Source organism: Tribolium castaneum, chromosome 1 (assembly GCF_031307605.1).
Source record: "Tribolium castaneum strain GA2 chromosome 1, icTriCast1.1, whole genome shotgun sequence".
Taxonomy (NCBI): domain Eukaryota; kingdom Metazoa; phylum Arthropoda; class Insecta; order Coleoptera; family Tenebrionidae; genus Tribolium; species Tribolium castaneum.
The window spans coordinates 12,442,473-12,967,221 of NC_087394.1; the positions used below are offsets into that span (position 1 = coordinate 12,442,473).

The window sequence follows — 524,749 nt, forward strand, 5'->3', positions numbered from 1 at the left end:
ACAATAATTGAAGCACGCTTTTGACCTAAAATTAAATAATTAAGACCAAATGATTCGTCACTTTCGATGATGTTTGGAATAAAACTATCATTCCTTGAAACCATTGGAAAAAAATATCTGATACGTATACATTTTGATTTACGAATACAACATTAACCAAACTACTAATAACACAGAATTTTTTAATATTTAAATTTTTAGACTCTAAGGTGACCACAACAAATTTTCTGGTACATTTTTCGATATAAAATGTGGATTTTTATATTCTTATATTAAATAGGCAGTAGAGTAAGAATGACGTGGCATTGGAGACATAGCAGTACAATGGACGTATTTGATCTACAGATAGTTAAAAACCCACAATCCTATGTTGAAATCTCGGTTAAAAACACTTTGTAATTTAACAAATAAATTAGTAATAATTTTTTTCTTCTTGCTGATGTGGTGACAGAAATGCAACATGCCAAAAACTGCAAATCATCATTATCCATATTTTGTTATTAAAATAGTAATCAAGACAATCTCATAACAATAAATATAACCTTTTTAAATGAGTTTATGTAACAAATTGCAGGCTTATTTCGTTACGTAAGTCCTTGATCGAAATATTTGCGCTTTGACTCCGTTTGTAATAATTATAACAACAGTTTAAATAAAACAACGGTTTCATCAAAATAATAATTTATTGTTATTAACAATATTTACAATAAAAATAAGGTACATATTTCTAATACATCTTGGCATCTTGGCATTCGTTATCGCAGATCAAACCGGACTAGTATCTGTAACCACCATTAGCAGCTTGTTGAGTTCCTCCGGAACCGCGGAACTGCTGTTGTGGGGCAGAAGCGGGTCCTCCAAACTGTTGTTGGGGGGCTGCTGCTGGTCGCGCACCACCAAACTGACCCTGAGCCGCACCTTGCCTTGCTCCAAATTGTCCCTGACCAGCTTGAGGATATCCTCCAAACTGTCCCTGAGCTCCCTGTTGTCCTCCAAACTGTCCTTGAGCTCCCTGTTGTCCTCCAAACTGACGTTGAGCTCCTTGTTGTCCTCCAAAGTGAGCTTGCGCTCCTTGTTGTCCTCCAAACTGTCCTTGAGCGCCTTGTTGGACACCACGTCCTCCAAACTGTTGGGGTTGCTCCCTGTACTGTCCATCATCGACAACACCACGAGCTTCCTCCTCCTGGTTAAATTGCAAGGATTTAAGGATAGCTTCAGGGATTGGGGGAGGAGTAGGCAAATGTTCGCCTTGGGGTTGGAAACCGTTTTCGTCAGCGGTGTAGGTGAGAGAGATTTGTTGGCCGTCGGGGGCGGTGTACGAGAAGGACCCTTGCGCAGCCTGAGCCTCATCCTGAGATCCGGCATTCTTCAAGTAACCTTCCTCCTGAGCCTGGACGCCATCACCGGTTTCGTAGGCAAAATTGTAGGTTCCGTCACCATTGACATTGTTTTCGAAACGGAGGATAGGGACCTGGGGACCGGAAGAACCACCGAATTGTCCGGAAAAGCGCCCGGAAGCGTCCCCGGAAGCACCGGAGTATTGTCCAGATGAAGCGCCGGAATATTGCCCTGATCCAGATGCACCACCGGAATATTGCCCAGTTGAACTACCGGAATATTGTCCAGACCCTCTTCCCGCACTACCGGAAGACGCCCCGCTGTATTGTCCGGACGCAGAGCTGCCTCTGCTGGGAGGAAGGTACTTGTTCTCGAGGTGGTCAAGCCGGGCACAGGCCGCGACGCCAAGAAGAGCCAAAGCTAAAACTACCTGAAAAAACGATTATCGAACGTATTTACATACAAGAGACGCTTTGCTCACTTGTTTCATGTTGAAAGTTAGGAGAAATGATCAGTTAAGTGATGATGAAGAGATTCGACACTTTGCTTTTATAGAAAACGTTGGCTCCCTCCTAAATCAGAGGATGAGCCAAATGTGGTAAAGAAGAAGATTAGCTGCAGGACAAGGTCGTACGTAAAAATCGTTACTTAAGTATTGTCTCATCTCGTTCATAAAATTTAATTAAGCGACAGGCGTGTAATTTGTAATAATTGATCGGTAACGTATGTTCGCTTTTCTTGCCTCATCACCTGACTTGACAGTTATTGCTTGAATTTAAGTAAATGCTGATGTCTTATTTTCCCTCAGTTGAGAGTTTATGGAGCCACTTTGTGGAGCAATCCAATTATCTGCAAATTTCCGGGTGTTGCTCTACTTTTCCGCCCTCAACTTGAGCTTTCCGTAAACAATATTTGTTTTAACAAAAAGTTAATTTCTCGCTCAACGAACAATTTAGTGGATTTTACAATCATCAGAAAAATTCCAGGGTCTCCAGGAAAAAGTAATTTAAAAAATCGTTTAATTTTGCATCGTTGACAGTTGCGTAATTTTTTGTAACCGAATTAACGTGTCCATCTTGGGCTGGCAATAATTGAGATTGGCCTTTTGCGCACGCAACATTCGGCTTAATTTATTAAAGATAATTCACACGCCGACGTCTAGAAAGTATTTGTCTAGTAAATAAATATGTGGGTAAATAAACTACTAAACAAAATGCTAAAATTATCCTTCTTGACACCTTTCTAGCCGAATCACATAATAGCGTCGGTGTTGCTACACATCAATCACATTTCCGTGTGATTACAATGCTTTTATCCCGCTAATCTTGAGGATGAGATTAAAACGCGTTTGATTACCTAATAAAGTAAAATTAATTAGGGAAAACAAAATTATTGAAGGATGTTGCGTTATGGATTACTATTATGTTAGCGCTCGACTAATGCGCTACACCATCGGTAATTATTATGCTTTTAGATTATTACAAATCGCTGAGTTATCTCTCATATGCAATTATTAAATTGGCGCAATCGGACTCATCATACGTTCTTACATATTTTCTGGGTTCATCAAGAGCCGTTTTTTTATGTTTACAGATCATTACCTCGATATTCACAACATTTTTAATTACGACACTCTCGTCATAATAAGTCTTATAATTGCGAACGGTTTTTACCCGAAATGGATTTATGAATGTTGATACGCAATAATGTGTTAGTTTTATAATTCCTATGGCACGCTATTCCTGCATATTACACAATTGTTAGATTTTAAGCATATCAGTTGCGACAGCCATAATATATCATAATCTGCACATATAAAAGGAATGTCTTTATTGTTGAAGAATGTGAAGCTTTGTCAAAAGTAGATTCTATTATGTTGGTTTATATTTAGAAAATATTATAGCCGATAATTATATAGTGGCATTCAATATGTGATATTTAACCTTTTATTATTGAGCGAAATGCGGAATTATCTCGCGCGAATTAGGGTACGGGTACCTAATTTACGTCACTTCATTATAAGGGAATTCGAAAAAATATGTATTACATTATTGTAATAACACATGACGTAACCAACAGGTAAAAAAAATTCTTCTGAAATTACAAATTCTTTACAACAAAATCAAGGGCTTTCTGTTTGAACAAAATATTTATTAATGAGGAATAAAGATGTGAACATAATTTGACCATTAGATGCTTAATTATACAAATTTAATTTTTTTTGTTAACACTGTATCCAGTTTTTTCTGCAAGAATTCAAATAATTATATTTCGTAATTGTTTTATTGATTAGTGGATAAAATAATTCTACTTTCAGTAACATCACTACCAGCAACACATTTCAAACATTTGTATTTGTGCTTTCGTTAAAAAAATTTAACAAAGTTAAATATACTGTGGCCGTGTCTTTCTAATTATCGAACTGTTATTTCGAAAAAATCTGAATACATAAAAGTAGTTAACGAAATTCTGATATAAAGTGAGTATTGAAAAAACGTTAATTGTTTTTTTAAGAAAATGTCAAGACGTAAAACCTTAATATGCAGCTGTTTGTATGTTAGTGACCTAAGGAAAGGTTCATTAGACAACAAACATATAGACATCATTCGTTTTCTTCAAAAATAAATATCTAATGACAAAAATTGCCATTCACTTTTCATTACTCGTTCTATAGTTATTTTATTACGTGATATTTTTTATAATAAATAAATAGTTTTTTAATCATCACAGTTCCGGCTTTCAAACTTACGTCCTTTTTTGGAATAAGAGCATAGTTCAATATTATTCTCACGTCGTCACATCAGTGCTTAGAGAAAACAAGAACCATTGTTTGAAATAGTTAAGGGAAACTGATTGCGATTATGTAAAAATGTTTATAAAAAATTCTATCTAAACAGCACAGTGTAATATACAAAGCGTAAATAGAAAAAATATTATCAATTCAGTAAATAAAGTTCATTGAAAAGAAAATAACGAGTCACATATTTTAAACTTTTTAAATACCTATATTAATTACGATTTAATTGGAAGATACTTGATAATAATTCCATAAACAGGCATAATTCTTGAGCAATCTATAAAAGCTGATATCAAAATTTTATTATCTAAGTACTATTAAGGAAAACCATGTATTAATTAGCGAAAAAGGGTAAAGTGAAAACAGCGTAATATGCTTGCATGCCATTTCAATAAATAAAAACTAACAAGATTTTCATATTGACTTTTTTTCCAATAAATTTTAAGACGTCAATAATTTCATTTTGAGAATTTTTGCGATATACCTGTGGACAAGAACGAGATGTTGTGCAATTGCTTTTTGCTTTGATAACGAATTGGTTAAAAAAAAACATCTTATTATTGATATTAAAAATGCATTAAAATTTACTATACGGAAGTTAAAGGCATACTCTGCTGTTGTCAATTTAAAAAAATTAACATTTTAGAAATTATTTTATTGTATCTAGATCATGATCAATTATTTTTGTTCATAAGGCAAAGCTCGTGAAAGAAAAAAAAAGAAAATATTTTCTTTACGTTAGAGTATTTCATTCTTACGTAGTTTGGATGAAATTCAAAACCATAACGCTTTTTGCTAGCTCATCAATCGTCTACCACAAATTTTGTATGTACGTGGAATTATTTGAGAACTGTGAAAGAACTTTTTTATTAAACCTCGATCGTGTTTACAACCAATAAAATTTAATTAAAAATTTTTTTTTTGACATGTGCTTAGCATTTACCAGTACTTTATACTTTTTTCTTTTGTAAAACTTTCAAAAGTATGTGGTTACCGTAAACGGACCATAAATGTAACAGATTTTTTTTTATATGCAACTATGCCTTAAATTTTATTTTTTATTGGGAACTCAAAAGACAATATTATCGCGTCTAAAGACAGACTTATCCAATTTTAAATTTTTACTAATATATGCTAACATTAATTCTTTATTATCTGTTATCCCCTCCATTAATAATTTGTATTAAGTAGTATTTCTATAAATTTTTAGTAAAAAAAAAGTTTTTACAATCATATTAATAATGAAAGATGAAAACTTCTACAGTACTACACACATCACGATTTCTCAAAATTTATTAAAGAAAAATGTGAAGGAGCGAAGTCTACCTAATGCTATTCAACTTAACTTCACTCAAAACTAAATAAAGTAAAATATAAACTATGAAATATAAATCCAAAAATAACTAAAAGTAGAATAAATATAAAGAGAAAAGCATACAAAGAATAAACAGTAAATTATGTAATTATTTAAAGTTAAAGTAATGTGAAAAGAGGTATAGTAGTATAATAATATTAAAAGAAATAATAACAAAATTGAAATTTTAAATTATTAAATCAATTTACTGGTCTTAACTAGACGAGTAACTATAATTTTAAATTATTTTTTTTATCTTAAGAGAAATATGAGATATTTTATAAGCTTGAAAATAAATCTACATGACTTTTGAAATTAATTAATTATTGAATTAATTTTTGGTTAAAGACAACGCCCAGTAATTTAACACTTTTCACAATTATAACTCGACAATAAAACTATAATTTTAGGGACACTTATTCAAGTTACCTTTTTTTGTATGAAATATTTTATTTAGAGTAAGGCCAGTTAAATATTCTTATTATACGTTGTCCTAACATTTGAATCTTGTTAAAAAAATTAGACGTGAATTTAGAACAATAACTAAGAGCCCACACACAAAGTTACAAAATTTTTGGACCGGGGATAGCAACTTTTTTAAAATTAGTTCAATCTTGAATTAAATTTTAATTGTCCTTCGTAACTAAATCCAATCTTAAGGTTGTAAAAATTTTATTTCCAAAGAGACATTTATGATTTTTGAGGCACGATAAAGGAAATGCAAAGGAAATAACTAAAATGAGAAATTATTAAAAGGAAATGACATTGATATGATTTAATTGCATGATTAGATACTTCCTTTTATGTTTTATGTTTTTATGTTTTATGTTTTTATGATAATAAAAACTGTGCTTCATTTACTGCAAGATCAATTAAAAGCAGTTATTAACCCCCCTTTCCTAACCAGAATAATTCTTGCAAAATTCGTCTGTGTAATTGAATTTTAATTTAAATAACACCATTTAGCATTAAATACTTGTTTAACCTACCATTTATTTTTTAATTATGATAATAGTTTTTTACCAAAACCGCAACGAAACCATAAATTTCAGACTATTACTTAATTCAGCCATGACAACACCTTATATGCTATAATGGATTGATCTTTAACTGAAGATCCATTTAACCTCCAATCTTGATCGAGAAAAAACCGAAATTAATGCGTGGACCATCCTTTAATTAACGCTAATGGCATATGACTCAATTTAAAACCTCTGCTTTATTTTCGTAACCTTTACCAACAACGTGCTAGTATTGGATCAAAAAATCGAAAAAAAAAAAACAAACATTAAGCAAAATCTGGTTTGTTGAATTTTTATTGCTATTACTTATTTTCGGCTTTATGCAGGATGATTCTTTTAGGGCCTACATTAGAAAGTTAAAGTTATGTTTTTTAAATGGAATATCCTAAATTTTATTGCATTTTTGGACGTAGCTTTTAATACTGGTGATTTTAATTTCAACTTATATTGGTCGATTCTGCTTAGTTTTTGAAATAATTTGATATTTTTGATAAAAACACAGATTATTTAAAAATTTATTACACAAAAACGAAGAATCGTAGAAAAGTAGAACTTTCACTACTTTAAGGAAAAAAGTTCAAACTTAAATATGTTCCAATTGTTTACTTTAGCGTATTACAATTAGAAACATAGAAAAATTAAGAAGTTTGTTAAAAGTTGAATAACTTGAAAGACTTAAATGGAACATCCTATTTTTTGTTCTTGCTTCTCAAAGATTATTAAATTGTCTATTTAAAAACATAAAGTTTTAAATGACTAAAGTTAATAACTAAAAAGATATTTCACTTTAGAAGTTAATTTTAACAACAATGTACACTATTCATGAGCTTTGTTGTTACCATACTAAACCACATCATAACCATAGCAACTTCACCATGGACCACTTGTTGAATTTAAAAATTCGCCTTTAATTAAAATTTTAGTTATTTCACTGTAAAAAATGACAAATAATGACCTACGGATAATATTAAAGTTATTATTAGCAAAAAATTTCACTTTCGACTAGCTATGTTTAGTGTAAAATATCTTTTGAGTAATCAGCAAAAGATACTTAACTGTTAAGTTATTAGAGAGACAATTTAAGGGGCTTTTAGATGCAAAAATAAAAAATTGGGTGAAAGTGGTGAAAGTTTAACTTTTCTGATATTCTTAGTTTATATGTAATGATTTAAAAAAAATGTGTTTTTGTCAAAAAATCAAATTATTTCAAAAACAAAGCAAACTTAACCAATAATAATTTAACCAAAAACATTTTTCTTAAAAGCTACATCAACAAATGCAAAAAAATATAGGTTGTTCCATTTAAAAAAACATAAGTTTGTGTTGTAGTTAATTTTAGAAACAACCTGTATACTTGAAAACAATTTTAAGTAAGTCAAGTGACTTTCCAAAAAAAAAAGATTAATTTTCTAACACTTAAAAGTCAATAATAGAACTTTTTCACATTGCTGGGACACCCTGTATATTTTTATTTTGTTTGTTTGTTTGTTTGTGCCATGTCAACTTCAAGTATATATACATATGTATATACTATATATTTTAAGTGAGTCAGGGGGTTAGTATGTGCGTAGAAAAAGATTAATTTTTTAACACTTAAAGAGACTTTTTCACATCGTTGAGAAATTCTATATGTATTTTTTTGTCAGGGTATATTTAAAATATCACAGATCTTCAACCCTTTTCGATAAGTGAGTAATCTTTTTTGCATTTGATAATATCAAAGGTTATAAGAGCTTTTCGGAATTTTCAAAATTGTTAACTGTCAAAATTCTTTCAGAATTATGATAAAAAAATAGCAATTATACTCAGTTTTTTCAAATGGAATAACCTTAATTTTTTAAGGGCAATTGAAAGAACATCGATACTTATGGTGATTTTTATTAACAAGTTCCTTACCTACCTATTTCATACAATTTTTGAAATAAACACAAAATACGGATTTTACTTTGTAATTTTCATCGTTAATTAAGTAGGTTACATTATACTCAGTTTCAAAAGGCGAATCAAAAAATGCAATAAAAACAGATGATTATACCAATTAAAATTTCAAACTTGGAGCCAGTTTTTCATGGCTTGAAAGTTAAGCCATTTTGAAATTAATTTAGTTGAACTCAGAGTTAACTTGGATCGTATATAAAATATTAAAGCTCTAGCTATATTAAAATTAAGAAATAGTTATTTATTCGACGAGTTTGAGTGTAAATCGGACGTTTTATTTCACGAGTGGTTTTTTAAACCTCGAGTGATAACGAGAGGTTTACCATCCACAAGGTGAAATAAATGAACCGATTTACACGAAAACAAGTTAAATACAACATTTTATTCTTCGAGTTAGACTCAATAAGGCTTAAAATTGCTTAAAATCTGTTAAAAATAATCTGACGTTTCGTATTGAGAAATGCCAAACAGTTGTCAAAACTGCCTTACACAGGAGAAAAATCCGAAATTTTGACAGTGTCGAAGAATAAAAGTTATTATTAAACGTTCCAACCAAAGTCAGAAATTGATTGGAATGTCTGGTATTTGATTAAATAATCATCTAACCAAAAAGTGCACTTTTCCTTCAAAGTTCAATCTCAAATTTTGTTTAAAACATTAAAAGTATATGATGCAACAAGATAACTATTAACCATTATTTCATCAATTAAAAATTGTGCCAAACAAATGTTTCTATTTTGGCCATAAATTCACTAATCTAATGTCAAATCAAAACTGTGAAACACGATCCAGCTTCCATTTAATGAGTTGACGACACCGCACAAGTCATTGACTCATTTTTAATATTAGAAAATGATATTAATTTTGTCGTGCCTGGTAATAAAGAAGTAATCATCGAGCAATTTTAAAATTGCCAGGCACCTAATTGTCTGATACATTGTAACGACTTAAATCTAGAATAACGCCTCCTGGCACGATGTAATTACGCTGATGCGTCACAATATAAATAAGGCCAAAAACATTAACAAACTGAAATATATTCGTGAAATGTTACACATCCAATCTCGGTACAAATTTTCGGTTGCATCGATCCGCCTCGGGGCTCGAGCACACTTGTTCCAGTAAGGCACATTCTTACATAATGATTTTCTGATTAGTCTGAACTAGTATTTTGAGTACTAGTGCTGGCAGACGATTCTTATTAAGAACTAGGTCGCCTGATGGGACTATAGTACTCTCACTTAACGTGCAATATTCCATGACTGTTTGGTTTGGTTTCCGTAAACCTACAGTTTATTAATTTACAAAACCCATTACATCTTGGACGTTTCACATTTGACTGAAATACGTAGAGATCTGTGCCTTGAATAGTAATTAATTACGATCGGGTTGCTGTACTAATTAATGGCACTATTTGTGTAGCTTTCAAAATTATTTTAATTAGTTGTTGTTACAAGTTTTTTCACTGTTGAAATTTGCATGTCATGTGGCGAATGTGGAACATCACAAAGCATCAGTGACCTCCCTTTTGGCGGTTTCGTTTTGCTCGCAATTTGAGATGATTTCTGCAATATTGTTCTGACATTGACATTTGCGGAGACTGTTTTCATTTATTTAGACTACACAAAGACGGGCAAGTCAAGAGAACAGGTGGGTTTGCAATTCTTCAACACTACAAAAATGTGAACAGCGAAAACTGAATTTCTGAATACATTGCATTGTATGCACTTGATGCATGTTGTTAGCAGCTTTGTTTCTGCACACGTTGTTGCGAAAATATTTGTATTAAAGTAAAAAGGAAGGTAGAGAATGAAAATATTAAGATTCAAGGCAAGGGTGTAAGTAATAAACCATTAAAAAACAACGTTTGAGCGAAGTTCAGCGAAAATAAAGCGAGCTTATGTTTTAGGACTAGCACCAATTTTTTTTACGTAATTTTTGCTTGAAAGTCAAATAACGTCATTTATTTCAGAATGTCATTAAGAATACAAATATTTTTTCTACTCCCATGCTTTACTTGATTCATTAAATGTTTGTAATCGTTACTTCAATTATATTCATTATGGTACAGGTTTTTCATTAAATTACAAATTAGTAACCAATCAGAATGCATTATGACTTTACGACAACCATGAGATAACTTGTGACCAATAGGAATGTAACATAAGAGCAATTTTTAGATTGCTTTGAACATTTGACAGTATTTTGACGTTTAAAAATATATCTTTTTGTAAAAAATTGATATATTTTTTATTATGACCGCTGGATCGTAGAAAAAATTGTGTAAGCAGCTCGCATTTAATGGCTGATATGACACTCGTCATTTTGAAATTTTTTTACCGTGTTTCAGTTAATTGTATTTATTTGTTCCGTAAAATACATAAATTGCAATTTTTTAACACTACAAAAATGTGAACAGCGAAAACTGAAGATGGCATTGCATTGTATGCACTTGATCCATGTTGTTAATAGCTTCGTTTCTGCACACATTGTTGCGAAAATATTTGTGTTAAAGTAAAAAGGAAGGTAAAGAATGAAAATATTACGATTCAAGGCAAGGGTTTAAGTAATAAACCATTAAAAAACAACGTTTGAAAGTTCAGCGAAAATAAAGCGAGTGTAAGTTTTAGGACTAGCGCCAATTTTTTTACGTAATTTTTGCTTGAAAGTGAAATAACGTCGTTTATTTCAGAATGTCATTAAGAATACAAATATTTTTTCTACTCCCATGCTTTACTTGATCCATTAAATGTTTGTAACCGTTACTTCAATAATATTTATTGTGCTACAGATTTTTCATTAAATTACAAATTAGTGACCAATCAGAATGCGTTATGACTTTACGACAACCATGAGATAACTTGTGACCAATAGGAATGTAATATAAGAGCAATTTTTAGATTGCTTTGAACATTTGACAGTATTTTGACGTTTAAAAATAAATCTTTTTGGAAAAAATTGTTATTTTTATATTATGACCGCTGGATCGTAAAAAAAATTGTGTAAGCAGCTCGCATTTAATGGCTGATATAATACTCGTCATTTTGAAATTTTCTTACCGTGTTTTAGTTAATTGTATTTACTTGTTCCATAAAATATATAAATTGCAATTTTTTAACACTACAAAAATGTGAACAGCGAAAACTGAAGATGGCATTGCATTGTATGCACTTGATGCATATTGTTAATAGCTTCGTTTCTGCACACATTGTTGCGAAAATATTTGTATTAAAGTAAAAAGGAAGGTAGAGAATGAAAATATTACGATTCAAGGCAAGGGTTTAAGTAATAAACCATTAAAAAACAACGTTTGAAAGTTCATCTTGAATAAAGCGAGCTTAAGTTTCAGGACTAGCGCCAATTTTTTTACGTAATTTTTGCTTGAAAGTGAAATAACGTCATTTATTTCAGAATGTCATTAAGAATACAAATATTTTTTCTACTCCCATGCTTTACTTGATCCATTAAATGTTTGTAACCGTTACTTCAATAATATTCATTGTGGTACAGATTTTTCATTAAATTACAAATTAGTAACCAATCAGAATGCGTTATGACTTTACGACAACCACGAGATAACTTGTGACCAATAGGAATGTAACATAAGAGCAATTTTTAGATTGCTTTGAACATTTGACAGTATTTTGACGTTTAAAAATAAATCTTTTTGGAAAAAAAATATTTTTTTTATTATGACCACTGGATCGTAGAAAAAATTGTATAAGCAGCTCGCATTTAATGGCTGATATGATACTCGTCATTTTGAAATTTTTTTACCGTGTTTTAGTTAATTGTATTTATTTGTTCCGTAAAATACATAAATTGCAATTTTTTAACACTACAAAAATGTGAACAGCCAAAACTGAAGATGGCATTGCATTGCATGCACTTGATGCATGTTGTTAATAGCTTTGTTTCTGCACACATTATTGCGAAAATATTTTGTTGTATTAAAGTAAAAAGGAAGGTAGAGAATGAAAATATTACGATTCAAGGCAAGGGTTTAAGTAATAAACCATTAAAAAACAACGTTTGAAAGTTCAGCGAAAATAAAGCGAGTGTAAGTTTTAGGACTAGCGCCAATTTTTTTACGTAATTTTTGCTTGAAAGTGAAATAACGTCATTTATTTCAGAATGTCAATAATACAAATATTTTTTCTACTCCCATGCTTTACTTGATCCATTAAATGTTTGTAACCGTTACTTCAATAATATTCATTGTGGTACAGATTTTTCATTAAATTACAAATTATTGACCAATCAGAATGCGTTATGACTTTACGACAACCACGAGATAACTTGTGATCAATAGGAATGTAACATAAGAGCAATTTTTAGATTGCTTTGAACATTTGACAGTATTTTGATATGTTTAAAAATAAATTTTTTTGGAAAAAATTGTAATTTTTTTATTATGACCGCTGGATCGTAGAAAAAATTGCGTATGCAGCTCGCATTTAATGGCTGATATGATACTCGTCGTGTTGAAATTTTCTTACCGTGTTTTAGTTAATTGTATTTACTTGTTCCATAAAATACATAAGTTGCAATTTTTTAACACTACAAAAATGTGAACAGCGAAAACTGAAGATGGCATTGCATTGCATGGACTTGATCCATGTTGTTAATAGCTTTGTTTCTGCACACATTGTTGCGAAAATATTTGTATTAAAGTAAAAAGGAAGGTAAAGAATGAAAATATTACGATTCAAGGCAAGGGTTTAAGTAATAAACCATTAAAAAACAACGTTTGAAAGTTCATGTTAAATAAAGCGAGTGTAAGTTTTAGGACTAGGGCCAATTTTTTTACGTAATTTTTGCTTGAAAGTGAAATAACGTCATTTATTTCAGAATGTCAATAATACAAATATTTTTTCTACTCCCATGCTTTACTTGATCCATTAAATGTTTGTAGCCGTTACTTCAATAATATTCATTGTGGTACAGATTTTACATTAAATTACAAATTAGTGACCTATCAGAATGCATTATGACTTCACGACAACCATGAAATAACTTGTGACCAATAGGAATGTAACATAAGAGCAATTTTTAGATTGCTTTGAACATTTGACAGTATTTTGACGTTTAAAAATAAATCTTTTTGGAAAAAATTTTAATTTATTTATGACCGCTGGATTGTAGAAAAAATTGTGTATGCAGCTCGCATTTAATGGCTGATATGATACTCGTCGTGTTGAAATTTTCTTACCGTGTTTTAGTCATCATAATTTAATTGTATTTAGTTGTTCCATAAAACACTCTTTTTTCACAGATTTAATAATTATTAATTACAGACTCAAATGTTCCGGAAAATTTTTTGAGTAATGATAAAGGACATCAAACTGAGTTCAAAGTATTAATGACAATTTTTTTGGGCTTTATATTTATTTTTTAAAGTTAAATTTTTAGGTTTTAATTTTTGACACGTCAGATCAATTTTTTTTAATATATAGCGTGCTCAAAAATTGGCGCACCAACTCAATGGTGTGTGATAGAGAATTGGTTACATATAAAAGTAAAAATAGTAAAAAGATTCTTTGTATTAAAGTTATTGATAAATAATGGATTTTAGATAAATGATATGTGGCAACGTTGTCTAACAGTCGTGATTGCAATAGAATTTGATCAACAATAAAAATAAATTATTTTTCAAAAGGTTTCCTAGGAAATAATTCCCAGTGTTGGCACATCTACACATTGTGATTTTTTTGATGAGTTTTAATATTTTTAAATTAAAAAACCGCTGAAGTCTGATAGAAAATTTAAAAATAATCATTCATCGTTTTGTTAGGGAACGATTACCTACTGTGAAACATAAAAACATTGAAAAATGATAAAAACTAAAGAAATTAATACAATAAGTTTGTAGCTCCAGATTTTTTAAAATATGACTTTAAGAATTTTTTCAACATTTTTCCCGTAATCTGCACTTGCTTCTCAATAACGTAACACTGAGTTTAAAAATTTTAATTTTAAAAATATTAAAAACGAATACTTAAGTTGCTTGAAAAAATTTGACTTTATTTTTATGCTTAACACAATGTCCTTTAACAGCGTGCGAGAGATGGTCCGACACTTTTATATCACCCTGTATGTTTAATTATTTATACAGAACTGTAAAAAATGCTAAAAAAAAGTCGCATGAAGAAAATAAAAAGAATTTGATTGCAAACACAGATTTCTTAAATTATCCTTTTAACAGACTCGCCTTGTGTAGTAGGAAAATCTGTGTTTTCAACAAAATTAAACCTATTTTCAGTTTTGATTGACTATTATTAATTTATTTCAACGAAATTAGTTAGGAAATCACCGTTTTCGGTTAATATAAGGTAGTTGGTACCATTCCGAAGCGCCTTGGCAAAATTTTAAACGAGTTATCGTTTTAGATTAACGTATTTTACCAAACAAGTAATAAAAAAGTAATAAAACGATTTGCCTTATTTTTAAGACGAATGGTTGTAAATTAATTTAAATAAGACGATTTCAGACAATATAAAATTATTTGGTCTTTTTCAAGAAAGGAATTGTTGGGATTTCAGTGCATGATCGTTAATTAAAATGAGACCATCTGACTAGAATTTTTTGCACAAAAAGTCGTTGGAATATAGGAATACATATTTCCTTAAAGAAACATTACTCAAAATATGACTTCCTATAACATAATGTGTTAATAACAATAGTGGTTTTACATTTTTTCGTATTTGTACCTTCGAGACATTTCTAAGTGCTATGATTTGAATTATTGTTAAAAAGAATTGTTAAAACTTGAATAATTTTTTAATTTTTATAAACAAAAATAAGCAACTACGGTTAATAATAACTCCCATTTTCCATTTTGTTCGACTAGAATTAATGTATCATTAAGATGGCAAAAGTTCACTACTGATTGTTTACAAGACTGAGTTAAAGTGTTAATTTGATTGAAGATTGAAATATTTTGTTTCAATTAATTTTACTTCTAATTATTTTCTAACGGAAAAGCTTTAATTAAAATCCAATATTTATCTACCATTAAATTTACCGTAAAATTAAACTTGCGCAAATTTTACTCAGATGTTTACTAGGTATAACTTAATTGATAATTACCAGGTGTAAGTGACTGTGATTTTTATCAATAAGCTGACAAAAAATATGAAATCTCAATTTAGCAACTTTGTTTGTTACTCGCATACATTTATTTCACACATCACTTTTTTATAAACACTTGTTTTGTTGACAAATTAAACATATATATTACCAGGAGCCTGTTTCATAAAAATTACAAGTTAGTTTTTACAAGTGATAAGTTTAGTATTTACATTAGTCATATTATAGCTATAGAAAAATTATACAAGTGACAAGTAAATCACTTGTTAAAACTTTTATAAAATAGGCACCAAGAATTCAGTGTTACAAATGCTATTTGTAGTAATTTTTCCTTCTTATGTTATGCTAAAACGTAATTTTAATTGCTATTACTTAACAGATTTGTTTTTCGAATTTTATTTTTTATTTATATCTTCCCTGTCCCAGCGCATCCACCAATTTTATGTTTGTTGGACAAATATTTCTTTAAAGAATTGTAAGTTTAATTAAAAGAATAGCTATTTAAAAAAAAACTAAATCAAACTAATTTTTTCTTGGTTATTTATCTCAATTCTTAATAAAAAATATTCGTAAAGACAAAAAGTTTTAGAAGGTGTTGTTAAATAATTTTTCTTTTGAAAAGTAATAATTAAATGCACTGTTTGTACCAAAGTAAAATTTTAAAAAAGTTTTTGCCCATTGCCTTTAAGAAAATCGGTAACGGATTTAAATTGTCTGTACTATTAAATAGTATTAATTTTACTATGTGTATTTTTATTAGGTACTCTATTTAAAAACAGTCTAATTTTGATAAGTAAGGTTCTCTAGAAAGTCAAACTCAACCAACTGTCTATTCAAAAATGTCAGAATTTTGTTAATGTCATAATTGGAAATTTATACAACTTTAGTGACCTCATCTCAAACAACAAACTAGAAAGATGAATTCATAAAATATAAAAAAATAAGCATAAATTTTGCTATCAATGACGAATTTTGAGAATAGCTATAGAGACTAAAAGAAGGTTTAAATACAAGTTATCCTTAATAATTAAAAAAAAGTATTTTTACATTCTTAAATATTAATCATTGCATTAGAAAGTTCTGAAACAGTTTACTATATAGTTTAACAGAATTAATTCAAATTTTGCACATGTATATAAAATCTGTTATTTGATTTTTAAAATTTTACCGTCATGTTTGGTATTTTGCATCAAACTTAGCACATTTGTGCCTATTTTTCACCACAGCAGCAGAATAAATTTTTCGAAGAAAAAAAAGTAACAGCTGAATTTTTGGGTATAATTAAATAAAGAAAAAAGTGCACAAAAACACCGAAATAACACAACACCTTCATTTTGCGATATCTCATCAATTATTATTAATAAGCTTATTTTTGTCAATTCCTTACAACTAAAAATAATCCAAAAAACTTCGTTATTTCAAATACCTAAAAAAACATAATGTAAAGTGGTGAATGGGCAGTAAAACAATGTATAATATTTTTTGTACAAAGTATTTTAAAGTACATACTAAATAGTAAATGAAATTGATTTTTTTGTAAATGACATTCCTAAAACAGAAAAAGCTTTAATTTGTAAAATTTGCAAAATGAAAAGTGCAAAGTGTAAAAGTTTACTGGTGATATAGACACCTGTTTTATAGACAAAGGTTTCTATCCCACTCAGTACAATAATTTTACAATAATTTGTTATGGTAAAGCAAAACGTGTATAAAATATTTTTTTTGGCTTCTAACAAATCATTTTAATTTTTTTATCTACATGTTGGCCTGACCATTCTGGACCATTCTCTAAATCAGTGATTTTAACATATTGTCTGAACTTAAAAACCGTTACTATGTAAATATGCAACTTTCATTTTTGATTTGGTAAAAAAAAATTTTTTTTTTCAAAAATTTTATAAAAATATTAATCACCAATTGACTTCAAGCTAGTTAACGCTGACACAGTTTAAGAATTTTAAAAACACATTTTTGTATATTGAATTATTTTTAACATACCAATGTATTTTTTACAGTTATTAATAATACTATGTTTTGTACGTTACCTGATGCCAGTATTAAAACAACTATTTTACAGTTTTAGTACCCTAATGTATTTTTTTATTCTTTATGCTGTACGTTGAGCTAATTTAGCATTTTGCTATATCAGAAAAATTTCTAGTCCTTGATATTTTGCCTCCTTGAATAAAACACGAATTTGAGATTATCTAAATTTGTATCAATTGCTATGCAAATATCATATCATGTAAATGAACCGAATGCATTGAAAAGTGCGTTCGTTGTGCAATGCATATGCATAAAATTCTTTCTCTTTGCTTAGACACTCGTAACCTTTAAAATAAAAGAAAAAACCTAATGTAGATGACCAGGAAATTCATAGAATTTCGCAAGTTTTGTTTAATTAACGTCCAGACGAATACAGAATAATGAAAAGAGGAGGGCTGGAAATCACGCTTTATTGTTTAAATTTAGGTAATTTAGCTGCAATTTGATCGGAGAAGGTGTTAATTTCATGCCATTAATTTAGTATCTCGAAAAAGATCTGGTATTTAAGTCGTTACGTAAAATTGCACCGCGATCATAATCACGATTCCTGTAGAGATGAGGCTGAACTACATACCAATCTATAGAATATTAGCGTTCATCTCAAATTTTTTATGTAAATGCATCGCCGAAAGTGCTAAATTTTGCTTATTGCAATAAATTCACATCCTTGCGAAATGCTAGTTCGAGTTATTGTTGTTAATGAAGTGAGTGGAAAAATGTTGCAACGAGGTGCACATTTTTGTAAATAATGGGTTTTTAGATTAGGAACATATCAAAAGTTTTGTTTGGATGATTATGATTGATTAAGTGGGTATCACATATTTTCCTATGCCGACGTCAATTATTCCGGCATTATAAAACCATTAAGAACATTTAAGGTTGATATCTTTATGTAATTAATAAATTAATGTAGGAAGGAGGTTTATTAAATGTCTTCATCAATCAACGCCCCTGCACTTACTTTTATTGTTCATAAATGAACCTAGTTGTTATTCTTAATAATTTTAGGTGACCTTATTTCACTGCGAGTGTATCTTTAAAGTTTGGTAATTACTTATTAGCAATTGATGCAAATTAATATAGTTCTCTTCTACAATCTCCCGGCTGTTGTTAAAGGACAAACTGAATTAAGAGTTTCAATGACAAAAAATTGGTTGAGCCTTTTTTCACAAGATATAGTTCTTCAAAGTTAAGTTTTTAAATTAATGCTTCAAATCATATTTTTTTGACATTAGTTAAAACAAATGTCTGTTGAAAAAAATCAACAATTATTTGCAATGATGTGCAAAACATTTAAAAAACTCCTAAATTCAACAATAAATGAACAAATTAAAAGACATATAAAAAAATTGCTTGACAAAAATTCAGACTTCATTTTTGTACTTAACGTCTTTTATCACAATACGAGAGTTTTGAATCATCCTGTATAATAGTTATTTATGTAACAAGTCCGCAAAATAGAGTTTTAGCGGACAAATCGAATTCTTAATGAGTTCTTAATGATCAGATACTTTTTTATATTTTTGTATCAAATAGAATATCCCAAAAAACGTCAGTCCAACTTGTAGATAAAAAAACTAAAAATATGGAAACATTAGCAACACAACGAATGTTTTGTTAGAAGCCAAAAAAATTATTCCTGGCTTTTATTTTTTCTTAATTATAGTAAATATTGGCTAATTTTCATTAAATACAGCCAGCAATATAATGATTTATCAAAAATTAAAAATGATACAAAATGCAAAAATGTTTTTTTTTAATACTGGCATCACGTAACATAATATAAAAAATTACTCAAAATAATTTTTAGTTTTAAACAGCTTATAGGGTAAATTGATGATTATTATTTTTTATAGAATTCTTGAAATTTTTTAAAAATAAAAATTTGGAAACCCATACCGAAAGTTCGGTTAGATGACAAAAAAGGTTAAAAAAAACTACAGTAAATACAGGCTGATTAATTGATTACAGCCGGTAAAACGAATACATTAATTTATTAATGGGTTGATTAAAAAAAAATTATTTAACTGATATTTGCACATCCATATTTATTCAAAAAAATAATTTTTGAATCATATGTATTTTCTGGATATTGTATTTTGAAATATCAAATAAGATTCAAACAAGATTGTTTAGTGTGGAAAATTCTCCTAATTAGTTTTTCACAAGCGATGTGAAAGTGTTAAATTATTTCCAGCCATAATAAACATTTTTATGATTACACAGTGTCAGAATAAAATTTACGAAGCCTATAAATCATCGTCTCCCATATTTTTCAATCTAGTTCGTAATAAAAAAGCTATTAGTAACGTTTTGTAGCATGTCTTTGGTCGATTTTCCCATGACACTGTGAAATTATTATGCAATAATAAATCACCGTTTAGTTTGTAGGTGTTGAGGATTATGTTATTCATTTGTGCTTATTTGTAACGCGTCTGACACAATACACTACTTCTGCTATAAGGACTTACTGTTACTACACAATGAACAAATTACCATTTGATATCAGAATTGTAAACACACTTTGTGCATCCTCTAAGAGCAATAAGCGGCTTTGTTGTTGGTAATGTTTGTCTATATTTATTCGAATTTTAAGATTATGACACTCAACGTATTTATTTAAGCTCTTCAAGGATTTGAATTATGAAAGTATTACTCACTTTGCAAATCTTTCCAATTTGATGAAAAAAATCGCAGTTTTCATACCATGTCTTTGTTTAAATGCTCAAAACTTAGTTTTAGATCGTGTCTACAGAAGAACAGATAATATTAAATGAAAGTTATATGTTTAGCGGGACATCGTTCAAGTTTTTAACAAGGTTTATTTCACACTTGAGTGGCTGTGTATAACAGAGTAATTATATTGTTTAGATGTGTAATAATGACCCCAATTTAATCATGCATGTCATAAATTTGATCCCAATTTTTGTAATCGTTAATTTAGTAACATCAACTGAGACTCTGTTAAATCATCTAATAGTTATTTAGCAAATATTGACTTTTTAATGAGCATCATTGCCTTTGAAAGAAAATTCCTAATTGGATACTTAAATTTATTAATATAATATTATAGAGTAGTAATAAAGTACATGGACAGAGTGAGTCTACTAAAAGTATATTATTTATTATATCCCAAAAACAAGTAATCGTTCAGAATTTTCTACCATTCTTTATAACTGAAATTGTTTAATTAATTAAAGTTAAATAACTGCAAAAATTATAATTTATTAAGTCATTTGAGATCAAGCGATTAAATGATTTATTTGTGCAAAAAACAATAAAAGTGTCACTAGTCTCAAAAATTGAAATTGGTGCTATAATAGAATTTTTTTACTCGAAAAATCGATTTTAGAAAAATACTGGAAAACATAAAACTTCTGTTAATTTACTATTTCTAATTGGTTTGATATTAATATTTTTGATTAATTAATTTTTCTGATTTAAACATTTACGCATTTAACTAGAAAAAAAACTCTATAATTCCGATTTTAACAACTTTTGAACATATAAAATCAAACTTTGTTTATTAAAAGAAGTGTTTAAAAATTATTGATTAATACAGGATAATTCAAAAGTGTCGGACAAACTCTCGAATGGTAATAAAAGACGTTTAATTAAGCACAAAAATGAAATTAGATTTTTTTTAGAAACTTAATTTTGAATTTTTAATGCACATGGTGGTTAGAGTTTGAATTTTGATATTTTGCAGATGTTATTTATTCTAAAAGATATTTCAGGAAAATATTTTTGATTATACAGAGTGTTCCAAGAAAGTATGACGTCATAATAATATTTTTTTTAATGGCAAGCTATTATTTGTGCTCATTAGAATACATTTTTAGCTGCTTATTAAATGTCCTTGAAGATATTTTAAATCGGTTTAGGGATTACTGTTAAAAAAATAAAAACCACCTTTATACACGGTAACCTGTATTTCTTAATGTGTTATTATGTGTTAATATTTTTTTCTTTTTTATTATTTTTTTTATTATTAAGTTTTGATGAGTAAAATTAATTTATGTTTGAAGTAATAATTAGATTACTAATTACTAAGTCAAATTACCATTTGACTTCTAGATTCTTGGATAACAAATTTTCTTGTAATATTTTTTTTTTGAAAAATCTCGAAAAATATTTGAAATTTGCTATGCAATCCCATACCGTTAGAAGGCTTATCAAAAATGCTATCGATACCTGAACAAAAATTTTTGCTAAAACTACAAGGTATTCTGAATTTTTACATTGCAGATTCGCCGGAAAATATTCATAGGCGACTTTGCAGTGATTTTTCAAAAAATGTTTTTTATTTATAACAAAAAGTGAAATTCCGAGACGAAAAAAGAGAGTTCCTTAAAAGTCGATATATTTTTTTTGCGTAGAACACAATTATGCAAAAATATATAGGTGTTCCATTTAAAAAAATTTAACTTCGGTTCACCACTCTGTATACAACACCCTATGTATAATAAAAATATTTTTAGTTTGTGGACTTTAAGTCGATCTATCGGATAGTGAAAACAGCATAGTAATATTTTAAATAGCAAAAAAGTTATAGACCGATTACATACACTTGGGTCACCCTGTATATAAAAATTAGAAAAAAATTTTTTTTGATGATATTATTACTGGGTACGTGTTGAACAAGGTTAACAGACTTATTAATCAAGTCTGATTGATCTGAATTACCACAAGGTGTTTACAATTAACTTCCCAAGTTTTAAATTTTAGAGCTTTTTATTTACCTTATTTTTTGGCAACCCCTGTGTATCATTATACCATTCAGTGGGGAATTATACAAAAAAAAAATTCAACTCTAACGAAATTCGAACACATTTGGAGTTATTTGCTGAAAACTCGTTTTGTCAAGTATTTTAAAGACAAATTTACCGATTTACTTTACAAATATACAGGATGCTCAAAAACTGGCGCACCAACTCAGTGGTACGTTATTGAGAAGCAAGTGCACATTACGGGAAAAATGTTGAAAAAATTCCTAAAGTATTAGTTTAAAAAATCTGGAGCTACAAACTTATTTGTTGACTTCTTTAGTTTTCATAATTTTTTTATGTTTTTATGTTTCATACCAGGTAATCGGTCCGTAACAGAACGATGAATAATTATTTTTAAATTTACTATCAAATTTTAGCAGTTTTTTTAATTTAAAAAAATTAAAATTCATCCCAAAAATCACAATGTGTAGATGTGCCAACACTGGGAATTATTTCCTAGGAAACCGTTTCATAAAATAATTTATTTTTATTGTTACTCAAATACTATTGCTATCATGACTGATAGACAATGTTGCCAAATATCATTTATCTAAAATTCGTTATTTATCAATAACTTTAATACAAAGAATTTTTTTACTATTTTTACCCTTATATGTAACCAGTTCTCTACCAGACACCATTGAGTTGGTGCGCCAGTTTTTTAAGCACGCTGTATGTACTTTACCGATTTAAAAAATCGTGTATGAAGTTCAAAAGGCATCTTAATGAGCACAAAAAAATAATAGCATACCATTATAAAAATTAATAATTATGACGTCATACTTTTTTGGGACACTCTGTATAATCAAAAATATTTTCCTAAAATGTGACCTTTGATACAAAATATCTAAGGTCCAACTGAGCTGGACCAGCCTGTATATTTTTAACTTAAGTACAAGTTTACCATTTTACTTTTCATACTGATCTTCACTATAACGAATTTGTTTAAAAAAAAATTACAAAATTTATAAGACGGTAATGTACACTAATGAGCCATTAAACAGTTTGGTAATATCGCAAGTTAATTACTCTATTTCAGCTAAAATTTGTTGCTTCAATTAGACGAAAATTTTTGCACCCATAAGCCACGAGAGAAAGTGAAAGGATTCACCTACATTTGGGTAGACATTCCTCGGATAATTAGACTGAGGGTGTCGCTGTGTCCTCGGCTATCACTCATCCAATGTCATAAATCTCACTTGACATCCGGAAGATCTGTATAATCCAAGAGGAATTACAAGGTTTCGGTCTAATCTCGCAATTGTCTGCATCGAACGCGCAAAGTGTCCCACTTAACAAATTTCAGTCAAAATATTAGGCAATCCTTGAAAACCATTTCTGGTTATTAGCGAGCACATCATTTACCTTTCTCTCAGTTCACCTCTAAACCAAAGCGACCTCCCTCACACGGATGAACTTACCAAAATGGGTCTAAAGTAGGTTATAAATTTAATACTTTCATTAGCTTTGCCGAGATCCTGGTGACGTGATGGGTTCGCGATCAAAATTTTGCCTTCGATGGGTGTAACCTTTCGTTTCAAAACAAAGAACGAATGCGCAACAAATGCTGTTCCGTGATCTTATAAGATTTTGATGCCGGCTAATAATTCGATTCGCTGCTATGGCTAGAAAGTGGTGGGTTGAATAAATTCCCAGTAAATGATCGAGATGACCCATCCCTGTCATGAAAACGCCAATATTAAGTTCATAATATTTATTAGGTATAACTAGAATGATTAGATATAATTTAAATGTCAATAAGGAGTGCTGGGGAAATAAGATTGGTTCATTATGATTTTTGCGCTTATTTAGATCGAGGATGCTACTTAATTTTGTTTAGCTGCTGGTTGCAGATGATCACTGTCACTAAAATCGAAAAGTGAACTGGTTTTTACTAACGGAGGCTGCATTTTGCGTAATTTGACACTGAAGACACCGATAATTGCTCCCACTAACGAGTTATTAGTTTAACACAACACCGCTCAAGAGGAATCTTAATTACCTATTTCAGAATTGTAAAATCAATGATATTTAACTAATTAATTAGATTTTCCACTCGTTTTGAAAACTGTGGTATTTAACAGACATCAAGAAGAATACGATGATTGTGGAATAAAGAAATTTAAGTTTTTAAGTGAATATTCCACCAGTCAAATAAAATTGCATTAGCTAAGTAATAAAATGTTTATTATTTATAATAAAATATTAATTAATCGAAATTTTATGATTTCCAAGGTCATTTAAAAAAAATTGTAGCTAGCCCCAAAATTGCCCAAACTCAGCTTGATTACTGAATGGATAAATATGTGCCTTATTAAAAATTTCATTGATTTTTTTAATTTAAACTGAACCATACTGGGCACGTCCGAAGAGGAACTGTTTAAGCAAGCGTATGAACGCAAAATTTGAAATTGGATCAAAAAAAAGTAATAAACAAAATGCTTTCTTTACAATTGTATGTTGTTTCTAAACTGAGTCATTACCTCACAACAAGGCAGTTTGTACCTCATTTTAAGTATTTGTAACCGAGTTTAAAGAGGTTTAAAAAAAGATTGATTTATTTTTCTATTAAAATATTTTTTTACGTTCAAATCGCATAAAAAATTACTAACCTTAGTAAAATTTAAAATAAAAAAGCTACTGTCATTAAAAAATTAAATTAAACTACTTTATTTTTTTATTAAAAAATGGTTCTTAATTTTTTGATATTTTTTTATGAGTCTCGTATATGCCTTACTTATAATATTGTATATTTCTCAGGCCATTGAACAATCAATTAACTTGAGAACCATATCTAATTGTAAAAAACGATTTTGTTTATTTTCTTAAAAATTGATTTTCAAATTTGTGCATTCGTGCATTTGACAATGAACCCATTATAGTTTAACCTTAATGCACCATGTGGTAGGTAGTACAGTCACGTCCAAAAAGAATGACACCTCTGAAACTGCAGCAACAAACCTTTCGACGTGATATAATTAATGAGGACGGTTCATTCGTTCATAAACTAACTGGATATTGTGTAAACTACCAAGACAGTGTGTGATCTAACCTATTTGTTGAAATTTATGAAATGTTGAGATTTGCTAGCAGCCCGTTTGGTAGGGGTGTCATTCTTTTTGACCGTGACTGTACAAGAATTTATAATTAAGTAATTTCTAAAACTACTGTGATTGTACGGTGCTTTTGAATCACGCTGTTTAACCAAAAATAAGTTTTACATAACCTTTTTTAATAATAATATTTTTAAATGAGTCATTAATTTTACTTAAAACTATAACTATAAATTTAATTATTGTGATAATAATAAACAACATATATTTTAATTCGTTCCAAAACTTTAAAAATTATTAACAAAAATTTAACTACTTGCATATTAATAGGAATCTAAGTCAAAATTCAAAAAGAATTGAATTTTTGAAAAAACATATTTCTGACTACGAAACAACGAAACACAACAAAAATTAATTCTGAGAAATAAAAAAAATTATACGTGATATCAAAAAACTGAAAGCAGATAGTTTGTCTTCATATTTATACAGCTTTTATTTAAAAAGAGGATTTTGTTGCAGACCAATATATTTCTACAAAAAATACTTTATTTTTTCTAAATGTGTGTAAATTTTTTCAAATTTTTTTTACAGTTACGTATAACAATAATATTACTTACTTTCTTAAAAATAATAATCAAAATTTTATAATTTCCAGATTCATTCATTCGCACGATATTTTAATTATACAAAAAAATATTTTCAAAAAATTGTAGCAGGCCCAAAATTACGTTTAGGTATTTGAATTTTTAATTTTTATCTATTTGCTATTTCAAAACGTACACTTACATTTTTTTTGGGATCGGATAGGTCACAAATAAAAACTTTTCGTGTTTCCATGTGATTCTGAGTTAAAATGGCCTTTTGTGATCAATTTAATCCCAACAAAACCCAATAATTAAAGAAAAAAAAACAATTGTGAAAAATAAGAGTTGTTTTTATAGTTTTGAAACAGATATTACTTATATTTTGGGGTCAGCGACATTTTTTCAACGAATTTTTTGGCACAAACAACATTGGAATAATAAATAAATAAAGAATAAAGAAATAAAATATAAAATATATAAAATAAAATAAAGAAATAAAAAATAATATTTTTTGTGGTGATTTAATGTTAATTTGTTTATTAGTTAACTGTTTGTATAGGAGGATAAAATTAAATAATGACAAATGTTGTACCTATTCTGTGTGATTATTAGAAATTTTTGAGATAGATTAAAAATATTTGTTTATACTCTTTTGACAGACTCACTTTGTACCTCGTATATTATAATTATTTAAAATTTAAACAATGATTCTTGCCGCACATTTTTGCTAATGAATAATGAGACAATATAGAATAATTCTGTAGGTGCAATTTTTTTCAGTGGAAAGGAAATTTTATCAGATTTAATTTTGTTACGTACTAGTTTTATCACAACCCCTACCATATTCGAGAGAAATCATAAAATCGCACCTATTCAATTTGCAAGGACTCTAAACCAAAAATTTTGTTTCCAACCATGTGTCATGAGTACTACAATTTGTTGGTTGAGTGTAATAAATAATAATGTGCCTTAAAAACAATATTTTAAAGAATGTTGTCCTTGCAAACAGTGCATCTTAAAAGTTTTTAAACTGATGTCAGCGTGTTGTTATTTCAATAATTTGTTTTTTCATTTCTTTTCCACTTGCTCCATATTTCATCCTGGGAATAAATACTTTCCAAAAATTATTTTTCCCCGACTTTTCCTACACCAAATTTCGCATTAGCTTGCTCTGAAGTAAAAGTAATACTCCTTCCACAAATACAACTAATGAATTACGTATGCCTACCGTATAACTCAATAAAAAAATTGGCTTAAGCAATGATATCTTCAAATTAACCAATATTTGTTACATCCAAAATCCCCACTACCGAAAATTTAATTTTGTATTCTTACCTATAAAAGATGAAACGTATTTTTCCGTATACAGTAACTCAAAGGCTACTGTGCCCTCTGTTTCATCAAATGGAAAAAAAATCGGTAGACAAAAATTTGTTCCTAAAATTGGATTTAATTGATCTTAATATTATTCCTTATTTATATTAAATCTTTCTGGCTCATTTGCTTATTTAATCTTTTAAACAATATATGCAGTGGGGTTTTGCTGGTCCAGATCTGCTCTTTTAATCCAAAAAAACGTGAAATTAATTAATAGATAAAAACAGACCTCCTTGGACTAACCACACAATATTAAGACAAAAAAAGTCATGAAATCGTTCGTAAAAAGTTCTTTAGTTTTGATGCAAAAGTATTAATGACAACAGATCTAAATTTCCAAATATTAGCAAGATGCTAATATTTAAATAATAAATTACCATTCATAAATGAAATGCATTTTTTTTGAAAAAAATTATGAAATATAACAACTACTATTTAGACTACTAACACCACATGTAAATGGTCACAGAATAATAATAATAAGCTTTAAACTTTTTTCACCCTTCTAATGATTAATGTTCGGAAGAGAATTCACAAACAGCTATTAGTTCTACAATAAAACAAAAACGCTTATGTAAGCGGTATCCTGAAACAAGATTAAAATCGAAAAAATCGCAAATAATGCCGGATCTCGGCAAGCTTTAATGTTCTGAAAACCATTTCCCTGCGGTTAGAATCAGGTGTACAAACAATAAGTTGTAAATTATGTGCAATGTGAACCGTCACATTCAATCACCATAAGCTAACCGTGCAATAAAACCATAAATTTTGCGGTGATTGCTCATTTTCGATGTCATAAAATTTTTCAAGTGAATGCACGTTTCTCCCACATCTATACAGTTGCGGGCGGGAGGGCAAATTCTCCGGGAGCACTTTGTCAGATAACTAAAATTTATGGTTCTACTTACACAAGAACCATTCGTACGATCACGATTTTTAGAAGAAAGGAACAGTTGTGTAAATATATATTTCCGAAATCATCGCCCATTATAGCAGTGGGTTAGAACGGTTAGATTAGAAGCATCCGGATTTTTTTTAATTGCCTTTTAGAAAAATTACACACAGCTTTCATATTCATTTGAGTACATTTCGGATTAACAATAATCCAACAGTTGTGTGAGGTTGTATGTTAATTATATCTCAAGCAAAACTTAGGGCCGGTAGAAAGCTTTGTTAAAATTTAATTCGTTATTAAAATTTAACAATGCGAATGGACCAATCACATTTGTTCAATTTAGTCACGTGATCAGTTAATGAAGCATTTAATTTCGAATTAAATTAATGACTCTTCTATAAACTGGTATTAAGGAATAGAAAAAGTTGCAGTGTTGCAAATTGCTAAAAAAATAGATACTTTCAAATCTGTTACCAGCTAAGACAATAATTCTTAATCACTCCGAATTTTTTATTTGTTATTATTATTATTTTTTTATTAGTTCTTCACCTGAGAACAAAATCAAGTTACTGATGTATAGTCTTAAATTTCACCAGAAAACGCAGCAGATGAGTCGGTAACAGTATATTTTTTACTGTAGTTCAAAAACTAAAAAGCACATAATTTTTTTTGAATGCAAGTGAATTTTTCTGCAATTCCTTCTAAAAAACATTAATTAATCACTGTTTTTATACAGGATGTATCAGAAATACGTGTCCTATTTTTATTTCAGAAACACCCTGTATATTCTTATGATATTTTGAAACAAACGTTGCTTAAATGTTGTTTTGTACAAAAAAATGGCAAAAAATTTTGTTGCTAGCTCCCTAGATATAAGTTTATTCGTTGCATGTGTACCTCATATTTAATTATAAACAAATTTTAATTGACAATTAATTTAACCTTTATTAAGTAAAAGCCAATTAGTTTAGTTAGTAATAAATTAATACTTAATGTTTACTTAAGCCAGTAACGAAGGAAATGAGGCGTTGGTTGTCCCAAAATTATTAATAAAATACATAACTACGTGAAATGCAGTGTAAATATTTAATTTTTCTGGAAATAATTACTTATTTCTCCAATAAGGTAGATTTAAGTAAGTCAAATAACTTGTATATTTCTATAATGTGGGTTAAACTAAGTTTTATGACGCCTCACGCAGTTGGTAACATACAAATTCTCCTGTGATTATTTTTTAAAATAGGTTTTCGTATACCTTATTTCGTTTATGATTGTAAAAATAGTATTTATTGCAATTAATTACAGTATATTATAATTGAATATACAAAACAATCGATTGTAATTACTAATTAATTGTAATTATGATTTCTTTCATTGACCTAATTTCACATAATGACTATACATTTGATTTTTAGACTGTCGTTACTTACGGTAAAAAGGTAAAAAGTTGAAAAAGACTCTTTAACATGTATTTCATAATTTATATTTTCTGGTGAACAAAACTCAAAAACAGTCCTAGAAATACATTTCAAACTTTAAGACAACAATCTAACGCATTTATTAATAGACCGTAGAAAAAACTTTAACGGGAAGTGCTTCTGGAAGAATTTTGTGAATTTTAAATGTCCGTTTGGAAGAACTAGTATTGTTCTCTCTCATGTTGTTGCTTCGGGATATTTTTTGATGAAGCCGTCGAAAAAAACAAAGAAAAAATCATATGTATAATTCTGGAGGAAACCCTATTACCTCTCTCCCTTTCCCTATTAAAAAAAATCTACCGAAATTTTAATTAATAGTTTTCTCGATAGTTCCTATAATACAGTGTAATTTCAGCTTAATTACGATAATTCTACATTAATTTCTATAATTCTTACCTAATTTCCGTAATTAGAAATTAATTATGTACCAGATAGTTTTAAAAATTTAAGGCAATGCCATTACACTCGTACAAAATAGCACATAAGCTCTATGGCATGTTATACAGGGATGCTCAAAAAACATATTAAGAAACATGAGTAGATTAAGGGAAAAATCTTAAGAAAGGCCTAAAGTCGTATTTAAAAAAAACTGGAGCCCGTTTACTTCTCCAGTTTTCATTATATTTTTTAATGTTTCTATGTTTTACACAAAGTAGTCGTTCCCTAATACAATGATGATGATTATTATTAAATTTACTATCAGTCGCTAGTAGTTTTTTTAATTTAAAAACATTAATTCATCAAACAATAAAAATTTGTAGATATTTTCCTAGGAAAATAATTCTTTTTATTGATACAACATATATATTTAAAATTCGTTATTTATTATTAACTTTAATATATAGATTTTTTACTATTTTTATCTTTATATGTAATAAGCATTCCTCTATCACAAACTACATAGCATTAAGTTGGTGCGCCGTTTTTGAGCACCTGATAAGAAACATTTCAGGAATAAACAACTGAAAAAATTAATATAACTTTAACGAATTTACCAACATCTTGACCATTATCAGTTTGATTTTTCTTCAGTTTGTTAAAATGTGGTACTGTAACGTACTGAAGAGCTTATGCTTATGAAGAAAAAATCCAGAAATTCGCAATGCCATTACTATTTCTGCTGAGATTACGAGTATTACGAGTATTATTATGTGAAAGTAATTCAGTCTCTTTTTCAAGCACCTAATTGTAATTTATTATTTAGCATTTTTTTACAATTTGTTAGGTAGAATAGCTACAATTTTAACTTTAAGGAAATAAAAATGTTAATATTTGTTGCGCTGGCAGATTGCACACTCTTATTTGCATATCATACACATTAAATATATCGCAGAATGATTATAGATTTTCTATAAATTGCCATTACCCACCATGAGGGTAATGGTCGACGTTGAGCAAGAAGTATTTCATACCGCCGACGCCTTTTAAGGTGTGTGAAAAATGATATAGTGAAAAATGTGCATTCAGCAACCTTGTACGTTATGGGCTGATGATCTGGATTACGGGCAGATTCTTTCATCTCAAATGCCGAGGCTCATCTTCGGCTGGAGGGGCACTAAATGCAGGTGGATGGACTCTTCGCGCTCCTCTATAAATAATTGTAACACAATTGCTTTTGCATTAGAACACAGCACGACATGAAATTAGTAAGTCCTACCCCACAACACCGACAATTTTTTTATACAATTTTCAGGTAATTTTAACTTCCGTCATCGGAATTGCCCTCAGTGCCCGTTTGGACACGACCTACCTCCCTCCGAGAGGCGGCGGTGGCGGCGGCGGGGGCGGAGCGTTCGGCCGGCCTGGCTTTGGGGGCGGCGGCGGCGGAGCGCCCTTCGGAGGTGGCGGTGGCGGAGCCCCTTTCGGAGGCGGCGGCGGCGGTGGCGGAGGCGGATTTGGAGGCGGTGGAGGGGCGCAAATTCCAATTTTGAAATATGTGAACGATAATGACGGAAGTGGTAATTATTACTACGCTTACGAAACCGGAAATGGGATTCAAGCTGAAGAAAGGGGGCATTTGAAGAATGCAGGGTCTGCAAATAAGGCTGAAAGTGCTGAAGGGTCGTTTTCGTACACTGGCCCAGATGGGCAAAGGTACTCCATTCAGTACGTGGCCGATGAAAATGGGTTCAGGCCCGTGGGGGCCCATCTGCCGACACCGCCGCCTATTCCTGAAGCTATTTTAAGGCAAGTCATACTTAAATTTTTCATACTATTATCTCCAGTGGCGTATTTAGGTCCATTGCCACCCAGGGATACTTAATGTTGCTGCTTTTGTCTATGGCATAACATTTCTTAAAAAAAAAACAAAAACATTTATTAATTAATTCAGAAAATAAAAAAAGTACAAACCCCGAAAAAGACAATTTTTAAAGACATTTTTGTCGTAAGTCGTACTTTGTAAATTTGTAGTACGAATCAACCTTCAAAATTTTATATGGTACCACCCCACTTTAAAAAAAACTGCATAAACTGCTCGAGAAATGTTAGGGATATTAGTCTTTTAATATACACTGCTCCCCAACAGTCGGAAATTATTCTACTATTACTAGGTACTACTACGATGTACAGACTGTTTATAAAAGAGTGTTGAATCGCAGATGGTTGTGGAATTTGAATTTGCCGCATTTAATTATTGTAATTCTATGAAATTTTTGAAATGTACTAAATTTTATCAACCCAGATAACCAGTAAAACCAAATTTTTCATATACTAACATTGTTCGTTTTTTCTTGAAAGAAGCGGCAAACTTTTATTACCTACTACGATCCCACATTCATTTAATTTTATAGACACTTTGTAAAGCAAGAAATGAAATACAAATTTTTTGGTGTTCTGGCACAGAATTCTTTTTGATGTGTTTGTTGTCTTATGAAAAATTTATGTCTGACTATTATTTCCATACTATTATTTCCACTGGCGTATTTAGGTCTATTGCCGCTCATGCAGTGGCGGAACTAGGGGTGGGCCTGGGTGGTCCAGTGCCCACCTAAAAAATCGCAAAACTTTGTTTCACGGTTTTTGTAAAAAAATTAATAAAAACGTTTATGTTAAAGTAGCGTCAGGTTTGTTTTCTTCGGTTTTTGAAAAATGTGTAAATATCAGAAAAGACATCAGAAAACCTGTTGGATTCTATTAAAATCGATTATAAGAATTTAGAATCAGATTCAGATTCAAACTTAGGTACGAGGATCATTAAAAAAAATTTTTAACTCAGTGATAAACGAAAAACTTAAATTTTGGCTCTGATTAATTTTTGAGAAAAGTTACAAAAGTGGTAGAAGTTTAAACAATAAGTTAATTAAAAAGTTTTCTAGAAAATACAAAAGTTAAATGAAATCTAGACAGTCTTTAAGGGGAAAAGTGTAGATTACCTATTTATTAATGAAATTAAATTTAATGTGCCCAAAAAAATTTGTTGGCCTACCTATGTGCCCATCCAAAAATTAGGGGCTAGTTTTGCCACTGCGCCCAGGGTTACTTTATTTTACCGTTCCTGCTTGGATAACAAAAAATATCTATTTGTTGGTTATTTTTTCTGAATCAATTAAGGAAAAAATTACAAATCCTGAAAAAGAACAATTTTTATTAACAGGGGCAATTTTATTGTAGTACTTTGGAAATTTGTAATACAAATATTTTGAAATACAAATCAGTAATTACACATCAAATTCTTAAATGGTAGTACCACGCCTCTTATGACACCTTAAATTATAAAGGAACTGCTAAACTGCATAAACTGCTCGAAAATGATAGAGATATTGTTGTTTTAACATATACTATACTATATTACTACACAGCTCTACAACCGTTAAAGAATCTGCTTTTAACTTATTTCTTTTTAACAGATGATTATTTTCTCTAATTTGAGTAATATCCTTAACTTTTTTCAATCAGTTTATTTAAATGAAACAGCACACCAAATTCTAGCACAACTCCTGTAAAAATGTCGAAGATAATTCTTAAAATTAAATTAAAAAACCTGAAAAAGTTGTGTATAATATCATAGATATTTTTCTGAATTGTGTACTACTTGGACTTTTTCTACCATTATACTCATTGAGAATTTGATATAATATGAATTAAAAATACTAAAAACTTCATTAAAATTCATTAAATTCATTAACCAAACAATTTAGAATACGACAAAAACTAAAAATCTGATCAGTTGATTAAAAAAATGCATCCCATCTCTTTGCTAGTAATTTTTTCAAACCAAAGCTAAAAAGTAAAAAAAAATGTTTTTCGGGACTAGTATTTTTGGGATATGATTATTTAGGACGTATTTCAAAATGTTTGGTTTTCTGGCTCAGTATCTTTTTGGATATGTTTGTTAAGGTCCTGCGAAAAATTTACGCAGTAATTAGATTTTTCATACTATCTATTATCCTTTAGAAAGCAAGCAATAAATTGTAAAATTTTTGGTTTTATGGCTTGAAGTGTTTCGGTGTTTTGAATAGTGTTTTGAAAAATTTAAGTAGACTTAATTTTTTTTAATATTTAAGTCGTACTTAAATTTTTCATACTATTATCTCCTAGAAAGCAAGAAATAAAATGCACAATTTTTGGTTTTTTAGCTCAGTGTTTTTATTGATATGTTTGTTTAGGTCTTTGGAGCAGAACAGGGCCGAGGAGGCCCGTGGTGGAGGAGGATTTGGTGGAGGTGGAGGTGGCGGTGGAGATGATGGCCAGTACCGACCAGGAGCGGGAGGATTCGGTGGAGGTGGGGGAGGAAGAGGGATAACGCAACCGTTTAGTCCTCAGACTGGGTACAATTATTAATAACTACCTTTGTCCAAATGACCGATCACTGCCTTTGTAACTTAAACATATTTTTATATGCCTGATACCTATACATAATATTTATTGTAATTATCGTACTGCTGTGAAGTTTTATAAAATATAAGATGAATGATTATGAAATCAAGTATTTATTTTATCCTAGCACTTATGTTATTATGTCCCATGTTTTTTTTTAATTCAGCCACTTTTTTTCTTTTTCGATTTAAAGGTGTCCGCGACCAAGGATTCGCGACGTTTGTAAACCAATGTCGCATTTCGGTAAATGGACATCGAAGTAATAAATAACACCTTGTTAAAAAATTGTTTACAACAAATATCTTTAAAAGCAAAACTCTTCATTCTTTAATAATTTTTTATTTTATATTTAGTCTTGACAAACCACAAAGTTAATCCGCAACCCATAAGGTACTTCCGTTATTTTAGTCCTCAATCCTGATTAAGAAATAATAAATAAAAAAAGCAAGAAGTCTTTGTCAAGGACGGGACACATCAACAAACTTCTAAATTTTTTTACGATCCTATTTGCAATACAATAACAAGTAGTACAGACTTAAGTTTAAACTTTACTCTTTAAAATGGTGAATGTCCTGCTTTTCAAGGATCAGTATTAAAAGCTACATCCAAAAATGCAAAAAATATTGGTGTTCAATTTAAAAAAAAAACATATATTTGTATTGTAAATTATTTCTGAAACATGCTCTATACTTGACAATCATTTTAGATTTAGGGCGGTTGTAAAAAAAATTTTTTTACCATTTACAGGTCAATAATGGACTTTTTCCAATCGTTAGGACACCTGTATTTCCCGAACAAGCTGAGGTATTCGATATTTGATAACGCGTTCAAAGGGTACAAATGCCTCTAAAATCCATAACAGTCGTTTTGGCAAAATTTCAACACTTGATATGAGCTGCTGCCAATTTTTTTTACTAAAATTCTGACTTATATTACCTTATTAGAGAAACATGAAGCAAGTCCTTTAAAAAAAACGAGGTTTATTTATTGACTGCTTTCGAAAAACTAATCATTCATATTAATTTATTATTGAATGAATCCAACAATTCAAAATCATTGGTTGCTAACTTTTATTATAATGGCCGACCTTAAATGAACCAGTCATATCCAAAAATATAATTATTCAATGAATCAAAAAATCTGAAGTGATTGGTTTTCTCCGTAATTCTAATGGCCGACTACAAACGGCCCAATCAAAATGCTTACAACTTCTACAACAATTATTACGTTACCTACGTTAATTCATAAAAGGATCAATCTGTCTTTGTTGCACATCTTTAGTTTTTCTTTGAATTCGACCCCCGCTGGAGTAATGTTGGACGATCTGTTAGATGAAAAACACCAAAATTGGAATAATGAGGAGTCATAAATAGGAAATATTGAACTAAAACTCTTTTATATTATTCAAAATGTTGAACTGACGAATTCTCGAAATGACACACGTTGAAAATCAAAGCGCATGCGCGCGCACTTTTTAAATTGACAATTGACATTTCTAAAATATCCGTCAAAAAAAGAAGAAAAATCAGTGGAAACTGTCCCAAGATATTCAAAAGTGCGAAAGGGGGTCGTATTGTAGTTTTAAAAAACGGAGCTGGTGTTGTTTTTATTTTTGCAAAAAGAGTTTGTGTCCATGCACACTACTAGCGTGAGACCTCGAAGATGATTGAAACTCTGTGAGCAAAAAATTGATGTTAGACGTAATTAACTGTTATCATTTTTAAATTTTATTCCTTTTTAAAGGGAATGTTGCAGAAAATGCATATCGCCAATGTGGTCAGTTGGAAGAAACTGTTCAACATCTTGTCGAAGACGAGTGTCGATTTAGGTACGAATTTTCAAGTAGACTTCACCAAAATTCATGAATTGTCTGTGACCAGAAGCTGAAACTTGGTCCACTATCAAAGTTCTGTAATTTCATCTATGTACGAGTATAACTGTCTTTTTTTTCTGCCCTATTAATATACTATAATATGCTTTAGAAGGGTAGTTTTTGTTCAAAAAAGTTTTCCGAGTTTTATAGAAACTATAAAGGACATTAAAAAATTAAAAACAGGTGAGTCAAGTTTTACACTCAGGCACTTTACACCTCTTTATAATTTATCTAAGATTGTAAAAAAAATCGTATGTGACTTTATTGTATCGAAGAACGTTTTGACCAATTTTTAAAATGTTTACTTGTACGGTGTGTTTTTTCACTTTCGCTTAGTTAACTACATTTTTATATCAACGATTTTTTGTCTATAATTGTATTTTGAGGTAGTGCATCAAAGTGCCTAATTAAATTTTCGAGAAAATGTGTCGTTAATTTTTAATTTGCGTTTTGATATTGGGACAGCTTTTTTCCCATGAATTTTGGTAGAATTGTAAATCACTTCCACAAAAGAATTCCATCAGGATGGTGGTTTTCAAAAATTTATTGCATTTGTTGTAAAATTTGCACGCCGTCATTGTTGGGTTTGAAGGTTGAGGCAACTGGTAAGAATTTTTCAGGCCCGGATTACCATTTATTTTATCTGTTTACTCTAAATGGAATGTTAATCTTTAAATCTTACGGCAAGGGTTCATGCGAATTGTAAACGAAAAATTTGTTTGTGCTTAGACCAAAATACTAATCAATTTGAACATCTAATGTAATTTTTTAATAAAAACATTTTTAACACGTTAGTGTGCTTATTCCGGTCCTGGCTTTAAAACCGCCCGATGGGACCGTGCCGCTAGTTGTAAAATTTCTGCAGTCATTACTGTTGTTGGGGTAGGTAGTGGGTCCTTTTGTAGCGGAGATTTATTACTACTCAATCTTGTCCCTCATCAATTAGACTGAAATTTCGGATGAATAATATCAAAATGGCTTTTAATCAAATTCTAACGATTTTTTTCAAGTCATATTTGTGCAGAATAATTTTATTTCGCATTATTGATCCACTGATGTTCTATACAAAATTTTGTTTTTCAAGGCTATAATATCGCGCTCGATATGGAATATATAATTGTGTTAAAAACAAGTTATAATTAAAACATAATCTTGTCCCTCCATTGATGTTCTATACAAAATTTTGTTTTTCAAGGCTATAATATCGCGCTCGATATGGAATATATAATTGTGTTAAAAACAAGTTATAATTAAAACATAATCTTGTCCCTCCATTGATGTTCTATACAAAATTTTGTTTTTCAAGGCTATAATATCGCGCTCGATATGGAATATATAATTGTGTTAAAAACAAGTTATAATTAAAACATAATAAACTTAAATTGACTTTTTACACCTAGATTGAAGTATTAATGTAATACAAAAAAACAAATCGTCAATTTTATAATTTTTTTATTGTTAATTTAGAAGAGAGCAGAAAGTGAAAATTTATGTTATTTGTATTTCTCATTGAATAAAGAACAAACTCTATTCAAAATTTTGTTTTTCAAGGTTATAATATCGCGCTCGATATGGAATATATAATTGTATTAAGACTAAATTATAATAAACTTAAACTGACGTTTTACACCTAGATTGAAGTATTAATTTAATACAAAAAAACAAATCGTCAAATTTATGATTTTTTATTGTTAATTTAGAAGAGTGGAGAAAGTGATTCTTACCATTACCACATAACTACCAACTTTAATTTTACCAATCAATTCTCATAAATTATGCACATTTAATTACTACATCAAATAAATCTAATCTAAAACGGATGTTTCGACCAAGTGATAAATTCGTCACAGTCCAACAATGTCTCCAACTTTAACTGTGTTCCTCTTTTTTATTACTCCAACTTTCCTCCACATTCCCCCTTTCTCCGTTGAAGAAAAACAAATAACTCAGTCACTCACTCAGTGTATTTATAACGCAGTTGAACTTTTTTTAGAAAGGGGAGAAACTATCTTTTATTTTCTTCCCCTGAGCGAGTCAGTGACACTTTTAGATCAAGTACTTTTACCCCAATTAACCCACGAGTTTTTCTGGTCATTGGTCGTCAAAAACGTCACACTAGACGAATCAAAATTCGCCCAAAAACCCACGTTTTACATCATCCACATGCAAAACCAACGTGAGTTTAGTGACACCATCAACATTTTGCGAAGTTCCCAAAATTGGAACCCTTTTGCCAAATTTTTGGTACTCACAGAAAGCACTTTAACCAAACCCAGGCAAGTCGCAAGTGATGTTATTAACAAATTGTGGAAGTACCACATAGTCAATGGGGTGGTACTTCTCCCAGATCATTTGAACCCAACTGTGTTTAACGCCTTCTCGTGGTTCCCCTATCATGGTGGTACCTGTGGTACCAACAACCAAATCACATTGATCGATTCTTGTTCCAATGGAAGTAGCCAAAGTGGTCAACTGGTACCCACAAAAAATCCCCAACAAGTTCAACCACTGTACCATCAAAGTACGCATGGTCCAATGGCCCCCATTCATCATAAACATACCAAATAACTCCTGGAGTGGTACCCAGACCAGTACTCGCGGCATCGAAATCAGTATTTTAGACCTGGTGGCGGAACTTGCAAACTTGCGAATGTTCTACCAACATGACCAAGTACCGGAAAACTGGGGCGATGTTTACGACAATGGTACCATCACCGGCAATCTAAACTACCTGTACCATGAAATCAACGATATGGCAATTGGTGATTATGCCAAAACCATGAAACGGACCCGTTTCTTTGACGATGTTTCCTACTACCATCACCAAGGTCTAGTTTTTTGTGTCCCATCTAAGTCAGTTAATTCAAAATTGACGAGTTTGAGCGAAATTATGGGTCTTGGACCGTTGGTACTAACAATGCTTTTGTACCTTGTGGTTACGACAATGTCATGGTTGGTGAGTGGTCAAGACCACACCCATTACCAGAAGTTTTACACGTGTGCCATTGCCACGTACCAGATTTTGTTAGGTTTGCCCATTTACCAACAACCCAGAAGTACCAAGGTTAGGTTCTTTATTGGCTTATTGATCACTTATAGTTTCTATATGGTTACGGCATATCAGACGTTACTGACGAGTGCCCTAGCTAGTGCTAGTACCAGACAAGAGATTAGTACCATTGATGATATTCTAGCCCATGGTTTCGACATTTATGGCTTATCCTCCCGGTACTTCACCAGTGATGGTAGTGGTAGTACCATGAGTCGTACCAACGCAGCTATTTTAAAAAAATGGAAAAGTTGTCAAGACATGCGCAAATGTCTCGATTTGGTGGCTTTTGAGCGAAATGTGGCCGTTTGTGCACCACAATCCTACACCAAATTTATTTTAAATAATTACAAGACATCAAATGGGCCACTTATTTATTGTTTCGAGAAACCAGTAGTAACATATCCTACTACACTTATGATGAGAAAAGGGATACAATTCTATCAAAGAATCAGTAACATAATCTTACGTCTTTTCAATTCTGGGATTATCCGTAAGTGGGAGAAGGAAGTTTTACGAACACGCTTCGAAAATTTTACTTTTGTGTCCGTTGAAGTGGAAAAAACAAGACACGAGCTTGATTTCAACAGTTTGAAGGTGATTTTTTGGGTTTGGGGGATTGGTTGTCTTGTGGCTTCGTTCGTTTTTCTTTGTGAGGTTGTTAAGACAAAAATGGAGAGAAATAAATGTTTTTGTTAAGTGTCTGTGTTCTGAATTTAGACTTTTTTTTATTCTAAAGTGTTTGACAGCTTGTTTTTTTTATTTTCGAGAAGTACGAGCTTGAATTTAAGCATTTTACATACATTTACCTCAAAAATAGTCAGCTGTGATTCGTTATTTTACAAAAAAACGTATAAAAACTTAAAAACTAAAAACTTGTCCCATGCTAATCGATGCATCAGAACATTTTATATGCGAATGACTTAAAAAGTACTTGAAATAGACCGTAGAATTTGCTGAAACAAACCGTTTTGCTCTAGGACATTTAGTTTTCATGTTATGAATTTTTAGTCGAAAACCGCCTCCACCATTTTTCAAATTAAAATAATTTTTTAAAATATGTTCTTCAATAATCTAGTTTTGAAACTTTCTTGCAAAATACGTGAAATGAACCGTAGAATTTGCTGAAACAACAAACCGTTTTGCACTAGGACTTAAGTTTTCAAGCTACGAATTTTTCATCAGAAGCCCGGCGCTTGATCTCGTAAGGTCTAGTTTTAAAACAAAGTTGTAAAATACGTGAAATAGACCGTAGAATTAATTTGCTGAAACAAACCGTTTTACTCTAGGACTTTTAGTATTCAAGCTAGGAATTTTTCATCAGAAACCCGGCGCCTCTACCATTTTTCAAATTAAAATAATTTTTTTAAATATGATCTCATAAGGTCTAGTTTTGAAACAAAGTTGTAAAACACGTGAAATGGACCGTAGAATTTGCTGAAGCAAACCGTTTCGCTCTAAAACTTTTAGTTTTCATGCTATAAATTTTTAGTCAGAAACCCGGCGCTTTCACCATTTTTTAAATTTAAATAATTTCCTAAAATATGTTTTCGAAAAGTCTAGTTTTTAAACAAATTAGTAAAGTACGTGAAATGAACCGTAGAATTTGCTGAAACAAACCGTTTTGCTCTAGGACTTTTAGTTTTCAAGCTAAAAATTTTTCATCAGAAACCCGGCGCCTCTACCATTTTTCAAACAAAAATAATTTTCTAAAATATGATCTCGTAAGGTCTAGTTTTGAAACAAAGTTGGAAAACATGGACCGTAGAATTTGCTGAAACAAACCGTTTCGCTCTAAAACTTTTAGTTTTCATGCTATAAATTTTTAGTCAAAAACCCGGCGCTTCCACCATTTTTCTAATTTAAATAATTTCCTAAAATATGTTTTCGAAAAGTCTAGTTTTTAAGCAAACTAGTAAAGTGCGTGAAATGAACCGTAGAATTTACTGAAACAAACCGTTTTGCTCTAGGACTTTTAGTTTTCAAGCTACGAATTTTTCATCAGAAACCCGGCGCCTCTACCATTTTTCAAATTAAAATAATTTTGTAAAATATGATCTTGTAAGGTAGAGTTTTGAAACAAAGTTGTAAAATACGTTAAATGGACCGTAGAATTTGCTTAAGCAAACCGTTTTGCTCTAAAACTTTTAGTTTTCATGCTATAAATTTTTAGTCAGAAACCCGACGCTTCCACCATTTTTCAAATTTAAATAATTTCCTAAAATATGTTTTCGAAAAGTCTAGTTTTTAAACAAACTAGTAAAGTACGTGAAATGAACCGTAGAATTTGCTGAAACAAACCGTTTTGCTCTAGGACTTTTAGTTTTCAAGCTACGAATTTTTCATCAGAAACCCGGCGCCTTTACCATTTTTCAAATTAAAATAATTTTCTAAAATATGATCTTGTAACCTCTAGTTTTGAAACAAAGTTGTAAAATACGTGAAATTTCAAAAATTTATTGCATTTGTCGTAAAATTGGCACGCGATCATTGTTGGGTCTGATGGTTGAGGCAGCTGGTAAGAATTTTTCAGGCCCGGATTCCCATGCATTTTATCTGTTTACTGCAAATGGAATGTTAATCTTTAAATCTTGCGGCAAGGGTTCATGCGAATTGTAAACGAAGAATTCGTTTGTGCTTAGACCAAAAGAGTCATCAATTTGAACTTCTGATGTATTTTTTTAATAAAAACATTTTTAACACGTTAGTGTGCTTATTCCGGTCCTGGCTTTAAAACAGCCCGATGGGACCGTGCTGCTAGTTGTAAAATTTCTGCACTCATTACTGTTATTGGGGTAGGTAGTGGGTCCTTTTGTAGCGGAGATTTACTCAATCTTGTCCCTTATAAATTAGACTGAAATTTCCGATGAATAATATCAAAATGACTTTTAATCCAATTCTAACGATTTTTTTCAAGTTATATTTTTGCAGAATAATTTTATTTCGCATTTTAGATCCTCTGATGTAAATAACAGCCAATGTGTTTTTTTGGTCAAATGTTTTTTTCATTTTTATTGGACAAATGAATTAATAAAAAAAAAATTTTTCCTAGCAAGATTAAATATCAGTGCAGTGTAAAATATTTATTTCATATTTTCTTCTTTCTTCTAAGAGGTGTAAAGTGCCTTTTAAAGCATAAAATTATATAAATTAAAAAACCACGCATATTAGCGGTTTTGCACGAGGCAGATTAATCCGAATTTGACAAATTAATCGAACTAGAAACAAGAGCTACGCATTTGGAATGAAGAATTTATGATCTCAGAACAATTGAAGAAAATTTTTGCCTCTTGAAGTCTTGAACAAATCAACGATATGAGAGAAACAGATTATCGGATTATACCTTAAACAAATAATGTATAGTTTTTATGTTATTAATTAAATGCATTAGATTTTTTGAATTGTTTGAATAGTCAAACCGTAAACCGCCTTTACAGTATGTGGTAACGCTGCCGTAACGTAGCGACGCGCCGTGTGAAGCGTCCCTAAGCAAGAATTCGAAATATTTCCTGTTTGATCCACCGGGAATATTGACATGTCTCCTCCAGTTGTACAAATTTATTCGTTTTAAACCCGGAAGTGGATTAAAGTAATGCAGGAAAGTGGATGTTAATAGGGACAGTTTGTACTTACCGGTATCTTATCGCTTATCTACAAATCAGCTTACCTGAGCATTTTGTAACATTTGACGTTGACAGGTACGTTTAGGTTAGGTTGTTGTGTTAACAATTTTTCAAAAATTTCCCGTGCATTGTAAAATAAAATAAATAAAAATGTTCTAGCGCGAGAATGAACGCCTACAGGGGGAGAGGAAGAGGCAGGGGTTATTTCCGGGGTGCGAAAACCAACCCACCACCTAGCATGAGAAGCCCCCGGAACCCACCATTGAACACAAACCAGAGCATATCACATGACAATAATTGTTGCAATGGAATAAGCATCGTTTTAGAGTTAGATCTCGACAGTACCAGTTTTTTAAATGAATTGAAAAGCATGTGGAATTTGTGTACGTTGTGTTATAGCCCCTATTACGCAGTTTAAAATGTTTGTTGTCCACAGTGAAGAAAAGTCCGCCAGTTGTAAACAAATTGCACCAATATTTTCATCTATGTGAAAATCCGTATGAACACACGATAAGATTAATGTACAATTGTCAGGAATTTAACAGCGCAAAGAGCAAGTCTTTGCCGTTTTTTATTATAGAAGAGTTTAAAATTTGGTTGTCTGTACATCGGAATAAAGTTGTACATCTTTTAACGCCTAAGTTGAAAATTGACGTGTTTAAAATTATCTCAAAACAGAATGCACAAAATCTGACGAAGCTTGTAGTGGATGTGTATGAGATGGCTCAAGATGGGGAAATATTTCTGGACATAATCAAGTGTATGATTGAACGAAAAAGGTACAAAGAGGTCAGTATTAATAATCTTGTGATATTTCTGATCAATTGTTCATAACATTTTTTTTGTAAATACAGTGGAACCTTTACAATCCGAGTTATTTATTGCAATGAGTTTCTTTCGGGTCAAATTAGTTTTTAACACACTAAGCGTTTTTGACTAAACTATTCACTATACGAAAAAAAATTACCATCAAGTCTGTTAAAAATGTGATCAATTTTGAAAATAAATTTTTTTGAAATTATTTTTTTTATAGATGTTTAATTACTTTATCCATACTATTGAGTAGATTAAATAGTATTTCTAGACATTAATTTGAAGGACTAACGGAGTAACAATAACTCTTTTTTTTTCTCTTAAACTTCTGCTATAGACAAATATGCTGTATAATACACGATGACCAAAGACTATTCATCTACTTGTGAATAGTTACGCTTCTGCTTTAAGAATGACTTATTTCAATAATGACATTGTTTTTAAAACAATGTTTTTTTAAATCTTTGGAAATTGATTCACAAAGTGGTAATGAATTTTCGAAACAATTAGTTTTGACACCAGAACCAGATCGAATTAATTTTTAAAATACCAATTTATGACTATTACTCGTAAAAAGCATATTTCTTTTTATCACAAAAAAGAAATTTCTTTGGCAATAGTGTTATATTTTTGACGAGATTCCTTAAGTGATCAACATGCTAAAACTGTCGAAACAGGAATAAATAATGCTATTGTTGACTTAATTTCTCTCGAAAAGTCAGAGTTTTCACTTTTTAGCTCGAATTAGACTACTGGGTAGTATACTAAAATAAATTCCAAGTTGAAAAACGAGTGGCAAAACCACGAGTTATTAAAAAAAAAATGTTCCAAGGTTTTTAAGCTATTTTTGGTAAACACATTCTTTACAGCATTTTTAAACGAAAATTTGTGATTTATTTGGTTTAAGAATTTTTATGATGATTAATTACAACCTAATTTGAGACAGCTCAATGTTGTCAATAGATTTTTTTGCCACAATATAAATATTTTTATAAAAAGTTTCGTTATTTTAATGACTAATGACATCGAAAACGATGACATTGGTTTTGTTTACAGCTGTTTAGAGATTTAAATAACACTCTTTTCGTAGTATTTTTGAGAAAATTTTGTAAACTAATGACGTTTCTAGGTCAAAAACGTGCCAAAAAGTGTAGAATTTTGCCATTTTCAGCTTAGTTTAATGATTTTTTATCTCAGCTTAGCCAAAACGCCTGCGTTTTGACTCAAAATTCTCGAATAACGAAAAAAAAATGCTTTATTTTTGGACTAGTTTGGTGATTCTTCTTTAATCTTGACGAAATTTTACCAAAAAATTGCATTTTTACTGAAAATATTATGAAACACAAAATTAATGTTTTTTTTATTCAAATTGTAGTGATATATTTGAGTCTTTTGTTTAGCGTGATCGCATTTTTGGCTCAACTATTAGCTGTTTCAAAACTATAAAAACGTCGCATTTTACTGAATTATTATTTTTTAAATAAGATTGATAAAATAGTAAAGTATTTATTAATGCTTGCATCTCGCATTGAAAGTATAAATTACATTAGCTATTAGTTTTTTAAAGTGCATGATTTTGAGAGAAAGTGCGACGTTGGCGTTCGAAAAAAGTAAATATTTTTAAAAATCTAGCTCATCTAACAATTTATGGCTTAAAAAAATGTAAATTAAGCAACTTAAGTTCTGATATTATGATACTGCTAGAAATGTAAAAACAATTTGTCTAGTTAAAAAAAAAAACGTAACACTTAATATAAAACCTATGCACAAAAAATAAACAAAAAACTTCTTATAAAATAAGGCAAGACCAGAAAGATAAAGCCCTTTGTATAAATTTATCTAAAGCTTTTTTCTTATATTTTTTTTTAATTTTATGATACATTGCACAAGGAGTACTGTCAAAAACGGCAAACAAAAAATTTTGGTTGTTATTTAAAAAAATATAAATGACGTTATTACTCACGTCTGTGCTTGTTGCTAGTGTGAAATTTTTTATTTAAAAAAAAATTAAATCGACTCGTTCGGCGTTTTTTTTTGTAAAAATTACCAATAACTCGGATATGCATTTTTTGCGTCACTTTGGGTTCAGTCTGTATAAAAAACATTTAAACAATAATAAAAGTAAACTTTACTACCTTGCTCTTTGTCTTAAAGGGGCATTGTTACTTTTTTGCCTCAAGTGAAATTATGTCTAATCCGGTTCAATTTGGTAGTGATTTAAATTTTTCGTCATCTCTACTGAATCACCTTGTATTTTCATGTCACCACCGTATAACATTAGATCGTAAATGAACGGAATTAGAGAAGACCGTGATTGCGGATTTTAGCCACATTTCAAAAATTGAGAGATCAGGATTTTTCAAAAATTGATTTCTTGCTTAATTTACATTATTCGAAAATTGTGTTTACCACCCATCAAAAGGCCTACTACATTGTAGAATGCTATTTTAACAATTGAAAAAAAAAAGGGGACTGAAAATATTCACTTTGTGAATGATGCCTAGCAGAATATCGAGAGAAATTTCTCTAAGAATTTTCTAATTCTAGCCCTCTACTATGTTTTGAATCACGTTGTTTTGAAAAGAAATGTGGCTAAAGTTACACTTCCATTTCAAGGCTTGCTCTAATTCAGTACATTTTCGATCTCACAGTATAATTATTTAGATATGTAAACTGATTCCTTATTTGAATGAATTTTAGGCTTGCCAAAGCGCTGTGCTATTTAATTTACAAGACAAATTTTCTGTGGAAGATTTTCTGCTTCCTCTCATTTTGCAAGATAAATTATACGGCATCGATGATTTCTTGACCGTTAGTCCCCGACATCAAGTTGAATTGGTCACACTTTTAGATTCTACCTTAGGTAGGACGTCAGTTAGGGATGCCTTAGCGTCGTATGTGTTGTAAGTTTTTTCACTAATATGTAACACATCACATCAATAATGTTTTAATTTTTCAAGCAATTTAGATGTTCCTGATATCAAATGGGATAAACTGCATGCAAAACCCTTGAAAAAGTTAATAACTAGACTTGTTAAAATGTTTAAGCTTCCAACAAACATAACTCCAAACTTAAATAAACGAAGAAACGAAGGTGCTTTACAGTTTTTGTTGCACAAGAGGTTTGTCGAAAATTCGTTCGGTAAATAAATACTAATTATTGTTATCGAGAAAAAAAAATTGTGATTATAGGTGACGAAAGTTGGAAAGAGATGGTTCAGGAGGCTATCGGAGAAGATGAAGAATTACAAAGGGAGCTTGTAGCCCAAGTTAGCACCTATGGGGCAGTTGCTGAGGCTTTATGGTGGGCTCATTTTTACAATGTTGATAAGCAACATTGGCCTTATAATGTGAGGATGCTTGAAGAAAACCCAGATGAGGAAAGGTAGGATTATTGTGTTATACATGCACATTTTTTCTGCTTCCAAAAAACTTATTTATTGCGCTTATATATTCAACTTGTAACGATTGTGGTAAGGTTTATTTATTATTTTCAACGAGAAAAAATCTGGAAAAAAACAGGACATTTTTGGGAATCTAGCTCGATTATGTGGATTTCATAATTTTAATAACTAAGTTACTGTATTTTACTAATGGAACGTTTTGTGTATGTGCACGGCTTTATTTTGGCTTTTTGGAGCATTTTAGCACATTTTTGAATAAAAAACCAAATCTTTAGCTCTTTTGCTGAATTTTATTAAAAATAAATGCTAAAAAACCGCACTAAACTAAGTCTAAAATAGCATTTCATTGTAATTTAAAATGTGTCTTTATAATGTGAAATAATGCGACAAAATTGTTACCTCTGAGCAGTGCATCTAACACAATTTTTCGAGAAATCGTTTCGCCTGGAGAAAATTGCATAATCATCCAGTTTTCAAGTTCCTGATAAATATTTATAGTATTTTGTTTTGGATTTAATTTTTTTCTTTTGAACGTTAATGGAACTATGTAACAGAATCGTTTTTTAAGAAATACATTTGTAAATTGTTTTGAGAAATCGATTGACGTGGTACAAAATCACCAACAGATTTAAGATATGGGTGAATTTCTTCATATTTTTTTTTAATTTTTGCAATTTACAGATTGAAACAAAAATAATGCACACAGTTTATGTCTTTGTTTTGAGTTACTTTAAAAAAAATCTACGTTTTGACACCATACTGTCATGAATGTTTTTTGAGTAATATCGTTTTTTTTAATGACAACCCACATTTTTGTTTATTTATTTATTTTTTGGTAGTATTTGCTGCTTCAAAGCTATAGAAAAAGTGGCAACAATTTAGTTATATTTTTTTGGAGTCAAATAACTCAACAATTAAAGTATTAGATTTCTTCATCTTTCTGGTAGTAACGTAAAAAATGAAATAAAAAATTTAATACATAATTAAAATAAACTAAAAAATACCGATAATTAATTACACGCAAAAGCCTTTATCTTATCGTTTTATTTTATGATGGGTAACTGTTTTGTATATAATTTGTTATATAATTAGTATGTGAAAACATTTAATATGAAACCTAAACACAAAAAACTATGACTTTTTATAGAAAACAGCAAGAACTGAAAGATAAAGTCTTTTGTGTAAAATTATCAAAAAGAATTTTTTAACAATTTTTGAAATTTTCTTTTTTTATTTTTTACATTCTTATTTTTTGGATTTTTTTATACTTACCAGTAAGACAAAGGAGTGTACACTCAAAAACAGTAAAAATGGGGGTATCATTTAAACAAATAAAAAATGAAAAACTAATGTCATAAATGCTATGATGTTAAATTGTAGCATCTAAAAAAAAACAAAATTGACCCGTTCGAGGTTTTTATTTAAAAAATGATCTATAACAAAAATATGAATTTTCTGCGTTACTTTTGGTTCACTCTGTATTTTGGAAGAATTAAATCATATATTAGTTTGAAAAAAAATACAATTGGATTTTTTCTCTGTTCTTCATGCTGTTCCAGTCAAATACCGCAAAAGAAGTATTGTGAGTTATAATGTCGTCAAATATTTATTATAATTTCATTTTTTCATAATTTTAATGTTAAAACGCTTCGAGAAATCGACTGGCTTGTAAAAAACCGTAAAATTACCGACAAACTTCAATGAATAGTTTTTTAATTATAATTTGGTCTTTTCAACATATTTTGGAAGATCTTAATTATGAGTTAATTTAAGGAAAAACAAAATCGATATATAAAATTTTAGTTTTTTTCTTGTTGTTTTATATATTTTTTTGGTGTACACAGTATAGGTAATTTGTTGGTTTGCTTTAATTTTAATAGTAAAAATCATTTTAGCTTACATTACATTTTGGTATATCGCAAGAAATCTTCGATCTTTTGAAACATCCATAATGTTTTTTCGTCAAATGTTCGTAAAAGACCGCTTTTTTGTTTTATTGTGAGATACATTGGGAAAATTTGTAAATTATAAAAAGTAAAAAGGGTTAAGCACAAAAGAAAAAGTTTTGTTTGTGAAATTCAGTGATAAAAGTTGTCACATTTCTTGATTTCTTCTCTCTTGCGAGAGAAATTTGATTTCTCTCACCGAAAACAATGTACCTAAAAAACTGCACCTGATAAAAACAATTACTTAAATTTATCCACTGCAGTCACTATTTTTTTTTTGTTTACGATAAATTATAGTACAAGAAATTAAGGAAGTTAAAGTGTCTGAAGATGCCAGGTGTCTAAAGCGGGCTAGTGACTTCTATTCTATTTGTCATTTCATTCTTAGATCACCAAAGAGAAAAATTTTTGTTTTCTATAATATTGGTTATGTGCTTTTTTGTAAATAATATTTTTTTCTGAATCTTCAAAAACTATTGGCTTTTTTTTTCAAAAGTAAAACTATCTATCTTATTTATTCATAGGTTGCATCAAAGAAATATATTACCTGAGGAGGAGTCGTGGGGTTACGACGAAGTACAAAATACCGAACCTGTGGAATATCATAAATTTCCGTTACCTTTCTCTAGTATTCATTTGATAGATTCTGAAGAATCATTTGAGCGATTTTTAGACGGTGGACTACAAGTAAAAAATGTTTTTATTGGTGTTGATCGCTTTTTATGATTTGTGTTTCTAGGACGTCGAAGTAGTAGGAATTGACTGTGAATGGAAACCAAATTTTGGTAGCCAAAAAAATGAGTTAGCTTTAATGCAAATAGCATCTAGAAAAAACGTGTTCATTCTTGATATAATCAGTATAGGAACCAAAGTGCCGCATTTATGGCAAGAACTCGGCAAATTCCTTTTTAATAATTGTGATATTTTAAAATTAGGCTTTGGGTTCACCAGTGATATCTTAATGATTAAACATTCTTTACCTGAACTTAATTTCACTCCGAAACAAGTTGGATTCTTAGATTTGTTGTCACTTTGGAAGCTGCTGGAGAAGTACCCCAAAGTTGTGTTGCCATATGAAGGTGGCTAGCGATTTTTTTTTAATTTTTTATTTAACAAATAATTTTAGTACAAGGTAGTGGGCCCAGTTTGGGCACTTTAGTGAATCAATGTTTGGGCCGTCCTTTGGACAAGTCTGACCAATTCTCAAACTGGGAAAAACGCCCTTTGAGGAACAGTCAGTTAGTCTATGCTGCACTTGACGCTTATTGCCTGATTGAAGTGTACGATGTTATCAAGGGTTGTTGCGAAAAAGCTGAGTTTCCCTTCGACGAAACGTGTTATAATCTAATGACAAACGAGAAGGCGCCGAAAAAGAAGGCCAAGAAACCGGTCCAAAAAAAAGTAAATAATTTTAATTTTCTGGCAAAAAATTACTAGTGATTGTTTTCCCAGCCAAAGCCTCTTCAAGCTGATGAAGAGATAGCGCAACCTCCATCTCCTCACTCAAGTCAAGTGCCAGCTGCGTCGATTAAAGTTGTCTGTGATACAATGTTACAAGGTTTAGGTAAGAATCTGCGAAGGTGTGGAATTGATACTGCCATTCTTGAAAATTATATGGACCATATGGAGTGTGTTAGATATGCTCAAGATGAACAACGATATATTTTGACGAAGGGAAATGTTTTTAATAAAGTGGGATTTAGAGTTTGGAAGACACAAGGATACAATTATTTTTTTAGTTATACGGATATGTGCCACTAGGACATTGTCTTCGAGTCAACAGTGATAACGTCGACGAACAGCTCAAGGAGTTCGTTGATTATTATAAGGTCAACGTGACAGTGAATGATGTGTTCAGCGTGTGTCAGGTAGGAAGTGTATTATCTTAATTTTTAAAATCTTTAAAAACTTTAAACCAGGAGCTTCTTCCATTTATTTTCTTTGCATTTGTTTCCATATGAGCAAGTTTTTATGTGAAATTGAGTCAGAGGATCGTTTTTAAAGTAAAATTTTCTCAAAAAAGTACATGACTTGTAATTATCTAACAAATTTTAAATTTTAATATCATATTCACAATACCTCAAACTAAATCTCTAGAATATCGCAATTTTCTCTATATTTCTTTTTTTTGCAAAATCTATAAAAAATTCTTATATGTATTATTTTCGCAAAAAATTATTAAGTGAAACTGGCAAGTTGTGTTTAATTCGTCGTGTGGAAGAATCTCCCTCCATAAAGCAGGTTTAGGAGAATAAGAAGTTGTCGAAAATTTTAACTCTTGTTACATTCATACAATATGGATGTGTGTCGTGAAAATATGGACGGCGATGAAGATTTCATTAAAATGATTTGGTAAATTACAAGAGCATAAAGACTTTTTCGACCACGAATTAATTCTTATTCAAAAATAAACTAAAAACGAATATCGATTATCGAAACTATTTTGCTCTACTTTTTAGATAAAATATTACTAGGAATTAAGTACTTGATCTGTAGTGAAAACGTCTGAAAGAGAGTTATTCAAATGAACATGTGAACGCAAAATTTAAAAATGAATTTTTAAGAAAAGTAATAAACAAAATGGTTTCTTTACAACCGGATGTTGTTTCTAAATTATTATTTCTAAATTCTACCTCACAGGTAGAAGTAATTATTCATCTTTTTATTAAGAAACGATTACTTAGTGTGAAACATAAAAACATTAAAAAATAATGAAAACTGAAGAAGTTTACAAAATAAGTTTGTAGTTATAGATTTTTTATTTTAAGTGTAGGAATTTTTTCAAGATTTTTTCCATGATCTACACATGCATCTCAACCACGTACCACTGAATTGTTGCGCCAGTTTTTGAGCAGCCTGTATTTGTATTCGATATTAAACGGATTAAAAATTCGATTCATTTATTTTTCTATAAGTTAAAGTAGCATAAAAAAATATCGTAACTTTCGGAGGGTCTTATCCACATTAAGAAATAATTGCCTATCATTTCAGGGTAAAATGAAAAAAACGTCTTTTTTGTTTTTTTTTATTTTATTATAAAAATATGGTACACAATTTTTTAGGGGTCTTGTAAAGTAAGGCTAAAGTAGCTTTTAACGTGCTCTTAACTGATAAAATCCGATAATCATTCTAAAAACGGTCATTTAGAATTAGGCGTCATATAATACACAGCTAAATAATACTTTTCACTTTTTGGTATTTATTTTGAAATCACAGACAGACATTTATGCAATTTTATTATTGATATGTAGATTTAAAAATGTACTACTGACGTTACCACCCACTTATGATGACTAAAGTCATAATAGCTATCCTCTGCCACGTGCATAATAATTAATTATTATTTCTGTGGTGAAATAATTTTCACTTCTTTGACAAGACCAACACATCTTTCCATAAATTGGATACTATTTTTGGTACAATGCAATTTACAATTAATGTGTATGATGCAAGAATGTGCAAGCCTAAGGTGAATAATGCAAATTCAATAAAAGACATTTTAATCTACGAACTTTTGCCAGAACTTGCCAATTCTAATGATAATAATGATCATAATAATTAACAGTAGTGGCTACTTTATTTAATAATAAAAAAATGTTTGACTTTATTTTCAATCGTTATAATAGCATCGCCAACTGCTCTCTATTAAAGCAAAAAATACAATTTGAAAAAAAATACTTTATAAAAGATTTAGAATTGCAAAAAGTACAATGATTAGAAGGTATTAATGAAGAGAATAATTTAGAGAACCAAGGTCTTTTTGAAGAAAACACAAATGCTAATGTCTGAAAAATAATAATTTCAGAGCACTGTTGCTGTATTATAGAAAAAATACAATTTGGGAAAAATACTTTTCTCAAAGATTTAGAATTACAAAAAATACAATGATTAGAAGGTATTACTGAAGAGGATGATTTAGAGAACCAAGGTTTTTTTTTTAAGAAAACACAAATGCTAATGTCTGAAAAATTATAATTTCAGAGCACTTTGCTGTTGCTGTATTATAGAAAAAATACACTTTGGGAAAAATACTTTTCTCAAAGATTTAGAATTACAAAAAATACAATGATTAGAAGGTATTACTGAAGAGGATGATTTAGAGAACCAAGGTTTTTTTAAGAAAACACAAATGCTAATGTTTGAAAAATTGTAATTTCAGAGCACTTTGCTGTTGCTGGATTATAGAAAAAATATAATTTGGGTAAAATACTTTTTTAAAAGATTTAGAATTACAAAAAATACAATGATTAGAAGGTATTACTGAAGAGTATGATTTAGAAAATGCAGATTTAAAAAAAACGCAACTGTTAATGTAGAAAAGTTTTAATTACAGAGCACTGTGCTGGATTATAGAAACATTAATTTCTAAGTATTGTTTAACATATGTCTTTTTTCTAGAAGTCTAATTTTTTGTAATATTCACAATATCCCCCAATTTTTTTTCTGTAAGATAGCACTGCTTTACTTAATTTTTTTGGTTCTTCCTTTTTTTTCTAATTTTTAAGCAGCTTCAACTGCGGAATCCAAATCTCTGCTCTCAAATGGTTCTCCCCTCATATTCCGTAGCCTTGGATATTTATTATTTTATGCAGTTGTTTTTCAAATTACGGAAATTGGTTTTTTTAATATGTTCCAAATTTATATGGCATGATTTTTTTAAATTAATTTATGTTCAATTTTATTCTGTCTTATCTTTTCAATTAAATTAATTTTATCAGTCATTTTACACTCAATAAAATATTTCCTCAAGCAATAAAAACACTTTTTTTTAAAGAATCTTTGCACAACGAAATGTTCACCTATTGCAGTGCTAATAAATCTTTGGCTCTTAACTCTCAAGTTGTATGTTTGCATTTGTTTTATCGCAAAAGTATCCTATGCCATTTAAAAATTAAAATGAAATTTTTTTCACTCTGGGTGAATATTTTGACGTTATTTTAAACAAAGTCCAATAGGTATTCTTAAGGGTCTCATTCTAAATGCTTCGATTTTTCCAGCTACATACATTAATTAAACATCGGATTCTAAATGAATTTAAAAAGTTTCTGACAAAGAGACGATAAATTATATGAAAATTGTTGGGTTTAAAAAAGTGGCACTTTGTTACAAGACTTCTTTTTTCTTTAAAAATTGGAAGGGCGTCCTTTCTTCTTTCCTTATTATCGACCGCGAAAGATTCAACAATTTTTTGCCCAATTCAAATAAAATGTAAAAAATGCGACTACTTCAATTAAATTTAACAATTTCACATCAATATTTAACATAATTTTGATAATAGCTAAGTCTAGCTTAGCAAATCCAAGGCAGGTTAATTTTATACAAGAAATGAGTTTACACAAGCTTAACTTTAAGCCTAGGCTTTAGTAACCTACATTTAAGAAATTCCTTCATATAATTCGGCCTTCGTTAGTTCCGATAAGGTATCGGAATTAATACTTTTATCAACATAAACAAAAAATAATAATAATAATTTGGTAATTAACCGAGCTTCCAATTTTTAGTCGTGCAATGGCCGAAGCTTTATTAAAGTATCACGGTCAACGATGTTGGCCTTAACACAATCGCAAAATTCCCTACAATATGTCCCCCCTGACTACGATAACGACATAGACGAAGCAACTGGTTTTTCAAGTGATGATGACTTCGATTTTGAACCTGGACCACCAGTTCAGACAACAAGAAAATGGGATCTTTGTATGCACTTCACCTACAATTATTATTTTTCCTTAACTTTTATTATTTTAGATTCGGATGAAAAGCTCGATGTTGGGTTATGTCAGACTCGACTTGGCGCAAAAATACAAGTAGCAACGATCCCTGACGGTGTTTTAGAAAAAACGGAATTATTTTATGTGTGTGAACATTGCGGAAAAATTTTCTGGGACGGCAGTCACTTGGAAAGGGTTCTAACCGGAAGACTTCAAGGAATTGTGCAATGAATGCGTTTTTAAATCTATCTTATGGTGGTATTTTATTACTTAAATCAGCTTAGTTAAATGTCATTTCAGTTTTCTAACCATTATGGAATAAAATTATAATATTTTTATTGAGTAAGGTAACACGACCTGTCTTATTTGCATGTGGAGTAGTACAAAAGTGATCTGTAAATATGGGACAGATAATTTTTTAAGGTGCCGTTGTAGCTTCGTGGAAAGTATGCAAATACCAGTTCATTTTTTAATTGTAAATATGGAAAATTGCTTACCTAATAAGTTAGGTACAATGTTTTTAGTAACGAATAATTTAATTTTTTTTATAATTAGGTTTTTTGCTGTTGGGTTGCTAGGGAAGTCTCTAGACATTGTTGCAAAAAGTTATGAGTATTATTGATACATATTAGCTGTTTCAAAACTATAAAAACGCCAACGTTGCATTTTACGGAATTATTTTTTTAACTAAGATTGATAAAAATGTAAAAGTTAATGATTAAATCTCTCATTGAAAGTATAAATTACATTAGCTATTATGCTTTTGAAGTGCACGAATAATTTATAACATCTAATTTTGGGAGAAAATGCGACGTTGGCATTTTTATAGTTTTGAAACAGCTAATAGTAATGATATAATTTTTTTACTATTTCCAATTAGAGTAACTAAAACCGGTATTTACATATTTATCTACTTAGTTTTTTTCTTATGTGTTGATGCGATTCGTCTTTATATATTATTAAAAAATAAAGTAAACTTGTTTTTAATTTGTCTTTGTGACCTTTGTCCCTTATATTCTTGCGGATATGGCGCATAATTGTGTAAACGCCGCTTTAGCAGTGTTTTCACGGTCTGTCAAAAAAGTAACCTCCAAAATGTCATAACATAACCTTCAACCTCAGTGAAAAAATGTCGCACGTACAAAATACAAAAATAGAAATATTTAAACAAATTTGTTAATTTCGAGTGTCAATTGGAAGCGTAGTATTCAATTTGAGTGATCCAGAGACACTTTAATCAACATTGTGTGCGAGAAATTTCACCAAGACGTAAAAATGGTCGTGGCCTGTCGTACTCAACAGTTGATAAAAACGGGCAAAACTGTGACTATTTCAAAGAAGTTCAATTATTCGACTAGTACATCGCTGGGATTTAGAAATTATGTAGATACAGTATCAGTGCCTCGAAGTGATAAACCCAGAGTAAGGCTCTATGACTGCAAAAGATTCCACTCTTCCAGGGAGAGCAGAAGTACGTTAGCCAAACTTACACCACAAGAGGTAATTGTAATCTTCTGATATTTACTTAATTATACGTTTATTGTACTATTTTGTTCTGTAATATCACTGTAAATATTAAATTGCCAGCTTTGGGAAACAAGCGGTCATATTACAGTGGCGTAGCTCAATTTGGAGCACGATTTTGGAGTTTACAAATTACACATTTGTAACTGTATTCATACTTTTTACTATACTTATTTGTACTTATAAACCTACAGCCTGTTTCAGTGAGTCTAGCTATTGACCTTTAAATATTAAAATATTTAAAAATTAATTTTACAAAGTCTAAAAGTAAAAAGTTTAAACTTTCGCGTTACATTTTGTTATATTTTGCGACCACAATCTAGAAAAATGTAGGTCTTTGTTTGAAGGTAAATAGTTTCACAATATTGTTATTATATTAATAAAAGCCCCTTCGTTGCGCCACTGACTGTGTTAATCCTTAAATGAATGTGAATTTTGTGTGGACAGGTAGGTAAGTACGCAAATTTAATAATAATAATTTAATGTCATCATATTTTGAGAAAATTACTTAAATCCTTTTTAATTGTTATTTGCCTAAAATAAGATAAAATTAAGTACTCTTTTCATATAAAACAAACACAAATTGCTTCATTATTCACAAAATAGCAAGATGGGTTTGTTGAAAAGTCAAGCCCTTGTGCTTTTTGCCACCTTTACAGTAAGTAATTTTTTTATTTAATCAATTTTTCTGTTTTGCGTCTTTAATCACGTTATTAACGCACTTGTTTGACTGTGTAGGTTACTGTAAAGTTTGCCAGTTCAAAAAAATCACCAGATTGGAGTTGAAAAAGTTGTCATATTTACACCCATTTCCATCATAGTACATGTGATTTAATTTTAACGTTACTGGGCACACCACTCACTCACTTTTTAGGGAAAAAAAATAAAATAAAAAAATCTTTTTTTTTAATCAGATGGTATTCCTAGGTTAACTAATTACGTAATAGACTGATTTAAGTTTAAATAGTTGTAATTAAGTTATAATGGGTTAAACTGCGGAATAATTTTAATGTTTTTATAAAAAAAACTTACGTTCAAATGGCACAAATAAAAAAAATAAAATGACTAATGAAAGATTTTTTCATTTTATTTTTAAATGACACGAAATTTATTTTTTAAATTTATGCAGAGGGTGTTTCACATAATTTTACGGGGCCTGCGCCTGTAAAATGCCACCAACAATACATATTTCAATACGAACTCGATTACAAATTTTGAAAAATTAGATAGAGAAGAGTTTGTTCACCTCTTCGAAAAATTAGTTAGTTAGTGATTAATGATAAATAGTAGATTAAAATCATAATAATGGAAAACATAAATTTGTGTCTAAATTTATGAAACAGTTATTGGTCTGACAACTACTGTCATGGGTTTCCAAAAATTTAATAATTAAATATATCTAGTGTTTTGTGATTTTTGTATATTTGGGTGCGTACATTAGGTGCAGGCCTCGTAAAGTTAAGTGAAACACGCTGTGTATTGTTGCTGAAGTCCTCCAAAACTTATTTTTTCATGCGATTTGAACGTATTTTTTTTAATAGAAAAATAAATTAATCGACTTTTTAATCCGTTTAAACTCGGTTAAAAATATTTAAAATGATGTACTAACTGATCTGTGAGGTAATGAGTAATGACTCAATGTACGAACAACATTCAATTGCTAAGAAAGCGTTTTGTTTATTATTTTTTTTAAAAATCCAATTTCAATTTTGAACGCACTTGCTTGAACAGCTTCTCTCCGAACGTTCTCAGTATAGTTTAACGTTATTGTAAACGGATGACATTTTTACTTTACTTTTATTTATTTGCATAAAACAATACATTTTTTAGCGAAATTTTGCGAAATAATATTTGTGTTAAAACGATTGAAATAGTGAAAATCATCTAATTATCGTTCTATTTTGACGATTTTTTAGTCTGTTTGATGAAATCTCGTCAACACACAAAACTTTTAGTTTTATTATGTTCTTAAAGGCATGAAAAAGGTAAAATGACACTATTTTTGACCATAGTCCCGATTTTTCTTGTCTTATTTAAAAAAAATTGCTTAAATTTTGATTAATTTGGCGCATTGCTAGATAAATGAATCTTTGGGTCAAAAACGAACTACAGTAGAGTTCGGTTATAACGAACTTGCGGATATAAAGAACTATATTTGATATAAATTGTGATGCAATTTTTTTACAACGTACTTTTGGCTAAGCTTTTAAGAACATTGTTGATAATTAGTGTTGACATAGCAGCAAGAGCTGACTAAACTTTAGTGACTAAAACTTTATCAAAAAAAAAGACAACATAAACTAGATTTGCATCGTTTAAGTACTTTATTACAAAATTTACATGGCTAATAGTCGGTGACATTTGAGGGAGGGAATAAAATTTGGTGTTACTTTCGCAAAAAAAGACTTATTTTTTTAAGGGAGAACCTGTTTTTCTGTAGCTGTTTTTGCTATTTTTTTAAAGCAGTGTAATAGATTTTGAAGAACTAAGCTCAGAGATATTTGTTTTAAAAACTCTTGTTGGTAAAGTTGTGCGCCAAATTTAAATTTATTTGCCGATCAAAGCCCTCTATACCTCAGAAAACAATAAATATTTGGATAAAGTAAGTTGAGTTATTTGGATTCTTTTGAGCTTTCCTATCATTCCTTAAAATTTTGAACAACTACCAAGTTCACTCCGTAAAAAATAAGTGCTAAAAAGACTGTTTTAATTTGCCTCTTATTATGAACTCCGCATAACACGAATTTATTTTCTGGGTTCGTTATAACTGGACACTGTATACTGTACTGTATTTTTATTTTTTGGACCATTTTTGAACACATTGTAGTATCAGTTTCGGTTTAGCTTGGCGATTTTTCAGTCAGTTTTAGCGAAAATTTTTCGACAAATAATTGCGTTTCTAACTAACAATGTGCTAAACACACGAAAAAAGCAAAAATAGTCTCATTTACCAATAATTTTAATTGGGCACTACTGTATTTCTATTTTTTGGACACATTGTAGTATCAGTTTTGTTCTATATTTTTCAGTCAGTTTTAGCGAAATTTTTCGACAAATAATTGCTTATTTACATAAAACAATACATTTTTTAGCGAAATTTTGCGAAATAATATTTTTGTTAAAACGATTGAAATAGTAAAAATCACCTAATTATCTTTCTACAGGGTGCTCAAAAACTGGCGCACTAACTCAATGGTACGTTATTATGAAGCAAGTGCAGATTACGGGAAAAATGTTGAAAAAATTCCGAAAGTCATATTTTACAAAATCTGGAGCTACAAACTTATTGTGTTAACTTCTTTAGTTTTCATTATTTTTTTATGTTTTTATGTTTCATACCAGGTAATCGTTCCGTAACAAAACGATGAATAATTATTTTTAAATTTACTATCAGATTTTAGCAGTTTTTTTAATTTAAAAAAATTAAAATTCATCCAAAAAATCACAATGTGTAGATGTGCCAACCCGGGAATTATTTCCTAGGAAACCGTTCCAAAAATAATTTATTTTTATTGTTGATCAAATTCTATTGCGATCATGACTGTTAGACAACTTTGCCAGATATCATTTATCTAAAATCCTTTATTTATCAATAACTTTAATACAAAGAATTTTTTTACTATTTTTACCTTTATATCTAACCAGTTCTCTACCACACAGCATTGAGTTGGTGCGCCAGTTTTTGAGCACGCTGTATATTGGCGATTTTTTAGTCTGTTCGTTGAAATCTCATAAAAACACAGAACTTTTAGTTTTATTATGTTTTTAAAGGCATGAAAAAGGTAAAATGACACTATTTTTGACCATAGTTTGATTTTTTGTGTTATTTAAAAAAATTAAAAAAATTTGGCGCATTGTTAAATAAATCTTTTGGTCAAAAACGAACTACAGTAGAGTTCGGTTATAACGAACTTGCGGATATAAAGAACTATATTTAATATAAATTGTGATGCAATTTTTTTACAACGTACTCTTGGCTAAGCTTTTAAGAATATTGTTGATAATTAGTGATGACATAGCAGCAAGAGGAGTGTTAACTAATGAACAAATTATAGAATCAGTGACCGAAAACCTTTCTATCTCTTTATTGACTAAAACTTTATCAAAAAAAAGCAATATAAACTAGGTTTGCATCGTTTAAGTACTTTATTACAAAATTTACATGACTAATAGTCGGTGACATTTGAGAGAGGAATAAAATTTGGTGTTACTTTCGCGAAAAAAGACTTATTTTTTTAAGGCAGAACCTGTTTTTCTGTAGCTGTTTTTGATATTTTTTTAAAGCAATGTAATAGAATTTGAAGAACTAAGCTCAGAGATATTTGTTTTAAAAACTGTTGTTGGTAAAGTTTAAAGTTGTGCGCCAAATTTAAATTTATTCGCTGATCAAAGCCTTCTATACCTCAGAAAACAATAAATATTTGGATAAAGTAAGTTGAGTTATTTGGACTTCTTTTGAGCTTTCCTATCATTCCTTAAAATTTTGAACATTTACCAAATTCACTCAGTAAAAAATAAGTGCTAAAAAGACTGTTTTAATTTGCCACTTATTATGAACTCCGGATAACACGAATTTATTTTCTGAGTTCGTGATAACTGGAGACTGTATACTGTACTGTACCATTTTTGAACACATTGTAGTATCAGTTTCGTTTTAGCTTGGCGATTTTTCAATCAGTTTTAGCGAAAATTTTTCAACAAATAATTGCGTTTCTAACTAACAATGTGCTAAACACACGAAAAAAGCAAAAATAGTCTCATTTACCAATAATTTTAATTGGGCACTACTGTATTTCTATTTTTTGGACAATTGTAGTATCAGTTTTGTTCTATATTTTTTAGTCAGTTTTAGCGAAATTTTTCGACAAATAATTGCGTTTCTAACTAACAATGTGCTAAATACACGAAAAAAGCAAAAATAGTCCTATTTACGAATCAGTTCAGTGATTTTTCGCTCCAATCTTGGGTTAAATGTTGAAAAAAAGATTCATTTTACACTTAACAATTCATTTGAATTTCAGGGTTCAAATGCTTCAAAATAATGTAATTTTCGACCTTATTTGGTGATTTTTCTTCCGGTTTAGCAAATTTTTGCAAAGAAAACGAATTTTTGTCACCAAACACACTTACATATTTAAAAAAAAATCCATTTTCCAATAATTTGACATTTTTTTTTACTATTACCGCTTATATCAGTAATTGAAAAATCGAATTTTGTTTGTTGACGATTACGTAATAGAAATCGCTTTTTCTACTAGAAATTCGGGAATACATTCATTTTTTAGAAAGTTATTTTTACAATTTTCCAGAGTGCATTAATAGCTTAGTGTATTTAATAATTTCCATTCTTGAATGGCAATGTTGTAAGTAAATCGATTACAATATTCTAACTAGAGGAGTTGAATTTACGAATAGCCTTGTTTTGCGGCTAACCAACTTTAGCAAAATCCTCCAAATTTTTGTTTTTTAAAAATGGCAAAAAGGCGCAAAATAAGAAAATAGCAGTCGTGTATTTGCAATCTCAAACTTTCATAACTATTTTATACCAATTTCTTTAGATTCTTCTTTCTGGCATCACTGCTAAACATGCAGGTCGTCCCTCAGACAACAACTTGAACTCGTTGATAAATAACATTTTTAGCGCCGTTCTCCATAGTCGAGGAACTTCATCAAACCAAATCCTTGAAAAACTCATTTCCGCAGACGGAAACGTTGACGTAGCCGTTAGTGGCATTAACGCGGAAATTAAAGGCGATCTCCTCGCAGTTGACGGCGATCAAGTCCGAGTGAACCAAGAAGAATTGAGAAACTTACTAATAGACGGAATCAAAACAGCCATCCAGGAGAAATCCGCCAGAAATCCGTACTTGGCAAAAATCCTTGAACAACGTTTCGACCAACTCTATGCCTCTCAACTTGTGCTATTAGACGAGTCTAATGCTATCCCATTGAGCAAAATCCAAGAACTGTTAGAAAAAACAAGTCGCTCGAGGAGCAAACGCGACGTCCAAGTGCGCGATTTTGACTTGGGTACGATAATATCCGAAATTTTGGGCAACGCGCTTAAGGGGCAATTAGTGGGTCTTGTTAACACACTTCTTGAGCAAGTTAAAGGCGCCTTGCAGGCTTTGTACGTGCCGACGCCTCCATCAGGCAATGACTTTGATACTATTTTGACTTTTGTTGTGAACACGCTAGTGAAGAGGGCGCTAGAAATTATAACTGTGGTGCAACAAAATTTGGAGCAAATTATTAATATTCTTCCGAGTCCGGATGTTCCGGTTAATGGAACGGCACCAGTGTCGCGAAGGAGGCGAGCAGTGGAGGAACAACCTTTTGCAATCACTGCACAAGAAGGTCTTCTGGATGTAATCGTTCGACCAGTGCTGGAATTGTTGGCTTCAATCCTTACTCCAGTGAATGAACAAATCAAAACTCTTGTTGATTCGGTTTTGAATGGACTCGCTCCTATTGTTGGAACGTTGATTATCACGAGGATAAGGAACGTGATTATTGCACTGGTTGATCTGCTTATACCAGCGAATCCGATTTAATTCAATGTTTTGGGCAAATCGAGCAACTATTTACAAATTTTGTAAATGAGTTGAAATAAATAATTTGATTTCATAATTGTTTTCTTTACACGTGTGTGACGTTGATATTTGTGAAAATGTGTTGATGTTGAATCAAGTGTATTATTCTTGTGTATGAATTTATAACATTGTTATTGTTTTATTGATACTTTTCATTGGCATCGTAACACTTGCACTTGCAAAATTGAGCAGTGTAAACAAATCATTTAATCGAAGCAGTATCTAAGGTCAACAAATATTTTCACGTCCAAGCTGGACTTATCTTTTATAATTTCTGTACAAGTCATTTAAAATGCATTCATCGTTGTTTATAAAATTACGAACAATTAAATAGCTCAATTGGGATAAATACGAGGGCAAGGTGAGAAATTCTCGGCCTACCACAGATTTAACATTGTTATCAATAAAAATTTTATGCGGGAGCAAATCATTATGTCATAATAGCATTCCTCAAGTTTCGTCTTAATCTGACAAATAGTTTTTTTATGAGCTTTTTTTAATGTAAAGGTGCATGTCTGTTTTAAACAATGGATAAAATGGAGAACTTCTTTGTTTTGGAGGGATTATTGCCAACAGAAATTTATCCAAAGTTGGTGAGAGTTTATAATAAAGAGTCAACCTTTTCATATTCTACTGTAAAAAATGGCCAGCTGAATTCGAACGTGGTAGCACATCTCTCAGTGATGAGTTTTGTGAAGGACGAACAAAAACAGTAACCACGGATGAAAACAAACCTCAAAAAAATGCACAGTTTGGTTTCGATGATCGGCGAATGAAAATGTATGAAATAGCTAAGGTTATAGGGATATCTGAGAAATGGGTGTAGTTTATTTTGCACCAAGAATTAGATACGAAAAAATGCCCAATGCATCTGCCCACAAAGGCGATCTGCCAATGGGAAAATTGAGAGATTTAAAATATAAATTATTAGAACATTCTTCATATTCACCAGACTTTCACCAACCACAAATTTAAGAGAAATTGTGGTTAGGAAAGATTATCACTCGAATGAGGAGGTGTTTGAGGCTGTAAACAAGTATTTTGCAGACCTACTAGAACGTCACTTCAGGGATGTGATTAAAAAATTAGAAACACACTGCATTAAGTGTGTTGAACTAAAAACTAAATATACAGGGTGTCTCAGCTAAGACTTTCGAGGTTAATATCTCAGTCATTTGTCAACGGATTGTTATGAAATTTAGAATGCACATATTTTAGGAGGTGGCCTGTCAATTAGGGGCAAAACAATAACCTCAAGTTAAAAAATTAAATTTTAAAACACATTTTTTTTTAAATTACCGTTGGAACATTAAACCCCGAAAAATAAATGGCCACACAAAAAATTAACCAAATCGCTCGGCTGATCCAAGAAAAAAATTAAATTTTGTTGTTAAAAACTTAATCCAAATTTTGATAGTAATTTGGGCAGTCACCTTTTGAAACAATTGATGAAGCATTTCTATGCGGCATTTTGTGAACCATTGAAAAAAACTGTTAAAAGTGTGCGCGCTGTTAGAAAAGTAAAATTGTTTTAATTTGGTGAAATTACTTTAAAAACCAACAACAGTGGCTGAAATTTCTGTGTTGTTGAAAAAGGAATCAATATTCACCTATGGAAAGTGTCGTTGGACTTTTTGTGAAATTTTATTTATGAAATTTAAAGTTCAAAGAATCGTCAATAATTTGAAGACACAGAAAGCGTACCTGAACTAATTCGAGTGAGGACAAAATACGTCACTGGAAACGAAGCAATAGTTGGGGCTGTAATTCAAGCTTTTGAAGAGTATCCAATCAGCAGTGTACGAAACATTTCCAAAGTCCTGAATGTTTAAGTGTCTAGAATTTTTTAGTTGTTATTTAGTCTTTTAGCCCTTTTTGAAAGAATTAAAGCATCTAGTAGCAAAAGTAAGTCAAAAATATTGTTTTTTAACTTTGTATGGGTGAGAGATAATTGTCAAATGTCCCTTGCGTGACAAATACGTTTCTGCGAGTAGGGTTGACCAAAATTATTGAATTTCACTACCATTGGGTAGTGCTCATTTGTCTCATAGAGATCTACGCTTTTCATCAGTATCCACGTTTAACAGTTTGTTTCTCATTTTTCTCGCGAAACAGACGTCTTCCACGAACGAGCTTTTTCTGACAGCATTTTTCACTGACGAAATTTATTTAATATAAGTCTTAAAAGGCTTAACATTTTAGAAAGGCATGTAAAAATTACTTTTTAAGACTTGAGTTGTTGCATTAATTGGATTTTAATCTTTATCTTCTAAAATATCTGCATTTTAAATTTCATAAAAATCCGTTAACAAATATCTGAGATATCAGACTCGAAAGTCGTAGCTGAGACACCCTGTATAAAGAAATAAATGCATATTTGAATTAAAAAACCAAGTCTTTCATTGTTAGGCCGAGAATTTTTCAACTTGCCTTCGTAAATACTAGGATGCGACACGACGTATTTTCCTGTTCTTGTGGCCGTCAGTTTTAAGAGCAATAACAAAAAATTACAGGCGTTACATTCTCAATATTGTAGAAGAAAAAAAATTAAAAAATCAAAAAAATAAGTAAGTGGGCAAGAAAGTGGGTTAAACATTCTAGTCAAAAATATTAACGTAAATTAACCAAGCGAAAATAAAAACGGACATTCAAAGGTAATTTGATCATTAAGGACGAGTTAGATGGGTCATGAGTGGATTTGAGAGTTTCTAACGATTCTAGAAAAATTAAAAATGGCCTTTGTTGAAAATTTAAATAATTTTGACATTATCTGTGAGGGAAAAGGAATGACCGGGAGTAAGAATATGGGAAGCGAATGAAGATGTGTTGTTATATGCGTATTTTTGTATTTTTCTATTGTCCTTACATGTTCTTGTATTCTAGTTGCAATCTTGCCCACTTACTTATTTTTTAATTTTTTTGAATTTATTTTGTAATTTAAATTCATTATCTTTTTATACCTCTTGTTACGCCTCCCGTTAGAGGCCGGATTTAAAAAAAAACATAATTTCTATTGCTTATATAAAAAACTTTTTATTAGTACTTCAGACTTCTATTTGATTAAACTGATTAAACGTTTTGTTCAATTTTTTACACTTTGGAAAATTTTAAGTAACTTTATATTATTTGTTATTTTTAGAAATTCATTTTTATCACCTTACCTTTTGTAGATTAAATTAACACGTTACCCACTAGAGGTTGGGGTTTTTTCAAAAATTTTGTCCGTTTTTTGTCATTTAACGTCCATTTTGTGCACAAAACTTCTAAATTACTGCTTTATACTATTTATACTAATAGTTTTAATATCAGTTTTTTTTACAAATTTTCCAAAAAAAATTTCTCCTTTATGACACTGCCAAAAACTAGGTAAGATTTTTCCATCTCTGTAGCTGACTCCTTTTTAAACTCTCGTAACAGGCACTGATGATGAGACACACGAAGTCTCGAAACCGCTCTGCCCCTTCATACATGTAAATCTGGTTTTAATTAAAATTTGTGGGATCGACTTTGGTTTTTCAACTCCTCTTATCTCTTGAAAAAATTGGCCCACTTTCAGATAAAAGGATGTTTCCTTCCAATTTATACTAGTAGTTATTGGGCGGTAACGATCTTCTTCTTGAAGTTTCCATAACTTCATTAATTACTTATTCCTTTACCTTCCTTCGTCGTTTCCCTCTTTCATCCTCGTTGTTTGGAATTTTTTTTCTTGAAGTAACTTGGTACATTTTTTTATCACTTCTCATGCAATTAGACTCACACTTTTGACAGTTTTTTGTCATTGTTCTCAATTTTCCTGCTTCTAGTTTAACATGAACGATTTTGTATTACAAATGCTTGTTGCGTTGTGTATTCGTTGAACATTTTTCGATATCCAACGTTTGTTGCATCTTTATATATCCAATTTCAGTTCATAGTAGAATTGCAACAGCGCATTTGAATTTTTTGGAGTGAAAAATAACGCACAAATTGAGAGTTTCGGTATAAGAAAAGACTGTGTTAAACTAAATTCCAGCGACACACTTTGAGCTAAGAAAACCCACCGGATGTATATACCATTTCAGAATAAAAAAAATTATGTTTCCTTGGTCACTACAGTTTCATGATTCTATTATTTTATACATCATTCATTTAACAAATAATAATAATAATTTAACACATAATAATTATTTTTCTTGAGTATTTTTTTACTGCATTATTGTGTTTTATATTAGTTTTTAAAGAAGAATTATGATTATGATTGTTAGCCCAGTCAAATTAGACAAAAATAAAGCGATGGATGGAAAAAATTCCTAGAGAGTTGGAATTTTTTTAAAAACTTTCTTTACACCTGAGTAGATATACAGGGTGCTCAAAAACTGGTGCACCAACTCAGTGGTACGTTATTGAGAAGCAAATGCAGATTACGGAAAAAATGTTGAAAAAAAAATTTAAAATTCATCCAAAAAATCACAATGCGTAGATGTGCCAACACTGGGAATTATTTCCTAGGAAACCGTTTCAAAAATAATTTATTTTTATTGTTGCTTAAATTCTATTGCGATCATGACAAAAAAACAAAAAAAGGCTGCTCGGGGATATGTCTACCCAAGTCTAAAGGAAGCTCTTAAAAAAACTGCAACTCTCTAGGAATTTTTTCCACCGATTTGTCTAATTTGACTGGGCTATTTTACTCACATACACTTTAAATTTAAGAAAATGAGAAATAGAAGAGAAATAGAAAACATTTTTTATTCTTTGGTAAAGTTTGATCGAGTGTTGTTTCATTAGTTAGTTATTAGTAGCAGAAATATTGCTTGAGGAGTCGTTTAGCTATTTCAGACTGCGTAATTTACGTAATTCGTGTTTTTGGAATTAAACGTGCGCGGTATTTTTCCAATTATTGTACTAAAAACGCTCTTAATTTCGGATAAACAAATTATTCTCACTAAAGGAATTTATAGTGGCCAAAAGTCATTTCATCTTTTATCTTTATTATCTAAAAGCAAACGTAAGTAATTATCCCCAAATCCTTTCTTTGCGAACCCATTGTTGTATTTTTTTTTCATACGAAATAATTCGGCGATAAAATGATTGTGCAGATTTTCGTTTGTAAATAAAAGATGTCTTTTATGGCTAAATCCTCAACCTAAAAGATAAGTCAAGAGCGAGTATAAGAAACAGCCAATTTAGTTTTAATATAGTTATCAAAATGGGTCTCCGAAGCTTTTCGGTTATCATTTTTTGTTTATTAGCCGTAAGTATTGTATAATTTTTTGTTTTCATTACGAAACTCGTCCGTCCAATTGTAGATCACCACAAGTGGCTTATCACTCAGTTCTGAAGTAAAAAGTAAAATTATAAATGAATTATTGGCCATTCACGACACCTCCGAAAGTCAAATTTTAAGCAAACTTGTTGAAGCAAATGGCAACGACCAAGCCATAATCAATGGAATTAATTCCGAATTGAAAGAAAATCTTTTACACAGAGACGGTGAATTAGTTAAAATTAAAACTGAAGCTTTGAAAAAAATTCTCGGGAAATCAACTGAACAGATAGCTTCGAAATGGTCCGGCAGTCCTGCCCTAGCGTCCATTTTACGAGAGGCCATTGATCAAGGACTTGAATCACAAAATGACGATTTGGAAATTTGGGCTGAAGACAATGCGATACCGGTTAAGGATTTAGTGAATTTTTCTCAAGGGAATGATCGGAGAAAACGTTCAGTGGAAAATGGTACGGAAATTGTTCCTCTAGGTGGTTTCTCATTGAACATAATATTTGACGTAGTTAGGGGATTGTTGGCTTTCATTACGAGCCCAATTAATGGCCTTGTGAAAGGGGTACTGAAGAGTATATTAGAAGGTGTTTACCCTACGATTGGATATTTACTTTTGTCACCATTGAGGGCAATCTTGAATACTGTTCTTGATCTGTTGCTTCCGTGTAATAATTGTACTGCGTTGTAAAATTTTGGTACAATAAATTTTAACCTTGCAGTGTTCTTTCTCTTCTCTAACATGTAGTGTTAATAAGAAATTTTAAAAAAGATAAACTATCTTTTGTAGACGCAGAAAACAAAGTCTACCAAAAGGAGCTTTCGTTGGAAAAAAATAAGGACAAGGGTCTTATTCAATAAGGGTCTTATTGAATGTTTTTGAAATATTGTCGCTCATTTTTAGATCAATGTTTCAAATCAAAAGAGCTTTTAACTGTAAAAAGAATAGCGAAGTGACAATCATTTCTTAATGCATTTTTTTGTTTTTTTTATTATATCTTGGCATTGGCTAGTTTTTCCGTAAAATTTTGCAGATATTTTTGAAAACAAAGCTTATCAAAAGAGCCTTTTATTGAAAAAATTGTGAACCGACAATCATTTTTTAGAGCCTTTCGTTTTTGTTTCTTCATATTTTTTCATTTTTTCATTTTTCATTTCGTTTTTAGGGGAATTATTTTTTGTCGGATAATCAAAAAAATTTTCCAGATTTTCTTGAAAACAGTTATTTAAAAGAGCATTTGACTGTCAAAAATTATGAACTCACAAAATTTCGTAAAGTCTTAGAACTTTTTAATTTTTTCATAGTATTGTGGCATTAACACATTTTTAGACGAATCTTTCTTAAAATTTTCCAGATTTTTTGTTGAAAAGAAGGGTTGTTAAGAGAGCATTGATTTTAAGAAAAATCTGATTAACAATCACTTTTTAAGCCTTAATGATTTTTTTCTTGAATTTCTTACTAAAAACAACGCTTAATAAAAGACCATTTAACTGTAAAAAATTGTTTTAGTGTTTTTAGAGGAATAAATTATAATAGTTTATAAAATTTATAAAATTTTCCAGATTTTGCAGATAACAAAGCTTATCAGAAGAATTTTAACAGTAAAAACACTTCCTAGACACAGATTATATGGATAAGATTAAGACAATAAGCTAATGAAAAGAGCTCTCTATTGCAGAATATAAGTCCTAATTGTTTTTCTTCTTAATACAGTCTATCAAAACATTTTTATAAAAATAGCCTTAGACTTAAAAAAATAGTGCACTAGTAATCACCAGTTAGGTGATCTAATGAATTTTTTTGTTTTTGCAAAATATTTATTTTGGCAATTAGTTACTAGTACTACTCGTTTCTAGGCAAATGAATTGTAATTATTTTAATAATTTTTGCAAAAATTAAAGCTTAGTAAACGAGTAAACGGAATTTTGATTTAAAAAAATAGGGAACTAACAATCACTTTTTAGAGTCTTAATGAATTTTTTCAAATTTTTTAAATTCTTTGTAGCTTTGGATCGCTTTTAGACCAATTTCTGTAAATGAATGTTATTTTTATTGAAAACAAGGCTTATCAAAAGAGCTTTTAACTGTAAAAAAATAGTAAACTGACAATCACTGTTGAGGACGTTAATACATTTCCTTATTTTTTCAGAATACGTAAAATGTTTATGATTTTTGCAGAAACCAAAGCTTATTAAAAGAGATTCTGACTGAAATAACGGTAAATTGACAATGAGTTTTTTGATAATTTTTTCTCAATATATTTTGGCATTGGCTCGTTTTTAGATTAATCCTACTTAATTAATAAATTAAAAGAATATTTGACTGACAATCATATTTATTAGAGCTTTAAATTTTTTTATTTTTTTCATAATATCTTGGCATTGTTCTTTTGTAGACGAATTTGCTGAACACAAGGGTTGTCAAAGGTTGTGTTCTTTGAAATATTTTGGCATTGTTTCATTTTCAACCAGTCTTTTGACTTGCTTTGTAATTTTTGAAGGAAACAAAGCTTGTCAAAAACCCTTTGATTGTAAAAAAAATAGGAAACCGACAGTTATTTCTGAGGGCCTTTAATTTTTGCATGTGCTCGTTATTAGGTAAATCCTTTAAAAAAATTTATTTTTGAAGAAAACAAGGCTTATCAAAAGATTTTTTAACAGTAAAAAAAATAATGAACCGACAGTCACTTTTTAGATAAACACAAAGCCGATGAAAAGAACCTTCGACTGCAGAATACAGGGTGCTCAAAAACTGGCGCACTAACTCAGTGGTACGTTGTTGAGAAGCATGTGTAGATCACGGGAAAAATCTTGAAAAAATTCCTAAAGTCATATTGTAAAAAATCTGGAGCTACAAACTTATTTTGTTAACTTCTTCAGTTTTCATTATAATGTGTTTATGTTTCACACCAAATAATCGTTCCCTAACACAAAGATGAATAACTATTTTTAGATTTCCTATCAGAGTTTAGCAGTTTTTTTAATTAAAAAAAAATAAAATTCTTCAAAAAAATCACAGTTTGTAGGGAATTATTTCCTACGAAATCGTTTCAAAAATAATTTATTTTTATTGTTGATCAAATTCTATTGCGATCACGACTGTAAGACAACGTTGCCACATATCATTTATTTAAAATTCGATATTTATCAATAACTTTAATGCAAAGAATTTTTTTACTATTTTTACCTTTATATGTAAGCAATTCTTCACCACACTCCATTGAGTTGGTGCGCCGGTTTTTGAGCACCCGGTATAAGGCCTAAATGATTTCTTTTTCAGTGTTCTTTGACAAAACAAGTTTTATAAAAATAGCTTTCGATTTCAAAAAGACTAGTGCACTGGCAATCACTAGTTAGGTGAATTAATAAATTTTCTTGTTTTTTTTTTTCAAAATAATTTGGTAATTACTACTTGTTTCTTGTTGAATGAAAATTTTAATAATTAAAAATCAGTTTTCGGCTGTAAGGACAGTCTACTGTAAAATAATAGTGAATTGACAAACACTTTTTAGAGCTTTCATAAATTTTTTCTTGTGTGAAAATATTTTGGCGTAAGTAAAATTTTCATGATTGTTGCAGAAAATATGGCTCATCAGAAGAGCTTTATATTGTAAAAAATAGAGAGCTATCACTAGTTGAGGCCTTAATGAATTTTCTGGGTTTCTCAGAATCATTTGACTCGAATTTTTGCGTTTCATGTTTACTTAAAATATTTTGGCAGTTTTTAGTTTTTAGTTTTTAGGAGAAACAGCCGTAAAATTTTATTACAGAAACCAAAATTTAATAAAGTTTTCGACGTTAAATTAACAGTGAATGACAGTTCTTGGGGCCTTAATAAAATCCTTTTTTTTTCTCAAAATATTTTCACTTTATCTCGTTTTTAAATGGATCTTCCGTAAAGTTTTCCCGATTTTTGTTGAAAGCAAGGCTAGTCAAAAGAATATTTGACTGTAAAGTCTTCTTCGGGCCGTAATTTTTTTTTTTTCGTTTTTTCAAAATATTTTGGAAGTGGCTTGTTTTTAGATGAATCTTTTCTAACATTTTTTTTGGAAACAAAAAACCCTTTATACCCTAAAAAAATCGTGAACTGACAATAATTACTTTTTATGGCGCTCATGAGTTGTTTCGTTTCTTCAAAGTAGTAGTTCTAATTTTCTCTGTAAACAAGGCTTAGGTACCTACTAAAATTCTTTCAACTTTAAAAAATAATGAACCGACAATTACTTCTTAGGACCTTAATAATTTTTTTTATTTTTTTTTAAATATTTTTTAAATGGCTCCTTCTAAATGTGGACTTTTCTTTCAGGTGGATAATATATTACGTGCCAATGAATATACCCATGAATTTTCAAACGGATCCGTCAAATCGTACGACTCGAATCAACTAGCTTCAAATAATCCAATAGAAGATACGCGAGCCGAAGCTTCCTGTTTAATCACCAGCGGTACTAACACACCAAAGTACACTAAACAACACTACATTTTTTATATTCTAGGCCTCTTAGTTGGAATTTTTGATGGTCATGGTGGAGGTGCTTGCGCTCAAGTATTAGCAAAAAGACTTTTCCACTACATAACAGCATGTTTAGTTCCTCACGATCACCTCACCGAATACGTAGCGTCTTTAGCATCGTCAAACCCAATGAGATTAATCGAGTCATACAACGATAAAGTTCAATTAGTCGATGATGTTAGGGAATTGTACGATAAGAGTTTTAAGGTGTTTCTCAAAGACTTAGCAGAGGTTTGTCCCATTATTAAAATTGTTTGTTTTTGGTTATTTTTGCTGTTTTTTAGGTAGGACATAAACAAGGATTTGAAATGAGTAAAGCACTCGAGAAAGCTTTTTTAAGACTAGATGATGACCTTTCAAAGGAAGCTTTACCAGTTGACGGAAAAATAAATATGAAAACTTTGTCGGTGGCGATGTCTGGGGCTGTAGCTTGTGTGGGGCACATAGATGGGGCACATTTGCACATTGCAAATGTGGGGGACTGTTGCGCCGTGCTTGGTAAGTAATAGAAGACGATTTGTATTTATGCAGCAATAAATGAGCCTCAAAAATAACATCTAAATAATGTTAATTTAAATTATTTGAGTCTAAGCTCAATTTTTAATTATAGCTGATACCCTTTTCTTCTCGACAGGATATAAAAGAAAATATTTCATCGACATTTTTTGAAGGGATTTTAAGACAGTTTGATTTAATTTTAAATCCCAAGCTTTTGTTTGGCATGTACACATTTAGCAATTTGATTTTTAAATTTTCTTTAATTTAAATTCACATTATTAATTGTGAAACATGAATAACATGATAAAATTGAAATTGAATGAATTTTAGAAGTTTAGAAGTAATTTCAAGTATTTTAACAAAAAGTTGCCTCGAATTAAAATCTTTAATAAAGTTACGTAAAAATGAATTTAAAAAAATTATAACGGAAGTAAAAGGAACTACAATAACCGATTATTAGCTAAATTAGTTAATAAACAAAAAATAAACAAATAATAAAGCAAGTCACTGGAACACAACAATAATTAAAGGTAAACATCCATCAATCTTAAAGTGGATGATTTAGAAATTAGCAACACTGAAAATGTAGTTAACTATTTTAATAAATATTTGTCTAATGCGCCAAAAAACATTGGCTATTTAATAAAGTGTATCCCTTTAGTTTGGGCTTGATTCCATTTTCTAAGACGGAAATTAAAATTTTGGCAGGTAAACTTATAATTCAAATTCAAATAATTTAAATTGAATTGAAATATGGAGTATTTAAAAATGTTTAGTCAAAGAATTTCTTGTTTCAACCCCGAGAAAGGGTGAAAAAGCGAAAAATTTACAAAAACCAAAAATTGAATCTTTCTTCTGGATAAAGCTAGAAACTTAATTTTTTTGCAAAAGATTACTCAATAAATGCAGATTTTTATGTAGTTACACAAGGTTGAGTTTTTATAAAGGGAAACCAAAAAAATTACATTTTCTTGTAACGTTGCATATTTGTGTAGTGAAATTTTCGAGATACGAAAACGTTTTTTATTTTAATAAAAGATAAGTTTTTGGTGCAAGAATCATTTTGATATTTGTAACACTGTTCAAGTTTTTGCAGAATTCAGCAGAAAATTTTACATAACAATCAAGTGTTTTTGATAGCTTTATAAAATTGTAAATTTCATCCCTTTACATTAATCACCCTCTGGTAATTTGAATATATCAAAAAAGTCAAGTAGAATTTTATGCTTTACCATTCTTATTTAAAACTTTTTTTTCTAGTTCTTAAAAACGTTTTTTTAACCCTCTTTCGGGAGTTGAAACAAAAGTGACTTATATAAAATATGCAAGCTTTTCCACAACATTTCTACAGCGTGTTCAAAAACTGGCGCACCAACTCAATGATGTGTGGTAGAGAACCGGTTACATATAAAGGTAAAAATAGTAAAAAAATCTTTGTATTAAAGTTATTGATAAATAACGGATTTTAGATAAATGATATGTGGCAACGTTGTCTAACAGTCACGATCGCAAAAGAATTTGAGCAACAATAAAAATAAATTATTTTTGAAACGGTTTCCTAGGAAATAATTCCCAGTGTTGGCACATCTACACATTGTGATTTTTTTGGATAAATTTTAATTTTTTTAAATTAGAAAAACTGCTAAAATCTGATAGTAAATTGAAAAATAATTATTCATCGTTTTGTTACGGAACGATTACCTGGTGTCAAACATAAAAACATAAAAAAATTATGAAAACTAAAGAAGTTAACACAATAAGTTTGTAGCTCCAGATTTTTTAAAATATGACTTTAGGAATCTTTTCAACATTTTCCCCGAAATCTGCACTTGCGTCTCAATAACGTACCACTGAGTTGGTGCGCCAGTTTTTGAGCACCCTGTATTTAAGGGCTTATTTGACTGGACTATTAATGGTGCAACTACTCCTGGTCTTGACGAAATTTCGGGTTTTTTAATAAAAAAAGTCATAAAGCCGCTTACCGACTTATCTTAATTCTTTGACTTAACTTAACTCCCGGTAGATTCCCAGATATTTTTTAAATTGTCTTAATGATTCCTGTTCCTGAGAATAGGAATAAAATCTGTGTGTAGCATAATAGATATCTAGCTTAGGAAGTAGGTGTTAAATACCCAGGGGTGTATAACATTTTATAAGGAGTACTATTATTATTTCTGAGCAAATCGTATTAGAAATACATTGTTGAAATAGTATTTACAACATTTTATTTAGAAAATTATTGTTTTACCTAGCAGTTTTAGCGTTTAAGGGTGCTGCATTTTGGATGTCCGAATACGGGATCTCCGAAATTAAGAGGTTTAGAGAAAATCGAGTGACACATTCTGGGGTCCGTTTTTTGAGAAAATAATTTCGGTCAAAACCGCATCTCGCTGTCATCTTTTGTTTTCGACTTATAAACAGAAGTTGACATTTTAGCGGAATTTAAAAAAAATCATATCTTCCTTATTATAAAAGATACACATTTGAAATAAAGACATTATACATGCACTTTATTCAGAGAACGTTATCAGCGATTTTTTTCAACCATTCGTTTAATTATAATAACATAAAGTTGTATTTTTTTAAATAGGAATCATAGTTGGCTATGACATTTTCGAAAAGCGTATTTTTTTCTAATTTGATATGTTTATTTGTGTAATACATTAATTTTAAATATTTAAGAAAAAACAATACATTTTGCTTTTTCTTTATACAGACTGATCCAGAAATACTGAGTCTGTTGGCAACACATTTGAAAGTATTTGTGCTCGTAATTTGCAACATTGCAATCGAATTCGATTTTTCTTGACAATTATTTGACGTACAACCCCACAAGAATATTAAATTGTTGTTAACTGGAAGCGTATTCCATTGGTATCCTTAAAAAATTAAGTCCAGTGTTGCCAACAGACTCAGTATTTCTGGATCAGTCTGTAGTAGGCCAAAAAAATTTTTAGATTTTTAATTAAAACTATGAAAATTGTGTTACCCAACAAGTATTTATAATTTAATGATTTTTTTCAAATCCTAATTAATTTAAAAACAGCATAATAAATTTTTATTTGATCAAATTTTTGCAATTAATAAAAATTATTTGTTTTATATTTAAAATGGCAGGCTTACGTTGTCATTCTACATATTTTCCAATTTTAAACATGAAATGTCGGAAGAAGAAAAATCTTATTAATTGTATGATTGCGTATCAGCAAACTTTAATTTTACAAAAAAATAACAATCCAAACACCAAAATCAAATTCCATCTGCGGTAAAAAAATACACAACATTATCCACTTCATTTCCATCGCACTTCACTAAATCATAAAAAAGTGGCATCAAATGGTAGTGACACATCGTTTGCAATTTTCTGCACATTTTTTATGTAATTAAATAAAAAATAAATAAAAAAAAAATAAAATGTGCGACGCCCGTATATTTGTTCAATTGAAAATAACTTTAACATAGCTTATTTTTATAATTTCACATTTTTTACTTTAATAACCATTTACAAAATTTCTACATTATTCACACCTTTTATGAAAAATAATTTTTCCATGGCCAACTACTTTAAAATACTTTAAATATATTTTTATCAAAAATACTCGTATATAAAAATATCATACTATATTTATATTGTTATGGGTTCAGAAAAAAATAAGCTTTTCGAAAATGTCATAGCCAACTATGATTCTCATTAAAAAAATACAACTTTATGTTATTACAGCTAAACGAATGATTAAAAAAATTACTGATACCATTATTAAATTTTCTATAAAAAAGTGCCTGTATAATGTCTTTGTTTTAAATGTATATCTTTTATAATAAGGAAGATACGAATTTTTTAAAATTTCACTAAAATATCAACTTTTGTTTATAAGTCGAAAACAAAAGACGATAGCGAGATGCGGTTTTGACCAAAATTATTTTCTCAAAAAACAGACCCGAGAGTGTGACACTCGTCTTTCTCTAACCTCTTAGTTTTGGAGATCGGCTATTCGGACATCCAAAATGAAGCACCCTGTACAATAACATCTCTGTTTCTATTAATAAGCATTGGGTTCTGTTTTTATAGTCACAAAGTGGGGAATTTGTCTTCAGGTGTTCGATAATAACACGTTTAACAAACAGAACTCTATCTGGAATCCATAAAAAATTAAATTTTTATGAATCCTCAACATGAAAACATAACTCATGTTTTAAAGAAATTTTTAGGGTTACGTTCATTTAATTATTATTTTTATATTGTTATTTATTGTTTTTATGTTTTATATTTTTTATATTATTTATTTTATATTATTATTTTGTATTTTTTTATGTTAACACTTTAAAATTTCGCCATTACAATATTTTTTGGCGAACCACTCTTTCTGTACCTATTGAGTTTGAACACTTGAACCGGACATTATTTGTACGGACGAATAGCCATAATCGTCCGTATACAAATGTACGGACATCGTTTCATATCCTCTTTTTGAGGTTCAAATAGCCGTTTAGAGTTTAAATTGAAAACGACAAGCTAATTATTTTTCCATGTCAGGTACGCTATCCGATACAAATTCCTGGATAGCCAAAAAGCTAACCCAAGAGCACAACTACCAGAACAAATCTGAAGTGGAGCGCATCATCAAAGCCCACCCTTACAACGAAAGCAACACCGTGATCAGAGTAGGCCGATTGCTAAGCCAACTCGCTCCATTCCGTGCAATGGGCGATTTCTGCTACAAATGGAGCAAAGAAATCATGTACGAAGTGGTAGTCAAACAGTTCGGCAAAACTGCAATCCCTCCAAATTACCACACACCTCCATATCTCATCGCCACTCCCGAGGTGACGCACCATCGCCTCACCCCTCGTGATAAGTTTCTAGTCATTGCCTCAGACGGACTCTGGGACATAGTCTCCCCACTTGAAGTCGTCCGTTTGGTCGGAGAACACATGAAAGGCAAACCGACGCTAAGCTCTTTGAAGCTTCCGCGGAAAAACATGACGCTGAGTGAAATCAACGAACTGCTGTTGCAGAGGAAAGAGGGCTTGAAGACCAAGCCGAAGGACTCGAACGCTGCAACGCATCTCATACGGAACGCTTTAGGTGGAACGGAGTACGGGATAGATCATGGAGAGTTGTCCGAAATGCTGAGTCTGCCGGATGATGTTGTCCGGGTTTTTAGGGACGATATCACCATCACTGTTGTTTATTTCGATTCGGAATATTTGAGGCATTGTCCGCCGTAGGTATGTGATTTGGTCGTGTTTGTGATTAGAAGATAGTCAATTTTTGTATGCCTTGTTGAATAGTGGGTAGGTTAGACCGACTGAATGACTGGTACCTTTTGATTCGTGATGTTCTTATTTATTTTTAATAATAATCTTATAGATATTTAATGACAATAAAATTGTGGGCAATTTGAACAAGTTTGCTTCACCCCAATGCAGGTCCATTAAGGAAGTTTCCTTGTTTACTTTTAAGTACCTGTCAGAATATTCTTCGAAAAAGAATTGTCCTTGAAGGGTGATAACGGTGTACGAAGTACAACCACCAGATTATGAGCGCAGAAGGAATTATTGTGTATTTATTTTTTCACTGGCACTAAAACTTGAAACACCCTGTATTTGATTTCAAAATAACATGAAGACAAAGTCCGGAAAGTCGCGCACCTCATTGAAGGGGAGTAATTGGGGAGTACAGGGTACCGAAAAAATGTTTAAAAAAATTCCACATGCTCTGTTTTTATATCAGAGCCTAAACAAATTATGGAAAAAGGCAACATTGCACAAAGATACACGTGAAAACTAAAATTAAAAATTATAATTAAAGTCTTGGATTTTTTTAACATTTTTCTGGTTATCTAGGGCATCGGCCGATGATGTAGTGTCACGGCGGTGCGCGACTTTCCGGACATCCTGTATATAGGAATATTCGTCAAAAATTTATGACGTGTTATTATCATTATTATCATCTGTGGAGGCAACAAAACCCATACTTTTGTGGGTGCAGAAGGTTCTTTGTGTGCTGTCACGTCTTATTTTTTCAACTTTTTAAACCATTTACATGGCGACGAGCTGGAAGGATGTTTGTTTTTTTTTCAGCAGGATGGAGCTACAACCCAAATTGTTCACCAAACTTTAGATTATTTACAATAGTTTTTTTTCCTGAACGAATCTAATAACCATTGCTTGGCCACCCGTTCACCTGACTTGATTCCCTTACTTTATTTTTTTGGAATTTTATACAATGCACTTCATGTTTATAGGAGAATGCAAAATTTGAACGAGCTACTAGAGTTCTTAAGTGAATTTGGAAAATATTAACCAAGAGAACCAAGGGAGAAACATTTTTGAAAACAAAAAACGTAGGATTAAAATTTGTTTACAACTATTTTTCTACTGTTAGTACTCTAGATGGGTTGATTAGCAAAATATTTTTGGAAAATACAAATGTATTTTTCACTATTTTGCATTACATCCAACAGTAAATAATAATTAATTATAATTAAATAATTAAATTTAGTATATGCTTCAGAGTATATAAATATCGTTTCAGATGTTTATCAAATTTATATCTCCACTTGTTTTTAGAATACAAGGCTAACTTGATTTTTTTAATGGTAAGAAGGATCAATTTTAATATTATTAAGAACGGTATTTTTTTCAAGTTCTATAGTGTAATGCATACCTTTTTTCAATCGAAACTTAAAAACAATCGTACTAATATTTTGAAAAATGTATAATTTTGTTAGCCTTGGAAATGTATTGATCTATCGTTAGCTCTTTGCCGCTTGAACATTGACTAAAAAATAAATAAAAACTAAAGTAATTGTTAAAATAACACTTTTATCTGAAAAAGAACACATTCTAATAAAAATTTAATTTTAATTTTTTTTACCTTTAATAGAAATAAAAGTGGGTATATATTACATCACTTTTAGCTGTATCCATACTTTTTAGCGATCCTGTATATTATATTTCATCTTGTTGGGCCAAATATGAATCTTTGGTAAGAAAATTCCGGTGTTCAATAAATTACTGTAATAAACTTTAAATATTTTGAACTAAATCGTACCAACCAGTTCACACAAATGATGCTTGTAAAGGAGGATTATAATCTCATAATGAACTTGGCAGAGATATACACATTGCTGATCTTTCTGGTTCTGTTTAAATTTTTAAACTTTCAACAACTGGTCAGAATCTGTTTTATTTCTCCAGTGTTGTTAATTTCACTCAAAATTTTGGCTCAATTGGCATACGCAGGTAATATTTTGGCTGAATAATATGAGATTTTCATTTGAAGACTTATCAGTTTTTTAAAAAACTATAAAGTTGCAATACAACTTGTATGTAAAAAAAAACACCAAGAAATAAACTGCTTTTCTTAAGGTTTTTTGTCCATGAAAGACTTTATTTTTCGCGAATCTGTTAATTCCACACTAGCATTTATCAAATTAATACAAACACATTTACCTGATAAATGATTCTTGACAAGTTAACGTCAACCCGCTAATAGTAGTTTTTTTTTGCTATTTTTACAAAACAAGGATGTTATGAGTTATGATTATGACAAAGCTGCTAAGACTGAAGTGAAACATTGTCTTTATTTAAACTAAAATAATAAAAATACAATATAAAAATAAGAAATTTAATAGTTTGCTCCTAGTGGTACAACCAACATGAAATCTGAAAATATGCTAATTAATTTGCAAATAGTGAGCTAATTACATTCAAATATTTACAACTTGATTCAGTGCACTGTTAACAAAAAGACAATTTGTATTAGGCATATGTATCCACATTTTATTAACGTTTATAGTTACAAATATAATTTATTTAAAGAAATAAGGCAATCTTATACTTACAATAAAAAATAAAATACATGTTTAAAAATTATATTGAAAAAACCGACTAAAAGCAAATATTGGGTACAATCGAAACATGAGGAAATTTTTTAAGATAAACATTCATGTTTCCTAAACAGTTCAATCAGCGTTCACAGTAATCTCACAATTTAGCCTTCCTGGCCGAAATCTTCTTTGAACTTTTCCAATTTGGTCAAGTCTTCATCGTTCACTGTCGGCTTCGATGTGGCTAAAGACCTCAGCATGTCGTTCTAAAAACACGCCAGAAATTGTAATAATACAACAAAAAATTAAATTAATAAGAATAGGGAATAGGTGATATATTCTATATCCCATTTCAGTTCATAGTAGAATTGTAACAGCGCATTTTTTTTTTTTAATTTTTTGGAGTGAAAATTAATACACAAATTGAGAGTTTTTGTGAAAGAAAAAAAGCGTTAAACTAAACCCCAGTGTGGTCTAAAAAAACCCACCAGAAACTCTCAATTTGTGCTCCATTTCATTAAAAAAAAATGTAAATGCGCTGTTGCAAAATTCTACTATGAACTGAAATGGTATATAGAAGTCGTTTTTGGAGAAAGTATACCGGGTGCTTAAAAACCGGCGTACCAACTCAATGATGTGTGATAGAGAAATGCTAACATATAAAGGTAAAAATAGTAAATTTTAGTAAATTTTTTATAAGTATATCAATCTCATTTAAAAAAATTATTAGGTAAAATGTGACGTTGTCGTTTTTATGGTTTTGAAACAGCTAATAGATATTTGAAATAAAAGACATTCTCAAAATGGCAATATCTTCTTTAGTATGCTTTATCAGTATATCACACATTCCAACGAATTCTCAAAAAAAAACCTAATTATAATTTCTCTATGCCCCAAGTAAAACACAGTATCAGAATAAACTAGCTTTACAGTTAATTACAGTGAAACCTCTATTAAGTCGAACTACCTGTTACCACAAAAAAATTAGAGATATCCAGCTTTCGAGATATAGAATATGCTTTTATACTCTCTTATTGTTTTACTTGACAATTATAAAATTAACAAACTTAAAAAAATCAATTAAACACACAACACTTAAATGAACATAAATTTGTAGTATATTAAAAGTTTAATTAGTATTGTTTCTTGAATTTTTTTTAAAATATTGTAAAAAGACAAAAATTTGCCAATATCTTGAAGGTATTGTTTGCTACTCCCCAAAAATAAAAGTTTTCTTTTTTCATTTTAAATCAGTTCTTTCTCGTAATGAAATAGTCAATTGATTTGACCCCAAAAATTTTTCATTTCAAGAAGAAAGTTGTCTTACGATTCACGTTTACATTTTAAGTTATGTTACACTCATACGTTTACGTCCTTTTTCTAAATTTCACAACAATCCATTGACAAATAACAGATATTAAGCTCGAAAGTTTTAGCTGAGACACCCTGTATTTACTCGATATTCACGTTGATTATCGTGTTTATACTTTTATTAAGTTGTGGTTTTACGTTTACAATTTAGCACCTTTATGTGTTTACCTTTTGCTACATTATTTTCTTATTCTGTCGGGTTTAAGTCTAGTATGTTCTCACAATCTCTAATTTATGTTTCCGCCACATTTTATTATTTATATTCCTTAATATTTTGTTTCTACTTTTTTTAAAGAAAAAATGCCGGATCTGATCCCGGATTCCTTAATATTTCTTAATATTTTATTTCTACTTTTTTTTATAGAAAAATGCTGGATCTGATCCCGGATTTGAACCCCGATTTCTCATTTCAAAAGTGGCACTTTTACCACAGGGTCCACAGATCCTAGCTAGTGACCGTCTTACGTCTTTGGTAGCACATATTTATAAATCAACATTACAAACTATAATTACTTTGATTCGCCTAAAATGCAAATATTTTGCACAAATCAGTTCAAAAGTCAGCAAATTAGATTGAAAAAACATTCACATGCACTTTTTTAATTTGATACACGAATTTTTCACCAAATCTTAGCAAAAAATACCAAATTAAAGCAGAGAAGACAAAAATTTTGGAGTCTTCCAAGCGTGTAAATTGATTTTTCAATTCGAAAATTCAGGGTGTATCAGAAATACATGTTAATTTTACCACGTAAGAAAACTCATCAAGTACAACAACTTTTCTATATAACATTTTGCAAGATTCTTATTTATAATTTTCACTGTTTTTCTCCTTTTTTTTGTGAAAACGAGTCGGTCAGTGTTTAATAATTAGTTCGTACTCATAATTTTCATTGTTGTTTTAAATTGTTCATATTGTTCGTTTTTATCACTACGAAAATAGTTCTTGTTTTTGTATTACCCATTGGCGGGAACACATTTCTGTATGTTATTTGTTCCAAATTTTAAGTAAATTTGCGAAACTTTTATTGAAAAACTGCAAATAGAAAAAATGTTTTATTTGTTAAACTCTGTTACTTGTTAAAATTAACACACGTATCTCTGATACACCCGGTGTATTTCGAAAAATTCTGAATAAAAAACTTCACTTTTAACATGACATTGTTTTTACACATGTTATAACTTTCTGCATGTTTCTGACTCCTAAATTGGAAATTTTTGCCTAATTTCATCATGAATCTCCCCAAAAATCACTAAATCTTTGCATTTTTGCAAAAGAACTACTAAATTAAGCTCACCATTGCATTATTTTTAGACATTTTCAATGCAATTTTCAGTCAAAAACTTACTCAATTTGCTTAATTCGAAATAAATACAATATTGGGTCAAAAAACACAAAAGTGTTCAGTGGAGGGGATCGAAAATCTGTTCGACTTAAAGAGAAATTCGTAAACATATCGAGACACCGAGGTAAAATTACATTGTAAATGCTTCGGAGCAACCAATTCGTTCGACTTATCGAATTTTCGGGATACAGAGGTTCGACTGTATTATATCTATTAATTTTTTTTATGATTAAAAAATCGTTTTTGATTCAAATGTGCACCTTATTAAGCCAAACATAAGAATTTCTTAATTTTTTTAAGTTCTTATAATTCTAAAACAAAAAATAATAACCGTTATGCAGTTTAGACCATAATTATTATTTTTCTAAAAAAAAGAGCTATACCTACAAGGTGCCGCATATTTCTTTTAAAAACCTTCTAGTTTTAGCATTTCCCTGTAGAGACATGAAAATTCACACCACTCTGTACTTTACATAAAAATGGCATGATCTTTTTAAAGCACAGGAACAGAGAAAAAATAATTACCATAGTGACAGGTGGTTCAGCAAGTTTGTCCCCTTCAACTTCCATCCAAGTCATTTCAATGGCTCCCGCATCGCCCGGCGAACAAGGTGTCAAAAGATCATCAATTATAACATTGGGGTCTTTAGGACTCGGACCTCTAATTTTCTTAAAATGTGTGGCAGTTTGGACCTTACGGACCGGTTGCATTAAAGCATCTCGCACAACTATACTAATATCAGCCCCCGAATAGCCATCCGTTCTTCTACCCAACTCCTTAATGTCCTCTTCTGTTAACGTGGTGTGAGTGTTTCCTAAATGCAGTTTAAACATGGTGGCTCTTGCCGGCTCCTCCGGCAATGGAATATAAATACGTTTCTCAAACCGTCTTCTAATAGCAGCATCGAGCACCCACGGGATATTTGTAGCTCCCAAAACGAGAATTCCCTCAGTGTCGTGACCAACACCTTGCATTTGCACAAGAAACTCGGTTTTAATTCTGCGGGCGGATTCCGATTCGTTATCAGATCTGGATGAACAGAGAGAATCGATTTCGTCAATGAAAATAATGCTGGGTTTGTGCTGACGCGCCAACTCGAATAAATTTCGGACGAGCTTTTCAGATTCTCCTAACCATTTTGAAACTAAATCGGACGATGACACGGAGAAAAAGGTGGAGTTGTTTGCTTCAGTTGCCACAGCCTTGGCTAGGTATGATTTACCCGTACCTGGGGGCTGTGGGAAAATATTACTACATTAAAAGACAAAGTAAAGTAAAATTGAAAGTCCAAAAATTAAAGGACAAAATCCATCTAAATTAACTTTTTCTTTGGAAGGTGGCGGCATAAAAATGATTCAAAAAAAATAAAAATAAAAAACATAGAAATACACACAATTTTTCTACAATGTTTCGAAAATTAAAACAAATTAATTTTCTAGTCGTATTCTATTTTTCAAGTTGCCTGTTTTATCTAAGTTTTAAGTTTCAATAGTTTTGGCAAAGCAATTTCAGATTAATTTTGTGGTTAATTCTAGCTTTGTTCGTAGATTTATTTGGTTTGTTATTACGTTACTTGCCGTCGGATAGGAAATACAAAGTCGCTAAAAAGTATGGATACAGTTAAATATTTTCAGAACGGTTTAACAGAAAACCTTGAAATTTGGGGAACAGTAATAAGTGTTTAAATTCTATCATTTGAGAGCTTTTTCAAATTTTTATCGTCATTTACTTTGAAAATTCGAGGCTAACTTGATTTTTTTTAAATGGCACGAAGGGTCAAATTTAATCATTTTAAAAGAGCATTTTTTTCTGAATTCAGTGATGTAACTTAATACCCACCTTTACTTTTATTAAAAGGTAAAAAAATAAAAATTCAAAAATTTTCTGGAATAGTAAAACTAAGTTGGCTTTGAAAAAAAAATAATTAGTTTAATAATATTACATTCAAGTAAAACTGAGCGAAAAAAATTCTCATGTTGGTTTATCATGGAGACAGAATGCCAACAAGTCAGTGAAAATCAGTTTGAACATCTTTTGTAGCATAAAAATCAAGTATTCCGTGTTTAAAATTTCTTAATTAAAACGTGTTATTTTTTGTTATTTTTCAGTTAAAAGTGTTATTTTATCAATTATTTTTGACTTTTACTTATTTTTTGGTTAATGAGCTAATGATAGATAAAGACAACATTTCCAAGGCTAATAAAATTTTACAAAATTTCAAAATTTTCGATTTTTTTAAGATTCGATTAAATTAAGGTATGCATGTGTTATACCACAGAACTCCACAGAAAAAAATGCTCTTCTCAAAAATATTAAATTTGACCCTTGTTGCTATTAAAAAAAACAAGTTAGCCTTGTATCTGAAGAACAAATGGAGATAGAAATTTAGTAAACATCTGAAACGATACAATTTATATACTCTTAAGCATATACCAAATTTGATAAGTTTTGATGAATAGTTTTTATAATACTTAACTGTATCTATACTATCTATACTAGCTACCCTGTATATACTTTTCAAATATTTTTGAAGAACTATATCAACAAAAAATTGGTATAATTGCCTATTTTCTTAGACCTACGTAGAAAAAATTTCGTATAGTAAATACATACAGGGTGATCCAAGATTACGTACTTGCGTACATGCCTCATAACTTTTTTCTATGCAAGGTTTTAATTTAATTTATTTTAACGATAGGGCTTACACTAAGGCACATTCTAAAAATATTTTAATTTGTATACAGGCTGTTCGAAAATAAAACATCCATCTAATTTCTGTTTTTTTTTTAATAAAAACCCCAATTTTTTGTTACACTTTTGAAATCGTGGCAAAATTGTCTATATAACGCACCCGATTTTTTAGTTTTTTAGTCACAGTTTTTGACGTATGTCAATTTATGTGTGAAGATAGCGTCGTGCATAGACCCACAGAAAAATTTACAATTTCAGACCCATTTAAGATAAGTAAATTAACTTTTTTCCATTCGATTCACTAAGCTTTAGCGCATTTTTTTTGCAAAAAAGCGAACTTGGAATCGATATTTCATCGCCTACTATGATTTTCTGCAAATGACAAACTACAAATGGCAATAACTCGATCGATTTATTTTAATGCAACACCCTATATTTTATTGCACCATTGCATGGCATTTTTTCTACTACAAATTTGTCTAATTTGTAAAATTTTATTGATGGATATTTATAGTTTTGGAGACAAAAAGAATCGAGTAGGCCGTCGTAAAATTTAACACTCCCATACAATTCTGAAAAGAGTATTTTTTAACAAATTGTGAAGTGTAATAGAAATTCTAATGGAAATAGAAGTACAATCGCAAAGGAAACAATTTAAGAATAGTTAAAATTATAGCTGTATTTTTTAGCAGTAAACTGAGTGGTTGAGCAGAATTTTTTTTGGTTTTAGAAAGAACCTTGTTGATATCATGACGGTACTGGATCAAAAAATTAAATAATTCACATTATTGAACAACAGCCGCTTTAGTTTTTTAAAACAATTTGTTTCCTTTATAAATTGTATAAACTTTTGTAGACACCGGACATTATTTTTACGATAAAAAAAATTGACGATTTTCGTGTAGCGATGAATTTTTTCCATTTGTTATTCCCTCCACAATGACTAAAAATTCAGTTCTAAACAGTGTAAACAAATAGCAGTGCCATATGTGGTCATTTGAATTTATAATTTGTATGGTAGACCTGGCGAACTCTAAGAACGTCCACGATAGGCGGAGCCAATGCGTACTTCATCGAGTGAGGAGTTTGAGCAGTGGCGTAGCAAAAAACTATTCTATGATCAAGAAGGGTTTGGGATTTATAATTTTTATTATTTACTATTTCCTGTTTTCAATAATAGCAAGATAAGATAATAAAAATCATATCTAATGCTAATACAGGTTGATTTCATAGAAATACAAAGCAAGGAAGTGCAATAAATAAAAAATACGCAATGAGTAACGAGTAAAAACGCGTTTATTACAAAAAAGGTTTTATCCTTAGATCTGTCGTTTTGCGGACTCTATTAGGGTCTATATGTATAAGACGAGAATTTGCCAAATATTACCACATCTACATATTACATTACCACAGCTTTGCAAAAATTGTTTAAAATAGCAACCTTCCTGGTTTTTCTCAGTATCATCTGGAGTAAATATTTAGTAATTATTAGATATTGAAAATCATGTACTTCTTCTCCAGTTTTGATTGAGTCTTTTATTCCAAGAAGTCTAACACTTTCTAGCCTACCAATATTATCAAAAAACTTATTGAAATCACGTGATAGTGGTTAAAGTATAGTAAATTTTTGTTATAAACTTCGTATTTTTTAAATGTAAAAACCGTAAGTTCTTTAACCAATTATTGGTTGCATCGTTGCATCTAAGAAAATTTCAGATATAACCGATAAATGTAATTGACTCACTCTGTATGAGTACGCCACTGGTGGAAAAGTCCATAGTCGTTATTATCTTTATTTTCTTCAAGCGTTTTGCTTTAAAGTATATCCCAGCATTCAATAATAACCAGAAAAAATTTTACAAATCCCTCGCTTTAGAGGAAATGATTTTTTTGGGGCCTAATCTATTAAAAATGTAAAGAAATAAGTCTCGCAGAATTTGTGCAGAAAATTTTATTATCTACAACTCTCTTTGTTACATTTTTCTGGACCGTCTCCGCTACGTTTTGGAAAATATGAGGCGCTGCGCAAAATTTAAATTTTTAATATGTATTTTCTTCATATTTCTTGCAAAACTTTTAGTCGTTCACTTTTTCCCACCCTATTAAGAATGAAACGCTCAGGATCCATTTTTTTCAAGCAATTAGTGAACTAGTTTAATTTAACTTCAAAAGCTCCCTCTTTTTGACTTCGCCGCTCTAATGTTTGGGTACACAGAACATGAAATAATTGAGGGAGAATTTATAGGAATAAAAACAACGATAGTTATGCAACGTTACGTCTATTAACAACACACATCAGGCTAAAGAAAAAATTAGAAAACATATTTAGCCTGCTGATTGTAAATAAACGAAATGTTGCATAATATCCGGTGTTTTTAATTTTTACAAGTTCAGCTCTCCACCACTTATTTTTCAACCTTACGTTATTGTATCTGAGGACGCTATTTTCCCCACAAGATTAGTAAGTAAAAAATAACGCTGTAAGTTTTAACGTAGATTATTAGATTTCAGCGGGTTCTGTACAACTGTATAACTTTTACTGAATTTTGCTACGGCTGGAGGCCTGGAGAAAACGTGTCAACACTTACACCAAACAGGAGAATTCCCTTCCAAGGGACTCGTTTCCCGCTGAAAAGATGGGGGAACCGAATGGGGAGAATGACCGCCTCCTTTAGGGCTTCTTTGGCGGCATCGAGCCCCGCAACGTCCGACCATTTCACGTGGGGCTTTTCCACAACAATAGCCCCTTCAAGCTTGTTTTGCAGTTTTTTCTTCTCAGGGTCATCGCCATCACTATCACTGTCACTTTTTTTGTCATCCCTGGAGAACAATTTTGGGTTTAGTGCACACGATAAGATAAAAAACATACTTGGAATCGGATTCTCCATCTTTGATAGGTTTCTTCTTGCCCTTCTTGAGGGATTCTTTAATTTTTTCGGCCCTTTCCAGGTATTGACAGCATTTGGCTCGGATGCTTTCTTTCGCCTTTTCGCCTTGTGCCTCATCTGGAAGTTAAATTAAACGGGTTTTTACCAACTTTGTTACAACAACTCACATTTGATGGCATGAAGGAAATACTCTACTCCGTGTTCGTATAACCTAAGTGCTTCCTCATAATTCTTATTGCGATCTTCCTCGGTGGCTTTTGTCACTAATTCTATGGCTTTTTGTAACGTTGTTCCAGTTGCCATTTCTCAGTATTTTAGTTTTAATTTACCTGTGATGATTCAGGTTACAAGGACTATCGTCAAACGTGAATTCAATTAGTTTGTCTTGATAAAACAACACAATGTGTATCAAAATTTCATAGTGGGAACTAAACACTCAAATTAATTAACTTGATCATCCACAAAGCATATAATTAACAGACATTACGTTCGCTCAAGGAATTATTTTTGATGGTGACTTTTGACAAGTGACACAGACCCACATACGCAGCGCCACCTTGCGTATGTCGGGGAATGAACATTACAGTCGACCAGACAATCTCTGCGCGCATGAAACTTGCGTCAATGACAAATCGAGACTAAATCTTGTGATTAACACATTAATTATTTCAAAAACTAAATCGGGAATAACTTATACGACCCCAGACAGTTGTTGTCCATTTCCTGCATCTGTCTTAACATTTTTTCATTTTTTACAATTTGAATTTAATTCAATTTTTGACCGCCAGGGGCCAAGTCAAGGCCAAATGTCAAAAATGATTTAACCTAACCTAGAAATTATCAAATTGGGTTTTAAAATCTAAAATGCAGCCAAATCGAGGGGATGAACCTGAGGGCCAGCACTTATCTGATCCAAGGCACCGCCAATACGTAATTTAGAGTAGTCTACAACCGAATTTAACAAACTTTAGTATTTTTTTTAGTACAAATTTAGCCCAGAAGAGGTGCGAGTTATAAAAGAATGTAACCGGGAGAGTTTTTACCAGAGGTGCTTGCCTCTCGGTGCTATTTTAGGCGTCTCCACTTATTACGGAGTTAAAGCAGGTGGGTTTAAATTGACAAGAACATGCTAAAAAGTGACATTTGTAGGTTACCTTCGGGGTAATCCCCGGTTTGGGGCTTTCCCCAAAGTCACGGTTTCAGTGATTGTGGGATACTTCCTCGGGAAATTTTCGTATCAGACGAAATGTGCGGAAAAACTAATGCAATTGCCAAATAGTCAAATTGGTGAAATGTTGAGGAGAAGGAGACAAGGCACTTTCCAGGAGAGGTTTCTTATTTGGAATTTGTTTAAATTCTTAGTAAAGTTTAGGGTTTTAGTTTAGAACCCGGTTTTGGGCCTGGAATGTCTTTAGGGCCGTTCAGTGGTATCTCGTCATCAGATACCTACACTGACTTAGGGCCTGGTAATAGTGTTGATATTGATACTAGCAGACCACAGTTTGATGGATTAGATGATGCGCAAAGACCCTCAATTGATAGTAAGTTGCGTTGTTTTTTCTCTTAATTAATTTGTAATGATCAGTGATTTTGAAATTAAGTTGGTCACACTGGGTCACTTTGCTAAAATATAGTTGTTGTAGATCCAATTTATGAAGAAGAAATGCCTCCAGTTCAGAAACAAGTGACTACTTACGATGAGTTGAGAAAAAAGAACAGAGAGGAATACCAACAGAAACGAACTTTAAGTTACAGGGAACCTGCAAAGAGTGCCCCTCCACCATCGCCTGGTCCTACGACACCGTCAGATGTTTCAGAAGGAATCAAAAATAAATATGGGGATGTGTGGGGGTAACATAAGTATTAAACTGTAATAAATGAGTAAAAGTCTGCTTAATAAAATGGATGTAGAGTATGTGTAGTTTTTTACGACTAAGGTTTCAAGTAAAAAATCAAAATCAAAAATAGAACCAAAGGGATTAGTTAAATTTACAATTATAGAAGATGCTCCAAAAACCGGTGCACCAAATCAATGGTGTGTGGTAGAGAATTACTTACATAAAAGATAAAAATAGTAAAAAAATCTTGGTATTAAACTTATTGATAAATAACGAATTTTAAATAAATGATTTGTGGCAACGTCTAACAGTCGTGACGGCAATATGAGTAGAATTTGAGCAACAATAAAAATAAGTTATTTTTAAATTAAATTAATTATTTAAAGTACATAGCCTTTATACGAGTCTATTAGGCCTTTGTTAAGGCTTTTAAAAAGAAAACTACGATTATTTATTCTGTTTTTGGTTTATACGAGTTATTATATAAAAGGCTTTTTTATCAAGTTTACCAACACCTAAGTTTAGCCCTTTTTGGAAATACGAGTATGTATGTATTTCAAAAAATGGATTTATACTCTTTTCGATTTGAATCTTTATTATTTTAGAAAATATAACGTAGATCTTTTTTTGAGTAGTTTGAAGAATGTTGTGTAGCTATAACTCAGTTTTCTCTAATGAAATGCTTTAATTTATATTTTACTAACTTGAAGAGATAATTCTGCATCAACATGTAGATTGTATGATTTCCTTATACCGACATTTCTCGATTCTGTAACACTTTTTTTCACAATTTTTATGGATACGAGAAAAAAAATATGGAACTGTAAGTTTTTCAAACCTATTGGTGAATTTATTTTATACAGTATGCTCAAAAACTAGGGCACCAACTCAGTGGTACGATGTTCTAAAGCATGTGAAGACTAAGGATTACGGAAAAAATGTTAATATTTCTTCAATTCACATTATTTTTTTTATGTTTTCATACTTCAAACTACGAAAAGAGCTACCTCTGACTGAAAAACTATCAAATTTGGTCTAGGAAATGTTAATGACGGAGTTAATGCAGGTGGATGCAGAATTGAATTATTTAAATTCTTGTTCAGTTGGTAAAGAAAAAAATGAGGTATTGATTTGGAAAAAGTAAGTTATGTATAATTAATTCTCAAAACTGGGCTTGCATAATTTGGAATTTGCTGACTTTTTTAATTTAAAAACGAAAGAGGAAAAGATATTTAAAAATATTTATAAATTTTAAATAACGGACGTAGAATTGAATTATTTAAATTCTCCTTCAGTTGGTAAAGAAAAAAATGAGGTATTCGATTTGGGAGAAAGTAAGTTATGTATAATTAATTCTCAAAACTAAGCTTTCATTATTTGGAATTTGTTGACTTTTTTTTAATTTGAAAACAAGAGAGGAAAAAATATAAGCTTGCTCCTTAAAAATATTTATCAATTTTAAATCACAAAAATAGTCCTAAAAATCTTGAATAATGGAAAAATGTAATCAAAATACATAGCTTTCCGTTTAAAATGACAAAATATATAGCATCTAATAACGGATTGTTGCATTTTTTATAAAGTCTGTGCCGCCAATTTGTTTTTCTATGAAAAAGTTGGGATCAATATTTTTTTATGGCTAATAAAAATCGAGGACTAATAATTATGTCTTGGTCTTGATAGTCTGGTCAAAATAGACAAAAATATAGTGCAAAAATTCGCATAGTGTTGAATATTGGGACAGGTCTTAAGTACACTATTACAAATAAAACATCAAAAGCCTCCATCGAACCGACACGTGTCATAAAAAAATTATTTATTGTTAAAGATCAAAAATATCGGTTTTTTACATTTTTCTCGTAAACGGTAAGACTTATCATGAGAATGATCAAACAAAAAATATAGATCATACAATTCTCTATAAACATTGTTCTTATTATTTTTTTCTACGAATCACCATTTAAAACATCGAAAATACTAATTCACAGACCTACGAGTAGGTTGTCTACATGGATCATCGGAATATACCTAAGCAAAAATATTAGTTTAGGTAATTTATACATACAAGTTATACGATTGTGAAAATACTCCACGATATACTGTGATTTAGTTTTATTATACAGACTTAGTTTTTAACACGAGCCACTCTGGATATTTCGAGAAATAAACAAAATGTTATAAAATCTCGAAAGAAGTCAATTTTTATTTACAGGAGGACACCTTTTTTATTTAGTTTCTGTAAGAAAAATATTTGCTTTTATTAGTTAATTAATAAATTAATTTTATTAAAAAAACACGTTAAAAAAATTCGCCAAACAGGTGATGGGGAAATATGTGCATGATTTCTTTAGCTTTTGGAATGACGATATCTCCGTAATGGTGACTCGTAGGAAAAAAAATAGAAGAAATTTTTTATAGATAATTGTATGACCTACAACTGTTGTTTGACCATTTCCATGATAAGATTTATAGTTTGCGAAAAAAATGCGTAAAATTAATACTTTTGACCTTTGATATTGAGTAACTTTTTTAGCACACTTTTTTAGATCGGTGGGGACTTTTGATATTTTATTTGTAAAAGATACCTAAAAAGAACTGTACAAATTGTCAGCTGTATGTGAATTTTTGTAAATTGAAATGTTTATTTTGACCGGACTATAAATAATAACGACTAGGAACTAAAATAAGAAAACATTAAACTGTTTCATTGTTGTTACACAGTTTTTATTTGTTTTTATAAATCAACCAGAATTTTCAAATGTTTTTAATCACAAATTTTCACATTAACAAATCAAAAATAACGAATTGAAACAACCGTTAAAACAAACACACCGACTACTATCAAGTGCCCCAACATTGGGGCCCTCTCCCCAGCACCCCCACTCGGAGGAGAATCTTGCTCAAAATTCCTCCCATAAATCGCAAAAGTCAAAATTCGGTTCTGTGCCTTTTTCAAAGCAAACGTTCTCTCAACAACTTCTTGCCCATTCTCCACCACTTCATTTTTAATCCAAACAGTCTCGCTGGCATTAACTGGACGAATTGAGCTCAGAAGCGAGTTAGGAAACTGTGTTCTATTTCCACTTTTATCAAACTTGGCCGCAATTTGAATATTCTCAAAAGTCACAGGCCATTCAATGTCTTCATATTTGGGAAACCTCAGACCACACGATGATAAAGACGAATTCAAACACGCAATTATGCCACAAATTTCCGTTCCCCCATTGTATTGCCCCCGAAACGAACGAACACCTGTGAACGCAACCAAATGATAAGTGTAAAAAAAAATCGAGTTATGTTGTTTCGTTGAAATTTGAATGGTAAAGTTGCAACATAATTCACTCTTGGTTTCACTATTTGTGTGGCAAATGTGAGTCTCAAAATCCGTTTTGTTGTCAACATTTAGAACTGTTGAGCTGAAGCCTGAAAACACAAATTTGGCAAAAATAAAAAAAGTTGGCCAAAAAATCACTTGGAATGCTACTGTCTGTAGCTAAATAAAACTCGTCCATTTCCTTGGCTAAAATGTCGATATTTGGCTCAGGTGGTACTAAAACTTGCCCATTTTTGCTCCTGAAAGCAAAAATGTGTGATCCACCTTTGGCCACGTAACCTTGCGAAATTGTTCCTCTGGAAGCTAAACACTTTGTCCAAAAATCACAATTTGGAAATTTTATACCGTTATAAATGCCACTCCCACCGGTGCCCACTTTCGGGTAATTGCCCCCGGCCCCAAAAAACAACACATCGTAGTTATAGGCCCACATTTGTTGGGTTTGAAGAGCTACAGTTTATAATTAATAAAATAACGTCCAAGTTGTTTAAATTCACCCACAAGTGAGAAAAGGGAGCTCTGAGTACCAATTTGAGGGAAAAATTACACCATCGATGTCTTCCTCAACCAAATCTAATGCAGGACTTTTGAATAAGATATCAAAACAGGTGAAAATACCAAATTTGACACCAAAATCGGTGTGAATGATCACTTTCTCAACTTTTGGTTTATCCAAATCGTGTTCGCCAAAAAGATTGTATTTGTGGTAAGTATTTGTAATTTTTCCTGTCCGGTCTATTATCACATCAGTGTTGTAGAAAAAAAATCCGGAATTTTTGCAAGTTGTTCGATCACACTTTACTTTTTCCACCAAATTAATTACCAAGTAAGTGTTGGAATTGCGAGCTGTGCAAGACAAGTTTTTCATAAATTCGGGATAAGTCAGTGAATCACACGGATTGTCCATTATGTGTATTTCTACTGATGTTTTTGGACTAGTTTTGAGGGTGGATTCTGGGAATATTATCATGTCGAAGTTTTCAGTCTTAACTAGTGTTTTAATTATTTCGAGATATTTTTTTGTGTTTTCTAAAACAATTTGTTCTTCGGTGAGTCTTTTGTCGACGAAGGGTTGGTATTCGATGACGGCAATGTTTGCGGTGAGATTGTCCCATGGGGAGGCCTACAAAAGATTAATCTTAAGGAGGAGAAATTGTTGTGGGGATTATTCTACCTGGCAGAGGTTGATGGTGCTTAGGAAAAGTATCCAAAGTCGTATCATTTTCATTGAAAAAATCTGCGAACAACAGTATTGGAAATATAAAGAAATAAATTTGACATGGAAGATAATTGAGGTTTATTCTACTGGAAAATTTCTTCCATGAAGACAATAAAAATTCAACAATTTTTCCTCAAAGATGCTAAAATCAAAGAAGTCTTTGGATAAATCTTTGGTCATCTTAAGTTATTTTGTATTTATTTATAGTCTGGTGTAAATGAAAATCAGAAAAAGAAGTAGCAGTCCGATAAAAATGTCTTTACTGCTCAACTATGGTGGTTCTCAACTTATTTTTTTATTATTTCTTTGGTCCACCTATCAGAAAAAATAACACATTAGTACATTACTTATTCTGTGAGTAATATGTTGATAAATTACTAGAGACCGGATTTCTTGGGGGCTAAAAACTTTATTTAAATACTAAAAAGATTGTAAAATTCCTATAGCCGGAGAAATAAAATCATAAATTTTATTACAATAAATTCCATTACACAAGAATTAATAAAGCGACATACGTTTCGAAAAAAACTTAAAATTCTCTATTGCACAAAAAAATCCACTGTTGTACTGTTGAATTTAAAAATATATAATTCGAAATTGGCCGTGTAAATTTTTTTTTCTGTAAGGATTCATCTCAATGTAGAAAATTGACTCACTGTATGAATAAATAAAAATAAAAATAAAATACATACCTATACTACTAAAATCAGACATCAGTATATCATTTTCAGTAGATTTTTATATCCAGAATTTTCTTGTACAATTTATCACTAACTAATTTTCCACAACTGGAATGCTTTTTACGAAAATTCACATTTTATACACGAGTTTAATAGCTTCATTAAGTGACAGTCCTACTGTTTCTAATTTTGTTACGCATTTACTAAAATTCAAATTACAAAGTAAGAAAGTAAGTCTTTTTTGACTAAAATAATGCTGTGCAGAAGTAAGGTCTCGTAAATTTTCAGCATTAAATTAAAAGACAATGTAACCTTCAAAATTAATTTATATACAGGGTGAGTCAATAGTGGGTTATTTCTGACATGACTTCTATATAAGATGCTGCCAAAAATACTACTTTCAATTCGAGACTTATAAATTTTTAAAAACATTAATTGGATCAACATTGTTTTTTTTATCTTTTAAATAATAATAGTTCATAATTAAATTTTACAAAAACTGTTAAAACAAACTTGACAATACCCATAATAATGTAATCCAGAATTAATGTTTTAATTCCGATCTGGTCTGCTGGACTCACCCTGTACTACTACTATTTCCAACCACAGTTCCAAAAGTAGAAAAAATCAAAATTCAAAAATTGTCATTCTAAGAATGTAACATTAATGTTGAAAAATTAAAAAGCAGAAACACAAAAAAACTAAAAAAGAGTGAGAATGAAGTTATGAAGAACGAAGTGGCTGAAAGAGAGAGAAACTGAAAAAAACCTATAAAACTGCAGAAGAGAAACACAAATAAATAGAAATATTACATTCTAACTAAAAACCCAATACACTAAGAGACTTAGTAGCTGAAATACGAAAAAACTAAGAACAGTAAGATTAAAATTCTGTAGAAGCAAGTGATTGAAAAGATGATAAATTAGAAAACTATACCTACTCCTACAATGGCCTGGTTTTACCAACGTTGGTTAAACTTAATGATGAGTTAAAAACAATCGTTACGATGATTATAACATAACAATTGTTTCTGTGGATTTATTCTACTAATAAATTTAACTGAGGTTGGTGAAACCTAGAATACTAGCCGCCGGAGTGCAAAGTTCTGAATGCCGCCTCTGTCATTCTGTTTTTCACAAAAACTACAACTAATTATTTTCAGTTTTTTATTTCAGTTCTGCATTCCGTCAAAAAAGATTTATCATCTTCCAAGATTTTTTAGCTGTCTAAAAGCTTTGAGTACAAAAAGAAATATGCTAATTTTTTGAATCATTTAAATCCAAATTAAAATAAATAAAATATAACGCATTATAGATTCACTTTTTCTAAACTGAATTAAATATTTTTTTCAGATACAATTCTTTCAAAGTTAATGTTAGAAGTTCGTTATTTTCTCAGTGTTGAAGCAGAAAACATACATATCGGGTGATTCAAAAATATGTGGCATAATTTTAACCACGAATACCCCTCTACAATTAAGAATAGATAGGATAGTGTTTACTGACCTACCACAAAAAATTGGAAAATTACAATTTTTCAAAAATTGGTATGGAAAAATGGTTTTTTGAAAATATTTTTCTTACCGTTCATGCGATTATTATGAAATTTTGCATGTCAAGAGACACAAACACGCTCTTTGATATGGTGTAAATGGAAATTTTGTAAAAGCTATACATTTCCGGTGACAAGGGGGCCCTTCTAGTTTTTAGGTGATAACTCAATTTTTCGGCCTATAAACACGTATTTTTGATACCAAAAATCAAAAGCTCAATTATTTTTTAATAAAAAAGGAACTCTTGCTTCATATCGCCAAAATGTACCGTTCTCGAGTTATTTGGGATTAAACTAAACTCTACACCGCAGTGCAGAATAAAAAAGTATAAATTTTGAGCATACCATTACTTTGGAAACTGTCGACTAAGAATGACACAGCTGTCATTGCTGTCACATTTGATGTCAATTTCATTTAATCTAAAGTAAAATTTGATTATTTCTTGATGATAATAGTTAAAGACACGATTATGTGTTGGAAGAAATAATGCATGAGCTAGCGATAGCCACCCCGGCATCACAACTTGATCTGATGGCACACCACCAGAAAACGATTTTCCCTCCAAATCGCTATTTTTATCGATATTTCAATACTTGCATTATAAAACTATAATCCAAATGAAGAATTAAAACGATCAGAAACCAAGAACACAACCTCAACTGTAACAAATCACAAAATAAAATCTTATCAACCATTTATAGTACCATTATTGCAATTTTTCTTTAATAGGAAGTTAATTTAATCCACAGGTAGTTGAAACCTGCAAAGAATAACGCACGGTTTAATGTTTATTTACATTTTTTAAAATTACAAGAACTTCGACAACAATGAGCACAAAAGCAACAAATGCCGCCAGCGTGCTAATTGGCGCCAGTGCTATTTTTCGTAAGCGCGAAAAAAAAATCATAAAGTCATAACGATTAAAAAATTATTTTAGTATTTGGAAATGATGCCCTGATCACCCCATACTGGTAAGTCAAGAAAAAAAAAATGATCCAGGTTATTATTGTTGTTTAATAAAAAAACATTGACTTCATCATTCATATTTTTTTTGATATTCGCGCTTATGAAAAATAGCACTGGCGCCAATTAGCACGCTGGCGGCATTTGTTGCTTTTGTGCTCATTGTTGTCGAAGCTCTTGTAATTTTCAAAAATGTAAATTAACATTAAGCCGTGCGTTATTCTTTTGTGGATCAAATTAACTTCCTATTAAAGAAAAATTGCAACATTGGCATTACAAATAGTTGATAAGATTTTATTTTGTGATTTGTTACAGTTGAGATTGTGTTCTTGGTCTCTGATCGTTTTAATTCTTCATTTGGATTATAGTTTTATAATGCAAGTAGTGAAGTATTGATAAAACCAGCAATTTGGAGGGAAAATCGTTTTACGGTGTGAAAACCTTGTGGTGTAGTCTCAGACCAAGTTGTGATGCCGGGATGGCTATCGCTAGCTCATGCATTATTTCTTCCAACACATAATCATGTCTTTTACTATTATCATCAAGAAATAATCAAAATTTACTTTGGATTAAATGAAATTGACATCAAATGTGACAGCAATGACATCTGTGTCATTCGTAGTGAACTGTTTCCAAGGTAATGGTACGCTCAAAATTTATACTTTTCTATTCTGCAGAGCAGTGTAGAGTTTAGTTTAATCCCAAATAACTAGAGAACGGTACAGTTTGACGACATGAAGCAAGAGTACCTTTTTTATTAAAAAATAATTGGGCTTTTGATTTTTGGTATCAAAAATACGTGTTTATAGGCCGAAAAATTGAGTTATCACCTAAAAACTGGAAGGGCCCCCTTGTCACCGGAAATGTATAGCTTTTACAAGATTTCCATTTACACCATATCAAAGAGCGTCTTTGTGTCTCTTGGCATGCAAAATTTCATAATAATCGCATGAACGGTAACAAAAATATTTTCAAAAAACCATTTTTCCATACCAATTTCTGAAAAATTGTAATTTTTCAATTTTTTGAGGTGGGTCAGTAAATACTATCCTATCTATTTTCATTTTTAGAGGGGTATTCGTGGTTAAAATTATGCCACATATTTTTGAATCACCCGATATATTTCCTGAACAATTGAAAAAAGTTTAGCACCCCAAAGAATTTTTAGCTGCGTCGTTAGTATTAACGATTTATAAGTTGAGCGTACTTAATAAAATAAATTAAATAATTTGTTGAAATTTGAAATCACAAAGACTACAAAAGAACAAATTGTTAAAATGTTGGTGGTGCTATTAGAAATTTTAAAGGGTAATTAGCGGCTTAAGGATGAAACTTAAAATGTTACTAATGTTGGTTTTAAACTCTTTCATTGCATCCCTAATCAATAAATATTTTATTAAAATTAAATTGGCTTCAGATCATGGTCCTCTATGATCAAAAATTTTAAAAATTTCAAAAAGATAACCACCCTTAACTAAAATACGATTCGACAATTTTTTTTTTCTTTGACAGTTAGATACGCAAATGTTTTTCCTTTCCGAAAACGTTTAAAAAACTAGGGGATGCAATTTAAAATTTTAAAGTAGGGGTAGCTAGTGATTAAGGGATGCAACCTAAAATGTAACTAACGTTGGTTTCCCCCACACGATCCTAATCGACCTGTCTTTGCTTGAAAATAGATTTGCTCAATGTCGAAAATTATTGAGACTGTTTTAAAATGAAAGCCCTGTATGTCTCTCAGAACGTTAAAATGCAACACAATATTTTTCTTAAATGAAAAATGAAATAAAAACTACAAATAATATTAATAGTTTAGATTAATAATTCAGGTTGCCGCCCGGGTACCGTGCACCTTTGCACCCCCGCGACGCTTAAGACGGCCCTGGTTCCTAGAGTGAAACCAACCCTTAGAAATTGTAAAACTAAAATTAAAAGATGAAAACCTGAAAAATTTAGGAAATAAATGTAAAATATAGAGAATATTCACATTTTTAACAAAATAGATTTAGGTATTTCGAGTTTTAAGGAACGCCCTTAAAAAATGCGAGTTTGAGAAGTTTCCTAAGATCCGATATAAATTACTTAGCATTGAAACTCAATTTTAATGACTTTGTTCTCTAAAAATGCAAATTTTAAATATTCCCACCACTCAATTTTTTAGTGATTTTTTAATGGTAATTGGTAATATTGGCACATTAATAACGAAATGGCGCCTTGATAGGCACTAATTGGAGGAGATTTTGCCAAAGATTTTATATCGTGAAATGTGTCAAATCCGTTGTTTTCTTAAAACGTTTGTGCACAAGTTGAAAAAAATGTTCGATGTTTGTGGGGTTTGCCTTAGCAGTGATTTGAAAATTCGAAAAAGTTTGTAGATTGGAGGTAAGTACCACCTCCGATTTGATTAATCGCGAATTCAGGAAGATGGTAATTTTATGTTTTTTGCTTTCGTCTAGAATTTAGTTCTGCATTTTAGCCAAATTGTTCAATAGCTCTGATGAAGAGTTGGTCTCTCATTGTTTTTTTTTTTTCGGACATGATAAAAAAATTACAGATTCACCGTGAGTTTGCTTATAATTTATTACAATTTAACGAGTTTTGTTTTGATTACTCTTTAAACGCACCCCTCATGTGAAGTTAGTGATTTTTGTTGTAATATTGGTAACAATAAACAATTGGTCCCTTGATTGACTTCATTGTGCTGGTGGTGGTTTTCCCAATGGTTTTATAACGTGAAAAAGTGTGTGAAAGTGTTGTTTTCTTATCAAATATTGTGCAAAAGTTTAAAAAAACGTTCGGTGTTACGACGGTTTGCAAAAATTAGCAGCGATTTGAATTTTTCCCAGTCGGTATGTGCCGCCTATGATCTAATTAATCGGCAACGGCATCGTAATCGTATTGACGGCGGGGGAGAGTTTTTGTGCATTTTTCTAAGAATCCAATGTTTTAAAAACTCACCACGCAAATACGATAAAAACTTGAAACGATGATAACGAAACAAATCGAATTTGCGTAAATGTCAACGACAGCACCCCCTTCCCCTGGAGTTTTTTAGTGATTTTTAATTGTACCATTGGTAACAATAAACAATTGGTCTCTTGATCAGAGTGATCGACTCCATCTAAATGGAGGTGGTGGTTTGCCGGTTTTTTAGTGAAAAAAGTGTGTTAAAACTGTTGTTTGCTCAAATATTGTGCAATAGTGTAAAAAATCTTCGGTGTAATTAACAGTGATAAAGTTTTTCAATTCGGAAGGGGCCACCTGTGATTTTGGACGTGGGGGTGTTCGCGGTGATGGTGCTGAGTTGAAAATTCTCAATTTTTACTTAATTTTCATTTTACAGATAAGTGAAATAAAAGAAAATGTTGATTTGTGACTTGTGAAGTGTGAAAATGTGTTTATTTTTGTGAAATTTGGCTAAGCTACCCCAGTGGCGACAAATATTTTTTTCTCTTAATTTGGTAATTCATTATTATTAGGTGTTAGGTGATACAACTTAGATATATTACCGTCGAGCGCAAAGAAGTGAAATAGATAATTTTTCGTTTAGGTATTCAATGCAAGGTCACCACAGGAACCCATGTAAAATGTTCCAGGGAGTCAATTGGCGTCAAAGAAACTGGAAATTCTAGGTAAGTTTTGCATACAAGCATGTTTTTAACAATGTTCTCGATAATAAAGCCTCACAGAAACCACGAATTAAATTAGTAAATTATACTCGTAACTACGATGTATCCATGTGACTGATGTAACTGTGTGCTCAAAATCAGACAATTTCAATGATGGATTCGAGTGTTTGGGCTCGCGATAAAATTATAGGAAGAAACTTTTTTTTCTTCTTATTAATGCAAAGTAGTAATTTTATAAAATTTTTAAACAAAATGTGATCTCTGCTCTGTGGAAAAACCATACCTACTGCTTGTCACATTATTATTATTAACAGAAAACAGATATAGTTTAGGTCAGAGATTTGGTTTATTTTTCGCTTTATAAAAAAGTTGAAAAAAAAATAGATATTTTTTTCTGTTAAAATATTGCCAGATGTCGCCTATTATAGGCTTATTTGTTTTATCTATGTAGAAAATCACAAAAACACTCATGTTAAATTGTATTTTTCAGCAAATTTCATAATGGTAAAGGTTTTAAACATTTAAGTTCTTTTTCTAGCAAGTCTTCCAATTGTTTTCTTTTCTGACTATCTTTTTATGTGTTTTTTTAAGTCGTTCAGGTTTAAGAGTTATAAAAACGCAATTAGGACTGTATGTCTGTATGACAGAATTAAAAGTACTAAAATTAACAAATAACCAGTTTAAAGAGGTATGATTAGTGCCTCTTTAAAAAATTGTTCAGTTCTTGCTAATTTCTTTTTTCTTAAACTCTAGGCATATTTGCGTATTTATAACAGATACTTAAAACTAAACGAATTTAAAAAAAAACATTGCAAAAAATTGTCACAAAAGCAAAAAATTGGAAGAACAACACTTGCTTTTTAAAGAACTTAAATGATAAAAACACTCTTACCACGTGATTAAAATCCTTCAAATTTTAATCCTGTATTACCTGTGTAAAGTTTAGTCATAAAATTCCCATTCATTCATGGTCAGTTGTCCTTACTTAAAAATCAAACATACTCTTTTAAATGGTTAGAACATTATTAATTTTTTCAATTTTTTTGTTTCAGACAACTCGAATGACTGAAAGTGGGTGTTGTGGATTTTCGAGTGTTTAACAGACATTTAGTAGTGCGCGATTCTTAAAATTTCGAGTGATTAAAGTGCCAATTGAAAGGATCTTCAGGGAACCTGGACGCTAAAATCATGCTACAAGGATCAGGATTAAAGGGTTAGTTGTCAAAGTTTTTTTTCTCTTAAAAAATTATGGTTAAATCCATAATGTTATACATAAAGTTATTTATCAAAATTTGTATACTAAACTTAACGCCCAGGGTGAGTTAATTTTAATTTTTTCAAAGTGAGGTGAGGTGTGTGAATATGTGATTTTTAATGTGAGTGCAACATTTTAGACACAGTAAGTACATATTTATCAAAATATGAATGAAAATTAATTGTGGTCCGTTCTAGGAAGAAGAAGAGGGGATGAAGATGATGTCACATGGTGAGTAAATTTTAATTTTTCTATGCGTACCATCAGTGCAGTGTGTGAATATGTGATTTTTAAGGTGAGTGCAACATTTTAGAATACAGTTAAGTGTTTCACAAAATATGAGCCAAAATTAATTGTGTTGTAGATGAAACATATTCTTTCTTAATTTTTCTTTTGAATTTTTTATAAAACTTTAAAACTTTTAATAGAACTTTTGACTATATGAACGTCACTTAAATAATGAAGAAAAACACTCACAGCAAGATCAAGAAACCTAAGGTTTTGTTTTAGATAATATAAATTGCTTAAGTGAACACAAGTTTGTAATATGAATTTTTTGTAATAATAATAATAATAATAATAATAATATGTAATTGTCCCTCAAGTCGTCAGTCATGGAGCATGCCATGCACCGTCTTATCGGACTCGTCAATATACGAAATACTACAAATTTGCAGGGAATTTGGAATAATTGAGGTATTCCTCAACACTATAGAAAGCTTTGTCTTGTAGGAATAATGACAGGCGACTGCGAAATATATGTAGTGATTAACATAAATTAATAAGTGCGATTTTTACAATTTCGAATAACAGTGTGTTAATAGAATGGGTCTTCAAAGAAAATAATAGTGTTATAAGACTTAAGGATCCATATTACAAGGTGAGTTGATAAAGATTTCTGTTTTTAGAAAACTTAGTTTAGAAAACATTAAACTTATACCTAATATGTTAAATTAATTTTTGCCGATGATTTTTACTAAGTGTGTATTTTTTATTTGAAGTGTTGTGAGAATATGTAATTTTTGAAGTCACGGTTATTGATTTTATAATAAACAAAACGATTGATTTTCAGTGTTTCTATAAAAAAATATAAACCTAGTAGACAAGCGCGCATAGATTAAAACATAACGAAAGTATTTGAATCTTTAGTACACCCCTATCAATTTTTTTTCTTTTCTTGAAGAATTCCTTACATCAGTTCATCACATTTTCATAAAAAAATGTTATTAAATATAGGAACCGTAAATATGTATCTATATTTAACTATAATTTAATTTTACCCATCATTACCCAGCATATTTTGCCAGATTTTGCACCATAAACAAAACTTATGTGACATGATACAATTCCACTGCTTGAAGAGATGCCTTCTATGGCTTTTTAACTTAGGAACTATATTTTTGAAAATAGACATTTTACGAGTATGTTGGTGGATGTTAGAAACGAGTTATCTTTACATAATTCTCTTTTATCATGAAAGAATGCCGACAATAGGGACTTAAGAAAATACAGAATGTTTTTGTTTTAATAAAATTTTCGAATTAGGTACCGAATAACAATTTTGATACAAATCGACAAATTACGGTTACACTCTTCATAACAATTAAGTAGATGATAGAAAAACTTATGACGCAAAAATATGACTTTGAAACCCAATTTAATTCTTGTAACGAACAGGAAATAAAAATTGAAGGTTAAGAATTCGTGACTTAACACAAAAGCTTTCACACTTGCGTGTAAATATTCTAAAGAAATCCAAGAAGCAAAATAGTACTTACTTCCTTATTAATGCAAACAGAAAAGATTCAAATAATGTTAATTATCATTCACTTTGATTTAAAATTAGCACACGTACAATACGAAATTTCCATTTTAGAATTTGTCTTATCTACTTTATTCATGTTGCAAAACAGCTACTTATCATACCAACAATTTTGGCGTGGGGAAGTATTAAATAAAACTAGCAAGTCCTGTTATAAATTATTTATTTCACCTACAAAATGATCAAGAATGACTGTTTAAGTTGGCAATAATGAACTTTATTTTTACGTGGTAGGTATAGCTGACCAATTGACGCATCAAACTGTAACTTACAGTGTTGCAAACGCTCGAATATTAAAATGCTCTCAATCCAATTAAAACACCCATTCTTGCTCAATTTGTATATTTTTAACGTAAAACTTTATAACAAAAACTAATACAAGACAAACGTCAGTGATTCAACTTGATGTGCTTTTGTAAATACATTTGAAACTTCCCCTTATAGTCACACTGATCGCATTTAAACCACTTAACCTCCTCAGAAGCAGCATGTTGGATCTTTTGATGCCTCTTCAAATAACACTGAAGCTTCGTCGTGAAAAAGCAATGCGAACATTCGAACGTTTTCTGTGATGAATGTTTCTTAACAATATGTTTTTTCAAATTCGCTTCATTTACACTTTTGTACGGACACATGTGACAAGGGAAAAATTCACTCTGATTAGCAAACGTATGTTGCATATGCACGTGCTGTTTTAACGAGAATTTCAACTTGGCTTTATAATCGCACTGCTCACACTTGTACCATTCGATCGCTTCCACAGCCGTGTGACGTCGCAGGATGTGCCTTTTTAAATCCCCTGGATATCGCGTAGTGAAAGGGCAGTGTTGGCAAGCGTGCTTTTGCACATTTGTAGTGTTGAGAGTGGTAACAATGTCGTGTTTTGTCCTTATATGTTTTTTCAAAGCGAAGGTAAATTTTGCCCGATAGTCGCATTGGTCACATTGGTACCACTGGATGGTTTCAGGGGCAGTGTGACGTCTAATGATGTGGCGTTTCAAGTCGACTTGATGCCGCGTTTTGAACGCACATTGGCTGCATTCGTGCGTTACTATAGTTTCAGGAGATGCGTGATTGGTTGAAATGTGTCTTTTGAGATTCCTTTCTGTCTCTGTCTTGTACTGGCAAAGGTGGCAGTAAAACAGAGCCACTTTTTGGTCGGTTGTGTGGTTGGTGAAAGTATGTTTTGTCAAGTTTGCCTCACTGTTGGTTTTATACTGGCAGAAATTGCAGTAGAATAAGTACATTTTATCGTCCACGTTGTGGACCAATTTTAGATGCATTGTCAAATCTATTTTAAGTTGAGCCTTGTAATCACAGTAGTCGCATTCGAATTTTTGCTCATAGTTTCGAATTTCTCCGGAACTTTTATCATACGCCGAGTGTTTTAAAGCATGTCGTCGCAAGTTCCACTTTTTATTGCATTGGTATTCACATAAACTACACTGATATAGTTTTTCGCTCCTGTGTCTGAGAGAGTGTCTTTTTAAGTTCCAACTATTGTGTGTTTTATATTCGCAGACGTTGCAATAGAATTGCCGTGAAACATGCTCACAGTTTGTAATTTTTTCAGAGCTTTTATTATAAGCTGAGTGTTTTAAAACATGCCGTTGTAAATTCCATTTTTTATTGCACTGGTACTCACATAAACTGCATTGATACAGTTCTTCACTTCTGTGCCTGAGAGAGTGGCTTTTTACGTACCAACTATTGTATGTTTTATGTTCATGGTTCAACTTGTGTCTATCTAAATTATGTCTCAGTAGATGTAAAATCGAAAAAGTTCTAAAACCACACTTATTGCACGTATAAATTGTTGGATCTATTGGTAGTTTTTGGAAGCAATGTGTTTTCTTATGACTGTTGAAATCAATCCAGAGATCTGTGTGAAAATCACAGTAATTGCACTTGTAAGGTTCAAGAAAATTTGTTCCGCAGCTAAATTCTTGGTTACCAAAATTGTAGGATTCAACTTTCATGTTATTACCTGAAATTAAAACAGAGACAATTAAATAAATAAAATATTTTGATGAGTTTATGACCATAAAAAGAGGTTAGGAATACTAACGGTTCAACTGGCTTACAGATGTTTGGAGTACTTGAGAATTAATGACGAAAATTGCACAAACCACAGTTTTGAGTGACAAATGACAATGACCTATTTTTTTGAAACTTCATATAAATAAATAACAACATGAACAGCTGACAAGCTGTCACACAGCTGTCATTTTACTGTTGTAGGAAAGTCCAATTCTCACGAAATTGGAAAAACAGTAATAGGATAATGTTTTATTATTTGACAAAATAAATTACGCCACAAGTGCGGTAAATATAAGTTTGCAGGAATGAGCTAAATTTTTTGAGACGCTTAAGTCTTAAAAAAATGTATTTTTTCTTTAAAACAATGTTTTTGTTTTAAATCATAACAATAACTCTCCTTTACGTCTAATGTACGCACCCAAATGTAAAAAAGTCACAAAACACTACATACAAAAAAATATACTAACTAATCACTAATCACTGTTTCATTAATAGAGAAGAACTGCTATTTTTCAGCATATGTTATCATGTATTCTACCAAGAGACGGAATAAATATTATTAAAATTTCTTTATTTTAATCACTCACTACTCAGAAATGTTGTAATTTTTTGTATGGGTGAAGAAACTAGGGAAGACTATCTATATTTTTCAAAATTTGTAATCGAGTTCGTATTGGGAAATACGTATTCCAATTGGTGGCAGTTTACAGGCCCAGGCCTCGTAAAATTATATGTCTAGATTTAGAGTTAAGGCGAATCAATAAGTTTGTCGAAATATTTTTTTAGAAAACAGGGGCCTATTTCGGCAATCAACTTGTTCTCTTCTCACTTTCCGATTCTACAAAGTGCAAAGTTTCGTTGTTTAGGAAGAATAATTAAAAAAAATTCTATTGTATTTAGCTACTTCTCAGTTTAGAGCTCGGTCTGTGAATAAAATACCTACCATAAGTACTGTATACAAAAAATATTTTAATTTTTTAAACCATTCTAAAAAACTGGCTCCAAATTTGTAGTTGTAACATATTTTTTTGTTACACAGAAATACTTTATTTTGTAATAAGCTTTCAACATACTCGTAATATTATTTAGTCATAATTACCCAGAAAATGTAAGATTTTTACATTGCTATGGTAGTCCTGTTAGTGCAAAATGGAAAAAATAACTTGGTTTACTAAACTTTCCATTTGAACTGAAGACTGATTTTCTGTCAAGTTACGCGTATTTTTTAATTAAATCAGTGAAAATGACACAAACGATTCAACTATTACACCAGAACCTTATAAACGAATACAAACAACAATGCTAAAAGTAATTTGTAAATATTTTGTAAAAAAAATTGATAAAATGCATGTTGCATTTTAAAACACCTTTTTTAAAATAACGCTAATCGTCTTTCTGATAACAGAATTGCAAAGTGTGTACCTAGTGTGTAGTTTCTTTCATAATGTTTCTTCACAACTCTGCAAAAATAGTTTTGCATTTTTTTTAAGTAAGGGCACAGTTTTCATTTTCCCACACTCTGCATGTGGATGAAAACTTACAGTTTCTGTTTCTCCCTTATTTATTGAAATATAAATAGAATTCTGAAATTATATTTCAACCATAAAATGAATTTTACTGGCTCAAGAAACATATCACCCTGAAGACAAAATTAGTTTTTAAAATGTTTTTCTCTTGCTTTTTTTTAAACATTACCCTCGTAATGTAAAAATGGTTAACATTTTGTTAAACAATTAATTACTTATAAGCATTGTGAGGTGATTTTAAATCAGAAATTTTAAAAAGTGAGAAGAGATTTTAAAATGACGTCTAAATTACGTTTTCGGCAAATTCGTTAAAAAGTAATTTCTGGCATCTGTCGAGGACATTTATTTTTTCCAAACGGTCGTTGGAATGTAAACCAAAATTAGTAATTTTTAGCTTTTTTGTTACTTCAGTGTTTTAACAATTGAGAATCAATCATTCATTTAAAAAATAAATAACAGCAAATAAATAATGACACAATCTAGTGACGACCCTACCAAAACATCAAATCCCATCAATTTTAAATGTCACAACACCTCAAATTATTGTATCCTTCTTTCATAAATATAATGGCAAAAGCTAAATGCCACAATTGCGAAACAAAATGTGGCAAAGGCAAAATAAATCCCGAAGTTTTAACTAAATTAGAGGACGGCTTTCGGCGACTAGCAACTTCAAATTCCCAATCGCTCTTAAAAAAGTACTTGACCCAAGCTGTTTTCGACAAACTTAAGAGTAAGAAGACCGGTTTTGGCTCAACACTTCTGGACTGCATCCAGTCAGGTCTCGAAAATCCAGACTCAAATATCGGTGTTTACGCACCTGACCCTGAAGCTTACACAGTTTTTGCCGAACTTTTTGACCCAATAATCAACGAATACCATGGAGGGTTTAAGAAAACAGACCAACACCCTGCTAGCACTTGGGGGGACTTGAAGTCGATCGGAGACGTGGATCCTGATCAAAAATACGTTGTTTCGACCAGGATCAGGTGTGGACGCTCTTTGGCGGGTTATCCCTTCAACCCTTGCTTGACTGAAGCTCAGTACAAGGAGATGGAGAAGAAGGTGTCGGGGACTTTGATGTCCCTAACCGGGGAACTTAAGGGAAAATATTACCCTTTGACGGGGATGTCAAAAAGGGATCAGCAGCAGTTAATCGACGACCATTTCCTGTTTAAGGAAGGTGATAGGTTTTTACAAGCGGCCAATGCTTGTCGGTTCTGGCCCACAGGCCGTGGCATTTTCCATAATACGAACAAAACGTTCCTGGTTTGGCTCAATGAGGAGGATCACCTGAGGATTATCTCCATGCAAAAGGGTGGAAACGTAGGGGAGGTCTACCAACGTTTGGTTTGTGCTGTTGAGGAGATTGAAACCAAGTTGAAGTTTTCGCGGAGTGATCGGTTTGGTTACTTGACTTTTTGCCCGACCAATTTAGGTATAGCGGTTGTGGTTGGGGATAAATAATGAAAAGTTGATTTAGGTACAACGATAAGAGCGTCAGTGCATATTCAAGTGCCCAAGTTGGCCAAAGATAAGGCAAAATTGGAAGCTGTAGCAAATCAGTTTAATTTGCAAGTGAGGGGGACTAGAGGAGAGCATAGTGAAGCTGAGGAAGGTGTTTATGATATTTCGAATAGGAGGAGATTAGGGCTTACGGAGTATGACGCCGTCAAAGAGATGCATGATGGTATTTTGAAAATTATTGAAATGGAGAGTTGCATGTGAATGGAAAAGTTGCAGCAAAGGAATAACAAATTTTCATGTTTTTTTTTGAGAATTGTGTGTTGTTTTTAGTAAAAATTCAAAAGCAGTTTGTTGTCTTGCCTCGTCTTCAGAATCCTACTAAATTAGCTTTTTTTCTGGATATTTCAGAAAATGAAAGAAATATTTTAAAATCTTAAGATAAATCCCTCCTTAGAAATTTTAAAATTGGTCTTTTTTTAGTCTTTTAGTCTTTTTTTGTCTTGCCTCGTCTTCAGAATCCTACTAAATTAGCTTTTTTTCTGGATATTTCAGAAAATGAAAGAAATATTTTAAAATCTTAAGATAAATCCCTCCTTAGAAATTTTAAAATTGGTCTTTTTTTAGTTCGATGTTTTTTTTTCTTTTACTTTTACTGTTGTATGAAATGCTTTATATCTTTATATTTAAATTATAATTAGAATGACGTTTTCTTTTGAAAAACATTGAAAATTATGACCGGAAAAGATTATTGGTTGTTTAGGGCAAGGGGTAATTAAAATAAAACACAGTGTTTGTGCCATGTCAGCTTCAAGTAAGACGTATTATAATTATTGCAGCCTGATGAAGATTTAATAAAAAATCGAAACGTCGCGAAACATATAAATTTTAATTACTCCCTGCCTTAAATAACCAACAATCTTTTCCAATCTACATGAGGTATTTGATAACAATTCGTCTTAAATCCTTCAAGTTTTTTGGTGGTGTTTCAGCATTTACAGATTGAAATTACTTTGTAAAAAAAAATCATTCATCAACTACTCTTGGTATCTTCCTGTTCTTTATTTTACCAGTGAATTAGAATTCGACAACGAATTCTACTAAGTATTTCTTGTTTATCTGCTTATCTGGAAGTGGTTCATTAAAAACTCCGGAACTAGCGGAGCACATTATTAGGCTTAGCAGAGTAAATAAAGTAGTTGTAAAAATCTTTTAGCAATAGTGTGCAAATGGTATGCTTTAAAACAATCCAACCAACTATTGATTTAAAAATAATAAAACCTACCACAGAAATTGGTCTACCAAGAAGAAGAAAAATTTAATGCAAGTAATCTTTTCTTCAGGATTTTCAATTTATTGCGATTTTAGTTAATTTTTAGAACTATTCTTGCATTTTTAGGAAACTTGGTCTGAGTAATTTTAATAAAAAATTATCGATATACAAATAATAGACACAACTGAATTTCTGCTAAAAATATCTTTCATTTGATGTACCACACGAGGGACTGTGCTATTTAATAACTATTTCTATACCAAGGCAGAAAAAACATATTTATTCACTATCAATGATGAATTAATGTGATCATGCAAGAGAGAAAAGAGGTTCCTCTATAGTTATTTATATAATAGAAAAGATACTGTGTTTGACATGTGCAAAAGTACTTTGTATTTATAGCACGAATAAAGAATTATTATTATTATTATTATTATTATTATTATTATTATTATTATTATTATTATTATTATTATTATTATGATTCATCATAAGAAAATATAATTTTCCACATTACAAGTACACCATGAAAGTAAGTTAGTTCCTTCCTTGGAAGGAAAATGGGGAAGGAAAATTCTTTAATGTTTGTGGAAACCAATTAAACGGTAAATTACTGAAGCAGACCTGTAATGTTTTACTGCCTTGAATGAAAGGCCTGTAAAATTTTATAGGCTTGCAGAATTTGGAAAAATAAAAATCTTTTCATAATAGTTATTAATAAGACTAGTGCTTAAAGTTTGAGGGTTGTCGAGTATGCAACGAGCTTATGTGAGTGTTATTTAATTTTTTTTGTTGGAACAAAACGGTTTTTAAATAAAATTAAAATTGTTTTAATTAAATTAAACTTAAAACACGTTGCTATGTGAAGCGTGTTTTAAATTAAATTTAAAACACGTTGATATGGGAAACATCTTTTAAAATAGTGGTTATAATCTAGGATTCAAATATTAAAAAGAAGGCCTAAAATGTTACCAACAAAAAAAAGTAAAAATAGTCATGTGAACGTGTACATAAAAGTTTATTCGCGGCACGCTTTTAATTTTACTTACAAAATCAAAATTATTTTTCAAAACAAAAAATTGTTTTAAGTAAATGTAAATGCTCTCAGAAATATAATTGTAAATATAATGACAATATTTTGTCTTACGAGTATTTTTTTTCAAGATATAGAATAAGCAACTAATTTTGATGCTCCTAACTAATAAATCAAGAGAAAATTAGTATGATTTTTTTACAAAACTAGTTTTTTTCAAAAAAAACCTAATAAACTTACAATTCTTTAATGAAACATAGTCTATAGTGTTTCAACAAAAATGGTGGATGCGCTGGGATAGGAAATAGAATTTAAAATAAAATAAGAAAAAGAAAAAATAGGTAACAGCATTTGAAAATTCGTTTTAACATTACAACAATAACGCAGTAACAATAATGTGGTGTACCTGCATCAGAATTTTTCTGAATTAAACTGGTCAACAAATATCAAGTGTTAGGGCCGGTTTATAGAACATTTTAATTGCAATCAAATTTTAATTCGAGATTAATCTGATATTAAATAGTCAGGGCCTTTTAAATGGAACTTAAATTAGAATTAGTTTAGTTCTGAATAAAATTTAAATTTCGTTTTTTGTAAATCGACGCCTATTTACTGTTTGTAAAAATGTGACGTGGAAATGTTACTATAAACAAAATAGCTAAATTAAAAAATCACTGTGTATGAGGTATTAATGCACAGTATTTCTGATTGGTAATTAAAAAATATGCCCCAATATTTCATCAAAGGCATACTTAAAAACAGAAATTATTAATTAACTAATTAATATTCCTTCTAAACCAATAATTTTTCGTAATAATTGTTAAGTTTTGAATTCGCTGAATCTAGTATTTGTTGATGGTATTGTTTGAAACGTGTCTTTTTTACAAATGTAGGTACTATGTTGTTGTACAAGTTTACGTTGTTTTGGTATAGAAAAAACTTAAGTAATTTTGTTCAAGTAGTCTAAAAGGTACATTATTTTAAAAGATTTTTTAATTCAATTATGATATTGGCCTCAGGAAAATCAAACGACAAATTAATACGATTACTATTTTAGTTTTTTCTGTTTCAATAAATATGAAATATAAAAAAACTCTGGTTAATTTTTGCTTGATAATATTGATAGAGCAATAGTTACCTACTATAAAGTACGTATTTTGAAATTGAAAGTCTTAAATGTAGTTGAACTGTATTAAGTTATTGTGTATAATCTGTTGCATAAGAAATAAAATAAAATTCCATAATTTTATTGTTACTGGACTTTGCCTCTTCCCGAAACATTGCCAAAACATTGCAAAAATAAGATTATTTCAGAATAAAGATAAAATTAAGTTTTTATTAATAAAATGTTAGATTTTGCAAGTAGTTGAGACATTTGGAATAATTCTTGTAATGACTGGTTAGTGACGAGCAAAGTGCATTTTTAAGAAACTGATACAAATTTATCAATTTATTGTATCTGTACAAAATATTGACACTGTCACGTAGAGCAACTGACCCAGTTGATTAACACAAACTTATCTTTTGTTAACATGTAACAAACTAAAAGAATCTATGCATTCATTTTCACGTATTTCTTATACGTTAACTTGAAGAACAATGCAAATTTAATTTCAAATTAGTCACTCCCTTGATTGTTTGTTACGCAAGTGTGCCAAACTTTTTTTATGTCATTTTTTGTTTACTATACTCGGACTTATTAAAAATTATTACGAAATATCAAATTACTTAATTTAGAACATTATTATTAAAGTTGTATTGGTTGACAAGTATTCGTTGTTTTTCACAACACATACCTACACCCTTAGGTGTTTGAAAAGTAGAATTTCCAAAATTGGTAGCTGTCGGTACTTATAATTAGTAATGAAAGTGTTTAATGCGTTTTGGTTTTAATTATTAAAATCTTTTAAAATACCATAATTAAAATTTAAAATAATTTGTTGACCAAAAAATTAAAAATCATTCTTATTATTAATAATTGAATTCTATGTTTTTTTTACTTGTATTAAAATTGAATACTCGCAGAAAATGACCCACATATGAAAATCATTTACAAGACGTTTTTTTTGTTCAATTCCTTGATAAATTGCTTATTTATTAAAAAATACAACATCCAACAACATTGTACGAGCGAGGGTAGGTTTTAGGTAGAAAGGTTTGTTGATTACTAATTTTAAAAGTATATTAATTACAGTTTTATTCTTTGATGTTTTGTTTAGTAATATTCATGCGTATTTATCAAGTAATGACTAAATCGTAACGAACACCGATTCGAACAAATAATTAAATTTTGGTACTCGTAGTAAAAGTGACAACATTTAGATGTATAACAGGACTTCCAGGTGCAAATATGTACATGCAGTTTTGTTGTTTTCACTTTCTCACAAATATTTACTACGCTTACAGTTCTTGCGTAAAAAATTGTTTTGACTAAATTGCAGTAAATTAAGCGCAATTAAAGTTGTGCTCAAACAAACTTATTTTGAACACGCAACTCGTTTATTATATTTTAAATGATATAACCTTTATATTTTTTCAAAATCGCTTTTATGTAATTTTTTGGTAATTTAGCCCAATTTGTGCTGCAAAATGTACCAGTATGTACCAATGTGGAACTGATGAATATCAATACCAATTTAAATGAGATAAGTGATTGTTAATGAGTGTTGGTATTTGATGGAGGTTTTTTGTCCACTTCATATTATGGAAATATTTGCACTTCTCATGTGTCAACCAATTATATCAATCGCGTTATGTATATTATACGTCTGCTAACATATGAATATGTAACAGTTTTTAACTTCATTCAAAGAAAAAAATTAAGTTTCTTCATGATTTAATCAAGGAAGTGTTTTACAGAAATGTGAATAAAGAAAAAAAATTAATTACAAAAGTAAAATATAATTTTTGTAAACAAATTAATCTTGACACTATCTGGAACAAGTTTCTCAATTTTAAATCTGTTTTTTTACTGCTGTTTAGTTATATTGCTATCCCTAAGAGCAATAGTTATGTTTACAGTCTTTGTAGTAATTTTCCCGTGACCAATGTTATTATTATTACTTATTAGCTTATTAACTGGCAGAACTTTGCAGTTTATCTTGCGGTAAAAGTAATCACTGTAAAAGGGGAGATTTTTTTATTAATTAAAAATTTGATCTGCAGATTATACTCGTAGAATGGTTATCCTAACTTTTTCTTGAAAAACATATTCCTCAATAATACACATGCCGAATATTTTTAGCTTTTTGTAGCCTTTATGATATCATCTGGTAGTGATTTTTTTTTAAATAAGTAGATGTAGAACAAAAATTCGTCGTTTTTCTGTGTTTCTGAAATTAAAACTCTTGAAACTTTTCTCTGCCTTGTTTTTATCTTTAATTTACTAAAAATAATTCAAAAACTTTAGAACTTTTAAACCACCAACAAATGTTATTTAAAGAATATTTACCAGTGACAATGACTTTTTTTTGTTAAAGGGAAGTCGTTACCATTTATAAACTGGAGTATTCAAAGAGTTTTGAAGTTAAAAAATATTTATTTCGTCTAATAAAAAAATTGGTACTACTGGAAGGAAGATTTGATTTACCTACAATTGTTAACAATTGTTAATAATCATGATCAGCGAATTAAAACTCGAAAAAAAACAAAAAATAAATACAGGTAGCTCCGACTAAAATTATTAATTATTTTCAGAATGGCTTAACTTCCGTAGCTACGTAAAATTCGTGCCAAACTGAGCCAAATGCACTCAGTTATTTGTACTTATCTGTCATAGTTTTTGACATATTATAATTTTTTTCTCAATTTTCATTTTTAGGAGTTCATTAAAAAAAACACAGCTTGTAAATCCTTTGAGATAAGTGAATAATTTTTTTGCATTTGATAACCGAAGATGTGAAAAATCTTTTAAGGTAACTTAGGATTGTCAACTATCGAATTTCAAAGCTGATGTGATTTTTGGAAATGATATTCAATAAACGACTACAATTCAGTTTTTTTAAGATGAAATAGATCTATTTTCTTAACGGCAATCGATTTTTATAAGGAAGGATTTTAACCTGGTTTTACTCCTTAATTTTCATCGTTAATTATGTGGGTTTTGGAATATGGTCAGTAATTATTGTAAAATTTTAATATTTAAATTTTTTTTTAAACGATGCATTATCGAATAACAGAATAATTTTGAGATGACATTTATGCCCTTGAAAATTATGATTATGACTATTGGTTATTTAGGACAGGGGGTTATTAAAATTTATATTTTTTGCGACATTTCGATTTTTTATTAAATCTTCATCAGGCTTCAATAATTATACGTCTTACTTGAAGTTGACATGGCACAAACACTGACTTTTTGTTACCAATAATCTTTTGTGGTCATAAGACAATAATATTTAATATAATTGTGGTTTCTTTTAACTTATAGAAATGTTACTACGTAATCTTAATACGTAAAGCAACTATACCATCGAATTTCAAACTGCTTGTTTAATTGCTTTTAAATGAGAATTGTATTAATTAGTTGCATATAGCTCTATCTAATTTTTCCAAAATCTATTCAATTAAGAATGAAAAGAAAGAGCTAAAAGCCGTTTTTCGTAATTATTTCAGAAACTGTAAAGGAAGGTAAAAATTAATCCTTTTTAATCCTGGTTTAAATTCTTATTAGCAACAATTATTGTAACAAAAATTGCTGTTATAGGTTTAAATTAGAAATCAAGGTGATTATTTTTTTTATACAACTCGACCTAAAAGGTAAATGTATGACACAATATCAAATAAAAAAACAGTTACAAAGTGTTTAAGAGCTGCGATTTTTTGGAATGGAGTTTGTTTTTGGAAAAACTTTCGATAATAACTTTTTGATCGTGACTGTACATAACAACAACTTGAGTACTTATACGCTTAATGCGGTTTGGGTGGTTACCACTTGAAATTTCAAAGTCGTAACTATAGTCTGTTTATTCTCTAAGACATTTGTCAAAGTATTGTATGTTGTATGAGCCACTATATCAGGCACTAATTATCTGAGGATTATCACATTATTAGGATTATCAAAAGGAATTATTAAATTTCCATTTTCATGTTTAACTGAATAATGGTTAGTTGCATTTTGCGTGTTATGATTGTCTTTAATTCTTGTATTTTCTATAAACTCCTCTGACATTTAACATAACCACAAACCTGTATTTTTCGATACAGGTGTTCCGAAACTAAAGATTTTAGGGTGGTACAGTCTGATCTTTAAGGAAATTTTTACATTGACAATGGTATTAAAAAATAAATAGACTTTACATTGGAAGTTAAAGAATTTCTAATTAGGCCCGAAAAGACGCGTAAAATACCTAAACACAGATAGTACCTACAACATGTCTAAAAATAATCGCAAATGAATTTTTTTGTAGTACCTACACAAATAGGATTTTTTGTTTCGTCACATAATTGCTTTGTATTGTCAGTTGACTTTTGTAAAGTAAATTGCTTGTATTTATTTAGTTATCAATTTTAATATCTTTTCAAACACAGTATTCTTTTCAACATTTTTATTCTGTTAACCAAATTTCTGTACTCGATAGGTACACAAGTTTTAGTATGTGGAAAAATTATGAGTCCGTTTAGGATGGTACAATTCGAATAATTAAATGCCTATTTACCTAACTTTTTACCGAAGTATCTGTATTATTGACATATGTAAATTTTTAAAAACTGAATTAAAATTTTCCTTTAACGGATGATCTATCTACATTTTTGTGGTGTTTTTCCGTGCAAAGCTTGGTGTAAAGTGATTTTCCCGTAACAGCATCCAACATTTTCACATTCAATTAAGTCTAATTAGAAAAGTTCTTAATCACACGTTAGTTGGCTCAACTCCAGAAACATATCGGTAACTTGTTGATACTTATTGATAACCAATGCTTTCCAACCTTTTAAAAAGTGATTCCAGTGGCACCCACATTATTTTTAGTACAATAAAAAGCCGTCATAAGGGATCATTGAATGGGGTACTTAAATTTTGATTGCTTTTGATTGGCCGAAGTGGTTAGCATTAAATAATTCTCGGCATTAAACAAAATGACGTTTAAATTATTCTCTCTTCCCTCGCGTTCCATACAAACATATATTTTTCTCCAATTACGTCAATTACGTTTAAAAATTCACTCGAGGACTAGTTCCAACTCAGGTATTTGTTGACATTGATAACAAGAAATTCGAGTGATTCTTCGTAAATATTTACTGAAGTTTGACAATCAATTCCACGTGCGTGTTTTTCAAAAACAACAAAATCATTTCAAAAACGAAGAAAAATAAGTTTGCGTGCTACAGGATGATCAGTTCAATAACGAAGGTCAATTGGTGAAGGATTGCACTTAGTCAGGATAAAGGATATGGACACGTTAAATGTCCATAATGAATAAAATATCTCCCCTTGCGCATGTGTCGTGAAGGAGGGGAACCAAGTGCATAAAGGGAGTCATCGACAAGTGCGTACTCACAGTGGTTCCAAATCCGCTACTTTCACATGGTGTATTAAACGTTTATTTATAAACAAAACTAGACACTCAGCTGATCACAAGGTGAGTCCGCAACTTCTTATTTTTATCACGGAATAAAGAGGGTTCGATCGTGACCTCTCGTTGATTTCTTGCCGAATTTTTAACGCACAAAGCCACTGTTCCCATGAATGAAGTGATCAATGAAGGGATGGTCGCGGTTTTACTACAAAGATTCCCGCAGTAAATTAAATCGGTGGAATGAACTCTGGATCAGAAATTGGGTCAAAATTGTTTCAGCTTGTATTGATAAAGTAAAGCAGCGCTTTCAACAGTTTGATAGCCGAGCATTTACGCGACCGCAGATGATAGTGAAAGTGTAAGAGATAATGTATGTCTTAAGAAAGTGATGTGACAATTATCAATCTTTAATTTTTCAGGCGAAAGTTCATATTCCACAAAGTTTTTATTTTAATTTATAAATTATGAGTAACTATCATTTATTCAAATTAACGACAAAAATAAATATAAAGACTTGTCGAAAAACTACTCCCTAAAAAGCATTTTTAGCTAAAGAAATTTTGGTAATTTAATATTTAATTAAAGTTGGTCTCACCGTGCCTTGATTTTTCTTAAAGTTATTATAAACTTACTTAGGGTCGAATTTAACTAACATAATTCGAATTAAATTGTCATTTAGAATTTCATAATGGCAAAGTCAACTTACTTGCGAATTAAAATTTGATTGCAATTAAACAGACCCAAGAATATTGTATATACACTTTTTGTATACTGTTCTAAACCTTATTAATATAACAGGCTGATTCAAAATTCTGTGATAAATGTGATAAGTATATCCGAGTCAAAAGTTCATGTGGCAAAAAATGATTTGAGCCTTTTTTCACAAGATATATCTTTTCAAAGGTTAGATTTTTGTCTCAGGTTTTTGGCAGTTACATCAATTTTGCTTGATTTTAATTAGTGGAGACGGTAGACCTTGCAATTTTACACAGATATTTATTGAAAAATATCATCAATTTGTATCTTGTGGTGTACAAAATATTTAACAAACTAGCTACAATAAATTAAAGCCGACAACAAGGGAAATAAAAAACAACAATTAAGGCGGTTGCTAACAAAAGAAAAATTAAAAAATATGAATTTTGAAATATAAATCAAGTTTTGAATATTTTGAATCACCTGAACGTGTATTTATTTGCTGAATATTTTTTCATAACAAAAAGGAAATGAAAGAATCTCATATCTGAAATAGGTACTTTTACCAAAATATTTTGCACATTGGACTGTTTTATTTTAATTATAATGAGATGGACAGATAAAATATTCTTGTTAATGGTTTAAATTCCCTAATAAAAATCGGAATAATTTTTCATAACAAAATGAAAATATTAAAAGGATTTCAAATAATATGAAATATGAAATAAAAATATACAATTTAACTAAAATACTTCAGCAGATTTGACTGTTCTTTTTATTTATTTTTAAAGGGCGGATATCAAAATATTCTGTGGGTGATTTAATGATGAAAGAATCTCATATTTGAAACACTTTTACCAAAATACGTCAGCATTTGGACTGTTTTTTTAGTAGGTAATAAAGAAACGGGCAGATATTAAAATATTCTTGTTGGTGGTTTAAATTCCCTAATGAAAATGTAAATAAATTTAAATTTTTCATAACAAAAAAAACAGATAAAAGAATCTCATATTTGAAACACTTATTTTACTAAAATACCAATTTTGACTGTTTTTTTTAATTTTAATGGAATGGGCAGACATCAAAATATTGTTGTTGGTTTAAATTCCCTAATAAAAGTGGATACAATTTTTAATTTTTCATAACAAAAAAAAAATTATGAAAGGATCTCATTTTTAAAACACTTTTAACAAAATACTTGAAGAATTTGGACTGCTTTTTTTTTAATCATAATGAAATGGGGAGATAAAATATTCTTATTACTGGTTTAAATTCCATATTAAAAGTAGAAATAAATTTTAATTTTTTTAAACAAATAGAAATTGATAAGAGGACTTATATTTGGAACAATTTTACTAAAATACTTTAGCAATTTGGACTGTTTTTTTTTAATTATAATGAATATATAAAATATAAAAAAAATATTAAAATATTTTTCTTGATGGTTTAAATTTTCTATTGAAAGTTAAAATAAATTTTAATTTCTCATAAGAAAAAAGAAATGATGATAGAATCTCATATTTGAGACACTTTTAGGAAAATACTTCAGCATTTGTACTATTTTTTTTAATAATAAAGAAGCAGATATCAAAATATTCTTGTTGGTGGTTTAAATTTCTAATAAAAGTGGAAATAGATTTTAATTTTTATAACAAATAGAAATTGATAAAAGGACCTATTTGGAACAATTTTACACCAAAATACTTTAGCAATTTGGACTGTTTTTTTAATTATAATGAAATGAGCAAATTATAAAAATATTTTTCTTGGTGGTTTAAATTTCCTAATGAAAGTAAAAATAAATTTAAAAACTTTCGTAACAAAAAGGAAATGATGAAAGAATCTCATATTTGAAACACTTTTGCCAAAATACTTCAGCATTTGGGCTGTTTTTTTAATAATAAAGAAATGGGCAGATATAAAAATATTCTTGTTGGTTTAAATTCCCTAATAAAAGTGGAAATAAATTTTAATTTTTCATAACAAAAAGAAAATGATGAAAGGATCTGATATTTGAAACACTTTTACCAAAATACTTCAGCATTTGGACTGTTTTTTTTTTAAATAAAAGTTTAAATATATTTTATTTTTTTATGACAAATAGAAATTGGTAAAAGGACTTATATTTGGAACAATTTTACTAAAATACTTTAGCAATTTGGACTGTTTTTTTAATTATAATGAAATGAGCAAATATAAACATATTTTTTGGTAGTTTAAATTCCTTAATGAAAGTAAAAATAAATTTTAATTATTTGTAACAAAAAGAAAATGATGAAAGAATCTCATATTTGAAACACTTTTACCAAGATACTTCAGCAGTTGTACTGTTTTTTTTTAATAATAAAGAAATGGGCATATATTAAAAGATCCTTCTGGTGATTTAAATTCCCTAATTAAAGTGGAAATAAATTTTAATTTTTCATAACAAAAAGAAAATGGTGAAAGAATCTCATATTTGAAACACTACTCATTTTACCGAAATACTTGAGCAATTTTGCCTGTTTTTTCTATTAAAATGAAACGGGCAGACATCAAAATATTGTTGTTGCTGGTTTAAATTTCCTAATGAAAGTGGATACAATTTTTAAGTTTTCATAACAAAAAGAAAATGATGAAAGGATCTGATATTTGAAACACTTTTACCAAAATGCTTCAGCATTTGGACTGTTTTTTTTAATAACAAAGAAACGAGCAGATATCAAAGTATTCTTGTTGCTGGTTTAAATTCCCTAATAAAGGTGGAAATAAATTTTAATAATAAGGCTGTTACTCCAATGCTAACGAACAAGTGGTGTAAAGGTATCACCTTTCCTTTTGTTTACAACCTTTTGAAAGAGGAGAATAAGATTGTGACTCTACACCTACTACATTTTTATGTTAATTTTTTTGCTTGTAATGTGAAAATAATTGCAAATAGATTAGAATAAAATCTTTCAAAACAAAAGTACTAAATGAATATATGCAAATGCTTGGCCAATTTAAAATGATTTTGTTGTTGTTCCCATTATTGCAGTGATTTTGTCACATTAATATCTAAAAAACTGGTCATTTTCTCGTATCTGTGTACAACAATGTTGTGTGGTGGGAAATGAGGGTAACGAGCGTTTAATGATCTCATTGTCTTTATTTGTTGGCCGTAAGTACTGATACTTCCATCAGATACGCTATCGCCGAAAGATTAAACATTTATTTTTCTAATCGTGTTTAGATATTACAAAACAAATTGAGTTTGTTACAAATAATTATCAGTCCAATCGGAAATTTTCCTCGATTTGTTGTTTATAAGATTTCTTCGTTAATTATCTCATGTTGAGATTCTTTGGCCTATTTTCGAACTAATCAATTAGGGTCCTGTTTAATCGCAAATATTGTCATTGCAATGCTATTTAAATTGCCTCCTTTGTTGCTAATCGATTTTTTCTGGTTTTTGTGTAATTTGCATCGATAGTTTTAATAAATATTAACTATGTTATGTAGATAACCCGGTAATAATATAGTATTATCACTGTGATAAAGTAATCACATGCAGTCAATTAATACACTTTCACAGAATTATTTTGAAATAAGTATTGCATGCTACAAAGAAAAAGTCGAAATTACTTGTTACTATATTTAAAGTGTTTCAAGAGCTTGAAACAAATATTTTTTAAATGTTCCCATGTAGGTACTGATTGCTTTGATGGATGATAATTGATAAGTATTTAAATGAAGATTATAATCTCTAAATCCTCAAAGTTTCTTATCAATAAATACCCTTGTTTTGTTCAAACAGGTATTGTAGTACTATTTTCACGGATTACATAATAATTACTTTTTTGGAGTGGAATTAAGTAATATTTCTAAATTTGAATGAGAAACATTTACAATTCGAATTGCTATCCATACCCATTAGGATCATAAAGCTGTGTTAATAATAATTTTACTGGTAATTTCCAGATCTTATGTAAGTATTAACACAAGAATGATAATGAAGAAGTTGGAATATTTTTACTGTTGATCCAGGTAGTTTTACCTTTCATGTGACTTTATATTGACATCAGAAAAGATGATTATTTTATTTTATTTAATGAATTCTTCAAATTAGGACAATTTTTGTATTTTATTAAGAAAAACAAAAAAAACATGTTTTAGCTAAATTGCCAGTGCTGTTTATGATGAAATTATTTGAGCTAATTTAGCCTTGGGTACATTATTTTATGATACAGTGCGTTCAAAAAGTCTTTAGATCAACTCTTGCTGTGAAATTTTGAACGTATGTTGATTTCTTACGATTACTAGATACGAAAATACTGGCATTGGAGAATATCGCAAGTAGGGCGTTTGACACTTCACGATAATATATCAAAGAAAATACAAATCTGTCAATTTAAATTCCACAGCAAGAGTTGATTTAAAGACTTTTTGAACGCACCGTATATACAGTAGTATTATAATTATACCAAGCGTTTTATTAACTTCATTTTTTTTGCAAAAAACTGAAAACGCCTAGCTTCTTTCTCGACGTTATTTTTAGTGTTGCCAACTTTTGATGTGATGATTTTGATTTTTTGTTGTTTTTCATAAATGCTTTCAATGGCTTGTTATTGGTTTTAAAATTTCAAGTGTTCGTTGGTTTTGTTCTTAAATTGGCTTAATTGATAATACTCAAAAAAATTAATAGAAACTCTTCAAAGCTGAGAGTATTATCAGTTTTTGTGGGTTTGAAAGTTTTATTATTTCACTGTCGTTGAGAATTATTTTATGCAATTTCCAGTTATCTTTTTCCTAATTGTAGACTTCCTGGCAACATTGATTGATTTTTTTCAAGCAGAAACTGTTTTGTTTCGAAAATAGAAAATTAAGCAACGCTTCGTCTTTCAAACACTCAATTAAACAAATACCCACACCTTGAGTTAAAATTTTGCACGCACTCGATGCGTGTTCCTCAATTTTTAAATAACCATAAAAACAAATGACACTGCGGTTTAAAATAGAAAATACCTTTCTTAAGCTAATTACTCGATAAACGTACCACAAAATAAGCAATAAAACTGTGAAAATTCGTCATACGGAAACAATTTATTAATAAATGCATGAACAAAACGCATTTGGTTGTGTCTGAAGGATGCATTATTTTTGTAACATCTCCAAATACACATCGTTTACATTGGACTGAAAATTTTCCTCATAAACTTGAGTTTACACTCACTAATAATAAAAATTAGGAGTGTGTTGTGTAAATTTCCTTAAAACAAGGTGATAAAAGAGGCGTACTCTCGCGAAATTGTCAGAAATCGCCAGTCGTCGGTGGCCGACGCTCGCAAAATGGTAAGTTTTCGAAAAACTTACTCTACGTTGAAATTAATTCATTTAGGTCAGATTTTCTTTGTTATTGTTATCACTGACTACACTTTGTACCTGGCTATAGGCCGCAAGGTCGCCGTTGCTGATTCAAAACAACTGTTTTCTTGGATAAATTAGTGTTATTATCTAGGAAATAGGTGTGTTGTGGGCGTCAAAACATCTTTGTGGTTTTTCCCCAAAATTTCGACGCTGGGGACGCCGACGCCACGTGTGGATCAGCTGACACGAGGTCATTTCATGTTTCGAACGAATTTAACTCACACAGCATGCGGAGCTGCAACATTTTTATTGTTGTGTTGTGGTAGTGCGTTGACTCTTGTTTGAACACAAAGGCACCAAAATTTCATTGTCAAGTGAGCACTTAATGAAGTAAGTTCTCGAAGTCGAGAATTTTAATTACGAAAATTAAAAAAAAATAATTTGTATGTATGCCCTTGGCAACGTCCAATATTTTTTGCCTGCTCAAAGTCCGAACATTTCAGCTTCAAAATATTTTGGATCGTTGACTCTTGCGGGTAAAATTAGCAATCAGTATTTGTCTTTCCGAAAATGTCATTTCTGATCGAGAACGTTCGATAAAGAGTAATAATATGGTTCACATGCCATCAGTCTGTTCCACATTCTTAAATTGTGTCAGTGTTTTTCCTGTTGTTTACCAACAATCGAGACATGATGCTTTCAGAATAATTGAAACTAGGAAGACATTGAAGTTTATAGTCTCGTTACGATGATAATTTTACGAGATCTCTTGTGAAAACTTCCATTAAAACGTGCCAAACGCAGACGTCCGCTTTTAGATGTGGGTGCTAAAACAGATTTTTCTTTTTTGTCTGACGCGTGTGTCAAAGTGGTTTATAATTTGAAATTAAAATTCAAGTTTTTTTGAAGATTGATATTTCAGACGTGACTTGCAGATTCAAAAACCTGCTCAAATGCTTCCTGTTAGACGAAATTTTGCGAAAGCGCGATAAAACTATAAGTTGGTAAAACACCGTCCTTGGCCATGATAATAATATGACCTACATCATTATCTTAATTACGTTGTTAGTCTAAGGATGGTATTTTGTAGTCACAAATCTGCAGTTTTTCTCGACTGAAATTGCGGTTCAAAGTCACGGCGGAGTTCGGTTAAAAATATTCATATTTTCTCCTTTTAATACGCTAGAATTAGCGCCAAGTTTAATCTTGTACTAAAAATACACTGCGTCCATCAAAAATGATGAAAAACAATTTATTTATCTGTGATGGAATTCGGGTTCGAACAGATTTACTTGCGTTGTTTGTTTGAGAATTTGGAATTAGAAATATGATCATTTTCTGAAAATCATAAGAATGTTCTTAATTTTATTATACAGGTATAAAATAAATACTTTCACCAAGTAATAGAATCTATGAACATAATTTAATTTATTATTAGATAGGAACATAAATATCTTAATCGCATTTATTTGCCTTTGAACTGTACCTACATAGGTGTGCGTACAATGTTATGGAATTTTCCAATTTTTGGCATAGGAGACATACCATTGATTGATTAAAACTGATTAAATTTTATTGCATGTTACCACACTTGACTTTTTAACTACACTTTTTGAATAACAACAATATTTTTTAAAGTGATTTTTTAAAGTGTGTGAAAAAACAGGAAAACCATTATTTTATTGCTTTGTAAATTGATTTTGTAATTAGGATTGGTAGTAACAATTTATTGTTGTTACTGGAATATTGGAATCCAAAAATTATCATTATTTTTCACTTAAATTCAACTAACATTTTGCTTTAAACTGCAAAAAATAATTCTGTAGTAAATTTTAATTACACACATCTGTTATTTTTTTTCATAAGAAAAAAAATATATTTTACATTGTTTTATTTTCTATAACATTATGTTATTATTTTTACATTATGCTTGTTACAACAACAGTTTCTATAGCTGTTTACGTTTACGTATCAGAAGGCCACAAACATATTTTTATTAGCAACCGTCACAAAATTGTCTAATTTTAAGACCAAATGCCAGAGGTAAAAGTTATTGTATTTTTTGGCCACTCATTAAAAGTTTTACTTGTTTTTACTTTTACCAATCTGCACATTTTTACTAATCGACTTAACACTAAAACGAATAAGAAGTGATCGTAGTACTAATATAAGGAAAGAAATACACACTGTTCAGAAATGGTTGTTCATCAAGTCACCTATAAAATTTGGACGTAATGTGCCGCTTAATATTAATTGTCAAGGAGACAGATCTGTCAAAGTAATGCAAAAAAACTTTCAGTTTAAAAACGAAAGAGTACACAACAACAAGAACCACAGAAATATAAAACACAAATCAAGACAAACTTTATACACTTGAAACAAGTTTTGTCTAAAAATGCAAAAAAGTGCTAGTTCAAAGATTTGACAGAGATGACTCAGAAGCTACAACAGTCATTTCGACAAAGCGGCACATTGAATTTGAATTCCAAACTCCACTTGATGAACAATTATTTTTGAACATATTGTATTAAGAATATGTAATGAAACAGAGACAGTATTTGTTTTAAGACATGAGGGTTTTAAACATGTTTTTTTTTCTCAAATACCAAATGAACATCATAGTCAGGTCAGGTGAGGTCAGGTCATGGGAATGTGAAGACAGTAGGACTATACCTATTTAAAAAATCTCTCAATCTTTATTGATTTATGTGAACAAATGCGTTTACGGGTAAAATTGTGTATATTATTCGGAGTAAAATTGAGTTAATGTGGTATGTGACTCAGCTGGAATTACAATGTGTTCAAGAATGGTTGCTCATCAAGTCACCTATGAAATTTGAACATAGTGTGCCGCTTAATTAAAATTGAAAATACCGTCAAAGTGACAGATTCGTCAAAATTATGCAAAAAGGTTTTGAATCTTAAAAAAAGAATACACAACATCAGAAATCACTGAACTGCAAAACCCAGATCAAGACAAACTTTCCACATGAAGCAACTTTTGCCGAAAAATGTAAAAAACTTACTAAAAAGGTAATTTATTGATTTGACAGAGGTGACATTATTTACTACCAGAGTCATTTGGATGAAGCGGCTTTGGATGAATCCCTTTGCCAACTTGATGAACAACCATTTTTGAACACACTGTATTTGCCGTATTACGTTTGCCAAAATAATTGTCAGCTTCACCACATAAATTATCACTAATTATAACTTTTACTTATAATAATATAAGGTACTATTAGAAATTAATTAACTACCTACAACCAATATGTTATAAAAATTCAGCTAAAAATTAAAAAAAAATATGAAGCGAAAATTTCCAGAAAGATTACTCTTATGATTGTAATTACACATAAAATAATCAATAATACCTAATGAATGTACCTATAAACCATCAGATTTCATCGAATTTTGTCTAGTTTTTCGTGTGAAATTTGAGTGTGTAAATAAATAAATCTAGAAACTAGAAAAGCTTACATATTTTGGGACACGTTTCTTTTGAATAAAAAAATCCAAATAAAGCCAAAGACGGCACAATGTAGAGTAATTTATTCTCTTTGTTAAAATTAAAAAATAATATAGATAGCAAAGAAAATTTTGCAACAAATGCAATTTTCAGGTAACATGTGAGATGTGATCGTAATAGTTGTTATTACCTAACAATAAACACTGTTTTTCATATTCCTTAGTAACTGTTGAATGTGGCAAAATTTAATTACAATTATTATTGTTTAGTAGTTTAGTGTGAATTTGTTACCACTGATTTAAATGTGGGAATAATGAGGAAATTTTCAGCTACTACGTCAATATGCAATGGCAAACAAAAGATACTACTAATCTGATAGATATACAAGAATAATCAAATATTTAACTCTTATTGCAAACACTAGAAACATTACTGGTATTATCTGCTACCACCAGAGTCATATGATCAGTTTGCGTATTTTTACACAGTTCTAATGACTTAACCAACTAATTAATTATGTATTTATATCATTGTTCTGTCACTCTGATAACAAAAATGTTGTAAATTTATCAGCAGAGTTAATTTAAAAAAATATTTTTTTACGTTTAGTCCTGTGTAAAAAATACAATTCTTCCATTCTCACACAATTGAGATTGTTTTGTTATCACTTATAACTCGCGTGAACAACACGTGAAGTGTGTTATCAGGCGGTTAGAGACAGGTTGACTACCATTTTAAACTTGATGGTTATGTAATTTCACCGGTTTTGGGCATTAGACGAGTTTAAAGGTGACACAGCTTTTCTGGGTGCTAATCAAAAATTTCACTTTAATAATTCATTAAAAATCCTCAATGCGAGTCAAGGATAACCGCAAAAATTGATTTCGGGTGAGATCGATGAATATTGATAGGGCGATGTGTGTCAAGAGTGTTTGTATTAAGGAGGGTAGCTTATATTTAACGTCAGAATCTGACAAACGAAGCAAGTAAACAGTTTTCTTAATACAATTCCCGGGCAATGTTCGAGGGGGTTCCAGTTATCGACAAGTTGTTAATTATATAACAAAGACGATTAGATTTAAAGGTTAAAAGTTATTGTCAATAATAAGTGATGGGGATATATCGCCGTAAAAAAGCAAACTTTGGGAAAAGTTTTATGAGTGATGGCGATAATTTCGACACTTTAAAACTAATCTGTTCTCACGTACATCATCGGAAATTTATTTTATTTATTTATTGTTGGTTAATTGGGTAATTAATCTTGTACGTGTGTGATGTAACTGGCAAAATAAATTTCAGATGTAATTAAACTTACATGACAACAAATGATGTATAATTATTTCTACGAACATTTTTTGTTAGGGACTGGATGAAAACATAATTTATGCAACATAAAAATTTACATAATTTGTTGACCTAGAAGTTATGATTCATAAAAAATGTATAACGCAACGACTGATTTTGAATACGTATTATTGCTACATTCGTCAATTAATTAATTAATTTAAAATGTTTCATTAATAATTTAATAAGAGTATGGGATGCACCTGCAAATGATATTAAATGTGAACAGTGAGTAATTACTTTGTTGACATGAACGACAAGGAAATTAGTTAACACAAGGTTCATTTAATGAGAAGTATCAAGTGCCAAATGTATAAATAGGAAATGGTTTGTTATGCTTTATATACAGCTTGATTAAACCCTTTTGTACAAATTAATTTGTTGGTTTTTGACCTTTTAATTGTGGGGCGCTTTATCACTACATCATATTGTAAAGCCTGTAGCAAAATATTTTCTAATCAATCTAAAGAGTGCTCAAAAACTGGCGCATCAACTCAATGATGTGTGGTAGAGAACTGCTTACATATAAAGGTGAAAATAGTAAAAAAATTCTTTGTATTAAACTTATTGATAGATAACGAATTCTAGATAAATGATATGTGGCAACGTTGTCTAACAGTCGTGATCGCAATAAAATTTGATCAACAATAAAAATAACTAATTTTTGAAACGGTTTCCTAGGAAATAATTCCCAGTGTCGGCACATCTACACATAGTGATTTTTTCATTAATTTTAATTTTTTTTAATTCAAAAAATTGCTAAAGTTTGTTAGAAAGTTACAGTTAACACAATAAGTTTGTAGCTTCACATTTTTTAAAATATGACTTTGGGAATTTTTTCAACATTTGTTCCGTAATCTGAGCTTGCTTCTTAATAACGTACCACTGAGTTGGTGCGCCAGTTTTCGAGCACCCTGTACAGGTTGGTCCAGCTTAGCTATTAGTAAAGTTGGACTTTTGATGTTTTACAAACGTTATACAGAGTGTCCCATAAAAGTAGTATGTCATAATAGTATGTTTTTCAAGGCAAATTTAAAAACTTAAAACTTTACACTTTTAGTATTAAAAATTACTGAAAAATAAAAACAAAAGCAGTGCTTTTTTGATGACATTTTACTAGGTACTACATGTTGATCAAGGTCTAACATTATTAGTTATTAATTAAGTTTGATCTGAATTGCTGTAGGATGTTTACAATTTACTTCGTAACTTTTTAAATTTTAAGGCCATTTATTTTGCTTATTTCAAATGGCAACCTCAGTTTATTTTTACATCATTTGATGGAGAATTAGAAAACGAACTTTTTTTTTATAGAATTCTAACGTAAATCTTAACAAATTTGTAGTTATTTGTGAAAATTCATCCTGTCAATGACAAATGATTTTAAAATGATTAAAAGTCGAACGTGGTTAATGTTTTTGGCAAATAACTCTGTGAATGTGTTACAGTATAATGTTGTGATAACAAAAAATATTGTTTTTTAATTTCCGCATCGAAAAATATGAAAATAAGTAGGATTATAGCCATTTTCGACTTCTATTCATTAAAATTGTCGGTAACATAGTTCGAAAAACAAGTTTTGGCAAATAATTCCGAATGCGTTAGGATTTACATTTGGATTGTATTAAGAAAAATGTTTGAAAAAACTTTGGAAATAAATTGTAAACACTCAATCAAACTTTACTAATGAGTCTGTTAGTCCTTGTGCAACACCTACCTACTAATAATGTCATCAAAAAAGTACTGCTTTTATATTTTATTAATTTTTAAAACTCTTTAATGTAAAACCAATTTTATTTGGTTTTTATTTTTTAACAGTAATTCCTGAACCGATTTCAAATAAACTGTAGGGACATGTAAGAAGCTAGAAAGGCAAGTCGCATACCATTAAAAAATATTATTTTTTTGGGACACTGTATTATCAAAAAATATTTTCCTTAAATGTGTGTTAGAATATAAATAACATCTACAAAATATCTAACCTTTAACTTATATAATAACTGAGCTACAGAAGACGGGGATGGGTTGGACCATCCTGTAAACAACATCTCAAAATAAGACGAAACTTAGTTAAAATAAATTAATTCTGATAAACCATTGAATGCTTCAGTTGTTATAAATAGTTACCGTGTGATAACTGCTTATTTTAGAATATAAACTAAATTTCAGAAATTTTTGTCTACTTCACATCTAATCAAAGTCATGACCTTGATTAGGTGTAATTGTATCTACAATGTGTTCAAAAATGGTTGTTCATCAAGTTGACTATGGAATTCAAAATCAATGTGCCGCTTAGTTCAAATGACTATCGTAATTTTTCTGTCAAGTCAAGATTTTTGTTGTTATGTATTCTTTCGTTTTTGAATTCGAATTATTTTTGCATTATTTTGAAGGATCTGTCACTTTATTCACTATTTAAATTAAGCGGCACATTACGTTTAAATTTCAAAGGTGCCTTGATGAACAACCATTTTTGAACACATTGTATGATAACGATAAGATGGTTTTTACATCTGTTACATTTTATTACAAAGGAGCTATTCTTCGAAAGACTGAAACAAAGTGACGCCACCTTAGAAACTTAAATTTGGCGAATTCTGCCTGTTATTGAGAAAAGAGCATTTATAAATTTAAAAACCTGGAAAATAACTTGTTTTTCTACTCATTTTTATTAAACAATAATAATTTTTCTCAAAATTTTAACAAGTTTTGTGAACTGAAACGCTTCTGTAGTTGTTTTGTACTAAGTTATTATTATGAAATCTGTACCAGGTTTCAGATACTTTCGTCCACATGGCATTTTTAGTCTTCTGAAATTACAATTGTAGACTTTTTTTGGTATTGTTTTAAGTCTGAGCGAGGACACCTTATTATTTATTTGTCCTTTTGCCTTTGTTGATATTCGAAGGGGTAGTTTTATTGATTTGTGGTTCTGCTAATACACCGAACATTATTTGTGGATTACGCCAGCAAAATAATATCAGTTGGTTTTCTTCCACTCATTAATCATTGATTCCGTTTTCTTCATTAAAAATTGTCACACTTCATAAACGTGACATATCAGCGGATCTTATAGGGAATACTGTTTACTACATGATTATCATAATGAAGCAAACTCCTTATCAGCATTGAGTAACACACAATATGATTCGTATTTTCCTATAAAGTGCACTGTTTTTCTCTGCTATTAATACCCAACTATCAAAATTATTAATTGATATGACGTAGATTGAGTTGAATGATTCAATTATTAATTAGATATAAAACAAGATGAACTCATTTGATTTGTGTCAGTGGCTGAGTGCTAATCGTAGTACTGTACTAAGTACGTTGTTTCTCAACTGTGATTGAGTTTTTTTATCAATTTGTTATTTTTTTTTATAGACGATGCCGAATACAACCCTCGAGAACTCACCCAATGCGGTGCTCAACAAGTCAGTGGCTGAAAGGTACATGCATTTACCGTGTCCCGAAAATAAGGTAAAAGCCACCTACATATGGATTGATGGGACTGGTGAAAATGTCAGGGCGAAAACACGCACAGTCGATTTCGTCCCAAAGAAACCCGAAGGTAATTTTTTATTGATCGGTGCGACCTTTCACGTCAAACATGCTTTGGGACACGCCAAGATATGTTTTTTCTAATTCCCGTCCGGAGCAAACTTGGTTTTCACAATTTTAATTAATAATACTAGAGTAGTTCATTACGAACATGATTTCATCAGCTTGTCTGCTATGGATATTTTGTAATTTCTGCTTGGATGTTTCGGGTACGCGTATAAGGACCGCCTAAAAATTATACAGTAAAACCTCTCAACAGCGGGAATTTTTAATTTTCAGTTGTGCAGAGGTGTCCACTAATAGAAGGTGTAAATTTTAATGTAGGTTTTGTTACGTTCCTACAAAAATGTCCGTTGTGAAGAGGTGTCCGTTATTCGGAGGTGTCAATTAAGGGAGGTTTTACTGTATTTGGTTCTGATTTATCAAAATATTTTAATAAAATTAATAAAACAACAAACATCTGTTTTCGAAAAAGAAAAAAGTTTGTATACAAAGAGGTGCACTTGCATTTAAAAAACAGAATTTTTAGCTCAAATACATTTAAAAAATGAGTTAAGTAGTCGTTTTAAAAAAATATACAGTGAGTGGCAAAATAATAATCTTGTAATAAAATTTAACAACGATAGGACCAGCTTCCTTAAAAGATTGTAAATAAAAAAACATGAGTTGCAACGTTTTTTTTTATAAAAAAAATCACTTGGCTTTTTTAATGTAATTTATAATAACTTAATGACAACAACACATGCACACACCACAGCATCTTCACACCAACTGAAATAATAATCTTATTAAAACTGAAACTAATTTTATTTTTTTTTTCTTCAATATTTAGGATTTGTTATTTTTTTGTAATTAGGAAATAAACTCCCACTAAATTAGCGAAAATGCTCAAACAGGTCATTTTCCGTTTTTAAAAATATATCATTTTCTACCTGATTTAAACTTTTGCACTTTTCGTATTTTTGAGTAATGAGGAATGACTGTAACGGCGTTACAAAATTATTAAATGTTATCTAAAATGTTTTCGAAAACAAAATTATTCCCAAAGTGGAAAAGTTTTGGTAATTTTAATTAATACAAATAAAAAACAAACAAAACTATAGTATTTAACAAAAAAAGAGTGAAACTCATTTAAATAAGATTTTCATTCAGTTTTCAAGTGCCATACTATAACCTCTTGACAATAGACATACCTATCTGTGGACCCATATTTTGGCCGGAAATTATATTATAAAGTGTATCTAATATTTTTCAAATCTAGATTTTGTGGCCTATTTGAAAGGAAAGTGGAAAGTCCAAAGTGTACATTCTCCATTTTTAGGAAAAATAAGACAGATGGTGCTTTTCTTCAATTCTCAATGTAGAATTTATGAAACAAAATTATTTTGTAAAAACAATTCAGTTTGTTTTCTATATTCTATATTTCATATTTTATACTTTTATAGAATGTGTACCTCAAAAAGAACTTAAGAAATGATGCTAATTTACTAGTGTTCTGTCTAAACTGAATTTTCCGGAAGTAGATATATGGAAACAAGTTTTTGCACTATAACTTTAGAACCATTTCATCAAATATTACAAAACTTTGTACAGTTACTAAAGAGAACATGCCTTTTAATTTGGTAATTACAAAAACCGGATCCCTCCACTCAATTTCTAATTGCATCTTTTCCAAATCACATTTTTTTTCATATTTCTTGCCCTCTTAACATTACTTTAGAGTTTTGTATTTTTTGAGTTATCAATAAAAATACCTATTTCAAAAAGTGTAAGGGATAAGTAAGGGATATCACATTCTATTTATTCTGAGAAAGTGAAAAAAAAACATTAATAAAATAATAAGTTTTGTAGTTTAACTTTTGTACATATTTATTCCAGGTTTGACAGAATATATTGTTTTCATTTATGTTTATAGCACTGGTTGCAGTTCCACAGAATTGAGCATTGTAACAAAATAATTGATTTTCTGTTTTTCTTTTCTTTTAAATATAATACAAATAATAGTCTTTAATTTTTCCTACCAGATTAGCTAAGATTCTTAAAAAAATAACATCTCCAAAAAAAGTTACAATATTTTTGCAAAAGAACCTTTTTGTACGTTTGAATTTATCGAAGATGTGTAGATTCTAGATCGCAATGTCAACTCAACCAAATGCTAGTTAAATTTTCAAAAAATAACTTTTTTTAAAGTTGAGAAGTTTTTCTAGTTTCCTTAAAAGTTATATCGAATTGTTTTGTCATTAACAAAAAAAAGGTAGTAGGATTTTGTTTAAAATTTGGATGATTTGTTGGTGAAATAACAAAATTATAATGTTTGTTTTTCTAGTAACTATTAAAATATGCTTATTTGTGTAACATATAATATTTTGGTTTGTATTGCCATTTCTACAATTAAAAGATCTACCCATATGGCTAAAAAAATTAGGGGTTTCCATTAAAAAAATTCAATGTAATTAGTGAATTACTCAAAAAATAAAATGTGATTTTTTTAACTTAGTTGAGAACAGTATGGTCTAGGAAGCAAACTACAAGGCTTATAATACAGGGAAATTAAAAAGTATGGATACACATAAATATTACCAAAACGGTTTAACAGAGTATTACCTTAAAATTTGGCAGTTAAATTCAGCTCAGAAGTTTTTCAATTTTCTATCATCGTTTATTTTGAAAATACAAGGCTAACTTGATTTTTTATGACACGAAGGGTCAAATTTAGTAATTTTTAAAAGAGTTTTTTATTTTTATTAAAGGTTTGGTAAAAAAAATTCAAAAATTCATTTAATTATGGATTTTAATTTTTTTCAGTTTAATTTTTAAACTGTTATTAGCTTTCTAAAAGTCAAGAAGTCAATGGAAAATCATTTTGAACATTTTGTGTAGCATAAAAATAATGTATTTCGTGTTTAAACTTTTTTTATTGAAATGTATTATTTTTCAGTTAAAAGCGTTATTTTAACAATTATTATTAATTTCTACTTATTTTTTGGTCAATGTTCAAGCGGAAAATAGCTGACGATAGATAAAGATAACATTTCCAAGGCTAACAAAATTTTACATTTTTCAAAATTTTATTAGTTCGATTTTTTTAAAGCTTCGATTAAAATAAGGTATGTGTTATACCATTGGAACTTTGAAAAAAATAATAAATTTGACCCTTCTTGCCATTTAGAAGAAATCAAGTTAACCTTGTATCCTAAGAACAAATGGAAAAAGATAAATAGATAGATAGAAACAATAAAATTTATGTACCAATAGATGAATAGTTTTTATAATATTTAACTTTTATTTATTTTATTTATTTTTATTTATTTTAATAAAAAAAATTCAAAAATTTATTTAATTATGGATTTTAATTTTTTTCAGTTTAATTTTTAAACTGTTATTAGCTTTCTAAAAGTTAAGAAGTCAATGGAAAATCATTTTGAACATTTTGTGTAGCATAAAAATAATGTATTTCGTGTTTAAACTTCTTTTATTGAAATGTGTTATTTTTCAGTTAAAAGCGTTATTTTAACAATTATTATTAATTTCTACTTATTTTTTGGTCAATGTTCAAGCGGAAAATAGCTGACGATAGATAAAGATAACATTTCCAAGGCTAACAAAATTTTACATTTTTCAAAATTTTATTAGTTCGATTTTTTTTAAAGCTTCGATTAAAATAAGGTATGTGTTATACCATTGGAACTTTGAAACAAATAATAAATTTGACCCTTCTTGCCATTTAGAAGAAATCAAGTTAACCTTGTATCCTAAGAACAAATGGAAAAGATAAATAGATAGATAGAAACAATAAAATTTATGTACCAATAGATGAATAGTTTTTATAATATTTAACTTTTATTAAAAATTATTAAAAAAAAAAATTATCGATAAATTGATTCTAGTTTCTTATTAAAACGAAAATTGGCTTGTGTCAACATTTTATTTTTTAAATATTTTAAGTTTTCGAGCTCAGTATGAAAATTACTGTTTAATGTCAGTATTTTTAATGCTAGAGTGTATTATTAGGTGATATATGGAATGTTTGTTGTTTACTTTTGTTGTTATTTTTTAATTACCTTATTCATTAAGTATTGTTTCCCTGTTGATTTATTACACTTAGCATGCAGGAAAATAAAACTGTTACGCATTCAAATAATTGTTTTATTATAATTTCAGAGTTGCCGGTTTGGAACTACGACGGAAGTTCCACATACCAAGCCGAAGGCACCAACTCTGACACATATCTATGTCCTGTCGCCATCTACAACGACCCCTTCAATGGGGGCAACCACAAGTTGGTCATGTGCGACACCTACAAATACAACAAAAAACCAACCGAAACCAACCACCGACACACGTGTCTGCAAGCCATGGAGGCGGCTAAAGACACCAAACCCTGGTTCGGTATCGAGCAGGAGTACACTTTGCTCGACATGGATATGAGACCGTTGGGGTGGCCCAAGAATGGGTTTCCGGGACCTCAAGGCCCTTACTATTGCGGTGTGGGGGCTAATAAGGTCTACGCACGTGATATTGTAGAGTCTCACTACAGTGCTTGTCTGTATGCTGGTATTAATATTGCTGGAACCAATGCTGAGGTCATGCCAGCTCAATGGGAGTATCAGGTTGGTCCCTGTGAGGGTATTTCCATCGGGGATGAATTGTGGGTCTCGAGGTATATTTTGCATCGTGTCGCTGAAGATTTTGGGGTTATTGTCACGTTTGATCCTAAGCCGATTGAAGGCGATTGGAATGGAGCGGGGGCTCATACTAACTTCTCCACTAAGGCGATGAGAGAAGATGGAGGAATTATGTAAGTTTTTATCTCGTGAAGTTTCGTCAAGTCTTTAAAAAAGTACCAAGAGTCTAAGGATTCAATCAATTTTAAGTGTGTTTACCTGTGAACAAAAAAATTAGCTTTGATTTTGCAAAATTAATTTTCAATGTCTTTACTTGAGAACAAGAAATGGGTTTTGATTTTGCAAAATTTTGGGACCTCACTTTCTCAAGTACCTACGTTATGTAATTGATTGTTGGTCTTGCGAAATATTTTTTTTTAGATTCAAACTTTGAGAGATCTTTAAAAAACAAAGATTTTTGACGTTCTTGATGCAAATAAGGGTTATGTCTTTTTCATTTTGATCTTCCAAATCTTTGTTATTTGGTAAATCAGTTTCAGAAACATTGAATATAAAAAAGTAAAGCAGTTGACATGAAATTCTATTCGCGGTCTTGAGATCAGTCTACATTTTTTTAAGAGATTAATTTTTTATTTTTCGAAGTATTATTGTTAATATTATGAGAAATAAGAATTTTGAATGGAAAATGTGATAGCCTTTAGGCTTTAGTATGAATAAGAAATTGTTTTGATTATACAACAGTTTTGAGTTTTAATGAAATTGGCAAAAACTTTATTATTTTTTGAAGTATTTTCTTGGGAAATGTTACACTCTTTAGAAAGGGTTTTTTATGTATAATGTTATAATTTTTAGCTCGTTTTTACTTCATTTATTAAAATATTGAGCTTTAATTTGTAGTTTAATTTTTAATTTTGTTTATTTTGTAGAATGTAAATCTATTGAAGGTGAAATGCTATGCTTCATCTTGAGTTCAGTCTTCACTTGCTCAAGAAATTGAATTTTAATTTATCGAAAAAGAAATAAGGACCTTGAGGTTCTAAGATTTCTTTTTCATTTATCAAGAAATTGATATTTTGTTATTGATTATTTTCAAACAGATTTGAGAAAATCTAAATTTTTGAGCTAAAGTACATATCACAGTTTTGAGTTTTTAATGAAAAACTTTTTATTTTTTGATGTACATTTTTGAGAAATGTTACACTTTTTAGAAATGCAAGGTTTTTTATGTAAAATGTCATAATTTTTCGCTCGTTTTTACATCATTTATTAAAATATTGAGCTTAAATTTCGTGTTTAATTTTTAATTTTGTTTATTTTGCAGAACCTAACTTGGAAAAATATTAAAATCTAAAAAAAAAGAATGTAAATTTATTGAAGCTAAAAAGCTATAATTCATCTTAAGTTCAGTCTTCACTTGCTCAAGAGATTGAATTTTAATTTATCGAAAAAGAGATTCTGAGGTTTCTCTTACGTTTATCAAGAAATTGAGTTTTGGATTTCTAAAACTTTTATTTCTTAAATCTTAAAGTTGTTCTTTCCTCATTTAAGACCAAGAAAAATTGAGTTTTTTTTGCAAAATATGTATTTTAATTGGATTGTTTTTAGTTAAAGAAACATGCTTAGCACTAGGTTTTTAAAGGAAATAATGCAACATTTTAATTTTTCTTACTTTTTTCAAGATATTTAAATCTTTTTTGCAAAAGTTTACTATAAATACGGACATGACAAATGTTAAAACCTTAAAAAAGTCAGGATCTTGATGTCACTATCTTGAGATTAAATTTTTGATTATGGAATATTAAATTGAGAAACGTTCAAATAAAAAAAAATGATGCTGTTGAAGTAATAAGTGGCCATACATAGTCTTATATAGTTTACTCTTTAGTTTTTTCAGAAATTAAGTTGAGATTTTTGAGAAATACAAAAGTCTAAAAAATAAGGTTCTTGAGAAATAATAATATAATTAATTATCATAATTATTAGATTAGTCTTCGCTTTTCTAAGAAAATGAATTCTGAATTTGCAAATTCTTTATTTCTTAGACTTCAACTTAAAAACATTGAATAAAAAAAGAAAATATAAAGGTAAGTAACGGTCTTGTTGTAAAAATGGTTTTTATAGTTTTGAAGTCGGGCTTCACAATATGATTTTTGAAATAAAATATACAGTTCCAAGGGATTACTTTTCATCTTTTCAATAAATTGAGCTTTAATTTTTATTATTATTTTTTTAAATTCTTACTTCGTTTTTGATGTTAGAATTCCATTGACTTGCCGTCGGTCTTCCCTTTCTTGAATTTCGTCTCACAGTTCTTCCAGCTTTCATTTATCGTATTTTTGGCTTTGTTGTTAATACGAGTATTGTACCTTATGCCCTGTTATTAAGATACTGAAAAAACATGAGAGAGATTGTAAATCATTCATTGGTTTATTTAAAATTATTATATTTAGAGTTGTTGTTTGTGTGTTTATCATTAATTTTGTCTTTTTTAGTGAAATCGAGAAAGCCATCGATAAGCTCAGCCGAAACCACCTTAGACACATCCAGGCCTACGATCCTAAGGGAGGAAAGGACAACGAACGTCGTCTCACCGGTCGCCATGAAACTTCCTCGATCCATGACTTCAGTGCAGGTATTTAATTTTCACCTTTTATTAGGGAGATCAGATATAATAATTGTTTTTTTTACTCTAGGTGTGGCTAACCGTGGCGCGAGTATTCGTATTCCTCGCGGATGTGCAGAAGATAAGAAGGGATATCTTGAAGATAGGAGACCATCTTCAAATTGCGATCCGTACGCAGTATGTGAAGCTTTGGTCCGAACATGTATTCTAGATGAATAAGAAACACGTTCAGTCGTGTTTTTTAAACCAATTTTATTATTTTTGTTTATTTCTCTTTCTTCTGTATAATTTGTATAATACGACTTATATGTTCGTTTGGAGAAGTTTTATTCTTCAATGTGACAGAAACTCACTGTATTCAGTATATGTAAATATATAACAATGTCATATCAGTAGGTTTAAGAGCTAATATGCATGCAACGAAATATTGGTTGATGGGAATAGCACATGCTCTATTAAAATGTATTTTGTTACGTTGTGAAATAGTTTATACAAGTTATTGTAATTCCAACAATTCAAATATATTTGCTATGTTCACAGAACTTGTTTAAACCAAATTTGGTACACCAGTTTTCCTTGTTTTCCTTTTTTTTTAATGGTTTCCCATGATTTAAACAACCAATTAGTCCGCCAAAAATACCCCTTTATCACAATGTTTCAAATTTAATGAGTGACACATAAGGAACATACCGACGATGTTATGAAAAAAAACTGAAGAGAATCACATGTACGAGTACAATAATCAATATTTTTTCTTTTTTTAGTGGTGTCCTTGTGTATAAATTATTTTAAATTTATTTTTATAAATATTACGCATGATGATCGTGTGTTTGGGTACGTATTTAAATAATTTTCACGGTAAACAACATTAAAAAATTCTATTCCCTAGCTTGAAAAATTTCAAAAGATTTCAAACATCACTTTTAGTTTTACTCTTATTGGTAAAAGGTGGAACTTGTTGAAATTTTTTGCAACCACGAAACCTAAGAACAAGCGAATCAGTAACAACTTCTGATTAAATTACTTTTTGTTTCCATACCGTGTGAATTTTTTAACTGGAATAAAATTTATAACTTGGATATAGGCAATTTTTGTAAAAATTCCAGAAACAGATCGCTTTTTGTTTTTTCTTGTCCATCATTTAGTGGACATGTTTCTTGTTTGTTTGCTGTCAAAACTGCACAGCCATCTCCAACTTTTTTTTCAAATGTAACGGTATGTTATTGTGTGACACATCATGTAAAAGAGCACTTTGTAAGGAATACAACGCACTCTTTGTTTTCTAAATATTATCAATGCCCAAGTGATAAAAAATTAAAGCAGTGTGGAATTATTGACTAAAATAAAATTTGTAACTTGGATATAAGCGATCTTTGTAAAAAATCTTGAAACAGGTCGATTTTTTATTTTCTTTTGCGCATCATTTGGTGCATGCGGTTTTTGTTTATCTATTTTCAAAAATGCCCAGCCACCTCTAACTTTTTTTTCAAATGTAACGGTATGTCAAGTGTCACCTCATGCGAAAGACCACTTTGTAAGGAATGCAACGTACTCTTTCTTTTCTAAATATTTTCAAAGCTTACGCGATAAAAAAATGAAAATCAATTTTTATAAGTTGAAATTATAGGCAAATCACACTAGAAATGTTGAAAAATGTTAGAAATACATACTACTATCGTTATGATATTTCCCAGGAGAGGAACGGTACCCATTTTGAACAATTGTTGCCTTAAATAATGTTCAACTTATAAAATTGTGTTTTATTTTTTTATCACGTAGACTTTGAAAAAATTCAAAAAATCAAATAGTGCGTTGTAATGCTTGCAAAAAAGGCTTTCATACGAGGTGTCACTTGACATACCATTACATTTGAAAAAAAAAGTTATAGGAGGCTGTGCATCTCTGACAGCAGATAAACAAAACCATATGCACCAAATAGTAGGCAAGGAAAAATAAAAATTAACCCGTTTCGGAAATTTTCACCAAAATCGGCTAAATCAAAGTTATGAATTTTATTCCAGTTAAAAATTCCACGCTGTATGACGAACGAAACATGACGGATGAGACAAAAAATCCTTTGTAGAAAAATAACATGAGAAAAATTATTCAAAATGGTTTTATTTATTAAAGACATTAACAATATCAAGTTAGACAGTGAAAATTAAAAAATATTACTCTTGTTCTTGAATCTTCTTTAACCAAGTAAAAAATAAGACAGAATTCTTTTCTTTTATAGAAACTTTCAATTTGTGCTTTATTTTTCACTTCGAAAAATTCAAATGCGCTGTGAAATTCTACCATGAACTGAAATGGGACATACCTATCGCCTATGAGACAATGTATGTAAATTTTTAAATCCATTGAATTACTTCAATTTAAATGATTATCTTATCCCATTTTAAATCCACAAAAAAACTCTTTCGTAGCAAAATACATTTTAATATAAACCGAATCGTCTATTTTAAAAGAACCTTTACATACTAAAATTATTTTGAAAATTTTGCTGTCCTCAAATGGCTGAGTAAACGTTTTCTAATTAATGTTGATTTGACCGCAGCCGGTTATTTTATACGATTTTGAAATTATGGTTGTTTTAAAAATACGTTTTTTGTGGTGTTGATTCTCAACGGCAGTAATCGATTTAAAAGCAAGACATCAGTATTACTGTAATTCAATTTTATTTACTCTAATTAAGTTACATTTAAAGCGATATGCATAACTTCATTAATTTATAAGGATTATATGCACTTAGTGACGCCAATTCTTCATCCTGTTGTGGGAAATACCTAACCCACTTCCTTTCTCTGTAATAATCCATACAACTTGTGAGCTCTTTTGGTGAATAAGCGTCAACAAAAACGGGCACAAAAGGGTCCAAATGTTCAAATCCTTCCTTACCCAAGAGATACCTAAATAAAAAAAATTTTGATCAAAATGTCTAAATTAAATGTGTAACTTTAAAATTATTTAATTTTGCCAATATAACTTCAAAATCATGAGCCACTTTGATCCATACCTTGGAAAATGCGACTTGTGATCTTCCTCAGCAATGGCAATTTCATCAACTGTGACAACGATTGCCGCATTATTCCAATCAAATTTGGTCAAACTGAGAAAAGCCTCAGTCAGTGTGATTTTATTTGGCGGAACCACTTCCTTCTTCTCCTTAAAAACACGAGTTTTTGGGTAGAAAAACGCATTGAAACCATCAATTGCCACTAGAGTTTTACAATTTCCAGCTTTAGTCAATTGTTTCAATTCTTCAGCTAGGGCAAGAACACACTCTGATGCATATTTCAGCCGATTAATGCCATGATCAATCAATTCAAGCAAACTAGAATCTTTTGGTGTACTCTCACGTTTACTCCAAACATGCTCCCGAGTCGTTTTAAGCTCAGGGGCGCTCAGCAAATGCTCATTCTGCGACTTAAAGTGCACCAACCACGCAGCCGCGTCCAGATTTAAATCATAAAACCCTTCTCTAGTCTCAGAGCTGCTCAGTTCCTTAGGGTTCCGCATCCAATTGCCCAGCCAAGGGACATGGACCAGCAAAAAACCGGCCTTTTGGGCGTAGTGTAACACATGTGCCATTGTCAAACTCTTGCCACTTCCTTTTTTACCAAATAGGACAAAACGTACGGCGGGTTTTGTGTAATCAAGCCCTTTCAAACAATTTATAATATCGACTGAAGGTTTCCTCACCATTAAACAAGTTTCATTGAAGGTCTTTGTTTGGATTTCGTACGATTTGGGTAAACCCCCGTATAGATATACTTTGCACTCATTTTGGGGGACTCTGTAGTACTGCCCCACATGATCAAGGGTGTGTTTAAGGGGGTCGTTCTCATCGGTACGAAAACTGTGGCTTTTGGGGTCTGACTGTGGTTGGGCGGCTGAAGACAATTGGCAAAAGTGCAAAACGTTTTTGTGGCGTCTCAACAGGGACTTGAACGTGCCGGATTTGATCATTTCTGCAATTAACATAACCTCAAATTTTTGCTTATTAGTTGCTCATTCTTACTAATTTTAGTTTCGTAGCAGATAAGACGGTGAAAAAGTTCGTTTTACTTCAATTGTGTTTCATAAATAAAATTATTTCGAGAGTTGAATGTTTGATTCGAAAGAACAATGTTGAAACATAACCTCACTTTGTGGAATATGAATATGGTTACAGGGGTTACAGGTTTCCCAGCGGGTTGGAAAAGTCCATTAATGACCTTTAAATAAATGAAAAATATTTTTTTACAAAAGGCGTAGATACTAAAAGCCCCTGCATCAACTAAAATTATTTTCAAATATACACAGTGTTTCAGAAATAAATTACAATGCAAAGTTACGTTTGTTAAATGAATTCCCCTATATTTTTTGCATTTTTGGCCGTAGCTGAAAACTGATAATTTTGATCTAATCTTATATTGGTCGATTCTGCTTAGAGTTTTTGAAATAATTTGATTTGTTTGACGAAAACACGTTTTTTTTTCAATCATATTATTACACAAAAACTACCCAGAAAAGTAGGACTTTACCACGTTAAAGGGGAAAGTTTAAACTCAAAAATGTAGTGCTTACGATTATAGGAACGTAAAAAATTTAAGAAGTTTGTTAAAAGTTAAATAACTTGAAAAAGTTAAATGGAACAACGGGTTTTTTGTGTTTGCTTCACAAAAATTATTAAGTTGTCTATCCAAAATCATGAGTTTTCAAATGCTTAAAGTTAATAACTGAAAAGATGTTTAAAGGAATAAAGATATTGAGCTCGAAGTGTCCCATTTCTAATATAAAACTGTAGTTGTTTGTGCTACCGTTTTCGGAATTTTTCATCTTCACGTACAAAGCAAAATATTTGCTACCATGTGAACAATGAATTCATACTTAGAGTAGGCTTTAATACTTTTTTAACTTGGGTACTTACTTGAAAACGGTAATTATCTTAATTAATCAGAATTTCGGCCAGTACCTACTTAATATTATGCATTTTTCCCTCAATTTGCACTAGTTTTTCAATCATAAAGAAAGAAAACCACCTACGCTAATTATAAATTCAAATAACCGCATGGTACTAGTTCATATCGTCAATTGGTCTAAATGATATGTTTTTCCATTTGGGCTCTATTTGTAATTTTTAATTTGTTTTCCCTTAATATTTTGCTGGGAAAATTTGGTGATAGTGTGTTACACTTAGATTTTGTGACTTGTTCCTTGTATTGCTGTAACTTTTGGATTTATTGGATCTAATAATAAATGGTAAGTAATAATATATTGGAAAATTAGAAGCACTAATTTTAGTCTCCCATTAGGTATAATGAAGGTATTCCAAGGAAATGGAGGCGAAACAAATAGAAAACTCAATGGACATCATGTATTATATTTGATAAAAAGTAAGTTTCATCCGGTAAGCAGGACAGTGGCGGAAATGGCTCCTAATTTTTAGGTGGGCACATGGGTGGGCCAACAAAATTTTTTTTGGGCACATAATACCTAATATCAGTAATAAATAATCTAATATTTTTCCCTTAACTTCGCTATATTTTTGGTTCGATTCTTTTGTCACTGAGTTACAAAAAAATGTAGATGGTCTTTGTAATTTAATTCGAAACTAAATCTGATTCAAAATCAATAAGTTTTCTGAATCTTTTTTTCCAAAATAAACGAAAACGATACTTACGTTTTTTTAACAAAATTTTTTCACTTTTTTTACAAAAAAACATGGACCAATCTTTTAACGGTTACTTATTTTTAGAATGTAATTTATGTTTATGCAAAGTTGCAAGTATTCAAAATATCGTAGAGATTTTTTAGGTGGGCACTAATCACTGTTTCATTAATGTTCATAAAATGTTTTTCAGAAACAATTTTCATGTGTTCTAACAAGAAACGGAATAAATATGATTCTAATCCACCTAACTTAATCACCGACTAATTAAAAGTGTTGCAATTTTTTGAAGGGATGAACAAGCTAGAGATCCAATCTTTCAAAATTTGTAATCGAGTTCGTATTGGAATATGTATTGTTGATTGCATTTTACAGGCGCAGGCCTTGTAAAATTACGTGGAAGACCCTGTATTGATTATTATTGAAGCATCGTTTTCTTTGTAGTTACACCATAACGTTTTACAGCAGTTAATGCTGTTTATGATAAACAATCCTCAAAATAAGATGTTTCGACAACGGTGACCAAAAGATATTTACGATACCGATCGGTTCGTCTGAAAGACTACATCCTGGTTTGAAGTAATCTCAATAAAATTTAATGGTGTACAAGCAAAACGTTGCAACAATACTTTTTGTGTAAAAAAATCTGTGTGTATTAGTAGTTTCGAACTATTGTAACTACGCGAAAGGCACTTTGAAAATAAAAGATAGTTATTACCTATTATTGATTTAAATCTTCTCATCCTCACTTGTATTATGCTTGCATCTTAGCAAATGTTTTACTTTTGATTCTGGAATAAAATCCGGGCTAACAGGAGTGCTTAGGGCTCTTTATTGTGCATAAACAAAATAACAAAAGTATCAGGAATAAGTTACCTCATTAATAAGTAAAAAGTACAATATAAAAGAAATTTACACTAAATTTACAGCTCCAATCTCATCGCAATATATATAAATATGAATTTGTTTGGCATAGATGCATCATAAATTACGTTAACAAGACCTGAAAGAACATGAATGAACTTATAATAAATGTAAAAATGGTCTAGAAAGAGTACAAATCTAAACAGTACGCAGAATAATATGCACCCCCGAATCGGTAAAGACAGGTTCTGACAACTCCCCAACCTTGAGCGCAAACGACGCCTCCTCAAAGGGCTTCTGCATGGCCCCCCGTTTGAACGAGCCAAGGTCGCCCCCTCGTTTAGCAGACGAGCAATCCGAGTACTTTGAGGCTAAGTCAGCAAACGAGGCCTTGCCCTGGACGATTTGTTCGCGATACGCTGAAAAAACGTTCAAAAGTGGTGACATTTCTTGGCCAAAAACACTCACATTTGACTAATTCCAAGGCTTCGTCTTTAGTCCTTGTGATGTTCTCCTCTCGCCAAGAGGACGGTCTTCGCGAGTCTTTGTGTTTGACGAGTAAATGTGAGCACTGGACTTGTTCGGGGCCGCTCGAAGACACAGGTTCTGCCGGTTTGTCGGGAACGTCCCATTGGGACTCTTTGGTGTAAACGTTCAGGTAGTAGTGTTGGCCTAAAATACACGTTTTGAGTCAAGGGAGAATGATTAAAACTTAACCGAATTACCGGTTGACCGACTTAACCGCTTTTCCCACCCAGTAGGCAACTGTTCGTCCGCCATTTTCCTAGAATGCGTGTTTATTTATCGGCTAACTTCACTCGAGGCTTTATTTCTGTGAAGACAGCTACACGAGTTAGCTCCTTCAGTTTCCGGAAATACCCGGACACAAACCACTTTCACACCAACAAAATAAGCGATTGTATGGTTGGTTGCCAACACTAAAGACGTTCAATATTGAGAAAAACTGAAAAACACAAACTTCTCTTAAGGCTTCAGGGTACCGAAGCGATTGTTGAGAATTGGTGTACTACAAGTTGCATACTTTTTTAGACCTGTTTTCAGTGACAGCTGTCAATCATCGGATAGGCATCCGACCTTCGCCTCGGGGTGTCTTGTCCCTTCTCATAAAATGCAAATAATGTAAACAAACTGAATTCCACTATCGCCCACGATAGTTTCTCTTATTTCAGAGATTCAAGCAACATACAGTAAAAAAGACGTTTTTTATTTTGTTAAAAAAATTTGATACTAAAGAATAATAAAATACTAGCATAGTTTTGTAAAAAATAATACACCATTACACCATTTATTTATTGGGTTTTATGTTTTAATTAACCGAATTCTGTTCGCTATATTATGTGTCATGTGCATTTCTAATTGGATCACTTGCATTGAAAAAATATAAAATAAAAAAATTAATTGGTGAAACATTATTGTTCTTTCAGAAAACAGTTTAACTTTAAAAAAGTTACTAGGAATATCTCATTAAAATGATGAAAACTTCATTAAACCCGCTTTTTCGTCTGATAATTTTATCCAGGTAATAAATTCTGAAAAATACATTGTTGTAAAAATTTATTCTAACTATACCCAGTAATAATTATAGTACAAATAACGTATCGAGAGATTGTAAGATCCAGTCTTAGGGATATAATTTGTTTACGTTACGCCTTGTAAAATAAATGATACTTTTATAATTATGTATTATTTTAGAATTTAGGAATTATTTCTCGTTTTTTTATTAAATTTATACAATTTTTCTATAACTAGCTTGCGAAGATATAGCTGCGTTACTCTTACATTATATAAATTTTGTGTATTTCTTTAAAATATAACGCATCTTCTGGTGTTGCAACAATAGTCGGTGCAAGGACTAAAAAAATTTTATACGTGGGAGTTAAAAATAAAAATTGTAAAAAATGTATGTATTATAAGAAAAAAAACCAAACGACGCCCCCTCATAAATGTTTTAAAAATTGGAAAAACACTTCAACTTCAATGGAAGCAGCAATTATTTTGGATGGATTTAAAAAATCAGTAGACATGCATAACGTAAGATTTAAAAACCTCATAGGAGATGGTGATAGTAGCGTCTACAAAAAAATTCGTAATGCAAGACCATACGGGCCTAATTATTTTATTAAAAAAATTGAATGCCGAAATCATATACTACGAAATTTTTGTACTAAAATTAGAGAAATCGCTAAAACTCCTCGTTCTGACATAAATATAAAAACTTTTTTGCGCAACAATTATTTGAAATTTAGAACCGCAATTGTTTCAGCGATAAAATACAGAAAAAACGAAAACTGTACTTTCGATCAAAAAGCAGAAAACCTGAAAAATGATATTTTAAATGGACCTGCACATATTTTTGGTAATCATTCAAAGTGCGCTACGTATTTTTGTAAAACAGTTGGTCAAATAACAAATGCAGTTGCATATTCTGACTTTAAAAATAGTTACTTGTTTGAGTTGTTCATGCAGGCATTAAAACGAGTTGCAAATTTATCTTCAAGTCTATTGTATGATGTCGATAATAATTCTGTTGAGTCATTTAATTCAGTGGTTAACAAACTTGTTGGGGGTAAAAGAATAAATTTTTCAGAACGCGGTTCTTATCATGGAAGATGCTTTGCGGCAGTCGTAAATGTAAATAACAAAAACAAATTTGTATTTAAAATTATGGAGAAAATATCAGGGAATAGTGGCATTTACACCACAAAATTTTCAAATCGCTTATTAAAAACCAAAGAACTTCAAGCTACAAAATTAAATAAAAGAAAAATTCGTATTCAAAGTGCAGATTGGGTTGACACCTTGTCGTGGTGAGGGAGCTCAGTAGTTCTATCACAAAACCTGTGCAGAACGAAGCTAAGTACAACCAAAGTTTTAATCATCTTTTTTTATATTTTTTTTAAAACAGGAATAATTTTATTGTTAAAAGTATTCAAAAAAAATAGTGAGCGTGATTACTCGTATTTCAAAATCTCATAAGATACGTTGATAGCAGTGTCTACAAAAAAAAACGTAATGCAAATCTATAGGTACCTAATTATTTTGTTAAAAAAATTAATTCCGAAATCATGTGCTTTAATTTTATACCACTATTAGAGAAATCGCTAAAATTCCTATTTGTGCCGATACATTTCTCTGTCTTGAACAAATGCAATAAAATTATTATCTTGTGGGTCACCCCAATGGTGGTTACCTCCAGCGGTGCGTCCTAAACCCGTCATAAATCTTCTTCCAGCTAGCTACGCATTTGAAGAAGGATGCATTAAAAGTTGCCTACTTACAATTTAATTTTTGCTTTATATCTAACAATTGAGAACAGTTAACAAAAATCTAAAATATCTCAAGTCTGTATTTTTAAATTTCCTATAAAATGGTTTTTTTAAATTCTCAATACAATGCACCGTTATCAAAAATTCGTATCAACTTCATTAACAGACATTTTATTTAATAAAAAAATATCTAGGCATTTATTTCAATCAAAAATGAATCTTCGACCTACATTTACTTATAAAGAAACACTGCAAATGTCAAGAAACTCTTCAAGTCTAAATTTGCGGCTAAAAACAGTAAAAACAGTTTACACGTAAAACGTATGCGCCAGCTCCCAGAGGGTCTAGAGCCTTAAATCCAGTATTTTAAAAGAGGGAAAATTTGTTAAGGTGAAAAATCAATTACTTACTAAAAATTGCCTTTTTTTTTAAAAAAAAGCAGATTAACACCAATAAAAAGAGATTTATTACAAACTTTACTGCGTCCAGAAACCGGTTTTTTTACACAATGCCTTTTTGGCTATTAACACGGCGTTAAAAAAAGACATTTATTACAAAAAAAATTTGTAACAAAGTTGTCGTAACAATACTAAAAAATATAAATTTTCTAGCTCCAAAATTCTTGGTTCAAAATTTGTCGCTGGTATAATATTTATTTTACCAGAATTCTTTTCTTATTCAGAAACTTTCAATTTGTACTTTTATACCTTCAAAACATTCAAATGCGCTGTTGCAAAATTCTACTGTGAACAGAAATGGTATATACAGAGTATTTTTTCCTCTGGTGTCAATACAAACTTACAAACGCCACCGCATATAGGTACAGCCGCCTAAAAAGAAAATGACGCTTCATAAATGAATGTCTACTACTCATAAATCATCTGACATCGTAAAAGAGTTTTGAATGATGTTTCACATTTCGTTTAATGATTTTTAAAATGTTTAAACATTTTTGTTGGAATTTTTAATAAGTAAATTTTAACATCGACTAAAATTTGCTGAATAACAAACATGCTTAACACGGACTCTTATTTCATTTACATTTTAGGTTAAACTTTCATTGCGAATTAAAAATTTAAGTTAACTAAATTTTTACTATTTGTTGGGAGTGCCTTCTAATATGTTTTCTTAAAGTAAAAAGTTTTGTTGCAAAATAAAATAACGTGACATTTAAAAAACAGTTTTGTTTAATTAACTTTTGCCACAACTTTTTTACCGTAGAAATATTTTACAAAAACTCTTAATTCATATTGTTGTCGATATATAATTTTTATTCAAGACTTAGACCACGAAAAGATCAGATTGTAATCGGTTGCCCAAAAAATATTTTAAATCAAAGTAATTATTATTTTTAAAACTTCATTGCTACAAATTATAATCAAAAAGACCGTTCTTACAAAACTTATAGTGCATCAAACTAGATAAAACAAAAAGTATTAATCTAATTTGCATTTCAAATTTCAAGTAAAAACGTTTATACTTCTAATCGTTCGATTATTAATCGCTCAATAGATTTTATTAACATTTTTGTTTATTAAATGTTTGAAAAAATTGGTATAACTAGAATAAAAGTTATCAATGGACATTAGAGTAATTTATTTCTGGAAATACTCTGATTAAAATTTTGACCAATACTGTCAATACCAAAAAGAAGTTTTTCTTTAAATTGACGAATGTTTATTAATTTTCTTAAAACACAAACAAATAATAAAAAACTTAAATTCGTTGCGTCGTTTCGACACTTTAAGAAGTCAAAAAATTGTTGGTTTGTTTGCAAGTTTTATTTATTACTTAGTTAAAGAAAAAAGTTTAATAGAAACCATTATTAAAATTTAATTGGTTGTTAGAAGTTAATAACGAGAATGGTTCATTTACATTTGTTCAATTTGGCCAGTTAATCAGTTAATCACGCATTTAATTGCGAATTAAATTAATGACGCTTCTGTAAACCGGTCCTTAGAGTCGGTTTAGAGAACATTTTAACTGCAATTAAATTTTAATTCTAGATTAATTTGACAGTTGTCAATGCATTTTAAATGGCAAATTAATGTCGGATTACTTTAATACGGAATTAAGTTCTAATTTTACTCTCTGTAACGTAAAACGGCGCTTAATGTCCTATTATAACAAATAAATACAGCAAATCTTATTTCATTTTATTTAGAAAACCATTTCCAATTAATAAATTACTCACGTATACTTAAATTGTCACTGTGTTTTGTATCTCATCACTCTTAACAGTCACTTCAGAAAAAATGCATCCAAATCCCGAAATTCCAAATGATTTTAATAGGTAATGTTAAGTTTCTTTTAAAATACACGATTCGGTTTATCTTTCTAGTGTATTTTGCGATAAAAAAGTTTTTGGGAGAGGAGAATCATTTAAACTGAAGTAATTCATTGCATTATAAAATTTTCATGATTATGCTTTTTAGGCGATAACATAAAATATTGTCCAAAGGGACAATAATAATAAATTCTCCAATTTATTTCATTTATAATCAATCCTTTATTATATTTTTGTTTTTTTTATATAAAATTAGTATAAATGTCAATATTTCACTCCAGTCATATGAATCGATGGGTAGTAATTTGACAACTTCAAAGTTTTTCAGGTAAAAACAGTTACCTCAGTTATCTCTGCATTTGTGGACGTTGCAGTAAGTTATATTTCTTAATATTGGTGCGATAACAATTTTGTTATGCAATTTTTTGTAATAAATGTCTTTTTGTTGCTGTATCAATGGCCAAAAGGGCATTGTGTGACAAAACCGATTTCGGGGTTAAATGAAGTAAAAGAGTTAGGATAATGCATTTTTGAAGCTATATAGACAAGTTTATGTTTTTTAATATTGTTTCGACAATAATTCTGTTATGCAAGTTTTTGTAATATGCGTTTTTTTATCGTTGTATTAATGACAGTGGCGGATCTAGCTCCTAATTTTTGGGTGGGCACATAGGTGGGCCATCAAAATTTTTATTGGGCACATAACACCTAATATCAGTAATATATAAATAATCTAATATTTTTCCCTTAACGACACTGTCCAGACTTCAGTTAATTTTGCATGTTGCTAAACTAATAAACTGATTAAAAAATGATATACTAAATTATAAAAAAAAATTTACAGCCGCATGAAAAATAATATCAAATACGTTTTCTATGAAACTTTTTATTTTATCGTTTAGAGTTGTACCAGTTTCGTATTTTCCAGCAACAATTTTCTCGCTTAGAGACGATTAATCTCAAAATGCGTACTTACAGCCCTAACTTTTTTTGAGCAGTTTAGTTTTTGACTCAACATTTTAATATATTTGTACCTACAGATTGAACCTCATTCGCTTATAATACTATACTATAATCAGTTTGTAGATGTATTTAAAACTAGTAAATTGCTATATAATATATAATATATAATAACTTAGATTAGATTACAATTACTCACAATTTAACAAAATTTTTCTATTTTGATTAGAAGAATTAAATTTAACGTTCTCAGAGTTTATAAAGACTTTTGATTCGATTCTACACTTTACTAAGAGCCAAACCAAAAATTAAGTCTTTCGTTTGTCACTGAGTTGATGTCGATGGTCTTCGTAATTTAATTCGAATCTAAATCTGATTCAAAATCCTTTTTATTGAAACCAATAAGTTTTCTGAATCAGAGGGCGTTTTTTCAAAAATAAAGAAACTAAATTTTCGGTTTTTTAACATAATTTTTTTACCTTTTTTTTTACAAAAAACATGAACCAATCTTTTAACTGTTACTTATTTTTATAAATGTTCTTTATGTTTATGCAAATTTCTGATAATATATTTTTTACCAATAACAAAATTTTCCCTTTTTCAAAATTTCATATTTGAAAGGGCGTTTTGTGTTTTTTCAGTTTTTTAATTTATTCTACGTCTATAAAGTGGTTAACAAAATATATAAAATTGCTTATTTTGCTAGTGTGAAGTTGGCTTCGTGTTCGGGCATTTTCGGAAATTGAAGGAGCTAGGTTGTGGAGCTGTCTTCACGCGATTGTTCATCGTCGGGTCGCAACGCTCACTTATCGCCCAGCATCGGGTTTTGGTGGCTTTTGATTGGTCGGTTTTGTTGCTTGTTGGAAAATGCACCAATCAGAAGCGTCGCTTGTCCACAGCCACGTGTAAATGATCGTTTTTAATACATGTGAGGTTAGCTGCATACAATTTTGTAATCAGCTGGGCGGTGACAGTTCGATTTTGGACATTTGCGTGGTTAGGTATCGACGCGTGCGACGCTAGACACGTCAAATACGGCGATTGCTGTTTTTATTTATCTCTTCGTTTTTAATTTATTTGGAAAGATTTAATTTTGTGTGAGAACTGGGAGATTGTTCATGTGACGATATTGTAAAGTTTGATTTTATTTGTTTCGAATTCGTCAAGTGGTTGTTGGTGAAAGTGTGGGTGTTCTTTTATGGTAAACAAAAACATATTCTAGGGTTTTCGGATCATTTTAGGTGAGTTTGCGATTTTTAATTAAGGTTTGTTGGGTTTTTGTGTGTCGGGTAATTGCCCTCGATTAAATGTAGGTCATTAAGTTATTAAATAATATTCAATTGCTGAAATAACACAATTCGGTTGAACGGTTTTTTATTATCAGTGAAGAGGCGGTTAAAATTAAGAAATTTTAAATAACGCCGTTTCGTGTAAATAACTATTGTAATGGGTATGAAAAGAAAACACCTGTTGAAAAGGAGACAGGTGAAGTAAGACCTGCGTTACCTGCCTGAGTGAGTCATCGTCAGTTTGCCGATATCTTCCCAAATTCCTGAATTACAAATGGGTCAACGTTATTTTTGCTACCTTATCTGAATGTAGTAATTTTTCAAATCTAACTCCTACCTATTTGCCAATTTTTAATTTGAAATTTTTGATCAGATTAAGATTATTATCGGTTTATCAAATGTTTGTACAGCTTGTTGGTAAAAAGGTAAAAAATAAAATTACTTTACTTGTAACTTGTGATAAAATATCTACCACGCGTTCAATTAAATCACTCATCAAAATGGCTTGTAACTCTGAAATTCAGTTGGCAACTGTGTGGAGGCAGAAGATATGAAAAAAGCACAGGTCTCTTTGATTACTATTTAACAAATAAAACTGAAAGAGTAATCTAACAAATTTACTTTATTCATGGTTTTGTTGTTATTTTTGTACAGAATGTCAAAATCTCAATTTTTTATAAACTGGAAATATGAATAAATAAATACTATGAGATCGAAAATGTACTGAATTAGAGCAAGCCTTGAAAGTTAAGTGTGTAACTTTTCTCGAGTCCTTTTGGAAGAACTTCCGCTAAGCTTTTTGGTACCACAATTTATTCTTCATTAATTGTTTTTATAAAATTTTGTAAAATCGGGATATTACTTCCGAAATTCTGCTAAGCATGCACCAATTGAATATTTCCATTCTCCGTTTATTTTGTTTTCGTGGTAAATACCATTTGGTAAACATTTTGGTTAAGCAAGAAAATAATTTTTGAAAAATTATTTTTAAATTCTGATCTGTCAATTTTTGACATGTGGTCAAAATTCCACAGGCACAGGCTACTCTAATTCAGTTCATTTTCGATCTCATGTTATAAATTTTCCACTTGCTAAGAATTTCTAGATAACAAAATTACTTTAGGCATAAATGATGTTATAATTTTCTGACCATCCATACAGAAATTAATTTTTGAAAAATTGTTTTTGAATTCTGATCTGTCAGTTTTTGACATGTTAAAATTCCACAGGTCTGCTCTTATTCAGTTCATTTTCGACCTTATGTTACAAAATTTCCACTTACTAGGAATCTCTGCATAGTCGTCTGTGAATTTCTCATGTAAAATCAGAAATGCCGCTTTATAGAATTAATGACAAGCATTTAGACAATGTTACCATTCTCCATTTATTAAGTCTTTAACAATAAAAGTGCTTTCTTGCAAAGTGTAACAGTTTAGTTGCATTTTAACCAAATTTTTTAAATAAATTAATTGACAATTTGTGAATTTCACAACTGAGAGTTTTGACATTTATTGACAGAGAATTCAATTGAGCAGAGCGGCACAAATTTTTTAGATGTAAACCAATTTCAAATTAAATAGATGAGAATCATTTAAAAACACATTGTACTTTAGGCACGTGTATGATGTTATAGCTTTCTGATGACTGTCTATAATAGCCTAACGTAGACATCAAACACTTTTAATAAAAAAATATTAAAAAAACAGTTGTGGACAAAAAAGTAGAACAAGTCTGGTAGCAGATTTTTGATTAAATTTTGTTGATTGTTGATTAAAACGGACTTTGACTTTAATTTGACACTACTTATCAAAAAATAGAAATCTTGGGTCTGGTCGAAGAAAGGTTTCTCATCAAGAGCAAGACGAATTTCCTCAGATATTTAATTTTGAATTTTTAATCCTGTGAATCAGGATTAGAATCACGATCGCTCAAAGATCTTGTTACACTAGTCAAATAAAAATTGTCCCATTTTATTTTGTCCACAACTCTATGTCGGATTTTCAAAATTCATTGCGTCAATCATTGTGTTCACTACTTCAGTTTATTTTATGAAATGGACATCTTTTCTTGATTTTTTCTGTACTGCACTTTACCATTTGTAAATAAAATGAAGAAAAAAATCTACTGTTAATGATAATCAAATTGTACCCTGGTTGATAAAATATTTAAAATACCAAACGCATATAAATAAAATAAATGAAAATAAATCAAGATCTACCTCTTCACAAGTGAGATGTGTGCATAGTGAAACCATGAAACATTTTGTGAAGATATGACGGTATATGCCATTATTATGGCAAATTATGAAAACTTAATGTTTTTTTGATACAGCAAAATAATGGATATTGAGATAATTGAGAAGAATTTGTGATAGTAAATTTGAATGATTAATGATCATAGAGTTTTTATGTTTGCAGGTATCCCATAACATAATCGTTTTTGTTTTACCTATTTACTGTTATTTAATTATTGGTGTGAAATTATGTACACCTTCAAATTTGATGTTAACAAAGGTTGTTGTCGAGGTCGACGTCTTTATTGTTGTTCGTTACGGTTGTAGGCTTCTGTAAATTTGTGGGTGTACGTTTTTTTGCTATACAATATAGGTTTCATTGTGGAGTGCATACATTTCTTGTTACTTCTTCGCTTCTGCTTTACACAAGTTTTGCCCACACAACTGATCAAGTAAAAAAACAGCTTCAAACTAACAAAATTCTATACAATTTCTTTTGAAAGTTTTATTAACCCTTTAAAGCACACATTTCCAGAAAGTGAGGTATGAACATTTTTAATAGCATTTTTCTTTAGTTGTTAGATAGCAAAAAACAGTGCTTGCCAAAAAAAATTTTTTTTTCAAAATTTTGAATTTTTTTGAGGGGTGGTTTACCGTAAAAACCACTATGCAACGAAAAGGAAATTAATTAATTAGCAAAAAATCTAAATATTATTTATTTTGTATGAAATCCAAGAAAACAGTTCCTGTTATCAGAGAGGCATAGGGCAACTTTGCATACGGAGCAAGCCCATTTTGTCCTATGAACTTCTGCTACTGTGGAACAATGTCCACATCTTCGAGATGTTGTTCTGACAGGCAAATGTTCCGACTTGTTGTATCTTACTTCTTGTGAGACGTAAGTTTTAAAATGGTGAACAGGGGTTGATGATTTACGTCCAACTTTTTCTCTCTGTGGAATGCCGATAAGAGATATTGCAATAGCAAGGCGCAATTGCTTGAGTGTAAGCTTTTTTCCTTCCGTAAGTTGTGAGTAGATGATAAATGTATTTACCACCGTCGTGTCCAACATGTGGAAAAATATACGGTGCCACCATTTGCGCGACTTTCTATCAATACAATATATTGTTTTTAACATGTCTGCTTTGTCCACACAACCCATGTGTTTGTTGTAGTCCTGAACAACTGCTGGACAAGCGATTTGTTTCGTTGAACCGTCGTGTTCTTTTCTCCTCACTGAAGTTTCTGTCAATGGACTGTGCATGTTTGAAAGAAAATGTATTCCTTTTCTGTCTTTCCATTTTGTAGCCGTTATACCAGTACGTGTTGATCTCCAAGCAAAATTGCCACGAATCATTTCTTTGTCAGTTGGAAAATCTTTTGGAAAATTCTTTCTATTTGGTCTGGTAGTAGCAGCTGCATTGATTTTATTTTGTTGGAGATAAATAAGTAGTTCTACTGAACTGAAAAAATTATCGAAATATACTGAGTAATTTTTGCCAACTAAGTCTATTGTCAATTCTTTGACTACTCGAAGTCCAAGATTTTTTTCTACGATATCTTTTCTTTTTCCTTCGTAAATTTGAAATTGTACAACGTAACCATAACTATCTGCACGTACCCACACCTTATAACCTCGCTTAGTGGGTTTATCGGGCATATATTGTTTGAGACAGCTTCTGCCCTTGAACGGAATCATCGATTCATCTATTGCCTGAAATTCACTTGGAGCGTAGCAGGTTTTGTACGTCTCTGTTAACTTTTCTAACAGGGGTCTGACTTTGTATAATTTATCGTAATTTGGAGAGTCTCTGGTTGGCATTTTAGAATTGTCATTTATATGCAAGTTTGAAAGAAGCCAACCAAATCTGTTCACAGACATAGTAGATGCTATGTAAGAATCTCTAAGTTCCAATGACGACGACCAGTAATCCCGATAAGAGGGTAATTTTTTTATTCCCATAAGGATATTAACTCCTAAGAACTTTTTTATTTCTTCCTTGTTTGTAGGATTAGTAATTATGCCACCATTATTCTGCGTGTTATAAAGATTAGTTTCATAAACCAGTGTATCTATAAGTTCCTCAGTAAATAGTGACAGAAATACATCAATAGGTTCTTCTGCTTCTATGTTTGGACCTGTATGTTCCCTAAACTCATTTTTTCTTGCTATGTTTGGATAATCATCAGACCAAGTAATTCCTTTCCTGTAAAGTCTAACAGCAATGGGAGTATCGTCGTCAGAAACGTCGTGATCATCATTCTGAGACTGGTTGTCATCATTTTCTTCAATGCCATTAATGTCTAATCAGTAATCATCATTTGGCTTAGTATACAAAAAATCAGAGCAATATAAACTCACCTGGAACATGTTCTTCTGGTTGCAAAATGTTATCTACACGCTGTAATACATTGTCTGTACCAATTACATACGTGCCTTCAATATCTTCATCCACGTCATCTTCTTCTTCATCAATAGACTCTGGGTCGGATGGTATTTCATCTAGAACGTCAACAAGTCTTTGAAGACGAGCTTGCTCTTCCTCAAAGAAAGGCATTACTCATGTCTGTAAAAAATAAAACATTTACTGCATAGTGGTATCACTGTACAACCACCTGCATATTACTATTTACCTCAAAATGTAAACAAAAATTGAACATGCGCCTGTCGTTACAACAAGTAAAATATTTATAGCAACAATTTACAGAATTTACTTACCCTTATTTAACTGTGAATAAACGATAATAATAATAAAATGAGTCACTATCACGACACTGATACAGCAGGAGCAAGTCCCAATACAAACATCGACACAACTTTAATTTCGAGGTTGAAAAAAGTATAAGTTAGGCAATTTCTAAAACAGGCATCTTAGTACGCATGCCTTATGTGGTTTCAGCGAGATACCAGAATGCTGAATAGGAGTAAAATAAATTTAAAAAGGTGGTTTTACTGAGTAACCACTGTGCTTCAAAGGGTTAAAACATACTTATTACTAATAATCTGTAATTAATTTATAATATCCACTATGGTCTACTTTCTACCAAATTTCTTGTCGGTTACAATAGCAGGGTAAAGAAGAGATATTCCTCTAATAAAATCTAATTTAAAATTTGAAAATGAAAAGAAAACAATCTGAATTTTTCTTTTCAAACATTTTCACGTCATTACTCTTTTCACAAGTGAGGACTGTTCTGCAAATGAAATTTCTCACAGTCTGCGGACTTTAATTTGAATCAATGAATTCTCTATTGCAGCACGGAAATTGCTACACCAATAGGTGCGGATTTCATGCACATAGTAATTACTCTTGAGCAAACGTTAGTTGTTATGTACAGTTCGTACGTCCATTATTTATAGCAGGATTAGTTAAATTTAGTTATTTATCTTTAGTTAAACTGTGTACTGAGCAAGTATATCCACAGTGTTAGCGAAGATTCATGTGTGATTTTAATACACCCACATATCATACGGTGAATTATTATATTAATTATGGAGAATTTTTTTTAATTACAGGAATTAATGTGAATTATGTTTCTGAATAAGCAGTTGGCTTTTTTAAAAATTTTATTTCAAGTAATTACAAGCGCGGTGAGACATAGAGTGTCTCCCCTCTACAATTTAGCATATATTTATAATATAAAAAATGTTTACTAAGCATTAAGCACTAAGGGGATATTTTGCACATATAATTCCTCCCCTCTTAGCCCGAAACTCCGGAGAGGAACTAAAATTTGGCATCGCGGGGTAGTTCTACTGGCTCAGGGGCTTCTTCCGTTTGGTTTCTTCGCCGAAATGCTATCTTCTGCATCATAAACCAGATGGCTAAGGCTAGAAATACAAAATACAATATAGCAGTTCCGGTTAGGTGCCAAATATTTTTGCTATCTTCGTAGGGGTACATCTGAAGTCGAGGCAGGTTGTTAGTTAAACTTGTAACTTGAAGGGTCCTCAAGGTTAGCTTGGGAATCTTCACATTATTTCTTGCGGGAAGTCTGAAGTCTTCTAGGATTATGGGTTTTCCTTCAGTTGTGTCATTAAAAATCAGAAGTTGATCATTGACGTATTTTTGACAGTTTAGTTGATTTTCGAAGAGAAAGACACCTTGGATTTGGTGTTGTGCCAAAACATTGGAGCAAGAAGTTTTGATGGAAACTGGTACCGGAAAAATGCCTAGATACTGATTAATTTCGGGAACGAATTCGAGAGTTTGGAGCCTGTTGAGCTGGATTGGAAGACATTTTTCGAACGTGTTTTTAAATAGGATTTCCATTTGACAAGAAATATTAACATAGGTCCTTAATTCATTTTTACAGAAGTATTCCTTTTGGATTTTGTCACAGATGTCTGTTAACGGCCACAAATAGGACTCGCCTTTTAAAACATATTTTGCAGATGGTATGATTGTTTGAAATTTCTGGTCTGGAAGAGGTATTAAGTAAAATAATTCTAATTCACGTGTTTCGTACAAAGGAAAAGAAAGAAAATAAATTATTTCTAATTCTTTAATGACACATTTGGTTGACAAAATTCTTTTATAATTTTGAATGTTTTCAGATTTTACAGGAAATGGTAAATGATTTTTATAAATAGATTCGATTTTCAAAAGTTCTTTGAAAAGTTCTTCATTTGTTATTATGCTTGGGTGAACAGTTTGTAATTTACAAAATGCCAATGAATTTTCAATATCTTGAGCAATATTCAAAATTACATTGAATAAATGACTAAGCTGGTTCAAGGTGTCTTTGATAAATAAAGTGTTTATTTGATTTCTTGTGACGTTTTGGAATTTTGATGTTAACGAGTACAATGCTCTCTCGTTATGTTCGATATCCTTTATAGTTTTTTCGAATTTATTAATTATTTCTTGATTAATTGAATATTGATTAGTCAGTTGATGTGCGATGTTATTTTGATTTTGTTTTATTGTGTTAATGACACTAGTTATTCTTTCATTATCTTCGGAGTCCATATTTCCTGTAATAGTTTTTATGATTGATCCTAATATGTTAACTAATCCTCTTTTTGCTCGTTTATTTTGGAAAAATGGGTAAAGTTTTTCGTCTACAAGATTAATGTTATAATGAATAATTTTTAAATAATTTTGAATTCCTTTTTGAGTTTCAGTTTCATTAGCCGTTGAGTTTTTCACGATTTCTAAGTAGGTTTGCAATTTATTATATTCTGTTAAAAGACCGGAAATATCAAAATAGTGGATCATGTGATGGGAAGAAGATTGAAGCCTTGCTTTACCTAAATTTATGGGAAGGATGCCAGGGTTATTTGTAATGTTTCGGTCTGACGAAACGGTAACCATTAGCCAGGTTACGAAGATGTACCTGCAATGGAATTTCCTTGTTTAGTTGGTCGTTTAACATTATCCATATGGAGTTTATTAAATTTTCTGCCGGTTTTTGATTTATTGATTTTAGGTTTTATCGTTTTACGGTCACGATTTGTCTCTAAAATTTCTTCTTTCTTATATCGGTTTCGAACTTTTGATCTAAAATTACTTTTTACGAAGACTGTGTCAGGTAATTTAGTTGGTATGTTTTCCCTATTTTCATTTAATTTGGTTATTAATTTTTCTTTGTTTTCTGTTAGTCGTTTGTTAATTTCTTTAAAAATGATTTGCAGTTTTTCTTTATGAGACTGTAAATGGTTGTTTAAAATTACATATTCTAAATTAATATCTCCAATTTCTTGTTCATTGTTCAAATTCAAAACATTGAAAGGGGTTAGTTTTGTGGTACTGTGGATGGAATTATTATAGGCAATTGTGGCATATAAAATTTTTGTTGAGATTGGGTCTTTAGAAAATTCAGGACGATTGTTGAGTAAATTTAGATGTTCTAAAAATGTTGAATGGAAACGCTCTATAAGTCCATTACTTGCTGGGTGATGAGGGCTACAGAAATGGACATCAATTTTGTGAAGTCGGAAAAATTCTGTTACAACACCGTTATCGAATTCTGATCCATTATCAGTTATAATCAAACTGGGGACAGAATGATGACTAAAGAAAATCAGTAATTTTTTCATTATTTCTATTGCTTGCATGTTTTCGAGTAGATATACTTGAGCATATTTACTGAAAGCATCAATGATTGTTAAAAACTTGTGGGATTGGTATTTTAATACGTCTATATGAACAATCTCGAATGGTTTGGTCGGTGTCGGAGTCAAATTGAATTTTAGCTTCAATGGTTTGCGGTCGTATTTTACAGCTTTACATATTTCACATTTGTTGATAAAATTTTGAATAGCTTTTTGCATGTTAGGCCAATAGTAACGTGATGAAATTTTCTGTAGGGTTTCATTAATGCCACGATGATTAGATTTACCGTAATGGTAGTTTTGAATTATAGCAATTTGTTCTTCGGGGGATTCGACGTCTTCTAAAATTTTAAGGTGCCTTTTAAATAATATTGATTCATTGAAATGTTCTCTTAAAATGTTTCCGGTTGTTTCATAAAGTTCGTCCGATGCGAAGTGACATGCATATGATACTTGGGGTATAACATAATTTTTTATAAAGTTTAGGATATTATTTTTCGAATCATTGCGTGAAATTTGGACTGTTATTCTTTGTTTTGAATTTTCAAATAATTTGATTACTACTGGATCTGAAGGATTGTTTGTAACGGAAATGAATTGAATTTGATTTTTGCCAAAATTTAACGGGTCTTCGGAAATAGGTATCAAACAGACGGGGTTTTCTTTGTTAGTATGAATTGTAATGTTATCGTCGTTCTCATCGATATTTTGGTCTAAATCTTTATCGGGTTCTACGCGGGTAGAACTTATGTCATCTTCTTTATTAATGAGTTCTTGATTAAATTTTTTTATATATTCGAATATTGGTTTATCCGAATAATCTGTTTCTGGTTCAGAATTGTCTGGGGTTGTAGCCATGTTTAAATTTGGAGGTCGCGATAAAGCGTCGGCGTTACTATTTAATTTTCCTTTTTTATAGTGGATTTCGTAATCAAATTCTTCAAGACGTAAACGCCATCTGACTAATTTAGAGTTAGGCTCTTTAAGCGAAAAAAGCCATTTTAGTGGTTGATGATCGGTGACTATTTTAAATTTTCGTCCATACAAATAAGGGCGAAAATATTTGGTTGCCCAAACAATGGCAAGCAGCTCCTTTTCGATCGTGGAGTAGTTAATTTCATGTTCGTTCAGGGTTCGCGAGGCGAATGCGACAGGTAAATCGCTACCGATGGTTCCTTGTGAGAGAACAGCACCAATGGCGTAATTACTTGCATCAGTCGTCAAAATAAATTGTTTGTCAAAATCTGGGTATTGTAAGATAGGATCATTGGTTAAAAGGTTTTTGCAAAATTCAAAACAATTTTTGTAATCAGTTTCATTTGGGTCAATTTTATGGTCTTTCTTTAGTCGAATAGTTAATGGTTTTGTAATTTTTGCGAAATTTTTAATGAATTTTCGGTAGTATCCAATTAAACCAAGAAAACCTTTGAGTTGTTTCGGTGTTGTTGGAATACTATAGTCTAAAATAGCTTTAATTTTGTCTGGATTTGGTTTTATACCTTCCGGGGTAATGACGTGTCCTAAATAATTTACTTCTTTTTTTAAAAATTCGCTTTTATCCAATTGTATCTTAAAGTTAAATTTGCGTAGTCGGTCAAAAACAGCTGTTAATTTTTGAATATGTTCTTGTAAAGATGTCGAGAAAACGATTATGTCGTCTAAATACACAATGCAACAGTTATTTACGATACCGCGTAATACATTGTCCATCACACGTTGGAATGTTGATGGGGCGTTTTTCAAGCCGAAGGGCATTCTGACGAATTCGTAATGCCCATTTTCTATCGTAAATGCAGTTTTTTGGACATCGTTCGGGTCTACTTCTATTTGGTGGAAACCGGAAGCAAGATCGATTGTGCTAAAGTATTGACTACGACCCAGCTTATCGAGTATGTCATTGATATTTGGTAAGGGGTAACGATCTTCGACTGTTTGTTCGTTAAGTTTTCGATAGTCGATGACTATTCTCCATTTGCGTTGCCCGGAAGCGTCTAATTTTTTGGGTACTATCCAAATTGGAGAGGACCATGGCGAATCAGAAGGTCGGATTATGCCTTGTTTTAGCATTTTAGATATTTGATTTTGTACCTCCGTTTTGTGAATGTGGGGGTAACGATATGTTTTAGTGTGTATGGGAGTCTCGTCCTTCAAATTAATTTTGTGTTTCACTGCATTTGTAAATGTTAGGTTGTCAGAATCAAAATAAAAAATGTCTGAATACGATTTCAGCAACTTTACTAAATTTTGACGCTCTTCTTTGTTACAGTGGTCTAATCTTACTTTGGAAAAATCAAAATTTTGTGCTTGAGGTTCAAGGTTGTTTAAATTTGGTATATCAAATTGGTCGTGTGGAATCACTTCAAATGGATGAGAGATGTCGACTTTTGTATGTTTGTTAGTAGGGTTTATTAACGACGTTAAAGCGAAATTATTTTCGACTTTGATAAGACTTTCGTGAATTTCTAGGTCTGAAAATGTATGTTTTGGTAAAAGGGCAGTTCCATTTTTAACGTTTGCAATCTTAATTTTTATTACTTGTTCGGAATTTGGCAGGACTTCGATATGATTATTGTAATCACATAATTTTTTAAAGTTTATATCGATTTGGGTATTGGGAAGAAAGAGTTTACCCAAGTTAAGGTCAATGTTTGCTTGGAGTTGTTTTAAATTATCAATGCCAAGTAAACAATCGAAATATTTGTGAAATTTGAATATATGGAACTTAACGATTTTAGTTTTACTTTTAAAAATTTTGGGACAGGGTATGGAAACGCTAAATTGTTCTTTTGTACAACCGTGCGCTGTAGAAATAATAAACGGGTCATTTTTTATTAATTTAGCAAAGTGAAGTTTTGCTTTTTCTGGATTTATAAACGATTTCGTGGAACCAGTGTCGATTAAGCATTTTAATTTACAGTTTGGAAAGGGTATAACGATATAAGGCAATTGTGAAGGGTTGTCGTCAATATTTAATAATTCAACATGTCCGAGGCTGCTTCTTCTAAAAAAGGTTCTGAATATTGTTCAAAATTTGGTTCAAAAAATGAGGTTGATGCGCCGTTATTTGTTTCATTATTATCATCAGGACATTCTTGAATTTCAGATTGGTCATTTACTTCATTTTCGTTGTTGTGCAATTCTTCCGCGTACCAATTTTGCTGGGGTTGTCGAAAATTATAATTTGGTTTATTTGGAACTGTGTATCTGGTACTTATACTCATTGGAACTGGTTTGTCTAAATGAGTTTGTCGTGGTTTAAATACGTTAGATTGATTTCGGTTTTGATTGAAATTTTGCTGACGGTTAAAATTTTGGTGTGGTTGAGGTAAGGGTTTGTACACCATTGGGTTTGGTCTGTTGTGATTAGTTTGGGGTTTTGTAAATTTGGTCTTGTCATTTATGTTGAAATCATTGGTCAAAATTCGTAAAGCGTCGCCCAAACTTGCCGGTTGTCTAGTGGATAAATAATCTCCTAAGGGGTTGTTTAAATGTTTTAGAAAAACTCTTAGGGCCAAATGATTCGAATTTTGAATTAATGCATCTCTGGCAGTAACGACTACTTGGGTCGAGATATAGCTGATTTGCAGATTCAAGTTTTCTTGAATTCTTGTGAAAAATTCTAGTGGTTTCAGGTTGCCTTGTCGCAAATTACACAATTCGATGGTTAACGTCTGTAAGTCACGTTTGTCCGCGTATGTTGCTAATAACGCAGTTTTGAGGTCGTTCCAGTTTTTAATTTGATACGAAGCTATGTGAGCAGCAGCTTCACCTTTTATTTTATTTTTTATCGATTTTATTAATAAGGTATTTTGAAAATCATTTGCATCTTGTACATTGTAAAACTTATTAATTAACTGTTCACTTGTAGCAATGAACTCGCTTAATAAAGCTTGATTTCCGGTAAATTCCGGCAAAATCTGTAAATATTCAAATTTAAATAATTGTTGATTTTCTGGCATTTTTAATTTTTATTTTTCTTAATACTCAAAAATTTCAAACAATTAATTTTTCGGTTTTCGCCCGAATTTGATAAGATTGATGCAATTTTTCGAGTCCGAATTTGTTGCAAAATGACATCTACGACTCACCAACTGTACTCCATCTGCCAACGTTGTCTTCAGGTTTTTTCGATAGGCGTCAAAGCGTTGAAACGCACCGTCTTTTGATTGGAAGTCCGTGGAGTTGTCCAGGTCCAGCGGCCACTAGGTGAAAGTCCTCGCGCACTTGTTGGGTTCACAATTTTTCGGTGAAAGTCCACAACTTAGATTTTTGGAGGTTCACTTTTTTGGGCACAAGACGTTTCGCCTATCCTACTGACTGCGCCAATTATGTTTCTGAATAAGCAGTTGGCTTTTTTAAAAATTTTATTTCAAGTAATTACAAGCGCGGTGAGACATAGAGTGTCTCCCCTCTATAATTTAGCATATATTTATAATATAAAAAATGTTTACTAAGCATTAAGCACTAAGGGGATATTTTGCACATATAATTTGTGTGATTTATAGCACAAGATTAAAAAAATCAAATTTGTCAGATCTTACTCTAGTGAGAAGTTTAATTAACTTCTTCGCTGTTGGTTTCAGAAGGAAGAATATACCGGGTGTTTCACATAACTTAACGGGGCCTGCGCCGAATGAATGCATACAAATATACTGGGTGGGCAACCTTATCGCGACCCAAGAAAATCGCGACTTCTAATGAAATAAAAATCCTGAAATTTTACACACCAGCCTATACACTGATAAGGACCATTCACGATTTTTATAAAATTTTTTTGTTAATAAATAAAGTCGTACCAGTTTTGTGAGTTTTTGGAGCACCAACTGTTAATTTGACTACAAAGTTTTTAGACCAAATGAATCCTTACCTGCTAGCCCATTGAACGCTGGTATCAGAATTATAAATTTTTGCTTGGTTAGTGAAATAATCGGCCTTATTTAGACGCAAACTAGGCGCGTGATTTATTAGAAGATGGTATAATTTGCCAACAAAGGGATCAGTTATCAGTAGCCGACCTTTTTGAAGCCTTTTATTTACAGTCTTGCAATAAAACTAATGCTTGCATTGAAATATTCCAACGAAATCTTTTGCAATCTTATTCCAATCACAGTTCACATTGTCACCTAAATTTACGACGTCACAAGTAGCAGCTCATAAATAAAAATAATTTTTAAAGTTAAAATGTAAAAGTGTGTTTAATTCAAAATCTGATTGGTATTTTTCTTCGCTAATTTCGTAAACAGTTATATGAAGTGAATACGCGTGGTTTAGTATAAATTTTAGAATTTGATTTTTTGGTCGAAAATTACTTTTTTTTAAATTATTATTTTTATCTGCAAGTGAAAAATTACGAAAAAATTAGGAGAGATACCTTTCGAACGTACAGTCAGGCGTGTAAAATCCAATATTTTTTTATTTTATTTATAAGGTTGCCTCTCCTAGTACAAAAGTCACAAAAGATACAAAAAATACAAATTTAAATATTTAATTTTTGTAAATCCATGACAGTAGTTGTCAGACTGATGACTGTTAAATTAATTATGATAAATTTCTGTTTTCCATAAAGAGACGGCATGAATGTAATTCTAGTCTATTTATTTTAATCATTAACCAACCAAAAACGTAGAAATTTTTTGAAGGGGTGAACAAACTAGCGAAGAATATCTAAATTTTCAAAATTTGTAATCGAGTTTGTATTGGAATTTGTATTGTTGGTGGCATTTTACAGGAGCAGGCCTCGTAAAATTATGTGAAACACCCTGTATTTGTAAAAGTGGTAATTCTTCAAGCTTAAAAATTGGCAAAAAGTATGTGCCTAGTCATTAGCAACTCATTTTCTGTTACTACTTTTTTGGAAACTTGAATAGCATAATGGTTCACAAAAATTGGCATTTCCTAACTGGTTGCATAAATAAATACATGAAAAGGTAAAAGTTGAATGTTAAATTTGTTTGAAAACAAGGCTTGACTTTGCTTTTACGTTTGGGCTTTTGGGTGTGATTCTTCCAATATTTATGTTTACAAATGGTGTTAAACAACTTGTGAAGCTATTCGAGGTGTTGGAATTTTTCATAATCCATCAATTTCCAAATTTTCTAAGACTGGAAAAGATTTTCTTTTTTTGTATTTACATTTTCTTTTACTTTCTCGCGTTCAGATCCAAGGAAACAAATCGCTGACTGTTTATTTATGATGTAATTTAAATTGTAAGCTGGTGCATAACACTGACTAAGTTGACTCACTGTTGTCGGGTCGGAATCGCCACTCAAAGCAAATGTATACATAACAGCAAATATGACCCAGTGTTCCGCTCGAGTTGACTAATTTAGCAGACATACTGGTACATGAGTTGTTAACCCAACAGTTTAATTAAACCGAATCCACTAAAACTTCTATGAATTTTTTTCTAAAACTGTCGCCCAGTATTGGAATGAGGAGGCGGCAGAAGGTCAGTGACAATGTTCCGTGTTGGCGTTGAATGATCGGCATTTGTGTACAGAATTGTTCGGTTATTTAATAACTCGAAAATCGATGTGGGCTTTAAAATTACTCAACTTTGAAGAAACTTTCAATTAGTTTTCTGTGCCAATTTCTTTCCGTTATGTGAATTTCGCTCGAAAGTTCACCAGGTGACTTACGTCCGAGTTATGTGAGGTTCCACTTCACAGTTATTGTAATAATGATTTTTAAGTTCGATGGAGCATGTGATAATGTGGATTAATCAAGGGGGCTGGACCCTTCAAAGGATAATTCTTTGAGGGTGGCCGCGACCCTCAGTACAGTCGCTTCAGGGAAATTGCAAATCACAAAAAGTGTTTTTTAAGAGCGTGGTTCGCGACACCTTCAACCTGTAGGCATCCATGACTAATTCTGTCTAATCCAATGCCAGCTGGTTGTGTGTAAAAATCTTTCTGATCGCGTTGGAAATTTAGTTTTGCTCGACGTGTTGGAGGATAATTGAGTGCTCGTAGTGTAAAATGTCATGCAATTTGCTCTAGTTTGTGATTATTGATTCGGTGTATTGTTAATTTACTACATTGTCATAAAATCGATGGTTTCCGGACATGCATGTAACGAGGTAAGTTGGTTTTTGCGTTAAAATGCCCATCAGTGATTCATCTCTTCGTCGGAATTGCTCCAACAGGCGCTTTCTCTATTAAGCTAATAACAGCAATGAGCAAATAATGTGTTGTGGAGGCTGTGATGCGCTGATTTGAATCACTGTTAGTTTATTTTTAATGCTTTATTGTAGGAATTTATTTATTTCATTGCGGAAGTTTTCTTCAATGTGATTACGAAATACGAGGAATATTTGTGGATTTCGTCAATAATTAATTCGCACTAATTAGTTGTGATTTTGTATTCATGACATGAAGTTTCCGAATTGGAGAGAAAATTAAAACATTGCGCTAATTATTATCTTCATTCTGAAAAAAGGTTGTGTTGCTCTCGGCTTAATTAAATTAAATGCGGAAAACGAGTTGCTTCTCTGAAAGAATCAAATTAAGTTCAGGATTTCTTAAAAATACGTCTTGCGATGTTTCAAAAACCGGGACATTGCAATATTCATTAAAATTAATTCTCGGTTTTTCAGCTTTTTTCGCATGGTGATTTATGTCGATGGTTTTTTGCATGGCGCGAATACAAAATTAGTGAACATTGAGGTTTTTTTTATTTTTTAGACAATTTTATGGAGGCATGTTAGCTCTTTTCTGGGAAATGTGGGGGTTGCAAGGCCATTCAATTTATCTGGAAAATGTAGTGTCATGAAATTTCGTTGTGTGCTCAATATACAGCATGTTTCAGTTCTATTAAAAAAAAAACTGTTATTACGCTGCAAATTGTTTCTCAATTTTTTATGAAGATAATGGTCCCGGTATTGCCATTTCGTCGCTAACAATACACTTCTTAATTCAAAATTGAATTTTAACGACAAATTTTTGTCATACAGAGTGTTTACAGATTTGAAGTTCAAGGGAGATATGTGTGATGAAAGAACCCTATAACGCCAGTTTTGTATTTAATTTTTTGGCACCGACACATTTTAATAATTAAAAATCAAAAATACTTTTTTAATTCGACACCACAATGAAAAATAAAGTATGAGTCGTTCAGGGTCAAAAAAACAATAAATAATTTTAATTGTTTTGAATTAAGATGTTGTGTGAAATAGCCTTAAAAAAATAGAGGATTTATTTTAGAAATGTGTCTGAATGAAGAAGGCAGTGCTTTTTATGAATTTTTGCCCAACATACAATTATTAAATTAAATAAAAACGTTTTTGTACTTATAGTTTTTAGATAGATATTTCCCGGTTATCTCCAGCGTTTGGGAAATGGATTTTCCCGCACTGCGGTGTTTTTTACTTTGCAACAATGGCTAGGGACATTTAATAGGTTGGTATTGCTACCGTTGGTATGGAAACGATAATTGTTTTTATGATAAGCAATAATTAATGTCAATTTGATGATTGTTTGACCTTTTACCAACCCATCAGCAAAAAGAAGTAAATTATCAAAAGTAGTTATTTATTTTACGAGTTTGACTGTAAATCGGACGTTTTATGTCACGAGTGGATTATTATCCACGAAGTAAAATAAATGAACCGATTTATACGAAAGCGAGTTGAATACAACATTTTATTCTTCGAATTAGACTCAACAAGGTTTAAATTTGTTTTAATTCTGTTAAAAATAATCTGACGTTTTGTACTGAAAAATGCTAAACAGCTAAACAGTTGTCAAAACTGTCTTACACAGGAGAAAAACCGGAAATTTTGACAGTGTCGAAGAACAAAAAATATATATGTTAATTTTTTGAGATATTCGTTACAAAAAATATTGTACCTAACTTGTTTATAAAGCATTTTCCTACATTCGCACTTTATGCAGCACTCGCTGCGCTCGTGCAGCAAACAAGTTGCACTTTCCAAACTCGTTAGGTAAATAACCATTACAGATTAGGAAGTCTAATCAACTGGAAAATAAAAAGTGCTATTCGTTGTTTTAGACCCATAATATTTTTTTCGTTTTTGTATGAGTTTTGTTTTGGTTTTTTATTACAAGAAAATTAATAGTATTAGTTTAAATTATAGTTGGCAAAAGAAGTAACAATATTAAAGTTACTTTTACTAACAGTTTCTAGACTTTTGTTACCAAAAAAAGAAATGTTTGTCATTAAATTATTTAACCTTTTCAAGCAACTTTCAAGATTTTTTGTTTTTATCTCAAATCACCAATCATATTAAATAAATTCTGAATTATTTTTAACAATAGTTCCTTTATGGAACATTAAAAATAATTGTATATCATCTAATTTCTAATATAATCGCAAAACATAGTAACTGTCTGTTGCCTTTTAATAATTGTCTTTAATTTAACTTTTTTATGTTTATATGATTTTTGTTTTGGTTTTTTATTGCAAGAACTTTAAAATTAATAGTATTATTTTAAATTATATTTGGCAAAAGAAGTAACAATATTAAAGTCACTTTTACTAACAGTTTCTAGACTTTTGTTACAAAAAATAAATGTTTGTCATTAAATTATTTAACCTTTTCAAGCAACTTTTCAAGTTTTTTGTATTTGTATCCCAAATCACCAATCAAATTAAATAAATTCTGAATTGTCTTTAAAAATAGTTCCTTTATGGAACATTAAAAAATAATTGGATATCTTCTAATTTCTAATTTAATCGCAAAATATAGTAACTGTCTGTTGCCTTTTAATAATTTTCTTTAATTTAACTTTTCTTATATGTTTAAATGATTTTTGTTATGGTTTTTTATTATATGAACCTTAAAATTAATAGTATTAGTTAAAATCATAGTTGGCAAAAGAAGTAACAATTTTACAATCATTTAACTGACAGTTTCTTTATTTTTACTACTTGTTATTAGATTATTTAACCTTTTCAAGTAGTTGTTTTTGTATTTTTATCCTGATTCACCATAAAATGAAATAAATTCTGAACTATGTTTGAAAATAGTTTCTTTATGGAACATTAAAGAAATTATTGAGTTTGAAAAATTTAAGTTGCCTATCGTCTAACTTCTAACTTAACCACAAAACATAGTAACTATCTGTTGGCTTAAAATAATTGTCTTTAATTTTTATTTTTATTTAATTAATTTTTTTTTTATGTTTTGGGGCGGTATATTATCAAACTATTTCTTTAAGGAAGTTTGCTTTTATTTGTTTATTCCATCCAGTCCCAATTACGTTTAAGTGCAAATACTCTATTTTACAACAGTTTTATATCCACGAAATGTAGCTACTACGAGTTTTAAAATAAATTAGACTCTTAATTTTTTATAATGCCTCTTATAGAGTGTATTAGGAACGTTAAGAGGACGTAAGCTGCATTATTTATTTTTCTTAAAGCAGGCCAGTTTCACTTTTTAAATGAATTGTTGCAGTGTTATTGTGAGATTTGGAGTTTTCCAAAATGCTCGTAATAATAATTATCATTGAATATAAAGAGGGAAAGAAAATTTTCGCTTAGTTTGTAGGTTTAGTATTCATATGTATGCAAATGTGGAACGAATCCAGTGCCTAATAAAATTTTTGTTAACGCACACAGTTTTGCGAATGTGTAATTTTCTCGCCCAAATTATTTTTTATTACTGCATACATAAGAAGACGAATACTATCTACTACATATATTATGCCAGGATTACTTTCACGTAAATTCACGACCCAGTTGTTGGAGTGAAGGTTGCTGGTAATTTAGACATGGCTGGTAGAGGTCTAAAGGTAATTAGCGAGGATTTGCAACGAACACGGCTGAATAATTTTTTATAGCTTCCTTCCGATTACTTTGGCTTTTTCACGTCCGTGTTTTTACATTTTAGATGGGTGTAGAAAATGACACTTATTTTTTAATCTACGTGTCGGTAGCAACTTTCACCTTCACTTAATTATGTGTAACAGTGTAACCTATATTCTGAAAATTTTTAACAAAGAAAAAGATATATTTGTGCTCTAATTTTGACGTTTAAATGAAGGTTGTTGGTTCGGTCCATACATGAGACGAGGATAATTTACATTGTTGTCTTCCCACGGCACAGAAGTAAACTGTAATTAAATGAGTCCTAACGGTTGAGGTTTGAATAATTAACGGATTAGAATTTTAGGAGTACATATGATTCAGTATGACTTTTTCGTTGCCTTTTTTAGGTTCTAAGTACTTTGTTATTCTAAATAATGTGTGTCTCGACTCTTTTAGATTTTAATTAATGAAGCAATTAATTTGTATCAAGGTCAATTTCTTTTAGTCGAAGAAACACAGTCGTCGAAAGTCGCAGCAGAACCTGTTTAGTTCAGTTTGTTTTGTGTTTAAAAGATATTGATAGTATTTTTATCTGTAACCGATTTATCTTTGAAAAACCCTTACTTTCAAATTTGATTATAAAGCTTCAGTAAGAAAATTTCATTTGAAATCTTTAGAAAAAGTGGCAACGCCGCATTTCTACACGTAATTTTTGGGGTCAAATAAGTCACATATTTTGATTTTGTGTACAAAGAACAAAGAATGTACAGACTGAATCAAAAGTAAGGCACAAGATTCATATTGTTGAGTCATTAAAAAAATCCTCAAACAGGTCGATTTTTTTTTAAATGCTATATTGTCTACACATTTTTATGTTTCTGGTAATTTAAAATATTCAAAAAAGATGAAATAAAAATTAAAAAGTTAAAAAAGTTGATTGTTTGTTTGTTTATTTTTTTGCGTTTAGGTTGCGTAATACTTTAATACTCATATTCATCGTAATTGTACAAAAAAATATTTAAAAAGCAATTTATTTTTATTTTTATGTTTAATTGTCTATATTTTTTATTTAATGTTTATTTTTTTTAATCTACCTGTTTGAGGATTTTGTTTTTTGAAAATTGTTTAACAACAAAGATGTGAATTTTTGCATTATTTTTAGTTCAGTCTGTAGGTATATAATAATCTTGATGATGTTAACTAGGATGAGGAAACGTTTTTGTTACTGCTGTGTATGTTTCCAAGTACAATGATTTAATTTCGGAATTACTTTGTATTTAATGTCAAAAATTCAAGCATTAACGAAATTTCGAGTATACCATTAGCTGTTTCAAAACTATAAAAACGCCAACGCCAATTATTCATGCACATCAAAAAGAAATAATAGCTAATGTAATTTATACTTTCTACGAAAAATCTAGTCATTAATAACTATTTTACAATTTTATCAATCTTATTTAAAAAAATAATTCAGTAAAATGCGACGTTGGCGTTTTTATAGTTTTGAAACAGCTAATAGATGTAGTAAGAGTCTGGAACCAAGTAATCTGTGGTTAAATTGATTTTTTTCTAAACTTAAACTTATTCAAAGTTTTTTTGTTGATTTTTGTGTAACACGAAGAGCCTATTGTATACAATATTTTTGAAAGACGTTCGTTTTCTAAAAGAAGATTGTTTAGGCAGTTGCATAATACGTAAAACGAGATGCGTTTTGAAGGAATTTTTCCTTTTGATCTTTATTAGGGATCTCTACAAATATATAAAATTTTATGGTATTTCACCACGATTGTTACAAAATTAGTCTTCTACACGAGATTTTCGTTTAAAACTTTTATAGCGATTTTATTGTGTGTTGCAGCCATTCATTCCGCTACTCAATTTTCTTTTTTACAATTTTATGCTCAGGTTTCGCGAAAGGAAACTCAATTTTCTTGCCAAGTCGTTTGCAGAACGTTGTTATATTTTCAATTTATAGATTTTTTGTTGATATGTCTCGTCAAAGCTCAAACGTTGATTTATCCCACATCAGAAAAGTAAAATACCAACGCGTTTCTCGTTAAATAATAATCAACAAATTGTAAGATAATTACGGAAATCATTCATGATTCAAGGTGAAACTTGTTTGGACGTGAAAAATAGTAATTAAGCGAACGTTTAAAACAAAATCTGGATATAATTCAGTTCAAGGATAATGTCAACGAGTTCACTATATTCATTCATACGTAGTTAAGGTTTAAGGTGATCATTTATGTTACGTTAGGAATTCTAAACGGTTAAATTCATGGGAAAACATTGTTTTTGTAACACAATGGACTCTAGTCGCTTCTGCAAGAATTGAGGTAAATTGAAAGTCTTTGAAGTAAATGAGACTGACTTGAGTAAAAATAATTGTGTTTGTTCACGTTTGGTAAGTGTGATAACTAGTGACCGGATTTTAGGAAACTTTATTAGTAGCACATTTTAAGGGCGTTTCTTAAAACCTTTTTAAAAAATTTACGGTTTTTCTCCTATGTTAAAAAGTTTTGACAACTATTTGACATATCTCTGATTTAAGGTGATTTTAAGCCTAAGTTGAGTCTAATTCCAAGAATAGAATGTTGTATTCAACCTCAATATCTCAATTTTAAAAGTGAAAAATTAATTTAAAATTTTTGTTTATTTGAATTTCGAATTTAATTTTAAATTCGCGAAAATACGGACCCGAATTTGCTTCTTGCCAACCTAAAAATTTTCGTAAAATGTTCGGTAAAATAATGACTATTATGACATCGCACTTGATGACGTTTCGTGATTTAAGATGGCTATTGAAGCATCAAAATGGCGACAAATTACAAAAAAAACTTTTTTTTTTGTAATAAATTTGAAAAAGTATGTTTTCGTCAAAATAAAACAAGTTAAATAAAAAATTAAGCAGAATTGACTATTTTTTTCGCATTTAATGTGAAATCTTTTTCTGTGAGAAAGACCGGTCCTAAAACCGGTTCACTGGTGTCTCATTTATTCTAGAAATGAGTAACCGACCAATAAAAATATAAAAATCACCTCTTGCTTGTTTACCTGCTGCACAAAATTATTAGAGAGATATTGTACTCCTAACCCTAAAACAGACCAATCATAAGGCGTTCAAAACTGAACAAAAAATTGTAGTTTGATTATTTTGTAACTATCTGCCAAACCATCTAGAATTTTGCTGTTTTCTATGAATATTTCAAGTTTTCTATTATACTTTGGTACAAAAACCGCGGATAAATTGTGCATCGATTTGTTTTTGATAAAGATTGATTGAAATTAGTTCGAGTTCAAACTCATACATTTCGCAAGTTTTTCAAGTAAAACTCAATTGTTTTGAATGATTTCCTCACAAAACTCAGAAATGTACCAAATTAGGACAAAAATCTATATATTTTCTTAGTTATTAACTGGGGCATTTGAAATTTATAAGTTATGTTTTTATTTAGATAATTTATTGATTTTTGGGAAACAAAAATAGTAGGTGTTCCATTTAACTTTTAATTTATTCAACTTTTAACAAACTTTTTTTTATGTTCTCAGGCTAGCAGCCTTTCAGTCTCATAGTTTCTTAATTTCCCGTATTTCATATTTATTTCCTAATTTTTTCAGTTTTTCCTTGTTTCACTGCCTTATAATTTCAGTTTTCCAATTTCTTGATGTTTTTACTTTACAGTTCTAGAGTTTATTAATTTATCATTCTTTCAGTCTTTTAGATCTACAGAATTTCCACTTTACAGTTGTCTTAATTTTTTAGACTTTCAGTTTCCTTGTGTATTATTTTTTCATTTATTGTCATGTTTCAATTTATTAGTGTTTTTTTCCTGAAGATTCATAAGCTCTTGCAAATGCAAAGCATTTTATATTTTAGTCTAGCCACTTTGAAAAATGACTTACTTTCTCACTCTAGCAGTAGACCTCATTTGTTGAAGCAATTAAAACTCGTGAATAAAGTGTAAATTTTTGTAAAATGTACTCCAGAAATTGTGGGAAAAATCGTTAGTAACCAACTATACAGAAAATTCTGAAAATAAAAATCTACTGAAATTAAAAAGGGTAAATGAAAAAATATTGATAACGTAGAGGTGTCTAATTTTAGCAACAGCAAATTTATTTAGTTAATATTTAGTTAATTAATTATAGTTTTTTTGTGTAATAGACAAAAAGTTTTTCACAAAATGTAATTCGTGTTGTTTTATTGCAATAAAAATTATATTTTTATATTTCCTGTATCCTAAATTACTTTAATACCTAATCTCTGTGTTTGTACAATTTTTTGGCACATAAATAAGGTTTTTAACTTCCTAAAAATCCGGTCTGTAGTGATAACATGTCATTTTTATAAAATATGTACTCTAATGGGTAATTGTGTTGGATTACGTAATAAATTAGCAAAAGTTCACTCGGTGGCTGAGGCAATCTTGCTAGATTGCTTGTAGCGCCTTGCTCATCCAAGCACTTCTAAATTGCTCCAATTTAATTGTAAGTGTAATAAATATGCTTACGCCCATTAAAACTAATTAATTTTTAATCGATCTGGTCAAGAATTTTATCCAATAATTGTGACAAAAACTGGGGTTAATCGACTATTCTAGCAACGTCCACTGTTTATGTGGCTTACTTCTTTATTGATCGCTTTTTTCCAAGCATCTGCGGTGGTTTATCCAAATTTTGCGTAATTTAATTCCGAGGTTGGTTAATAGTCAATTACCCTTTTAGACCATTTCGGGATCGCGCTAATTACGTATCGTCGGCAATTAACTCAGTCTTGCTCTGTTAGTCCATTTTAATAGGTTTCTGCACCAACACCGTGTCTTTCCAATCGTTTGTTCCCCTGCCCCAATTATTCGGATTGGAGTATCGTTTCGTATGCCGGTAATAAATTAAATTTTTAGAGCTCGCTTGCTTCCAATAAAGCGTAAACTGCATTGGGTACTTAAATAACGGAAGTCGAAACGCGATCGTTCCAGAATTGAAATTTAATGTTATTTCTTCTTCACTTGTAAAACATCACGTATTCAAGTCGGGGGAAAATGCTTACGAACTTATTACTAGGGGAAACAAGGGTTTGTTTCTTGTATGAGGTTATGAAATTTTCACGAGGTGAAAAAATCTTGACTTATATTTTGAATTCGGGTCACATGAGACGAGTTGTAAAATATTTTATTTTATTTTCGAGAAAAGCAGACGTTTTAATTCACTTAAAAAGTTATCGCGGTGCTAATACGGGAAAGTTCCAATGTAAAATGCAAAAGCATGCCGAACGCTTGAAAGTTGCCGCCTTGAGCTAAGTGCAACTTTATTATTAGTTTGTGCTGCTAAACTGTTGAGTTTCTCTGTTTTAACGATTGTTGCGCGTAATTGGTTTTGATTAATTGGATTTACTAGCTGGATTAATGTCAAGTCCGACGTGGTAGCACAGGAAATTGTAAGAAAATTTAATTAAAGTTTGTGAAAATAAGCCAGGTATTTAGCACTCGAACAGTTGTCTTCACTGGGACACTTGCTGTGCTTTTGAATCCCTAATCAGAGATTCAACAGTTAAACAAAACATCAGTAAATTTGCTTTTATTTGATGGAATCACTAAAAACATTAGTAGCATTGAAGAGTTAAAATTTAAGTTAACTCAGTAATAAAAGTTGATTATTAATAAAGTTTATATCAGCCTTGAAATTGATAACTATGTTGCAGGAAGTAAGTTTTCCGATAAGTGTAATACCTTTGTGAAAGTATTCAATAATTCCCACGCACAAAACTTATAAATTTCTTATGATGTAATAACATTTTTCAAAAAAATCCTCGAAATGGTCAATTTTATGTTTTTAGATACATTTTGACATCATTTTTATTTTTTTTAAACGACAACTCACAAATTTCATTTAGTGTTTTAGGTAGTAGGTTGTACACATTTTTACCTTTCAGAAAAATTTAAAAAATAAAAAAGTAACGCAAAAAAAATTCAAAAAAAGAATCAAGTATAATAATAAAATAAACTAAATTTTGTCCAATTTAATTTATTATGTCCCGAAAAATATTTTATAAAATAAGAGAGTTATTGAAAGTTTTACTCAAAGAGCTTTGTCTTTTTGTTCTTGCTTTATTTCATAAGGGGTGATTGTTTTTTGCTATTTTTTTCGTGTTTAAGTTTTATAAGTTTTATTAAGTTTTAAGTGTTTTCATGCTAGTTATTAAAAAAAATATATTTTGCCTTGAAATTGATAACTGTGTTGCAGGAAGTTTTCCCATAAATCTAATACCTTTGTGAAAGTATTCAATAATTCTGACTTTCAATTATTATAAAATAGTTAATAATAATTTCTGTGTGAAATATTTTCTTCATTGAATTTAAACAAAGATTATTGAAGAATGATATAACTTATTAATTGATTAACTTAATTTATGGTTTTACTATTTTTCTACGAGTAGTTCTCGGTAACATTCATTTCTTGTATAGGTATTCTGTTTACAAAATAGCACTGTACCAATTGTGTTTTTTTTGAGTAGACTATTTTACAAAAATGTTTGTTATTAGAACTGAAAAAAGGTAGCAAAAAATTACAATGATAGAATTTTTCTAGAAAAATTCAAAGAGGTTGGAAGAACTTTAATGTACGTAATAAATGATGGGTAGATTTAAAAGTTTTTGCATTTTGAACAAAATACATAAAAATTATATCAGACAGTAAAACCTCTTCGAGTCAATGCATTCTGACAATATAATTTTTATCAAGACAACAATCTGCAATCTTTTACATGTAACGATGCATAGTACAATAATAATTATTCTTTGCTGTAACTTGGTTTATTCTAGTGTTACGTGATGCTCTCATTTCTCAAGCTGAAATGAAATAAAACTAGTAAAAAAAATTGTAATTTGTTTTTACTCATTCGGAATGTATGACCGCAAATTTTCAAAGAACTGTAATAATAGGTAGTAGTATCAGTATTTAACGATAATAATAGTTATAATGAAGTAGACAATATATGACTCGACTAGGTTTAGTTTATTTTATTGAAGTTATTCTAGAAAAAAAATAAATAATGATGGATATTCTACATTTTTTTGTCGTGGTGGTTTCAGTAAATAATTTTCTAATTTTTGAATCCAATTGCAATAGCGACCAGTGAAGTTTACCTAAAGGCATTCAGTTTTAAAAAATATTCTTAAAAATGTGGAGAAAAATACTTAAAAAAGTTCAATGATAGACTAACCATCAGTTCGTTTAAATTTATTTATGAGGCATAGTGATTCTGACTTGACCTGACCTTTAGATACATTTTGACATCAGTGTTATTTTTTTTTAATGACAACTGACAAATTTTGTTTAGTGTTTTAGGTAGTAGGTACAATGGCGAGCAAAAAAATATTGCTCACTTTTGTCATTTCATTGTCAAAAAAGTCAAAAAACACACTTTTATGTCAGCGAGATGTCAAAGGTGCCCGAAATTTTTGTTCGCCACTGTACACATTTTTACCTTTCCAAAAAATTTAAAAATTATAAAAAAGTAAAATAAAAAACAATAAAATAAATTAAAAGAGTTATTGAAAGCTTTGTCTTTTTGTTCTTGCTTTGTTTAATAAGGGGCGGTTCTTTTTTGCTATTTTTTTGTGTCTTAAGTTTTATTTTAAGTGTTTTCATACTTATTATTAAAAAATATATATTGTCTTGTACAACGTAAGGCAAGAGAAAAAATAATGCTTTATGTGTTTAATTGTCAATATTTTTTATTGTATTATTGTTTTTTTTAATTTTTAATTTAATGTCAATTGTCATTTAACAAAACTAAAAATGATCTCACAAATCGCACTATGATGTCAAAACGTAACGTTTAAAAAAGTAAAATTGACCCGTTCGAGGATATTTTCGAAAAATGACCAATAACAGAGATATGAATTTTGTGCGTTACTTTTGGTCCAATCTGCATATTGCGATTAAAAAAAGAAACAGAGGAGGTTAAAACGTTGGAAGATTTTCCCACTTAAATACTAGATAGTTTATCTCCTCTCTTGTTGCACATTTTATAAAATCTTTGGTTTTTTGATTTTTACAGTCGAATTTCGACAAAATAATGGACTGTTTAACCGTTTAGATTAATTTAATTCTACATTCTTTGAAGACGAGGATATCCTTTATTTCTTTCGAGCAAAGGAAGAGAATACATATCTTTCCTCCCTTGGTATACAAATAGCTATTAATAATAAACAATTTATAAATTCTATCTAATCAGTTTTTTTAGAGTTGTACCTAAGCTTTATTATGCGTTAAATCGGTTACCCAAATACCCTGTTACCCAGTGCGGTTAATAAATGCATGTAAAATGTGAATAATTAAGAATTAGGTGCAGAAAGCGAATTTTTTAGAATTCAAATTAAAAGCATAATTTAGAAATATTTGCCACCTTTGCTAAAATAATGCACGGTTAATTAAATTTTTATGTCGGCCGCGAGATGTAAACAATAACAATTAAATAAATGACATTGCAAAAAGCTTTCGTGTGTCCTCTTTCAAAACATTTCAGACAAAAATGCGGATAATTAAAATAGCGTAGTTCCTTTCATAACGAGTTCATCGACATTTAATGTGCAATAAAACACAGAAATTTCATATTAAAATAGAGCTCATCTTTGCCCCGACGACAATAACCATTTTATCAAACGTTTGACTAATAAAAGTGAAAAGTTTCGCTACGTTATAAACTTCTTTTATAAAGTGCAACTTGTTTCATTAGCTGAAACTTCCGGGAGCGAAAACATTAATTTACATCTCGTTACGTTATAAAATATCCGTTCGAAAGCGCGGAGCGCCCTAACTAGCGTATAAAATTAGAAATTTTCACGAAAATACGGTTAATCGATTTTCAGTTAAAAGTTTTTCAATTTCAGTAAAATTCATCCACGGTGAAAAAATAACGCATCAATAAATAATGAGACCACCAGTAAAAAGTCATAACTCGTGCGATAACTTCAATAAAATATTATCTTAATGTGAAGGGAAGTTGTTTGGTTTTATGGGGGCCATTGTAGCTTTTTTTGATTTTTTTTTTCACTTATTCAATGAGGTTTTTTTGAATACGCTCTGGAAGATAGAAATCCTCACGAAACGCACGCATTTTATAAGGAAAATTTATAGTTTGTGGTTTTATCGCTCATGTTTATCTCCCTTTTGTCTATTCTCGTAAACAAATCTTTCAGTGGAGAGAATTCAGCTTCCGATTTAAATATTAGGGCATTGAAACGGTGAAATAATTTCAGGAAAATTGAGAACTTGCTTTCGGAAGCATTAAGGGTATTGTTGCTTTCATTGTATGGTCCTTTATTTGCTGGATCCTATCAGGTTTCCTCCGGAATTCTCCGGGGAAGATGACCGCGTCGTAAGTTTCCGTGGTCTCGGAAAACGTTTCGGTAAAATTTATAAACAAGGAGGGATATCGCACGCAGAGGAATACTGAATGTCTTGCTGAAAAAATATGGTTTTCCGACACGTTCCTTTATGCATTTTTAAATATTATCCGGGAAAAGGAGAAACAGCCTATTAAGCTTTATTCTGCTTTTCGGAGCATAAACGTTTATTCATATTTGCTGTGTTGTGATAAATTGTTATTAGGTATTACGCTAAAGACGGGATTTTAATGTCATAAATAATATTTAAATGCTGACTCTAATTGTTAGATACGAGTTTTTGCGATCCTGTTTTAATTTTATGTTAAGGGGTTTATCAGAGTTGGCTATTTAAAACTGCGCGGTTTATTTAAACATGTGGCAACGTTGTATCAAATTTTAATGTTCATTGTTCAAAACAATTGTCACCTAATAAATCTCCTTAGCTTATTTGGACTAATATTTCAGCGAAAATATTGATTCGAAGGGTGATAAAATTATTTAAATTGTCCTTTATTATGAGATTAAAAAAAATTATCTAATGGTTATTAAATGACTGGTCGATAAAGAGTTAACTAGAACAGTATTTCATTCAGTTAGTAGAGTTCTAGGAAGTGAAGGCAATAAATGAAGGCACCAAATTATGCAAATTGTTAAATTGTAATCGTCGTCTATTGAGAGTCAAATGACGAATGTAATATTAAGTTTAACTTTCCATACAAATAGGCTGTTATTGAGCTCTAATTTTGGCATTAGAATACCTATCACATAAGTCTTTGAAATGCTAAAATCACCCCCCGATTTTTTTAATTGCCTTAAAAATTCAACCAAGTTTTACAATCTTTAAAAAGTATTTTCTGGGTAATGGTTTTAAGTTGTATGGATTTGCCGATTGTATCTAGAGACTGTTAGGAGTCAGTCTGTAAGTTATTTTATTTATTTACCTATTATTACAATTAAAAATTAACATTATAAGCCAATAAGATAAAAATAAAATATGCCAGTACCACACCTCTAAAAAGGGGTGGAAACAATTAATTATTTTAAACGGTTTTTTAAAGGCAAGTAATGCATTACAAGTTACATTATTACATCAAGTTTCGATTTCGAAGAATTTAAAGAATTTGATTTCGTTAGTTTGTCACACTCGTACTGCTATTTTTACTCGTTGTTTAATCGATAGTTTGTCGAACTTTGGGGGTGAAAGTTTGTATTTTCAGGTGCTGAATGCTTGGAATGCATAAATAAAAATGTCATGAAGTTTTTGTAATTTCACGTTTCTTAGAATTTCATAAAATATACGAGTTTGCCTTTGTTGTTCACAAATGTTCGAGAAAATACAGGGTTTATCAGAAATTTCGGTATGTTATCTTTTTCCAAATTTTAAGTAATTTTGCGAATTTATTATTGAAAAATTACAAATAGAGAACATGTTTTATTTGTTGAGCTCTATTACCTGTTAAAATTAAGACAGGTATTTTTGATACACCCTGTATAATTTTGTAAATAGATCAAATATGAATCAAAAATGCTTTTCAAAGGAAATGAGGAAATGATATGCATTGACGGTTGAGCGGTCTTTTGCTATTTTATATTTAACAACGGAAAAGGAAACTCGGGAAACTCTTTTCAGCTTATTATTTTCAAGCAAGATCATAAGGTTTAACTTAAAAGCAAAGGACAAAGGGGTTTGAAGACTTTGGTGCATGCACGTTTGAAATTAAAAACTTAATTATTTTTGCATTCTAAGTTTTTCGGGCCATTAATTTTAATGTCGGGGTTAATTCAAAGGAACAAGATGATTTTTGCGTTGAGTTTTTATAGCTGGAACTATTTGCATTTCTAATAATAAAAATATTAACGATTTATTCACAAAGACTGTTTTTAAAGCTTTATGTTCACTTTTAAAAATAAAATCTCATTGTGTTGGTAGTGGAAGGCAGCCAGTTATACATATACTTCAAATAATTTGTTAAATCGTATTTTAATTGTAAATTTAGTTATTTCTCCCGAAGAACTTTCAAACACTGCTTAAAACTTTTTGCACAAGTTTGTTTAAACACCACATAACATGTGTATTTGTGGTTACAAGTCTTTTAGTTTAAAATATAAAAATCATTTCTAGTTCCATTTTAAAGGCATATGAGTTTTATTTATTCTCACAGAATATCGGTGTTTGTTTTGAGCATTTTTAATTAAATACGAATTTTATGTTTCAGTAGTTTCGACTACAAACCATTAAATTTCTCATCTAATGTTTTATCGCAATAATGAATTCTCCCATAAGCGGACATCGACGGTGAAATGTTTTTTGTCCGGTAAATAGAGAATAGTGGTGTCCTCTTAAAAATTTTTTTTTCAACATTTTTTACAAAATTTTTCTAAAAATCCTTCAGTGTTTTAAAAACTTGATTTCTCAATATCGTTGCCAACTCATTAGTTTTCGTCCCCACAATTTTTTATTACGCCGTTTTATAAACCAAAATTATAAGTTGATTGATCAATATATTTTCAAAGCTTTAGTTTTAAAAAATATTCACTTTTTATAAACCTTTCTGTTTCCATGCAAATCCATCTTCATTTTTTGCTGCATGAGATTTTTCTATTTTAATTTTTTTTGCAAAAATTTCGTACACTCGGGTTTGTTTTTGGGTAAACCAATTAACCCAGAATTTATGATTATTTTCTTTTATTGTTAAGATACGCTTTTTTAGTTTTATTTGCCATGATAGTGCTGTATAAAAGAATGAAATGATGTACAATGTGTTTTTAAATGATTCTCATCTAGTTAACTTTGAAATTGGTTTATGTGTAAAAAAATTTGTTCCGCTTTGCTCAATTGAATTCGCTGTCAATGTCCGCTTAAGAGAGAAACAGTATCATTTAAGCTGAAAACGGGCCTAACAAAAATGTCCGCTTACAAGAGGTGTCCTTTAAAAGAAATTTCACTCTGCACGTATAATGAATAAAAAAAAGACGTAAACTTGCTAATGTTGAACAATAAAACTTTACTTACAAAAATTGTGACTTACACTTCTTTTACAAGAGTAAATGAATCTAAATACTTGCCAGAAGTTCTCTTATTTTGTAGCTTGAGACTAATTATGGATTGACACTGTTTTTTTGTGGCTATAATATGGAACTGTTGTTGTGGCAAAAAATCTTGTAGAGCTTCCCTTACAATTACAAGTAAATTTGCACAATTAACTTTTGTGTTGTTTGCTTTACGAGAAATAAACTTGATGTTTTTCCCTACAAAGACTGATTTATCTCGCAAAGTTTGTGCTTTATATTTTCTTTGTAAAAAGTCGCCAAGATAAAAATATTCACGACCATTCAAAGACTTTAAACTTAAATCTGTAAGCCACTTTGTGTTTTTACGGAACAAATATATCACAATTTGTCATACAAAATTATCTCTCCAATCCCTCTTCCGTCCGATCAAATTTTTTCCTTTGATTTTCATTTATACCGACATTTCGAACATCAAAATTACAGCAGGGGGATTTGAGGTCTCTCATTTATCTCTGCAATAGTATAATCTCGTTTCGAGTCCACATCTGTTACGCTAACACTCCCTTTTTAATAGGGTGGGAATGATCGACGGCCAAGTTATGCAACTAAAAATACAAGTACTCTCTTTAATTCAATTTGATCAATTTCAAAATTAAACATCACAGCATTATCCCCGACCATATTTTTCCAAACAAAAGATAACCCAAAACCACTTATTCCAGCCGGGGATAACCTAATTTCCATAATAACTGGTGATAAAAGATACGAGCACAAAACGAGAAGTGGGTTAACGTCTCCATAACGAAACAGTTCGACATTATGAACCAAACAATTGCAAATAAATAATGTGAACGATCGTGTTCGACATTGAGACTGAATAGAAACTCTTTTTATGGTATTAATTTGCAATGATTCGCTCAGAAATTTAGAATGCTCTATCGATCGGGTCCTTTCGGAAACTGCCCGGAGTTCCCGATCCTCGCCGAACGTTCCAGGATAATTGTAAATCCTTCGCAGTACGCTTCCGCGAACGGTGGCATCTCCTGCCTGTCGGTTGGTGGTTTGCCCGAAATTCCGACCATTTCGACTAAATTTTGTACAAACCATCCAACGAATTTTCATTTTATCTTATTGTTTTTGTGGGGCTGGTTTTGTGCACAATGCAAATTTGAAACTTCCCAAAAAATTGTTTACCTTTTTTTGCCTAAAGAATTGTTTTTGTGTTCAGTGTGATGTAACCGAATATTCAATGACCGCTTCATAACGAGCTCATTTGTGTCACAGATTTGTCGGAGCTTGTTATTCATATTTGGAAAAATTGCTTTCTGGCTTAGACAAGCTCAGATAGTTCGATCGTTTATAAGATTAAATCACTTCCCATCATTCTCCAACGTTGGCTCTTAGTAGTTTATTATCTCCTCTTTACGAAGGCCACTATCTAGATTTATATCTCTTTGACGATTGATATAAATTTGGGCTATTTAGACTTGTGTAATTATCCTCAAACAAATTATTTAACCATTGTGCTCATTAGATCAAAGATTTAGATTAGATCATGTCGTAAATAACTTTTTTCTCTGAGAAAAGCTTAATTGAATTAGGGCCAGAACCGGCGCATCCACCAATTTTACTAACTTGCTTAGATAAATCACACTGTATTTTTTGCCGATCAGGCAAAGTTTAGATAAGAATCAATCGATGCGTCTTCTTGTTGGATCAAAGATTTGTCATTAATAACTTTTTCTTGACTGAAAATTTCAAAATTGATTGCATTAGGTCAGAACCGGCGCATCCACCAATTTTGTCGCACATTATATGTGATAAATCGGTTCAGTTACCTTTTTTGTTTTTAAATCATTGAAAATTCGGGCTAAGAATGAATCGATACGTTCCCGGAATAGGCGTCAAACAAAGAATTGAGGCCAGCAATGAATGAAACGCGATAAAAGTTTCATGCACAGCATGGTTCTGCAGAAATTGGTGTCGTCAAGGTACTGGTATACAAGACGTCCCCGCAAACGGTGAGTTGATGTAAATTTGGAGTTTTATTTTTGGCTGTTTTCATTTTCATTATGACTTATTCGGGAGCGAGCGGGATTTAATGATGCCGTTTCACATAATCCGCTCGTTAATAGTCGTTAGTGTGAGCCTTAATTTTGGGTTAATTCTGAAAACATAAGACCGGAGCGCATATTGGATTTGGGTTGGGATTTATGGCCTGGAGGTTTAATTAAATCTTCGGAAATTTTGAGTTGTGGAAAGTCGGCGAGTTTTTTACCGGAAAATTCTAGGGGAGTAAACGAGGCGTTTTTGGCTTGTGCGTGAATGAAAAACAAGAATGGGGAGATAGACACACATGAGGAATGATAAATTAACCGGGGATTGTGTTTTCTTATTAATGGAATGGCAGTTTTTTGACAGAAATCTTTACAGGTTTGGCTATAATCGTCGAGAGAATGACTAATGTATCGGGGAAAATTTTTATTTCAAGTGGCACTCTAAGGTTGCCAGAAATAACGAATGACAGTAGAATTAAAGTCATTCGTCAACGAAAACTCAACTCATAACAGTGTTTTTGTGACGTTCTGTGGTTGGGAGAAAGAATGTTACCTGTTTTTGCCACCGATGATTGAATTATAAATTGTATTGTATTTTATTAAAATTAGAAATTGGGAAATTTGCTTGACTGATGGTTCTATGAAGGCACAATGCGCTTAAATTAAATAATAAAGCTGATTAATCTTCTCTCTTGGCATGGAAAATATAGAAAAACAACTCTAGGGATGGGAATAATTGCAAATTGCGTTTCAGAGAAACGATGTCATGACAATTTTGCTAATAGGATTATTTGGAATAATAATAAGACGAGATTGCATAAACACATGTACAATAAATTAATGCAATTAGTCATAGATACGCGAGTACATACAGAGTGATGTCCTAGAAAAAACAAAAATTCAACCGTAACTATACCAAGTTGCAGGAGTTAAATTTCGAAAAAAACTCTCAAAACTAGTTTTTCTACACAAGATAATTTAACTCATTTTACTTAATTAAGACTTTTTATTTTTAACTTTGCTCATAATTTAGACGTCATTTTACAAAGTTTAGGATTTTTTAAACCTTCTTTAAGGCAATAAAATTTATTTTTCTGAAATGGTAAAAATGGCGAAGTTTCCGGCATTAATTTGTGGAATGAGATTTAAATTTAGATAGTAGGCTAAGAACCAGTTTATACAAGCGTCTTTGATTTAATCCGCAATTAAATGCGTCATTAACTGATCACGCGACCATATTGAGGCAATTTGGTTGGTCCATTCGCGTTGTTAACTTTTAACAACGAAGTAAATTTTAATAAAGCTTTCTATAATTCGGCTCTCAATTTAAAAACTAAGAGTCGGTTTATAGAAGCGTCATTACTTTAATCCTTAATTAAATGCGTGACCAAAATGAACCATTGTGATTGGTCCATTCGCGGTGTTAACTGTTAAAAACGTGTTAAATTTTAATGAAGGTTTCTATAAACTAGCTCTAAATCTAAAATAAATACTAATATTTATTTAAATTTCAAAGCAAAAAATTTAAAAAAATATTTTAAGGGACAGTTTGCTCAAAACATTGTTAAAATTTAATTCGTTGTTAAAAGTTAAAACAACACCTATCAAAATTTGTTCAATTTGGTGTCACGTGCTCAGTTAATCATGCATTTAATTGCAGATTAACTTACTGACGCTTATATAAACCGGTCCTAAACCTAGAAATGTAATTTAAATAACTATTTTTCGTAGGTATACAAGTTTCATGTAGCCAATGACTGCAATCTACACATTTAATCCAGTTACTTGTGCCAGTTGTAACCTACTATGATAGCCCTACAAACATATGGCACATTTTATGTTTTATGTTTTTTTAAGATTGTTATTGTTATTTTTGTAAGGTTTGTCCTCTGTGTTACACATTTTTTTACACTGAGTTTATCACTTTCTGTTTGAATTGTGGGACCTGACTGCATTTTATAAAACTTCGGACAGTGTTGATTTTTCTATGTTGTTTTAAATACCTCTTTTTGCTCAAAGTCATATTTGTCACTCTACAAGAGAAAAACACTCTATGACATATATCTCATAATTTTAGGGGGCAAAACTGCAAATATGACCTCGCAAAAAACAAAAACAGTAAAATAACATTTAAGTTATGCAACAAAACACCGATGGGCTAAAATTATGTATTTGAATTACTTAAAACCAAAATTTTGTTTCTAGAGTACAGTGTTCAAGTACCGGTATAAAAAGCTTTTACCTTTGATGTACGTACACGAACGATAGAAACAAGGACATTGTTTAGGAGGATTTTATTAAATAGAGTACTTATTATTTATTAGGACTTGTTTCGATTCGGCATGTCATCATCACCTAATGAATAAATAAATAATTGTTAAAAGTGTATATAATCTTACAGGCTCTTTTACCAGTAGACCCGTGAGATATTTTAAACACATTATACATATTTTTTTTATTTTTTGATAGAAAAAAGTTAATAACCTATTTATTTATAAATAAACTAAAGTAAAAAATTGATTTAATCTTACAATCTTTCACCTGTAAACCTGTAACATATTATGAACACATTATAAACCGATTTCTTTATAACCCATTGTGTAAACCTTGCTGCAATTTTCAGCTTGGGGTTCTAATTTTTTTTTTTGTAGATTAAGCTAGTTTTTCATGAATAGTGTTATTAACTTTAAAGCTTTTGTTTTTTAATTGCAATATGCATTTAGTGTAACATTTTTTTTGTTAACAGTCTTTTAAATAATGCCAAATGTGTTTATACAATGGAAACATTTGCATACAAAAATAAATTAATCTGCATTTTTGTAGCTTGTGGCAGAAAATTAATTTCAATATTCTGATTCTCTTACGTACAACGTTTATTAATTCAGAGCATATTATTATTTATTTATTTACTTATTCGACTGACTGCTGAATGAAATGAGAATAATTTAACACTGGGGATTGGGCAATTATCCTAGAAGGGCAAATAGGCTCTAACATGTTTAAATTCCACTCCTTTATCGATCGGATGGGCCAAATTTCATTCACACAAATCTGCGGAAACCGAATTCTTGAGATACGTGAAATGGGTGTCTCATGAGATTACACTTTGCATATATTCCTTGCCGAAATTCGCAAAAACTAGATGGTCGTAGATACCAATTTGTGATAAGGCAAATTTTGTAGCTGAAAGATGGATGAAAAAGTTTACGTTAAATTTGCATGTTTGATTTTTTCATTTTTAAATTACTATGTTGATGGATGCTAATTTGCAGGATGTGGATGTAAATCTTAAAATAGTTTCCATTTACTTATTGGACGTTTGTTGATCTCCAGGTCTTAATTCAGGATGAAGGAAAATTAATTGCTTCTATTTGAATTACTAATTACGTAATTGGTGGACGACTAGGGATTTACGTTTTCCCTTAGCTACTGTGTTAGCCGCCTTGAGTATTTATTTGAATATATTTACAAAATTGTTAATTTGAAAACCGAAGAAACTTTCGGAAGTACATTAAGGAAATTGTGCTTCCAGACAATAAAAAAATCAGTTACAAACTTTGATGTGGAAAAGAATAAGACCTAGGGCTTGTTTTATAAAAATTACAAGTTGATTTTTACAAGTGACAAGTTTACCATTTACATTACATTACCATATATGGTAAAATTATATATGTGACTAGTAAATAACTTGTAAAAAGTTTTATCAAGTAGGCCTAAAGTGTTAAACTTGTAATTTTTTGTTATGTAGGAAAACAACAGACAGATACCCCGATTTTAAATGTTTCAACTTAATTTTGTCAGAAAAGAAGGAACTGTTACTTAGATTTTCTAAAACTATGTTTCTTATAAAGTGGCTTATTTTTCACATTCTACTCTTAATACACTAAAGGCTGCTATTAATAATAATGAATACATATTCTTCTTCCCTTTGTGACGCTTTAATGTAAACAGCTAAAGGTAGTGTTAATGGAAACATTTTCACTCCTTCTTACGTCAGCCTTTTATCTCCTTAAGAGGGTGTATTTTCAACTTTAACCGTTTACTTTACCACCCTTGCCCTTTGTACATTAGTGAATGTCAATAAAAACATGTCTTAAGTTTATATTTTACTTAATAAAATATCAAGTCCCTTTGTATTGAATTTATACAAAGGTTAATTTGCTGAGAGGTGTATGAGAGAAATGCAAATTTGTAAATTTCGTGGTTTCAGTCTGTAGAGGTTTCCAAATGAACTCATCAAAGCAGATTTGCTTTAATGTTTCTTTTTAGTATAAATATTTGCAATCTGCATACAGGCTGCTCAAAAACTGGCGCACCAACTCCGTGGTACGTTATTGAGAAGCAAGTGCCGGTTACGGGAACAATGTTGAAAAAATTCCTAAAAACATATTTTAAGAAATCTGGAGCTACAAACTTATTGTGTTAATTTCTTAAGTTTTCATTATTTTTTTATGTTTTTATGTTTCATACCAGGTAATCGTTCCGTAACAAAACGATGAATAATTATTTTTAAATTTACTTTCAGACTTTAATAGTTTTTTTAATTTAAAAAAAATAAAATTCATCCAAAAAGTCACAGTGTGTAGATGTGCCAACACTGGGAATTGTTTCCTAGGAAACCGTTTCAAAAATAATTTATTTTTATTGTTGCTCAAATTCTATTGCGATCACGACGTTAGACAACGTTGCCACATATCATTTATCTAAAATCCGTTATTTATCAATAACTTTAATACAAAGAATTTTTTTACTATTTTTACCTTTATATGTAACCAGTTCTCTACCACACACCATTGAGTTGGTGCGCCAGTTTTTGAGCACGCTGTATGTGCGATCTAACAGTATTGCTGGTTATGATTTTATTATTTTTATTTAAATTTTGTAAATGATGTTAAAAAATGCATCATAAGAGTTATGTAAAAATTAGTACAATTCTTCAAATTTAAATAAGAATTAATATTTAAAAAATTAAAAAGTTAAAAAGGTACTCAGACTGGTCATTATGAACAATTGTGTAAAATAAATTTCGTAGGTCAAATGCTTAATTTATATTTACACAAAACATTGATAACAAAAAATAACGTGAATTATTGTATATTATACTAGTTTTATAAGACGTTCTATTGAATGGTTTTGGAGCATGACGAAGGAGTACTCCAATACACTGTGTGCCACAATAAGTTTTATAAAAAAATGTGATATACTATTTTTTCTACTTTTTATTTTTGTTGTTTGTTTTTATTTAGTTTAACTTATCAAAATCTGTCCATACTATTTACTTTTAATTTTGTTAATTTTTCGGGCTTTATCAATAAACGACTTGACGCTGTTGACAGATCACTTACTAGATTACAGTGATGCTGATGACTGTTAACACCCAGTCCTAAAAATATACCAAAAGGAGTTGCATAAAAGTATTTTGTGAAACTATTTTCGGTTTCATAATTTGTGAAACCAAAGTAGAAAAAATAAATTTAACAAAAATTCTCCAAATTCCCTCTTAAATTCTAGTCGTGTGTCTCTTTTAACAGTTCTTCTCTAGTTTTGTTACAATTATTCTTCTGAATTATTCTTTAGCATTGTTTGCCATGTTCTTTTTTCTAGATTTTTCTTATAATTTTGCTTTGATTTTTTGATAAGACTCTCTTTAGATCTAAAACTGATCTCTTATTTAAATTATGTTATAAATCTATATTCATATTCATTTATAAATTTTGCTTGAGATTTCTTTTTAGAATAATTATTTTGTGAATTGTACTCAAAATTATTTTACAATGATTTTATAATTATACAAACTCTGTTTTAGATTCTAGCCTGCTCAAAATTCTATTAGAGTTTCGTTTAGCAGTTTTCTAGATTATTCTTTAGCATTGTTTCTATAGAAAACTTAACATTCTAAAGGAAAACTTGACTAATTTTAAAAATTCTCTCACTGTATCCTTACTCTGTGTAATTACTTATCAGCAAAATATTTGAAACAATATTCTCTGAAATATATTAACACGATTTGAAATTCACCAGGTTGGCAACAGTGCTATTTGTAACTGGAAGTTTGGTACCCACAATTCAGTGTTGCTCTGGTGGCCAATTCTCAAACTACTAGCGGGAAGTTTAAATGTAACATTAAATAGCGTAAAGTATTTCATGTTTGTTAACTCTTCCTTGAACAACCCTAAATGTAAATCTTTGTTTTATATGTAATCTAACTGTTGGCAACATTTGGTGTGGAGGTGTAGACAATGTAACAATGCTGTGATTTATTACAATACAAACAGTAATTTGTCAACGAGCCTGCGATAGCGCCATATCGACCCAGACGACCCTGGACCAGTTATATTCCAACCTCCATTGACCCATATCATAAACAAGTGTTCAGGTGTTATATAAACAAGGGGTTGGTCGTTGAAGGTTGATAAACGCCCCTAATAATGTAAAAGCTGATAGCAATCAGCCCCACCCTTAACACTCTCAATACAAATTAAACTTGGCAGGTACTACCTATGCACTGTTTCTCACTGATTTGATCCTGACACGTAACAATAGATTAACAAGAGTCGAAGAAAAGAAAAATATCTGTGGTAAAAGTTTGAGTGGAGACGAGTTTTCTTCCATCGAGATTAAATTGGAATTGTTCGTAATTTATGTTTTAAGGATTTTTCTAGTTGTAAAAGAAGGGTCACAAGGCCGACGGGTCATTCGAGACGACGTCAAGCAGTCTGGTAATTCGATCGATAGGTTTTTTGAGTCGGAAATGCTCCTGTTGCAATCCTCCGGTCATACATCATTCAATCCGGAATTCTAACTTTGTTGCGATATGAGATATTTGCACAAGGGCGAAGGAAAATCAAGGAAAATGTTTATGACAGTAGCTGAATACAAGGAAGGATAAAATTGTTATAAAGTTATGTTTTGTATTAGTTTATTATCAGGGGATATTAAAAAGTTACGTTACTCACGAGAAGCAATACTTTCATGCTTGCAATCGCCTTTACTTATACATTATTAAGTCAATAAAAGTATTGAGTTTCGTGACCTTTAATAACAGTTATAGCGCTATAACACAAATGTTATTACAGTTTTACACTCGGAAGAGATAGCTATTTGGTATGGCGTTTTTGCTACGTGTACCAATAAATTTTAAAGAAATTATTATGATGCACTGGATCACTTGTTATCGTTTGGGTACATACTTGTTAATTCGGTATGCAATATTTGTTAGTTTAAAAATAGCTTGCTGCACTAATAAATCTGAACAGGGTTAATCAGCTAAAACGAAATATATAGTTGTACATCAATTATAAATAAACAATATCTGAAGGTTGTCTCAATAAAAAAGTCCTAAAGCGGATTTCTTAGTAAGTAATTCTTTCACAAATAGATCTAGTAACAATAAGATAAGAAAATTGCAAAACAAGTGCGTTTATGTCTAAAAAAACAGAAGTCTTCACAAGACTTCCAAAAAACTTTCTGCTTTATTTTGGTATTTTGGTTTATTTTTAGTTAAAAATAATCGATTATTTCGATTATCGTTTATTCTGATTAATCGATTAATCGGTTAAATAATCGATTAATCACTGTAGCTTAATTAATCAGTGGACATTCATCAACAGTTGAAAAAAACACAATTATTTGTGAAACGTTTACCTACTTTTCAACACCTGATTTAAACTGGCAACAAAGACAAAATATTCGATATAGGTAGATACTATATACAGGATCGCTAAAAAGAATGGATACAGTTAAATATTATAAAAACTATTCATCAAAACTTATTGAAATTTGGTTTATGCTTAAGAGTATATAAATTATATCGTTTCAGATGTTTATCAAACTCCTATCTAAATTTGTTCTCGAAACTCAAAAAAATTTTCGAAAATATTAAAAAATCTATATTTTTTAGCATTGGAGATGTTGTCTTTATCTATCATTAGCTCTTTGCTATTTAAAGATTGACCAAAAATAAGTAAACGGTAAAAATAATTGTCAAAATAACACTTTTAACTGAAAAAGAACACACGTTTTAATTAAAAACAAATTAACACAAAATACTTAATTTTTATGCTACAAAAGATGTTCAAAATAATTTCCACTAACTTTTTGGCTTTCTGTCCCCATGATAAACAAACATGAAAATTTTTTCGCTCAGTTTTAGTTAAATGTACCATTATTTAATTAATTGTTGCACCCAAGTTTAATTTTTGGTTAATATAAAAGTGACAGATATCGCTAATAATAGTGTTTTCAAAGCTCACTTAGTTTAACTATTCCAGAAAATTTTTGAATTTTAATTTTTTAACTTTTTAATAAAAGTAAAAGTGGGTAGTATGTTACATCACTAAATTCAGGAAAAAATGCTCTTTTAACAATGATTAAATTTGACCCATCGTGATATTTAAAAAAAATCAAGTTTGCTTTGTATTTTCATAATAAATGACGATATAAATTTAAAAAAGCTCTCAGATGATAGAATTTAAACACTTTTAAGTGTTTCCCAAATTTCAAAGTTCTCTGTTAAACTGTTCTGAAAATATTTAACTGTATCCATACTTTTTAGCGACCCTGTATATAGTTCGGGACATTTCTATATGAGATACGTCATAGGCATGTCATAGGGCATACGTTGACGCGAGACTATATAGAGCACAAAAACTAGATAAGAGCTCAAATTTAGGGAACTTGATTGTTTGATGTGTTTGACAGATGACAAATGTAAACAATAATAAAAATTTAAATATTTCTTTATTGTAGTAAAGTACAGCAAAATGTACCAACTAGAACACTTAAAAACAAATGGAGAAACTTTCAAATGCTTTGAAGTACCGTTGCTGGATTACTGTTGAGGTTATGTTTGACCTTGGTATGACTGTCAGGTTTAAAGTTGAAATTTGCATTAAAAAGGCCATAAAAGCCTCGAAGTGCCTTTTAGGGTAGTCATCGTCATGTTCCAATTGCATGCCCCCTCTCTGCCACATCAGTAAAATTTGCCACAAAAGTTTTAAAAAACGACTTTAAACAACAAAAAAGGCCCTATTTTCATTAACAATGAGACATATCTCGCTGCATGCGGCACGACATAGGCCTCATAGGTCAATCTCATTGTGAGTGGTTTTCGCTGAGATCACTTTGAGAGGGTTTCACTCAGACTGACGTTGGCGGAAGGCTGAAACATGCCTCGCGACAAGTCTTTGCACCAACATTCGAAAACGCTGTCAATGGCTTAAAATGATAAACTGTGTCAGTTTTTTTGTGTCTTTGAGGATTAGTCTTTGAGTCCTGTCGCGCCGCATGTAGCGAAGCAGATCTCATTGTGAATGGGTTCTTTAAGAAACAGTTTCAATGTACACCACAAGACATACACTGAGACGGCCTCATGCCTCATATCATGGCTTGTAATTGACAGCGTTTTATAGAATGATTTGGAATCATAATGCAGAGATTGTTGCGAGACAGGCAGGCAGGTCTCAAGCCTACTGCAGAAGTCGCTCTCAGTGAGTCCATGTCTTAGAGATGCAAGACCAATTTAGACCATTTACAGTGAGATTGGTGTCCGAGACCTACGTCATGCAGGAAGCCAAACTTCATCGTGAATGGACCCTTTTCAATGGGGGTGTGCTTTTTGAATAAATTTGAAATGGCCTTTTTGAAAAAAGCAGTTGTCTCTCTTTTATTCATCTATTCAACACGTTTGTATTCGATGCACTTACACCAATTTCATTATCAGTGTCTTGATTATCAGGCAAGGGCGAAGTGGAATTGGGGGCAACCCAGAAATAAAAACACTTTAATTTCCTTTATTAGTAGGCTATATTTTTTATACAAGAGACTACTCTCCGATAGAGACGTACAAAAATGTAAACAAGAGTAAAAGTTGGTTTTTCGCAATATTTCACACTATTCTTCCACACGTCCACAGTAAAATCAGAAAGCGCTTCTTGTTATAAAGCCCTTATTATGTTTTTCGACGATGGCTGAGACTTTGTGACGTATTTGTTAAACGTAAGTTTTCAAATACCCCATGCCAGTGCAAAGGAGTTATATTAACAATTTTACGGGATTATTTTTAACTTTACACCCACTCTGCTTGAAACAAGAGTGGCTGCCAGGAACAAAGTGGACCCAAAAGGCTTCAGCTGCAAATTATAAACACTATCTGTGATTTTTTAAATAAATTTTTTAATAATTAATAAAAAACATGACAATATTAAGCTTTTCGATTTCGTTTGGTTTGAATTTTATATGAAAATAGAAAAGTTAACCCTCTACACCAGAAAAGACAAAAAACATAAAGAAAGTATCTGTAAATGTCGTGAACTTACTTTGAAGTAAACAGGGCTCTCCATCTATAACTCATAATTACTTGAACCGCAATTCCCATCATCAAAATGTGCAAAACTGCGATAAGTGAGGTTATGCAGTGATGCACTTTCTTTTCCAGTTTTTCACACAAAATATATCACAAATTGCACAAATCGTACAACCAGCGATAGTCAGTACTTCACAGCAGCTTTCTCCATCACAATCACTGACTGCAATTCTGTATTGTGCCATTCCCGTCTCATCATATAATCTGAATAGTTGTTATATGACAAGTAATGTTTCTACCTTCAAAAATACTTGCGTAAATATGTTATTATCCCGTTAGTACACACTTTTAAAGCAGCCACTGGTTATATAGATTAAAATTATAACATTTCCTTTGTTATTGTGTTATTGTTTACATCAGTCAGCTGTTTACTGTCATTTTCTAATGCTACCAATTTAAAAAATGTCCCTGTTATTAAAGCTCAAGGACCATAGAATGAGAGAGAGAACATTTTTTGTTCACACAGACGCTGAATACACGTATAAATGTCAGAAAATTCAAATTTTTTATGTCCAAATAGAAATGTCCCGGACTTTAGTTATCTATGAATATATGAGTATAAATAAAACACTAAAAGAAACGAAGTAAACATGTATAAAATATGTATTTGTTTATAAAATACAAATAATAAGAAAAACAAAAAATAAAATATGGGATATATTACTAATATAATAAAATACAGAAAGAAACGTAACGAGCTAAAGATACCAGGGTTATGATTACAGATGTTGATTTTTAACATACTTAAAAAAGTACAGCTGCAGCAACTACCTTTTTTAAGTAGCGTTATCATATGTGATTTATCACGAAATTTAACTTAACTTGACTTAGCAATTTACTTCTAACACAGACTACATTCTTCTAATTTTGCTATTTGCTTCTTATATGTCAAATCACAACTCTCATTTAAAGTGGTTTGTTTATAAAGAACATCTTTTATAACCTTATTTAAATTAACATTTAAAAAATCATAAATTTAAATAAAAACTGAGAAATTGACTTAAACTGCAATAAAAAGTATATTAAAACGTAAAATAATTGTGGATCATAAGCTTCATTCATTCTAATAAAAATTATTTGTTTTACGTGATCTCCCTAAAGAGAGGCTCTGTCTTGTCCGAAGAAATAATACATCTTGCTTTGTCTTGCTAAAAATTCTTTCAAAAAGAACGCTTGCAGCTTGAATGGACAAGTACTTTGTTCAAATTTTTGATATTCTAATGTAAAATTCCTATTATCCAGAAAAGTACAAGCGATAAACTCTCTGAGTGTAAATATCTTTCGCGTAGTTTTGATAATAATATGCAATACATAAAATTGTTTTTGATAATCGAAATACCCTCAGTACCTTGTGTGTTAAAAGAATTTAGGATTTTGTCATATATTGTTATAATACTACCTGCTGTTACATATTTCAAGCCTGATAAATGCTCAAATATATTTTGAAGACGTTCTAAAAGATAAATAATTTCAGTAATTCGTTCACTCTCAACATTATATGTCTGTTAAAATTTGTTGCTTCATACTTTTGTGATCTATAACTTCATCAGAACACTCTGATAACTGTGATAACATAGAAGGTACTGCCAAACACTCTGCTGAATTTACACATAGAGCAAGATCTTCTTGAGACGATTGAAACATCTTTATTTTTAATAAGTATCTCGTCCAAACACCATTTACTGGAATTTTTTTACCTACATTCTGGTTAAAATTACATTGATCATGAACAATATTTCCGCGTTTTGGAAGCAGTTTTGCACCATCGAAAGAATTTTAATAAAAAAAAAAAAAGTTTTACATGAACTGAAGTTGTTTTATGCTGCTCCTTATTAAACGCCGTTGGATGAGAGTATTTTAGATGATTAGATGTCTTTTAAATTGGTGGTGTTCGATTATAGATTAATCTATATTTATGTGATTAGATAATTATCTTAACCAGTCCTAGCCAAGACCAAGATAATTCAAGATTTTTGGAGAGCAAGATCAAGTTCATTACGAATTATTTCATTATTTTTCTTTTCGATTAAAAACGTGTTTTCATAAAAATCCGAATGGTGCGAGAGTCGTATTTCCTGTTTCGTTTATTTACACAGAGATTAAAATATGCAGCTTGTCTGAAATAAATATGAATCAACGGTGAACGTATTTGTGTCACCTACTTTCGATTACCATCGATGAAACAATAGTACATTTATTTTAGTAATTGATTTTTAAAGCAGTTAGGAGCACATTTATGTATTTTATTTGATTTGTTGCCTCCACTGGGACAATAATGAAGATGCAGCAGAATAAATACGTAATAGTTTCAGTTTCTCTATGAAGCGGTCGTCCCATAATGCTGCATGAATATTTCAGTACATGAACCATTTGGGAGACGTATCCAGAATTAGGCCAAAACTTTATGACCTCTATTTGTTTACGTGCTCTGTGATGACAGGTACTGAAATTGGATCAATTTTTCACTAGTTTCTTGTTCATTCGAGAGGATAAAAAAATTCACAATACATAAAAACCCACCCAAGGGAAGAATTTTACGGGTGGTGTTTGCAAATATCGGCTCGATGAGCCGGCTTTAATGGTAGAATAACACGGATTTATAGTCTTGCTTGTATATCTTGCCATCAAAATAAACACTGATTTACGTAAGTCACTTTTAGATTATTTGTTTCAGGCGGTAGGTATGTGATTGGAATTTTAGAATATCGCGAGTTTGAATGAAGGAAAAAGGGGAGAAACTCGAGTGCAAATTCAATAAAAAGGAGGGATGATTAATGTTTGTCTTACGTGATTTTAAAGGAAGCTTTTATCGTGTTACGGTGGCCTTCTCACACACCTAGAGGAAATTTAAAATTAAGTTTTATTAAAACGTGTGTGGCAGTTTCCAGGGGATAAACGCTCGGATTGGATTTTATCATTTATCGCCAAATTTGGTTAACATGAGTTATGGCAATAAAGATAAGCCAAACATGATTTTCATTTTTACCATTTGAATGGCTTTTTTGCTCATTATTTTATCAGATTCAGTGAAAGATTGGTTAACTGTTGCACAAGTTGGGATCTGACCTTAAAGGTCGAAGGCGTGTCAGCTACTAAATTTTGGAGAAGCTCCCTTGAGTTTGCCACATTAGGTGGAAAATTATTCTTTGACGGGTTTCTGCAGTTCTGAAATTAATGTTCGAAATAAACATTTAACACGGAATGTATAAATATTCTTAGACATACTTTATGCATATCTGTAAGTTTTCAGTTTCAGTTTTCAGATAAAGTTCAAAGATTCTGGTCTATATTTATAATTTGTATCTCAAGTGCTTACGGAAGCACGCGTGTAATATCTACTCAAGACACATAATTACACTTTCCAGTCTTTGAATCCGCTTGATTGCATCTTATGTGACCGTCTTTACGACTTGATTTACTGTGTCTTAAAACACAGGATAATAGCGGACATAAATTTTCCAACGTAGAGATTTAAGAATTTATGAAAATAAAATTCAGAGCTCACAAGAAATTTAAAATTTTAAATGGAAATACAGTAGTGTATTAAAAAAAAACTGGCAACATATGAAGCATATTAGTTTTTGTTGTGATGATTTTTTATTACGTGTATTACGTTATTTTAGACAATTTTGGGACATTGACTAATTCTGTAAACAAAAATTCATTAATTTTGCAGCATTTTGTTGAAACAAGTTTAAAAAATGAAAAATTGGCCCGAATTAGGTACTTTATTTTTGTTTTTTTTTGAGACCAGAACTCAATTATTGCATGAGATATCATCAAATTGAGACTAAAATTAAAAAATGGAAAGAAAACATAAAAATACGAATACATAAGTAAAAGGAATATATGATTACGTATGTACAAAGTTATATATAAATATTTCGCCGGGGTTTTGTTTAAAATATCTTCTTATTCTACAATGAAGTTCCTCTGACATTAAAACATTCTAAAACCAGCAACTTTAAACATTAATACAAAATGTTTCTCACAAAATGATTTTTCTATTTTTCTTATGTGTTTTTTCTCTATAATTTTGTTAAATAGAATTAGATTTTTTTATTAATATTTTTTTTTATTTTTCTTCAATCACATTGTTTATTTTTATTTTTTGTTATTTCTCATTTATTGTCTGGGCCAAAGCTTTGATCAGCTTTGCTGCCTTTTGATCCAATTTGTGGTAGGAAAATTTGTGTAGAAAATTTTAATTTTGTTATCGTATTTTCTTCTTGTAACTAATTATATTGTAACTGTTTTACTGCCACAAATAAATTATTATTAATTTTTATTATATTTATATTTATATTTGTATTTATATTTATATTTATATTTATATTTATATTTATATTTATATTTATATTTATATTTATATTTATATTTATATTAATATTTATATTTATATTTATATTTATATTTATATGTATATTTGATTTTTATTTTGATAGTTTTGGGGTTGTTCTTATGTTTCAGCTAATTATGAGAAAACCTAATTAAGAAAATTTTGAGGAAAAAATCAGATTACTTGCGCCGAAGAAATTTTAAATTTTAAATGGAAATAGTAGTATATTGAAAATATACTGTCAACCTACAAAGCAAATCAGTTTTCATTGTATTGACTTTTTTTCCAAACAAAATTTAGCCCCGTGAATTGTTGAATTACGTTATTTTAGACAATTTTTGGCCATTTACATTGATTTTGGAATCAGAAGTTTGCTTATTTATCGAAATTTTTTTGAATCAGTTTAAAAAAGTTGGGCTTGAATTACTTTATTTTTGTTCGTTTTGAGCCCAGAACTCATTTATTGCACGAGTCAATCAAATCGAGCTGAAAATTAAAAAAAGCACAGAAAACAGAAAAATACGAAAATGCACGTAAAAGGCATAAAGAAATATGTACAAAAATATACCTAAATACGTATACAGACTCAACCAAAAATGAAGCTCAAAATTCATATTTTAGCTATTTGTCGTTTTTCAAAAAAATGCTCGAATATTTGCTGTTTCAAAACTATAAAAACGCCAACGTCACACTTTCTCTCATAATTAGCTATTATGATAAATTACTCGTGTACTCCAAAAAAATAATAGCTAATGTAATTTATACTTTCAATGAGGGTAACATGTGACGTTGGCGTTTTTAGAAACAGCTTATACGTTGATTTTATTTTTTTAAATGCTACAGTTTGACATTCTTAATATTTGTAAAAGTCAACTGACATTTTTGTTCACTGTTTTCGGATAGTACACATCTCTATTTTTCTGGTAAAAAAAATTAAAAAATAAAACTAAAAATTAAAAAATAAATTATTATAAATAAAAAATATTGACAGTTAAACACTTTTTCTTGATTAATTTTATAAGAGGTAATTGTTTTTGTTAATTTTTTTTGTAAAATTATATTTGAAAACATTTAATACTGACACCAAAACACATCAAAATAAATAAAAAAAACAACATTTCTTTTAAAATTAAGCAAGAACGAAAAAATAAAACTTTTTGTGTAATACTATATTCTCAACAACTTTTATAACTTTTTTATTTTATATTCTTCTTTTCTTCAATTTTTTGCCTTCGTTTTTTAATTTTTGTAAACTTTCTAGAAAGATAAAAATGTGTAATGTCTAGATCACTAATAAAGTGTCAGTTGTCGTTAAAAAAAATAAAAAATGACGTAATTATGTTATGACATTATGATACCAAAATGTAGCATTTACAAAAATAAAATCTACCTGTTCGAGGATTTTTTTGAAAAATTACTCACAAAATTATATTTGTGTGTTACTTTTGATTCACTATGTATATTTGCCTCTTACGTATATTTAGTTACATTTCGCATGTACTTATGTGGTTTCAGCAAATTATGAAAAATGCTAATTTTAGAGCCGTAAAGTTACAAGTACCATAAAAAGGTTTTGACTTTGAAAATAAAAACAAATTTTCTGATTCTGGACTACTTCGCTTAATTTCTGAACGATTTCGCTGTTTTTATAAAAATAATTTAGTCTTATTCAACGTATTCGTTTAGTTCAAATATTCATTGCAAAATTTGTTTAGCATTATTTTAATTAAAAGTTTGAGGTTTAAAACTAAAATTTTAATGCCAACACAAGTCTTGTTTTGCAAAAGCTTTTCTTTGTAGAAGTTATTCCACATTCAAATCTTCAGTACTTCCCAAACTTGTCGCAAATATTCATTCAAATCTAATGAGAAAACTTTAATAAAGTAACGAAGTCTTGCAGTTCTTGTACTTTCATAGTTTTGAAACAAAAATTTTAAAAGCTTCCACTAAATCAGTACGTTAAGTACAGACTGTTGGTAATTTGACAAAAAACCGACTTGACTTCTTATTTCAAGTAGTTTCGTAATAAAAGTGATTAACTCCGTTCTCTAAGTTCCACAAAACTATTTACTCCATGTTCTTCTGAAACTCACTAAGTTTAATGAGTCGCTCTGTTTAATAGAAATCTCAATTTCCTCAGGAAATATATTGCTCTCTCCTCTCACTTGCTGTACTACTAAGCCTTTAAAAGAATTCTTTTTCGATTTTTCAACAGAAAAGACCAGAAATAAAATTGTAGAAAATAGAGTTACACGCTGATGTGTTGATGAGTCCCTTGTGAACACCCTTCCACCAGAAATCTTTGCAGTGCAGTGCTATAAACTCGACTTAGAGCCACGAAATATATTTAGGAAGGTCAAATGTGACCGTTATCGAAAAAATATTATTATTCAATGGAGCAGTCAGTAACGACAATATTTGGTCATCGATTGTTGTGAGCGTTGACAACTTCCTTCCCAATAAAGCGTTGCTGTTTTATGTCTCGGAAATTTTCTTAAATCAAACATAAACTAAATTGGAAATAATAAATTGTAGCCATTATAACAGGATATCAAGCTCTCTGATTAAAAATCCCCATCACTTGCAAGTGTTACAGTTTCCACGACATAGATTACGTTTAACGACAACATTTCCCGCAAGCCAAAATTTCATTTCTCTCCTGCCCATCTCAGAATTTTTCTATTTCCTTTTTTTATATATTTTGCCCCGAAGCTGGCGTTTACGTCCACAATATCAATAAAGTTGATAGCGGTTGCTTTACGACGGCTATTTAGGTGTCACGAAAAATTTACATACGCAGAATTAGATCAAACGGCAGTCTAAGTGTTTGCTGAATGTCCTGGCAAAAGTGCACATAAATGCCAACAATGTAAAAAGAAAGTGAAGGGTGGCGAAAACGACGTCCAATGAAATAATCACCAAGCTACGTCATTCGCTAGAAGAATGAATCCTGGAGATAAAAATATCGAGTTGTTGGCTAGGGCTTATCACAGGATTAAAATTATCCAGTTCGTCTGCTCGATGGTGATATATCGGAAGACGTTAGTTTTATGAACCACATTCGGGAGTTTATTCAGATAAATTCTACATATCCTGATATGTTTCTTTAATAAATCCGCAAAGTTCCGAATGATTAACTTGAGGAGTGGTCGTAAATTTTGGTCCGTCTGAAACTTTGACTTGCGATAAATGTTGAACTTACTCAAATGGAATACAAGTAACAAAGTGGAAGTCGTACATTTTAGTTATAAAAAATCGAAAAATCAAATATACTTCTAACCTTATTAATTTAACTTGGCAGGTCATCATTCTATAATAAACTTGATCAACATTTCATTAACGCCTGTCATAACAATGGGGGAAAATGTATTGAGGATGCAAATTAAAATCATCTTGTTGTGTTCAAAATACAAATTGGGGAAGACCTGTGTTTTGAATTGTGTTGCAGAATTTCATTTAACTATTTTACGAGTAATTGGTATTCAATTGACTCTATTAGTTGCAAATAAGTGAAATGGCTGTTTTTTTCACTGAATTAAAACTGTCAAAGTTTTAAATTGCAAACTGTCAATTCTAATTAGTTATACAATGTGTTTTTAAATGATTCTCATCTAGTCGTCTGTGAATTTCTCATGTAAAATCAGAAACTGCCGCTTCATATAACTAACGATTGGCATTTAGACATCGAATATTACCATTGTCCATTTATTAAGTCTCCAATTGAGAAAAAAGCTTAGATAATAAAAGTGTTTTTTAGTACTGCATAACAATTTAGTTGTATTTTAACGAAATTTAAAAAATAAATTGATTTAATTCCTCACCTGACAGATTTGACATTTATTGACAGAGAATTCAGTTGAGCAGAGCGGCACATTTTACATGTAAACCAATTTCAAAGTTAACTAGATGAGAATCATTTAAAAACACATGTATTTTCTCTGCTTTGCTAAGGCCGCCAGTACAACCCTTCATTTGGCAGTTGCCAATTTGTTTCATTTTTGAATACGAAACAATTAGATTTGTCTGTCGAATGATAGATCTGTCACTGTAACAATAAGCAATAAACCACTTAATTAAAGTAATGTTCAGAAATAGATCTTTTTTTATTCAGTTACCAGGAAAATTTCTGAAATCCAGATTCAATTATTTTTTAGTATTAGATACTTAATGGAAATGTGACAAAGTTTTGAACAGAACTTGTCGTTTATTCAATGAGAAATATTTCTTTGGCAAATTATGCAAAAATAACTGTGGCTAGTACCTAAAGAACTTCTTGCAATGTCTGAATCAAGCAAAATAATTTTAAAATTATTATGTTAGATACTTGGGGATGTTAAAACAGATCTATACAGAATGCAATAGGAGCATTCCACTGAAAAAATACGAGTTATTCTTCGTATTAAGTCTTCGAACTTCTTTAAACTTGACCTTAAAATTCGATATTTGTTGGGCTTTTCTACATTTGATGAATAGACTAAAGGAAAGATATAGGTTTTCTCTTTTGATCACCCAAAAAAGATTTTAAAGTTTTTTAAAAATTACACTTACTGATTTTAAAGTGAAAGGTTCAAATCCCGAAATTTCAAAAAAAAAACCTTAATACGAAAATGATTGAATTTGGGGTAGGTACAGACAAATCTGATCTGAAACTATTTTATTCGAGTAATAGAAAAATGCAGTGAAAAACATTTATAAAAAGTTGAAAATGACTTCCAGTTTAACCAGATGTGCCACCATAGTGAACATATTTTCAGTAAGCAGATTTTAGAGTAATGCAACCTATTTTATAAAAAAAACCGGTTCAATTTAAATGGTGTTAAGTCGTTGTTGCTTTATTAATAACCAGCAAAATTGTCAGTTTTTCAATTTTAACGTGTGTTAAATTTTTACAGTTTTATTAAAAAAAGTTACATAATAGGCCTACTTGGCTGAGTACCAGTTTTTAGATGAACATCATTATCAAAACTGTCAATACTTTTATGTAGGGTTAGACGAATCACCCTGGATACTTAATATCTGTGTTTTACATTTTTTGTAAGGTTGTATTTAAGTATCGTATTTTAAACTATGTAACTGACATTTGATTTTAACTGACTTTATTAGCGAAACAGTTTTTTCTTTTTCCTTTTTTTTCTTCCTTCCACCACTCAAGTGTGTTAATCTTTGTATTAGACTTCTTTAATCTGAAGAAAAGGGAAATTATACCCTTGAAGCGTCATTAAACTCTTTTTATTTAGAACCTTTTTCTTTTTTTTCATATAAGCATTGAAATAGGAAATTAGGGTTGTCAAATACTTGCCATTTACTTGTAAAAACGTCAAACTGTCACAATTCAAAATGTTAATTTTTGACTAAATTTGGTTATGCTGGGTGTTTCACGTAATTTTACGAGGCCTTAGCCTGTTAGATACAATCAGTAATTTTGAAAAATTGGATAATCTTCACTAGTTAGTTCACTCCTTCTTAAAAATACAATGTTTTTATTTTAAAATGAGATTTTTGCCTTTGAAAAATTTGACGGAAGGTATTAAAAGTTTGCCGCTTATTTCAAGAAAAAACGAACAGTGTTAGTGTACGAAAAAATTGATTTCATTGGTAGATAAAAAGTGAAACTTTTCAAAAATTTCATAGAAATAAAATAATTAAATGCTGCAAATTCAAATTCTAGAACCACCTGAGACCCTACACTCTTTTATAAACACCCTGTGTCATCATTTGATAAGCGCCGATTTATTCCATTTTTATTTATTTACCATATAATTAGATTTGTTCTTAGAATGATTGTTCTGTCCGCAACTGTCATAACGATGTAATCATTTGGTGTTTAGATAAAATAAATTCGTTCTCAGTTATTTATTTTTAAAATATTATTTTATGACGATTTTAATTTATTGTGATTGTCAGGAGTTCAATTAGTAACAAATCTACAATTTTGTGATAGTTTTTTTTTTTTAGAATATAAAGCCGATTTATTGGACATAAATAACGGTGACTATTTGTTGAATTGTTGAATGTTGAATAAACAGATTTTTGGAATTAATTTTTAAGAACTTTATTGGATAACAAATATTTATTTATCGACTTATAATATGAATAATTTTTATTTCAACGTGTTTACCCAATTTACCAATGTAAATTAACCTACATTGTCAAAAAGGCTATGAATGAAAAGTAAAACATTCGAACAGATTGTACCTAAGGGCAAAAAAGACAATTTTTCCGTGCTTGAAAATACTCCACTCTTTGAAACTACCATAAGGTCACTTATAACGGGTCCTCGATTTTTATGACAGAAGAAGAAATGCTCGAGCTGCATTAGCATTATTTTTCAATGTCAGAAACATCTTCAATTTATTTTGATAACTCATCAAAAAATTACGTTTGTTGCGGTTCAAACAAAATTCAAATTTTGAATATCATTACCTTTTGTGGTAGTGAGAAAAACGTAATTTTTGACGAAGTTTTTTCCTTGGATATTTATGATGCTGGGATGGATCCAGTTACAAGAACAAGAAATAAAAACAAAATTGTAAGACTTTTGTCTTGCCTTGTTATCACTATTTATGACATGTCCGTTTCGATTTTTAAATCTTTTAAATTATGTAATTAATACTGCTTTAGTTCCTGATGATGTTCGAATTAGAACGAAACTAGTCGACCAAAGCAATTTTGTTTTTATTCATTGTCCCTGTAACTGGATCCATTCCGTCATCAGAAAAACGTAATAACCAACGCGCAGGTAAGTTTCTTTTTTATCCTTGGTGGCTTTGCGAACCTACCGCCTTGGATAAAAAATTACTTACCACCACTTGAAGCTCAAATGAGTAATTTAATGACGATTTCAGAAGAGCTTCTTTTGTATGAACCAATAGAAAAATTCCAGGAAAAATTAAATCTTTTAGTTTCAAGCGCTTAATCGTAAAAGAGAAATAATATTTTAGCTAGTAATGGCACTAGCGATGTTTCTGGCCGAAGAGCTTTGAAATAAAACGCTTATAATTTGTATCTGCCTTGCTTCGCCCATATCAGCTCCAATAAAACATATCTGCTTTTCTTTTGATCTTTTACTTATTGAAAATTCCGAGCCCGATTTCGTAACATATTCGGAGTGAAGCAACGCTCCACTTTTCTTTTACTTGTTTGTGCAAATTGCCCGTTTGGTTCGTAACATTGTAGTTGGTCAAAAATAACTTTTATTTAAGAAAGCCAACGTCCAGATAAAACCCCAATTAGTTCGATCCGCTCTTTAAAAATAGCCTTTCCGTTTCAGTGGTGGTGGATCGTTGAGCTGTCTCGTGGTCGAGTCCGATGGAGGCTGCTACTCAGCAATGCCTCCGACAGCCATGAGGCTCGAGAGCCCTCCTTGCAACAATAATAACAACGCATCTGGAGCAGAACTTGAACTTCTCGCCAAACTGGAGGAAGCAAACCGTCTTTACGAGTCCGACGCCAAGTCCCTCAATTCGCTGAGCGGGGCGTCGGGGCACTCGAGGAAAAGTTCCGACACTTCGCAGATATCGCTAACCTCGGGTGAGTTAATAACACTACCAAAAAATTTTCGCATTTTCTTAGGATACTAATAAACGCTGCTAGGTAAATAATAGTAAACTTGTAATGCTAGGTAAAATAAACCAAAAGCCAAGTAGTTTGGTGTTTTTAAAAGATTTGCTAAAGAAGTAAACTATTATTTCTTAGCAAATCTTTAGTATTAACTACTACATAATCATAAATCGCTATTCCTACCTAGGTATTTAAAACTTACTTACTATGCTAAATATTTGATATGCTAGTCAGACTAAAAACAATAAGTTGTTGACGTAGGGGGGAGTAATAATTATTAGAGAAGAGGATTTACATTGATCCTTTTTTTTTTAATATAAATAATCTTTGGTAGTAAGAGTATTTACTGTTTTCACGTAGCGTTTGTATTTTTTTAACTAGCGATTATGATTTCTGTTTTCTGCCTGTTCTTTAAAATAAAAGTGCTATGTTGATATGAGCCACTATCAGTCACTAGTTATTTGATGATTACCTATTAGGTTGGTAACGTAAAACGAATAAATGAATTCTCATTTTCAAGTTTAACTGAGTAATGGTCAGTTGTATTCTTCCGTGTCATTATCGTCTAATTCCTTAAGCCTGTTACAACTTTTCTGCCATTTAACTTAACCAAAAACTTATTTTTAGTCTGGTCTTTGACAGAATTTTGACATTGACAATTGTTTTAAAAAAATAATGGACAATACCTAGCGTTTACGTTCAGTTACTATGTTTACTTAGCAATTATTATTTTCCATTGAAATTTACTGCAAGGTGTGTTATACAGTGGAAACTCTTAAGTCGAACCTCTATATCTCGAAAATTTGAAAAATCGAACAAATTCTTTGGTCTCGAGCATTTACTAAAAGAAATCGATGTAATTTAACCTTCATATCTCGAACCTCTCAAGTCGAATTCCTCTTTAGTGGAACAGATTTCTGTTGCTCTCACTATCCTCACTGAAAACCTCATAAAAGTTATAAGTAAAATTTTTTGCATTGCGCATACGAATTGGATTAATTTCTTCATTGTATGCATAAAATTGGCCAACAGATATCGAATTTGTCTTTGCAGGATTAAATTAATCAAAAAATTGTTGCTTCAGAACTGTAAAGTTTACTGCAAGTTTGACGTTTTTTGACGTAAACATCTGTGTTTCAGGCTCAAAAATTGCTGAAATGCTTTGAGAAGGGAAAATAAATAAATAAAAAAAATCGAAAACAATGCAATAGTGAGCTTAATTTAGTATTTTCTGTGTAAAAATGCTTACATTTAAAGAAAATTTCGATAATTTTTTTATTGATTGTTACTAAAAATGTAATGTTTAGGAGATTTTTTGACGGAACTCGTAAAAAATTTCGGGTTTTTGAGTCAAAAATGTGCTGAGATCATAAAAAACCGTAAGACAATGCCATTTTAAGGTTCAAGTTTTTTGACTTAATTTTTTTATAATTTTATAAAATTTTATAATTTTTAAAATCCCAGTACATTGTCTTCTTCATCTTAATTTTTGGTTTTTGATGAAATTTAGTTAAAAATTAGAGCAGTATTAAATTGAAAAAATTGCTAAAACTTAAGAGTTTTTTTCGACCTAATTTGATGTTTTATGTTTTTTGACTTAATTTGATGGCTTTTGAACTGATTCGTGCAAAATATTTGCTTTTTAGGCTAATTAAAGCAGTTAAAATATGTGCAAAAGCTGATCACTTGCTGGGGTGGTCAATGGTAAAAGCGCTACATTTAAGCGAAAAATCGAGGTTTGATACTTCGATAGTCTGGTCTGTGAAAAAGTGTTCTGCAGAAATAACAAAATATTGCAGTTAAAGGTAAGCACATAAAGGCACCAAATTGTAAACGTAAGACCACAACAACATCAGCATATTTCTGTCTTTTTACAATATTTTACAAAATTTTCAAAGAAAAATGGTAACTTAAACATGTAGGTAACTACAAATTTATATTTATTTGTGTATTTTGTGAATTTAATCGATTTTTGTTAATTTGTTAATTTTATGCTTGTCACATAAAACAATATAGGATTATAGGAGTACTTCGACTTATAGAGAGAGGTTCCACTGTAATGATTTTCATCTAGTCGCCTGTGAATTTCTCACGTAAAATCTGTTTTCTTACAGTGTAACGTTTTAGTTGCTTGTTTAACGAAATGTTTAAATGTAATTCGGCAGTAAAATTACCGTTGGGGGCGCCACTGAGCTAGGTCGAAAACAGTAACCATAAATGGCGGGAAAATGTTTATTCGGATATTTTGAGCGTTATACGAATTTTGGGGCTTCACAATTATTACATTGCCTATGCGGAATGATTATTGCATCTTTGATGCAAGAAACGTATGTTGACAAATGAGAGATGACGAGGAAAACACGAATAACGAATGACTGTTTGGTTCACTTTCTTTATTGGAAAATTATTACAAAGACATTGAAAAGCCTACCTTTTGGCATAATTTACGTTTAAAGGTATCAGCAGTTGTTAATCTTTATTGTAGTTTTGTAGATTTACCGCAGCATTTCATGATTTTTTCAGTGGAAAATTCTAACCTAAAATTCATAACACTTCACTAATTTATTGGTTTCTTGAGCCAAACTTTGTGTTCGCTGTGATCCATTACTTATAATCTTTAATTAGACAACTGTTTGATAACACTTTGTAATCAAAATTTTAATATTTTTCACTTTTTATCCACTTTCAAGTTCCAACAATAAACACTTTAAACCACGAAAAACTACAGAACCAAAGTCAACGCTAGTATTTACCACCACGTACTTTTAAAGTAATTCTTTCTATTGTAAGTAATTAACACTATACACGCAAAATTGTTGAACAATTCATTAAATGTCAGTTAAATGTGGCATTACGAAAATTTCTTTACTGTTTTCGACATAGTTCAAAAGTCATCACCAGAGGGCGTCTAGTTAATTTTATTTCCGAATAATTAACTGATAATTTCTGAATATCACAACTGACAGTTTTGACATTTATTTATTGATAGCGGATTCATTTGAGTAGAGCGGCATAATTTTTTTACGTGTTAAAAAAATTCAAAAAACTAGATGAACTCATTTTAATACACCTTGTATTTTCACGTAGGTAGCGTTTATTATATATTTTATTTAGCATTTACGATTAAGGAAACATATAAGCTGTTTCAAAACTATAAAGATGCCGACGTCGCATTTTCTCTTAAAATTTGTTGTTATAAATTATTCATGCACTTAAAAAAATTAATGGCTCTTGTAATTTATAGTTTCAGAGGGAGATCTAATCTATAATAACTATCTTATAATTTTATCAACCTTATTTAAAATAATTATTCGGTAAAATGCGACGTTGGCGTTTTTATAGTTTTGAAACAGCTAACATTTATCGGAAAATTAAATTTTAACCTCTGTTAAAACATAGAAACGCCAATCAGATAGGCATTACCTTAGCAACTAGCGGAGAGATAAAATTTAACTGAAGCTTAACCGTACCAGAAACCGGGCCTTAATGAAATAACTTTGCGTTTAATTTTGTTCCATTTTCTTAGGTGAAAAGGGGTTAACAATAAAAAATTCATAATAAAAAAATTAAATGTGCACCTCTTTTTGTCTAAGGGAGAATTTTGGTGTTGGAAAGTGTTCCTAACCGCAGATTTGTTGCGGTCTTTAGGCACGAGCTCCACGCAAGATCGAGCTGAGGATTGCGGTGAGGAGGATTTGTGGACCACTTGGGGGCGTATTGTCAATGATTGGGAGAATAATTGGAAGAAGCAGAATGCTCAAATCAGGGAATTGGTGCGGAAGGGCATTCCGTTACATTTCAGGGCGATAGTATGGCAATTGCTGTGCAGTGCAGCTGAAGCTCCTGAAAAGAAACTCTACGCCGAATATATCAAGGTAAATGGACTGAAAGTTTATTTACCTATTTATACTGACCCATGTTTAACGTTTATAACATACGATTAAAAAATGTGTTTGCCATAATTTATTACAATTTCAAAGAAAATTTAATCGTATACTGAGATAGATTAAGTTGCCTCTGGCCGTAAAAAGTTTGGGATCTTTAGTGTTTTTGCTTAATTTTTAATGTCTGCTCAAGCTAATGATACTTCTGATTTGTCGATTAGAACTGCGAGTAATTGCGAACGAAAGTTAGTTCCTAACGTAATTATCTTCGCAATTATATTTACTTTTTGTCAACAGAGTGCATTAAATGAAGAATGAATTATTCAGGGATAAATTTTCATAACTCCACGAAGTATTTGGAATTTGTATAGTTACGACATTTCCAGCTAAATTAGTCAAAGATAATTCTGATTTGTCAACTTTGTATATTTATTTATAAAATTTCGAGTAATTGCAAACGAAAGACAGTTTCTAACAACGTTAATCGTCTTTGCAATTATTCCACTGTTTGTGGATTTGTGGAATTGGTATCTAAAATTGTCGTTTTCAGCCAAATACGGAATTTTAGCTTTTTCTACAGAGAATTCGTTTTTAAGCAAACAATCTTATGAACAAAACTGTTATTAAAATCGTCGTTTTAAGCCAGAGACAAAGCGATTTCAGCTTCTATACATTGATTTTTGCCGCTTTCAAGAAAGGAGTCATGCTAAATAAAAAAAATATCAATAAAACTGTTGTTTACATCGATGTCTTCAACCAGAGTAACCAGAATAAAGCGATTTTTGCCCTTTTGTACCAAGGAATCGTCCGAATTCATGTATTTTCCAGTAACCTGGTACCCAAATAATTGTTTTCTTCCATGGAATAAAGCGATCAAATAATCTCAATAAAATTGGTGATTTAATCGTAGTTTTGCGCCAGTTTAAACCGATTTTTGCTTTTCTACATCCAGTTTTGTTCTTTAAAAAAATCGTTGCCAAATAAATCGGTTTCCTTTTAATAGAGTGCATCAATGAACAAGTCCTTAAATTTGTTTAATGTTTACACAGTAGTACTGTATGAATTTTTACTGTTTCATTTAACATTTTCCACAAATATATGTGATTTAGGAGTTTGAATTATTGTGTTGATTTTGGTTTTAATTTTTTACGTTGATGAATAAACTATGACTTTATCGTTAGCTGTGCTCTCTCAAGTTTTTTAAAGCCCCAATGTAAAATTTATTATTTCAACAATAATAATATTTTTTTTAATTTGTCTATTATTAAGATAAGTTTTGCTTTCCAGAAACGTTTATTTTATTGGCGAGCGGTAAAACTTGGAATATTGTGTACTACTTGTCGATATTATTTTTTCCCAAGTTAAGAAAACTACTTAAGTGCGTGTCCAACTGTGTCTCAAGCGTGGAGAAACATTCGGTTCTAGCAAACTTTTTGATAATGATAATGAACTAAAGATTGCAGCAAATAATGAAGGGTAGAACACATGGCGAATCCTCATTTTGTCTCACATTTCTGAGACGTTTTTGCTTTTTGCAAGAATCCGTAATTATTGTAGAACTGTTTTACTTTTGCATTGGTTGTCTCACGCATATTGGATTTTTTGCGGAAGTTAATAAGTGTACTTGTACATGTATGTTTAATTAAATAGGGTATGGGAAAATACTCGTATTTCTGACAACACAAAAACTCGTAGATTGTCGGATATGTTCTTGTACAAAGACAAATCTGTCAGTCAAAAGATAAAACAACTGATTCGGAAGTAAACAGTGTTTACAAAGGAGCAAGGGACAAGCTGCGCCGTTTTGTGCATCCGCTTATAAAAGACCAAATTTCACGTGAATAGAAGGCCACAAGTTACATTCGTACATAAAGTACGAATGTAACTGCATACAAGATTTTTTTTCTAACTGCTTACAATTAGTTCACCGAGGCAGAAAAATTGAGCTAAGAAAAATTAAACATACTTGTAAAATATAATAAAAATTTAAAATTGTGCTTCGTACCATTTTTCTTCAAAACGTTCCTAAAACGGTTAAGAATTAAAAAAAAATTTTATTTTGCAATTTGCATTTGCATTAAAGTTGTAGACAATTAAAACTCAAAGACCTTTGAGCTGTAGATTTGTTTACATTTTAACGCAATTTTAATATAAACGGTTAAAATCTGGGATACAATCTCCTGGGTATTTTTGAAGAAGAGCTAATTCCCTACTACTTTACTATTTTAATTAATAAAGAAAACTGTCTACAAACTAAACAAAATATGTATAAGATGAGTCTGCTGATGAAAGTACACTTTTCCTATACCTTAAAAATTAATAATTATTCAAAAATCAGCGTTCACTTGATTTTTTCACTAAGAACGTGAATTTGGGTGAATTATTGGGTGTGTCAAAGTCGCGGACACAGCAGCTCATATAAGTTGCAAAAAATCCATACTTTAATGTATAGTAGGAAGGAAAAGCAGACCTGTTGTTTTTAATGATATATTTTAATGTTTACTTAATTTGTTATCTAATTCTTCGAAAAGAATTGTTGCAAAACATTTTTTTTGGGTTTTGAAATGAGTTAAAACCACCAGTTTAAAAGTGCAGCAACATTTGGAAACATATAGTAATGTTACCATGGTGATACTTTTGGTTAATATTTTTCTAAACGTATAATTTTGGTTTTCGAAAAGGCGATCTCCAAAACTAAGAGGTTTAGAGAAAAACGAGTGTCACATTCTCGGATCCGTTTTTTGAGAAAAAATTTTGGTCAAAACCGCATCTCGCTATCGTCTTTTGTTTTCGACTTATAAACAAAAGTTGACATTCAAGCGAAATCTTAAAAAATTCATATCTTTCTCATTATAAATGATACACATTTGAAACAAAGACATTATACAGGCACTTTTTTTCAGAGAACATCAGTGATTTTTTTTCAACCATTCGTTTAACTGTAATAACATAAAGTTGTATTATTTTAAATAGGAATCATAGTTGGCTATGACATTTTCGAAAAGCTTATTTTTTCTGATTTGATATGTCTATTTTTTGTGTAATACATTAATTTTAAATGTTTAAGAAAAAACAAAACATTTAACCTTTTCTATATAGTAGGCCATGAAAAAAATTTTGGATTTTTAATTAAAACTATGAAAATTGTATTACACAACAAGCATTTATAATTTAATGATTTTTAAACCCTAATTAATTTAAAAACAGCATAATAAATTTTTATTAGATCAAATATTTGCAATTAGTAAAAATTATTTGTTTTTAAATTTAAAATGGCAAGCTCACGTTGTCATTCTATATTCCAATTTTAAACATGAAATGTTGGAAGAAGAAAAATCCTATTAATTGTATGACTGCGTATCAATAAAATTTTATTTTACAAAAAAATGACAATCCAAACACCAAAATCAAATTCCATCTGCGGTAAAAAAATACACATTATCCACTTCACCCCCATTGCAATTCACTATCATAAAAAAGTGTCATCAAATGGTAGTGACACATCGTTTGCAATTTTCTACACATTTTTTATGTATTGTCCAATGTATTTATTGTTCAATTGAAAATAAGTTTAACACAGCTTATTTTTATAATTTTATATTTTTTACTTTAATAACCGTTCACAAAATTTCTAGATTATTCACACCTTTCATGTGAAATAATTTTTCCATGGCCAACTTCTTTCAAAGTATCAAAAATATACAAAATATCAAACTTTATTTATATTGTTTTGAGTTCAGAAAAAAATAAGCTTTTCGAAAATGTCATAGCCAATTATGATTCTCATTTAAAAAAATAAAACTTTATGTTATTACAGTTAAACGAATGATTGAAAAAAATCTCTGATAACATTATTAAACTCTCTGTAATAAAAGTGCCTGTATAATGCCTTTGTTTTAAATGTGTATCTTTTATAATAAGGAAGATATAATTTTTTTCAGATTTCGCTAAAATGTCAACTTTTGTTTATAAGTCGAAAACAAAAGACGATAGCGAGATGCGGTTTGGACTAAAATTATTTTCTCAAAAAACGGACCCGAGAATATGTCACTCGTTTTTCTCTAAACCTCTTAGTTGTCTTAGTGGAGATCGCCTATTCGGACATCAAAATGCAGCATCCTGTACTTGTATGGTACGACGTTGCCATTTTTTGTTTTTGATTTTAGTTTTTGTTTTACGAAACGAAAAGTTGCATGAATGTTTTTTAATTTTAATTTTTTGTTTAATAAAATTGCCGTAGCTTCAAAAAAAGTTTAGTCGTTTTATACCTCTCATTTAATTGTAATTTTCGATTATGTGACCGATCCCAAGTAAAACATTGCTAAACCTTAATTAATTGCTAATTTAAAATTTTATTACGATGAAATGTGAACTGGAAAATGTACAAATTTGTTTCGGGCTAGCGACAAGTAATTTCTACACAAAACAACACACTCGTTATAAGAACGTGAATCGAATTAACAGTAATAATAAAAAATTCAGCGACTTCATAGATATTATTAAATAATTAATTTTAATTATAATAAGGAATTGTGGAACATTTCTGAAAAAATGTACATGCATATCTACAGTAAAATTTTTTGGTAAACGTTAATTTCTTTATGATTCAATAACTAATGTTTTTGAGATAAAATGGAAATGTACTTTTAGCAGATTCACACTGCATAATATTTTATTTTCCATTAATATTACAATTAAAAAACTATAATAATTAAAAGTAAGATTTTTTCTGTTTTATCTAGCAACATAAATGAATCTCCAAGTAATTTGCAAATATACTGACTCCTACATACACTTTTAACAATTTGTTAAAGTTTGAGGGTTTTCCAAGACCCTTAAATGTGGCAGTTTGCAAAATTATTCTCAAAGGGTCATTGTAGAATGCTTTGCGGTTCATTAACGTACAAGTGCGGTAACAGTTGTTTACCACAAGTGCTCATCGAGGGACAATTGCTTCACAATGCCTTCGTAATTGTCTAAATGAAAATTTACCAACTTAAATAAGAAAATCTAATAAGTTTTAAGACCTAACAATTGTTATGAAGGTAAAATTACCATATTGAAAAAACAATAATAAATATTTATTGTGTATCAGAATCTCTAGTACCTAGCTAGAACATAAAAATAAAACTTTAACTCAATTTACTCAAAATTTTGAAAAGTATTATAAAAAAACCTATTTTTTTTCTTTTGTACGTTATTTTGTTTTGAGTTCTTGTTATTATTATCATATCATATTATAGTATGTATTATTATCAATTATAAAAATTTCAGACAAAATCTCCGTGTGAAAAAGTCATCCGTCGCGACATCGCCCGCACTTACCCCGAGCACGACTTCTTCAAAGAAAAAGATGGTCTTGGCCAAGAATCTCTCTTCAACGTCATCAAAGCCTACTCCCTACACGATCGGGAAGTGGGTTATTGCCAGGGATCGGGTTTTATCGTCGGACTTTTACTTATGCAAGTGAGTTTCTTTATCGGACTTGAAAACTTTGATTCGTTTCCAACAACAATCCAACCGCAAACTTTACCGATTTCAGATGCCAGAAGAGGAAGCTTTCGCTGTGCTCGTTAAAATTATGCAAGATTACCGCATGCGTGACATGTTTAAACCGAGTATGGCAGAATTGGGCCTTTGTATGTACCAGCTCGAGAACCTTGTCGCTGAATATTTGCCAGACCTCAACCAACATTTCCAGTCACAGAATTTCCACACTTCGATGTATGCTTCCAGTTGGTTTCTGACACTGTTTACCACCGCTTTGTCTCTACCGCTAGCGTGCAGGATCATGGATGTCTTTTTATCAGAGGGAATGGAGATCATTTTCAAAGTGGCACTTGCCATGTTGACGTTGGGCAAAGACGAACTCATGTCGCTCGATATGGAAGGAATGTTGAAGGTTAGTCAAAGTGTTTGTTTTGTAACTTGAGTATAACACACTTTTGAATAAAATTAATTCACCATTATTTCATCAAGATAATAGATCATTATATTCATTGCTTTAAAAATTTGAATCATACTCTTTTTTTCTTATGGTTTATGCAAACTTATCTTGCACAGAAACATAAACTTATTAAACACACTTCAACGATTACGAGTAGCTTGACAATTAGTAATGCGATGTTAAATAGAAATAATGCAATTTATTTTCAAAATACCTTTTTACGAGTGTTGAAATTGCTAAATGTAAAACAGTTTGTACCTATTCGGTACTTTCCGGCTTATTTTTTTCTAAATTCTCAAACTCTTAGCGAACACTCGAATATATGGACAAATAATACAGGGTGTTTCAAGTTTTAATTTCAGTAAAAAAATAAATACTTCCAGTTGCCCAAAGGAAAAAAATTGTATTTCTAACGATAGAGTTTCTAAGCTTCTAACGACTAGATGCGAATCATTAGAAAACACACTGTATCATTTGTGATCTTTGGAATTTACTGATGTGACGTTTCGGTTTAAGAAAATTTCGTGAAAAACTGAGTTATTAGGTCTAAAGCATGTTTAGGGTTTCGAAAATGTGCAAATTTGCTCTATTTTTTTATTACTCAATTTATTTTGGTAAATTGTGCTACAAAATCGCGTTGTTGGTTGAAAAATGTATTCAAATGCACAAAAATATGTGAATATAAAATACGTAATGTAATAATTGTCGACTTAATTTAGTGACTTTTCGGTTCGATTTAGAAAAATCATATTTCATTTAAGAAAATATAATCATGGATTTGGTCAATGTTTGATATTATTTTTTCATTTTGTGAACGTTTCAGTAAGAAACGTAATTACTTCGTGAGATTTTGCGAAAATAAAGGGGAAAATCCTTAAATTAGATAATATTAATTGCTTTGTTTTGTTGAGAGTTTGTTTGTGAGCTAGTCTTTTTGCGAAATTTCTCCAAAACTGGGCGTAAGACTTACAGAACCGCGATTATTTCATGAAATTTTGTCAAAAATAAGATGAAAAATCATAAAATTAAATCGAAAATATAATGGGCTTTTAAGCAAGTTTTGAATTAAAAATTTTCAAAAAAAGCGGGCCAAAAAATACTAAACTATTTTAAAAACTACATTATTTAGTTTCTTTTTTAAGCCTTTAAGTATATTTTTGTTTCAGACACGCAATTGTTTCGTGAAATTTAGTCAAAAAGAAGTTGTAAAAATACAATTTGGGATCAAAATGCTATTTCTTCATATTTTCGTTCTTGTATGCACGTTTTCTTTTTACCAAAAATGCTACTATTTCACGAAATTGTTTCAAAAATAAGCCAAAAATCACCAAATAGCTAAGGAATTGTGCTATTTTTAAACCATTAAGTACCTTTTGAACATAAAGCTCTGTTTTTTTCGCGGATTTCGTTAAAATTGAAAACTTTGGACTTTTTCAAGTCAGAAACATAATTATTTCTCGAAATTTTTTAAATAAGATGAAAAATCCTTAAATTAAATTGAAAATATAATGGGCTTTTAAGCAAGTTTTGATTAAAAATTTTCAAAAAAGCGGACCAAAAAATACTAAATTAATTTAAAAACTACATTATTTAGTTTCTTTTTTAAGCCTTTAAGTATATTTTTGTTTCAGACATGCAATTGTTTCGTGAAATTTAGTCAAAAAGAAGTTGTTAAAATACAATTTGGGATCAAAATGCTATTTCTTCATATTTTCGTTCTTGTATGCACGTTTTCTTTTTACCAAAAATGCTACTATTTCACGAAATTGTTTCAAAAATAAGCCAAAAATCACCAAATAGCTAAGGAATTGTGCTATTTTTAAACCATTAAGTACGCTTTTGAACATAAAGCTCTGTTTTTTTTCGCGGATTTCGTTAAAATTGAAAACTTTGGACTTTTTCAAGTCAGAAACAAAATTATTTCTCGAAATTTTTTAAATAAGATGAAAAATCATTAAATTATATCGAAAATATAATGGGTTTTTAAGCAAGTTTTGAATTAAAAATTTTCAAAAAAGCGGACCAAAAAATACTAAATTAATTTAAAAACTACATTGTTTAGTTTCTTTTTTTAAGCCTTTAAGTATATTTTTGTTTCAGACACGCAATTGTTTCGAGAAATTTAGCCAAAAAGTAGTTGTAAAAATACGTCATTGGATCAAAATGCTATTTCATCATATTTCGTGCTTGTATGCATGTTTTTTTTACCAAAAATGATACTATTACACGAAAAAAAAAATAATTAATTATTATTATTATTATTATTAATAATTAAACAATAAGCCAAAAAATCACCAAATAGCTAAGGAATGGTGCTATTTTTAAACCATTAAGTACGTTTTTGAACACAAAGCTCTGTTTTTTTGCGGGATTTCGTTAAACCTGAAAAGTTTTTGGACTTTTTCAAGTGAGAAACGAAATTATTTCTTGAAATTTTGTCAAACATTTAAACTGTAAAGTCAGTATCTATATTAAATCTACTGGCTCAGGTTTTGTTTTTTTTTCCAGCATGTAAACGTTTTTGAATTGAAAACTTGTTTTTTTTTGCAAGATTTCGCAAAATTTGACTAAAATATTACAAAATTAATTAAAACACATTATTTAGTCTCCTTTTAGAGCGTTTAAGCACGAAAAATCAAAATCAGCGAGTCAAAAATGGTATATTTTTAATTTTTTGAGGGACTTAGTACGGTACGTTTTTTTTTAATTAGAAACACCCCTGTTTCGCGCAGTTATGTCAGAAAAGCCGCATTTTTGGCATGTTTATGAACTAAATTTTTTTAATAAAAGTCAATGTTTTTCATGAATCATCAGTGACGTATTCTTTCCGTTTTCGTGCTTTATACTAAGCCTTTCAGCGAAAACGCATTATTATTTCTTGAAATTTTGTCAAAATAGAAAAATCATCAAATGAGTTTTTTTGGGAAAATTGAGTTAAAACTGGCCCAACATTTTTTTAAAGTAGTTTTAAGTCAGTTTAGTCAGTAATGCAATTCCAATTAAAACAGTCATAAGAAGAAGGATTAAAAATTTAAATACATAAGTTTAGAAGAAACACAAAAAATTGAATAAAGGTCGTATTTATTAGAAAGTTCGTATTATCATATGAAGCGTGAATGTAAAGATAAAGTAGAGGAATGCATTATATTTGAAACCAAAAATACCCTATTTTTCCATGTTAGCTATTGGCCCTTTTTAAAAGCTTTTTTTGAAAAACCACTTCAATTAATATCATGAACTTTTGTCAAAAATAAGGTAAAAAAATCACTAAAACAAATTTAAAATGGCTTGATTTTTACCATTTACCTTTAAATGCACAACATTTGGGTTGAAAACTAGTTTTTTTTGGCGAGATGTCACAAAAGCGTACAAATTACTAATTTAACTACAGTTTTTAGTTTCTTTTTCGAGTGTTCGAGTTCATTTGTTAGTCAGAGACGCAATTATTTCGTGAAATTTAATTAAAACTAAAACGAAAAATCACGGCATTTGGTCAGAGATGCACATCTTAAATTTTTGAGCTTGTGGGTCGTTTTTTTTAACGAAAAATGCCATCTTTGCGCAAAATTTTGTCAAAAATAAATTGTTTAAGCCAAAAAGTCAATATTTCCCGCAGAACAGTAATTCCAAAACTGTTTCTTGCCTTTTAGAAAAGCTTTCAGTAAGAATTGCAAATATTTCGTGAAATATATAAAAAAATAAGTCGAAAAAACAAATTAGTTTTTTCGGAAGATTCATTAAAACCGGGCTACAAAAGCAAACCAGGTCGAAATGATGTAATTTTTACATCAAAAATTATCAGCCGGGTAAAAAATTAGCAACAATAACGAAAACGCTATAATTATGAAAAAACAAATATCTCGAGTCATATTTAACAGCCAAATTCTTTTCTTATTTGCCAGTGAAATACTAACAATTTTTTTCATTTGTTTATAAGTCGTCACCTTTTCTCAGACTTAACAAATTCATCGCGAAAATATCTCTCTCACACTCATTGTCCGTAATTTTGTAATCATTTTCAGAGATTTCATACGAGTTTGTTTACATTGTGTATCGCTTATCAGTTAAATTTAACACAGGTTGATTTGTATCTTAGTCGAAAAAATGGCGTTTGACAAACACTTAAAAATTGTTAAGGCTGTAAGTTAAGCATTTGAAACGATCAAAATGTTTATTTATTTACAGTTTTTCCAAAAAGAGCTTCCCGTCAAAGCCGAAGCTGACCCGGAAAACCTTATGCAAGTAGCCTACAATATGAAATACAATGCCAAGAAAATGAAAAAATTGGAAAAAGAATACAATGTGATAAAAACAAAGGAACAAGAGGAAATGGCTGAATTGAAAGTGAGTAACTTGAATTACTTTATTTCAGGATTTGATTGATGGTTTTTCAGCGCTTGAGAACCGAAAACAAGCAGCTGAAACATCGCTGCGAAATGTTGGAAGAAGAAAGTAAGGCTCTAGCTGATCGTTTGGTCCGTGGCCAAGTCAGCAGAGCCGAAGAAGAAGAAACTACTTTTGTAGTTCAACGCGAATTGGACGCTTTAAGACACACTCATTTGGAAACGACACACCAATTAGCTTTAGCGAACGAAAAAATTAGGTCATTGTCTTTGATGATGGAAGAAACTGTGAGTCCCAAGATTTGATTTTTTGTTGTTTTACAAATAGTTCTAGCACACTTCGAGACAATCTTCCATCGACGAAATTTCCCTCAAACAAGAGCAACTGCAACAAAGGGAAGAAATGATCGAATGCCTCCAAGAAGAACTGGTCAAAGTGCGATTACGTGAAGCTGAAAACGACGCTTTAATTCGCGACTTAAGAGCCAGAATACACGAGTTGGAAGAAGATAAAAAAACACTCCGTGAAATAACACCAGACAATAGTGTTGCCCACCTCCAGGAAGAACTGATCGCTGTGAAGCTGCGCGAAGCTGAAGCTAACCTCTCTTTGAAGGATTTGCGCCAAAGAGTGTCAGAACTTAGCAATCAGTGGCAGCGCCACCTCCAGGAGCACAAACAGGAGCCGACTGCCTCCGGGGAACCACACAGCACTCCCAAGAAACTCCTCTTCTGGGAGAACCGAAACAATGAGACGCAGAAGTTGGAGGACGAGCTTATGACCACTAGGATACGAGAAATGGAGACTTTGACTGAAGTGAAGGAGTTGAGGCTTAAGGTGATGGAGCTTGAGACTCAGGTGCAGGTCAGTACGAATCAGTTGAGACGCCAGGATGAGGAAATTAAGAAGCAGAGAGATGAGTTGGAGAAGGCTGAGTTGAGGGATCGGGAAGCTGCGGCTCGTTTGTTGGAGGAGCATCGCCGGTATTCGGATCTTGAGAGTAAAATGCAAGATGAGTTGATGAAGGCGAGGATTAGCGATGCGGAGAAAACGCAAGCTATTGCCGAGCTCACGCAAAAGATCAGCCAGCTGGAGTTGAAGGTAAAGGTTTTTTATTTTTGCGAAAATAAACGAAATAAATATTAAATATTTATGACTGTCACAATTTTATTGCCAGTTGTTATTCATTTTACTTATTACATACAAAATCAAAAAATTGCCAATAGACTTAGAGTAATAATGTCTTAATCATTTACATTCATTTGGTAAATCAAAATATTGTCTTGCAAGATAGTTTTTTGGACGTAGCTTGTTTTTTTCTGAATTATGTTTTTTAAATAAAGTTATAAATTGCTAGAATACGTGTTTGCCTTTTTCTAACATTTAAGGTCGGTTTACAGAAAGCGAAATGTAAAGTTAATTCAGAATTGAACTAAATCTATATTAATAAGTTGCGTTGTCAAAAGCTAATCTCGAATTAAAATTTAATTGCAATTAAAATGTTCTGCAAACAAGCGCGTTTTTGAATTTAGAATATAAAAACCCAGTTTTTTCACGAAGTTTTTAGGTAAAATGGCGAGAAAAAACTTTGGCCACCTTTGACATTTCAATGTCATAAAATAGGGAATTACACGTTTATGTCATCCAAATGTCAAAGGTGTCCGAAATATTTTGCTCGCCATAGTACGTTTTTTAGACATAATTTTTTCTTAAAATGTCATTAAAAATAAGCTGAAAATAATATCGAAAAAAATATATAAAAAAAAAATATATTTGCTTGTTTCGAGCGTTTAAGCGATAGGTTTAAGCTAAAGCATGACATTTTAGTAATTTTTTTTTTTAAGTTTTAAAAAGCTCCAGTTTTTTGTAACATTTCGTTAATTTTTTTCAACATTTTTTTGTGTTTTTGGCCCCTTACACATCTAAAAGCGGAATTATTTCGCTGAATTTCTTCATAAAACAGGCTAAACATTTACCAAATAAGTTAAAAAAAGTAATTTTTTCCTTTTTCGGGTACTTTTTTACGTTTTTATTCCGAAACCGGGTAACAAATTAGATCTGAAATGTTTTTTAGGGCTGCTTCGTGCATTTTTCCTACAGGGTGACCCAATGAAAACAGTCTACCCTTGCTTTTGATGTTAGGACTTAAGCGATTGTCTACAATTTCTGGAGTTTCACACACTTCTATCCAAAGTTTCTGACCACAAATTTCCTGTCCATTTCGAACTTTTAATTTTAAATTACAGCAAATAAAAAAAACACTAATTGTGAAGAAGTTTTAAATTGTACGGCAATACTTCTTGTTGGATTTTCTTGGAGTGGAAAATAAATAAATCAAAGTTTAACATTGACATCATAATTCATCGATTTTCTTATTAAAAGTCATTTTTTGAGAAATTTTGTTTTAAACTAGCCAAAAAATCGGGACTATGTCAAAAAATTTGTTGTTTTCGCATTTTTGTAATGTATGAGTACGTCTTTGGTCTTTGAAATAAAAACTCGTCTTAAAATGAGCACATGTTAATTAAATATTTGAGCTTTTCCCGAGGATTTACTAAACTGGATAGCAAAATATTATGTTTTTTTTGTGGTGCACTAGCAGTCATAATCGCAATTATTTCACGAAATATCGCGAAAACTAAGTCAGCGAACCAAATTAACTCGTAAATTTTGACTTTGTTTAAGCTTTTGATTTAGGTTTTTCGCGAGATTTTAGCATTTAACTAAGAACTCAGTCTTTCACTAAACTTTGCCAAACCGGTACAAAAAGTCACTTATGATTAACTACTATATAGAATTATTGGTGTGTGTTTAAACAGTGCGCCGTAACACAAGTTAATAAAATAAGAGACGCACTAAAAAATTAAACTTACTTGTTCAAAAAGGCGTTCGCTACTTTTGAATTTTTTAAGCAATTTTTAAATTTTTCAGACAGAAACACAATTTTTTACATTTTTCAAAAAGAAACGATTAAAAAATTAATGAAATGTAATTTAGATTAACTCAATTATTTTGAGAAATAATATTGCTAACCGAGCCAAAATTTTGGTAAACAATGACTTTTGGGCGTTTTTCTAGGTTTTACAGACAGAAACACCATTATTTTGAGAAATTTCGTAGAAAAATTTGCTGACAAAACGTCAAAACAAGCGTTTTGTAAAACTATGAGACGGAGCGCAAATATTCTATTTGTCGTGAAAATTTTAGTCATTAGTTTTTCTTAGTTTATCAAAAATTTCATTCTTTTTTTTCTTTTTTTCCTCGCCCCACTAATTTTTTTGATATAGAAAATAGTGCTATTTTGTACCTTGTTTAGTCTTCTAGTATTAGCTCTCCGTAAGTCAGACACATTATTTTTATGCTTTTTTGCAAGATTTCATTAAATAAATAAAAGTTAAAAACTACGTTAGTACGAGTTTTTCTAAAGTTTTAATTTGAACGTCTTATACATTTTCTTACCAATTTTTCGCATACGCTGTATGCAGTTACAGTTGAAACTGTCAGATATCTTATAGCTGGTCTTTATCCAATTAATTAATTGGATAATTATAACTCAATTATTCAAATATTTGAATACAAACTCAGTGGCGTCATCTGAAATATTTTAAAGTATACAGACTGTTGCAGAAATCCGTTATGCTACCGATTTTCTTTTTAAAATAAATAAGAATTTTGCAAAATGTTATACAGAAAAGTTGTTGTACTTGATGAGTTTTATTACCTTGTAAAATTAACAGACGTATTTTTGATATATCCTGTATATTTATTTATTCATTATTTCCTGAGAATCACGTATCTTATGGATTTTTTTGAATGAAACAATTTTGTACATTTTTGGATTTAGCTTTTGATTAGTTTTTCTTAAATCTTTAACAAAAACGCTGTTTTATTTTGTTTTTATTTATTACACAAACTGATAATAAAAGAAATTTTTATTATTTTTAAATGTTTTGTTTTTTTGAACTTTGCCTAACAAAAAGAAAAAGCGGTTTGATTTTCCACTGAAGGTAAAAATAATTTTGGGCAGTACAATGTATTAGCTATTTCAAAACTATAAAAACACCAACAAGATTGTTTAAATTGTAAAATAGTTATTAATGATTAGATCTCTCATTGAAAGTATAAATTACATCAGATATTATTTTTTTGAAGTGCATAAATAATTTATAACAGTTAATTTTGAGAGATTATGCGACGTTAGCGTTTTTATAGTTTAGGAACAGCTAATATAGTATATATTTTACAAATTGTTAAATAAAATACTTCACCAACTCGCTGTATATTTGTGTACGTTTCTATTTTGCATTTATTTGCTCTTATTGTGGCGGCTTGAAGTTATTGGATTGTTTGATTGCAGAGCCAGGAAATTGCCACCGAAGGCGAGCTTCGAATCCAGTCGGTCGACGATAGCGATCGAGTTAGAGAATTGCAAGATAAAGTGGCTGATCTTCAAGCCGAGGTGAGTTAATTCGTGTGATTGGGTTGCTGGATGGTTTTATCACACACACGATGTGAAAGAAAAAAGCACTCGCTTTTGCTTCTTCATCATACTAACGTGTACAAAAAATTGCTTCACTGGGGGGTTAATATAGTGTGTGCTAATGATATTTATTTAGTTTCCCACGCCTATCACTAGTCCGGATACTGAGCCGTGGAAGTGGCTCGAGTAAGTGAAATCTGATGTAGCTTTTGGAGTAGTTTGGATGTGGTTGGGGTGTTTGCATGCTTGGTGTAAGCTCGATATCGATGTAATTATTGTACTTTTATTCATTTTAATAATTATGTCCTACCTTTAATTTTTCGTGTCGAAAAAGTCTGAACAAATGTATTATGAAGTGCTCTGTTGGTACAATTTTTAATATTGTAAAATGAATGAATAAAAAGGAAAATTATTAAATTGCGTCATCTCTCATTTGAGATGGGAAACAAACATAAATCTTTACCTTTAAAGTATTTTATACATATTTGTTAATTTCTTGACCTTTTTCATAACAGTTTTATTTAAAAAAGAATATAATTAAACGATTTCTGTCTCTATTGTTTAGTTACGTTCATTATCTTCTTTATTTATTGTAAAAAACACGTAATTAGCTTCAAATACATTTCGGTTTGATTATGTTGTTCCAGGTAAATTGGCTTCGATAAGGCAAATAAGTAGTTAATTAGCCACTGGAGCTTTTTGTTAAAGACACCAAATACATGACTTTTTTCTGCTGTTTTTTTTTTCAAATACATTTCTATTTGTTTGACGGAAAAAAGATACGTAGTCACATTGAAAAATTATTAGACGACAAAAAAATTGCGCTAAATTATTGTTTTCCACTTTAAACATGTTACATATCATTTATGTAATCAGTGAATAATTTTTCTGCAAATTTATTTAAAGAAACTGAGAGTTTTTAGAAATTTACGAATATATAGTTTTTAACATAAATAACAATTTTTTATTTTTACAATGAAAACAGAAAACATACAAAGAAATCAATTTTTCACGCCAATAAATGCAAATGGGCTGTTGCAAAATTCTACCAAGAACTGAAATGGGATATAATACGTCTTTTTATATAAATCGTTGATTTTACTTAGAATTACAAATCAAATTTATTAATTTTAAAAATTAAAATAAATTTAATCACAATAATTTGCCACCAAACATTATAATTCGGTTTAAAACACTAAAAATCATAAAAAAGAAGAATTATTTAACTAAAAATATGTGGGTTTGAATTATTTGGGTTCATTTTAAAAGTAAAAAGGTCTCGTTGTTATTTTTATTTTATTTTAATGGTATCAGTTTCATGTTTCTTTTATGTTGACCTTGCTAACATGCGGCATTATTACTATAGAGCCGAAATAAGCTGAAGAATTATACTGATAACACGAAAAAAAATAAATAGAAATGAAATTCTACATTCAAGCATTTATTTATTGATCGATTAGTAAAGATTAATGGACTCATTCTAGACTACATTTCAAGAGAGTTTACTTCTTTTTTTAAAGATTTTTTTGCACATCAATCCACGGTTTTCTGGAAATGCGTTTGAAGTTAATTAAAATTCAGAACTGTTTTCTTCTTCTTTAGTTAAGACCCTCGTGGTGCTAAACATAAAAATTCAAGGTTAAAAAGCATTTAAATTTTTCAATCGCATCGATATCTTTTTTTCTGAAAAATTATTAATTTTTAAATAACTTTTCCCATTTCGTTTCCGAATTACCCTTAAGTCCCTGTTCACCTGGTTAATTTAAACTTAAAACTGAAGGGGTTAATGGATGAAGAGGCTATGTGCCTAAAACTATTTTTTACACTACGCGCTTTCATGGTTTACTAAGTTAGGACATTATTAAATAATATTATATAATATTAAATAATTATTTAATAACATTATATAATATTAAATAATTGTTTTGTTCAATAAAAAAATAACTAGTTCCAGTTAGAATTAAGTTAGATGTGTAGTTCATTGTTTTATCCATAAATTTTGAGTATGATTTTTTTTTAAATAAAGAAATTACATCTACCTGCACAAGCTTAATTAATTTTAATATTTGTAGATTAATTCTTATCGAAAATAAAATAACTATGAGTTTAGGATGATTATTGGTAATTGAGAATAGGGCTTCAACCATTTTTTTCCTTTAAAGCAATTTTAAACTTAAAAAAAAATTATATAAAAGTACATGTTTGGCATGTACCACATCAAACTATAAAATGATTACACAGCGTATTTCTTCTTCTGGCATCGAAACAAACTTAAAACGCCGCCAAGTGCTTCCAAAAATAAAAGAATTCATTTTTGTAGAATATTTGTCATTTTCTTTAGCAGCAATAACGAGCTCGTAATGAATTCAAGTAGTATGTTTTTGAGCTCTAAGAACTTTAGAAAGCATATTCTAATCGTTTTCAATGTAGTTTATGTCGAAAAAAACCAAGCAGGTCAGGTTAAACGAGCTTTCTATGGGATGAGTGCACAAAAACCCTTATGAAATGAGTATTTAACCTTTTTTATACTTTGCGCATCCTTTTTTCTTATTTTAATTAATTTAAGTTTTGTCGTCTAGGGAATTTTGTGTCAGTTGTTAATGGTAAAAAATAATAAATAAAGAAGAAATGATGATTAAATCGATGTACTTGTATTGTATTCCACGCATTATCGATGAAACTTTTAAAAGCTAAATATCCCTAAATTCGTTAAAGTACACTGTACTTCAATGAGCCTACTGATATATACTGATTATAAACACAAAGTATAAAAATAAATTTTGTAATACCTTGTCCATAGCTTCTTTAGCAATAACTAACTCGAAATGTTTTAGAAAAATACAAAATATCGTGTTAAGCCTATTTTAATTAAAATATACAAAAATCTAACATGGAACCTTTCTTTATGTTTATGTCCATACTGTTCTAAGATTATCGGTAAACAAATTTAAGTTAGAATAAAAAAATGAATTTTTGATAAGACATTTTAGACCTTTATATAAGAAGAAAAAAAATTCTCAAATGATTTTCTGGTAGTTTCGAGCTTTTTTATCTTTCCATCAACTGAAACCGTTTTTAAGTAACGTAAATTGAATGAAGAAACACAAGAAATATTGAATTTTGAGAAATTAAAAAAATATTATGAAAAAACATCATCATAGCTAAAAACCGAAGGCCAATATAGATTCAGAAAAATTTAAATCTTTTATAATCATACTAATTATATTTAAAAGAGGATTTGTTGCAGAACAGTGTTATCTGTCATTATGAAATATATGTTTGCATTATTGAATAAATTATAAACTAAAGATATGAATTTTGATACATTCCTATGCCTCGCGATTGCAAAGTTTAATTAGTTGTAATAAAATTTAACGACGTGTTGCAACTTTTCGTTTAAATAATAAACATCATCAGGCTAAGAAACATAAATTTTAAAAATACAATACAGGGGGTGTTCGCGAAGTTGAGGCGTTCCTTTTAACACGAGACACTATGCCTTATTCTTAAGAGTTTTAGCTTAAATCGTTTTAATAAAATGTTTTTAATAACGGAGATAATTTTGAAATAGTATATTTATACAAAAATAAAACTATTTGTAGAAGAATAATTTTACATTTTGTGCAGGTACGTCAACTGTTGAGTATTTACATACCTAATATTTACACAATTTACTCAATAAATTCACCTTACTTTACTCTAGGCAAATTTTTTTTCTAAAATATAATTTATCTAGTCCACTGCAGTAGTAGGAAGTTAGAAAAATTAATAAATCGATTTTGGGACATCGTCTTAGATAATTTTTGATAGTTAATTTGAAAAGGTCTCCACAAGCAGAATTCAAGAGAATTCTAATAGCAACGGTAATATAATAATTCATAGTGGAAAATGCTTATACTGATTGAGACCTAATAACACTAAATAAAAAACGTGAATTTTAAAATAATTTATAGAATCTGGTACTGGTTTGTTCTCATTTACATAATTAAATTGCTTTGTTTTTTTGGCTTCACAATTTTTTCGATTAACTGAATGTTTGACAAACGTTTTTACTTAATTTTGTAAAAGGTCTAAACGAGTTGTTATGTTTATGGTTGGACATTTTACTAAAATTTACTTAAAATAAAGAAATACAACGGCATACCAAAAAACTATTGGAGGTACAAATTTGTAATTACAATTGAATAAACCACAAAAAAATTAAACATGGGTCTTCTTTCTGAGCTCTTTTGATTTTTCTGATTTTTTTGCGATTTAAAACTTTTGTATTCGCATACATTTATTCCTTCTATATTTTGAGAACAAATTTGGCGATTAGTGGTAATTAGTATTCATTTTATTCGATTTTTCGTCATAAATAAATTTACAAAACGGAAAAAATTCTAACAATAATTGAGAGATATGAAATTATAAGGAGCTTAGAAGAGGGAACAGACGAAAAGGTTGACATAAATTTAACTATGAGAGAACTAAAAACGTAAATACAGCTGAAGCTGTTTAAGAGTGCTCGAAAAAAAATTAATTCTGAGAAAAATCAGAGATTTTGCTCTAAATTCTTTAAAGGAAAAGATTAAACTGACTAAATATTTTCCTGTTACCAATTAGTTCATTGTTCATAATATATTATTATTGCTTTGTTTTATTAATTACATAATAAACAGTTTAACAAAAAATAAATTCGAATGAGTGAACTAACTCCATTTTATAAAAACCTCTGGTTTTTTAGTTTACATAATGGAGATTATTCTGATTATTTCTAGTACTTTATAAATTTTTTTTGATTGCATTCAGGCGCTTAATCTCAAGAACACTTAATAAAGACACTTAATTACTAACTGTTTTACTCAGTTTAATTAATATGAATAAAAAATTGACAAATTTCGCACTTTGTAGTTGAACTCTTGAATTATTAACCAGAAAATGTCATTGATTAATAAAAAAACAGGTAAAGTTTAATTTAATTTCTTGAACAGATACAGCGTAAACAATTTTACTAAAGCAAACATTTATAGAATTTAAACCAGTTTTATGCATCAAATCATCTCATATCAGAACTATGATGCATGCACAAATTCCAGTTCCATATTATATTTTCTTTGTTACTCCGTAGTTTTCATATTGGAATTTTGTTCTTTAACGGTCGCCCAGTTTCCAGTTCTGTCTGTGATACCTTTCCATCGTGCAATTTTATGATGATTTGTTTTTCCATCAGGTCATGAGATTGGAATCGTTCAAGAGACGAATAATTGCCGGGGGTGGTCGTCTGCCGTCGGAGAGGTCTTGTTCCATCGACAGCACCGACGACGATCCCAAGATCAGATTGGACGATCCTTCCCTGAGATTAAACTTAGTCGAGTCTCCTACCTCCAAATCCGAGCTTACTTTTAGCGACATGTGTCAAAATCCTACTCTAAAAAACGACAACAAAGTAGATCTAGATCCCAACATGAATACGCACACCACTATAGATGCTCACGAAGAGAAGTGTGCCCCAAAGGTCTGACAACACGACTGAAATTTTAGGAATAAGATTTTGTAGTATTTTTTGCCTATATATACTTTTCCAATGGTCAATATAACGGGATTTGTCATTATAGAGTACATACTACAAACGAATAGGAAATTTGGTGCATTTAAGTAAGTCTAGGTCGTCATAATTTATTGTTTATTTTGTATTAATATATTTTTAGATTTATGTACTTAACCGATTCTAGTGTGGAAATTTCGTGTATTTTGTTAATGTCTGGTATGTAATTTAATATAGGGTAGAATGTTCTTGGGAATTCAACCAAGAGTAACTTATGAATTAGTGAGACAACTAGGAGATGTTAGATTAGATTTTCTAATATTCTATCTGTGTTACAATGGTAGTATTAAATTGAGAGGGCTGTTTGTTTATACTAAGAATATTTTGCTGCGCAAAGTCGTTGAAACAGTATTTTTCTTTAGAAGTGGACAAGTTGATGAACCAATCAACGGTGCTATTTTTATCAGTTGCAATAATTCAAAAAACATTCCAAACGTTAAACATCGAAAGTTTTATTTTTAGATAGAAATTAATAAATACTCTTAGAGAAACATATTGCACATTTATTTGTTTTTTATTTTTATAACATTTTCCTTAACTTATTAATATTTTCCCTGAAGGACAGCAATAAAAATCGATGTTGCAATATGTATAAAACCAATTTATGTATTGTTTTGCTTTTTAAATATATTTGTATCAAGGACTACTTTATTTCAAAACCCGACGGAATTACCCCATCTGTAGTGGTTTACCATTCTTTTTTTCTATTCTGAAATTTATAATAAATTGTAACCTATCAGTTCATGAATATAGATTTCCAAACCTGCTTTACTAAAAATACGGTCTGTTTATAAAAGGGTGTAGGATCTCAGGTGGTTCTGGAATTTGGATTTGCCGCATTTAATTATTTTATTTCTATGAAATTTCTGAAAATTTTTATCTACGCAGGCAACCAGTATCACTAATTTTGTTAGATACTAACATTGCTCGTTTTTTCTGGAAAGAAGCGGCAAACTTTTAATACCTACTATATTTATTTATAAACAGATTGTATAACAAAACAAAGGAAGAACTTTTCCAAATAATAAAAAACAGTTATAAAACAACCGTCATGTCGGATTCTATAATATGCTTTGGAAATTGAACATTTTATTTTAATTAGTAATTTAGAAATTACGGTTGGAATAATTTTCTACATCGGAAGTTGTCTTTTCTTTACAAAATAATTTTATATTTAAATTCTCCACCAATAATTACAGCAGAAGCGCTGTATTTCTTAATTTCCTTTAAAAAAAATGTATAATGGATAATGTATACTTTAAAGCTAGACCTCTCAATTACACAAAAAATACAGATTTTTTGAATTTAGAAAGAAAGTTTGTACTAGTTGCAAACTAAGTAGTACTTGTAACTACGTAAGAACTAGTTTGATAACACAAAATAGAGATTTGGAAATGCTTTAAAACATATATGTTGAAAAAGATATTGGAATTATTTTTACATGGTAAATTTCTTCATTATTAAAGTGATAATAATTCTTAAAATACAACTATTTGAGAGATCTTGAATAACTGAGAACTCAATTACCTTTGTATTTAGAAATTATTAAGTAATTTCCGTACGAAAGTCATTACTCATTAGTTGAAAGTACAAATTTAATCAATTTTTTCTTAAAAATTGGTTTGCAGATCAACCGTTTGTTCTGATGCTCAATTTTTTTTCGTACATGCATTTGCACACACTCTTAATACTTATGATTTTAAAAATCGTCACTAAGTAATGAATAGATAATAAATTAATAAAAAATCCGCAAATAAAATTAAACTTTTTTTTTTAGTTAACAAAAGCCGAGGTTATTAGCGGCATATCGGTGGTGTTATGTACAATAGATCATTATGTTTATGAATATTACAATTTTAAAATTAATTTAGATTCTTTTAAATTTAGATTAAACTTCACATCAATAGTTGTATAAGAATATGAACAAATCAAAAATATTACCTGTTTAGATAACTACTAATTGTTAAGTAAGAATAAACAGTTTGTCTATTTGATTTTTGTTACATTACGACTAAAATATACATTGGGGGGTGTATTTTTATGTGCATATCTTTGTTATTCTTTGAGATCTGTGGATTTAAATTTAGGCTCATCTTTTCAAAAAATTAAATAGGTAATAGCACATAATAGATAAAAAAAATGGTAGGTATGTATTAGCTGTTTCAAAACTATAAAAACTCCCACGTCGCATTTTACCGAATTATTTTTTTTTATAAAATTGGTAAAACTGTAAAATAGTTATTAATAATTAGATCCCTCATTGAAGGTAAAAATGACATTAACTATAATTTTTTAAAGTGCTTGAATAATTTATCACAGCTCATTTTGAGAGAAAGTGCGACGTTGGCGTTTTTATATTTTTGAAACAGCTAATAGTAATATCCGCTGCAGTAGTTAAACAAAAAAGCCAAAGTTGCCCAATAACTCATAAAATGACTCGTAAGCAATAAACTGCTATTATATTTCACGTGTAAAAAATGAAATATTCCAAATAAATTTTCATATTTTCTCAATAATTTTGTACCACTGCCATTTATATGTGGTTCTATTAAAAGGTCTGACTGCTTCTACACGTAAGTTAATTTTTTGATAATCATGTTTCAAAACGAAAAACTCATGCTGGAAAGTCAAAAAGTACCTGATGCTGTATTATTTAACAAATAATAATTGACAGTAAGGCCTATTCTGTAACTTTTTTAAAAATTAATTAAAAATATTAAAATTTAACACATGTTTAAATCACAAATCTATCATATTTATTGGGTACAAAATTTCAAATCACTTCTAATTAATGCGTTACATTTAATTTTTCCCACATTGAAGACATGCATTAAATAAAATTAAAAAAATCAGTGTTGGAAATCAAAAGCATACATACCGGTACGTCTGATTTACTTCGTAATGCCTTCGAAAAAGGCAAAATTAACTCCATGTTTATTTAGCAGATTTAGCTCCTCTTCAGGGTAAAAAACGTTCTTAAACCTGACGAATTAAGATTTTTCGATCAGTTCGGTTAAACTTCTCGAAATAAATTTTTACCTCAAAAAAGTACCTACTTAGGGGCTCATAAAGACAACAATAATACAAATTTTAACATCAGTTTGTGGTCTTTCAGCTTCCATTTTAAGAAATTCCTCGAAATAATTGTATTTTTCGTTATAAAACCTTTGCTAAAACGATGATCTAACTACCTAATTGTTTGTTTGGTTTGAGAAATTCTGGCGCAAAATGGAGTTTTTTTAACTTTAAGCATATTTTAGTTAAAATTTTATCTTTTCGAAGAGTTTCAGCATTTTTTTGAGTTAGACAAAACTACTACCATATTCGACATTATTTATTAGTGATTTTTGGAATTATTTTGTAAATTACGCAAAATCTTCAAAATTTTCAAAAATGTGGTAAAACGCTACCACCAATACCTAAGTGTTGTGGACACAAAAGGCAGAATTCGTGATAAAAGTTGGTCAAAACTTGTTCTGAAGTAAGAAGGTTTATCCCTTTTTTTCCATATTTTAAAATTTTGCTCATATTTGTAGCAGTTCAGAGCGCATCTAATAATAGCAGTAGAAAAAAAACAGACTTTTTTATATCATATACTAGATGCTTTAAAAATATTGCGGAATATTATACCGGAGTCTCAGTATTAAAAAAACACTAAAGTTATGTTTTTTTTAAATCTACGTAGCTTTTAAGACACATGATTCTGGTTACTTTTTAAAATAATTAGATTTTTTTGACGAAAACACATTTTATTTAAAAATTTATTACACCCAAACGAAGAATCCTAAAAAGATAGGACTTCCACCATTTTAAAATAAAAAATTCAAGGTTAAATCTGTGCCAATTGTTCAGCACACTGCGATTAGGGGCGTTGAAAAATTAAAAAGTATGTTAAAAGTTAAATAACTTGAAAGAGTTTATTGGAACACCCTATCTTTTGTTTTTGCTTCTCATAGATTATTAAATTCTCTATCTAAAAACATAGGAACGGTTTATAGAAGCGTCATTAATTTAACACGCAATTAAATGCGTGATTAACTGATCACGTGACCAAATTGAAGCAATGTGGTTGGTCGTCAATTCGGGTTGTTAACTTTTAACAACGAATTAAATTTTAACAGAGCCCTATAAATTTCATTTGCCTAAAGATAATAACCAAAAAAAGTTATTATCAGCTGAAATTTGCACTTATCGACTACTTAAACAATTGTTCATATTTTTTTTTGTTTAATGTTAAAAATCTTTCATAGGCGCTGGAAGCGCCTTCAACGTCACTCCTCGAGTTAAAATTTCTAAAAGAAATAACTGAGTGATTTTGAATCTCGTTTTATTGATGATTCATACAATTGCGTCATAAACCACCTGTTTCAAATACCTGATAAGCGTAATGGCGTTTATTGAGATAAGGTACTGTTGCAATGGTTAAATAAAAATGTTTGTCAATAAAGTGCACGACCAAAAAGTAGAACTACTGGTAGGTAAACACTTTTTTTGCAAATTTATACAAATCACAATTTTTAGCGCGCTGTTTTTCGTAATTTGTATCTGAAAGAAAAGTGCGATTACTTGGACAGCGAATGCAAGATGCTAGCCGAACAAATCCTCTCAAGTCAGGTGACTCGGGAGAAACGTAATGAAACTAAAGCCGATCTAGAGAACGAATTCAATAATTTGAAGCTATTACAAGACGAAAAAATGCACGAATTGGCAGTTGCCAACGAGAAAATTGTTGCACTGTCTTCAGTATTGGAAAATTCGGTAGTTAATAGTGATCAATTGAAGGAAACTAACTCATTTTTGTAGAAATTATCTCTGAGTGAGAGCAAATCGATGAGTGAGGTTCTGGACGTAAAGAATGAGATGATAAAGTGTTTACAGGAGGAATTAGTTCAAGCGCGATTAGCGGCGGCCGAAGATTGGGCTCTAATCCGAGAATTGAGACAAGTTAGAGATGAATTGGAAAAAGATAAAGAAATGTTAACTAAGACAAAGCCGGAAACTATTGCACGGCTTCAGGAGGAACTAATGACTGCTAAAATATTAGAGACGCAATATTCGGTCGAATTTGCAGAGATTAGAAAACATTTGGCGAAAATTAAAGCCGAAATTGTTGCCCATAAAACGGTTGGTTGTAATTTTTATTACATTTTTATCTCTTGTTGGTTGTGTTAGGAATGCCATTTGAAGCCTGAAGGTAGGATCAAATTATTTGCAAGAGGGGCAAAATGGGTGACCGATGATGAAAAGAAAGACACTAAAGAGATAGAAAAAGAAATAAAAGAATTGGAAAAAGAAAAATCGTTTCTTCAAAATAAAGTACGCCGATTTTTTTGTTAATGGCAATTTACTGATTTTATTTTATCAGATTCCCGATTTGCAAGCTAAAATCGATGTTTTGAGCAAACACATAAAGTTCAAAGACGAAGAACGTCGCAAACTGCAAGAAAAATTAGACAGTGTGAAGACAAAATACCAAAGTATTGAGAGCATAACTCTGGAACGGAGGAGACAATGTGAACATTTAGAGCACAGTGCGTCTGAAAAAGTACACATAATACGTAATAGTTGTAGCGAGAAGAAGCAAAACATTGATGATCTGTCTAGTAAACTTGGCGAGATATCGGACCGAAGACAGGTAGCAATTATTTAAGTGGAGCAAATTATTGAAAAAAATTATTTTAGAGTATTACAAAGGAATTGAAACAAAAGGAGTTAACGACTATTCAAGGCCTTGAGGAAAAAATTCGTATTTTAGAACAAAGAGTGAGTTCTTTGGTAATTTGACACCAGGTGTTATGGTTTTTGTTTCAGATTAAACAGTTAAATGCAGAGGAAGAAGAATGGCGTGAATCAGCGATTATTACGGAAAATGATTTGTCTCCTTGAATTTGATTGTGTTGATGTTTTTGAAATGTGCTGAATGTTTTATGGCCAAATTCTACTATCTTGCCTTAACAGTAATTGATTTTTGTATTTTTTGTATAAACGTACGATTGACTAAATAAATAATAAAAAATAAGATATAAAAGGGTCCTTCACCTCCACTCCTGTTTTCTGTTACTTACTTTTAAGTAATAACCAGCTTTCAAGCAGGGAATCATTTATTCATTTATTTATCGTAGTATTTTCCAGAGATTTCGTTAGAAGAGAATGAAAAATCATCAATTCAAACCAAAAATTATCACATTTTTGTCTTTTTTTTTCAGCACAGCACATTTCAGACAAAACTCGCTCAATAATAGCAAGATAATGTGTTCTTTAAGTCCAACCTGCCAACATCAAATAAAGTCCATGGGGCTTATTTGAAGCATCAACTTCTCTTACTGTTTCACTGATTTATTGGCATAATTGTATTAAACATTTAATTTTTAGGTCAATATGGAAAGAAAATGAGCCCAGCAGGAGCCCAAAATGATGGAAACTATTCTTAAAAAGACACCCTGAATGCTGGAAGTTTGGATAAAAGCTGCCAACACCATTCAATGTAGCTGCTGGATTTAAAGCAACACGGATCTATCTCTATAATCCGTATGTGATACCAGATATTTTCTTCTTCAGAGATTATACAGGGTGCTCAAAAACTGGCGCACCAACTCAGTGGTACGTTGGTAACAATAAAAAACTTTAAACAGAAAAATGTCTTTGAATTATCAGGCATGAAAGTAACCAAAAACTTATTTTTGTAAAAAAATAATAATAAAAAGTCAGTCACTAAAGGACAAAAAAAAAAGATGCAAACAAAAAAGAAAAAAATCACTAACCAAGAAAGATGGTATTGTCACATTTGTTGTGAAAAGGAGAAGAAGCATATGAGGTTAGAATATGTCCGGTTTAACTGAATACGACATTGATGACTTTATTTGTCCAGATTGTAAGTGAGGAGGATAAGAAAAAATAGTTCATAAATAATCTTAAGTTCATTTTTTGAAGTTGCTTTGATTCTTTTGTAATTTTTCTGTTGTTTTTCGTGATTATTAAAAATTTTTAATAAATAAAATAAATATTTAATTTCTTAAAATTTAAATTAAAATTAAATAAATTTTTAATTTGCTTAATCTAATCTAAATATAATTACTGAAAAAACTTTGTCCCAGATTTAAATAGGGGTCTTATTTAAGGTCAATAGTGTGTCTTGTTTGGGGATAGGGAGGGTCTCAATTTAATATAAAAATATTAAAATTGAAGAGAGGCTTTTTTGTGGTACAAATTGCTAAATAAAAGTTCAAATCGATGGATTAGACTGCAAACCGCCTAACTCTCTAGTAGTTAATTGTACAGGAGACGGAAAAAATTAATATGTTCATAGAGTAATTATTTTGAAAATGTTATGTAATGATTTGATAATGAGAAAAATGAGAAATAATACTGTAGTATTAATAAATATTTAGTTTTCTCATTATTTTTTATAAATTGTGGAGTCAGATGTTTTGCACATTTAGGACCGGTTTATAGAAGCGTCATTAATTTAATTCAAAATTAAATGCTTGATTAACTGATCACGTGATTAAATTGAACAAATGTAATTGGTCCATTCGCGTTGTTAACTTTTAACAACGAATCAAATTTTAACAAAGCTTTCTATAAACCGGCCCATATAAATTAATTTGATGTTGGAGTTAGATGCTTTTATTACATCATTTATTGAATTAATTTTTTTTTCGTTATCTTGTGTCTCCAAGAATACAAATTTTCTAGTTGAGAAAAATCTATCGCCAACACGCTTTTGTTACATTTCTGAGGCAGGAGTCTCCATTTTTTTGTAGATCTTAACTTGAAAAGATGGCAGATAACTGAAGACCTCGTAAATCAGTCACCTTAAAAAATTGTTGTAGAATTATTACTCGTATTTTCAAACAAAAATTTTATCAAACCAAAATCAAATCAAATCAAAACTCCGTGCTTATTAATTTGAGAAATTGGAGTTAGCGTATTTGCATGTTGAAATACGCCTCACGTGGCGTAAGGCGGTTTACGTGCTATGCAATTTTCAGCGGTCAATTTTTTTTTTAATTTTTTAAATACTTTTAGAAATTAAAATATAAAATTCGACCAAACTTGAAGTTAGAAAGTTTGCATTCTAAGCCATCGAAATTATAAGTTATATTATAAACCCAAACTTTTGCATAGTTCAAAAAAATATAAAAAATCTCAAATATTCAGTAGGCCTTATTTTGACTAAGTTACCTTAGTATTTTTCGAAACAATCACCTGAAATTGAATGAAAAACTACCGAATCAGTCGGGATTATTTTATTGACTTGGGAAACTCATTGCGACTACTTAGTTACTAAACTTTCTAAAAAATTGTTCTTGTTTAGGCAGTTGGTATCTACCTTATCGACTAAAACTTTATTATCAGTTTATCATGCCATATTTCACAGTGTTCTTTCATATGCCATCCTTGCTTGGGGTCATTCGCCACATACAGCTAAATTATTCAAAATACAAAGAAAATGTATCAGAATTATTGCTGGCTGTCACTATCAGAGTGACTGTCGTCAATATTTCAGAAACTTCAAAATTTTAACGGTTCCCTGCACTTATATTTTGCAATGTCTTCTATATACTCATCAAAACTTAAACAAATATGATTCGTTTGATCATACATACTCCACCAGATTCCGGCATTTACTCAGACCAAATTTTCTGCGATTATCACGTACTAGAAACAGCACAAGTTATTACTGTATTAAATTATTTAACATGTTACCTGACACCTATAAAAACCTCGAGTTCAAGGCTTTTAAAAACTGTGTTAAATCTTTCCTGCTACAAGAGGCATTTTACTCTGTTGATGAATTCAGTAATTATTTTTGTAAAATGTCATCTTAACTAAGTTTTCTTATATAATTATTATTATCTGCTTTTGTAAACGGTTAAAGTGTATTTTCTTGTTTTCTTTTCTTTTCTTGGTGACGTATGTAAGATACTTTGTATTTATAACATCAATAAAACATTATCATTATCATTATCATTATTTAGAAAGAAATTATCAAAACACCTAAAAATAAAAAAAATTAAGTTAATTTTTGTAATTTTTCTCCATTTAGCTTTGGTCAAATGTCGAGGTCTGTTTCTGAGTTAAAATTTTATGTATTAACATGTGGTTAAAACAACATATTAAGTTGAAAATTACATAATTTTTGCCTTTTTTGTGTATCTAGCAAATTTTTTACGCCGAAACGGAAAAATTAGAGAAAATTTATCCATATCAAATAAAAAAAATATAATTTTGCTTTTTTAGAGAGGTTAATAGGTACACTAATTTTTTCTCCAAATTTGGTGATCGAAATTTCGGTCAATTTTGTTTTTTTGAACTTTTGAGAAAAGGAAGTATCTCTCCTTTCTTTTTGAAGCTTTTAAACACGTTTTTGTTGGAGTGTTCTTACCTAATGAAGCCGAGCTGTAAAATTGCTTAAATGGGCCAAAACGCAAAAATAACAATTCCTTTTTATTGTCAAGTTTTCAGTGCAGAAACATAATTATTTTATTGTCAAAAATAAGCCATAAAATCGTCGAAGAGTTTAAACTAATCTCCAACTTTGTTCATTAATTTGAAGCTCTACAGGCTGTCCCAAAATTGGCGGAACAGATATGTGGTACAGTAATAGGTACTGTTTAGAGATCATAGAAAAAATGTTAAAAAAATTCTATCTCTTTTATTTAAGCTGTAATGGAGGTTTCAAGTTGAAACATTTGACCTCACTTAGTTCAGTACCTACAAAAATTTCATGTATTTTTTAAATGCGGTTTGTTAGAGAAATAAATAAAAAAGTTATATTCCAAGTTACAGCTTTTTACGGTATTGTCTGTAGTTTTTACAACTATTTATTTTTTGACCATTTTACCTGAAAAAATATGCGGCAACATTGCCACTAACAATGCTTATGACAATGAAATTAAGTAATAAATTCCGAGTTTTGAGTTGTGCCTTACCTTTTTGTTTGTAGTCGGTTAATGCGTTGATGCCTGTAAACAAAAATGTTTGCTATTTTTTTTTATTTTGTCAGCATAAATGCCCAAAGATTCAAACCGGATGTAGAAACCACTTATTAAAACCGTCTGCTCTGGTCTTACCGTACCAGGCCAAAGTTGCATGATTTCCACCATTGTTACCACAAGAACCAAAAGCGTCGTAGGACTGTGGCAGAGCTGTATTAAGACGGATTTTCAATTTACCATTAAACTGTCATATTTACATTGACGTTTTGAAACGATTTTGTGACTTGTGAAGTCTGGTTTTTATTGTCGCTATTATATGGTTTCCATAGTTTTTATTATTGCATTATTGTTGGGGCACGTGGATCTTGTTTCCATGAACTTAAGAGGTCACCTTTATGCAATATTGCCAAATTTTCTATTAAAAACGAGCGAATATCTTAAAAACTAAGAAAGATGGATTTTTTTAAATATTTTTTTTGATGTTTCTGGACCATAGGCCACACCTCCCTGCTAATCTGTTCCGCCAATTTTGGGACACCCTGTATACAAAATGAAATAAGATTCCGTATTTAGCTAAGTTTGAATCAATCAACTAACTATGTTTAAATTTTTTTTGTGTCGGACTTAAGTTTAGAGTAAAAAATAATTATTAAATTAATAATCAAAATAATTATTATTTCTTTAAATAAATAAAAATAAAAAATACTTTAAGCAGATGTAAAAATTTTGGAAGTTTGTCATCTTTGTTATAAAATTCTTTCGTTTATTTTTATTTTGCTGAATTTGTTTTGTCATCTTTTCGTTACACTTTCTACTATTACAAGGTGTTACTAGAAGCTACCGCTAGATTTAATTATTACATGCATAAGAAAGTTCAAAACTGTCTTAAACTTTTTTAAGCAAAAATTCAATAGGACATTGATTTATTGCTTTATTTCCTGTGATGAGCTAATTTTTAAAAAATAAAAGACATGTCAACAGAAAAAGGTAGATTTTTATTGGAACTTTATACATAATAATAATTTACATGGTTTAAAAATAGGTATAAATAAAATATTATTTAACGTAAAAGTTAGGCCTAATTAATAGCAATTCTAGTAACAAAAAATTAAATAGGTACATTTAGGCGTATGTGTTACACACGAATTCGTTGTGTTTGTGTGTGAAGAGCATTTCAAGCTATCCCTACCACATTAAATATACATATTGCATTGAGTTATACTAAAAGTAACAAAGGAACTACAATTAAAGTCTAACGATTAAAATTTTGTCATCATGAAACATTATTTTTCCATCCTCAGCACTTCCTATAACCGACTCTATCGTACATAAAAAGTAAATATTAAAATACTTTACAAAAATACTTTCAAAATACTGAAAAATAAATTTTGCTACGAAAATAAATTACCTAGAAAAATATTCTTATTTCTTAAATATAGGAACAATATTACTTACAACTTAAATTTATGTTACATAAAATTTCTAATTTTATAACAATCCAACTGTAGTCGTAGATTTAAAAAATTGAAATTCTGTACATCATTATTTTTAAAACCGTTAACACCGAACTGTAGATGCCATCCATTGGAAATTACAGTTTAGCTGCACATAAGTTAAATGCAAATTTAACAAATCAATAGATAACAAAACGATGTAACAAAATTTTGCAATGTTAGAGAAAATGGAAAAAGACAACCTATTTTTTTTTATAAAATCACAGATTCAGCTCTACCTACACCTACTTAACTTGTGGTAATTTCTACCAAGTTTTTCCAATGTATGGCGGCAAGAAACAATCAATTTCATGTATAATCCATACAATAATCAGTTCTTTTACAAATCCACAAAACTGTGACAAAATGAAACGGAAACAATCGTTTTAAATGAGCACTAATACAAACTAGTAATAAATAGAGCTACACGTAGATGCATATGATTTTATCAGAAATACCAACTTAAAATACTTCAGTTATTTTCATCTACACAACAAAGTCTTGTTGCAAAAATTATCACAATTAAATATTAAAGGAAACGATAAATAACGATTAAAGCCACTGTTCACACACTACCTTTAATATTTTTCACATTATTCTGTTCGTCTTTGTTATTATTGCCGATATAGTTGTTGTTAAACATCGTAGGTTTCGTTAATTTTATTCGCTCGTAAGTGGTAGATCGGGCTGTTTTCGTTTCTTTTCTTCCTTTCTTCGAACAACACCACCAACGAAATCCAAGTATTACCAGCGTTCCCACCAATAGCGCCAAAATTATTGTTGGCACAATCCATGTAACTAGTTGGGAGTTTTCATCTGTAAAAAAAGAAAATTAAATAAATAAATTTAAATACCGAAAGGTAGCTTGGTACTGTTATGTTTAAATGTTTAGAAAATTGAAAAAGTGACTACATTCAAATGAGAGATTTTGGTTTTTTGTTTTTTTGAGTTTTAATAATCTTTTGTTATTATTTAATTAAAGCAAAAACATACAGGGTGCTCAAATACTGGCGCACCAACTCAGTGGTACGTTGTTGAGAAGCATGTGTAGATCACGAGAAAAATCTTGAAAAAGAAAAATCTGGAGCTACAAACTTATTTTGTTATCTTCTTCGTTTTCCATCATTTTTTAATATTTATATGTTTCATACTAAGTAACCATTCCCTAATAAAACGATGAATAATTATTTTTAAATATACTATCAGACTTTAGCAGGTTTTTTAGTTTAAAAAAATTAAAATTCAGCAAAAAACTCTGGGAATTATTTCCTAGGAAACCGTTTCAAAAATAATTTATTTTTATTGTTGATCAAATTCTTTTGCGCTCATGACTGTGAGACAATGTTGTCACAATGGATTAATGGATCACCCTATTTTTTATTTCTGCATCTAAAAGCCCTTTAAATTGTACTCCTAAAAACATTAACAATTATAAGGTTAGCTTACTCAATAATAGATATGTAATTGAAAAATGAAATAAATTTAATATCACTGGGTCATGTGCTCTTAAAGAAGTACATACATTTAATTCTCCAGTATTTCATCTTTTAAACCATTTGCTTAACTTTAACCATGTCCGTAAGGTATTGAAATAAATTTGGCTACTTTATAATTTCTTTATGTTTTCAAACACTAATGAGCAGTGTGTCCCGGAGCAAAAAGTAAATATTCTTTGTTTATTTCTTTTAGGACCGAAGAGACTATAAACTAACTGTAGAACCAGCATCATAAATAATTTTTTATAATCATAAAATACAGTGGCGAGCAAAAAATTTCGGGCACCTTTGACATCTTGTCGAGATAAATAAATGTAATTGCCTATCCATTTTGACAATGAAATGACAAAAGTGTCCGAAATTTTTTGCTCGACATTGTACATACAGTCATCATTTTTACATCCACATAAACTGAAATTTTATAAAAATTACAACAAAATTTAATCTAAGCTATTTGCCACTCATAAAACAGTTACTATCTTGGAAATACACAAAAAAAATTCTGAAATCGTCCGAAACAATTATACTTTTCAGTATTTAGTGTCATTGCTGAAATCGTCTCTAAATTAACCGAAATAGAAAAGTTATACCTCAGCAAAATACTGGCCAGTTAAGAAAAACTATTAATTTAATTACAAAGCTTCGAGAAAAAAATCGTATATTTAAAAAGGAATAGACCGCTATTTATTGTAGTTAATATAAAACTGTATTACAGAATAAATAAATAAATTAGCGAATATTGTTGTAGTTATTTTAAGAGCCTATAATAGAGTGTATTCTCCTCCATTTTCCATTCTACTACGGGGTGAGTTTAAAGTAACGCTTAAATTTTATATATTTTTTATGACTGATTTTTCAAAAAAATCCTTGAATAGGTCGATTTTCTTTTTGTAAAACCATCTTCAATCTTTTGGCTAAATATAAAAAAATATCACAAAATTAAAAATAAAATGAAATACTAATTCAAAAAAGTTACCTATAATTCGTAAGTGCTTTATCCTTCTGCACTTGTTTTATTTTATGAGTGATTGTATTTCATCATTTTTTTAGTAGAAATTTCTAGTTAGTTACCACTTTGATATGTATTTACTTACTTCTTTTTTCATATTTACAAGAAAGACAGGGTACTATCAAAAACAGAAAAAAATGTTGGCGGTCATAAAAAAAATTAAAATGGCATCATTATACTCAAATATCAATAGCAGATTTTTTTGCACAAAAATCAAGTGTTTGGTATTCATGTTCTGTCAGATTAGAAAGTGGTGATGCTCTGATTTTGTCATATTTTTATGAATTAGTGCAACCTTTTCGGTCTAATTTTTTTAGTAGGGTCTTGTTTTACACAGAAATTCAAATGTTTGTGACCTATTTCACCTCCAAAACGTAGTTGAAAACATCAACCTCGGGAGGTGGTTTAAGTTTAGATTTCATTTTTTTTGTTGCTTTTCCACAAACTAGGCCTGAAGTGTTTAGAACTGAAGGTTAAAAGTATATTCTGTATTATTCGTTGATGAGTTTCTCCTCCTAGAGTTAGGGCAGCAATTTACAAAGACAATTAATAAAAAAAAACTAGTCGGTGCTCACTGTATATTAAAAAAGTAGGTGAAGAATTGTAAAAAAGTCTGCTATTTCTGACTTGGTTTTATTTTCAGCAAAATTTCGGTTGGATTTCGTACGTTCAAGGTCTGTATTTCATATTTTTAAATATAAGACCAATAAAATTAAACTGTAGGTACTATTTTAAAACAAGCCCACGAATGATTACCAAAAACTTTATTTTCTTTTTTTTTGGTTTAAAAAGCCAATCTAGGCAGTAATTTACAAAGACAATTGATTAATAAAAAAACTACAGTTGGTACTCCCTGTATATAAAAAAGTAGGTGAAGAATTGTAAAAAGTCTGGTATTTCAGACTTGGTTTCATTTTGAGCAAAATTTCGGTTGAATTTCGTACGTTCAAGGTCTGTATTTCATATTTTTAAATATAAGACCAATAAAATTAAACTGTAGGTACTATTTTAAAACAAGCCCACGAATGATTACCAAAAATTTTATTTTCTTTTTTTTTTGGTTTAAAAAGCCAATCTAGGCAGTAATTTACAAAGACAATTGATTAATAAAAAAACTACAGTTGGTACTCCCTGTATATAAAAAAGTAAGTGAAGAATTGTAAAAAGTCTGGTATTTCAGACTTGGTTTCATTTTGAGCAAAATTTCGGTTGGATTTCGTACGTTCAAGGTCTGTATTTCATATTTTTAAATATAAGACCAATAAAATTAAACTGTAGGTACTATTTTAAAACAAGCCCACGAATGATTACCAAAAACTTTATTTTCTTTTTTTTTTGGATTAAAAAGCCAATCTAGGCAGTAATTTACAAAGACAATTGATTAATAAAAAAACTACAGTTGGTACTCCCTGTATATAAAAAAGTAGGTGAAGAATTGTAAAAAGTCTGGTATTTCAGACTTGGTTTCATTTTGAGCAAAATTTCGGTTGGATTTCGTACGTTCAAGGTCTGTATTTCATATTTTTAAATATAAGACCAATAAAATTAAACTGTAGGTACTATTTTAAAACAAGCCCACGAATGATTACCAAAAACTTTATTTTCTTTTTTTTTGGTTTAAAAAGCCAATCTAGGCAGTAATTTACAAAGACAATTGATTAATAAAAAAACTACAGTTGGTACTCCCTGTATATAAAAAAGTAGGTGAAGAATTGTAAAAAGTCTGGTATTTCAGACTTGGTTTCATTTTGAGCAAAATTTCGGTTGAATTTCGTACGTTCAAGGTCTGTATTTCATATTTTTAAATATAAGACCAATAAAATTAAACTGTAGGTACTATTTTAAAACAAGCCCACGAATGATTACCAAAAATTTTATTTTCTTTTTTTTTTGGTTTAAAAAGCCAATCTAGGCAGTAATTTACAAAGACAATTGATTAATAAAAAAACTACAGTTGGTACTCCCTGTATATAAAAAAGTAAGTGAAGAATTGTAAAAAGTCTGGTATTTCAGACTTGGTTTCATTTTGAGCAAAATTTCGGTTGGATTTCGTACGTTCAAGGTCTGTATTTCATATTTTTAAATATAAGACCAATAAAATTAAACTGTAGGTACTATTTTAAAACAAGCCCACGAATGATTACCAAAAACTTTATTTTCTTTTTTTTTTGGTTTAAAAAGCCAATCTAGGCAGTAATTTACAAAGACAATTGATTAATAAAAAAACTACAGTTGGTACTCCCTGTATATAAAAAAGTAGGTGAAGAATTGTAAAAAGTCTGGTATTTCAGACTTGGTTTCATTTTGAGCAAAATTTCGGTTGGATTTCGTACGTTCAAGGTCTGTATTTCATATTTTTAAATATAAGACCAATAAAATTAAACTGTAGGTACTATTTTAAAACAAGCCCACGAATGATTACCAAAAATTTTATTTTCTTTTTTTTTTGGTTTAAAAAGCCAATTTAGGTAGTAATTTACAAAGACAATTAATTAAAAAAAACTACATTTGGTATTCCCTGTATATACAAAAGTAGGTGAAGAATTGTAAAAAAGTCAGGTATTATGGACTTGGTTTCATTTTGAGCAAAACTTCGGTTGGATTTCGTATGTTCACAGTCTGTATTTCATATTTTTAAATATAAGACCAATAAAATTAAACTGTAGGTACTATTGCAAGACAAGCCCACGAATGATCACCAAAAATTTTATTTTCTTTTTTTTGGGTTAAAAAGCCAGTTTGGGCAGTAATTTATAAAGATAATTAATTAAAAAAAATTACAGTCGGTACTCCCTGTATATTAAAAAAGTAAGTGAAGAATTGTAAAAAAGACTGGTATTTCAGACTTGGTTTCATTTTGAGCAAAATTTTGGTAGGCTTTCGTATGTTCAAGGTCTGTATTTCATATTTTTATATATAAAACCAATAAAATTAAACTGTAGGTACTATTGCAAGACAAGCCCACGAATGATCACCAAAAACTTTAATTTATTTTATTTTTTTGGTTTTAAAAGCCAATTTAGGCAGTAATTTACAAAGACAATTAATTAAAAAAACTACAGTTAGTACTCCCTGTATATTAAAAAAGTAGGTGAAGAATTGTAAAAAAGTCTGCTATTTCTGACTTGGTTTTACTTTGTGCAAAATTTCGGTTGGATTTCGTACGTTCAAGGTGTGTATTTAATATTTTTAAATATAAGACCAATAAAATTAGACTGTAGGTACTATTGCAAGACAAACCCACGAATGATCATCAAAAATTTTATTTATTTTATTTTTTTTTGGTTTAAAAAGCCAATTTAGGCAGTAATTTACAAAGACAATTAATTAAAAAAAACTACAGGTGGTACTTCCTGTATATTAAAAAAGTAGGTGAAGAATTGTAAAAAAGTCTGGCATTTCGGATTTGTTTCCATTTTGAGCAAAATTTCAGTTGGATTTCGTACGTTCAAGGTTATTTCATATTTTTAAATATAAGACCAATAAAATTAAACTGTAGGTACTATTGCAAGACAAGCCCACGAATGATCACCAAAAATTTTATTTTCTTTTTTTTTGGGTTAAAAAGCCAGTTTGGGCAGTAATTTATAAAGATAATTAATTAAAAAAAATTACAGTCGGTACTCCCTGTATATTAAAAAAGTAAGTGAAGAATTGTAAAAAAGACTGGTATTTCAGACTTGGTTTCATTTTGAGCAAAATTTTGGTAGGCTTTCGTATGTTCAAGGTCTGTATTTCATATTTTTATATATAAAACCAATAAAATTAAACTGTAGGTACTATTGCAAGACAAGCCCACGAATGATCACCAAAAACTTTAATTTATTTTATTTTTTTGGTTTTAAAAGCCAATTTAGGCAGTAATTTACAAAGACAATTAATTAAAAAAACTACAGTTAGTACTCCCTGTATATTAAAAAAGTAGGTGAAGAATTGTAAAAAAGTCTGCTATTTCTGACTTGGTTTTACTTTGTGCAAAATTTCGGTTGGATTTCGTACGTTCAAGGTGTGTATTTAATATTTTTAAATATAAGACCAATAAAATTAGACTGTAGGTACTATTGCAAGACAAACCCACGAATGATCATCAAAAATTTTATTTATTTTATTTTTTTTTGGTTTAAAAAGCCAATTTAGGCAGTAATTTACAAAGACAATTAATTAAAAAAAAACTACAGGTGGTACTTCCTGTATATTAAAAAAGTAGGTGAAGAATTGTAAAAAAGTCTGGCATTTCGGATTTGTTTCCATTTTGAGCAAAATTTCAGTTGGATTTCGTACGTTCAAGGTTATTTCATATTTTTAAATATAAGACCAATAAAATTAAACTGTAGGTACTATTGCAAGACAAGCCCACGAATGATCACCAAAAATTTTATTTTCTTTTTTTTTGGTTTAAAAAGCCAAATTAGGCAGTAATTTACAAAAACACTAATTAAAAATACTACAGTCGGTACTCCCTGTATATTAAAAAAGTAAGTGAAGAATTGTAAAAAAGCCTGATATTTCTGACTTGGTTTTATTTTCAGCAAAATTTCGGTTGGATTTCGTACGTTCAAGGTCTGTATTTCATATTTTTAAATATAAGACCAATAAAATTAAACTGTAGGTACTATTTTAAAACAAGCCCACGAATGATTACCAAAAATTTTATTTTCTTTTTTTTTGGTTTAAAAAGCCAATCTAGGCAGTAATTTACAAAGACAATTGATCAATAAAAAAACTACAGTTGGTACTCCCTGTATATTAAAATTAAAAGTAGGTGCAGAATTGTAAAAAAGTCTGGTATTTCGGATTTGTTTCCATGTTGAGCAAAATTTCAGTTGGATTTCGTACGTTCAAGGTTATTTCATATTTTTAAATATAAGACCAATAAAATTAAACTGTAGGTACTATTGCAAGACAAGCCCACGAATGATCACCAAAAATTTTATTTTCTTTTTTTTTTTGGTTTAAAAAGCCAATTTAGGCAGTAATTTACAAAGACAATTAATTAAAAAAAAACTACAGTTGGTACTCCCCGTATATTAATAAAGCAAGTGAAGAATTGTAAAAAAGTCTGGTATTGCGGACTTGGTTTCATTTTGAGCAAAACTTCGGTTGGATTTCGTATGTTCCCAGTCTGCATTTCATATTTTTAAATATTAGACCAATAAAATTACACTGTAGTACTATTGCAAGACAAGCCCACGAATAATTACCAAAAATTTTCTTTTTTTTCTTTTTTTTTTTTGATTAAAAAGCTAATTTAATACTGAAAACCTACAATGCAGATACCTACCTAATTCAGTTACAGGAGTTGTGAACTGCTCATCAACCTCTAAACTGTCACCACTCGCTGACTCAACCGGATCCACCGTCGTCGAAGTCGAAATAGTTCGATTGTGTGCGAAATAATCCTCAAGAATCTCCCTCAATTCATTCTTAGTGATATTATATTTGTGCAAAATATCGTCGTACTTATACGACGAATTGCATTTGCAAATCGGACAACCTCTCTTATTCAATTTATATCCATCCACGCAAATCTTACTGCAGTTCAACGCCTGGCATTCAGGTTTGTCGATATGTCCTTGCGACACTTCGCAAGTGTGTGCTATACATTTAGTTTCTCCATTCAAACAAGTACAGTTAGTGCAACTATCAAGCATCCAAGACTCGTCGTGTTTGTACATTTTGCCTTCTTTGTGGCAAGGTCGGAAAATCTCCTCGTCTTTGGAGTTCCAGCAGAAGGAAAGACCATCCTGACATTTACACACTTGTGTGTTTGTTGTGTTCCAAATGTCGCCTTCTCCATACCATACGCCGTCCACGAGACACTTCTTCTCCGTCTCGTCCTTCTCACACCTGTAACAAGTCATGTTAAGTAATTCGATTACTTTCATGGTGCTCTTGAGCAATTCAAGTGGAATTATTACACATTCATTCTTATTTCTGCAAAATGCAATATTTTCAGTGTGTGTAAAATTGACTCCGATTTCCGCAGTTGGTTAAGTAGGAAAAACAAAAAAAAAGGACCTTATCTTGTGACTGTCGATTAAAGGTCCTTAGTTTTTTGCAAAAAGCAGGAAAAACCCTACACGGAAAACCACAAATTAATTTTGTTGTGTGAAGACATTTTGAGAAAACAAAAAAAATATCGGTAAGCCGTAATTAGTGACTGTCGGTTCATTATTTTTTTTACAGTCCCAAGCCCTTTTAACAAGTTGTGTTTTCTGCAAAAATCATAAAATTCGCTACATGGGATTTTAAAATAAAAGTTGTAGTGTGAAGATGTTTTGAAAAAACAAAAAAATATAGAATGACACGCCGGGTTTTAAATGTAAATATTCATTTAAAAATACAATACTATCTATATACGTATCACGGGACAAAAAGGTATCTAAGATGAGTACAGTTTTACGAATAAATACATTAAGCACTATTTAAGATTACGAGACAAAAAAAAAATAAAAAGAGCGTCTTGAAGGAAGTATACTTGGCTTTAATTTTGTTTATTACGATATTTACCGTGACTCGTACCGTTTCTCAGTTATAAGCAAAATTGTGTAACCAGACCCCTTCAAAAATGGTGGATGCGCCAGGCAAATTTTTATTGCTTTGCGTATTATTGTCGGTTTATAATTTTTTAAAGGTCTTTTTGACAAGCTTTGTTTTCTAGAATATACAAGAAAAATGCTTACTTATGGAAAAAATTTAATTTGTACTGATGTTGTGACGATATTTTAAGAAAACAAAAAAATCGTGAAGACGTTCCTAATGCTTCGTAATGATTTATAAAATTTTACAATTGAAGGTACTTTGAACAGGGAAGGTACTTTGAACAGGAATAACACTTGAAAAAAAAATTTATTGTAAAGATACGTAGGTATTTTAAGAAAACAAAAAAAACAAAGATTCCAAATACTGTCTATCCGTTCATCTTTTTTTTTTATAGCCAAAGACCCTTTGGACAAGCTTTGTTTTCTACAAAAAGCAGGAAAATTAGTACACGGAATAACACTAGAGAAAAAATAAAATGTGTAATGTGAAGACATTTTGAAAAAACATAAAATCGTTAAGGTCTTAACTGGTGACTATCGCTTCATAATTTTTTTACACTCAAAAACCGTAAAGATGCGTTGTTTTCTGCAAAAATCATAAAAATCGCTACATGGGATTTTAAAATAAAAGTTGTAGTGTGAAGATGTTTTAAAAAAACAAAAAAAAAAACAGTAGAATGACATACCTGGTTTTATATAAATATTCATTTAAAAATACAATACTACATACGCATTGCCTAAGCATCACAGCACAAAAAGTTATTTTTTAAAGAGTACCATTTTTATCAATAAATACGTCAAGCACTATTTAAGATTATGAAACAAAAAAATAAAAAGAGCGTCTTGTAGGAAATCTACCTGGCTTTCACTTTGTTTATTACGATATTTATCGTGACTCGTACCGTTTTTCAATTATAAGCAAAATTATGTAACCAGACCCATCCAAAAATGGTGGATGCGCCAGGTAAATTTTTATTGCTTTGGGAATTATTGTCGGTTTATCATTTTTTAAAGGTCTTTTAAATTTGTAATGTAGAGATATCTGGAGTAAACAAAAGACTAACTGGAATGTTAAATACTGTAAAATGAGGGATGCGCCGTATTTTTTAACTTAATTTTCACTTTAAAATACAATACTTTATACATATTTAGGCACACGAGACAGAAAAGTTATCGTGAAAATATTTTGTTTTGAGAACACAAAAATAAAACGGTAAGGGCTTACATCTAATGGCCTTATGTTTTTTTTACAGTTAGAGGCCCTTTGGACAAGCTTTGTTGTCTGCACACATCAGGAAAATTGCTAGACGGATAATAACACATAAGAAAAAAACAATAAAATGTGGTATGAAGATACTTTGAGGAAAAAAAATCATTATGGCACTATCAAGTTACTGGCGGTTCATATTTTTTTAGTGAAAACCCTTTGGACAAGCTTTGTTTTCTACAAAAAGCAGGAAAATTGCTAAACGGAATAACACTCGAGAAAAAAATTACTGTAGTGTGAAAACATTTTGAAAAAACAAAAAATCGTTAAGGTCCTAACTAGTGACTGTCGGTTCCCTATTTTTTTACAGTCAAAAGCCTTTTAACAAACGCTGTTTTCTGCAAAAATCTGGAATAAATCGCTATACCGGATAACACATGTGGATTTTTATTACAAATAAAATTTGTAATGTGGAGAAATCTGGAGAAAATAAAACACAAACTGGAATGTTAAATACTGTAAAATGGGGGATGCGCCGCATTTTATATTTTAATTTTCACTTAAAAATACAATACTTTATAACAATATTTAGACACAGAAGACAGAAAAGTTATCTTTAAAAGCGTGCAAATTTTATCAATAAATATCTCAACTCTTAGTGAAGGGTAAAATAAAAAATAAAGTCTTCTAGGAAAGTTACTCGGTTTTAATTTTGTTCATTACGATTTTTAAAAACGTACCGTTTACGAGTTGTAAGAAAAATACCGTAAAAACGGTGCCTTCAAAAAATGGTGGATGCGCCGAGCGAAGTTTTATTATTTTGTTTGTGAGTGATTCACTTGTTATTGTCGGTTTATCATTTTTTACACTTAAAGGCCCTTTTAACAAACTTTTGTTTTCTAAACGGGGTAACACTTTAGAAAAAAATTAAATGTAAGAATATTTTCTTTTGAGAAAAGAAATAAAATGACAAGGACTTACATTTAATGGCTGTCGCTTTATGTTTTTTTAAAGTTAAGGGCCCTTTGGACAAGCTTTGTTGTCTGCACATATCAAGAAAATTGCTATACGGATAATACATGAGAAAAAAATAATAAAAATTGTGGTCTGAAGAAACTTTGAGGAAAAATAAAATTTGTAGTGTGCAGCCATTTTGAAAAAACAAAAAATCGTTGAGGTCCTAACTAGTGACTGTCGATTCATTATTTTTTTACAGTCAAAAGCCTTTTAAGAAGCTTTGTTTTGTGCAAAGCTCAGGAATAAATCGCTATACCGGGTAACACCTGTGAATAAAATAAAATTTGTAATGGAGAGATATCTGGAGAAAACAAAAAACTAACTGGAATGTTAGATACTGTTAAATGGGAGATGCGCCGTATTTTATATTTTAAAATTTATTAAAAAATACAATACTTTATACATATTTAGGCATCACGAGACAGAGAAGTTATCTTTAAAGGCGTGCAAATTTTACCAATAAGTATCTCGGGTACTAGTTAAGAGTAAAATAAAAAAATGGTTTTGTAGGAAATTTATTCGGTTTTAATTTTGTTCATTACGAATTTTAAAAATGTGGCGTTTTCGGGTTGTAAGGAAAATACCGTAAAAACGATACCTTCAAAAAATGGTGGATGCGCCGGGGGAAATTGTATTGTATTGTTTGTGAGTGATTTACGTGTTATTGTCAGGTCATCATTTTTGTACACTAAAGGCCCTTTTAACAAGCTTTGTTTTCTCCACGGGACAATACTTAAAAAAAAAAATAAAATGTGAAAATATTTTGTTTTGAGAAAATACAAACAAAATGGTAAGGACTTAAATCTAATGGCTGTCGCTGCATGTTTTTTTACAGATAAAGGCCCTTTGGACAAGCTTTGTTGCCTGCACATATCAAGAAAATTGCTACACGGATAACACATGAGAAAAAAAAATTGTAGTAAGAAGATATTTTGAGAGAACAAAAAACATGGTTATGGCACTATCAAGTGACTGTAGTAAGAAGATATTTTGAGAGAACAAAAAACATGGTTATGGCACTATCAAGTGACTGTTGTTCATAATTGTTTAATGAAGACCCTTTGGACAAGTTTTACTTGTTTACTTTTGACAAGCTTAGCATAGAAGTAACTCATACTCGTAGTAATCGGTCTGAGTACCTGTCTGGACCCGACCACCATCGGGGAAAAGGGGAAAAATGTCTTAAAATATTAAATATTATTATTTAAAATTACACAAAAGCGAGTATTTTATTCCACTTAATACTGTACCCACCTATACATATCACAGCAACTTCCCGGAAACCCCTTTCCATGTTGAACTATCACAACTTTTTCCGAAGGCCCGCACTCCTTATTCGGGCACTGATAACACACGCATTTATCCTCAATCTCCCCGTTCTTATTACTCGTAGCGAAGCTGTCGTCAGGACACTTAATACACTTCGTCGTAACGCAGCATCCGTTCTGCTCCGTGACGGAGACGTAGTTCACGTCGCAGAGCTGCGGTAGCTCGCACAAATCCTGGTCGCAAATACATTCCCCGTTGTGGAGTTTTTTGTGAGGGTCGACGCACTTGCACTCGTTTTTGGAGTCGAGTGTGGCGTCGGGGGCGCAAGGGCATTTGCCGTCGATGAGGGTGTCATTGGAGCAACCCTCGCAGCTATAAGACGGACAGCAGGTGCCGGGAACGTCCGTTCCGTTGACGGCGATGGTGAGTTCGTAAGGACATGGGGGTTTGGAGCACGACTCGTAGTTGCACTTGCAGGTGTCTTCGACGAGGACGCTGTCGTGCGGGCAGGCTTCGATAGGTGGAGCGGCGTGTAGCGCTGCGGACAAAAGTTGGATTCAATATCGGAATTCAAAATTGAGCAAAATTTAATTTAAAAAAATAAGAGAAAATTCCATATAGTGCAAAACATAGTTTCACGTAATTTTACCAGGACTGTGCCTCAATAATACATTTTCCAGTACGAACTCGAATACAAATTAAAAAAAAATTTTCTTTTCTAGTTTGTTCACCCCTTCAAAAAGTTGCAACGTTTTTGATAGAATTCATGGAAATTGTTTCTGAAAACACCAATATATGACGATTAATCAAACAAAGATTAGTCTGACAACTACTGTCATGGGTTTCCAAAAATTTAATGATTAAATGTCTATTTTTTGAATCTAGTGTTTTGTGAAACACTGCATAGTCTATGTACAATGTGTTTTTACGTGATTCTCATCTAGCGGCACAATTTTTTTTACATGTAGACTAATTTCAAAGTTAACTAGATGCGAATCATTTAAAAACACATTGTATAGTGAACAACTCCGACGATTTGTAAGATGATATGGACACGTGTGAGTACAAATGTTTCGTACTTTTTTTTCATAGTGCTTTATTAAACAACTAAACTTATTCATTACTTAAAACTTTATTTTAATTAAATAATATGCCTGAGACTAAACAATGTCTGTGGTGTCACAGTTCAATACAGGAAGATTCAAAAGTGACCGACAATCTTTCGGATCTGAATCAATCTGAATTTATAAAAGTTCCTATGACAAAAACAAAGCAGAAACGACAGCTCTTGCAACATTAAACAGATACAAATCATTTAAAAAACTTATAAAATCGACAATAAATTAAATTTCACATCATAGGAAACAAAACAGCAACGATAGATATCGTTGCTAAAAAAATAAATTAAAAAATTATATTTTATTGTTAAAAAAAATTGCTTGAAAAAATCTGATGGCATTTCTGTGTTTAAGTAAACATCTTTTTTTATCATTAGAGAGTTTGTCCGACACTTTTTAATCACTTTATATAAAAGCAATTTGAAAAAAATGTAAAAATAGGAAGACCTGAAACAGATCATTATTAATTATAATTACCTATAGCGCTAAAATCATGTTGGAAATGTTTATCAAAAGAGAAAAAGGCATATTTTTTTTTAAATACAAATCCCGATTTATTCAAAAAATAGGCAGTACTTTGCAAAATTTTAGACAGTAGTAAGTTTGCAGAACCAAACTATTAAATTAAAAATAAACAATTTAAATAAATAGGTAGTTCTGATGAATGAAACATTAATGACTAATAATGAGTATTAGAAAAATAAGTAAAATGAAACTTTTTTTTTCACCAGGATACAAAATCTAATAAACATGAAAAAATAATACATACATACAATACTTCAAAAAAAATGGAATAAAAAATCAAAAACTTACAAATAAAAACCTACTATTAGCTGTTTCCAAACTACAAAAACGCGAACGTCGCATTAAACGCAATAAAGTTGATAAAAATGTAAAATATATATTAATGGTTACATCTCTCATTGAAACTATAAATTACATTAGCTATTAATTTTTTGAAGTGCATGAATAATTCACACCAGCTAATTTTGAGAGAAAATGCGACGTTGGCGTTTTTATAGTTTTGAAACAGCTACTACATAGTAATAGTTCCGAAGCTGATCAAGTGATCATATGTTATTAGTATTACTACCATAATCACATGTTACAGCTCCTCTTTCTGTTAGCTTACGCCATGAGATTTTTTGACACGTATTTTTTTTTACAAGTTAGCGTGACATTTTCTGACTTAATATCAGATTTGGAAAGAGACATCTGTGTTTCGTTTTTTGTGGTCAAAATGTGAAATGACACTTGTGAAAAAAAAATGTTAAAAATCATGGCGTTAAATTTAATCATGGTTTAAATTAAATCGAATTTCAATACATTTGTGTTATCTTGACTCATATGCAATTTGTTGTTATATATCCAATTTTCAATACTTTTAAAGGAGAAATTAACATGGTCAAGAGTACCAAGATTATGATAAATAGGTCATTAACATAGATGTGAAAAAAATGGCCTTTTGTAGATCTTTGGGGCGCACCATACGTTACTCGCAATTCTTGAGACAGTTAATTATTTTTAAACGAATTATTTGCGGCTGATTGGTTTGATGCGATAGAAACAGCGTCAAAACCACAGAATTAAAATTTTTTAATGAGTATTCATAAAGAATAGTATCAAACGCTTGACTAAGCACTTGTCATGAAATATAGAAAAATCTTTTCTACAGACAAATTGACAATTTTTAAGTAAATGATTAAATTCAAAGTTCAAATTTAGTGATTTGAACCACTAAAACAGCATGAACTTATAAACCCATGAAATTGGTCTATCAGTTAGCTATCATCAGGATCACCGTTTCTGTAAATAAGAGTTACTAATTTTTTTGTAGACACGTCTGAAATATGCTTTTATTAGGAGTTTAATTAAAATAACGACATCAAGTTTTAACTTATAAATATCACTACTTTTAGAAATCGATAGCCTAGTTGTACCTAAAGCTTTTATATAACTAAAAAAATTACTTTACGTGTTGAGAAAATAAAACATAAAGGCTCATTATTTTGTAGATTAGTGGGTTTAAGTAAATTTTGCGCAGTATTTAGAAAAAATCCGTTCAACTGATCCAAACAGGGGACATTTGGATACAGTTTAGGTTTTTTGAAATTTGCTAATTTTGGAATAAGGCGAATAATTATATATGTAAAAAAATCATTGGCACTAATTTTAGTTTTTTAAATTTGAAAAACGTATTTGCGTTTAAATTAAAGTCATTTACGAATTTTTAATCATTTAATCATGACAGTATAAGAACAATTGAAAAGAACTCTTCATAAATTTACTTACTAACTTCTAGTTAGGTATTAGTATTATAAGAAATTTTATTGTTATTTGTGCTGTTTTAGTGGAACAATGTGAAAATAGTGCAGTATTTATTATCAAAATCAATATTAGCTTTAATAAAGTCTCAGTTTATTTGACCAACAATTTGATAAAACATATATTTTCTATAAATACTGATGTCTAAAGATTTCTGTGACAAGCATAATAAAAGAAGGTAGTCAACGTTTTAATTAAGATATCAATGTCTCCGAGAGGAGAGCCATTAATATTATCAAATTTTAAATTATACCGTAAAATAGATATTCCTGATAATTAATCTATTTCTGGTGACAGAAGCAAAGCGAAAATAGAACACTCAATAAACAACGAAACAAAGTAAAAATAGCTTCAATAAATTACCGGAGCACGTAACAAACAAGACAACAAACCTTAATTATAAACTTGTATCCAATAATTTACTTTTTTAAACAGATGGAAAACACTGTTTATTGTAACGTCCGCCTACAAGACATGATTAACATTCTATTTATTAAATGGAATCCTAAATATCAGATTTAAATAACATCCTCACAATAAATTGTCTTTGTGACATTTGAAATCAGTTGCAAATACCTAATGCATTTATTCAAACTATTATCATTCAGAGAAGTCACGAATTTTGCGTTAATCGCAAATTAAACCCTCATAAAATTTTCTCTAAAAACACGCTGGTGAAGATCTGAAGAATATTAAATGAAATTATTTATCTCGCAACGTTTCAGCACAAATTGCTACATGTTAGTGCATCCATAATGCTATCGTTCTTTACATGAATATTTTATCACAAAGTCTGGCTCTTCTTTGACATCAAAAATTGGGATTTTTCTTTTGGCTTTGTCGATCAGTTCGTTCGTTTGGTAGTAAATGGGTATTAAAAAAGTTTGCACGCAAGATAAATACTGTAACACACTCACAATAATTAATGCAAGACGTTAGGATTCCGGCGACCATTGCTGTTACGTGGTCATGAAACGTATTGTTGCGACCAACAAAGTCCTTCAGTTGCCTTAATATAATATTTATGTCTCCCTTGGTGCTAATTTCCCAACAAACAGCGTTTGTGTATCCGTTCTAATATTGTGAGAAACAAGAACGAAGATCCAACCAGTGGTCTTACTTCCGTGTTTTGTTCTTGTATAATCTCCCAAGAATAAGTAATGAAATGTTTTTCTTTTAATAATACATGGGTGCTGAGGGACTCTAGATTTGCTTAAACTCGTTGGAAATGATAATAAAGGAGCTCGCCCAAAAGTGTGGACTTTTTCACAACTTACTCAGTTTTAATAGTTAAATTCTTGTTTAATTTACACTGCTGTCCAACACCAGCCTGTGTTGATCCAGTGGTAAATATCACATACGAGTATAGAATTCTCTCTATACGTAGGTGATATAATTCTTTCCTTCTTTCAGAGGTGCATTTAAAATTTCAAGCACATGAACTTTTCTGTAAAAAAGGACTGGAAAAATCATGTTTCAAATATGCATTCTGCACTATTTACCTTTGATATTTTTCTCATGCAAAACATTTTCGAAATTTTAAATGCTATTTTCTCAAAATTCTTGCAACAGAAATAAAAACAAGTTTCAAATACTAAAGAGGGAAAATAAACAGTTAGCTCCAAATTTGGAACTCAATGCAGCTTTTGTCAAATTTTGAAAAAAACATGTTAACACTCAGTATTAACTACCTGAGCTGGGATAATGTTCTAAAATTGTATATGTACTTCCTTTACAGATCTATATCAATATATTAAAATGCTAAAACAGATTACGTTATTATGATTGACAGAAATTAATTAACTCCGACAATCAAATTTCTCTTAATTTAAACCGTCACAAATGACACGACATTACAACGATAAAAAGCAAGATAGCTCGTTATTAAATGATACCATATGATATTTAAAAAGGTTATGCATTAGAAATTTATTTAGTGGCATATTTGAAATGATTCAAGATTAGAACCTTTTGGCTTTTGATTCAAAGCTTGTTTAGAAAACACTCTAAAAATTTGGGAAGTAAAAACTAAAAAAAAACTTGAAAAAGAATGATATTTATCTAAAGGTCATAGCACAATTTTGAAAAACTACACCTTTTTGAACTGTTCTCCAGATAATGTCAATCAGTAGCGCACGCTACTGTTAGATTTTTTCAATACAAGATTTTTTCAACCCAGTGGCTTTTTAGATACTTTTTTATACAAATTTGCAACACTTTAATTTTACAAATAATAAAAATTAAACATAAAATGCTAATAAAGGATTTTATCTTACAGGTGCAGGTTTTTAGGTACATTATACCATTGTTTTCGGTGAGAGAAATCAAATTTTTGTTTTTTTTACACTCGCATATAATGATGCATTTCTATCACTTACTATATAAAATGTCTATAAATGAATGTAGGATCGTAATAGGTATTAAAAATTTGCCGCTACTTTCCAGAAAAGATAACGATGTCAGTATATGAAAAATTTGGTTTTACTAGTAGCCTGAGTACATACAAATTGGTACTTTTCAGAAATTTTATAGTAATAAAATAATTAAATGCGGCAAATTCCAATTTCAGAACCACCTGAGATCCTACACTCTTTTATAAACAGTCCATATAATATACTATTGTTTCTTAGTTAGTGTTTATTGTTGAAGTAATAAAACCTTACTCTACAAAATGCTAATGTATTTTCTCCTAATGATTTGTTTTTTAAGTTATCGCTTCTCAGGAACTCCTGACTCCTTCCAGGATCAGTTTCCAGCGTGTCTGTTTATTTATTATTTAATAATTTATTACATTCGGTGCAAATTATGAGCTAAAAAAATAATTAGCCTGCCTGATAAAGAAAGAAAGCTCAAATTTTTAAACCAGCTTCCGAAGGGGTTATGACAAATTTCTTCTTTTTTTCAAAGGTTTGTATCATAATAATGTCTTCGCTCATCTAAAAGAAAGATTAAATTCCTTAGCAATTTTAAGTACAAAGCGCGATATGTGCAAAAAATCGATTTTGATATAATTCTAGAAAAATTTAAGTAAATAAAAGCAAGAAAATTTAATTTATAAGAAGCTTAAACATTATTAGCTGTTTCAACACTGCAAGTATAAAAAACGCCAACGTCGCATTTTACCGAATATTTTTTTTTAAATAAGATTGATAGAATTGTTAAATACTTTCTCACTGTAGCAAATCTAATTTAAGAAAACATCACTGGTATTTCAAGTACCCCAGAAAATGTGAATAGAATTAATTTCAGATTAAAAAATAAAACTTTATCTGTATTCGTAATTCAGAAACTGCAAACGGCATTTCAGAAAGAGGAAGTTGTATTCATATTTATTTTTGTAATTTATTTTCGATTGTATTTAAAAAAATCAGACATAATTCACTGAAGTGCAAAGATTTAAAAAACCACTTAGGCAGAGTAAATTCAAAATGCTTGAATTGTTCCGTATTTTTCAGTTCAAAATAAAGGTTTTACGTTAGCCAAGCAAAAAAACACATTGCTTTGGTTTTCGGTAACATTTCAAAATTTTATTTTTTTTTAAATTAAAACCAAAACTACACTCAAAAGATTTTTTTACAAAAGATGCATTTCGTATTACACTTAAAGTCTTCTGAAAAAATGACGTACGAAACAGAGTTAATTTTCTGACATTTCTAACATTTTCTAAAGTAAAATTTCATCCTTTCTAAAAAGCGGTTCAAAGAAGTGTAGTAGAAATGACACAACCGATTAAACAAAACAAAAAATTAATTTTTACCTACGTTAACACTACGGATATCTAAAGGTTAGGATATGAAATGACGTACGTACAAATAAAACATCTTCCTCCTCAATAGTTCCGTTAAAGCCACCAGAGAGCGCAGTTTTCAGAGCAATGAATTTTAAAAAATGGTTGTATTTGTATAATTACAACAAAGAAAAAATATAGACAGATAGAGCATTAAATTCTCTATAGTAAGACATAAACATTATTCAAAACGCTGCGAATTAAAATTAAGTTAGAGAATAAAATTTCCTACAAAAAAATCAGCGAGACCATATCTCTATCTTTTAGGCCGCCAAGTCGTTCATTTAATTGTAATTTTTAGGTTAAAAAAAATCTTGCCTATTTGTATCTCGTTTCGTCTTCTAAATTATAGTCTTACGAAATGAAAACCTGTTAAAACAGTGACCAATGAAATAATATAAACAGATTTTAATCTCGTTTCATCTTAATATTCCGAGCAAATTTTCAAAGCCATCCTTTCTCGATTCACCCTACATATTGTTATTTTAATTTGTTTATTATAAAATACACGGATATTGGATTTACGCAACAAAGGATTTTATAATAATTAATATTTCCCAAAGACTAGAAATAAGCTTTATATTGTTAGATATTACGTCGAAAATGAACAAATGGAAATAAACTTTGAAACCGCTTTTAATGCTCCCTGAAAATGATCCCACTTACTTATTAATAAGTGTATCCTTTTACCTAAATAGATTTTAAGCCAGACAGGAAATTTATCTAAATTGTTCCTGAACAACGTCTTTGTTCTCAATATCAATTGGTAGTCAAGTAATTAAATGATCGTTTACTTCCCATTTCAGAAAGTTTTCCTACATTGTTCCAATTTGTAAATAAAACAGTTAAAAATACCAAACACCATCAACACAAAAAAAATAAATAACAGCGTGAAATATGTAATCTGTGGGAACGTTCATGTGATAATATATTATTACCGGTAATCACCAAATGATCAGGGATTATTTTGGTCCATCGCTTCATTATAGATAATACCTCCATTACGACGTAAAAATACAAGTATCACGACCGTTTAATGCAACTCAGACAGAGATTAACCTTCAGACGTCAAAATATTTACATATTTTACCTACTTACTCACTTTGCCATGTGCCAGAGATTATTAATAAAATAATCTTGTGAGAAGAAGAAAAAAAGAGAAATTTTCATTTCTACCTTGACAGAGTCAGAGTAGCGCGACAAGAAGGAAACGACATAATCTAATCTTTTTCCCATTTCTGGCTCACAAATGAATTAATGCCGAAAGAGGTGACTTGGTGGATTGCCTCCCCTGTAGTTACAGCCCTGATCAGGGTGATGGTTTATAGCCAGGTTCACTCCCTTCACCTTTCTTTGTTAGATGCTCACAATGCGGTTAGAAAGTCCTTACAGTGTCCAGCCAACAACAAATGCCAACTACTTTATCTTAGTCCCAGCAATGTATAAATTAGAGGTTTTATGGTGTAATCTTGGTCAAGTAATTTATTTCGGGCAGGTCAGGGCTTCAAGTTCCAAATGTGCATTCTTCAGCACTTTCAATAACTTACACGAGGAGACATAATCAATAAATACTGCATAGATAATTGAAAACTTCCAGATCTTGATTTTCTGTTAGGAAAAAGCTAGCGCTTGAGCTTCAATAAGCGACCGAACAAAAACAAGACAATTTAATTATGTCGTTAATTTTTTGCCTCTTAAACAGCAATAATAAAATGATATCTCAATAATTTTAATGACACGGTCGAAACCACATTGCTTCGAGATGAAAGCGTTCAAGCCGCCCGGTTTTTTTTCAGGGACAATAAAATCCATGATTCTATAACTTTAGGTAACAAAATAGTGAAAATGGACGGTAGGTCGATGAAATATGCACGAGAGCGGAGCAGAATGTTCACAGCGTCCCTTTTTGTGGATTTCGTCATCGGATTCGTTACGAGATTACCATGTCTAAAATGGGCACTCCACCGTGTTTACATATAATTTAAAAGCAATAAGAAGACAATATTATACATTTTGGGCAGCAGTAGGAGCGATGGTGTGCTACAAACGCCTCTTCTGGGTTGGTTTATAATAGAATAATAATTTTACGCCTTCGATTTTTACGAGAACTTTTAAGGTAATGTAAACGAATTAAGTTCACGTAAGAATTCTGTGACACTTCACAAAACATACAATGAATTGCTAATTAGGAACACAGTTGACAAGAACAACCCACTCGGAGGCTATAGTGGTTCACTAAACTTGTCACAGTTTATGACAGTGGAATAATTATTACTCCGGTGTTTATTAAAAAAATCTACTGTTTTGGTGAGATTTATAGTTTCCAAAGTCTTACCATTCAATTCTAGAACTTCATGAATAAATAATAAACGAAAATGACAAGTTTTATAAACTCCTAAAAAATATACGAAATTGTTAGTTTAGTTGTCTTTATGTACTTAAGTTAGTTAAACAAAATAAGTGTACTTACATAGAAAGTTATTTTAATTTCTTTGGTTACTAAAAATCCTCCCTATCTTCGACTTGAAAATCGTTAACATTACTTAAATAAACTAAAGCAAATTAGTTATTTTGAACTCTTTTCGCCTCTATTGCCATTATTTCTTACAAATTCTGCACAACAATAAAAAGTGGGCCTGATCTAACCTGACCTAACCTGACCTAACTTGACCTGACCTGACCTGACCTGGACCTTTAAAACGCAATCAAGTTTGATCAAGCAATTTTGTTGTATGCTGTATTTCATATTTTAAATTTTGTATAAAATTGGTTTACTTTTTTAATAACTACTATGGTGGTGCAAATGACTAACCTTTTACCATGACAACTCATAAAAGTTAATGCCAAGAGTACGCTATTTGCACCACAATGGACACTAAGAAACGGCTTTTATTTTTTTATACTTTATATAACAAATAAAAGTAATATTTGTTGCATATTTATTACCTATTTATATTTTGTATTATATTATTTCTGTCGTATACAGGTTGATTCTAAAAAGTTCAAAAGCAACTTTGATCAAGGAATTTTATTGTATATTGTATTTAATATTTTATATAAAATCGGTTTACTTTCTTAATAACCACTATGGTGCAAATGACTAACCTGTTACCATGGTAACTCACAAAAGTTAATGGCAAGAGCACACTATTTGCACCACGAGGGACCCTAAGAAACTGCACGGTTTTATTTTTTTTATATTTTATATATAACAAATAAAAGTAATCTTTGTTGAATATATTTAATACCTATTTATATTTTATACTATATTATTTCTGTTAACTCATAAAAGTTAATGCCAAGAGCACGCTATTTACACCACAATGGACACCAAAAAACTGTACGGTTTTTATTTTTTTATACTTTATATGACTACTAAAAATAATATTTGTTGTATATTTAATACACATTTATATTTTATATTATATTATTTCTGTTGTATACAGTGCCAAGAGCACACTATTTGCACCACGAGGGACCCTAAGAAACTGCACGGTTTTATTTTTTTTTATACTTTATATATAACAAATAAAAGTAATCTTTGTTGAATATATTTAATACTTATTTATATTTTATATTATATTATTTCTGTTATATATAGGTTGATTCTAATAAGTTCAAAAGCAACTTTGATGAAGGAATTTTGTTTTATGTTGTATTTAATATTTTATATAAAATCGGTTCACTTTCTTAATAACTACTATGGTGCAAATGACTAACCTGTTACTATGACAATTATAAACGTTAATGCCAAGAGCACGCCTTTTGTACCACAATGGACACTAAGAAACTGCATGGCTTTTATTGTTTTATACTTTATATGACAAATAAAAATAACTATAAAGTTCAAAAGCAACTTTATTTTTAATATTTTTGTTAATTTGTTTTCCATAGCAACCGTTGTTTTTTTGGTTCCAGTGATGTCAAATTTAATTTATTGTAAAAGTTCTGAGTTTTCTGTAATTTTTGGTACACCATAAGTAACTATTTGGTCATTTTTTTCCAACAGGTATCTGTTTATAATGTAGTAAGATGTAATATAATTTACAGTAATAAAAACCTAACTTAAAAAAGTTAAGAAACTACATTTCCTCAAACAATTCTTAACTCAATTTATATCCTTTAACACTATCCAAGCGATAGTCTGAGACTTTTAGATCACCTGTATTTATGGCATAACAATTCAGCAATAAAAGTTACTATAAATTTTGGGGGTTAATATAAAAATATGAATAATGAAATTTTTATTTCTGAAAAAAAAATCCATTTTCGAAATTACTTTTCTCTAATTGGAGGACTTTCATGTGTCCCCAGATTCTATTATGATATTATGATACAGAATTCTCAAAGTTTATCCTTGTGCCTTATTTCATCACTCAAAAAAGATGCAAATGCACTGTTACCATTTTACCTAATAAAGGTGTGAAACAGGGTGTGATTCTTTTTAAACGGACTTCCTAAAGTTAAAATTTTGGAGAAAAAAATTACTGCAGCTCGTTTTGTTCGTATTTATCTCTAGAAATTTCGCTAAAAATACGGTTATGTTTTTATGTTCAGGTTTTCGTCAAAATGTAAACTTTTATGGATTTTGGATGCACTTAATTTGAGGCAGTTTCAGGACAATCTTATGGGCAAAAATGAGCTTCTTGTTTTACAAAATATATGAATAAAATAAATAAAAAAAATATATGAATAAAATGAATATATGAATACAGGCGTTTATACCGAAAAAAAGTTATTCGGCAAAAGATAGGCATTAACAGGATACAGTTTCTGTAATTTATTCAAAATGTGATCACTGATCAAAGTCGCAGCAAGTTCTAAATTCTTCTTCAGCTTTAGTTTCAAAATTAGCACAAAAGGTGCTCCTTTTGTAAGTTCTGTTAAATTCTTATTTTCCACATTTACAAAGACTGTTATCAATGCAAATTGTCGTCATTAGGGTTCTGTTTCTGTGTTTTCGTCTCCAAATTTTCGTAGAAAATCTTGTTGGTGTCGTTTTATAATGTTTTTTTTTAAATAAAGCAAATACCAGATTTCTTTTATTAAAATTACAATAAACAATGAATTCGCTAATGAAGCCTACGGAAAAACTGACTGGCACGTCCGTCTTTAGTTGCTGATTCAGTTTTAAAATAACGATTTTTCCATCTATTTGTAAATATTTAATTTAATAAAAAATTTTCTTGATAAAATAACAATTAGGACCGCGTTATAAAAGCATCATTTAAAAAATTAAACGTCTGAATATCTGAACCCGTGACCAAAGTAAACCAAACAGATGTTCACATTTCCTCCCTAATCGCGAATTAACTTTTAACAGAGAATTAAATTTTATTTATCTTTTAATTTAATTTCATCTAGCCACCATATCTCTGTAAATCGCACCAAATAAAAATTTATTCCAAATCCAAAATATGACCGAAGTAAGTTCGGACCTCAATATTTCATTTAAAATTGTACAAAAACCGAGTTTATATTAACCATGAATTTTCTAACGGTTTTATATATTTTTTACAGTTACGTCAATATATAGGGTTATTCATATAAAACTCCGACCTCCGTGTAACTTCACAAAGCACACGCCTCGAGCCTAAATTTGAAAATTTATTTATTAAATGAAGTAGTTATTAATTAATTATGACATCATATCATGTTGCATTTAAGTGAATAACCCTGTATAGTTTATAAAATCTTAAAAATGAAACTTTTTTAATAATGCCGTACTAACAATAAATCCATTGTGTTTTGTGTGCATTTCAAGTTTTTAAAACCACTTAACACAAAAATGTAAAAGAATGAAGCTTTATTTCATTTATGTATGTGTTTGTGCCCGAGGTTTAAAATTAGCAATCGTGGGCTTAAAATTCTGTATTTTCCAATTTAGATAACAATACTTAATTACAATTTATTCCAAGTTCAAGACTTATCAATTGACAACATTTAAAAATTCCCATTCTACTCAAATGGAAACATAATAGCAAAACTCGCCGTTAACCTTAAATAACTGACCTTACAATAACTCAAGTCCAAGTTTAATTGTTGTTTTAATGTATTATTCCTATTATCTGAAGATGATTTTATTATGGTGTAAGATGTTTTTCAATGAATCATCAAGTCTATGTGGGAAACACCTCCAAATATTTAATTTGTCGTCTCATTAAGCAAATAACTTATTTCTTTAAAAGCTTATGTAAACATATTCATATATTCCGAGTGCGTTTCTCCAATAACATATTCTATATATCGATACTGAAATACTGCAGTGGCATTAAGATTATAAATGTAAATGGCCACGTTAGAAAGTTTTAATAAAGAAAACACCGGTTTTAGATTAAAATAATACACTCATCTGCTGCCGTTTAATCATCGCTGAAAGCAAAACAAGCTCAAAAATAATATTGTCGAAATAAACGAGTATTCTTCACACATTCTCCTTGAGACAGCAATCATTTATATAAATTTTTTAACACGAAATGGTGATGAATAACGTGTCAATACTTCAGTCACTAGTAGATTTATCTTCGTAAATCACAAATGGCAAATCATCGGAGTAAATTTCTTCGAGCTTTCTCTCCAAAATTGCAACAAATTCCGGCGCTATTTTTAGCAGTTCCATAATTTATTGCAAGCTGTATAATCCCATCATAAAACAAGCTTGTATTAAATGCAATAGGTAAATATTTAAGTTGCACTGGCGGCGTAATTGTAACCTTTACATTTCATTAGCTATAAAATCGCCGCAGATGCCGTCAGGACTAATTAAGTAATGTTGCATGACTTACAATTAAAACCTCTCAAGTTACATTAGCTCCGAACGGAAAAATATGAAATTTTCGCACGAATGTCACGAATGCCAATATAGCAACGGAAATGTCCATATCAGCATAGAAGAATGAGTAATATTCGTCGAATGCACACCAATATGACGTTCCATTGCGATGAGAGTATGCAAAAAAAGTAAAAAGTTTGGCAGGTCGCATTAAATTCGAGGTGAGTTTCCACACCTCGAACGATGCATTTCGTAATTGGATTCATGTTACAATTTACATTACCAAATATGGGGATTTAAAACAGCATAATAAAATTCTCAAGTACAATGCACTAGTATTTGTTTATTTCACAAAAGATTAACCTGTGCACCTGCTGTGTGCATAAAGATAATGGGAATTGGTACAAACGTGTGCTTTAAATATTTAGTCGAGAAAATACAGTATTTGTCTACCTGGAAAATTAAACAATTTTTTGTTTAATTTTTGTTTGTAACTAGATGTTGCGAAAGTTGAAATCATTCACTGAAACAGCTACAAAAGTATTAAATGCAGAATTATCAAAAATGTTCAAGACTTATACAGTGTCACAGCGAGTGGAAAACTCTATTAGTCACCTCTAAATGTTACAAAAGTAACTGTTTCTTCCTAAGCCATAGATACTAATCCTCCGCCTCATCTAAAATTATTTTCAAATATAAAGGCTGTTTCGGAAATGAGCTACAGTACAAACTTACGCTTTTTTAAATGGAACACCCTACATTTTTTGCATTTTTAAATGTACTTAGCTTTTAAAACTAATGATTTTGACCTAAACTTTTATCGGTTGATTTTGCTTAGTTTCTGAAATATAACCATAACCAAAGCAACTCCACTGCGAATCATTTGAACGAGTTTATACAGAGATTTAAAAATTCGCCATAAATATTAAAATTTTAATTATTTTACTGTAAAAGGTGATGAATAATGGCCTAAGAGTAATATTAAAGTTATTATTAGCTGAAAATTTTAACTTTTTGACCACTGAAACAATACTTAATAATTTTTAGTGATTTTTTTAATGTTTAAAGTTAAATATCTTTTAAGAAATCAGCAAGAGATATTTAACTATTATTGTTTTTAGATAGACAATTTAAAGGTCTTTTAGATGCAAAAATAAAAAATAGGGTGTCCCATTTAAAATTTTTAACTTATTTAACTTTTAAAAAACCTTTTTTTTTGATGGAAGTGAGCTAAAAAGAAATACATTCTTAAACTTTGAATATTCTACTTTAAAGTGGTGAAAGTCACACCAATAAAGGTTTAAGTCAAAATCAATAGTTTTAAAAACTACATAAAAAAATGCAAAAAATATAGGGTGTTCCATTAAAAAAACATAAGTTTGTATTACAGTTCATTTCAGAAACAGCCTATATGTGAGGCAGAGGGTTAGTATCTACCGCTTAGGAAAGTAAAATTATTACTTTTCCAATATTTAGAAGTGAATAATGGACTTTAGCTACTCACTGGGACAGCCTGTATATAGGCTGATTCATGTGAGAAAGCGAGCCTAATTACAAAAATAAAACTCAACACAAAACACATTCAATGTATAATACAATGCGATTTGACTCAACTTTCATCTTTACCAATTTGCACCATTTAAAAGTTAGAAGGTGCCAAAGTTCACTAGTATTATTTTCGGTTTTTTTTTTGGTTTTATGAATGGAATAATTGTCTTTTATGAAATTTGCAACACATTTCTTTAGTTTTTTCTTATTTTTGTATTTTCTTATTTTTGTGGACGTTCTAATACTCTCACTATTAAAGACACTTACTATCGCTATCCCTTGTTCGTGCTTTAAACAAAATCTATTATTATTAATCACCTCAATTAACAAATTAGTTTATTAAATGAATAAGTACAGGTTCTGAAAACTTTTTAGTTACGATTTCATAAAAATCGTTGTTCTCGGAGTATAGCAGCCTATTTTAAAATTGGTCTCCAGACCTCTAGTTCATTGATTAGTCAAAAAAAAAATTGAATATGTTTTAAATTTTTCCCCTACTGTCTGTGCCTATCTAACCTACATTCTAGACATTAGGGAAATTCACTGGAATTTTACTGATAAGTGATAAAACTATCTAACCGTCTGTTCGCTATGTGGGAAGAATCAAAGTGTTGTTTAGAAAAAAAGTTTCAAGAGCATTTCAATTTTTGAAAAAAATCTGCCAGCATTACTTCCGACATAATATACAGGCTGATTCCAAAAACCTCTTGAGCAGTGATAAAAGACATCAAACTGAGTTAAAAGTTCCTATTACAAAAAATTGTTTAAGCCTTTTTTCTCAAGCTTTCCAAAGTTGAATTTAGTTAGAAGAAAAAAAGAAATCTTGCAAACTTAAACAGATACCTATTGAAAAAAAATCATCATTTGATGTCTTATGGTTATGAAGTACGCAACATTTAAAAATTCCCAAATTCAACAATAAATTATTTTCGATATCATTGGAAACAAAAGAGCAACAAGTAATACCTACCGTTCTCAAGGAAACAAATTAAAAAATATATATTAAAATAAAAACTTAACATGTTTGGAAAAAACCTGATTTCATTTTTAAACTGGACGTATTTTATTACTATTCGAAAGTTTGTCCGAAACTTCTGAATCACCTGTATATGAAGAAACATTTCTTCATGTTTATCTGCTATTGCGCTAAAATTTTCGGTAAAGAAACCTAAGTGAGAGTTTAAAAAATATTTTTTTAAAAGGAGACATGTCGCATATTTCTGAACTTTATAAAAAGAAAAAATATCTCGCATAATTTCCTGGTAGTTCTCAGCTTTGTTATTTTTCCATCAACTCAAATTGGTTTTATATGCACAGGATGTTCCAAAATTGACGCACTAAATCAGTGAGATATGATAGAAAAATGCTTAGAGATATTAAAGGAAAAAATAGAAAAAAATGTATGTATTTAAGTTATTAATAAATACGAAATTTAAGTAAATAATATGACCAACAATAAAAATTAATTATTTGCGAAATGGTGAAATAACACCAAGTGTTAACACAATTTTTTGATGGATTTTAATTTTTGTAATTTCAAAAAACTATTAGGGCCTAGGAGTAAATTAAAAAAAAACATCATTGTGTTAGGGAACAACTGTTATATGTCAACATAAAAAACATTACAAAAAAGTTAAAACTGAAGAAGATAACAAAATAAGTTTATAGCTCCAGATTATAAATTGTTCCAAAATTTTTCCCGTCACCTAAACTTGCTTCTATACTTACAGTTAGTTCGGTAATTTTTAAGCACCCTGTATGTAGGAAAACATACGTCTTATTTAAATGGATTAAAGTAACATAAATGCAAAAACAAAACACAATAAATACCTTTGAAATTTTGACACATCGATTTAAATTATTTTATTACTTTAAACCACACAGGTCGATGCAAAAAACTAAAAATAATGTACCGTTCGAATAAAAAAAGAGTTACGCCACTTGGATAACGTCTAACAAAATGTTGTCCTGAAATATATTAAATTATTAAAAGATAAATGTAATAATAAAACAAAAGAAATGACACTAAAACATATTGATACTCGAACCAAGTTTAATAAAAATCGATTACTCCATAAAAAGTAATTAAGAAAAAACAAAAATAATTTTTGAATTTTTGAACTCTCTAACAATTTTTTAACGGCTTTATTTTCACCCGGGGGATCTCCGGTACCCTTTTAACCATTCTTTTTATTCCACCCTGTATTATAAAATATTATTTGCGGAATGGACAAGAAATCGCTCAAAATAACAGCCCGCGATGTTTATTTACGTCCAATTTGGTCCGTTCCTGACCAGCGCCCCGGCAATTATTACTTTCGCAAAAAGTCGTAAATTTTTGGTACGAGGTGTGATAATAGCTCGCCTCATATTATCTTTTATTGCAGATTCATCTCGTTTCCGAGTAAAATCTTCAACACGCAGAATAGAGGAGAGAGCCAACAACGGCCGTTATCATAAAATCCGATGTCTCGTATTTCTTAAAAGCCAGGGAAAAGCGCGTTTGGACGCCTTCGCTATTAAATATTAGCCATGATGTTGGCAAAAATCGCCGATGAAATGAACTCGTAAGACTCCTAAGTCTTCAAGCAAAGCGGCAGGTGTGGCTTTTGTTCCGAGAGTATTTATTATTAATAGCTTATAGATTACGTGTACAATAAACCTTCCAAGACAAACAAAATCAAATGGAATATTCAACACTCCTCGGGCGTTATGACTGCTGCAGCTTAAATGAGTTAAGAGACAGGGAAAGGGAAAACTCCAAGCGCCTTAATTCAATTATCTTTGCTTCGGTGTTAATGTATCTTGAAATCAACATTGTTACACGCTTTTAGAATTTATCTTTTGGCGTCTGCTTGAGCGCGCCATAATTTGACCATTATACTGAAATTCCAACTCGATGAAAAGTTAACATTTCATCTATTTCATACTTCATACAAGATAAAAACAATATTTGCTTGTCATCTGCAACAACGTAGTGATCAATCATTCTTGTTCGTCTTCAGCCAATTTATTTGGGAATGCACGTCACATCCACTTGATCTAGACGTCCATGGGAACAAACTACGTTAAATTAAATTAAACATTTGCACATTTTAACTTAGAAAAAGTGGTGTTATTTGCATTGCAATTAATTGTCACGTTACCCTGAAAATAAAATCTCAAACTGAATGCATTTTTAATTAACTTCTTCGTTACGTTAATGCGAAACACTACACAATAGACAATGCCAACGTGAACAAAGCAATGTTTGTCTCGTATCCGCACACATTAGGTTAATTCACGTAATATTCGCTTAAATGCTGCCATCAAAATCGTGTCCTTTGAAGTAAGTGCACTTTTGCATCCTGAACGCATTACAGTAAACATCATGGACAAGGCATAGTTAGAGTGTCGGTCTATTGTTTGAAGATTAAATTAATGCAATCGTCGTCTGGAATGAGGAAGTGCAACATTTCAACTCCCAAACATTTGAATTGTAAATTTCGGTCTAAAAATACTTTTTGGTGGAATGCCTCGCAGAACGTTTCATTTAAATAGTCATTAGATAAAAATTGTATTACCTGTTTGACGGAAAACACAAAGGTTATTGATGGCCTAAAAAAGTGTATTCAATAACTGCCCACGAAGTCGAGGTTAATAATCTCTGATTGTGGAAGTATTGAAAGAAGGGTGATTTTTATTAAATGTGTATGGAAAGTAAGTGATGTGTCTGAAAGGTATTTTATCAGAAAGTTTATTTGCCAAGCAGGTATTTAGCGTATTATTCATTTTCGCGTGTTTCCGGGCGATAAAATGCTACTTGCATTTTTTATCACAAACTCTTTCAATTTTTTTTAAGTACATTCGTGATCACAATTAAACAATATGATATTTTCAAATTGTTTTTAAATGCCAATTAAATATTTAATTTTCAATTAAATATTTACTTCCAATAACTAGCCACAAACTTAATTGAGTGTGTTGTTAAATGCATCAACGCAGACACTGACCACAAAACAATATAATTTTTCTACTTTAGTTTTTACAAATTGTTCATTGTGAAACTGAAAGTAGTTTCACAAAGAGAACTTTTGTGCAATTCCTTTTAGTAAGTTTTTAGAAGTTGTATTGGCAGTGCTGGGCTGGGTGTCAACAGTCATCAGGTCACCACTGTAATTTAGTGTATGATCTGCCAATAGCGCCATGTCGTTTATTGATAAAGCCCAAATAATTAACAAAATTAAGAGAAAGTAGTTTGAACATATTTTTAGTTAAACTAAACATAAACAAAACATACATAGAAAGTAGAAAAAATAGTATATGACACTCGTTTTATAAGACTTAATTGTGGCACTCATTCGCCTTCGTCGTGCTCCAAAACCATTCGTGCCACAATAGAACGTCTTATAAAACTCGTATAATAATATACTATTATTAAACTGTTTTACTTAAAAAAAAGTTAATTCTTTCTATCTTTTTTGTCTACATAGAAATAGAAGATGTAAAAATAATCCTTTAGAAGTGAATCGTTGTGCTAAGTCTTTCGTTCTTGAATAATATATCTGATAAAAACCGCTTCCAATAAAAAAAGAAGAAAATGTGTAGATAAAAGTCTCATCATCTCGTCAAAATAAATAGTACAATTCTTTAAATAACTTTTATTCAAGACAAGACGAGATCAACACAAGTCCTGATCTTCCTTTCGAAGATTTTGAGTTATCTAGTATTGTTCTTAATTTTGTCGCTTCATTTATCGTCATATGAGCAAAAATTACAGAAAGAATTGCTGTTTTGCCCTTTTGATTCTGTAATGCTCTATCAGATACGACTTATACTTATTTTGGGTAGCACAACATAGGGAATTATGACCACTTTCCTTAATACAGTGTATTTTCTCTTATTGAAAGACTGTCCGTTTAAGAGAAATCCCCTATTAAGCGGACATTTTTGAGAACAAACTTATGTGTAAGCTAAGGATAAATGATAAATGAGGACTTAATTCTAGAAAATGAGAGCCTTGACATAAATTGTTCAAGTGTTAAAGATAAAGTGCAAGAGAGGGACCATAGATGAGCTAAATATGTTAAAATAAATAAATAGATTCTGTCAAGTGGCGATAAGACGGAATTTTTGTTACTAATTAAGTATTTGGGAAGCTTATTTTTGAATACGTTTTGTTTGCTTGTTTTGTTAAAAATAGTTTTGGAATTTTTATAATCTTTCCTACAATAGTTTTGCATTATCAGATGTTTTTTACAGAAGGTCCTTTATAAAAAAAATACAAAATTCAGCAAATGACATTATTAAACACTATCGCTAATGATAGTGTCTCCTACTCTAAGACCCGGTATTTTGGTTGGCGGTAAAACCAAATTAATCCTGGTTTGACATATTCGTACAATTTTAGTGCTTAGTTAGATTTAGGATAACTTAATTTGTATTCATTTTTGCAATCTTTTTTCCGTATAATACCATTGTTATTTTCTGCGACTTTTGTGTGTTTTTGTTTTTTTATCAAAACAAGGTGGATGTTGGTTTTTTGTTTTTTATAGATAATCCAACTTTATTACGTTAGTGTAATTCTCAGTTCTCAATAGAAAAGCAAAAACTTTGTGTCTTTCGTTTCCAAAGTAAAACTTGGCAGTTAAGAATCTTGTTGGAAGTCTTATAAAGATTTTGTCTTGCTTTGGACTTCTTTGCGCAATGAGGTGTTGTCTCAAAATTTATTTCACACTTCAGGATAATAAGACCAAAACTTTTCATGATTTGTCTTTTTGCTAGCCTTACTGCCAATAACTTTGATATGTTAGATATTACTTATTAGATTCTATCAATCTTGGTTAACGCTGTCTTCATGAGGTCCATCAAAAAGTTACTACACTTTAAAGACCTAATGTTACTCTTGGTAAGAGTCTTGTTGGAAGTCTTTTGGTCTTGCAGACAATGAAGCCTTGTCTTCGTGTTTTCTTGGTCATGATTTTAGATTTCAATACAAGATCAAGATGACACCGTGACTTTTCTCATCTTTTTGCCATTGTTAAGCTTTCCGTATCTCATTTTTTAATAAAGTCCATCATGAAGTTACAATTGGTAACACTAGTTTGCAGTACATTTGTTGCCTCAAATTTTTTTGCTGTTAAGTAACTGATTTTGAACATGCCAACAGATTTTTTTAGCTTCAGATTTGGAGATATAGTTAGTATTTGACCTCAGGCCACTTGTTTAAGAAAATAAGGTGCAGCTGCAATATTGTAGTTTTTAAGAAAATCAGATAACTGAAGAGGGAAATAGTAAATACGACTTAGTAAAGAGCAAGATACACTATACAGAAACAGTTATGGGTTCACGTTAGAAAACTTTCGATTCTGATTGTACGTGATTTTAGTTGAGATGGACTAAAAGAAGTTTTCCCTGAATTTATTTAGAAAAATGCACATAGCTTTTTTAGTCAGTTACTTTTTTGTTCCATCATATTTTTTATCTGTTGTTGAGTAACTGTTGGATCCTGAAGTCAAGGCTGCCAACAGAATTTTTCTACCAGCTCTAGTTTTTTAGATATACTTAGGTAACGTCAGGACTTTTCATAAGCTCTAAAATGGAAACTCAAGTTGACGGACGTTAGATTTGAAATTTGCACTTCAACAGTATATAGAGTGGTATGATTAAAAAAGTATTTGCTTTTAGTCCAAGTAAATACTCCACGTCGTAGTTTTTACTTCAAGTAAATACAACGTATTTACTTCACAGTATATCGGGTGATTCAAAAATATGTGGCATAATTTTAACCACGAATACCCCTCTACAATTAAGAATAGATAGGATAGTATTTACTGACCCACCTCAAAAAATTGGAAAATTACAATTTTTCAGAAATTGGTATGGAAAAATGGTTTTTTGAAAATATTTTTGTTACCGTTCATGCGATTATTATGAAATTTTGCATGTCAAGAGACACAAAGACGCTCTTTGATATGGTGTAAATGAAAATCTTGTAAAAGCTATACATTTCCGGTGACAAGGGGCGCCCTTCCAGTTTTTAGGTGCTAACTCAATTTTTCGGCCTATAAACACGTATTTTTGATACCAAAAATCAAAAGCTCAATTATTTGTTTATAAAAAGGAACTCTTGCTTCATATCGCCAAAATGTACCGTTCTCGAGTTATTTGGGATTAAACTAAACTCTACACCGCAGTGCAGAATAAAAAAGTATAAATTTTGAGCGTACCATTACTTTGGAAACTGTCGACTAAGAATGACACAGCTGTCATTGCTGTCACATTTGATGTCAATTTCATTTAATCTGAAGTAAAGTTTGATTATTTCTTGATGATAATAGTTAAAGACACGATTATGTGTTGGAAGAAATAATGCATGAGCTAGCGGTAGCCGTCCCGGCATCACAACATGATCTGATGCCACACCACCAGAAAACGATTTTCCCTCCAAATCGCTGTTTTTATCAATATTTCAATACTTGCATTATAAAACTATCTATAACCCAAATAAAGGATTAAAACGAGACCAAGAACATAACCTCAACTGTAACAAATCACAAAATAAAATCTTATCAACCATTTATAGTACCATTATTGCAATTTTTCTTTAATAGGAAGGTAATTTAATCCACAGGTTGTTGAAACCTGCAAAGAATAACGCACGGTTTAATGTTTATTTACATTTTTAAAAATTACAAGAACTTCAACAACAATAAGCAATAGCGCGCTAGCTGGCGCCTGTGCTATTTTTCGTAAGCGCGAAAAACAAATCATAAAGTCATAACAATAAAAAAATTCTTTTAGTATTTGGAAATGATGCCCTGATCACCCCATACTGGTAAGTCAGTTAAAAAAATGATCCAGGTTATTATTGTTGTTGACAAACATTGACTTCATCATTCATATTTTCTTTGATATTCGCGCTTATGAAAAATAGCACTGGCGCCAATTAGCACGCTGGCGGCATTTGTTGCTTTTGTGCTCATTGTTGTCGAAGCTCTTGTAATTTTCAAAAATGTAAATAAACATTAAGCCGTGCGTTATTCTTTTGTGGATCAAATTAACTTCCTATTAAAGAAAAATTGCAACAATGGCATTACAAATAGTTGATAAGACTTTATTTTGTGATTTGTTACAGTTGAGGTTGTGTTCTTGGTTTCTGATCGTTTTAATTCTTCATTTGGATTATAGTTTTATAATGCAAGTAGTGAAGTATTGATAAAACCAGCAATTTGGAGGGAAAATCGTTTTACGGTGTGAAAACCTTGTGGTGTAGTCTCAGATCAAGTTGTGATGCCGGGATGGCTATCGCTAGCTCATGCATTATTTCTTCCAACACATAATCATGTGTTTTGCTATTATCATCAAGAAATAATCAAAATTCACTTTGGATTAAATGAAATTGACATCAAATGTGACAGCAATGACAGCTGTGTCATTCTTAGTCGACAGTTTCCAAGGTAATGGTACGCTCAAAATTTATACTTTTCTATTCTGCAGTGCAGTGTAGAGTTTAGTTTAATCCCAAATAACTAGAGAACGGTACAGTTTGACGACATGAATTTCTGAAAAATTGTAATTTTCCTATTTTTTGAGGTGGGTCAGTAAATACTATCCCTACTATTTTCATTTTTAGAGGGGTATTCGTGGTTAAAATTATGCCACATATTTTTGAATCACCCGATATTTGTAGTAATTAGTAAAAGTAAATACTTCAGACTTTGCTTTATGTACTTTGGTATGTAGAGGACAATACTATGGAAACTTTTAATTATCTGTAGTATTTGCTTCATCGTGAAGTATTTACTGAAGTTTTTGCGAAGTTGCTCAAGGAGTAACTTCGATTTCGTGATTTCGTCAAAAAACTGTTTAAAATAGCTATTTTCACCAATTAGAATACAAATCATAGACAAATACGAAAAATTTTAATTCTTCTAGCTTTAATGCAGAGAACATAAAATGGATGAGGACCACTATAATCTCTAAAAAATCAGACAGGATCAGGAAATGTAATAAAAATGGAAATAATTTTAAAAAATCTCGTTTCAAGTTTCAAGAAAGTGATGAGGATTTTCTTCTTAACCACTGCGTAAAACTGAAACTGCAAACAGGATAGCGCACACCCAGAGACCTGCCAGAGCAATAAGGCTTACAGATTTGTACCTACTAATACTAAAATAATATTAAAAAATTAATATCCTTTAACAAAGCATCAATCCTTCGCATTTGCTTCCCAACATTATTTTTACTCTCACGTATGGTCAAAATGAGAACTATTAACTATTGTTGGAAAACTTTATTAAAATCTGTTAAATAAATAAGATTAATTCACTTTGGTAATTAACACGTGTGAACTCTTTCACTGCCTAAAAGTTTACACTACAGTAAATGCTACAGAGTAAATGCTTCTACTTCAAGTAAAAGCAAATGCTTCTTTTAATCATACCACTCATTGAATCAACTATTAAATTTGCGGTAACAGGCAAACAAACAGTGAAACCAGTGTAATCATTTCTTAACCAGATGACATATTTTTTCTACGTTAGCTGTAGTTTTTGCTTTTTCTTCAGACGCTGGGTCCAAGCTTCAACGCAAAATTCAATTCAGCTCTAAGTTTAATAATTATAACATCCATAATCAATTGTGTTCTGCTTTAGGACAAGTACTTGATTTCTATGTTCTTCTGGGAGAATTTTTTTTAAACTTGTTCATTTGTGTTAGGTACTTGAATCGGTTTTAAAATGAAATGCCCTTCGCTTCTGGTAGGTGTTTGGAGGTGTATTCATGAATACCCATAAACAGTATACACCTAGCTGGTCAGGTGTAAAGATAGCACCCGCTTTAGATAACCTAGAGTCATTGAATGAATCAGAATGAGGTCAAAACTGACACCAACTGATAATAAAGAGGATAAATTTAGGCCAAATAATTCAAAAGGCCGCCCTCCACAACCCACTGAAAAATGTGTGTAATTAGTAGGTTTGTTATGTTAATTAATATCCACCGCATTGTCTTTATAAATAGTGAATAAGACGAGTTCATTAATAATGCCGGCGGCTTTATATTTAAACAGTGTCCGCATGAAATAGTTATACTAATGGCAACGTGGGTAGACAGCAAAGGCCCGCTCTCCTTGCTAAACACACCGACATACCTGCAATGTGTCATCAAACAACAAGTTATAACAACCAAACACGTCTATCTGGTGTTTCATCGCACATTGCACAAATCGTCACCTGTTTTCCAGATCTTCGTGCGACAAGAAGTTGCATCTGGCGACGTCGGTGAGTGCTTCGTTACGCCCACATTGCCCCATTAACGTCCAGCTGCAGAGTAAAAATGAGAAATATTGAATAAAGCTGCTCTTTTGTATGCCCATTTCAAAAGCAATTCCGCATGTAATGGACGTGTTACCGTGTGCGAATATATTGCGGTGCGCACAATTTCAATAAAACTTGGCCGCTTTGCAGTGATTTCGGTTGGAAGGAAATATAAAGCTCGATTTACCCTTCCGAAAAATAAAAAGAATGCACGAGTGTCAGGTCCTCCATTTCCCGTTAATTTATTTTCCTTGATTTGAATGGATGAAGCTGTTTCGTTCGTTCCCATCAGGTTTACAGTTGTGCAAGTCCACATTTTCATTGTAGTTTCAAAAGAGTTGAATATACAGGGTGGTCCAGCACAGCTTCCGCATTCTCTACCACAATTCTTACTAAAGTTGGATTTCGATATTTGTAGATGTTATTTATACTCTAGGACGCATTTTAGGAACAGATTTTTTATTATAATAGGACCAAAAAAGTGTGACCCCATAATAATATTTTTTAATGGCATGTCGTAATTTTTTGGTGCTCATTTGAATGCTTTTTTGCTACCTACTAACATAACCGTGAAAAAACATCAGTCGGTTCAAGAATTATTGTTAAAAAAAGGATTGAATCCAAAAAGCAAAAAAAATCGGTTCTACACCTTTAGTTTTAAAGATTACTAAAAATACAAACAGGACTCCTTTGATATCATTATTACTAGGGATGTGTTGAACAAAGTCTAACAGACTTATTAATTAAGTTTGATTGATCTGCGTTACTACAGGGTGTGTACATAATTTACTTCCAAAATTTTTAAACTTTAGAGCATTTTATTTTGCTTTTTTTAAATGGGAACTCCTGTTTATTTTTGTCATTCGATGCGGAATTAGAAAACCAGTAGAAAATGTAAGTCCCAACACATTCGAAAACGTGTTTTGTCAACTATTTTAATGAGAAATTTAATAATGAATAAAAGCCGAAGATGGATCTAACCCCATTTGTCATTGCAGAACGAGTTTTTAGCAAATAACTCGGAATGTGATAGGATTTACGTTAGAGTTTATGTAATAAAAACAATGTGAAAAGTAAATATAAAGTAATATAAAAAAGTACAAATTAAAGTTGACATTTCATTTTCCATAAAATGAAAACAATATTTTTAAAGGGGTGGTTTCCATTAAACAAAAATGGTGTTTCCATTTAAAAACAACAATTAAAAAACATAATGTTTACATTACTCTTGAGACTACTGGAAAAATTTCATTAATTTATGATTACCTCCAGTTGGAGGAAGTATAAAACAACAAAAACTTTTAAGAGTTGCTACCCCTAGTGTCCCGCCCGGTAGAAAGTTGACTTTGGTAAGTATTCTTACTTAGTTAAATACATTACAGATAATCTATTTAGAGAAAATCCTTACAAATTTTTATAATGAGCTTATGGACTGTAAGTTATGTGGAAGTAAGGTTTTAGAAAAAAATAAAATAAAAAAGGCAGTTGTAACATTGGATGGACCAACCTTTAACGGGTTAAAAATCAGAGAGTTCTTCATGTGAAAAACACTTACCTACGTCCAGGTTTTAGTCCAAAATACGTATAGTTCTAACAAAATCAAAGAAATAAGTTAAGTTCCTCCAATTCGCGTTTTATACTACTTTTTATTTATTTATTTTTCAAATAAAAGATTACATTGTTCTTTATGACTTTATTATTGTTGTATAGTTTGTTGTCCTTTAGTCATTTAAAAACAATTCTCTTCCATCATAAAACAGATTTGCAAAAAGTTTGGCCGTTTCGTAACTCAAAACTCGTCTTATTTTATACCTATTCACATTTAAATAATAATAATTAATAAATAATTAGAATGCTCTAACAAAAGCATCAATCCTCCGCAGTTGCTTCGACTTCAAATAAAAGCAAAAACTTTTTTTATCATATACCACTCAATGTCATTTATCAAAGGAGCACTGTTTGAATTTTTCATTGATATGTATTTAAAACTAAGGGCCGATTTTATTACATTTGTTAATTCTTCATTTAAATTTAATGTCGACTTTTACTCAAAGCTTTATTGTATTATCAATTTAATTGTACAATTTACATTAATGTTCCTTTAAGTTTAAAGCTACAACTTCTTGTTGTTTTTTTTTGTTTATTTTAAAGCTACAAATTTTGCTCATTAACGTATTTAATGTTCCATTTTAATTATGTAAAAAAAATTGTAACGTAATTGAAAGTAACAGTCGCTCTTCTTTCGAGAGTGAAGATGATGTGTGATTGTTGTAAAGACATTTTGAAAAAAAAACCACTGAAAAAAATAAAACAAAGTTGCTTCCAAATTTACGAATTTTTTTCAAAGATTTAAAATTGTCAAAATTTCAATGGTTAGAAAGTATTAATGAAGAAGATGATTTAGAGAGAACGAAGAAATTTTTTGAAGAAAACGTAAATGTTAATGAAAAATTAATTACTAATTATTCTTCAACATTTGTTCTTTTTTTAGTAATTTCAGAGTCTCTATTTTTGGTGTTTTGAACATCCCGCATTTTTTCTCTGCTAGATGGTACTGTTTTAACTTCTTTTTTAGTTCTGCCGTTTTCCCGTATTTATTTCTAATTTTCAACTGTTTGCTTTTAGGTGGTCCTAAATCTCTATTATTGCCTGCAGTTTGTTTTTAAATTGTCGAATTTGGTTTTAATCTGTGTCTTAACTTGATTTATATTCTTTAACCGGTCTAACCTTTTCAAATAAATTAATCATCTTACACTCGAAAAAAATATTCCTTTAAACAATAAAAATATTTTCTTTTTGAAAGAACTGGTTCCACTATTTCTTGTATGTTTCTTCTACATTAATTAACTAGACATACATTTTCGATACACTACCTTTTAAACAGTTTTACTCTGTTTTAAAAACACACCGTGACAAACTCGACAGCGTTTGGCAGAAAATTACCAAACTTCTGCCCGTAAAGTGGTATTAAAACAACATAACTTATATTTAATGGCGCTGCATTATTATTAAATTAAATTTTAATTTTAAATTAATTAATTTAATTAAGTTTAATTTAAAATTTTAATCCAATGAATTAAAGGACATGTTCATAATCGAAATAAAAGAACTTTAAAGTTCTTTCAAATTTTGGCAACAAAGTAATCATCACATTATAAACAATATTTAATTTAATGCTCCTTTAAATTCAATTTTGAAACTAATCCTTAATGTCTAATTATTTAAAACGGAATTAACGGTATATTTATGAAATCGGCCCTCAAGGTGAAATAGTTTGTTTTGGTTTATTGTTTTTTTAACAGTAATCCCTGAACCGATTTGGAAAAAAAATAGGGACATGTAAGAAGCTAAAAGGATATCCCCATAAGCACAAATAAATAATATGTTATTAAAAAATAGTTCATTATGGCATCATATTTTTTGGAACACACTGTATTATCAAAAATACCAGGTGTATCGGAAAGACGTGTTAATTTAACAGAGCTCGACAAATAATTTTTTTTCTATTTGTAATTTTTCAGTAAAAGTTTCACAAATTTACTTAAAAAAAATGTACCCGTCTATGGGTACAAAAACAGTTCTGAACTGTTTTCACTAGAAACGGGCAATTTAAACAAATTAAAACAACAGTAAAAAGATAAGATTAGAAAAAAATAAGAAATAAGAAATAAAAAAAGAGGAAAAACAGTAAAATAATAAAAAAGAATTTTGCAAAATGTTATATACTATACAAAATGTTCAAAAATGGTTGTTCATCAAGTCACCAATATAATGTGCCACTTAATTTCAATTATGAATGCCATCATAGTAAAAATCTGTAAAAACTATGCAAAAAAACCTTCGAATCCAAAAACAAAAAAATACACAAACAAAAATCACACAAATATAGAACACAAATCAAAACACCCTTCAAATGAAACAATTTTGCCGAAAAATGCGAAAAAGTTCAAACATTTGACAGACAAACTACGAAAGTCATTTAGATGAGGCGACACAGTGAATTTGAAGTCCATAGACAACTTGGTGAACAACCATTTTTGAACACATTATAGAAAAGTCGTACTCGAGAGTGTTCGTACGTGGTAAAATTAACACACATATTTACCAATAACTGCAGCTGTATTTTTCCGTAATGCGTTCTAGAATATACATAAAATCTACAAAATATCAAAAGTCCAACTTTACTAATAACTGAGCTACAGAAGCTCAGTATCGTGTCCATAAACGTAGTAATCAATCAATATTTCTTAGCCGAATGCAAAAAGTGTGCCAAGTTTCCAGAAGTCGTCTGAGTTGTGTGGGTCCACATTATCCGGCTTCGGCGAGCACTCTTGAAACAGAGAGTGCAAATAGGGAGAGGGTTCAACTCCGATAATCCTGCCCGAGTTAAATACTAATGATGTGCAGATTGCCTGGAGCTAGCTTATATTAGTCGAGTAATTAACATGTATCCAGAAGCAGGAGCACTGGAGAGGATCCGGCCGAACTGCGTTCCTTTGATGATATCTATACTTCCAACGTGGATCCAGAATGCTGTCGCAGCCGAGAAATGACTCGGAAGGTTTCCTTCCTTTCAACGCAACAAACCGCTAAACAACTAGTTACACACCAATTTTCGCCTTAATTGCGCTCCAACACGTTCAGAACTCCGACAGTTCTCCACTCACATAATTTGACAAAATTTTTAATTACTTCATGAGTAATGAAAGCTCGTATTTTTACACAGTTATGTAAATCAGGGGATCTTATCCCTCGGAAATTTATTATCTAGGCTTTCGGCGTCAGCTGCAGTAGCATCAATTAAAGATAATTACTACAATTACAGAACTCCAAATTGTAAGATGAAAATTTGCCATAATACTGAAACGTTCCTAGGGCACCTCTAAATATTGAGTGAACCAAAGGCCTGGGCAAAAAATGTAATTCAATTAAAAATTTATAATTTTCCTTACATTTTTCTCGTTTGCTCCCTGGAGTGTCGTGTCACAACACTTTGGTTCTTTCTTTTCTCTGCAATATTTGAGTTTTTGTAATTGCGGATTATCTGTTCCTGATCACTGTTTGTTTTGTAGAAACCCAATATTCGTTACACTTTAAAAAAATATCAGTGGAGACACTTCACTGTGTTCTCACCACCGGACTATAAAAAATGAACTTTTTTACTCAAGCCTTCAATTTTTAGACCAGAGCAATGGGTAATAGAAAAACAATGTGAAATATCCAAAAATTTGCCCAAAATACTTTTAAACACGTCAAGAGTTAAAACTTAAAGTTCAAATATCTAAAAGCTATACACAAAAAAACAGTGAAAAATCAATATAAAAGTAAAAACTTTTTTTCAACACCACAAAATGTTTTTCTTTCTAGGCAGTATGGCACTATTAAAAAACAACGAAAAAGGATGTCTCGTTTTCAAACACTCAAAATAGTGCTTTATTTCAGCTCAACTTAAAAAAATTAGTGAAGAAACACACAAGGCCACATATAGGGTGACTCTGCTAAAAGTACTTTGTACAGGTTGTTGCATCTAAACCCCACATTAGAAGTATTGAAAGTTCTGATAATTGGTGTACAGCCATAACCCGTTGGGCCCTGAATATTTTCAGCATGCCGGCATTTCCGGTTATACCGGAAGTCGGTGTTAACTTTCTTATTTTAAATGGAAAGTTATGTTTTTACTACGTTTTTGTATTTTTTGAGTTATTTCAAGGAAATTTTCATCATTTTTTAACCGTTTTCGAAATGTTTTTTTGAAAATTTTTGGATCTGCACCTTACTCTTCAAAAGTAATAACTCTGCCATTTCTAGAGTTTTAGAAATATTATTTGGAAAAGCAAATAAGAAAGCTTAGATATTTTTATTTCACTAACCCCCCAGCTTCTGGAACGATTTATCGATAGATAAATTTTGTCGGTTGGACAGTTGCTAAGGTAGAGATGATCTGATTGGTGTGTCTATAGAAATTATGGAACCGATAGAATTTACGTTCAAGAAACTGGGGCTAAGTGGAAGAAAACTTAATTTTGCAACGTTTTGTATTAGCATTCCCTATACCTGTATGTGATAATTTTCACCTTATGTAGGTTTTTATTTGACACCGACGGAAATTCCTTATTAGACACAGATATTTCTGCACAGTATGACCAAAGAAACATTTCTCACTGAATAAACAGTAAGTTCTATTAAAAATTTTGATTTCCTTACCTTTAAAACAATAGTTATATTATAAGTGATAGAAATGTATCGTTATATGGTTTCTTTCATTTAGGAAAAATAAAAATTGTATCATTTCGTTTGAAAATTTAAAGTTATGGGTGTCTGAAGTTCAACAACGCGGTCTAATGTCTATTTGAGCCTGCAATGTACTTTTTTGAAAATATTTCAGGGCTCAATTAGCACAGATAATAAAAAAATAATTGAAGTTACATCGAAACAAAATTATTTACGAGCTAAATCTTCTAAAATTTGTTAAAATAGCCAATTTAATTGACTACTTTCGTAGAAATCTTTTAGAATAGGTGATTTTCTTGAACAACGATAATAAAAATCACGTTTGTAAAGTATGTTTAATGTTTAAATTTTCCTAAGGAGACCAGACTCCCTAAAACATTATTTTTCGAAACCTCTGTATCGTAAAGCCACCCTTGACTGAGTTTGAGGAGGTGTAAGCAAAGATTATACCAAAAAACAAAAAATAAAGGTGATAATGACGCGGAAAATAGAAAATTTAAAGGGTAATATTTAACATTTTATTGTGTCAAACTTATAAACACCAAATATGTTTGGTAATTAACACTAAGAAACAAATATAATAAATTAATAAATGTAAATAAATGAACAAGTAAACAATTATATCTTATAGTGTATTGATATTTTTGTTATTAAATATCAACACCGTGTGTATAATCATTGTAAAAATCTACCACTTGCTGCAAAGTCCTCACAACATGTTTATTCATTTCGTTTGAAAATTTTAAGTCACAGGTGTTTGAAGTTCCACAAACTTAATTTTAAAAATTTGGGGTTAATTAACTTTTTTAGAAATGTGAAATATCAAAGATCTCTTTCAAAAAAGCCAAAAAAAAAACAAAATTGTTCAAAAACGACTAAATTTAGGTATAGAGAAAGCTGATAAAAACTCCCTTAAAATAAAAATGCAGTAAAAAACTTAGCTTTCCATTTAAAATAAGAAAGTTGATAACGACTTCCGGTATAACAGGAACAAATGAGTGTGTGATATTAAAGGCCTAATTTTTTCACTCACCATGATCACAAGAATTTTTCAACACTTTTTTTAGCACACCAAAAGATCAACAAACTAACCCAAAATTGATTTTTTCTTCTGATCTTCTGGTATTTGCAAAAAAATTGTGAAAAATAATCTAAACAATCTAAAAATTCTTGTAAGTAATAAACTCCTATGGCGTCAAAGATCTTATCAGATGAGATTTAAAAAAACAATAAATTGTTTTATTACTTTAAAACAAGCAGGTTTCTAATGCTTCTTATGATAAAAGTTCAATGGTGCTTAACTCGGTGCTCAATGGTAAAACAAAGTTACTTAACATAAATTTAATTCGGTATTTGATCTAAGTGAAGGGAAGCTGAAAAAATAAGCAAAGAAAGTACGTACCTAAACATGATCACTTCTAGCAAAGCTATTTGTAATAGTTCCTTGTAAAAGAGACAAAACCGCTCTGCAATGCTCAGTATTAACTGTTTTTCTCACTTTTTTTCACCACTAGATCTGTTAATCAATTACCTTAATGAGGAGAAAGGAAGTCTTTCATAAAGTACATTAAAAACTCAAAAGCTTTGAAGACTTCAAACAAGAAGTCAAGAAAGTTGTATTCACCAACTAACTAAGTAATAGTAGACAAGTGCAAGAAACTTTGAGTTGTAAAGTAAGAAAAACAATTAAAAAAATACGTAGGAGAATGAATCACTAAAAATATTTATTTCGTTTAGTTCACTGTTCGCCAAGTCTTGTGTTAATTACATTCCAAGAATCCCTTATTAAGATTTTTAGAAAAAGCTAAAACCGAGGGAAAAGGTAAAAAACAATAGAAATTAAACCGCAAGCGAAGACTGCAAACGACAAGCAGAACAAGCGTTAATAAAATTTCATCCAATCATTTTTTTATTTTTTATCCTTAATTGTTGTTTTAATTAAATTTCGTTTAAAAAATATCAAACTGAGAAAACGTTCTCAGAATCTGAATATTATTAGAACTAACTTATACACAATAAGGTAAGTTAGCAACGATTTTTGTATTTTCCGATGAAAAATCATTTCTAAAATTCAGTTAGGTATTGTAGAGGTAGTTCAAGTTCAATGGTCATTATTACAGGCCATAAAACGGGCCTTGAAACAAAAATAAAAATTATTTTCAGAACATTAATTTCTCTTTATTACATAAACACGGAGCAGATTTTTATTTTGTTTGGAAAATATTAAACCAAAAATACGATTTTATAATATCATAATTACCAAGTACATTTCCTCTGGCGAAACATAATTACAAAAACAGACCGAATAAGTAGGAATTAAAATTCGAAATACAAAATTTATCCATTTACTTAATTGTCTAGAAATTACAAATTAATTCATTCCGTCTATAAAAAACTTAAACCTACAAAACGGCCAAACGTTAAAATAATTTCCTGGCTTATTAGAGCGAGTAATTTAATGAGTAGCTAGATTACCCTTCTTCATTGAAGTGTTTTAATTAAAACCGCTGCTGAACCGGTATCTTTAGTCACACAATCGCTGGCAAACTTTTATAATTCAATACGAAAGAAGCCCAATGATAAATTTACTTAATTGGGGTCCAATTAACTCCGCCAAATCTACACGAAATGACTTTATAAGATACACAATCAATAAATAAAGTAACTATAATTTTAATTATTCGGTGGATAGTTTTCAGACTGCTCAAAATTTAAGCCTCTCTGTCAACTGCATTTTATCCGCTTTTCTTTAAAACCCGGCCTTAATTGAAAACTTGGCATTAAAAAATCATGTGTATAACCCGAGATTAAAGTGTAATTTCCTCCCTTGTGCATCGGCTTATTTAAGTGTAGACACGAAAACTAGTACAACACTTCCTCATTTAGTTATGCAAACAGCTGCTCCAAATTAGTTAACTCGCTTATCTAAGGTATTGGAATAAAACCGGAAAAAGAGAAGTTACGTCAAAATCGATATAAAAATCAGTGGCTAAAAATAGTTATTTAATAAACTAATTTGTTGATGAAGGTGATTAATAACCGATAACGTTTAAAGCACGAACGAGCAATAACGAGTGAGTTACTTAATAGTTTAAATTAACTCTTTTATTCTATTGACAAAATTCGAATATTTTTATCTCATCACCTTTAACTGCAATTTCAACATTGATAACTGCAAGAAAAACGATGTAAATTCGGTAAAAATCAGTGGCAGAAAGTGTTCATCTGTGGCCTACGTTTCCTTTCCAATATGTAAACTTCATCAGGATCAGCAATTTGAAAACGAAAAATGTTTTAATTAATATGAGTCAACAGAACAAATTGTAAATAAAAACAATACACACTAAGGTAATTCCAGAAAAAATAAAAAAATAATATCTTCGAAAATAAAAAAACACCAAAAATGTAATGTTTAAAAAACAGAGTCTGTAAATTACAGTCACAAGTTATACGTACATAGTATGTCAGGTTATTCTGAAAAATCCATTGAAACTTCAATGATGTATATTTGTAAAATAGAAGGATAATTATTATTTATCAGTAAAAAACAATGAACCTCGTAAGAAACTGACAGCTATTTAAGTAGAGTGAAGATTTTTTTCTTTAAGGATATTTCAGCCTTTAATAACAATTCCTATAAGAATTACAAGGTAAAGACGATTTCAATATCTCTAAAAACTTAATTAAATTTTTGCTAGTTTTTTAATAAAAGATGTCTTATATACATGAGCTCAATTTTTGGTTTTTCCAAAAATGTTGGTATTAATTTTTTAATAATTAAAAATAAATGCTAATTTTTTTTAAATTGAGCAAATAAATGTAACGGGCGACCAAAAAATATTTAGACTATCGGCAGAATTTTTTTATAATGAAGTAGTATTTGTTTTTTTTTTAGTTTAAATTTCTGGTCAAAATATACCGTATTTGGCTGTTAACAATTTGTATAAAACGTATTATATGAACAACCATTTTAGAACACATTGTATTTCAGAAAAATAGATTTGTGATACCAATCTGTAATAAGTTTTCTGTGTGGCCGTTGTATGAGGACTATATATACAGGGTGACCCAGGAATGCGAAATGGGTCTATAACCTTTTAATTACAATTTTTTTAAATGGAACAGCGTATATGTTTTTGCATAATTGGATTCTACGCAAAAAATATTTAAACTTTACATAAACTATTACGGGTCTATCTCTTTTCGTTTCGGAATTATTCAACTTTTTGTTATAAAAAAAAACAATTTTTGAAAAATCACTGCGAAATCATCTATAAATATTTTCCGAAAAATGTGCAACAGAAAAACACAGAATACCCTGTAGTTTTAGCAATAGCAGACTTTTACTTGAAACATGCAGATAATGTACAGGGTGTGCCAAAACGTAAACAGTTGAATAACTCATTTTTTTCAAATGGGACACCATGTATATCTTTACAAGTATTGATAGCATTTTTCATAAGCTTTCTAATTATATGCGGTTTGTATAGCAAATTTAAAGTATTTCTTAAAATGTTCAAATTTTTTATTTTTTTATTTATTTTATTATTAATTCTTGATGAGCAAAATTCATTTACGTATCAAGTAATAATTAGATTACTTATGTAATTAGTCACATTAGTACATATCAAAAAATAAATTACCATTTGACTTATCGGACTCTTGGATAACAAATGTTGGATGTAATAAAATCATTTTTTTGAAACATCTCGAAAAATATTTTAAACGTGCTATGCAAACCCTATACCGTTAGAAAGCTTATCAAAAATGCTATCAATAAATAAAAAAATTACAGGGTGTTCCATTTGAAAAAAATGAGATGTTTAACTTTTTGCGTTTTGCACACTCTGTGTATTATCTGCGTGCTTTGACTAAAAGTCGTCTATTTGCTAAAACTACAAAGTATTTTGATTTTTTTGTTGTTGCACATTTGCCGGAAAATATTAATGAACGACTTTGAAAGATTTTTCAAAAATTGTTTTTTTTTATAATGAAAAGTTGAATAATTTCAAAACCCATAATAGTTTATATAAATTTATATTATTTTTTTACGTAGATTTGTAAAACGTAGTTACGCATTTTTATGCTGAACAATGATTTCAAAGAAAATTTGATGTGTCATTTTTAGTTTTTGAATCATTGAAAAAAAAATTAAAATTTTCGTTTTTATTTTTTTAAAAACCTAAGTTGAATGTTGTAACTCTGACATCAAGAACGTCTTGGAAAATACGATGAGAGATTTAGATTCCTTGTAAAAAAGTGCTTGAAGAACGTCTTAGTTGAAAACGTCTGGTTCATTTGGTTTTCGCTTGAAAAAATAAAAACGAAAATTACAATTTTTTTTTCCTATAAGTCAAAAACTAAAAATGACACATCAAATTTTCTTGCAGATAATTGTTCTGGATAAAAATGCTCAAATTTGTCCTAATTTTACCGACCTCGTATCTTTTATAATAATTGAGGTGAAGCTCGAAAAATGGACACCCTGTAGATGTGATGATGTCTCTTGAAAACAGAAACAGGGAAGTGTAATTGCTCAGTCGTGACATTTCCTTCGTTTCAACCTAGTTTTCAATTTATTTCGCCCCAAAACTGGAAAACTGGAAAATTGGAAATTTGGAAAAAATCATATAAAGTTTACTACGTTTGTAAGCGATCCTCGGTGCGTTAACAGGTTAGCGGCAAATCCACTATTGTGTAAAATATTGGCAATCTAGCGGCCATATACCACAAGAGGAGGCCCAATTTCCGGTGGCCGTCTTTATTTTATTTCCAGCAGTTTCGGAGTCATTGCTGCGAAAATCGCAATATCTCTAAAATATGTCTATTCGGGTAAAAGCCATTGTTTCGTCCCCGCCATATGAAACATAAACCAGATAAACCAAACTTTATAGTGAAGACATCTCAACTTGTGTCGTCGACACTGCCACATATATTTTCCTTTATCAATAGGATGGCCGTTGTCGATAAACTCGCCGAAATTCCAATACAAAATTGAAACGAGGTGATATTTCTCGTGAAATTAAAAAGGTTCCTTTGTGTGCACTCTTGCTTAATATCGCATTGGCGCCTCATCTGCATACGATAAATGGCAATTTCTTGCGACGTTGCCTTGGATTATGCAATAAGCGGCGAAAATGACTTTTTGCGATACATATTTCAAGTTACGTTACGTAATAGCAGGGTTCGAAAAAGGCACTTGTTTGTGAATCACACCTTCCACTCCACATTACTGATTTTGGTTTAATTGTCCGGCCAGAATCATGGATTATTTACTCAACAAATTAGCATTGCATGTAATTGTATAGTAGAGGTTCTCGGAGACGGTAATGGTGTTTGTTTAAGAAGGTATGCATAAGTTGGCACAAGTGGAATGGTCGTGGGAGAATATTTCATATTCAAAGTTGGGTTTGACCTACGAACTTGGGTATAAAGAGGCCGACTTCGCAATAATAATAATAATGCAAGGACACGACGGTGAACTCCAAATAATAAATCACTGCGAACATGATCTAAAACATCGGAGACAAAGAACGGGATCGAACGGAGTTTACGATGAAAAACGAAAAATGCGACCTGGGAGGATTCTGCCAGTTTGATAATTTAGTGATTTAGCGGCGATTAAAAAACAGCAGTTGTTACAAAGATGCAATGTTACTACAAAAAATACATTCTTAAAAAACGGCATAAAATGGACAAAATAATCCAAAAGATAGACGTTACAAAAGGATAATTTATTTAAGATATGGTACAATGTGTTTTTAAATGATTGTCATCTAGTTAACTTTGAAATTGGTTTACAAAAATTTGTGCCGCTTTGCTCAATTGAATCCTCAAATCTGTCAGTTGACAAATCCAAATATTTTTTTTTTAATTCGTTAAAATGCAACTAAATTCTTACATCGTGCAAAGAAACACTTTTATTATCGAAGCTTATTTCCGAATTGCTAACTTAATAAACAAAGAATGGTAATATTCGATGTCCACTAGATACATATCATTAGTTATATGAAGCGGCATTTTCTGATTTTACATGAGAAATTCACAGACGACTAGATGACAATCATTGAAAAACACACTGTATTATTGAAAAGGACATACAAAGTATCCCAGCGGGCTGGAACAGTCCATTATTGAGCCTCAAATAATAGAAAATCGATCTTTCTCTTTACAAACACTCTAGATTTCAATTATACAGGGTGTTTCAGGACTTAGTTACAATACAAACTTGTGTTTTTTTATTGGATTACCTTACATTTTTTGCATTTTCGGATGTAAGTAGCATTTAACGCTGATGTTTTCATGCTAACCTGTTGATCGATTTTGCTTATAGTTGTTAGAATAATTTAATATTTATGACAATAACACGTACTTTTAAAAAAAATTAACAAAAGCTAAGAATCCAAGAAAAAGAGGCCTTTCACTACATTAGACCAGAATTTTATTTAATATAATAAGAATATAATAAATAATTTAAAGTTGAAACTTTAATAATACTAAAAAAAAATAAATAAATAATAATAAAACTGAAAAAAATATACACTAAAAAAGAAGTTTTATAAGTGTTGATTTGGCGCACGAATCTCAAGTTAGAAGATAGACAATCTTTGAGAATCAAAAACAAAAATAGGGTGTTCCATTTACTTTTTTTGAGTTATTAAACTTTTAACAAACTTCTTAATTTAATACGTTCCTAATTGCAATGGGCTGAACAACTGATGCAGATTTCACTTTGGACCTTCTTCTTTATTAAAATGGTAAAAGTCCTACTTTTCTAGGATTCTTGCTTTTAGTGTAATAATTTAAAAAAAGTATGTTTTCGTCAAAAAATCAAACTATTTCAAAAACTAAGCAGAATCGACTAATACAAGTGTAGATCAAAACCATTAGTATTACGAGTAAAAGCCAGATAATGTAAAAATAATTCGTGGGTTTAGAGGTAAAAATCATTAATTAACATTTTCCTTTTTTTAAGATATGTACGAAATAATAATAATTATTAGGTATAAAAAAATAAAATAATTTAAGACGTTATTTCTACGTGAATATTAAAAGAATAACTGCTACTTACCAATAAGTGAATGTAAGGCCAAAAAATCACAATATAAAATTAAGAAAAACGCTCGTGTGAATTTAATGAATTTTACCTATTAAATATTTTTTTACTTTACTAATTAATGAAAATAATTTTCATTTTACAATATTCTAGAAGTATTTTTTTTAATATCTATTTTAAATTTTTATAGTAGCTTTTATTTGCGCTAGGTTCGGAACAAATTTCATGTGTTTGTAGGCACACTATGGTACCAAGGATGCAATTTTTTAGGATAAGTCCTTTAACTTTATAATTATTAACTTTATCAAGTAGTTTTTCGTTAATTCTACCTCGACCTTTTACACCGAACCTTTTATACACAGAATGATGGTCATATTGACACAAAATAATTCCTGGAGATTTTTTTTTTTCTATTTAAAAAATTTTATTTTCAACCACTGTACTACATTTCCCTCTTCATCTTCATTTGTGTTTTTAATTGTTTGAACAGACAGTTCTCTCAAATTATCAAAATCACCGCATTTAAGTTCCACTTAGTACTCGTATAGTTCTTTCTTACCTTTACTTCGTTATTAAAAAAATAAAAGTTTAAAAATGTATTTACAGTCGCTCATCGAAAAAACATATCAATTTTTTTCTTTTGTATAACAACGGAGTGCATAGAATATAATATTCTCTAAAATAAACAGCTTTCGTGCCTTAACAATAAAATCTATGTGACGCTAGTTAATGACTTTTACCTTTATTAAAAAATCAAATGTAATTAGTGAATTCTAAAGTTTGGGAAACTTGCTTTTTTCATCACATTGTTTTTGTAAGCTTACTACCAAAAAGAAAACAAATTAAATCATAGGTATCCGCATTTAACTTATTTTTACTTAAAATGCACTTAATGGTTGCTTTTTTTAATTTTGCCTGTATGATAAGTAGGAACACCCTGTGCAATACGTGACAATAGAAACACCTATTAGGATTTTTTCGTTCGGTTTGTGACTCTGCATACATGTCCATTTATGATATTTTTTAATCTGCTTGAAAACAACTAGGAAACAAAAAATGTTTGCCTTCAAAACGGTTCTGAAACCTTTAGTTCTTATTTAAATTTTGATTTATTGTGCTATTATTAGACGTATTGCTGTCCCTATTATAATGATTGAATAGGCACATTGTAATTTTATTTAAATGAAGCAACTTTTCTATAGAAGATGACGCCTAGCCTTGATTCACAGCCACAATTAAAGCCACTATTTGATCATTCCATGATCAGATAAATGTCTCTATTCAGACAAGAAAAAAGCCAACGTCTAATTTTGGAAAGTGACAATTATACTAAACGTAGGTGTACTTGAAGCATTCACGGGGAAAAATATGGTACAAAACATTTTTTCTTAAACTGTAAATATTTTTTTGTGTTTTATAAATTTTTTAATAAAAAAATACTTAAACTCAAATTAATACATTTTATTCTTAAAACGACCACATGGCACTTAATTTTTACTTTATGATAACTGTATTTATTCATACAGTTTAGTTCGCAAGTTTAATTTAATTCTATAAAAGGTTTTTTTCCAGTGCTACGAGCACAAAGAAATTCATTAAATGTCGATTATTTTTTGTACTGTAGGTATACTCGTAAATAGTAATGTGAACAAATGAACAAAATGATTATACGTGTATTATCATGGTTGAGGTTGATGTCACTTTTACGAAATTGTTTTATTGTCGTACATCCTCTATAAAAAAATGTGATACCTAAAGCAGTAAAAAAATATTTGGTGACCATTTTCCCGAGTACGAGATATTTCGAAAAGCATCTCTAAATCTTTGCTGACATTTTTCTGTTGCCAACAGTACGTTTTGATGACCTGGTATAATTATAATGTACGTCGCTGGTATTGTTTAGCATTATTAATTAATAAAATGGTGAAATAAATTCCAAGTAATATAATTATTATTATGAAATCTCTTTTTACGTGCACTCTAATTCAAACTTCAGCATTTCATAAATTTAATTTATTATCACAAACCACATAGTTTCACAAACACGAAGTTTAACTCAAATGAATTATTCGCAATTAAGTTTTAACAAAATTGATAACAGCATGGTTGAAATTAGATAACATTTACCATACCTCCAAAATACTTCAGAAAGTTCAAAGAGTGAAAATACCAAATTATTAGCTGTGTTTCCAGTTCAAAAATCGAATAAAAAAACAATTAGTCCTATTCAACTATTTGTAGGCCATTTCCGTTCATGGTAAACGTACCTATAATCAAACGTATATCAATGAAATTACACTGACAAAAGTCATTGTTGGCCCGTTCGAAAACTGCCACTAAATAAAAAATGATAATTAACATGGTTAGTCAATGTTCCTGCAGTAATAAAACAGTAGGTATCACCCAAAGTTCTAAATCTATTATAAAGGCGCTTTTATGGCAAGATTTTATGTTCCAATTTTTAAAGTCGTTAACTCGTTAACTCGTATGTACGCCGCTAAAAATTTAACAAAAGAAAAATGCTAACAGATAGAAACACACCGAACAATTTTAACTAAATAATTAAAAAAAAAAATTATAACAATTTTTTTTAAAGAAAAAAGCTTTTATTTAAAAGATGCACTAAACTAACAACAAATTAGGATTTTAAAATTTATAAAAGCTTTGGGAACAGTGCTCAATTTAGGAAAGTAATTCTATAATGCCGTATTATTGCCAAAGCTTTTGTAAATTTTAAAATCCTAATTTATAAGCAAAAATATTCTCCTCTGATGAAAAAACATATTTTTTTCCTTTTAAAGGCATCTTTTAAATAAAAGCTATTTTCTAAAAATATTTTTTTTATTTATTGCTTTTTAGTCTTTACGTCTTTTTCGCTGAGATTTAGTTTCGGCGTTATTGTAGCACCATTATTTTGCTGATTTGGAACCTTTTAAAATTTGGCTCAAAAAATATGAAACAGACATACAAACAACAAAGCAAGTTAAATAAAAGTTTCTAATAACCAAACGCCGCCATTTAATTTTTTATAATTGTCAAAGGTTGTGATTGTGAAACTAAGTTGGCAACACTATAAATAATTTAGAAAAGACACCGAAAATACGTAGAAACAGTATTTGACATGTTTTGTATTTTCTGTCTTGTCACTTATCAGTATTCAAAGTTGCCAACTTACCTTTCGAATCAGACGTTACTACGTCTGCTAGATTTTTTTTACTATACCTCGAAAACAATTAAAACTAATAATTACAGAAATCAGAATGTACTATTAAATGTTTTTTTTCTATGTATGTGAATTTTCTCAAAATTTACAATTTAATTATAAACATATTAACATTAATACGAGCAAAATTAAAAACTTTAATAAACTAAATTTAACGAGTTCTAATGTCATTCTAAAACAAGGGATGATTTTAAATAACGAATTCTGTAAAAAATAAATAAAAATTGTAGATTGTCCCTTTTTGGAACTAGAGACAATTTTTTTAGTTTTTTTTCACAAAACAGCATTAAAGTTTATTTTAGAATGTCTAAATAAATAATTTATTTTTTGAACGGCAACCTATTAGTATTAACTAATTGAAAACCTTTGTATAAGAAATTGTAGAAAAATAGTTTTGAAAAAAATCAAATAGAGAAAAGCATCAGGTATTTAGTAGCAAACGCCGATTTCTGTCTAATTTCTAGTCACTGAGATACAGTAAACATACAGTAAAACGTCTCAACAACGGACACAGATATGGAATTTTTAATTGTCCGTTGTGGAGAGATGTCCCCTAATGGAAGGTATAAATTTTAAGATAGTTTTCATTACGTTTCTACAAAAATGTCCGTTGTGAAGAGCTGTCCGTTATTGGGAGGTGTCTATTAAGAGATGTTTCACTGTATAATTATTAGCAGACACACCTCGTATAACATTTAAAAAATAGCTTATACCTATTTCCGAAATTAAGTTGGTAACATTGGTAATATCACATACGATTTTTTTTTAGAATTTTAGATAAATTACAAAGAGGTGTAAAGTGCCTGAGTGTAAAACTTCACTCACCCGTTATACCGAGAGAAAACATACTGTTACAAATTTATGGTGCAAGAATCACAAGCTACCTTGATCGCAAATTTATAAATTTATATTTTTTATTACAATTTACAATTTGTAAAATATTAAATTTTAAAATATTAATATTAAAAATATTAAAGCAAGTGTGTCATGATGAACCCCTTGACCCTGTCCTTTTTTTTCACGATCGTTTACCTAACCTTCTAACATTGTTAACATGTTGTTGCACCACTCCGTATTATTTAAACCGGGTAAACCTGAGCTAAATCTTTTCATCGTTACCTTGTTCAACTTTGATAACAGCAGATTTATGCCTGATGCCTCACGTGTAACATTTCATTAAATTTCTATAATATTTCACCTTCTTGACACTCGCCATTTTTTACGAAAATTTTAATATTTACATCCCGTGTGACACATCGTTTCATTATTTATATTTGTTAACAACAAGATAAAAATCGCTGCATTACTGTATAAAATGAGTAGTCGCTTAGAGCCCAAGTATCTCCTGGAGTTCAAAACGACTGTCATAAATAATATTACGTGTGGTGTTGTGTAGTAGTAGGTACATGCATTTTTATGAAATCAAATCTGGACGTGTAGAGGTCGGCGTGTGTTTTTTATGAAGTACGACGATCTAGAGCCGAGAATGCGCCTCTGGGACTCGACAATATATTTGAAGCCCGCACAACTTTACTTACTTTAATCCAGTGGCAGCTTGTCAGGGAAAAAAAAAAGAAACCTATCTGAAAGTCGTGTCAGAGTTTATTATTAAAAACATTTTTGTAAAAAATCAACGATAAAAAATAAAATACAGGGTTATTCACTTACCAGATAAAAAATGCAACACAAAATACACTCTACAAAGTATATACGAAAAAACTGCACATTTGTCCTTACAATTTTTTTTTCTTATAATAGAAATTACTTACTGCAAATACAAAATATTAATGACGTGAAAACAAGTATCTAGTTAGTTTTAGAAAATGAATTGTGGGTTGCACTTTATACCTAGTTAGGTATGGAGTCGTAAGTGAATAACCCTGTATATGACGTTTCAAAAAAAATAATAATTTGTCATGGTATTGATTTTGACTAAGATATTTACCTCAATTTATGAAGGAAGTTCTAGATAGAGCTCCAATCGCAATGTAAATGTATAGGGTGTTTCCAGAGTATGTGCACATATTTTAATCAAAGATGAAACAATAAAAATAAATTGTTCCATACTTAAAAAAACATTTTTAAACACTGTGATGTTGTACTGATCTCGACGGCATTTTACTCAATAACTGTACAGGGTGCTGCATTTTGGATGTCCGAATAGGCGATCTCCAAAACTAAGAGGTTTAGAGAAAAACGAGAGACATATTTTCGGGTCCGTTTTTTGAGAGAATAATTTTGGTCAAAACCGTATTTCGCTATCGTCTTTTGTTTTCGACTTATAAACAAAAGTTGACATTTTAGTGAAATATTAAAAGACTCATATCTTCCTTATTACAAAAGATACACATTTGAAACAAAGACATTACAGAGAATTTAATAATGTTATCAGCGATTTTTTTGAATCATTCGTTTAGCTATAATAACATAAAGTTTATATTTTTTCAAATGAGAATCATAGTATAGTTGGCTGATATTTTCCAAAAATTTTTTTTCTGAACTCAAAACAAAATAAATATAGTTTGATATTTTTATACTTTTTTGATAAGAAAATATTTAAAATATTTGAAAGTAGTTGGCCATGAAAATATTATTTCGCATAAAAGGTGTGAATAATCTAGAACTTTTGTAAACGGTTATTAAAGTAAAAAATGTGAAAAGTTATTTTCAATTGAACAAATATAGGATCGCCGCAGATTTTAATTACATAAAAAATGTGCAGAAAATTGAAAACAATGTGTCACTATCATTTGATGACACTTTTTATGATTTATTAAAGTGCAATGGAGGTGACGTTGATAATGTTCTGTATTTTTTTACCGCAGATGGAATTTGATTTTAGTGTTTGGATTGACATTTTTTGTAAAATAAAAGTTTACTGATACGCAATCATACAATTAATAAGATTTTTCTTCTTCCGCCATGTCATGTTTAAAATTGGAAAATAGAAAGACAACGAAAGCTTGCCATTTTAAATAAAAAAACAAATATTTTTTATTAATTGCAAAAATTTGATCTAATAATGATTTATTATGCTGTTTTTGAATTAATTAGGGTTTAAAAAATCACTAAATTATAAATACTTGTTGGGTAATACATTTTTCATAGTTTTAATTAAAAATCCAAAATTTTTTCATGTCCTACTATAAAGAAAAAGCGAAATGTTTCGTTTTTTCTTAAATATTTAAAATGAGTGTATTACACAAATAGACATATCAAATCAGAAAAAAATAAGCTTTCCGAAAATGTTATAGCCAACTATGAATCCTATTTAAAAAAATACAACTTTATGTTATTACAGTTAAATGAATGGTTGAAAAAAATCGCTGATAACATTATTAGATTCTCTGAAAAAAAAAGTGTCTGCATAATGTCTTTGTTTTAAATGTGTATCTTTTATACTTAATAAGAAAGAAATTTTTTTAAGATTTCGTTAAAATGTCAACTTTTGTTTATAAGTCGAAAACAAAAGACGATAGCGAGATGTGGTTTTGACCAAGATTTTTTTCTCAAAAAAACGGACCCTAGAATCTGTCACTCGTTTTTCTCTAAACCTCTTAATTTCGGAGATCCCATATAAGACATAAGACAAACTAATTTGTGCTACAACGTTATGAAATAAATATATCAAGGGGACACTAACAATGTTCTGTCACCTTATAATTTGTACTGTTAAAAGATTATAAAAAAACCAAACTGTTTTGCCAAATTTTACAATAATTGAATAAGTATTTTTAAAGATCAAAACTATAATCTCAATTTTTGAGCCACCTAACTTTTGGATGCTAATAATTCCACGAAAAACGTTTGTAGAAACAATAAAAATGCAGATTAATTTATTTTTAATGCTTAATCTTTTAGTTTAGATTTGTTATTTAAAAATATTCTTCCCGTTAGAGATGAAGGAAAAAGACCACTAATTTGCCAACCCACGAGCCGGCACTGTTTTAATCCGAATCCTGTTGCTCGAGCGCCCCAGGAAGTGCTGTCGCCTAGGTCACGCAGTTATAAAGTTATTATGACCGCACAAGCACCACTTCTTGTTGTCGATAATAAGCTCGAGGAACTTTGCAGAAGTGTTTCCACACTCGATAAAAAATACGTACGAATACGTGCGGAAGTAACTCTGAAAGCAATTCACGTACGTGTGTATTTTCGAGGAAGGCACGGATTCCTTCTGGATGTAGCGTATTTGTTAGGATTTTCCTAAACGCAACCCCGCTAGCATAAAAATATTGAAATTTTATAAGGTGGAAGTGTGAGAATTCTCTCCAGGGTTGGGATGAACGAACGAACTTTCGTCGGTCGTTTGTTTAAAAGCAAAAGCCTAAAACTTTGTAAAAGTATTAATAAGTCACAGTAATAGTGTTTGCAAAAACTCCCATTTTACTTTAGTTACTATTCTACAGGGTTGTGTACAACTGGACCGATATCTACGCAAATATTAATTATTTATTTACATACAATTTTGGGAATACTGAATATTAGATATTATCTCTGTATCTTGTGGTAAATAAAAAAACTTCACATAAAAACATAAAAAACTTGATTATGCAAATATGGGTAATATTCTAATTAATATATATGATAATTATTTAATTTACTATATCAAAAAAGGAACAGACGTTTTAATAAATTTTAATTTCATGCTAATCAGGTAATATCTTATTATTTTTTATTAATGTGAATTCACGACACGCGAATTTTAAGAACTTGAAAATAACAAAATAAATATGTAAAACTGATTAATCCACAGAAAATATTAACACTTCTTTTGAGTTAGATTTTATTACATTGGTTTTAATTTGTATTGAAGTGTGATTTTAATCTCCGGAGATCTCAAAATTTTTGTACCTATTTTTTCCAAACTAGAACAAAAAAGTTATTCAACTTCTAACATATTTTTGGTTAGAAAAAATTAGATTAGTTACTTGCAGCTAAATAAACAGTATTTTTAAGTGATTACTCATCCGAATCGAGAGAAAAACGAAATACTGTGAAAAACATTCCACATTGCAGGAAAAACTCAAAAATAAATTCATTTATAATTTTTAGAAATATTTAAGCATAATTTTGGAGAAAACAATAATAATGTTTGACGAAAAATTTTACAAAAAAAATATTTCTCACTTACTAAAATGAGCTAAATACAAGCAATTTCCTCTAAACCCCACATTAGAAGTAATAGGAGTTCTAATAAGGATAGTCTTCTGAAAATTTGTATACAACCATAGTCTTTTATAGGTTCTGCTCAGTGAAAATATTTTCATAATGGAGGCACTTCCGGTTATACCGGAAGTCAGTATTGACGTTCTCATTATAAATGGAAATATATATTTGCTACTCGGTTGTTAGAGAACTCGAATTATTTCAAGGGAATTTTCATCAGCTTTCCCTATACCTAAATTTAACCATTTTCGAAATATTTAATTTTTTTTGGATTTGCACCTTTCACATCAAACATCGTTAATTCTGCCATTTTTAGAGTTGTTGAAATCGTATTTAAACAATCAAAAAAGAAAACCTAAATCTTTCCTTCAGTGTGTTCAAAATTAGAAAAAAAATACAAATTCCAAAATCTTCACATTATTTTTGGACAACTTCTACTTCATACAAATCTTTTTTTTAATAAAATTCCACAATTTTTATTTGATTAGATGAAAGAAAATTTAATTCTGCAACGATCTATTTGTGATAATTTTCAAGTTATGTTGTTTTTTTTGTCTTTGACTTAGCCGAAAATTCCTTACTAGCCACAGCTATTTCTGTAGAGTTTGACAAGAAACATTTCACATTAAATAAACGATAAGTTCTTTTAACATAAGTATTGAGAATGTTAATACAGATCGACGCAGAATTTTTTGTGTTATGGGCGTTTGAAGCTCTGTAAATTTAATCATAAAAATTTGGAGTTTGCAAACTTTTTTTAGAGATTTAAAGAATCCAAAGAAAAGATCTAAATCTTCTCTCTTAAATAAGCCTAAAAAGATTTTAACATTTTTAAAAACAGCAGAGCTATCAATTTTTAAAGTCAAAGATGCAAATTCAAAAATTTTCAAAAAACTCAACATATTTCCAAAACGAGTGAACGTAAGTACAAGAAACGTTGATAAAAACTGCCTTAAAATATGAGTAATCCAAAAACACAGTAAAAAACATTGCTTTTCATTTACAATACGAAAGCTATTCACGAATTCCGTTAATTATTTTTAATTATTTAATTTTAATTATTATTTATAATCTAATTATTATGAAAAGTTAACAGTAATGTAGTGTATAATTGTCTTAAGATTCCAAATCGGTCTCCATTTTTGGATTAAGATTTGTCGATTTGGAGATATTAGACAATTTCTGTGACGATTTCAATTTTTCCATTCCACCAAAAATTTAAAAAAATCTGTTGTTTTAAAATGACTTGTCGCACTTTTAACTATTTAATTATCTATTCCTAAGAAAAATCTTGTTACAAATATGTCTTCATTTTTGTTCTACGATTCGTAATTTTGGAGATATTGAACTCTTACCGAAGAATATTCGGAAAATACCCTAGGAACTATTCTGTTAACTTTACGGATAACTTCAGTATTTTCAGTATGGGAATATTTATTTATGAACATAAAAGTTCTGACAGTATTTCCCTGATTTAAAATGTATATCAACTTGAAAAAAATGGATTAAATACTTGTTTCATGAATTATGTAGTACACTGTTTTTCAAGAATATTAATAAATGCAAATTTTAAACAATTTTTTCTACATGTAAATAATGTATCTCGATATTTAAAGATTATTCAGTTTATTTTAGATGGTGTTGCTGTCAAAAATTACAACGTTTAAAATAATAATTGTTCCGTCACGCTTACCTGAGTTCGTAATATTTGAGTTGCGCTAATCCCAGGTTGGTCCGAAATCTATACGGTTTCTCTTAGCATCAAAGTTCAAATCAAATTTATTTTTACATGTAACTAGAAGTTACCTACCCAATATTTATTAATGTTTTAATTATACAATGTGTTCAAAAATGGTTGTTCATCAAGTCACCTATGGAATTCAAATTCAATGTGCCGCTTCGTTCAAATGACTATTGTAATCTGAGTATTGTCATCTCTGTCAAATCTTTACTCACTTTTTTTTATTTTTTTTTATTTTTTATATTTCCGTGATTTTTGTTGTTGTATAATCTTTCGTTTTTAGATTCGAAGCCCTTCTGCATTATCTTGACGGATCTGTCACTTTGAAACGATTAAAATTCATAGGTGACTTGATGAACAACCATTTTTGAACACATTGTAGTTTATGCATATACAGTATGTTTTACAAGTTGTAAATGATACTGACGGGATTGAAAACCGTGCAAATGTTAATCAAACATCCCAAAAGATTGTTGAAACTTTTAAGACATTCTAAAAACTGTACTTTGTGTTTTTTTGATTAAAATTAAATTCTAAACCTATTATTTTGTTTAAAAAAAAATCCACCCACTCTAGTGACTTGGATTTTCAATCCAATTTTGCGTCAGTAATCGAAAAACAACACAAGTAAAAAGAAAAATTCCAAGAAACGAAAAAAATTGCAAGTGGTTACGTACGAGAAGTAACCTGAAGAGATTACTGGGAAATACGTAACTACCCACAAAAACAGATGCTGCAGATAGCTGAATAAGGAAACTCCAACAACAAACAAGGCAATATCGAAAGCTGATTACCGTCCGACGTTTTAGGAGGCTAAAAATCCTATTAATCGGATAGACGCAAAACGACATGACAATCACAGCAGATTAACTACATAAAGAAACAATTAAAAACTTGAAAGCTGCTACATGTCGAAGATCAAACATTGATAGTCGGAAGATTGTAGGAAGCAAGCAGCTCAGGAAGTAATCAACGAATGTATTTTTATTTTCCGAGTTTGAATTGTAATTGTTCTCCTTTATCGTATGTAGATAGATTACATAAAAATCTCCCCTCACGCAAAATGTTTTATCCGTTCGGGTTTGGTTTTCCGATGAGTAATGTATTCAATTTTATTGTATCCGTTCTAAAGCAAATATTTTTCCCGAGCCAATGACGACAGGTGCATGTAGATTAAATATTGAACGACCATTAGGCCTATAACCTTTTTTAATCAATTTCACACGCACACATATTTACTTAATAAAATGTTCACGTCCGTATGTACTCATCAAACAAGAAAATAAATCCTTTTAACGCCAAGCTTCATTTTTAGTCAAACACACGTTTATAACAATACGTCGCACTTTCACATGTAACAAAAACAAACACAATAAAACACACCGGTGATGGATCCTATAACAGACCACAATACAAAAGCGTGTTTGACGCCGACCTCAATTCAGGACAAATAGGGCTGAAAGCTCCTAGACGTTTACGACGTCAAAGAGCAAAAGTATAAGAAGAACATTGGGTGCAAACGGTATAATGCATCAGCGCTATCGATCTATCTATCGACATTACGGCCCTGGCTGGTCAGCATTTCCTGAAAAATTGCAAGAAAAACACAATGAAACGGTCGTTTAAACCGTTTCCAAAAAATTACACATTCACAGGTAATTTTTTCAAAACGAGCCAATTTGGATATCCAATAAAATATAGACCAAATACCGGAATCATAGTAGGACATCAGAAATTTTAACATTCAGGAAAATACGTGATTTGTAGAAACATTTTTATTTCAATGTTCATGGTTTTTAATATTTTGACTTGAAATTGTTGTAATTATTTTATTGCATTGCAGCTAGAAAAAAAAGGCAAGACATTATCGTTTACATTATTATTTTTTAAAATTTTTAGATGCTACTTCTTTGACTAGTAATTGCTTTCAAAAAATAATTACCAATAAAAAAAGTGTAACAAATAATGTGAGCATATTTGAAAATAACATTTTGTTTTGTTTTAACTTTATGCAAATTCTGGTTTCAAAATGTCGATCGATCAATTAATGTAAATTTTTTACTAACAATTCGAAAAACTCTATTCGCCAAAACATGATTTAAAGATTAATCAATTATTTATACATTATAATTTTGAAATTTAGGTCGCTTGCAAAACAAACCAAAACGCACGAAACACAAAATATCAGTAGCCAATTTAAAAAAAAGTATATACAAAAAAGTTAATTACGAATTAATTGTACATTGAAATTTTCATACCTTTTTGCTCCCACAGAACTAAGAATACGTTTAAAAAGGAAATTAGGTAAATAGTTAAGTCAAAGTAACATACAAAGTTGGGCAAAAATATGAAACCAATCATTTTGTATTTAAACTTTTTCAAATGGCACTTGACAACAGCGATGTTTTTGATAAGAGATTATGCTCCAAAAATGACTTCAAATTCAATACTTTTCTTTTGAAACCAGTGTTTTATTAAATAAATTATTAAAGTTATTAATTATTATTAAATATAATTAAATAATTATTAAATTATTAAAGTCCCGAGTTCATTACGACGATTTTCCGCATTGTCATCACTGGGGTTGTGTTAATAAATGTTTTTCGAGTAATTTAATTCGTTGAAATTTTATTAAAACGGACCCAGAAATCAGATTTTAAAAATTAGATAAAAATCATATCACATCTACTTGTTTTCAAAACTTAACATGCGTGGTCCAACCAGAAATCGCCAAAATTTCGCTACATTTAATAAAAAAAATACGCCAAAATATCAAGAATCGTGTCAAAAATAGTGTTATTTTTTAATTTTAGTTAAATATTCTAATATTGTTTCCTTTTTCAACCGTTGTTTAACCACAAACGAGCTTATTTTGGGAAATTTCGTCTACAATAAGCCGAGATGTCAAAAGTTTACCTCGTTTTTCAGAAACGCTATTAATTTGCAAAATTTTTTAGAAAAACAAATACGATATATGTATTGACAAATATTTCGCCAAACATTAACAGAGTAACTTCAAAATTAGTTAAAAAAACAATGCAATTCTTGCATCTTCAAACGTGTAGGCACATAATTAATAAAAATGCAGTTTTTGTGAAATGTTGCTATTCCGAGATAAAAAATCAGTAAGCTGTACATATGATTTTACAATTTTGCGTTATAGTAGCACGTTTTTCGTCCAAAAACGCAATTATTCAGCTCAAATTCGTCATAACTTACCGGATTGGATCTAAACTGGTGTTACCTTATTTAGGTAATAAATTGTTTTTGAGAAAAAAACTCAGCTTCAGATTGTCCAAAAAAACAAAAAACTTGATCAAACATGGCAGTAGATATTAAATCGAACATGGCCAACCTTACATCTCGATAATTATTTATATTTATTGGGAAAAAATTTTCGTCCAAACTCTTATTTTGCGAAATTTCGATAAAAATAGAACGACTTGGGTCAGAACGTTAAGTAATTATTATTTTATTATTATATTATTATTATTATTTTACAAAAGTTTTTGAAAAAATATCAGAAACTTCGTTGTTGAGGATTTTAGCCTTTTTTGAGCGATTAAACACACATTTGAAGTAATAACTCAGTACGTTACATCAAACTGGCATTTTCTTCTTAGAAATGAAAATAATCGAAATTAATTTTTGAGAAAATATTTATTTGATAGTAAATATTATTTTCACTTCACGCTGTTCCATCTAAATATGTATTGTGGTTTTCTGCAGAGATATTCATCTGAAATTATGTTACACAGCCATAAGCCGAAAAATTTCTATTTTTTTTTTATTTTAAAGGTAAAGCCGTAAAGCAATCTGTTTTTTTATTATTGGACTACCCAAGTTTTTGTAAGACAATTTGTATTATAATTCACTATATATTCACTATATGAAGATATTTTCGAGAAAAATTTACACATTTTAAGTTTCTTGAATTTGAACACCATTTGCACCTTTCCTTTCAAAAATTGAAAACTTTTTAATATTTGAATATGATTTTGAAATCGAATTTGGGCATTTTAAAGAGAAAGCATAGAATTAATTTTAATTAACAATAAAAATAAATAATTTTTGAAACGGCTCCCTAGGAAGTAATTCCTGGCACATCTACCAATAATTGTAATTTTTTGATAAATTTAAATTTTTAAACTCAAAAAAACTGCTAAAAAAATTAAAATTATTAAAAAAATAATGAAAACTATGGAAGTTAACAAGATAAGTTTGTAGATTAAGGTTATTCCCGTAATCTGTACTGTACACTATTACATTTTTAAGGTTTGCAAATTCAAATAGTATCTAAAATTCGATTTTTTCAAATAAAATGAGTCAATTTTTTTCACATAATAAAGTAAAATTCATTTCTGCATTGATTTCTGTTAACGTTCGTGGATCTCCTTATTTGTAGGTAATATTTTTCAGGTTAAATAGCTTTCTTGACATTGCGAATAATTCGTTAAAAATTTTGTTGTCACCTACTTTATGTTAATACAACAGAAATTCATTAGACTTAGGTTTGTAATATTTATACATTTATAACTTTTTTATTATTTGAAACATTTCCATGCCGTTTTCACTATCCGATAGACCGACATTTAAAGTCCACAAGCTAAAAATATTTGTATTTTGCACAGGGTGTTCTACAGCGTGCTCAAAAACTGGCGCACCAACTCAATGGTGTGTGGTAGAGAAGTGGTTACATATAAAGGTAAAAATAGTAAAAAAATTCTTTGTATTAAAGTTATTGATAAATAACTAATTTTAGGTAAATGATATGTGGCAACGTTGTCTAACAGTCGTAATCGCAATAGAATTTGATCAACAATAAAAATAAATTATTTTTGAAACGGTTTCCTAGGAAATAATTTCCAATGTTGGCACATCTACACATTGTGTTTTTTGGATAAATTTTAATTTTTTTAAATTAAAAAAACTGCTAAAGTCTGTTAGTAAATTTAAAAATAATTATTCATCGTTTTGTTACGTATGAAACATAAAAACATAAAAAAATAATGAGAACTGAAGAAATTAACAAAATAAATTTGTAGCTCCAGATTATTTAAAATATGACTTTAGGAATCTTTTCAACATTTTTCCCGTACTCTGCACTTGCTTCTCAATAACGTACTACTGAGTTGGTGCGCCAGTTTTTGAGCACCCTGTATACTCGTATCCCACTTCAGTTCATAGTAGAATTTCGCAACAACTCATTTGCATTTTTTGGAGTTTCTGGTAAGTTTTCTTGGCTCAATTTGTTGCTGGGATTTAGCTGGGATTTAACAAAGAGTTTTTTTCTTATACAGAAACTTTCAATTTGTGCTTCATTTCATCCAAAAAATTCAAATGCGCTGTCAAAAAATTTTACTATGAAATGAAGTAGGATTTAATCCCCATTTATGAAGTTCTCATCAGTACATAGCTTTAAAATTGCTAAGCTAAGCTTCTATTGCCTGATTCGAAAATGTGTATTTACAAATTATAAAGACATATTTTTTCTATTACCACTTATGCCACTTTTCTAAATTGGTATGCTTTTGTTACAGAATTTTTTGTCAGTTTTAAGAAAAAGAAAACTTATAGAGAAACAAAATTAATAATAATATCGTTATTAATCTTGTAGTTTCCTATTATTTTTAGTTGCTATTTTTTCTTTTTTTTGTTAAGACCTATTTCACATGTAAAGAGGAAAAATCTCGAATTAAAATGTGTCTACTTTCTTTGATGGCCATTTTTTAGTCACTGACTTACCTTTATATTAAAATTTTTTACAGGGTGATCCTAACGTACCTATTAGTCAGTTTAAGTAACGTGAAAAAGTGCACAAATTGTGTCCAAGCTCCGTGTTAGAATGTGTCTAAACTAGAAATCGTCTAGAAAAAAACTCCCTAAAGTTCAGCTTGACAAATTTTATAATTTGACTTGTTTTGCATTTGTAAAACCTTATTGGCAATAAAAAATATGTGAACCCGACGAGAAAAGTATCAGCTTTCATACGCTATTTTAAAAAAATCATTTGGTTTTTTCAAACTTTATTTCACAGAATGAATATTTACACCAACGTTAGCAAAACACGCGGTAAGGACGTTAAAAGTCAATATCGATTCCCGGAGAGATTTAGTTTCATGAAGTAGGTAATGCCGGAATTGAGGGAGTGTTTTCGCGTCGTATATATTTCAGGAGGTAGTTTTGTGGCCGGCAAACGTCTTGGAAACAAAATATCATAAATCTAACCGGACGCAATCACAAACAGGAAGACTAAAAAGGGTAAACCACAAGCCGGAAGAAGACGAACGGCCACATTGTCTTGTGGGAAATCTCACAACCACGCCTGCCATCGTTCAAATTCTGGCACTTTTTTAATGAAAATTAACCTCTGCAAGGGAAATAATAAACATTACTTTGCCTACATCCCGAAATTCGCTCCCTCTTAAGTTGTTTATTTGGAGGGAAATAAAAATGGACGATGCTGTGTAAATAAAGGAGCGGAACTGTTTTATCGAAAGACTCCAATTAGAGGGATTCATTTAGCCTGCGGGTGATTGTGGGACTTCTCGTTCATTGTAGGAAGTGTAAGCAGCCCTGAGATATTTTTGTTCGGAATTTGTATTGGTTATTTTCGTAACAATTTCTCTTATCACGAATGTGTTCGGTTTATTCACCCCACAACAGGCGCACTTCATTACGCCACCGACCTCCACATAAATTTAAATAATAATAAAAAAGATTGCATTAATAAAAATCATCATATGAAGCGCTCCTTACGCGGAAGAGCGCATATGTTGAAGTGGAGGAGTGTCCGTTTTACTTTATTACACTGCCACCATCATTCATGTACGCGATGTTATGGACCATTTCAAAAATTGAGTCTCTTTTATAGAGTCGCTTCTAAACGGGGGACTCGCCGGCCCCCCTATTCCAAAGAAAATGGCCCTTATAGTTTATAGGCAGTTTTGATATAGAGAGGTAACGTTGTCAGTGATGTCGTTTTGTAAGTCGACCCCTGGAAATATGCCACTTAAACAGCAATACCGCATTCGAGTCGTGTCGATAAAATCATACTTTGGCTTCGCCACAAACAATAAAAAATAATTTTCTCTTTTAAATTCGACTAAACGTTCGCTGAGCTTTAAGATCACAGCGATTTCTGCAAATATATTCCCCCGTCTTGTGTGCATTATTCGGATGAGGTGAACTAATGTGGGCTTTTATAGTGAAAGTTTTGTTTGTATGATTTTGGAACACCCAATAACTCAAAAAGAATGAACTTGATTACTGGTTTTTGAATTATGAGTTTTAACTGCATAGTTCCAGTAACAATTACTATAAATTCTCAAAAATAAAAACTAAATCTTGGCTTAAAAAATGTTATTTTTGAGTCAACATTGACCCAATTAGGTGATTTTTAGCTCGGTTTAGGTGTTTAAAAGCTAGAGAACGTGACAATAACTTATTATTTTTCAACTTAATTTTGAAGAAATTTCCCACAGAGGCAGTCCCCACTTCACTTATAATTTTTTAATAAATAACATAAAAACCTAATAAACAAGTGTTTTTTTTTCAAATAATATAACATTAGAATTTTTAATGCATAAGTATTTATTATTACTATTACTTAATAAAATATTGTAGGAATATTTCGAATACGGGTAAACCAAGAAAGTTGTATTTTTTTTTATGTTCTTTATTTTAAGTTCTCTTTACGTCTAGAAGTTTTAATAACTAAAACTTACTTAACAACGGAAGGTAAACATTCCCCGATGTATTTTATGTTACATATTTTTTTTATTTTTAAAAAGAATGTATTGTTTTTGTCAATGAGATATAATTATTTCAAAAACTTAGCAAGATCTACTAGTAAAAAAACAATATAATTAACAACTATGCTTATCCAAAAATGCACTAAATATAAGGTGTTTTATATTTAAAAGGCTATACATTTGCATTGTAACATTTTTTGGGCTTAATTTTGTGCAAATTTATTTAATTATTTTAACATACCTACAGTAAGGGTCGGTTTATAGAAAGCGAAATTAAGATTTAATTTTAAATTAAACTAATTCGAATTAAGTTGCCATTTAAAATGCATTGGCAAATGTCAAGCTAATCTCCAATTAAAATTTGATTGAAATTAAAATGTTCTGTAAACCGGCTCTAAAAGTTTTATTAAATAGCTTAACCTTCACCATTCTAAAAATTTTTGAAAGCTCGCACCCAAAATTAATTTCAAACAAAGCAGCAAAGGAGTGTAAACAAATTTTATATTTTTAGCGACGTTTCGATTTTAATTAAATCATCATCAGGCTACAAGGAGATACGTAAGCCTGATGATGATTTAATTAAAAACGAAACGTCTCTAAAAATATAAAACTTATTTACATCCCTGCACTAAACAACCAACAACAATTTCCTCCATCAAAAAATGTCATTTCATTTTAAAGTGGCAAAGTAGCATGTATTATTTTATTTTTGTCATTTTGAGGCGTATTTTCAAAAATTGACTGAAATAATAATTTCGCTTAAAAATTTTGTGGTTTTTAGCAATTTTCAGCGAATTTTTTTTAAAGAAAAGAGAAAGTGTCGTAATTAAATACATACACAAAATATCTCAAATTAATTATTTTTTATGTTGCCCTAATAGCGTTGATTTTTCGGTTTGGTTTGTATAAAAGTTTGTGAATATTTCGGAATTTGAATGGATAACGTCCCAACACTTAAAAAAGACAAAAATTGCGTAATTTTCGATATAAATTAATAATTTTTCAGTTTCAGTGAAAATTTCTAAATCTAGGATTTTGAATAAAACATGAGTTTTGACCAATTTTGCTTATTTTGACAAAATTTCTGCCAAAAACAAGCTAAATTATCGAGAGAAACTAGCTGATTTCCATTTATTTTATGTTTTTTTTAAATGTGTTTTGACAAGTTCGATCTAATTCGGTGATTTTTCATCCGATTTTAGGTAAATTTTTAAAAAATACTTAGTTGTACATCAACAAGACTCAAAAAGACTAAAATAACAAAGATATTAGTTAAAAAATTAACTTAAACTGATGACTTTTTATTTCTTCTTCCAAAATCTCAGAGAAATTAATAGAGATTGTAGCTGTAAAACGTGCTTCAATGCTCAAGAAAAGCAGAAATATTTTTGACCAAAATTAGTTGTAAAAAGTTTTTGTACAATTGTGGTTAAACACTTTTTAAAATGAGTAATCAAATTTTCAACAATTTAAAAACTTTTTCCAAAAAAGCTAGTTTTTATCTCAAAGACGTGTTCAAAATAAAAAAAACAAAAGAATAAAATTTTCGGTTTAATTTGGTGAGATAATTCGTGTGGGTACTGCCTATAAACATTATTAAAACATACGGAAAAGGAAAAAAAAACATTTTTTTCAGATAAATTTAGTAATTTTTCATTTTGTGTCTCACAAAGGATATATAACTTCAAACATGTGTTTATTGGCTCGAAAATATAAAATACCACATTTTTAACAAAATTTTACAGTTTTTCGAATTATTTTAAAAAACTTCGCCAAAAACGAACAAATTGATAGAAACAAATAAAATAAAGCCTTGGTTATGGTTTTGCAAAATAAAGTTCAAACGCACTAAATTGCACGAATTAAGCTGAAATCAAATCAATCTTTGATCTTTAAAAATGTGTCTTAACTCTAGAAAAGTACTATTTTTAGCATATACTGATAAAGTTTTGACTTGACCTGACCTGACTGGACATTTTGCTAAAATAACAAAATGAAGAATTGTGTGATGTGTTAAAGTTAAGTTTTCTAACGAAATGTCGCAAAAAATTAACGTAACACTTTTGCCCAGAATTTGTTTTGAAAAATGTCTGACAATAATTCAAAAATAACATAAATTAATCAATTTCGATATATTTTCGTAATTTTCACTTTTTTTTAATCACATAGGTACTATTTAAAATGTAGGTAATTTGTGATTAAATTTAAGAGATTGATTAAGCATATAAATTCAAGAAATGTTACGTAAGAAATAAAGATGTATTTCATTTTTTGAAAGCGGTCGCTCCCGAAACGTCATACAATTAAAAAAATATAGCAAATTTTTTTCATTTCTTATTTATAGTCTACGAAATAATTCATAAGTAACCTATCTATATTCTATTAGGTGCTTATTTCGCATTCCACAAGCTGAAAAGCAAAATCAGGAAATAAACTGAAACTGAACTTTCTTTTTTAGAAAGGTAAGATAAGAAGCTTTCCTATCATTATCGAATCGGAAAGGCCCAAATGTTTCATTTCATGGAAACAATAAATCAATAAAATTGAAATTGAATTGTGATTTATCTACTCCGGCAGAAAACTAATTTTATTTTCATTACCCTTTATTGTTATGAAAGACCCGTTTTATTCATTCCGCTGAAACGGCTGCTAATTCAGGCGAACACTTGAGAAAAACGAAGAAAAATCCCAAAATGCATTGTTTAATTAGCTCCGAAATGAAAAACGCTTGCACAAGTTTAAAACGTCTGAAAACAAGTACAATGTTTATGTAGGGTCTGAAAGACGGGAGTTTGCGATACGGGACTCAACTTTAGTTAGTTTGATTTTGTTGTAGAACGAATCAGATTGTTGTTCTTGCCCCAGAGAGTTGCAAAAAGAAACGATTCCGGCTAAAGTTCAACTTTCAACTTCAAGCGCTGTAATTGCAATTTTCCATGTAAATTGATCATAAAGATTTACATAAGAAAAATTAGACTTTCAATTCGGATCCTAAATTACGAAACTTTCTTGCGTCAAGTTGAATAGTTTGATTAGCATTTTTACTTTAAAATTTTATTTAATAAAAAGGCCACTGCGTTCTTTTATCGGATTATTTAACACACTTGTTGATATTTGGGCTATTTACACAATGTTTTGACACTACTTGGATCGCTTCCAAGCATCTGGGGCTCCACATAACTGTTACTGATGGACATCCATACCTAAACACTAAAATCAAGCGCGGTTATAAATTTTAAAATACTAAAGTTATTTTCGGACGACGAAATTTATTTTTAACAGATTCAACTTATTTAATCTCAAATTGCTGACCTAATATACATGATTTAGTGCACTAACAAGAGTGTTAATGTCCTGTGAAAAACATTCACTTCATTGTTTATTGTTTATTAATTTGTTTACTGTTTACTTATCAAAACGCGCGAACATTTATTTCCACAATCGTAAGTACTTTTCTACAAATTGGAGATGATATAAGGGTTGAAATAATTAGTAATAATTTGAAGTAAAGTAGAATAAAAATATCCTTCAATCAAGTGGATTTTTAACAAAGAAAGAAATAATAATAGCACTAATTTACTTTTTTTTCTCTTACCAAAACATACAACAAATTTTGGTTTGCTAAGCTGTTTTTATTATCCGATAGATCGATTTAAAATCCATAAACTAAAAATATTTTTATTATGCACAGGGTGCTGAACACAGGGTGGTGAACCAAAGTTATATTTTTTTAAATGGAACACCTGTATTTTTTTCCTGTATCGATAGCATTTTTGATAAGCTTTCTAACGGAATGGGGTTTGCATAGCAAATTTAAAATATTTTTCGAGATTTCTCAAAAAAAAAAATTTATTACAATAAAATTTGTTATCCTAGAATCTGATAAGTCAAATGGTATCTTATTTATTGTTATGTACTAATGTGAATAATTACATTAATAATTTAATTATTACTTGATACATAAATGAATTATACTCATCAAGAATTAATAATAAAAAAAATAAAAAAGAAAAAACTGAACACTTTACGACATATTCCAAATTTGCTATACAAACTGCATATCGTTAGAAAATTTTGAAAAATGTTTCGATACGTGTAAAAAATACATGGTGTTCCATTTGAAAAAAATGAGTTATTAAACTTTTTGCGTTTTGGCACAACCTGTACATTATCTGCGTGTTTTAAGTAAAAGCCGCCTACTGCTAAAACTACAGGGTATTCTGAGTGTTACTGTTTTTTTCACTTTTCAGAAAATTTTCATAGGCGACTTCGCAGTGATTTTTCAAAAATTGGTCTTTTTTATACCCAAAAGTTGAATAATTCTAAAACAAAAAGAGATAGACCCATAATAGATTATATAAAAATACATTTTTTTTGCGTAAAATCCAATTATACAAAAATATATAGAGTACTTCATTTAAAAAAAATAAAATTTGGTTCACTACCCTGTATAGAACACCCTGTGCAAAATACAAATATTTTTCGCTTGTGGTCTATCTGATAGTGAAAACGGCATGGCAATGGTTCAAATGATAAAAAAGTTATAGACCGATTACGTACCCCTGGATCAGCCTGTATATGCCACATTTGTCTATCATGCCTAGTTATTTAAATACGTTTAATCTTTTTTGTGACTTTTTGGATCTCTTTATTGACGTGATTAGCAAATTGTTAATAGTTTATTTGCTTTAAAATATCATCACGTGAATCTAAATTAAGCCCGAACAACTTTTTCTATGTGTACTAACTGTATTGTGTACTGATACTTTATAATGAATATTTTAAAAACTTGAGTCCTAATTTTTTTATCGCCTCCAGTACAAGACAAGGGTTAATTAATTATTTATTCTACCGATGGTTTTATATATTCTTAAAAAACGTTGTAAACCAGTGTAGTTTGATGGAAAATACAATAAAAATGTCTCAATCAAATGAACTTTTTGCAAAAAAAACAAAGAATAATAATCTAACAAATCCTCAATATTTCTAGATTGCTGAGTAAAAAGCTGACTTTCTTAATTAACGGCATGGAAATATTTCAAATAATAAAAAAGTTATAGACCGATTACGTACCCCTGGGTCACCCTGTATATATCACATTTGTCTATCACGTCTAGTTTTTTAAATACGTTTAATCTTTTTTGTGACTTTTTGGCTCCCGTTATTGATGGAAAATACAATAAAAATGTCTTAATCAAATGGACTTTTAGCAAATAATAATAATAATCTAACAAATCCTTAATATTTCTAGGTTGCTGAGTAAAAAGCTTACTTTCTTAATTACAAATTGAGCTAATAAACATTAGTGATAAGTGATTCGTAGTACAATATGCAAGTAAACTTCTTGAAAGAGCAGATAACGTCTGCCAGTGATAAATTTTCTAGTGTAGATCGGTTTAAGATTAACTATAATGTGTGATCAACAAGTTTTCTCATCAAACCTTTGTCAATATTTGGTATATCAAGTGCATCTCTAAACTTGAAATAAGTTTACAAGTTCTGAATTCCGTCATTTGACATCTGCAGCTGAATCAAATTTATCAACTACAAACTCACAAACTCTCCCATTTACTGTGTCCTTGAAGTTCCCTGTATACCTGGACTACATTTATAATTAATTTTGAAGCGATGGTTAGTTATAATTGTTAATTTTTTTCAATAATATAATCAGTGACAAACACAGCAGGGGAGAGAGGCATCTGAATCGCCGATAATACAGCACAATGGCCAGAGATAGACATTGTCCCGATAAAATGATAAAACAGGGATGAAATAGTGGTGGAAATTGTGGCTCGGAAACTGTCTCTAGGACTCCGGAATAAACTGTCAGATCAGCGACGTCGCTCAAACTACGGCCCAACATAAACAAGAACATTTCTAATTAAAGTTGGATGAGAGAGCATGTTTATTGAAATTCCTCTAGATTCGATTAAAAACCTTTTTTAACGTGAACGTTTTTCAACGCGAATTTTGTTTTATCATGCCGCAGATGCGGCCGCTCGATACCTGCCGAATATTAATGCAACTGGAGAATAATTTTAAACAAAACTTTGAAATTCGGCGAGGTGGCACCTGGTGGCTAATATTTTCATACACTGGTACACATACCAAAGTTAACCAAGTTTAGGAATAAGTGTAGAAGTAAACGCATTAACTTGTAATAAAAAACTGCACTCTTAATTTCAACAGCTCTGTTTTAAACGGAGTCAAAATTTTCCATCTGCTACATTAAGACAGGGTTTGAAATAAGAAAAAAATATATAAAAATTTTCAAAACAAAAAAACTTGTACTTGATCTGTAAAAAATTGAGACTCTATATCGAATAATTTCTTTTTTAAATTAATAAATCTTTTTTTATGACAGGACTTCATTTCATTCTAAAAAATCAAAATGAACTTGAACATTTTTCTATACACTAGGTATATAAAAATGTTCCGAAGGATCTGTTGGCATTGATAAATAAAATCACAAAATTCTTTATAGTTTTGACGATATTAAAGACAATCTTCTTTTACAATTTGGGTAATTTTCCTTTTCAAATAAGACATTTCTTCCTGAAAAAATAAATACACCAAAGTGAGGTTTCCTACTTCTTATTTATGTAAATGTTTTGAAGGCTAGATGGAGTCGAAAAAATGACAATTTTTTTGCCAATTTTCAAGATATCAATGTAAAAAAAAATTATTTACCAAGTTCTGAACTTGTCTTTTTGGGTAAAACATTTCTTTCGGAAAAAAGCCACAAAACCAAAATAAACTTTGATATTTATCTAAACTATAAATACTAAAAATTTAAAAAAAAACATCAGGCTGACGCGACAAACATTTAAAATGATTAACAGTTCTAAAAGAGTAAAAAAACCTAAGATTTAGTTAATTTTCATTTTCGACTGAGACAAAATTTCTTTGTGAAAAAAAGTCACAAAAACAAAAAGCTTTGATATTGTTATTTATTGGTATTGTAAACATTCTAAATATTTTAAACTATTGGTATGTAAATATTCCGAAAAAAATCAAACACACGTCGACGAAAATGTATAAGTTTTAAAGATGATAAAGAAAAAAAGTTTTATTATTCACCCAATTTTCCTTTTCGACTAAAACATCATATCTGTGTGAAATAAGTTCTAAGAACACATTGGGCTATGATATTTTTGGTGTACAAATACATATAGAAAAAATGGTCCGAAGAACAGACAGAACAGTTTTAAAAATATAAATAAAAAATTTAAGTTCGAAAAACAAAGTGGGCGTCGCTAAATTTACTAAATATAAAGTGTTCCGAACGATCAGTTGGCATCGAAAAAACCGTAAAAGTTTAGGAGTTTTGAAGAATTTAAAAAAAACATTTCCTCAATTTTACGTTTCGGAGAGTCGGTTGCTTTCAAGAAAACCGCAAAATGTTTTGTCAGTTTTAAAGAAATTACAGTAAAAGCTATTTGTTACACCGATGAAGAAAAGAGGAAAGAAGCTTTTCTCCAGTGTTAAACACGTAATTTTTTTGACGATTTCATCAAAAAATTCCACGACGGAACTTTACTTCCTCTCTCTAGAGAAAAATGAGTGAGAAAAGAACGTTATTTCTTTCATTTTTCACTAGATTCATCATTTTTTGAAGAAAAAAGTCACTATACCGAAAATAGATTCAGATATTTTTGAGCCCTATGTATGTATAATCACGACAAAAAAGAGTGACACCTCTGCCAACTGAGCTTGATAGCGAAAGTTCGACTAAAAACTTTTAGGTCATAAATTTTAACAAACAGGTTAGTTTACAAACTGTCCATCTAGTTTATACACTATCCAGCCTGTTTATGAACTACCTAGACGTACATATCATATTGAAAAGATTTGTGGTTGCGGTTTTAGGAGTGTCATTCGTTTTGATCGTGACTGTACTATTATACCTGTACCCAAGAACCCAAGTAAAATGTTTCTAAATGATCGGTTGGTGTTCAGAAAACAATACATTTTTTGAAAACTTTGAAGATAAAATGACTAAATTTTTTTACACTACATAAAATACATAAAAGTCTAAAAAAGAAAACAAAACGACGACTAAAATTTTTACACTACATAAAATGTAAAACTAGGAAAAATTGGTTGTGTGGAGAAAACAACATTTTTTTACAGTTTTAAAAATATCAACGAAAAAAGTTTTTATCATTTGTTTACTCAATTTTCCTTTTCGACTGTGTGTTCAGTTATTTGCGAAAATAGTCTAAAAACCAAAGTTTGTCCAGATAGTTTCATTAAAATTTATTTAATTTCCCTTTTCGATTAATGTGAATGGTCAAAATTCCGCGCCATCTGTTGTCTTTGTAGCGAACTGTAACTTGCTCGCCTTTGCCCTTAACAATCCAATTCTGTTCAAAATAAAAATAAAACGTCGCTTCGTTTGATGAGGCACGTGTCGCACTAAAATAATTCAAAAAAATTCCATCACGAATCTGGACCAACTGTTTATGTTTCTGTACTTGTCGTGTTTCTGTACTGTCGAAAACAATATTAAAAATTAATTATTCCACTACAATACATAATAATATTTATATTTGCGTTTGTTCTTAGCAATTATGTTTTGGTTTGTGACAAGATAACAAAATAAACATTTGATGTCATGACACTTGTAATTAAGCACTAAGTGCTTCAAAGCGGCGTTTAAGATTTAACAAGAAAATCGAAAAAATTAATCAATAGTTAATTGTTGTAATAGGTCGGAATGCAAGTGGCAAATTGGGTCGGTATGTGTGAACATGTGTGTGCTTTGAACAATCTTTCCCAGATGGATAAACCAATTGAGCAATGTTATTATCACTTCATTGATAATGCTTAAATCAGCGTACTCTAAATTCCATTCAATAATTCCTGATTACATCTCCGAATACACATAAAAAATCCTCAGGAGACTGTCTACGACTTGTACACCGTTTCGTAAAATTATTAATAGTCTAATTCACAAGAATGATGGCCCATTAGATTAAGATATCTCCAAGTTTCAACGCTGAGATGAGATAAATTAATGTTAAAATAAGAAATTTTTATTATAGGATAAAGAAATAAAAACACTGTAATAAATTTCACACAAACTTACGAATGGCGCCACCCAGGAGTGGAAAAGAACTCACCTGAAACAAAACAAAACATAAATAAAACGACGCATACATCAGTTATTTTCATTTTAAACGAGATAAATATTTATTGCAACGTATCTTACGTTAATCTTTATGCAATAAAAGATTAATTACGGCATAAAATTACATGTTATTACATATTTGTAGGATTGTTTACATAACAATAACGTGAGACTATTTCCGAATGATGACTGGAAATAACCAACACGAGGATTATTATTATTATTATAACACTGACAAAGTTATAAGAAACGATGTAATAATTGAATTACATTTCGACAGCAGAAAGCTTATAAGGAGCTTTGTTCCTGAAAGAGCTTTTACGACAACAAGTGTTCAATATGTTGTGCATTTCTGGGTTATGAGCCGATTATTGCAGATTTCTAAGATTTTCTCCAAGTAAATATAAAATTAAATAAGAAAAATATATTTTTTTATCAAAAAATGGTTAGTTAACAAGGTTAGTCGACAATGGGTTATTTCTGACATGTCCTAAGATGCAACCAAAAATATTAATTGCACTTACCGCTTGGACACTGTTTAATGTTTAAAAACAATTAATTAATTCAACATTGTTTTTTATATTTTAAATAATAATAATAGTCCATAATGAAATTTTGAGAAAACTGTTAAAACAAATTTACCAATAACCAAACAATGTAATCCTAAATTGATTTTAATTTTTTTAATGATTTCGATTTGGTCTATTGGAATCAGAATTATTGGTTGCATATTAACAAAATTTCAGAAAGAACCTCACCCTGTAGTTGAACAATTGGGCCAAAAAATTACGTTTTTCTATCAGAGAAAATTTTTTTTCTTAGAGTGCGCTCTTTGTACATATACTGTGTACGTAGGTATAAGACGCAGTATGTACAGTAGATCAAAGTGAAAATGACGCCTCAATTAACCGGCCTCTGCTGCTGATGCCGAAACTAATTCGAATTAAGTTGCCACTTATTGCATTGACAAACGTCAAGTTAATTAAATGAAAGTGTTAATTTATAAAAGTGTTAAACAAATCATTATTAACACTTATTAACTTATTTTTTTTTAAGATTACCCTATTTTAAACTTGATTTTATGTAAAATAACAAATGATTTAAACCATTGTTTATTGATGGAAATAAAGTTTAATTCCACGTGTGCGTTTACCGCCAATTGTTTAATCCTTTGAACAGTAAGCAAAATTAATATTTAATTACACTAATTCGAATTAAGTTGCCACTTATTATTTTTCCTTGACAGATGTCAAGTTAATGTCCAATTAAAATATTAACGCACGTTCTGTGAACCGCCCTAAAGTTTTCTATTTAGTTTTGTAACTGTTATTAAAAACGAACCAAAATTATTTAATTTAACCAGAAAATAAAGAAAAATTATTTCATTATTTTAGTTTTGCTACAAAATTTATTTTTCAATAATGTAATGCTTTTAATTAAATGAAAATACTTAGTTTTTTAATTATTAGTAAGCAATTTAACAAAAACCACTTCTAAAAGATAATTTTGCATTAATTAAATAAAACTGACAAAAGACAAATTATTATTAATGAAAAGTTTTTTGATAAACTGTTTTCCAAAATAGGCTTTCTTTATTTTAAACTTGATTTTATGTAAATCAATAGTATTTTAAATTATTTATAAAAATAAACAAGCTCCATATTTTTATTTTGTGAAATTTTTGAGTTGGAATTATTTAGAATATTAAATAGTTCCGACTTATTTACGTTTATGTATGAAGTAACAACCTAAAAAAAATTAAGTTTGACATCAAACCAAATTATATTTAGATAAGTTTATGTTAGATATGTCATAATATTATGCAAAAATTAAAATTTTAAAATATTTATAAATAAACATTAAAAACTGATGTCTTTCGATGGTTGTTATATTTTTCATAAAAAAATTTACATTTTCATCTAACTTGACGTTGTCATTGCAAAATAAATGGCAACTTAGTTCGATTTAGTTTAATTTTGAATTAAATTTTAATTTCGCTTTCTGTAAACTGGCTCCTAAGACATTTATCTTAGTTATTTTGAAACTACATTTAATTTGTAATCCGATAATTCACGACTCTGCTTGCGGTTAGAAAGGTTTATTGAGGCGTCATTTTCACTTTGTTCGACTATACAAATCGAACCATTTTATTTTAATCCAACTTAAAACTTTAACTACCCATTTAAGTAATTTAGGAAGTAAATAAATATATAGGATTGCGTTGAGACGCAAATTACGCAAGTATGCAAAATTTCAATTCATTCGGACAAGAATCCTCCCAAATTTGGCTCGAAAAATAAGAACAAACAGACAATAAAGCAAGTTATACGAAAGCTTTGAAAAAGTACGGTCCTGAATTACTTATGCAAATCCGATTGCAATCCGATCATTTACGACTCTGCCTGCTTACGGTTAGAAGGGGTTTATTGAGGTGTCGTTTTCAATTTGTTCGACTGTACAAATCGAACCAGCTTATTTTAATCCAACTTAAAACTTTAACTACCCATTTAACTAATTTAGGAAGCAAGTAACTATATAGAATTGCATTGACACCCAAATTACGTAAGTATAGAATATAGAATATAGAATCTGTATAGAATGGAGTGTTATACTAAAAATTGAAAATTTTTATACGGATAGCCAACAACAAAATAGGCGACCCATATTTTTTTATTTTAACCAAAGCTCAACCGTTTTGGAGAAAAATAATTGAAAAGGTGAAAATTCTTGGCCTGACGTGAGCAATGTTCTTTTGTGAATCAACCAGTTACAGAACTTGAGATTACGTTACACTGGGCCAACAAAGATAGCTTGAAAGACGTACGTTTTTTCTTAATTTCTGCCTTTGATGTTTTACGTACGACTTCAGATGTGCTGCAGGAGCAGTCATTTTACCAAAACACAAACTCCTGCAAAATATTAGCACACAACACAGTCACAATCGACAAATCACAGTTTTGACATTTGTATTTGACGTTTACCAGCCCAAACGTAGGTCGTAGCGTTAATTGTATGCAGCGAAAGACTGATGAATCATTAGTCGAGACATTGCTTACGTCACAGCCCAAATTTTCTATTATTACTAAAAAAAGTATCGATTTAAAAAAACTCGGACCGATATTACTAGACATCATTTTGTGTCTACTTTCAGAATCTGCAATTTCCAAAAACTTTTACTTTCGAGTATAACACTCCATTGCATTGATACCCAAATTACGTAAGTATGCAAAATTTCAATTCATTCGGACAACAAGAATCCTCTCAAATTTGGCTCGGAAAATATGAAACAGACAGACAGAGAACAAAGCAATAAAAAATTAATCCTAAACATAATGACATCCTACCTAGATGTCTATACGAACGTCTACTTTTCACAAATGTTAATTAAAAATGAAACTTGATACTCAAAACCAAACCAACATAAATAAAAAGAAAAAGTTTCTTATAAGGAAGCGAGATAAATATTTATATGTTTTTAATTTCTAAGAGTCTACGACTTCGCTTGAGCTATCAAACTCCTTTAGATCTGAAAACGCGTCCTAGATGAGGACGAAGAGGGCGCTAACCGTAGTAATTATTAGAGTCGTTTTATAGTCACGCAGAGCTTCGCGAAAGAGGGTGCTTTAATTGGTTTGTGCAGAATGAAGGATCCGTTGAACTCTCGTAATAATGTGATTTTATTCAAGCAAAAAGGCAAAACAGCAACATATTTTATCCCATAATTGCAAACACTAGGAAATTCCAAATAAAATTCATTTTGCTCGTTCTAGGCTAATCCCGACATCGTGCGGTTGCAATTAGCTCGGCGTGAAACAAAAACACAACAATTAATACATTTTGCAATAATTACTCTCGGAGCAGGAACTGGTTATGTTCAGATTTATCAGATTAGACAGCGAATTAAAATCGATGTAATCAGACACATATCATGTCTAATTGTTTTACTCATGTTGTCTCACTTCCAAAGCGTGAAATTACTCCATCGCGTGTTTATTTTCATTCACAAACAAACGCCACTTTATTTACATAAAGGACTAATTTACAAGTAAATAAATACGCTAATGCAATAAGAAGTTCACTGTTACACCGACATTAACATAAGAATCACGTTGGTAAGTACGTCCGTGACAATGCTTAATTATTCTTGTTTAATGGAACTCGAGCCATAACGCCAGACGCATCCGTTGGATGAAATTGAAAATCTAAAATATATATTCAATACGAAATGGTGTAATACATCATAATTATTTTACGCCACGCCCATTAATTAACTTAAACGAGTCCTACCAATAATTAAAGCAAATAAATTCCAATCTATAAATACAAAATAATCTGTGGTAATTTGTTGCGGCTTCGGGCTGTATCTTTGTAATCCTTCTGTAATTAACAAACTGTTCTACTTAATACAAACTTAATTCAAATAATATATTGTAAGGTCTTAGAAAATCTACAAAAAACTTCTATCCAACACTTGGAAGAGGAAAAGTTGTACATTTCCCAGCCTTGCGGAATAATTAAATCCTTCGTAAGATTTTTCAAATATAATTAAAATCTTCTGTACTCAGAAAGCGTGGCAAAAATAAGACATTCATTTTGGTTAAATACGAGAATTTCTCCTTTACATTTTTTGATTGAAGAACCGATTCGATTAATTAATACCTAGACAAAAAACTCCTTATACCTAAACAGATAGGCTATTTTTTTCCATTTCAAAAAAGCTTTTGACATCCTTGGAAAAAAACATTAAATCTAAACTTTTATTGTGGGGAAGAAACGAGAAAATATCAGCCGTTATTAAAAGTTTTCTAAACAATATATAAAACCTGTAAAGTACCTGTTGGTAGGCGTACTACATATTAAAAACTCCTCAGAGATTAGAGACCGGCTCTGAACACCAATCTATTTAAGATAGCAATAAATTATATCACTACCAAACATAAAAATTCCACTAAAAAGCATATTTTTTGCTGACAAACTCACAATAGTTTGTCAAAGAAAAAGACATCAATAAAGAAATTTACTTCAGACACCAGTGACGCCCTTAAAAAATTCTAACACACACAAGACTAGATTTTCCAAACAAGTTACGAAGTTTATGTTACAAGTAAACGAAAAGAATCTAACTTTCAATTATTCACTTATTATATGCTTAAGAATCACAGACCACAGAATTTTAAGCCAAACCACATAGTAAATCACAGAAAAAAATTTAGCTGGTCAAAACTGAAGAAAGACTACTTTCCTACTCTAGACTCTAAAAAATCCTTATCAGATCTTTAAATAAGTAGACCTCATAGAATTTACCTCAATCATAAAATAAAAACGACTTAGCAAACAAAAGGAACGAAAAAAAATGCCTGCTCAGAAAACCACATAAATTTTCGTTTATGTCTTATCCAATCAGTCCCAAAACCAAAAAACCTTCCTTGGGCTTAAAAAGAAAGCGAAAAAACACAGGGCTTATGCAGTGTCAATTAATACCATGATTAAAAAATTTCATCATGAAAACTGAAGAAGTTTTCATGTTTACAAGACATTGATTACATGTTTAGATTCCTTAAGAAGCATTTAAATCATCACACTTTCTTCCCCAACGCCCTTTTTCAGAATCAGAAAAAATATACAAATTTCAAGATGCAATGCAACGGTTTATGTTTTCTGAACCCTTTCACACGTTAAATACAAGGCAACAAAGAATCAGACTAGAAAGGCAGACAAGTTTCTGAATACCACGAAATCAAAAATTTCGAAGCGATTATTTAGATATCCAACCCAATAGCAATAGAATAAAAAAAAAGTACAAAAAGTCTATGATACTATTATCTATCAAGAAATGGATATCACATCACATCGCATGAGATCTCCTCCCTAACCCAAAAATAACACATAAAAAACTATACAAATAAACTGACTGTTCAACATGTCCAAAAATGCATAAAATTAGAAAAGAACTTGTTCCTCCCAACACATAAATGCCATTCAAATCTCTGAAAATTAACTTCCAAGCTTCCAAAAAAAATCCTTCATGTAAGCTAAAGCACCTTAGTATTTACAAGTATGAAAATACCTTATGCAAGTCTACAGAATTGTAAAACTACTATTTCTGCCTAGGTTCTTAGTCTCTTCAATTATCCTTTGAAGAGTGATATTTCTCTCGTATTAGATTTTTTTCTAGTAAAGAAAATTTTGGGAACTAGTTTCCAGGATATTTTTTACATTTTCCAAAAAGTTTTTATGGCTTGATTATCCGGAAAGTTTTGGTGTTTAAATCGCAAAATCTCTTCCTTAAAAAGTTTCTGCTTGATTGCAAGTCTATAGGGTTGAAAAGAAATTTGGGGTTCTAACCAGTGACACTTTTCCTTTGTTGACAGCATTTTTTAAATTCGTTATCTTTTCATCAACTCAAATTATTAAATTAAATCCGAAAAAGCTTGTAATTTTAGTCAACGGAACCACCTTCTTTTTATCAACCCTTTGAGAAATGAACCCTTCCTTCAAAATTAACAAACTCTATGCCGTGTTTTATAGAATTTTAGCCGTATGCATTTGTGCAACTAATGCAAGTGATTTCAAAAGCTCAAATAAATTATAGTGCTCCTCCAAACATATACCATTATTTAGATTTATGTTTTCCTTTTCAGATCGGCAAACTTTCTAGACTACATAATTCGCTAACAGGCTTCAATGTCGGTCACAAAAGCCCAAAATGCCACAAAATAGTTATATGAGTAATCAGTTATAAAAAAAACGATTTTGTTTAACGAGCATAATGTTTGCCAAAACGAATGAGCGCAGCGAACAAGCTTTGTAAATTATGCGAGTTAAACAATATTGTAGCAACGTTTCATTTGTACACCATAAAGTTTTACAACAGATAATTGTGTTTAAGATAAGCAACCCTCACAATAAGTTGTTTTGACAAGGGTGACCCGAAAATATTCACAATACCGATCGGTTTGTCTAGATTATAGATTATAGTCTGTCTGGAATCAGCTTGCCTGACTGATTAGCTTGAAGGGTCCTCGGTTTAAAGCAATCATAATAAAAATTTAATGGTGTACAAAGAAACGTTGCTACAATAATACAAAAATAACAAAAAATCTCCGCCAAGTTTAGCGGATCATACCCCACTCACCCTCTATACAAGATGTTTCACATAATTTTACGAGGCCTGTGCCTGTAAAATGCCAACAACAATAAATATTCCAGTACAAACTCGATTACAAATTTGTGGATAGTTTTCTCTAGTTTGTTCACATTTTCGAAAAATTACGTTTTTAGTTAGGTAGTTAGTGAATAAGATAAATAAATTAGAGCCGTCTCTTGATAGATCACATGATAATTGTTTGTTAAAAACATAAATTTATGACTATCAATGAAACAGTTATTAGTCTGACAACTACTGTCATGAGTTCCCAAAAATTAAAAAATTAAATGTGTATTTTTGTATCTAGTGTTTTCTGACTGTTGTATATTTGGGTGCGAACATTAGGCGCAAGCCTCGTAAAGTTATGTGAAACACCCTATACTATGTTACGCAGCAATGCTTTAAATGTTGTAATATTAGTATTACTAATATTTTTTAGAACTTTTTATTTCACAAAAAAGATAAAAAAGCTTTGGAAGCTAATAGTTATTTATTATACAAGACGATAAAGAGACTGTTTAAGTTCAAAGTTAAGAGTGGAGTTAATTTACGAGTAGATAGACAATATACTTTTACTGTCGTGTATAATTCCCTTTTTTTCTGTAGAACTTCAAAATTAAGAGAAAAAAATATTGTCAAGTATAATAGAATTTCTAAAAAAAAAGTATTACTTTATCTACTCAAGAGTGTTGATAAAGAAATAGTTTATCATCTGTTATAGAAAAAAATATTTAAATTGTAATTCTGAAAAAGTCATTTTTTCGTAACATTTAAAATAAAATAAAAAATGGTGAAACATGTGTAAGCATTGGCGTAGATGTGATAATAAACAGCCTCAACTTGTTAAGGGTAATGCCGTGCTAAAGATAGCATTAAAATTGTAATATCACCTAGACCCAACGTTATTACAAGCCTTCTGCCGGTAAACCATATACCGTAATTTAGAATTATGTTTTCCTTTTCAGGTCGGTAAATTTTCTAGACTACACAATTCGCTAATAGGCTTTAATTTCGAACATGCTCTGACTTAACAATAACAGGATCCCGTTTAACGAAGCGTAAGAATCCCCCATTGGAAATATAATTTCCTTTTTTTCGTCCATATCTCTAAGGCAAGAAAGAATCAATAGGCGATATGAATCATGACGGCCGCATCCATAACCTCCCCATGTGGCCTGAAACCGCGAACTGTTATCGGATGAAACATCGAAGGGGGTTATTTTTCACACAATGTAATTCCTGATAATCTCTTTAGCAGAGTTGATAGATTCCGAGCGAGTTGAAGTTCGCTGTCAGAGCCATAACCCATACGAAGCGAATGGGCTTTGAGGATATTTACTTGGCAAATACAAATGGCTCTGGCGAGAGAAGTGCCTCCCCTGAGCTTCAGAGGTTGCGGCACAAGTATCTACAACTCTCACACGCCTAAAGCTGCCGCTAACTTTGCATTTATACACGTCATACTACAACAAGTCACTTGTACAAAATGTACTTTCATATCAAATGGAAGGTTGCTTACTTCGACGCCAGCTTGCAGTTAGTTGCCTTACGCACGATCGAATCTCTTTCATTTTCACGCTACACCAACTCCGATATGGATATTATTATTCATACGCAAAAAACCTAACAAGTGTGAATTTTTAACTACACGAATGCATCAAATGCACGAACGATTGGGACTTTGATGGATTCGTTCGGGTCGGGATGCAACTGACGAAAATAAATGTTTCCGATTGAGATCGCTCACAAGTTAGATAAAATGTGGCATTAAAGCGGAATTGGACACTTTTTTCACTGCGATTTTTCAACACCAAAAATTGTAAATGGGCCGAATTAAATGAAGTTGAATGTTCCTATAATTATACACGGTTATTAGAAAGTGTAGACCAACCTTCGAGTGGTGAAGAAGACGTTCAGGTACGAATAAAACAGTATTTTTTCTGAGCAAATTTATTTTTAAAATTAATCCAATTTTTTTCCTTAGAATCATCATAATTGTTGGTCTTTTGTTTCCAGTGTTGTCAGATTTAATTTACTGTGGAATATATGTATAATAATGTTATTATATATTTTGTCCACAACAAAGCAAATTTTTATCAATATGTATTTGTTCAAAATTGCTAGATCTGCCATTTCCGCTAACTAAACTCAAGAAAACATAATCTGAAGTGTAAAATACTAGCATAAAACTCAACCTCTGAAGAGTGAAAAAGGCTCAAATTAGTCTTTTTAGAACTTTTAACTCAATTTAGATGTCTTTTATCACTACTTAAGAGATAGTCTGAATCTTTTGTATGACTCAGTATAAAAAATAAGATTAGTGACTAGGTTTTACAAGCAAAAATGGATCAAATAGTATTAAAAAACATGTGGCTATTCAGTAAGAAGCGAAACAGTCATTAACACAAGCCGAAAAATCACTTAATGATGTCGGAAATTACCTTTCTTCTTCTTCTTCTCAACTAAAATTGAAAGTTATGTTATTACTTGTACGATCTTGTCCGCAAAAAACTAGTTTTATGAGTGAGAGACTATAGTTATAGTTATATTATAGACCCTCGCTCCGCTCGCGCCGCAAACAAAGTACTCATGTAGAAGATTGCTTTCCAAACAAGTACTATTTTTTGAAACGCCTCTCAAAAAAAATTTGATTTTTTATAATTTAGTTTTTTTTGCTAATTTGGTAGCAGGTCAAACAATCAAACAAGTGACATGAACTGTATGTATTGTAAAAAAAAATAATTGTTTCCATCTCAACGGAAGCGATACCTACAACCTATAGCTAGTCCCTAGCCATTGTTGCAAAGAAAAAAACACCGCAGTGCAGGAAAGTCCGAAATATCTAAACGCTATGAGTACAAAAATATAAAATAGTTACATTTGCCTTTTTTTAAAGAAATTTTTAAGCACGCGATTTTTTTTGCTTAAACTCAAAAATTATGTATGAGAGCCACCAAGTATATTAATGTTGCCATTTTCAAACGTTTCAGTACGTCTTTTCGCCAAAAACTTATTTATTTCGCATGATATCCCCGTAGCACAAATGAAGATCAAAAATGACATTGTTTTGGGCCTTTTGTTAGGACTCGTCATTGTTTTGTGAAATTAAATCGATGGAAGATGTATTTTACAATCCTGGCCTGACCAGACCTGACCTGACCTTTTTATAATTGTTACAATCATGTAGTATTATTTTCCAAAATTTAACCCCGAGATAGTTAACCAAGGATAGTAAAAGCGGGTCAAAACTGATCGTTAAGCTACGTCAAAAATTGTTATAAGCCATAGACCTACCTATTTTGCAGAGTATCTCTTTAAAATAGAGCGATAAAGTTAGTCGATGATAATTAATATGTTGACTTTGAAAAAAAAAAAAAATTACGGGAACAAGTTTTCAATTTTACACAGAATTAGGAACAATTTTGTATGTGATGCGTTATAAAAAGCCTTTTAGTGTTTAATTCACATAATTTGCAATAGTTCGTTGAGCCGAAGCATTAAGTACTTGTACGATCTATTTCACAAAAAACTATGTGAACAATTACTCCAAAATTTTAAACTACATATTTTGCCTTTTTAAAATGATAAAGTTCATTTTTAGGCCTAAGTTTTCTCGAAAAATTGTTTTTATTCAAGAAAACAGAAATTATCTGAAGTAAAAAAATATTTAACTTTAGCCTTTTTGAGCGTTTCAGTACGTTTTTTGGTCAAAAATTTGTTTAGGATAAATTCTCTACATATCACAAATGAACAAAAAGAAATGAACGAAATGTATTAAAAAAATTTTTAATGAACATTAAAAATGACGTTGTTATATTCATTTGTTGAACCATATGGTAGTAGTAGTTAGTACTCAACTCGCTTGTAAGTAAGATTTTTTTGTAAGTGTTAAAAAAATTTCTAACAACCAAGTAAGAGATTAATTTAAGATATAGTATGAAGCACTCCTTTTAGAAGGATATTTAGACCTTCAAAGTACCTTCAAACGCGTTCCAGAACAGATTACCTTCTGATACTTACTAGACGTTGATATATTTGGTGGCGAGAAAGTATAAAAAAAATTATCTATATTATTATTTTTTTACTTAAAAATGCAGATTATATTATTGTAAAATGTACGAAATTCTGATTCTGAGGACACTTTGTTTGTGTGTAGTAGGTACTATTCTTGAGATTAAATTTTAAAAATAATTTATTTTAGTTCGTTAATATTACCTGTGATACAACTTATTTAATAATAAGTGGGGTAGCTTGACTTTTCCTGACGAGCCGCTACTGGCTGCTTTGATAAACAGGGTGTAAATTATAAGAAAGTCTAATCAAAGCACATTTAACCACAACCATAAGACAAATGTGATTTGATTACATGAACCCATATCGCGTTACACTAAATCATATTCCGTCACTGATGAGTAAATGATATGACATATTTATTTGTTATTATTCATTATTACCATAATGAACATTAACAGATGCAATAAATCATCATTTTACGATTATTAAATTACCGCTGTATAACCCTTAAGCGGTGGTTAAAAACGTTGCGACACAAAAGATTGTGTCAGAAATATCAATAGATGTCCTCTCTCAATGCTGTGATTCACAATCTAATGATAGGTGTACTATTTACCATGAACTTTACGTCACTTTGGCAGGATTCCAATCTTATGCGTTTTCACACTCCGATTAATTTAATCAACTTTTGTTGCATCCAGAGTTTTCACGCGAAGTTTTATAGCCAAGTTAATTGATTTTTGCCGATAAAAATTTAATTGAAACGTGCATCTGAATAACTAAAAAATAATACAAAAGCGAGAAAAAGCACCAGACGTCTACTACCCCAAAATCAATACTTTTTTCACCAGAATAAATATTTGATGACCAAGAGGGCAAAAAATTAAGTTTGTGAACAAAATAAATTGCCTTTGAAATACAATTATTAATAACAAGGATAGCTAAATTACAGTTTTTTTGTGTGCCATTAAAGCACGAAATGTTGCGTCGATCGTTCGAAAGTCAGTTTTAAAGAATTGCCTGGAGGCAAAAGGTCGTTAATTTCGCGACTTTGTAAAGCGAAACAGTACACACCAGAGTCGTTAATTAAGTTAATTTAGTGACCAACGCTGTCGAATAATTCCTGCTGAAATGCGAGAAGAGGTCTTGTTAATCTGACTGAAGTACGTTTACTTAGCGTTTAATTACAATGGACTAAATCCATGTGATGTGGACCTCCACATAAAATGAAGACGCTGATGGGAGAACAGTGTTTACAAAAGCGCCAACCCCAATTTAATTCTTCCACTTTTTGCCGAATTAATAACATTGGCTATTTTCCTGAACATTTTTACAGACTCGACTCGACCGTAGTAGCTCTCAATTATCTCGCAATGAAAATTTCAAATTGGTTGGAATAACCAACCGGACTTTCTGATCCCTTTGACTGGAGATAAGAGATTTAAATAGCAATAATAAAAAAGCTGGGTGGGTATTTGCATGATTGTCGAAAGCTTCGTGATCTGAGTGATTTGGGCTCGTTATCCCTAATGTGAGTTATTAGCAGGTCCTGAAGCATGGAAAACGCTCTCGACCACCGAGTCAGCCCTTGATTTAAACTATGATTATACGAGGAAGACTACCTTTATGTCTAAGGAGATTATAAGCGCATATAATACCACCACAAATTTCATGGTTGGCCCTAGGCTATACAAAACACACTTCCTAAATCCCTCTCGCCAAGCTAAATCGATTTTCTTGCTAATGCAAGTCAACATTTTTCCAAACAAACTTTCCTTGACCTAAATACAACAACAAAATACTGTTTTTCCAAACGCAACAATAAAAAATTAATCGAAATTAAATTGTTGCAATAAGCACACTTGTAACATGAGATCGAAAATTTACTGAATTTGAGCATGCCTTGAAAGTGAAGTATCAAATTTTCTTGAAACCACAGTTCCTTCTCTAATTTTTCAATTTTTCAAAATTTGTTTTTTAAATTCTAATGGGTCAATTTCTAACATGTGGCTAAAATTCCGAAGGCGCAGCCTGCTCTAATTCAGGTCCTTTTCGATCTCATGATATAACCGGTTATATCGCGGTTGTTTCCTTATCTAACCTTAAAATCTAGGTTCTAGGCGTACCTTTATCTACCGCAGTATAGGTATACAACTGCGGTTACAACTTGTTTATGTTATGAACATTTTATTTATATTGCTGTTGTGTATCGTTATGCAATCTTTAAATTGCGCTTACATATTAATCATTTTAATATTTCTCTTATACGACATTTTGCCTAGGATTTATTAACAAAAAACTGTAGGTCATAAAATTTAATTACAAATGAAACTTATAAATGTTTAGAATAAACAAAACTGGCGTTTTTTTTTCAGCTTGTTTGGACTGCACCATAAGTATTGTCTAGTGTTTTTTGTTGATTTTATGTTGAGGACTAAAAACATTTTTTAGTAGGTATTTATTCACAACACTACCATTTCGGTGATAAAAAGTTCTATGACTAAATGTCTGAAGAACAAAAAAAAACATAAGACTACTTATACAATGTGTTCAAAAATGATTGTTTATCAAGTCACTTATGAAATTTTAACGTAATGTGCCGCTTAATTTAAATTGTAAATGCCGTCAAAGCGACAAATCCGTCAAAATATTGCACAGGACTTCGAATCCAAAAAAAAATACGCAACAACAAAAATGACAAAAATATAAGACATAAATCAAGACAAACCCTATACTTAAAATAGTTTTGCCGAAAAATGCAAAAAAGTGAGTAAAAAGCTAATTTAAAGATTTGACAATAAAACTACAATAGTCATTTGAACGAAGCGGCACATTAAATTTAAATTCCATAGCCGACTTGATGAACAATCATTTTTGAACACGTTGTATTAAAAACAACACACTGCAGGAGTAATTAGCACAATGAGCTCACATATTGCGGCTAAGCGTTACATGTTAAGTAACTATTACGAGTAGGTAAAAATACAACCAATAATATTTAAAGTATTACAATTTAAAAAAATCTATATAGGTAGGTATACAAATTTTCAATACATAAAGTGTATTTTGAATAGTAAGCACACATTTTTATTGCATATTACTTGTATTCACCTTGTTAAGATGAGTAAAATTTACCCCAAGTTGTTGATACTTATCTGTTATAGTTTTTGACATATGTCAGTTTTTTGTAAATATTATCATTTACAACGGCTTATCTAAGGTATCACAGCCCTTAAACGCTTCGCGATAAGCGAATATTTCTTTGCATTCGATGACCGAAGGTCTACAGAGTCCTCTAGAATTTTCAAAATTGTCATCTGTCAAAATTCATGGCTAGTATGATTTTTTCAAAATGGTTATCAAAAAAGTGCTATAACTCAATTTTTTCAAATGGAACGACCTTATTTTCTTAACGGCAATCGAAAAAATATCTATATTTGTGGAGACTTTTATCAATATGTCCTATAGCTATCTTTTACAGTTTTTGAAAAAAATCAAAAACAGATATACTTCGTAATTTTCGTAGTTAATCAAGTAGACCTTGCAAAATGGTCAACAACTGCCAAACTTCAAAATTTTATTTTGTTTTTAGCTAATTCATTATCGAATAAGCAGTAAAACAATAATATTTAATTATGGTTTATTATAACATGTTATATTATGTAAAGTAACTCAGTCAGTGAAATTAAATTTTAAACTTCTTGAATAAAAATGGTGAACAAATAGAACATTTCTTTTAATTAATAGGACAATTTTATCGTATTTTTACAAAGTTTACTTGATTAAAAATAAAAATAATGAGCCAAAATTCAGTTTTTTGCGATTATTTCAAAAACTGTAACAGATTGACATAGAAGATGTTAATAAAAGTCTGCATAAAAATTAAAGTTCTTTTGATTGCCATTGAAAAAACAGGATCATTCCATTTGAAAAAGCTGTTTTAAATAATTTTTTAATCATCATTTTCAAAAAATCACAGTAGCCTTGCAGTTGGACAGTTGACAATCCTAAAGATTTGAAAAGATTCTTCAAACATTTGGTCATCAAGTGCAAAAAGAATTTTTTACTTATTGTGAAGGATTCACAAAGCCGTGATATTTTAAAGGAACCCTTGCAAATGAAAATGTATATAACAAAAATTGACATAAATCAAAAACTCTGACAGATAAGTACTAACAACTGGGGTAAATTTTACACATTTTCAAAAGGCGAATTCAAAAATGCAATAAAAGTAGGTGGTTACTATTTAAAATTTTAAAGTTGGCGCCAATTTCTTGTAGTTCCGGAAGTTCAGCCATATTGAAAATAATTTAGTTGAACTCAGAATGATCGATTTGGAACGTCTACAAAATTTTAAAGCTCTATCTTTATTAGAAGTTAAAAAGTTTGTAATGTTGGCGCTAAGAGAATCAGCCTGTATAGTGCATCAGAAACCTAAGTGTTATAACCGTAATATGACCATGATTAGGTAACCGTTACAGAAACTTATATTTGCGTATAGTGGTTATATAACATTATTTAACTGCAATATAACTCAGTTAACCTGTGTAACTAGGGTAAGAAATGCAGTCAGCGTCTCAAATGCACTCCTTTCATTAAAATAATTGAGAGGTTGTACGAGAAATTGAGAAAATGACAAAAATAGTCTAATTTAGTAGCAGACGCGGAAACGGAAATGAATAATTGTTGACTTAGTTTCGTTCAAGTGACTCTTCAACTTGGCTAAGTTTGGAGCAAAATTGAATTCAATAATGAGTGACATAAATCTTGACTTTTGATTACGGAGTCATTTTATCCGCAATTTAGTCCCACTCGCTAAATGTAAATAACACGGTGGTTACCTTCTCTTAATGTATCAACTGGTAATGACCGTCATTTTCTGCCAAATTGGCTCCAAGCTGAAGCCTCGAATAAAAAGTTTCCATCGATTAAACGCCGTCTATTCAAACCGTAAATTCAAACGTTAATCCCTGTGGAAATTTCCCTAATCCTCATGTATTATATTGCTAATAAAATTATATCCTGCTCTATTGGAGATTATCCGATTGTTAAAATTTGGGACGGTAGGATTATTTGAAAGAATCCTTTTGAATGCCGCTATACGTATGGTAACAAAGTTGTGAAGTTAAAACTTGTGAATATGTTCGGCGTCCCTTAAAGAAAAAACTTTTATTTCAAAGCTTCCCAAGTAATAGTTGCAAGCCTTAAAACGATTTGTAAAACTCCTTTGTAGTACGTACTATTGGCAATCGATAGGTAAAAGTTTTGCTATTCCCCGAGGGTGTTGGAAAATAAATGTAAAATTATTTGGTTGTACGAAATGTCTTTGCGACGGAAAACTACAGTAAGTGGATACGAACGGAACTGCATCGACTTTACATTCATCAAGAAAATTTAATATAAAAGTACAGTTGCAGAAAATAAGTTTAGATCTAACTAGTTTCTACATCTATTGGTGTTCCTAGCAGAGACTTTCTTATTGGAAGCGAGTATCGATTATTCCGGAACATTTAAGATTATTTAAAAGAAAAATACGCTCTAAGAAAAAAAGAACTATTCAATCTGAACTGTGTATTCTACCTTTCATGAAACTAGAGTTTATTAATAGTAAATTTCGTCTGACTGATGACTGTTCTGTTTTCGTCACATGCATTTGTTTCTCCACAATCTTAAACAACTCAGAACTCCAGAGTTGACAGAATACAAGTGTTTCAAAAAATTTCATGAAATAATCAGTCACTAAGAATTCAAATGTTGTGCAATTTTTTTTGTATCAATTAATGCAAATTTGTTTTAATTAAACATCATTGGGTGGTGAAATTCCACTAAAAATAAAGCCGAAAAGCTACAACGGCAATAGTGCAGGTTTTTGAGATGACAAAATGATTTGAAGACATTTTTTTTGCTAAATTAACTAAATTAGGTCAAAAACAAATGCAAATAGCAAATAGCATCTAGAAATGCAGTTAAGAACCAAAAAAGTTGACCATAACTGAAAATTTGTATATACATACAAGTACAATGTGTTCAAAAATAATTGTTCATCAAGCTGACTATGGAATTTAAATTCAGTTTGCCGCTTCGTCCAAATGATTATTGTAGTTTCTCTGTCAAATCTTCGAATTAGCGTTTCACTCACTTTTTTATATTTCTAGACAAAGTTGTTTCAAGTGTAGGGTTCGTTTTAACTTGTATTATATATTTCTGTGATTTTTGTTGTTTTGTTTTCCGATTTGAAGCCTTTCTGCATTATTTTGACGGATCTGTCACTATGACGGCATTCACAATTTAAATTAAGCGGCACTTCGTTCAAATTTCATAGGTTACTTGATGAACAACCATTTTTGAACACATTGTAGTTAGTAGTAAAGATATCAAAAAAATTCAAAATAGCTCAACTTGCCTTCATACGCATGTTTATAGTGGTTCCCAACATCGAAGATTTTAAGGAAATATGATCTCTGAGGTTACCTCTTCAAAATTTATTAGCATTACACATTTTTAACAAAATTGTGTTAAAATTAGCAAAAACAAAGACATTGGAACAAATTTGGTATACACCAGGGGTCTCTTAGCAGACTATTTCTTAAAAAAAAATTAAATAATACAAATAAACTAAAGGTGTGTTCAAAAAATGGTTTTTCTTTATATTTTAAAATAATAGACGGAAATTACAGAAACAATACTGATATATACAGGATGTTCCGTTTTTATTGTTAGAAATTTAAACAGGTGATAGAACATTCAATTTTAAGACAAAAGTTTCTTATAAACATGTATCAAAAAATACTTCGTAAGGGGGCTACACCCCCTGAAAGGGGTGCTTCTTTTAGTGAGTTTTTTTCAATATTTCGGAAACAATTACAGATAAAATTACAAAATTTGGTACAGTTAGTAATCTTCGTGCGCCTTATCGAATTCGAGGATTAAATGTAGATATTTTTAATCAGGAACGTCCAAAACTGGAGGGGAGTAAGGTAAAAAATACCCTAACAATTTTGGCTTTAGATTCTTGACACTTTCGGCAACAAAATCGTAAATTCCATAGTTTTTTACACAAAACATATTTCTTGTGTTGTTTCGGTAGAACGCACCGTTTTGAGTAAAATCGATTTGAAATTTATGTTATGAAAATTAGGAAGGATGACCAAAATCAAATTGAAATCTGGGTCTTTTATTGTCTTTGATAGATTATCGTTTTATTCTGCCGAAGTGTCAAACGGGCTACTTGGGATTTTCTCCAACACTAGTATTTTCGTATGTAGTAATCGTGATAAATCAACGTACGTTCAAAATTTCGCGGCAAGAGTCGATCTAAAAAGTTTTTGAACTTACTATATAATGCAGTATTAGAGCTGTAATTTGATCGTTAATTGCTAAAAATAAAATACTGCAGCTTTTTGATTACTAGCTTAATTTTTAGAGAAAATCAGTTATTTACTAGCACGATTTGTTATTCAAAAAAAAACATATTTAATAAAGTTAAAGAAAATTTTTACCAAGAAATTCTCTTAAATAGCTTTAGGTTTATTACCTATTAAAAAATACCTATTAGCCTCAAATTGAAGTGATTTTTTAATTAACTGAGTTTGCACTTCAAAAGTTTAATCCATTTTGTATAAATTGGAATTATCTAAAGTCGTAGTTCAATTCAAAACTCTGTTTTCTGAGCATTTTTCATAAAAAATATGTTATATTCAGAGTTTCAGTACGTAAATGAGTCGTAATTTTTTTAAAAAGAGTGGCAACGTAAAAACAACTTTGTGTAAAATCATAGTGTTAAAAATGCTTATTACAAAATAATAACCGTTTTTAAATTTAATAACCCAAGTTATTTAAATTTGAAGCTGGGAGTCAAATAGTTTTGAATTTTATCACAATAACAACAATAATAATTCATCAAACAAATTAACAAATTCTATCAGAGATTTCTCTGTATTTCAAGACAAAATTTTGAACAAAAGAAAAAGTCTATTTTTTATTTTGTAAAAAATATAAGAAAAATGTTCATATGTTTTAGGTCACAATGTCTGATTTTGCCACAATATCTGATTTTCGAAGCGATTATCTCCCTTATTATTCATCGTAGCAAATTTGGAAAAAAAATCCATTACGTCTTCGAACAAGGTTTGAAAATATGAAAAAAAAAAGTATGAACAAAATACAATCAAATTTCGACTATTTTCGAAAGAAAACATTGCTTTCTTTGCGTACAAAGACCGCATACCCTTGCCATTTAGACAAATAAGATAATTTTTTTAAACGAAAAATACCACACTCGTAAACACTTAAAAATCTGTGGGCCACAAACTGAAGGCTAAGGTATATTTTGGTTTTATTTAAAAAGCACTATAACCGATATTTTAAGTGGAAAGATAGAAGATTAAGCCCAAAAATCTGTGAGATGGTCGTTGTTAATATGTCTTTCATCACTGACCTGTTGATATTATAAATACCGACGTGTTTATGGAACAAGTTTTATAAAAAGGTGTTAAAAGAGTTTCGAGAACTGCCTAGAATATGAAATTTAGAAGTTTAATAAAAAAGCTGGATCATTAAAATGCTGTTCACAGAGTAATATTGCACCAGGTGATAGCTACAACTGGGATTTACAAACAATCAGTCATCCAAGACATATAAATGCAAAATGAACATTCAGTCTTACTTGACTAAGCAACTGTGTCGTGCTTTTTCCCTTAGCTTAATACCTCATAAAAATGATACTTCTCGTAATAGATAAAATCTAAAGCGGAATTACTTTTCTAAATTAGATGTAATTTTTAGTTTTAATAAGCAATGTGAATACTAAGTATTAGTTAAAAAAATGTTTTATGCTTTTGCGTACGTGTTTAGTACGAGAACAGTTAGTTTGACTTCAAACTCCATCAAAACTGGCCTTTGATGGTAGATAAATACAGTCGTCACTTTAGTTAGCAAAAAATTAAATAATTACACGGACCGTGAAACGGCAATAAAAGTTCTTGTGGTTTTATTGTTAAAAAACCATCAGTAGGTGTAGGTGTGAAATTTATTGTGTTCAAAAATGTGTCATGTGAGCGAGCCTTTTTCATCCGAGCGAAAAAATAAATACGGACAAATGTCATAAAATATAAAAGACGGCCAATTACTCATAACCATCACAGACATCCGAGCATATTGTGCGCATTTTACGGCAGTAAGTCAGGGAAGGGGGCGCATTATTAATTCGTCGGGACTACAGTACATGGCGGAATTTACTTGTTCCATTCAGCACTTGGGCTAAAACGACGCTTGGCTGGCATCGAATATAATGCTCCACGTACATACAACATAACATCAAATGTCTGCTGGATTTGAGATATAGGTGCCGTTGCAGACACCTACATGTGTCGAGACCATTATAATAGTGATCGGTGGTTACCCTGTTGGAACTCTGCCAGATATCTGGTAATGAAGCTGCTCAATGGAGACAGACAATGTTGTACATTACGAAATCGACAGTCCGCTATCGACACAAAATATCATTATTTGTAAAGTTATAGTATTTCTGGAAAAACATCTACTATATGGTATATTCGGAAGTAAAATTATCGTTGGGGGCGTCACTGAACTAGGTCGAAAACAGTAACCATAAATGGCGGGAAAATGTTTATTCGGATATTTTGAGCGTTGTACGAATTTTGGGGCTTCACAATTATTACATTGCCTATGCGGAATGATTATTGTATCATTGATGCAAGAAACTTATGTTGACAAATGAGAGATGATGAGGAAAACACGAATAACGAATGACTGTTTGGTTCACTTTCTTTATTGGAAAATTATTACAAAGACATTGAAAAGCCTACCTTTTGGCATAATTTACGTTTAAATGTATCAGCAGTTGTTAATCTTTATTGTAGTTTTGTAGATTTACCGCAGCATTTCATGATTTTTTCAGTGGAAAATTTTAACCAAAAATTCACACACTTCACTAATTTATTGGTTTCTTGAGCCAAACTTTGTGTTCGCTGTGATCCATTACTTATAATCTTTAATTAGACAACGGTTTGATAACACTTTGTAATCAAAATTTAAATATTTTTCACTTTTTATCCACTTTCAAGTTCCAACAATAAACACTTTATACCACGAAAAACTACAGAACCAAAGTCAACGCTAGTATTTACCACCACGTACTTTTAAAGTGATTCTTTCTATTGTAAGTAATTAACACTATACACGCAAAATTGTTGAACAATTCATTAAATGTCAGCTAAATGTGGAATTTTTACTGTTTTCGACATAGTTCAGAAGTCATCACCAGAGGGCGTCTAGTTAATTTTATTTCTGAATACTACACACAGAAAGTTGGTGAAGTGCATTATTGCCACTAAATAAATTTGTACAAAATATTGCATTAAAGGTTGTAAATGAAGTTATTTTCAAGCTCGTCAAGTTGACATGATGTTTCAGAAATCAGCATAATATCATGCGATTTTTTTAAATTTTGATCTAGTTATCCATGACAGTTTCGCCAGCAGTAAAACGAATTAAGTAAATAAGTTCAGCATTGCTTTATCTGTCAATATGTCCAAAATGTTCACCGAAAAACATAAAAAAAATATGTTAACGTAACTGTCATGGATAACTAGATCAAAATTTTAGAAAATCGCATGGTTCAAACTTACGAGTATGCTCTTTTTAAATAAAGTACTAATCTTTTTTTTGCATTTTTAGAAATCGCTTTTCGCACTGATGTTTGTAATTTAAACTTTTATTAATCCATTTTGCTTATTTTTTTAAATAATTTGATTCTCTTGTTAACAACACTCTTTTTATAAAAAATCATTTTAAATTGAGACTGCTTAAAAGAAAAAAGTAGGTGCTTAGTTAGTTAAAAAAATGAATAAGTACCTTAAAAGTTGAATAACTTAAAATTTCTATACATAGTGTTTCAAAAGAGTCCGTCAATCTTTTAAATGATTATAGAAAACATTAATCGAAATACAAATGTGCTTTTAGAATTGCAGAGACAACACTGCATTGCGCCTTAATTGCGTTTCATTATTGCCATTTGTATATCCATAGTGACAAGTTCTTACGAGATTTAGTTAGTAGGTGTTTTCTTTATTTTATTAGTATTTTCTTTGTTTTATTGGTGTTTAAACGTAAAATTATCTTATTAAATTAACAGAAAATGGACATTAAAGTGGAATCTTTGAGAAATATTTTTGTAAATTTCCTTTGCATTTTTGAATATAACTAAGGGTCCTATTTTTAACCATACAGAATGGTATAAGACGTGAGATGAGATGTGTACATTTCATGTTTTTCTAAAGAAAGGCTGTTAAATGTTGTTTCTATAATAAAAACGAATAAAACTGCTAGATTGCGGTTTTGTGTGTTATATTTAACCAACCCTCTAAAAGTTACAAGAGAAATCTAATAATCTTTTTATTTACTAACTTTAAAGATTTGAACCTACATGTTTCTTGATAGACAGTTTACTAATCTTTAAATTGATCAACAAAACAATATACAAAAAACATTTTTTTAACTTAAGATGCACTAACAAAAGAAAATCTAATGTTTTCTATTAGTGGAGAATATTTTTGCTAACAGGTTAGGACTCTAAAACGTACTAAAGGTGATTCAAGATAAAGCTTTAAAAAAATAGCGACATTTCAACGTAATAAAATAATTAGGTTTTAATATATTTCTATAAGTGATGAACTGTGCGCTTTTAATACAAATATCGTAACGTTAAATGTCCAACATGCTGTGTTTAATACACCGAACGTATAAGTTAATACAAGATGTAGTATGTACAAATCGAACATGCCTTTTTAACCTTTAACAACCCCTTAGAGAACAACTAAATTTATAGAATTGCATTGTCACGCAGATTACAAGTAAGTATGCAAAGTTTCAATTCATTCGAAAAACAAGAACCCTTTCCAATTTGCCTCGTAAAATATGAAACAGACAGACAGACAACAAAGCAAGTTAAATAAAAGTTTTAAAAAAAGTATTAAAAAATATAATAATAGACTTAGTTTTTTTAATTTATTCAACTTTTTAAATAACTTCTTTATTCTTTTACGTTCTTAGTTGCAATGCGATGAACAAGTAGTACTTAGATACATCTTTAGTTTAAACTTTTCTCTTTATTAAAGCGATAAAAACCTTATATCTTAAGTATTCTCTTAGTATGTGTACCTACACGTAATACATATTTAAAAACAAAATCTTTCTTTCAAAAACAATAAGAATCAACCACTAAAAGGTTTAGCTCAAAATCATAAGTATTAAAAGCTACTTAATAACAATGCAAATAGTAACATTTTAGGGATAAAATTAAGAAGTTGTTTAAAACCAACTGTCTCTAACTGTAAACAAGAAAAAAACAATAACAATTTTATTCAAAACAAAAAAGTCCTTAGCCACGACGAACATGTAATAATAATACATGTCTTAACAAAAAAAAATTCTTAGATCCAAAGATACTTCATAAATATTTTGTCTTTACTTTTTTGTCACTAACATATACGAGCATGTCATATATGTTTATAAAAATACTTATAGATACTCTAGTCAATGGTGTCAAGACCACACGTTTTTTTAAGATACCATAAGTACAAGTACAATAAAATCATGTTGACAATTTATGCAGAAAGTTAAAGACAAATCACCACAAAATTGGAATGGGAAAGAAATGTGTGGAACTAGATAGTCTAAAAAGTTATATCACATTTTCAGACACCTTGTAAAAAATGGAATTGTTTTAGAGATCAGTCAAGTAAAATAAATAGAATATTATAATACAAAAAAATTTGCTCAGAACTGGGATAAATTTGAGTTTATATGTATTTTGTAGAGGCGTTTTCAGACGCAATAAACACCCACAGGTATTAGAATTGAATTACTATTCAATTTCAAAAACAAAACATTACTTGATAAGAAAAAACGACTGCATAGTCACTTTACAAAAAGACAACTTTACATATCTTAAACACAAGCAAACACAAAATAAGAAAAATAGCTACAATGCAATTATTTGACATAAAACCATACAATTTTAACGCATTTTTCGCTCGAATTTTCTTTGGTTTAACTTAATTTTATTTAATTTGAATTCATCTTGTAAAATATGTACAGTGGCGAGCAAAAAATGTTGGGCACCTTTGACATCCCGCTGACATAAACGTGTGTAATTCCCTACACTTTTTGACAATGAAATGACAAAAGTGCCCGAAATGTTTTGCTCACCATTGTATATGCATAAAGTATGTTTGAGCTACTGAAGAGGTAGCCCATTTTTTGCATGACGTTTCATATACATGAACCTGTTAGAATATTTTTTTTATTTTTATTTACTTCCTAAAGTACAGTCAAATTAAGTTTGTATTGCAGCTCCTTTTAATGAAATACTCTGTATACTTACCTATAATTTTGTATATTTTTTTTAGATCTTTGAAATATATATACTTAATATACTTTAGCAATTCACTAGGACACCCTGTGTTGTACAAAACTGCTAAAATAAAAACAAAAATTTTACGACATTATTGCTGCAATTTCGGATTTCAGATCCTTTCCATTTTAGAACAATCACAAGAGTTTTTTAAAAATAGGAAAAGCGCAGACATCCTTTATCTCGATCACCCTCTCGGGAGAAAAGTGAATTCAATATGTGTGATGCTGGAAGTAAACTCAAAGTTACAAATGACACGAGTTACATAAATCCGATTGATAAAATTTGTAGTTAATTACAACCTGACAATTTCGTTCTCGTGTTGTTTTATTTGATTACGTTAAACTCCTCACTAATTAATAACTTGCAGCATGTTACTGTAATTGCACGATATCTCTAGAAAGTTGAATCCATCTGGAGTATTCCGTTAATTTTCTGCATATTTATTAATTTTTAGCAACTGCCCAAAGTCCAATTAATACGGTAAATGCAGCCGACCACCCATCTCGCAAATAAGGAAGCGATCGCAGTTAAATATGGTGTAACCATTTTAAGAAATCCGACCATATTTTTTATTACGATGCAGCGCAACATCTAGGTTTCTCACTGTTTTTAGCGCATAATTCCTCCTTCTCGTGACAACTAGGAATGAGAGTTTATTTTTGAGAAAACAATTTAGTTATTTCTTATTTCACGGCACGAATCTTCCTTCCTGCGGTCTGGACTAGGAATTTAATAGTTATTTGCAGTGTTTTTAGCGGAGCTTTTTTCCGGAAAGAACTAAATTAATTTTTGGACGAAAGATCGATAGTCTTGCTGGTTGCGCGAGTATAAATAGTTAATTAACTCATTATTATTGCCTACCATTTGTTGTTCTTTTGACAGCTCGTTGATACGATTTATCACCTGAATTACAACACGGAATGCTTCCATTTGTTCTACGTGTTTGGAATGTTGCAGCAATTAAGATTTTTTCGGCCATAACAGGAATAAAAGAATGGAAATGTAATTATTCAACGGTGATGTTCAAACAATGCACACGTAGGGACCTAGTCATAGGGTAAATGTGAGAAAAGTGGTAAAAACTAATCTACTTATTATATGTTTTCTTTTTCAAAGTCAGTTGGTGGTTGTGTTGTTTTATTTCCTTTAATTTTTACATCAAAGGGAGTGTAAGTTATTTCTTAATGAGTTTTTCCACTAGCCTCAAACTAAAAAGTCTTGGAAGTAGAAGCATTTCCTTTAATAAAGCAAGTAAAATAAAGAACAAATAAATCAGTTATAATTAAATCAAACTTTGTGTTAAGTAACCGGAAATATTTTTAATTTTTTTTTAAATTGTGTCAGAAACCCGCTTGAAATTGGTTTGGTTGTCACGAGCTCATCAAAGGACACAATTTTAGCATTTACGTGAGTTTGGCCTCTTAGAGCTCGTAAATTTTAAATTTAGCCGAATTACATATGCGTTAACTTATCATAAAAATCGGCTAAGCATCACTGAAACGCACATAAATTCAAAAATATTTTTTATTGCGCGAGTTCATAAAATGGAAATTCACAGAGAGATAATAAGTGGTGTTGGTGTTTAGATTGATTCGATTGAATTACAGATTGGCAAACAGAGCAGCGCCCACCTATGGTGTAGGTACAGATTGTAAAATACGTCGATTGCGAGATATTATTTCCTATCAAGCCTACAATGGATGAACGTTGTCATTTTTCAACGTTACAAATGGCATTACAGTGATTGAAAACCTTAAGTGCATTAGGAATACGTGCTTTCTTTTAATACCAAGCACCTCACATCAGGTTTTGGCAATAAAACTTCGGCTGATGTGCACTAAATCTTACGGAGCAACAAGTGTTTTAAGAATGGATTTCTATGATTTGATTGTGTTGTGTCAAGGCATCGTTGTTCTAGCAAACATACGAAGGTTTAAAGTTTTATGCATACAAGAAGTGCATTACAACGCGTAATTTTCTATATACAGAGGGGTCCCAGCGAGTTGATTTAGTCCATTACTGATCACTAAAATGTAAAAAAATAAGAAAATAAATATTGTAAAGAAGAATGTAGAGAATTTGTAAAAAAAGCGAAAGAAGGATTTCTGAAATGATCTAAAAAAGATTTACAAAATAATTTGAAGAATTTTAAGAAAAATCTAGAGAAAAGTACAAACAATGCTAAAGAGTAACCAAGAAAAATACTAAATGAAACTATAGAATACTGAAGAATTGTGAAAATACGCAATTTGGAATCCATAAGAGAAATTGCAGAATGTTAAAAAAGTAAACACACTGTACAAAAAAATTCTAAGGAATCTAGAGAAGAACGAATCTAAGATGGATTTATAAAATAATCTAAGAAATGCAAATTTCGTATCTAGAAACAGTTTTTAAAAAGAATCAGAGAAGAATCTTAAGAAAAATTTAGAAGAGAGTACAGAAACAATGCTAAAGAATAATCTGAAGGATTACAAGCAAAACTAGAAATTTTTTCTAAAAACCTAGAGTAGAATTTCTAAGAAAAAATTTGAAAAATGTTTATTGTTTATGTATGCATTTTGTTATTAGTGTAAAATTATTATTACTATAAAATATTAATAAATTTTTAGCAAATTTCTAAGTAAGTACTCCTTGCATCCTTACATATTGTTTTAGAAATCAGCGAAAGTACAAGCTAATTTTTTTTAATAAATTACCCTTTCATAGACATATTTAGCATTTTTAGACGTGGTTTTTAATAATTATTAATGTTTTTGAAACTAAAGTTTTATTTGTCGACTTTTGAAATAATTTAATTTTTTTTGACAAAAACACTATTTTGAAAATACATGATACGAAAACCATGAAAAATAAAAAATTAAATTGAGAGAGTCAGCTAAAGTATGGTGTTTATTTCGTGAGACAAAGGAAGCAAAGAGCGCCACATGTCGGGGTGCATGAATAATGTTGTACTTCTTTTATACTCATACATATAATATTTAATGATTTCACTTTTTTTTTTTTTTGGAGAATTGCACCCGAAAACTTAACATTTTTTAATAAATACCTCTTTTATTTTTGAATCAAAAAAGCTTGTAAATTGTCTTTCTACGAATATTAAAAGTTCATGATTACTCAAAACATATTTTTAATTTAACAAAAAATTTTCATCAAAAAAATTAAATATGTATATCAAAAAGTAAAATAAAAGTTAAAAAACAAAGTAAGTGTTTCAGTGTTTTAATTAAAAACGACATAAGATTGTACTGTAATTTATTTCTGAAACACACTGTTTACTTTTAATAACAATTTTTATTAAGTGCTTAAGTTTATTAAAGTCCAGTTTCTGGAAACATATTTAACGGAGAAATACATTTAAACCTTAGTTAAAACATAGCAAAAACTAATACCAATCACAAAAAATTCATCGTTTGCTATTAAATATATTGTTTTTTTCTTTGTGTGCTTGTAAATTTTTTCCGGATTTTTCTAAATAATAAATGATAATTAATTAAAAATATATACAAACTGTATAGAAATACCGCATAAACTCGATGTTACCGTTAAAGAAAACGTTTCAGAAAATCTCAAAAAATGTAATAAAAAATCCATCGTCAATATACATAGTTTGGTAAAGTTGATACCAAAGTCAGTACCCACTTGAGTGTTCCAATTGTAACTATAGATTTTTTTACTATGTTGCCAGATGATTTATTTAGCTTTCTAGATATAAACATCACAATTTTGAAAATGTATTGTTATAATAATTTATAGTTTCGTATGGTTTCGTTCACGCGTAGAGTAGATTGTAAAATGAATTTTAAAAAAATAAGAGAAAAAATCTCCACTTTACTTCTTAATGCTGGTAATAATAGTTGAGGGAAATTTTTTTAGAGTTTTTTATGAAGTGTCTTATAACGTACCGAAGAGTTGCGCCAATTTGTATACCCCCTGTATAAATTATTATAAACAAAATTATAAATATTAAAGCTATTTCAAAACTATAAAAACATCAACGTCTCTAAATAACCTTTTATAAATTATTCATGCACTTCAAAAATATTATACCTAAAGTATTCTAACGAAAGATCTAATCATTATTAACTATTTTACAATTTTATCAATTTTATTTTAAAAAAAAATATTCGGTAAATTGCGACGTTGGCGATTTTATAGTTTTTAAAACAGCTAATATGTGTGTTTCACTTAATCGAAATTTTCTGACTTCCTCTTAAAAAAATTACTTTCCCCAAAATTGCATTTTTTTTCAAACATCTTATAAGTGACACTAGTCAGTGTCTCTTTATTGAATTAGAACTTTTGCCTTACTTTATGTGTCGACAACGACAAAATACAAAAGCAAAAACATTTATTCATATTTTATAAATGTATACAATTAGGTAGATTTTAATTAGGCTATCAGTATCCTTTATATTACCTTGGTATTTTAAAGTGATAATTGTTACCAAATTATTGTTTTCTACTTTCCATTATAGTTTTATTTGTTACACTTTAGGTACCTGTTTGAAAAAAATAGTATAAATTATTTTGAGTAAAAATGACTTTATGTGCTTCGGTTGCTTTGACTGCCATTACTACGTTCGGCAGTGAAATTGGAAACATTATAGCACAGGAAGCCTAATTTATGCTCCTAGTAATATAATCTACCATATGATTTGAATTTTTATTTTAACTGAATTTCTATTTTTTTAGGGATAGACATTTTTAGCAGATTTTTAGATAAAACATCATTTAAGCATCACTTGTTTTGGAATGACAGAAAAAATAAGAATTTATTAGTGTAGTAAACGCTGAATTCTGTGTAATTACTAGTTTTTTTGAGACACACCTTGTACAAAAAGCACGCAGACTGGTGCAGTAGATAAAATAAAAAGAAAACCCAATTATGAGTAGTAGGTACCTCACGTATAGAGAGATCCCTTAGCACAAGTTTAAATTTAGCAGAAATTTGGCACATTGTAAGTTAAAGAATTTTCACGAGTGATTTAAGCTCCGTATGAAATAAAAATTTATGTAGCTGAACGTCAACACGTTTCAAAAATATTTCTTATTTCTCTATAGCGTCCATTTCTCGAGAATAAATGTTGGTGGTGACGTTTTTTCAGCAGAATATAATGGAACATGTGCTAGGATCCCACGAGGGTCAAAGTATGCATGGACATGAGTCAAGGGCAAGGAGCTTGCCACTATTGTTCCCAACTTCCTCCGTTACGAACTAACTTCATTTCATTTTCTTTCCTCCCGTTCCCTTAAGTAATTCGCTCTCGTTCGCACTTTGCGAGGCAGCCGATTATTCTTATCTAGTATAAATCTACGGATTTTAGAAATACACAATGGCACCAAGTCTCTCTCCTCGAGCAAAGCTTTTATGCACGACTATCATGCACAACATTCTTCCAACTTGGAGATAAGGCCATAATCTATTAATCAACGAATGGAAATTCAGTCTCCAACTGGGCAAAACCAAAACAAAGCACACAATAGTAACTGCTAGCGAAAATAGTAAAATAGAGCGGATTCACCAACGTTTCCACTAATGGTGTCAAACAAGGCGGAGAAATGGCGGAAAAATCACTTATCACCAGATTAGCTAACTACAAGACAATTCGACTCAATCGCAGCAACTTCGCGAATTCAGTTCACTTTGAATAAAATAATAACTAAGCAGATTAGCACTCCTTTCACAGCCAGTTTGTATCGCCTCGTTATTTCGGCGAGAAAACTGGAGTAGGTAGTTGACAAAATTTCATATTACTCTCGTAATAAGAAAAGACGCTCCTACAGTTATTTCCAGGCGAGCTTAGCTCTAGGTATTCTTAAACATTGATGAGTTCAGTCATGGAAGGGGATTCACTTGATGAATACAGACAACTCAATTATCCAGAAGAGTGTAGCTTTTGTAGGCAGAAAGATTTCAACCTCCAGGGCTCAAACAAGTGCAAATTTCAGAAGTTTCGTATTTAGTTGTGCGAAATGAAATAGTTATTGGATGTTTTGCACGGAAAATCAATTAACTTGTCAAAGAATGCAATGCTTGTAATCCAGTAAACCGGCTGGTAAGGAAAATAGGGGTGTTAATTGGATTCCAATAGATACAATCTGATTAAAATCCTTGTTTAAGCCAATTAAATCGGCCCATTTGCATTCCATCGTTCGGTAAGAAACAGTGTTAGTCAAAAACCGACATAAGCCCTTGATGAGTCGATGTATATTAATGCTTTTTTTTTGTTCAGTTTTAATGTTTAATTAATATGCTAATCAAACTGAGGGAATATTTACCCACAGACACCTTTGAAAAAGTGGTTGAAAGGATTCTCTGTCAAAGATATCATAAAATTGTAATTTGCAACAGCAACGGAAAAAACCGACAATATTATCGGTTACTTTGAAAATAAATTAACCATGAAGACAGGTTTCACGTGACAAGCTTTTTACTATTTAAATCGAGTTTTTCAAACACAAATTATGGGCGAAATATGGCACCCCAACAAATCCTTCCTTTGAAAGTTGGGGAAAACGCACATCAAGTGAATAATAATTCATGAAATAATTTACTCTGCAAACTCCACATAAAATTTAAAATTTCAAATTTGAATAATTTAAATTATTTAAATATACAAAATTGTTTGAAAATTGCAAAATCACTACTTTTCCAGCGTTTGTAATGATTTTTTTCAATTATAAATACAACATGCGAAAGATCCAATCTCTTTAACGTGTCCAAACATAATAACATTTTTTGATTTTTGAAGTTGTAGATAAGAATGCAAAAATTTTCAAAACTGTTTAAATATACAGCGTGCTCAAAAACTGACACACCAACTCAATTCTTTGTATTAAAGTTATTGATAAATAACGGATTTTATATAAATGATATGTGGCAACGTTGTCTAATAGACGTGATCGCAATAAAATTTGATCAACAATAAAAACAAATTATTTTTAAAACGGTTTCCTAGGAAATAATTCCCAGTGTTAATTATTTTGGATTAAAAAAACTGCTAAAGCCTAATAGAAAATTTAAAAATAATTATTCATAGTTTTGTTAGGGAACTATTACCTAGTGTGAAACATAAAAACATTAAAAAATAATAAAAACTAAAGAAGTTAACACAATAAGTTGGTAGCTCCAGATTTTTTAAAATATGACTTTAGGAATTTTTTCAACATTTTTCCCGTAATCTGCACTCGCTTCTCACTAACGTACCACTGAATTGGTGCGCCAGTTTTTGAGCACCCTGTAGAGACTGAACCGAAAGTAAAACACAAAATTTATTTCTTTGTTGCGAATCACTTTACAAAAAATTATTTTTTCAAATGCCACGTTTTGGCATTTAAATAATGAAATAAATGTCACATAGTGAAATTTTTGTATCATTTATAATTTTTTTAAATGACTACCGACATTTTTGTTTACACATCTTTATAGTAGGTAACCTAATTCACATCTTTATCTTTCTGGTATTTAATAGTAAAAAGTTAAAAAAAAATCAAAAACAAAAAAAAACACAAAAAACTTTATTATGTTGTTCTAACCATTTTTCTATTTTTTAAAAAATAATTTGCATGCTTCACTTTTTTATTCTTTTTATACTTGCCAGAAAGATAAAAAAAGCATAGTGTCAAAAACAGTAAGAAAAATGTAGGTTCACATTTAAAAAATTAAAGATGTTGTCACCACTCAAAAACTAATGACGTCATAAATGACGCTTTTAAAAGAAAACTTGTTTTAGGTTTATTTTGAAAAATTATCTATAATAAAGATATGAATTTTGTGTTACTTTTGGTTCACTCAGTACAACATAATATGGTTAAACAGAAACATAACGAGTAAATGACGTATTACTCCAAGTAAGATACAAAAAATTTCGTCTAAAGAAGCATAAAAATTAAAAAATTTGTTGTACATTGTTATAAGTTATTTAGATGCGTTAGGTGTTTTTTGTTTAAGGACTTTTTTGCAAAATAATCTATAACAAAGATATAAAATTTGTATTGTTTTTTTAATTGAGATTGAGAACGAAAATAAGAAACTCCCTTTTGTACATACGGTCGACTAGCTTCAAAAACCATAAGTATAAATTAACAAACGAAATTAAATTAACAAAGACATGAATTTTGTGCGTTACTTTTGGTTCAATATCTGTACACAATGAGTTCTCTAATAAGGGGACACCTACGGTCACACGATTTTTGACCGGTTAAGAGAGATGTCCTTTTAAGAAATATTATAATTTATACATAGAAACAAACTAAAAAAATATTAAGAAGGTAACAGCATGATAAGTATTAGTACAACAATACTTAAACTAGTTCTTAGAAAAAACAATTATATTTTTTCGAAGTTTACTAGAACTTGTTCTAATTGATCAATAATTTCGATCTTTCAATTTTCAAAAAAACACTTAATTAAAACATGTATCCGCTTATGTGATTCCCCAAATTTTCTGACAGACTGAGATAATAATAACTACTTAATAACACAAGCGCGTATAACATAATGTCCGCTTAAAAGTGTGATTTTGTTCAAGAATCCAAATTGTATTGTCTATGTCCCTTTAATGGAGAGTCGGCTTAAAAGAGAAACAAAACCATTTAAAACACATTAGCTCAACGCCGAACCAACAAAAGTGTCCGTTTATCAGAGGGGTCCCCTTATAGGAGGTGTCCTTTAAGAGAGATTTTATTGTATTTTCAAAACAAAAACTTAGGCAGAGGAAAACCCGTGTAATCTAGAAATGCTACTAGTAGAAAAATAGACTCTTCCACCTAAAATTTTAAAAATTACAAAGTCGAAATTATTACCAGTAATGAAACTAGTATTGAAAACTTTGAAAATATTTACAGTGAACAGGATCTAAATGATTTATAAGAAAAGTTTTGAGCGAACAGGCTGTATATAGAGTGTTTCAAAAGAGTCAGATTGCCAGGCTTGCCACAACTGGTGATCCATCTAAGCCGCCCGCAAAAGTATTTGATAGTGATCGTGATCGAAAAATTGATAGTCATTGGTAACCATAATCCAAACTGCGTTTTTGGATTTTTCGAATTATTTTAAAGTAATTTTTCCTCAAATTTCTACAAATTATAAGTAACTATAAATAGTTTTACAAATATAACCATGAAAATTTTGAGTTTGCAAACTTTTTTGACATTAAAAAACACAAAAAGGAATAAGCATAAGCTATTTTTTCAAATGCCAAAATACGATTTCAAAATCTTTAAAAAATGCTAAGTTACCAATTTTTGAAGTTGATACAAATCAAAATTTTTTTAAAAAACCCAAATTATTTGGAAAATGGCAGCATTTTGCTTAGGAGTATAGTCGATTTTTTTTATAATCAACTGTCTAAAAGCCGTCAGGTTAGCATTATCATAAATAGTAATTTTTTTGAATTAAGGTTGGTGTAATGTTTTAGCTGAAAAATTCAATTTCCAAATTTTTTAAGTTGTCTCCAGTTTAAAACACGTAAAAAACACAACTAGTTATTTTAGACCACCTTTAGACTAACGAATTAACGATTAACACTAACGTCCAACTTTCAAAAATGTCAAATCTGGTGTTCAAAATGTCAAATACAGAATACAGGTAGTTTCAAAAGTGGTTGGACATGAACTTTTAGGGTGACACAGTCTGGTCTTTATCAGAATTTTGACATTGAGAGTTGACTATTTAAAAAAATGAACTATATAAGGAAAGTTCCATTAGAATAATTCAAATAATTCAACAACGTAGAATTGAGTAACTAAAATATTTCAACAACGTAGAAAAATATAACTTTCCATGTCTTGAAAACAGTTTCATTGAGGAGGTCCTAATGAATTATTGCTATACAGTCTGGGTTAAAAGTCTCTAACCCTCTCTTGGGTAGTGTTAGAAGACATCCAACTGTGCTAGAAAATCCTATTACAAAATCTCTTTCAGCTTTTTTCACGAGATATCTCTTCAAAGTTATATTTTTGCATTAAGTTTTTAGTCGTTTAGATTATGAATTCTTAAATTTAGTTACAACGGAAACGACAAGCCTTATAACATTAAATAAATAATTTTGAAAAAAAACACAAATTTCGTGTTCCGTGGTGTTCAAAGCATTTAACAAACTAGCAAATTCACCAATAAATTAAATCCGATAACGTGCGAAACAAAGGGCAAAAGTGAGTACGACTGATAAAAATTATAAAAAAACTAATTGATTTCTATACTCAGCTGAACGTCTTCTATCATTATCACCTTGCAAGTACTGAGTTGACACTTTTGAATCATCTTGTATGCAAAATTTCAAGCTTAATTTTTAGGCGGAACATCCTTTCCAGTTTTCGAAAATGTGGTTACTTGAAAAAAAGCAACAAAATGTTAACACACTCCATTGGGAATCGCTTCTTTAGTTGCGAAAATTCGTATTCTGAGTTACGTTTCGCCGGTTTTAATTGATCAGAACTGTGGTGTTCAATGTTAAATTGGATTTCATCACATTCAGCGACGTTTATCATTCAGTACGCTCGGTGCGTTCATGCTATTATCTATTTAGCCAGTAGATCGAAATCAAATAGAATGACCAGATCGAACACCCAATAATGTAATGTTTCGGTCACCCAGACATTTGGCTTGGATTCATTAGCTGTGCTTAATTGGATCAATTGAAAGCTAACGAATTGACATCGATGTACTCGTAATTTCGTCGCTAGATAATCCTCAATCGTTAAAGAATTGAAACCTAATCGTGTTTACTTGCAACGAACACGAAGACAACGCATCAACAACCTGCACTTACACATGTTATTGTCGATGGCTGTCATTTTCAACTAGAACTGCAATGCTTTAGCCCAGTTTATGTTATACAACGTGATCCAATTTTTTAACCCAAATATCACAAATTTGAAATATCTTGGCGAGTTATACGCTAATAAAATACGCTTTATATCACACGATTGCATCACGAGATATTAATCTTGATTTAAACTCGCATAAACTTTTGCATAAAGTCCAATCGCCACAACACACTTTTCCTGCCATTTAAGGCAACAAATTTGTATGAGAGCAACTGCAAGTATTGATTATTTAATCAAGCTCACAACAATTTTTCTGCAAAATATCATTTCAAGTTTCAAGCACCATTTACAGTGTTTTTGAAACCAATTATTACGATGGAAAATAAACTGTGTCTATATTTTACATTTCCTTCTGAATGCTTTATTCTCTTCCTGGTAATGAAATGCGGTTTCAAATGTGCCTCGAAGGCAGGTCAAGTTCGTGATCTGTTGTTCATAATGAAAAGGTGTATCTAGTTAAATCATAATTGAAACTGACAGTCCTAGACATCATTAGTAGCTGAAGAACTTCTATTTGATATTCAGATTGTAATTAATGACCTATTTACAATACATCTGCATCAATATGTCATTGTTGCCTCATTTATTATAATTATGATACATCAAGAGCGTCGCAGGTAATTTCACCTATTAATAATGTAATTGCAGAGACAAAACCTTTACTATTATTATTTTTTTAAATATAAAGTTCCGCCAAGCACCAGATCATATTTTTAAAAATACTTGTGTTAATCACACCGTCCGAAATGTTTTCAAAATTATAACTTGACTTTTTATAGAGGTGAAAAATATCTTGGAACACCTGAGAGCTTAAATTGAATAATTTGGAAAATATATCTTTTTCTTAATTTAGCCTTTTTTGCAATTATCTAATATTTGCAGTTTCCCACCAGTATTTTGGTCAAAAATTAATATAAAAGTTACCTAATAGTGATACAAAAAGCTCAACCACAAAGTTTATGAAAAAAGAATACCTGCACGTATGGTTTTATTCTACAAAAGATTCCCAGCTCCTTTTTGATAAACATCATTTAAAAAAATTGTTAAGAATATAAGAATTAAAATGTTTTCACTAGAATCATTTACATTTAGACTGTTGCAAAAGTTTTTTTTCTAATGTAATCAAATTTTGATTTTGAGTTAATGCAATTTTAGAGCATACACAAAATGGTTTAAAGGCTTTCGAACAGGCACAAGCTTGGTGTACTTGATACATAAAACAGGGTTATTCACATGAAGCTTTGAACTGATTAAGTTTTAAAATGTAACACAAAATAAAAGTTCTAAAGCTAATTGGATTTTTAGTACGTTATAATTAACCAATACTTGAATACAATTTTAAATTATTATTTGATTTTCAAATTGAGAATCTGAACGTTTGCTTTGTAAAGTACCTGTTCAAGCTTGGACTCTTCATGTGAATAACCCTGTAAGTGAATACAGAATGATTCAAAAGTCTGGGTGGTGATAAAAGACGTCAAACTGAGTTAAAAGTCGCTATGACAGTCCTTTTTCACGAAACATACAGGATGTTCGTTTTTCGAGCTCTACCACGGGTATCTCAGTTATTATAAGCGATACGGGATCAGCTCAGGTCAGGTCGGTTAAATTAGGGTAAAGTTGCGCATTTTTATGCAGAACCAGACGTTTTTAACTAGGACGTTCTTCAGCACTTTTTCACAAGGAATCTAAATCTCTCATAGTATTTTCCAAGGCATTCTTGACGTCACCGTTGCAACACTCAACTTAGTTTTTTTATGGAAGCCATATTCGCTTAATGTATTTTTGAAGTGTTTTTATTCCTGATTACAAGAATGTATCATATGATATGATTAAACCTTACATGCTGATCAAAATGGAAAAAAAGCATTTTTGCGAAGAGTGCTACGGAAAAAACGTCAACAATTTTGTATTTACACAAACTAGATTTTAGAGGTTTAATTAAATTTGGATCTGAAAAGTAATTTTATTCTTCGCAAAACAAAACAAAAGAAAGTTAAAAATAAAAATTATGATCGCATATTTAATAGTAACTGTCAAAATTTAGTTTGTTAAACAACATTTTTGACGTTTTTTCCAAAGCACTCTTTGCAAAAACGCTATTTTCTTAATTTTAATCAGCATGTAAGATTCGATCATATCAGGCGATACATCATTGTAATCAGGAACCAAAAGACTTTTCAAAAATACAAGCATTAAATATGGCTTCCATAAGAAAAAGCAAAGTTGAGTGTTGTAATTCAGAATGCCTTGGAAATAGCAATAACAGATTTAGATTTATTGTAAAAAAATGTCCTACTTAAAAATGTCTACTTCTTTTGGTTTCCGTTAAAAAAAATAAAAATGAAAATTTCAAAAATTTTATGCGCTACTTTGCCCTAATTTAACCCACCTCATATCGCTTATAATAACTGAGATCCACATGGTGAAGCTCGAAAAACGAACACTCGGTAGTTTTTTATCATTTTAGCTCAGATTTTTTAAATTTAGTTACAAGAAACTACAGATCTTATAACATTAAATAGATACCTGTTAAGAAAAAATGATCAATAAGTGATTTACGATGTTTTAAACATTTAATAAACTCGCAAATTCGACAAGAAATTAAATTTGACATTATTGGAAACATAAGAACAACAATTAAGGCGAATGTTAAAAAACAAATTAAAAACATATGTATCAAAATTTAAAAATCAAGTACCTTGGGGAAAAATCCATTTTCATTTCTATACTTAAATCAACGTCCCTTATCACACTATTCGAGAGTTTGTCTGATACTTTTGAATCACCCTGTATGTAATCCATGTTTGCTGAACATTGATTTTTCATCGAACTACAATTGAGCAACTTACATAAAAATTTTAAAAATAAAATCAATTAATTTATACAAAATTTTAAAAACTCCAGCACGTCGAAAAATCTTCATTTTTATTAGAATATTTTTTGATGAAAGCAAAAATAACACTAAGTACAGTTCGACAACTGAAAGTACAAAAAAAAATTGCCAAATCCTGCATTTAAAAAAAGCCAACAAAGTAACTAGCAGTTTGTAGAGACAAAATTAAGAGTCCCACCTATTTTTCTAATTTATTTTTACTAATTACTAAACATAAATTAAATATTTAGACAAATTTCACTTCTGGTAATTCAGATTTTTTTAGAACTGGGACACACTGTCCATCAAACCTAGTTGCAATTTCACTTTTATTTTAGAAAATGTTTTTAGAACGCGCTCTAAAACTCAAAAATCCAGGACGAGTTCTAAATTGGGGTCAGAATCTGACACACAAAATCTAAAAAAATCGCCATTTTATATGCGTTATCCTTGTGACTGTAATGCAAGTTTACAAGTGTTAATTTACGACGGCCATATTATCGAACTAAACGTTGCAATAAAATCCATGATGTTCGAATCAACTGTGACATAAATTACTCATGAAGTCCTGTTTGTTTCTCGTGGTGTCTGACTAAAAAAATATTTTATTACAAACGATTGTGCATAAATAATTCCTGATGGAAAAATATGAAATTCCGTGGCGAAAGTTTTGACTCACAGGCGGTAACAATAACTTCTTTATGCCTTTGATAGAAAAGTTATGTGGGTGTAAGTGCTTTTAATGTATTGCTTTTTGAAAAATAGTTGGTGGTGCTTCAAGCTTTTAGTTTAATTATGCAAATGATCAAGCAAAAACCAACTGATGCTAATGTAAAAATTTTAACAAGTTTTGTTTGAAACTATACGAAAAGTTTCTTCAGCTTGCATCATAACGAAGTGTAAACACGAACCATCATCGGCTTGTTAGTTTTAGCCAAGTTTGAATAAGAACTCGTGTTAAAAATTCGCAGCTACAAACTTTGATAAAATGTGATCCTCGATTAGGGAAACAAATTAAACTTATAGCACTAAATATATAATAAAAAAGTTTTTAAGCACACCGGTGGATGCCTGCTGTCATTTTAGAAGATCAGTTCGGTTGTAAACTTCATTGGCTAAAGTGGCGGTTAAAGCTACACTGAATGAGATTTGAAAAGCGAGCGACCAAGTTTCCCCCCTTTATTGAGTTTGTGACTTGGGGTATCTTCCTTCTATCCCATGAGACAATAACCCTTCACTTCCCATTCGTAATGACGGCGGAATAAGTTTGATTTCGACGTTATTTTGCGACATGGCGTGAATGCAGCGTCGTGTGTATCGAAGACAACTTTTCACATTCCGATGGAATTAATCTTGTCACATTTGTGCAGGAAATAACTCACTTCTGCAGCCAAGGAATCAAGTTACGTCAGCGAGGATTGAGACCGCAAAAATGTCGACTTGTCGGAGATCGTGCAAATAAATAATTCTGCACGAATTCCACCAAAGGGTTTTTGAGAAGGAAATGATCAATGGCGTGAATAAAAAGGAGACGGTTCTTATGCAGAAACAAAGTTTGCTATAATAAATTACAGAAATTATCGTTACGAAAAACGGCAATTTATCACAGAAAAATACCGATGTTTGAGATGTTTTTAATGATAAATAATATACCGCAAAAATGACAGTACAAAAACCATTCAGACTTGCTGCATGAGCCGCAATTTCGCTTTATTTCAGCTCGTTTTATCAAAAGATGGTCATGGTCATTTACATCCTTCCCGTTTCGACGTAGTAAATAATTATTTAAACAAAAAAAAACAATTAAAAAAAAAGAAGAGAACAATTCTATTTTAATCCGCATGTCATTTCAGACTAGTCAGAAATGTACTATTGGTTACTTAATGTAATTACGAGACTGAAATTGAAATTATAGCGATTAACAGCTACTATTTCTCTGGAAGAGAATACAGAATTTTTTCTTTTTTTTAAATTATCAATTTTTGTACAAATAAGTATTTTATTTATTTATTTATTTCTAACAAAAATTTTAACCGTCATGTCTTGTATATTCTGAAATAAAGTATTTTTTACACCAACAAAGAAAGTATCCATTAGCTGCTCCAATCTACAGGATTATTCTCGTAAAACTCCTATCTTGACCAGGTAAAAGTACAACACAATCATTTGTTTTACAATCATAAATTCAGGTAGTTGTTAATAGTGATATCAAGAATTCAATTAGGTTAATAATCTGTATATTGTGTTGCACTTTTTACTTACGAGAAGGTAAGGCTTTTAGTTTTTTTTTTAATTTTTGTTAAAATGTCCTTTACAAACCCTCTAGAACACAATGATAATCTTAAAAGTGTGGGCTTATGCCTTGGTTTTTTTAATAAAGAACCCTATTTTTTTATGAAAATATACTTTCTCCGCGAGTTCTAATTGTGTTCTTATTCATAGATGTGACTTAATAACACTGAAAAGACAAAAACATCTAACTGTATCGCCCAAAAATATTTCTGACTTTTTAATGATATTTTCCAAGTGATTGCTTTTAGATAAAATGATAAGAAGTGAGCTTCTATTTCCAATTCAATTATCTTTTTTTTCAATTTTTAAGAGTGTTATTACAAGTTTTGGCCATAAATTGAGTAGTTATAGGTACAGTCGCAATCAAAAAGAAAGACACCCCAACAAACAGGCTTGACAGCTAAAGTCCGTCTAAAATCTGTTAGGTCATAAATTTCAACAAACAGGTCAGTTTATAAACTGTCCAGCTGGCTTACACGCAATATTCAGCTAGCTTATAAATTAACACATTAACTGTATCACATCGAAAACATTTGTGTCATTCTTTTTGATTGTGACTATGTGTAATAAAAACATGTTCGATTTATTGCTGCCATTTTCGGCTCCTTTATAACAAAATTTTGCGACTCTTACTGAAAACCCCTTGAAAAGAACAAAAATAATTATTTTCTAAATTTGGTAATTGTTTGGCGTAATATTATGCATTTGCGAGCCGTTTTAACTAAATTTTGCGAAATGATTGTGATTTAACAATTATCAAACAAAAGTGTAATAACACCCAAGAAAAAAACAAAAATAATGTACTTCCAATAATTTTTGAAAACAAAACCACTATTTTTTAATAATCATTTTTAGTCTAATTTTTTTCATGTTCTCCAGAAAAACAGCGTAAGTGTGATAAAGGCCTGAAAAATTTTTAAGCAAAATTGATGATTTTTTTGGTCTGATCTAGCAAACTACCAGAAAAAAATTAAAATACGGTTTAAAAAAATAACTTCTACCAAAAACTTTCAGTTTATTTTTTTTTTAATTTCGGACTAAAACAAAAAACTAGTTTTTTTTGTCAATTTGTTTTAGGGAAGTCTCACAGAAAAACTGAGAATCTCGTTTAAAAACAAGTGTTTTGCTTTGTTTCCTGTTGATTACGTACTGATAAGTCTTTGTGACTCTGGCGTGTTAATAAAAAAAAATCTCCAATTCAAAACCGAATTTGTTCGAAAAAAACTTTGCTTTTACCTACAAAGTTAAAAAAAAATTTGACTCACTTTTAACACAAATTTCCGAAATACTCGTAATTAACAAACGGCGTGTTAAAACACTGAAAACATTTTCTAAGTCTTTACTAAGTTCTCTCCTTCCTCTTAAAATTTGCCTTTAGTATTAAAAAAATCACATGTGAAACACCGGAAGAAAGTTCTTAGTTTGTTAGACAAAAGCATTGCCAAACTAGATATTTCAATATACGGAAATAACAAAATGACAGCTACCTATCAGAAATATAATGTGTTAGATTTTGATAAAATTAATAGCAGTGCCCAAATGATATAAAATATAAAACAAATCGCCTACATGACAGCATCACTCTAATTAATTAGAGAACTGAAATGCATGATATCGATTTGAGCGCGAATAACATGTAGTAATTAATTTCTTGGTGAAACATGAGTATAACATTTTAGTAAAACTAACAAAGAATTCTTCCACAATTCATTATAACAAATATTAAGTAATTAATTAATGCTAGATTATAAACAAAGTTTTTTAAAACACACGTATCCGACAGTAATGTGTTTTAAATTAAAATGTTCCAACAAAAAAAATTGTATAACACTTATGCGAAAACGTTTAAAATTCTCGGGTGTTTTCGCACTTGTATGATTAATAACCATAAAAATATTAAAACACATAACATGGCAAATATTTTTTGTGCAGTGACTTTGTAGTAATTAGTTCCCAACCAAATTAAAAATCCAAAACAAGCAAATAAAACACGTATATTATGAATTTAAAAAAATATGCTTGTGAAATTCCCTTAGACCAATTTTTTCAATTTGCCTATTATCTCCGCTGGGTTTATCAATAAAATTAATACAAAAAGTTGACACACGTTATAAAAAAAGAAGATGAAAAAATAGGCGTTCATTTAAAGCTTAAAACGTAACTGAAGAAGAAAAATATGTATTGTATAAAACCGAAAATAGGTAAGATTTTAATAAAGAACCTATAAACTTAAGTATTATTTAGAAACAACTGAATGGAATTTATACAGGGTGTCCCAACTAAAATTTGCACTCCCTGAAAATCTCGTCCAAGTTTGGAAAAAATGCTGAAACAGGTCAATTTTGAGTTTAATTTTTTTTTATCTTAGTTTCAAAGCTTTTTTTGCATCCCACTGGCGCCCAAAGCTACCCTTTCAAAAAATTTAAATGCCAAGATGGGTCGAGTAATAAATATTTTGAAGCTGGTTACATTGTCTATGCAACCATGTATTTTTTTAGGAGATAATATTTTCGCTAATTTTGTTTCAAAATTGAAAAAAGTACATCATGGTTGCATAGATAATGAAAGCAGCTTCAAAATGATGGATCACTTCTTGCCATTTAAATTTTTGAGCAGCACTGGGCTCAAGAGGGATGCACAAATAGCTTTGAGGCTAAGATAAAATTTGATCCCACTTTAAACTAAAATTGATCTGTTTCAGCATTTTTTCCAAACTTGTATGAGATTGGAGATTTCATGGGAGTGGAAATTTTAGTTGAGACACCCTGTATTAAATAATAATAAGTGAAACTCGATTATAACGAACACTCAAGAGAATTGAATTTGTTCGTTTTAACAGAACGTCGTCTTTATGGAGTTTATGATTTTCAAGTTAAATGAATTCTAAAGCTTGGAAAAGATACAATAAATGTAGTATTAATCTAATGTATTAACAGATACATTTACCTAAGTTTCATAGTTTTCCAACAATTGAATAATTTTTTATCTTGTAGCCAAACTTAAAGATTTCTCATTATCTGCCAAAAATTAAATTTGATTCCATGCAGTAAACAGAAATGGCAACAACTTTTTAACATTTTAAAGACAACAACAAAACCGTACTCCATCGATACGTAAACAAGCAAACATGTCCGATTAAACTGTAAAGTTACGAGTCCAGTTGTCCAATAAATGCTCATACATTAAACCCCAATGATTATTTGGACACAATCCGTTTTGTTTATTACCTCATTTGCCCATGTTTCGGTATGTTAATCCGCAACAACAAGTAGCTTGCAATCGTGCAGATACATTTTTTCCCCGAAAAATCCCATAAATTTAACGTTATTTATACATCTGGAGCAAGTACAACGTTACTGTAAAAGTTGGTTCAACCTGTTTGGTATTGCCCGAAATGTTAAACTCACTCATGCAAAAACCGCAATCAACGAAATTCCATTGTGTGATATGTGAGTTGAATAGCCATATTTGTCAGCCCGTTTAGAGGGTGTCAATAGTGAAACGTGTCACAACTACGCGAAATTTTCACATGAAACCGGCAAATATTTGCATTTCTGCGGTAATGAATCATCCAGTGCACAATAAATGTTGATTTGATTCGATTTAAAAAATCTCAAAAAAACTGGTATTGGTTCTTTGAATACGCCGTGAATGGATGGATAAGAATCCTGAGGTCGTGCAATGCATAATTCATTTGGTGCAGCAATTACAATTTGTCAAATATGAATGAGCTGAAACAGCTGTACGTTAAAAAACATCACGCATCATCAAGCCATTACAAATAGTTATTAATTTACCAAACAACTTCCGATTTACATTGTGACAACCGCATAAAAAATCCACGTCAAAAGTATAAATTATGTAGGTAGTAATCAGACAAATTACACGTTAAAAAGTCGGATGTTGGCGTAATTAAAATAAAATTAATCCTCCCATAAATAAAATATGATTTGTAATGATAAAATACCTTTCCATCAGTTGTGTGTGATGGACGAGTTTAAAGACGCCAACACCAGAAACTAAACATATGTCTAGCACGTGTGGGCGTAAGGAATGCCTGGAATTTCATTAAGATCTGTTTTTTGGCACCAATAATAATTGCTATAAATTGATCCATTATCGTCATTGTTGCGTCAAAAGTTCGCTTCGAGTGATGACGATCCATAAGCGTCACAAAAATAAATGCAATTCGCTCAAATATTCATAAATCAGAAGCAAGCCCTAATTTGGCTAGCACACACCAGATGTAGCATTTTTTATTTCCACTCGCAATAAAAATATCGCACATGCCTCGAGAACCGGCTTATTCTTCTTCGCCTTCTTTTTATTCAAAGTGGTCTATAAAACCCGTGCAATTAATTCAAAAATTCCAATTATTGATTTTTTCAGTTAACGACCTTTAAATTTAAATACAGTGGGAAAAAAACAGTATCCAAGATTCGCTATAACCGGTAAATTAAAAAAAAGTAGTTTAGTAGTTATTTTTACTTTTCACAATTTGAAACAAAACGAAATAAATAAGTAACTGTTGTAAAAAATATAAGTAACTGTTGTAAAAAAACAGTAATACAAAGTGTCTATAAATGATTGTAGGATCGTAGTGGGTATTAAAGTTTGCCGCTTCTTTCAAGAAAAAACGAATAGTGTTAGTATCAGAAAAAACGAATAGTGTTAGTATCTGAAAAAATTGGTTTTACTGGTTGCCTGGGTAGATAAAAATTGGTACTTTTCAGAAATTTCATAAAAATAAAATAATTAAATGCGGAAAATTCAAATTCCACAACCACCTAAGATCCTACACTCTTTTATAAACAGTCTGCATGTATAGTGTATGAATTATACAGGCTGTTCCGTTTAAATCTCACATTAGAACCTCACATTTCCGATAATGATATTTATTTGAAAACTGGTATACAGGCAAAACCCACTGAACCCTGTTGAATGAAAATATTTTCAAAATGGCGTCACTTTCGATTATTAAGAATGTCGGTATTAACTTTCTTATTTCTAGTGACTTGTTTAAAAATTATCTGTTTTATTGCATCAATAAAAATATGTTTTTTACTGCATTTTTGAAATATTTTGGGTTTTTTGAAAATTTTTGGATTTGCACTTTTCACTTCAAAAATCGGTAATTCTGCCATTTCTAAGTTCTAGAAATCGTATTTCGACAACCAAAAAAAAAGCCTACATCTTTCCTTCAGTGAGTTCAAAATTGGAAAAAACAGTTTACAAATTTCAAAATCTTAACGTTATTTTTTTACCACTTATACAAGCTATCAGTCAATTTTTTCAAATGGAAAGCCCCAATATTTATTCACTAGGTGGAAGAAAATTGAATTCGCAGAATGAATAAAATTATCTACCATTTAGTTATACAAAAATAGTGACACTTCATTTGAAAATCTTGAGTTATTTAAAGTTCAACAAACTTAATTATAAAAATTTTTGATTTGCTGACCTTCCATTGGAAAATTGATGTCACAAAAGAAAATATCTAAACCTTTTCTTTCAAATAAGCCAAAAAAAATTCAAAATTTTTAAAAGAAGCGATCGATTTTTGAAGACAAGATGCTAATGAAAAAATTTTTCAAAAAATTCTAAATATTTCGAAAACGACTAAATTTAGGTCTAGGAAAAGCTGATAAAAACTGCAAAAATGCAGTAAAAATATAACTTTCTATTTAATAATACAATACAATAATCGTATGGTTTGTACCATGTGATTTTCTAAAATTTTGATCTAGTTATCCATGACAGTTCCGTTAACCCAATGTCCATTATAGAAATAAGTTCTACAAACTTCATCATAAAAATTTAAAATTTGCTGTCTTTTCTTTTGAAAATTGGAATCACAAAAAAAAGTATCCAAACCTTTTCTTTCAAATAAGCTAAAAAAAAATTAATTTTTAGAGGCAGACATCGATTTTTGAAGTCAAAGATTCTAATGAAAAAAAATTTCAAAAAATTCTAAATATTTCGAAAACGACTAAATTTAGGTCTAGGGAAAGCTGATAAAAACTCCAAAAATGCAATAAAAATATAGCTTTCTATTTAATAATACAATACAATAATCGTATGTTTGTACCATGCGATTTTCTAAAATTTTGATGTAGTTATCCATGACAGTTCCGTTAACTCAATGTCCATTATGGAAATCAGTGCTACAAACTTAAAAAAAAATTTAAGATTGGCTGACTTTCCTTTTGAAAATTGAGATCACAAAAGAAAATATCTAAACATTTTCTTTCAAATAAGCCAAAAAAAATTCCAAATTTTTAAAGACAGTGTTATCGATTTTTGAAGTCAAAGATGCTAATGAAAAATATTTTCAAAAAATCCTAAATATTTCGAAAACGACTAAATTTAGATCCAAGGAAAGCTGATAAAAACTTCAAAAAATGCAGTAAAAATATAGTTTCCTATTTAATAATACAATACAATAATCGTATGTTTGTACCATGTGATTTTCCAAAAATGTGATCTAGTTATCCAAGACAGTTCCGTTATATCCATTATGGAAATAAAATACTAACATAATTTTTTTGTTTTTCAGTGAACATTTTGGACATACTGACAGATAAAGCGTAATACACTTCACTGCTGAAGTAACTGTCATGGATAACTAGATCAAAATTTAAAAAAAAATCGCATGGTAGAAAGTTAATAGCGACTTCCTAGAATCTAACGAACTAGGGTTGAAACAAGTTTTCAAAAGACTATCGTTATTAGAACTCCCAATACTTCTAGTGTTGAGTTTAAACGGAACAGCCTGTACACTAGTTGTGGAAATATTATTAAGAGATGATAGTAGAGCTCAAAAATACTAATAAATAACTCAACCCAACATCTATTACACTGAGGAAATACTCACTGAAAAACAAGTCTTGTCATAAATAAATTTTAAAAATGTAAAATGCTACATTGATTTTTTTTGGCAAAGATCACATCGAATTTCATTTGCTCAAATCACCACATAATTAGCCATGTAAACTTAGGAAAAAATACATAAAATATGCAAATCTAATTGTTATTGCGTGTTTCTAAGAATCTTTAGACGCTAAAGTGGAGGTTGCAACTTCTATATCTTAAAAAGTAGTAAAATATTTGCACACCTATCAAATTCACAGTGTAATTAATAATTATGTTTAAAAGCACACATTATTACCGGTTAACATCTTTTCAGTTACTAGATCAATAATCTGTTCATTAGTTAACACTTTTGTTGTTTTGTTATTATCAACCTCGACATATTTCTCAAAATTCGACAAAAAGTTTAAAAAATACATCAAACTTATAGGAAAAAATTTTCCGTGCTTGATAAATAGTACGTTATACCCGGAAGTTCGTTATAACCCGACTTCACTGTAAGTTGAAACCGAGACAATAATTTTCGTTCCACGAACTTCAAACAAAATCCAATATAATTCGTCCTTAGAGCGATCTTACAGCACTTTCAGCATCAAAGCTTCAGTTACAACTTTGAACCCTTTTCATTTCCAATTTCTTTGCGTTTTGTATGTTTAATCAATCATTAAATCAACCTTCCATGTCAGGAGTAACAATACGACAAAAGTGGGCAATTAGGAAGGTGTGAGACAGACAAATGAGGAATGATAATCTCACTTCGAGCACTGCGTTATAAATAGACCGTTTTCTTCGCAGTTCTTTAGAATATTTATAGATCTATCAGCGTCAGCAATGCAATTATGCACAAAAATGTTTTCAGAATTCAACTACTTTGTAAAAAAATATCAATATTCCAATTATATTATTGCAAGTCCACAGTGGAATATGCCGTGTAATGGACGCTATTACTCATTAATTACCATCGCCTTTGGCAATTCTTGCACAGCGATAGTAAATTATTAAAGTACAATAATTTCCATTTAAGCTTCCGAGATACACATCTGAACAAGAAAGTCAATGTTCAATCTTGATTTAACCAACAATCAATTGATTTTTTCGCTTCAAGTACGAATCACTTCAATTTTATGACAATACGTTAGTTAGGTCTTAAATTATGCAATAAAATTGATTGTGTTTCATTCGCACTGGAATACAGGTCACTAACAGCAGCCATTAGATGAAACCACACATTTACCGAATCAATTTCGCAGTGAGATCCAAACTAATAGTTTCTATTTATACAGTAAACAGGCAAATAATAACTGAACAGCTCGATTAGAAGTTGCGATTGATCGGTTATTATTTTAGTTAATTTAGCCTCTGTTTTAGCCCACAAGCGCGAAAGTTATTAGCGGGATATGTTGCAAGAATGTGGGGAATGATTGGGAACACAAATATTTAGTGAATTGCAAACAGAAAATTAAAGCAATCAATTACCATTGTTAGTAAGTAGACATAAAGGAAATCGGCGGCGGCATTATGTTGTTCCGAGTCGGAAACGAGGTAGATCTGAGGGCACGCAGTGGTTATATTGTCATTAATGATGTTGTTTAAACTAAATTGGGCATTAAACGAAGTTTTGTCGTGTTCGCAGCGAATATTCTAAACAACCCAAAGCTGCGTTCAATTTAAAGCAGCAAATAAAATTTTCTTCGAAATTGGGCCAAGGCAGATGAGGGTTTATTACTGTTTCATTTGCAATCATCAGACTTCATAATTCCACAATCATCAAAATGTTTATGGAGTTACAAACAAGGTTGCTGCAGACAGTTTTTAATGAAGATATCTTTCGGTTAATTTTTGACAATTTCAACACGTTTAATTAATTTCTCGGGAATAAAATGTTTCAGAGACGTGTTAAACAGGTGAAAATTAGTAGATGAAAGAGTTGTTCCTACGAACTTTTTGCACTTTAAGTAAATTAGTTTAGTTCTTTTTACTCTAAAAAATTTGAATTTCATGTAAACTTAAAACAAACAAAAATGTATAAAATATGGTAGTAATAAACTGACGCGCAAAATTTATTACAAGAAAAAAATAATTTGTAAAATTTCAAAAATTTAATGAATGTATAACTACAATCAAAAGCAAGTTTTAGAAACTAAAGAACTGTGTTATATTGTCAATTATTGAGTTTACGAGGTGAGATTGAAAATGGTAGTAGTATCTTAATATTTCAGTTTTTTCAAGTGTTGCACTGCTACAGATTTACAGTCGTGTGAGGTTCTTCTCCATATTTTGGTAAAGAGTCCTTTATTACTTTCTGGTTATTAAATTAAAATTTAGTGCACTGTTAAGTTATGTAACAAGAACTTTAGATTAATTTAAGAAAATTATAACTTGTCCAAAATTCTGTAAAAAAAACAGAGATTGAACGAATCAAGATACAATTTCTATTTTTGCATAAATTGAGCAAATTTTTTAGGGCAGCAGTACTTGGGGAAAAAAAATAAGCTATGTTTAAGAAACTACATGTTATAATAAATTACTGAAAAATACAAAATTAGAGCTTGTTTTGTGATTTTCTCAATCCACAATGTTTGAAATAAGAAGATTTTCTATAAAAAACTGACCTATTTGACCATATCTGGCCCTATAATTTTAGAGAAAAAAACAATTTAAATAAAAAACGGAAATGCAAAAATCACAAACTTGTTTTTAAATATCGTAAGACTGATTCTCATTAAAAAATAAGTTAAATTGACAAAATAATTTGAAAAATTAAATTTCGAACATTTTCTGCAACTTCTGCAAGGAATTTTATTATTGCGATTTTTGTTACATATTCAACAGAATAAACAATTCTTTAAAAAACTGTATTAACGAAACAAGCCAAAATAACTCATTTCTGTATAAACTGAACTTTTTTTTCGTTAAAGAATTAGTTTAGTCAAATGATAAAGCATGTCTAAAAATACAAATTTGCACCTAAATATGAGGACCTCATTCAACTGACAAAAGGTCAATAATTTAAGTATTAGTAACTCTAATAAAAATCTCCAATTTTTGCATAAATTAACATTTTTTATAAACGAATTTTCTTTAAGTCGAATGAAACCCACCAAAAACATGATTTTTTTTCTGGATTGTTAATTTCATAATCATATTTATATTTTAATTTTTTCAATCTTTTCAGTCACTCACTTTAGCTATTTCAGTCTCTTATTATTATTTAGTTATTACTGTTATCAGTTTCTCAATGCTGCAGTTTTTCAGTTTCTTTAAATTCCAGTGTATGCTTCAGTTTGTCATATATTCGGTGTTAAGTACATATATATTAGTAATAAGTAACTTGTTTTCATTTTTTTGGTTTCTCGGTTTTCCTCTGTTACATCTTCGATTTATTTTTCAGTCTACCAGTTTATTATTTTTTCAAAATTTCAGTAATTTAGTTTTATACTCCCTCAGTATAGCAAATTTTTAATTTGTTTTTTTTATTTATTTATTTTTATAATAATAATAGTTTGCTACTAATTTAGTGCCTTTTAATTTCTCAGTTCCTAAATTTCTAAGTGATGCAAATTTTCAATCATTTGGTTTTTCACTTTTTCAGTGACTGCTTACTTGCTCAATGTTTCAGTTTTCAGATTTTTAATTTGTCTTTATGATGTGATTTTTTATACGTCCGTGGTAGTTAATGGATAAAGGAGGTTACGTTAAAATTGAAGAAATCCGGACTTACTTAACAATTTTATTTCAAGACGACGTTTCGAGTATGAATTTACTCTTAATCATGACTCAAAAAGTTATTTTTATTAAAATTTAGATTGTTAGGCATTAATTATTTTGTTATTAAAAGTATGACAGTTTCAAAATTCTTTTTTTTTCATAATTATTATCTATCAGTTTTTCAGTGTTTCAATTTCCCAAATTTTGTAGCATCTCAGTATTTCAATTTAGTTTCTTAGCTTCAGTTTTTAGTCATTGTTTTCGGCGTTTTCTTTCTTATTCTCTCAATAATGCAGTTTTTCAGTCAATTTTTCGGTTAAAGTACCAAGTACCTACCTTTTTGTTTTTGCTTTTGAGTTTGCTTTATAGTTTTTAATTCTCTACTTTCCCAATGTTTCAGTTTTTTACTCTAGTTTCTTAGCTTAAAAAAATCCAGTTTTTTAGTATTTCAATTCCTCAAATTTTATAGCTTTCCAGTACTATTTCAAATTCCTGGTTTCTTGACTTCTCTGTGACTGTCTGTCATTCTCTTAGTTTTTCAATAAGAGTATAATATTTCAATTTATTAATTTCACAGATTTTAGTGTTTCAGTTCCTTAATCTCTCAGCTCCTAAGATTCTCAATGTTTTTCAACCTTTTAGTTACTTATTATATACAAGTTTGTGATACAAGCAGTACACCTTAATTTCACTGTTTTTTAGTCAATGTTTATTAATTTCTCAATACTTTAGTCTTTTACTTTATTAGTTTTCAATGTTGCAGTATTTTAAATACCGGCTTTGTTGCAGTTGTACAGTTTTTTAATCATTATTTAATTTAACTTCACAGTATTTCACTCTCTTAGTTTCTTGGTTTCTCAGAGTTGCAGTTTGTATCTTTCTCATTTTCTTACAGATTATCGATAATTTAAATTGTCAATTCATTAGTTGCTCAACTTTTTAATGTTAAATACGTAGATATTTTAGCTTTTTAGTAACTTTTCAGTTTTCAATCCCCCAGTTTCTTAATTCTTAGTGTTTCAGTATCTTAATTTTTACATGTATCAATTTTTATTTGTTAATTCTTCAAGCTATAACTTCTATCACTAAGATTCAGGTTCTCAGTTTTTGTTTTAAAATTTATCGGTGCTGAGGTGCTGCAATTTTTAATTTTATTAAATTTTCAGTTTCTCAATATTTCAGTCCCTTATTTTCTTAAAAATGCTCGTTTGACAAAAGTTGCTTTAAAAAAAACAAGCACATTTTATAATTTTAGATCCAGCAATCTTTAATTAGTCGTTCAAAAGCTATTAATTAAGCTATTAAAGCTATTAATTAAGCTATTAATGCATCGGCTGCACTTTTACTAAAAAATACAATTACCTATTTTGAATCGTAAAAATAATAAAAAAGTCCTACTTGCTATAATTACAGTCTGATTAACAATAAAGCCCTAAATGAGTTTATAAACGTTTTCGTCTGTTCAGAAAGTATGCAATAACCTTTTTGAAATTCGATAAAAGTTCACCAATTTGTTTATTTTCCCCGCATGTATTTGAGATTGTGTTCGTTTTTGCAATACGACATAGAATAAATATTTATTCCGCGATTGCTAAAAATTTGATGAATTTTATCGAACGTTAACTGCAACTGCCAAACCCATTTCATTGAACACAACGTAAATTCCCAAACCGACTGTTTACCAAACAAGCAATATGTGACAGTGCAGCAGCAACACTGGTCTCCGATTATGTCATTTTGGAAGAACATGCAAGATGCGCTTGACACTTATGGAAACATTTCACAACGAGATTGCGACCGATAAAGCTGTCTTTCGGCAAAAAATGATGGTGATTGTAGTCTGTAAATGTCGGCAATCAACAACCTGATCGTTAAATCACTTTTTCGTCCCTTAAGCACAGAATTGATTTATTCGAGCGTAATTGGAACGAAACGTGCGCTGGTAGCTATCATTCAAATTACAAGGTATTACCGCCTCCGCTGCCGCAGTAAAATCGGCCCACGAGAAGCTCGAAAAGTCCGAAATTCCCAAATATCAAGACAATAGAGAAAATCACCTTGAGCTTCGGCCAAACCCATAAAAATCTATATTAATATTTCAATGGACATCACAGAAAGGAATAGCTGAAATTGTTACACAAAATTCTTACACACCCACATTGTAGATCACGTTTCGGACCATCAAACATAATTATGGTGGCGACCAGCGGATTTATCTCAAGGCATCTGCACTTAAAATTATCATAAATTACCGGATAGGATAATAGATAGTGGACATAATAGAACACCGTCAGCTTCACAGGTTTGGTGCCGATTTAATAACGTAATATCGGGACAACAATGAAATAAATTCCTTTTAAAATGATTTGTATTTTATTCGGTGCTGAACATCAAAGCACGAGCCGCTAAAATATATCGACAAAGCAAATAATCGATCAAATCGCCACGACGCCGCCAGTTTACCATTTTTCAGTTAGAATTAAAAATAAACAAAATAAGGACACGCATGTTTACTTACAGATACTTAATATTTATATAAATAAATATCAAACATGATATTTAATATACGCAACGACCTCAATTTTTGGTCGGAAATTGAATGTTTATTGTATTTTAAACTAGGATGTTGTACAATGTTTTGCCCAGGAGGAAAATGCTGCGCTTTTTAACTGGGGTTTTGGTCGAACCGATTTTCCCATTTATTTCGCATTTTCATAATGTTGTAATTCCACAGTTATAGCTCGGAGCACTAATAACCCAGGTAAGCATGACACCGTAAATAATTAATGACCGGAAGATTAGGTTAGGTTTTACATTTTCCACTCTTGATTTTATCATTTGTGGGCATGTATAAGGATGCTGTACGAAGTTTACGATCAAGATGATGTCACATTGCTTTACGACCACTTTCTAGAGCTACAACCTGAATGAGGATTCAAATTTGAGGGGTTAATCGACGTTTAAACGGCAGTAAAGTGAACTTAATTCGCTCTTTTTATAATTTTCCTTACAAGGGCAATTATTTTGATGCGCAAATGCTGTTTTGGAGCACGGGCCACAAAGGAACGAGTGCTTCATTAAATCATTACATCAAGAACGAAGAATATTCTTTATACCGGGTGCCCAAAAATCGGCGCACCAACTCAATGGTGTGTGATAAAATAATACAGAATTGCTTACACGTAAAGGTAAAAATAGTAAAAAAAAAATTTTTGTATCAAAATAACCGATAAAAAAAATAAATGATATGTGTGTTGGCACATCTACAAATTGCGAATTTTTTGATAAATTTCAATTTTTATAAATTCAAAAACTTATGAAGTCTCTTAGTCAATTCAAAAATAATTATTCGTGTTAGGGAACGATATTAAAAAAAAATAAAAACTGAAGAAATTAACAAAATAAGTTCAGAGCTTCAGATTTTTTAAAATATTCTACTAGAGATTTTTTCAAAATTTTTTCCGTAATCTACACATGTTTCCCAACAACGTACCACTAAGTTGGTGCGCCAGTTTTTGAACACCCCATATTACGGTTTATACAGGGTGGTCCAGCACAGCTCCCGTCTTCTACCTATAGCTCACTTATTAGTAAAGTTGGGCTTTTGATATTTTGTGAACGTTATTTATACTCTAGGATGCATTTAAGGAGCATATTTTTTAATATACAAAGTGTTCCAAAAAAGTATATCGTCATAATAATAAAAACCAATTAACGGCATGATATTATTTTTTTGTGTTCATCAGGTTCCCCTTTTAGCTTCTTACATGTCCCTTGAGTTTTTCAAGTTGGTTCAAGGATTACTGTTCAAGAAATTAAAAACCAAAAAAATCGGTTTTACACCTTAGTTTTAAAAACTTATTTATAAAAAATAGAAACAGTCGTTTTTCATGACATTATTACTAGGTACATGTTAAACAAGGTCTAACAGACTTATTAGTTAACTTTGAGTAGTGATCTGAATTGTACAGGGTGTTTACTATTTTTTTCCAAACTTTGTAAAACTTTGAACCTTTTATTTTGCTTATTTCAAATAACAACCCATGTCCATTTTTATATCATTCGGTGGAGAATTAGAAAACATTGTTTTATATTACAAACCTAACGTAGATCCTAGCACATCTGGAGTTATTTGATAAAAAAAACTTTCATATTTTTATATCATTCGATGCGGAATTAAATATTGAACATTTTTTGTTACCACACCTATAACGTAAATCCTAACACATCTGGAGTTATTTAGCGAAAACTGTTCAATTTAATAAATATATATTATCGAAGATGGCGTTTCTTTTTATCTCAACCGAAGTGGTACTGAAAAACCAAAAATTTTTATTATCACAACCCTCTTGCAAATCCTAACACATTCGGAGTTATTTGCTAAAAACTCATTCTGTCAATGACATAAGTGCCCGAAATTTATTTTTTGCTTGGCAATGTACCATTTATAGTATTAATAAATGTAAAGGTAACTGTATTTTTCTTTTTCTAACAGCAAAACATAACGATTCAATCTTCATTTTCAGTGGCTTTTTTGTACATAGAACGAGAAAACCGCCGAACGAATGGTCTTTTTAGTATAAACTAAGAGTACTGCCAGCAGTCGTTTAGCCAAAGGCTTTGTGTAATGATAAATATTTCTTAATTTTTTCAACATTTAACGATATGTACAAACAATAAAATTCCGTATGTCCATAATACGTAATCTTCGTCTTATAGTTATAGTTATTATTATAATTGTAAAAATATGTATAAAAATTCTGATAATTTTTTGTCTGCACCTAATCGTAAACTCAAAAAAGCTTTCAGAATTACTCAGAGAGGTAAAAATTAAAGCACAGTCAATCATACATAGGACTTCAATCAAATTTTCAAAACTCGTCCATTACGTAAATTTATTTAATAAAAACAGTAAAGAATTTGTAAGTGCATTTTTTTTTAACAGAGAAGTAACTAACTGTCATAAATCATTTAAAAAATGCTGAGTTATAATAATTGTAATTGATAAGTTTATGACCAGTCGTGATTGTTATAATTTTATTAAATAAATAAGTGAAGTGGTAACTTCCCAAAAAAATTTCAGCGAACGTTACTTTTATTCCAATAGACATTTATTTTTACTAGAATTCTGCTATGACACTTCGTTACGTTATTACCAAAAACTAACACATTCGGAGTTATTTGCTAAAAACTCATTCTGTCGATGGGTCTTTTTGTCTGCACCGAATCGTAAACTCAAAAAAGCTTACAGAATTACAGGTAAAAATTAAGGCACAGTCGATCATACATAGGACCTCAATCAACTTTTTAAAACTCGTCCTTTACATAAATTTATTTAATAAAAATAGTAAAGAATTTGGAAGTGCATTTTTTAACAGAGAATTAATCATAAATCATTTAAAAAAAGTTATAATAATTGTAATTGATAAGATAATGACCAGTTGTGATTGTTATAATGTTATTAAATAAATGAGTGAAGTGGTAACTTTTATTCCAATAGATATTTATTTTTACTAGAATTTTTATTACGAAAATTTTTTACAAGAGTGCAGGCCGCCACCTTCTGGCTGGGAAAAAAGATAGCTACTGTAAAAACACTGCCCGCATTAAAATTTCAAAAGTACATTAGAGATAACTTTTAAACTATTTGACAAGAATTAAATTAATAATTTCTTATAGATTTCCGAAAACAAACTGTTGTAATCTACAATTTTAAAAAGTTAAAAAAAAAATTTTAAACAAAAAAATTTTTAAACTTTATTAACAAATACATTTTTGCAATTTATGCCAAAACAGGTGACTTTAGAAACGTACTAAAGGCTTTTAGGTCGTGAAAACCTCATTCAAAAATTTTGAAACGTTGGTGTGTTATCTCATATAAGCTTTTACATAGCTTTATGCCTAACTACCTAACAATAACACCCTATATCTTGTGCATTTTTTGGTGTAGCTTTTAACACTGATGTTTTTAACTAATTTAATTGGTAGTTCGGATAACGAAATTTAAACGTTTTACAGATTTGAGATGTTTGGATTATGAGAGGGTTCGGATTATCCAAACATTACTGTATTATAACGTCATACCTTTTTGGAAAACTCTATAATAAATATCTATAAAATATTAAAACTCCAACTTAATTAATAATTATTGAGCTACAGAAGACGGGAGCTGGGTTAGACCACCTTGTACAAATCTTTTGTAACAACAAACAAAATATCACTTATTAAAAATTCTTAAAGATCTATAAGAACTTTGTAAAGGTATCTGATAAAAAGTATAAAAAGTCTATTTGAAATCGTTGTGTATTTTACGCCAAGTTCCGAATAGTTTTAGCCTAAACTTCAAACGAATAACTTTGTCATTCTTTAAGCTCGTGACTGTACAGTATGTTCAAAGTTAAAAAGAACACGGTCCACCCTGTACAACGCGCAGTGATTTATACAACGCAATTCCATGTCGCAGTTCGCGATTTTAATAACACAACCTTTTCAGCGTTCCGAAAATAACAATGCAGTTTTTCGAGCAGATGGTTTAGCTCTTTGCAAGACCTAGTTTTTTATTTGGCGTCTACCCAGCGTAAATCAAGAGAAAATAACAAGTACTACATACATCCACCATCCCTGGACATAATGAACAAATGATTCGTCGAAAGAGAAACGGCTGTTGTTCCTCACCAAAAACATGAAATACAATTTAGAGGACCTCAACATACTGGTTTAGCGACACCTTTTATTTGTTTCGTGGTGTCTTTCCTCCTGAGACATTCCCAGTTTTTCGATTGGATATGTCGTAAAAACAAGATTGATTGACATGTGAGCTTTTTACAGCACCATCACACACCTTAATCCAGATCTAGATTTGTTGGAGCGACATTGATTACTCACGATAACGGTTAACATTTGAGAAAAACACAATGTTTGTGCACTTTTGCATTTCCAGCCCTACCTTCGTGTAAATAATGGTCGAAAATTTATCAGAGTCTCTGATGAATATTGCACAGGATTGCCGTGTCTGATGTGTGCCCATGAATAGCAACTGCTCTTATTTAAAAAATAACACTTTAATCTGTGTAAATGGCCCGAAATAAAACATTCAGGACGTGAATGCGAGAAATAGGTAAAAAGGTGTGGGTGCTGTATTATAAATAAACGGGCCAACAATTTTCAAGTTTCGATACAAGATTGGAAGTATCAGTGCACCCACGTTCATTATAACATGGCCTTGATCTTCGATTGCGTTCAAGCGCATTTTTGACGGTCATGAACACCATTTCGCTCCGAACGCTATACATTTGCGTGTTTGCTAAATTAATTTATTATCGCATTCTTCTTGGTCGCTCAGGTGTGAAGTAGCATGATGTTACTCTATCTTGAAGAATCGCCACTTCCCGCAAGTGTAAACAAATAAATTGCGATTAGATTTGCTTTGTTGTACATTGATGGATGATGCGCGTAAAGTGTTGTAGTGATGTAATAATGTGTAATGTTTTTATTCATGCAATCAATTTATGTCGAAGATTATTTATTTGTTTTTTCATATACAAGCGTTTGGTAATGAATTTTAATTTTTATTGCACTAACGTTTTAAGAATTTGACGATGAGAAAAAAATTTAAGAATATAATTTTAAGAACAAGATATTTAAGGGAAAAGGGTTGTCGGTGGTTTAAATAATATGAGGTTAATGAAAATCCAAAAAACTAGAGACGAGGAATTAACTTTAGAATTTTAATTAAAACTAATTTTCATATGATTTAGCTTTTAGCCATCGCTATTTACATAAAATTACATAAAATTACTACTTCCAACATGTTTAAATCTGTACCTAGTTGCATTAAGTTTTGTTATTTTTTTATAGTTGTAATTAGTATATACAGGGTGTTTCACGTAATTTTACGAGGCCTGCGTCTGTAAAATGCAATAAACAATACATATTCCAATACTAACTCGATTACAAATTTTTAAAAATTAAAGAGTCTTCTATAGTTGTTTAACCCTTCAAAAATTAGTTAATTAGTTAGCGATTGAGTTAGTTATAAATAATTAAATTTGTATTTTTGCATATTTGAATGTAAACATTAGGGGCAGGACTCATAAAGTTGGGTGACACACCCTGTACTATTCTCCAAGTTTTTCAAAGTATAAATACCTACAGTCACGATCAAAAAGAATAACACCCTAAAACCGCAGATTAACTTATTTGTTGAATTTTAGTCGGACTTTTGCGATCCGGCCCGGTTGATGGTGGGTGTCATTTTTTTTTATCGTGACTGTACATATATTTGTTACAAGGCAGATTTTAAGCCAAAATCTAAAAATAGTATTCCTATAATATTATTCATTCTATCAAAACAATACAAATAAAAAATTCTTTAATGAAAACAACACAACACAAATTAAATTATACAAATATAAGAAAAGAGATTGTTACAACAGTACAGTCCTATTCACAAAAAAAGCGTACAAATAGGGATGCTGGGAGACAGTTTTAGCCAAATTATTCTACTATCAATTTATTTTTTAACTGCAGCTACTTATTACCGTGTAACTAAAACCATGTTGATACCTGGACCTTATCAAATATTTTTTTACAAATTTTAACGTGTAATTTTAATAGATCAACTTATCGCCGATAAGTGTACGCTATTTTTCGGAATAGAACTGGACTTTGTTTATTAATTTATCGCTTCATCAAAAATATAGGGTATAGGGTTCTTTATTAATTAGATGTGCATATAAAGAATCTTAAATAGTTTAAAACTGCCAATTTTTAAATGATTCTCATCTAGTTAACTTTGAAATTGGTTTACATGTGAAAAAAATTGTGCAGCTCTGCTCAGTTGAATTCTCTGTCAATAGATGTCAAAAGTGACAGCTGTGAAATCCACAGATTGTCAATTAATTAATTTTAAAAATTTCCGTTAAGATGCAACTAAATTGTTACACTGTGCTAGAAAACATTTTTATTATCGAAGTTTATTTCCGAATTAATAAATAGAGAATGGTAATATTCGGTGTCTAAATGCCTGCCATTAGTTCTATAAAGCGGCATTTCTGATTTTACATGAGAAATTTACTGACGACTAGATGAAAATCATTTTAACACATATTGTAGGTAGTAATTATTTCCACAGTGTAAATCTGTAAACAAGTAATTTCAACTTCAAAGCCCAATGTTGTGTTTCGATTCAAGTTTAGGAATTTTTTTTTCTAATAAAAAGTAGATAATAGCTCATAAATGTAAAATACAGTGACTTTTTTCCACACCTAAGTCTGTGAAAAGAAAAATTGAGGTGTAAAGTTCTAGGTGTTGTAAATGTTTAAGTTAATTCAAATTTAGAAATACTTTTTTTCTTTTAAAAATAAAAAACGATAGCTCAAAAATGTATAATGCAGTCTTAGTATATTATTTTCTTTAAAATGACCACTATGACCAATTATTGAATTTGAGTCATAGTAATATACAAAGTATTCTTTCTTTTGCAAACAACTGATTCTGTCACTAGAACTGCTTTGTCCCCCAAAAAAAAAAATACAATTTTTTATGAAATTCAAGTCTAGATACTTTTTTAAAAATCTGACAAAAGTAAATAGAAAAACATATTTTGTTTTGTAATGATTGAATGTGTACTGCAAACTCAGATAGCCATCTACATGAAGTTCAAGAAATTTTGAATTTTCCGAAAAGTCTTTATTAAATATTTTTCTTCATTTTTATTGTTACAGCGCCTTTCTTCAATTATATTTAAAAGAACATCAGACCAGGTTGTTACTACAGTACTATAGTATATAATTTGTTAATTTATTGAAATATCATTGGTGTTAAAAAAATAAAAAAATCACTTTTGAGAAAGATTCAGAATTTTCGAGTTAAAATTTTTAACTTTAAAAACCCAAGTTTGCGGTTAGAGCACAGAATTATTCAGGTGTCATTCTTTAGGATCGTGACTGTAAATTAAATATACAGGTTCAGCCCAGCTGCCGTCTTCCGGAACTCATTTATTAGTAAATTAAAAAAAAAAGTATTAAGATGACAATGCAATAACATAAAAATTACAGCATTTAACGTTTACCATTATTTATTAAATTCCCTAAAAAATCAAAACTGCTAACATAATTGCCTATCCTTCCAAATTTTACAAGTGTAGATCTGTTAATGAATTAAGTATATTATTCTAAATCAAACGGTGAGCTTTTTTAAAAAAATGCGTGCGTCAAAAATTAAGATTCTAAACGAAAAATTAAAAAAAAATGTATCAGTAAGTATTCAATTAATGTGTGTTTTTTTGTCGAATAGGTTAGGAATTCCACCACATATCTTTCAGTTAAATTGCGGTATCTTACAATATGAAAGTACATTTATTTTGCAATTCAAAATACAACGCCAATTAATATTTAAGGTGGCATTTATCAGACAAAAACTGCAAATTTCTTACTAAATCAAGTCTAGATATTTGGCTAATTAAATTACAACACCTCTACAATTCAACTATGCTTTAGTGTGAATTAGTGCTACACTAATTGAATTATTCTACAACCAATTATCTTATGAATTCCATTTACCTGTTTGCTATAAATCATTGCATGAAAAATGAACACAGACGAAAAAATCGTTGCATTAACAAATCAATGAATTCTAAATATACATATACTGATGCAAAGTACTAATAATAAACCCAGACATAAATATGTAGTGTTTTGTTTATACAGAAAACAAGTAAATACACATCGGTTAATAAATCGGTTCTGGATCCTCTTTTTTCCAGACAATTTGTGACTACATTTTTGATTTAAAATTCTGAGCACTTTTGATCAAAAATTGTAAGGAAAAACTAATGAAAATTGAAATTGTTGCCAACTTTTGTTCACTCTCCAGTTTCATGCCAGCGCACGATGTTAACAAAATATGGAATTAATCTGCACATAAATTAAGCCGCTAAAGTTCAGATTTAGCTTTTTACCTTAAGTGGCATCTTGTGTAAAAAGCGTCCGCATCCGCATTCATGAGGTCTTTCATGGCGCTTCTGTATCATGTCGTATATTAAAATGCCAGTGGCGTGTGGCATCACACACTGCATCAATTGATAAATTTAGCAAGCAAGTACCGGCTGAGATTTCAAGGCTGGGCTTTTGATTGATGTGAAATTATTGAGAAGTCGAAATTTAATTCGGCAAATGCAAACAAAACCACGTCGCTTTTTTACGACGGCGCCATTAGTCTGTTGCTTTATTAAAAAAGTAATTGGCGTATGTTCGCTAAACTTTGGCCCATTAAAAGTGACAAAAATGTGACACTTAATGGATGCACTTAAAACTGCATGAAATAAGAAAAACGGTCCAAGTGTTGCCGATTAGGCAAAAGGCCAAAAGCAGCTGCAACAAGAATTAAAAAATTCCTGTTCACAATTTTTACTATTTATGTTCTACGTTTTTCATAATCTAACCGCAAACCGCCAATTACCCAGCACTTGTGCGCATTTAATCTCGCTAATAGTTATTTTTGGTTTTTGTCGTGTAATAATTATTATTAATGTTGTATCTCGCCAATTACACGGTTTATTAGAGAAAATCGTGCTTTAATAACCGGTCATCTGTTTATTTTCAATTTTTTGTTTACAGACATAAATAAAGAAGCGATGCTCGATCAGTTTGCTTACGTTGATCTTAGTTGGCGGCTTTAATATTATCTTATTTCTCATGTTACTCTGAAGTATGTATATTCCCAGTGAAAGTAGTTGATAAGCACTTTTAGGTTGGCCATATAAGGACACATTTTTCTGTAATAACGCTCGAACAAGTAGTAAAATATTGCTTGTTCATACCGGGGCAATAAAGTAGAAGGAAACGATGAAAATGGGGAAGAAATAACCGTTAAAGCTTTCTCTTCTGCTTCAGAGGGAAATCCGATCACTTTTTTGTGTTTTTGTGTTGAAATACCTAATTGAGTTCTGGATTCTAAAAATTATAAAATTTCACCGGTTTTCATTTTAATTAGGTATGTATATGTTTCGCCATTGTGTTATCAAAAACCATACGTTTTATTTCCATGAAACCCCCCAATTATAAAAAAAATGTTCCCTTTTTTAACAGACAATTTAATTTGAGATAACATTTATGTATATTTTTACGGTTTATCCCATCCCTTAATTTATTAATAATAAGAATTCCATTTCTATAGAGTGATTCAATATAACTGTAACTAACTTTCGATCGTGATTATAGACGTTTACTTAAACATAAAACTAATTTCAGATTTTTTTTTCAAAGAAATTTTTATTTTATTTTATTTTTTTCCCTTAACACTTTTGTTTTCAATAATGTCGGATTTAATTTACAGCCAAATTTGCGAGTTTGGTAAAGGTTTTGTACAAATTAGTAATTTTTGAATAAAGTATCTAACTAAATTTAAAAAAATGATCCGAATTTCCAAAAACTTTACCCAAAAATCTAACGTTTGAAAGGCTGTATATCAATTTTTTGTAATTCAGTTACATGTCTTTTCTTGTACACAAAATTTAAACAAACACTAAAAATTGAACTAAATATGTAGGATGTACAGTCACGATAAAAAAGAATGACACCCCTTTCAACAGAGGGCGAAAGCAAAGAAATGACTAAAACCTTTTACATCATAAACTTCAACAAACAGGATATTTTACAAACTATCTAGTTCTAGTAAAGAAAGAAACACTATTCAGGTTGTAAAAACATTACTTTTATCGTTGAATAAACGTAAACATGTCCATGGAAATAACGTTATCCGTAACGTAGACGACGTTTTTTTTAGTAATTATGTAAACGGTTTCGTAAAGCAAGAATATAACGTAAAATTATAGAAAACAAAAAACCGGTAATCAACGTCAACAAGCAACATTTTAAAAAGACTGTTTTTGTTCAGATAATTTTATTCTATTATAAAATATGCAATACGCAAAAGCAGTGCAGAGTGCCACCTGTCGGGTATGTGGGAAACTCCACAGCGCCGAGCTGGGAAATGCAAAAAAGCAATGGACAAGATTCGTCCATTATTTGAAATATAAATGCAATTTATTTACTTAATTTTTTTGTACATTTTAAGAAAAACTATTTTTTTACTTATCGTGAAAGCTTGCCATAAAACGGAACATTTTTGAATGGGTCTAATTTAAATAACTTACTTTTCTCACAGTTAAATAATATTTGAAAACACGTTATCTTTGAAATAAAACTGCAATAATGTAGTATTGTATAAATACCTGTATCTATATCTATCTACCTGTATCTAGATAAAAAAACTGTTTTTTTATGCTTTTTTCTGATTTGTTTTTTTTTATTTTTTATATCAGTTATCTTAATTGATTGCCAAAGATAGTCGTTACTACTACAGTAGGTAGTAGTTATTTACTGTGAATTCTGCGCTTTCTATACAATTAATTAGCTACGTTTATTAAGATTTCGTTTCACGACATTAAATGCTCAATAAAAGTTTACATTAACGTTAGACAATGCCATAAAAACTAGAATCAGTTTTTTTTAAACGTTAATTATACGTTTAAAACAATCGTTAGTAAATACGATTATTAATAACGTTAAAAATCTTTCACGTTTTTTACGTAAATACAACTTTAAGTTAAGACGTACGTAGGATGTTAAATATTGGTAAAAAAATGAAGATAAATTTTAAACCACGTAACATAAACGCTAAAAGAAAACGTAATGATACAACCAAATAACAACGTTGTAAATTTCAACGTATAACGGTATATGAACCGTTGTAATGTTAAAGAAAACGTATCGAAAAGATTTGTGGCTGTGGTTTTAGGGGTATCACTCCTTTTGATCGTGACTGTACCCTCTAAAGTCCATATTAAAAGTATTTAATGTTCTGATAATGATATTCTTTGAATAAAATGCTATTGACATTGCAGTTATTTATAGTATATTGTCTCCAAGGTAACAAATATTCAAAATTCATAATTTCCAGTGTTGCAGAGTTTATTTTAAGCCTAAATAACTTAAGAATGGCTTATGTAATACGAATAATAATGAGCTTTCAATTTTTGTTAACACAAGTTTGTCAAATTTCATAATAATTAAATGGACAATAACGAAGATATTCTGAAAAAATCATTTTTCATGCCGATTTTTGGAAAGCTATAATTTTTCTATCAACGGAGAAAGGTCAACAAAAACTATGCTACTTTTATCACTTGTAAATAGAACGCATTTGTGGTTAAAATTATTTGGAATTACAGTACACCTAGCTATAGTATTTAAACTTCAACGACTGGGAAAACAGTTGGTTTAAAATTTTCTTTTTGCTTTTGGTCCATATCGGGAAATGCCTCATAAGTTCGTTGTAGTTTGTCGCAGTTGCAACATTATATCAGAATTAGAGTTTTAGTGGCTGTCACAAAGTCTTTATCAGTGTTTCTCTAGGTCGCGGAGTTATCGTGTTTATCTTTAGTACATGCACAAAACAAATATACGTCGCTGCCAAAATTTTATTAACACCACCTGTACTGCAGCATTATGGGTTTACATTATCCGTAAAACATACACATCTGGTTGTATTTTCGTATCATAAAACGTTATTTTTGAACCATTGGTGAATTTCGCAGCACAAAATCGGCGCCAACCAAAATAAATACGCCTTTAATTTTAGCATAACCACTGACCTATAACAGGATGTATAAAGGGCACTTGATTGAGAGCGGAATGCAAATACATAAATTTTTTTAAAACGGATTTTCGTGGTTCACGATATTAACAAAATAAATTAAGGAGCCGAAAATGAAAATAACCTTGGCTGTCATGCGGGAATGTAATTAGTTTATTATGAAACTGCACACAGTAAACAAACTACGTGATTTATTTTCGTCGGAATCTAGGTTTTGATTTAAAATGACCCAAATTTTCAATCACTTTGATGCCTCCTGATCTTAATTGAAACAGCGACATTTAATTGCTCGCTTAAATAAATCTGTGTGTTTTTCTCATTTTTATTCGGAGGTTATTTGACTTCTCCACACGTATAAAGGATGTTTATTTTGAAGCCTAGGTGTAATAAAATCGACTTTTGACAAGGAAGGTCATACCTTGTGGTTTAACGGTTATAAGTTTGAATAATATATTGTCTTCGAAACTTACATAAACGTCTCTAGAAGAATAATTGCCATGATGGGCATTGCCTTGGAGAGTCGTGCAAGACCCACATTCGCATAAACATTTTTAGACCTCATTTCGGTGGCGTTAACCTGTTCTATGATCTCACAAGGCACAACATTGCATTTGATTTAAACTTCTATCATCGACCGTAGTCTTTTAGTAGTCACTTTCAAGTATGTTCAAACTACGGAGAACTATAACTTAGGAGGCGAAACGAGATGCAATCGCAGGAGTTTCTGAGCCCAAAAAAATAGTACGGAAGAGTAAAAATGAGGGCGTTCCGAGCAATAAACGGTCTCAGCGCAAATCGTTTTAAATTAATTTAAACAAAACTAATTCACTAATTACTTGGAAAAAATGCAGAAATATTGAGCTAAAAAAAAGTGGCAACTGAAATTGTCATAGAAACATGAAAAAAATATATTTAAAGTTTGCGCTTGGTCCCGTATTTTTCAAGACGCTGCGAAAACGGTTAAAGATACAAGAAAAGAGTTACGAAGAAATTTGTAGAGAATTAAATTTCCTTTAAAAAAGTCTGCGAGACCATATTTCTATCGTCAACGGTTTAGGCCCAAAAAACGTTCAAAGATGCTCAAGCGGCATATCCGTTTCATTTTACCGGTGGTTAAGTGACAGAAACTTAATTTATACCTAAACTGTAAAAGATAGAAATATGGTGTCGCGGACATTTTTATAGGAAATTTAATTCTTTACAACTTTGTTCCTTACACTTTTTTCATATCGTCAACCGTATACCCAGCGTTTTGATAAATATGCGACGGTGCGCAAAGAATTATCGCTTAAAATTATCAATTTGCGTTCCACCTTATATTTTTGCGAACGCAGCGAATACGGTTGAAGATACAAAAAAACTGTAATAAACAAAGTTGTAGAGAATTAAATTGTCTACAAAAAAGTCCGCGACACCATATTTCCAGCTCCAACGGTTTAGGTGTAAATTAACTTTCCAATACTTGTCCACTGGTAAAATGAAACAAATCCGTCGCTGGAACGTTTTTGAACGATTTTGGGGCCTGAACGGTTGAAAATTGAGATGTAGTTTCGGGGACTTTTTTATAGATTATTTAATTCTCTACAACTTTCTTCTTAACATTTTTCTTGCAGCTGAAACCGTATTTGCAGCGTTTTGAAAAATATGGGGCAGAGTGCAAACTGGTAAAAGTTAAAAACAAATTAAAAATTGTAAACTATTTACAAAATATTTGGAACATGTTTATGTCTTACTATTGAGAACTTAATGCTCTATCTGCCTGTATTTTTTTGTTTGCTATGTTTTAACCGTTACACAAATGAAACCATTTTTTCGAATTTATTCCTCTGAAAACTTGGATAGTAACGGAACTGCGCCCTCTGGCGACATTAACAGAACTATCGAGGACGGGAACGTTTTATTTGTACCTCGTTTCAGATCCTAACCTTTAGGTATCCGTATTCTAATTAAAAATAGTTCAAATTTAAAATAAATAAACCACACTTTCAAGACATTTTTCTGAATAAAATCCTCGATAAAAGGCTCAATAATGTATTTCCAATATAATCTTGTGTTCCAGTTCGACTGCATATTGCCAATAAGTGTTTTATTTTTCATTTTAAACACGTTGTGATCTCGCTAAATTGAACTTCTCGGCACACAATGCAATGCTGACTCAGGTAGCAATCCGGGCAAAAAACCCAAGAATGATTATAGTTTATTTGTGAAAATTCCCATCAAATTAACCGTCAAATCAATTCGTTGTAATCCAAGATTTAGAGGTGTAGTTTCCAAAACATGAAATCGAGGGTGATTTAATTAAAAAAAAATAGATATAAAAAATACAATTTTAACATCTGGGCTCCTACATGATTTCATTATCTTTTATGTGTATAAAAAGTGTGTTTTTTATTTTCCAGCGCCACTCAATGCGACTGAACTCGGCGTTGTGTTGAAACAGTGAATCCAGGGATTTACTTAATTATCATGAAAACTTCGCATCCAATTAAAAACACCATAGCCGCAATTACCGAAGTGCAAGTAATGCTAACATTGCACACATGAATAAATTAATTAAAGAGATCCGACAAGAACTATTTTTAACCGCGCTTTCGAACACAGAAACGATTATTATCTGCGTTGCGACATAAATCTGTTCATTAGTTAAACCAATGCGAATAGTAGGAAAACAAACCGCATCACATCTTATTTCCGCAAGGCACATTCGTTTAATTAGAACCACGTCTAATAAGATTTACTGGTAGAATAATTCATAGGTATTCAAAAAATGTTTTGACTTCCCCGAACACATATTAAGTTTACTATACGCGCAGAACGTTGACCTCATACCTATTATAAATTATTTATCATTATTTTTGTTGCCCACTGACCACCAGAACCCACAAGGCGTGTTCCGATCAATAAGCGTAATAAACAAATATTTTCAAAATGATTACGACACGATAACACAACCAAACAAGCGGGATAACGATTTTCTCAAAAATTCATTTTGACTATTTGTCTTTTTGACTCGAAGACGTGCTAAAAAGTTGAAAAAAAATATTCTGACCTACTTTACTAATTTTTTTTTTCTCAAAAGAACAGTTGTTACTCCAAATTCGTGTTTACACGCTCAAAAAAATTAAATTTTCGTTCCACATCACAGACATTTTTGATATTTTTTGAGGAAATTTTGTACAATAGTCTGAACTTGCATTATTGCTGTTATAAACATAAAACTAACAATATTTTGGACCCAATTAGGCAATTTTCTGCTCTATTTTTTGTCAATTTTGCAAAAATAAAATTTTTGTATAAAAAAAACTTATAAAATACATAAAGTGTGTTTCATTTTTATTGTTACAAATTTAAACAGGTGGTAGAACATTCAATTTTAAGCCAAAAGTTTCCTATAAACATGTATCTAAAAATACTTGGTAAGGGAGCTACACCCCCTGAAAGGGGTGCTTTTTTTAGAGAGATTTCATTAATATTTCAGAAATCATTGCGGATAAAACTACAAAATTTGGTACAGTTAATAATCTTTATACGCCTAATCGAATTCGAGGATCAAATGTAAAAAAATAATCAGGGGCGTACTAAACTGGAAGGAAGTAGGTTACAAAATACCCTAACTGTTTTTGCTTTAGTTTTTTTTTTTTGAAAATTGAAATCAGGGTCTTTTGGGGTTAAATCGCATCAATTTGTAAGAAAATGTCGACGTTTCGCTAGTTCATGTAAGGGGTATCTTCAGGACAGGTTCTAGCCTTCCTGATTTTCATGCTGTTTATGGTCTGTTACACAACGTATAAATTAATTTTACCCAAAAACGGTGATTTGTATCGAAACACTACAAGAGACCATTTTTATTTAAAAAACGATGGAATTTAATATTTTATTGCTAAAAGTGTCAAAAAACTAAAGCCAAAATAGTTAGGGTACTTTTAACCTAACACCTCCTCAGTTTGAGACGCCCCTGATTAAAATTTTCTACATCTGTACCAAATTTTGTAATTTTATCTGTAATAGTTTCTGAAATATTGAGATAAAACCACTACAAAAAAGCACCCTTTTCAGGAAGTGTAGCTCCCTTACCAAGTCTTTTTCGATGCATGTTTATAGGAAACGTCTGGCTTAAAATTGAATGTTCTACCACCTGTTTTAATTTTGTCGCAATAAAAATGGAACACCCCTGTATAAAAGCCCAATTTCATTTTCGATTTAGTTCTGTAAATTTTCAAACTTTCGCAAAAACTTTAGCTTCAAAACATGTTCAAGCACACGAAAAATGTATAAATAACACCATTTTCAATCCAAGTCTACCACTTTTGGACGAAATTTTGCTTAATCCCAAATTATTACGTTTCGAATAAAAAACGTGCTAATACATATAACGCAAAAATGTTAAAATAATATCATTTTTGATTCAATAATTTACTGATTTTCCAGAACAGTTCAGCGAAATTTTGCAAAAAATTTGCAATTTTATCTTGATAAATGGTCGCAATAATTCCTTAATTTTTGAGTAATTTTAACAATTTTCTGGTAGTTTTTTGTGAAACAAAACAACTAAACAACTGCGTTCTCGAATGAAAATAGGCTAAAGGCCAAAAATCTTTACTTTTCCATCCTATTTAGTAATTGTATTGGTTGATTTTTAAGAAATTTTGCGAAATAATTCCTTTTTTGTGAAACGAGATAAAACGCTTGCGGTAGCCTGTAACTTTTCAATATTTATTTGAGTATGGAAAAAAGCAATTTTTTTTAACTAAATTAGTAAAAGTTTGCACTTGTCCACACTTCAACATTAGAAATTTGTAATTTCTTACCAAAGTTTGAAAAATCTTGTGTTCAATTAGTCAGAAAAACTGATTGCTGATAGTGAATTCATGACGTGTTGTTATCTCAGTTTTGCTTTACTTCTAAAAAATCACTATTTCTATTTCGTTGCACAAGAAGCTATTGCTTACTTTAAACGAAATTCCTCAAATAGTCGCGTTCCTAGATAAACAACGGTTAGAAAAAGTAAAAATATTTAAATTTTTATTGTTCTGTTTTAACAAAATCTTGCTTAAGCGGTCTAAGAAAGCAAAAATAACATCATCTGCGGCATAATTTTTTGTATTTTTGATTAAATTTAACAAAATAATTGCATTTCTGATTATTTCTGGCTGAACAATACATGCTAAAACGTTAAAAAATATGGAGAAATAATATAATTTTTGCTAATTCAGTGCCGTTCCGGTCTATTCTAACAAAATTTTGCAAAAAAAGTTTTGAAGTGTTTACATGCTCGAAAAAGGCACAAATAACACAATTTTCGGCCTAATTCAACGATTTTTACGCAATTTTTACTCAAAGTGTATTATTATTATTATAAGCAAAATGTAAAATGCACCGGGGCCTCAAAAGGACCAAGCGCGGCCCTACCAACACCCTACCTTGTGTTCTTTTTTTTGTCGTTGCTTCAACATGTGTGCGCTCAGTGCTCATTAGGGAGATCAGCGAGTATTGATCGTCTAAAGAACTTTTAACAACTGTATTTTTGATCCAGTTTATGCCATGCATTCAATTTAGCAAATTTGCAAGTCTAAATAGAGTGCTACTAAGATAACATTGGATACTTTGTGAGAGTTATTTTTACCGAGCATTTTACATTCTTATACCTACACCAAGAAGATAAACTGAAGTGTTATTTCTCGGTCTTAACATAAATTAACCGGATCATCATCCGAAATGCAATCATCCAACAAGTAAAATCGGCTTAATCCTAATTTATAGCGCCATGATTTGAGAAACATCTCGAGATTATTTCGTGTAATATTAATTCATGGACAGTTTGGTAACGGATGCCACCACACTGCACTAAACGTCTCTATTCATCCACGAAATATATGGGGAATTTGTTGGTGTCGTATCTGTCAAGCACATAATATAAATTTGAATTTGAACTGCGCTGGCTGTATGCGTATGTTTTTTTCAGTTTGCGTATACATTTCACTCCTCGACAAATTAAATTCAAAGTCACGTTCTAAAGGTCAATCTTTTAGTGAGTTTAACGAAATTATGTAGTGTGGTTTATTACGAAGAATGTAAATAGTGTTGATTACCGAAGTTCATTACACTGGACGACGATTGTGTAACATGGTGATGCATAAATCTGAACGTAATTAGTGGCCGAGATAAACAACAAAGTAACTTGAAGATAATGACCCCACCGATCATCGGCGGCTACCTTCTACTTACTTTCGAGCATTGGCCTTGTTTCGTATTACATTTTAAAGCGGCAAAAGGATTGTGCACCAAAGTACAGAGCAATGTCAACAATCGGTTGTTAACGAAGTAAATTTGACTTAGGTGTTTTACACCGCCCTTGGGTGCAGTCACTACGAATATAAACAATTTAGTTTGTAATTATTACGATGACGGAATATTTATAAATATTGTTTGAAACTAAAAATACACAACGCCTTAAAGTGCGATAAAGGTAGGAGGAAGGTGACCAGATAAAACAGAATACATTTACCGTTATGACTTAACAATTACGGAATAGGTCATCATGAAGGTGCATGGTCAAGGCAACTTTAAGTTTACTGTGAAACAAATAAAAAAACATATGTAAAAATTAATTAAAACTCTAAGGACCGGTTTACAGGAAACTTCATCAAATTTTAATTCGTTGTTAAAAGTTAACAACGCGAATTGACCAATCAAATTGGCTCAATTTGGTCACGTGATCACGCATTTAAATGCGAATTAAATTATTGACGCTTCTAGAAACCGGCCTTAAAAATCACACCAACAAAGAAATTGATCAAAAATTAAGTCCTTTTCGCGCTACTTTTACCAATTGTGAAGTGATTTGTGTACTAAGGGAAGAAAGTTATATTTTTGATAATACAAGATTTTGTTAAAGGATTTCGAATATTTTTTCGGTTTGTAAACTCCAAGAATGTATTGTTTTCTTCTCTTCTGTATCTGGAACCCTCATTAAAACAAACACTTCATTTGGCCCGACTTTGAAATATTTAATTGAATGATTTATGCCAAAATCATTGTAGATTTTTGGTGCCCAGGGCAGACATCCAACAATAACTCTGAAACGGTTATCCGAAAGACCTTTGTGTTTTTTTAATTTACATAGTTTTAAAAGAATCATTGTCCTGTGCATAAGACACACCAAAAAAATCGCTAATGTAGGCAAAAAATATCCTGAAAACTATTTGGAATTTGTGATTTTCTCGACACCAATCAACTCAAAAATGTCTCAAAATTTGGGAATTCCGAGTTCTTTGTAGAGAATCACCACTTCACTAGTCCAAATGTAGAAACAAAATAAAGATTAAAGAAATATACATTGGTTCGAATTGCGCTTTCTTCAAATGCAGGCAAAAATTTCAGTGTTATTGCTATTTATGGTACAGATGATTGTGAAAAATAATAATGTAAAACAATTTTTTAGAGTAAAAAAATCTTAAATTTTCGTATTTTTTCTTAAAAATCACACGAAAATTACTAAAATTTAAGATTTTTCAACTACAAAATAAAGCTAATTAAAAAAATTGTTTTACATTATTGTCCACAATCATGTACACCATAAATCGCAATAAACACACTGAAACTTTTGAATAGAAGAAAACGCAATTCAAAGAATAATCTTTAAATCAGTGTACTTTGTGGGGAAATCCTAATCTTATTTTTTTTTCTACCGGCCAACTATTCATGATTGTGATTCTTGTAGTTAGGTTAGTAACAAATATGAAAACTTAATTTAGCACCCTTCACTATCAAATTTATTTTTCAAAATTTTATACTCAATTGTCATTCACTTCCGACCTACGATAGCTGACTTGACCGACAGTTAAGCTAGCAGGGAGGCCTATAATTCAATGTTGCCAATAGATTTTTTTGCCTCAATCATTAAAAGTCACCCGGTATATTTTGACTACTAAGGTTGATTTTCTACAATGCTCTGAACTCGGAATTCTCCAATTTTGAGATAGCCTGCATATAAATTTATTTAAATAAATTTTTTCTTATGGTTTCGCCGTGATTGACAAAAAATGGGTATTTTATTTTAGCTCTTTTAGTTTCGATGTAATCCGCGTTTGAAAAGACTAATTCTTCTACTAACTACACTACAAGGTGTCCGTTCTTTCAAGCCCCACCATAGGGATCTCAGTTGTTAAAAGACATACTAGGTCAGTTAAATTAGGGCAAAGTTGCGCATTTTTATGCTGAACAATTGTCTAAAAAAAAATTAAAATTTTAATGTTTAATGATATTCAAAGATACAGACTTTTCATTAAGATTAAGGAATTTGTCAAACCAATCAGAATGCATTCTGACAACCAAGAGATAACATGTGATCAATAGAATGACCTGACTTGACCAATAGAAATGTTAATGTAATATAACAGCAAATAATAGATTGTCTTAAGCATTTGACCGTAGTATCACATTTAAAAATAAATCTAGCATTTTGAAAAAAGAATGTAATTTTTTATTATGACCAGTCAGGTCAGGTCAAGTCTGGTTAGGCATTTTGAAAAGAAAATATATTTTTTATTATGACTGGTCAGATCGTAGAAAAAATAGTGTATGCACACTCACATTTAATGGCTATTAAAAAACAAGTCAAAATAATGAATTAATGAGTATTGCACTGTTGCTGTAAAAAAGGTGAAAAAAAGATTGTCTTAAGCATTTGACAGTTGTCATTTAAAAATAAATCTAGCATTTAGAAAAGAAAATGTAATTTTTTATTATGACCGGTCAGGTCAGGTCAGGTCTGGTCTGGTCAGGCATTTTGAAAAAAATTTATTTTTTTATTATGACGGTCAGTAGAAAAGTCGTAGAAAAAATAGTGTATGCACACTCGCATTTAATGGTTATTAAGAAGAAGTCAAAATAATGAGTTAATGACTATTGCACTGTTGCTGTAAAAAAGGTGAAAAGCACACCACTGTCAATGCGTTTTTTTTAACTGTAAGAATCATGTCAATACCACCTTTAATTTTATACATAATAATATAAAATGGCGAAAAGCAGTCACCCTGAGTTCAGTACTAATTCCATTTTTAAAATCTTATTAAAAAACGTAGTTCAAAAACTACTTCTTAGCTCAAAACGGTTTACTCAAGCGAATTTTTCGGTTAAATTTTCATATTTTGCCAGTTTTTCTCAGCATTTTGATAGTTTTGATTTACTTATTAGCGAAATTTAGGTAGAATTCGAATTTTTTAAAGAAAAAAATTTACTCCCTGGGGAAGAAAAATTACATACATACTTCTATCCCGTGATTTCAAAGAGTCAAAAGTAAAGTTGGAATACAAACACAATTTTTTTTTCAGAACTTGGGAGATAAGTATAATTGTTTAATAGAGTAGATAAATATGCACAATGTGGCAAGTAAGACAAAACTTAAGGAAAAAAAAACAATTATTCTTATTTTTTAAGCAGAACAATATTATGGGATTATAACAAACCAGTAGATGGTAAACAATTTTAGATAAAATTAATTAATAATAGAAAAGCCACTGTTTTAATTTCAGGATCAAAATTAGTAGTACATCACTTGCTAATACCTGAGATAGTTTTATTCGTATTTTCGACTCAGAAACAATCAAATTTAGATAAAATTAAAAATTGTTTCATTCAATAGGTTGGTAAATTTTCTGAAATAAAATAAATCATAAAGCCAACAAACGAAACATTCTTTAATTTCAATTTTTTTGTATTTCAGTTTTTAAGTTTTTTAGCTTTTCAGTCTCATAGAGTTTTGGTTTTTTATTAAGAATGTTATGTTTCAATTAGTGTTTCTTCTTTCCAGTTCTATAGTTTTTACAGTTTTTCAGTGGTTTAATTCTTCAAAATTTCAATATGACTGTTTTTAGTTTTGTTGTATTTCAGCTGTCTCAGCGTTTAAGTTACTTTGTAAGTTTTTAAAATTTTGATTTTTCAACTTTTTAGTTAGGAATATTGTAGTTGTACAAAATGGGTTTAAAATAAAGTAACGCATAAAAATCCATATTGTTATTCTAATTTTAATTTTTTTTTAAATCGTTCAATTCAATAGGTTGCTAAATTTTTTAAAATAAAATAAATTACGAAGCCAACAGACGAAACATTCTTGTATATACAAACTGGTTCACTTATGATTACCCTTACATCAACAAAATGCTACAAAGAAAAGGGATTACAAATACGTATACATAATAAAATAATCGTTGTAAAAGAATGCATCATTGTGAGTCAGCCACAGGAAAATGCACAAAAATGTGGGCAAACATTTGAAGTTGTACAACTTTATCAAAAACATTCCAGTCTTACTTTTTTATAAATCTAGTTGATTTTGTATCTCAAGTCCAAGCAAAAAACAATTTATTGCTGAAAATTTGGCTGAAATCAACTTTCATCAAAAATAAAAAATTCTACGAAACTTTTTATACATGAATTTACATTTATATACTAATACGTTAAACTATTTTCATCTCCAAAAAGAAAGCATTTTTTTAATCACATGCTCCGCTATGCTTTGTTTTTATTAATAGTGTACAAAAATGCAAAGAATGTGCAAACACACTACAACAAACAATAACTATCACAATTCAAACATTACAACAGAAACGTCATAAATAATAGAACACACATTCCGACCTGAAAGGACACCACTTGGTTATAAATTAATCAAAAGCCTTTTGCTTTTTCTACAATGCAAATTGAAAAAAATCTTTTATTTATTACCGACTGTTTTTATTTATTTACTGGTACAAATAAAACCGTTCAACAATGGACATTCACTCTTTTTTCGTCGCTGCCGACAAATTTAATTAAAAATACCTCAATTAAATTACTCGAAGCCCGAGAAATTATTAATATTTCTGTCACAGCTCCACGTGCATTGTGTTAAACCACTGCAAGCGTTTTATTTGGACTTTGCTTTCGTCCACAAATTAATCTCCCGGAATTTAATACAGAATTCTTTATTTGATGATACAGACATTCGTTTCAGAAATACGAGACTTGCATGCATTTTACCGATCGGAATGTGCGGAGAAAATATCAAATTTATGCATAATTTCATGTTTAAATAACGAGTGTAGTAAGGCGCCACTCGTTGCAACATTTCTGTAAACAAACCAACAGTTTCGTCAATTTATACCCAATTAACACAAAATAACCGCATACCGACATATTTTGTCTATGTGTGGTGGCAGATTTTATCAAACAATTTCGCAGCGATTCAAGTGATTGTGAAACTGTGTACAATAAAAATCGTCCTTCTTTCTAAATCCCCCACATAAAGCCAATAAACCGCGCTTTGTTGACACACAGGTGTAATTGTTCGAGTTAATCGTCGGAAAAGTATTGACACCCCAAATCCATCGTGTTTTTCCTGAATCTATAGCCACTTGAAAGTTAAATGCTCGAAGCGAATTACGAAATTAAAGGGTTTTATTGCCCGTGTCTTTAAATGACTGTTTATCTCAAATAAAATACAGGGTCACTAGTTTTTCGACGCTTATTACTCCCAGTTAATAAGGTAAATATTTACCCGAAACATCGCAACTCTAGCTTTCCTAGGTTAACCAAAATAAACATAAAGTGTGTTTTTTAGCGATATTGCTGAAAATATTTACATATTTATCTGCTGTTCCGTCTCTGAATGGAAATTTGCGTCAAGGCTGAACATATTAAATCTCAACGGCCTATTCTAGGATTTAATATACTCGGCAGGATTCAAAAATGCCTGTAACGATAGCATTGCATGCAATATATCATAACAGCAATAAACGTTCCGCGGAAAAATTCACGGGATGTCAAATTGGACTAAAAACTACAACAGGGCCGTACTGAGGGCGTTTATAAACAAACAACAAACAAAAATAGAAAATTAGACACCGAATTTAACGAAACTTGCCTAACTCGAAATTTTTAAGGGCTTTTCTTGAAACTCAAAATAAATATGTTTTGTTAAAGTGTAAATATTTGACAGGTTTTTTTTCAAAATTCCTAAATTGACTTGTATCCTAAATGTGTTTTAAACATTATAAAGTTGTGCTTAACCTTCCTAATTTAAAATAGAATATTTTTTCAATTTTTTGTATTTATTTTAAAAGCACTACACCAGATTTTTCAATTAGATCGTTATTTAATTTTACATCTAAGATTTTTTTTCTTAAGCTTCCTGTTTTTATTTTATTAGTGTTTCAATTACACAGATTTTTAAGTTTTTAATGTTCTTACAGTTCTATAGTTTTTTAATTATAATTCTTTCTGTGACTTATTTTAAGAGGATTTTAATTTCAATTTTTTTTGTATTTCAGTTTTTAAGTTTTTTAGCTTTTCAGTCTCATAAAGTATTTTTTATTAAGAATGTTATGTTACAATTTGTTAGTGTTTCTTCTTTCCAGTTCTAGAATTTTTACTGTTTTTCAGTCGTTTGATTCTTCAAAATTTCAATATGACAGTTTTTAGTTTTTGTTGTATTTAAGTTACTTTGTAAAATTTTAAACATTTGATTTTTCAACTCTTTAGTTAGGAATACTGTAGTTGTACAAAGTGAGTTTAAAGTAATGTAATTCATTAAAATTCATATTGTTATTGTAATTTTTCAAAATAAGCAAAAACAATAATTATAAAATAAAACACAAAAAGGCAAAGCTTATAATGTGTATTATTATTTATCAAAAAGTTTTTCTTTTTTTTACTTTATTATCTTCTTTTTACAATCCTTTTTTTCATTTTTTTTTTATTTTACCAGAAAGATAAAAGAGTCTACTGTCCAAAACAGTAAACAAAAATGTCGGTTGCTATTTAAAAAAATTAAAATGGCGCCATTTTCAGAAACTAATGACGTCACACATGTTAGCATTGTTGTCAAAATGAACCATTTACAAAAATGAAATCAACTTCTTCAAGGATTTTTTGAAAAATGATCCAAAACAAACAGATGAATTCTATCCATTAATTTTTAAACGTACTCTATATCTTAAATTATTTTTTAAAGTTGCAGCACTGTCTTTTGATTCTGAATATCCACGAGGCCTTAAAAAAGCACACTATTATTTTAGTCAAGCCACTTTGAAAAATGACATATTTTCTCACTATGAAATTTTAGTAAAATTTAGTAAAACAAAATTATAAATAGTAGACCTGTTACTTGTTGAAGCTACTAAACTTGTGACTAAAACTAAAGTGTAAGTTTTTGTAAAAAGTACTCCAGGAGTTGTGGAAAAATTAGCTAGTGACAAACTATACAAAAAAAATCTGAATACAAAAATATGCTTAAAATAAAAAATGTTAATTGAATCAAAAAAATATTGGGAATTCAGAGATGCCAAATTTTGGTTCAAGTATTATCTCCACACAGTGAATTCATTTTCTAAGGACATGAATTCTTACAAAAAAAAAACGAACTACAAGTAATTTTACAACGGTAAATTTAAAACAATACAAATTAGTTTCAACGATTAATTAATTTATTTATAGCTTTTTATGTGCAATAGATAATTTTTGGAATTTATTGCAATAAGAAAAATTAAAAAAAATTCAAAAAAACTTTAATTTAAAAGATCCACAAAAAAATATCGTTTTTCTATTAATAAGAGGAGAATATTTTTGCTTACAGGTTATGATTCTAAGATTTATAAAAACATTGGGAGTTGTCAGCTGAAGAATGTAATTTTGTAATGACATATTGTTATTACTTATTACGACTATTTCCAAAACTTTTATAAATTTTGGAATCCTAACCTTCAGGGAAAATATTCTCTTTCAATAAAAACACATATCTTTTTCTTTTTTTTTGACCTAACCTATAACTTTAATAAGTCATTTAACCCCTTAAAAGGGTAATTAACTATATAGAATAGAATTGCCTTGTAAAGGCAGTTTACGTAAGCATGCAAAATTTCAATTCATTCGGACAACAGCAACCGTTCTCTTTAGCTCTGAAAATATGACACAGACAGTCAACAAAGCCAATTAAATAAAAGCTTTTAAAAATTATGTTTTACTTTTTCCGCAGTAGGAATTAAAGGAATAAACAAATGTATCTTAAATTACCAGATTTAGTACCTAATTTCTGTTTTTTGCTATCTTTTTTAAGTAATATTGTAATAGCATATTGTAATATTGTAATGGCATATTGTTATAACTTATTATGCCTATTCCCAAAAGTTTTATAAATTTTAGAATCCTAATCTTCAGCAAAAATATTCTCCTTCGATAGAAAAACATTATTTTTTCTTTTTCTCAACTTAACCTAAAACATTAACAAGTCATTTAACCCCTTAAGAGGGTGATTTACTATATAGAATTGCGTTGTTAAGCAGATTACGTATGCAAAATTTCAATTCATCTGGACAACAGGAACCGTTCTCTTTAGCTCTGAAAATATGAAACAGTCAACAAAGCAAGCTAAATAAAAGCATTTAAAAATTATGTTGTTATTTTTTCCGTAGTAGGAATTAATAAAAAAATGTATCTTAAATTACCAGATTTAGTACCTAATTTCTGTTTTTTTGCTATCTTTTTTTAAGTTTTTAACTTAGTCCTAAACATCCAGTCTTTAATAATATTTAATAATAAAAAACGACAAATAATTGACTTTCACACAATTAAATTTCTTAGTAAAGTTGCTTGTGATGCTGAAATAAAGTTGGAATGTTGAATAATGTAGACTTATCAATTTAAAAAATACCTTCTATGTGTTCCTATGATAATTATTATGACATAATTAAACTGATTTGGTTGTATAAAAAATGACACAAACACAAAAATATCAATTTCCTGTTTGCCCTTAGTTGCGCAACATCAAGCAAGCGGAAGGGATAAGATAAGGAATTGATAGGTATCAGGTGTAGCCTGAATTAATTGTGAAACTAAGGACTAGAGGATCTAGTTAAGGACAACGACGTGATGTTCTAATCCCCTCAAATACCATGACACATTCTCAAGGGCTGTGTTGGGCTTATAACATGCACCTTTGCCTTCAACCAATTTATTCCCAACGTTCATAAAAGTGTGATATTTTTACGAGGTGAAGGTCGAGGGAGAAAATGAATTTCGCGAGTGGACCAATTTTTTATTTTTGTTTATAATTAGTTTTGTCCTTGAAACCATTTTTAAATTTATTTAATGCGAGTTGGCTCTCGCTCAAACGAAACTGAAATCTTGGATTGATACGGATCAGGGTTTTAATTTCGTGATGTGAATTATTAATGTTCGATGGTAATTTACTTACATGATCTAAATTGGCGTAATTTTAATAAAGGAAACTGTAAATTATCGAGTGACAGCTGAAATCAAAGCAGCCAGTTGAAAGGGAACCAACCATTAATTAAATCTAAACTAGTACACAAGAACGCTGCCCTCTGAGCTAGGTGACAATGATAAATAAATATGTGACGGTGCTCTAACATATTACAAACTTCCTGTTAATTATTTACCTTGGTTTCGTCAGACTTTATGGTGGACGCTACGACCAAAACCTTCGAACCGAATTAGAAAAATTATTAGCCATAAAAGTGCACAATAAAAAGAGATAATAGAATTGTTTATAAATCATGACTACAGCACGTGTCAACTTCCACAGGGCTCAAATAGCAATTTTCTGGCCAAAATTTAATTTTCTTAACACTTATCAGTTTAACATAAATAAAGCATAACGAAACGGTCATGTTTTCCAAATTATCTGTGACTGATAATTAAGTGTTACACTACACAAAAATTTCGCTCATCAATAAAAATAACTCATAATTTAATAAAAAAAACAGATAAAAGTAATGTCGCATTGTAAACATGGAAATAATTAATAATAATCTGCACAAAAAGTGACACATTCTCCTTCGTTATTAATTTGCAGACTGATAACAATTCCGAAGTAAATCTTCCTCGTACAAACCGTTAATGAATTTTTAATGATATGGTTACGATAAGTTCGCATTTAGTCGAGGCAGTGAACGATGGCATCGACTCCAGCAGGAGATAATTGCACGTTTTGAATTGATTTTCCGTGATCGTAAGATATAGACACTGTCGTTCGTGATCGTCTAGCTGTTACGTCAGTTGAAAACACGGAGAGATTCTGGTGCATCACGAACTACAATGTTTACGTTTTTGTATGCATTCAAAGATGCTGCTCCTGAGATTGCAGGTCGAGTGGCTCTTGCCAAATGCGTTTTCGACAATTTAAAACTGTTACTTGCATCAGCGAAGAGGTATACAGACATGCTAAAAATAACATTTTGCAAATATGAGTACGTATTCGTTGGAAAATGGAGTAGAAAATAAAAATGCATTCCTGCGCTGCGTCCATTAGTGGGCGGAAATATAAAAATAGTAATAGGAATAAGAATGTACATCAACGATACATCACATAGCAAAAATTTTACAACTGAGTTATATTATAACTAAGGATAAATAATTAGTGTGTATAAGTATAATTTTGTGTAAAACCCCGATTTATTTTGTGTTTTTACCAAAACTACACCTTTTTCAATTAAAAATTTAAGTATCGACTAAATTTTAGATTAGTCAATTGAATTTCAGAAACTGTTTATACAAATGACTTTAAGAAAAACAAAAAAACATTTGATATTTTTTGACTACTATACTGACTACTGTTGTACGAATATTTCAAAAAGTATATATCTTTTTTCAGATAAATCAATTATTGTACATGTATTTCAAAAATTTTCATTAGTGAAAAAATATGTAGACGCATACGTGACCTGATTAAACATTTTTAATATTTTTAATAAAATTTTCACCACAAATTACTATTTCTAGTATTGATTCAAATCTAGTAGGATAGGGTTTTTTGTTGGAGGCTGCCTTAATTTTTGATTTTTAAGACACATAATTATGGTCATTTATACAATATTATAAATACAAAAAAATCCTCAAATCTGCCCTATCCTCTTCCTCATGTCTTTGATTGGTTGAATGATTGCGATAAAATTTAACGACGATAGGACCAACTTTCTTGAAATATTTTAAATAAAAAAAGAGTTGCAAACGGATCTTAGTTCAAAAAAAATTAACTGAGGATGGATGGAACGTGTTATTAAATTTATGCAAAATGAACAAATGAATTATTTAAAAAAATTGAAATTTTGTAATAAAGTTCCAAAAATTTGAACAATTTATCAGAATTTGAGAATAGTGCCCAAAATAATACAAATAAATAATTTCCTTACAATTATTATTAAATAACCAAAACACTGACGTTATAATTAGATATAATTAATGTTAAAAAAGGTTATAATTAATATCCAACCTAGTCATGAAACTATTTAAGAAATAAGACAAACCTTTAAAAATATGATGAACTTATTTACGATAAATTAATCAGTATATGATTTGGAATTATCATCAATATTTTTATTTTTTTTTTGTATATAAATCATTTCCGAAGTAAGTCTTTTTTAGTAATATGTTTAACCTTCATCAAAAATATCAAGATCATTAAAATCAAATACATGTTTTGTTTCTTTAACATGATTAGCTAAAGCTGTTAGATTAGTTTTACATTGTAAGTTATGCTCTCTACAATCATATTGGTGGTTTTTTATTCTCTTCTTTATTTTTTGTTTAGTTTGTTCAATATAAATTTGAACACATGTTTTACAACGAATTCGATAAACTAAGTTACTTTTTCCTAATTTATAAGTTTTCAATTTTAATTTGACTTGATTAAATGTTTTATTTGTTATAGGAGACTAATTTTAGGGAATCATGAATTAAACAAAGATCAGAAATAAGTTGGGTATATTTTTTAGCATGATGATGTTTATTATATAAACAAAACGTTACAACTCCTCTTTTTATTTAAAACCTTTTAAGGAAATTGGTCCTATCGTCGTTAAATTTTATTACAATTATCTTTCCTAACAAGAAAAAAAACCTCAAACAATGTGAAGAAAAAAAACCTAAAACAAAAAAACAGAAAAAAATTCCACCACCTAGTACAAAGATTTACAGAACATCACAAGTTAGAACATCATAACTTATAGTTCCTTCATTTTTTTTACTTGTATAATTGTAACAGTCACTAATGAATTTATAAAAATGACACAGCAGGTAGTTATATAAAACAATGATTTAAACATAGTCAAATGATTGTTCAACCATTTTTGAACACATTGTATGTTATAAACATATTAGCTGTTTCAAAACTATAAAAACGCCAACGTCGCATTTTCTCTCAAAATTAGCTATAATAAATTATTCATGCACTTCAGAAAAATAATTACAAATGTAATTTACACTTTCAATCAGAGATCTAATCATTCATTATGATGGAAGTAGATAGCTCTGTCCATGACAGCATCCAACTATTTTACAATTTTATCAATCTTACTTAAAAAGATTTTTATGATATTTATTATTACATATCTTGCATAATATCACTAATATCTCTCAGTTTTTTAAATTTTTAAATATTGATTAACCAATTTTTTGTAAGCAAGTACAAAGTGTATTAAAATGATTTTCATCTAGTAAACTTTGAAATTGGTTTACATGTGAAAAAATGTGTATCGCTCGGCCCAATTAAATACACTGTCAATAAACGTCAAAACTGTCAGTATTGAAATTCACAAATTGTCAGTAAGTTACATTTAAAAATTTCGATAAAAGCAACTAAAATAATACAATGTGCAAAAAAACAAATTTATTATTATTATATTATTTACTAAGTCAATATTCGATGCCAGTCATTTTTGATTTTGCATGTGAAATTCACAGGCGACTAGATGAAAATCATTCTAACACACCTTGTAGTAATAGCATTCTTAAGTGTATCATTATTCATTTCATTATTTATTAAGTACATTGTTAAGATTAAGACATCGGTTTCATAGCACTCTCGACCACATTTTTATTTAGAAGTGTGACAAATAAATGTAAAACAGAAGACCATAAAGTAAAACAAAAAAGGCAATAATTAATAAAATCGTCACTCTCACTGATGTCTCTTACGAAACGATGAATCATTTTTCTTACGAAAAAATCAATTCCTTTTTTTACTTAATACATTCACCACCTAGAAGTTACAGACATTTTAAAACTGAGATATCTGGCCCCTTGTGAGTTTTTTCACTTGAGCCCTGATTGCCTCTATTAATCAACTTTAATCTAAATTTCAAGGTTGTACTTAAGGAGGTCTTATACGGGCCTTAATATAACACTCGTTGAGTAACAAATGGCCACACAGAAGCTCTCTCTCATAGAGGTGTGCACGAATCAGAAATAAAATATGGGTGGTCGTGTTTGTACATTTATCACTCACTCCACTTTTACAAATAGAGAGATTAAAAATGGATACGTGTGTAAACTATAATTCTCTCTTTTTGGATCACTAATTAATTAACAAATTAATAAGTTCCTGTTTTACCTTCCTGATGTGTAAAATAGTAAAAACATTTTTAACATGGCATTTATTCAACACAACGCTATTTTTCACAGGGAACTGGGTCGGGGAAATAAATTACAAGCAAACATGAAAAGTGTAAAAATATTTATGCTCCATTAAGAAAAACTATTTGTGATTCGTTTGACGTAAGACAATTTATTAAATTCCGCAGTAAATAAAACCTGTAGCACACATTATTCGGCAATTAATAATTTAATTAAAAATATGTTTTTCTCCTTTGGTTTCACAAATTGAGAACTTTTGTGCATTTTTAGTTGTAATGGCAGTGCTGGGCTGGGTGTCATCTAATGTGTGATCTGTCAACAGCGTCGAGTCGTTTACTGATAAAGCCCGAATATTAACAAAAATAAGCGGAAATAATTTGAACAGATTTTGATAAGCTAAACTAAACTAAAACAAACAGCAAAAATATAAAGCAGAAAAAATAGAATCACTCGTTATAGAATACTTAATTGTGGTATTCATTGTATTGGAGCACTCCTTGGTCGTGCTCCAAAACCATTAGTGCCACAATAGAACGTCTTATAAAACTCGGATAATAATATAATATTTTAACAGTGTCAAATTTTGACAAATGACACGAGAAAAACTGTTTCGACACAAAAAACATGGGGAATTCCCCGGTTTATGATGGCTTAGAGTTAACAAATAAACAGAACCCCATGTACACGTTGGAAAAACATGTTTGGGTGTTTTATTATCATTATTATGTCGCACATTGCAAAACTGCACACAGTAGGCAGAACCTGATTAGAAATAAAATATTTTTCTATTAAAGTTAAAATAAAAAGATTCTCGACTTCCTTGTGTTTATAACGCTGGTTCAGTAGGCGACAGTTTAATTGCAAAACAAACATTTTTTGCACATTCTGCACATACCTTAATCAAAGAAGGGTTTCATACCGTCTGAGACACTACAAACTTAATTATATTATCATCAACAGGTGTCACTTCCCATTGAGTGGAACAGAGATGAACCTGAATAATTAGTTTAAAACTATCCCAAGTTTGCATTTATCAGTGTCAAAGTGACAAAGTTGTCAGTGTCACTCAAAAAATTGTTGACAAGTTGACAGCAATTCATCACCAAACCGTAACAAATTCCTGACAGGTAATAACAGGAACTGGAGCGCTTAAAAATAAAAATGTAAAAAACTCACGTTTAAGTTGATGTTGAAAAAATAGCATGCAGGTGATTAGAACAAATTCCTTCATTTTGCGTATCGGCGAAGAAACAGTCATAAAGGCACCACTGGGAGAATTACGCGCAAAACAAGTTCACAAAAATCGACGAAATCAGTCTGTCAATGCGTATTTTGGACATAATTACGCTCGACGTAAAAGCGGTAAAAGACAATTTGGAAAAACTGTCAAGCGCGTAAAAGTTTGAGGTTAGAAGCAACACCTGGTAGATGACCGTACAGCATACACCGCGATTAGCGACTAAAACAAGGCAACAACACGACCGTGTGGAACCACAACTATATCTGAATTGGAATGATGAATGGGTTGCAGTGCATCAGGCGTCTCTAATAGCTGGTATTTTTAGAAACTCGTTATTCTTCAATTTCGATATTGGATGCCCGCATTTAAAAATTAGAAGGGACTGGCCCTTTTCCTAATGGGCTTAAGAGATTGCTGGTGGGAGTGGTGGGTGTATAATTAGTGCATTTGCAAGCGAACTAGGCTGCAATTTTTAGTCAGCCTATCCACATTTACAAGTAGGGTGGGCACATTCTGCCCTTTAAAAATGCGCTCTACTATTCGGAAATAAAATTAACTAGACGCCCTCTGGTGATGACTTTTGAACTATGTCGAAAACAGTAAAGAAATTTTCGTAATGCCACGTTTAACTGACATTTAATGAATTGTTTAACAATTTTGCGTGTATAGTGTTAATTACTTACAATAGAAAGAATTACTTTAAAAGTACGTGGTGGTAAATACTAGCGTTGACTTTGGTTTTGTAGTTTTTCGTGGTATAAAGTATTTATTGTTGGAACTTGAAAGTGGATAAAAAGTGAAAAATATTTAAATTTTGATTACAAAGTGTTATCAAACAGTTGTCTAATTAAAGATTATGAGTAATGGATCACAGCGAACACAAAGTTTGGCCCAAGAAACCTATAAATTAGTGAAGTGTTATGAATTTTAGGTTAGAATTTTCCACTGAAAAAATCATGAAATGCTGCGGTAAATCTACAAAACTACAATAAAGATTAACAACTGCTGATATATTTAAACGTAAATTATGCCAAAAGGTAGGCTTTTCAATGTCTTTGTAATAATTTTCCAATAAAGAAAGTGAACCAAACAGTCATTCGTTATTCGTGTTTTCCTCGTCATCTCTCATTTGTCAACATAAGTTTCTTGCATCAAAGATGCAATAATCATTCCGCATAGGCAATGTAATAATTGTGAAGCACCAAAATTCGCACAACGCTCAAAATATCCGAATAAACATTTTCCCGCCATTTATGGTTACTGTTTTCGACCTAGCTCAGTGGCGCCCCCAACGGTAATTTTACTTCCGAATACATTTTCCAACAATAGATTCGACTTTTTTAAATAACCTGGAAACATTAAAATCACTGAGATCTACGTATGAGCGGGGTGTTTAATGATACTGTTATGTTGGTAGTATTCCCGCCGATTTGGCACCTGTCATGTTTTGTGGTCCTGTCAAAATATGTTGTGTTAAAGATTTTGGATTAATTTTGTTTAAAGACGTTCGTAAAATATTAATAACCGTTTTTAGTCTGTGTTCTACCACTTATTTATTGTTGGTAGTGGATTTGTTTTTGGTCACTTGAAGACATTCACGAAAGAAGATTTTAAAGAATATTTTTACAATTTTCCTTAGGTAAGTTCAAATATTCCTAGTTGATTATTAATAGAGGCTTAATCCTAAACATCGTGATTCATCAAAACGAAAAGTAAAACGTTTAAAGGAAATACTAAAATTTGGTCCGGTACTACTTGAATTGCGGAGCGTTAGTATGTTGTTTTTCACTTAATTATTGGCTGGAAGTAGTATACCTTGTTTAGAGTTGGTTTTCCTGTTTTTTTTTGATATTCGTTTGAACTAAACTTAATTACAATAGGAAAATTGTGTAGTTTCCAAAAGAGGCTTCCAGCATTCCTGAAAATCTGTGATAAAAGTTTTGATTGCAGTTGTTTAGACATTACAACAGTCACAAAACGCTGGTTTTACAACCGGCAAAAACTAAAAGATGCTCGATAAAAACAAGTTTTTGACTCCATTGACGCATGACGTCAAGTTAGCGACATTTCATTGGTTGTTATCATAAGGTCGATGTAGAACGCCGTCCATTTGAAATTTAGGAGAGAGAATTTTAGATTTGTATTTACATATTTACAGTGAGCAATGACATAAAAGAGGAATTTTGTAAAATAAAAAAAACAATAAAATCAAATTTCAACTATGCAGTGTGTTCGAACTAGGGCTTAACCTAAGGCTGACAGATTTTAAACATTCAAATGTATGAACTACTGCTAAAAAATGAATGAGTAGTTAAAAAAGTATGTAGTTTCCAAGAACATTTATTAAACTATTTATATTAATTTATTTATAGTTGGCATAGAGTGGTACTGTATAGAATATGATAATTATAGTATAGTCTATGGCAAACATTTTAAATTCAAATCTTGTAGTAGAGCCTTGCTGATTTTACAATCAGCTAGATTACCTAATTTTTAGATTAAATTCGAGAGATTAACGCAGGGAAATCGGTCTACAAAGCAAAATTTAAAAAATTAAAGAAAATTTTGTAAAAATCAGAGGAATTCAGAGAAAATCATCAAGTCAGAGAAAATCTTGAAAAATCCGGTGTACACAATTTAGGGTGCGGTTTACCCTTTAGTTAAATCTAGTGCTTGAGTGGCACCATGTCAAATTTTAATCCTTAGTATGACCCATGCAGGCCCAGTAATAAACTGCAATAGGGGTTTGCAATAAATGGTAAAATAAATATTTGTTAATAGATATTCAAGATATATAATATTTAATATAATATTAAATAGTAATTATCCTTCTATTTAAAATACACAAGAACATAACAAAAATTTAATAACTAATAAAACATCTTATCTAACTTATCTAAAAACAGCAATTTGATTACTCTTGCGTTCACTTCCTAGTGTAATTTACTAATGTCAGTCACTCTGAAGAAATTTGCCCTTTTAAAGCGCAACTTGCATCGCAGAAATTCTAAAAATTTATCTACACTAGGGAGTGGACGCAAAGAAACTGCACGGTTTTTGCATATGCGCAGAATTCTTTTCTTGTTCAAAATTAGTAACGAATTAGTAACTCAATTTGCTTTATTTCTTATTTTTTTATAATAATAAATACGCTTTACGTATGAAGTAGACTCATACAGCCCGTCTCAAAATTGGCGAATTCCGAGTTCAGAGTGTTGTAAGAATCATTTTAATAGTCTAAATGTAGAAACAAAATGAAGATTCCCCACATTGGTTTTGAAGGTGCACTTCAGGTGCTCTTTGTATTTAGTTTTCTTCAAATGCAGGCTAAAAATTTCAGTGTTTATTGTTATTTATGATATAGATTATTGTGGAAAATTTCAATATAAAATGATTTCTCGAAAAAAATAACTTCATTTTGGAGTTAAAAATCTAAAATTTTTGTATTTTTTTCTTAAAAATGAAACGTCAAGTTACAAAAATTAATTATCTTTTACTACAAAATGAAGCTTTTTTGAGAAATTCTTTTACATTATCATTCTCCACATTCATCTTCTCCATAAGATGAAGCTTTTCGCCTGCACTTGAAGATAACTCAGTTCAAGGATTGATCTTCAATGTATATCTTTGTGGAGAAGCTAAGAATCTTCATTTTGTTTCTATATTTAGACTTGTAAAGTTATTCTCTACAACGTTCTGAACTCGGAATTCGACAATTTTGAGACACCATGTATATGCTTGAAATGCCTAACCAAAAAAATATCTTAAAAAAACTATAGAAATTCACAAAAAAGTATGATATCTTCTCATACTTTTTGAGAGTTCAGTCTGAGATATGTAAATTACTTGAAAAAGTATGTAACCAAAAGTATGCTATCGGGCGAGCCTAACTTAACCGACTAATTTTCTAGCTAATATCTATTATAAATGCACAGAATTTGTTTAACGCAGTTGTTTATTAACTTAATAGATTTATAAAAGATATCATAATCATAAAAGGCATTTATGTAGTTAGTAGAAAATATTAAGTTTTTCAGTAGATACGTTGGTAATAAATAAGTAATGATTATTGATTGACGAAGCAACAAATTATGTCAAATAAGGTAGGGCTGTTCAGTTTTATGAAAAACCGATGAAAACTAGGAGAATAATACAACCAATGAGCTTAAAATATTCGTTGTTTGTTGTGGTATTTTATTAAGTACGCTAAAAAAATAATTTTTTGTAAGCCTACTTTCTACACTGATCTACTATTTATTTTTTAATCCAAAAAAGGCTAGCTTATTTAAATTAGATTCATTAGTCAAAAATTTTAGTTTCTATTATAACAAATTTTTTAAGTGATTTAATAACTTATTGAAACACGGAAACAAGCTGATAAAATGGTATATTTTTTCCTTTTGGTACATTTTTTTAATTTGTTTATTCCCGCTGATGCCAAATTATATCACATCAAAGTTAAAAGAAATCCACGCTACCACAATTACCTATTTTTTTACTTTAAAAATTCATTCAGAAAAAAAGAATTTTTAAATAAACATTTTAAAAGTAATAAAAGAATTTTATTTTTGACTAGCAAAAAAAAATCCATTCTAGAATCCCATTTGTTTCTATCAGTTTATGTGATTTTATCTTAAAAAAACACATTTTTGAAATACTGAAAGTATACAGGGTTATTCACTTATTAAGACTGTGCACCTGAATAGGTAGACACTGCAATACACAATATATTTTATAAATAAATAAATTCCTGTTTCCTAATAATTAATATAAAAAACATATAAATTGTCGTAAAAACTTCTGGTCGTATACTATGAATTGTTAAAATCTTCAATCAAAAGTGTTACGTTACAAATAACATTACAAAAGTGGGGTTTTTTGTGTTTTCATGTGATTTTAATTTCTGTACGAGTGTACGTGATAGGAACTTATCCACCTTGTCATCCATTTTGTCATCGACCGTCAGAAGGAATGAAAATTTTTTGAGATTAAATTTAGCGGTCAAGGTTGTCACAGTCTTTAATAGTCACCCGGTACTTGCTTATACCACCTTTTTTCATTATCTATTCTGATTCCACAATATTTATGCACAGTTAACTACTTAAAAACCTAGTTTTTCATTTACTAAAATTGATTTTCAATTTAAAACTTTACATCCTGCTACAAATTTCGATAATACAAAATTTTAATTAGGAAGCAAAAAAATTTTCATATAGTATATTTACAAATCGTAAATTTACGAAAAGGAAACACAAACAAAAAGCAAAAATCGAAACAAATCATTTTTTCGTGAGAATTCGATGAAAGAAATAAATACTTCTCTAAAAATGCTACTTAATTTTTTATTAATTTATTGGACGAGTAGTTTTGTATTTAATTGATAGGAAACGTTTAACCATTTGTTCAAAACATTAAACAATAAACAAAAAGTCTAAAAATATAATAAATAGACCGTGAAAAAATCTTAGTCAAATATGGATTTTTACTGAAGAACTAAAATCAGCAACAGCAAACCAAAATTTGGTTGATGTCTTGGTGTCTACTATCTGTAGGTACAAGGTGGTTCAAAATGTACAGCAGTGTTTCAGTTAATAATTATGCTATCTTTAACATTCATATTTTCACAACAGTATTAGAACTCGCAATACTTCTAACATGAAGGCGATGGTCCAAACTTTTGTATAACAAACAACCTTATTTCATTGGCCAAAAATGCGTAATCTAATGGAAAAAACAAGTACTTGAAGAAATATTAAAAACTCAGTTTTAGTATTTTGCATTTTCTTTAAACATAAGAAATGATAATAAAACGCTAATCCTTTCGCAGAATAAGCAGAATAAATGCCGCAAAGCCTTAAATCCAAATACACATATGAATTGTTTGAAATATTAATGAAAGAATACCCATGTACTCGTAACCTTGAATAAATTGTTAATCCATTTTCATTCTCCTTTTGAATAAATATATTCCCAAACTTTATAATATAATGTAGACGTAATTTGCCGCCGCGGTTCCAATGTTTAGACTTTTTCCAAAAGTCAAAGTAAATTTAAGTTGGATTTTACAAGTCGCCTTGAGCTTGCGTTACGTTTTATATTGAACATTTCAAGCCGAAGAGAAGCTTAATAATTTGTGTCTCAGCTGTGTTTCAAAGGAACACTAATTGAGGAGTTGGTCTCTCACATGGCTGTAATCCTTCATCAACCACAGAGGCTTTAATACCCATTTGGTTGGCACAACTTTTTCAGCACACAAGCCGACAACTAAAGCTAAATACTCGTAAATTCTTGGATACTAACAACTCGGAAATGTCAACAAAAACTCAAAGAGAAAAAGTGTTTAATGTTCGGTGTATGTAAGAAAATTGCACTGCATAGCATTTATTAATGTTTTTACGACATTATTATAGTGCAGCGATCGATTTACCCGTAAGAGCAGGTTGCAGGGTAAATAAAACGTGAGATAAGAGTGACCAACTTTACAGGAAAATTATGTTAATGTAGTTAAACAATCCAATAAGATGCACTGATAACTTGCATAAGTTTGCAACTAACTGCACACTTCCTCATCGCAAAACATATAGATTTAGTTTAATTAAAATTATGCTATGCAGATATGTGTGGATAAAATACACATACAGGAATGTTTGAAATATTACTTTGTGCAGAAAATTTGACCTATAATAACAAGCTTTAGATTTTGCAGATTGGCATGCACTCACATAAATGTTTGAATGAATCAAAAGGAATGATTCTGGTCTCAAATTTTGGTTATCAATATTTATTGCGAAATATTTATTTAATAGTGGGTATGGTCACACAATAAACACAAACCAAAAACCACTTGTTTATTTGTTTGCATCATGTAACAACTGACTATTTATTATTAAAACGCAATAATAACTTCCATTTGCAACAATTAAAAAGCCGCAAACATTATGCAAAACTTATGAAATATTTGTGACGGCAATTAGGCTTAATAAGTAATTATAACAATATTTCAGCGTGTCAATTAAGTCCGATTTATTGCAGGTTTTTATCTAAATATTGATTTATTGTTTCATGCCGTTGCAAATTCGTTTTTAATGTATGCTATTTCGGTGGTTGCTGTAAAAGATAAAATAATGCCAAGTTAAGTGGAAAAACAAGTTAAAGCTGTTTTAAGCCAAATGAGACTTACAGACTCAAAATAAATAAGTAAAGTTAAATGTTTTCCTTCGCCATTAATTAGCACAAAAACATTTTTCACTGAGGCTTTCTTTGAATTTTTCATCAGCTTGTTAGAAGTCACTAAAAATAAAAGAAGTTAATTGACCATTAACTTCACACAAGTTGACGCATTTTAAGTAGTTTACGTGCAAGCGAAAGCAGACCGTGCTAAAATCAGCCAAGATAATTTGTATTTTAATTTTCCAATTCAGTTTTTGTGAAATGTTCAGTAATTGATTTTTTGAAACAAGAGCATGAGCATCTCCGCTTCGGTGGATTAAAATGATATTTAGAGAACTGAAATCAGCGCTTGAAATTCTTTGAATTATTCGGAACTAAATTACTTTGGTTGGCTACACGTAATAGGCGGCGAGGTAGCTAATTTATCAACTCGAATTCTACTATTTGTTCCCCATTATAATGAACGTCACTTTATGTCGAAACCTGAATTTATATCGAGCATTTAAAACTCAATTACAACTACAATTTGAAACATTTTAAATATAAATCACCAATTGATTCCAACTCGGGAAAAAACTTCAACAAACTTTTTTAATTAATGAGGGCCTTATTTAATAATGGCATACGCGTTTCAAATAGCTCATTAATTTTTTTAATTAAATCTTTTTCTCTTAAAATTCACTTATCAGGGCGTGAAATCTTGCAGATCCCGCTTATTGATTAATTATTGGCAGGAAAAAATGAGCTTCTGCGTCATGTTTTGTCAGTCTCAAGACAAACAATAACGTATGCAATTAAAAAAATCGATCATTACGCTGGAGTGAAATTAACCGCGGTATCTCTGGGGCCCTTGTAACAATAACGGCAGTACCAGGCTTTTGTGATTACAAAACTTTAGAAGTTTAATGTATAACGTTTCTGAACTATATTGTTCTGTTTTATTACACGGTTCGTTTCAATGCAAAATTAATGGAATTATAAGAAACTCAATATCTGTCGTCAACGTGAATTAATGGCCCAGGTTGAAAACATATCAGAATTACATTTTGTAAATTAATAATTTGGAGCTGTTTTAATTAGATAAATCTTCGAGTAAGTAAATAATACAATGTGTTTTCAATGATTCTGATCTAGTTAACTTTGAAATTGGTTTACATGTAAAAAAAAATGTGCCGCTCTGTTCAATTAAATTCTCTCTCAACAAAATGTGAAAACTGTCATCCGTTGTGAAATTTACAAGTTGTCAATTAAATTATTTTAAAAATTTCGCTAAAATGCAACTAAATTGTTATACTGTGCAAGAAAACACTTTTTTGTCGAAATTTATTTCTGAATAGGAGACTAAACAAATAGAGAATGGCAATATTCGGTGTCTAAATGCCTTTTATTAGTTCTATAAAGCGGCATTTTAAAATTTACATGAGAAATTCACAGACTACTAGATGAGAATCATTTAAAAACACAATGGGTGATATTCGTAGATACTTATTACCTGTTTCAAAACTATAAAAACGTCAACGTCGCATTTTTTCTCACAATTTGCTGTTAGAAATTATTCATTCACATTCACTTCAAATAAAGTAATAGCTAATGTAGTTTACAGTTTCAATGAAATTATTAATATAATTATTAATAACAATTTTACAATTTCGTCAATTTTTTTTAAATAATTATTCCGTAAAATGCGACGTTGGCGTTTTTAGTTTTGAAACAGCAAATACAATGTGTTCAAGAATGGTTGTTCATCAACTCACCTATGAAATTTAATCGTAATGTGTCGCTTAATTGAAATTGTGAAGGCCGTCAAAGTGACAGATCCGTCAAGATAGTGCAAAAGGGCTTCGTATCTAAAAAAAAAAGATTACACAACAAAACAAATCAGAAAAATATAAAACTCAAATGAAGGCAAATCCAACACTTGAAACAACTGCCGAAAAACTCAAAAAAAAATGAGTAAAAAGCAAATTCAAAGATTTGAGAGAGATGACAATACTCAGATTACAACAGTCATTTGAACGAAGCGGCACACTGAATTTAAATTCCATTTCATAAGCATCCTTCAATAGATAAAATCAAGGAAGTGTGGTCAAATCTGGCTGCATATGTTATTCAAAAACTAATTTCTTCAATGCAAAGACGGTGACAAAAAATTATGCTTAATGCCATAAATTACTGACTTTTTACGTTTGATTTTAAAATTTGATTTTAAAATATTTTCTTATTGATTATGTTGCCTTACTTTTGTAGCATTAAAATCGGATTTTTTTATATTTTAAGCTTGTAATATCTCATAATAATTACCCATTCTCCTTAAAATTTTAATCTAAAATAAATTGAAAGTAAAAACCAATTCTTAAAATTTAAAATACTATTAATTGTATATTTTTCAAAATGTTGCTTTACTTTTGTCCGATACTAATATACTAAGTACTTGCTTGGTTACCGCCAGATTTGTCACAAATCGACAATTATTTTTTTGACTTTCAAGAAGTAAATCAGCCTATGGAATTCTTAGCTAGATTTTTGGAGTGCCAGGTCGTCCATGTTAGAAACAGAAACATCACCGTTTCATGATTTTCTAAGAGTTTCCAGACAAAATTTTTCAAATTATATTTTGGCTTTTTGTGGACCCGGAGTCACACAAAATGCGCTGAAATCGACCAATAATCGCTTAAAAAATTCGAACATGCTAAGTATTATTAGCTAGCACCAATAGTTTTCGAGTTAACATCTTTAAAAAAAGTTTGTTTAGCACGCGTTGACGGAATTTTGGAAATAGCTTGGAATCGCCAGGAATACGCCGAAATTGACAAAATTCTAAATCATTTGGAGAATCCGAACATCTGAAGTTGAGTTTTTATCTAAAACTGATAAATGTTTCGATAGTAATATTTTTTTTTAAATTTTCGTGTCTGCAGACGAATCTGTAACTCTAACTTTGTCATAGTCGGAAAAAAGTCTCCCAAACATCGTTTGATTATGATGAGTCTAGAACCAAGATGACGAAAAGTCATTTGAAAAATCTGAATCTACCAAACTCTGTTACTTACAGCCGACGGTTTTATGACTATTAACGTGAACCAAAAATTGGTTCGGTGCTTTCGATAAAAAAATTAAAATTATAAATCGGCTTTTGTAAGCTCATCGAGAGCACAATAATTTTTTTCTTTTATCAGAAAATTTTGCATTAACCATTGCACATTTTCTGCTAAGAACCCTTATATTTTTATGAAATATTAATCGGTCGTATTTTCTTGCCTAGCTTGCCTAAGTTCTTGGTATGACATATGTAGCGTCTTTTAGTAAATTGATTTTTTTACAGAAATATAAGTCTAACGAATAGCAGACTAGTCATTTTATAAGTAGGTACATGCAAATTTTCATTAGTAACTTCTCTATTTTATGCATACCGACATAAGTAGATACTTATATTTTTTATGATTTTTAAGCATATGCTAATACCAGCGTCCACTTATTACTACAAAAGTATACAGGGTGTTAGAGAATAATTCTTAGCAATAATTCGTATGTGAATTTGTCATGATCGACGAATTAAACACTCTTATACCATTTTTCCAAAAAATGCGTACTTTCTTTGTTAACCCACCTGTTGAGCATCAGTATATGGTTTATGGTAGTTTATTAGCAGTTAATTTTTTCATTAAACAAAATGGAGATGGTGGCGCAAGGGCGTTTTGAGAATTTTTTAAAACTGTCGCTAAAATTATCATTTGTGTGGGTGTTTTAAAACCAGGTCTGGCAAAAAAAGTTTTTTTTCCATAAAATTTAATAACAAAACACAAATTAAAGTAGAAGAATAACGTAGTGGACCAAGAAGTTAATTTACCTCTGCTGTTTTGTCAATAATACCAAAATTTACGCTAATTTTTATAATTCCAGTTCAGCCGTTCTCAAAATTTTGAACGATTTTTGGGAAAACTATGCATTTTTGATTTACATTTATTTTTCTTAATCGATTTGTCTTGCAATTCTCTATCTGCCTTCAAATTTTTGCTAAACCATTCCCTAACACGCTGTATACTTACAATTGTATGAATATGAATGTAAGCATCTACTTAAAAAATATAAGTATAAGCATATTTTACTTTTTATGAATATCACCCATTGTACTTGCTAGAACCGTTATTAAATAAAAATAAAAACTAAAAATTAAATTACTAAGGAAGTTAACTAATATTATCTGCGAACAAGTTGTAGTGGATAGAATTTTAAGTTTCACAAAAATAAAACACATCTACATAAAACCGAGTCTAAAGGCAATAAAATATTCCAACATTAATTTGTGACCCAAAAATTAGATGGCTTCTAAAAATTTGAAATAATTTTCAAGTGCATTTTTCTTCTGAATATGCATTTACAAGTGACGTTCGTTTTAATGCTGACCCGACCCTTAGCAATACATTTCCCTTTTTTATTGCACGTTGTGTGGCATGATGAGGGTGTTGTTACCTTAATTTAGATCGACTTCATCTAAATATTGCTCGAACAGAATTTATTTTATAGGAAAGACAGAGAGAAAACTCGCAAAACGCAGTTTCGTACTGGAACAGTTGTTCGCGTTGCAATTTGTATCTACTATTTAAACGTTTGATTTTCTTATTAATTTACTGCCTCGTAATAACTAAGTTTAAATTGCCTTGAGCGTTTCTTAGTAATCGTTGATGAGTGCATTATTTCTGAATAGAGCATACTTTTAAAACTAAAGATAAAACTAAGTTGATAGAATTTTGTAAATGAAAATTAGAGAACTTTAATGTAAGTTTAAATTGATGCTTAAAAAGTTTAAAACGAAATTATAATACATGGAAATTAATTTTCCTGCTCGTGTTGAGACTGCAAGCGGATGATAGCATTGATTTTGGCAAAATAGCTGTCTGCGCAAATATTGACAAAGAGAGAGAACGAATAATAAGTATGTATTATTAAACGTGAGCAAGATTTGACAATTACTACATTTACAAAGAAGTTATTAAGATCAGTCTACTAAATCTGTAGATTTGCAGAATATATTTGGAAAATTTAGTATAGTTTATTTTTACATCATAAAAATATTACACTTTATAAAGCTTCAAGACTTTAGAAATGTCTTCAGCAAGTTCGTTCTGTTCAATAATTGTGAAATGGTTTCCTTTCAAATTCATTATTTGAACTTTTTCTTCAGCCAGTTCCGATAAGTTGTAATCTTCTTCCATATTTTCAACAAACGGATATTCCGGTTTGTAAAATCTAATCATTGATTTAATCTTCCTCTTCTGTGATTGATATTCACGAACTGCTTTGTACCGTTTATAAAAAGTGACGAAAGTTTGTGTATCCAATTTTTCCTCCTTTAATAACTCTGGTGGTACCAAAGTACTTGCGGTTTCAATCCGTTCGTTAAAATTCGAACAATTCAACAACTTGTCTCGGTTTTTATCCAAAAGTTCGGTTGGTAGAAAATGTGCTAAAACCGTGTATATTATAAGCGTTTCCAGCTCGGTTTCGCTATTTCCGGAAAGGTGTTGCAAAAGCGAAGCCTTAAGGTATTTAGGAGCACCATCGATTGCGAAAATTTTACCGAAATAATAAATAAAATTTTATATAGAAAAATTTGTTATACTTGATAAGTTTTATTACATGGTAAAATTAACACACGTATTTCTGGTACACTCGGTATAATGTTTCATTAAAAAGATAAAAATTTTATTTAGGGGTGGATTGAAAGTGTTATCTTGATGTTCTGTATTGTAATAAATATTGACTTTTGGATTTTTGTTGCTTTTGCTTTACCAGCTAACACCAAAAATTAATACAGAATGATTGTAAAGTATAACGAAAATACAGAATTTTAAAAAAGGGCACTAATTCGGCACTATTTAATTCTTACTTCGTGCAAAAAGTTTAATAGAGAAGTGTAGAAATGTTTAAACTATATTTTTGCATTACTCTTAATAACTGTCAATAAAAATAAGCAGAAACAAATTTATCAAAACTAGAGATATCTAAAAATCAAGAAAAACGAATTTTTTTTAGAAGAAATGGGAACAAGCAGAAAAATAAGTACACGAAAAGAATATTGAGAATAAAATAAAAAATAATAATAAGTTTATTCAAATACCGAATTTAAAAGCAAAAAGAAAAGTGAAAACAAAAAACAAACAGAAATATAAACGAAGAAAATAAGAACAAAAACAAGCATCGCAAACGAGAACATTCACTTTTAATTTTCGTTAGATTTTTTGCAATATAGTACATTTCTTCACTTTCAACGCTTGCTCTAACTGAGTACATTTTCAACCTCATGATATATTTTAAGCAAAAAGGATAAGTTCAAACCCAACAATAGTTACATTTTTTAGGTTTAATTTTCTAATAGCTAACCACTCCTACTTTAAAACTGTAAATAACACCTTCTACTTTTTGAAACATTTGTGGAAAGAGAGTAAAAGCTTATTTAAAGTTTACTGTAAAAAGCTTACTGTAAAAAAAATTGCTGGCTCGTTTTTGAATTAGTGGTGGTTTTATTTTTGAAATTTTTAGTCCTAGTAGCCTTTACTTTTATGTCAATTTAATTTAAATAAAAAATATCAGTTAATTTCTACCACCACTTTTTAAAAGTTAAAAATTCTACTCAAATTATTAAAATACAAAGCCGTTTAGGTACCTTTGCCTTTGTTATAATTTATTAATTTTGCCTATTTTTTACTAAACTTAAACATAATTTTTTCGACTTTAATAATGAATTTATGATAATAAAATACCGTCCGGTCTAGCCTTTCGAACAGCGTTACAGTAAATGTTCAGGTGTACAAAACTAAACTATGTTAGTCTAATTGCATTTTGGCGTTGTTATGTTATTGACTTTCTCGATTTCGTGATTTTAGTTTGCGGCTTTCATTTGAACAATTCGTATAAACAATTGCGCGTTGTGTTCTGTAAATTAAAATCAACAGTCGCTTTGGGATGGATGGTGTAGGTGTAGGTAATATTTTTCGGCGAGAGATTTCGGCGCTGTAACGCACCGAACACCGAAATGAAGCAGAATATTTAATTAGTTCGTCAGTTTGGTGGTGCGTCGATGTGGTAATAACTCATTCCTCACGCCTTAGATTTATCAGCGCACGGTTTGTTCCTCACTTCAGCAATGGCCCGGTAAATTAAGCAGGGCGCTATCAACATCTGTCTTAGTTCTGTATTGCGGTTCCAGATTTCAGCAGATGTTCTCCATTTGCTTCGGCGCAATACCGATAACTTCTTTACCGCAGCCTTCCAAAAACCAGCTTTTCCCCGTTTTCATTATTCCTTTCGTTCCCAACAGCTCATGCCATATTTTAGCTGCAGACGTAATTAAAGAAACCTACTAAATAAAATACCTCACTCGACGAATAAGCAAGGTAATAACAATAATACATTAATAACAAGAAAATTTATTAGTTGGGGGTTTGGAAATAAAAATTTTATTACCTAAATACTCTCCACGTTTTGCAATTAACTGACATCGAGATCAGTTAATAAAAACACGACTGGGGAATGTTTTATTACATAAAGTTGTCACTGCTGTTTTTTCAAAGGTGGGTTAGCAAAGGCACTAAAATATGCTGGAAAATTATGGAGATTTAGTCTCGCTGGTGAGCGCTTGATGAAAAGTGAAAAAAGCTACGATTTTGAATACATGAATTTAAAAAGAGACGATAACTACATTACGCTAATGCCAATTATTGTCACAATTTTTGATCAAATGCATATTGGCGTTATAAAAACGTAAGCACGAATGCAGTGGGCTTAAATAACTATTCGGCTAAATTATCTAGCAGAGTTTAGGTAGGTACTCCTAAATAAACAAAATAATAATTTTGATGTGATAATTACTTTAAATTAACAATGGCATACCAAAAAACTATTGGAGATTGGACAAATTTGTAACTACAGTTGAATGAACCACAAAAAAATACACATGGGTTTTTTGTCTGTGCTTTTTTACTTTTTCTGATTTTTTTGCGATTTAAAACTTTTGTATTTGCTGACATTTATTCATTCATTGCGTTGAGAACAAATTTGGCGATTAGTGATGATTAATATACATTTTACTCCATTTTTCGTCATAAATAAATTTACAAAACGACTAGTTCTGACAATAATTGAGAGACATGAATTTACAAGGACTTTAGAAGAAGGAATAGACGAAGAGTTTGACATAAATTTAACAATGGAACTAAAAACCTTAATGCAGCTCAAGCCGTGTAAAAGTGCTCGAAAAAAATTTTGTTCTGAGAAAAATCAGAGAGAGCTCTAAATTCTTTAAATGTTCCTGTTACCTGATGTTGTCCATAGTATATTATTATTGCTTAGTTGTATTAATTACGTAATAATCAGTTTAACACAAACTAAATTCGAATGAGTGCACTATCTTCATTTTACAAAAACCTCTGTTTTTTTTTTACTTCCATGCACACATTTCATTGAAATTAAATTGCATTCTCTACTTTTTTAAACATTTTCGGAAATGGGAAAAAATTGCGTATCTTACTGTCAAAGAAAAAAAAATTTTGTCGATTCGTTTTTTAGTTAACGGTGGTTAGTATATTTTCGAAATTTTTGTTCGTAGTAGGCCATGATTTGAAGCCAATTTAATTTTAATGAAAAAATTGTCGACTGGGATGCAGAGAGTAACATTAGTAACATTAATAACATTTTATGTTGGTTTTGAACTCAAAAACGAATCCAAAAAAATGTCTGCTTTTTGGGTTAGATAAGCTTTTTATTTCCTTTCCAAAAATATTTCAAAAAGTTGGGGGTGCTATTTAAAATTTTAAACTAAGGGTGGTTAGAGACTAGGGGATGGAATCTAAAACGAATGCTATCTTGGCTTCGAATTATCTCATCGCATCTTTAATTTACAAATTTCTCATTCAATTTTAAATTAAATTGGCTTCACATCAAAGGACTATAGGACTATAAATTTAAAAAAATAACTCCTTACCACTCCTAACTAAAAAACTAATCGAAATTTTTTTCTTTGGCAGTTAGATTCGCTCATTTTTTCGTTTCCGAAAATGTTTCAAAAAGTAGGGGGTGCTATTTAAAATTTTAATGTAGGGTGGGTTAGCGACTAGGGGATGAAACATAAAATGTTAGTAATGTTGGTTTTAAACTCTCTTATTGCATCCCTAATCGAAATTTTTTTTATTCAAAATAAATTGGCTGCAAATACAAAGAATCCTTAAATCGATTGTAGGTTACATAAAAATGTAATATTAGCTGTTTCAAAACTATACAGGGTGAGTCAATGGTGGGTTACTTCTGAATTTTTTTAAATATGTAACCCAGAATAACCCAGCTGTCATTAATCGTTAAAAAAATAAAGTTAATTCAGGATTACATTGTTCTGGGTAGTGTCAAGTTTGTCTTGACAGTTTTGCTAAAATTTCCTTACGCACTATTATTATTTAAAAGACGATAAACCAATGTTGATTCATTAATATTTTTTTTAATCAAACAAAGTATCCAGTAGTACGTGCAATTAGTATTTTTGGTTGCATCTTAGGACATGTCAGAAGTAACCCACTATTGACTCACCCTGTATGTAATCGAGAACGTTGCATTTTCTCCCAAAATTAGTTGTTGTAAATTATTTATGCACTTCAAACAACTAATAACTAATGTAATTTATAGTTACAATGAAAGATCAATCATCAGTAACTATTTTAGATTTTTGTCAACCTTATTTAAAAAAATTTTTTTAGTAAAATGCCACATTGGCGTTTACATAATTTTTAATCAGCTACTAGTGGCATATTTAATAGCTCTTCATCTTCTTTGCATACAAGGTGTCTCAAATAAAATTTGCAAAAATAACAAAATTTACTTGATATCTCCAATCTCGTCCACATTTGGAAAAAATGCTGAGACAGGTCAATTTTAGTTTAAAAAGGGATCAAATTTATCTTTATTTCAATTTTTTTTCTGTATCCCTTTGGCGCCCAGAGCTACCCCTTTAAAAAATTTTAACGGCATGATGATGAGTGACTCATCATTTTGAAGCTGGTTTCATTATCCATGCAACCATGTACTTTTTTTAATTTTGACGGTCTTATTGTGGAGAACCACGAAATTGATTTATGATCATTGATATTTTGAAAATTGGTAATCTTGAACTCTTTTGTTCAAATTTTGAAGGTTTTTTGCCATGAACGGACTCAGAAATAATATTTGAACCAATGTTGTTGCTTTAAAGTAACAAACCCACCCTTTTAAAACAATCAAATAGCAAATAATCTTTTTTTTCAATTTTAAACGATTTCTTTTACATAACATTGACTAGAGTGGTGTGAGAGGAAATAAAATTAGTTATGAAAAAACATCATTCTAACTAATGTATTGGTAAAATGTCCACCTTCAATTTCCAAAAAATGATCGAATTTTAAAAACATTAGTCCAGATAAGATAGCATTTCTGACTTATTCCATACCAAAAAACTTTTCCAAAAACTAAGCGAGAGCATTTTAGACTGACAATTTTGAGAATTTTAATGAGACTTAAACTTCCAAATTCTCAACAACAAATCGTTTAAAATTGAAAAAAAGTACATGGTTACATAGACAATGAAAGCAGCTTCAAAATCATGGGTCACTAGACTACCCTTTAAATTTTATGAAGGGGTAGCTCTGGGTTCAAGAGGGATGCACAAATAACTTTGAAACTAAGATAAAATTTAATCCCCCTTTAAACTAAAATTGATCTTTTTCAGCATTTTTTCCAAACTTGTACGAGATTGGAGATTTTAGTTGGGACACCCGGTATATCAAACCAAAAAAACAGCATAATTGAAACGTTTTTCTGGGTGATTTGACAAGTCATCATGTCGCATACAAACCTTGCAGTTTTTTCAAAAATTGATTTTTAGCTGAATTACTTTGGGCTGGTCAGAGTTTATGTAAGTGAACCCCTATATCTTAGATATTTAATTCATTCGCTTTCAAAATATTTGCTTGATTCTTAAACCTTCCAGTGCTAAGTGGATAAATAACAGAAATTGCCGCATGATAAAAATGAATTAATTAATTAAAGTCCCTGCGTATTATATTGGGCTGTTGCCTAAATAAATGAAATTAATGTTTCGATTTATGTTCTTTGTGATAGGGGTTTAAAATCCACTTTGTATTTGTAGCATTTCACCTTATATTTAATTAAAGTAATTCATTCAAATTAATAAGTTTAAATTCTGTGCACGTTTACCATTAAATTCAACCCGTTGCCTGCACATTCTCTATTATATCTATCAGTGCCCCAACCCTCTAATATGTTGGAATATGTGGTAACAATGGGCTTAGGGAACAGACATTGTTAGCGAATTTTGCAAAAATAATAAATGGAAATAAACCTTCCTGCAATCGATAAACTAAATTCGTCATTTCTTGTTATTCTGTACAATGGGCCAAACTTGAGCTCATTATTACGAGAATGTTTTTCTTCCGTTTATTAATATTCACTGTCGCTGACAGAACTCAACTAAGACAATTTATTTTTCAACTTGAAAAGTTTCTTTCAGTTATGTTAACCGGCTGCAGTCTTGAAATAATTAACAAAGTTGAATTTTTTCTATTTGTGAAATTGATTGCCTTTAGTATGAAATTTGTCGGTGTTTGTCCTCGCAAACTCGATAAAATTGTTTACTTTCAATTTACACGGGTGATACATTCCACATGAGGCATATAACCTTTTCCTGTGGATATTTTTTATTGGATCCGAACCTCAGGAGGCGATTGATGTTTACTTCATATCACAGAATTCGTAGATATGTTTTATTTACTGTAAGTTAGGCAAAGGAAGCAAGTAGTCCTCAAAATCCATGAAACGAGTGCCTCTTGAGGATTTATTATCTAACGAAGCTTCATATCTTTTTCATGAGGTTTATGATATTGACGCCAATATTTACTGGGTTCCGATGATTGATGCGAGCATTTTAATACATTAATAAATACAAGCTTACTTATTTCGGATTTTTTGTTTCTTTGAGCAACTGTCTTTATTAATTAAATTTAAATTATGTAACAGGCGCCTGTCTAGGTTAATCAAGCGGTGATTATGACCGCCAATCCGATTTTAATCATTATTATCAGGGCCGGAATGGTCGTTTTTACGGACGTCCTCATTGCTGCTCTGTTACTGCTTTCTCCTTCATTACTCAGGCGACGTGAATTGTAATTATTTTGGTCGGTTCGCTTCTCGCGGCTTCTGTAATTACCACAGCCACAGTAACCGTCATGAAGAGCACAACTAAGGAAACTTAGACCTGTTTTCAATCTTCCTTGAAACAATAATTATTATATTAGAAAAATAGTTCTCTGTTCGAAAACGATTTATTGAGAGTCTGTCTACAAGTTATAATTAATATTTTAATTAATAATTAATAATATTTTAAATATAAAGTAGCTCATTGAAAACAAGCCACCTATGTTGTCATTTATCATTACAAAATAATTAGGTATTTGCTACCACTCGGTAAGGGTTGAAGTGGCGCGAACGTAAAATATATATTAAAGTATCTCTCTTGAATAAAATATTTACCTATCTGTGCGTTTTTGAGTAAACTTGAATCAAAAGGTAAAACTCGGGTGACTTATTTTCAATGGGCCATTGTGTGTATTATCTACCACTTCTTTTTATTATTATACATGATTATTATAATTAATGAAATACTTTTGAACCAAAATATAATAACACAATTATGTAGGTATAACATTCTTTCCAAAACACTAAACATTATTTAAAATCTTTTGTAGTTTTATATTTCCGATTGAAGTGTCAACCAACAAAATTTTACTATAATTGCATCTGACTGTCCTCTGTGTAACATAATATATCTTGATGTGTAATATATATTGATGAAATTTTTCTTCATGTTTATTTATACTGCAGTAAAGAACTCTAAATGAACAAAAAATATTTTTTAAAAGAACATCTCGCATATTAATTCAAAATAAAAAAAAATCTCCTCGAAATCTTTCTTGGTAGTTCTCAACATTTTTATCTTCCCATCAAATGAAATCGTTTTTGTATGTACCACACTAATGCAATAATGAAACACAAGAAATATTCAATTAAAAAAAATAGGGAAATCAGTAAAAAAATCTATTCATGATTGCAAAAATATTGAAATCAGGTATTGATTCAGTAAGTTTAAATGTTCATATTGACATAAAAGTAAATAAATAAATAAATAAAAGTAGTATTTAGTATAAAAAATAATAAAATAAAAAAAATCTTGTTGCAGACCAGTGTTAGTGATGAATGATGAGTTGTTGACTTATGACGATGAGCAATACGAAAGATTAATACATATTGTTAGATGTAAATTCACAAAGAATTACTTCTTAAAAACATTTTTTTCTGAAATATGAATTGACGTTGTAGCTACAGCTAGGTGCAACAAATGATTGTGTAATTCTTTATAAAATAAACTAAATTAAAACAAAATCGGCCGACTTATGTAATCAAAACAACCTGAAAAAAAGAAACACAGCTTTATATGCAAATGGCAAGTTAAAAGAATATATTTTAATAAGCGGTGGGTACACAAAAAAATATTTTTAACAAAAAAATATGTACCTACATTAGATACTAAGCTGCATTTTCTTACAATTTTTTACGGCATTCAACGACACTGGATGCTTAAATAATGTTTTGTGCAAAAAATACTTTAATAAAATTTTCGTTCGACTCAAAGTATGAATAGTGGGGGAAAAAGTTCGACTTAACCCCGGTTTTCTATTGAGTTATCGTTACATAAATTTTATAGATTCGATAGTTGTAGTTGAGGTAGATATGATCTGATTGGTGTTTTTATAGAAATTATGAAACCAATCAAAGTTATTTAACGACAAGGTGTTCCAGATACGGGTGGTGAGAAGGGCAATGGTTCAAAATATCCAAAAGTTCGATTTATTGAAGATGAATTGACAATCATTTGAGTTATCGACAACCAAACTTATCAAAATTCGACTATACTTTAAAAACTATGAAATCTCGAATGCCTTGAAGTAACAAAATTTGAAGTAAAACTCCTAAAAAATCAGGAAAATCTAAACTAAACTACTCGAATTCAAAACCGTAAAGATTCAAGGATGTACCTATAAAGTAAAATATTAAAAACCTGAAAAACAGATAACTTCAATCAGAAAAATTTTAAAAGTTCCAAATTCTTATAAATAGAAAAGCCTAATTTCAAAGACGAAAAATGTACAAGTGACAAATTAAAAAAAGTGTGTATTAATAGTTATAGAGTATTAATGCTGTATTATTATCCATTCAGTTTTAAAACGTTTACGTGAACTCATGAAATTTTCAAAAACCTGAATTTAAAACCCTGTACATTCCAAAACCTGTAATATTTACCAAATAAAGTTGTGTTTCTGATGAGAATAATCTCTACACTTGAAGACCAAATTTTTTTGATCATAAAAAACAAAAATCTTAAACCAATGCAAGTTTTACAAATTTTGAAAAATCAAAATGTCGAATTTGAAGTTGATGTAATATAATACGATAGTAATATTTTGAAAACACATCAATAGGTAAATCTTATGGTAAAACAAAAAATTGATTTTAGAAACCTTCAACTCAAATATAAAGGAAGGTACGAGTGTACCTGATAAAAGTGGACAATTCTCGAAAACCGAAAACGTAAATTTGACTTCACAAACGTTAAAATACCTTTTTTCATTTCCAAAACAGTTCCTAAACATTTATCGTATTTAATGTTACTTATAGGATCCTTCACCAATTTTTTCCTACTCTGTGAGATTACCAATTCGTCAACATTTTGGTCTAAAGTTTAAACTGATACCTTCAGTAGTTTGAAAATCATAAGTCGAAATTGATCGTAATTATTATGCAAAAAAATACATGCAATTTCATTAAGAAATCTTAACATTTGTCTCGAACTGACTACCTAAAAACTCCATATTACATATTATTTATTATAAGTACATATTACAATTTGAAAATCTTAGCAGAACTATAAGTTTCAAAACCCAAAAATGCAAAATGTCAAATTTAGAAACCTGAAAACTGAAACATTTCTTAGAGTATAATGAAAGCTACAAAACTCCTAATCATGTCGACATAATTTGTGCGAAAGAAAAGGTACAATGCGATATTAATTTATTTATATTTTGTTTGATTATTATTTAAAGAATTTGTAAATTGTTTCTTCATTACGCAAATAGTAAATTATTATAAGACTTTCTATTCTATTATGGCACGAATGGTTTTGAAGCACAACGAAGGAGTGCTCTAATAGAATGAGTGCCCAATTAAGTTTTATAAAACGAGTGTAATTTACTATTTTTCCTACTTTCTGTTTGTTTTTTTTTGTTTAGTTTAACTATCAAAATCTGTCCAAACTATTTACTCTTAACTTAGTGTGTGATCTGTCAACAGCGTCAAGTCGTTTATTGATAAGCCCGAATAATTAACAAAATTCAGAGGAAATAGTTTGAACAAATGTTGATGAATTAAACTAAACAAAAACAAATAACAAAAATAGAAAGTAGAAAAAATAGTATATTACACTCGTTTTATAAGACTTAATTATGGTACTCATTCTCCTTCGTCGTGCTCCAAAACCATTCGTGCCATAATAGAACGTATAATACTCGTATAAAACTCGTATAATAATATACTATTTTTTAAAAGTGCCAAAATTAATTCACTTTGTTGAAATATAGCGTGTCATCTTTTTAAAAGATGTTGAAAAATAAAATAAAAAGTGGCAATAAAATGCGCGTGTGTGCAAAATAAGAATATTAATTATTATTCAGGTCCTGCTTTTTTGTTTCCACTGTTCCTAATTTACAATCTCTGCTGAAGCATTTAACTAATTTCGTGCAAGCTGCATGATGCATCATGTGTTGCATTCAGTCACGATAACATCGTGTATTACATTCCGCATATGGAATTACGTTCTGCGTTTTTACATTACCAACCACCACTGTTATAAACTACGTTATATAGTTATATGTTTGAATCAGCAAGAACGATATTTCGTTTATGAAGTTTCCTTATAGCATCACATGCCACTAATGTATTGGCAACACGCTTACCTCATCTGTTCGCGTGTTCAATATATCAAAGTATCGCTATTTTTAACAAAATCTGAGTAGTAAACTAAGTTATTGATCTTGTATATGAGATAAGTTCAAACATGGCCTGTTCGAAGAAAATTCCCCGGCTTGAAGCCGACGAAAAAGCAAAACACGGCAAGAGTTCAGCGACATTAAATAAAGAAATCAACTAGATGAAAATATGTCCAAACACGGAAAATAAATTAAGCAATATATTATTCAATACTCGACAGGAAAAGGTAGGACTTGGCATAAGGAAAATAAATCCGGATTTCACATAATATAAAGCTTCTATTCCACTTAAAACTCTATTCATCCCAATTTTTAAACAACATTTAAATGGTAAACTGCTTCACAAATCAAAAGCATGCAAAACCACGGTACGTATTTTAATTTCGTACGTAAATCATTCGAATACATCTAGATAATAGTCAGCGACGATGTGTGCGAAAGCATTAATAAACGGTTAGTCAGGTTTTAAACACTGCTATTCAGAAAAAACAGGCTTTTAAAAAATGAACGCCACTGTAAGAATACGACATTGTATTTCCAACAATAGAAAGGTGAAATTTATGTGCCATTACGTTTTGATGCTTTCTTGCTCCAAACAATAATGTTGATTTTCATATCGAGTTAATAAAGTGAGTAATGAAACATTCAATTTTTAAACCACTTTACAGCTTCCATTAAATTTTTACGTAAAATGAACTTTCTTATGAAGGTTTGTTTTCATTACCTTGACTTACTTAAACAGTTCATAACACAGAAACTTAATTACTCGATAAGCATCAGCATGCCGTTATCTGCTTCAAAAGCCTAAATATTGAAAGCCACTACTTAATTATTTTAGAATTGTTTTGTGAAAAGTAAAAATTGATGCGTAGGTTTGATTTAAAACAGTTCTTAAACAAAACAAATGTTTTCTATTTTAAATTTCCAAACTAGCACAGTGTTATTAATTGACTTTGAAATTGTAGTTGTAGTTTGGATAAGTAAGTAAGAGTTGCGAGACTATTTGAGCTTAACAATGTGTTCATTCAGAAGTAATCAATTTGATGCTAAATGAATCAGAAATCAAAATTTTACTTGCCAGGTATTACACATTTTATCCAACGTTCACAGGATTAAAATTCAAAATACGCCAGACAGAAGTCTCCTTTACAGGGAGTTCTGATATAAAAAAACTTTAAAAATTTAAACAAAATCAATCTTCACTTTCCGGAAAGTAAGAAATTTGAAACTGATATACAGGTGTTTCAAAATTGACGCCCGTACTTTTAGGATTTGTTTCAGGAGACTAAAACAAGTCGAAAGTTAAGAGTAGAAAATTGTCCAAATGGACTTATCAAGTTATTGATAAGAAACTTAATTTATTAAAATTTATTAAAAGAGAATTTCTCGTATTTGTTGTCACAAATTATGCTACAATGTGATTTGGAAACTTGCATTTACCCCAGCCTCAGCAGTGGCACTGCCATCATACACACATCTGACTTATTATCGAGCTTTTAACATATCGACAAAATTTCGAATGCACTTATGCTATAGTATCGCATCATTTTAAGATTGGCAATGAGATAAAACAATTTCCTTCTCTTCAAAAACCTAGATGGAATTTTCAAAAAGCAAAATGGAATGAGTTTGCTAAACAAGTGGATAGTGATCTTTGTTGGATTCCACCAACTTCAATCAATTACCACAGATTTGTTGGAGCCATCAAGAATGCTGCTAAAAAATTCATTCCTCGGGGATTCAGAAAGAATTATGTTCCTTGTTGGAGTGATGAAACAAAGAGCTTTTACAATGCATACGTTTCTAATCCTAACCCAGAAAATGCCGATGCTGTATTAAATTCGTTTAATAAGGCGAGGAAAGAAAAATGGAACAACTTAATGGAAGATTTAAATTTCACACACAGTAGTCGCAGTAGTTGGAAGCTGTTGCAAAAACTTGGATCTTCGAACATTGCACAACCTAAAACAGATTCTGCTATCAGTCCGAATGCTGTAGCTAGCCGTCTAGTAAACGTGTCAAACTCCGTTAAGCTAGAAAAAAGGGCAAAGAAGGAGATGAAACGAAGAGTTCAAAAACAGAGAAAGAAAATGAAAGTTTCAGAAGAACTGTCGAGATGTTTCAACGTAGATGAGTTGAAAGCAGCCATATCATCGACTAAAAGCAAGAAGTCGGCTGGTTTTGATGGAATCTACCCAGAATTCATCAAAAATCTTGGAAGTTTTGCTCTGAAATGGCTTACATTTCTTTTTAATGACATTTTTATTTCAGCCCGTTTGCCCTCAGAGTTTAAAAAGACTAAGGTGATCGCCATTTTAAAAAAGGGAAAACCTCCACAAGAAACATCCAGTTATCGGCCCATTTCTTTGCTGAGTGTATGTTACAAAATTTTGGAGAAGATGATTTATCAGCGCATCTCTCCTCTTATTGAAGATATTCTTCTCTCTGAACAAGCTGGATTTCGACCACAAAGAAGTTGCTGTGACCAAGTCTTAGCTTTAACGACCCACATTGAATCTGGTTTCGAGAAACGCTTGAAAACTGGTGCTGTTCTTTTGGATCTCACTGCTGCATATGATACAGTTTGGAAGGATGGTTTAATACATAAACTTTATAAAGTTGTGCCTTGCAAGCAGATTGTCAGTCTTATCGAGAGCATGTTAACAAACAGAAAGTTTAGAGTTTTTGTTGGTGAAAAATCAAGCAAAGTCAAAACTCTCAACAATGGTCTTCCTCAGGGAGCCGTATTATCTCCATTACTCTTCAATGTATATACGAGTGACCTCCCTGAAACCTTTTCAAGAAAGTTTGTTTATGCTGATGATATCGCACTGACTTTTCAACATAAAGAATTTCATCGATTAGAGGAACAACTTTCCCAAGATGCTTCTGTATTGTGTGATTACTTCAAACAGTGGCGTCTATGTGTAAATCCATCAAAAACAGAAGTTTCCTGCTTCCATTTATCAAACTCTCAAAAAGAAAGGAAATTGAACGTCTCATTAAATGGAATACTACTTAAACATAACTTTCATCCTGTCTACCTTGGTGTCTCTCTTGACTGTTCGCTCACCTACAAGTTTCACCTTGAAAAATTAAGACAAAAACTGAAAACAAGAAACAACATTTTATTAAAGTTGGCCGGTTCGACTTGGGGTGCTAATGCTAAAACTCTTCGTGTTACGGCTCTTGCATTAGTATTTTCAACTGCTGAATATTGTAGTGCTGTTTGGATGAACAGTTCACATACAAGCAAAATTGACGCACAATTAAACACTGCTATGCGAGTCATAACTGGCACTTTAAAATCAACCCCCACCGAATGGCTTCCAGTATTGTCTAACATTGCTCCACCTGCACTCAGAAGAAAACTTGCAGTCAAGAAACTGTGGAACAAATATAGAAGACATCCCCAAGAGTATCCAATATGGTCTGACCTGATTGCCCCCGAAAATCGATTAAAATCTAGAAAACCTTTTTGGGTGGAAACGTTTAACATCGAAAACTTTTTCATCATTAATGAGTGGCGCAATATATGGTCTAATATCCACCTGTTCAATAAAGATTTAATAGAAGATCCATCAAAAAGGGTACCTGGAATGGATCAACCACGGTGGGTCTGGGTGAAATTAAACAGACTAAGAACTGGCCATGCCAGATGTAAGTCAATGTTGTTTAAATGGAAGGCTACAGAAAATCCCTATTGCCAATGTGGCCACGTGGAAGAAACAATTCAACATCTTGTTGAAGAATGCCAAATTACAAGTTTTCAAGGAGGCTTCAATGAAATCCATCAACTGTCGCCACAAGCTAAAACTTGGTTATCTACTATAAAAGTTTTGTGATTTCTTATACATACAATGTACTATTGTCCTTTTTTTTTCTGTCATACGAATATATATTATATATATGTATTTTAAACATACAGAACCGAAGGAAATTAATAATACTTGTCACTAGAGAAAGCGATTTAAACAATTTTAACATCGCTAAAATCATCTAATCAATTATGTTACACAAATAATTGGAAAGACAGCATAAAGCTAATTATTTACGTTTTTATCAATAACTCGATAACGAAAGACAAATGAAAAATTTTGTACTCTTAACTTTCGATTTGTATTGAATCAAATTCTCAAAGCACTGGCGTCAATTTTGAGACACCTTGTACTTATTCTGCTGAAATTAGATAAATTAAACTTTAGAAACTGGCTTTAAAACCAGAAAACTCATAATTATGTCTATCTGAGGAATCCGAGGAGGAAGCTGAGAAATGTAGGCAAAACCAAAGTTTTAAAATCGGATTTTATTAAAATTGGATAAATCATATCTTAAAAAGAAGTCTTAAAGACGCAAAATTATCTACCAATCTGAAAACCTCAAAACTTAAACAAAAATTGGATAAGGAAGCCCAAAAATTTTGATAAAACATTTGGAAAAGTAAAACGTAAAACGTAGATTTTTTTAACAAAACCGAGCCTGAATACCTAAAAAAGCGAGCAGCAGATTTTATAAATTCGATCAAAATAGTAAAAATCCAAAAACTGAAGTGTCCTTAAATAAATGGAACAATAATTCAACATTTTAAATACTCAATGAAATTGAGGAAAGGAAGCAGAAAATTTCTAATTACTTTGATTTGAAAAACATCAGAAAGATGGTGAAAATAACGCATCACTGTCTTGAAATTAAAAAAATTAATTCAAAAACTTGAAAATTAGAAAATTCAATTATATTTTATAAAATTGGATAAACTTCGATAACTTTTGCTTTAAAATATCGTGACATATTTTATTCTGACTTAATTCCAAAATAATTTGAATTGTAGAATCTAAAAAGCCTTATTAGTTTTTACTACTTGGGATCGCAATAAATCTGACCTTATAAAGTAAAGTATCTGATAAAAATGCAATATGTGATCTTAAAAGTCTCAAAAATAGCGATACATAGAGCCTTAAAAACCTGAAGTAAATAATGCAGACCTTAAAAAGTCGATTTCAAGAACTCAAAAATGCGAATTTAAACTTCAATAAATCTAGCTTTAAAAACGTAAAAAGCTTAATGCTAATGTGAAAAATATACAATGATCACAAAATTCTAAAAAACTGCATCAAATATTATAACAAAACTTGAAATATTAATCCCGACTTTAACAAGCTAGAAAATTTGGTCAAAATCGAGTTTTAATAGCTGGAAAAGCAAGAAGTTGAATTTTAAAATATGAAAATCTAATATAAAATAATACATAAAACTGAGTTTCAGTTTCTGGAAAAATAAGAAAAAAAATATCACAAAGTGAAAACCTTGTCTAAATTTAGCTTTAAACATCGGACGTAGGTGTTCAATTCTGACCAGGATATTTAGAAACTTTTTATAAGATACTTCAATCTAAAAATCATAAAAAGTGTGATTAAATTCTTTCAATTGTATAAAATATTGCAATCTTAAGCAGGCTTGAAAAGTAAAAAAAAAGAAAAAGTTGAATATAGCTCTTTTTCTGCACTTCTTAGATAAATAATTCTTTAAAAAGTAAACCAACGAATCAATCCGTCCCCACCTGAAAACTTAATTTTAAAATAATTCGATCTGACTTACTTGAAATTTTGGATAAAACTGATTTTTATTAATTATGTATTTGAACTGTAAAAAGTAATATGTTTGAACCTAAATACCGCAGCAAATTTCAAACATCTGAATAACTTGACATGTTTGGCTTTAAAACCTGTAATTCTGAATATGTAGACAATAACCTAAGTAGGTTTGATAAAACTGTATATATTTCAATAAATTGGGCTTTAACATAACAACGTTTCAAATTACACTCTGATAAAATTGCACAATTCGATCTTATAAGAACCTGAAAAACTGGAATAAACACAGCTTTATAAACCTGAAAACACTATCTCTGCAAAAAGTCAAAATGAAAAACCTGTACAACTTCAAAAAATATACATTTTTTATTAGAAAGAAACCTGAAAGACATCAATAAGGACTTTATATGCCCTTTATACAGGGTGTTGTTTGTATACAGGATGTTGTAAATGGAAAATCCTATATATTTTTGCATAACTGGAATCTACGCAAAATAATAATGTAACTTTGTATAAACTATTATGGGTCTATCTTTTTTCGTTTTGGGATTATTTAACTTTTTTTTATAAGAAAGACCAATTTTTAAAAAAATACTGCAAAGTCGCCTATGAATATTTTTCGGCAAATTTGCTACAGAAAAATCCAGAATACTTTGTACTTTTAGAAAACAGACGATTTTTAGTTAAAGCACGCAGATAATATACAGAGTGTGCCAAAACGCAAAAAATTGAATAACTCTTTTTTTTTAATGGAACAACCTGTATTTTTTTGATGTATCGATAGCATTTTTGATAAGCTTTCTAATGGTATGGGGTTTGAGTAGCAGATTTAAAATATTTTTCGAGATTTTTCAAAAAAGAGATTATATTATAAGAAAATTTGTTATCCTAGAATCTGGTAAGTCAATTAGTAATTTAATTTTTGATATTTACTAATGTGACTAATTACATTAGTAGTCTAATTATTACTTAATGCATAAATGAATTTTGCTCATTAAGAATTAATAATAAAATAAATAATTTTTTTTAAAGATTTTGAGAAATATTCAAACCGCATATCATAAGAAAGCTTATGAGTTATTCAACTTTTTGCGTTTTGGCACATGCTGTACATTATCTGCATGTTTCAAGTAAAATTCAAGTAAAAGACTATTGATAAAACTACAGGACATACTGAGTTTTTCTGTTGCAAATTTTTCGGAAAATATTTATAGGCGATTTCGCAGTGATTTTTACCAAAAATTGGTTTTTTTTATAACGAAAAGTTGAATAATTCCAGAACGAAAAGAGATTGGCCCATAATCAAATAAGTTACATTATTTTTTGCATAGAGTCCAATTATGCAAAAATATATAGGATGTCCTATTTAAAAAAATGTAACTTTGGTTCACTACCCTGTATACAACACCCTGTGTACAATAAACTTATTTTTAGTTTGTGGACTTTAATCGATCTATCGGATAGTGAAAACGGCATGGCAATATTTTCAATAATAAAAAAGTTATAGACCTCTGGGTCATCTGTATATAAAGAACATTTCAAACTCAGTTTCCTTAACAGTTGATAATTTCAAACGATGTAGGAGGTACGACTTTTAAATTAAATATAATTGTTCGTTGTTTCAGAAATTAGAGGTCATTAATTAAATGTAGGCTAAAGATATACTTCAATAGTTGGAAAAGTTTTTTAACAAAACCGATCCTAAAAATATGGGGAAAATAAAGCAGTAGATTTTATAAATCTGATGAAAATAGTGAAAAGTAAAGTACACATTAAATTAAACAGTTTGAATATTAGAAAACTGTAAACCTGGCACTAAAAGTTTGAGATACTGAAAATCAATCAAGGAAACTGAAAATTTGTAATCACTTTGAATTGAAAAACCTGAGAAAAGTTGAACCACTTTACAGCTTCCATTAAATTTTAACAAAATAAACTTCCTTATGAATTTTTGCTTTCATTACGATGACTCACTTAAGCAATAACATAACACAAAAACTTAATTACTCAAAACGTTATCCTATGAAAGAATTAGCTTCAGAAGCATGAATAAATATTGAAAGCCACTGCTTAATTATTGTAGAACTGTTTTGTGAAAAGTGTAAAATGATGTGTAGATGAATAGTTTTGATTCAAAACAGCTCCTTAATAAAGGTTTTCTATTTTACATTTCCCAACTAGCACAGTATTATTAAACGAAACATTAACTGACTTTGAAATCGTAATGCTTGAATCTCGTTGCAGTCTGGATGAGTGTAAGATTTCAAGGAGTTGCGAAACTATTTGATCTTAATAATGTGTTCACTCAGATGTGATCTATTTGATGTTGAATGAATCACCAAATCAAAATTTTAGTTGCCAGGTTTTGCACATTTGGGGGATTTTATCCAATACAGACAGCAGGGTTGAAATTCAAAATACGCCAGACAAAAGTCTGCTTTACACGGAGTGCTGTTAATAATTTATGCAGCAGGTAGTTTCCGAACTACACGAGAGAGTATTTTATTTTGGTGCAGTTTGTGTGGTCCGTATCGATGTTGTATGCTATATATTTCTCATGGAGCAATTTGCCAGAAATTATCTGCACGCGGACAGTAAATTAACAAACCGTGTGAGGATTTAATGTGGGTCAATCAAGTGTGCCCTATCTCGAATCCAATTACACCCTGTATCGAAACGAACACCGGTATCGTAACAGTTTAACGAGGGTAACTATTAGAATGTTAAAATGTTCAGATTGAGAGATAAAACGCAAAATATTATTTAGGATTGGTCCCAATTTTACCGTCAATTAATCCACATTTTTGTATTCAGCTTTTTGGCCTCTGGGGTTGAATTGGAAAATGATGCTACTAGTTAGTAAGTTTCTCGCGTTGTATTTGGACTTTAAGGATAAAAATAGATTTAATTTTTATTTATTATTTACATTGATTTAAATAATAAAATAACAAGTAGGTCATTGCATCCAAAAACGTTGAATTCTTTTACTATCATCAAACTTTCTAATGTTTTAAGATGATAGTGATCATAGTCTTTTCTTCTTTGAAATAGTAAACTTTTAATTTTTTCGTAATTTTGCAAGTGATTTTAAAAAAACTTAACCTCAAATAATTATATCAAAATAATTTGATATATTTGAGATAAATTATTCAAAAAAATCAGTCGTAAACATTTGAATATTAGTTTTAACTGGATAAATTTTGAAATATTACTTTAAAAAATTGAATAATTATCCCAATCATTCATGATAACATGCAAACTCTATATTTTAGTACGAAAGACATGAAAAATTGGAACAAAACTGAATTTAATAAAAATTCCAAAGCCTAAAAACTCGCTGAAAATACAGCAAAATACAAATAGAAACATTCAAAAAATTTAAAGAACTTTAATGTATGTGATACGATTGAATAAATTCAAGTGAAAAAAAACCAGTTTCGACCCGGAAAGGAGTTAAATCTGGAAAATGAAGACAAAACGAAGCTTAAGGCTTAAAGGACCTGTAAAAATAAAAAAAACTTTCTAAAATTAGAACATGAAGCTTTCAAACAATTTCATCTGAAAAATTAGAAAACTTTGGTCAAAACAGAGTTTTAATAGCTGAACAAGCAAAAAGTTGAATTAAATTCATGAAGATCAAATACAAAGATGCACAATTACATTGTAAAAATCTGCAATTCTTATTAAATAAGATGATCACAAAAAACCTGACCAAAATCTAGACTAGAAATTGTTCTGATACAAAAAATTTTAAAAATTAAAGTAAAATCAAACTTCACTTCCTGAAAAGCAAGAAACCTATTTTAGAAATTTGAAATTGTTGAAAATTATTAACTTAATTTTGTTAACTGGAAAAAATCTGGTTTTATAATCCTGGTACGTTGAAAACTAGAAAACTTAATTATTATGTGTTTCTATTCGAAGAATTCGCGGATGAAGCTGAAATAAATGGACAAAATCAATGTTTAAATACAAAGTCGAATTCAAAAGCTTTAAAAGATTTGTTTAAATCAGATAACTTCGATTTCCAAAACAACTGATTTTCCAATCTCTAAACTTCAAAAGTCCAGAGCATTATTCAAACTAGAGAAGTCCAAAAATTTGGATGACAGTTTTTTAAATAGAGGCAAAAGTAACACATCGCGTTTCAAAGCCATAGAACGCAAAAAATATTAACTGAAGAAAACTTTGATTAAATTAAGAATCTGAATGTTAAAAATCTGAAATACTGGCTTTAAAAACTCGAGATACTAAAATCCGATCTAGAAAACGGAAAACGACTGATCATTTCGATCTGAAAAAGCCTGAGAAAGGTACAGACAATCACGTTTCAATATTTGGGTAAAACTAAAAAACAAAAACTTGAAAATTGGAAATTGCTTTGAATTCTTATTTGAAACTTCCAAAATAATTAGGCTAACGAGTCTAAAAAAATGAGCAAAATTTTTAGTAAAATGTTTCATAGGTTGAACAGAAAAAAAATCGACTTCAATACTTGTAATAATGTAATAAAGTTGCATAATGCGATTCTAAAAGATTTTAAAAATTGGGATAAATATAGCCTTAAAAGTCCAAAATCGTGACCTGAAAAAGTCGAATTTATGAGCCAAAAATTTGTACATATAATTTTTTTTTTAAAACTTGAAAAACTTGAACTTGAAAACTTTAAGACACTTCAAAACCTGAAAATTTTGGTTCAGTCTTCAATAGCTAAAGAATCAAAAAGTCTAATTAATAAACCTTCACAACTCGACCATCAAAGTCTAAGAAACTAGATCAAATCTTGCATTGAAAGAAAACAGAACTTAGAAAATTTAATGTAAAAAATCTAATAATTGTCTTATTCAGAAGACCGAGCTCCAGTCCTTGGAAAAATGAGAAAAAAAATCGCAATCTGAAAATCTTGAATAATCCTAGGTTTAAAAATCTTTTAATCACTTCGATCTAAAAATTACGAAAAATATGATTAAAGATAATTTGCTTAAGCTCTGGAAAATTCTGCAAACAGGCTTTCAAGGGTTGAAAATTAAAAGAGGCAATAAAACAGTTGGATGTAGATACCATTTAAAAAAATGTGCACATTCTTTAAGAAATAAAATACTAATCCCTTACATTTAAAAACTTAAAGGAAATTAATTCATTCTGACGAACCTGAAAAGTGTGGATAAAAGCGTTCTTTGCTACATGGAAAACTAAAAACTATGCTACATTTTATTAACAAATTGAGCAAGTTCATTGTTAAACAGCAAAAACATTCGACTAAATGTGACTTTAAAACCTGAAATATATGGGAACCAGAAGCTTTTGGATTAGTTCGTTCAATCTGAAAAACTTCAAAATGTAAAAGATGACTAAAGCTTGATAATATTTGATAAATTTCAATAAATTTGCCGTTAAAATAGCAAAATACCAACAAAGAGAATTCCAAATTGCTATCTGTTAAATTTTCACAATTCGATTCAACCAATCTAGTAAACTAGAATAAATATGGATTTAAAAACCTCCGGTCTGAAATACTATTTCTGCAGAAAGTTAAAATAAAAAAAACAAAAATTCGAATGTAGATTTTGTCTTAGAAAGACACTTAAAAAACATCAATAAAAGTTTCTGCCTAGTAAAATACGCTTCTGCTCTAAAATATATCATATAAGATCAACTCATGTCAGGGAATGGTTTAGCAAAAATTTTAAGGTCGATGGAGAATGCCAAGTTAAATCGATTTAGCAAGATTTATGTAAATCAAAAATGCATAGTTTTTCCATAAAATTGTTTTCAAATTAAAGTCCAAAATTTTGAGAACTGCTGAGCTAGAATTATAAAATTTTCGAAAATTTTTATATTATTGACAAAATAGCAGACGTAATTTCTTGGTCCAATACATTATTCTTCTATTCCAATTTGTGTTTTGTTATTAAATTTTGCAAAAAATAAACAAAAACATTTTTGCAAGTACCGGGACGCAAATGGACATGTTAGCTACAATTCTAATAAATTCTCAAAACGGCCATATACATCTCACAATTGACGTCCGTGCTTTTAGGTTTTGCTTCAGAAGACTAAAACAAATCGAAAGTTAAGAGTGGAAAATTGTCCGATTGTCCTTCGTTATCGAGTTATTGATAAGAAACTAAAATTTAAAATTTAAACACTAAATTTTATTAAAAGCTAATTTACCAAACTTGTTGTCAAAAAATACGTTACAATGCCCGCATATGCCCTAGCCTCTGTAGCAGCCATCATACAGACCACTAACTTATAACCGAGCTTTTCACAACCGACAAGATCTCGAATGTAATAATGTAATATCGTATCATTTTAAACATACAAAATCGAAGGAAATTAATAATACTCCTCACTAGACAGAGTGATCCAAAAAAAATTAACATCGCTAACATCTACTGATGAATTATGTTCCACAAATAATTGGAAAGACAGCATAATGCTTATTATTTACATTTTTATCAATAACTCGAAAACTAAAGACAACTGGAGTTTTTTTAATCTTAACTTTCGATTTGTATTAACCTCCGGAGTCAAATTCTTTACGCACGGGCGTCAATTTTGAGACACGCTGTATAATAAACTACCATAAGACACACAGTGGCACTCAACAGGTGGGTTAATAAACATTTCTAAAGAAAGTACCGGAAAAATGATATATGGGTTTTTACGTTGCCTGATCGTAAGAAATTCATATACAATATATTGCTAAGTCATTCCCTAACACTCTGTATAATATGTTTTAGAAACAAACCGATAAACATTAATATAAGCCTCTACCTAAATCAGCATCGGCGTTAAAAGCTACAATTTGCCTAGAAACAAAAATGCAAAAAACAAAGTCTTTAGTCTGTATACTTACTTAGAAGTAAGCTAGGTGTTGTACTTTGTAGGATTTTTGTGTGCAAGTTGTTTAATACCTTATTAAAAATTAAAGGTCATTCATTGCTAGCTCGTTATGACACCATGACTACGTGAATGATAAAACGGATTTTTAAAAGTAACTAAGGATGTTGAAGACATTTTTTAACATATTTGGTGCACAAAGAGTTTTGAAATTAATTTAATTCCGTTGTGCGTTTTCAGTAAAAGGCGAGTGAATCTATAAACGTACTTTCTAGCTTTGAAAATAATAAAAAGAGAGTCGTAAGTTTTTTAAATCAAAATTTGAAGACCTCATTTTAATTACAACCTTACTTGCAGATGGCTCCCCACAAACCCCAACAAAGAATCTTTCCACCAGTTCACAAAGCTTTTTTCTTTGCATTCGCATTTTCGGCACGCTGTTTGAGTTCGTGATTATTGCAAAAGAATGCCTGAATGCTTTGTTCTTAATTAACAGTTTGCGTTGCGGATAAAAGCCGCGTGATTTTTAAATCTTAAATGGCATGTTTCGTGCACAACACGAGTCAACTTTGTTACAGTTTCACCAAAAACAAACTCCTTTAATAGAATTTTAAATTGTGAAATCTCGTTAAACTTTTAGAGCGCCATTTCGAGAAATGATAGCCGAGAAATAGTACTAAGTGCTAAACGTCCTATTTGAATAATTCTGTGATTTATTTATGAAAACGCCTGAAAGAATCGAGAATTTACTATTTTAAAATAACTCCAGTCATGTTAGTAAAATTTTATGAGTGGCGGAAGTGCAGCATGAATATGAGATTGAGTGCATCTTGCATGTGGTCGACCCGCAATTTCCTTATTTCGCATTGGCACAATATCTTTTACAAATCGTAAAAATACAAATTCAATTTCAATATCCAATTTTCCGCACATGGCTATCTGGCCATGTGCTGCACGTATTTCTCTATTTATTGGCCTTCGTCTCCGCCAATTGCTAGTTATGTATATCCCCTGTTTATTGCATTAACTTTGTTCCGATACAATATATCGGAACTTGGCCAAACTGTTGGCCATTTGCTTACTTTTTATTGCAAACGTATACCCACGAGGCCTTCGTTCGGTTCACACATTTGGAAAAACATCTTTAATTTTCTGGGGAATCACGAATTATCCGCACAACTAATAGTGCTCGAGGGAGTTTAGCCAATTTCCAACATCCCTGCCAAGGACTCATTTTATTACACTTCATTCTAATGAATTTACAAGTAAATCAACCCCGAATTATACATGTTTTAGTCATTTTTTATTAAGGCACAATTTATTGTTGCTTTGTAAATTCCATATGACAGAATGCTAAATTTATTCACTTTACGCGACAATATTACAAAATACAGCAAATGTGGAGCATTTAACTTGACTTGTTTAAATATGAAAGGGGGAGAGCTTAATTATGACTCACATTCAACGCTGCATAACTTTGTACTATTACCCTACTTATTAGTATTAAACTAGTGCGTCCAGGAAGTTGCTCTGAAAGGTTCACCCTTATTTACAAGCAAAATAAGGGATATTATGTGGAACCTGTTAGTTTCTTTGTAAATTCTGTAGAAAAAACACTTTTAGACACGACAATAAAATTACTTTATAAATTATTCTCCAAATTAATTCACTCGGAAATTCGTCTTTCGCAAATTAGCATCGTCTTATACAGGTGTCCCAACGAGTTAGTAAAGTGCATTTCTGACGTAAAATATTTATATAAATTTGCATAAAATTTATAGACATTATAAGCTTCTTTATCGCCCCTAAATTATTTTCATGACTACAAAGTGTTTCAGAAATGAGCTACATTGCATTTTTAAATGTAGCTTTTGTTGGTCGATTATGCTTCATTTTTGAAATAAACCTGTTACACTAAAAAAAAAGAAGAACAAAAAACTGGCTGGGATAGTATGTTCATTTACTCAAACAATATTTTTAAAAACTTTTGAATTGTTGTTGGATCAAATCATGTCTGAATTAGTGAAGTGCAACAGAACAGAAACGGTGTGGTAAGGTAATTTAAAAGTAAAATGTAATTGTACCAACAACCAGAAGTTGGTACAAGTAAAGTTTATTTGCCGCCACAGTTGCTCCTTTGAGATTAATCGGATTTGCAAAACGCTGGGATTCCAGATGGGTAAAAAGGAATAACGTAATTTGTGTTTTTTTCGTATACAGGGTGGTAGAGGAAAAACCTTTGTGATGTATTTCGATAATTTTTATCTGATTTTAATAAATGATCCACAAATTTTGTAAACAACTGTCGACTTTTTTGAATTACACTTATTTATTTTGATCATAATTATTTTTAAATACAAATATTTGGCGCCCCTGTTTATGGAAATTTAGAACGTGAATACAGAAGTCTTAAAAAGTCTTTCTCTACTTTTTAGCAAAAAAACATTTATATAACGGTGTCTAGTTGAGACACAATTGATGAAAAATGAAGAACTTAACTACTTAAACATACACTAAAATTTTTATTTTACAAAACATAACATAACTTACATACAGGATGTCCGTTTTTGAGTTGAGAGAAAAAAATGTAATTTTTGTTTTTATTTATTTAAGCGAAAATCAAAAGAACTAGACACTTTTAAGACATTCTTCAGGCACTTCTTTACAAGCAATCTAAATCTGTCATCGTTTTTTCCAAAGCGTTCTTGATGTCTGATTTACAACACATAACTTTGTTTTTTTTTATGGACGCCATATTTGAAAAACGAACACCCTGTATATTAAGTCTATGTTTATCACATTTATATCAATGCATTGCAAACAGTTCTATAGAAACGACAATGTTCAACAAAGTAAAATTCTTCACTGTATATCAACTTCAGTATTTTGATCGTGTGTATATTTTTTACAGATTTGTGTACATGCTTGAATAAAAATTTAACGAGCGAGGAAGTTGCGCATTCATTTACAAATAAACTTGAAAAAACTAAAAGCCAAAACAAAAGGAGATGATTAAATGAGACACACAATTATCTTGAAAACCCGATGAATTTGATAAAATCTAAAAAAAACTTAGTTAAACGAAAAAAGCTTGAAAAGCCGATCAACTTCAAAAATAAATACCGGGTGTTCCAAAACCAACGACCAACTCAATGGTGTGTGCTAAAAATGCTTACAAATAAAGGTAAAAATAGAAAACAATCGATGTATCACACTTTCTTATAAATAGTTAATTTAAAAAAAAATGTGGCAATATTATCTTAATCTAACAATCGTGATCGCAGTCTACTGCGATAAATTATAATTTGATCAACAATAAAAATGAATTATTTTTTCCTAACAAACGTAATATTCACAGTTGGCACTTCTACATATTTTGATTTTTTGATAAACTTTATTTTTTTTAATTTAAAAAACTTGTAGGGATTGATATATTTATAGTATATTTAAAAAAAATATATTCATTATTGTGTTAGTGTGAAACAATAATACATTAAAAAATGAGGAAAACTGAGGAAGTTATCGAATTAAGTTTGGGGCTTCAGATTTTTTAATATTTAATTAGGAATTTTTCAAGATTTTTTCTTTAATCTAGACATTGTACTCAAAAACATACCACTGATTTGAAACATCTGTTTTTGAGTACCCTGTAAATAAAATAAAACTTTAAAAACATGTTTGCCAAAAACTAAAAATTTGTAGTTACCAGTAGAATTCTATGCGAAATTTAATGAAAAGTTAAGAGTTTAAAACTGAACATATCTACAAGAAACCAAAACTAAAAATTTTGGATAACGAGAAATTCAAGATAATTTTTTCATTTTCTTTCTTTGAATTCCGGACAAAGTTAGACTATTTGGTCATTGTTAAAAATATTAGCACTACAGGTACGCGTTTCAGATATTTTGTGAATTTGAAGTGAAAGTTTTTTTAGTTTTCCATTTTTAGTTAACAACTCGGTTAACACTTGTTTCCTCTCATTATAATTTTATTATTCGATTACCATTTCAGTGAACTACTTTAACAAAAAACACGACATATGGTACAAATAAGTGAAACAAAATATAAAATTTATTGCAACTTTGACGTCATTTCTAAAAGAGTGCGGAAGTTCAGTTAATAAATCCGAAATTAGTTACGTATTTAAAATTCTGAAAAATGTAAATAAACTCAGCAAAAGATCAAACACAATTAATTATATTTAAAACTCAAAGGATTCAACTTGAAAAAAGTGCATGTACTCGTAGAATTAGTAAAAGTTTAAATTTCGACAAAAGATCATCCTTTTATTTACTATCAAGTCAAACAAATATTAAGACAAGATATAATAGAAATTGTTGTAAAATTTGAAAACAACTCATTAAAGAAGAAAAGTTTAGTTTAGTTAGCATTCTTGTTACTCTTTTTCTTAGCAATGTTAATCGGAATTCTCCAGTTTGTGTTATTTGTCCTTGAAAATATACTATTTGTTTGATTTCGTCGAAGATGGTATACAGGGTGTTAGGGAATGGCTTAGCAATATTTCATACAAGAATTTATTATGATCAGACGAGTTAAAAACCCTTATATCATTTTTCCAAAAAGTGCGTTCCTTTATCAAAAAAATTTATTAACCCACCTGTTGAGAGCCACTGTGAGGCTTATGGTAGTTCATTATCAGTTAATTTTTTTATTAAGCAAAATGGAGGTGGGGGCGCATAGGCGTTTTGAGAATTTTTCAAAACTGTTCGAATCCCGGTCTTGGCAAAAAAGTTTTTTTTTTCGAAAAAATTTATAACAAAACAAACTGAAATAGAAGATTAACGTAGTGGACCAAGAGGTTAATTTACCTCTGTTGTTTTGTCAATAATATTAAAATTTACGCTAATTTTTATAATTCTAATTCAGCAGTTTTCAAAATTTGGCACTTTAATTTCAAAACAATTTTTTGGGAAAACTATGCATTTTAGATTTACATTTATTTTGCTTAATCAATTTGTCATGCCATTCTCTATCTACCTTTAAATTTTTGTTAATACGTTGTATAGGACAGGGGAAATAAAACTATTAATTTTGCCGCGACGTTTCGATACATTTATAGTGTCTTCATCAGGCGAAGAATTTTTTTGTATAAACATGGGAGACATGCCACAGTCAAGGACTGGACGACATTAATGGTTTTATTTCTCCTGTCCTATATACCATCTTCGACGAAATCAAACAAAAAAGTTAATCGAAATTATTTTTTTAATTTTTTTGATTGATATTAAAAGTATGTACATACTTAATTTAGCTTAAGACACATTAATTAAAATTAATTACATATTTGACTACAATAAACAAGAGTGAATAGTTTTCCAAATCCTATAAACAACAGTTTTGTCCCTTGACATGTTAGAAAGTAGGTCAAAGACATCTAAACTAGAAAAGAATAAGTTCATTATTCTGGCTGAAATACGTTAATTTCTTCTCAAAAGAGAAACTGATTGATAGAAAAGACAAGATTGAGCCCTTATAAATTAAGGGGATAGCTATTACAGGAATTTAGATGAAAAAAGTTAAATCAATCTGAGTGAAGGTTGGCCTTTCCAGACGTTTATCCGTAATTTAGATAAAACTGCTAGATCTGATGAGTTTGAATTAGTCAAAGATAAGTTTTTCCGTTATGAAAAAGTGATTGACCCAAGATTGTTCAAGTTTAGAAACATTCTTGTAAATACTGTGTGTACGTGTTATTTTTTCTCATTATTTTATTAAAGCAGTAATGATAAAGATAGCTGCAAGTATTATGGTATAAGCTAAAGTATATAGATATTTAAGTTTAATTTTCGTGTTAAGAAAACAAAGAATGCAGATTTTATCCACGCCACGTTGAGATTTCCTTCGCTTGGAAGATGATAAGGGCGTTTTATTGCCTTCCATTATTAAAAATCGTTGGCTTGTTTTCACAAGTTTTATTCTATATTGCTATAAGCACGTTTCATATTTTCATTAAATGCGCAAATGCTTTTTAATGTTATTGGTCATTATTTTTTAGTAATCCTGAAAGATAGCAGCTTAGTGGAGGTTTCTCTGTATATGTTGCAAATTTTAAAATGCAAATGGACACCTGTACAAAGTCGACTTCAAAACAAATCGAATTTTTGCACAGAATTGTTTATGAAGAGAAATACGTGCCGTCGATAGAGAATCATAATTTCCGCCTGTCAAAGTAATGGATGTAGTTATTAAGTTCTTACGATACTCCGAACACGTTCATAACTGTTGGAGATTCATTCCATACTGCATAAGAGTTATAAAGGAGGCACAACTTGAGGCCTTAAATACATGAAATTCAAGCGGGTTTTCCTAGCCATGGTTGGCAAGATTGCGATGAAACTGTATAAAAAAATATAAAGCAAGAAAATTTGGTACAATCTTACTGCACACATGGCTAAAATAATTTGGACTCCATAATGTACCTTAGATAAACGAAAGTTTCTTGATCATTAATTACACTAGTTTACGTTTTTTACCAATAAATGAAAATGAAAATATTCGGTAGAATAATTAACCCTAAGTCTGTTACTAAAGTCGAAAAACAACTGGGAAGCCAAGTTTTTTAAATATTAATTATAAAGTATCAGTATTTGACAATTTTTGCAATAACAAAAATGTGTCCGATTGCGTCTTCTTTTGTAATATATCAGGTTCAGTGGATTACTAAAAAACGAATAACATGTTTTTATTCGAAAACCTTAATACCTCTATTCATAAGACCTTAAATCTTGATAGAAACATTCACCACGTTCATTGCTTTCAAGCTTAACAGATTTTGTCAGAATAATTTACATTTACCAGATGAAATTTTAAAGCAAATAAAATGTTCAAAACATTGTTAATCACGTCAATAACGAATACCAAAGACACCACAAAAAACTGATTTAAAACTTTTGAAAAATTTAAAATGATACAAATTATTTTTTTTGCACTGATTAGTGTCAGTTTTTCTTATTCTAAACAGCATTAATAGGTTAACATATTTTTATTTCAAAAACCTCATTTCATAAGACTTTAAATCTTGATGAAAACGTTACCATTTAATCGTTTAAGTTTTCTAAGTTTTATTGGGATAATTTTACTACAAACTAAACAAAAGTCGTTTGAGCTTAATTTATATTCACTTGACGATATTTTAAAGCAAATGAAATGTTTAACAATTAGTTTATCATAGAAAGAAATTTACAAAACATTTTGTGGATACGGTGTGCCAACGCAATAAGTTCAATAACTAATGTTTTTAATGAAACACTGTGTATTTTTTTAGACGTATCGATAGCATTTTTCATACGCTTTCTAATGAGATACGGTTTGTATAACAAATTTGAAATATTTGAAATATTGAAATATTTGAAACTTTGCTTATACTGACTTTTTCCTGATTTTGTATTTAATTAATAATGATCTGACCTGACTCTAGGTATACTATGTTTACTATAGTCTGACTATAAACGAATTAAATACTATTTTAGACAATATGATATAACTTTACCCCATCATTGTAGACTTTATTTTACTCTGCCTTCATACAAAAATATACCTATTTTTAAATTAAATTTTTTAGCTTTCAGATGTGTAACTTTCGCAAGCTGTTTGTTTTACATTACATTTTACAAGTATTGCAAATTTTGTCGTTTATTTTTCATTTTGTTGTATTTTACGAATTTTAAGTGGTTTTCTGTTAACACACAAGTCACAAGATTTGGCACAATGAATACCAACAAAAATCAAAAATTTTTAGTAAAACTTTCCTTTAAAAAAATAATCATTACTGATAACTTCAAAATATTTTATTTTAAATTTAACTAGTACCTATCCGATTTATTTTGTTCTAATTAGCTCATTTTTTAATCAGGTCAGGTAACTCTAATTTAGATTAGGAGATATCATGAAATAAATTACCAATTGTTTTATTAGATTGTAATATAATTTTTTTTTGTAATAAGAAAATTTTTTCAAAAATTTTAGAAAATTATTTTGAATTTGCTATGCAAACTTGCAAACCCCATACCATTAAAAAGCTATTAAAAATTGTTATTGATACGTGAAAAAACATGGTGTTTTATTTGAAAAAATGAGTTATTCAACATTTTGCGTTTGGGCACAGCCTGTATATTATCTGCGTGTTTTAATTAATTGTCGACTATTTGTTAAAACTACAGGATATTCTGAGTTTTTCTGTTGCAAAATTTTCGGAAAATATTCATTCGCAGTGATTTTATAAAAATTGTTTTTTTATAACGAAATTTGAATAGTTCCAAAACGAAAAGAGATAGACCCATAATAATAGTAAAGTTATATTATTTTTTTGCGTAGAATCCAATTATGCAAAAATATAAAGGATGGTCCGTCTAAACCTCACATTAGAAGTATTGAAAGTACTAATAAAGATATTTACCTGAAAGTTGGTACTCAGACATAATCCGTTGAGTTCTGCTCAATGAAAATATTTTCAAGATGGCAGCACTTCTGGTTTGACCGTTTTTGAGATAAATATTTAGGATTTTTTGAAAATTTTTGGATTTGCATCTGTCACTTAAAAAATCAGTAACTCGCTTAATTTTAGAGATTTCGAAATTATATTCGGAGTAATAAAAATGAAAGCATATATCTGTTCTTCAGTTTGTTCAAAATTGAAAATAGAATTAATAAACCCAAAAATTTTAAAGTTAAGTTTGGACAATTTCAAGTACCCATAACTTAATTTTTTCAAATGGGATATGCCAATTTTTATTTTACTAGATTAGATGGAGGAGAATTTTGTTCTGCATCGATCTGTATTGAGACTCCTTATACCTATCTGTGATAATTTTCAAGTTATGTTGGTTTTTTGTCATTGTAGGAAATTTTTTACTAACCACAGCTATTTTTGCGTAGTTTGTCATAAAATATTTCTGATTAATTTTAAACGATAAACTCTGTTTAAAATTGTGCCTACATTTCCTAAAAACAAAATAAGTTCATTAAATGTTGGTCTAAAAAAACTTTCTCACATTTTTTTATTCATTCTTATGGCCAAGTATTAGAACAGACCTATGGCTAATGAATTTCCCGATCCCAACAAAAAATTATTGTAACTTGAAAACTATTAAACATAAGTACAGGGAATGTTAATACAGATCGATGCAGAATTGAATTCTCTACCATTTAGAGAAATAAAACTGTTAGCTTTTCATTAAAAGAAAATGAGTTTTGGGTGCTTAAAGTTCTGCAAACTTAACTTTAAAAATTTGGAGTTTGTTATTTTTTTTAGAAATTTGAAAACACCAGAAGAAAGACCTAGGCTTCCTCTTTCAAATGAGCTGAAAAATATTTCCAAATTTTTAAAAATGATAGAGTAAACGTCAAAATTTAGGTAAAGGAAAAGGTTATGAAAACTACCTTAAAATTACTCTAGTAACTCAAAAACGCATTAAAAAGTATAGCTTTCCATTTAAAATAGAAAACTTGATAGCGACTTCCCGTATAACCGGAAATGCTGTCATCTTGAAAAAATTTTATTCCCCAGGACCTAAAACATGATGGTTGTACACAAATTTTCAGATGACTATCATTATTAGAACTCCCAATACTTCTAATGTGGGGTTTAAACGGAACAGCCTCTATAATTTTATTGTAACATTTGTTCCATTTAAAAAAATAACACTGTGGTACTCCACCATGTATACAACACCCTGTGTATAATAAAAATATTTTTAGTTTGTGGACTTTAAATCGTTTTATCGGATAATGAAAACGGCATCGCAATATACGAGTATTTCAAACAATAAAAACTTTATGGACACATCTCTGGGTCACGCTGTATATTAAAAAAAAACTAGATAGGGTTGACAAATCTGTCAAATATTTAGTTCTCAGTGATAGGCAAAAAACAAAATCAGTATTAATTATTTTTTGGAAAAAGAAAAACAAATTGTAAACTGCTATTATTTTAATTTCATTCAAATTTAATCTCATAATAGGAGTAATGTGTCTCAGGTCAAATAAACAGGTAGCTAAGAAGTGGTTAATATTATTTTACGATATAATGACGTCAAAGTAGGTGAAGAGAAACTAATGCCGAGAAAGCATCAAAGTGTAGCGGTATAAAGGATGATTTATCCAAGTTGGTGGAATTTAAGACTTGTTTTGATACGCAATACCCAGCTTTCTGCAAAAGTTAATAGTGCTCTAGGGGCTAAGAGTACTTATAGATAATAGATGGTCGAGAAATGAAATCGTAATTTACTTTGTATAAAACACATTCTTTGGAGTTATGCAGAGATTAGATCTTTGACAGTTTGAAAAATCGCCACACCTGCTCGGAATATTTAAATAATTTATTTTTATTCTTTATTACAGACGACCCGCCGCTTTTAATCCATGCTTAATCTAATGTGTCACGAACGTTAGCACAATTATACTATTTTTGATAATTTATTATTTTTGATCGACATTAGCTCGCACATAATTCAAATTAATTCTAGTGTTTTTCGACGTCCACGTCGAATTTTGATACGAATTGCTATTCATGGAATCTACTGTTAAACAGCATAGATGCGAAAATGCATGCTAGAATAGCATGAGTTACACAATAGCTGTATATCGAATTTGCATCAAAGGAAATAAAATTACGCTAAACTAAACATAAAAGCACACGTTGTCGCGTTTTTTGCAACAGGTTTCTGATTTTGTTTGATATATTGCAACTTTTCAACTGTCTTGCTTTATTTTACTCTGCACAATAAGCGGAATGAAAAACCATATAATGTTGGTTTTGCTTTGTCCACCATCAAAACAGTGTTTTAGTGGTTGAAATAAACAGCTCGCACAAATCGATACTAAATATTCAGAAAGCGTTGACACTTGTTGAGTAAGGTCCAGTAATTCCGAGTGTCGAGTTACATTCTGCCAAATTCGAGGAAAGAAGGGTGGCCACAATCAATAAATTAATGGCCATTATTCATCGTTATCATCGTTCATATCACTGACACCGTGTGTAAAAATTGCAAACTATACACGCGAAAATGTCATCAGTTGAAGATGAAATGCTGATGCATTATTAAATTAAGTTCGCCAAGAAAGTTAGGTTTTAAATCGTTTTTTTTATCCACGAGTAACAAAATTTTTCTCTACTCCATTTAACGAATAGTTTACAGTTAAAGCCACCAGCCCAGAAGTCTAACTTCCAAATGTTTTTTCTAAAAAAAGTAGTGCACAGATTGCTTCCTGTTTTGGTGAAGACAGGGAATTATGAGTACTAGTCTTTGAGTCATTCTCTCTTTTAGTTTCTCGCTGTTTCAGTTTTTAGTTCTTTGGTTTCCTAATGTTTTAAATAATCTGAATATGTAGGTACATACATAGGGTGATTGTTTTAGAGCTTATATTAGAAACTCAACTTCTAATACAGCTAGAGCTTTAAAATTTTGTATACGATACAAATCGACCGTTTTGAGCTCAACTAAATTATTTTTAAATGACTGAGCTTCCGAAAGTACAAAAAATTAGCGCCAAGTTTGCAATTTTAAATAGTAACTACACATTTTTATTACATATTTAAATTCACCTTCTCAAGCTGAGTAAAATTTACTGAAGTTGTTGATAGTTATCTGTCATAGTTCTTGCCATATGTCTATTTTTTTGTTAAAATTTTCATTTGCAAGGGTTTATCTAAGATATCACAGCCCTTGAACTCTTTATGACAAGTAAATATTTTTTGCATTTAATAACCGAGGGTTTGAAAAGTTGTTTAGATTTTTCGATTTTGTCATCTGTTAAAATTCACAGCTAGTATGATTTTTCCAAAATGGTTTTCAAAAAACTACTATAACTCAGTTTTTTTAAATGGAACGTTTTTATTTTCTCAACGACAATTAAAAGAATATCGATACTTATGATGACTTTTATCAATACCTCCTACACCTATCTCTTACAGTTTTTGAAAAAAATCACAAAAAACGGATTCTACTTCGTAATTTTTATAGTTAATCAAGTAGACCTTGTAAAATTGTGAACAATTGTCAAACTTCAATATTTTATTTAGTTTTAAGCTGGTTTATTATCGAACTAGCAATAAAACAATTATATTTAATTACAGTTTATTATAACTTATTATAACTGTGAATTATGTAAAGTAGCTTATTTGAAAAATTGTAAGAGATAGACATAGAAGATGTTAATAAAAATCTGATGTTTTTTTGATTGCCATTGAAAAAACAGGGTCATTCCATTTGCAAAAACTGCTTTATAATCATTTTTTAATCATCATTTTCAAAAAATCATAGTAGCTTTGCAATTTGACAGTTGAGAATCCTAAAGACTTGAGATGACCCTTTGAACCCAGCAAATAAAAATTTGTATAAAAAAATTAACATACGTCAAAAACTATGACAGATAAGTAATAATAACTAGGGTACATTTTACTCAGTTTCAAGAGACGAATTTAAAAATGTAATAAAAATAGGTGGTTATTATTTAAAAGTTGGCGCCAATTGCTCGTAGTTCTGGAAATTCAGTCATTTTGAATATAATTTATTTAAACTCAGAATGGTCGATTTAGATTGTATACAAAATCTTAAAAAAAAGCTCCAGCAAAATTTGATGTTAAAAAGTTTCGAATGTAGGCCCTAAAAGAATAAGCCTGTATTATTTTTTACACTTTTAGTTTTTTCAGCTTTTCAGTTTCTTAATATCTTATCGTTTCAACTTTTCAGTTTGTTAGGACTATTAATTTTTACACAAAAAAGATTTTAACGTAATCTGAATATGTATGACTTTTTTAAATTTTAGTTCAATAGTTTTTTTTATTTTCAGTCCTTAATTCTTTTAGTTTACCGCTGTTGTAGCTTTTCAGTTTATTCTCGGTGTTTCAGCATTTCAGACTTTTTGACTTTCGGGATTTGGTCTCCGATTAGAGTACTTACTCTATAACTGATTTTTTGTCTCTAAGTCATTTGAGAGGTCTTTGAAGGTACTTTAACATAAAAAGATGTAATTGTTTGTTCAAAGTTTTGCAAAAGTGTGATTCAAAATAATTCACTGTTCATCAGAGGGTGCAGCTGTCGTAATTTGAATAAAGTCACTAGATATATCTAGTGAAGAAATGTCTTCGGAAAAGGTATTAAAATGTGCTTCGTTTTTAAACTATAAAATAACTATATAACTATAAATTATTATTATTATTATTATTATTATTATTATTATTATTATTATTATTATTATTATTATTATTATATAAATATATAACTATATAATAAGTACTTAACACTATTTTCTGTAGTAATTTTTTGAGTGCATGCTGTATGTGCACATGCCAAAGTGAAAAAAAATTGGTAAGCACGGCAATAATTTTGCAGACTATTTCTTGAAAAAAAAATTGCTGAAACTGTTAGTTCGAAGGATCGAACCTTTAATTTAGAAAATGATAAAAAGGGATTAAATTTTCATTTAATTTACTGATCAACAAACTCTCTGGCTCGATTCGAGACCATGGCAACATATTATTTGGTTCTAGATAATAAAAAGCAGTAACAGAGTCACACGTTGTTTTGTGGGAAATAAAGAATTTTTTTTTAAGAATTAAGTTAAATGCTGCTGATATATAATTTGCACTAGTGCAGTATTACCAATACCTGATATGTACATGTGGAAGAATCTCAGAAATTCAAAAAATTTGGTTGGCTTTAATATTGTAAAAGAAATAATTTTATTATGGACAAAATTTTACAAAATAGTTGCGTATCTAACGGTAAAGGGAGCTTGAAAAACACAGAAGTGCTACCATTTAGGCATAACTTGTAATTTTTTTGCTTTGTTTTTGACCCAATTTGGTGAAATAATTGTTTACTTTACAAGTGAATGAAAAACGTATTTAGAATATGTACATAATGTCTTGTGTCCTGAATGAAATACGAGTGCGTGCTAAAATTCTCGAATGCAACAAAGCATTTGATATTTGCCCCATTTTAGTATTTTTTTTCAAATTAACTAAATTCTGTAGAAAAAAAGAAGTTTTAAACTGGAGCATACCGTGGGCCCTCTGCATAAACATTGTAAAAGTTTAAAATAGATTGTATTGTTTTTCTTCATACTTTTAGTGAAAACAAAGTACGTAATAACACATAATATTTTTTAATAAAATTGTAGAATTTTAAACTATACAAATACCAAATGTTTAAATTGAAATTGTAAAACGCTTAATTTTTATCTACGTTACTTTTAAAGTAACTTAAGTAACTCTTAAGTCTAAGTTACTTTTGCTGTAAGCTCACGAATTACTTTTAATTTTCGGAAAGTCAAAATTCTCTCTATTGAAAACGATGTACTGTTTTAGAAATCAATGTGAATAATAGCAAATAATCAAAGAATCAAAAATGTTAAAAGTAAAGTAAATATGAAAAAAAATGCTAGCGATTAAATTTAAAAGTGTAATGGTACATACTACACGTAATAAAAATAGATCGTAATCATAAACATCTTGATAGATTTCGATTATAAGTTGTCCCGATTATTATTTTTTCAAATTCTTTGACAATTCGTTTGAAATATTGCTTTTATCAACCCAAATATTGCACAATATTGCACGTAAATTGCTTGGTGACTCATGTATGACACTGTCGTCCTTGCCAGAGATTCAGTATTGAATAAAATATATTGGAAACATTAACACTAAATTTATGGATCAATAAAAAGTTGCTGACGATTCCTCAAATGTACGTTATTTATTTTACAATAAATAATTAAACGTCCTATAATAATTATTTACATCTACTGGTCATGGATCTTGTATTGTGGGTGGTCTTGTAATTTAACTTTATATCGCACCAGGAGTTAAATTGCCTATAAAACAAGATTTATTGCAAAGATGATTAATTGGTTATACTCAATAGTACATAATATAACTTTTTCAATTTACAAGTTTAGTATCATGCAGTTTTATTAATTGTAACAAAGTATCAAATTTTTCAATAAAGGTCAAATGTTGTTTGTAACAGTGGCTATCGACTTAACTGAAGAGCTAATTGTATGTAAATAAGATACTTTTTTTACTTTTCACGAAATTTTAAAAATTAATCAAATCTTTTATTTTTAAAATTACGAAATGCATAGAATTATACAGAGCAATAATTTAATATTAACATTTAGTTTTATTATTAAATATTTAATATTACTAGTATTAGCTACAATTATTAACGTGATAAAAAATAAATTCCGTCAATCTGTCAATGTTCAATATTTGATTTGAAATAAATTTAATTTAAACATAAAACATGTCGATTAAAATGTCTGGAAAGTTGATTGGAGCTACAATAAAAATTTAATAAGCAATTTGTTGTTTTTTGTAACATTTTTTAAACACAATTAAATGTCTTATATTTTTTCAGCCGAAAGACTGAACTTTTAATAAAGTAGATTAAAAAGCCCAATTTCAATAAGCATGAGTGTAGTTGATGTTAATAAAAATTTATTCAACAAACACGAATATCACCGAGATAATGATATCATTAGCCTAATATGAAATAATTAATTTAATCAAACGCCATTAAGCTTTGGGATTGATTTCAGCAACACCTGTCAGAACCATATATCACAGACAGTCGTTATTTTAAACCCGAAATTATTCCTTTGCTAAATTTAATTAACGGAACTGGATCGCAGACTAAAGACAACAAAATTTCAGTCAATCAAGCACTGTTTAAAATTAAATCAATTTAATCACAATGTTCTACAATCAGATTAATGTCTCTTCGTTTAAGTATGTATACGAGGTAAAGAGTAAGCACTTTGTTAGAGGTGTTTTGATAATTGGGTTCAATAATAAAGCCCTTCCTTCATGCATACATTAACAGAGACCGGATTTTTAGGAAGTTAGGTGTCAAAAAATGGTTGTACAAAAACAGAATTAGGTATTAAAATCTACAGGAAAAATAAAAACATAATTGTTAAGGTTTTCGGTATCGTTCAATAATTTGTTTTAAGTAAAGTATTTATATAAGACATTTTGGACAGGAGTAAAAAATTAAAGTCGTATTATGCTTAATATATTACTCACCATGATAAAATTACACAATTAAAAAATTACAAACCCACTAAAATTCTTCTTAAACACTTTTTTATTATAGGATTGCCATTTTTCAGTTCTACTGAGGGGCGCAGATAACAATGATAAAATTATGTCTTAGGTTACACTTATTTAAAATTGTATTAAATTCTTGTATAAACTGCTGGGCTAAGCTTAGATTATTAAATTGCAAGTTTTACTTAGATTTTTGTTTTCACTTTAGTAATTTACAGTATTGTTTTTATTTATATGTATCATTTTACTCATTAGTTGCCTTTGTTTATTACTTTATCAAGGATTTTTAGATGTTGTTCTTTTTTGTGAAAAATGTTCTGATATTTTTTTCAATAAAATTGTTAGGGTAATTATTTTGTCTTAAAATTCTTGTGACTTTCTCTATATTTTGTTCATGAAAACTCTTATCACTAAGGTTGATAGCTCTAAATAATAAGTCGTAAATAATATTTTTTGTTGTTGGGCATGTGATATATAATTTAAGATTCTGTTAATTCGTGTTGGTTTCTGATATCAATTAGTCTTTAGGCTGCCGTCATTATTTTAATTACAATGGTGTCTAAAAATGGAAAAACATAATTTTTCTTTGCATGCGCATGGGCTTATTAAATTTATTAAATATTAAATATTAAATTGAAACATGTCATTCTGAAAAAAAAAACAATTTACAAAGTGATTGAAGAGCTAAAAAAAATAAAACTTGGTATACAAAAAAGTTAAAACACTATAGAAATGCAAAGTAAGAACATTAAGAAATTAGAAAATGGAAGTTATAAGATAGTGAAACAACGAAAACTGAAACATTTAGGTAATGAGTATGAAATATGGAAAACTAAGAAATTAAAAAGATGAAATAATGAGAATATACGTAAAAATTCTGTGACTGAAACAGCAAAAAACTATAAGAGTGAAAGACTGGAAGCCTGAGAACAAAAAAAATGTTTGCTAAAAGTTGAATAACTTGAAAAAGTTAAATAAAACACCCAACTTTTTATTTTTTAAAAATCATTAAATTGTCTAAATAAAACTTAAGACATAAATTTTAAATACTCGAATTAATAACTAAAAATATATAAAAAAATTGATCTAATTTGGTATATTTTTTAGTTTTGTGAGGAAATCTTGTGAAACAATGGGGTTTTTGTTGAAAACTTTGCGAAATGTTTGAGTTTGAACACAATTTAATTGAGAGAATCAAAAACAAATCGATCCACAATTTATCCACGATTTTTGAACCTAAGTAAAATGAAAACTTAAAATTTTCTTAGAGAACAGCGAAATTCTAGATGGTTTGGACGACAATTACAAGACAATTTTTTGTTTAGTGTTGAACGGCTTTTGATTGATCTGTTTTACAGTTATTATATTTTTATTGGTCAAATACACATTCCTGGGACAAATGAGACACTGGTGAACTGGTTTAAAGGCCGGTCATTCTCACAGAACGTATTTCTGTCTTAGATGCCAACAAAATGGTCGATTCTGCTTAGTTTTTGAAGTAAGGTGCTTTTTTTGATGAAAACGCTTTTTTTAATTTATTACAAAAAAAAATTTGAATCCTAGAAAAGTGGGACTGTCGGTTTGGAAAAATTGATCATTACACTTAAAATAATTAAAATCAAAATTAACAATTGGCGAACATTGCAATTTTAACACTTACATAAATTGTCAAAATTTTATAAGGCCCAAAATTGTTTAACATTAAAAAATAATGTATGCATTTACACTAAGAGACTGAAAAGATAAAAGAACTAATAATTGGAATTAAAAAAAAATAAAAACCACTAAGATCTAAATGACTAAAAGAGTGTAATTAGAAAACTGTGAAACTCCAAAGTAAGAACATTAATAAGACAAGATTGTAAAACCACGAAAAACTGAAAATTTGAGAAAAATAATATTATTAAATACTATGGTGAAATTAAAAAACTAAAATGCTGAAATACTGAAATACTGGAATACTGAAAACAAAAAGTCTTTAGATATTTAAAATAAAATAACTATGATATTAAAAAATTGATGTAGTGATTAAATACTAATATAAATATAAAAAAATCTTATTTTACATTAAAAAGGTTAAACACAACTGTGGGATATTTAAAACTCACGTAGAATCAACAATTCAATTTCGGAATTTAGGAAGAATAAAAGGATGTCAGATATTTCTATTGTTAACAAAACAAATTTATTTCGAGTTTTAAGAAAAGCCCCTAAAAATTGCCTATTAGGAAAGTTTTCTAAAATTCGGTCTTTATACATCAAGTATGTTTAGCTTTATTTTAAAAGGGTTGTATTTTGGGCAAAACACAATTTTTTATAAATTATTTTACACGTGAGTTACAAAGTAATGAATAAAATTACAAAGAAGTTTTGTTCAATGTTTTTGTGTTAATCGTGTTATTATGTGTGATTCTGCAACAAATTTCTGCAGTGGTGAATGATTAAATAATCCGAGTAGAAGCGCGAAAACAATGCGAAATTAAAACGACAACAGTAGTTTAAAACGAGGGAATAATACTGGCCTAACGGGAATTCAATTTTAGAAAGTTCCAAGTAGAAAATCCCACCTTGTTTGGAGTTTAGCTGTAACCGACTTTTTATGCCTTCAAGTTCGAATTACTTTTGTCTCTTGAAAAATATAACTTACGCAATTGAAAACTTGGCAAATGTGTCAACTTTGTAAAAATGTTGGCGGCAATCAAACGAAATTGTCCGGACTTACAGAATAAACTTTATTGCCATCTTTAAAGCGACATAAAACACCGAACTGAAATGAATGGCAAATAGTGTTTGATTAAATTAGCAAAAATCCTGAGTGGAAGTTCGGAATTAGATTTGTTTCGGCCCAAAATTTAATGTAGTTAAGAACTTTGGATTATTTCTTAAACCAGTTTCCGCAAGTTTAAAACACGCCAGTTTACTGTCGAGTTACGTTACATTTCGATTTCTAATTTATATGTTTATTATATTAAAGAAAGTTTTAATACCCTATAAGCATCCTAACTTAGACGACGTTGGGGATAAGAACTTTATTGTTTTGAGTGAAAACACCGCACTGTATTCGACGTCAAATGATAATTACGTTACGGCTTCCATTCTAGTACATTGGAAAACATTTTCTGATCCTTTGCAAAAACATGCTTCATCGTGATAAATTACGCTCTTCCGATACTTACCAAAGTTTTGACGCCATTTTTATTGAATTTCGCTGATGAAAAACAACTTTATTAAAAACAGAATTATACAGGGTGTCTCAGCTAAGACTTTCAAGCCTGATATCTCTCAGATATTTGTCAACGGATTTTTAAATTTTAAATAGTGACCACACATTTTTATTGCATATTTGAATTCACCTTCTTTACCTAAATTGTTGGTACTTATCAGAATAGTTTTAGACATAGTATGTCAATTTTTTTGTCAAAATTTTCATTTGCCAGGGTTTATCTAAAATATCACGGCCCTTGAACCCTTTGCGATAAATGAGTATTTTTTTGCATTCGATAATTAAGGTTTGATGAGTCTTCTAGAATTTTCAAAATTGTCAGAATTCATGGCTAGTATGATTTTTTCAAAATGTTATTAATTATTAATTAAGTGACACGACAGACAGGAGCTTCTGATGGCGTTATTCCTGGTTCCAATTAATTAATAAGTGAATTACGTTTGCGAAACCGAAAGTTAATGATATAAATATTCAACAACACGCAGTAAACTTGGTGCAAACAAGTCCTGGCCAATTCATTCATTTTTACAACTTTGTGCCAAATTTACACTCCAACCTACATTTTAAGCAGCATAAATTGAAACTTGAGCTGGAAGTAAGAAAGAGAATAAAATATTGCGGCACAAAAATTAATAAATACAGGGTGATTCTTTGAGGGCCTATATTAAAAACCTTCTAATATAGCTAGAGCTTTAAAATTTTGTATACAATCCAAATCAACCATTCTGAGTTTAACTAAATTATTTTCAAAATGACTGAGCTTCTGAAACTACAAAAATTGGCGACAAGTTTGAAATTTTAAATAGTGACCACACATTTTATTGCATATTTGAATTCACCTTCTTTACCCAAATTGTTATTACTTATCAGTATAGTTTTTGACGTAGTATGTCAATTTTTTGTCAAAATTTTTATTTGCCAGGGTTTATCTAAGGCATCACAGCCTATTCGGTAATTAAGGTTTGATGTGTCTTTTAGAATTTTCAAAATTGTCAGAATTCATGGCTAGTATGATTTTTTCAAAATGTTTATCAAAAACTTCTACAGGGTGTCTCAGCTAAGACTTTCAAGCCTGAACTCTCAGATAATTGTCAACGGATTTTTATGAAATTTAAAATGCAGATATTTTAGAAGAAAAAGATTAAGATCCAATTAATGCAACAACGCAAGTCTTAAAAACGTAATTTTTACATGCCTTTTTAAAATGTTAACCCTTTTAAGACTTATCTTATAAAATTTATCGTCAGTGAAAAATGCTGTCAGAAAAAACTCGTTCGTGGAAGACGTCTGTTTCGCGAGAAAAATGAGAAACAAACTGTTAAACGTGGGTACAGATACAAAAGCGTAGATCTCTATGAGACAAATGAGCACTACCATTGAATTTTGGTCACCCCTACTCGCACAAACTAAGTCTCACGCAAGGGACATTTCACAATTATTTCTCACCTATATAAAGTTAAAAAACAATATTTTTGACTTACTTTTGGTACTGGATGTTTTAGTTCTTTCAAAAAGGAATAAAAGACTGAACAACAACTGAAAAATTCTACACTTGAACATTCAGGACTTTGGAAATCTTTCGTACACTGCTGATTGGATTCTCTTCAAAAGATTGAATTACAGCCCCAACTATTGCTTCGTTTTCAGTGACGTGTTTTGTCCTCACTCGATTTAGTTGAGGTACGTTTCCTGTGTCTTCAAATTATTGACGATTTTTTGAACTTTAAGTTTCATAAATAACATTTCACAAAAAGTTCAACGACACTTTCCATAGACGAATATTAATTCTTTTTTCAACAACACAGAAATTCCAGCCACTGTTGCTGGTTTTTAAAGTAATTTCACCAAATTAAAACAATTTTACTTTTCTGACAGCGCACACACTTTTGACAGTTTTTTCCAGTGGTACACAAAATGCCGCACAGAAATGCTTCATCAATTGTTTCAAAAGGTGACTGCCGAAATTATTATCAAAATTTGGAGTTTTTAACAACAAAATTTAATTTTTTTCTTGGATCAGCCGAGCGATTTGGATAATTTTTTCTGTGGCCATTTATTTTTCGGGGTTTAATGATCCAACGGTAGTTTGGATTAATTTTAAATAAAAGAAATTGGTATTAAAATTTCATTTTTTAACTTGAGGTCATTTTTTGTCCTTAGTTGAAAGACCACTTCCTAAAATATGTGCATTCTAAATTTCATAACAATCCGTTGACAAATAACTGAGATATTAAGCTCTAAAGTCTTACCTGAGACACCCTGTAGATTTCGCGCTGCTTGGAAATTTTTGTTTAAAAAATAATCCCATAAGTAAATTAAAAGTTAAATCGAATCAAACTCTCAATTCAATGCTTCTGTTTTACGTCGCTTTGAAAAACCCAATTAAAAAGTTACCATTTTGTCATTAAACTGCGCGAAACTCATTTTCATAAACATTTTTCTCCAGCAGGTAAAACTAATTTCGTCGCTCTAATTACGCAAATAAATCTAATACACGTTCGCAGTTTAACATAAATCTCCACCTCCCGTATTTACTTTGACAAAATGATTCAATTCTGGGAGTTATTAGCCAAAGTACCCAAAACAGCGACGCAATTCATCAATCACACCCTTCGAACTTGTCTTTATACTTTCGATAAATGGACTCTGTTTTGCATAATGCAAGGAAAGTTTCCCGTGTTAGGGAAAAAATTACGGAAACCTGACCGTAAAGTTTGCAACACTTCCGTCATGGCTTGTCGATAATTCGGGAGATTGAATCTTTTCCAAATTACGACGTGCTTAACCTTTAATAACATCTAAGTACTTTGCAAATTTGTTAACCTAATTATGCTTTAACTTTAGACATGCTAAGGAGGCAAGACATCTAATAATGTTGTCCTCTTGAAAATATTACGTGCGTGTTAACACAACAAACAACTTGTTGTCCTATGATAAAAATTAAAGTGCTTTATAACATTTTTTTCTGTTACCATACCTTAAATGAACAGTTTAAATAAAAATATTACGCGGCAATTTGTTGAAATTGTTTAATTTTTTTTTTAAACGTAAATTGCCTCAATTAAGTATCTTTTTATAAATACCCGTAATAGAGTTTTGCTTTTATTTAAATCTTGCAATTTTCTTAGCACACAATGATGCAATTAATTAACTAGGTACAGAGATTTGAATAAGTAATTCTAACAAATTCTTACACAGCTATTATTTCTTACTGTTGGTAGTCTCATTAAATGTTTTTGAAATTCTAATTGTAAACACTAGACAATTTTTGTTTGGTTTTACATTTCAACCTAATTTTATTTCAGAAAACACGAAAAAAAAATTTAAACGCTCTGAGAACTTAAAGACAATTTACGACCTAGGAGGGGAAATGTGTAGACTCTTGTACTTAATGACGAAGACACAAGGAAGAAAGTAAAGGAAACAGATAATCTGTTAAAATGTCTTTTGAAAAAAAAGTGTTTTTTTAACTAAAGGGAAGAGTGTCAGTAAGATATTTGGACAGTTTTTTTGTTTAGATTTAGTTTAGCTTAGTTTTATAGTTACTTGCAATCCAGTACTACGTATCATTAAAATTAAAAGACTGACAAAACAGGGAATAAAAAAATTGGTATTCAATTTTTGCAAATCCATATGTAGTGGAATCAAATGATTAAACTTGATGCAGTTTCCAAAGATAGCGTTTATCTTTTAAGAGAAACTTTCATGTGATTGTCAGCCTGAAAGTTAAAAATAACTTTGCATGGACAGTGCAAGTTATGATAGATTTTGGCCTTTTTTCTAATCGGCGAATGGATGATTCCGTTTATTTCGTCAATACGTCCAAAACAAGCTAAGACTTGTGTGTTTAATAATATATTACATGACAAGTCAAAAAAGTGGAACTTTACACAACGAGGCGATTGTTTGAAAATAAGAGGCCGATAGGCCGAATATTTAAATAGCCGAATCGTGTAGTCGAATAAAATAGAATAAAAGAAAAGAGTGAGTTTTGCTTATTATCTCGCCCGTTGGGTGAGTTTTGCATCTCTTGTATGTAAATCTTTGTCATTATCTAAATTACTATTTAATTAAAACAAACCAAAATAAATAAAAACAAAAAAAATCATTAGCTGCAAGTTAAAGTCGCATAATTATGTCGAAACAAAATTCTTTTTTAAATTTTCAACTCATTAATAACTGTAAGAAAACTGAGTCACGTGACGCCATTCTATAGTTTCAATTGGTTCCAAAAGCAAAGAGTTAGTTTTGCCTCCGAAGTGTCAAACCGAACAGTGAGCTTTGCGCCAAACTCGAAACTTTTGTATAGTTTTCCTGTACTGAAGAGTGAATTTTGTAAAAAAAAATAATAGAGTCTCAAATAGCTTTTTAAATTCTAAATATGACGGCGTGGGAAAGGTATTTTTAATTTTGAAATAACATTTTTGCCTTTGAAGAATGTTGACGGAAGAAATTATTTTTGGTTGCTTATGACAGGGATGTAATTAAACTTTATATTTTTAGCGACGTTATGATTTTAATTAAATCACCATCAGGCTGCAATATTGATAGGTCTTGCTTGAAGGTGACATGGCACGAACACTTAGAATAATCCCTGCCCTAAACAACGAAAAACAATTTCTTTCGGTATTTTCAAAAACCTGACGTAATGGCCAATTTTTGAGTTCATTTTTAGAATCTGCATAAAAATCTACGTACTAGACACGTACTAGCCATTAGAAAAAAAAATCATGTTGACCAGTGATATTAAATAGTATGTATCGAAATGTAGAAAAGTTAAAAATTTTGTTAACTAGCAATAAAGGAAGTACTATAGATTATCTGTCACCTTTCCGTTTGGAAAACGGCATCCTAACTATTGCGTTTTCGAGGTAATCTACTCACAAGTTTATAGTTTTTGTGTAAAAAAAAACAATATGAAACTTCAACATTTTAAATAGAAAGTCACAAGATTTCAAATGTTTATAGAAAATGGAAAGGTTGCAACCAGATATTATTTATTTATCTCATGTGATATCTTACCAAGCATTTTGGCCAAACAATGAATTAATCTCATGTAGACTCTGAATATGCTTTTAAGCGGTTAGGTAAAAAAGAGTTTGCTTGGAAAGGATCCGCCTTTATTTATATCAGATTCCTTGCGGTAAAAAGAAATTACTATAACAAGTCTACAAGAATGTTTTTCATCTAGTCGCCTATGAATTTCTCATATAAAATCAGAAATGCCGCTTTATAGAATTAATGATACGCATTTTGATATATAATATTGCTATTTTCAATTTGGAAAAAATAATTTGGCTTTGATAATAGGTGTTTTTTTGCACAGAGCTTTCTTGCAATTTGTAACTGTCGCAACTGACAGCGGATTCATTTAAGTAGAGCGGCACATTTTTTTTCACATGTAAACCAATTTCAAAGTTTACTAGTAGAAAATCATTTAAGCACACCTTGTATAATAATTAATAATACAAAGAAAAAAAGAAAAACATTACTACTATGTGTAACGTACTCGTACGTAACTAGAGAATCTGTTACTTTTCAGAGAGCTATTTATTTTAAACTAAAATCTAGAGCTCCCTGACCACTAATCATTCCTTTACATAAACTACAAGAGTTTGTTTTTTGATATCTTTCTTCAAACTTTGTTTATTCTGGTTATTCTATAGTGGATGCCACTATGGTAGTAATTTTTCATTCTAAAACGTATCATATATGGAACCTATAAAAATAATCCACAAGTTTTATCTATTTTTTATCTTTATATAAAAAAAATTTTAAGCCCTTACAGTTCTGGACTAATCGTGTTTCCAGTAATATGATGTTGAAGTCATTATCTTTGAAAAACCTGCTTTTGCTTGTGTACACTTGTGCACGCAAATATACACAGTCTAGACATGAAGTGTCACAAACTGCTGTATTGGATTAGGGATTCAAGTATCGGGAAAGCTTCAAAATCCATGTAAATATTCGCAAAATCAATAAAGTTCTGCAAGAGAACAAACACAAAGTCGGTTTGTGACCTTTAAAAATTGTTTTTATCAGTTATTGTTTTTACTAAATTGTATTGTTTTTTTATTTCATTAAACTAACATTTTTTGTTTGCACTTTTACTCTTGGAAAGTTATATCTAGCTTACATCAAATGAGCTCGGAATCGGTGCAAGTTATAAAGAGGTATTCAGATTAATTTGAAAATTGTTTCTTTTGACGTCTTTTCTTAATGTCTTTTAAATTCACGATTGTTGTATTTTATAAAAATAAAAAGGAAATAAGCTTACTTGTATACTCTGCGTTGACAACGGTGTTTTTTTACTATTCGTCGTTATCCATTAATTTTTCGCCTCTAAATTTCCAACAAATTTTCAAAATACTCATAAGTGAAACCGAAACTAACAACTCATTTTATTATTAAATTGCCACAAATTTTACTTTTTTAAGTGGAACAATTTTATTGAATTTTACTCTTAAAATAACTACAGATAATATAATACTTTCACGAATAATAAATGACAAAGGCTGCATTCACATCAAACGTATTTGCTGTTTTTAATCGTTCTATTTAAATAGGACATGTTACAAACTGACTGATGCTATGTTGTTTTAAAATTGTTTTCAGGATTTGAACAAAAGCACATGTTGAAAAGGTGTTGACAACTTGATATTTCCAACACCATTTTGCGTCAATCTGTATTTGATCTAATCGATAACTCCTATTGTATTAGATAATAATATACTAAATGTAATTATAGCAGTGCAAATAGACCTTAATAGCTTAACACCAGACAAAGACAAAGCACCTTTAATCATAAATTAATTTACAAAAAAAGTTACAAAGTGCAACAAAATTTTAAGAAAACGTTTCACTAATTTGTCTATAAAAATTATAACTATCTTACTCCACCACCTGGAAGTAATAATAATAAATATTCAAATTATTATTAAATAAAATAATAGCTTTTACTTGACTAACTCAGACTCATAATTAAGATCATACCTCTGAAACTGTAAAGTACAATCTGTTTTTAAATGATTCTCATCTAGTTAACTTTGAAATTGGTTTACATGTAAAAAAATTGTGCCGCTCTGCTCATTTGAATCCTCTGTCAATAAATGTCAAATCTGTCAGTTGACAAATTCATTTAATTTCTTTTAAAAAGTTCGTCAAAGTGCAACTAAATTGTTACACCGTCCAAGAAAACACTTTTATTATCGAAGCTTATTTCCGGATTGGAGACTTAATAAATAGAGAACAGTAATATTCGATATCTAGATGCCTATCATTAGTTATATGAAGCGGCATTTTCGGATTTTACATAAGAAATTCACAGACGACTAGATGAGTATCATTTAAAAACACATTGTATTTATAGCTAATTTAATTTTCTTAAATCAAGGGTTGAATTGTCTTGGAGTGACTCTCATTCAAAATTTAGAAGAGGTCAGGAAAACTTCGAATTTCCATTTCTGTTAAATTTTGATTTAGTTTATCAACATAATTCTCCGCTGATAAAAATTAAAAATGGATGGAAAATATTCCAGGGTGACAAAATAATGTGTCTAATGTTATTCACAAAATAAATTCATTATTTTACTAATATGTTACTTAATACTACTTAGCTCTTAAATTAGATTAGAGTTCTTTTTTTTAAGATTTTATTTAACTTGCTTTGTTGTCTGTCTCATTGTTGCATATTTTCCGACCCAAAGTTGAAAAAGTTCTTGTTGTCCGAATGAATTGGAATTTTGCATACTTACGTAATCTTTGTAACAATACAAAGAAGAATTTTTTAGATGGTATTTCTGGATAGCTTTTATTCACAATCACTGTAGTAATACCTTACAATCTATTATTTCCTAACTAGGTTGTAACAAACCAAACTAGTACTTTTCCAGACTGTTTTCTGTAGTTAGATATTTTGGAAAGTACTTGCTAATTGTAAATTTTTTTTAAACTATTGCTAACTACCGTATAGTTTTTAGTTTTTTCCTCTTTTTAACTGTATGGTATTTTAAAAACTTTGTACTAAGACAGATTGTGTGATAAAATGCAATATTATGTCATTATTTTTTTGAAAATTGTTATCTATTACCTGCAATATGAAAATATTTCCTCTAAAAGCTTCCTTGCTTCCACTAGTTGGTGTAAAAGTTTTTCTCATGTAATAAATATTTTAAACCTCGTTATTTTACTTTTATTTCACCGAGTTGCTGGTTCATAATCACAAACGCAACACTATCACGTTGTTGTAGCACAAAGTTAAAGAGAAAGTTCTCAACAAAGCTGCCCTTGTCCCTTAGCTAGCATGTTTATCAACGCCAAACACCACTCAAAGATATTTAATTCTGTCTTAGCAAGATTTACTTTGAATTATTTCCGAGTTGGAGAGCACGAGGAAAACGAGTTTCTTCAAGTAGACTAAAAAGTAACCCCTCAATTACATTAGATGACGTAAACTTCTTTGATGAAATTGCGTTTTGCGATACAGTAATAAAATATTTACAATTTGTAGTGTATTTGTGTTCAAAGAATCTATGCCTCATCACAAATTAAATAATTATAGTAAAAGCTTGATGCATTTCTAAAATAAGGAATTAAAGGGAAAAAAGCTCGCTTTTATTTCGGTGTTCCATCTTTCGTTGGAGCATTTTTACAATTTAAATTTTCAAGGAAAGAACCTTTCAAGCATGATTAAAATTTCTGTGAAATATTGTATCTTTTTTCGCTCGAAACAAAAAACTTACTGCGGGTAAGATCGTTGATTTTCGCACATGATTTGGGACTAAATGTGGTGGAGCGTCTTATTATTTGATATTCATCAGCGCCACTTGTAATAAAGTAGAAGGACATGCAGAGTCGTGGCGGTATCCAAAACACGTCCAATCTTCAATAATGTCATAACGGCATCAGATCGTGTCTGACCGATAGGCTCATCTCAAGATTCCGCCGACTTCTGGTGATCGTGTTCGTCGACCCAAAGCGTGCTGGGCGTCGAAATACGTGACGCTGCTGACTCGAGAGACGTCTTTCATCTAGCTGACATAACCGACATTCGATCCCTCTCCGATTTTACCCCAATAACACACATAAATAGTTTATCTCGGGGATTTCAACAGGATTTTGACACGATGTGTTCGATTGTTTAAGGTTATTGCCACTCGAACAGACAACTGAAACTTGGCGCAAAAATGGTGGATGCGCCGGGCTAAATTTCTTTCATATTAATTTTTCATTAAATGGGTGTACAGTATAGAATTCTTCAGAACACGAGCAAGTGCAGTGAGAGATTGCATTTATTAATTATACAGAGCTGGGCAAAAGTATGCAGCCAAGAGTTATGTGTCGAAACTTTGTACGGTGGTGGGCAAATAATCGCGTACACTACGAAAAATTAAGTAACACATTTTTCTTAGCTTATTATTTATTAACGTGTAATTATGCCTTTTTGAAGTTTAAAGGTATTTTTAGTAAATAAATTGGAAGAAATTAAATACGATTGCAAAATTAATATTTTTTATGGCCCCATTTGCAGCTGATACTTAGTTTGGTCTGTTAGGAATGGATGAATTAAGGTCTTGACAATTATTTTTGTTAATTTTCTTCAACCGTTTTGAATAGCAAACTAAAGTTTAGTTTCGTTCTCAGGTCTAAAATTCCTTAATTATTATTTTACCAGGGTTTCACCTTATTCATTAGGATTTGATAGTCATGGTCGTTCCGAACCAACTTTTTTTTGTTCCCAATTGTACTTTTGTTGGTCCGCAACTGCTGTTATGCTGTTACCCTCTTCCGCTTTCGATAGTATAAGAACTGTGCTCTGTTTAGTAAGTTTTGGCAATTTTACATTTTGACAGTGACAAAAATGTCATGCTAATACTCAATTCAGCAAAAATACGGTGTACGCGATTATATTGTCCGTCTCTGCACCTTATAAAAAACTAGTTAGAACATGAACAAAATTTGGCAAAATTTTTTTTAGTTTTCGAGTTATTAAAAAAAAATTTTTTTCAAGGGGAACTTAATTACGACAATTTTTTGGTAAAAGAATATGCTCTAAAAATGTCTTGAAACTGGATGTTATTGTTTTTGAACAAGTGTTTTTTTTAATAAATTATTAAAATTTCGTTCCGAACTCTTTACTAAGATTTTTCAAACTTGGCCGAAGTGGTTGTATTTTACCCCAATAACACAAATAATTTATCTCGGGGATTTCAACAGGATTTTGACACGATGTGATCGATTGTTTAAGGTTATTGCCACTCGAACAGACAACTGAAACTTGGTGCAAAAATGGTGGATGCGCCGGGTTAGTATACATTAATATTATTTTATTAATAAATGAGTGTATAATCTAGGTTACTTTACACAAAAAGTGTTTATAAACGAGCGAGTGCAGTAAAAGATTGCATTTATTAATAATACAGAGCTGGGCAAAAGTATGGAATCAAGCGTTTTGTGCAAATTAATCGCGTACACTACGAAAAATCTAGTAACATATTTTTCCTAACTTATTCATGTGTAATTATGTCGTTTTCTAAAGTTGGAAGGTATTTTTAGAAAAGAGGTTCCAATCCAATTGTCCAATCAGTAATTGTCACTCTAATTTAGCAGTCAGATAAGAAAGAAACTTTATTTACAAAAAGTAATATTATAACGATTGCAAAATTAATATTTTTTATGGCCCCATTTGCAGCTGATACTTAGTTTGATCTGTTAGCAATGGATGAATTAACGTCTTCAGAATAATTTTTGGCAATTCTTTTCGTTTTGAATAACAACCCAAATTTCAGTTTCGTTCTCAGGTTTAAAATTCCTTAATTATTATTTAACCAGTATTTTACCTCATTTATCAGGATTTGATAGTCATGGTCATTCCGAACCAACTTTTTTTTGTTCCCAATTGTGCTTCTGTTGCTGTATTGGTTCGCAACTGCTCTTATGCTATCACTCTCCTCTAGTTTTGACAGTATAAGAACTGTGTCGTGTTTAGTAAGTTTTGGCTATTTTACTATTTGACACTGACAAAAATGTCATGCTAATTCGGAAATAAAATTAACTAGACGCCCTCTGGTGATGACTTTTGAACTATGTCGAAAGCAGTAACGAAATTTTCGTAATTCCACATTTAATTGACATCTAATAAATTGTTTAACAATTTTGCGTGTGTAGTGTTAATTGCTTACATTGGAGAGAATCACTTTAAAAGTACGTGGTGGTAAATACTAGCTCTGACTTTGGTTCTGCGGTTTTTCGTGATATGAAGTGTTTATTGTTGGAACTTGAAAGTGGATAAAAAGTGAGAATGATTGAAATTTTGATTACAAAATGTTATCAAACAGTTGTCTCATTAAAGACTATAAGTAATGGATCACAGCGAACACAAAGTTGGGCTCAAGAAACCAATGAATTAGTGAAGTTTGTGAATTTTAGGTTAGAATTTTTCCACTGATATAATCGTGAAATACTTTGATAAATCAACAAAACTACAATTCAGATTAACAACTGCTAATACACTTAAAGGTAAAGTATGCCAAAAGGTAGGCTTTTCAATGTCTTTGTAATAATTTTCCAATAAAGAACGTGAACCGAACAGTCATTCGTTATTCGCGTTTTTCTCGTCATCTCTAATTTGTCAACATTTACATCTTCCACCAAAGATACAATAATCATTCCGCGTTGACAATGTAATAATTATGAAGCCTCAAAATTCGTACAACGCCCAAAATATCCAAATAAACATTTTCCCGCCATTTATGGTTACTGTTTTCGACCTAGCTCAGTGGCTCCCCCGACGGTAACTTTACTTCCGAATACCTACTCATTTTAGTAAAAATACGGTGAACGCGATTATATTGCCCACCTCTGTACCTTATAAAAAACTAATTAGTACATCAAAAAATCAAAATTTAGTTTTCGAGTTATTCAAAAATTTTTTTTTTCGAGTGGCTTTTTTTTTGGTAAAAGATTATGCTCTAAAAATGTCTTTAAACTCGATATTATTGTTTTTGAACAAGTGTTTTTTTTTAATAAATTATTAAAATTTTGTTCCGAACTCTTTACTAAGATTTTTCAAACTTGGCCAAAGCAGTTGTATTTTACCCCAATAACAGACATAAATAGTTTATCTCGAGGATTTTAACAGGATTTTGACACGATGTGTTCGATTGCTTAAGGTTATTTCCACTCGAACAGACAACTGAAACTTAGTGCAAAAATGGTGGATGCGCCGGGTTAAATTTCTTTTATATTAATTTATCATTAAATAGGTATATAATGTAGGCCACTCTACACAAGAATTGTTTAGAACATGAGTGAGCATTGAGAGATTGCATTTGTTAATTATACAGTGCTGGGCAAAAGTATGGAACCAAGCGGTTTGTGTCTAAACTATGTACAGGGTGCTGAAACTAAGAGGTTTAGAGAAAAACGAGTGACACATTTTTGGGTCTGTTTTTCAAAAAAATAATTTTGGTCAAAACCGCATTCTGCTATCGTTTTTTGTTTTCGACTAATTTTGACTTGTTTTTGACATTTTTGCGAGATCTTAAAGAAATCATATCTTTCTTACTATAAAAGATACATACACGCACTTTTTTATAAAGAATTTAATAATTTTATCGGCAATTTTTTTTAATTAATAGTTTTGTTTTCGACTTAGAGACAAATGTTGACATTTTTGCGAAATCTTAAAAAATGATATCTTCCTTATTATAAAAGATACATACTTGAAACAAAAACCACATCAAGGCACTCTTTTACAGAAAATTTAATTATCTTATAGCGATTATTTTAACTAATAGTTTAGCTGTAATAACCAAAAGTGGTATTTTTTTAAATAGGAATCATAGTTAGCTATGACATTTTCAAAAAGCTTATTTTTGTCTGATTTGATACGTCTATTTCTGTAATACATTATTTTTAAATATTTAAGGAAAAACATAACATCTCGCTTTTTCTTTATAGTAAGCCCTGAAAAATTTTGGATTTGTAATTAAAACTATGGAAAATGTATTACCTAAGAAGTATTTATAATTTAATGATTTTTTAAACACTTATTAATTAAAAAACAACATAATAAATTATTATTAGATCAAATTTTTGCGGTTAATAAAAATAAAATGGCCAGCTTACATTGCCATTCTATTTTCTAATTAAACATGAAATATCTGAAAAAGAAAAATCTTATTATTTGTATGATTGCCTGTCAATAAAATTTTATTTTCCAAACAAATGTCAATCCAAACATCAAAATCAAATCTCATTTGCGGTAAAAATACATAACATTATCAAAGTTACCTCTATTGCACTTTATTAAATCATAAAAAAGTGTCATCAAGTGGTAGTGGCAGTCGTTTTCAATTTTTTGCACATTTTTTATGTAATTCAAATTTGTGACGGTCATATATTTGTTCAACTGAAAGTACCTTTAACATAGCCTATTTTGATAATTTCACAATTTTTACTCTAACAACCGTTCACGAAATTTTTAAATTAATCACACCTTCTGTGTGAAATAATTTTTCCATGGTGAACTACTATTAAGTATTTTAAATATATTTTTCATCAAAAGTATATAAAAATATCAATCTGTATTTATATTTTCAGTTTCAGTTTTATAAGTAGTTTATCTCGGCGATTTTAACAGGATTTTGACACTATGTGTTCAATTGGTTAAAGTTATTACCACTCAAACATACAACTGAAACTTGGTGCAAAAATGGTGGATGCGCCGGGTTAGATTACTTTAATATTAATTTATTATTAAATTGGTGTATAATCTAGGCCACATTACACGAGAATTGCTTAGAACACGAGCGAGTGCAGTGGGTGACTGCATTATTTAATTATGACGTGAGATCGAAATTGTTCTGAATTAGAGCAAGCTGTGCTAACGAAACTTTTGTCACAATTTGGGCATGTATTTTGAGGTACTTTTGAGGTTGTGTTGTTTTATGCTAGTTTTACACAACCTAAGGTGTGGCTAAAGTTGCACTTCACTTTGAAAGCTTGCTCTAGTTGAGTACATTTTCGATCTCATGGTATAGTTATTAAAAATCTATTACTTTTTAATTAAAACGCTTTGTCCTAGTAAACTACTATTGTTATCAAAAAACAACATTTACTAGATAGTAAGTTGATGTATGTCTTATCAAAAGGTAATCATGGAATAAAACCTTACACTTGTATACAGTGAACAAGTGTAACAAATAACGTTGTTAGTGTAGTAATATTTTTAAAATCTTTCCCCCTTATCTCTTAGTACATCCAAAAACTTTATTGCTATTGCAATAACTATTTCGTAATTTGTTTACATTTAAATTAAGTCTGTTATCCAAAAAAAAACACAATTTTTTTATTATTGAAATTATAATAAATTGCAGATGTCGAATGTTATTCGAAAACAACAATTATGATTAATTTTTAATTAATTTTTAAATGTCAGCAGCATTGATTCTAAAAGCAAAAAAGGGGTTTTAAAGACAGAGTGCATGGTAAAACATATTCATTCTTAAATAATGTGTAAATAATTGCTAATAAAATCATACAAAAGCAAATTATAAACCTAACACCTTATTTTATTTATGTAAGAAATATGTGAAAAAATAAAAACAAACTGTCACAAATAATTCATTTGAGAATTAAGAAAGTATGCCTTTTATATCTAAAACAACAACTAAACATACACAAACACATTCTCTGAAAGGAAATGGCGTATGAATGGCGTTTACTGTATTCGAGGTGAAGGTAAAAGTTTGAGAGAATAGAAATCTCCTCCTTTAAAAGTTTTTGTCGTGTAGCGATTTTACTTTCAAGTCTAAAATTCCAGCAACTGTTTTACATAATAAATCTGTTTATACGTCGCTGAGTATCCTAAACTCCGCAGTATTGATAAAAGCACGGCCTCTTGCTTTAAAATCACGTTTTCCATCGCATTAGTAAGAGATTGTTATTTCGTGTATACGGGCATAACGGCCAAACTAAATAATAAAATAGTGAAATGTTGTTCTTCCGAGCGCACCTCACACGTCCGACCCTTGAGTACATAATCAGCATAACTTGACAAAAATAAAAAGAAACTCCGTTATAAAAGTTTTTCCTTTAAAACAGGATGCAGATAATTCTTGAGTGCATCATCGTACGTCTTACACGTAAGTGACTGTGTAATTTTCTTTATCAAATCCTCCTCCATTAAGGGGGTTTATGTTTATGTAGGTAGACGAGAGGAGAACTCATTGTCATCGTTAAGACAAAGGGCGTACCTTAGATAAGACCTCCAATGTAACAGGAGAATGAATGCTTTTAAATTATAGTCGAATCACAAAAGGATCCGGCAATGTGCGGACTCTTCGCCGAAATACCTCCTTTCCTTTGCTCTTACGTGTATAACGTTATCAAGTTATGGTGCATGAGGAAGGGGAGCCCAAGACTTCCTTTCCGTCTACTTAGATCGTTTTCCTTGTTACGCTATGCTCAGGCCTTTTCGCCGACTACTTTTTCACACAACTTCAAACACAAGTTTGCGATTTTCTGGGTCGGTTTGTGGCGACTTTGGCAGACACAACTCGCCTGTTTTGTTTGTTGCTTTATGATAATTTTCCTTCAGTGCGAGTTTTCAATTCTGCCCTTTAGGCTATCAAAAAATGAAAAATTTGAATTGATTCTGTTTGATCATAAGTGTATATATCCTTTTTTCCTATATTTCATGTATTGTTAATAGAGGCTCTTATTTAACTTGCTTTGTTGTCTGTCTGTCTGTTTCATATTTTTGGAGCCAAATTTGAAAGGGTTCCCGTTGTCCCAATGAATTGAAACTTTACATACTTACTTAATCTGCGTGACAATGCAATCCTATGTGGTTAAGTACTCCCTAAAGGGTGAAATGGGGGTTTTGAAATTTTGGGTTATGTTTACAAATGGGTTTTCGATGTGTACACACAGTAACTTATACCAACATTAATAGTATGTTGGTCATTGGGAAATATATTAATACCTAGTCATTTTCATTACGTTTCGTTACAAACAAATGTCGCTATTTTTTTTAAATCTATTTATCTTGGACGATAAAGCCTAGACACAGAACAGAGGTTAGGATGTGCTTTCAATGCTAACAGCTGTTTTCTATCATATATCACTAAATAAGTTTGCACAAATCAGCAAAATAATAGTGTTACAATAATACGGCGAAACTAAATCTCAGATTTTCTGTCAGAGGAGAATCTTTTTGCTTACAAATAATGGTTTTACAATTTATAAAAGCTTTGGGAACGGTCATAAGTCGTATCAATACGGCATTACAGAATTACTTTCTTAAATTGAGCACTGTTTTCAAATCTTTTATAAATTTTATAATTCTATTTTGTAAGCAAAAATATTCTCCTCTGTTAAAAAACATTATTTTTTACTTTTTAGTGAATTTTTTAAATAAAAACTTTTTTCTATAAAAACATTTTTTAATGTCTTTATTTTCTCAAGAAATTAAGTATTGAGGGTCTGTATACTAAAGAAAATAGAAACACTCACAGTTTATTGCAAGTTAAAAGAAATGAAATGCAATACTGCTAAGCAGAAACAATAAACTCTGTATTAAAGCGAAAGACTGTCAGGATGTCTTCTTTTTTAACATATTAAAAAAATGTTTTTGAGATATATATATATATATAGTTTAAGATTTAATAGTTTTTAATAAAGGTGGTGAAGAGTTAAAAATTGGGTTAGGATTTATGTAAGGCGAAAGAAATATCAAGTTGACGCAACCAAAATATAATAAAACAAAGGAGTGTTTGACCTTCATAGTTTAATGACCTTCATATCTTCAGTAAACTAAGTACATAAAAAATGAATACAAGTAAATTAAGTACATGAATAGAGTAAAATTATAAAGTAAAAAAAGTAAAAGTACAGTCCTATTCACAAAAAAAGAGTACATACAAGTAGTGATATAAGGAAAGTTTACTTAAATTATCATGCCATGCATCCATCTTTTAACAGCTGCTATTTTGTAATATGTAACTAAAACCTTGCTGACAAGTGGACTTTTTTAGAAATTTCAGTGTGCCCTTATATACCATTTTCCAACTTAGTAACAATGAGTGTACGTTTTTTTTGTGAATAGGATTGTACTTGATGGTCCAATTCAGTTCCCATCTTCTGTAGCTCAGATATTATTAAAGTTAATTTTTGATATTTTGTAGACCTTATTTATTCCCTAGGATGTATTTTAGAAAAATATTTTTGATTATACAGAGTGTTCCAAAAATGTTTGATGTAAAAAAAAATAATAAAACACTTATTACGTTAACGTTTTCTTTTTTGGAACATTCTGTATAATCAAAAAAATTTTCCTGAAATGTGCGCTAGAGTATAAATAAATCTACAAAACATCAAAAATATAACTGAGCTACAGAAGACGGGAGCTGGGCTGGACCATCTGTAGGTTAGAGTAAGAACGACGTATAAATAAAAATGACGAAAATTTGAAAAAATTTTTTTTTTAATATCCAGGTAATATTGAAAAGTAGGTGGATTTGTGTGAAGATAATTTTAGATTGTATAATATCAAATTTTTTTAGATACATTTTAATCAATGAAATTATAAAAGGCTGCATAAAACTTTCTTAAATGCCAGATTAAGCTCGAAAAAAGATCTTTAAAAAAATGAGCACTCGCAGTTGCTTATTTGAAATTGATTCAAAAGTAGCGATTCATCTCTTAGGTAGTAATAAAAGACACAGTTGGATGAGTTACCACCGGTTTTTTGAACAATTTATCGACAGATAAATTTTGTCGCTTGGATAGTTGCTAAGGTAGAGATGATCTAATTGGTGTTTTTATAGAAATTATGTAAACTATAGAATTTATGTAACGATAGCTCGTTCAAGAAACCGGGGGTTAAAATTTTTTTTGCAAAAAATTGTTTGGGGCTTTATTTTCAAGATATAGGTACCTAAGCTGGTCAAAGTCAGATCTTTGAGTTAAGTTTTTGGCCATTTGGATCATAGATTCTTAAATCTTGTTATTGGAAACGGCAGATCTTGCAACACTTAACAAAACTTTTAACAGACTAGTAATTCGACAATAAATATGTTTGACAACATTGGAAACAAAAAAGAAACAATAAATATAGTCAAAATAATGTAATTTAAAAAAAAATAAGTTGCTTGGAAAAAATTTGCATTTCTTTTTACGTTTAGCTAAGAACTAACAAATTTTTTACCTTTCCTTCTAAATATTACCTCCTCAAAGATGTTTCTGTTCCAAGACCACAAAACCATAGCTTTATTTTCACACTAAGCTATAAAAATTTTTTTATAATCGGCTCCGAACTATTACATCAACAATGCGTTTTTGCATTTGCTAAATGTTGTTATATGGTCAATAGATAAAACATTCGTAATTCTGAGGCCTAATTGAGATGTTTCTTAGAGATGAAAACCCAACAACCTGCATCTATTGCTTCTTTGTGGATGTTTTAATAATTGTTTTTCTCTGCTATTCTTTAAATTAAATTAAATAATGATCTTAACTCTAATGGAACATTTTACACTGGTCTCAAGTTAGCTATCCTTTCCTTAAATCTACAATTTATGTACCATTATTTTTATTTTTATTTAATAAGTATTTTGTCAGTTAGTACAAAGAAAAATGCTGGACATATCTTAGAAAATTGTTTCTTAAAAAATACATTGGAGAAACTATCACGATTAGAACAAGGGTTGCTTAGAAAGTTTACAGAAACATTAAAACCAAGAATGTGTTGAGAATGAAATGGCAACATAGCCTTAGCCTAATTGCATTTTTTGATTTTTTGAAATATTGAAGTCATTACATTTAGAATTTTAAGCGGTAATTTTGTTGAATTAATTTTAACCAACATAGAATAATTTTGCTATTGAATGTATTCATATTCAAGTAGTTTTTTGAATTTTTCAACTCAATAAGGATACAAGAATTTTGTTACCAAAATTTAGAAGAAAGCTTTTCTAATTTAATTTAATATAATAAATGATTCTTGTTACTGATTTTCTCTCTAATTAATGATTCAATAATAATACTGCTTGATATAATTTCTGAAAACTCGTTAATAATTATAATAATATTAATAATAATAATAAAATAATAATAATAATAATAATAGTAATCACCCTATACTTCAATAGGCTATGTTTGTGACGTGTTGTGATTACCATGGGACAACTTGTGACCAATGGGAATGTAACATGTCAGCAGTTATTATCAGATTCACTTGAGCTTTTAGCAGTATTTTAAAATAATTCTAACATTTTGGTAATAATTGTAGTTTTTTATTATGACAGGTAAGATCGTAGAAAAAGTACTGTATGCACCTTGCATTAATGGCTATTAAGACACTTACACTCGTTTATTAATTAATAACCACTTATAAATGCTCATTGCACAAAGTACAATGTGTTTTTAAATGATTCTCATCTAGTCGTCTGTGAATTTCTCATGTAAAATCAGAAAGTGACGCTTTAAAGAACTAATAACAATTTAGTTGCATTTTAACGAAATTTTTAAAAGAAATTAATTGAATTTTACAACTGACAGATTATTTATTGACGGAGATTTAATTGAGCAAAGCGGCACAATTTTTTTACATGTAAACCATTTTCAAAGTTAACTAGATGAGAATCATTTAAAAACACATTGTAGAATAAACTTTCGGTCATAACCAACGAATTCATAAGGTACGAACTAAGTAAATATCATTAAAAGTGTTATTTTTTCGTAAACAATGAACGAATATTTATGGTTTTACAACTAATCCGCAATTCGAATTTTTTGCATAGTAAAAAATAAATTGCCCAAAACAGAAAGAAGGAAGGGATGACAAATACATGTAAAAATAAAATTGTTTTATTTATTAATAATTAAACAAGTTTGATTTCGTCGCTGTTACAGTTTCACAACTTCGTAATGTGTTTTCATTCACAGTTCTAGCTGTCGGTTAGGAACGGTTTGCAAAGAGCAAACTAATTGATGTTAAATTACAATAACTACGGACGTAGTCCTAATTGAAACTAATAACCTTGTGGTATTTCGCGAAATGTTATAATCCCTTTTAACTGACCGCTAGAGCAAAGTGCCGGACAAGAGAGAATCGACAATCATTATGCATAGTCAAACACTATGGAAAGTGCTCCCTAAATATTTACATAGTTTTGATAACAATATGCGTACTAAGCATCCGAGCGAAAATTGTGAATTCAAATGTAATTTTGTTTCCTCTATTCCATACTACCGGGCTTTCGGGCAAATTTTTAAATATCAACAGAAGAAATTGTCTTAAAGCGAGACGAACCTTTGTTAGAAAAAAAGAGATGTGCGGACTTAAACGGAATTAGTTTTTTCTAGGCACTCGGTGTAATAATAATAATAAAATCAACGAAACAAAGTGACTACTGAGGGGACATTCAACGCAGCACTTAAGATTTTCATGTCCTTTTCCGCTATTAAAGCGCTATTTGCAAACAGGAAAGGTCTACTCGGGTCAGCCGTTTTTGAAATTACAGATCACCTCAGGCTCCGACCAGATCAAAAGACCTGCAAAGTCCAGCAGCTAAAAGGACATCCTTTTACATATGCGTCGGACATGCCGCTTAATGAAGCCAAATTTCCATTGCAAACATTATTATGAATACCGGAGGAAATGTACCTGAAAACGTAAATGTTGAATTAAATATTTACTAAAACTTTATTGAGCTAATCCCTTTTAATCTGCAAGTTTAATAAGGCAACGCATTTCTATTATACAGGCTGATTCTTTTAGGGCCTACATTAGAAAATTTTTGACTTCTGATAAAGATAGAGCTTTAAAATTCAACTAAATTACTTTCAAAATGACTGAATTTCCGGAACTACTAGACATTGGCAACAACTTTGAAATTTGAAATAGTAACCATTTATTTTTATTTTGAATTCACCTCTTAAAACTGAGTAAAATTTACCCTACTTAGTAGAACTTATCTGTTATAGTTTTTGATTTAGGTCAATTTTTTTATACAAATTTTCATTTACAGGGGTTAATTTAAAATATCACGGCTTGTGAACTCTTTACAATTAGTGAATAATTCTTTTTGCACTTGATAGCCAAAAGTTCGAAGGGTCTTCTCAAATCTTCAGGATTGTCAACTGTCCATTGCAAGGCTACTATGATTTTTTTAAAATGATGATTAAAAAATGATTATAAAACAGATTTTTTTAATGGAATGATCCTGTTATTTCAATGACAATCAAAAAAACATTAATTTTTATGCCGGGTTTTATTAACATCTTATATATCTATCTCTTACAGTTTTTGAAATTATCGCGAAAAACTGAATTTTAGTTAATCAAGTAAACTTTGGAATAATACGATAAAATTGTGCTATTAATTAAAAGAAATGTTCGATATGTTCACCAATTTCATTCAAAAAGTTTAAAATTTGATGCCAGACTGACTGAGTTACTTTACATAATTCACTAAGTTGTAATAAACTATAATTAAATATTATTGTTTTATTGCTTATTCGATAATGAACCAGCTAAAAACTAAATAAAATATTGAAGTTTGAAAATCGTTGACCATTTTGCAAGGTCTACTTGATTAACATGAAAATTACGAAGTAAAATCTGTTTTTTTGTGATTTTTTTCAAAAACTATGAAAAATACGACGTATTAATAACAGTATAAGTAAAGGTATAAGAAGTATTAAGAAGTATTAAAAATCACCATAAAAAGCAATGTTTTTTCGATTGCCGTTAAGAGAATAGTGTCGTTTCATTTGAAAACACTGAGTTATACAGGGTGTCTCAGCTAAGATTTTCGAGCTTTCGTCAAAGCGACGTAACACAGAAGCATTGAATTGAGAGTTTGATTCGATTTAACTTTTAATTTACTTAAGGGATTATTTTTTAAACAAAAATTTCCAAATAGCGCGAAATCTACAGGGTGTCTCAGCTAAGACTTTCGAGCTTAATATCTCATTTATTTGTCTTTTATTTAAAATTAAGCCATTTTACTGTTGGATCATTAAACTCCAAAAATTAAATGGCCACACAAAAAATTTACCTAATCGCTCGGCTGATCCAAGAAAAAAAATTAAATTTTGTTGTTAAAAACTTGATCCAAATTTTGCTTTAAAAAAAACTTTAAAAACCAACAACAGTGGCTGAAATTTCTGTGTTGTTGAAAAATGAATCAATATTCGCCTATGGAAAGTGTCGTTGGACTTTTTGTGAAATGTTATTTATGAAATTTAAAGTTCAAAGAATCGTCAATAATTTGAAGACACAGGAAGCGTACCTGAACTAAATCGAGTGAGGACAAATCACGTCACTAGAGACGAAGCAATAGTTGGGGCTGTAATTTAAGCTTTTGAAGAGAATCCAATCAGCAGTGTACGAAACATTTCCAAAGTCCTGAATGTTCAAGTATCTAGAATTTTTCAGTTGTTGTTCAGTCTTTTAGTCTTTTTTGAAAGAACTAAAACATCCAGTACCAAAAGTAAGTCAAAAATATTGTTTTTTAACTTTGTATGGCTGAGAGACAATTGTGAAATGTCCCTTGCGTGACAGTTAGTTTCTGCGAGTAGGATTGACCAAAATTCAATGGTAGTGCTCATTTGTCTCATAGAGATCTATGCTTTTGCATGTTTATCCACGTTTAACAGTTTGTTTCTCATTTTTCTCGCGAAACAGATGTCTTCCACGAACGAGTTTTTTCTGACAGCATTTTTTACTGACGATAATTTTTTTAATACAAGTCTTAAAGGGCTTAACATTTTAAAAAGGCATGTAAAAATTACGTTTTTAAGACTTGAGTTGTTGCATTAATTGGATTTTAATCTTTATCTTCTAAAATATCTGCATTTTAAATTTCATAAAAATCCGTTGACAAATATCTGAGATATCAGGCTCGAAAGTCTTAGCTGAGACACCCTGTAGAGGTTTTTGATAAACATTTTGAAAAAAATCATACTAGCCATGAATTCTGACAGTTGACAATTTTGAAAATTCTAGGAGACTCATCAAACCTTAATTATCAAATGTAAAAAAATACTCATTTATCCCAAAGGGTTCAAGGGCTGTGATATCTTAGATAAACTCCTGGCAAATGAAAATTTTGACAAAAAAATTGACATACTATGTCAAAAACTGTACTGATAATTCAAATATGCAATAAAAATATGTGGTCACTATTTAAAATTTCAAACTTGGCGCCAATTTTTGTATTTTCAGAAGCTCAGTCATTCTAAAAATAATTTAGTTAAACTCAGAATGGTTGATTTGGATTGTATACAAAATTTTAAAGCTCTAGCTATATTAGAAGTTGAAAGGTTTTTAATATAGGCCCTCAAAGAATCACCCTGTATTTATTAATTTTTGTGCCGCAATATTTTATTCTTTTTCTTACTTCTAGCTCAAGTTTCAATTTATGCTGCTTAAAATGTGGGTTGGAGTGTAAATTTGGCACAAAGTTGTAAAAATGAATGAATTGGCCAGGACTTGTTTGCACCAAGTTTACTGCGTGTTGTTGAATATTTATATCATTAAATTTCGGTTTCGCAAACGTAATTCACTTATTAATTATTAATATAATATTAATTATTAATTCACTTAATTAATAATTAATAACATTTTGAAAAAAATCATACTAGCCATGAATTCTGACAATTTTGAAAATTCTAAAAGACTCATCAAACCTTAATTATCGAATGCAAAAAAATACTCATTTATTGCAAAGGGTTCACGGGCTGTGATGTCTTAGATGAATCCTGGCAAATGAAAATTTTGACAAAAAAATTGACATACTATGGCAAAAACTATACTGATAAGTACCAACAATTTGGATAAAGAAGGTGAATTCAAATATGCAATAAAATGTGTGGTCACTATTTAAAATTTCAAACTTAGCGCCACTTTTTTGTAGCTTCGAAAACTCAGCCATTTTGAAAATAATTTAGTTGAACTCAGAATGGTTGATTTGGATTGTATACAAAATTTTAAAGCTCTAGCTATACTAGAAGTCGAAAAGTTTCTAATATAGGCCCTCAAAGAATCACCCTGTATTTATTCTTTTTTGTGCCGCAATATTTTATTCTTTTTCTTACTTCTGGCTCAAGTTTCAATTTATGCTGCTTAAAATGTGGGTTGGAGTGTAAATTTGGCACAAAGTTGTAAAAATGAATGAATTGGCCAGGACTTGTTTGCACCAAGTTTACTGCCTGTTGTTGAATATTTATATCATTAACTTTCGGTTTCGCAAACGTAATTCACTTATTAATTAATTGGAACCAGGAATAACGCCAGAAGCTTCTGTCTGTCGTGTCACTTAATTAATAACTCTAACCATAACATGGCTTAATTATTATTTCACACTTCATGTTCACAACACCTCCAACTTCCCACCATGAACACAAGCACATTGCGATCTATATTATGCACAAATATCAATTCGCACACATTTCAATAATTTTACTGAAATAGTGAACAATTTCTGTTAATGCTTCGTTTTTGATTTGAAATGTAGCTGTAATGCATGTGCAATTATAAATTAACACCAAAATAAAGCACATTACAATTAATTCACTTTGTGAATGCAACTAAACAGATGAAAGAATATTCCGCTTCAATAATCTCTTGAAAGCTTTTAACAGCCTGTTACGAACATAATATTCCCATTAACTTTGTAAATCAACAACACAGAGAAAGGGTCCTGAAGGCAATGCCCAAGAGAATACATCAAAACAACTGTAATATGACTATGACTTTGTGGAACCTTTGATTTAACTAATATAGCATTATTCATTTTAAACTGATGATTATTGTCATTGATAGCAATGTTGTTTTGGTAGTTCATTATTGATGTCGTCCCTGCGTAATCATAAAAATTAATATACTACGCACAAATGAATAAGGATATTGTGATTAGTTGAACTGTTAGGTAAAACCAAGATTTTATTTGTTATTTTAATAATTAATTGCATCACAACATTACAAATGCATGCATTCTGCAACCACTAAGAAAAAATATAATGTTTAAAAATATTAACTCTAGAGTGCGTACGTCTGTTTTGCAATATCACTTGTGGCTTTATTACTAAGAGAAAAGCAAGCATAATTGAGTGTACACACCTATCAAATATTCTAGTGAGTTTCTACTGACTGCACCAATTTTTAATTTAATGCTGATTTTTACTTTCTTAATTTGAACAAATTTAATTACTTCCGGTTTTCTTGTAAAACTAGAGTTTTTTTAACTAACTTCAAAATTTTTTAAAGAATAAAATTTCTGAAAACAAAAAAATTAACTTTGAGGATTGGATTTATGTTGATTAAATAATAAATAAAATGTGCAGCGTTGGGCAAAATTATGGAACGAAGCGTTTTGTGCCTAAACTACGTGTCTTACAAAAAAACATTTGGTACATCATCAAGTACTTTAAAAATGTGATTATTTTCCAAGAATAAAATTTTTCGAATTTCTTTTTAGTTTTCGAATTATTAAATTTTTTTTTCAAATGTCACCCCACCACTGCGATTTTTTGTTGGTAAAAGATCATGCTCTAGAAATGTGAAAAAAAATGTGATTATTTTCCAAGAATAAAATTTTTCGAATTTCTTTTTAGTTTTCGAATTATTAATTTTTTTTTTAAATGTCACCCCACCACTGCGATATTTTTTTGTAAAAGATCATGCTCTAGAAATTACTTCAAATTCATTAGTATTGTATTTAAACCAGAGATTCTCTGAAAATAAAATTATTAAAGTTGTTTCCGAGCTCGTTACGAAGGTTTTTCGAACTTGGCTGAAGTGGTTGTATCCATGGATGCTTATAGGTATTTGCAAAATAAATTGACGAATTAGATTACTCGAATAAAAACATTCGTGGATACCATTTCTTCGGTCAAACTCGGTAAACCGTCGTAATGAGCTCCGAAAGCAACTTTAATAATTTATTTAAAAAACACACTGATTTAAAAACAAAATTATTGAATTAGAAGTAATTTTTACCAAAGAAATCGCCGTAGTAAAACAAGTTTTGAATAACTCGAAAACTTAAAGTAATTTCAAAAAAAATATTCTTGAAAAATGATCACATCTTTAAAGTAGTTGATGATGTACTATGATAGCGCTCAGCTCCATTTGCGTGTGCGTCATCTGACATTTCTGTCACTCCGTTTACATAGCAGGGTCATAGCGGTGACAAACTATCAACTATTTTTTGAGGTTACGAAGTGTTTAAATTATGAGTTGTTACAACAAATACAGATTCACAAAACAAGAACTAATAAACGCAGAATCAAAAACCTAACGACACGCAAATCACAAAACACAATAAACGAACGGAAAATACTTGCGATTAACACCGATAACACTTTCGACAACCATGCGACAACGACTATAATTTACTGTCAATGTCATTTTAACAAATTCGTGACACTTGACGGTTTTGTCTAAGTGCACATGTAAATTAATGTTCAAGGATACCACCCTTAGATACCCCTTAGTTGTTTAAATTTGCATTGTTTTTGCTAATTTTTTTACAGCTTTGTGTTGGTAATGAAAAAATGAAATTGATGACGCACACGCAAATCGAGCTGACCGCCACTATAGTTAACTGTTTCTTAAAGAACATTGTTTAGACACAAAACGCTTGGTTCCACACTTTTGCCCAACGCTGTATGTTTCTTTCGGTAGTAGAATATCTTTACTAGTATTCTTGAATAATTTTGAAAACTCTTTAATAATTTTACTGACTGCGCCAACGTTTTTTACCAGAAGTTTTTTCTTTAGACAACAACAAAATGCTCATATTTCAATCTTCGCAATTTACCAGTTAACCACTTGTTGATTTAAGTTGGCTATGGATATCTAAAGGTAAGGATATGAAACGACGTACAAATAAAACGTTCCGTCCTCAGTAGTTCCGTTAATGACACCAGATAGCGCAGTTGTTCATGACAACCATTCATTACAATAAATTTGAAAAAATTATAGCAAACAAAAAAAATACAGACAGATAGAACATTAAATTTCCAATAGTAGGACATAAACATTATACAAAAAATTTATCGTATATTATATTAAAAAAAACCTTTTACTAGTTTGGTTTTTGTCCCATATTTTCCAAACTCTGCGAATACGGTTGCAGTTTTTGGCAAATAATTCCGAATGTATTAAGATCTATGTTAGGGTTGTAATAAAAAAATGTTCTTTTTTTAATTCTGCAACGAACTTTATAAAATTGAACAGGGATTGTCATTTGAAATAAGCAAAATAAAAGGCACTAAAATTTAAAAGGTTTGGAAGCAAATTGTAGATCTAAAGTTCAATCAGATTTAATTAGTACGTCTGTTGAACCTTGTTCAACACGAACGCAGCAATAATTTCATCAGAAAGACACTGTTTCTATCTTTGATTAATTTTCAAAACAAAACTTGTAAAGCCGATTTTTTTAGTTTGCATTTCTTTAACAGCAATCTTTAAACCGATTTAAAAAATTAAGGGACATATAAGAAGCTAAAAACCGTTTTTTTTTCATTTGTATTTTTTATCAGCAATCCCTAAACCGATTTAAAAAACTTTAGGGACATATAAGAAGGTAAAAAGGCATCCTAATGAGCCCAATATTCTATTAAAAAATTATTAAGTTGACGTTACACTTTTTTTAGAACACTGTACAATCAACAATATTTTTCTGAAATGTGTCCTATAGTTTAAACAGTATCTACAAAATATCAGAACTACAACTTTAATAATAACTGAGCTACAGAAGACAGGAACTTTGTGCCCTGTTTCATATTTATCAAAACGCTGGGAATATGGTTGTAGATACAACAAAAGTGTAAGAAACAAAGTTGTAGAGAATTAATTTTTTAATAAAAAACTTAATAAAAAAATACGGGACGAAGTGCAAATTTTAAATTTTTTAAATAAGCTTTTTTTCATATTTCATAGGAAAATTTAAGAATACATTGTTCAACATTTCTACAATTTTTTCTTAGTGATAAGTAATTTGGTTGGATTTAAATCAATTTAAAACGACTTGGCGGCAAGACGGTTTAACGCTCGAAGCACCCTTATTTATACTCTCCCGTACTACTTTTTTTGGTTCAAAAAATCCTGCGATCTATTATCTTATTTCGTCTCCTATGTCATAATCCTCCGTAATGTTGGCACACAAATAAAGCGTGCAAATTTTTATTTGATTATAATTAATATTGAGTGAAAAGAAATATTATAATTCTTATTACACATATAGCCGGTTTACATAAAATTTTAATTCGAATTAGTTTAATTTTGAATTAAATTTTAATTTCGCTTTCTGTAAACCGGCTTTAATGTCATAAAACTTGCAACACCAAGAAGGAATTAGTATTTTTTAATTGCGCAAAATTGTTTTTAATTAATATTCAATTTCGTTAATTAAATTCACCCGGCGCATCCACCATTTGTGCAAACCTACATTTTTAGAAATATATCTTCTTTACAAAGCGATTATTGCAGAGTGTACAAATTAGTGTTAACTTAAGTTTGCAGTTTAAATAGTGTAGATATAAACTGCAAAACTTGGCACAAGTGGTCGACTATTAGCGAGTAATAAATGATTAAAATTAGAACGATTTTAATCAAGTGGTAAGGGAGTTTTTAACTTTTAAGTTCTATTACCTGCAAGTGTTATTCTTCCAATTTTTTGCTTTTCTGACTATCTTTTTATGTGTTTTTTTAATTAACCAAAATTACTAACAATTTAGGCATGATTTTTGGACTACAAATAGCAGTTTTTCAATTAGAGAAATTGCTAGTAGTTTGGATATAAATTGAAGTACCATTAAGCATTGTTATCGAAATTGCTTCTTTGGACTGTTTCCTTTTGATTTTTCTTGGTATGGGGGAAATGGGCAAAAACGCATCTTTAAGCCTTTGACACCAAACTTTTATTTCGAAACACAACGCGTTTCGACCACAATGTGGTCAATGTATACAGTGTACTTTCTCATCTGAGGATGACCACTTTGTGGTTGAAACACGTTGTCTTTCCAAATAAAAGTTTTGGTGTGTCAGGTTTAAGCTGTGTTTTTGCTCATTCCTCCCATACTTAGGAAACCCAACACAAAGCACTACAAATGACCTAATTCGATGGTAAACAGTAAGAAGTAAAGTACGACGACTTTCGAACTTAACCATTGGTCAGAAATCTTTCTTGTACTTGAATTATTGACATAATCCGAAAATGACCATTTTGGACTTTATTTGTTTTTTTTTTAAGTCTGCTTTCTCTTCTGCTTTGTTTTGAACCTTTTCTAATCAATGACTGATAATATCGCATAATGGTACTTGGATTACCATTTAAACAAATAGCAATTTCTCTAAATGAAAAAACACTTATTCGTTTCCCAAAAATTGTGCTTCTTTAAAATTTGTTTAATTGTTGATATTTTTGTAGTACTTTAGGTATATTTTCGTTTTTATATCACTTAAAATTAAACGAATTTAAAAAAATATTAATTGTTGAAGAACAACACTTGATGGTAACAGAGTTTAAGTGTTAAAAACTCCTTTACCACTTGATTAAAAACGTTCAAATTTTAATCATTTAATACTTGCTAATAGTCTAACATTTGTGCCAAGTTTCATCAAAAAATTCCTATTCCTTCTTGGCAATCTTTATGACACTGAGTATATTGTTATGTTTCTTAATTTGTTCAAACACATTATAGAAGTTGCGTCAGAAATGAGATGACTATGAACAATAAAACAAAAACAAAAAATACATCATATTGCAAGTCAGAACTAGATTTTGTTGCTTGTTTTAGTGTAGCAACCCAACTAGCATTCATAAAGTTGTTTATGAAAAAATATCTGAGAGATAATTTGACACTTTTATTAATTTAATGTGAGATAACGAGATGTTGCACTCAAATTGTGTTATAAATTAAGGCACCAACCTCTAAAGCACCATTCGCTTTACCCTAATTGCCGAAAGTTTACTAAGATTCAGGTATCTAAGTTAATTTTACAAGATTAGACATACGTTCTTGTGTATTTGTGAATAACCTTCCTGCAGTTGAGCTTGTAAACTCTTCCCCCTTTGTACAAAGTTTGTTATGAATGAAAATAGGCACTAACAAACTATTAGCACCCAGAAGAAGGAATTTTTCGAGCGGAATATTAAATTGAAACGTTTTATATCTAAATTCAAGTTAAGTTATTTCTATAAACAGTTTCGAAATTAAATGCTTTCTCTCCAATATTAAATTCCTGCACACTGAAATAAAATAAAAGCTTTCTATCGAATTCATAAAATGGTGCATCTCTCAACGAAATGAAACAAATTTCCCTGGCGGAAATACTTCTGCATACTGTTAAGGTGGTGTGGTATAAAAAGTCCTGCATTTTTCAGCTTTATTAGAAAAAATATGAGTTTGTTCGCTGACTCGACTGTAGTAAGTCGTCGAAAAAGCAAAAAAGCTTTCGTAATTACATCCTTTGAGATAGGAGTAATTAGCTTATCTACATAAGCCTCATTATCATTTCGGAGTTTTAGTAGACAGATATAATCGTAAAATAATACTGGTTACTAGAGGGTAACTCGAAAATGTAGGTACGTGGAGTAAAATGTGGGGGATCTACAGCATGTTGACCGTTATTGTTCAACGGAAACGGTCTCCGAACAGTATTATAACTGCATAAAGTAATAGCCCCATTAACACAAATGCCCCGTTCTAAAGTTCCAGATAGTTTATGCCGGGCTTGTCCGTGGAATGGAAAGATGTTTTGCTAATTAAGGGAAAAATGTTCTGCTCAATTTCATTTAGAGAAAATTAAGTCAATCTAAGATAATTTCATTTCAACGTTTGGTAACAAACCTTCGTTAAGTAGGACGCAAAAATTTCCTAATTGCAATGCCAGCGTAAGAAAACTGACGTGAATTAAAAAAAGTAATTAGAATCAATCGATTTCTGAAACTGCAGGATAAACGGGGATTGCAAGTTTGGGAAAAGTTGTAAATTGTGTTTTGTTTCGCGACTTCGTCTTACTTTTTAAATTATCCTGTCAGTCGTAAATCTATCCTAGCTGATGACAGTTGCTACTTTTTCCATACTGATTTATTGTAAACACTACTGATGGTAAATTTATGTTTCAATTTTATAAGTATCAACCGCCACAAGCGTTTATTTTTTAACAAACTGAAATAGAAAAAGTTTCAGAGAAGTCTCCAAATATTTTCAATTAACTTATCAGCCGGATATTGTATTGCGTTTGGGCTTGTTAGGTACATGATACAATCTTTGAAACAATCGTATATTTTTGTTTTTCTTTGTTGGAAAAAAATCCCAAAAATTATCCAGAATTAAATCGATTTAAACTATCTTCACACGATCTGGCTCGCTTTTAGGCAAATAGGTCGTAAATATTAATCTACTTTTGGAAACTAAAATAGGAAGTGTATCGTTTTTTAAACAAAAAATGCATCTTCAGGAATCGTTAAAAATCCAACATTATTATTTAATGTTTAATAATTCTTTTTATGCAAGGAATCGTTAAAAATACAAACTAAACCAAAAATAACGCATAAATTACATAACTTTCTTATTAGTCATTTAAAAAAAAATTCTCGAACAAGTCGATTTCATTTATTTAAATGGTACATTTTGACATCATATTAACATTTATGACGTCGTTCTCAATGACAACCAACATTTTTGTTCACTGTTTTAGGTAGCACACATCTTTATCTTTCTGGTAATACGAAAAAAAATGAAATAAATTATAAATAAAGTTAAAAACACATAATATGGCACATAAAAATTAACAAAAACCAATCAGCACTTATAAAATAAAGCAAGAACGAGAAGATAAGCTCTTTGTGTAATACTCAATAGCGTTAGCTTTTTATTTTAATTTATTTCTTTTTTCGGTTTATTTTTTTGATTTTTTTATACTTACCTAAAATATACAAAAATGTGTATTATCTAAAACTCTAATTAAAAATGTCAGTTTTCGTTAAAAAAATAACAACTATGTTTTTATTCGATAATGCAGATATGTCATTATAGTGTTAAAATCAAGCATTAAGAAAAAATAAAATCGATTTCTGCGAGGATTTTTTTCAAAAATGACTTATAGAGAAGACAGGAATTTTGTGCTTTACTTTTGGATCAGTTTTTAAACGAAACAAGCTTCATAATATGGCGAACAATCCGCAAATGTCAACAAATTTGATAGTTGTAGTCCATATACAGAAAGAGCCTATTAAAAGTATAATTCAGCGATTCCGATATACTTTGTATATTTTTCTATGCCCGTGAATCATTTCAAAATTTTTCTACTATACTTTGTAATTAAAATAATAAATTAATTTGTAATTAAGTAACTTAACAAGTAATAAATTGTTATTTCATGTGTCATTTGAGGACAAGCCATGCATAAATGATTTGCTAGTCCCAAAAAATAATCAATTAAGTAAAAATTGAAAATTCAAATATACGTATTTTGGTGCTAATAAAAAAATTATGAGTTGTTTTTTTCAAAAACATCATTTAAACTTCTTTGTTTAAAACATTAAATCGCAACTAATTAATGTTTTCATATTTTTAATTTTATTAATATTAATATTCTTAATTAATTAATTTTGTTTATAAGAAAACGCAGAAAAATTCTTAAAAAATAATGTACATGGCGAAAAATATTAAGTATTAGTAAGCAAACGCTGAATTCGGAGCGATTATTAAATTTTGAGATATAGTGAAAGATAAGTTTAACTGACCAGCCTGTATTTTTTCAAAATTAACGACACTTTTCGTAAAAACTTTAATTAGGCACTTTAATGCATTACTTCAAAATACACTTATAGACAAAAATTGTTGTCAATAAATTAAAGTTAACTAAGCAAAAGTGAAAAAACACACTATATAAGTAAAATATTTTTAAATTAGTAAAGTTTTTTACAATTCTAGGTAAATTACAAAAAGGTGTTAAGTTACTTTGCCTAGCAGGGTACAACTCATATAAAAAAAACTTTTTACCAATTAAATGTTATAATGCAAATTTTTATATATATATTAATATACGATTACGATTACCTAGTGTGAAGCATAAAAACATTAAAAAATAATGAAAACTAATAAAGTTAACACAATAAGTTTGTAGCTTCAGATTTTTTAAAATATGACTTTAAGAGTTTTTTCAACATTTTTCCCGTAATCTGCACTTGCTTCTCAATAACGTACCACTGAGTTGGTGCGCCAGTTTTTGAGCACCCTGTATATATATATATTTGAAAGAGAACACCCTATATTTACTTTGTGCATTTTTTGGATATACATAATTGTTAAACATAATGTATTTTGACTAGTAGATTTTGCTAAGTTTTTGAAATAATTTGTCATTGTCAAAGCAACACATTACTTAAACATACAAATGTTTAAGTAATAAAAAATTCTGGACGTAAAGAGAACTTATAAGCAAATATTCTTTGTTTTAATTTTCGAGTATAATATTTTATTATAAGTGGTAATAATTTATTTTAAGTATAAGAAAAGGTATTTGGTATTTTTTGGACTATCGTTCAAAAAAATAAAATTTTCTTGCAACGTTTTGGTTTTAATTTATTTTTTTAGGCTATCAATTGGTTTTTATAAACAGGTTAAAAAAGATTAAATTAAAAGCAAAATGTTGCCATAAAATTTTGTGATAGCGTAAGAAAAACCAAAAAGAGTACTTGTCCATGTACTGAAACTAATCAAAATGGACACAAACACATTAGAAATGAATAATTTATTTATTTATCTGTTAATAAATGCGCATTTTCTAATGTCATTATTTAAAAAATATTTATTCATTAAGCCTTTATATTATTTAATAAAAAATTCGGCATGACATCATAATTTCAATATTTTTTTTGACAGAAAATTAACTTAATCATATTCTAAAACTTTACACTTATTGCTGTTAAGATGTGAATTTAATTGACATTTCTTCTATAGAATTTTATAAACGATGACATTGAATTAACAGTAGAAGGTATCCGACCATCGATTAAAAATAAATTTAATCGGCAAATGCCGATTTAATAAAGTTTCATATTTAATAAAGTTGAAACAATTATGGGATGTGTTATTTCTGAAATTTTCATAGATACAACCAATAATTCTAATTCAAATTGTTCAGATTTGTAATTGTTATTAGCTGTTTCGAAACTATAAAAACGCCAACGTCGCATTTTACCACGTTATTTTTTGAAGTAATATTAATAAAATTGTAAAATAGTTAATAATAATTAGATCTCTTATTGAAAGTATAAATTACATTAGCTATTATTTTTTTGAATTACATGAATAATTTATAACAACCAATTTTGGGAGACAATGCGACGTTGGCGTTTTTATAGCTTTGAAACAGATAATAGAATAATAAAAAATTTTATAAAATTGATTCACTTTCGTTCTTTGTTAAAAGAATTGTTAATTTGGTTTTAATATTTAAAATATAGAATAATTTTTTGTTGATCATTTAACAACAACGAAAAACTCAATACATAGAAATAAAGTAGTAAATGATATTTTTAAACATTGTTCTTCCAGTGTGTTGATTGTGGGTTCTAATCGCTTTGTCAAGTTAACGACGAACCGCTTGCGGCGGCTGCTTCTCCACAAACACAATGCTGATTGTTCTCTCTACTCGTTAGGAAACACACTCTTCACGGGAGTTAACCGACAGTAGACATGATATTATTCAATAACCTGTTAGTTGGGTTTAGTGCAACTTAATTATTAATTGCTGCGTTAAAAAGTAACATTTTTCTAAGTTTTGGACCCTTTAACCCAATTATTTAAATAAATAATGTGGTAGAATTTTTTTTTAGTTTCAAATTAATAATAACGATTATTATTATTATTGTTGCCAGCAGTGCACCAACAATCAACAGCTAATATTAGAAATTTGCATTAGCAAGCACAACTGAAATTGATTTGTACCCCATGCTTTTGAGGTGAATTATGTATTCAAGTATGATATATTAAACCAGGTACATGCGACCTAATTTCCACTTTAATTAAATATTTGTTTGAACATGCGTTCAGAGAGTTTTATTATGAATTATACGAGTTTTTACAACTGTTAATTTCTGAAAACTTTATTTTGCTCGGTCATTAATGTCACAAGGTGTTGGCTCTCTTGCTAGATTTACAATTTTCTTTTGTAAAATTTGCTTTAGACAGAGTTATTTAATTTTGAAACGTAGTTCTAGCAAAAGCAGGAAACATAAAACATATTAGATGTCTGAATTATGAAAATTAAAACTTTGTGCTTCTTTCCTTATTACAAAACGTAAGATTTAATTCTACTGCAAGCAATATTAAAACGTTTCAAATACACGTAAATAAATTGCTTGCGAAATGAAGTCAGTAATGAACTCAGCAAAAAAAATCGGAAAATGGTTATTAGTTTTTACTCTAGTTGTTGTACATGAAATGATCCTCTTTTTAAGTAATAAATATCTACAACACTCCTAGAAATGTATTTGGGGTCGAAGATTGTATTCAAGTTGTCTTTCCTACATAATAAATATTATTTAATGGCATTTTTTCTAATTTTTTTGTTTAAAAACATACTCGTTTTCAAAACTTTTTTAATTAACATTATTTTTATTTTTGTACAGTTTGTTACTAAATAATTTTTCTCTCCTCCTTGAATACATTTTACAAAAATTTACACATTATTCACGTGCTTCATTGCTTCAACAAGTGACAGGACTATTTTAAATTTTGTTAACCTATTTACTAAAATTTCAGAGTTAGAAAGTAAATCATTTTTCAAAGTGGTTTGACTAAAGTAATGCTTTGCATTTGCAATGGCTTGTGAATCTTCAGAAAAAGAGAAACAACAATAAGTTGAAACATGACATTCTGAATAATAAACGAATACACTAAGAGACTGAAAAGCTAAAAAAATTTAAAACTAGTATGCAAATAAGTTTTACAGTTTTACAGTAACATTAAAATTTTGTAGATCTAATTGACTGAAAGAGTGATAAATTAAAAAACCATAGCACTGCAAAGTAAAACATCAAGAAATTGGAAAACTGAAAAATTTAGGAAATGAATATGAAATATGAAAAATTAACAACTTAAAAACTGTGTGAAATACGAAGAAACTATGAGATTGAAAGAGTGGAATTTTGAAAAAATAAAAAATAAAAAGTTTGTTAATTTTCTTTTGTTTCTGCTTTCTAAAGATAAATTGTCTCAATTAAAACATAGCTCATAAATTTCAAATGGACAAGTTAATAACTAAAATGATATAAAGATTTTTGGCATAATTTGGTACATTTTATACTTTTGTAAGGAAATCTTGGAAAACATTGTTTTTTGCTGAAAAACCTGCGAAATGTTTGAGTTTGAACACGAACTAATTGCGAGAATCAATTTTATCAAAAATCCACAATTTATCCACGATTTTTGAACCTACATGTAATAGAAAACTTGATATTTTCTAAAAAAATAACGAAATTTCAAATGGTTTGGGCGACATTTATAAAATAATCAAACAACAATTTTTTGTTCAATTTTGAACGCCTTGTGATTGGTCTGTTTTACAGTTAGGAGCGCAATATTCTTCTGATATCCATTGACAAACACTTCAATCGTCATGCAATTTTTTGTGCACTCGATAAACAAGTAGGTGGCGATTTTATAATTTTATTGGTCAATTATTCATACTTGTCACAAATGAGACACCAGTGAACCGATTGTAAGGGCGGTGCGAATAAAATGGTCGATTCTGCTTAGTTATTTAATAATTTGATTTGTTTTGGGAAAAAAACACACTTTTTTGTAACCAATTAATTAAAAAATAATTAAAATCTACACTTTCGGTTTGAAAAAGTTAATAATTACAATTATAATAATTAAAATAAATAAATTTCTGAAATCACAATTAACAATTTGCAAACACCAAAAATTTTACACTTCTAAGTAAATTATTTTTTTTATTCCAAAATCAAGGCTGATACAAAAATATTTTACAATTAAAAAAAATTTTTTTGTTGGTAACATTAATCTTTTTAATATCTGAAGCCTGGATTATAAACACTATTTTAAAACACGGTTCTGACAAAAAAAAACTAAAAACACTAAAACTAAGAAATATTGAGACTAGAATTCTACAGAACTAAGCGACTGAAAAACTGGGAAACCGAAATAACTATGGAAAAGAGAAACACTAATAAATTAAAACATTAGATTCTGAATAAAAGAACAATATACTAAAAGAGACTAAAAAGTGAAAAAACATTGTGCTTACCATAGCAACGTGTTTTAAATTAAAATGTTCCAACAAAAAAAATTTGAATAACACTCATACGAAAACGTTTAAAGTTTTCGAGTGTCTGACGAAAGCCTTCGAACGAGAGTATGCATATTTAAAAAAAAAGTTTAAACATTGACAAAGGAAATTTAACGCTGAGAAACTAAAAACACTAAAAAAAAATCTAAAAAACTAAGCGACTAAAAAACTGGGAAACTGAAATAACTATGAAAAAGAGAAACACTAAAATTAAAATATTAGATTCTAAATGAAAAAACCAATACATTAAGGGACTGAAAAGTAAAAAAAATTAAAAACTAGAATACAAAAAACTAAAAAGCAGTAAACAAGTTCTGTAGGTATAAGTGACTGAAAGAGTGATAATTACAAAACTATGAAGCTGCAAAGTAAGATAGTTAAAACACAGAAAAATCAAAAATTCTATGAGAAAATTAAGATACCAAAAAACTGAAATACTGGAAGCCTGAGAAACAACAAACCTTTAGATGTAAAATAAAATACTTTAGGAATTGAAAAATTTTATTTAATGATTAATGAACTAAATACTAATAAAAAAATTGAGTAAAATATTTTATTTTAAATTAGCCGTTAAACGCAACAGTAGAATGTTGAAGCTCATTTAAGATACAAAATTTGTGTTAATATTTTCATTTTTAACAAAACAAATTTATTTCGAGTTTTAAGAAAAGCCCTTAAAAATTACGTTTTAGGAAATGTTTTCTAAAATCCGATCTCTAGTTATTATTTGTCTGCAAATTAATAGCTAAAGTTTATTTGATTTTTTCAATTCATCAAATATTATCAATGGCATATTTTGGGTATTATTGAGATCAGATGTACTGGGATTTCGAAATGATGTCGTTTTTTTACAAGTTATACATAACAACAAAATTGGTTCCTTCTCCTTTTAGCTCATGAGTGAACCAATTTGTTTTCTATAGTTTTTTCTTTTATTATGTTTTAAGAGAAGGCAAAAATTTCTGGCGGCCATTAGAATGTTTAAAAATGAGAATCAATAAATATCCAATCTGATGACTCATTAAGGTTATTCAACTGAAACGACCCACATCAGAAATTGGTTTTATAATTCTCAATCCACTGCGTCTAATTAAGTTCACCTCACATGTCTGAAAGTTTTTGGCGCAAATGCGCGGCACAGCGCGACTTTAGGGTTGTTTCAACCCCGTAAACATGACAATATTCTATTTTAATGCAAATCTTGTTGCAATTTTAATAGAAATCATCTAAAATCGCATAAACTTGCAGCGACGGTGAATATTCATGAGACAGGGCCGCTAGTCGGATTTGGCAAGTTTCCTATAATTGTGTTTTCAGTTTCCGAACCGAAAGCTGCCTTATTCTCCGATCCTTATGACTCTTCGTATCAACCGCAGTGTTAGCTTATATTCCAGAAATTGGATATAGCAAATAAAATAAAGAAATACCTTAAAGTTACGGAACGTTTGCTCTACCTCTTTGTGTCTTTGCTTATCCAATATTTTATTTTCTTGTGCCGCGGTTCGAAAACAGACAAGATTTGGCCATATTTCAACTTTTTATTGATTAAAAATTATTCTCGCAACAAAAACAATGCGGCCACATACAAACACAATACCTTTGAAAGTCTCGTGCACAAAGCGCCAAAAAGCACATTCAGTTAAGACACACAAAAAGAAATAACAAATACAGCATGTTTTTAGAGAGAAATTGTAAATACATAAATTACGAGTTAATAAAGATTATTAAATTGTCTAAATAAAAACATAGCTCATAAATTTCAAATGCCCAAGTTAATAACTAAAAAGATAAGAAGATTTTTTACCTAATTTGGTACATTTTTGAGTTTTTTAACTCACTCCTGGAATAAGTGAGACACCAGTGAACTGGTTTTAGGGCCGGTCTTTTTTATAAAACGGGATTTCGGCTTAGATGCGTACAAAATTCTCAATTATGCTTAGTTTTTGAAATAATTTAATTTATATTGACGAAAACAAACTTTTTTAATTCATTAGGAAACAAAGAATCCTAGAACAGTAGGACTTTCACACAACTAATTAAAATCTACACTGTCGGTTTAGAAACATTAATAATTACAATTATAATAATTGAATTAAATAAATTTTTTAAATCAAAATTAACAATTGGCGAACATTGAAATTTGAATATTTCTACGTTAATTATTTTTTTATTCCAAAATCAAGGCTAATACAAAAATTTTTAAAAGAACTTAATGTTGAGGTAAACTAAAAACACAAAAACTAGAAAATATTCGGATTGAAATTCTAAAAAACTGAAAAACTGAAAAAACTAGAGAACTGGAAAAGGAAAACAACAATAAATTAAAACATCAGATTCTGAATAAAAAACCGATACACTAGAAGACTGAAAAATTAAAAAACTTAAAAGTTGGAATACTAAAAAAATTACAAAACAGTAAGATTTAAATCTTATAGAACATTAATAAGATAATAAGATTTGAAAGTCTCGTGCACAAGGTGCCAAAAAACACATCCAGTTAAGACACATAAAAAGAAATAACAAATACAGCATGTTTTTAGAGAAAAATTGTAAAAACATAAATTACGTGTATGCTTGACAACGTTTTTAATAAAGATTATTAAATTGTCTAAATAAAAACGTAGCTCATAAATTTCAATTGCCCAAGTTAATAACTAAAAAGATATAAAGATTTTTTACCTAATTTAGTATATTTTTGAGATTTTTAACTCATTCCTGGAATAAGTGAGATACCAGTGAACTGGTTTTAGGGCCGGTCTTTTTCACAAAACGGGATTTCGCCTTAGATGCGTACAAAATTCTCGATTCTGTTTAGTTTTTGAAATAATTTAATTTCTATTGACGAAAACAAACTTTTTTTAATTTATTAGAAAACAAAGAATCCTAAAAAAGTAGGAGTTTCACACAACTAATTAAAATATACACTGTCGGTTTAGAAACATTAATAATTACAATTATAATAATTGATATAAATAAATTTTTAAAATCAAAATGAACAAAAAACACATTCAGATAACACACACAAAAAGAAATAACAAATACAGCATGTTTTTAGAAAAACATTGTAAATACATAAATTACGACTATGCTTGACAACGTTTTTAATAAAGATTTTGCGAAACAGGTTTCATTAATCATAAAATACATATCAATCCATATGCACATTTTCTGACAGAATGATTAATTCAAACTTTGCTGGACGGAGCCATTGTCAAAGAACGCAATTAATGTTTCACAAAGGATACAAAACTTAAAGTTTACGGGACCAACGCTCGTTGTCTGGAACAAGAATGTACAGCAGTTATAGCCCGAAGCTAATAATAGACTACAAACTGTCGACTGGTGAAACAAATAGTTGCAAGGGAGTGCAGATTTGTACTTCAAATGAAGTGGAAGACAATTGCAGTTGACTGAATAACTGAAAAAACATACAAAAGTAATAATTACAAAGGTGCTTGATACACATTTGATTGTTTACAAACATTTTAAATATCAGCGGAAATAAAACGAGATAGGAATAAAACACACCTCCAACAACAAATAATGCGGTTTGTTTGATTACAAGCGCTGCAATATCTCACAGTATTTTTTATCACGGTGAAACAATGCGAATCTTTTTTATGTTCACGTGTACACACGTGCGTTTGTGGAAAATATGATGAAACGTATAATATGGGAAGAATGTTTCATTATATTTTTCTCTAAAATATTCCTTTTGAGGCAAGACTGAAGATATGTATATCTAATTCAATTACGTAATGTTTTGAAATTTCCCGGCGCATCCACCATTTTTACCAATATACGATTTGAAAACGTCCATTATTAACCTTTCACTTATGGAAGATTAAACATTTTTTTACAAAAGTCGTAGATACTTACTCCCTGCGTCTTCAAAATATGTTTTTAAATATACAGGATGTTTCAGAAATGAGCTCTATATAATATAAATGTTTATTTTTAATGAATCACCCAAAAAATTTACTGCATTTTTGGACGTACTTTTTGATGCTAATGATTTTGATTTAATGTTGTAATAGACGATTCTGCATTGTTTTCGAAATATTTTTTTTTATACAAAAAACACAAACAAAACACGTTTTTTATATTTATCACACAAAAACTAAGAATCCAAGAAAAGTAGGACTTTAGCCACTTTAAACCTAGATCTGAATCAATTGTTTAGCGCATTGCAAAACCGTAGAAAATAAAAAGTTTGTAAAAATTGAATACCTTAATAAAGATAATTGAATCATCAAAGTTTTTGTTTTTGCTTCTTAGAGAGCCTGTTTCATAGTCACTTTAAAATAATTTTGGTTTTTAAGAGTGACAATAACTTATAAAATGCGTTTTATAATACATTTTTTCTAGTTTGGTTTCACAAATTTTCACAAAGATAATTTTTGTGCAAATCCTTTTAGTAACTTTTTAGTTGTATTGGCACTATTAGCAGTGCTGGGTGTCATTATGACTGTAATCTAGTGCGTGTTCTGTCAACAGCGTCAAGTCGTTTATTAATAAAGTCCAAATAATTAACAAAATTAAGGGGAAATAGTTTGAACAGATTTTGATAAGTTAAACTAAACAAAAACAAACAACAAAAATAGAAAGTAGAAAGAAAAGTATATTTGACTCGTTTATTCGTCGTGCTCCAAAACTATTCGTGCCACAATAAAACGTCTTATAAAACTCGTATAATAATATACCATTTTGTAATTTACTGCCATTTTGATGCTTTAATAGACATTTTAAAGCACGCAACGTCATCAAGTGCGATGTTATAATAGTCATTATTTGACGAAACATTTTATGAAAATTATTAGGTTCCAAAAATTCCAAAAATATAAATATTTAGGTTTCATATATACAGGTTGTTCAAAAACTGGCACACCAACTCACTAGTACGTTGTTGAGAAGCATGTGTAGATTACGAGAAAAATCTTGAAAAAATGACTAAAGTCATATTTTAAAAAATATGGAGCTATAAACTTATTTTGTTAACTTCTTTAGTTTTCATTATTTTTTAATGTTTTTATGTTTTACACTAAGTAATCGTTTCCTAACATAATGATGAATAATTATTTTTAAATTTACTATCAGACCTTAGGAGTTTTTTTAATTAAAAAAAATAAGATCCATCAAAAAATCACGGTTTGTAGATGTGCCAACAGTGGGAATTATTTCCTAGGAAACGTTTCAAGGATAATTTATTTTTATTGTTGATCAAATTCTATTGAAATCACGACTGTTAGACAACGTTGCCACATTATCATTTATTTCAACTTCGTTATTTATGGATAACTTTAATAAAAAGTTTTTTTTTACTATTTTTTCCTTTATATGTAAGAAATTCTCTACCACACACTGTTGAGTTGGCTTTTGAGCACCCGGTATCTACTTAGAGGTAGCATTGAACCAGTAATTTTTTTGTCCGACTTTACAAGTGAAACATAATGCAAATGAAAATCTTACTTAAGAACATATAAAAACATATTCTGTTGTAGTTGTTGTTCTTCTAATATACTCATAATTTCCATTATTATTCGTATCTTATTTTATGCTCCTTTTGTTCCCTCGCATTTCTTTGTTTTTTGTGCAGCTTTCCTGTTCTGAGGATTTTTCAAATAATTCAAGGTTCCGCTTATAAAAGTCTTCTTTGATTTTTTTATTTGTTGGAATTTCTTCTGTATTCACTTCAGATTAAAGAATTTTTAGACTTTTTGTATTAAGTTTTGATATAGTTTTTTCTAACGAACGAGATATTTACACATTTTTTGTGTTAAATTCGTTTATTACGTTAACTATTCTTTTTCCTGAAATTGATTAGTATGTTACAAACACAATTGCTTTTATTCGGTAAGCACTTTTTGGACTGAAAAACTTTATTAGGATTAGTTGTTTTGTCTTCAATAACATGTTTATATTTTTCTATTCTATTCTAACAAATAGATTTTTTTTGAAAAAAATTTGCTGATTTATTGCTTTTCTGATTATTCATTTTATGTTTAAATTATTTACTTGAAGTGATAAAGTTGTCACATTTAAATAACGTAATTTTTAAAATTAACGCAAACGTAAAAATGCTCTACCAACTTGGAATAACTTTAAAGTGGCTTTAAAGGCATTCTTGTTTGTAAATATCCTTAAACTAAATTGATTTGTAATAAATAGCGAATAATGATGTAACATTAAAGTTACAATTAGCTGAAAAAATTTACTTTTTCACTACTGAAATAACAGTTATTAATTTTTTAATGTTTCAAGTTAAGTATTTTTTGAGCACGTTTTTGAGTAATCGGAAGAGACATTTAGCTGTTATTGTTTTCAGAGAGGCAGTTTAAAATTTTTCAGATGTAAAAATAAAAAATAGATTGTTGTGTACAAAAGTTTTATGTTATTTAAATTGCAATAGTTTTTTTTATTTCTTTATCTTCTTGACTGCAAATGATGAAAGTCCTACTTTTCTAAGATTCTTCGATTATATGTATTACACTTTTCTTAAAACGAGATCGTCAAAAAATATTTAAAAAACTAAGCAAAATCTACCAATACAATAATTAGCTTAAAAATATCAATATTAGAAACTACTTCCTAAAAATGCAAAATTTAAAAAAGAATGTTTCATCAAAAAAACATACGTTTGTATTGTACTTACATTCGGTTCACTTTCATAAAAACCATTGTGGTGGAAATTGGGTACTCTTGGCATTAACTTTTATATGAGTTATCATGGTAACAGGTTAGTCAATTCCACCACAATGGTTTTTATCAAAGTGAATCAAAAGTACTTAAAGTAACTTTAGGTAAGTCAGGTGGTTAGTATCTTCAGCTTTTTTTAAAGTAATTTTCTAAAGGTTAATAAAATCGTTACGGGTTGGGAGTATTTTTTGATATTGTAAGAGTTACCAATTTCAGAAACAATTTATAACAGCCAATGGTTGCAGGTTTTGTATTCTCTTTATTTTTAATAAAGTCGTAAACATCCCCTAAGCAATTTCCTATCTACAACAAGACCTGGTTCAATATGTTGCAAAATGTGGCTGGTGTGATTCAATTTAATTTAAAATAAGTAATAAAGTAAAGACGTCAGTTGAGCGGAAGTGAGACAGCAAGAACGTAAGACGGTTTAAAGTTACAAGTCTTATTAAATTCGGTGTTCCAATCCATATCGATCTTCCACCACCATGTTGTGTTTTATTACCTCCGGCAAACAAATTTCATGCAAAATATTGATAAGCCAGTCTTGAGATTGCAACACATGTAGAGCTGGCTCAAAGTATATAGGCACCTTAGTGCAAACAAGTAGTTCTCCTAATGCTTTTCCTCTCTGTTTACTTTAATTAATTTCAGATATTCTATTAAGTTACATAAGAGCAAGGCAAAACAACGAAATGTGAATGTATGTTTTGTTTGAAGTAAATATTTGTCATGGTAAAATTAAGCTATTTGAAGCGATAGGAAAAAATTTGATGCGAATTTTGAATTATTTGTTGTGACAGGCTTAGCTACTGTTTATCAAACAATAGTATTGGTCTGCACATGAATGCGACGTCAAACAATTTAACCGCGTTTGATAAAGCTGATTAAAGTCAGACTGGATAATTCTAACGCATATTGCATGTGCTGCATACACTCGATTTGAGATACACACAAACAATCAAAGTCATATTAAAACCCATTTTCTTGATTACATTGTTTACATTGGCACTCGAATGCGAAAGAATTTTTTGTAATCTACCTAATTATAAAAGTAGCAATATTTTAATTTTATAAGTTTTTTACTTTTTGCTTTGTGGAGTATTATTTCAACAATTCTACAATAACAAAATTTGTTCAATTATTCTGTTAACTCCATAAATAATCGCAGTTTATATCTACACTTTTTAAACTTATTAATAATTATTAATAGTTTTCAAACTCAAGTTTACACTAATTTGAACACTCTGCAATAATCGCTTTGTAATGAAGTTAAATTCTAAAAAATATGTTGATTTACACAAATGGTGGATGCGCCGGGCGAAGTTAGTTAACGAAATCGAATGTTAATTAAATTACAAATTTGCGCAATTAACTAACATAAACTGCCTTTTTATAGCTAATAAATAGTAAAATATTGAAAACCTATTAATTTTTAATAAAATATGAAGAGTTAGCACCTTTAAAATTTTAAACATTAATAGTTACAAAGAGCACCAAAGAGTGAATATAACCATTGTTTATTTATGAAAAGACGATTTAAATTACCTGTTTTGCATTCAATTTTATTCAATTTTGCATAAGTTGGCACTCGGGAACGTAGCAATTATGAACTTTTAAAAATTAAAAAAAACTGTGAATAACAGTTGCAGAATGTTCCGTCGATTTATTGGCAAATGTTCAGATGTTTGTATAATAATTTAAGTAAGGCTTGGATTATATGCTATTTACTATTAGGTATTAAAAAATTGTAAAATTTCTATTCATACCTAATGTTTTTTGATTGAAACTAGCCAGTTAATGCATATTTGGCAACATCGTGAACATTTCAGGAAATATTGCAATTATTAATGTTTTTAAATAACAAACGTCCTAAAAAAGTTTCAGTTAAAATGGGAGATTAGACCGTTTAAGGGAAAATAATTCTATTACAAATTATGTTAAAAGGAATACAACCGGTAATACGTAAGCCAGACTCAAAGGAATATCTAGCTGGGTGTTTTTTATATTCGTTCTTAAATAACTATAATGCTTCCATTCGCTTAAATGGTTTTCTGGTAACAAATTTTGTCTGATGGGTGAGTACGTGATAAATGCTGTAATTTTCTATTAAACGAATTATAAAAAAATTAAAGAAAATATTTTAGAATTAAATGATTAATCCACTGCTTTAAAAAAAACAATAGTGTTTAAAAAAGTAACGTAATACCAAGTAATTATTGCAAGTAATTTTCAGTGATGCCTAAAAGAATTTTAAAACTAGTAGTAAATTCAGTAAATAAAAATACCATCTAAAAAAGCTGCTAATAATAATAACAATAAATAATTAATATTGCCCAACAGAATACTCCAATTACAGGACAATGTAAGAAATTAGTTACGATTACCTTAATTACGATTACGTGACTTAATTAACAGAGTGAGTAAACTAAACGTAATAATTAATATAAAAACATTAAAAATTTGAAAAGACAAACGAAAAAACAAAATACAATAACATTTATGATAATAACTAAATAATTATTATAGCTAAATACTTAATACTAAAAAAAATAATTTATAAAAATATTCAAGCATTTCGTCAAAACTGAACCTTGACTTCTTTAATTATTTTGCTACTACTATTTAACTATTAAAGAAACTAGAGAATAATATAATTTTTATAAAGGTGTATAAAATTTTCAATACTGGATTTGTTGATGACTTAAATGCAATTATTGTAAACAACTTAATTTAATTTAATTCAGTGTAGAACGATCCTTTTGAGGCAATGACGCATAAATATATCTACAACAGGACCGACGACATTCGTCTGAAGTAGAAAATTTAAGGGAATATCTAATTGTGGTATTTTCGACAAATAATTAGGTGATTTCTATATGTAATTATTTCAGTAATTATTATTAGAGACTGGAACTTAAGAAACCTCTCTAACCCACAATTTTTAAAGGGTTTTCTTAAAACTCAAAGTAAATCTGTTTTGTTAAAAATACACAATTTTTATTTTTCTTAAATTCCTAAACTTACTTTTTGGATTCAAAATATATTATGTATTAAACATCTTAAAGTAGTGTGTCTAAGTTTTCAAATTTAAATTAGGATATTTTTACAATTTTTTTAATTAATATTTAGTTTAAAACATCATACATTAAATTTTTTGATTTACTTAAGAAGTTTTTATTTTGCTATAAATGCTTTGTTTCTTAGGCTTCCAGTCTCTCAATTTCATAGTTTCTTAATGTTTCAGTCACACAGTTTTTATGTTTTTCTGCATTTCTCAGTAGTTTTTAGTTTCTTATTAGCTGTTTCAAAACTATTAAAATGCCAACGTCGCATTTTATCAAATTATTTTTTTTAATAAGGTTGATAAAAATGTAAAATAGTAACGATTAGATCTCTCACTGAAAGTATAAATTACATTAGTTATTATATTCTGAGGTGCATGAATAATTTATAACACCTAATTTTGAGGGAAAATTTCCTTAATTTTTCAATTTTTGTTGCTTCGCTATCTTATAATTTCAGTTTTTCAATTTCTGTATATAGTTCTCTATATTTTAATTTTTCACACTCTCAGTAACTCTTCTACGGAATTTCAATTACAATGTTATTTTATTTTATGTTTTCTTTTTTTTTATTGGTGAATGTAAGTGTTTTAACTTATTGATGTTTGTATTTTTCATTTCTATAATTTCTTAGTTTTTAATATTTTTTTTTAATTTCTTAGTCAGTTAGTTCATCAGAATTTCAGACTCACTAATTTTTAGTTTTATTGTGTTTCAGCTTTTTAGTCTCCTAGCGTTAAAATTAGTTACTTAGAATGTCAGTTTTTGCATTTTCAATTTTTCTACAGGGTGTATCAGAATTATAATAGAATATTATATTATAATATTATATTATAAGTGAGAAATGTAATATAATTATGTAAGTGGAACACTTCTCACGAGCTTTATAATGGCATTTCAATCACGTGTAATATCGACATTTTATCTTTTCTTATTTCATTGTACGTTCTACCATTGTTTTCGGTGAGAGAAATCAAATTTCTCTCACAAGAGAGATAAAGCTATCAGATTCAGTTATGATGTTACAATTCTTGATATTTGAAGCGTTTATATGTCTTATTTTTTATCGCAGGAAATTTTGAAAAAGATCTACTGACATAAAATGAGCCATGTTATCAATTTAGTTGATTAGTATTTATTGTAAAAACCGTAGAAAATTTCTGTAAAAATTCACGTGTACAAAATAAAGCTTTTAGTAGCAAATTCCAATTTTGTGTGGCAGTTTATTTTTGAGATACTGCAAAAAATACACTCGGCAAACTCATTAAATATTTCACAATTGGTGGAGGCGCCGGGCGAACAAAAATATCTTTCATAATTTTTTTAGCAACAAGAAGTCTTTTCTTTACTGTTAAGTGTTTGAAGTATTAATTCTTTATATCTATCGTATTGTTACTGTATATCCATCGTTCTGGCACTCTAGTTTTCGTTTCTTAAGTAATTATCCATCTTTTGTTAGAAAAAAATTTTTAAGAAAAAAGCCACTAAAATGTAAATATTACATAACAATGTATTTGCAAAACAGTTTGGATTTAAATTAAATGTTCCACCACAAGACATTGCTTTTTGCTGTAGTAGTGATTACATATTCATCCGATGTGTCAGACTTGGTTGTAATTAATATTAACGTTCTCAAATGCATTACTCAAATGACTATAGCTTGTCACATTTCATTTCTATGTATTCAGTGGTTTAACTAGGAATGCTTTTTACTTATGTGCACAATGATGCTCGCACACTTGATGTGAATGCGTGTAATATGTCAAGTTCTTCCTCTTCGTCGAGTACACCTGATATTGAGTTGAGAAGATGAAAGAGCTCGTAATTTGCTCACAGTGTCAGGAATTATCGCGCTTGTAAAAGATTACTCATTTTTGTTAAATTTGTCTTGATTTTTTGCCCCCTGGCAATTGTTTTTATCCGGCCTAAATCGTGATGAGCAGGTTTTGTGTGAGTTCATTAGTCAAAATTAATTTTCCATTAGGAGTAAAATTTATCATCTTTATTTCAATTAAATATGGATGGTAGACGTAAAAGTTATTTCATTGCTCATCTTGTTTTGTCAGTTGCGCATTGATGTCGAGTCAGTGAAAACGAAATAAATTGCAGCAGATGATCCACATGTAAATGCTAGGGCCTAGATTCAACTCGAAACTTTGGCTGGGTTTGTGTATTGCTCTCTCAGTACGAAACTGTTTCAGCTACAAACGTTATGTTTCCTTCAGTGCCCTCCCTTGTACACGTCACTCTTGGGAAATGTCTTGAAATCACGACTTTATTATGTGATTTAATAAATCGTATTTTATCAAAAGGGAAAATAACTGCACAGCTCCGAGGTTTCACCGAATGGTAATAAGAGAAATCTTTCGCAGAAAATAAATTATTGGGATCCTTTAAATCAGGAAAAAGATTAGTTTTTCGAGCATTTTTTACTTTCCAATGTAGCTAAACCCAATTATTTTATTCAAAACTTAAGTAATACACAGTAAGGGAACCTAGAGAGTCAAATTCTAAAAGACAAGAATTAGACTATACTTTTTTAATTGTATTTCAGAAAGTATCATAGGTACATTTGATATTGGAGACGATTTGTGTTCTATGTTTCAGTTGAAAGACTTTGCACACGAGTCGTCTTTTCAACGCAAAATAACGTTATTGCAAGCAATTTTAGTGTTCAACTAGCGTGTTTTTTACCAGAAATTGATTTAGATCTAAAAATCTTATTAATACAAGTAGAACAGTCATAGTTTTGATTCATAATAATACAAGCAAACAAAAATACAAAAACATGACAATAAAGCTACTTCAACCATTTCCAAATAAGTACAAAAATTCTATTTAACACAATATTTAGGACAAATTCCGGGCAATTTAGCTCGTTTCCGTTTTGGGGCAGGAAATCTATTCATATAAAAAAATTTTTACCAAAGTAGTGGCAATAACATTATTTAGGCCAGCTTTAAGTAATTCGGCAGGTTTTGAAACCTAAAAGCGACTCAATTGAAAATATTTTGCTAATGCTAGACATGTCAAAAGATTTAGGAAAGCAAGTACGAAAACTATGATTTTAAGTCACAATAACGCTATTTCAGCTATTTTCAATCAAATATAAAAAATCTGTTTGAGACTATGATTGCAGCAAATTCCGGGCGATTTAGCTCGTTTTGGAGTAACAAATCGAAGTAGCCAAAAATATACTCAAATCAGAAAAAATGTGAAAATTGATACGAAGATCTGATTATTATTGTCAAAAATCTACAAGAAAATGAAGTAGTAAATGTACAAAAAACACCTGAATACAATTTTTGATTAGCACGAAACTGATGAACCTTGTCTCATTTTTTGTTTTTGTAATTCGATTTTGAAATCGATTCATATCATTTTTTTATAATATCGTCGCTTTAAATCTAACATTTCGCCAAGTTTAGTGATTTGAGATGTACTCAAATGAAAAAAATGCGAAAATCTATACAAAGATTTGATTATTATTGTCAAAAATGAACAAGAAAATAAAGTAGTAAATGAATGTGCAAAAAACATCTGAATAATACTTTTGATTAGCAAGACTCTGAAGATGCTTGTCTCATTTTTGTTTTTGGAATTCTTCTATTCAAAAAAAGCCTAATTACAAACACTAAAATATTAAAATAAAAAAGTACCTACTTTTACATTAGATGATTTAAACAAAATACAGGATGATTCTTTAATAGACTGACAAAATCTTATCACAGCTTTCCAAAGATAAATAGAGACGATGTGTATCACATTTACGTTTTTATTTCGTAGGTGCGCTCATGAGTTTAAATTAGTTGTATTGGAAAAAACATGCTTGCTTTCATTAAGAAAATCCAGCAAATGGCGTACGGTTTATCTCCAAAATAACTTAAATTTTTTTTTTGAAAACAGTTATCCAAAGAATTTTTGTACTATTTTTCCAAGCATGTACTCATTTCATACTCTCAAAGGTAGAATTTTGTCGGTCTATTTAAAAATCACGCTGTATACCCACAAACATTTACAATTTTTTGTATTTACATAATATATTAAAAAAACGATTTTTTTACTGTCTACTTTGAACCTAAAATCGTCCATAAATTAGTACTTTTACTAACTTTCTTACACCCACAGAAGTGATATCTTCTAGCGAGTCGAAAGAAAAAAAGACTTACTTCTTAAATTATAAAAAAAATTAAACGAAAATATTTAATTTATCTCTAAAAATTTTTAGTTAACTGATTTAGAAAAGTCCCGAAAAACATTGTTAATAAAAATCATGGCCACTGTGAATCCAGCAGGGTTAAAGCGTATCTATGAATTAACAAACTACTTAAAACAAAATTGTGTATGCATGTATTTAAGGAAATGTGTGTTGTGATAAACTTTTAAGTACGTGTTGTATTTTATGACATATCGAGCAGGTGTTTCCATTTAATAAAACATGAAAGTTTGTAGTATTATGTAGCTTCTAATTTATTTATATATTGTGACATTAATAACACTTTTTAATCGTCTACGTGTCAGGAAAATATATATATTCTCTTTTACTTTTCATTTATTTTGCATAATTATGAATTTATCGATTCTTGCTGACGAGAAAGAAATTACACTTTGATGCTATGTTTTACTCTCCTAAAATAAATGTAGGTTCAGTTCACTTACAAAAGTTGCATGTTTAGTGTGTATTTTTAGATAAAAGCTTTTTTCTAAAAAACACCATTTTTTTTATTTTCTTTATTTGAGATCTCACTATCTTTAGGCCAATTTTCAAATCCAAGAATTTGCCACAAAAGCACGTATTTATTAAGGGGTACATTGCAAAACGTCTTGGACACTTTCAGAATACATTTGTACGAATAAACTAATGACGGTCCAAATTATTAATTTCATTTCACTGCCTGCGTGCAAATGCTGTCAACTGCCACAAAATTTTCTAAATTTCGAATTTAATTTTTTTGGTACAAAATGTGCAAAGTAAAAAAAATACTGTATGATATCTCTAAATCCGTGCGTACGACAAAATGCGTCTTATAAAACTTGTATCATAATGTACTATCAAGTCACAGTCATAGTCAGAAATTAATTGTTAGTGCAATTAATTAGCGCACATCAAACTTTGTCTAATTTTCAATGATTTTTTTTAGAAAACGGAAAGACTTTTATTAGCAATTTTTTTGTGTGAGTTTTGCTCATAGTTACCTATTATTAGATTTTATTTGGCAGGTTATATCAGGACCACCTCTGTTTTTTATTATTTTGTCTCTAAGAATTCGAATTACTTAGTAACAGAGTTGGGCGTAATCAGATTACAAAGTAATTAAATTAATAATTCAATTTCTGATTAATCTAATTACATTGTAATCTTTTTACTTTGTATTTAATTACATTGTAATTGCGATTACTTTTTTATTAGCTGTAACTAATTAATTACATATTAATTCAATTGAAAAGTAATCGATTACTTTGTTATTAATTACATTAAAACACATTACTTTAGAAAATCATTCCTTGGGGAGGTTAACTGGGGTATTTAATTGTGAATTCTAGGAAATCCGTCAACTATGCATGTATTATAAAACAGTGGTTAAAAATTACCTAAAGATAAAAAACGCATGTTTTGAACGTTTTGGAAATTCCACCCCTAAGGAGCTGAAAGATAAAAAAACGCCCAAAACATGCGTTTTTATCTTTAAACAAAACCTCAAATATCAATTTTTATAAATATACCTAATTTAAAACAATTACAAATTTTTATACAATTTTTCTATCCTGTTTAATCTTCTGGAGGAAAGAATTTTTTAAAAGGACAAACTACACGTTTCTTCATTTTTTTCAGGAAAGCCTAGATACCAATTTTGATGGATCTAACTTAAAAAATGACGAATTTTTATTTTGCACCTCTTTAGGGGTGAAATTTCCAATACGTCCAAAACATGCGTTTTTTATCTTTAACCGAAACACCAAACACCAATTTTTATAAATATACTTAATTTAAAACATTTACTACTTTTTATACAGTTTTTAAACCCGGTTTAATCACTCTCCTCCCTTCAGGGTGAAATTTTGAAAAAACCTAAAACACGTGTTTTTTTATTTTTCAAGGTCCCAAAAGTCCCAATGCCACTTTTATGGTATATCTTTAAAAATATATTTAATAAAAAAGTAATTACTGTTATGTATAATGTAATTGAATAAAGTAACTGAATATAAAGTAATTGAATCAGATTACATTGTAATTAGAGTAATCTGTAATTAATTACTCGCATTACTTGAGTAATCTGTTACAAAAAAATCAAATTACAAATTACAGGTTAATTATAATTATTAATTATTAATTAGGTTACATTTTGCCCAACACTGCTTAATAATACCTCAATTTATGTTCAATGCTACGTCAGAATTAATGAGAATCAGCGTTTCTTAGCTTGATATTTCTCATTTATTTATTTAAATGTGGTACACTACATTTTTTTCGTTCTTTATTAAACCATCCTGTATTGTCTCTACTCGGTCTAAATTCCACATTGGAAATGGTGGAGGTTTTGATAAACATTTTCATCTAAAAAATTTCACCCAGCCACAGGTTAGGTTCTGCTGAATGAAAATGTTTTCAAAAGCCCCAATAATTTAAATTTTAATTTTAATTTTAATGAGCACTGCCAAAAAATAAATAAATTGCATATAAACTTTAAGTCGAAAATGAACCATATTGTATTCAAGTTTGGCAACATCATTTTGGAACAGCCTGTACGTAAATCGCACTTTCTGTATAAAAAATTATTACAATATCTTTTAGAATCACCGTTTTTGCAGTAATTACTTACTTGTCATTTTACAAGTTATTTAGGCTACACCCTCAATTGTATTCAAAATAGAGCCATTTACCCCTAAATCTTAGAATATCGAAAATATCTAGATCTGTAGTTTACGAGTAAGAATGTTTTTAAACTTAAATTCGAGTACTCGTAAGTTCGTCCCAGGTTCAGAGAAATTTAGGGCAATGCAGTTCGACTTAATGTAGAAAGAAATGTGCGTGGTAAGCAAGATGCAAACGTCCTCAAGTTAAATTGTGCGTTGGAGATATTCAGTAATGGGAAATCTCTTTCATCGTCCTGGTCATAAACCATAGGGCTATCTGCACAAATGACATCAAACATTCCCTCTTCCCTGTAATCATTTCACCTCGAAGGCAGAACTACTCGGAATATTTACCAGCATTCGCGTTTTATTCGTTTATCTGCCACAATTTAGCGAGGATTGAAACTACTTTTTGTCAGATTCGAGTTTACATTTCAACAAAAAAATTCAGAAAATTAACCACTTGCTCAAAGCCGGCGCTAATTAAATCTAAAAAATATGCATATTTTCACTCATAATAATTATTCGCACAAGTCCAAAAATAATGTAATTGTCTGTAGAAACAAAATCTCCCTTCACACTTAATTTAAAATGCGCTCCATCGCGGGGTATACACCCTATTTTATATTCTGATTGAATTATTTCACGTCTGTTGAGCTGGCGACCGCATTTTAAACTTACTCACTATGTAAATCATGGCGTACATGTTCAAATTAAATATAACTAACCAAAAACGTCCAGCCTGTTTGTTGGCAGGAAAAGCTTCTCTCACATTTGCCAAACAAAATTTTAAACTCAAAAAACTGTGCTCTGCATTATTTAATTTTAAGTTTTTTTTCACCTCTTCACGATATACAGGGTGACCCAAGTGAGCGTAATTGGACTATAACTTTTTTATTACTTGAAATATTGCCATGCCGTTTTCACTATCCAATAGATCGGCCTAAAATCCACAAAATAAAGAGATTTTTAGTGTACACAGGGTGTTGTATACAGGGTGGTGGACCAAAGTTATTTTTTTTAAATGGAACACTTATATATTTTTACATAGTTGGATTCTAAGCAAAACAATAATGTAACTTTATATAAACTATTATGGGTGTATCTCTTTTCGTTTCGTCATTATTCAACTTTTCGTTATAAGAAAGACCAATTTTTGAAAAATTACTGCGAAGTTGCCTATAAATATTTTCAGAATAATTTGCAACAAAAAAACTCAGAATACCCTCTAGTTGTAGCAATAGTCGACTTTTACTTGAAACATAATAATAATAATAATAACTTATTTGTGGCACTAAAACAGTTACAAGATAATTAGTTACAAGAAAAAAAATACGTTAACAAAATTTAAATTTCCTACAGTTTGTTTCTACCAGAAATTGGACCAAAAGGCAGCAGAGCTAATCAAGGTTTTGTCCCAGACAATAAATGAGAAATAACAAAAAATAAAAATAAACAATGTGAATGAAGAAAAATAAAAAAATATAATAACAAAAAAAATATCTAATTCTATTTAACAAAATTATAGGGAGGGAAAAAAACTCATAAGAAAAATGGAAAGTTTATACAGGGTGCTCAAAAAATGGCGCGCCAATTCAATGGGGTGTGGTAAAGAATTGCTTACGTATAAAGGTAAAAATAGTAAAAAAATTCTTTGCATTAAAGTTATTGATAAACAACGAATTTTAAATAAATGATATGTGGCAACATTGTCTAACAGTCGTGATCGCAATAAAATTTGATCAACAATAAAAATAAATTATTTTTGAAACGGTTTCCTAGGAAATAACTCCCAGCGTTGGCACATCTACAAACTGTGATTTTTTTGATGAATTTTAATTTTTTAAATTAAAAAAACTGCTAAAGTCTTATGGGAAATTTAAAAACAGTTATTCATCGTTGTGTTAGGGAACGATTACTTAGTGTGAAACATAGAAACCTTAAAAAAAATGAAAACAGAAGAAGTTAACAAGGAATTAGGAATTAGGAATTTTTTCAAGATTTTTCCCGTGATCTACACATGCTTCTCAACAACGTACCACTGAGTTGGTGCGCCATTTTTTGAGCACCCTGTATGAGAGGGTAGATTCTTTCTGATACCATAAATATAACGTAGACAAGATTTTAATACTCTTTGAATACGTTCTTGTGTAACTTTGTTCAGACAGGGTCCATATACTACGTCGAGATAACTGAAGTGACTTAGAACTAGGGATTCAGTTAATGTAATCTTAAAATTGTTAGGTAAAATATGTCTATGAGGATACAGGTTTTTGATATTTATATATGCTTTTTGAGTAGAGTTCTTTATGTGATTTTTAAATCGTAAATCAGTATCTAATAAAAGGCTAAAATTTTTTGCTTCTTTTTTGCGATTTAACTTAAAATTCCCTACTTGAACATCAATTAAATTTGAAACATAATCCCTACTTTTACCAAAAATCATAATAATATAGAATTATAGAATAATATTAATATAGAATAGAATTTAATAAGA

The 524,749-nt window shown here is 30.1% G+C and overlaps 16 protein-coding genes and 4 long non-coding RNA genes across 37 annotated transcripts; 11 read left to right on the forward strand and 9 right to left on the reverse strand.

Moving 5' to 3' along the window:
• Window positions 1-664: 664 nt before the first annotated feature.
• LOC656840 (pupal cuticle protein 20) lies at window positions 665-1,956 on the reverse strand. The gene is made up of 2 exons (XM_963341.5): window positions 1,820-1,956; window positions 665-1,768 (listed from the first exon to the last, which is right to left on the reverse strand). Exons 1-2 carry the CDS (start codon window positions 1,826-1,828, stop codon window positions 776-778), a joined length of 1,002 nt encoding a protein of 333 aa, XP_968434.1. The 5' UTR covers window positions 1,829-1,956; the 3' UTR covers window positions 665-775.
• A 29,143-nt stretch (window positions 1,957-31,099) lies between these two features.
• Window positions 31,100-34,663, forward strand: LOC103312468 (pupal cuticle protein 20). The gene is made up of 3 exons (XM_008193140.3): window positions 31,100-31,386; window positions 31,434-31,927; window positions 34,348-34,663. Exons 1-3 carry the CDS (start codon window positions 31,378-31,380, stop codon window positions 34,520-34,522), a joined length of 678 nt encoding a protein of 225 aa, XP_008191362.2. The 5' UTR covers window positions 31,100-31,377; the 3' UTR covers window positions 34,523-34,663.
• A 1,389-nt stretch (window positions 34,664-36,052) lies between these two features.
• Window positions 36,053-36,542, forward strand: LOC135267150 (uncharacterized). The gene is made up of 2 exons (XR_010335482.1): window positions 36,053-36,258; window positions 36,314-36,542. It is a non-coding gene; the product is annotated as an uncharacterized LOC135267150 (long non-coding RNA).
• Window positions 36,543-42,971: 6,429 nt separating this feature from the next.
• Nbr (Nibbler) lies at window positions 42,972-55,950 on the forward strand. Of its 2 annotated transcripts, XM_064356124.1 has the most exons (14): window positions 42,972-43,178; window positions 43,263-43,486; window positions 43,540-43,892; window positions 46,617-46,819; window positions 46,877-47,058; window positions 47,109-47,301; window positions 49,791-49,953; window positions 50,006-50,345; window positions 50,393-50,667; window positions 50,719-50,958; window positions 51,006-51,134; window positions 54,768-54,960; window positions 55,012-55,229; window positions 55,275-55,950. In XM_064356124.1, the coding sequence occupies exons 1-13, from the start codon at window positions 43,087-43,089 to the stop codon at window positions 55,203-55,205; spliced, it is 2,781 nt and encodes a 926-aa protein (XP_064212194.1). In that variant the 5' UTR covers window positions 42,972-43,086; the 3' UTR covers window positions 55,206-55,229; window positions 55,275-55,950. The 2 variants fall into 2 exon arrangements, with proteins under 2 accessions (XP_064212194.1, XP_008191355.1); XM_008193133.3 differs by having other exon boundaries at window positions 55,012-55,950.
• A 103-nt stretch (window positions 55,951-56,053) lies between these two features.
• On the forward strand, window positions 56,054-78,761 carry Pdp (Pyruvate dehydrogenase phosphatase). Its single transcript, XM_963107.4, has 5 exons — window positions 56,054-56,474; window positions 72,655-72,793; window positions 72,845-73,092; window positions 73,146-73,359; window positions 77,894-78,761. Exons 1-5 carry the CDS (start codon window positions 56,250-56,252, stop codon window positions 78,586-78,588), a joined length of 1,521 nt encoding a protein of 506 aa, XP_968200.2. The 5' UTR covers window positions 56,054-56,249; the 3' UTR covers window positions 78,589-78,761.
• On the forward strand, window positions 57,003-69,069 carry LOC656151 (uncharacterized). Of its 2 annotated transcripts, XM_970628.5 has the most exons (4): window positions 57,003-57,156; window positions 62,057-68,324; window positions 68,380-68,806; window positions 68,861-69,069. In XM_970628.5, the coding sequence occupies exons 1-2, from the start codon at window positions 57,109-57,111 to the stop codon at window positions 63,050-63,052; spliced, it is 1,044 nt and encodes a 347-aa protein (XP_975721.2). In that variant the 5' UTR covers window positions 57,003-57,108; the 3' UTR covers window positions 63,053-68,324; window positions 68,380-68,806; window positions 68,861-69,069. The 2 variants fall into 2 exon arrangements, with proteins under 2 accessions (XP_975721.2, XP_064210885.1); XM_064354815.1 differs by having other exon boundaries at window positions 68,380-69,069.
• Window positions 78,762-80,929: 2,168 nt separating the features above from the next.
• Window positions 80,930-90,039, reverse strand: Vps4 (Vacuolar protein sorting 4). The gene is made up of 5 exons (XM_963028.4): window positions 89,659-90,039; window positions 89,473-89,608; window positions 89,192-89,423; window positions 84,437-85,147; window positions 80,930-81,460 (listed from the first exon to the last, which is right to left on the reverse strand). Exons 1-5 carry the CDS (start codon window positions 89,792-89,794, stop codon window positions 81,359-81,361), a joined length of 1,317 nt encoding a protein of 438 aa, XP_968121.1. The 5' UTR covers window positions 89,795-90,039; the 3' UTR covers window positions 80,930-81,358.
• Window positions 90,040-90,262: 223 nt separating this feature from the next.
• On the forward strand, window positions 90,263-91,406 carry asrij. Its single transcript, XM_962951.4, has 5 exons — window positions 90,263-90,421; window positions 90,475-90,595; window positions 90,641-90,821; window positions 90,872-91,032; window positions 91,135-91,406. Exons 1-5 carry the CDS (start codon window positions 90,356-90,358, stop codon window positions 91,344-91,346), a joined length of 741 nt encoding a protein of 246 aa, XP_968044.1. The 5' UTR covers window positions 90,263-90,355; the 3' UTR covers window positions 91,347-91,406.
• A 2,625-nt stretch (window positions 91,407-94,031) lies between these two features.
• Window positions 94,032-105,893, reverse strand: LOC656338 (vanin-like protein 1). Of its 2 annotated transcripts, none has more exons than XM_008193131.3 (6): window positions 105,740-105,893; window positions 95,838-95,900; window positions 95,165-95,786; window positions 95,009-95,113; window positions 94,802-94,966; window positions 94,032-94,752 (listed from the first exon to the last, which is right to left on the reverse strand). In XM_008193131.3, the coding sequence occupies exons 2-6, from the start codon at window positions 95,889-95,891 to the stop codon at window positions 94,121-94,123; spliced, it is 1,578 nt and encodes a 525-aa protein (XP_008191353.2). In that variant the 5' UTR covers window positions 95,892-95,900; window positions 105,740-105,893; the 3' UTR covers window positions 94,032-94,120. The 2 variants fall into 2 exon arrangements, with proteins under 2 accessions (XP_008191353.2, XP_064211838.1); XM_064355768.1 differs by lacking the exon at window positions 105,740-105,893 and adding an exon at window positions 98,819-98,837.
• LOC107397620 (uncharacterized) lies at window positions 98,961-103,918 on the forward strand. Of its 5 annotated transcripts, none has more exons than XR_010333552.1 (4): window positions 98,961-102,367; window positions 102,421-102,538; window positions 102,628-102,709; window positions 103,759-103,918. It is a non-coding gene; the product is annotated as an uncharacterized LOC107397620 (long non-coding RNA). The 5 variants fall into 5 exon arrangements; XR_010333551.1 differs by having other exon boundaries at window positions 98,961-101,504; window positions 101,554-102,538; XR_010333550.1 differs by having other exon boundaries at window positions 98,961-99,714; window positions 100,148-102,538.
• A 3,935-nt stretch (window positions 105,894-109,828) lies between the features above and the next one.
• On the forward strand, window positions 109,829-111,162 carry LOC656173 (arginine kinase). The gene is made up of 2 exons (XM_962718.4): window positions 109,829-110,787; window positions 110,833-111,162. The coding sequence occupies exons 1-2, from the start codon at window positions 109,872-109,874 to the stop codon at window positions 111,075-111,077; spliced, it is 1,161 nt and encodes a 386-aa protein (XP_967811.3). The 5' UTR covers window positions 109,829-109,871; the 3' UTR covers window positions 111,078-111,162.
• An 8,379-nt stretch (window positions 111,163-119,541) lies between these two features.
• Gs2 (Glutamine synthetase 2) lies at window positions 119,542-141,819 on the forward strand. 4 transcript variants are annotated; one of them, XM_008193126.3, is made up of 5 exons: window positions 119,542-119,697; window positions 133,853-134,039; window positions 138,191-138,827; window positions 141,147-141,286; window positions 141,348-141,819. In XM_008193126.3, exons 2-5 carry the CDS (start codon window positions 133,856-133,858, stop codon window positions 141,494-141,496), a joined length of 1,110 nt encoding a protein of 369 aa, XP_008191348.1. In that variant the 5' UTR covers window positions 119,542-119,697; window positions 133,853-133,855; the 3' UTR covers window positions 141,497-141,819. The 4 variants fall into 4 exon arrangements, with proteins under 4 accessions (XP_008191348.1, XP_008191347.1, XP_008191349.1 ...); XM_008193125.3 differs by lacking the exon at window positions 119,542-119,697 and adding an exon at window positions 125,507-125,640; XM_008193127.3 differs by lacking the exon at window positions 119,542-119,697 and adding an exon at window positions 125,896-126,045.
• A 2,119-nt stretch (window positions 141,820-143,938) lies between these two features.
• On the reverse strand, window positions 143,939-145,562 carry mRpS29 (mitochondrial ribosomal protein S29). The gene is made up of 3 exons (XM_962561.5): window positions 145,299-145,562; window positions 144,294-145,248; window positions 143,939-144,186 (listed from the first exon to the last, which is right to left on the reverse strand). The coding sequence occupies exons 2-3, from the start codon at window positions 145,244-145,246 to the stop codon at window positions 143,979-143,981; spliced, it is 1,161 nt and encodes a 386-aa protein (XP_967654.1). The 5' UTR covers window positions 145,247-145,248; window positions 145,299-145,562; the 3' UTR covers window positions 143,939-143,978.
• Window positions 145,563-147,739: 2,177 nt separating this feature from the next.
• LOC655927 (peptidyl-prolyl cis-trans isomerase NIMA-interacting 1) lies at window positions 147,740-148,677 on the reverse strand. 2 transcript variants are annotated; one of them, XM_008193124.3, is made up of 4 exons: window positions 148,520-148,677; window positions 148,263-148,466; window positions 147,989-148,213; window positions 147,740-147,933 (listed from the first exon to the last, which is right to left on the reverse strand). In XM_008193124.3, the coding sequence occupies exons 1-3, from the start codon at window positions 148,572-148,574 to the stop codon at window positions 147,993-147,995; spliced, it is 480 nt and encodes a 159-aa protein (XP_008191346.1). In that variant the 5' UTR covers window positions 148,575-148,677; the 3' UTR covers window positions 147,740-147,933; window positions 147,989-147,992. The 2 variants fall into 2 exon arrangements, with proteins under 2 accessions (XP_008191346.1, XP_967576.1); XM_962483.4 differs by having other exon boundaries at window positions 147,740-148,213.
• Window positions 148,678-155,292: 6,615 nt separating this feature from the next.
• Window positions 155,293-236,286, forward strand: Evi5 (Ecotropic viral integration site 5). Of its 6 annotated transcripts, none has more exons than XM_064355469.1 (11): window positions 188,162-188,178; window positions 188,984-189,103; window positions 211,112-211,371; window positions 215,050-215,276; window positions 220,560-220,751; window positions 220,828-221,187; window positions 225,418-225,576; window positions 225,627-225,863; window positions 225,910-226,677; window positions 229,934-230,035; window positions 235,269-236,286. In XM_064355469.1, the coding sequence occupies exons 2-11, from the start codon at window positions 189,015-189,017 to the stop codon at window positions 235,557-235,559; spliced, it is 2,685 nt and encodes an 894-aa protein (XP_064211539.1). In that variant the 5' UTR covers window positions 188,162-188,178; window positions 188,984-189,014; the 3' UTR covers window positions 235,560-236,286. The 6 variants fall into 6 exon arrangements, 5 of the variants coding, with proteins under 5 accessions (XP_008191345.2, XP_008191344.2, XP_064211539.1 ...); XM_015978393.2 differs by lacking the exon at window positions 188,162-188,178 and adding an exon at window positions 230,193-230,242 and having other exon boundaries at window positions 188,898-189,103; window positions 235,269-235,410; XM_064355477.1 differs by lacking the exon at window positions 188,162-188,178 and adding an exon at window positions 230,213-230,242 and having other exon boundaries at window positions 188,898-189,103; window positions 235,269-235,410.
• On the reverse strand, window positions 158,551-160,780 carry LOC135266699 (piggyBac transposable element-derived protein 4-like). 2 transcript variants are annotated; one of them, XM_064357874.1, is made up of 3 exons: window positions 160,570-160,780; window positions 160,213-160,417; window positions 158,551-160,154 (listed from the first exon to the last, which is right to left on the reverse strand). In XM_064357874.1, exons 2-3 carry the CDS (start codon window positions 160,406-160,408, stop codon window positions 158,566-158,568), a joined length of 1,785 nt encoding a protein of 594 aa, XP_064213944.1. In that variant the 5' UTR covers window positions 160,409-160,417; window positions 160,570-160,780; the 3' UTR covers window positions 158,551-158,565. The 2 variants fall into 2 exon arrangements, with proteins under 2 accessions (XP_064213944.1, XP_064213942.1); XM_064357872.1 differs by having other exon boundaries at window positions 160,213-160,780.
• Window positions 197,862-200,233, reverse strand: LOC135266875 (uncharacterized). The gene is made up of 2 exons (XR_010335076.1): window positions 199,456-200,233; window positions 197,862-199,269 (listed from the first exon to the last, which is right to left on the reverse strand). It is a non-coding gene; the product is annotated as an uncharacterized LOC135266875 (long non-coding RNA).
• A 3,651-nt stretch (window positions 236,287-239,937) lies between the features above and the next one.
• Window positions 239,938-241,662, forward strand: LOC100141843 (ecotropic viral integration site 5 ortholog). The gene is made up of 7 exons (XM_008193120.3): window positions 239,938-240,117; window positions 240,165-240,401; window positions 240,447-240,767; window positions 240,816-240,959; window positions 241,009-241,278; window positions 241,326-241,406; window positions 241,455-241,662. Exons 1-7 carry the CDS (start codon window positions 240,076-240,078, stop codon window positions 241,527-241,529), a joined length of 1,170 nt encoding a protein of 389 aa, XP_008191342.2. The 5' UTR covers window positions 239,938-240,075; the 3' UTR covers window positions 241,530-241,662.
• A 4,898-nt stretch (window positions 241,663-246,560) lies between these two features.
• Window positions 246,561-413,517, reverse strand: LOC103312462 (cysteine-rich motor neuron 1 protein). The gene is made up of 4 exons (XM_064356335.1): window positions 413,191-413,517; window positions 259,603-260,155; window positions 254,864-255,429; window positions 246,561-247,893 (listed from the first exon to the last, which is right to left on the reverse strand). Exons 1-4 carry the CDS (start codon window positions 413,270-413,272, stop codon window positions 247,643-247,645), a joined length of 1,452 nt encoding a protein of 483 aa, XP_064212405.1. The 5' UTR covers window positions 413,273-413,517; the 3' UTR covers window positions 246,561-247,642.
• On the reverse strand, window positions 282,280-282,864 carry LOC135267290 (uncharacterized). The gene is made up of 3 exons (XR_010335706.1): window positions 282,842-282,864; window positions 282,691-282,790; window positions 282,280-282,641 (listed from the first exon to the last, which is right to left on the reverse strand). It is a non-coding gene; the product is annotated as an uncharacterized LOC135267290 (long non-coding RNA).
• Window positions 413,518-524,749: the final 111,232 nt, after the last annotated feature.

Excerpts from the sequence above, each read along its gene's own strand:
- LOC655927 (XM_008193124.3), bottom strand. The coding sequence starts at position 148,574 with ATGGCGGACGAACAGTTGCCTACTGGGTGGGAAAAGCGGTTAAGTCGG. Across the intron at positions 148,467-148,519 it reads GCGGTTAAGTCGGTCAACCG|GCCAACACTACTACCTGAAC; the intron begins GTAATTCGGTTA and ends CGTGTATTTTAG. Across the intron at positions 148,214-148,262 it reads AGCCTTGGAATTAGTCAAAT|CGTATCGCGAACAAATCGTC; the intron begins GTGAGTGTTTTT and ends ACGTTTTTTCAG.
- LOC103312468 (XM_008193140.3), top strand. Across the intron at positions 31,928-34,347 it reads ATTCCTGAAGCTATTTTAAG|GTCTTTGGAGCAGAACAGGG; the intron begins GCAAGTCATACT and ends ATGTTTGTTTAG.
- Vps4 (XM_963028.4), bottom strand. The coding sequence starts at position 89,794 with ATGGCAACTGGAACAACGTTACAAAAAGCCATAGAATTAGTGACAAAA. Across the intron at positions 89,609-89,658 it reads TTTCCTTCATGCCATCAAAT|ATGAGGCACAAGGCGAAAAG; the intron begins GTGAGTTGTTGT and ends TTTAACTTCCAG. Across the intron at positions 89,424-89,472 it reads GATGGAGAATCCGATTCCAA|GGATGACAAAAAAAGTGACA; the intron begins GTATGTTTTTTA and ends ATTGTTCTCCAG.
- LOC135266699 (XM_064357874.1), bottom strand. The coding sequence starts at position 160,408 with ATGCCTTTCTTTGAGGAAGAGCAAGCTCGTCTTCAAAGACTTGTTGAC. Across the intron at positions 160,155-160,212 it reads ACCAGAAGAACATGTTCCAG|ACATTAATGGCATTGAAGAA; the intron begins GTGAGTTTATAT and ends ATTACTGATTAG.
- Evi5 (XM_064355469.1), top strand. The coding sequence starts at position 189,015 with ATGAAACGCGATAAAAGTTTCATGCACAGCATGGTTCTGCAGAAATTG. Across the intron at positions 215,277-220,559 it reads TCTACGCCGAATATATCAAG|ACAAAATCTCCGTGTGAAAA; the intron begins GTAAATGGACTG and ends TAAAAATTTCAG. Across the intron at positions 225,577-225,626 it reads AGGAAATGGCTGAATTGAAA|CGCTTGAGAACCGAAAACAA; the intron begins GTGAGTAACTTG and ends ATGGTTTTTCAG.
- LOC656151 (XM_064354815.1), top strand. The coding sequence starts at position 57,109 with ATGGGTTTGTTGAAAAGTCAAGCCCTTGTGCTTTTTGCCACCTTTACA. Across the intron at positions 57,157-62,056 it reads TGCTTTTTGCCACCTTTACA|ATTCTTCTTTCTGGCATCAC; the intron begins GTAAGTAATTTT and ends CAATTTCTTTAG.
- LOC103312462 (XM_064356335.1), bottom strand. The coding sequence starts at position 413,272 with ATGACTGTTTCTTCGCCGATACGCAAAATGAAGGAATTTGTTCTAATC. Across the intron at positions 260,156-413,190 it reads TTTTCAACATCAACTTAAAC|CGCTACACGCCGCTCCACCT; the intron begins GTGAGTTTTTTA and ends TTTTGTCCGCAG. Across the intron at positions 247,894-254,863 it reads AACTCCTGTAACTGAATTAG|ATGAAAACTCCCAACTAGTT; the intron begins GTAGGTATCTGC and ends CTTTTTTTACAG.
- Pdp (XM_963107.4), top strand. The coding sequence starts at position 56,250 with ATGGTCGTGGCCTGTCGTACTCAACAGTTGATAAAAACGGGCAAAACT. Across the intron at positions 56,475-72,654 it reads CCAAACTTACACCACAAGAG|GTGGATAATATATTACGTGC; the intron begins GTAATTGTAATC and ends CTTTTCTTTCAG. Across the intron at positions 72,794-72,844 it reads TTCCTGTTTAATCACCAGCG|GCCTCTTAGTTGGAATTTTT; the intron begins GTACTAACACAC and ends TTTATATTCTAG.
- Gs2 (XM_008193125.3), top strand. Across the intron at positions 134,040-138,190 it reads CGTCCCAAAGAAACCCGAAG|AGTTGCCGGTTTGGAACTAC; the intron begins GTAATTTTTTAT and ends TTATAATTTCAG. Across the intron at positions 138,828-141,146 it reads AGAGAAGATGGAGGAATTAT|TGAAATCGAGAAAGCCATCG; the intron begins GTAAGTTTTTAT and ends TGTCTTTTTTAG.
- LOC656173 (XM_962718.4), top strand. The coding sequence starts at position 109,872 with ATGTCACAACACCTCAAATTATTGTATCCTTCTTTCATAAATATAATG. Across the intron at positions 110,788-110,832 it reads TTTTTGCCCGACCAATTTAG|GTACAACGATAAGAGCGTCA; the intron begins GTATAGCGGTTG and ends AAGTTGATTTAG.
- LOC656338 (XM_064355768.1), bottom strand. Across the intron at positions 95,787-95,837 it reads GCACCATCAACCTCTGCCAG|GCCTCCCCATGGGACAATCT; the intron begins GTAGAATAATCC and ends AATCTTTTGTAG. Across the intron at positions 94,753-94,801 it reads TACAGACAGTAGCATTCCAA|GCTTCAGCTCAACAGTTCTA; the intron begins GTGATTTTTTGG and ends TTGTGTTTTCAG.
- asrij (XM_962951.4), top strand. The coding sequence starts at position 90,356 with ATGCAGCCAAATCGAGGGGATGAACCTGAGGGCCAGCACTTATCTGAT. Across the intron at positions 90,422-90,474 it reads ATCCAAGGCACCGCCAATAC|TACAAATTTAGCCCAGAAGA; the intron begins GTAATTTAGAGT and ends TATTTTTTTTAG. Across the intron at positions 91,033-91,134 it reads GCAAAGACCCTCAATTGATA|ATCCAATTTATGAAGAAGAA; the intron begins GTAAGTTGCGTT and ends TAGTTGTTGTAG.
- LOC100141843 (XM_008193120.3), top strand. The coding sequence starts at position 240,076 with ATGTTTGTCAATAAAGTGCACGACCAAAAAGTAGAACTACTG. Across the intron at positions 240,402-240,446 it reads CTTCAGTATTGGAAAATTCG|AAATTATCTCTGAGTGAGAG; the intron begins GTAGTTAATAGT and ends TCATTTTTGTAG. Across the intron at positions 241,279-241,325 it reads AGATATCGGACCGAAGACAG|AGTATTACAAAGGAATTGAA; the intron begins GTAGCAATTATT and ends AAATTATTTTAG.
- mRpS29 (XM_962561.5), bottom strand. The coding sequence starts at position 145,246 with ATGATCAAATCCGGCACGTTCAAGTCCCTGTTGAGACGCCACAAAAAC. Across the intron at positions 144,187-144,293 it reads CACAAGTCGCATTTTCCAAG|GTATCTCTTGGGTAAGGAAG; the intron begins GTATGGATCAAA and ends TTTTTTATTTAG.
- Nbr (XM_008193133.3), top strand. The coding sequence starts at position 43,087 with ATGTTAATAGGGACAGTTTGTACTTACCGGTATCTTATCGCTTATCTA. Across the intron at positions 43,893-46,616 it reads AACGAAAAAGGTACAAAGAG|GCTTGCCAAAGCGCTGTGCT; the intron begins GTCAGTATTAAT and ends AATGAATTTTAG. Across the intron at positions 49,954-50,005 it reads TTTTAGACGGTGGACTACAA|GACGTCGAAGTAGTAGGAAT; the intron begins GTAAAAAATGTT and ends TTGTGTTTCTAG.